General features: G+C 49.9%; 1 protein-coding gene across 5 annotated transcripts; it reads left to right on the top strand.

Annotated features, from left to right (window-relative positions):
* Positions 1-68,135: 68,135 nt before the first annotated feature.
* Positions 68,136-468,786, top strand: slc4a11 (solute carrier family 4 member 11). Of its 5 annotated transcripts, none has more exons than XM_072497673.1 (20): positions 68,172-68,205; positions 237,911-237,955; positions 257,286-257,438; positions 262,480-262,523; positions 305,331-305,562; positions 311,278-311,359; positions 325,172-325,295; positions 333,199-333,402; positions 378,862-378,946; positions 398,155-398,280; positions 405,466-405,579; positions 407,661-407,793; positions 412,251-412,324; positions 416,275-416,488; positions 421,258-421,364; positions 428,503-428,671; positions 438,953-439,126; positions 462,137-462,332; positions 464,361-464,530; positions 467,300-468,786. In XM_072497673.1, exons 3-20 carry the CDS (start codon positions 257,291-257,293, stop codon positions 467,361-467,363), a joined length of 2,460 nt encoding a protein of 819 aa, XP_072353774.1. In that variant the 5' UTR covers positions 68,172-68,205; positions 237,911-237,955; positions 257,286-257,290; the 3' UTR covers positions 467,364-468,786. The 5 variants fall into 5 exon arrangements, with proteins under 5 accessions (XP_072353776.1, XP_072353774.1, XP_072353772.1 ...); XM_072497671.1 differs by lacking the exon at positions 68,172-68,205 and adding an exon at positions 189,429-189,669; XM_072497675.1 differs by lacking the exon at positions 237,911-237,955 and having other exon boundaries at positions 68,136-68,205.
* Positions 468,787-576,716: the final 107,930 nt, after the last annotated feature.

A 576,716-nucleotide genomic window follows, 5' to 3' on the forward strand; every position in this document is an offset into this window, starting at 1 on the left:
CACCATTCATCACTGGATGTGGCAAGACTACAGAGCTTAGATCTGATTCATGGGATGAGGGATCGCTCAATACTATCAATCGCCAGCTGCTTCTGCTGTCTAACGTACATGAGGTCCTGAGTTGCAGCTTCACCAGGTTGACACCTCATCTTTAGGTATGCCTTGTGCTGTGCCTGGCATGCCCTTCTGCACTCTTCATCGAACCCTTGGCTTTATGGTAATGGTGGAGGGATATAAAGGGCCTTGAGATTACAAATTGAATTGAATGCTGCCGTTGCTGATGGCCCACAGCACCTCTTAGATGCCCAGTTTTAAGTTGTTGGATGTGTTCTGAATCTATCCCATTTAACACTGCGGTAGTGCCCCACAACACAATGGAGGTCATCGAACAGATGCCGGAATGTGGCGACTTGGGCTTTTCACAGTAACTTCATACTTGTGACAATAAAAGATTATTATTATTATTCGGGTTTGATGGGTTGATGTGTGGGATATGTAAATAGCTTTTCTCATCACAATGATTCCATTGTCGATTGTCGGTAAAATCCATCTGGTTCCCTAATGTCCTTCAGGGAAGGAAATCTGGCATCCTCATCTGGTCTGGCCTACATGTAACTCCAGACCCACAGCAATGTGGTAGACTATTGCCTCCTCAAGGGCAATTAGGGAAGGGCAATAAATGCTGGCACAGCCTACGATGCCCACATCCCTTGAATGAATAATTTTTTTAAAAATCCCCAATGTGAAAGTGGGGCTTTGTCTTCACAAGGACATTATTAATACTGCCATGGACAGATGCTGCTTGTTGAGGATAAGCTCCAGCAATTTTTTCCTCTTGTTGGTTCTCTTATCACCTGATATCAGCCCAATCTAGCAGATCCGTTGGGGTTCAGGACTCGGTCAGTCTGGTCAACCTGTTATACCTTGTAGCCATCTAAGATGGCCACCTTCAAAGGACCATGGGAATTATGGCCAACCCAGGACTCAGACAGATACACAGCCTATGTGTATCTAAAACACAGGTAACCAGACCTAATCGAAACCCCCGCTCGCTTACATTTCAATGGCCCATTTTCCCTGGACAATTGAACTCCAATCAAGCAACCGGTACAGCCACAGACTGATCGGCATCATTCCCCTTACTCAGAAAGCACAACAGCCAAGGTCAATGACCGCTAAGGACCTGTCCAGCTACCAAGAAACCCGCCCCTTTATTGGCCAAAATCGAAGACAGTGATCAGAGCCCTGTTGAACTATTGGGTTCAAGGTTAAGGACCGCCCCAAAGAGCGCGAAATCCCAGAGGGATAAAAGTGAGCGCAGCCATGTGTTCTGTCTCTTTTGGATCCGGCCTGTGCCAGCCCAATTGTAGCAGGAACAGCCAACCAAGTTCAAGACAAACAATCGCTACCTGACGGATGAGCCCAGCAGAGACAGAGCCACTTTCTTTGAACCAGCCAAGTGAAATCCAGATAATGACCTTATCCATTTGCACAGTGCCGGTCGCCCTGAAGTTAAGTATAGATTATTGTAGCTGATAGGTGTAGCTTGACTTGTAGTAGATATTGTGTTTGCATGTTGAGATAACTCTTGTGTCTGTAAATAAACCATCTTTTGAACTAACTACCTGGTTGTGTGGTTATTTGATCGGTATAAGGGAAGGCTTGTGGTTCACTAAGATAAATAGAAATACCCACAGTATTGGCGATGCTATTGGGACTGAACCAGAGCAACAACCTGGAAGATGGTTGTGAATTTTGGAGGTCAATTATTTCAGCCCCAGGACATCACTGCAAGAATCTCTCAGGGCAATGTCCTAGGCACACCCACCTTCAACTGATTCATCAATTATCGTTCCTCCAACGTAAAGTCAGAAGTGGGAGAGTTTTCTGATGATTCCAGAGAGGTTAATGAAATTCACGGTTCCACAGACACTGAAGCATTTGCAGCAAGACCTGGACAATAAAAGCAATAACACAGCGGCGCTGTAAATCTGAAATAAAAGCAGGAAATGCTGGATAAACTCAGCAGGTCTGGCAGCATCTGTGGAGACAGAAATGGAATTAATGCTTTGAGTCTCTGACTCGAGGCTGGCTCTGAAGAAGAGTTGAGTTTTTCCAGCATTTTCTGTTTTTTAAACCTGGGCAAACATCAGGGTTGGTAAGTAACAAGTAACATTTGCAGCACCCAAGGGCCAAGCAATGAGCATCTCCAACTAGGCAGAAGCGTGGTGGAATATTCTTCATGGGCCTGGGTGAGTGCAGCTCCAATGTTGAGGATTTCTAGGGGCATTCCTTCCCGACTCTATGGCCGGAATTCTCTGGTCGTTGGGATTCTCTCCTCCCGCTGGCAGTGCAACCCCGCCTGGGGGTTTCCCGGCAGCATGGAAATCCCATTGACAAGTGGTGGGAAGAGAGATTCCCACCGCCTGCGAATGGCGTGTCACCAGGAAACACGGTGCTGGGAGAATCGGAGAATCCCGCCTTATACCTGGATCTGACCTTCTGGTGCGATAGAACCTACTCAGGTATGGGGCGAAAGGATTCTGGCATATTGGCTGATAGGTATGGTTCGATGAGTATGATTCTGTTAGGTTATTGCTTGACTGTTCCGTGGGACACCTCTCCTAATTTTGGCCCAAGTTCCCAGTGATACCCCATCGCCGGAATTATCTTTCTCCTTATCGGAAACATACTCACGGCTCAAGGACTCTGGGTTAATAATTCGAGATCAATTTGACCTCAGTCATTCAGCGTTTTACTGCTACTTTTTATGGCATTGAAGTTGCATTTACAACACTGCATTTCACTGTGAATTCCTCAGAAGTTAAGCATCCCTCTGCGTGCTGTAAAATCAACGGTTAAACCAATATGCTCCGACGCCCCGTCTCTTCACAGTTTCTTAACTCGTCCCCTGCCATTTCCAAGCTTATCCCCTGTGTGGCTCTCACCTCTTGCTCCTCCATCTTCTTCCACTCACTGAATCATAGAATGACACAGAGGAGGCCTTTTGGCCCATCATGTCTATTTCAGCCTGAACCAATCCCCTGGCCTTTCCCTGTAGCCCTGGAAGTATTTGCCCTTTGAGTATTTATTCAATTCTTATTTGAACATTCTCATTGAATCTTCTTCCACCCACTGTTTCAGGCGGTTAGTTCATCGAAGGCAACTAGCTGTGCTAAAGTATTTCTCAGGCACCTCAGACGAGTATCCTTTTGCTTAGCAATCCAGCTGCCACTGAACACAATTTATCCTTATTTACTCTATCAAAATGCTTCACCAGAAACAGAAACACTTGCATTTATATAGCATCTTTCTCAAGGGAGGAAATTGCGGGTCCCCTAACAGAGATATTTGAATCATCGGCAGCCACAGGTGAGGTGCCTGAAGATTGGAGAGTGGCGAATGTTGTGCCCTTGTTTAAGAAGGGCAGCAGGGAAAAGCCTGGGAACTACAGACCGGTGAGCCTAACGTCTGTAGTAGGTAAGTTGCTAGAAGGTATTCTGAGAGACAGGATCTACAAGCATTTAGAGGGGCAAGGACTGATTCGGGGCAGTCAGCATGGCTTTGTGCGTGGAAAATCATGTCTCACAAATTTGATTGAGTTTTTTAAGGGGGTGACCAAGAAGGTAGATGAGGGCAGTGCAGTAGACGTTGTCTACATGGACTTTAGCAAAGCCTTTGACAAGGTACCGCATGGTAGGTTGTTGCAGAAGGTTAAAGCTCACGGGATCCAGGGTGAGGTTGCCAATTGGATTCAAAATTGGCTGGACGACAGAAGGCGACAGAGGGTGGTTGTAGAGGGTTGTTTTTCAAACTTGAGGCCTGTGACCAGTGGTGTGCCTCAGGGATCGGTGCTGGGTCCACTGTTATTTGTGATTTATATTAATGATTTGGATGAGAATTTAGGAGGCATGGTTAGTAAGTTTGCAGATGACACCAAGATTGGTGGCACAGTGGATAGTGAAGAAGGTTATCTAGGATTGCAACGGGATCTTGATCAATTAGGCCAGTGGGCCGACGAATGGCAGATGGAGTTTAATTTAGATAAATGTGAGGTGATGCATTTTGGCAGATCGAATCAGGCCAGGACCTACTCAGTTAATGGTATGGCGTTGGGGAGAGTTATAGAACAAAGAGATCTAGGAGTACAGGTTCATAGCTCCTTGAAGGTGGAGTCGCAGGTGGACAGGGTGGTGAAGAAGGCATTCGGCATGCTTGGTTTCATTGGTCAGAACATTGAATACAGGAGTTGGGACGTCTTGTTGAAGTTGTACAAGACATTGGTACGGCCACACTTGGAATACTGTGTGCAGTTCTGGTCACCCTATTATAGGAAGGATATTATTAAACTGGAAAGAGTGCAGAAAAGATTTACTAGGATGTTGCCGGGACTTGATGGTTTGAGTTATAAGGAGAGGCTGGATAGACTGGGACTTTTTTCCTTGGAGCGTAGGAGGCTTAGGGGTGATCTTATAGAGGTTTATAAAATAATGAGGGGCATAGATAAGGTAGATAGTCAACATTTTTTCCCAAAGGTAGGGGAGTCTAAAACTAGAGGGCATAGGTTTAAGGTGAGAGGGGAGAGATTCAGAAGGGCCCAGAGGGGCAATTTCTTCACTCAGAGGGTAGTGAGTGTCTGGAATGGGCTGCCAGAGGTAGTAGTAGAGGCGGGTACAATTGTGTCTTTTAAAAAACATTTAGATAGTTACATGGGTAAGATGGGTATAGAGGGTTATGGGCCAAGTGCGGGCAACTGGGACTAGCTTAATGGTAAAAACTGGGCGGCATGGACTGGTTGGGCCGAAGGGCCTGTTTCCATGCTGTAAACTTCTATGATTCTTTGATTCTAACTGCAGAACATCCCAAAGTGCTCTGTAGCTCCTTTATAATAATTATAATAATCTTTATTATTGTCACATGTAGCCTTACATTAACACTGCAATGAAGTTACTGTGAAAATCCCCCAGTCGCCACACATCAGCACCTGTTCGGGGTACATGGAGGGAGAATTCAGAGTGTCCAAATTACATAACAGCACGTCTTTCGGGACTTGTGGGAGGAAACCGGAGCACCCGGAGGAAACCCCGCGCAGACATGGGGAGAATGTGCAGACTCCGCACAGACAGTGACCCAAGCCGGGAATCGAGCCTGGGACCCTGGGGCTGTGAAGCAACAGTGCTAACCACTGTGCTACCGTGCCGCCCCTTTTTGAATTTTGAATCTAGTCGCTGTTGTAATGTAGGAAACAAAGCAGCAACTATGAGCACAGAAAGCTCCCATGATCTGCGAATTAACGTATGAATTCGGAGCAGGAGTAGGCCTCTCGGCCCTTCGAGTCTGTGCCGTCATCCAGTACAATCATGGCTGATCTCATTATAGCCTCAACCCCACATTCCCACGTACCCCTGATAAACTTTCACCCTACCTTAAAGAGTCTAACTACCTCTGCGTTGAAAATATTCAAAAACTGCTTCAGTCGTCTTTTGAGGAAGAGAGTTCCAAACACTAATGAGCCTCTGAGAGAAAGCAATTTCTGTTCATCTCCATTTTAAATGGACAACCTTTTATTTTTAAGCAGTGCCTCCTAGCTCCCATTGATATCACTGTGCATGGTATGGTAGCAGAGTGGTTAGCACTGTTGCTTCACAGCACGTCTTCCGGGACTTGTGGGAAGAAACCAGAGCATCCGGACGAAACCCACGCAGACACGGGGGGAACGTGCAGACTCTGCACAGACAGTGACCCAAGCCGGGAATCGAACCTGGGACCCTGGCGTTGTGAAGCAACAGTGCTAACCACTGTGCTGCCGCAATTTAAGGGTTAAAAGCCTGGGGTTATAGTGTGTTTGACTGCAGTGATCATGGGCTAGATTCTCCGATTGTGACGCTATGTCCTCACGCCAGCGTGGGAACGGTGGTGTTTTGCACCTGATAATTCGGCGCACAACAGCCACCGATCCTCCGTGTGGCTGGCCGGCAGCGTAGAGCTCCCGGCTCTAGCTGCTGATAAGGCCTGGATAATTGCCGGGACCGTAGCCACACATGCGCACGGCGGCGGCCTGCAGTGGCTGCGCCGTACAACATGTCGCCGGTCGCTCGCGGACATGGCCTGCAAAATAGTGCTCCCCCTTTGGTTGGCTCGCGAGCCCCATACCACCCAAACAGTGCCACCAGCCCCTGATAAACTCCCCTCTGCCACGGATCAGCCCTCCCCCGACTGTGGCGGCGCTGGACTGAGTCTGCAGCCGCCACACCGAGTTCCCGACGGATGAGACAACACGCGACCGACGCCGTCGGGAACTCGACCGGTTGGGGGAACCCCACCCCATGTTTTATTTTAAAAATCCTGTTTTGCTGGTCTTGGGTGCTTTCCGGAGCTGGAAGGTGAAATTGACCAGCAGTACAGTAACTGTTGTTAAGTCGTCAAATATGATCACTGTTCCCCACTTTAAAAAGTCAGTCTGGGCTAATGCACTGTGTTTGACTGGGGACAGTCGCTGGGTAGTTAATGTGCTTTCAGTCTCTGGAAAGTTAATTTGTTTTTCAGTTTGTGGAGGTGAGGTAATTGCTGGGTGGAGCTAAGAGATTCATTTAAAAAATATATATATATTTTTATTCTTCTCCTTTTTCACATTTTCTCCCAAATTTACACCCACCAACAATAAACAATAATTAGTAACAAATATGTCACTCCCCACATGAGCTAAGAGATTCATAGGGGGATTTTTGAAAAAGGTTTTGGAGAGAGGAATTGAAGTTTGATCTGCCAGCTATTGGTTTGCTTGGATCACAAGTAAAGGCAGTTTTCTTTCCCAGTATAGGATAGTTTAAAAAAGAGTGATAAGATTTTAAAAGCAGAGCAGTCTTGGCTGAAGACAAGGAAGAGGCTGAAGCAGCTATTTGAAGACATTTAGCCAGAATCTGAGGGGGCTCAAACTAGAGCCAAGACAAGAATCTGGGGCGTCATTCTCCGACCCCCCAGAGGGGCGTTAATGTCGCCGCTGCCGCGGAGAATGTCACGGGTCTGCGCAAGGCAGCCGATTTTCGGCCTGCCGATATTCTCCCTTCCGGATGGGCCGAAGTCCCGTCGACGTGATGACCGTTCACGTCGACGTAAATTAAACCTCCTTTTCATCGGCGTGACCCTGTGCTCCAGGGTCACGCCGACCAGCGTGGAGGTGAGTGACGGCCTGGGGGGTTGGCTCTGGGCAGGCAATGGCGTGGCCGCAGTCTGAATGTGTGAGGAGAGGTGTGTCTCGGGTTGTGTGTGTGTGTGTGCGGCGGGGGGGGGGGGGGGGGGGTGGTGGTTAGAGTAGGCTGGGCTCCGGGGGACTGCCGGGAGGGGGTCCGTGCCGGGGAGGGGGATGGGTGGGTCCGTGCTGGGGTGGAGGTTGGGGGGGGGGGTCCGTGCCGGGGAGGGGGATGGGGGGGGTCCGTGCTGGGGAGGGGGATGGGGGGGTCCGTGCCGGGGTGGGGGTTGGGGGGGGTCCGTGCCGGGGAGGGGGATGGGGGGTCCGTGCCGGGGTGGAGGTTGGGGGGGGGGGTCCGTGCCGGGGTGGAGGTTGGGGGGGGGGGTCCGTGCCGGGGAGGGGGATGGGGGGGGGTCCGTGCTGGGGAGGGGGATGGGGGGGGGGTTCCGTGCTGGGGAGGGGGATGGGGGTGTCCGTGCCGGGGTGGAGGTTGGGGGGGGGTCCATGCCGGGGAGGGGGATGGGGGGTTCCGTGCCGGGGTGGAGGTTGGGGGGGGGGTCCGTGCCGGGGTGGAGGTTGGGGGGGGGGTCCGTGCCGGGGAGGGGGATGGGGGGGTCCGTGTTGGGGAGGGGGATGGGGGTGTCCGTGCCGGGGTGGAGGTTGGGGGGGGGTCCGTGCCGGGGAGGGGGATGGGGGGGGGGGGTCCGTGCTGGGGAGGGGGATGGGGGGGTCCGTGCCGGGGTGGAGGTTGGGGGGGGGCTGTCCGTGCCGGGGAGGGGGATGGGGGGGGGTCCGTGCTGGGGAGGGGGATGGGGGGGTCCGTGCCGGGGTGGAGGTTGGGGGGGTCCGTGCCGGGGAGGGGGATGGGGGGGAGTCCGTGCTGGGGCGGGGGATGGGGGGGTCCGTGCCGGGGTGGAGGTTGGGGGGGGGTCTGTGCCGGAGAGGGGGATGGGAGGGCAAGTGAGTTGGTCCACCTGGCCAGGTGCCAGCCTCCAACAGTTGGACCCATGCGGTCCATGCCACCTGGCTGGGGGGAGGAGGAGATATGGGCAATGATGAAATGTCGCGTTTCCCTCCCCCCACCAGGCCATCATGTTTTCAGATCATCCAGCGATGTTGGCCACCGTTGCGGCAGCCGCTCATGTCTATGTTGCCCTGGATGAGGAGGAGGAGGAGCGTGCCAGAGAGGCGGCGCAGGCTGCTGCAGAGGGCATGCGGCAGCCGCCCAGGCTGGAGGGACACCTGACCGACAGGACGAGGAGGGGGAGGAGGACGTCGCGGCCCCACGGCAACGGAGGCACCCGAGGGCGCCCCGTGTGTACCGGCCCAGGCAGTCATACCAGGACCTCACGGACCGGGAATGCAGGAGGAGACCCCGGATGAGCCGGGAAACCGTGGCACACATCTGCCACCTGCTGGCACACCTGTCACCACGTGGCACTGGCGGGGGACACCCTCTCCCCGTGTCCGTCAAGGTTACGGTGGCCCTGAACTTTTATGCAACGGGGTCATTCCAGGCACCGAGTGGGGACCTGTCCGGCATATCGCAGACATCGGTGCACCGGTGCATCCGGGCAGTGACAGATGCCCTATATGCCATGGCGCACCGCTACATCCGCTTCCCCGTGGACCGGGCCAGCCAAGATGCCCGGGCCGTGGGCTTCTCTGCCGTGGCCGGGTTCCCCATGGTCCAGGGCGCGATCGATGGGATGCACGTCGCCGTGCGGCCACCTGCAGATAACAGGGCCGTGTTCACTAATAGGAAGGGGACCTATTCGATGAACGTTCAGGTGGTCTGCGACCACCGCATGATGATCCTGCACGTCTGCGCCCGTCACCCAGGCAGTGTACACGACTCATTCGTGTTGTCGCGGTCATCCATCCCCGGCATGTACGAGGGACGCCATCCCCGGCTGAGGGGCTGGTTGCTGGACGACAGGGGCTACCAATTGCGATCGTGGCTGATGACGCCAATACGGAGGCCACGCAATGAGGCGAAGAACCGCTACAATGATGCCCATGTAGCGACAAGGGGAGTGATAGAGAGGTGCTTTGGCGTGCTGAAGATGCGTTTCAGGTGCCTGGACCTCTCTGTGGGCGCCCTCCAGTATCGGTCAGATAGGGTCGGCCGCATCATTGTGGTGTGCTGCGTCCTGCACAACATAGCCCAACAGAGGGGCGATGTGCCGCAGGCAGAGGAGGGCGGAGTGGAGGAGCAGCAGGAAGAGGTGCAGTCCTCCCCAGATGAGGGGAATGGGGGTAATGGTCAGGGCAGACGGGGTAGACACAGGCGGGTGGCTGTCCACCGTTATCGGCTGGCCCAGCGGGCACGGGACAGACTGATAGACGCCCGCTTCACTGACTAGATGGGCGTGGGAATCGGGTAGTATGGCCACAGACCGCACACCATGGCAACAGCCGACCACCCACACCCCCCACCCATCCACCCACCCAGCACCCTCACCCCCCTCCCCAACCCCACCCACCCCACCCGCATGCACACCACCCTCCCCCCCCCATTGCCGATCCACCTGCGACACAACGGGCCGGGCTCACACAGTTGCGGGTGGACGCGTGTCTATCGCAGGCCATGGAGGATGATGACAACCCGCCCTGCGGTGAGCTCCTGGCTCTACATCGTTGGACTATGTCTGACCCATGGCCACAGTACCACCATCCACCCGGACCATCCCTGCATGCGGCTGTGACACTGCAGCGCACGGTCCCGTCCTCTGCCCGGGGGATGTTGATGGCAGCCCAGGGGGAATGGGGCAGACTCACCTGGGGCTGAGGTAAGACCACCCCTCTCACACACACTTGCGCTCAACGTACATGACACCCCCGCACACTTTGGACAGAGCACAAAGGCAGCTTCTGTAGGTGTAACATTGACTTTAATAACCAAAGGAGTTCATGCACGTGCCCTAGCCCCTAAAACTCATCTGTGCCCTGCAACCGTGCCAACTTACTCAGTGTCTAATTGTTTGGCCTTACGGGCCCTTTGACTACGTCTACGTGGTTCCCCAGAGGGTACAGCAGAACTGGAGGTGGATTCCTGTGATTCCTGCCCTCTGACACTGGATCCCTTTGGCGGCCGTTTCCTGGGCGTCCTGGCCTAGATGGGCCAGGCTGCGGCCCGGGCGACTGGGATGGTGAGCTGCCAGCCTGTCCTGCCCGTTGCCCACCCAATGCACCTGGGACGGAAGGGGGGGAGTCTGAGATGTCGCGGTGTACCGGGACCTCCCCTACAGAGGGAGCCGGGACGGACCACACCACCTCCTCCTCCCTCGGGGTGCCCGATGGCCCCCAGGCCTCTACATGAGTGGGGGATGCGAACGGACTGGCCATCCGAAGCCCCCGACATCTGGCGCTGCCAGTCCTGGAGGCCCGTGCTGGTATCGACAGGGGTCTGCAGGTTTGCAGCCATGGAGCCCAGGGGGTTGGCAAACCCTGTCTGTGACAGTGCGACGCCGGCTTGCACATGGCCACTGGCGCCGATGCCCTCAGCGATGGCCTGCAGAGACTGGGCCATGGCCTGCTGAGACTGGGCCATGGCCTGCTGAGACTGGGCCATGGCCTGCAGAGACTGGGCCATGGCCTGCAGAGACTGGGCCATGGCCTGCTGAGACTGGGCTATGGTGTTGAGCGCCTCTGCCATCTGGCGCTGGCACTGGCTCATGACCTCCTGTGAGAGGGCAGCCATTTCCTGGGCCACAGACGCCGCCTGCACGGAAAGCCCCAGGCCTCGCAAACCGTTCCCCATGTCTGACACCGTCGCACCCATTGCCTCCACCGCGGACGCCACCCGTGCGGTGTCGGCCTGGGTGGCATGCATGACCGGCACCACTCCCAGCTCCTGGACGCGGGTGGACTCCTCCACCTGCGACCGCAGCCGCCGCAAGCCGCCCGTCACCCTCTTCGCCCGTCTCCGGGTCGGTGTTTGCATCGGATCTATGTGTGGGTGTGGTAACTCCAGGAACCCGGGATACATCTGGGCGGCAGATGTTCGCTTGGGCTGGGCTGCCCTCCGACCGCCCGGCCTCTCTGCTGCTCCTACCTCCACCTGCTGTACCGGGACGGTTGTGTTGTGCGCACCAGTGAGTGTACCAGACGCCTCATCACTAAAGTGTCGAACCATGGTGAGTGTTTCTGCGATGGTGGAGGGTGTTGGTGACAGCAGTGGCGTTGTGTCGTGCTCGTCGTCCCACTCTGAGTCCATGGCACTTTGGGGTGGGGGTTCGTCTCCACCCATCCACTCTGAGTCACTGTCCGGTATTTCGTCTTCCTGGGTAGTGCTGTCCCGGGTACTGCTGTCCTGGGTAGTGGTGTCCCGGGTAGTGGTGTCCTGGGTAGTGGTGTCCCGGGTAGTGGTGTCCTGGGTAGTGGTGTCCTGGGTAGTGGTGTCCTGGGTAGTGGTGTCCTGGGTAGTGGTGTCCTGGCTCGGATGTGACGGGGGCCTGTGGCTGCCCCCCTCGTCGCTGGGTGGTCGCTCCCGCACGTGACGGGGGTGTCGTCTCCCTGTTGCTCCAGGTCTCTCCGTCTCCCGTGGTGTGCGAGGGGCATCCTGCGGGCGTCGCATGCTGAAGGGTGCGGGTCTCTCCGTCTCCCGTGGTCTCCGAGGGGCATCCTGCGGGCGTCGCATGCTGGAGGGTGCAGGTCTCTCCGTCTCCCGTGATCTCCGAGGGGCATCCTGCGGGCGTCGCATGCTGGAGGGTGCGGGTCTCTCCGTCTCCCGTGGTCTCCGAGGGGCATCCTGCGGGCGTCGCATGCTGGAGGGTGCGGGTCTCTCCGTCTCCCGTTGTCTCCGAGGGGCATCCTGCGGATGGTCTGCATCTGCGGGGATGGGTGCCTGGACGTTTGCTCCTGCGATACACAATGAAGCATGCATGGTTAGACATCAGGCAGTGATCAGGTGATACGGGGGAGGGGGATATAGGGGAGGGGGGATATGGGGACGGGCTGTCGGTGGCTCACTTGCTAGTACGCCCCCGACCTCTGCATCAGCAACCTCCCGGTCCTCAGGTCCGCCAGCCAGTTCCAGGGCCCTTTCCTGGTGTTCGGTCAGTGGCCTCTCATCAGCGGGGCCTCCTCCAGTCCTCACATGCTCCCTATTGTTGTGTGCACGCTTCTCCTGTGTGGGGGGGGGGGGGGGGGTGGTGGCAGGGGTAAAAGGCAACAGTGTTAGGCAGGTATATGAATGCACGCCATCGGTTGCGCGTGCATTGCAGAGGTTAAGGTTAGGGCTGGATTCACTTGGGGATATGGGGGATATGGGGGAGGGGGGATATGGGGAGGGGGGATATGGGGGAGGGGGGGATATGGGGGATATGGGGGAGGGGAGATATGGGGAGGGGGGATATGGGGGATATGGGGGAGGGGGGATATGGGGGAGGGGGGATATGGGGGAGGGGGGGATATGGGGGAGGCTCACCCTGCCTGCTCTGACGAGGTTGTTCACCTTCTTGTGGCACTGGGTGCCTGTCCGTGGTGTCAGGGCCACAGCGGTGACGGCCTCTGCCACTTCCCTCCACAGACGCCGGCTGTGGCGTGGGGCAACTCTGCGGCCGTGCCCGGGATACAGGGCATCCCTCCTCTGCTCCACCGCGTCCAGGAGCGCCTCCACATCGCGTGACTCGAACCTCGGGGCTGAGCGGCGGCCAGCCATCCAGTCGGGTGTTGCGGTCGGGTGTTCCGGTCGGGTGGGGGGGGGAGCAGCGCGGCCTTATGAGCTGTCACGCCGTGCGGCGCGTATGACGCTGCACGGCGTGAACCACTGCGCAAGCGCGGATCCCGTTACGTCGCTGCTAGCCCATTTTGGGCCGGAGACTATCGACCCATTTTTCCGACGTGACGCAAGTCGGATTTGCTCCGTTTTTTGCGCCGATCGGCGGACTTTCCGCCGATAACGGAGAATTTCGCCCCTGTTCTGCTTCTCTTGTTTCGTGGAGAATTGAGTAGTGGTGTTAAGGGTAATTGTAAGCTGTTCTTTTTGGCTGTTAAGTTAAAGAGTTTAATATTGTATTCACAATCAGGTTTTGTTTTATAAATACCAGAGCCCTATTTTTTTCATGCAATTATTCCTGGAACGAATCATTCTTTCTGCGCAGTCTTGAAATAAACTAAAATATTGGGGTTTCGGTCCAGAATCATAGCCACTGTAGGGTCTGGTTTGGGATCGTATTACTTAAAGAACTTCAACGAGAAGATTTATCGCAACTTTGTGACTGATTTGAGTGCTTCACAGAGGTATATTTGAAATACATTAACTGTTGTTATGTAGTCAGATATGATCACTGTTGCACTCTTTATCAGAAAAGAAGATGAGCAAGACCAGTTGGACCACATTCATTTATCATGAAAACAATGATCGAACTTGCATTTATAAAGCACCTTTCTCAACCTCCGGATGTTCCAAATCACTTCCAGCCTCTTTTGAAAGCCAGTGAGTTGTAATGGAGGAAATGTAGTGGCCAGATTTGAGCGTCACAAACTCCCACCATCGGCACTGTGACAATGACCAGGTGATGCCTTCTATTGTTATTGTTTGAGGTACAAATATTGGCCAGGATACCAGGGTGAGCTGCCCTGCTTGCTGCGCGTCCAGGTTCAGGCTGCAGAGTTTTGTAGTGACTCAGGTTTGTCTCGTCCATGAACGAGGAGAGGGGAGAGGGTTGGGATCCAGCAGCACCCTGGATTGGGACAGTCTCAGTGGAGTCTCCAACATGTGGAGCAACGCACAAGCCGGGTGGATTGGCGACACCGTGTGGATTAAGGGACCTCCTCCCTAACCCCACATAATATGGCAAGATCAGCGCCAGAGGATGTCTGGCGGGCACAACCTTGGCATTAGGTGCCAGGATTCACTGCACACGTGTGGGGGGGGGGGGGGGTGATCTTTAACCCTATTAACAGACATTAACAGTAGCACACAATCTTATGGTTGTATGTTGAGCATGGTGCATTTCTGTTTTTAATGAACTTGTGGTTGTTTATTAATCATTGGCACTGTGTAATGGCTTGTGCTGTGTGGAGATGACACAGTGAGTTCACCAGACCCTTGGCCACTATTAAAGGCCTTTCTTGCCAAATTGGCTCCTCACTCCGTGGTTAATGTGCAACCTGCCATAACTGCAATTGCGTGACAAATGTATGACATTAAAATCCTGTCCATTGAACACAGTATGCTAAATGTGTGTAATGCGGTTGTACAAATGATTCCGTTGCCGCAGGACCTTTGAAGGATGTTCTTGAGAGGGCAAAGGGTCGTATGGGCGGTGCAATCTTCAAATTGAGTTTCCCCCCCCGCCCCCCCCACACTCTCACTGTTTCCGAGGATGCAGGAACGCCGGGAGTGAGTCAGATGCTGTTCCACGGGGCTGATTTTGAATTGGGAGAGAGATGGCAGGCTGCCGGGTAGCACACCTTAATGTGGTCTCAGTGCATGGGAGGTTTCCCATAGACACTGGATCAGGGAGGGAGGGCTCCTGTCCCTCCATCAAGCCCCTCAGCCACCCCCTCACCAACCTACCATGGACATCTCCTGGTCACTCTGCCACCACCTTTCCCATGGCTCCTGTGCCTCTCTTGCGCTTTCAATCAAATCACATCACGTTGCTGGGGATGTCACTGACAAAGTAATATCAATATTTAAATTAGGCCCCGCCGACTCCGAGAGGGCACCTCTGCCCTGTTCATTGTTTTTTAAAAATAAATTTAGAGGAGCCACTTATTTTTCTTTTCCAATTAAGGGGCAATTTAGCGTGGCCAATCCATCTAACCAGCACATCTTTGGGTTGTGGGGGTGAAACCCACGCAGACATGGGTAAATTGTGCAAACTCCACACGCACAGTGACCCAGGGCCGGGATTTGAATCCGGATCCTCAGCGCCGCAGTCCCAGTGCTAACCACTGCGCCACATGGCGCCCTGCCCTGTTCAATGTTGATGCAAAAAGATGTGTGAAGTTTGCATGTGGCTTTCTTCCCACGGCCCAAAGGGTGTGTAGGTTCGGTGGACCGACCACGCTACATTGTCCCTCAGCGTCCAAAGATGTGCAGGTTGGGTGGGGTTACATGGGGTAGGGCGGGTGAGTGAGCCTCACTGGGGTGCTCTTTCAGAGTGTGTGTACGGATTCAATGGGCCGAATGGCCTCCTTCTGCAATGTAGGGATTCTATGGGTTTTGTGGACTCCATGAAACCACCGGCTGGTGGGAACAATGAGACCTCAGATTAGCCGATCCCTCTCACTGTTCCTGCATGGCTGCAGGGTGTCCAGGAGGATCCAGGGCATCAAAATCAGTCCTGATCAGTCAGAATTGTGGATTTAGCCAATGTGAACTTAATGCAAGTTCTGTCTTCTTGTTACCGACTCAACTGTGACCTTGTTGTTTCAATACAGTCAGGCCAATTTTCCTCTCTGTTCTCTCTGTCTTTCCTTGGATCATCAACCTTCAAAGACGTTTTGTACCCACTTATTAACATGTGGACCCTGGTGCTGAGTGTTTCTGGGCCATTTGAGCGAGGGGTAGGGTGAGGAGGGTGGGTAAATATACTGCTCAAGGACATGGACTCGATGAGCTGAAACGCCTTTCTGTGACAATATAACTGTAAGGAACGAAAAGAGAAATGCTGGACAATATCTGAAACATGGGCCGGGATTCTCTGATCCCGCGCCGGGTCGAGAATCTCCCGGGGGTGGGGGGGGGGGGGCGCGAGAATCCGTCCTGCCGCTCCGACGCCGGCCGGCTGATTCTCCGGCGCCGATTCTCGGGCGCCCGCGGGATTGTCACCGCGCCGGTCGTGGGCCATTGAAAGCGGACCCCGGTGAATCTCCGGGCCTCCATGGGCTGAGTGCCCGCCGTGTTTGGCCGAGTCCCGCCGGCGGAGGTTACGCATGGTCCTACCCGGCGGGACCTTGGAGTTCTGGCTGCGGGGACCGTCCTGGTGGGGGGTGGGGGGATCCGACGCCGGGGGGTGACCTCCACGGTGGCCTGGCCCGCGATCGGGGCCTACCGATCAGCGGGAGGTCTGGTTCCTTGGGGGGCCTATGTTCCTCCGCGTCAGCCATATTGCCCGTGGGCCGGCACGAAGATGGGAACCCACGCGCCTGTGCGGACTCACGTCGGCCGAAGCGCGCTGGGTGGGCGCCGGAGCAGCGGAGACCACTCCGGCGTCCTACTAGCCCCCTAGGAAGGGGTGAATACCTGCCACTTGCGGCCCGTTGACGCGGAGTGGCTCGCGGTGCATTTCACTCCAGCGTCAGAACTTGGTCGTGGGATTGGAGAATCCCGGCCATTCCCTCTGTTTCTCTCTCTGCCAGGCCTGATGAGTTTAACCAGCATTTTCTGTTTTTATTTCAGTTCACCAGCATCTGCAGTATTTTGCTTTTAGATGGCTATAAGGGACCCTGATTTAGCCTACACCCAGCCCTCTGCACCCACAGCAGAAGTGACAGCTTTCCCATTCCCTAGCCGGGAACTCAACCACTCCCACTGTGACCTGCTTCCCTCAGTAATGAACAGGGATTGAAATGATTGGTTTCCTGGTCCGTGTGACTCAGCCGCTCACTAGATAGGCTGCCTGCTCTGAAGTGGGACCAAATGGAAGGGTATAATGCGATGTAGTCTCCTTGCTGCTGAGACATTGAAGATTATTGTGAAATAACTTCCACAATGTGAAAGGTTCCAAGGATGTAGGGAAGGAGCATAGATTAGCGAAAAGTGTGCAGTGTGCCCACTTTTAGGAAGTCAAACAGGTACAAAACATACCAATCTAGCAGTGGGACGGCCTGTGCACAAACTATGCAGCATTGGCCTCACTGTTAAATGCGTGGGGCACAGGTGCCATTGATGCCTAAAACATCAGGTCGGGGGCTAGGAATCCTGTGGTAAGTAACTCACCTCCGGACTCCCCAAAGCCATCTGCAAGGCAGAAGTCAGGAGTGTTGTGGAATACACTCCACTTGCTTGGATGAGTGCAGCTCCAACAACACTCAAAAGACTTGACACCATCCAGGACAAAGAAGTCCTCTCGATTGACACCCCTTCCACAAACATTCACTCCCACCACCACCGATGCACAGTAGCAGCCGTGTGTACCACCTACAAGATGCACTAGAGGAACTCACAAAGGCTCCTTAGGCAGCACCTTCCAAACCCACGGCCTCTACTATCTAGAAGGCAAGAGCAGCAGATACCGGGGAACCCCACATCCTGGATGTTCCCCTTCAAGTCACTCATCCTTCTAACTTGGAACTATATCGCCGTTCCTTCACTGTCACTGGGTCAAAATCCTGGAACTGCCTGCCTAACAGCACTGTGGGTGTACCTACACTACATGGACTGCTGGGGTTCAAGAAGGCAACTCACCATCACCTTCTCAAGCGTAATTGGGGATGGATAATGAATGCTGATCTAGCCCACGGTGCCTACGTCCCACGAATGACTAAAAAAGCTGTTAATGGCTTAACCAATTAGTCAAATTGGTCGGTGTTGAGTTGAGTAGCCTCCTCTCAGTAAACTTTTAAAAACTGATCTTTGTGTACAGGTGCAGAATATTGAAGCCTGGAGACTGCTGATCGACTAATGATTGGCTCCCCAACCCTGACACAACCTGAAAGCCTTTGCGAAGGAGGCAGTTGGCCCAACATTGTCCCAATTGGTGTCTGCACCTTGCTGGTAAGGTGCTATTAAGACCCAAGGCCCACTTTAGGATGAACCTCGGACCTCAGGTGCTGTCTATTTCAGACCCATAAAATCATTTTGCACCATATAATACTCCCTAATTTAGAGCTGGTAATCCCACGAGCCTCTGGATCAAACCCAGAATGCCAGTCATTTCTGACACCAACTACATGTCTAACTTTGCTGTCTGCTAATGTTATGCTAAATGTGTTGATATGGCTAAGGATAGAGGTAGAGGTTACTCATTAATTAAGTACCTTGAGCATGTACAAAGAGGGACTGCTGGAATACTGGGTGAGTTAGTTGATAAGGGGCATTGTAACGTTACATTCTGTAAATAAACAAGGAAAGGATTTGCACCTAGTTTAATGCTTCAACATCTCCTTGGGATCCATTTATCGTGTTTCAACGTCAACCAGCTTAGCGTATTTCACTGCATAACCTGTGATAGAACTAGTGTGCTGCAACTTAGAGATAAGAGACTCACAGTGCCGGCCATCCCGACTACTGTCAGGCTCAAGAATTTGTAATGGTCCCATGGTGGTAAAATTCTTACTCAGTTTTGGAAAATTACAGAACGCATTTTCATAGAAGGAGCACAGAAGTCATCATGAAATTCTCAAAGTACAAAAGGCAAGTGGTGCCTCAGGAAAGCAACCATTAACCTATCAGCCACTACTCTCCAAAGCTACCAGCACCATGCTGGGGAATAAATATATCGCTGCTACTGCTGATCGCTCCGGTGATTAAAAACATATAAACATTTTGAACAAGTTAACGATTAACAGGGTAATTACTCTCATTGTGCTTCATGGGGCTGTAGAATGATTCTAATAACGCACTACTTTGGTCTATAATGTTCCACCCATGGCTGCTGGTGCAACAGGTGGGGAATGGTCTTTAACTCTTGAACTGCTGGTTGGATTGTTTGACGTGCGTTGGCCCCCGATTCCTAATGCTGGAAGGCCTGGTCCAATCGGAGTGTAGAGTTGGGTCAGGTTGCGATTAGACATGGAAAAAGAATTTACAGTGCAGAAGGAGGCCATTTGGCACCGGAAAGATCAACCCACCCAAGGCCACACCTCCACCCTATCCCCGCAACCCAGTAACCCCACCCAACCTTTTTGGACACTAAGGGCAATTTATCATGGCTAATCCACCGAACCTGCACATCTTTGGACTGTGGGAGGAAACCGGAGCACCCGGAGGAAACCCACGCAGACACGGGGAGAACGTGCAGACTCCGCACAGGCAGTGTCCCAAGCCAGGAATTGAGCCTGGGACCCTGTAGCTGTGAAGCAACAGTGCTAACCACTGTGCTACCGTGCTGCACTGTATAGCACTGGCAAGCTGAAGGCTCCCAATTGGCTTACCCTCTGCAATTTACTAACTCTGGCTCAGTACACATGAGGGTGCATGCAGGTGTGCGGGTGGGGGGAGGTGGTTGAGGGGAGCTTCCGCTCCTCCTGGTCCAACAAAGACAATGATTTAACTTACCCTTATCTTCCTCACTGCTTGGCTTGACTGATTACGATCTACCCAGTTAGCCTTATAAATTGCTTCAGGGTTCTGCTATGTCAGAGGAATCCGATGTGCATGCAGTGATTTTCACAGATGCTCACTTGTTATTCCCACTGTAACTGACTTAGAAATGGTAGAGAACACATATGCTGATTTCCCAGCAATGGTCATTGTACCATATAGAGCACCAAGAAATGGGTAGGTGGATGGTATGGGGGACGGGAGTGCCAATACACCAATTTGGCTAATCTGTTGCACCTGGCTTTGCTGTTCATTGGCTACCACCTGCTGCCTGCTCCAGGTTTAATAAAGTAACACACAAAAACTGAACACATCAGTGACGTAAAGGTGGACTTCCGGGTGCGGCTATGCAGAGCTAGGTCGCATATTCGGCAGCTCCCGCTTGGAACGGCATTTTGGGCTCTTTTACAGGGCCCCCACGGCATTTGTTTGACATTTCCCGGTGTGGGAAGAAGACTGCAGCATTCCCCTGACGGTGTCCCCCAGGAATGTTGTGTCTTTTGGCTGCCAGACCCGACAGAAACAGTGAAGGATTTGGCTTGAGCTGCAGCAGTAGACGAGGGCCTCTTCCAGCATGCAGGCGGGGGAAGGGCAAGCTTAAAGCTGCAATCTGGCTTGACTCTATCAAAGGTGAATTCTAGCAGCAGAGGGAACAACTGTGAAAGGATCTACCAAGGCCATTGAAGAGGTGGGGACGAGGCTTCTGGTGGCTGCCATGGAGGAGTAGGTCGCGCATTCGGCAGCTCCCGTCTGGAACCGACTCTCAGACCTTTTTCAGGAGTTTCCATAGACATTTTGGGGCAGACTGGTGAAGCAAACACTGCCAACTTCTATGAAACGGACCAGAAGTGTAACGGCCAAAGGAGCGGCACTGGAGCAACGGGAGAAGCGAGGGAAAGAAAACAAAATGGCGGCGGCCAGGGACAAAGGGGAGCTGCAGGAGTTCATCAAGCGCTGCTTCGAGGAGCAGTGCGAGGAGATGCGCAAAGAGATGTTGGCGCCTATGCTTTCGGCAATTGAAGGACTCGGGGTCACGCAGAAGGCCCACGAAGCTAAGATCCAAGAGGTACAGAAAAGAGTCAGTCAGAACGAGGACGAGCTCGTGGGCCTGGCGGTGAGAGTGGAGCAGAACGATGCGCTACACAAGAGGTGGGCGGGAAGACTCGAAGACCTGGAGAACAGGTCGAGGAGAAAGAATCTGCGAATCCTGGGTCTCCCTGAGGGAGTGGAGGGGGCTGATGCCGGGGCATACGCGAGCACGATGCTCGAGACGATGATGGGCACGAAGGCCCCTTCGAGGCTGCTGGAGTTGGACGGGGCACATCGGGTGCTGGCGAAGAAGCCCCAGGCAAATGAGCCGCCAAGGGCGATGGTGGTGAGGTTCCACCGGTTCACGGACAGAGAGTGGGTCCTGAGATGGGCCAAGAAGGAGCGGAGCAGTAAGTGGGACAATGCAGAGATCCGAATATACCCGGACTGGAGCACGGAGGTTGCAAAGCGAAGAGCGGGTTTCAAACGGGCCAAAGCGGCGTTGTACCGGAAAAAAGTGAAATTCGGAATGCTGCAGCCAGCGCGACTGTGGGTCACATACAAGGGCCAACACTATTACTTTGAAACGCCTGAGGAGGCATGGACCTTTGTACAAGCCGAAAAGTTGGACACTAACTGAGGGTTTGTGAGAGTGGGGGGAATGTTTTGGGGTTTGATGTGTGATGGTTGTTGTATATAGGGGGTCAATCACGTGTAGGAAATGTTACATGGGCTGGGGGAGAGAGACAAGGCCGCGACAGGAGCGCCAGAGGGGGCGGAGCGGGCTTTGGAAAGTGCGGGTTTTTTTCCCGCGCGCGGGAAGAAAGGCGGGAAGGTGAACAAAGGAATGCATATGGATTGCGAGAGTCCCACGCGGGGAGTCCAATGGGACGGCGGGGGAAGCCGGGGTCAGCAGGCGTCAGCTGACTTACGGGAGTGACATGGGGGAGCAAAAAAGCTAGACAGGGGTCTAGCGGGGGGGAGGGGAGGGGGGAAGGGGTGGGGGAAAGGGTTGCTGCTGCACTGGCTGAAAGGGAATGGGACACCGAAGAGGTGGTCGGGACGGGGTCCCCCTTCTGAGGGACTGGAGGGTGGGGGAGGCGTGGACACGGGACTGGCCCAGAAAAGGAGATGGCTAGTCGGCGGGGCGTGGGGGGGTGAGAGCCCCTCCAATCCGGCTGATAACGTGGAATGTGAGGGGCCTGAATGGGCCGGTGAAAAGGGCTCGAGTGTTCACGCACTTAAAGGGACTGAAGGCGGACGTGGCCATGCTCCAAGAGACACATCTGAAGGTGGCGGACCAGGTCAGGTTAAGAAAGGGATGGGCAGGACAGGTATTCCACTCGGGACTGGACGCGAAGAATAGAGGGGTGGCAATATTGGTGGGCAAGCGGGTGTCATTTGAGGCCAAGACTATTGTAGCGGACAATGGAGGGCGATATGTAATGGTGAGCGGTCGGCTGCAAGGGACGTGGGTGGTGTTGGTAAACGTATACGCCCCGAACTGGGATGATGCAGGATTCATGAAGTGCATGTTGGGGCGCATTCCGGACCTGGAGATAGGAGGCCTGATAATGGGAGGGGGAGGGGACGGAGGGTGGAGGGGACGGAGTATTCGGCTGTAGCCGTTTCGGACCATGCCCCGCACTGGGTGGAACTGGAGCTGGGAGAGGAGAGGGACCAACGCCCATTGTGGCGGCTGGATGTGGGACTGTTGGCGGACGAGGTGGTGTGTGGGAAGGTGAGGGGGTGTATCGAAAGGTACTTGGAGACCAACGACAACGGGGAGGTGCGGGTGGGGGTGGTGTGGGAGGCTTTGAAGGCGGTGATCAGGGGAGAGCTAACCTCCATTAGGGCTCATAGGGAGAAGACAGAGGGTATGAAAGGGAGAGGTTAGTGGGGGAGATTTTGAGAGTGGTCAGGAGATATGCAGAGGCCCCGGAGGAAAGATTACTTGGGGAAAGACGACGGCTCCAGATGGAGTTTGACCTGTTGACCACAGGGAAGGCGGAGGCACAGTGGAGGAAAGCGCAGGGGGCGACCTACGAGTATGGGGAAAAGGCTAGTCGGATGCTGGCACACCAGCTCCGTAAGAGGATGGCAGCGAGGGAAATAGGGGGAGTCAAAGATGGAAGGGGAGCCACGGTTCGGACTGCGACGAAAATAAAAAGGTATTCAAGGCCTTTTATGAAGAGCTGTACAGATCCCAGCCCCCAGTGGGGGAAGAGGGGATGAGACGATTCCTAGATCAGCTGAGATTCCCGAAGCTGGAGGAGCAAGAGGTGGCTGGTTTGGGGGCACCAATTGGGTTGGAGGAGCTGAGCAAGGGTTTGGGGAGCATGCAGGCGGGGAAGGCCCCGGGACCGGACGGATTCCCGGTGGAGTTCTACAGGAAGTATGTAGACCTGTTGGCCCCGCTACTGGTGAGGACCTTTAATGAGGCAAGAGAGGAGGGGACCCTGCCCCCGACAATGTCGGAAGCGACAATTTCTTTGATCCTAAAGCGGGACAAGGACCCACTGCAATGTGGATCGTACAGGCCGATCTCGCTCCTCAATGTGGATGCAAAGTTGCTGGCAAAAGTGCTGGCCACGAGGATCGAGGACTGTGTCCCGGGGGTAATCCACGAGGACCAGACGGGATTTGTAAAGGGCAGGCAACTAAACACCAATGTGCGGCGGCTCTTAAACGTGATAATGATGCCATCGGAGGAGGGAGAGGCGGAGATAGTGGCAGCTATGGACGCGGAGAAGGCCTTTGACCGAGTAGAGTGGGAGTACCTCTGGGAGGTGCTGCGTAGGTTTGGGTTCGGGGTAGGGTTTATCAATTGGGTTAAGCTCCTTTACAGAGCACCAATGGCGGGTGTAGTGATGAACTGGCAGAGGTCGGAGTACTTTCGACTGTACCGAGGGATGAGGCAGGGGTGCCCCCTGTCCCCCCTGTTGTTCGCATTGGCGATCGAACCATTGGCCATGTCATTGAGGGAGTCTAATAAATGGAGGGGGGTGGTCCAAGGGGGAGAAGAGCATCGGGTGTCGCTATATGCAGATGACCTGTTGCTGTACGTGGCAGATCCAATGGAGGGGATGGTGGAGGTCATGCAGACTATAAGGGAGTTTGGGGAGTTTTCGGGCTATAAGCTCAATGTAGGGAAGAGTGAGCTCTTTGTATTACAGGCGGGGGACCAAGAAAGAGGGATAGGGGACCTACCGCTGAGGAGGGCGGAGGGGAGCTTTTGGTATCTGGGGATCCAGATAGCCAGGAGTTGGGGGACCCTACATAAACTGAATCTGACGAGGTTGGTGGAGCAAATAGAGGAGGATTTCAAAAGATGGGACATGTTACCGCTCTCGCTGGCGGGTAGAGTGCAGTCGGTCAAAATGGTGGTCCTTCCGAGGTTTCTGTTTGTGTTTCAGTGCCTTCCCATCGTGATCACTAAGGCCTTTTTTAAGAGAGTAGGTAGGAGTATTATGGGGTTTGTGTGGGTGAATAAGACCCCGAGAGTAAGGAGAGGGTTCCTGGAACGCAGTAGGGACCGAGGAGGTTTGGCGCTGCCAAACCTGGGAAGCTACTACTGGGCAGCAAATGTGGTGATGATCCGCAAGTGGGTTATGGAGGGAGAGGGGGCGGCATGGAAGAGGTTGGAGATGGCGTCCTGTAAAGGAACGAGCCTGGGGGCGTTGGTGACGGCACCGCTGCCGCTCTCGCCGACGAAGTATACCACGAGCCTGGTGGTGGCGGCAACGCTAAGGATCTGGGGCCAGTGGAGACGGCACCGGGTTGCAATGGGAGCATCGGTGTGGTCTCCGATCAGGGGTAACCACCGGTTTGTCCCGGGGAAGATGGACGAGGGGTTCCAGAGCTGGCATCGGGCGGGGATTGGAAGAATGGGGGACCTGTTCATCGACGGGACGTTTGCGAGCCTAGGGGCACTGGAGGAGAAGTTTGAGTTACCCCCGGGAAATGCCTTTAGATATATGCAGGTGAGGGCTTTTGTGAGGCGACAGGTGAGGGAATTCCCGTTGCTCCCGGCACAAGAAGTTCAAGGTAGGGTGATCTCGGGTGTATGGGTCGGGGAGGGCAAGGTGTCGGAAATACACCAGGAGTTGAAAGAAGAGGGGGAAACGCTGGTAGAAGAGTTGAAGGGTAAATGGGAGGAGGAGCTGGGGGAGGAGATCGAGAAGGTCTGTGGGCTGATGCCCTAGGTAGGGTTAATTCCTCCTCCTTGTGTGCCAGGCTCAGCCTGATACAATTTAAGGTGGTCCACAGAGCGCACTTGACGGGGGCGAGGTTGAGTAGGTTCTTTGGGGTAGAGGACAGATGTGGAAGGTGCTCAGGGAGCCCGGCGAACTATGTCCATATGTTTTGGTCATGCCCGGCACTGGAGGTGTTCTGGAGAGGAGTGGCGGGAGCAATATCTCAGGTGGTGACAGTCCGGGTCAAGCCAAGCTGGGGGCTAGCAATATTTGGAGTAGTGGACGAACCGGGAGTGCAGGAGGCGAAAGAGGCCGGCATTCTGGCCTTTGCGTCCCTCGTAGCCCGGCGAAGGATCTTGCTAATGTGGAAGGAGGCAAAGCCCCCCAGCCTGGAGGCCTGGATAAATGATATGGCTGGGTTCATAAAGTTGGAGAGGATTAAGTTCGCCTTGAGAGGGTCTGCGCAGGGGTTCTACAGGCGGTGGCAACTGTTCCTAGACTATCTCGCGGAGCGTTAGAGGAAGGTCGGTCAGCAGCAGCAACAGCCTTGCGGGGGGGGGGGGGGGGGGACGTCCTGGGAGCGGGGGGGGGAGAAAGGGGGGACTGCCTGAGAGGGTGGATGAGCAAGAGATAACATGAAGGGTTGGGGAAACTGGCACGTACGGGTGAGGGCCAGTGTACAAAGCTGTGTAAATATATCATTTTGCCATGTATATATCTTGCTCTGCGCGATTTCTCGTTTTTCTTTTTTGTTATGAAGGGGGGGGGGTTATTGTTTGTAAGGGAGAAAAATTGTGTTAAAAAACTTTAATAAATATTTTTTTTTAAAAAAGCGACGTAAAGGTGAAGACCAAGCGGGAACATGGGGAGACAATCCTGTGACAAATTAGGGCCGCTGAAGTGCTTTACCGTTAATCGGGTTGTGACTCACTACTGCTCCTTCTGGCTCCAGATTCAGGTTGTTGCTCTTTCGGCACCGGAGTAAGATTGCCAATTAATAATGATACTCTTTTTAATGAGTGGAATACTATCCCACCAATCGGCACCAATAATGTTGCCAAATTAACTAGATATGACAGTTATTAATGATAATATTGCTTTTCCGAGTCGCCAGGTATCAAATGACAAGGCTTTACCAGATATCGATCAAAGACCAAACAACCAGTTAGTCAGTTCAAGTTCAAGGATAGTTTATTTATACACAAGGATTACTTCGACATGCAACATCAATCACTACAAGTTAAAGTACACCTAACAACTACAATAACCTATACTTAACTTCAGGGCAACCGGCTCTATTCAGCTGGACAAGGCCTTTGTCCGGATCATGCGTGGCTGGGTAGAAGAAGTGGTTTCGTTTCTGCTGGGCTCATCCGTCTGGTAGCGATCGTTGGTCTTGAACTTGTCTTCTGGTCGTAATGCTACACTTGGTTTTAGGCGTAGACCGGGGCCAAGAGAGACCGAACACATGGCTGTGTCTCTTTTTATCCTTCTGGGATTTCGTGATCTTTGGGACGGTCCTTAGCTTTGGACCCAATAATTCGATGGGCTTCGATCACTGCCTTTGATTTTGGCCAATAAAGGGGTGGGTGCCTTGATGGCTGGGCGTGTCCTGAGCGGTCATTGACCTTGGCTGTTTGGGCTTTCTTAGCAAAGGGAGCGGTGCCGGTTGGTCTGCATCTGTATCGGTTACCTGAGTACAGTCCTTTTGTTCTGGGGAAATGGGCCATTAGAATGCAAACGAGCGGGGGTTTCGATCGGGTCTAGCTATCTGGGTTGCAAATACACACATAAGCTCTGAGTATGTCTGAGTCCTGGGTTGGCCATAATTCCCATGGTCCTTTGCAGGTGGCCATCTGAGATGGCTTCATCAGTTTCCATACCTCTCCTTGTGGCAGCCGACCAGGGTGGACTATTTGAAGATTGCGCTGTGTCTGAGAAAACTGACTTCAGAATCATGGAGAATAGGAGCAGAATCAGGCCACATGGCCCCTTAAGTCTGCTCCACTATGGAACACAATCACGGTAAATCTTCTACCCCATTTATCTGTCCTCCCCTCCAAATCCCTCGTCAATAAACACAATGATAAGTGGGGCCCTCTAACCAATATGGGATGCAATGAAGAACTGCTATGGAATGTGCAAGCACACTGTGCATGCCATATATTTTTTTTGACTATAGAGTACCCAATGTGGTGATACGCCTGTAAGAAATATCGTAGATGGCTGGTGGTCCGACCTCCAATCAGCAGGTGGCGGTACAGACCCACCAGGCAGTCTTGAGACATCGGTCATGTGACAAGGCACTTAGATATAAGTACGGGCACATCCGGTGATCGCGAAATGATTATAGGACTCACGTGAGGACAGACGTGCACTAGGGGTAGTTTCAGAGGAGTACAAAGAAACTCCATGATAACTTGCTCTGTTACAGATCGTTATCTTATCAAGTGTGATTCAATAAAGATCCTGGTTTGGACAAGTCACAAGTCGTTTGGTAGATTCCTTTCTCGACATCGGACACCAAACACAACACCCAATAATGTTTTTCAAATCAAAGGCCAATTTAACGTGGCCAATCCACCTAACCTGCTCATCTTTGGATTGTTGGGGTGAGGCCCACGCAGATATGGGGAGAATGTGCAAACTCCACACAGACAGTGACCCGGGGCCGGGATCGAACCTGGGTCTTTGTCTCATCCTCGTCTTTGTGAGGTGCGCCCTATACACCACCATCAGTTGTATCAGCCCTAACCTCGCGTACAAAGTTCAAGCATTCACCCTCCGGAGCACCTCACCCCGCAACCCCTCCTCCATGCCCTCCCCCAACTCTTCCTCCCACTTTGTCTTAATCCCCTCCAGCGATGCCTTCTCTTCTCCCAGAATCGCCCCGTAAATTGCCGACACCTAGCCCCTCTGCACGCCCCCTGTCGTCAGCACCTCCTCCAACAGTGTGGAGGTCGGCACCACCGGAGAGCTCTGTATCTCCTTCTTAGCAAAATCTCGGACCTATATATATCTAAACATCTCCCCTGCCCTAATCCACATTTCATTCCCAGCTCCTCCTGTCCCGCAAACCGGCCCCCCAGTCCTGGCACAGCAGGAACCCCGAGACTCACAGACCCCAGCCGGGAACATTAGGAAGACCGTACTCAGATACCCTCCCCTGATCCAAACACTGACCTTTTGATCATGAGGCTATCCCCAGAGCTGAAACCCAGCTGTTGACTGTTTGATTGTTGGCTGCTGCCTCGATGGTGCTGACCCTTCTGGTGGTCAGACAAACTGTTCAGTCCTCAAATTCCGATTAAAATGTGATGCAATAATCGTCTACTGAGACATGACATGTGTGCCCACGAGAAGCCACCTGAACACAGAACATAGAACATTACAGCGCAGTGCAGGACCTTTGGCCCTCAATGTTGCGCCGACCTGTGAAACCACTCTAAAGCCCATCTACACTATTCCCTTATCGTCCATATGTCTATCCAATGACTATTTAAATGCCCTTAGTGTTGGCGAGTCCACTACTGTTGCAGGCAGAGCATTGCACGCCCTTACTACTCTCTGAGTAAAGAACCTATCTCTGACATCTGTCCTATATCTATCTCCCCTCAATTTAAAGTTATGTCCCCCTCGTGCTAGACATCACCATCTGAGGAAAAAGGCTCTCACTGTCCACCCTATCCAATCCTCTGATCATCTTGTATGCCTCAATTAAGTCACCTCTTAACCTTCTTCTCTCTAATGAAAACAGCCTCAAGTCCCTCAGCCTTTCCTCATAAGATCTTCCCTCCATACCAGGCAACATTCTGGTAAATATCCTCTGCACCCTTTCCAATGCTTCCACATCCTTCCTATAATGCGGCGACCAGAATTGCACGCAATACTCCAAATGCAGCCGCACCAGAGTTTTGTACAGCTAACCCTAACTCTAACCCTAACCTGAGTAATATTTTTTTGGTAAAAACGGTCAACAGTAACAAAGATTTGAAAATCAACTACGTAACATTCCACACATCGCACGAACCATTAATTAACTAGGAAACGTCCCCGTTCCACATTGGTACCAATACAAAGCCATGTCAGCTCTTTTTCACATAAACAAACTGACGGTATCACCTCCGCAGGTTCCTCAACAGAAACAGAGGATCGGCCTGAGAATGATTTATCGTGTCTAGACCTTTGTCGGAGAAGTGATCTGTCCATCAATGTGTTACGTATCAGGGCCACTCTCCATCCAGGAGCCGCAGCTGTGCAGGCCCCTCCCACACGGTCCAATCTCACCGGAACCAAATCCTGGCATTCGCAGATTCCACTGGCGCTCAAGGTGCAGTTGAACATCCTTGACTTCCAGCGTGTTTAACCTACGGTGATGTGCCAGCTACATGCAGCACTCACCACACCAGCAACAAAAGCATCAACAACCTGTGAAAGCATTTCTTCAATGGTGTTAGCCCGTGGCCTATTTGGAACAATGTCACGAATCAGGTCCCTCAGCGTCTTCTTGTTTCAAACTGTATTGCCTTGTTGACTCATACAGCCCTCGAAGCCCGGTGTTCCAGGACCCAGGTATCTTAGGAAAAATTATCCTTCTTTCCGGTTACAGAAAAGGAAGGAAACAGCAGCCTCCAGGCATCTGCAGCCACCAGCAGGAGCAAGCGGCAAGCACAAGCTGCAGCAGTGAGGTGCTCTCACAACTAACAAGGCCAATTCCTCATTAGTAATAGCCTCAGCTGTGAAGCTAGAGGCTGCTCACAGTCAAAGGGAGTTAAAGTGACCTTCAGCATAGAACCAAGAACACGGCTCTGCCCTGGAAGTGTTTGGTAGGACAGACAGGCAGCCGCTGTAGTTGCCCCTGTTATGGGTATCCACAATATTTAAAGATGACTTGAAAGCCTCACAGACAAAGAGATCTTCAATCCACCCCCCGCCACCCCCCCCCGCCCTGCCATGAACGCTTCAGCCCACTGACCATGCCCAACATACCTGAGGGATCCACCCCCCAGTCCCAGAGCACTGGGGCAGCAGCTCCACCACCCTTGAGCTTCATGCCAGAAAATGGAAATGTTTACTCATTTCCCCAATTCCCCTCAGCAGCCATTGCACCAGCTTCACATTTTCAAATAGGCGTACTAAACGTCGCCCGCGTGATTTCTCGCTGGGGAGCGGGGTAATTTCCGGAAGGCCGTTGCATTCGACTACAATCTTGCTGATGAGATGGAACTTCATGCAAATTGGGGTGAATGATATGCTCGCCATATTTGGGCAAGATCTAGAGCTCATTATCGGGAGCAGGCTGGTTAGATAGTGAACTGATTTGCGCCTCGCGCGAATCTCGATTTTGGCCTTTCCTGCTATTTCACCTATACCACACCGGGTGCACTGCTGAGGTTAAATCGTGCCCGTTGTGTTCATTTTAGTGAATTATGTGAATAATGGGAGGAGCCAGGGATTGAAGCAGGCAGGTGTTGAGATTTTCAGTGTTAGTGTTTTTGCTGGAATGTTTCTGAAAAAATACAGCCAGAGATTCTGCATTATTTTGATAGGGTGCCAGCTCTCTTTCTTTCCAGCAATCTCAAGCGATCTCTCTTTATCAGAGTAAAGGATCCAAGACATCGCTATACAGAAAGTATGCCTGAGTGCTAACTGGATTTAAAAGTGGGTTGGGATCTCAGGTGGTTTGTTGTTTGAGTGGGAATAAAGATAGCAGTTGAGGGTTATTGTGTCATTGTGCTGATTAGCACTGTTTATGGGATAATTGTAAGCTATTTTCTGGTGTGATGTAAAAACATTTTAACACCGTGTTAGTAAAAATGTTTCTTTTGATCCACCATATCCCAATTTCGCGTGAAATCCCTCCTGGAGTGCGGTATCTTTTCCTCACAGTCTTATAAAATTATGATAAAATATTGGGGGTTCTGTCCAGTATCCAAGCCACTGTTGGGTCTGGTTCGGGATCACAATAGGTCATGAATGAAGAAAGAAGTTGACAAAATGTTATCTTGCAGAGGGTTGTTGGGACTAAGAATATCTTCCAGATCCATTGGTGGAGAAAGAATGAATAACAGTTTTTAAAAGGAGATGGATAGATAGTTGGAAAACAAAATTACCCGAGGAAAGGGAGGAAGAATGGGATAGTGTGGATAGTTCTTGATGAGTTGATGCAGGTGAAATGGGGAGAGGGAGGAATATTGGGACAGTGTGGATAGTCCTTGATGAGTTGATACAGGTGCAATGGGGAAAGGGAGTGGGAATGGGATAGAGTGGATAATTCTTGATGCGTTGACAGGTGCAATGGGGAAAGGGAGTGGGAAGGGGATAATGTGGATAGTTCTTGATGAGTTGATGCAGGTGCAATGGGGAAAGGGAGAGCGAATGGGATAGTTTGGATAGTTCTTGATGCGTTGACAGGTGCAATGGGGAAAGGGAGTGGGAATGGCATAGTGTGGATAGTTCTTGATGCATTTACAGGTGCAATGGGGAAAGGGAGTGGGAATGGGATAGTGTGGATAGTTCTTGATGTGTTGATGCAGGTGTAATGGGGAAAGGGAGTGGGAATGGGATAGTGTGGATAGTTCTTGAAGCGTTGTAAGGTGAAATGGGGAAAGGGAGTGGGAATGGGAAAGTGTGGATAGTTCTTGAAGAGTTGATGCAGGCGCAATGGGGAAAGGGAGTGCAAATGGGATAGTGTGGATAGTTCTGGATGAGTTGACAGGTGCAATGGGGAAAGGGAGTGGGAATGGGAGAGTGTGGATAGTTCTTGATGCGTTCACAGGTGCAATGGGGAAAGGGAGTGGGAATGGGATAGTGTGGATGGTTCTTGATGCATTGACAGGTGCAATGGGGAAAGGGAGTGGGAATGGGATAGTGTGGATAGGTCTTGATGCATTTACAGGTGCAATGGGGAAAGGGAGTGGGAATGGGATAGTGTGGATAGTTCTTGATGAGTTGATACAGGTGTAATGGGGAAAGGGAGTGGGAATGGGAAAGTGTGGATAGTTCTTGATGCGTTGAAAGGTGAAATGAGGAAAGGGAGTGTGAATGGGATAGTGTGGATAGTTCTTGATGAGTTGATGCAGGTGTAATGGGGAAAGGGAGTGGGAATGGGGTAGTGTGGATAGTTCTTGAAGCGTTGTCAGGTGAAATGGGGAAAGGGAGTGGGAATGGGAAAGTGTGGATAGTTCTTGAAGTGTTGATGCAGGCGCAATGGGGAAATGGAGTGCAAATGGGATAGTGTGGATAGTTCTGGATGAGTTGACAGGTGCAATGGGGAAAGGGAGTGGGAATGGGATAGTGTGGATAGTTCTTGATGCGTTGACAGGTGCAATGGGGAAAGGGAGTGGGAATGGGATAGTGTGGATAGTTCTTGATGCGTTGACAGGTGCAATGGGGAAAGGGAGTGTGAAAGGGATAGTGTGGATAGTTCTTGATGAGTTGACAGGTGCAATGCGGAAAGAGAGTGGGAATGGGATAGTGTGGATAGTTCTTGATGAGTTGATGCAGGTGTAATGGGGAAAGGGATGGGAATGGGATAGTGTGGATACTTCTTGATGCGTTGAAAGGTGAAATTGGGAAAGGGAGTGTGAATGGGATAGTGTGGATAGTTCTTGATGAGTTGATGCAGGTGTAATGGGGAAAGGGAGTGGGAATGGGATAGTGGGGATAGTTCCGGATGCGTTGAAATGTGCAATGGGGAAAGGGAGTGGGAATGGGATAATGTGGATAGTTCTTGATGAGTTGACAGGTGCAATGGGGAAAGGGATTGGGAATGGAATAGTGTGGATAGTTCTTGATGAGTTGATGCAGGTGCAATGGGGCAAGGGAGTGGGAATGGGATAGCGTGGATTGTTCTTGATGAGTTGACAGGTGCAATGGGGAAAGGGAGTGGGAATGGGATAGTGTGGATAGTTCTTGATGCGTTGACAGGTGCAATGGGGAAAGGGAGTGGGAATGGGATAGTGTGGATAGTTCTGGATGAGTTGACAGGTGCAATGGGGAAAGGGAGTGGGAATGGGATAGGGTGGTTAGTTCCTGATGAGTTGAGAGGTGCAATGGGGAAAGGGAGTGTGAATGGGATAGTGTGGATAGTTCTTGAAGAGTTGATGCAGGTGCAAAGCAGAAAGGGAGTGGGAATGGGAAAGTGTGGATAGCTCTTGATGAGTTGACAGGCGCAATGGGGCAAGGGAGTGGGAATGGGACGGTGTGGATAGTTCTTTATGCGTTGACAGGTGCAATGGGGAAAGGGAATGGGAATGAGATAGTGTGGATAGTCCTTGATGAGTTGTCAGGTGCAATGGGGAAAGGGAGTGGGAATGGGATAGTGTGGATAGTTCTTGATGCGTTGACAGGTGCAATGGGGAAAGGGAGTGGGAATGGGATAGTGTGGATAGTTCTTGATGCGTTGACAGGTGCAATGGGGAAAGGGAGTGTGAAAGGGTTGTGTGGATAGTTCTTGATGAGTTGACAGGTGCAATGCGGAAAGAGAGTGGGAATAGGATAGTGTGGATAGTTCTTGATGAGTTGATGCAGGTGAAATGGGGAAAGGGATGGGAATGGGATAGTGTGGATACTTCTTGATGCGTTGACAGGTGCAATGGGGAAAGGGAGTGGGAATGGCATAGTGTGGATAGTTCTTGATGCATTTACAGGTGCAATGGGGAAAAGGTGTGGGAATGGGATAGTGTGGATAGTTCTTGATGAGTTGATGCAGGTGTAATGGGGAAAGGGAGTGGGAATGGGATAGTGTGGATAGTTCTTGAAGCGTTGTAAGGTGAAATGGGGAAAGGGAGTGGGAATGGGAAAGTGTGGATAGTTCTTGAAGAGCTGATGCAGGCGCAATGGGGAAAGGGAGAGCAAATGGGATAGTGTGGATGGTTCTGGATGAGTTGACAGGTGCAATGGGGAAAGGGAGTGGGAATGGGATAGTGTGGATAGTTCTTGATGCGTTCACAGGTGCAATGGGGAAAGGGAGTGGGAATGGGAAAGTGTGGATGGTTCTTGATGCGTTGACAGGTGCAATGGGGAAAGGGAGTGGGAATGGGATAGTGTGGATAGTTCTTGATGCATTTACAGGTGCAATGGGGAAAGGGAGAGTTTGAATGGGATAGTGTGGATAGTTCTTCATGAGTTGATGCAGGTGTAATGGGGAAAGGGAGTGGGAATGGGATAGTGTGGATAGTTCTTGATGCATTGAAAGGTGAAATGAGGAAAGGGAGTGTTTATGGGACAGTGTGGATAGTTCTTGATGAGTTGATGCAGGTGTAATGGGGAAAGGGAGTGGGAATCGGGTAGTGTGGATAGTGCTTGAAGCGTTGTAAGGTGAAATGGGGAAAGGGAGTGGGAATGGGAAAGTGTGGATAGTTCTTGAAGTGTTGATGCAGGCGCAATGGGGAAATGGAGTGCAAATGGGATAGTGTGGATAGTTCTGGATGAGTTGACAGGTGCAATGGGGAAAGGGAGTGGGAATTGGATAGTGTGGATAGTTCTTGATGCGTTGACAGGTGCAATGGGGAAAGGGAGTGGGAATGGGATAGTGTGGATAGTTCTTGATGCGTTGACAGGTGCAATGGGGAAAGGGAGTGTGAAAGGGATAGTGTGGATAGTTCTTGATGAGTTGACAGGTGCAATGCGGAAAGAGAGTGGGAATGGGATAGTGTGGATAGTTCTTGATGAGTTGATGCAGGTGTAATGGGGAAAGGGATGGGAATGGGATAGTGTGGATACTTTTTGATGCGTTGAAAGGTGAAATGGGGAAAGGGAGTGTGAATGGGATAGTGTGGATAGTTCTTGATGAGTTGATGCAGGTGTAATGGGGAAAGGGAGTGGGAATGGGATAGTGGGGATAGTTCCGGATGCGTTGAAATGTGCAATGGGGAAAGGGATTGGGAATGGGATAATGTGGATAGTTCTTGATGAGTTGACAGGTGCAATGGGGAAAGGGATTGGGAATGGGATAGTGTGGATAGTTCTTGGTGAGTTGATGCAGGTGCAATGGGGCAAGGGAGTGGGAATGGGATAGCGTTGATTGCTCTTGATGAGTTGACAGGTGCAATGGGGAAAGGGAGTGGGAATGGGATAGTGTGGATTGTTCTTGATGAACTGATGCAGGTGGAAAGGGGAAAGGGAGTGGGAATGGGATAGTGTGGATAGTTCTTGATGCGTTGACAGGTGCAATGGGGAAAGGGAGTGGGAATGGGATAGGGTGGATAGTTCTGGATGAGTTGACAGGTGCAATGGGGAAAGGGAGTGGCAATGGGATAGGGTGGTTAGTTCCTGATGAGTTGAGAGGTGCAATGGGGAAAGGGAGTGGGAATGGGATAGTGTGGATAGTTCTTGAAGAGTTGATGCAGGTGCAAAGCAGAAAGTGAGTGGGAATGGGATAGTGTGGATAGTTCTTGATGAGTTGACAGGCGCAATGGGGCAAGGGAGTGGCAATGGGATAGTGTGGATAGTTGTTTATGCGTTGACAGGTGCAATGGGTAAAGGGAATGGGAATGAGATAGTGTGGATAGTTCTTGATGAGTTGTCAGGTGCAATGGAGAAAGGGTGTGGGAATGGGATAGTGTGGATAGTTCTTGATGCGTTGACAGGTGCAATGGGGAAAGGGAGTGGGAATGGGATAGCGTGGATAGTTCTTGATGCGTTGACAGGTGCAATAGGGAAAGGGAGTGTGAAAGGGATAGTGTGGATAGTTCTTGATGAGTTGACAGGTGCAATGGGGAAAGGGATTGGGAATGGGATTGTGTGGATAGTTCTTGATGAGTTGATGCAGGTACAATGGGGCAAGGGAGTGGGAATGAGATAGAGTGGATTGTTCTTGATGAGTTGACAGGTGCAATGGGGAAAGGGAGTGGGAATGGGATAGTGTGGATTGTTCTTGATGAACTGATGCAGGTGGAAAGGGGAAAGGGAGTGGGAATGGGAGAGTGTGGATAGTTCTTGATGCGTTGACAGGTGCAATGGGAAAAGGGAGTGGGAATGGGATAGTGTGGATAGTTCTGGATGAGTTGACAGGTGCAATGGGGAAAGGGAGTGGGAATGGGATAGGGTGGTTAGTTCCTGATGAGTTGACAGGTGCAATGGGGAAAGGGAGTGGGAATGGGATAGTGTGGATAGTTCTTGAAGAGTTGATGCAGGTGCAAAGCAGAAAGGGAGTGGGAATGGGATAGTGTGGATAGTTCTTGATGAGTTGACAGGCGCAATGGGGCAAGGGAGTGGCAATGGGATAGTGTGGATAGTTCTTTATGCGTTGACAGGTGCAATGGGGAAAGGGAATGGGAATGAGATAGTGTGGATAGTTCTTGATGAGTTGTCAGGTGCAATGGGGAAATGGAGTGGGAATGGGATAGTGTGGATAGTTCTTGATGCGTTGAAATGTGCAATGGGGAAAGGGAGTGGGAATGGGATATTGTGGATAGTTCTTGAAGAGTAGATGCAGGTGCAAAGCAGAAAGGGAGTGGGAATGGAATAGTGTGGATAGTTCTTGATGAGTTGACAGGCGCAATGGGGCAAGGGGGTGGGAATGGTATAGAGTGGATAGATCTTGATGCGTTGACAGGTGCAATGGGAAAAGGGAATGGGAATGAGATATTGTGGATAGTTATTGATGAGTTGACAGGTGCAATGGGGAAAGTGAGTGGGAATGGGATAGTGTGGATAGTTCTTGATGAGTTGAGTTGATGCAGGTGCAATGGGGCAAGGTAGTGTGAATGGGATAATGTGGATAGTTCTTGATGAGTTGACAGGTGCAATGGGGAAAGGGATTGGGAATGGGATAGTGTGGATAGTTCTTGATGAGTTGATGCAGGTGTAATGCGGAAACGGAGTGGGAATGGGATAGTGTGGATAGTTCTTGAAGCGTTGTAAGGTGAAATGGGGAAAGGGAGTGGGAATGGGAAAGTGTGGATAGTTCTTGAAGAGTTTATGCAGGCGCAATGGGGAAATGGAGTGCAAATGGGATAGTGTGGATAGTTCTTGATGAGTTGACAGGTGCAATGGGGAAAATGAGTGTGAGTGGGATAATGTGGATAGTTCTTGATGAGTTGACAGGTGCAACGGGGAAAGGGATTGGGAATGGGATAGTGTGGATAGTTCTTGACGAGTTGATGCAGGGGCAATGGGGCAAGGGACTGGGAATGGGATAGTGTGGATAGTTCTGGATGAGTTGACAGGTGCAATCTGGAAAGGGAGTGGGAATGGGATAGTGTGGATAGTTCTTGATGAGTTGACAGGTGCAATGGGGAAAGAGAGTGGGAATGGGATAGTGTGGATTCTTCTTGATGAATTGATGCAGGTGCAAAGGAGAAAGGGAGTGGGAATGGGATAGTGTGGATAGTTCTGAATGAGTTGACAGGTGCAATGGGGAAAGAGAGTGGGGATGAGATAGTGTGGATAGTTCTTGATGAGTGGACAGGTGCAATGGGAAAAGGGAGTGGGAATGGGATGGTGTGGATAGTTCTTGATGAGCTGAGGGAGGTGCAATGGGGCAAGGGTGTGGGAATGGGATAGTGTGGATAGTTCTTGATGAGTTGATGGAGGTGCAATGGGGAAAAGGAGTGGGAATGGGATAGTGTGGATTTCTTGATAAGTTGACAGGTGCAATGGGGAAAGCGAGTGGGAATGGGATAGTGTGGATAGTTCTTGATGAGTTGACAGGTGCAATGGGGAAAGGGAGTGGGAATGGGATAGTGTGGATAGTTCTTGATGAGTTGACAGGTGCAATGGGGAAAGCGAGTGGGAATGGGATAGTGTGGATAGTTCTTGATGAGTTGACAGGTGCAATGGGGAAAGGGATTGGGAATGGGATAGTGTGGATAGTTCTTGATGAGTTGAGGCAGGGGCAATGGGGCAAGGGAGTGGGAATGGGATAGTGTGGATAGTTCTGGATGAGTTGACAGGTGCAATGTGGAAAGGGAGTGGGAATGGGATAGTGTGGATAGTTCTGGATGCGTTGAAATGTGCAATGGGGAAAGGGAGTGGGAATGGGATAATGTGGATAGTTCTTGATGAATTGATGCAGGTGCAAAGGAGAAAGGGAGTGGGAATGGGATAGTGTGGATAGTTCTTGATGAGTTGATGCAGGTGCAATGGGGAAAGTGAGTGGGAATGGGATAGTGTGGATTGTTCTTGATGAACTGATGCAGGTGGAAAGGGGAAAGGGGGTGGGAATGGGATGGTGTGGAGAGTTCTTGATGAGCTGAGGGAGGTGCAATGGGGCAAGGGAGTGGGAATGGGATAGTGTGGATAGTTCTTGATGAGTTGATGGAGGTGCAATGGGGAAAAGGAGTGGGAATGGGATAGTGTGGATAGTTCTTGATGCGTTGACAGGTGCAATGGGGAAAGGGAGTGGGAGTGGGATAGTGTGGATAGTTCTTGATGAGTTGATGCAGGTGCAATGGGGCAACGGAGTGGGAATGGTATAGTGTGGATAGTTCTGGAGTGGTTGATGGAGGTGCAATGGGGAAAGTGAGTGGGAATGGGATAGTGGGGATAGTTCTGGATGAGTTGATGCAGGTGCAATGGGGAAAGGGAGTGGGAATAGTATCGTGGGGATAGTTCTTAATGATTTGATGGAGGTGCAATGGGGAAAGTGAGTGGGAATGGTATAGTGGGGTTAGTTCTGGATGAGGTGATGGAGATGCAATGGGGAAAGTGAGTGGAAATGGTATAGTGGGGATAGTTCTGGATGAGTTGGTGGAGGTGCAATGGGGAAAGGGAATGGGAATGGGATAGTGGGGATAGTTCTGGATGAGTTGATGGAGGTGCAATGGGGACAGGGAGTGGGAATGTTATAGTGGGGATAGTTCTGGATGAGTTGATGGAGGTGCATTGGGGAAAGGGAGTGGGAATGGGATAGTGTGGATTGCTCTTGATGAGTTGACAGGTGCAATGGGGAAATGGAGTGGGAATGGGATGGTGGGGATTGTTCTTGATGAGTTGGCAGCTGCAATGGAGAAAGGAAGTGGGAATAGGATATTGTGGATTGTTCTTGATGAACTGATGCTGTTGGAAAGGGGAAAGGGAGTGGGAATGGGATAGTGTGGATAGTTCTTGATGCGTTGACAGGTGCAATGGGGAAAGGGAGTGGGAATCGGATAATGTGGATAGTTCTGGATGAGTTGACAGGTGCAATGGGGAAAGGGAGTGGGAATGGGATAGTGTGGTTAGTTCCTGATGAGTTGACAGGTGCAATGGGGAAAGGGAGTGGGAATGGGATAGTGTGGATAGTTCTTGAAGTGTTGATGCAGGTGCAAAGCAGAAAGGGAGGGGAAATGGGATAGTGTGGATAGTACTTGATGAGTTGACAGGCGCAATGGGGCAAGGGATTGGGAATGCGATAGTGTGAATAGTTCTTTATGCGTTGACAGGTGTAATGGGGAAAGGGAATGGGAATGAGATAGTGTGGATAGTTCTTCATGAGTTGAGAGGTGCAATGGGGAAAGGGAGTGGGAATGGGATAGTGTGGATAGTTCTTGATGCGTTGAAATGTGCAATGGGGAAAGGGAGTGGGAATGGGATAGTGTGGATAGTTCTTGAAGAGTTGAAGCTGGTGCAAAGCAGAAAGGGAGTAGGAATGGGATAGTGTGGATAGTTCTTGATGAGTTGACAGGCGCAATGGGGCAAGGGAGTGGAAATGGGATAGTGTGGATAGATCTTCATGCGTTGACAGGTGCAATGGGGAAAGAGAATGGGAATGCGATAGTGTGGATGGTTATTGATGAGTTGACAGGTGCAATGGGGAAAGTGAGTGGGAATGGGATAGTGTGGATAGTTCTTGAAGTGTTAATGCAGATGCAATGGGGAAAGGGACTGGGAATGGGATAATGTGGATAGTTCTTGACGAGTTGACAGGTGCAATGGGGGAAGGGATTGGGAATGGGATAGTGTGGATAGTTCTTGATGAGTTGAGTTAATGCAGGTGCAATGGGGCAAGGGAGTGGTAATGGGATAATGTGGATAGTTCTTGATGAGTTGACAGGTGCAATGGGGAAAGGGATTGGGAATGGGATAGTGTGGATAGTTCCTGGTGAGTTGATGCAGGTGCAATGGGGAAAGGGAGTGCGAATGAGATAGTGTGGATAGTTCTTGATGAGTTGACAGGTGCAATGGGGAGAAGGAGTGGGAATGGGATAGTGTGGATTGTTCTTGATGAACTGATGCAGATGGAAAGGGGAAAGGGAGTGGTTATGGGATAGTGTGGATAGTTCTTGATGCGTTGACAGGTGTAATGGGGAAAGGAAGTGGGAATGGGATAGTGTGGATTGTTTTGGATGAGTTGACAGGTGCAATGGGGAAAGGGAGTGGGAATGAGATAGTGTGGATAGTTCTTGATGAGTTGACAGATGCAATGGGGAAAGGGAGTGGGAATGGGATAGGGTGGTTAGTTCTTGAAGAGTTGATGCAGGTGCAAAGCAAAAGGGAGTGGGAATGGGATAGTGTGGATAGTTCTTGATGAGTTGACAGGCGCAATGGGGCAAGGGAGTGGGAATGGGATAGTGTGGATAGATCTTGATGCGTTGACAGGTGCAATGGGGAAAGGGAATGGGAATGAGATAGTGTGGATAGTTCTTGATGAGTTGACAGGTGCAATGGGGAAAGGGATTGGGAATGGGATAGTGTGGATAGTTCTTGATGAGTTGATGCAGAGGCAATGGAGCAAGGGAGTGGGAATGGGATAGTGTGGATCGTTCTGGATGAGTTGACAGGTGCAATGTGGAATGGGAGTGGGAATGGGATAGTGTGGATAGTTCTTGATGAGTTGACAGGTGCAATGGGGAAAGGGAGTGGGAATGGGATAGTGTGGATTGTTCTTGATGAATTGATGCAGGTGCAAAGGAGAAAGGGAGTGGGAATGGGATAGTGTGGATAGTTCTGGATGTGTTCACAGGTGCAATGGGGAAAGGGAGTGGGAATGAAATAGTGTGGATAGTTCTTGATGAGTTGACAGGTGACGGGGAAAGGGAGTGGGAATGGGATAGTGGGCATAGTTCTTGATGAGTTGACACGTGCTATGGGAAAAGGGAGTGGGAATGGGATGGTGTGGATAGTTCTTGATGAGCTGAGGGAGGTGCATTGGGGCAAGGGAGTGGGACTGGGATAGTGTGGATAGTTCTTGATGAGTTGATGGAGGCGCAATGGGGAAAGGGAGTGGGAATGGGATAGTGTGGTTTTCTTGATGAGTTGACAGGTGCAATGGGGAAAGGGATTGGGAATGGGATAGTGTGGATAGTTCTTGATGAGTTGAGGCAGGGGCAATGGGGCAAGGGAGTGGGAATGGGATAGTGTGGATAGTTCTGGATGAGTTGCCAGGTGCAACGTGGAAAGGGAGTGGGAATGGGACAGTGTGGATAATTCTTGATGAGTTGACAGGTGCAATGGGGAAAGGGAGTGGGAATGGGATAGTGTGGATTGTTCTTGATGAATTGATGCAGGTGCAAAGGAGAAAGGGAGTGGGAATGGGATGTGTGGATAGTTCTGGATGAGTTGACAGGTGCAATGGGGCAAGGGAGTGGGAATGGGATAGTGTGGATAGTTCCTGGTGAGTTGATGCAGGTGCAATGGGGAAAGGGAGTGCGAATGAGATACTGTGGATAGTTCTTGATGAGTTGACAGGTGCAATGGGGAAAGGGAGTGGGAATGGGATAGTGTGGATTGTTCTGGATGAGTTGACAGGTGCAATGGGGCAAGGGAGTGGGAATGGGATAGTGTGGATAGTTCCTGGTGAGTTGATGCAGGTGCAATGGGGAAAGGGAGTGCGAATGAGATACTGTGGATAGTTCTTGATGAGTTGACAGGTGCAATGGGGAAAGGGAGTGGGAATGGGATAGTGTGGATTGTTCTTGATGAACTGATGCAGGTGGAAAGGGGAAAGGGAGTGGGTATGGGATAGTGTGGATAGGTCTTGATGCGTTGACAGGTGTAATGGGGAAAGGGAGTGGGAATGGGATAGTGTGGATTGTTCTGGATGAGTTGACAGGTGCAATGGGGAAAGGGAGTGGGAATGAGATAGCGTGGATAGTTCTTGATGAGTTGACAGATGCAATGGGGAAAGGGAGTGGGAATGGGATAGGGTGGTTAGTTCTTGATGAACTGATGCAGGTGGAAAGGGGAAAGGGAGTGGGTATGGGATAGTGTGGATAGTTCTTGATGCGTTGACAGGCGCAATGGGGCAAGGGAGTGGGAATGGGATAGTGTGGATAGATCTTGATGCGTTGACAGGTGCAATGGGGAAAGGGAATGGGAATGACATAGTGTGGATAGTTCTTGATGAGTTGACAGGTGCAATGGGGAAAATGAGTGGGAGTGGGATAATGTGGATTGTTCTTGATGAGTTGACAGGTGCTATGGGGAAAGGGATTGGGAATGGGATAGTGTGGATAGTTCTTGATGAGTTGATGCAGGGGCAATGGGGCAAGGGACTGGGAATGGGCTAGTGTGGATAGTTCTGGATGAGTTGACAGGTGCAATCTGGAAAGGGAGTGGGAATGGGATAGTGTGGATAGTTCTTGAGGATTTGACAGGTGCATTGGGGAAAGAGAGTGGGAATGGGATAGTGTGGATTGTTCTTGATGAATTGATGCAGGTGCAAAGGGGAAAAGGAGTGGGTATGGGATAGTGTGGATAGTTCTTGATGCGTTGACAGGCGCAATGGGGCAAGGGAGTGGGAATGGGATAGTGTGGATAGATCTTGATGCGTTGACAGGTGCAATGGGGAAAGGGAATGGGAATGACATAGTGTGGATAGTTCTTGATGAGTTGACAGGTGCAATGGGGAAAATGAGTGGGAGTGGGATAATGTGGATAGATCTTGATGAGTTGACAGGTGCAACGGGGAAAGGGATTGGGAATGGGATAGTGTGGATAGTTCTTGATGAGTTGATGCAGGGGCAATGGGGCAAGGGACTGGGAATGGGATAGTGTGGATAGTTCTGGATGAGTTGACAGGTGCAATCTGGAAAGGGAGTGGGAATGGGATAGTGTGGATAGTTCTTGATGAGTTGACAGGTGCAATGGGGAAAGAGAGTGGGAATGGGATAGTGTGGATTCTTCTTGATGAATTGATGCAGGTGCAAAGGAGAAAGGGAGTGGGAATGGGATAGTGTGGATAGTTCTGAATGAGTTGACAGGTGCAATGGGGAAAGAGAGTGGGGATGAGATAGTGTGGATAGTTCTTGATGAGTGGACAGGTGCAATGGGAAAAGGGAGTGGGAATGGGATGGTGTGGATAGTTCTTGATGAGCTGAGGGAGGTGCAATGGGGCAAGGGTGTGGGAATGGGATAGTGTGGATAGTTCTTGATGAGTTGATGGAGGTGCAATGGGGAAAAGGAGTGGGAATGGGATAGTGTGGATTTCTTGATAAGTTGACAGGTGCAATGGGGAAAGCGAGTGGGAATGGGATAGTGTGGATAGTTCTTGATGAGTTGACAGGTGCAATGGGGAAAGGGAGTGGGAATGGGATAGTGTGGATAGTTCTTGATGAGTTGACAGGTGCAATGGGGAAAGCGAGTGGGAATGGGATAGTGTGGATAGTTCTTGATGAGTTGACAGGTGCAATGGGGAAAGGGATTGGGAATGGGATAGTGTGGATAGTTCTTGATGAGTTGAGGCAGGGGCAATGGGGCAAGGGAGTGGGAATGGGATAGTGTGGATAGTTCTGGATGAGTTGACAGGTGCAATGTGGAAAGGGAGTGGGAATGGGATAGTGTGGATAGTTCTTGATGAGTTGACAGGTGCAATGGGGAAAGGGAGTGGGAATGGGATAGTGTGGATTGTTCTTGATGAATTGATGCAGGTGCAAAGGAGAAAGGGATTGGGAATGGGATAGTGTGGATAGTTCTGGATGAGTTGACAGGTGCAACGGGGAAAGAGAGTGGGAATGAGATAGTGTGGATAGTTCTTGATGAGTTGTCAGGTGCAATGGGAAAAGGGAGTGGGAATGGGATGGTGTGGAGAGTTCTTGATGAGCTGAGGGAGGTGCAATGGGGCAAGGGAGTGGGAATGGGATAGTGTGGATAGTTCTTGATGAGTTGATGGAGGTGCAATGGGGAAAAGGAGTGGGAATGGGATAGTGTGGATTTCTTGATGAGTTGACAGGTGCAATGGGGAAAGGGAGTGGGAGTGGGATAGTGTGGATAGTTCTTGATGAGTTGATGCAGGTGCAATGGGGCAACGGAGTGGGAATGGTATAGTGTGGATAGTTCTGGAGTGGTTGATGGAGGTGCAATGGGGAAAGTGAGTGGGAATGGGATAGTGGGGATAGTTCTGGATGAGTTGATGCAGGTGCAATGGGGAAAGGGAGTGGGAATAGTATCGTGGGGATAGTTCTTAATGATTTGATGGAGGTGCAATGGGGAAAGTGAGTGGGAATGGTATAGTGGGGTTAGTTCTGGATGAGGTGATGGAGATGCAATGGGGAAAGTGAGTGGGAATGGTATAGTGGGGATAGTTCTGGATGAGTTGGTGGAGGTGCAATGGGGAAAGGGAATGGGAATGGGATAGTGGGGATAGTTCTGGATGAGTTGATGGAGGTGCAATGGGGACAGCGAGTGGGAATGTTATAGTGGGGATAGTTCTGGATGAGTTGATGGAGGTGCATTGGGGAAAGGGAGTGGGAATGGGATAGTGTGGATTGCTCTTGATGAGTTGACAGGTGCAATGGGGAAATGGAGTGGGAATGGGATGGTGGGGATTGTTCTTGATGAGTTGGCAGCTGCAATGGAGAAAGGAAGTGGGAATAGGATATTGTGGATTGTTCTTGATGAACTGATGCTGTTGGAAAGGGGAAAGGGAGTGGGAATGGGATAGTGTGGATAGTTCTTGATGCGTTGACAGGTGCAATGGGGAAAGGGAGTGGGAATCGGATAATGTGGATAGTTCTGGATGAGTTGACAGGTGCAATGGGGAAAGGGAGTGGGAATGGGATAGTGTGGTTAGTTCCTGATGAGTTGACAGGTGCAATGGGGAAAGGGAGTGGGAATGGGATAGTGTGGATAGTTCTTGAAGTGTTGATGCAGGTGCAAAGCAGAAAGGGAGGGGAAATGGGATAGTGTGGATAGTTCTTGATGCGTTGACAGGTGCAATGGGGAAAGGGAGTGGGAATCGGATAATGTGGATAGTTCTGGATGAGTTGACAGGTGCAATGGGGAAAGGGAGTGGGAATGGGATAGTGTGGTTAGTTCCTGATGAGTTGACAGGTGCAATGGGGAAAGGGAGTGGGAATGGGATAGTGTGGATAGTTCTTGAAGTGTTGATGCAGGTGCAAAGCAGAAAGGGAGGGGAAATGGGATAGTGTGGATAGTACTTGATGAGTTGACAGGCGCAATGGGGCAAGGGATTGGGAATGCGATAGTGTGAATAGTTCTTTATGCGTTGACAGGTGTAATGGGGAAAGGGAATGGGAATGAGATAGTGTGGATAGTTCTTCATGAGTTGAGAGGTGCAATGGGGAAAGGGGGTGGGAATGGGATAGTGTGGATAGTTCTTGATGCGTTGAAATGTGCAATGGGGAAAGGGAGTGGGAATGGGATAGTGTGGATAGTTCTTGAAGAGTTGAAGCTGGTGCAAAGCAGAAAGGGAGTAGGAATGGGATAGTGTGGATAGTTCTTGATGAGTTGACAGGCGCAATGGGGCAAGGGAGTGGAAATGGGATAGTGTGGATAGATCTTCATGCGTTGACAGGTGCAATGGGGAAAGAGAATGGGAATGCGATAGTGTGGATGGTTATTGATGAGTTGACAGGTGCAATGGGGAAAGTGAGTGGGAATGGGATAGTGTGGATAGTTCTTGAAGTGTTAATGCAGATGCAATGGGGAAAGGGACTGGGAATGGGATAATGTGGATAGTTCTTGACGAGTTGACAGGTGCAATGGGGGAAGGGATTGGGAATGGGATAGTGTGGATAGTTCTTGATGAGTTGAGTTAATGCAGGTGCAATGGGGCAAGGGAGTGGGAATGGGATAATGTGGATAGTTCTTGATGAGTTGACAGGTGCAATGGGGAAAGGGATTGGGAATGGGATAGTGTGGATAGTTCTTGATGAGTTGATGCAGGGGCAATGGGGCAAGTGAGTGGGAATGGGATAGTGTGGATAGTTCTGGATGAGTTGACAGATGCAATGGGGAAAGGGAGTGGGAATGGGATAGTGTGGATTGTTCTTGATGAGTTGACAGGTGCAATGGGGAAAGGGAGTGCGAATGAGATAGTGTGGATAGTTCTTGATGAGTTGACAGGTGCAATGGGGAGAAGGAGTGGGAATGGGATAGTGTGGATTGTTCTTGATGAACTGATGCAGATGGAAAGGGGAAAGGGAGTGGGTATGGGATAGTGTGGATAGTTCTTGATGCGTTGACAGGTGTAATGGGGAAAGGAAGTGGGAATGGGATAGTGTGGATTGTTTTGGATGAGTTGACAGGTGCAATGGGGAAAGGGAGTGGGAATGGGATAGTGTGGATAGTTCTTGATGCGTTGACAGGTGTAATGGGGAAAGGAAGTGGGAATGGGATAGTGTGGATTGTTTTGGATGAGTTGACAGGTGCAATGGGGAAAGGGAGTGGGAATGAGATAGTGTGGATAGTTCTTGATGAGTTGACAGATGCAATGGGGAAAGGGAGTGGGAATGGGATAGGGTGGTTAGTTCTTGAAGAGTTGATGCAGGTGCAAAGCAAAAGGGAGTGGGAATGGGATAGTGTGGATAGTTCTTGATGAGTTGACAGGCGCAATGGGGCAAGGGAGTGGGAATGGGATAGTGTGGATAGATCTTGATGCGTTGACAGGTGCAATGGGGAAAGGGAATGGGAATGAGATAGTGTGGATAGTTCTTGATGAGTTGACAGGTGCAATGGGGAAAGGGATTGGGAATGGGATAGTGTGGATAGTTCTTGATGAGTTGATGCAGAGGCAATGGAGCAAGGGAGTGGGAATGGGATAGTGTGGATCGTTCTGGATGAGTTGACAGGTGCAATGTGGAAAGGGAGTGGGAATGGGATAGTGTGGATAGTTCTTGATGAGTTGACAGGTGCAATGGGGAAAGGGAGTGGGAATGGGATAGTGTGGATTGTTCTTGATGAATTGATGCAGGTGCAAAGGAGAAAGGGAGTGGGAATGGGATAGTGTGGATAGTTCTGGATGTGTTCACAGGTGCAATGGGGAAAGGGAGTGGGAATGAAATAGTGTGGATAGTTCTTGATGAGTTGACAGGTGACGGGGAAAGGGAGTGGGAATGGGATAGTGGGCATAGTTCTTGATGAGTTGACACGTGCAATGGGAAAAGGGAGTGGGAATGGGATGGTGTGGATAGTTCTTGATGAGCTGAGGGAGGTGCATTGGGGCAAGGGAGTGGGACTGGGATAGTGTGGATAGTTCTTGATGAGTTGATGGAGGCGCAATGGGGAAAGGGAGTGGGAATGGGATAGTGTGGATTTCTTGATGAGTTGACAGGTGCAATGGGGAAAACGAGTGGGAATGTTATAGTGTGGATAGTTCTTGATGAGGTGACAGGTGCAATGGGGAAAGGTAGTGGGAATGGGATAGTGTGGATAGTTCTTGATGAGTTGATGCAGGTGCAATGGGGAAAGGAAATGGGAATGGGATAGTGTGGATAATTCTTGGTGAGTTGACAGGTGTGTGGTAGTATGCATTAGGGGTCATGTGGGACTGTGAAGACGTGATGTCATTGGCTGACAGGTCCCAGGACCTGTTTGGCTGTTGATCTCTAGCTCCGCCCTGAAGGCGGAGTATAAGAACCAGGAGTTCTCCCCTGTAGGCCAGTCTGTTGCTGAACTGCGGGGAACAAGTCACGCTTAATAAAACCTCATCGACTTCATCTCTATTCGCCTCTCGTGAGTCTTTGTGCGCGACAAGGTGCAATGGGGAAAGGGAGTGGGAGTGGCATAGTGGGGATAGTTCTGGATGAGTTGATGCAGGTGCAATGGGGAAAGGGAGTGGGAATGGGATAGTGTGGATAATTCTTGATGAGTTGACAGGTGCAATGGGGAAAGGGAGTGGGAATGGGATAGTGGGGATAGTTCTGGATGAGTTGATGGAGGCGCAATGGAGAAAGGGAGTGGGAATGGGATAGTGTGGATAGTTCTTGATGAGTTGATGCAGGTGCAATGGGGAAATGGAGTGGGAATGGGATAGTGTGGATTTCTTGATGAGTTGACAGGTGCAATGGGGAAAGGGAGTGGGAATGGGATAGTGTGGATAGTTCTTGATGAGTTGATGCAGGTGCAATGGGGAAAGGGAGTGGGAATGGGATAGTGTGGATAATTCTTGGTGAGTTGACAGGTGCAATGGGGAAAGGGAGTGGGAGTGGGATAGAGTGGATTGCTGTTGATAAGTTGATGCAGGTGCAATGGGGAAAGGGAGTGGGAATGGGATAGTATGGATTGTTCTGGATGAGTTGATGCAGGTGCAATGGGGAAAGGGAGTGGGAATGGGATAGTGGGGATAGTTTTGGATGAGTTGATGGAGGTGCAATGGGGAAAGGGAGTGGGAATGGGATAGTGTGGATAGTTCTTGATGAGTTGACAGGTGCAATGGGGAAAGGGAGTGGGAATGGGATAGTGTGGATAGTTCTGGATGAGTTGATGGAGGTGCAATGGGGAAAGTGAGTGGGAATGGTGTAGTGGGGATAGTTCTGGATGAGTTGATGCAGGTGCAATGGGGAAAGGGAGTGGGAATGGGATAGTGTGGATTTCTTGATGAGTTGACAGGTGCAATGGGGAAAGGGAGTGGGAATGGGATAGTGTGGATAGTTCTTGATGAGTTGATGCAGGTGCAATGGGGAAAGGGAGTGGGAATGGGATAGTGTGGATAATTCTTGGTGAGTTGACAGGTGCAATGGGGAAAGGGAGTGGGAATGGGATAGAGTGGATTGCTGTTGATGAGTTGATGCAGGTGCAATGGGGAAAGGGAGTGGGAATGGGATAGTATGGATTGTTCTGGATGAGTTGATGCAGGTGCAATGGGGAAAGGGAGTGGGAATGGGATAGTGGGGATAGTTTTGGATGAGTTGATGGAGGTGCAATGGGGAAAGGGAGTGGGAATGGGATAGTGTGGATAGTTCTTGATGAGTTGACAGGTGCAATGGGGAAAGGGAGTGGGAATGGGATAGTGTGGATAGTTCTTGATGAGTTGATGCAGGTGCAATGGGGCAAGGGAGTGGGAATGGGATAGTGTGTGTAGTTCTGGATGAGTTGATGGAGGTGCAATGGGGAAAGTGAGTGGGAATGGTGTAGTGGGGATAGTTCTGGATGAGTTGATGCAGGTGCAATGGGGAAAGGGAGTGGGAATAGGATTGTGGGGATAGTTCTGGATGAGTTGATGGATGTGCAATGGGGAAAGTGAGTGGGAATGGTATAGTGGGGATAGTTCTGGATGAGTTGATGGAGGTGCAATGGGGAAAGGGAGTGGGAATGGGATAGTGGGGATAGTTCTGGATGAGTTGATGGAGGTGCAATTGGGACAGGGAGTGGGAATGGTATAGTGGGGATAGTTCTGGATGAGTTGATGGAGGTGCAATGGGGAAAGGGAGTGGGAATGGGATAGTGGGGATAGTTCTGGATGAGTTGATGGAGGTGCAATGGGGAAAGTGAGTGGGAATGGTATAGTGGGGATAGTTCTGGATGCGTTGATGGAGGTGCAATGGGGAAAGGGAGTGAGAATAGGATCGTGGGGATAGTTCTGGATGAGTTGATGGAGGTGCAATGGGGAAAGTGAGTGGGAATGGTATAGTGGGGATTGTTCTGGATGAGTTAATGGAGGTGCAATGGGGAAAGGGAGTGGGAATGGGATAGTGGGGATAGTTCTGGATGTGTTGATGGAGGTGCAATGGGGACAGGGAGTGGGAATGGTATAGTGGGGATAGTTCTGGATGAGTTGATGGAGGTGCAATGGGGAAAGTGAGTGGGAATGGTATAGTGGGGATAGTTCTGGATGAGTTGATGGAGGTGCAATGGGGAAAGGGAGTGGAATAGGATCGTGGGGATAGTTCTGGATGAGTTGATGGAGGTGCAATGGGGAAAGTGAGTGGGAATGGTATAGTGGGGATAGTTCTGGATGAGTTGATGGAGGTGCAATGGGGAAAGGGAGTGGGAATGGGATAGTGGGGATAGTTCTGGATGTGTTGATGGAGGTGCAATGGGGACAGGGAGTGGGAATGGTATAGTGGGGATAGTTCTGGATGAGTTGATGGAGGTGCAATGGGGAAAGGGAGTGGGAATGGGATAGTGTGGATTGTTCTTGATGAGCTGACAGGTGCAATGGGGAAAGGGAGTGGGATAGTGGGGATAGTTCTGGATGAGTTGACAGGTGCAATGGGGAAAGGGAGTGGGAATGGGATAGTGGGGATAGTTCTGGATGAGTTGGTGCAGGTGCAATGTAGTGGTCAGGCCCACAATTGGTTTTCAATGTGGAGCTAAATCTTTCTGTTTGGGAAAGCCCAACATGTGCACCTTTGTGGCTGGCACACCGGACACCTGACACCTGTGAGTGTTGGATTGGATTGGATTGGATTGGATTGGATTTGTTTATTGTCACGTGTACCGAGGTACAGTGAAAAGTATTTTTCTGCGAGCAGCTCAACAGATCATTAAATACATGAGAAGAATAGGGAATAAAAGAAAATACATAATAGGGCAACACAACATATACAATGTAACTACAAAAGCACTGGCATCGGATGAAGCATACAGGGTGTAGTGTTAATGAAATCAGTCCATAAGAGGGTCATTTAGGAGTCTGGCGACAGTGGGGAAGAAGCTGTTTTTGAGTCTGTTCGTGCGTGTTCTCAGACTTCTGTATCTCCTGCCCGATGGAAGAAGTTGGAAGAGTGAGTAAACCGGGTGGGAGTGATCTTTGATTATAGTGCCCGCTTTCCCCAGGCAGCGGGTGGTGTAGATGGAGTCAATGGATGGGAGGCAGGTTCGTGTGATGGACTGGGCGGTGTTCACGACTCTCTGAAGTTTCTTGCGGTCCTGGGCCGAGCAGTTGCCATACCAGGCTGTGATGCAGCCTGATAGGATGCTTTCTATGGTGCATCTGTAAAAGTTGGTAAGAGTCAATGTCGACATGCCGAATTTCCTTAGTTTCCTGAGGAAGTATAGGCGCTGTTGTGCTTTCTTGGTGGTAGCGTCGACGTGGGTGGACCAGGACAGATTTTTGGAGATGTGCACCCCTAGGAATTTGAAACTGCTAACCATCTCCACCTCGGCCCCGTTGATGCTGACAGGGGTGTGTACAGTACTTTGCTTCCTGAAGTCAATTACCAGCTCTTTAGTTTTGCTGGCATTGAGGGAGAGATTGTTGTCGCTACACCACTCCACTAGATTCTCTATCTCCCTCCTTTATTCGGACTCACCGTTATTCGAGATCCGGCCCACTATGGTCGTATCGTCAGCAAACTTGTAGATGGAGTTGGAACCAAGTTTTTCCACGCAGTCGTGTGTGTACAGGGAGTAGAGTAGGGGGCTAAGTACGCAGCCTTGCGGGGGGCCAGTGTTGAGGACTATTGTGGAGGAGGTGTTGTTCATTCTTACTGATTGTGGTCTGTTGGTCAGAAAATCGAGGATCCAGTTGCAGAGTGGGGAGCCAAGTCCTAGGTTTTGGAGCTTTGATATGAGCTTGGCTGGGATTATGGTGTTGAAGGCGGAGCTGTAGTCAATAAATAGGAGTCTAATGTAGGAGTCCTTGGGCGAAATTCTCCGTTATCGGCGCAATGTCCGCTGTCCGGCGGCAAAAACGGCGCAAATCCCACCTGCATCACGCCGCCAAAAACGTCGCAAAGTCTCCGGCCCGGAATGAGCTAGCAGCGACGTGACGCTATCCGCGCTGGCTCACGTGGTTCACGCCGTGACGGCTCATTAAGGACGCGCTGCTCCCCCCACCCGACCAGAACACCCGACCAGAACACCCGACCGGATGGCCGCCCGCCGCTCAGCCACGAGGTTCCAGTCTCGTGACATTGAGGCGCTCCTGGACGCAGTGGAGCAGAGGAGGGAGGCCCTGTATCCCGGGCACGGCTGCAGAGTTGCCCCACGCCACAGCTGGCGTCTGTGGAGGGAGGTGGCAGAGGCCGTCACCACTGTGGCCCTGACACCACGGACAGGCACCCAGTGCCACAAGAAGGTGAACGACCTCGTCAGAGCAGCCAGGGTGAGCCTCCATCCCCTGCCCGATATCCATATCCCCCCTCCCCCATATCCCCCCTCCCCCATATCCCCCATATCCCCCCTCCCCCATATCCCCCCTCCCCCATATCCCCTCTCCCCCATATCCCCCCTCCCCCATATCCCCCCTCCCCATATCCCCCATCCCCCATATCCCCCCTCCCCCATATCCCCCCTCCCCCATATCCCCCCTCCCCCATATCCCCCTCCCCATATCCCCCCTCCCCCATATCCCCCCCTCCCCCATATCCCCCATATCCCCCCTCCCCCATATCCCCCATATCCCCCTCCTCCATATCCCCCATACCCCATATCCCCCCTCCCCCATATCCCCCATATCCCCCCTCCCCCATATCCGCCTTCCCCCATTTCCCCAAGTGAATCCAGCCCTAACCTTAACCTCTGCAATACTCGCGCAACCGATGGCGTGCATTCATATACCTGCCTAACAATGTTGCCTTTTACCCCTGCCACCACCCTCCACAGGAGAAGCGCGCACACAACACCAGGGAGCATGTGAGGACTGGAGGAGGCCCAGCTGATGAGAGGCCACTGACCGAACATGAGGGAAGGGCTCTGGAACTGGCTGGCGGACCTGAGGACCGGGAGGCTGTGGCGTGGGGCAACTCTGCGGCCGTGTCCGGGATACAGGGCCTCCCTCCTCTGCTCCACTGCGTCCAGGAGAGCCTCAATGTCGCGGGACTGGAACCTCGGGGCTGAGCGACGGGTGGCCATCCGGTCGGGTCTTCTGGTCGGGTGGGGGGAGCAGCGCGTCTTTTGAGCCGTCACGCTGTGCAGCGTGCATGCCGCCGCACGGCGTGAACCACGTGAGCCAGCGGGGATAGCGTCACGTCGCTGCTAGCCCATTCCGGGCCGGAGACTTAGCGACGTTTGGAGCGGCGTGATGCAGGTGGGATTTGCGCCGTTTTTGGCGCTGGTCGGCGGACATCGCGCCGATAACGGAGAATTGCTGATGCAGAGGTCGGGGGCCCCCCAGCAAGTGAGCCACCGACAGCCCGTCCCCATATCCCCCCCATCCCCATATCCCCCCTCCCCCATATCCCCCCTCCCCCATAACACGTGATCACTGCCTGCGTGTCTAACCATGCATGCTTCATTGTGTATCGCAGGAGCAAACGTCGAGGCACCCATCCCCGCAGATGCAGACCGCCCGCATGATGCCCCTCGGAGACCATGGGGGACGGAGAGAACTGGACCCTCTGGCATGCGACACCCACAGAATGCCCCTTGGAGACCACTGGAGATGAAGAGACCCGGACCCTCTGGCATGCGACGCCTGCACGATGTCCCTCGGAGACCACTGGAGATGGAGAGACCTGGAGCAACAGGGAGACGACGCCCCCGTCTTGTGCGGGTGCGACGACGCAGGCGTGTGCCACCCAGCGACGAGAGGGGCAGCCACAGGCCCCCATCACAGCCGAGCCACGAAAACACTACCCAGGACACCACTACCCAGGACACCACTACACAGGACACCCCTACCCAGGACACCCCTACCCACGACACCACTACCCAGGACACCCCTACCCAGGACACTCAGAGAGGGACGCTGCGCACGACACAACGTCACTGCTGTCACCAACACCCTCCACCATCGCAGAGACGCTCACCTCGGTTGGGCACTTTAGTGATGAGGCGACTGGTACACTCACTGGTGCGCACAACACAGCCGTCCCGGTACAGCAGGTGGAGGTAGGAGCAGCAGAGGGGCTGGGCGGTCGGAGGGCAGCCCAGCCCAAGCGAACATCTGCCGCCCAGATGAATCCCGGGTTCCAGGAGTTACCACACCCACACATAGATCCGATGCAACCACCGAACCGGAGACGAGCGAAGAGGGTGACGGCCGGCTTGCGGCAGCTGCAGTCGCAGGTGGAGGAGTCCACCCGCGTCCGTCCAGGAGCTGGGAGTGGTGCCGGTCATGCGTGCCACCCAGGCCGACACCGCACGGGTGGCGTCCGTGGTGGAGGCAATGGGTGCGATGGTGTCAGACATGGGGAACGGTTTGCGAGGCCTGGGGCTTTCCGTGCAGGCGGCGTCTGTGGCCCAGGACATGGCTGCCCTCTCACAGGAGGTCATGAGCCAGCGCCAGCGGCAGATGGCAGAGGCGCTCAATGCCATGGCCCAGTCTCAACAGTCTATAGCCCAGTCTCTGCAGTCCATAGCCCAGTCTCTGCAGGCCATGGCCCAGTCTCAGCAGGCCATTGCTGAGGGCATCGGCGCCATTGCCCATATGCGAGCCGGCGTCGCACAGTCCCAGACAGGGTTTGCCAATCCCCTGAGCTCCATGGCTGCAAACCTGCAGACCCCTGTCGATACCAGCACGGGCCTCCAGGACTGGCAGCGCCAGATGTCGGGGGGGCGTCGGATGGCCAGTCCGTTCGCATTCCCCACCCATGTAGAGGCCTGGGGGCCATCGGGCACTCCGAGGGAGGAGGAGGTGGTGTGGTCCGTCCCGGGTCCCCCTGTAGAGGAGGTCCCGGAACACCGCGACACCTCGGACTCCCCCCCTTCCGTCCCAGGTGCAGCGGGTGGGCAACTGGCAGGACAGGCTGGCAGCTCGCCATCCCAGTCGCCCGGGCCGCAGCCTGGCCCATCTAGGCCAGGACGCCCCAGGAAACGGCCGCCAAAGGGATCCCGTTTCAGAGGGCAGGAATCACAGGAGTCCACCTCCAGTTCTGCTGTACCGTCTGGGGAACCACGTAGACGTAGTCATAGGGTTCGTAAGGCCAAACAATTAGACACTGAGTAAGTTGGCACGGGTGCAGGGCACAGATGAGTTTTAGGGGCTAGGGCACATGCATGAACTCCTTTGGTTATTAAAGTCAATGTTACACCTACAGAAGCTGCCTTTGTGCTCTGTCCAAAGCGTGCGGGGGTGTCATGTACGTTGAGCGCAAGTGTGTGTGTGTGAGGGGTGGTCTTACCTCAGCCCCAGGTGAGTCTGCCCCCTTCCCCCTGGGCCGCCATCAACATCCCCCCGGGCAGAGGACGGGACCGTGCGCTGCAGTGTCACAGCCGCATGCAGGGATGGTCCGGGTGGATGGTGGTACTGTGGCCATGGGTCAGACATAGTCCAACGATGTGGAGCCAGGAGCTCACCGCAGGGCGGGTTGTCATCATCCTCCATGGCCTGCAATAGACACGCGCCCACCGGCAACTGTGTGAGCCCGGCCGTTGTGCCGCAGGTGGATCGGCAATGGGGGGGTGGTGTGCATGCGGGTGGGGTGGGTGGGGTTGGGGAGGGGGGTGAGGGTGCTGGGTGGGTGGATGGGTGGGGGGTGTGGGTGGTCGGGTGTTACCATGGTGTGCGGTCTGTGGCCATACTACCCGATTCCCACGCCCATCTAGTCAGTGAAGCGGGCGGCTATCAGCCTGTCCCGTGCCCGCTGGCCCAGCCGGTAACGGTGGACAGCCACCCGCCCGTGTCTAGCCCGTCTGCCCTGACCATTGCCCCCATCCCCCTCATCTGGGGAGGACTGCGCCTCTTCCTGCTGCTCCTCCACTCCGTCCTCCTCTGCCTGCGGCACATCGCCCCTCTGCTGGGCTATGTTGTGCAGGACGCAGCACACCACAATGATGCGGCCGACCCTATCTGACCGATGCTGGAGGGCGCCCCCAGAGCGGTCCAAGCACCTGAAACGCATCTTCAGCACGCCAAAGCACCTCCCTATCACTCCCCTTGTCGCTACATAGGCATCATTGTAGCGGTTCTCCGCCTCATTGCGTGGCCTCCGTATAGGCGTCATCAGCCACGATCGCAATGGGTAGCCCCTGTCGCCAGCAACCAGCTCCTCAGCCGGGGATGGCGTCCCTCGTACATGCCGGTGATGTATGACCGCGACACCACGTATGAGTCGTGTACATTGCCCGGGTAACGGGCGCAGACGTGCAGGGTCACCATGCGGTGGTCGCAGACCACCTGTAAGTTCATCGAATAGGTCCCCTTCCTATTGGTGAACACGGCCCTGTTATCTGCAGGTGGCCGCACGGCGACGTGCATCCCATCAATCGCACCCTGGACCATGGGGAACCTGGCCACGGCAGAGAAGCCCACGGCCCAGGCATCTTGGCTGGCCCGGTCCACAGGGAAGCGGATGTAGCGGTGCGCCATGGCATATAGGGCGTCTGTCACTGCCCGGATGCACCGATGCACCGATGTCTGCGATATGCCGGACAGGTCCCCACTCGATGCCTGGAATGACCCCGTTGCATAAAAGTTCAGGGCCACTGTAACCTTGACGGACACGGGGAGAGGGTGTCCCCCGCCAGTGTCACGCGGTGACAGGTGCGCCAGCAGGTGGCAGATGTGTGCCACGGTTTCCCGGCTCATCCGGAGTCTCCTCCTGCATTCTCGGTCCGTGAGGTCCTGGTATGACTGCCGGGGCCGGTACACACGGGGCGCCCTCGGGTGCCTCCGTTGCCATAGGGCCGCGACGTCCTCCTCCCCCTCCTCGCCCTGTCGGTCAGGTGTCCCTCCAGCCTAGTCGGCTGCCGCCTGCCCGCGCCGCCTCTCTGGCACGCTCATCCTCCTCCTCATCCAGGGCAACATGGACATTAGCGGCTGCCGCCACGGCGGCCAACATCGCTGGCTGATCGGAAAACATGACGGCCTGGGGGGGGGGGAGGGGTGGAAACGACGGCATGTCATCATTGCCCATACCCCCTCCACCCCCCAGCCAGTTGGCATGGACCGCATGGGTCCGACTGTTGGAGGCTGGCAGCTGGCCAGGTGGACCAATTCACTTGCCCCCCACCACGTCCCTCCCTGGCACGGACCCCGTCCCCCTCCCCGGCACGGACCCCATCCTCCTCCCCGGCACAGACCCCATCCTCCTCCCCGGCACGGACCCCATCCCCCTCCCCGGCATGGACCCCCCTCCCCCATCCTCCTCCCCGGCACGGACACCATCCCCCTCCCCGGCACAGACCCCATCCCCCTCCCCGGCACGGACCCCATCCCCCTCCCCGGCACGGACCCCATCCTCCTCCACCGGCACGGACCCCATCCCCCTCCCCGGCACAGACCCCATCCCCCTCCCCGGCACGGACCCCATCCCCCTCCCCGGCACAGACCCCATCCCCCTCCCCGGCACAGACCCCATCCCCCTCCCCGGCACGGACCCCATCCCCATCCCCGTCACGGACCCCATCCTCCTCCCCGGCACGGACCCCATCCTCCTCCCTGGCACGGACCCCTTCCCCCTCCCCGTCACGGACCCCATCCCCCTCCCCGGCACGGACCCCATCCTCCTCCCCGTCACGGACCCCATCCCCCTCCCTGGCACGGACGCCATCCTCCTCCCCGGCACGGACTCCATCCCCCTCCCCGGCACGGACTCCATCCCCCTCCCCGTCACGGACCCCATCCCCCTCCCCGGCACGGACGCCATCCTCCTCCCCGGCACGGACCCCATCCCCCTCCCCGGCACGGACCCCATCCTCCTCCCCGGCACGGACCCCATCCCCCTCCCCGGCACGGACCCCATCCTCCTCCCCGGCACGGACCCCATCCTCCTCCCCGGCACGGACCCCATCCTCCTCCCCGGCACGGACCCCATCCTCCTCCCCGGCACGGACCCCATCCCCCTCCCCGTCACGGACCCCATCCCCCTCCCCGGCACGGACCCCATCCCCCTCCCCGGCACGGACGCCATCCCCCTCCCCGGCACGGACGCCATCCCCCTCCCCGGCACGGACGCCATCCCCCTCCCCGGCACGGACCCCATCCCCCTCCCCGTCACGGACCCCATCCCCCTTCCCGGCACGGACCCCATCCCCCTCCCCGGCACGGACCCCATCCCCCTCCCCGGCACGGACCCCATCCCCCTCCCCGGCACGGTTCTACCCCTCTCCCCGGCACGGACCCCATCCCCCTCCTGGCACGGACCCCATCCCCCTCCCCGGCACGGACCCCATCCCCCTCCTGGCACGGACCTCATCCCCCTCCCCGGCACGGACCCCATCCCCTCCCTGGCACGGACCCCATCCCCCTCCTGGCACGGACCCCATCCCCCTCCCTGGCACGGACCCCATCCTCCTCCCCGGCACGGACCCCATCCCCTCCCTGGCACGGACCCCATCCCCCTCCCCTGCATGGACCCCATCCTCCTCCCCGGCACGGACCCCATCCTCCTACCCGGCACGGTCCCCATCCTCCTCCCCGGCACGGACCCCATCCTCCTCCCCGGCACGGACCCCATCCTCCTCCCCGGCACGGACCCCATCTTCCACCCCGGCACGGACTCCACCCCCCTCACCAGCACGGATCCCCCCCCATCCTCCTACGCGGCACGGACCCCATCCCCCTCCCAGGCACTCACCCCCCCTCCCGGCACTCCCCCGGAGCCCAGCCCACTCTAACCCCCCCCCCCGCCGCACACACACACACAAAACCCTACACACATCTCTCCCCCACACATTCAGACTGCGGCCACGCCATCGCCTCTCCAGCGGCCAACCCCCCAGGCCGTCACCCACCTCCCCGCTGGTCGGCGTAAACCTTGAGCACAGGTTGACGCCAATTGAAAGGTGGTTTGATTTACGCCGACGTGACCCGTGATCACGTCGACGGGACTTCAGCCCATCCGGACGGGAGAATATCGACAGCCCCAAAATCCATTGTCTTGCGCCCACCCGTGCCATTCTCCGAGGTGTACGGCGCCATTGACGCCCCGCTGACTTTTCTCCCTTCGGAGACTTCGGCGGGCGGCGGGGGCGGAATTCACGGCGGCCAACGGCAATTCTCCGACCCGCTGGGGGGTCGGAGAATCTCGCCCCTTGTTTTCGAGATGCTCTGGGGATGAGTGTAGGGCCAGGGAAATGGTGTCTGATGTGGACCAGTTGTGACGGTATGCGAATTGCAGTGGATCAAGGCGTTCTGGGAGTATGGAGGTGATGCGCTTCATGCTCAACCTCTCGAAGCACTTCATTACGACTGAAGTCAGGGCCACTGTTTGGTAGTCATTGAGGCACGTTGCCTGGTACTTCTTTGGTACCGGTATGATGGTGGTTTTCTTGAAGCAGGTGGGGACCTCGGAGTGGAGTAGGGACAGGTTAAAGATGTCTGTGAATACCTCTGCCAGCTGGTCCGCGCAGGCTCTGAGTGCACGACCAGGGATCCTGTCTGGGCCCGTCGCCTTCCGAGGGTTCACTTTCAGGAAGGCCGATCTGACTTGGGAAGCTGTGATGGTGGGTATGGGTGAATTATGGGCTGCTGGGGCACTCGCCAGCGGATTGTTGGTTACCTGCTCGAACCGAGCATAGAATGCATTGAGTTCATCGGGGAGGGGTGCGCTGCTGCCAGAGATACTGTTCGGCTTCGCTTTGTAGCCCGTTATGTTGTTTAGTCCTTGCCACAACCGCCGAGAGTCTGTCTGTGACTCTACTTGGTTTGATATTCTCTCTTGGCATTCCTGATTGCTTTGTGGAGGTCGTACCTGGATTTCTTGTATAGGTCAGGGTCGTCTGCCTTGAACGCCTCAGATCTGTCCTTCAGTGGGGAGTCAATCTCGCGATTGAGCCATGGTTTCCGGTTGGGGAACGCACGTACTGCTTTCTTTGGCACGCAGTCGTCCACACATTTGCTTATGAAGTCTGTGACGGTGGTGGCATACTCATTTAGGTTGGTCGCTGAGTTCTTAAATATGGACCAGTCCACTGTCTCTAAGCAGTCACGTAAGAGCTCTTCCGTTTCCTCGAAACAGCACTGCACGACCTTCTTAGCTGGATTCTCCCGCTTGAGTTTCTGCTTGTATGCCGGGAGAAGGAGCACCGTCTTATGGTCTGATTTCCCAAAGTGCGGTCAGGGGATGGAACGGTAGGCGCCCTTGATATTTGAGTAGCAGTGGTCAAGAGTGTTGTCGCCCCTGGTGGGACAGGAGATGTGCTGGTGGAAGTTTGGCAGTACACTCTTGAGGTTGGCCTTGTTGAAGTCTCCGGCCACGATGAACAAGGCCTCCAGGTGTTCTGTGCCATGTTTGACTTTTCACACGGGGATCAGTTTGTAATGCAGTTGGGGAGCCAGAACCTAGTGCGGGTGGAGTGCGGGTTTGGAGACAGGCTGGTGATAAGTCCGGGTTCAGTCCTTGATGGCAGCAGTGTGGCTGTTTAAAGACCCCCAAATGCTCGTCCCTCACCTCCCTCACCCTGTCCTACCACCAGCCCCCCCGCCCCCCCTCCCCCTCCACAATCAACCTCCCCATCCTACCTCAGATTTGCTCAGGCCACTCGTGTCACCTTTCAGAATGTTCCAGACTCCTCAGCAGGCTTTAGACTTTCTTCACAATCTCCCAAACCTGGCGCGCTTTCAATGGGCTTCTAAAATCCCGCACCAGCAAGCGAAAGTGGGGTGCAGGAGGAAATCCGATTTTATTTTTGTCCCACGTTTAAAATGGGGAACTTGACCCCCTCGGAGGGGGCAGGAAGGTATTTAGCACGCTAGGCATTCCCTCCCGGCAAGAAGGCAAGAGGAGACTGGCCGGGGTTCGAGGATGCAGAGGAAAATCAATTCTGTCGAAAGGAAATGAAAGTCCAACCATCCAGCCAACCTTCCTTCACATCCCCAGCATCCCCCTTGGCTCGTTTAGTGTCTGACCCTCTCCCTGACTGACCCTTGGCCCGTTTCTCCTTTCAACCCACCTGACTGTCTTCTCGTTATCTCCTTCCATCCCTTTTGCTGTCTCATTTAGATTATGGTTAATGAGGGGTCATAAACTCATCATGATATATCCGATCAGACTCTGTCTCGTGCTAGTGACACCCTTCAGTTCTTTTCTAATTCATTTACAGGCTGTGTGCTTCACTGGCTGGACAGGCATTCGTTGAAATGAAAATGAAAATCGCCTATTGTCACAAGTAGGCTTCAATGAAGTTACTGTGAAAAGCCCCTAGTTGCCACATTCCGGCCCCTGTTCGGGGAGGCTGGTGCAGGAATTGAACCGTGCTGCTGGCCTGCCTTGGTCTGCTTTAAAAGCCAGCCTCCATTTCAGAGTGCATTTGAGAGCCAACCACATTGCTGTGGATCTGGAGTCACGTGTAGGCCAGACCAGGCAAGGATGGCAGATTTCCTTCCTTGAAGGACATTACTGAACCAAATGAATTTTTATACCAATTAATGATAGTTTCTTGGTCACCACTACGAGCTTTCAATCCAGATTAATTAATTGAATTTAAATTCCATCACCTGCCATGATAGGATTTAAGGCTGTTGTTCCGATCCCAATTGATGTCATAACTCTGGATGGGAAGATTCCAGAATAGCACCTTGCCTCAGTAGACCGTAACGTTTACTTTATTTATAAAAACCTGAAGAAACAGAGTCACAGGATTGCTAATTAGTTTAAACACAAGAAAAAAAATATTAAACATGAAAAGCTTGGATTATGAGACAATATTCCTTTACTTCTCCTTTAGTTTAATAAATACACACAGATTTTAAGATGAACATGGAGCACAAAGTATAACATTAACACAACCTCTCTTTAAACACACAAGGAGCGAGGTTCTCCATCCCACCGCACCCGCTTTCTGGTGCGACGCGCCCCCGCCGACGGTGGGATCCTCTGTCCCAGCAGCCGGCCAATGGGATTTCCAATTGTGGGCACCCCATCGTCGTTGGGAAATCCGCGGGCGTGAGTGCGCTGCTGGTGAAGCGGAGAATCCCGCTGACGGAAAATCCAGCTCAAGACTCTGAACCTCCTCAGAATCCCCCCCATATAATTGTCACGTGAGAGTTTCCAAACTCCACTCCCAAAACCATGTTTTAAAACATTCTTTCACAATACTGCTTTTCATTAGCAGTTTGCTTTCCAAAATCCAGTCCAGGTTTTCCAAATGACACTTTTTTAAACAAAGGGAGTGATTTCACGGAAAAGTGGCAGGGTTTTGCTGGGAGTTTCCCACCGGCTCTGCCGGCGAGTTCCCCACCGCTGTCTAATGACACTTAAGGCGTGATTCTCCGGAAAGGTTTCTAAGTGTGTGGGAACTGCCGCTTGCCTCCTGGCGCTCGAGCCGGCAAGGTCGGCAGCGCAATATAACGTTAATTGGTGCACTTAATGAGGCCCCACAGGCTTCATGCCTCAAATGAATGCTGGTGGGCCGATTCGCCGAGACCTTGCTCGCCAGTCCCCCACGCTAACAAGGTTGAGACGCACTTAAACAGCATCTGCACAGCCAACCCCACTCAGCTCGCAGCCGTAGCACCAAGATGGTCGGCTCCAAGATTTGGATGCACGAACCTGGTGAGGCTCCTAGATGGTCGAGGCCAGGAGGGATGTTCTGGTCCCCCGAGGGTCCCAGAGGGTGAGCCACAGGGCAGCCAGTGCCATCTGGGATGAAGTGGCAGCAGCCGTCAGCTTGGGAAGCGAGACCAGGAGGACTGGCTTCTAGCACAATGAGAACGGTCAACGACCTACACCTTGCCACACTTGTTAAGTTGACACCTGCCTGAAACTATCCCGCCTCCACGCGACCAGCCCCCCCAAGCATCCATTCAACCCAGACCCTCCCTTCACCCCAAACCCCCTTCACCCAAACCATCCCTCCACTCCCTCTCTTCAGCCCAACCCGTCTCTTCAGCCCCCTCCCTACACTCCCCCACAACCTTCCTTCACACCACCACCAGCTTCCCCCCACCCCAACCATGTGAACCGCATTGCGGCTAGCGATGCCCTCTTCATCTCTGCAGGAAAAGCTGTCCCACAATCACCAGGAGAGGGCCCAGACTGGCGGAGGGGTGCTGCACATAAGGATCCTCACGACCTTCGTGGAATGGGCCCTGGAGTTGACAGGGATGGCCAAGGACAATGGGGTCACCATTGCGGAGGACGGCGCACACCGCAGAAGTTAGGATCCATCGGGCCCCACCCAGAGGACCTGTCAAGCGTGAATTGTTATTGCCGTACACACTGACCCATCCTTCCCACTAACCATGTGTTCATTCTCCCGCAGGTACTCCAGCCGATGGCACTGGCCTATCCAGGGTGGCCCCTCTCCTGTCTCCCAGGAGACCACCTCGGAGGAGAGCTCCGAGTGTGCCGCAATCAATGCAGCACAGCTGTCAACCCCACCTTCCAACAGCTCAGACATGCGTCTCAGTGGGAAACGATAGTGGTCAGGCTTCTGGGGCACAATCTGGTGAGCACCACACAATCACTGATGCAGATCAAGTGGAGGCAGGAACCCCCAGGGGAGTCAGCAGTCGGAGGGCTACTGGATTCCAGGTCCCAGCTGGCTCCCAGCCTGATGCTGAGCCTCTGGAACAGGCTACCCCGGAGCTGATAGGGAGCGGCCGGGACATTCAGAGGGAGATGTCAGCGGCACTCCAGCAGGTCCATAGCCAATTGGAGGAGTCCCAGAGGCTACGGGCGCAGGAGATGTCGCCGGTAATGAGTGGCACCGAGGCCAACACTGAGGTGGCTACCTCAGGGGAAGAGCTGGTGCACAACGTCAGCAGCATTAGTGGAGGTGTCCAAGGCATGGCGCAGTCGGTGACGGCCATGGCTGAGGGTCTCGGCAGAATGTCTGCCTCACTGGGGGACGTGACTCACTAACAGGCTAACCTTGATGAGGTTCTGCGGGACATGTCCTGGTCTCAGATGGGCATGGCCGAGGCGCTGCGGAGCTTGTCCCAGTCGCAGATGGGCATTGCCAAGGCACTGGAGAATGTGGCCAAATCACTGAGGAGCATCACGGAGGGCGTCGACATCATGGTGCAGACAACGGGGAGCCGCCAGGGCTGGCAGAGCCAGATAGCACAGGGGCAGCCAGGGCTCCATCCAGCTGCCTCTTCATCCCAAGGTGATCCCCAGGGCCCTATGGGCACTGAGCGGGAGGAGGGGGCGCTGGTTCCAGCCCGGCCCCGTCCCATGGGGTGAGTCTGGTGGTCACCAGTTCCCCAGTTACACCTCTCTGATTAGGCCACATCTCGAAGTCAGCGCACTGGACAGGGCAGCAAGTCTGTGCTGCCGACATGTGATCCGGCGCCCTCCGGCCCCCAGAGGACGCCCAGCAGGGGCATCAAAGGCCATGGGACGAGGTAAACAGCTGGCTGCCTCCACCTCAGATGTGCATCCTGTGGCGACATCTAGACGTAGCAGTATAGGTAGGAAGGTGAAGCACGTTGAGGGTCACTGAGGGCACCGGGGGAGGGTGGAGAGGATGGGGGGGGGGGAGGAGCGGTTGGGGGGGGGTTTAGGAGTTGAGGGGGAGGATGAGGGGGTGGTGGGGCGATTAGTACGGCACCATTGGGAGTGGGGAATTGTATGACACCTGGACACCTGTGACATATTAAAACCCTTGAGCACAATCAGTATAATAATAATAATAATAATAACCTTTTATTGTCACAAGTATGAAGTTACTGTGAAAAGCCCCTAGTCGCCACATTCCGGCGCCTGTTCGGGTGACACTTTCTGTCTGTCACTGTCTTCCATTATGTGGGCCGACCTCCGAACCTTTGGCCCGTCTCTCCAGACATCTCCAACTCCCTGTAGCTCTCGCCCACCCTCCAGCCGTGGTCATGTCCCCGGAGCTGTGGCCCATCCCCTGGGTGTTCGGGTGTTGGCTGCTGCGTGTGTGGTGTTTCCTCCCGCAGTGTTCAGGCACAGTGTCCAGGCATCAAGGTGCAATTGGGATGGTAGGCAATGACCCCTACAACATGGCCGCCCACCCACGGAAATCCACATGTTGTATGAAGTGCTCACTTAACCACGATTGCCAATTCCCTATTAGTAATAGCCTTCAGACGCACGGCCAGAGGCCTCAGCAGTCGATAGGGGTTATGGGTGATCGGTGGGGCAGATGGGCAGAGGCTAGGGTTGCCCCCAGAATGGGTACACATAATCCAGGGGTTGGCATGGCGGAGCCTCGGGCGGTCCCCCCCCCCAGCGTCTTCCCTCCACCCCGCCCCTGCGGAGGGTACGGCGGAGCCAGCAGGCAGGGACTACTAACGAACCTGTAGTACAGGTCCTACAATACATGACCTAATAGAGGTGCAACAGTGGTTTACCACATTCACCCCCTGTTAAAATTGAATCCGGTGGGGGTGGTGGAGAACTATATACAACAAATGGTTTTCTTTTTACATTTACATTTACAATCCTTGACAGAGGGAGAAAAAAAAATTTCATTTGAAGTCCAGTTGACCAGTTAGAGGTTTAACCGGTCTGGGGCCTTGATGTGCCGCTGGGAGTGACGCAGTGGTGGCGGAGCTGCCGATGCTGGCCCGATGTCCGGTGCCTCCGGGAGCGTGCCAAAATCCTCTTCATCCTCGGGCTTGGGCAGGGGGAGGACAGGTGGCCCCGGGGGAAGTTGCTGCTGGGAGCGCCGGGGGAGGGTAGATTGGCGCCAAGCCGGGGGCGGGGGGGGGGGGGGGGGGGGGGGGGGGGGCTGGTGGAAGCTGCTGGTGCCAGGTCCCTGAGGGAGACAGTATCCTGGCGGCCGTCGGGGTACGCCACGTAGGCATACTGGGGGTTTGCATGGAGCAATTGCACCCTTTCCACCAACGGGTCCGCCTTGTGGAGTCGGACATGCCTACGGAGTAGGACGTGTCCTGGAGCAGCGAGCCAAGTCGGGAGTGACACCCCGGATGTGGACTTCCTGGGGCAGGCAAAAAGACGTTCATGGGGTGTGTTATCCGTAGTGGTGCACAGTAGTGACCGAATGGAGTGTAGTGCATCAGGGAGGACCTCCTGCCAGCGGGAGGCCAGGAGGTTCCTGGACCGTAGGGCCAGTTGGACGGCCCTCCATACCGTCCCGTTCTCCCTCTCTACCTGTCCGTTTCCCCGGGTGTTGTAGCTTGTTGTTCTGCTGGAGGCGATACCCCTGCTGAGCAGGAACTGACGCAGCTCATCACTCATGAAGGAGGATCCCCTGTCACTGTGGATGTAGGCGGGGAAACCGAAGATTGTGTTGAGGGCTTTGATGTCAGTGGCAGACGTCATATCGGGGCATGGGATGGCGAAGGGGAATCTGGAGTACTCACCGACCACACTGAGAAAATATGTGTTACGGTCGGTGGAGGGGAGGGGCCCTTTGAAATCCACACTGAGGCGTTCAAAGGGGTGGGAGGCCTTCACCAGGCGCGCATGGTCCCGCTGGTAGAAGTGTGGCTTGCACTCCGCACATACCTGGCAGTTCCTGGTGATTGTCCCTACTTCCTCGACAGAGTAGGGCACATTGCGGGCCTTTATGAAATAGTACAACCGTGTGACTCCCGGGTGACAAAGGCTGTCGTGCAGGGTCTGGAATCGGTCTACTTGTGCGCTGGCACATGTACCTCGGGATAGGGCGTCTGTGGGCTCGTTGAGCTTACTGGTGCAATACAAAATCTCGTAATTGTAGGTGGAGAGCTCGATCCTCCACCTTAAGATTTTATCATTCTTGATTGGCGGGGTGTACCACGAGGGAGCAGTGCCTTACCGTATCCGGGAGGATGAAGCTCTCGGTGCTCTCCGAGTCCAGCAGGCAAGAGGTCACGTGTCCGTTGACATTCACACTGGTCGATGCGGTGGCCAGGTTGTGCGGACGAGACTGGTCGATGGTCACTGAGACGAGTCGTGGTCGGTCGTTGCTGGTGTAGGATGACGGGGAGCCCGGGGGGCCCTGGTCCTGGAACGCTGGCGGTTCCCATGTGCCGTGGGGGAGACAAGCTGGCGGTGCCTGAAGATCTCGAGGAGGACAAAATGGCGGATGAAGATCTAGAGGAGTACAAAATGGAGGTGCCCATGGGCCGCACGTGGCGGGGGTTCGCGCTTGGTCTAAGGGAGAGAAGGTGGCAGCGCCCATTGTCCTTAAACGAGGGGGGTGGGGGCGGTAGCGGTGACTGCACGGGCCTGGCACACCGCGGCGAAGTGCCCCTTCTTGCTGCAAGCCTTACAAAGGGCAGCGCGGGCTGGGCAGCGTTGGTGGGGGTGTTTCTACTGGTCGCAGAAATAACATCGGGGACCCCCGGGGTTCGCTGGCTGGCGCGTGGCACAGGCATATTGGCTGGGTAAGGCCCCCGCTGGGGCGGCCGTCTGTGGGGTCCACGATGTGTAGGAGGGGTGGGCCGCGCAGCTGGGGGTGTAGGCCTGAATGTTGCGTGAGGTGGCCGTCATGGAGAGCGCGTTTCTTTGTCTCCGCTAGGTCGAGCGTGGCCCCCTCTAACAGTCGCTGGCGTATGATGTCTGACCCAATCCCCGTAACAAACGCGTCCCACATAAGGAGGTTTTAAATGTTCAGTGGCCGTAAGCCTGACAGTCACAGTCCCGGACGAGTGGGATTAGGGCCCGCCAGAAGTCTTCAATGGACTCACCAAGGAGTTGAGAGCGAGTGGCGAGTACGTGCCTGGCGAAGATCGTGTTCAGCTTCTGAGCGTAATTCTCCTTGAGAAGCGTCATGGCTTCGGCGTAGTTCGGGGCGTCCTGGATTAGTGGAAGGAAGCTGGAGCTCAACCTCAAGTACAGGATCTGTATTTTCTGAGCCTCCGAGACAGGGCTCGGCGCCGAGTTAATGTACACCTCGAAGCAAGCTAGCCAGTGTTGAAAGCCCTTTTTGGCATCGTTTGAATGTGGATCCAGCTGCAGGCAATCCGGTTTGATACGGAGGTTCATCTTTTGAAAATCTTCGAGCAATAAATTGATGCACGATCAATTGCACAAAGATTTGAGTTGGGTACAACTGGGGTTTTATTGCTCTAAGATGAGTGGCCTCCCACAGCAGCTGGTGAAATGGCTGCAGCATGGAGGCCACACATATTTATACTCCGCCTACTGGGCGGAGCCAGCAGGCAGAGACTACTAACGAACCTGTAGTACAGGTCCTACCATACATCACCTAATAGAGGTGCAACAGTGGTTTACCACAAGACATTAAACCGAGATTCCATCCACTTGCTCTGGTAGATGTAAAAGATCCATTTCGAAGAAGAACAGGGGCGCTCTCCCCAGTGCCCTGGCCAACATTCATCCGTCAACCCAACCTCACAAAAAAAACCCAGACTATCTGATCTGTTTGTGAGAGTTTGCTGTGCGCAAAACTGGAAGTGGAATTTCCAACAGGGACCATGATTCACAACGTATTTAATTGGCCGTAAAATGCTTTGAGATTTTCAACGGCCATGAAAAACGCGACAAATGTTCTTGATTGCTGCTTTTTCAACTGCTGCTCAATATTTTGACGCAGCAAGACCTCAGTGGGTTAAGAGGGACTTGGAATGTGGAAAGAAGTTAGTTATTCCTCTCCAGGCAGCTAAACAGCCGGCAGGGTTGATAATAAACAGGGTTTGTCACTGTGATTAGCCAGCAAGGTTGTCCTTGTATTTAAACTGGCAAGTGACGGTGTTGTTGTCACTTTCCTCTCAGCTTTCTGCGGACTTCCTCAAAAGGGGGCTACATTTGGAGGTAAAGTAACTACTACCCAGGATTTCCTTTCCTGTTTCAACTGTTCTCTTCCCGTTCCAGCAGAGGGAAGGTAACTCCTCAGCAAGTGGGGACAGGGAGGGAGGCAACAGCAGAGGTTTGGGGAGAGGTAAGGATTGGATTAAAGATTTACTATTCACCTTCATCCCAGTGCAATGTGAGCCCAGGAGAAAATACTGTCCGGAGGGTTGAGCTAGTTTGTGAAGCTGATTTAAAGTCTAATACTGACAGTGTGGAACCGCTGCTATATTATCAAGATGAGTAACTTTATTGAAAATTAATATTGCTGATCATTCACAGGTCAAAGGCTGAGAGGAATCTGAGTTATTGATTAGCGTTAGAATTGACAACTCTCCAGGATTGTCCTTGGTGTCTCCAGAAATTAACAATGTGTCTCCTGGACATTGCTGTGAGGAATCCCTGGAGAAACTATGGTGCTATAAATGACTGTGTTTTTATTCATTTTGTTTGAATACTTCTGCTTATTAGTGGGAAAAATATTGGATATGGGGGAAGAAGAGGCGGTTTGCCTGACAACCAAGGACCACCCAACTGGAAAATAAGGTGTTGTTTTGTTTGCCCAATGAAATGAAATGTAGGTGGGGAGGCAGTGGGCCACGTCCACGGAGAGAAGTGTGAGGGTGGGTCATGTGACGAAACTACCAGGAATATGTTCATCCAGAGCGAACAACCTCAATCACAGTCATGGTGGGCCAGGATAAACACGATGGGCTGAATGCCCTCCTTCTGTGCAATATGACTCAGTGCATAAATCATAGATCATAGAATTTACAGTGCAGAAGGAGGCCATTCGGCCCATTGAGTCTGCACCAGCCCTTACAAAGAGCACCCTCCTCAAGCCCACGTATCTACCCTATCCCCGTAACCCCAGTAACCCCCACTTAACCTTTTTGGACACTAAGGGCAATTTAACATGGCCAATCCACCTAAACTGCACACCTTTGGATTGTGGGAGGAAACCGGAGCACCCGGAGGAAACGCACGCAGACACGGGGAGAACGTGCAGACTCCGCACAGACAGTGATCCAAGCCGGGAATCGAACCTGGGACCCTGCCGCTGTGAAGCAACTGTGCTAACCACTGTGCTACCGTGCTGCCCCGTGCATGTTTTATGTTCTCTCATTGGAACTGCCCAACAGCAAGCCACCCGCTAATTATGTTCCCTTTGATATAAAACATACTTCGCCCAGGCAAAGATCTCAAAGAGGGATAGACAGCAGAGAGGAAAGGGTGTCCAAGCAGAAGTTTTAAAAATATATACGCGGTGGCGTAGTGGTATCATTGTTGGAATAGTAATCCAGCGACCAAGGGTAATGCTCTGGGAACCAGGGTTCAAATCCCACCACAGCACATGGTGGAATTTAATTTCGATACAAATCTGGAATTAAAAGTCTAACAATGACCATGAAACCATTGTTGATTGTCATTAAAAACCCATCTGGTTCACTCATGCCCTTTAAGGAAGGAAATCTGCCATCCTTACCTGGTCTGGCCTTCATGTGACTCCAGACCCACAGCAATGTGGTTGACTCTTTTGAAAAGTGCCTTCTGAAATGGCCTGGGAAGCCACTCAAGTCGGGTCAAGGACAATTAGAGAGAGATAATAAATGCCGGCCTATCCAGTGACCCTTACATCCCATGAACAAAATTTTAAAAGTTAGCTCGTTGCTGACCAAGTTATCACTTGTTGTCCGTCCCTCATTGCCCTCAAACGGAGTGGCTCCAGGCCATTTCAGAGGGCAGATAAGAGTCACTCACACGGCTGTGGCTCCGGAGTGACAATTAAACTCTCCGTGTTTGGGCTGCCCTCTATACAAATGGGCCGGAAATTGCCCAAATCCTGCACCATAGTTTTGGCAATGTGGACCAGACCAGGGTAAGGATGCCAGATTTCCCTCCCAAGAGGTCAGTAGTGAGGGAATCAGGGTGTGGGGAAGTGCAATCACGGCTAAAGAGATCGATTCTCAGGAGAGATTTGGAGGCGGCGAGAGATGCAGCGAGGTGAATAGGCAAGGGCACATTCCAGAAAGCAAGTGCACAATGGTGGGAAGGTGGTCTTCCCATGGCGGAGCAAGTAAAGAAAGGACTTGCATTTATATAGTGCCTTTCATGATCAATCCATCAATTAAGTGCCTTTGAAGTGTAGTCACTTTGCTCATAGAGGGGACTCAGCAGCCAATTTGTAATAAGTGCTGCCTTTGCCAAGCCCCTGGACTGAGGTTTTCCCAAAATTACTGACATTTAGTTCTCTCTGCATCTTTCCTGGCACCCCTGGGAGTTAGCAATACTAACAGTTACAACGAGTGGTGCATCATGTTCAACCATGTTATGGCCAGAGATGCTTAAGAGCAGAGCGTCTGATCCCATAGGGTCACAGGATGTACGCGCAGGTCAGATTTAATTGGATTGATGGATCTGTGCTGAGAGCCTTGTAAAAATGTGTAAAACAACATTTAGGAGGGTGCCGTAGGCATAGGGCTGTCTCTCAAACTGCCTGCAATCCCTCACCATATTTCATTGCTGCACACAATCCGCGCTCGGCAAATAGCTCAATAAATCAACTCTTTTATTATTTAATTGAGGCTTCAGATTTCAGTCAACATCCTGAAACAAATCAGCTGAGATATTAGCCTCAGGCAACCTGGGTGAGAAATTGAATAGGTTACTGATTCAGAGCCCACCAGGGCTTCTCTGCAATGGTCGGAACTCTCTGTGGCGACTGCAGCGGCAGTAATTCACCACATTCGATCATTCCGCTGATGGTAAAATGGGGTTCAGAGCTACGGTAATTAGTGCAAAGGTGGGCAGCATGGTGGCGCAGTGGTTAACTCTGCTGCCTCACGGCGCCGAGGACGTGGATTCGATCACGATTCTGGGTCACTGTCTGTGTGGAGTTAGCACTTTCTCCCCGTGTTTGCATGGGTTTTGCCCCCACAACCCAAAAGATGTGCAGGGTAGGTGGATTGGCCACGCTTAATTGCCCCTTAATTGGGAAAAATGAATTGGGTACTCTAAACTTATTTTTTAAAAGTCTCAACCAATTAAGGCACATGGCCTAAGTCAGTCACTCCCCTAATTTTCACAAATTGTCTGCACTGTGATAATGCCAAAACTATGGCGCAGATTTTTATTAATTTCCGGACCATTCGTATCGGGGACAACCCAGACTCAAAGAGAGATCAATTGTATCGACTCGTCAACAACTTGCATTTAAGTAGTGTCTTTTATGTAGTGAAAGGTAACAAGGTGATTGACAGGAGTCCATCATGAACACTGAACAGAAACTTCACGATAATGTTGAATGGGAGTGGACTTAGGTGAAAAGGGCACTGATGTGGATTTAATGAACCCAATGGTCGATTTCCATAATAGAACAATTGATGGTGATGAGATTACAATATGGTAAGCACAAAGGGAAAACAGGCAGGTTATGAATGTCAAAAATATCTTAATTCAAACTGGTTTCCAGTGAGTTTAGCTACTGCTCTTTGATGCCATACTTGTTCAAATACTGCCTTGATGCCAGGGGCAGTCACTTCCAACTGAGCTCTGGAATGCTGCTTTTTTGTCTGTGTTTAGACTAAGGATGTTAAAGTGATCCATTCATGGCGTACGATGGTGGTGTAACATAGACCAGGCATTTTCAAAGTGGGGGTCGCGACCCGCGGGTGGATCACGGGTGGGTGTCGGGAGGGTCGCGGAGCCAGCCATCACGGCGTTCCCGATTGCAGGAATTCACACGCAACAGCCGCAGCAGCCGGCTTTGAACAGTGCCGGCTGTGAGCGGCTTTAAAAATGGCGGCTGTGAGCAGCTAAAATGAGTTCCCGCTCATCAGTGCGCATGTGGCCCAGGAGTGTTGGGACCTGAACCTGGGTCAAAGTGCGATAGCGGCATGGCGGCGGCTGACTGTGTGGTGATCACCGATGATGAACAAGGCTATGACCTCGATCTGTTTTGCATCCCTAAACATTACTGTAATGATCTGGAGAGAGTATATATTCCTCATCGTTCAATCACGGACACAACTGAACGTTTGGCAAGGGATATAATGAAAGCCATGGGAAATCATCACATCGTCGCCCTCTGTGTAATAAATGTTTTGCTGACCTTTTAGACTATATTAAAGCATTGGCTTGAAACAGTGACCAGTCAATCCCAATGATGGTGGACTTCATCCACCTGAAGAGTTACTGGAATGATCAGTCAACAGGGGAGCTACTCAGAGCTTACAAACTGAGGTATGAAATCCACGCTCTCCGCCTGTGAACCTGATTGGAGTGAGATCATGAGGATCAAGCAGGCTCACCTCTCACATTAAAGGTAAGAGAAACTGGTGGGTCGCGAAGGTCGGCTGGCGGTGGTCGCGAAGGTCGGCCGGAGTGGGTCGCGAAGGTCAGCCGGCGTGTGTCGTGAAGGTTGGCTGGTTGGTAAAAATGAGTCCCCGAAAAAAAAGTTTGAAACATACTGACATTGACTATGGGCGCAATAGTCCGGAAAGATTTCTAAATGTGGTAGAGACCATGGGTTTCCTGCCGCTCAGCCCAGCGAGGCTGGCAACGCTATTCAATGTTAATTGGTCCACTTAACGAAGTCCCAAGGGCTTCTCACCGCAAATGAAGGCTCGCCAGCCAATTCACTGGGACCGCCCTCGCCAACACCCTGGTAATGGGGCGGTACGGTAGCACAGTGGTTAGCACAGTTGCTTCACAACTCCAGGATCCCAGGTTCCATTCCCACTTGGGTCACTGTCTGCGCGTTCTCCCCGTGTCTGCGTGGGTTTCCTCCGGATGCTCCTGTTTCCTCCCACAGTCCAAAGATTTCAGGTTAGGTGGATTGGCCGTGCTAAATTGCCCTTAATGTCCAAAAAGGTGAGGTGGGGTTACTGGGTTACGGAGATAGGGTGAGGTGAGTGCTTGGGTGGGGTGCACTTTCCAAGGGCTGGTGCAGACTCGATGGGCCGAATGGCCTGCTTCTGCACTGTAAATTCTTTGAAACAAGGTCGAGCAGCACTTAAACAACACTTGCGCAGCCAACCCCAGTCAGCTCGTAGCCATGGTGCCAAGAAGACCAGCCCCAAGATTTGGCAATATGGATCTTGCGAGGCTCCTAGATGCAGTCAAGGCCAGAAGGGATATCCTGTTCCTCTGAGGGTCCCGAAAGGCGAGCCACAGGGCAGCCAGTGCCACCTGGGGCGAGGTGGGAGTGGCTGTAAACTCGGTGTGGCCAGGAGGACTGGTCTTCATTGTAGGAAGAAGGTCAACGACCTACATCGGGCAGCATGGGTGAATTTTTAAAAAAAATAAACGTTTTATTGAGGTATTTCTTTGGCATTTTAACAGCAACAAAATCAACAATATACATAACAAGAAAAATCTATACATAGTGCAAATTCCACCACCCTCTCCCGCAGGTCTTGCCATTACTTACCCCCCTAACCTACGCTAACCTAACCCCCCTCACACCCCCCTTTTGCTGACGATTAATTCTCTGCGAGGAAGTCGACGAGGGTTGCCACCTCCGGGCGAAGACCCTCTCATGGCGAACTCAATTTTCTCCAGGCAGAGGAAGCCTGCTATGCCTGAAAGCCAGGTCTCCGATTTCGGGGGCCTCCATGCCAGCAATGTACGCCTCCGGGCAACAGGGAAGCAAAGGCCAGAACAGCCGCCTCTCTCTCCTCCTGGATTTCCGGATCCTGCGATACCCCAAGAATCGCCACCTCCGGACTCATTGCCACCCTCATATTTAATACCGTGGACATGGTGTCGGCAAACCCCTGCCAAAACCCCCTCAGTTTTGGACATGCCCAGAACATGTGGACATGGTTCGCTGGCCCCCCCCCCGCCCACTTCGCACAGCTATCCTCCACCCCAAAGAACCTGCTCATCCGGGCCACTGTCATGTGAGCCCGGTGAACAACCTTAAATTGGATCAGGCTGAGCCTGGCACATGTTGCGATAGTGTTGACCCTTCCTAACGCGTCCGCCCAGAGGCCCTTCTCCATCTCTCCCCCCAACTCCTCCTCCCACGTTCGCTTCAGCTCCTCGGTTTGCGTCTCCTCCGAACCCATAAGCTCTCTATATATGTCCGAGACGCTCCCCTCTCCTATCCATCCTCTAGAAACCACCCTATCCTGAATCCCCCTCACTAGCAGGAGTGGGAAGGTTGGTACCTGCTTCCGTAAGAAGTCCCGTACCTGTAAATATCGGAGTTCATTTCCCCCAGCCAATGCAAACTTCTCCTCCAGCGCCCTCATACTCGGGAAGCTACCTTCCAAGAACAAGTCACCCATCCTCTCAATCCCCGCTCTCCGCCAAATTCAGAACCCCCCGTTCATCCTCCCCGGGGCAAACCGATGGTTGTCGCAGATTGGGGACCACACCGATGCCCCCTCTGCTCCCACATGTCTCCTCCACTGCCCCCAAACTCTCAGGGTTGCCACCACCACTGCAATAGTGGAGTACTGTGCCGGCGGGAACGGCAGGGGCGCCATCACCAGTGCCCCAAAACCTGTGCCCTTACACGAAGCCGCCTCCATGCGCACCCACGCCGACTCGCCCCCCACCAGCCACCTCCTAACCATGGCTATGTTAGCCGCCCAGTAGTATTTACTTAGATTCGGCAGCGCCAGCCCACCATCTCCCCGATTCCGCTCGAGCATTGCCCTCTTCACTCGCGGGGGCTTGCCCCCCCCCCCACATAATCTTATTGATCCGCTTAAAAAAGGACCTCGGGATGAAGATGGGGAGGCACTGGAAAACGAAAAAGAATCTCGGGAGGACCGTCATTTTTACCGACTGCACCCTACCTGCCAGAGACTACGGGAGCGCATCCCATCTCTGGAAATCCTCCTTCATCTGGTCCACCAACCGGGCCAGGTTCAATTTGTGTAGCCTGTCCCAATCCCTTGCCACCTGAATACCCAGGTACCTAAAACTGTCCCCTACCACTCTGAACGGCAGTTCCCCCAGTCGCCTCTCCTGACCTCTCACCTGAAACACAAGCAACTCGCTCTTCCCCATATTGAGCTAGTCACACGAAAACCGGCCGAATTCCCTTAGGATTCCCATAATTTTCCCCATCCCCTCCAATGGGTCTGAGACATACAACAGTAAGTCATCCGCATACAACAAGACTCTGTGCTCCACCCCCCCCCCCGCCCCCCGGCCCCCCCGGACTGACCCCTTGAGGCCCTCAGAGCAATTGCCAGCGACTCTATCACCAGCGCAAACAGCAGTGGTGAGAGGGGACATCCCTGTCTCGTCCCCCGGTGTAGCCTGAAATATTCCAAAGTTGTCCTATTTGTCTGTACACTAGCTACCGGAGCCTGGTACAGCAACCTAACCCAGTCAACAAAGCCCCTTCCAAACCGGAACCGCTCCAGCACCTCCCATAAGTAATCCCACTCAACCCGGTCGAAGGCTTTTTCTGCATCCATCGCAACCACCACTTCAACTTCCCTACCTTCCGGGGACATCTTGATCACGTTAAGCAACCTTCTTACATTGGCCCCCAGCTGCCTACCCTTAACAAACCCTGTCTGGTCTTCCCCTATATCGTCCTGTACACAGTCCTCAATCCTAGAGGCCAGAATTTTGGCCAGAATTTTGGCATCCACGTTCAACAAGGATATCGGCTTATAAGAACCACACCGCTCCGGGTACTTGTCCCTTTTCAAAATGAGTGAGATCATGGTCTGTGACATCGTCTGGGGAAAAATCCCTCTTTCCTTGGCCTCGTTGAAGACCTTCAACAGCACTGGCCCCAATGTTCCGAAGAACATTTCTAGAACGCAACTGGGTACCCGTCCGGTCCCGGGGCCTTACCTGACTGTATGGCCTTCAAACCCTCCACTATCTCCTACAGCCCGATCGGGGCCCCCAGCCCTTCTACCAGCTCCCCATCCACCTTCGGGAAAGTCAACCCATCCAGAAAGTGCCTCACCCTCTCCGGCCCCACAGGGGGTTCCGTCCTGTACAACATACTATAAAAATCCTGAAATGTCTTGCTCACCCCTGCCGAGTCCCCAAGTAAGTTCCCATCCCCGTCAACCACTTTCCCGATTTCCCTAGCTGCCTCCCTCTTTCTGAGCTGCTGTGCAAGCATCCTCCTGGCCTTCTCCCCGTGCTCGTAAATTGGCCCCTTCGCCTTTCTGAGCAGCTCCACTGCCCTTCCTGTAGTTAACAAACCAAATTCCGCCTGCAGCCTCCGGCGTTCCCTTAACAGCCCTGCCTCTGGAGCCTCCACATACCTCCTATCCACTCGTAGAATCTCTTTTACCAGTCGGTCCGTTTCTGCCCTATCCATCCTGTCCCCGTGAGCCCGGATCGAAATCAGCTCCTCTCTCACCACTGCCTTCAGCGCTTCCCAGACCACCGCTGCTGAGACCTCCCCCGTGTAGTTTACATGCAGGTAGCTCAGCATGCACTTCCTCAGCCTGCAGCATGGGTGAATTGACATCAGTGCCATCCCCACCCAGAGACCTTTCTGTCCCCACGCGAGAATGCACCCCCCCAACCCTCCATGTGGCACCCCCTTTACCCTCCTCCCCCTTCAACCGTCTCAACCCTTCCTTCACACGCCCCCTCCCACCAATGTGAACCACGCGTGTGGTTAACGATGCCCTCTCTGTGTCTCCGCAGGAAAAGCTCTCCCACGACTGAAGGGAGAGGGCCCAGATCGGCAGAGGTGTGCCGGACTTAAGAATCCTCATCACCTTCGAGGAACGGGCTCTCGGTGGCCGAGGACAGGGTGGACACCAATGCGGAGGCTGGCGGAAGCCGCAGAGGTGAGGATCCATTGGGCCACACCAGGAGGACCTGTCACACGTGAGTTGTTATTGCCTTACTGACTGACCCATCCCTCCCACTGACCACATGTCCATTCTCCCGCAGTTCTTCCAGTCAACAGCACTGGCACATCCGAGGTGGCTCCCTCTCCTCGGGAACACCTCAGAGGAGAGCTTTGAGGAAGACACAATCAACACTTCACAGCTGTCATCCCCACTCTCCGCCAACGCAGAGACACACACCTCGGTGGGGAACGCTGGTGGTCAGGCTCCTGGGCCATAATTTGGTGAGCACCACACAGCTGCTGATGCAAATCAGGCAGGAACCACCAGGTGAGACAGCAGTCGGAGGTCTGCTGGATCCCAGGACCCAGCTGGGTCCCAGCCTGATGCGGAGCTTCTGATACAGGATTACTCAGAGCTGATGGAGACGTTAGGGAGTGGTCGGGAATTTCAGAGGGAGATGCAAGTGACACTCCAGCAGGTCCATAGCTGATTGGAGGAGTCCCAGAGGCTACGGGCACAGGGGATTTCACCGGCAATGCGTGGCACTGAGGCCAACCTGCTAGGGTAGCGACTGCAGTGGAGAACCTGGTGCACGGCACCAGCACCATTAGTGAAGATTTCAAAGGCATGGCGCAGTTGGTGATGGCCATGGCTGAGGGTCGGGGCAGATTGTCCGACTCACTGGGGGATGTGTCCCAGTACCAGGCTGACATTGATGAGGCGCTGCGGGACATGTTACGCTCCCAGATGGGAATGGCCGAGGCGCTGCGGAGATTGTCTCAGTCGTTCAGGAGCATCGCTGAGGGCGTCGATACCATGGTACAGACATCGGTGTGCCACCAAGGTTCGGCAGAGCCAGATGATGCAGGAGCAGCTTGGGCTCGAACCATGTGCCACCGCCAAATGCGCCAGAGCCCTCCGGCCCCAGAGGATGTCCACCAGGGCCATCGAAGGGCATGGCACGAGGTAAGCAGCTGGCTGCCTCCACCTCAGACGTGCATCCTGGGGAAACACATAGACGTTCCAGTACAGGTATGAAGGTGAAGCATGTTGAGGATCACTGAGGGCATGGTGAGGGGTGGGAGAGGGGGGGGGGGTATATATATTAATGATTTAGATGAGGGAACTAAATGTATTATCTCCAAATTTGCAGTTGAAACAAAGTTGGATGGGTGAGTGAGCTGTGAGGAGGATGCAGAAATGCTTCAGTGTGATTCTGACAAGTTGAGTGAGTGGGCAAATGCATGGCAGGTGCAGTATAATGTGGATAAATGTGAGGTTATCCACTTTGGTAGCAAAAATAGGACGGCAGATTATTATCTGAATTACTATAAATTAAGAGAGGGAAATGTGCAATGAGATCTGGGTGTCTTGGTGAACTAGTCACTGAAGGTACGCATGCAGGTGCAGTCGGCGGTAAAGAAGGCAAATGGTATATTGGCCTTCATGGCAGGAGGATTCGAGTACAGGAGCAGGGGTGTCTTGCTGCAATTATATGGGACCTTGTTGAGACTACACCTAGAATATTGTATGCCATTTTAGTCTCCTTATCTGATTAAGGATATTCTTGCTACGGAGGAATACAGCGAAGTTTTACCAGACTAATTCCTGGGGTAACGGGGGACTGACATATGAGGAGAGATTGAGTCAGGTAGGATTATATTCGCTGGAGTTTAGAAGAATGAGGGGGTTCAGCTGGAAAGCTATAAAATTCTAACAGGACTAGACAGGTTGGATGCAGGAGCTAGGTGCTTTCTGCTCCGAAATAGTGAAAGTGCAAGTACTTAGCTCCTTTTGATGTGGTGAGAAACTATAAATCAGAGTAAAAGCGTTAATACATATTGGATTGGATTGGATTGGATTGGATTTGTTTATTGTCATGTGTACCGAGGTACAGTGAAAAGTATTTTTCTGCGAGCAGCTCAACAGATCATTAAGTACATGGGGAAAAAAGGGAATAAAAGAAAATACATAATAGGGCAACACAACTTATGCAGTTATGCACAACATTGCAGTTAGCATCAAAGCAGGGTTTGAGATGTATTTAAGCGTAAGGGAAAAATAAATAAACAAACCTGAAACAGCCGTCTCCGGAGTAACAAAGCTGTCAATCGCTGTCTAATGCAATGTATATATTCGCTGTGTGAAATTGAATGAAGATTTGCATTTCAAAGGCTAGCAAGGCATTTAAATCCCTTTGAAGTGTACTTTGCTTTTGCGGAAGCCTCTGACGCTTGTAATAGCTGCTGCATTAAACACTTTTGGCTGAGGCAGCAAATGTATGTGAAAATGCAATGATTTTTCAGCCTCCAGCCTGGACTCCAGTTTTCAGGCAGAGGTCTCTGGCGGTGGTGGTGGGGGTACCTCTGATAGGGGTTTCTGATGGGGGGAATCTCTGATGGGGTCATCTCTGATGGCAGACTCTGATGGGGGTCTCTGATGGAGGGGGTCTCTGTTGGGGGAAATTCTGATGGGGGGATTCTGTTGGAAGGTTTTGATGGGGATTCTGATGGGGGGGGGGTCTGATTGGTGGTTTGTAGGGGGGATTAGGTCACCTTCAATGCATGTGTGCTGAGGAGGGGTTATTCCCATGGTGGGGAAGGAAATACCCTCATGTATCAGCGGGGCGGGGGGTAGGGGCCTTCTAATGGACATTGGGGGTCACCTGAGTTATACACTGATCTCCTTGACCCACCATTCCCCAATGGTGTTGGGAGGCTCTTGTTTGCCATCCACTTGTCATTGTCTTGTCTTCTCACAGCTGATGGGTCAACCAACCTTGGTGCTGCTATTCTGAAGACTGGTGGTCATGTATCGGGGCTTGTGATCCTCCAGCCAGCAAGGTGGTGTCATCTGTGGAATCCAGATCTGATAACTGGTGCCAGAGTCTGCACCCACCATCATCTTCCTCGCTATGAAATCAGTAACTAAGAGGAAAAGGAATGAGGAGAGTGTGCAGCCTTGCTTTATTCCAGCAATGATGCTGAAGGAGCCCGTGGTGCCCATGCTAGTCTTGATGCAGAAGCTGCAGTTTCTGTATAAAGCTTTAAAGATGTTAATATGCCACTCCGGGTTGCTGCACAGTCTTGCAATGTACCAGCATGGCTGCTGGATGCTACCAAAAGCCTTCTTGAAATCAATGAAGTTTATAACTCGAGGCTTCTACTCTCGGCTCTTCTCTATGATATTCCTGATACATCCGATACATCGGATGGAGAGGAAAACTGCAGGTTATGGGCACAATGGAAATGTGGAGCTTGTTCAAGGAACAGCTACTGTGTGTCCTTGGTAAGTATGTACCTGTCGAGCGAGGGAACAGTGGTTTACTAAAGCAGTTGAAACACTTGTCAAGAGGAAGAAGGAGGCTTTTGTAAAGATGAGACGTGAAGGTTCAGTTAGGGCGCTCGAGAGTTACAAGTTAGCGAGGAAGGACCTAAAGAGAGAGCTAAGAAGAGCCAGGACGGGACATGAGAAGTCTTTGGCAGGTAGGATCAAGGAAAAGCCTAAAGCCTTCTATAGATATGTCAGGAATAAAAGAATGACTAGGGTAAGAGTATGGCCAGTCAAGGACAGAAGTTGTGCGTGGAGTCCAAGGAGACAGGAGAGGTGCTAAATAAATATTTTTTGTCAGTATTCACACAGGAAAAGGACAATGTTGTTGAGGAGAATACTGAGATTCAGGCTACTAGACTAGAAGGGCTTGAGGTTCATAAGGAGGAGGTGTTAGCAATTCTGGAAAGTGTGAAAATAGATAAGTCCCCTGGGCCGGATGGGATTTAGCCTAGGATTCTCTGGGAAGCTAGGGAGGAGATTGCTGAGCCTTTGGCCTTGATCTTTAAGTCATCTTTGTCTACAGGAATAGTGCCAGAAGACTGGAGGATAGCAAATGTTGTCCCCTTGTTCAAGAAGGGGAGTAGAGATAACCCTGGTAATTATAGACCAGTGAGCCTTACTTTTGTTGTGGGAAAAATCTTGGAAAGGTTTATAAGAGATAGGATGTATAATCATCTGGAAAGGAATAATTTGATTAGAGATAGTCAACACGGTTTTTATGAAGGGTAGGTCGTGCCTCACAAATCTTATAGAGTTCTTTGAGAAGGTGACCAAACAGGTGGATGAGGGTAAAGCAGTTGATGTGGTGTATATGGATTTCAGTAAAGCGTTGATAAGATTCCCCATGGTAGGCTACTGCAGAAAATACGGAGGCATGGGATTCAGGGTGATTTAGCAGTTTAGATCAGAAATTGGCTAGCTGGAAGAAGACAAAGGGTGGTGGTTGATGGGAAATGTTCAGACTGGAGTCCAGTTACTAGTGGTGTACCACAAGGATCTGTTTTGGGGCCACTGCTGTTTGTCATTTTTATAAATGACCTGGAGGAGGGCGTAGAAGGATGGGTGAGGAAATTTGTAGATGACACTAAAGTCGGTGGAGTTGTGGACAGTGCGGAAGAATGTTACCAGTTACAGAGGGACATAGATAAGCTGCAGTGCTGGGCTGAGAGGTGGCAAATGGAGTTTAATGCAGAAAAGTGTGAGGTGATTCATTTTGGAAGGAATAACAGGAAGACTGAGTACTGGGCTAATGGTAAGATTTTTGGCAGTGTGGATGAGCAGAGAGATCTCGGTGTCCATATACATAGATCCCTGAAAGTTGCCACCCAGGTTGAGAGGGTAGTTAAGAAGGCGTACGGTGTGTTAGCTTTTATTGGTAGAGGGATTGAGTTTAGGAGCCATGAGGTCATGTTGCAGCTATACAACACTCTGGTGCGGCCGCATTTGGAGTATTGCGTGCAATTCTGGTCGCCACATTATAGGAAGGATGTGGAAGCATTGGAAAGGGTGCAGAGGAGATTTACCTGAATGTTGCCTGGTATGGAGGGAAGATCTTATGAGGAAAGGCTGAGTAACTTGAGGCTGTTTTCGTTAGAGAGAAGAAGGTTAAGAGGTGACTTAATTGAGGCATACAAAATGATCAGAGGATTGGATAGGGTGGACAGTGAAAGCCTTTTTCCTCGGATAGTGATGTCTAGCACGAGGGGACATACCTTTAAATTGAGGGGAGATAAATATAGGACAGATGTCAGAGGTAGGTTCTTTACTCAGAGGGTAGTAAGGGTGTGGGATGCCCTGCCTGCAACAGTCGTGGACTCGCCAACACTAAGTACATTCAAATGGTCATTGGATAGACATATGGACGATAAGGGAATAGTGTAAATGGGCTTTAGAGTGGTTTCACAGGTCGGCGCAACATCGAGGGCCGAAGGGCCTGTACTGCGCTGTAATGTTCTATTTTCTATGTTCTATGTTCTAAAGTTCTGTAACCACAGAGAGCTGCCTGTTCTTCATGAAGGATACCATCCAATTTTGCTTTCAGCTTGTTGAAGAACACAATGCTGAAGATCCTGCCAGTAGTGTTGAGCCCCTCCAGGTATTCCCTTTCTTTGGCAGCTTGATGATTACTCCTCGCCTCCAGTCATGCAGGCATTGCTTTTTGCGGAAGAAATTTCCAAGCTTTTACTACCACCTTTTCGATGAAAATGTGCTCCTTAATTTCATTCCTGAAATGTCCACCTCTAATTTTTAGACAATGGCAACTACTCCAACACCCCCCAACAAACAGAAGTAGTTTCTCTCTCACTCTCTCTCTATGTATGTATACTTTACAGGTTCGCTGCACATGTTGAAAACTTTGATCAAATTATCCCTCAGCCTTCTATATTGCAGGAATTACACCTAGTTTGTTTACTTTCTCCTCATAATAATCGCTTCTTGTCACAAGTAGGCTTCAATGAAGTTACTGTGAAAAGCCCGCAGTCGCCACATTCCGGCGTCTGTTCGGGGAGGCCGGTACGGGAATTGAACCCTTGCTGCTGGCCTTATTCTGCATTACAAGTCAGCTATTTAGCCCACTGTGCTAAACCAGCCCCTAATTTAACCCTTGGCGTTTAGGTCATTCTGGTAAATCCACTAAATCTGTTCGAGTTGTTGCAAGTAGATCTCGTCAATATATCCTTTCAAATGTTTGTATAGTACTCATAGAATTTACAGTGCAGAAAGAGGCCATTCGGCCCATCGAGGCTGCACCGGCTCTTGGAAAGAGCACCCTACCCAAGCCCACACTTCCACCCTATCCCCATAACCCAGTAACACCACCCAACACTAAGGGCAATTTTGGACACTAAGGGCAATTTAGCATGGACAATCCACCTAACCTGCACATCTTTGGACTGTGGGAGGAAACCGGAGCACCCGGAGGAAACCCATGCACACACGGGGAGAACGTGCAGACTCCGCACAGACAGTGACCCAAGCCGGGAATCGAACCTGGCACCCTGGAGCTGTGAAGCAATTGTGCTAACCACTATACTACCGTAGCTGAAGCATGACATCTCCTCCTCTGGTCCTCCAGATATAAATATCAACATTCCATGAGGCAAAAGAACATAGCCACATACATAGAAAATACAAGCTGGAGGAGGCCATTCGGCCCTTCGAGCCTGCTCTGCCATTCATTATGATCATGGCTGATCATCAAATTCAATACCCTGATCCCGCCTTCTCCCATTTCCCTTGATCCCTTTAGCCCCAAGAGCTATATCTAATTCCTTCTTAAAATTAGACAACCTTTTGACCTAAACTACTTTCTGTGGTAGTGAATTCCACAAATTCTCCATTCTCTGGGTGAAGAAATTTCTCCTCACCTCAGTCCTAAAAAGGTTTACCCCTTATCCTCAAAGTATGACCCCCTCCTTCTGGACCCCCCCCCCCCCCGCCCCCCCCACCATCGGGAGCACTGTTTCTGAATCTACCCTGTCTAATCCTGTTCGAGTTTTATAAGTTTCTGTGTGATCCCTATGAGATGAGATTCTATGAGATGAATATTGGCAGGGAAACTGGGAGAAGCTACTTCGAATAATTCCACAGGTGGGTTATATCTTATCTTGAAGCATTTAGGATCTGTTTGTGGAATTTATGTTTCAGGTTACTGTTGTGTATGAGGGTGATAAAACAGAGCAAACAGATCTTCCTGATTCTTTCTACCCATGTTCCACATAGGTGAGATTCAAACTCACGCAAAGAGTTAAAATTGAGCCCACAGTGTCTTTTAAAGCGAAACATTCCTTTACCCTCTGTAGCTGTGGCTACCCTCTATGGCTGTAAATCCCAACTGGCCCCCAATATTGGCAGAAGCTTGCTGTGAATGTGAGCGGCACGGTAGCACAGTGGGTAGCACTGTTGCTTCACAGCTCAGGGTCCCAGGTTCGATTCCTGGCTTAGGTCACTGTCTGTGCGGAGTCTGCACGTTCTCCCCGTGTCTCCGTGGGTTTCCTCCAGGTGCTCCGGTTTCCTCCCACAAGTCTCGAAAGACGTGCTGTTAGGTGAATTGGACATTCTGAATTCTCCCTCAATGTACCCGAACAGGTGCTGGAATGTGGCAACTAGGGGCTTTTCACAGTAACTTCATTGCAGTGTTAATGTCAGCCTGCTTGTGACAATAATAAAGATTATTATTAATAAGGGCTAATATTGGGAAATCCTGTTACAAAGGCCCCTCACTGGAAACCAGTGAGAATTACACTTGCTGCAGAGTATGTTTTTGCCCCATATTGGTGTAAGATACTATCTCAGCTGACACCTTTTCGAGGATAGAAAATTTCTCTTTGTATTATTCAACCCCTTTGCATGAAGCCAAACCTTTCCCATTTAATTCCATAATACTAACTGTGCATTTGCACTGACCTGGAAAACACAACATGTACTTGAGCTAACTGGTGATAACGGCTTCCTGTTTGGGAGTTCATGATTAATTATTTTTTTTGATTAAGAGGTTGAGAAATGAACAAAGCTGTTGGGAGCGTACGGAGTTTTAGTGGTGTTGGTTTTTCACTCCACTGACCCTCGCTAACCCAGACAAATAAATAAGCTTTTCAATTCCCCTCCAGACAAAACACCGGACTGAGCTATGTGAGACTTAACAACACATTGGCTTGATTCATAACAGTTAACAACTGAAATAAGAAAGAGGGGTGGAAGCTGGGACGTGTTGCCTAGGGTGTAAAACATGTACAGTGAAGCCTAATTTGGGGGTCCAAGGCCCCAAGGATGCCGACAAAGAACAAACAAAAAACAAAGAAATGTACAGCACAGGAACAGGCCCTTCGGCCCTCCAAGCCCCTGCCGACCATGCTGCCCGACTAAACTACAATCTTCTACACTTCCTGGGTCCGTATCCCTCTATTCCCATCCTATTCATGTATTTGTCAAGATGCCCCTTAAATGTCACTTTCGTCCCTGCTTCCACCACCTCCTCCGGTAGCGAGTTCCAGGCACCCACTACCCTCTGCGTAAAAAACTTGCCTCGTACATCTACTCTAAACCTTGCCCCTCTCACCTTAAACCTATGCCCCCTAGTAATTGACCCCTCTACCCCGGGGAAAAGCCTCTGACTATCCATTCTGTCTATGCCCCTCATAATTTTGTAGACCTCTATCAGGTCTCCCCTCAACCTCCTTCGTTCCAGTGAGAACAAACCGAGTTTATTCAACCGCTCCTCATAGCTAATGCCCTCCATACCAGGCAACATTCTGGTAAATCTCTTCTGCACCCTCTCTAAAGCCTCCACATCCTTCTGGTAGTGTGGCGACCAGAATTGAACACTATACTCCAAGTGTGGCCTATCTAAGGTTCTACACAGCTGCAACATGACTTGCCAATTCTTATACTCAATGCCCCGGCCAATGAAGGCAAGCATGCCATATGCCTTCTTGATTACCTTCTCCACCTGTGTTGCCCCTTTCAATGACCTGTGGACCTGTACTCCTAGATCTCTTTGACTTTCAATACTCTTGAGGGTTCTACCATTCACTGTATATTCCCTACCTGCATTAGACCTTCCAAAATGCATTACCTCACATTTGTCCGGATTAAACTCCATCTGCCATCTCTCCGCCCAAGTCTCCAAACAATCTAAATCCTGCTGTATCCTCTGACAGTCCTCATCGCTATCCGCAATTCCACCAACCTTTGTGTCGTCTGCAAACTTACTAATCAGATCAGTTACGTTTTCCGCCAAATCATTTATATATACTACAAAGAGCAAAGGTCCCAGCACTGATCCCTGTGGAACACCACTGGTCACAGCCCTCCAATTAGAAAAGCATCCTTCCATTGCTACTCTCTGCCTTCTATGACCTAGCCAGTTCTGTATCCACCTTGCCAGTTCACCCCTGATCCCATGTGACTTCACCTTTTGTACTAGTCTACCATGAGGGACCTTGTCAAAGGCCTTACTGAAGTCCATATAGACAACATCCACTGCCCTACCTGCATCCATCATCTTAGTGACCTCCTCGAAAAACTCTATCAAGTTAGTGAGACACGACCTCCCCTTCACAAAACCATGCTGCCTCTCACTAATACGTCCATTTGCTTCCAAATGGGAGTAGATCCTGTCTCGAAGAATTCTCTCCAGTAATTTCCCTACAACTGAAGTAAGGCTCACCGGCCTGTAGTTCCCTGGATTATCCTTGCTACCCTTCTTAAACAGAGGAACAACATTGGCTATTCTCCAGTCCTCCGGGACATCCCCTGAAGACAGCGAGGATCCAAAGATTTCTGTCAAGGCCTCAGCAATTTCCTCTCCAGCCTCCTTCAGTATTCTGGGGTAGATCCCATCAGGCCCTGGGGACTTATCTACCTTAATATTTTTTAAGATACCCAACACCTCGTCTTTTTGGATCTCAATGTGACCCAGGCTATCTACACACCCTTCTCCAGACTCAACATCTACCAATTTCTTCTCTTTGGTGAATACTGATGCAAAGTATTCATTTAGTACCTCGCCCATTTCCTCTGGTTCCACACATAGATTCCCTTGCCTATCCTTCAGTGGGCCAACCCTTTCCTTGGCTACCCTCTTGCTTTTTATGTACGTGTAAAAAGCCTTGGGATTTTCCTTAACCCTATTTGCCAATGACTTTTCGTGACCCCTTCTAGCCCTCCTGACTCCTTTCTTAAGTTCCTTCCTACTTTCCTTATATTCCACGCAGGCTTCGTCTGTTCCCAGCCTTTTAGCCCTGACAAATGCCTCCTTTTTCTTTTTGACGAGGCCTACAATATCTCTCGTTATCCAAGATTCCCGAAAATTGACGTATTTATCCTTCTTCCTCACAGGAACATGCCGGTCCTGAATTCCTTTCAACTGACACTTGAAAACCTCCCACATGTCAGATGTTGATTTGCCCTCAAACATCCGCCCCCAATCTATGTTCTTCAGTTCCCGCCTAATATTGTTATAATTAGCCTTCCCCCAATTTAGCACATTCATCCTAGGACCACTCTTATCCTTGTCCACCAGTACTTTAAAACTTACTGAATTGTGGTCACTGTTACCGAAATGCTCCCCTACTGAAACATCTACCACTTGGCCGGGCTCATTCCCCAATACCAGGTCCAGTACCGCCCCTTCCCTAGTTGGACTGTCTACATATTGTTTTAAGAAGCCCTCCTGGATGCTCCTTACAAACTCCGCCCCATCTAAGCCCCGGCACTAAGTGAGTCCCAGTCAATATTGGGGCAGTTGAAGTCTCCCATCACCACAATCCTGTTGTTTTTACTCTTTTCCAAAATCTGTCTACCTATCTGCTCCTCTATCTCCCGCTGGCTGTTGGGAGGCCTGTAGTAAACCCCCAACATTGTGACTGCACCCTTCTTATTCCTGATCTCTACCCATATAGCCTCACTGCCCTCTGAAGTGTCCTCCCGCAGTACAGCTGTGATATTCTCCCGAACCAGTAGTGCAATTCCGCCTCCTCTTCTACATCCCCCTCTATCCCGCCTGAAACATCTAAATCCTGGAACGTTTAGCTGCCAATCCTGCCCTTCCCTCAACCAGGTCTCTGTAATGGCAACAACATCATAGTTCCAAGTACTAATCCAAGCTCTAAGTTCATCTGCCTTACCCGTAATACTTCTTGCATTAAAACATATGCACTTCAGGCCACCAGACCCGCTGTGTTCAACAACTTCTCCCTGTCTGCTCTGCCTCAGAGCCCCACTGTCCCTATTCCCTAGTTCTCCCTCAAGGCTCTCACCTTCTGACCTATTGCTCCCGTGCCCACCCCCCTGCCATACTAGTTTAAACCCTCCCGTGTGACACTAGCAAACCTCAAGATGAAAGATCTCAAATTGGGATGGATAATTTTACAGGCTTTCATGGCAGGTGTTATGAAAACAGGCATTAATGCCCTTACATGGGTAAACAAAGATTCTCAAGTCTGATTTCGGCACATAGGTCAGAATTTACATCTGTGGGAGTGGGCTGGCCGTCAGTAAGGTGTACATCAAGGAATGATATGGGGTGCAATGTCTGCCACCTTCCTGACATTTCTGGTGTTTGGTCAATAGCAGGAAGGTGGTGTGTGGTTGATCCACTCTTAGGTTAATTCAGACCTTAAGTAGACAATTAATGGCCACTTTTTTTTTTCATTCAAGAGATGCGGCCTTTGTTGGCTAGGCCAGCATTCATTGGTATGGTCATTGCCTGGTACTTGTGTGGTGTGAGTTTAACTTGCCATTTGTAAGCTCAGGTCATATTGTCCAGATCCACTGTCCTAGGCCCAACCATCTTCAGCTGCTTCATCAATGACCTTCCTTCGAGCATGAGGCAGATGTGGGGATGTTCGCTGATAATTACACAATGTTCAGCACCATTCACGACTCCTCACATACTGAAGCAGTCCACGTGCAAATGCAGCAAGACCTGGACAATATCCAGGCTTGCGCTGACAAGTGGCAATTAACTTTGTGCCACACAAGTGTCAGGCAATGACCATCTCCAATGAAAGAGAATCAAACCATCGCCCCTTAACATTGAATGACATTACAAACACTGAATCCCCCACTATCAACACCCTGGGGTTTACTACTGACCAGAAACTGAACTGGACTAGCCATATTAATACTGTGGCTACAAGAACAGGTCAGAAGCTAGGAATCCTGGGGCAATTGACTTTTTTTTATTTGTTCATGGGACGTGGGCATTGCTGGCTAGGCCAGCATTTATTGCCTGTCCCTAATTGCCCTTCAGGGTCAGTCAAGAGTCAACCACATTGCTGTGGGTCTCGAGTCACATGTCGTCCAGACCAGGTAAGGATGGCAGATTATCTTCCCTAAAGGACATGAGTGAACCAGATGGGTCTTTATGACAATCGGTAATGGTTTCATGGTCATCGTTAGACGTTTAATTCCCGATTTCTATTAAATTCAAATTTCACCATCTGCAATGGTGGGATTCGAACTCAGGTCCCCAGAGGATTACCCTGGATTTCTGGTCCAGTGACAATACCACAAAGCCACTCACCTCCTGACTTCCCAAAGCCTGTCCACCATCTACAAGGCACAAGTCAGGAGTGTAATGGAATATTCTCCACCTGCCTGGATGAGTGCAGCTCCAACGACACTCAAGAAGCTCGGCACCATCCAGGACAAAGCAGCCCGATTGATTGGCAACGCTTCCACAAACATTTATTTTCTCCACCACCGACGCACCATAGCAGCTGTGTGTACCATCTACAAGATACACCGCAGTAACTCACCAAGGCTCAACAGGAGGCACCTTCCAAACCCACAACCACTACCATCTTGAAGGTCAAAGGCAGCAGATACATGGGAACACCACCACCTGGAGGTTCCCCTCCAGTTACTCACCACCCTGACTTGGAACTATATCGCCATTTCTTCACTGTCACTGGGTCAAAATCCTATAAGCTATAAGCTTCTGCTCGGCGATTCTGTGTTGTTGCGCGACCTGAAGGCCGCCTTGGAGAACGCTTACCTGGAGATCAGAGGCTGAATGCCCTTGACTGCTGAAGTGTTCCCCGACTGGAAGGGAACATTCCTGCCTGGTGATTGTCGTGCGATGTCCGTTCATTCGTTGTCGCAGCGTCTGCATGGTCTCGCCAATGTACCACGCTTCGGGGCATCCTTTCCTGCAGCGTATGAGGTAGACAAAGTTGGCCGAGTCGCACGAGTATGTACCGCGTACCTGGTGGGTGGTGTTCTCACGTGTAATGGTGGTATCCATGTCGATGATCTGGCACATCTTGCAGAGATTGCCATGACAGGGTTGTGTGGTGTCGTGGTCACTGTTCTGAAGGCTGGGTAGTTTGCTGCAAACAATGGTTTGTTTGAGGTTGCGTGGTTGTTTGAAGGCAAGTAGTGAGGGTGTGGGGATGACCTTGGCAAGATGTTCATCTTCATCGATGACGTGTTGAAGGCTGTGAAGAAGATGTCGCAGTTTCTCCGCTCCGGGAAAGTACTGGACGACGAAGGGTATTCTGTCGGTTGTGTCCCATGTTTGTCTTCTGAGGAGGTCGGTGCGGGTTTTTGCTGTGGCGCGTTGGAACTGTCGATCGATGAGTCGAGCGCCATATCCCGTTCGTACGCGGGCATCTTTCAACGTCTGTAGATGTCTGTTATGCTCCTCCTCGTCTGAGCAGATCCTGTGTATACGGAGAGCTTGTCCATAGGGGATGGCTTCTTTAATGTGTTTAGGGTAGAAGCTGGAGAAGTGGAGCATCGTGAGGTTATCCGTGGGTTTGCGGTAAAGCAAAGTGCTGAGGTGACCATCCTTGATGGAGACGAGTGTGTCCAAGAATGCAACTGATTTTGGAGAGTAGTCCATGGTGAGTCTGATGGTTGGATGGAACTTATTGATGTCATCGTGTAGTCGTTTCAGTGATTCTTCGCCGTGGGTCCAAAGGAAAAAAATGTCATCGATGTATCTGGTGTATAACGTCGGTTGAAGGTCCTGTGCGGTGAGTAGGTCTTGTTCAAACTTGTGCATGAAGATGTTGGCATATTGGGGTGTGAATTTGGTCCCCATGGCTGTTCCGTGCATCTGGATGAAGAACTTGTTGTCGAAGGTGAAGATGTTGTGATCCAGAATGAAGCGGATGAGTTGCAGAATTGCATGTGGAGATTGGCAGTTGTCGGTGTTGAGTACTGAGGCTGTTGCAGCAATGCCGTCGTCATGGGGGGATGCTGGTATAGAGTGCCGAGACGTCCATTGTGACGAGGAATGTTCCTAGTTCAACTGGTCCATGGGTGCTGAGTTTCTGTAGGAAGTCCGTCGTGTCGCGACAGAAGCTGGGCGTACCTTGTACGATGGGTTTCAAGATGCCCTCAATGTAGCCAGAGAGGTTCTCACACAGGGTCCCATTGCCTGAAACGATAGGACGGCCTGGTGTGTTGGCCTTGTGTATTTTCGGGAGGCAGTAGAGATCTCCAATGCGGGGAGTACGTGGGATGAGAGCACGTAGGGTGGTCTGAAGATCTGGATCCAAGGTCTTGATCAGTCTGTTAAGTTGGTGGATGTGTTCCTTGGTCGGATCTGCGGGTAACTGTCTGTAGTATTCTTGGTTGTTCAGTTGTTGGTATACTTCTTTGCAGTAGTCCGTTCTGTTCAGTATGACAGTGGCTCCTCCTTTGTCTGCTGGTTTGATGACGATGCTGCGGTTGGTCTTGAGAGCGCGGATGGCATTGCGTTGTGCTTGGGTGCTTGGCCTCAACCGGGACCTGGGATTCATGTGCATTACATTCATCCCCCACCATCTGGCCTGCGAAATCCTACCAACTGTCCTGGCTTGACACAATTCACACCTCTTTAACCTGGGGTTACCCCATCTCTGGATCTGTAAAGATTTAATCACCTGCTAATGCTCGCATTCCAAGCATTGTCTGGCATCTTTGAATCTGTCTATATATATGTTTCTGGAGCATACCTCTTCATTCACCTGAGGAAGGAGCAGCGCTCCGAAAGCTAGTGACATCGAAACAAACCTGTTGGACTTTAACCTGGTGTTGTAAGACTTCTTACTGTGCTCACCCCAGTCCAACGCCGGCATCTCCACATCATGAAAAAACATTAACTGGGCCTCAATGACAAACACAGAGTTAAGTTGTTGGGTTAGGAGGTGCATGCTTGTAATTTGCAATTGGGTAAATAAATGTTTATAAAAGAAATGTAAAGCTCAGCCTCACTTCTATTCTTCACCAACTGGCTTTCTGAACTAACGCATGGTAGCAGAGAATGATTGCCTCAAGGTGAAAGAATCTATGAAAAAGATTTCAGATGAGAAAACTACATTGTTTGAAGCCATTGTAGAAAATGGCGGAAAACAAGTTTTGGGGTATGATTACCCTGGAGTCTGAACCATCTGACGAGTGGAAATATGAGGTACATATGTGGATACTGGTTGATTGATTGATTGATTTGATTTATTATCACATGTACTGAAGCACAGTGAAAATTATTTTTCTGCGGCCGAGGAACGTACACAGTACGTACATAGTGGACACAAGAATAATCAACAGGGAACATTGACAAATAGGACATCAACAGAACAGTGATTGGTTACAGTGTGGAACAAGGGGCCAAACAAAGCAAATACATGAGCAAGAGCAGCATAGGGCGTCGTGAATAGTGTTCTTACAGGGAACAGATCAGTCCGAGGGGGAGTCGTTGAGGAGTCTTGTAGCTGTGGGGAAGAAGCATTTCCTATGTCTGGATGTGCGGGTCTTCAGACTTCTGCACCTTCTGCCTGATGGAAGGGTCTGGAAGAAGGCAATGCCTGGGTGGGAGGGGTCTCTGATAATGCTGTCTGCCGTCCTGAGGCAGCGGGAGGTGTAGACAGAATCAATGTGGGGGTGGCAAGCTTGTGTGATGCGTTGGGCTGAGTTCACCACAGTCTGCAGTTTCTTGCGATCTTGGGCTGAGCAGTTGCCATACCAGGCTGTGATGCAGCCGGATAGGATGCTCTCTATCGCACATCTGTAGAAGTTGGTTATGCTCCTGTCAAATAGTAAACAAGGCATATGGCCTCAGCGTTGTCACTTTTTACAAGATGTCACATCTGAAGTGAAGTATTTTGTGAGCTGGATGCATATCAGTTGGATCAGAATGAAGGTGTCGTTATAGTTCTTTGGTGAAATTTAAAAGACAGATGCTCTATTAAATGCCTATGATCCACAGTCAAACATTGGTAGGTTTCAGAATGCAGCTAGTCATTCCCTGGAGGAATTTTACACAAATGTTAACACATTGATGAAATTTGGGAATCTCTGAACCTGCACTTTAAATTGCACTAAACTGTCTGACAGACTCCTGATTCTAATTGGTGTTCGGTTCTCAAAGTGGGAGACCCTGTTAGATCATGTAGCCGCTGTGTTTAAAATATTCCTGGGATAAATGGGACATTCCGCAGCATCACAAAGAATCCAGGTCTCAATGATTGCCAGGTATCCAAATGATCCAGATATTGGACACAGGTGTCAATACAAGCAAGGAGTTGCAGACAGGTGGATGAGGATGAAAGAAACCCAGGAATACCCAAAGAATTGTTAATATGTGCTTCAGGTGCGACTTGGGGAAAAAAGATTTGCATTTACGTAGCAGTTTTCACAATCACCAGCTGTCTCAAACCACTTCACAGCTGTTATGGGCCAGGGTTTAGAGAACCCCAAAGTGTATCATGGAGTTCACCTGACCCACAACTTTTAATAGATTGTGGTATGGGGAGCACACGGCCCACTCTACAGGTGTGGTACAGCAGAAATGGAAAAGTATTTTTTAAAGCAAAACAATGTTTATTCTATGAACTCAAGTTAATCTTTTTAAAACATACAGTGAACATCTCAGCAACAATCAATTCAAATACAACCCCCAAAGAATGCAACACTAAATAATCCTTAATAACTTCCCAACCAACATCCAGAAGACAAAAGAAACACCTTTTAACAGAAGCACATCAGGTTTACATTCACTACTGAAAACATTTATAATTCCGAATTCACCAAATGATCAAGAGATAGTCTTTTCATGACAGAGAGATCAACAGTACACCTGCTTTGTCTGGCTTCAGCTCCAACACTGAAAACGAAACCAAAAATACACAAACACACCCAAACTTTTCTCAAAGTGAAACTAAAAAGCAGAGCTAGAGCTCATCTCCTCCCACACTCTGACATCACTGCAGTAACATGAGCAGCCAAACATTTCTTAAAGTGACATTCTCATGACACAGCCAATGAGGTATTTTTTACTGTGTATTCACTATTGTACATTGGCAACATGTCTGCCAACTTGTGCACAGCATCCACAACAAACTAATGCGATATCAACCAGACAACCTGTTTTTTGTGATGTTGATTGCGAGATTAGCCACAGCACTAGGGATAACTGCAGTGCTCTTCGGAATAGTGTCATGGGAGTATCATTATACAGTGAACTCCCCAAAGTGGAGAAGCAGAGCTCTCCTCACGTGATGACGAGAATCCAGAGGAAGAGAATGAAGATAATGATCAATCCAAATAAATTATGCCACAAGAAGCTTCAGCCTGTGATGATTGTTAGTCACTTAACTATGCAGTGCTGGATGGCACTTGCACTTTGACAGTAAATGGAAATGATTGTGAAAATGTTATCTTAATTCACTAAGTAGTGGAGATTGACAGAAGCTTAAGGAATATATTCTCCACATTAAGGTCAATAAGGAGAGTTTTAATTCCATGTACTGGAGCTGGAATTGTCCATGCTATCAGGAATGATATAGTTTCTCATGAGGTACATACGCTGTTGTGAGTTTACCGTCTATGAAAAGGGCACAAATAAAACTTGACATTGGAGCGTAATACGGCAGCTATTTTTGGAAAGACAATGGATTTTCAATTTATTATGTCAAGAGATTATTGTTTCCCCTTCACGAAACCTGGGACAGGACTTTTCAGCTGTACGGTTCATACACCAAATGGTTGGAAAGTAAAGTCCTTATCAATTAGTCTATAAGTCATTCCAAATTGTCTTCTGTGTTGAAATACTAGCTTCTATGGAGGCTATGGATGTAGAATCCTACAGTGCAGAAAGAGACCCATCAAGTCTGCACCGAGCCTCTGAAAGAGCAACCCCCACCCCCGCCCTATCCCCGTAACCCATAACCCCACCTAACGGGTGAATCTTTGGACAAGAAGGGGCAATTTAGCACGGCCAAACCTCCTAACCTGCACATCTTTGGACTGGGTGGCATTTGTCCAAACTTTCATGTGAGACTGTGTACAGTGGGCACCCTCAACCCGGGGGAACTGTTTTAAATTTTGGAGTCTGTGGTGGTATGTATTAGGGGTAATGTGGTACCTGTGAAGCCGAGAGGCTATTGGCTGACAGGTCCCGGGTCCTGGTTGGATCTGCCGACTTCTGGCTCCGCCCTGAAGGCGGAGTATAAGAGCCCGAGCTTCTCCCCGCAGCCTCATTCTGTTGCTGAGCTGCTGGGGACAAGTCTCGCTTAATAAAGCCTAGATCGACTTCATCACTTCTCGTCTCGCGTAAGTCATTGTGCGCTACAATTTATTAAGCGAACTTAAAAGACTATGGAGCTCCGGATCGCCCCGGAGTGCCTGCGGATCAGCCCCCATGCAGCGAACTCGGCAGCCGTATTCAAACACTGGCAAGCATGCTTTGAAGGCTACCTCCGAACGGCCCCCGGCCGGGTCACGGAAGAGCAGAAAATGCAGGTCCTGCATTCGAGGGTAAGCCCGGAGATTTACTCGCTTATAGAAGACGCAGAGGATTTCCCGACGGCGCTCGCATTGCTGAAGGGCATCTACGTTCGGCCCGTAAACCAGGTCTACACGCGCCACCAACTCGCGACGAGATGGCAAATTCCCGGAGAATCGCTCGAGGAATTCTATGGCGCGCTGCTAATTTTGGGACGAGGCTGCAACTGCCCGCCGTGAATGCGATTGAATACACGGACCTGCTAATTCGTGTTGCATTCGTGGCAGGTATGAACTCTCCCCAAATCCGTCAGAGACTTTTAGAAAGAGAGTCGCTAGGACTCTCAGAGGCATGGGCCCTTGCAGCTTCCCTAGATGTGGCCTCCCAAAACGCCCGCGCCTACGGCCCCGGCCGCGCGGCAGCCCCTTGGGCTCAGTGGAACCCCGTCGCAACGAACTCCCCGGCACCCCCCCCCGTCGCAAGCTTGCGCGGTTAAAGCACCAGACCATCCCGGGGGGCCCCGCTGCTATTTTTGCGGACAAGTGAAACACCCCCGGCAGCGCTGCCCGGCCCGCGCAGCTACTTGTAAAAGCTGCGGCAAAAAGGGCCATTTCATGGCAGTGTGCTGGTCCCGGGGGGGTCGCCGCAATCCCCGGAGAAGAACGAGGACAACAGATCCCGAACACCCCCCAACTGCCCCCCCAGCGCCCCATGTGTGACCCGCGGGCGCCGCCATTTTGGGTCCCGGGCACCACAAAGGGAGGATGGGCGCCGCCATCTTGTGACCCCCCAGCCACGTGCGATTCATGGGGGTGGCCATTTTGTCCACCCCCGACCACGTGCGACCCATGGAGGTGGCCATTTTGTCCACCCCCGGCCGCGTGCGATTCATGGACGCCACCATCTTGGTTGACAACAAAGGACCCCAGCATCGACGGCTCCATGGGGTCCGAAGAACACGCCGTGACACTACTACCACGACTGGCTTCGGTGACACTGGATCAATCGCGGCCCCGGACGCTCCAGACGACGACAACAACGGCGCTGGTCAACGGATACGAGATGCTGTGCCTGATCGACTCCGGGAGCACTGACAGTTTTATTCACCCAGACACGGTAAGACGCTGTTTTCTGACCATCCATCCAAGCACGCAAAAGATTTCCCTAGCTGCAGGATCCCACTCAGTGGAGATCAAAGGGTTCTGCATCGCAAACCTAACGGTTCAAGGGAGGGAGTTTAAGAACTACAGGCTCTACGTCCTGCCCCAACTCTGCGCGCTCACATTACTAGTCTATAAAATAATGAGGGGCATAGATAAGGTAGATAGTCAACATCTTTTCCCAAAGGTAGGGGAGTCTAAAACTAGAGGGCATAGGTTTAAGGTGAGAGGGGAGAGATTCAGAAGGGCCCAGAGGGGCAATTTCTTCACTCAGAGGGTAGTGAGTGTCTGGAATGGGCTGCCAGAGGTAGTAGCAGAAGCGAGTACAATTGTGTCTTTCAAAAAGCATTTAGATGGTTACATGGGTAAGATGGGTATAGAGGGTTATGGGCCAAGTGCGGGCAACTGGGACTAGCTTAATGGTAAAAAACTGGGCGGCATGGACTGGTTGGGCCGAAGGGCCTGTTTCCATGCTGTAAACTTCTATGATTCTATGATTACTGGGATTAGACTTCCAATGTAACCTTCAGAGCCTAACATTCCAATTCGGCGGCCCAATACCCCCACTCACTATCTGCGGCCTCGCAACTCTCAAGGTTGAACCGCCGTCCTTGTTTGCAAACCTCACCCCGGATTGCAAACCCGTCGCCACTAGGAGCAGATGGTACAGCGCCCAGGACCGGACATTTATCCGGTCTGAAGTCCAGCGGTTGCTGAAGGAAGGCATAATCCAGGCCAGCAATAGTCCCAGGAGAGCCCAGGTGGTAGTAGTAAAGACAGGGGAGAAGCAAAGGATGGTCATAGACGATAGTCAGACCATCAACAGGTACACGCAGCTAGATGCGTACCCTCTCCCCCGCATATCCGACATGGTCAATCGGATTGCTCAGTATAAGGTCTTTTCCACCGTGGACCTCAAGTCCGCCTACCACCAGCTCCCCATCCGCCCAGGTGACCGCAAGTACACCGCCTTCGAGGCAGACGGGCGGCTATACCACTTCCTAAGGGTCCCATTTGGCGTCACGAACGGGGTCTCGGTCTTCCAACGGGAGATGGACCGAATGGTTGACCAGCACGGGTTGCAGGCCACGTTCCCGTATCTCGACAACGTAACCATCTGCGGCCACGATCAGCAAGACCACGACGCCAACCTCCAAAAGTTCCTCCAGACCGCTAACGCCCTGAACCTCACATATAACGCGGAAAAATGCGTTTTTAGCACAAACCGTTTGGCCATCCTGGGATACGTAGTGCGCAATGGAGTAATAGGCCCCAACCCCGAACGCATGCGCTCCATTATGGAATTTCCCCTCCCCCACTGCTCCAAAGCCCTGAAACGTTGCCTGGGCTTCTTTTCATATTACGCCCAGTGGGTCCCCCAGTACGCAGACAAGGCCCGCCCGCTAATACAGTCCACTACCTTCCCCCTGTCGACAGAGGCTCGCTAGGCCTTCAGCCGCATCAAAGCGGATATCGCAAAGGCCACGATGCGTGCCATCGACGAGTCCCTCCCCTTCCAGGTCGAGAGCGACGCATCCGATGTAGCTCTGGCGGCCACCCTTAACCAAGCGGGCAGACCCGTGGCCTTTTTCTCCCGGACCCTCCACGCCTCAGAAATCCACCACTCCTCAGTGGAAAAGGAAGCCCAAGCCATAGTGGAAGCTGTGCGACATTGGAGGCATTACCTGGCCGGCAGGAGATTCACTCTCCTCACCGACCAACGGTCGGTAGCCTTTATGTTCGATAATGCACAGCGGGGCAAAATTAAGAATGACAAGATCTTAAGGTGGAGGATCGAACTCTCCACCTACAATTATGAGATCTTGTATCGTCCCGGAAAGCTGAACGTGCCGTCCGATGCCCTGTCCCGCGGCCCATGTGCCAACGTACAAATAGACCGCCTCCAAGCCCTCCACGAGTACCTCTGACACCCGGGGGTCACTCGATTCTACCATTTCGTAAAGTCCCGCAACCTCCCCTACTCTGTGGAGGAGGTCTGTACAGTCACCAGGAGCTGCCACATCTGCGCAGAGTGCAAACAGCACTTTTTCAGGCCGGATAGAGCGCACTTGATTAAGGCTTCCCACCCCTTTGAACACCTCAGTTTAGATTTCAAAGGGCCCCTCCCCTCCACCGACCGCAACGCATACTTCCTGAACGTGGTGGACGAGTACTACCATTTCCCCTTCGCCATCCCCTGCCCTGACATGACAGCGGCCACAGTCATTAAAGCCCTTGGCACCATATTCACACTGTTCGGTTTCCCCGCGTATATCCATAGCGCCAGGGGTCCTCCTTCATGAGTGACGAGCTGCGGCAGTTCCTGCTCAGCAAGGGCATAGCCTCGAGCAGGACGACCAGCTACAACCCCCGGGGGAACGGGCAAGTAGAGAGGGAGAACGGCACGGTCTGGAAGACCGTCCTACTGGCCCTACGGTCCAGGGATCTCCCAGTTTCCCGGTGGCAGGAGGTCCTCCCGGACGCTCTCCACTCCATCCGGTCGCTGCTGTGTACCACTACTAACCAAACGCCGCATGAGCGCCTCCTTCTCTTCCCCAGGAAGCCCTCCTCCGGAACGTCGCTGCCGACCTGGCTGGCGGCCCCAGGACCCATCTTGCTCCGGAAACATGTGCGGGCGCACAAATCAGACCCGTTGGTCGAGAGGGTCCACCTTCTCCACGCGAACCCGCAGTACGCCTACGTGGCGTACCCCGACGGCCGACAGGACACTGTCTCCCTGCGGGACCTGGCGCCCGCCGGCAACACACACACACCCCCAATACGGATCACCCCCTCCCTGCCACTGGCGCACCCCGCGACCGCCCCCTTCCCGGGGGGATCGGTCCTCCTCCCGTGCCCGCCCAGGAGTAAAACAGGAACAAACAGCGAAACGCTCCCGGAGATGACAACGCCCGAGCAAGCACCTGCACCACCACCGGGGCTGAGGCGATCAACGAGAAAGACCAGACCGCCCGCTCGACTCGTGGAATCGGCATGACACCAAGAAAAGCAAGAATGTTGTTGTAACAAAAATTTTTTTTGCTCGTATTGTAAATAGTTCTCACAAACTTGTACATAGCCCAGTGTAGGGCTAAAGCTGTATTAACACAGTCCGAAAGTTGTTCCAGGGCCAGCCTTGTAAACCCTTACCACCATGCGAACCACCACCCCGCCGGGTTCCTTTTTAACAAGGGGTGAATGTGGTGGTATATATTAGGGGTAATGTGGTACCTGTGAAGCCGAGAGGCTATTGGCTGACAGGTCCCGGGTCCTGGTTGGATCTGCCGACTTCTGGCTCCGCCCTGAAGGCGGAGTATAAGAGCCCGAGCTTCTCCCCGCAGCCTCATTCTGTTGCTGGGCTGCTGGGGACAAGTCTCGCTTAATAAAGCCTAGATCGACTTCATCGCTTCTCGTCTCGCATAAGTCATTGTGCGCTACAGAGTCTTCCTTTTAGTCCAGAGGTGAGGAGAATTTTTTTTTTTTCTCTCAGAAGGTTGTGCAACTTCGGAACTCTGCCTCAGCAGGCAGTGGAGATGGGGTCTTGACTGTTTAAGACAGAGGTGGATAGATTCTTGTGAGGCAAGGGAATCAAAGATTATCAGGGTGTTGATGGGAATGTGGGATTCAAAACACAAACAGATTAACCACTATCTATTAGATGGCGAAGCAGGGTCGTGGGGCTGAATGGCCGACTTCTGCTCCCATTTCGTATGTTCTTTTAAAAAATATATTTTTATTCAAACCAGAGCAAACGTAAACATTAACACCTAATAATTCAACAAACATAATACAATCCCCGCAGTTTGATGATTTTCCCCCGTTTTCTCCCTTAACAGCAGCCCCCCCACCCGCTGGCAACAAACAAGTCCTCAAACAGGGACAAAAACAACCTCCATCTCGCCCAGAACCCCTCCCTCCGAGCCCCTGAGGGCAAACTTCATCTTTTCCAGCTAAAGAAATTCTGCAACATCCCCCAGCCACGCCTTGGTGGCTCCACCGACCACCACGCCAGTAGAATTCGCTGCCAGGCAATCAGAGCGGTGAAGCCACTACATCAGCCCCCACCCCCCCCCCCCCCAACAGCTACAGCAGCTCCGACACCCCAAAGATCGCCACCAAAGGGTCTGGCGACATCTCCACCCCCCCCCCCCCCCCCCCCCCCCCCCCCCCCACACACACACACACAATTTTCGATACTGCTTCAAATATCGGGCTCCATAATCCCATCAGTCTCGGACATGACCAAAACATGTGGACATGATTTGCGGGCGCCCCCTCCACATCTCTCACCCTTGCCTTCGACCTCTGGAAAGAACCCGCTCATCCGCGCCCGGGTCATGTGAGCTCTGTGCACCACGTTGAACTGTACCAAGCTCATCCTGGCACAGGATGGCGTTGCACTGACCCGGTGAATAATCTCACTCCACACCCCCGTCCCAACTCCATGCCCAGCTCCTCCTCCCACATCCGCTTCACTTCCTCAATTGGTGCTTTCCCCATATCTACCAGCCATCTGTTAATATCCGCAGTATTCCCATTCCCCAGCTCATCTGGTGACAACAGCCTATCCAACAAAGTGTACTCTGGCAACCGAGGGAACGAGGGCACCTCCTTCCGCTCAAAATCCACCAACTACGTATATCCGGCAACTCATAACTCTTCTGCAACTCGCCCAAACCCATCTCGTCTGTTCATGTGTTCGTAAGATGGGATACCAATTGAATATGGAACAAAATTGTTCATCGCTCACTGTACAAAAAGTGTAAATGAGAAAATTTACAGATTGAATTTGATTACTTCAAACAAATATGGAGAGAAAGGAAATATCTAAAATGGCATGGATGGTTGTAGGTCATCAACAGTTTTATAATTTTACCAAAAAGAAATACAGTGAGTGATTCAGATCCAGAATGCATTGACTGAGAGTGTGGTGGTGGAAGGTTCAATTATGAGTTTCAACTGGGGACATGAGAAATACTCAAGTGGTAAAGGTAAAGGTGATCTGATGGGAGATAATAAAGAGAGTGTACCTCAGATTAAAAAAGAAATCCAGGAGGGTGGAAGAGAACTGAAAAGTTTCAAATGTTTTCACTGTAATAAACTAGGCCATGTAAAGTCACAGTGTTGGTGGTTGAAGAAAAGCACTGGGAAGGCTGATGTGGTAAAACAGGATAAGACAGTGGGGTTTGTTAGAGTGGTAAAGGAAAGCCCAAGGGAAGTGAAGGAGGTGCAAATGATTGTGCAGCCTGTTCAAGAAGTAATTGATAAGAAGGTGCCAGATGTCATTAAAGAATTTACTTGTGTGGGTAAAGTTTACTCATGTGTATCAGGAGGAACAGGTAAAGAAGTCACAATTTTAAGAGATACAGGAGCTAGTCAATCTTTAATGGTAAGAGATGACAAATTATGTAGTTTGGGAAGAATGTTGCCAGAAAAGGTGGTAATATGTGGAATTCAGGGTGAGAGGAGTAGCATTCCATTATATAAGGTAAGGTTGGAAAGTCCAGTGAAGAGTGGTGAAGTGGTAGTAGGAGTAATAGAGAAACTATCTTGTCCAGGAATACAGTTTATCTTGGGTAATGATAGAGCTGGATCGCAGGTGGGAGCCTATTGTGGTTGATAAGCCAGTGGAAAATCAGACAACTGAAGTGTTGAAGGTGAATATCCTGGGATTTTTCCGGATTGTATAGTAACAAGGTCGCAAAGTCACAGGTTAAGACAAGAGGAGAAATCAAAGAGTGAAGATGAAGTTAAAGTGCAATTATCAGAAACTATTTTTGATTAGATGGTTGAAAAAGAACAAGAACAGGTGGAGGATGAGGCAGATATTTTTAGTTCAGGAAAATTAGCGGAGTTACAACAGAAAGATGTAGAAATAAAACAGATATATCAGAAAGCATATATGGAAGAGGAATCTGAGAGTATACCAGAGTGTTATTACCGTAAAAGTGATGTCTTGATAGAAAATGGAGACCTGTACATATGCAGGCGGATGAAAAGTAGGCAGAAGTTTATCAAGTAGTATTGCCGGTAGGGTATAGAAAGGAGGTGTTGCGAGTGGCACATGAGGTATCAGTGGGAGGTCATTTGAGGATAAGGAAAACTCAAGCTAAAATACAAAAACATTCTTATTGGTCTGGACTACATAAAAATGTAGTTAAATTTTGTCAATCATGTCACACATGTCAAGTGATAGGGAAACCTCAAGCAGTGATAAAACCAGCGCCCTTAATACCCATTCCAGCATTTGCGGAACCTTTTACAAGTGTCCTAATTGATTGTGTCGGACCGCTCCCTAAAACAAAAAGTGGGAATCAATATCTTTTGACTATAATGAATGTGTCTACTAGGTTTCCAGAGGCCATTCCAGTACATAATATTACAGCTAAAAAGATTGCGGAGGAGTTACTTAAATTCTTTACTAGATATGGACTACCCACAGAAATTCAATCGGATCAAGGATCAAATTTTTTCAAAGTTATTCAAAGAAGTTATGGATAGCTTAGGAATAAAACAATTGAAATCAACTGCGTACCATCTAGAATCGCAGGGAGCGTTAGAAAGGTGGCATCAGACATTAAAGACAATGTTGAGGGCTTATTGTCAAGATTATCCAGAGGATTGGGATAAAGGAATTCCATTTGTACTGGTTGCAATTAGGGATGCACCTAATGAGTCAACCAAATGTAGTCCTTTTGAACTAATTTTTGGTCATGAGGTAAGAGGACCACTTAAATTGATTAAAGAAAAATTGGTGGATGAGAAATCAGAAATTACACTATTGGATTACATGTCAAATTTTAGGGAACGATTAAATAGAGCAGGTGAATTGGCTGGACAACATTTGAAAGTTGCACAAAATGTGATGAAACGGGTCGCGGACAAGAAATCCAAATTTCGAGTTTTGCCAGTGGAGATAAAGTTTTAGTGTTGTTACCAGTGGTAGGTGAACCTTTAAAAGCAAGGTTTTGTGGACCGTATCAGATTGAAAGAAAATTAAGTGAGGTGAATTATGTGGTATAAACACCAGATAGAAGGAAGACCCACCGAGTGTGTCATGTAAATATGCTTAAAAGGTACTTTGAAAGGGAAGGAGAGAAAAAGGAGGTTTTAATGATTCTAACTCAAAGTGACAAACCAAATCCAGATGACTGTGAATTTGACATACCTCAAATTAAATTGGAAAATAGGATGTTCTTAAAAATTGGGATGAATTGTTAAGTTACCTTCCAGAGGAAAAACAAACTGACCTGAAAGAGTTATTGATATCACATGGGCAAGTTTGTAGAGAAAAATTGGGAAGTACTAAAATGGCTATACATGATGTAGATGTGGGAAATACTGTTCCTATCAAACAACATCCATATAGACTTAACCCTTTAAAATTGGCACAGCTTAACAAAGTGATTGAGAGTATGCTTAAAAATGGCATAATTGAAGTGGGTTGCAGCCAATGGAGCTCACCCATAGTGATGGTACCTAAACCAGACGGTACCCAATGGTTTTGTGTGGGCAATGGTGAATGCAGTTACAAGAAAAGACTCTTATCCTATCCCACGTTTGGAGGATTGCATTGAGAAAGTGGGACAATCCACTTTTATTTCCAAATTGGATTTACTTAAAGGTTACTGGCGGGTACCTTTATCCGAAAGGGCGAAGGAGATTTCAGCATTTGTGACTCCAGATGGTATATACCAATTCAAAGTTATGCCATTTGGCATGAAAAATGCCCCAGCCACATTTCAACGGTTAAATAAAACAGTATTTTCAGGATTATCCAATTGTGCGGTACATATCGACGATCTGGTCGTTTTCAGCCAGACATGGAAAGAACATTTAAAACATCTTATGGAGTTAGTCGATCGACTTCAGGAGGCGGGTTTGGTGATAAACCTAGCCAAAAGTGAATTTGGAAAAGCCCAAATCACTTTCCTTGAGGAGTTTCCGATACCCTCAAGACAAAGGGAAATAATGCGATTTCTTGGCATGAGTGGATTTGATTGAACCTTTGTGCAAAAGATTTGTAGCGTGGTTGCTCCACTGATGGACTTACTGATGAAACGTCAAAAATTTCAATGGACAGCGGGCCTTCAACAGGCATTTGACTGCCTGAAAACTGTGGTAACCGATACTCCTGTATTGCAGAATTGCAAGGGAATCTGTGATCAGATTGAACTGAAGTATCTAACTTGAAAGAGAAATGCCGAGGCGTAGAGGAATGGATGGATCGTGCAGAGACTTTCTTGTTCAAAGAGACTGTCAATCAAGAAGGACTTCGGTTGGAGGAAGAAGAACAAAAAAAAAATGGACTATATTATTGTACCTGTTTGCGTGTGTTTTTTTTGAACCGGTAAAGTGTTTTTACTGTGTGCATTTCTTAATTGATGGTGCAAAGTTGAAAAATGAAACCATCTTGAAGTTGATGGTTTATTCTTTTTTCTGGGGGGTGGTGTCACGTGAGTACCTTTAAGAAATGAATGTTTAAGCAATGTACCTTTAAGAAATGGAGCTGGTCATATTACTGAAGTGATGTCAGAGGGTGGGGGGAGCTGAGCTCACTTCTGCTTTTTTGAGTTTCAGTTTGAGAAGGCAGCTGGGAGTGTCTGTATGCTTTGCTGTGAGCTGCAGGAAGAAACACAGAGCTGGTCTGTTGATGTCTGCAATCCAAAGGCTATAAATATATTGAATGTAACCTAATGTGTTCTTATTTTTGAAGGTTTGAAGTCTTTTGGATGTTTAAAGGAACAGTTTGAAGGATTATTTAGTGTTGTAGTCTTTTGGGGTTATCTTTGAAGTAATGGGTGTTAAGATATTCAATGTTTGTTTTTAAAAGGTTAACTTGAGTTCATAGAATAAACATTGTTTTGTTTTAAAAACCATTTGTCCATAATTGCTGTATTACACCTGGAGAGCACGCCGTGTGCTTCCCACACCACAATCTATTAAAAGTTGTGGGTCGGTTGAACTCCCTGAAGCACTTTGGGGTTCTGTAAACCAGTACCCATAACACCACTGAACAGTCCTTGCGGAGACAAAGTCTTGTCTTCACATTAAGCACACCCACCATCGTGTTGTGTGGCACTACCACTATGCTGTATGGGGTAGACTTTGAACAGATCTAGCAACTCCAGACTGGGCATCCATGAGGCGCTGTGGGCCATTAGCAGCAGCAGAATTGTATTCAACCACAATCTGCAACCTCATGGCCTGGCATGTCCCCCACTCTACCATCCCCCACTCTACCATTACCACCAAGCCAGAGGCTCAACTCTCGTTCAATGAAAAGTGCAGGGGGGTATGCCAGGAGCAACACCAGGCATACCTAAAAATGAGAAGTCATCCTGGTGAAGCTACAACACAGGACTACTTGTGTGCCAAAGAACATGAGCAGCAAGTAGTAGACAGAGTTAAGTGATTCCACAATCAAATCTAAGCTCTGCAGTCCTGCCACATCCATCCACAAACAGCTCACTGAAGGAGGAGGCTCCACAAATATCCCCATCCTTAATGATGGAGGAGCCCAGCACATCTGTATAAAAGACAAGGCTGAAACACTTGCAACAACCTTCAGCTCGAAGTGCCGAGTGTATAATCCATCGAGGTCTCATCTGGAGGTCCCCAAGCTCACAGATGTCAGTCTTCAGCCAATTCGAATCACTTTACATGATAGCAAGAAACAACTGAAGGCACTGGATACTGCGAAGGCTATGGGCCCTGACAATATCACGGCAATAGTACTGAAGCCTTGTACTCCAGAACTTGCCCGGCCTCTAGCCAAACTGCTCCGGTACAGCTACAAGACTGGCATCTAACTAGCAATGTGGAAAATTGCTTAGGTATGTCCTGTACACAAGAAACAGGACAAATCCAACCTGGCCAATTACCGCCCCGTCAGTCTACTCTTGATGGAAGGGGTCATTAACAGTGCTGTCAAGCAGCGCTTACTTAGCAATAACCTGCTCACTGATGCTCATTTTTGGTTCCGCCAGGGTCAGTCAGCTTCTGATCTCACTACAGCCTTGGTTCAAACATGGACAAAAGTGCAGAACTCCAAAGGTGAGGTGCGAGTGGCTGCCCTTGACATCTAGGCAGCATTTTCCAGAGTATAGCATCAAGTAGGCCGAGCGACACTAGAGTCAATGGATATTAATGGGTAAATTCTCCATTGGTTGGAGTCATACCTGGCAGAAAGGAAGATGGTTGTGGTGGTTAGATGTCAATCATCTCAGTTCCAGAACATCACTGCAGGAGTTCCTCAGGGTAGTGTCCTAGGCCCTACCATCTTAATAATAATAATCTTTATTGTAACAAGTAGGCTTACATTAACACTGCAATGAAGTTATGAAAAGCCTCTAGTCACCACATTCCGGCATCTGTTCCGGTACACGGAGGGAGAATTCAGAATGTCCAAATTACCTAACAGCATGTTTTTCGGGACTTGTGGGAGGAAAACGGAGCACCCGGAGGAAACGCACGCAGATACGGGGAGAATGTGCAGACTCCACACAGACAGTGACCCAGGCCGGGAATCGAACCTAAGACCCTGGAGCTGTGAAGCAACAATGCTACCCACTGTGCTACCGTGCTGCCCATGTTCAGCTGTTCCATCAATGATATTCCTTCCATCATAAGGACAGAAGTGGGGATGTCTGCTGATGGTTGCACAATACTCAGCATAATTTGCGACTCCTCGGATAATGAAGCAGTCCATGACTAAATTCAGCAAGGCCTGGACAACATCCAGGCTTGGGCTGATCATTGGCAAGTAACATTTATGACACACAAGTGCTAGGCAGTGACCATCTCTAATAAGAGAGAATCAGACCATTACCCCTTGACATTTCATGAGTGAGATTGGTGGTGTGGAGTGACAAAGTGTGAGGGCTAAAGTGCTGCATGCTTCACAGGACAACTGGGAAATTCTCAGAAAACCAGAGTGGGCCTTTTAAACAGCTTGTCTTGGAGCTTGGCAGCTGCTGTGACCATGTCTGATCTGCATTTGGGGGTGGTGGGCCTGATTGCATTCTGCACTTGCCATGGTGGGGTTTGAACCTTTATTCCCCACAGCATTGGCTTCAGGATCATTAGTCCAGTAACATTACCACTACACCACCATCTCCCCACTCCCTGTGCCTCCACCCTCGAGTGAGAATCACGTCTGGCGGGATACTTTATCCTGGGGCGGGAGGGGTGAGCCAGAACATTTCCCCACTCACGCTGCCTCCTACAGGACAGAAAATTTAGCCCATTATCTCTGTTTCACTCACATTATCTGATCATTATCATATGGTCGTCTGTGGGACCTTTCTGTCTGTACATTGAACTTGGAGAAAATGAGAAAGATGACCCCACAATTTAAAGTTTTTCATTGGCTTTAAAGTGATTTGTGAAATCCTGAAAACATGAAAAGTGCTATATAAATGCAGTTTTCCTTTAGTGATTCAACTGTTTCATGGGAGTTGCCTGGCACTGCCCTACATCAACATGTGTGAAGCATAATCCTGAATGTCACTATCCATCCTCCTCATGCTCTAGACTAAATATTCATGCCTATCACATCCTTCAACACAAACCAAGTGATGAGGTAAGGCTTTGATCATGTAAATGTAAATGTCGCCATAGTCCCAGATGACCATAGGTTGCTTTCCCCTTTGCAGGGGAGAGCTGACTGGTGGTGATTTAACCTGAGGACCACCACACCTCAGGCCAGGGGCAAGGCTGAGAAGGCAGGAACTTCATGAATGACCACAGTCGGTGTGGGGATTGAACCTGCGATGTTGGCCTTGCTCTGCATGCATCATGAACAAGCTCTCCAGCCAACTGAACTAACTGACCCCCTAAATGCTTTGATAATTAAACTGCTTAATTCCACCGTAAAGTAAACATGTAGCTTAATGGTCATGAATTGTTCAATTTAGTGTAATCAATGGACTTTATTCTCTGAAGACCACTTCTAATTAGTATATTAACCATTGTTTATTTCGAAGCTCTTTTCTATAAAACTTGTGAGAGTACACTTGGGGAAGGGGAGATGGTGATATAGTGGTACTAGTGCTGAACTAATAATCCCGAAGCCAATGCTCTGGGGACATGGGTCCAAATCCCACCCCAGCAGCTTATAGAATTTAAATTCAATTAATAAGCCTGGAATTGAAAGCTACCATCAGTAATGGTGATGACAACTCTCATTCATTGTTGTAAACACCCATCTAGTTCACTAATGCCCTTTAGGGAAGGAAATCTGCCGTCCTTACCCAGTCTGGCCTACATGTGACTTCAGACCCACAGCAATGTGGTTGATTGTTGACTGCCCTCTGAAATGGACTAACAAGTCTATGACAAATGCAGGGTTTGAGATATATTGGGTTATAAACATTTGGCAATTTAAGGGTTGACAGCAAGGTTTAGAGTGTGTTGGACTGCAGTAGTCCTGCTTTTAAAAAGAATCTTGTTTTGTTTCAAGAGGGTAGCCAGGGAAAGGGTTGGCCCACTGAAGGATAGGCAAGGTAATCTATGTGTGGAGCCAGAGGAAATGGGCGAGGTACTAAATGAATACTTTGCATCAGTATTCACCAAAGAGAAGGAATTGGTAGATGTTGAGTCTGGAGAAGGGGGTGTAGATAGCCTGGGTCACATTGAGATCCAAAAAGACGAGGTGTTGGGTGTCTTAAAAAATATTAAGGTAGATAAGTCCCCAGGGCCTGATGGGATCTACCCCAGAATACTGAAGGAGGCTGGAGAGGAAATTGCTGAGGCCTTGACAGAAATCTTTGGATCCTCGCTGTCTTCAGGGGATGTCCCGGAGGACTGGAGAATAGCCAATGTTGTTCCTCTGTTTAAGAAGGGTAGCAAGGATAATCCCGGGAACTACAGGCTGGTGAGCCTTACTTCAGTGGTAGGGAAATTACTGGAGAGAATTCTTTGAGACAGGATCTACTCCCATTTGGAAGCAAATGGACGTATTAGTGAGAGGCAGCATGGTTTTGTGAAGGGGAGGTCGTGTCTCACTAACTTGATAGAGTTTTTCGAGGAGGTCACTAAGATGATTGATGCAGGTAGGGCAGTGGATGTTGTCTATATGGACTTCAGTAAGGCCTTTGACAAGGTCCCTCCTGGTAGACTAGTACAAAAGGTGAAGTCACATGGGATCAGGGGTGAGCTGGCAAGGTGGATACAGAACTGGCTAGGCCATAGAAGGCAGAGAGTAGCAATGGAAGGATGCTTTTCTCATTGGAGGGCTGTGACCAGTGGTGTTCCACAGGGATCAGTGCTGGGACCTTTGCTCTTTGTGGTATATATAAATGATTTGGAGGAAAATGTAACTGGTCTGATTAGTAAGTTTGCAGACGACACAAAGGTTGGTGGAATTGCGGATAGCGATGAGGACTGTCGGAGGATACAGCAGGATTTAGATTGTTTGGAGACATGGGCAGAGAGATGGCAGATGGAGTTTAATCCGGACAAATGTGAGGTAATGCATTTTGGAAGGTCTAATGCAGGTAGGGAATATACAGTGAATGGTAGAACCCTCAAGAGTATTGAAAGTCAAAGAGATCTAGGAGTACAGGTCCACAGGTCATTGAAAGGGGCAACACAGGTGGAGAAGGTAGTCAAGAAGGCATACGGCATGCTTGCCTTCATTGGCCGGGGCATTGAGTATAAGAATTGGCAAGTCATGTTGCAGCTGTACAGAACCTTAGTTAGGCCACACTTGGAGTAGAGTGTTCAATTCTGGTCGCCACACTACCAGAAGGATGTGGAGGCTTTAGAGAGGGTGCAGAAGAGATTTACCAGAATGTTGCCTGGTATGGAGGGCATTAGCTATGAGGAGCGGTTGAATAAACTCGGTTTGTTCTCACTGGAACGAAGGAGGTTGAGGGGAGACCTGATAGAGGTATACAAAATTATGAGGGGCATAGACAGAGTGGATAGTCAGAGGCTTTTCCCCAGGGTAGAGGGGTCAATCACTAGGGGGCATAGGTTTAAGGTGGGAGGGGCAAGGTTTAGAGTAGATGTACGAGGCAAGTTTTTTACGCAGAGGGTAGTGGGTGCCTGGAACTCACTACCGGAGGAAGTGGTGGAAGCAGGGACGATAGTGACATTTAAGGGGCATCTTGACAAATACATGAATAGGATGGGAATAGAAGGACACGGACCCAGGAAGTGTAGAAGTTTGTAGTTTAGTCGGGCAGCATGGTCGGCACGGGCTTGGAGGGCCGAAGGGCCTGTTCCTGTGCTGTATATTTCTTTGTTCTTTGTTGTTTTGCAAGACCAGAAAGCGTTTAGGAGCCAGAGGTGAAATTCACCAGAGTGATGTGTTTTCAGTCTGGGTTAATGCACTGTTGTCTTGGGTGGCACGGTGGCGCAGTGGTTAGCACTGGTGCCTCACGGTGCCGAGGACCCGGATTCGATCCTGGCCCCGGGTCACTGTCCGTGTGGAGTTTGCACGGTCTCCCGTGTCTGCGTGGGTCTCACCCCACAACCTAAAAAGATGTGCAGGGTAGGTGGATTGACCACAATAAATTGCCCCTTAATTGGAAACAAAGGATTTGGGTACTCTAAATTTATTTTTAAAAAATAAAAAAAAATTTGCACTGTTGCTTGACGAGGGGGTGTCTCTGGGGAGCTGGTTTGTTTTCAGCCTTGAGGGGTGCTTGGGGAGATGATGTGATTGCTGTGTGGAGCTAAGGTATTCAGATATTTTGAGAAAGATTTTTGGGTTGAAGTCTGATCTGACTAGCTCTTTACGGAATCACAGAATCACTACAGTGCGGAAGGAAACCATTCGGCTCATTGAGTCTGCATCAACCCTCTTTGAAAGAGTACCCACCTCGGCCCACTCCCCCACTCTACTTTTGTAACCCCACCTAACCTTTTTGGACACTAAAGAGTAATTTAGCACGGCCAATCCACCTAACCTGCACATCTTTGGACTGTGGGTTGAAACCGGAGCACCCGGAAGAAACCCCTGCAGACACGGGGAGAACATGCAGACTCCGCACAGACAGTCACCCGATGTCGGAATCGAACCCTGATGCTGTGAGGCACAGTGCTAACCACTATGCCACCGTGCCGCCCCTTTGGGCCACGAGTAAGGTATTTTGCACCCAGTGGGATAGCTAAAAAAGAGTACTCATGTTTGAAACAGAGCAGAAAATGGTAAAACTAAAACAAACAAATTGAAACAGCTTTTTGAAGACATCCAGCCAGATTCTGCAGGGGTTCTATCAGTAGCCAAATCTGCTCTGGAAAGCAAGCATTATCCTATGATATTGGAATGTAGGATGGATTGAGAGCTGTCTGTTTTTTTATTTCTTGTTGTTTAATTGATAACTGAGATAGTATTTAGTGTATTGAGTAGTATTGTTTGAGGGGTAATTGTGTGCTATTTCCGGGCGTGATATTAAATAATTTAATATTGTGTCAACAATAACATTTGGTTTTAAATACCAAATCCCTTTTTCTCTGTGCAATCACTCCTGGAACAAAGGTTTTTTACCACGCAGTCTTGCAAAAATAAACTAAAATACTGGGGTTTTGGTCCAGTATCCGAGCCATTGTTGGTGTCTGGTCTGGGATCGGAATAAGTCACTCAGTTCAAGGACAGTTCAGATTGGGCAATAAATGCTAGTCTGATTGGAACACCCTTAAATAACTTGTTTGTTGAAATCTCCCCCCACCCACAAATTATTTCATCAATGAATTTTGAAATGTGACAGTCTTTTTTTCTTGTTCTTTCAGGGGGTGTGGGCATAGTTTCCATCCCTAATTGCCCTTAAGAGGGAATTGCAGTGAATCTGGAGTCACATGTAGGCCAGACCAGGTAGGGACAGCAGATTTCCTTCCCTAAAGGGCATTCGTGAATTAGATGGCTTTTTACAACAATCAACAATGGTTTAATGATCATCATTAGAATTTTAATTCCAGATTTTTATTCAATTCAAATTTCACTATCTGCCATGGTAGGATTTGAGGCTGTGTCCCCAGGACTTTGTCCTGGGTTGCTGGATTGCTAGTCCAGTGACAGTACCACAAATCCACTGCCTTCCTTATACATGATGGTTTCACCACACACCAGTCCAGCAGTTTATTCTGGCTTTGACAAAGAGTCATCCAGACTCGAAACGTTAGCTCCCTTCTCTCTCCACAGATGCTGTCAGGCCTGCTGAGATTGTCCAGTATTTTCTGGGGGGTTTTAAGATTCCAGCATCCACAGTAATTTGATATTAACTTATTCTGACGTTTGGCACATTTATTGTTTCGGCAAGCAAAGTAGCCAGTGTGCGCACAGTGCAACCCCACAAACATCATTGAAGTCGGTCTCCTCCTTGTAGCTTTTTTTCCAGGGGGGAAATGTTAGGAAACTCGAGCAATAACTGAAACCACTCCCACGTTCTTCAAAGCCGACAGTTGAGAGCAAATGATGAGGGCCAGGATTAACTTCTTTTTTGTCAAATTCACATACAAAACTCGCTGTACGCCATCCTTGATTTGAATGTAATTCTTTCGGACTCATTGTGTATTCCTGGCTGTGCGTGAAAGACTGATTGATGTATTTGTCTCAGGAGTATTATTGACCTGTCTGGTACTCAATGAAGTGTGCTGAAATAGCCAGATAAGAAAATAAGCTTGAATTGTGCAGATGCCTGACTGATTCATGTCCCTGCTCTGGAACAATAGTGGACAAATGCCAGTCTCCACTGTAGTGTGCTGCCATGCCCAGATACCGCCTGCAGTGCATGCACACTTATACATAGCAAGATCCGGTCCCTGAACGCTGAGTTGCTGTTGTGCCAATCTGATTGAAGTAGGCCAACGTTCTGAGGGAGTTCTGGACTCCTGTGGACCTCCAATTTCCCTTTGCTACATTATCGATGTATGTGGCTTCAGATGCCTTGGCCCTCAGCTCTGGGCTTCCCTGCTGAACTCTCCCCACTTCCTGCACCCTTAAGATGCTCCTTAAAATGGGACAGTAGCATTGTTGCTTCACAGCTCCAGGGTCCCAGGTTCGATTCCCGGCTTGGGTCACTGTACAAAGTCTGCACGTTCTCGCCGTATCTGGATGGGTTTCCTCCGGGTGCTCCCATTTCCTCCCATAGTCCAAAGATGTGCAGGTGGATTGGCCATGCTAAATCGCTCTTAGTATCCAAAAATTTTAGGTTGGTTTACTGGGTTATGGAGATAGAGTGGAGGTGTGGGCTTCATCGGGTGCTCTTTCCAAAGGCCGGTGCAGACCTGATGGGCCGAATAGCCTCCTTCTGCACTGTAAATTCTATGAAAACCTGCCTCTTTGACCAAGGTTTGCCCCACCTGTCCTCAGCGTGGGCTCTGCGTCAAATCTGTCCGATTAAATTCCTGAGTCTTACCTTGAGATGTTTTGTTATGTTAAAGATGCGAGATAAATAGTGTGGCACTGTGGCGCAGTGGTTAGCACGCTGCCTCACGGCGGCGAGGACCCGAGTACAGGGGAAAATTGCTGCATTCCAGGAGGCGGTGGAGGGTTAGTATGGTGCTACATTAGCTGTAGGTTATGATGAAAAACATAAAGCTAGCTCATTCTAGCTTATTTTGGGGGACGGTAGCACAGTGGTTAGCACTGTTGCTTCACAGCGCCAGGGACCCGGGCTCGATTCCCGGTTTGGGTCACTGTCTGTGTGGAGTCTGCACGAACTCATCGTGTCTGCGTGGGTTTCCTCCGGGTGCTCCGGTTTCCTCCTACAAGTCCTGAAAGATGTGCTTGTTGGGTGAATTGGACATTCTGAATTCTCCCTCCGCACCGGACTGTAGCGACTAGGGCTTTTCACAGTAACTTCATTGCAGTGTTAATATAAGCCTACTTGTGACAATAATAAAGATTATTATTATTCAAACATATTTAAAAATAGTCTGATTTTTCTAACGTTAGCTCATGTTTAGGATATTTGAAGCTATTGGAATTCAGAAACATGGGGCACGATTCACCAGAAGCAATTCCAAGTCCAGTTTTGGGCAGGTTTGGTGGGGTGTTTCGCCACGGCTGCATTGCCATGTTTGACACCGCTGTTCAACGACACTTTTTTGGGGTTTCGGGGTGTTTCTCCTCATCAAGGCCACACTTGGAAAGTTTTCTTGTGCTTGGTATCTGAGCTCGCCAATCTGGTCTGGCTCCTCACAGATCAGGGCACCATTTTGAAAGGCTGTCCTGATCTCTACAGCCCACTTTCAGGATGCCCCACTTTCAGGATCCCCCCCCCCCCTTCCAGCTGCCTCCTCATAAACCCCCATCCCCTCCCCCTTTCATGACCATGAATCTCCAGGCCCAGACTATTGGCAGTGTCATCCTGGCACCCGGGCACCTTGGCACTTCCCCCGGCACCCTGGCAGTGCCAGGTTGACAATGCCAGGGTGCACATGTGGCACTGCCAGGGTGCACAGGTAGATGTGCCAGGGTGCCAGGCTGGCCGTGTCAAAGTGCCCAGGTGTCAGGGGTAGTGCCACAACCCCCACAAACATTCATTCCTTCCACCACCGATGAACAATGGCAGCCAAGTATACCATCTACAAAATTCACTGCAGCAACTCACCAATGCACCTTCCAAAACCACAGACACTACCATAGAAATGGACAAGGGCAGCAGTAATACCACCATTTGGATTTTGCATCTATGATGCAAATGCTACCTGCCACTTCTCAGCCCAAGCCTGGGTGTTGGCCAGGTCTTCATGCATTTGGAATTGAACTGATTTAGTATCTGAGGAGTCGCGAATGGTGCTGAACTTTGTGCAGTCACCTGCGAACATCCCCACTTCTGACCTTATGATGGAAGGAAGGTCATTGATGAAACAGCTGGAGATGGTTGGGTCTCGGACACTCTCCAGAGGCGGCACAGTAGCACGGTGGTTAGCACTGTTGTTTCACAGTGCCAGGGTCCCAGGTTCAATTCCCAGCTTGGGTCACTGTCTGTGCGGAGTCTGCACGTTCTCCCCGTATCTGCTTGGGTTTCCTCCGGGTGCTCTGGTTTCCTCCCACAGTCCAAAGCTGTGCGGCTTGGTGGATTGCCCCGTAGTGTCCGCAGGGTAGGTGGGGCTGCTGGGTTATGGGGATAGGGTGGAGGTGTGGGCTTAGGTAGGGTGCTCTTTAAAGGGCCGGCGTAGACTCGATGGGCTGAATGGCCTCCTTCTATGATTCTATGAATTCTATGAACTCCTGCAGTGGTGTCCAGGACTGAGATAATTGACCTCCAACCACCACAACAATCTTCTTTTGTACCAGCTATGATCCCAACTAGTGGCGGGTTTCCCCCAGATTTGCATTGACTCTGGTTTTTCCGGGGCTCCTTGATGCCACACTCTCAAACACTGCCTTGATGTCAAGGGCAGTCACTCTCACCTCACCTCTGGAGATTCAGCTCTTTTGTGCATGTTTGAACCAAGACTGGAATGAGGTCAGGAGTTGAGTGATCCTGGCGGAATCCAAGTTGAGTGTCTGTGAGCAGGATATTGCTAAGCAAGTGCATCTGATGACCCTTCAATCACTTATGATCAAGAGTAGACTGATGGTGCGGTAATTTGCTGGGCTGAATTTGTCCAGCTTTTTGTGTATAGGACACACCTGGGCAATTTCCTGTGCTGCCAGGTGGCTGGCAGCGTTGGAGCTGTACTGGAATGGCTTGGCTATGGGCAGGGCAATTTCTGAAGCACAAGTCTTCAATACTGTCGCCAGAATATTGTCAGGGCTCATAGTCTTTGCAGTATCCAATTCCTTCAGCCGTTTCTTGATATCATGTGGAGTGAATTGAATTGGATGAAGACTAACATCTGTGATGCTGGGGTCCTCCGGAGGAGATCGAGATGGATCATCCACTCGGCACTTCTCGCTCTTCAGCCTTGTCTTTTGTACAGATGTCTTGGGCTCCTCCATCATTGAGGATGGGGATATTTGTGGAGCCTCCGCCGCCAGTGAGCTGTTTAATTGTCCACCACCATTCGAGGCTGGACGTGGCAGGACTGCGGAGCTTAGATCTGATCCATTAGTTGTGCAGTCACTTAGCCCTGTCTATCACTTGCTGTCACCAATCTGGACAATTAAATTAATGCTATCTTGCTGCTGCTTGAAGATTTGTCAACAAAACTACAGGCTGTGCAAACTGCCTGGCCTAACCAAGAAGCTGAGACTTTCGGACAGATCAACATCATGGCTAGCAGCCATTATCCGTCTGAACACACCGCACCATCGGGGTGGGAATCCCCCCCAAAGGCAGCTGGGAGAAGCCCGATCGCATCTCCTTGCAGCCGTCACGAATCCACAAGGACTTAAGCATTTTGTCTGGGATCACCAGTGCTGAAATATTGGCCAACAATTCTCGGGACCTGGTAAACACTACACATGGCAAGAAAAGACATTAAAGAAATGTGCAAATGGATTTTAAAAATGGTTTACAAGACGCGCAGAACCAGAGCTGGCGGGAACGCAGCTGTTCCCGTGCTCACATCACGTGACCTCCCCACAAGATTGATTTAGTTGAAGATTATAAATTGATAGCCTTACTGCCTCAAAGGCTATAATGTTCTTTACTTGTATTTATAATATTTTGTGTGCTCATCAATATAAATGACAGAAAACTGGTTCACGTCTTGACATTCTTAAAAAAACTTTCACATGGAATTTTTGACACTTGGAATGCTTTTTTTTGTTGTGAATGCTGAAAAAGTAATGACTTTTAGAAACTTGGTGTGATTTCTATGGATGTAATGTTTGATGTTGCTGATGTTTTTAATCCTGTGCCTGTATGCTTTTCACTGCATGGGAATAAGGATAAATAAATGAATAAGATGGGACTTCATAGAACATACATTGAACATAGAACAGCAGAGCACAGAACAGGCCCTTCAGCCCTCGATGTTGTGCCGAGCATTGTCCGAAACCAAGATCAAGCTATCCCACTCCCTGGCATTCTGGTGTGCTCCATGTGCCTATCCAATAACTGCTTGAAAGTTCCTAAAGTGTCCGACTCCACTATCACAGCAGGCAGTCCATTCCACACCCTAACCACTCTCTGAGTAAAGAACCTACCTCGGACATCCCTCCTATATCTCCCACCCTGAATCTTATAGTTATAACTCAATATAGTTCAATTGTCCATTAATTATTTATTGACATACGGCAAGTGGGCTATCGATTTTGATGCCTGCCCAGCTACCATGGTATGGGAGTGGGTTCAGGCATTGATGGGAAGTTGGTGTGCTAGATACCTTTTGGATTTTACATGCCGCACCTCACCCGCTCCCCTAGCACAGCTGAAATCACACGGGGGGGATCTGGCCCATTGGGTGGGATTCTCCCCTACCCTGCGGGGCGGGGTGTCCCGGCGGGACGGAGTGGCGTGAACCACTCTGGCGTCGGGCCGCCCAAAGGGGCCTGGTGCCACGCCAACCGGCACCGAAGGGCCTCCTCCGGCCGGCGCATGCGCGGGAGCGCCAGCGTGTGCTGGCATCATCCGCGCGCATGCGCAGAGGGCTTTGTTTCCACACCGGCAATGGCTGACTGCTACAGCTGCCGGTGCGGAACAACAGAGTGCCCCCACAGTGACCTGGCCTGCGATCGGGGCCCACTGATCCGCGGGCGGGCCTTTCCGTGGGGGCACCTCCCGGGGCCAGATCCCCCTGCGCTCTCCCAAGAACCCCGGTGGCCACCCGTGACGCCAGGTCCCGCCGGTAAGGACCTACTCAAATTTACGCCGGCGGGACTGGCAAAAGACGGGCAGGACTTCGGCCCATCGCGGGCCGGAGAATTCGGGCAGCCCAGGAGCCCATTGAATCGCGCTGGACCCCGCCATTCTCCGAGGCAGACGGCGCGACTCACGGCGGGCCGATTTTTGGTGGGCGGGAGAATTTGGAGGACGGCGGGGACGGGATTCACGCCGACCCCCGGCGATTCTCCAACCCAGCGGGGGGTCGGAGAATCCCGCCCTAGTTTCCTCGATTTTTAGTGAACGTTATTTGTGCTTGAAACTCTTTGATCATTTGCGCTATATATACTGAACCCAGTAAAAACAGAATCCCAAAGTGTCAGCTTGTCGCAGTTGTATCCCTCTGACCCCTGAATCAGACAGACAGAATTCAGGCACCACTCGACTTGAGCCCTACCTCGATTGATGTTTCGACGGAGTACTGAGCGATTGTTGGATAAGTGGAAGTGGCATCTTTTAGCTGAGACAGTAGCTAGACCCTTGATAGCATTGTGAAGGTGATACAACAGTTAGAAGCCTTTTGAACTGTGAGGAGGGCAGTGTAGAACTTAAAAGGGCCGAGACAAGTTGGTAAAATAGGCAGACAGGTGGCAGATGCAGTTTAATGCGGAGAAATGTGAAATGATTAATTGTAAGTAGGCAGAGCATTGAGAAACGTTAGGGCGGGATTTTCCATACAACCCGCCGTGTGTTTTGTGACAGGAGAGATGAGCCATCATTGGCCAGTGGTGGGATCTTCTGCTCCTGACGTCGTCCCCCGCTGTTGGGAATCCTGCGGGGGGAGTGCGTTGTTGGCGGGGCAGGAAAATCTCACCAGAATAAATGGCCGGAAAGTTCCCGCCAAAAAACGGAAGGGTGCAACTCTAAACATGGTGAGCAATAGAAGAATCTGGATAAGTCATTGAAGGTGACAGGACAGTTTGAGAGGACAGTTAATAAAGCACACAGTATCCTAGGATTCATTGATCGGGGCCATACAGTACAAGAGCAAGGAGGTTAGGTTGAACTTATACAAGACACTTGTTCAGTCTCAGCTGGAGTATTGTGTCCAGGAGGGGTTGGACAGAATAGTTAAAAATAAACTTCCCACTGGTGAAAGGATTGAGGATGAGAGGGCACACATTTAAAGCAATTGGAAAAAGAAGCAAAGGCGATGTGAGGAAAACCTTTCAAACACAGCGAACGCTTAAAGTTTGGAAAGCATTGCCTGGGGGTATGATGGTGGCAACTTCAATTGCGCCATTTAAAAGAGAATTAGATTGTTTTCTGGAAAATAAGAATGCGCAGGGCTTATGGGAGGAAGGCAGTGGAATGATGAGTTATGCGTAAGGAGAATGGGTGCAGAGATTGGCCTTCTGCACTGGAACAACTCAGTAAGTCTGCCAGTTGGTACAATATTTCAGGAAGATCGGAAGGTTTTCTGACTAATACTGTCATAATATGCACCCATGCACATCATGAGGTAAAAACAGGCAGTGACAGACATCCACGTTACCAATCAACATACAGGACAGAACACAACCAATCACCAGACAGAACACCAGAGGGGGGCTTCCAACTATAAAACACACGGGGCATCAGCACTCTGCCTCTTTCCACTGGCGACAACTGTAGTGACAGTCAGGGTGTATATATCAGTCAGCACCTTCTACACATGGATCAGAGCTAGCCTGGTCTAGTAAGTTAGAGTTAGTACACTTAGAGTAGTAGAGTGTCAACCCACAGCCAGCTGTGTGCATTGTTACAGAAGTTCAATAAATCGTATTGAACCAACGCCTACGTTTGGTGTATGCTTTACCGTTCATCTGCATCCTGTTGCAGTCCGTGTTACCCCAGGGTGAATAACACGACAAAGACCACCAAATATAATAAGATTAATTGGTCAGTTAACCCACTGCTGCAGAATGACAGTGAAGTGCTTCAGAATGTCTTAAGTGTGAGAAAGGTTTTGTATAAATACAAAGTACGTCTATTCCATATTTGTCCAATTGTTATTTCCAGTCTAATGTTTCTCAAGAAGGACCTTTTAGATCCTGCAAAAAGTCAGTTGCCAGTTGAAGAATCTCAACTCGACAGGAGAATTCAATAGAAATTAAATAGAATCATGGAATCTCTACAGAGCAGAAGGAAGCCATTCAGCCCATCAGGCCTGCACCGAACCTCCGAAAGCGAACTACATCTAGACCCTGCTCCCCTGCCCTATACCCGTAACTCCACCTAACCTACACATCTGTGGACACGAAGGAGCAATTTATCATGGCCAATCCATCTAACCTGCACCTCTTTGGACTGTGGGAGGAAACCTGAGCACCCGGAGGAAACCCACGCAGACACGGGGAGAACGGCCACACTCCCATCCCCACCTAATAAATATTCAACAAGCCCAATGATAATAGCAATACCCCGGTCATGGAACCAACTGCGACAGCATTTCGGGTTAACCAAAATGTCCAACAAAGTCCCCATCTGCAACAACCACAGGTTCATGGCGGCAACTATGGATGATACCTTCAAAAGGTGGACTGGGGGGGGAACGCATACAGTTAGGGACTTTTACACCACCAACAGGCTAACAACGCTCAAAGAACTGACAGAAAGATTCCAGCTCACGGGGGGGGGGAAAACAAACTTAGGTACTTGCAAATCAAAAATTTCCTACGAATGGAAACGAGGGTGTGCCCATGACCACCACGATAATCACTGCTCGAGGGCCTGCTGGAAGCGGACATCTTAGGGAAAGGGATCTGTGGGGACATGTACAGGCGACTGCTAAGGTGGGCCAATACACAACTAGATGAGACTAGGAAGAAGTGGGAGGCGGACTTGGGGTTTGAAATAGGATGGGGTCTCTGGAGCGAAGCACTGCACAGGGCCAACTCCATCTCCACGTACAGAAGTCTCAGCCTAATGCAGCTGAAAGTGGTAGACAGAGCCCACTTAACTAGAACCCGAATGAGCAGGTTCTTCCCAGAGGTGGAGGACAAATTTAAGGTGCCAAGGAGGCCCGGCCAACCACGCCCACATGTTCTGATCTTGCCCCAGACTCACTGGGTTCTGGACAGCTTTCTTCGAGGAAATGTCCAAGGTGATGGGGATGAGGGTGGAGCCTTACCCAAGAGTTGCGGTCTTCGGGGTATCAGAACAGCCAGATGCCTTCTTGGGGCGGAGGGCCAACGCCCAGCCTTTGCCCTGCCTAATCGGGGGCGGCAGGGAAACATGGCATTCAACCAAGCCCAAAAAAAGAAGCATGAGACATGAGTGGGGGAGGGGGGAGGTGCACAACCTGAACTAAAGGGAAGAAAAACAAAAGAGAAAACCGGCGTGGAGCGAAAGGCGGGAAACCACAATCGCCACTGCGAATACTGTAAGGAGGGGGAAAAGAAGGAAACTACGATGTGCGTATGTAAATAGCTGAAGTGATTTTGATTGATTTGATTTAATTTGATTTGATTTATTGTCACATGTACCGAAGTACAGTGAAAAGTATTTTTCTGCGGCCGAGGACATAGTAGACACAAGAATAATCAACAGGGAACATTGACAAATGGTACATCGACAAAACAGTGATAGGTTACAGTGTGGAACAAGGGGCCAGACACAGCAAACAAAGCAATACATGAGCGAGAGCAGCATAGGGCATCGTGAATAGTGTCCTTACAGGGAGATCAGTATGAGGGGGAGTCATTGAGGAGTCTTGTAGCTGTGGGGAAGAAGCTGTTCCTATTATCTGGATGTGCGAGTCTTCAGACTTCTGTACCTTCTGCCTGATGGAAGGGTCTGGAAGAAGGCAATGCCTGGGTGGGAGGTGTCTCTGATAATGCTGTCTGCCTTCTTGAGGCAGTGAGAGGTGTATACAGAATCAATGTGGGGGTGGCAAGTTTGTGTGATGTGTTGGGCTGAGTTCACAACAGTTTGCAGTTTCTTGCGATCTTGGGCCGAGCAGTTGCCATACCAGGCTGTGTGATGCAGCCGGATAGGATGCTTTCTATTGCACATCTGTAGAAGTTTGTGAGAGTTGATGCAGGCATGCCAAGTTTCTTTAGCTTCCGCAGGAAGTAGAGACGTTGTTGGGCTTTCTTGACTGTTGCATCAACGTAAGTGGACCAGGACAGACTGTTGGCAATGGTGAACCCCAGGAACTTAAAACTATCGACCATCTCTACTTTGGAGCCATTGATGCAGACGGGAGTGTGTGTCGTGCTACGCTTCCTGAAGTCGATGATCAGTTCCTTTGTTTTTCCAACATTTAGAGAGAGATTGTTTTCGGTACACCATGCAACCAAGTGATTTATCTCCCTCCTGTATTCTGATTCGTCGTTGTTTGAGATGCGGCCCACCACAGTCGTATCATCCGCAAACCTGTAGATTGAGTTGGAGTTAAATCTTGCCACACAGTCATGGGTGTATAAGGAGTACTGTAGAGGACTGAACACACATCCTTGCGGAGCTCCGGTGTTGAGGACTATTGTGGAGGAGGTGGTGTTGCCTATCCTGACAGATTGCGGTCTGTTGGTGAGGAACATAGAACATAGAACATACAGTGCAGAAGGCCATTCGGCCCATCGAGTCTGCACCGACCCACTTAAGCCCTCACTTCCACCCCATTCCTGTAACCCAATAATCCCTTCTAACCTTTTTTGGGTCACTCAGGGCAATTTACCATGGCCAATCCACCTAACCTGCACATCCTTGGATTGTGGGAGGAAACCGGAGCACCCGGAGGAAACCCACGCAGACACGGGGAGAACGTGCATACTCCGCACAGACAGTGACCCAGCGGGGAATCGAACCTGGAACCCTGGCGCTGTGAAGCCACAGTGCTATCCACTTGTGCTACCGTGCTGCCCAAGGAAGTCGAGGATCCAGCTGGCCAGGGAGGGGTCAAGTCCAAGGTTGCGGAGTTTGGTTATTAGTCTTGTTGGGATAATGTTGTTGAAGGCAGAGCTGTAGTCTATGAACAGCAATCTTACAGAGGTGTCCTTGTTGTCGAGGTGTTCGAGTGTTGATTGTAGAGCCAGTGAGATAGTGTTTGCTGTGGACTGGTTGCGGTGATAGGCAAACTGCAGTGGATCGAGACCGTCTGGGAGGCTGGCAGTGATCCGTCTCATGACTAGCTGCTCGAAAACATTTCATGATAACAAACGTTAGAGCCACCGGTCGGTAGTCGTTGAGACAAGTCGATCTATGTGTAATTAGTTTTAATTTTACTTTTTATTATCTCTTTTTTATTTCCTACTGTTTGTTCATATTTCTATTTGTTTTATATAGCAAATACTCAGTAGAGACATTAAAAAAAGGAACGTGTCCGATCCTGAGAGGACTTGAGAGGGTGGATACCCGGAGGATGATTCCTCTTGTGGGGGAGTCTTGACCCAGGGGCCAGAGTATAAAAATACGAGTCTCCCTTCGAAGACAGAGATGAGGAGAAACTTTTTCTCCCAATGGGTTGTTGGTGTGTGGAATTCTCTTTCCCAGAGCGAGTGGAGTCTGTGGGCGGGATCCTCCGCTTTTCCGGCAGCGTACTCACGCCCACGTATTTCCCGACGCCATGGGCGTGCCCACAATGGGAAACCTCATTGGCTGGCTGCCAGGGCGGAAGATCCCGCTGCCGGAGGGGGGGCGCCGCACCAGAAAACGCGTGCGGCGGGACGGAGAATCCCGCCCTGTGTCTTTGATTTTGTTTAAAGCAGAGTTATACAGATTTTTGTTAGGCAAGGGAGTCAAGGGTTATGGGGCAGACAGGAAAATGGGAGATCACAACCAGATCAATGGTGGAGGAGGATTGACGGGCCAATTGGCCTACTCCAGCTCCTATGATCCTTGACGGGCCAATTGGCCTACTCCAGCTCCTATGATCCTTGACGGGCCAATTGGCCTACTCCAGCTCCTGTGATCCAAAGAGCATTCCCTTACCTTCCGCCCTTTGCCAATAGCTCTACATTTTTTCTCTTTTTATAAGAATCTTTACTGTCACAAGTAGGCTTACATTAACACTGCAATGAAGTTACTGTGAAAAGCCCCTATTCACCACATTCCGGCACCTGTTCGGAAACACAGAGGGAGAACTCAGAATGTCCAAATTATCTGACAGCACGTCTTTTGGGACTTGTGGGGGGAAAGTGGAGCACCCGGAGGAAACCCACGCACAGACGTGGAGAATGTACAGACTCCGCAGAGACAGTGACCCAAGCTGGGAATCGAACCTGGGACTCTGGTGCTGTGAAGCAACAATGCCATACACTGCGCTACCATGCAGCCCTTTTAAGTATTTGTCCAATTCTCTTTTGGAAGCTACTATCAAATCTATATCCAGCACCATTTCAGGTAGTACCTTCCAGATCCTACTGTCATCTCTGGTTACCTGTTTACGCTATTTAAACCCTTCATGATTGTGAACATCTCTATCAAATCTCCTGATTACCTTCTCTGCTCTAACGAGATAAATCTCAGATTCTCTCGATCCAACTGCATAACTTTAAACCGTCATCCGTGGAACCATTTCAATAAATCTCTTCTGCGCTCGCTCCAAACCCTTCACATTCTTCCGAAAGTGTGGTGCCCAGAACTGGGCAGAATAATCTACAGGGCCCCCTATGGCCCAGGAAATATCATTTGACCCACATCAACTGCACGGTGCTGGGACTGATCATATTTTAACTGATAAGGCAGGAATTTCCGACCACTGTTAGAATGCTTGGCCAGCTTCAATAGAACGGTTTTCTTGTTTTGCATCAGCAGTTTATAAAATGTTTCCTGCCACACAGGGAAAGGTAATGAATGAAAAATGAAATAAATTTATTCCAGTCGTGAGATAATTGGGTAATTAATCTTCAGCAGCCTCAACAGGAAAGTTTGATTGTGAACAGTTCCTGTGACGTCTCTCACTCGTATCCTTTTAAGAATCCAAATAATCTGCCCTCGGTTTACAGTACACACCGATACAGGGATCGAACTTGATGTGTTTTTGCAGGTGTAAATCAGAGCAATGACGCACAATTTGGGCGATAGCCAACATTTGAGAAACGCCCTGCTCAAATCGGTGCCCCGGCGGCCACTGAAAATTGACACTGGGTCAATTTTACACATGTAAATGAGGGCTCCCAACACTTTGTTTTGTCTCTCCGTAAAGCGGTGTCTTTGTATGGTGAAGTTTACAGTCTGCAGTGCACGACCATAATCCTTATGATCCTTAGTGGACAACAGTGTGGAGAATCCCGAGATGTACCTAGGCACGTGGAGCTTGCCTTCTGCACGGCTACGGCTTGTTCACTGATCATAGGTTCATAGAATCCCTACAGCGCAGAAGGGCACCATTCGGCCCATCGAGTCGGCACCGACCCTCCCAAATAGCAGTCTACCCAGGTTCATTCTTCTGCCCACCCCGTCTTATCTCCGTAACCTAACCTGCACATCCCTGGACACTAAGGGTCAACTTAACATGGCCAATCCACCTAACCCGCACATCTTTGGACTGTACGGGGAAACGGGAGCACCCGGAGGAAACCCACGCACACACACGGGGAGAACGTACAAACTCCACACAGACAAGGCCAGAATCAAATCCGGGCCCCTGCAACTGTGAGGCAGCAGTGCTAAACACTGTGCAACCTTGCCGCCCCCAATAATTCTGGTTGATGAATGGGTCATGTTGTGGTGCTGTGATCCTGGCGACGTTCCTTAGTGTCAACAGCCACAGATGAAAGAGAAAAGTCTGATCTTTTAGAAGCCACTGAAAGGCTGGCATACCTCGTAAAATTCTCATCTACATGTTCACGTTCTTCTATGGCCTCACCCTCCTAATTGCTGTCACCCAGTCCAGCCCTTCATTCCATCTGTTGTTGTGATTTTGACCTGATTTCCTTTGCGCTACCATCGGCAGCTGCCTAGGTCCTGAACTCCGGAATTCCTCCCCTAACCCTCTCCACCTCTTATACAAACACAGGAGTTAGGAGCAGGAGTGGGCCATTCAGCCCCTGGAACCGGTTCCACCACATGATGTTAGTGGGGGAGCATTTTGGAGATAGTGACCACAATTCTGTGACTTTCACTTTAGTAATGGAGAGGCATAGGTGCGTGCAACAGGGTAAGGTTTATAATTGGGGGAAAGGTAAATACGATGTTGTCAGACAAGAATTGAAGTGCATAAGTTGGGAACATAGGCTGTCAGGGAAGGACACAAGTGAAATGTGGAACTTGCTCAAGGAACAGGTGCTACGTGTCCTTGATATGTATGTCCCTGTCAGGCAGGGAAGAGATGGTCGAGTGAGGGAACCATGGTTGACAAGAGAGGTTGAATGTCTTGTTAAGAGGAAAAAGGAGACTTAAGAGGAAAAAGTAAGGCTGAGGAAACAAGGTTCAGACAGGGTGTTGGAGGGATACAAGATAGCCAGGAGGGACCTGAAGAAAGGGATTAGGAGAGCTAAGAGAGGGCATGAACAATCTTTGGCGGGTAGGATCAAGGAAAACCCCAAGGCCTTTTACACATATGTGAGAAATATGAGAATGACTAGAGTGAGGGTAGGTCCGATCAAGGACAGTAGCGGGAGATTGTGTATTGAGTCTGAAGAGATAGGAGAGGTCTTGAACGAGTACTTTTTTGGAAGGACAAATATGAATGCGGAATATAGGGTTAAAGGTGGAGTTCTTGGCAATGTGGAGGAGCAGAGAGATCTTGGGGTCTATGTTCATACATCTTTGAAAGTTGCCACTCGAGTGGATAGAGCTGTGAAGAAGGCCTATGGTGTGCTCGCGTTCATGAACAGAGGGATTGAATTTAAGAGCCGTGAGGTGATGATGCAGCTGTACAAAACTTTGGTCAGGCCACATTTGGAGTACTGTGTACAGTTCTGGTCGCCTCATTTTAGGAAGGATGTGGAAGCTTTGGAAAAGGTGCAAAGGAGATTTACCAGGATGTTGCCTGGAATGGAGAGTAGGTCTTACGAGGAAAGGTTGAGGGTGCTAGGCCTTTTCTCATTAGAACGGAGAAGGATGAGGGGCGACTTGATAGAGGTTTATAAGATGATCAGGGGAATAGATAGAGTAGACAGTCAGAGACTTTTTCCCCGGGTGGAACAAACCATTACAAGGGGACATAAATTTAAGGTGAATGGTGGAAGATATAGGGGGGGTGTCAGAGGTAGGTTCTTTATCCAAAGAGTAGTGGGGGCATGGAATGCACTGCCTGTGGAAGTAGTTGAGTCTGAAACATTAGGGACCTTCAAGCAGCTATTGGATAGGTACATGGATTACGGTAAAATGATATAGTGTAGATTTATTTGTTCTTAAGGGCAGCACGGTAGCATTGTGGATAGCACAATTGCTTCACAGCTCCAGGGTTCCAGGTTCGCTTCCGGCTTGGGTCACTGTCTGTGCGGAGTCTGCACATCCTCCCCGTGTGTGCGTGGGTTTCCTCCGGGTGCTCCGGTTTCCTCCCACAGTCCAAAGATGTGCAGGTTAGGTGGATTGGCCATGATAAATTGCCCTTAGTGTCCAAAATTGCCCTTAGTGTTGGGTGGAGGTGTTGACCTTGGGTAGGGTGCTCTTTCCAAGAGCCGGTGCAGTCTCAGTGGGCCGAATGGCCTCCTTCTGCACTGTAAATTCAATGATAATCTATGATTAATCTAGGTAAAAAGGTTCGGCACAACATCGTGGGCCGAAGGGCCTGTTCTGTGCTGTATTTTTCTATGTTCTATGTTCTATGTTCTATGATAAGATTGTAGCTGATCTGATTGTGACCTCAACTCCACTTTCCTATCCACACCATAAGACCATAAGATGTGGGAGCGGAAGTGGCCCATTCAGCCCATTGAGTCTGCTTCGCCATTCAATGAGATCATGACTAATCTGATGTGATAATCCTCAACTCCACTTTCCCGCCTTACCCCCACAAGAGGAAACATTCTCTCAGCATCCACTCTTCAGGATCGTATATGTTTCAATAAGATCACCTCTCATCCTTCAAAACTCTAATTGGTACAGGCCCAGCCTGTCCAATCTTTCCTCATAAGACAACTCCCCCTCATCCCAGGTATCAGTCGTATGGACTTTCTCTGTACTGCTTCTTCAGCATTTATGTCCCTTCTCAAGTAAGGGGACCAAACTGTACACAATACTCTGGATGTGGGGCAGGATTCTCCATTCCTGAGACGAAGGGCGGGATTCTTCGGAAACCGGTGGGGTGGAGTGGCGGGAAGGAGTGGCGTGAACCACTCCGGCGTCGGGCCGCCCCAAAGGTGCAGAATCCACCGCACCTTCAGGGGCTAGGCCGGCGCCACTGTGGCTTGCGCCACACCGGCTGGCGCGGAAGGGGCTTGGCGCCATGCCAACCGGCGCCGAAGGGCCTCCGCCGGCCGGCACGAGTTGGTGCATGCGCGGGAGCGTCAGCGTGTGCTGCCGCCATCTCAGCGCATGCACGGGGGGGTTCATCTCCGCGCCGGCCATCGCGGACTGTTACACCAGCCAGCGCGGAGGAATGGTGCCCCCACAGCACAGGCCCGCCCGCGGATCGGTGGGCTCCGAGTGTGGGCCAGGCCACCATGGGGGCACCCCCCGGGGCCAGATCCCCCCACGCCCCCCCCCACCCCCGATGGCCCCGGAGGCCGCCTGAGGAGCCAGGACCCGCCGGTAAATACTTGTCGTAACATACGCCGGCGGGACCGGCCGAAAACGGGCAGCCACTCGGCCCATCGCGTGCCAGAGAATCGCCGGGGGGAATCGCTGCCAACGGCCCCCGACCGGTGCGGCGCAATTCCCGCCCCCGCCAAATCCCCGGCGCCGGAGAATTTGGTAGCCGGCAGGGGCGGGATTCACGCCGCCCCCCGGCGATTCTCCGGCCCGGCGGGGGCGGGGGAGTCGGAGAATCCCGCCCTAAGTGTTGACGCCGGCGCAGGATTTGTGGACTTTCACAACAGTAAAACTGCTCCAAACCTGAACTGATTCTGAGACTGTTAAGAGGCTAGCACCAGCGCCACATGGAACACAATCGATTCCAATGAGAAACGGTGCGGGATTCGCCGGGTCCATGATTGACATTCAGGAGGCTGACAGCCGCACATACACATTATAGACCCCACACACACTCACCACAGCCAACATGTCGGCACTGGCTGCCCTGGAGTGCGCCCTTGCAGCTGATGGGTCGGCTGGGGCCATAGGGCACCTAGGGGTTGGCCTGGGGAGACACCTATACCACCCATGGCCCTATGTTCACAGTGGGCAATCAGCGACTTGCACAGCTGCATGGCTGCCTTGCAGGCTACGTCAATGTTGTTCCGTACCCGTCCACCTCGACCCCACAGCCCACCTCCTGGCCACCCCCCGCTACTCTCCCAGGCCCTGGCAGAAGCCCCCCGGCCAGCAAATGACTGTCAGCAAACTATGGCGATGTTGGACACTTTCCGTACTCCTTCTCTTTCCCTCGGCAGCCACGACGCCAGTTTCACGATTTTTAAAAACGCAAGTGAACTGCACCGTCGGGAACTTGGGCCATCGGAGGAGGAGAATCGCAGAGGCCCCGGAGAATACTGGTTCGGGCCTGCTAATTATATGCAAACAGTGCTTACTGTCCGTGCATTCAGGACCATATTGACGCTGCTGTCGAGGTGATGGGGAATTGCGATTTGGCGTCAAATCGGCACCTGCCGCGGTTTTGGCGTCAGGGCCTATCTCAGCCCAATCGCGTTTCACGATTTCTGCGTCAGCCACGGAGAATCCCGCCCCTGGCCTTTCTAAAGCTCTACAGAATCGTAGCATAACATCCCTACTTTTATATCCCATTTCTCTTACAATAAACAGCAATATTAATTTGCCTTCCTAATCTACTTCTAATCAACACTCCAATTAATACCTACCTCTTGAACTAATCTGGTATCAAATTGCTTTATGTATTTTGGTGTCAGATTGGCCCTGATTACTCTTCTCTGAAGTGCATTGTGATATTTTGCTTGTTGTTATTGTGGTAGGGTGTTTGTACATTGGTGTCTCTTAAAAAAAATATGGCTACGGTTGCTAAGGGTGTGAGCGCTCATCAGCCTGATGACATCGTTCTGATTGCAAGCAAGCTGCACATCGTGAATGTGGTGGCTCTTCTTGCTGATGTGCGTCTGGCACATTGATGAACTGGACATATGGTTGCAGCCTATGACTCCATGAGCCTTCGACAATCCAATCACCTAGTATCATGTCATGTTGCCTTCATCTCTCTGTGGGGAAGGAGACAAAAATATTGTCACTAAAGAACAGGCCACCTGTGATTTGCTTGGTAGTTGCTTGACTTGCTAGGTAACTAATTTTAAAGGTGTCCCCAGTGGAAACTTGATGTTCAGAGTGCTTGTGAAGTTTGCGAAGCATTTTTAATTGGTGAGATGGGACAGCTTGCAGTGTCTTGTTTTCTTCACTCATCTAAAGGATGTGGGCGCTGCTGGCTAGGCCATCAATTATTGCCCATCCATTATTGCCCTTGAGAAGGTGGTGGTGAATTGCCTTCTCCAAACGCTGCAGTCCCTGTGGTATAGGTACACCCACAGTGCTGTTAGAGAGGAAGATCCAGGATTTTGACGCAGCAACAGTGAAGGGACGGCGATACATTTCCAAGTCAGGGTGGTGAGTGACTTGGAGGGGAACCTCCAGGCGGTGGGGTTCTCAGGCATCTGCTCCTCTTGTCCTTCTAGATGGTAGTCTTTGTGGGTTTGGTAGGTGCTGCCTCAGGAACCTTGGTGGGTTACTGCAGTGCATCTTGTGGATGGTACACAGGGCTGCTGCTGTTCGTCGATGGTGGGAGAATTGAATATTTGTGGAACGAGTAACAATCAAGCGGGCTGCTTTGTCCTGCGTGGTGTCGAGTTTCTTGAATGTTGTTGGAGGTGCACACATGCAGGCAAGTGGAGAGTATTCCATTACACTCCAGACATAACGCAGACATGTGGGGCGTAAAGCAGCAAGTCTCCTTTCAAAAGAGCATCGCCATAAACTGCAGCATTAACTGAGTGCACCGTGGATTGAGTGGGAAGTGGAGAATTTTTGTGAGTAGGAATTCAGTGGAGAAGGGGAAGGAGGTGATTGACAATAGAAGGAATGATGACAGTGAAAAGCTGTGTTGCACAGCTTGGGAGTGCGTTGGAGGCAAATTGAATCATGGCTTTCAAAAGAGAATTAGCTGCTTATCTGAAGAGTGGGCTGCAGGGAAAAGGCGGGGCGGTAGAACTGGGTGAGTTGACGGTGATGAGAGACAACATGGACATAATGCGCTGAATGACCTCTACCTGCTGTCACCAATCAATGATTCTCAGTGATTCTTGTTACCTTCAACACTTGTAGAGTTTTGTGTAAGTTGAGACACTCAGTAGAGTGGTAAATTTAAACAGTGCAACAGCAGTGTCTGTCAGGAAAGACAGCTCTGCAGAATTAAGCAGAATATCAGAGCCAGAAGCAGCACAGTCTATCGGGAGGAGAGACACAGGGTTTGCAGGCATCAGAAAGAAATAGAAGGAAGCCCTCAAAAAGTGGTAGCACTGATAAGCTATGTTGCAGGTATATTTTAAATTTACTAGTTGGCATTTTTGGTGGTTAGTGTTACTTATTTAGTGGCTAACATTTTGGTATTAGTTAAGGAGGGAAATCAGCCTTAAAGCAGTAGAGAGATGCTACAAATAACTTGAATCTGTAAGTAAATGTGGACTAAGGCACGGCAGAGGAGGTTTGCGTGCCCGGCCCACAGTATTTGGGAGTTTGTGAGACAGTCCCGAGTGATAACATCTGCAGTAAATGTCTCCACCTCAAATCTCTCTGCCTCACAGCTGCCAAGGGAGGGAGAGAATTCTGCACAATTTCCTTCCGACATCAGTCGCACCTTGTAGAGAGGCGCAGGATCAGCACAGGGTGAGCATACAGAGTGGGGGGAACCCAGGTCAAGATAGAGAGTGGCGGTCACAAACATCAAATCCTATCTGACGGGTACAATGCACTCAAAGGTTGCTGGACGTATAGAATGCTGGTCATTGCATCTTGGAGTGGGTTGGTGTCCAACGGGAGGGGAGGAGAAGACTAAGAAGAAGCATAAATGCAGATAGCACCTTTCACAATCAGCCATGATCTTCTTGAATGGCGGAGAAGGTTGAGGTGTCAAATGAACAATTGTTGCCGTATACCCATATGCTCTTTGAATGCTTGCCATTGCCAATCCACCGTCAATCTTTAAAGTAACATTTCCCAATCGATCATAGCCAACTCACACTTCATACCATCGTAGTTTCCTTTATTTTAGGTTCAGGACCATAGTCTCAGAATCAACTACATCTCTCTCTCCATCTTGATTAAGAATTCTAACATATTATGGTCACTCTTCCCCAAGGGGACTCGCACAACTAGATTGTTAATTATTCCTTTCTCATTACACAATACCCAATCTAGGATGTTCTCGAGTTGGTTCCTCAACATATTGATCCAGAAAACCATCCCCTGCACACTCCAGGAATTCCTCCTCTCTGATATTGTTATTAAATTGATTTGCCCAATCTATAGTGCAGCACGATAGCACAGTGGTTAGCATTGTCGCTTCACAGCTCCAGGGTTCTAGGTTCATTTCCCAGCTTGGGTCGCTGTCTGTGTGGAGTCTGTATGTTCTCCCTGTGTCTTCATGGGTTTCCTCCGGGTGCTCCGGTTTCCTCCCACAGTCCAAAGAGGTGCAGGTTAGGTGGATTGGCCATGCTAAATTGCACTTAATATCCAAAAAAAGGTTAGGTGGGATTACTAGGATACGGGGATAGAGTGGAGGTGGAGGCGTAAATTGGTGTGCCTTCCAAGGGCCGGCGCAGACACGATGGGCCGAATGGCCTTCTTCTGCATTGTAAATTCTATGATTCTATATGCAGATTAAAGTCACCCATAATTACAGATTAAACAGGGCCTTGGTGGGCCCACACCTGGAATATAGTGTGCAGTATTGATCTCTATACTTGAGGAAGGATGTTCTTGCTATAGAGGGAGTGCAGTGAAAGTTTACCAGACTGAAGCCTGGAATGGACGGGTTGTCTTATGAAGAAGGCTGGCAGAGTAGGCGTGTGTCCACAAGTTTAGAACAGTAAGAGGTGACTTGATTGAAACAAATAAGACCCTGAGGGATCTTGACAGGGTGGATGAGGAGAACTAGGGGGGTCACTTGTAAACATAAGGATGTGATCATCTAGGACAGAGATGAGGATTCTCCCATGCAGTTGTGAGTCTTTGGAACGCTCTTCCTCAAATGGTGATTGAGGCAGAGTCTCTGAATACGTTTAAGGCAGAGGTAGATCGATTCCTGATAAACAAGGGGGTGACTTTCCTTGTACACCTCTCCCAAGATGCAAGGATAAAGAGATTATCTTCAATGAGGATTTTTTTGTTCTTTGCTCTCTTTGTTCTTTGAGGAACCCCCACCCCATGCCTTATTTGAAAAAATGGGAGTTGTGGGGTCCATCGTATTCCCGCATCAAGGAGAAGCTAAAGCAGGTGCCAACAGTAAGAAAACATCTCCAAAGCCAGACAGTAATGTCCTGACAACACTGGTAACAATAAATTACATTCATATGGCGCTTTTAGTCAAGTAGAAACATCCCAAGGTGCTTCATCTGATCAGTTAACATTTGACGCTGAGCTACAGCAAGAGACATTAGGACGGGTGTCCAAAGATTTTGCCAGAGAACCAGGTTTTAAGGAGCATTTTAAAGTAGGAAAGAAAGCTGGAGAGGATAATGGAGAGAATTCCAGAATGTAGGATCTAGGCGGTGTGGTAGTCACCACTGTTTGTATAATACGTATATGAGAGGTAATACGGTAAGGCTCCTGTACTACAGGTACGGGGGTAGATCCCTGCCTGCTGGCTCTGCCCAGTCGGCGGAGTATAAATGTGTGTGCTCACCGAGCTGCAGCCATTTCGGCAGCAGCTGCAGGAGGCCACACATCGCTGCGTAATAAAGCCTCGATTACCCTCTACTCTCGTCTCGTCGCAATTGATAGTGCATCAGGCGGCTGACGGCACATCAGCCAGTGGTGTGGTGAAGAAAGTTAGGGACACCCAATCGGTCAGAACGGGAGGAGCACCGAGATCACCGAGGGTTGTAGGGCTGGAGGAGGTTGCAAAGTTAGGGTTGAAGAAGCCATGGAGGAATTCGGACACAAGGACGAGAATTTTAAGAACCAACTTATATCGATCAACGAGCAGAGGTGATGGGCGAACGGGACCTGTTGCATGTTAGGGAATGGGCAGCAAGAGCTTTGGGTGGACTTGTGTTGGCAGAATGGGAATGCAGGAGGTGTTGGAATAGTCAAACCTGAAGATAGCAAAGGCGTGAATGAGGGTTTCCTCAGCCGATGAGCTGAGGTAGAGATGTTGATAATAACAGTATCTGCATAAATTTATTCCTTTTAAAACTAACTTCAGTTTTCAAGGCACAGCAGTGGTTCCGACTCAGGCTTAACAATCAGAAACGAACAAGAAATGGGAAAATGTGATTCTGTTGTTTGAAGGAACATGACTGTAGATATCTTCACCACCTCCTGCAGTGACCGGGCTTCCAGCCTAGGAGAACATTATCCTATTTGATGAAATGCTATTCCCAAGTCTTACCATGGGAAAACTGGGCTTCGATATCCAGAATACGTGCGGAATGATAGAAAGTATAGTCCAAATTTAATTTATGGCTTCAGCATAAGTTTATAAGCACTAGGAGCAGGAGTCGGCAATCCAGCTCCTCGAGCCAACGCCGCCATTCAATATGATCATGGCTGATCTCATCTCGGCCTCAGCTCCACCGCCCTGCCCCTTCTCCAGAACCTTTCAACCCGTTACCAATTAAAGTTCTGTGAATCTCCTTCTTAAATTTACTCAATGTCCCGGATTCAACCGCACTCTGGGGTAGTAAATTCCACAGATTCACAACACTTTGAGAGAAGTAATTTCTCCTCATCCCTGTTTTAAACCTGCTGCCCCTTATCCTAAAATTGTGACACCTCAATGGAGATTCCCCACAAGTGGAAGCATCCACTCCACATCTACTTTGTCATCTTACATACCTCAATTAGAATCATAGAATATAATCATAGAATCCCTGCAGTGCAGAAGGAGGCCATTCGGCCCATCAAGTTAGGTAATTAGGACATTCTGAATTCTCCCTCAGTGTACCCGAACAGGCGCCGGAATGTGGCGACTAGGGGCTTTTTGCAGTAACTTCATTGCAGTGTTAATGTAAGCCTACTTGTGACAATAAAGATTATTATTTTTATTATTATAAAAAGTCCTCACCAGGCCTTGCTCTGATAGGGCACCCAACTAGGCCCAATCCCCCGCCCCTATCCCCGTAAGCCCACCTTTGGGCAATATTATCATGGCCAATCCAACCTGCACATCTTCGGACTGTGGGACGAAACCGGGGCACCTGGAGGAAACTCACGCAGACACGAGGAGAAAGTGCAAACTCAACACAGGCAGTGACCTGAAGTCAGAATCGAGCCGGGGTCCCTGGCACTATGAGGCAACAGTGTGCCATCGTGCTGCCGAAATCTCCTCTCATTCTTCTAAATTCGAGAGAGTATAGGCCTAAACTGCTCAATCTCTCATAAGACAAACCCCTCATCTCTGAAATCAATCTCGTGAACCTCCTCTGAACTGCCTCTAAATCAACTACATCCCTCCTCAAATAAGGGGACCAAAACTGTACACAGTACTCCAGGTGCAGTCTCAACAATGCCTTGTACAGTTGCAGCAACACTTCCCTACTTTTATGCTCTATTCCTTTTGGCTATAAAGACCAAAGTTCCATTTGCCTTCTTTATAACCTGCTTTACTTGCAAGTTCCAGAGAACTTTATAATTGGTGATATTTTTTAATATGTAGATATTAATTGGCAGGAAAATGCAACAATCAATTCACACAAACAATGAGGATCAGTTAAGAATAGAAAATATTGGAAACATTCTGACAGATCATAATATCTGTGGAGAGAGGAGGCAGAAAGTTCATCTATTTTTAGCAGTCAGTGTCAAGGAGGGAGTGTTTATCGGGATACTGGGAGAACTCCTTGTTCTTTAAATAATACAGTGGATCTATTTTTCACATCCAGCTGATAAGGCCTTGGTTTTAATATCACTCTGAAGGAAAGATGATCCAACAATGCAACATTCCTACACCACTGTTCTTAGAGGTCAACTCAAATCCTTCAGTCGATAAGGGTGTCCATCCTTCAGGATTGACCAGGAGTCTCCAGGAATTCAAGATTAATCTCCAGGTCATTATTGGAAAAGCAGATCATGGGGTGAGGCAGTGGGGTGGAGGGTGGAGTCGGCTGAGAAATAGTGGTCCCGATCCTTCACGGTTAAGATTTTTGGCAACCCTTTTCTCTACATGAACAGCACACCTTAAGTTCATTGATTTAACATTGTTTTGAATGGGGCCGTCAACCTCCATATCGGCAGAGCCTCATCCCACTAGCAATTTTAACCCCACCTCAACCCACAACCCCGTGTTATGGGCGAGGCATTTTCAGAACCCCAAAATGTATCATGGAGTTCAACCAACCTCTCCCTTTAATGGATTTGTTGCTTTTCCGAGCACACAGCTTTTTCCTTAGGTGTGGGATTACAATTATGGACACGTGGGTTTTTAAACACAAAACACTGCTTATTCCATGAACTCAACTTAACATCTTAAATAAATATTGGATCTCTTAAAACCCCTTACTTCAAAGATAACTCAGAAAATATTGCAACAGTAAATAATTCCTTAAAATGTTCCTTCAAACTTCCAAGAGACTTAACACCTTTAAACAAAATCACATCAAGTTAAAGGTTTTACCATTATGAGTTTAAATCACCCAAATTATCTAGAGATGGTCTTTTATGGCAGAGATCCAGCTCACTGCAAAACACAGACACAAACCATTTTCCTCTTTTCCTCCAAACTGCAAAACTAAACTGCAAAATGGCTGACCTGAGCTCAGCCCCACCCACTCTCTGACATCACTGTTTTCTGAAAGGTACATTGCTTAAACATCCATGTCTTAAAGGTACTCTCACATGACACCCGACAATGTTCACCCAATCCAACCCTGTAGGTGATCACCCTCCCTCAACCGTGACCATGGTTACCCTCCCCACCCCCCGCAATGTTCACCGTTCCTCCCACAGCCCTGACCACTGGTCGGGGAGGGGTAAAAAAGGGGTGAGCACCGCCCAGCGAACGGGGTATTAACATTGCGAGGGGGCTGGTGAACATTGCTGGGAGGGTGAACATTGCATAATGGGGGGTGAACATGGCTGGGAGTGGGGTGGTGAACTTTGATGGGAGTGGGGGGACACACACATTGCTGGGAGTGGGGTGGTGAACCTTGATGTGAGTGGGGGGGGGGACATTGCTGGGAATGGGGGGGGGCATTGCTGGGAGTGGGGGGGTGAACATTGCTGGGAGTGGGGGGGGGGGACATTGATGGGAGTGGGAGGGTGAACATTGCTGGGAGTGGGGGGGAAATATTTCTGGGAATGGGGGGGATCATTCCTGGGAGTGGGGGGGTGGGGGGGAACATTGCTCAGATTACCCAGAAAGGGTAATCTTCCTTTCTGCTTGTCCGAAGCTTACTTAAAGTGGGTGAAAGTGATCCAAAAGCAAGTAAGGTACGAATCAGCAACTGATTCTTCACCACCTTAACTTTTCTTAATTTCAATCCAAATTAAAATGACAAGTGAGATTCGAATCATAGAATCCCTACAGTACAGAAGGAGGCCATTCAGCCCATCAAGTCTGTGATGTTCTTTGTGATTCACCTTCTCAGGATGGATGTTGTAGTGTTCTAAGAAGTTAAGTTAATTAATGAAGCTAACATTTATTTACACTACTTATTAAAGCTAAACCACTTACTCCTATAGTAAACAATAATGTAGTAATCTACAATCTACACTCTACTAACACTAGACTCTACACTCTACCTATAACTGTACTCTGCACTCTCTCACTGCTCCTCGCCAGCCTCCAGAAGCCTGTGAGTCAATGCTTTATATATTTTTGCATCTTGCTCCATCTAGTGGTTAATTATGATATGACACTTCTTCAGTATTTCCCTCCCTACCTCCTCCTCCAACCAAAAAAAAAGACAATCACTGTAAGGATCCCAGCTGAATAAAGATCAAGAGGGAGACTCGAGGGCAGGTAGAAGAAGAAAGAAGTTGAACCGTGACGTCACAGCCTGCAGTGAAAGAGCACGGGGAGAGCGGCGGGGACTCAGTGAAAGAGCGCGAGGAGAGCGGCGGAGACTCAGTGAAAGAGCGCGAGGAGAGCGGCGGGGACTCAGTGAAAGAGCGCGAGGAGAGCGGCGGAGACTCAGTGAAAGAGCGCGAGGAGAGCGGCGGGGACACAGGATAAGAGAGCGCGAGGAGATCGACGGGGACACAGGATAAAAGAGCGCGAGGAGAGGGGCGGGGACACAGCTGCCGGAGAAGCGGCCTTCAGATCGTCGGTGGGAGCAGTGGCCAGGGGTCTGTCGGGAAGGTAAGTTTTCCTCTTTAAAAACTTACCTTGAAGAGTGACATCACAGCAGTGACCTGATTGGCTGGTAAGGAAAGTGCTCCAATTAGCAGTAGCTGGGAGAAATTTAACTCTTCGTGTGTTGATAAGTATTGTAATTGGTAAGTAAAATCTTTATTCCTTTCACTTATTCATTATTTGATATTATATTTGTAATCAGTTAAGGTAAAGTGTAAAAATGGCAGGAGATCCCAGACCTGTGTTATGCTCCTCGTGCTCAATGTGGGAGTTCAGGGACGCAGCCGATGCCCCTGACTCCTTCATGTGCGGGAAGTGTATCCAGCTGCAGCTCCTGTTGACCGCATGGCAGCTCTGGAGCTGCGGATGGACTCACTTTGGAGCATCCGCGATGCTGAGGAGGTCGTGGATAGCACGTTCAGTGATTTGGTCACACCGCAGATTAGGATTGGTGAGGGAGACAGGGAATGGGTGACCAAAAGGCAGAGAACGAGCAGGAAGGCAGTGCAGGTGTCCCCTACGGTCATTTCCCTCAAAAGCAGGTATACCGTTTTGGATACTGGTCGGGGAGATGACTCACCAGGGGAAGGCAGTAGTAGCCAGGCTCATGGCGCCGTGGCTGGCTCTGCTGCACAGAAGGGCGGGAAAAAGACTGGCAGGGCTATAGTCATAGGGGATTCAATCGTAAGGGGAGTAGACAGGTGTTTCTGTGGTCGAAAACGAGATTCCCGTTTGGTATGTTGCCTCCCGGGTGCACGGGTCAGGGATGTCTCAGATCGGCTGCAGGACATACTGAAGGGGAGGGTGAACAGCCAGTTGTCGTGGTGTATATAGGCACCAACGATATAGGGAAAAACAGGATGAGGTCCTACAATCAGAATTTAGGGAGTTAGGAGATAAGTTAAAAAGTAGGACCTCAAAGGTAGTAATCTCAGGATTGCTACCAGTGCCACGCGACAGTCAGGGTAGAAATTCAACAATAGTCAGAATGAATACGTGGCTTGAGAGATGGTGCAGGAGGGAGGGGTACAGATTTTTGGGACATTGGAACCGGTTCTGGGGGTGGTGGGACCATTACAAATTGGATGGTACACCTGGGCAGGACTGGAACCAATGTCCTAGGGGGTGCTTTTGCTAACAATGTTGGGGAGGTTTTAAACTAATGTGGCAGGGGGAAGGGAACCAGATTAGGAAGTTAGAGGTCAGTAAAGAAGCAGCAACTAAAACCAGTAAGGAACTAGATAATAAACTCAATGTAACTAAGGGGAAGAGTAGACAGGGAAGAGATGATGAACGCAAAGGGACAGGTGGTCTGAAGTGCATTTGTTTCAATGCGAGAAGGTAGCAGGTAAGGCAGATGAACTTAGGGCTTGGATTAGTACCTGGGAATCTGATGTTATTGGTGTGGTAGTCTGTGCCGTTGTATTACGGTACCTGGTAATGCTGGAACACCATTGGTAGATATTGTATGTTTCCTATTGGTTAAGCTGTATGGTAGCTCTGCCCTGCAAGGTTGGGTATAAGAACCCCTGCCGCCCCAGCAGCCTTCTTTCTGTACCTGAGCTTCTGGGGGAAACATCTAGCTTATTAAAACCTTCAGTTGGACTACAACCTCGCTTTAGTGGTCATTGATCGTGCATCAATTTAATGAGCTAGATTTAAAAGGATGGATCTCTGAATCAAGCCGGAGTGTCTGCAACTCAGCCCCCACACGGCGAACTCAGCGGCAACCTTCAAGCACTGGCTGGCGTGTTTTAAAGGATATCTCGGAACGGCCGAAAACACACCCACGGGAGAACAGAAATTGCAAGTCCTGCACTCGAGGGTGAGCCCGGAAATTTACACCCTCATCGAGGACGCGGACGACTTCGATGCAGAAATGGAGCTGCAAAAAGGACATTATATTTGCCTGGTAAACCAGGTCTACGCCCGACATCTGCTAGCAACGAGGCAACAAATCCCTGGGGAATCGCTGGAAGAATTCTACCATGCGCTCCTGGTGTTGGGGAGAAACTGCAGCTGCCTGCAAGTTTCGGCGAGCGACCACACAGACCTTTTGATCCTGGACGCTTTCGTGGCAGGTATGCTGCCCTCCCAAATCCCCCAGCGATTGCTGGAGAAAGTCACCCTGGGCCTCAAGGAGGCACAGGCCCTTGCCGGCTCCCTGGATGTGGCCTCCCGAAACGCCCGGGCTTACGTCCCCGACCGCACGGCAGCCCCCTGGGCAGCGTGAGACCCCTACGCAGCCGAACCCGAGACATCTCCCATCCCCCCACAAGCTTGTGCTGCAAGGTGGCCTGGCAACCCCAGGGGGCCCCGCTGCTACTTTTGTGGGCAGGCCAAGCACCCCCGGCAGTGCTGTCCGGCCCGCGCATCCACCTGCAAGGGATGCGGTAAAAAGGGCCACTTCATGGTGGTATGCCAGGCCCGTGCGGTCGCTGCGGTCTCCGGTGGTGAATGCGGACCGCCACCACAAACCTCTCTACGGTCCCCGTGCGGCCAACGGGCGCCGCCATCTTGTCCCGCGGATGCCGCGTGCGATGGATGGGCACCGCCATTTTGTGCACCCCCAGCCATGTGCGACCAATGGGCACTGCCACCTTGGATGGACTCCCAGGACCCCAGCTCGGCTGACCACACACCGCCCGAAGAAAACACTCAACTGCTGCCGCGATTAGCCTCGGTGACCCTGGACCAGTCCCAGCCTCGAACACTCTCAACTGCTACAACAACAGTACTAATCAACGAGACATCCTGCTCAATCGACTCTGTGAGCATGGAGAGCTTCATACACCCCGACACGGTAAGGCGCTGTTCTCTCCCCGTCCATCCCGTTAATCTAAATATCTCCTTGACCTCCGGTTCCCACTCAGTAGAGATAAAGGGGTTTTGTGTAGCAAATCTCACGGTCCAGGGAAGGGAGTTTAAAAATTACCGGCTCTATGTCCTTTCCCACCTCTGCGCGGCCACACTCCTAGGGTTAGACTTCCAGTGCAATCTCCAAAGTCTAACTTTCAAAATCAGCGGCCCTATACTCCCCCTCACTGTCTGCAGCCTCGCGACCCTCAAGGTCGACCCGCCTTCCCTGTTTGCGAACCTCACCCCGGATTGCAAACCCGTCGCCACCAGGAGCAGATGGTACAGTGCCCAGGATCGGATCTTTATTAGGTCAGAGGTCCAAAGGCTACTGAGGGAAGGAGTCATTGAAGCTGGCAACAGTCCCTGGAGAGCTCAAGTAGTGGTGGTAAAGACCGGGGAGAAGCATAGGATGGTCATTGACTACAGTCAGACCATCAACAGGTTTACGCAGCTGGACGCGTAACCACTCCCCCGCATATCCGACCTGGTAAACAGGATCGCGCATTACAAGGTCTTCTCCACAGTGGATCTTAAGTCCGCCTACCACCAGCTGCCCAACCGCACTAGTGACCGCAAGTACACTGGGCGGCTCTACCACTTCTTAAGGGTTCCCTTCGATGTCACTAACGGGGTCTCGGTCTTCCAGCGCGAGATGGACCGAATGGTTGACTGGTACGGTTTACAGGCAACATTCCCGTATCTCGATAATGTCACCATCTGGGCCACGACCAGCAGGACCATGACACCAATCTCCGAAAATTCCTCCAGACCACAAAGTTCCTTAACTTTATGTATAACAAGGATAAATGCGACCGCCTAGCCATCCTCGGCTACGTAGTGCGAAATGGAATTATAGGCCCCGACCCTGAACGCATGCGCCCCCTTATGGAGTTCCCCCTCCCTCACTGCTCCAAGGCCCTCAAGTGCTGCCTAGGATTTTTCTCTTACTGTGCCCAGTGGGTCCCCAACTGTGCAGACAAGGCCTGTCCCCTGATCCAATCCACAATTTTTCCCCTGTCGATAGAGGCCCGCCAGGCCTTCAGCCACATCAAAGCAGATATTGCAAAGGACACGATGCACGCCATCAACGAGTCCCTCCTCTTCCAGGTCGAGAGCGACGCGTCTGACGTAGCTCTGGCGGCCACCCTCAACCAAGTGAGCAGACCCGTGGCCTTCTTCTCACGTACCCTCCATGATTCCAAAATCCTCCACTCCTCAGTCGAAAAGGAGGCCCAGGCCATAGTAGAAGCTGTGCGACATTGGAGGCATTACCCGACCGGCAGGCGATTCATTCTCCTCACTGACCAACGGTCGGTTGCTTTCATGTTCGATAATGCACAGCGGGGCAAGATAAAAAACGATAAGATCTTGCGGTGGAGGATCGAACTATCCACCTATAACTACGAGATCTTGTATCGTCCCGGGAAGCTAAACGAGCCTCCTGATGCCCTGTCCTGCGGCACATGTGCCAACGCACAAGTGGACCTCCTCCGAGCCCTCCACGAGGACCTCTGCCACCCGGGGGTCACTCGCTTCTTCCACTTTATCAAGACCCGCAACCTGCCCTACTCCATCGAGGAGGTCAGGTCAGTCACCAAGGACTGCCAAATCTGCGCAGAGTGCAAACCGCACTTCTACAGGCCAGAGAAAGCGCACCTGATAAAGGCTTCCCGTCCCTTTGAACGCCTCAGCATGGACTTCAAAGGCCCCCTCCCCTCCACCGACCGCAACACATACTTCCTGAACGTGATTGACGAGTACTCCCGGTTCCCATTCGCCATCCACTGCCCCGACATGACCGCAACCACCGTCATCAAGGCCCTCCATAGCATCTTTACGCTGTTCGGGGTGATAGGGTGTCCTCCTTTATGAGCGGCATCGCCTTGAGCAGGACGACCAGTTACAACCCCTGGGGTAACGGACAGGTATAGAGGGAGAACGGAACGGTCTGGAAGACAGTCCTACTGGCCCTATGGTCCAGGAATCTCCCAGTCTCCCGCTGGCACGAGGTCCTCCTGGATGCCCTCCACTCCATCCGGTCACTGCTTTGTACCACAACCAACCAAACACCTCACGAACATCTCCTTGTCTTCCCCAGGAAGTCCTCCTCTGGGACCTCGCTCCCGACCTGGCTGGCAGCTCCCGGACCCATTCTGCTCCGAAAACACGTGCGGGTGCACAAGTCGGACCCGTTGGTCGAGAGGGTCCATCTTCTCCACGCTAACCCCCAGTACACCTACATGGCGTACCCCGACGGCCGGCAAGATACGGTCTCTCTACGAGACCTGTCGCCCGCCGGATCCCCACGCACACCCCAGCCATCAGTCCCACCCTCCCTCCCACTGGTGCACCTTACAGACGCCCTCTTCCCAGGAGGATTGGTCCTTCCGTCGGCCCCGTCTAGGCCCCACACCCACTGACGCACCCCGCAGACGCTCCCTTCCCAGGTCAACCGTTTTCCCCACCAGCGCTGTCTAGGGGTGTTGAAGCTGCCACAGAGATCGAGGCCACACTCCCGGACTCACAGACGCCCGAGCCTCCACTGGCGTCACCACCAGAGCTTCGACGATCACAGAGGATGACCAGGGCCCCCAATCGACTGATTGCTTCATTTTAAAGTGTGTATAGTTAATTGTGAATCTGTAAATAGTTACGACAATAAGACAAAACGCTGTACGGAGGTATTACGGTACCTCCATAACTATAATTTCTACCACGTTACCATTTTGTCATATCAAGCCACCTCCCCCGCCAGACTCTTTTTTAACAGGGGGTGAATGTGGTAGCCTGTGTAGAGGTATTACAGTACCTGGTAATGCTGGAACACCATTGGTAGATATTGTATGTTTCCTATTGGTCAAGCTGTATGCTAGCTCCACCCTGCAAGGCGGGGTACAAGAGCCCCCGCCGCCCCAGCAGCCTTCTTTCTGTACCTGAGCTGCTGGGGGAAATATCTAGCTTATTAAAGCCTTCAGTTGGACTACAACCTCACTTTAGTGGTCATTGATCGTGCATCAATTGGTATTACTGAGACTTGGTTGAGGGAAGGGCAAGACTGGCAACTAAGTATCCCATAGATGCTTCAGGAGGGATAGAGAGGGAGGTAAAAGGAGTGGAGGAGTTGCATTACTGGTCAGAGATGATATCACAGCTGTGATTAAGGAGGGCACGATGGAGGATTCAAGCACTGAGGCAATATGGGTAGAGTTAAGAAATAGGAAGGGTGCACTAACATTGTTGGGACTTTACTACAGGCCTCCCAAAAGCGAGTGTGAAGTTGAGGTACAAATATGTCGACAGATTCTCGAAAAATGTAGGAGCAATAGGGTGGTCGTGATGGGAGATTTTAACTTCCCCAACATTGAATGGGACTCATGTAGTGTTGGAGGCGTAGATGGAGCAGAATTTCTCAGGAGCATCCAGGAGAATCTTTTAGAGCAGTATGTAAATAGTCCAACTCGGGAAGGGGCCATACTGGACCTGGTATTGGGGAATGATACCGGTCAGGTGGTTGAAGTTTCAGTGGTGATTACTTTGGGAATAGCGATCACAATTCCGTACGTTTTAGAATACTCATGGACAAAGACGAGGGTGGTCCTAAAGGAAGAGTGCTAAATTGGGGAAAGGCCAAGAGAAACAAAATTTGGCAGGAGCTAGGGAATGTGGATTGGGAGCAGCTGTTTAAGGGTAAATCCACATTTGAAATGTGGGAATCTTTTAAGGAAAGGTTGATTAGACCTTGATTAGGCAGGACAGATATGTCCCTGTGAAAATGAGGGATAGAAATGCCAAGATTAGGGAACCATGGATGACGGGTGGAATTGTGAGACTAGCTAAGATGAAAAAGGAAGCATACATAAGATCTAGGCGACTTAAAACTGATGAAACTTTGGAGGAATATCGAGAAAGTAGGACAAATCTCAAACGCGCAATAAAGAGGGCTAAAAGGGGTCATGAAATATCTTTGGCTAACAGGGTTAAGGAAAATCCCAAAGCCTTTTATTCATATATAAGGAGCAAGAGGGTAACTAGAGAAAGGATTGGCCCACTCAAAGACAAAAGAGGGAATTTATGCGTGGAGTCAGAGGAAATGGGTGAGATTCTTAATGAGTACTTTGCATCGGTATTCACCAAGGAGAGGGACATGACGGATGTTGAGGCTAGGGACGGATGTTTAAATACTCTAGGTCAAGTCGGCATAAGGAAGGGGGAAGTTTTGGGTATTCTAAAAGGCATTAAGGTGGACAAGTCCCCAGGTCCAGATGCGCTCTGTCCCAGGTTACTGAGGGAAGCGAGGGACGAAATAGCTGGGGCCTTAACAGATATCTTTGAGGCATCCTTGAGCATGGGTGAGGTCCCGGAGGACTGGAGAATTGCTAATGTTGTCCCTTTGTTTAAGAAGGGTAGCAGGGATAATCCTAGGAATTATAGACCTGTGAGCTTGACGTCAGTGGTAGGCAAACTGTTGGAGAAGATACTGAGGGATAGGATCTATTCACATTTGGAAGAAAATAGACTTAACAGTGATAGGCAGCATGGTTTTGTGCAGGGAAGGTCATGTCTTACAGACCTAATAGAATTCTTTGAGGAAGTGACAAAGTTAATTGATGAGGGAAGGGCTGTAGATGTCATATAAATGGTCTTCAGTAAGGCTTTGATAAAGTTTCCCATGCAGGTTGATGGAAAAAGTGAAGTCGTATAGGGTTCAGGGTGTACTAGCTAGATGGATAAAGAACTGGTTGGGCAACAGGAGACAGAGAGTAGTGATGGAAGGGAGTGTCTCAAAATGGAGAAAGGTGACTAGTGGTGTTCCACAGGGATGATTTCTCGAGGAATTAAGGGCTATGGAGAGAGAGCGGGTAAATGGAGTTGAAATCAGCCATGATTGAATGGTGGAGTGGACTCGATGGACCGAATGGCCTTACTTCCACTCCTATGTCTTATGGTCTTATGGATCTGTGCTCAGACCACTGTTGTTTCTGATATACATAAATGATCTGGACGAAGGTATAGGTGGTCAGATTAGCAAGTTTGCAGCTGATACTAAGATTGGTGGAGTTGCAGATAGCGAAGAGGACTGTCAGAGAATACAGCAAAATATAGATAGATTGGAGAGTTGGGCAGAGAAATGGCAGATGGAGTTCAATCCAGGCAAATGCGAGGTGATGCATTTTGGAAGATCTAATTCCAGAGCGGACTATACGATCAATTGAAGAGTCCTGGGGAAAATTGATGTACAGAGAGATCTGGGAGTTCAGGTCCATTGTATCCTGAAGGTGGCAACGCAGGTCGATAGCGTGGTCAAGAAGGCATACAGCATGCTTGCCTTCATCGGATGGGGTATTGAGTACAAGAGTCATGTTACAGTTGTATTGGACTTTGGTTCGGCCACATTTGGAATACTGCATGCAGTTCTGATCGCCACATTACCAGATGGATGTGGATGCTTTATAGAAGGTGCAGAGGAGGTTCACCAGGATGTTGCCTGGTATGGAGGGTGCTAGCTCTGAAGAAAGGTTGAGTAGATTAGGATTGTTTTTGTTGGAAAGACGGAGGTTGAGAGGGGACCTGATTGAGGTCTACAAAATTATGAGAGGTATGGACAGGGTGGATAGCAACAAGCTTTTTCCAAGAGTGGGGGTATCAATTACAAGGGGTCACAATTTCAAGGTGAGAGGGGGAAAGTTTAAGGCAGATGTGCGTGGAAAGTTTTTTACGCAGAGGGTGGTGGGTGCCTAGAACGCTTTGCCAGCAGAGGTGGTAGAGGCGGGCACGATAGCATCATTTAAGATGCATCCAGACAGATATATGAATGGGCGGGGAACAAAGGGAAGTAGATCCTTGGAAAATAGAACAGGAGATACATAAGGTCAGATGAGGCACACAAGAAAACATGTACTCCTTTAACACTGTCAGAGGCAGGGTTATGATGCGGGGAGTGGGGGTGGGGAGGGGGGGGGTGGAAGCGGATAGGTACAGTGAACTTCATGTAAAAACAAACAACACAAAGGTCTTTTTTTTCTGGTTCTGCATCAATTTCCTGTATCAGTCCACTAAAAGTCCCAACAGAGAAATCTTGCACGCAGTTTGCGATTTCTGTGGCATCCCAGACATCATTATTGCTTACAGAGCTACCAAGGTCAAGATAATAGGAAACAGCGAGATTTAATTATTGACTTATTGAAAAAAATCACAACATTGGTTGGAAGCCCACTGAAATGATTAGAACTGGGTTCGCTCATGTGTCCTGAACCATTTGCTCACAGTGAAAAGTGGGACTGTGTTTGGAAGTGAATAATTATTCTTGCTGTATGCAGACGTTCCAACATCGGACTAATCACCACTTCGCTGAAGCATGGCGTTTGGAATGTGCTATGCAATCAGAAGGTATTGGGTTTCCTTTCTCAGCAACATCCTCGGGGGCTTTCATACTGTCCAAAAAAACCACCTGAGTCAGTCTCCCGGGACAGCTACCCTTGTTGAAGTGCTGTGTAACATAGACTAAAAAGCAATCCATTTAGCAACATCTCACTCGCATTACCATTTGAAATTATGTGTCTGTTTGATATTGACGTTTTGTTAAATGCATCAGTTCTCATCTGCTCACGTTACTTGTGTTAACTGAGAGTTTTCTGTGCAGGAACAATCTGATTATTTTCTATTTTAGTTTTCTTTAAATATCTTTATGAAAGCACGTTTCAAAACGGCAAAAACACATCGCCATAGAGTCATAGATGTTTACAGCATGGAAACAGGCCCTTCGGCCCAGCTTGTCCATGCTGCCCAGTTTCTATCACTAAGCTAGTCCCGCTTGCCCACATTTGGCCCATATCCCTCTATACCCATCCTGCCCATGTAACTGTCTAACTGCTTTTTAAAGGACAAAATTGTACCTCTACCACTGCCTCTGGCAGCCCGTTCCAGATGCTCACCACCCTCTGTGAAGAAATGTTCCCTCTGGTCTCTTTTGTATCTCTCTCCTCTCACCTTAAAACTGTGCCCTCTAATTCTAGACTCCTCTACCTTTGGGAAAGGATGCCGACTATTGACCTTATCTATGCTCCTCATTATTTTATAGACCTCTATATGTTCACCCCTAAGCCTCCTACGCGCTGGGGAAAAATGTCTATCCAGCCTCTCCTTATAACTCAGACCATCAAGTCTTGTTGGAATCCTTGTAAATCAAAAATCAAAAAGGAGCAAGAGCAAACTGGGACAACATAATAATAATCTTTATTGTCACAAATAGGCTTACATTAACACTGCAATGAAGTTACTGGGAAAAGCCCCTAGTCGCCACATCCGGCACCTGTTCGGGTACACAGACGGAGAATTCAGAATGTCCAATTCACCGAACAGCTCGTCTTTCGAGACCTGTGGGAAGAAACCGGAGCACCCAGAGGAAATCCACACAGACACAGGGAGAACATGCAGACTCCGCACAGAAAGTGACCCAAACCGGGAATCGCACCTGAGACCCTGGCGCAGTGAAGCAACAGTGCTACCCTCTGTGCTACAGTGCTGCCCTTAATAAATAATTAATCAACACCCAAACCCCCTTGCCCTTCCTCTCCTCCCGTCCTGCCTTCCCCATTTTAACCCCTTTAAACCCCACTCCTCCCCTTCCCCTTCTGCTGACACCTCAATCCTCCTTAAAGGAGTCAATGAACGGCTTCCATCTCCGAGCAAACCTATCAACTGACCCTCTCAAGGAAAACGTAATCTTTTCCAACCTCAGGAATTCCGCCAGGTCGCTCACCCACCTCCCCGCTTTCGGTGACTTCGAATCCCTCCGCCCAAGCAAAATCTGTCTCCAGGCTATCAGGGGGGCAAAGGCCAAGACTTTCCAATGCCGATAGTGACAGAAACTAAAATAACTTGAATAAGTACCATTTACAGAAAGGAATGAGGACACTTCTGAGGTCGCAAGTAGGCCAAATTCAAGAATGCCGAATTCTAACAAAAAGGAATAGACGTCCACCACAGAGACTGTCTTATTGAATTGTATCTGTGTATAGAAATAACATATCAGGGGATTAGTTGCATAAATGTTAATTGTTTCCGTTGCATTAATAACATAGCAAGGGAGGGGTATTATGTATCTGGGAATACATTCTTGCTGGCTCTACATCACGTGGGTCTGGTTTAGCACAGTGGGCTAAATCGCTGGCTTGTAATAAAGAACCAGGCCAGCAGCGCGGGTTCAATTCCCGTTCCAGCCTCCCCGAACAGGCGCCGGAATGTGGCGACTAGGGGCTTTTCACAGTAACTTCATTGAAGCCTACTCGTGACAATAAGTTATTATTATTATGTGATGTGTAATAACTTTTTCCCAAGGTGCAAGAGTCAATTACTAGGGGATATAGGTTTAAGGTTGGGCAACATGGTAGCATTGTGGATAGCACAATTGCTTCACAGCTCCAGGGTCCCAGGTTCGATTCCGGCTTGGGTCACTGTCTGTGCGGAATCTGCACATCCTCCCCGTGTGTGCGTGTGTTTCCTCTGGGTGCTCCGGTTTCCTCCCACAGTCCAAAGATGTGCAGGTTAGGTGGATTGGCCATGATCAATTGCCCTTAGTGTCCAAAATTGTCCTTAGTGTTGGGTGGGGTTACTGGGTTATGGGGATAGGGTGGAGCTATTAACCTTGGGTAGGGTGCCCTTTCCAAGAGCCAGTGCAGACTCGATGGGACGAATGGCCTCCTTCAGCACTGTAAATTCTATGAAAGATGTGAGGGGCAAAGTTTAGAGGAGATGTGCAAGGGAAGTGTCTCTCACAGAGGGTAGCTGGTGTTGAGAACTCGCTGCCGGAGGAGGGTGTGGAAGCAGGTACGATAGTGACGTTTAAGGGGCATCTTGACGAAGACATGAATGGGATGGGAACAGAGGGATACAGTCCCGGGAAGCGTAGAAGGTTTTGGGGGAGACGGGCAGCATGGTCGGCGCAGGCCTGGAGGGCCGAAGGGCCTGTTGCCGTGTCAGCAGAGTGTTTGTGTGGGCTTCGGGCAGATCACCATCTTGATTGTATGAGCAACACTGTCAATAAACCTCTCATCGTGTGTAACCCGGAGTGTGGGCACCTCCACGCATTTTCTCTTTGCCACAACAAAGAAATATGTCACCCACCCACTTACCTCACTCACCTTCATTCACTAACACTCTCTTAATGCTCTTAAAATGTCCCCAAAGCTAGGCACTGCATTAATGAATGAAGGCTTACTGGGGTACAAAAGCTGGTGCTGTGAAAAGGGGACACGGCTTGGCTTTTGTTGATAAACCTGCCTTACGAAGAAGGAACAGGTACACTCCTCTTTCCTGATGAGGCCTGGTTCAGAAGGCCGGGCCTGAAATATGGAGCTTTGTGCTGTGTTATTAAAAACCCAGGGACAGTCGCAGTCTGACGATGAGCCGTTCCACAGATTATTCGGCCCAATAGAATGGGCTGCAGAGACAAAATCCAGTTAATTTCTACCATTTAATGAGGTTTTCCTGGCGTGTTTTATTGGCGGAAGTATTTGCATTTTGCACTTCTAAACGAAACGTGGGTGATCGTCAGACACTGGCCACACCTTTTCAAAGAGGAAATTTGTGGAATGTGGCAGGGCAACCTTTGCTGTCCAGCCCGGGCTGGTCTCAGGGAAAGAAGTGTGACGTTAGACTAGACTGGGTGGTGGTTAGAAAATTCATTTGATTTCATAATCATTTTCTGCTACAGACCACCAGATTTATTGAACACGGTCTCGCAACGTGGTATGATGCGGCCCCAGCAGCACCTCGGGAGGCCAGCAGCCTCACCAAACAGAAGAGTAGCCAAATGGAGGGCAAAGCGCACAGTCTCGTGCAAGATCCTTCAGCTCGCAAAATCTCACAAGGTTAAAATAAAACGATGAATGTCTGTGTGGTAGTCTCTGTAGAGGTACTACGGTACCTGGTAATGCTGGAACACCATTGGTAGATATTGTATGTTTCCTATTGGTCAAGCTGTATGGTAGCTCTGCCCTGCAAGGTGGGGTATATGAACCCCTGCCGCCCCAGCAGCCTTCTTTCTGTACCTGAGCTGCTGGGGGAAACATCCAGCTTATTAAAACCTTCAGTTGGACGACAACCTCGCTTTAGTGGTCATTGATCGTACATCAATTTAATGAGCTAGATTTAAAAGGATGGATCTCCGAATCAAGCCGGAGTGTCTGCAACTCAGCCCCCACGCGGCAAACTCAACGTCAACCTTCAAGCACTGGCTGGCGTGTTTTAAAGGATATCTCGGAACGGCCGAAAACACACCCACGGGAGAACAGAAATTGCAAATCCTGCACTCAAGGGTGAGCCTGGAAATTTACACCATCATCGAGGACGCGGACGACTTTGATGCAGCAATGGAACTGCAAAAAGGACATTATATTTGCCTGGTAAACCAGGTCTACGCCCGACATCTGTTAGCAACGAGGCGACAAATCCCTGGGGAATCGCTGGAAGAATTCTACTGTGCGCTCCTGGTGTTGGGGAGAAACTGCAGCTGCCCGCAAGTTTCGGCGAGCGACCACACAGACCTTTTGATCCAGGACGCTTTCGTGGCAGGTATGCTGTCCTCCCAAATCCCCCAGCGATTGCTGGAAAAAGACACTCTTGGCCTCAAGGAGGCATGGGTCCTTGCCTGCTCCCTGGATGTGGCCTCCCAAAACGCCCGTGCTTACGTTCCCGACCGCGCGGCAGCCCCCTGGGCAGCGTGGAATCCCTCCACAGCTGACCCCGAGACATCAACCATCCCCCCACAAGCTTGTGCTGCAAGGTGGCCTGGCAACCCCGGGGGGCCCCGCTGCTACTTTTGCGGGCAGGCCAAGCACCAGGCAGCGCTGCCCGGCCTGCGCATCCACCTGCAAGGGATGCGGTAAAAAGGGCCACATCGTGGTGGTATGCCAGGCCCGTGCGGTCGTCACGGTCTCTGGTGGCGAATGCGGACTGCCACCACAGACCTCTCCACGGTCCCCGTGCGGCCAGCGGGCGCCGCCATCTTCCTCCTCCAGGGCCATGTGCAGCCCCGGGCACCGACATCTTGTCTCGCGGACGCCACGTTCGATAGATGGGCGCTGCCATTTTGTGCACCCTCAGACATGTGCGACCAATGGGAGCCGCCACCTTGGATGGACTCCCAGGACCCCAGCTCGGCTGACCACACACTGCCTGAAGAGAACACTCAACTGCTGCGATTAGCCTCGGTGACCTTGAATCAGTCCCGGCCTCAAACACTCTCAACTGCTATAACAACAGTACTAATCAACGAGACATCCTGCTTAATCGGCTCTGGGAGCTCGGAGAGCTTCATACACACCGATACGGTAAGGCGCTGTTCTCTCCTCGTCCACCCCGTGAATCAAAAAATCTCCCTGGCCTCCGGTTCCCACTCATGTAGAGATAAAGGGGTTTTGTGCAGCAAACCTCACTGTCCAGGGAAGGGAGTTTAAAAATTACCGGATCTACGTCCTTCCCCACCTCTGCGCGGCCACACTCCTAGGTTTCGACTTCCAGTGTAACCTCCAAAGTCTAACTTTCAAATTCGGCGGCCCTATATCCCCCCTCATTGTCTGGGGACTCGCGACCCTCAAGGTCGATCCCCCTTCCCTGTTTGCGAACCTCACACCGGATTGCAAACCCGTCGCCACCAGGAGCAGATGGTACAGTGCCCAGGATCGGATCTTTATTAGGTCAGAGGTCCAAAGGCTACTGAGGGAAGGAGTCATTGAAGCTGGCAACAGTCCCTGGAGAGCTCAAGTAGTGGTGGTAAAGACCGGGGAGAAGCATAGGATGGTCATTGACTACAGTCAGACCATCAACAGGTTTACGCAGCTGGACACGTACCCTCTCCCCCGCATATCCGACCTGGTAAACAGGATCGCGCATTACAAGGTCTTCTCCACGGTGGATCTTAAGTCCGCCTACCACCAGCTCCCCATCCGCACTAGTGACCGTAAATACACTGCCTTCGAGGCAGATGGGCGGCTCCACCACTTCTTAAGGGTTCCCTTCGGTATCACTAACGGGCCTTGGTCTTCCAGGGCGAGATGGACTGAATGGTTGACCGGTACGGTTTACGGGCAACATTCCCGTATTTCGATAATGTCACCATCTGCGGCCATGACCAGCAGGACCACGACACCAACCTCCGAAAATTCCTCCAGGCCGCAAAGATCCTTAACCTTACGTATAACAAGGATAAATGCCTGTTTAGCACCGACCACCTAGCCATCCTCGGCTACGTAATGCGAAATGGAGTTATAGGCCCCGACCCTGAACGCATGCGCTCCGTTATGGAGTTCCCCGTCCCTCACTGCTCCAAGGCCCTGAAGCGCTGCCTAGGATTTTTCTCTTACTGTGCCCAGTGGGTCCCCAACTATGCGGACAAGGCCCGTCCCCTGATCCAATCCACAGTTTTTCCCCTGTCGATAGAGGCCGCCAGGCCTTCAGCCGCATCAAAGCGGACATCGCAAAGGCCACGATGCACGCCATCGACGAGTCCCTCCCCTTCCAGGTCGAGAGCGACGTGTCTGACGTAACTCTGGCGGCCACCCTCAACCAAGCGGGCAGGCCCGTGGCCTTCTCCTCTCGTAGCCTCCATGCTTTCAAAATCTGCCACTCCTCAGTCGAAAAGGAGACCCAGGCCATAGTAGAAGCTGTGCGGCATTGGAGGCATTACCTGGACGACAGGAGATTCACTCTCCTCACTGACCAACGGTCGGTTGCTTTCATGTTTGATAATGCACAGCGGGGCAAGATAAAAAACGATAAGATCTTGTGGTTGAGGATCGAACTCTCCACCTACAACTACAAGATCTTGTATCGTCCCGGGAAGCTAAACGAGCCTCCTGATGCCCTGTCCCGCGGCACATGTGCCAACGCACGAGTGGACCACCTCTGATCCCTCCACGAGGACCTCTGCCACCCGGGGGTCACTCGCTTTTTCCACTTTATCGAGACCCGCAATCTGCCCTACTCCATCGAGGAGGTCAGGACAGCCACCAGGAATTGCCAAATCTGCGCGTAGTGCAAACCGCACTTCTACTAGCCAGAGAAAGCGCACCTGCTAAAGGCTTCCCGTCCCTTTGAACGCCTCAGCATGGACTTCAAAGCCCCCGCCCCTCCACCGATGGCAACACGTACTTCCAGAACGCGAGTGACGAGTACTCCCGGTTCCCATTCACCATCCCTTGCCCCGACATGACCGCAACCACCGTCATCAAGGCCCTTCATAGCATCTTTGCTCTGTTCGGGTTCCCCGCTTACATACATAGTGATAGGGGGTCCTCCTTTATTTTAAAAAAATATATTTTATTCAAGATTTTTTGGCCAAACATAACAGTACGTAGTGTTTCTTTTAAACAACAATAAAGCAATATAAATAACAGTGGCCAGTTTTAAACAAATAAATAAATAATATATGAACAGAAACAAAAACCAAACTAAATGGCAACTGCCTTGTCAAAAATAAATACTCTCCAAAGATACAATCCAACAGTCCAATATACATTACCTAAAACAAGTGCCTATACATATACAATAACATCCCTGAGAGTCCGTCTGATTCTTCCCCGCCCCCCCCCCTCCCCCCTGGGTTGCTGCTGCTGTCTTCTTTTTTCCCATTCCCTCTATCTTTCTGTGAGGTAGTCGACGAACGGTTGCCACCGCTTGGTGAACCCTTGAGCCGAACCCCTTAGTACGAACTTAATCCGTTCTAACTTTATAAACCCTGCCATGTCGTTTATCCAGGTCTCCACACCCGGGGGTTTGGCTTCCTTCCACATTAACAATATCCTGCGCCGGGCTACTAGGGACGCAAAGGCCAAAACATCAGCCTCTCTCGCCTCCTGCACTCCCGGCTCTTCTGCAACCCCAAATATAGCCAACCCCCAGCTTGGTTCGACCTGGACCCCCACCACCTTCGAAAGCACCTTTGCCACCCCCACCCAAAACCCCTGTAGTGCCGGGCATGACCAGAACATGTGGGTGTGATTCGCTGGGCTTCTCGAGCATCTCACACACCTATCCTCTACCCCAAAAAATTTACTGAGCCGTGCTCCAGTCATATGCGCCCTGTGTAACACCTTAAATTGTATCAGGCTTAGCCTGGCACACGAGGACGATGAGTTTACCCTACGTAGGGCATCAGCCCACAGCCCCTCCTCAATCTCCTCCCCCAGCGCTTCTTCCCATTTCCCTTTCAGCTCATCTACCATGATCTCCCCCTCGTCCCTCATTCCCCTATATATGTCCGACACCTTACCATCCCCCACCCATGTCTCTGAGACCACTCTATCCTGTACCTCCTGCGTCGGGAGCTGCGGGAATTCCCTCACCTGTTGCCTCGCAAAAGCCCTCAGTTGCACATACCGAAATGCATTCCCTTGGGGCAACCCATATTTTTCCGTCAGCGCTCCCAGACTCGCAAACGTCCCATCTACGAACAGATCTCTCAATTGTGCTACCCCTGCTCTTTGCCATGCTCCAAATCCCCATCCATTCTCCCCGGAACAAACCTATGGTTATTTCTTATCGGGGACCGCACCGAGGCTCCCATCTTTCCCCTATGCCGTCTCCACTGCCCCCAAATTTTCAATGTAGCCACCACCACCGGGCTTGTGGCGTATTTCTTCGGTGAGAACGGCAACGGTGCCGTCACCATAGCTTGTAGGCTAGTCCCCCTGCAGGACGCCCTCTCCAATCTCTTCCACGCCGCTCCCTCCTCTTCTCCCATCCACTTACACACCATTGAAATATTGGCGGCCCAGTAGTACTCACTTAGGCTCGGTAGTGCCAGCCCTCCCCCGCTGTCCCTACTACGCTGCAAAAATCCCCTCCGCACTCTCGGGGTCTTCCCGGCCCACACAAAACTCATAATACTCTTCTCGATTCTTTTGAAAAAAGCCTTCGTGACCACCACCGGGAGGCACTGAAACACAAAAAGGAATCTCGGGAGGACCACCATTTTAACCGCCTGCACCCTACCTGCCAGTGACAGGGACACCATGTCCCATCTCTTAAAAGTCTTCCTCCATCTGTTCCACCAACCCCGTTAAATTAAGCCGATGTAATGTACCCCAATTCTTGGCTATCTGGATCCCCAAGTACCGAAAGTCCCTTGTTACCTTCCTCAACGGTAAATCCTCTATTTCTCTGCTCTGCTCCCCTGGATGCACCACAAACAACTCACTTTTCCCCATGTTCAATTTATACCCTGAAAAATCCCCAAACTCCCCAAGTATCTCTGGCATCCCCTCCGCCGGGTCCGCCACATATAGCAACAAATCATCCGCATACAGAGATACCCGGTGTTCTTCTCCTCCCCTGAGTACTCCCCTCCACTTCCTGGAACCCCTCAATGCTATGGCCAGGGGCTCAATCGCCAGTGCAAACAATAACGGGGACAGAGGACATCCCTGCCTCGTCCCTCTATGGAGCCGAAAATAATCAGACCCCCGTCCATTCGTGACCACGCTCGGGGCCCTATACAGCAACTGTACCCATCTGATATACCCATCTCCAAAGCCAAATCTCCTCACCACCTCCCACAAATAATCCCACTCCACTCTATCAAATGCTTTCTCGGCATCCATCGCCACCACTATCTCCGATTCCCCCTCTGGTCGGGGCATCATCATTACCCCTAGCAGCCTCCGTATATTTGTATTCAGCTGTCTCCCCTTCACAAACCCAGTTTGGTCCTCATGAACCACCCCCGGGACACAATCCTCTATCCTCGTTGCCATTACCTTGGCCAGAATCTTAGCGTCCACATTCAGGAGGGAAATAGGCCTATAGGACCCGCATTACAGCGGGTCTTTTTCCTTCTTTAGGAGGAGCGATATCGTTACCTCTGACATAGTCGGGGGCAGCTGCCCCCTTTCCCTCGCCTCATTAAAGGTTCTCATCAGTAGCGGGGTCAGCAAGTCCATATATTTCCTATAGAATTCAACTGGGAATCCGTCTGGTCCCGGGGCCTTCCCTGCCTGCATGCTCCCAATCCCTTTCACTACTTCCTCTGTCTCAATCTGTGCTCTCAGTCCCGCCCTCTCCTGCTCCTCCACCTTAGGAAATTCCAGCTGATCCAGAAAGCACATCATTCTCTCCTTCCCATCCGGGGGCTGAGCTTCATATAATCTTTCATAAAATGCCTTGAACACTCCATTCACTCTCTCCGCTCCCCGCTCCATCTCTCCCTCCTCATCTCTCACCCCCCCTATCTCCCTCGCTGCTCCCCTTTACCTCAGTTGGTGGGCCAGCAACCTGCTCGCCTTTTCCCCATATTCGTACTGTGCACCCTGTGCCTTCCTCCATTGTGCCTCTGCATTACCCGTAGTCAACAAGTCAAATTCTACATGTAGCCTTTGCCTTTCCCTGTACAGTCCCTCCTCCGGTGCCTCCGCATATTGTCTGTCCACCCTCAGAAGTTCTTTCAACAACCGCTCCCTTTCCCTACCCTCCTGCTTTCCTTTATGTGCCCTAATAGATGTCAGCTCCCCTCTAACCACTGCCTTCAGCGCCTCCCAGACCACTCCCACCTGAACCTCCCCATTATTATTGAGTTCCAAGTACCTTTCAATACACCCCCTCACCCTTAAACACACCCCCTCATCTGCCAATAATCCCATGTCCATTCTCCAGGGTGGACGCTGTTCTTTTTCCTCCCCTATCTCCAGGTCCACCCAATGTGGAGCATGATCCGAAATAGCTATAGCCGTGTACTCCGTGTACTCCGTCCCCGTCACCTTCGGGATCAGTGCCCTTCCCAAAACAAAAAAGTCTATCCGTGAATAAACTTTGTGGACATAGGAGAAAAACGAAAACTCCTTACTCCTAGGTCTACTAAATCTCCAGGGGTCTACTCCACCCATCTGCTCCATAAAGTCCTTAAGCACCCTAGCTGCAGCCGGCCTCCTTCCGGTCCTGGACCTCGATCTTTCCAGCCCTGGGTCCAGCACCGTATTAAAATCTCCACCCATTACCAACTTCCCCACCTCTAGGTCCGGGATACGTCCTAACATACGCCTCATAAAGTTGGCATCATCCCAGTTCGGGGCATATACGTTCACTAAGACCACCGCCTCCCCTTGCAATTTGCCACTCACCATCACGTATCTGCCCCCACTATCCGCCACTATGGTCTTTGCCTTAAACATTACCCGCTTCCCCACTAGTATAGCCACCCCCGTTTTTTGCGTCTAGCCCCGAATGAAACACCTGCCCCATCCATCCTTTGCGTAGTCTGACCTGGTCTATCAGTTTCAGATGCGTCTCCTGCAGCATAACCACATCTGCCTGAAGTTTCTTTAGGTGTGCGAGTATCCGTGCCCTCTTTATCGGCCCGTTCAGCCCTCTCACATTCCACGTGATCAGCCGGGTTGGGGGGCTCTTTACCCCCCCCCCCCCCTTGTCGACTAGCCATCTCCTTTTTCAATCCAGCTCCTCACCCGGTTCCCACGTACCCGTATCTCCCCCCAACGGCGCCCTCCCGCCCCGACCACCCCACCCCATACCAGCTCCCCCTTCTCCCCAGCAGCAGCAACCCAGTTAACCCCCCCCCACCCCCCTCCCCGCTAGATCCCTCACTCGCGTAATTGCACCCCCCATGTTGCTCCCAGAAGTCAGCAAACTCTGGCCGACCTCGGCTTCCCCCCGTGACCTCGGCTCCCACTGTGCGAGGCCCCCTCCTTCCTGCTTCCCTGTTCCCGCCATGATTACCATAGCGCGGGAACAAAGCCCGTGCTTCCAATTTGGCCCCGCCCCCAATGGCCGCCGCCCCCAGCTCCTCATCCTCCCTCCCCCTCTCCCCCACGACATGGGGAAGAGAGAAAAGTTACAGGGTCGCAGGATTAACAACTTGGGAAATCATCTCTTCCCCCTTTTCCCCTTCTTCACCCCACATATTCACCCCACCACTTTGTCCCAAACGTTCTTTTTCTAGCCCGCTTATTCCAGTTTCTCCTCGACAATAAATGTCCACGCCTCTTCTGCCGTTTCAAAGTAGTGGTGTTACCCTTGATGTGTGACCCACAGTCTTACCGGCTGCAGCATTCCAAATTTAACCTTCCTTTTGTGCAGCACCGCCTTGGCCCGATTAAAGCTTGCCCTCCTTCTCGCCACCTCTGCACTCCAATCTTGATATACGCGGATCACCGCGTTCTCCCACCTACTGCTCCGAGTTTTCTTTGCCCATCTGAGGACCATCTCTCTGTCCTTATATCGGAGAAATCTCACCACTATGGCTCGAGGAATTTCTCCAGCCCTTGGTCTTCGTGCCATAACTCGATAGGCTCCCTCCACCTCCAACGGGCCCGTCGGGGCCTCCGATCCCATTAACGAGTGCAGCATCGTGCTCACATATGCCCCGACGTCCGCCCCTTCTGCACCTTCGGGAAGACCAAGAATCCTTAAATTCTTCCTCCTCGCATTATTCTCCAGCACCTCCAGCCTTTCCACACACCTTTTGTGTAGTGCCTCGTGCATCTCTGTCTTCACCACCAGGCCCTGTATGTCGTCCTCATTCACAGCAGCCTTTGCCTTCACGACCCGAAGCTCCTGCTCCTGGGTCTTTTGCTCCTCCTTTAGCCCTTCAATCGCCTGTAATATCGGGGCCAACAGCTCCTTCTTCATCTCCTTTTTAAGTTCTTCCACGCAACGCCGCAGGAACTCTTGTTGGTCAGGGCCCCATATTAAACTGCCTCCTTCCGACGCCATCTTGCTTTGTGCCTGCCTTCCTGGCCTCTGCTCTAGAGGATCCACCGCAATCCGGCCACTTTCCTCTCCTTTTTCCATCCGTGTCCAGGGGGGATTCCCTTCTGGTTTACCGCACAGTGTTTTTAGCCGTTAAAATTGCCATTGGGGCTCCTATCAAGAGCCCAAACGTCCTTTCCACCGGGAGCTGCTGAAACGTGCGACTTAGCTGGTCATCGCCGCGCCCGGAAGCCTTGGGGTCCTCCTTTATGAGTGACAAACTGCGCCAATTCCTGCTCAGCAAGGGCATCGCCTCGAGCAGGACGACCAGTTACAACCCACGGGGTAACGGACAGGTAGAGAGGGAGAACGGAACGGTCTGGAAGACCGTCCTTCTGGCCCTACGGTCCAGGAATCTCCCAGTCTCCCGCTGGCAGGAAGTCCTCTCGGATGCCCTCCACTCCATCCGGCCACTGCTTTGTACCATGACCAACCAAACACCTCACGTACGTCTCCTTGTCTTCCCCAGGAAGTCCTCCTCTGGGACCTCGCTCCCGACCTGGCTGGCAACTCCCGGACCCATCCTGCTCCGAAAACACATGCTGGCGCACAAGTCAGACCCGTTGGTCGAGACGGTCCATCTTCTCCACGCTAACTCCCAGTACACCTACGTGGCGTACCCCGACGGCCGACAAGATACGGTCTCCCTACGAGACCTAGCGCCCGCCGGATCCCCACGCACACCCCAGCCACCAGTTCCACCCCCCTCCCACCGGTGCACCTTACAGGAGGATCGAGCCTTCCGCCGGCCTTGTCTAGGCCCCCCCCACCCACCGCCGCACCCCGCAGACGCTTCCTTCCCAGGTCAACCGTTTTCCCCACCAGCGCCGTCTATGGGTGTTGAAGCTGCCACAGAGATCGAGGCCACACTCCCGGAGTCAGATGCCCGAGCCTCCACCGGCGTCACCACCAAAGCTTCGACGATCACAGAGGATGACCAGGGCCTCCGATCGACTGATTGCTTCATTTTAAAGTGTATATAGTTAATTGTGAATCCGTAAATAGTTACGACAATAAGACAAAACGATGTACGGAGGTATTACGGTACCTCCATAACTATAATTTCTACCACGTTACCATGTTGTAGTATCAGGCCACCACCCCCGCCGGACTCTTTTTTAACAGGGAGTGAATGTGGTAGTCTGTGTAGAGGTTTTACGGTACCTGGTAATGCTGGAACACCATTGGTAGCTATTGGGTATGTGTCCTATTGGTCAAGCTGTATGGTAGCTCCGCCCTGCAAGGCGGGGTATAAGAACCCATGCCGCCCCAGCAGCCTTCTTTCTGTACCTGAGTTGCTGGGGGAAACATCTAGCTTATTAAAGCCTTAAGTTGGACTACAACCTCGTTTTAGTGGTAATTGATCGTGCATCAGTCTGACTGTATTGAAACCTGTTGGACCTTAACCTGGTGTTGTAAGACTTCTTACTGTGCTCACCCCAGTCCAACGCCGGCATCTCCACATCACGTATTGAAACCGACAGCTTTGCATTCACTTGCACCAGTCCTTTTGGGTTGGGTTATTCCAGCTGTGAAAATTCCATTCCCTGCTTAGCTTCCCAGCCCGCTAAAAAGCTCCTCAGGATCTTAATGGGCCATTAATTGGGTTCCCTGCTTTGTAAATTGCATTCCTGAGGCAGCGGCTGCCTTCCGGGATCATGGGGTGGAATGGGGGCTATGTCCCCATTCCCGCGAAAAAACACGCGCGAATCACTCTGGACTGACCTGCGATTTCCAGGGGCTAGCAGAGACCCGGAGTGCTCCTCGCAGCTCCGCCTGCCGATACAGGGCCCTGCACTTCCGGTCGGGGGTCCGTGCACGCGCATAGCGGCGGATTTGGTCGGCCGCGCGCGCGACATGGCCGACCCACACCGGGAGCCTCATCGTAATACAGGCTCCCTCCAGATCGCGCGCGCCCATCTGGAGGGAGCCTATTTTATCGGTGACGGTTCCCGGTGTAGGTCGGCCATGTCGCGCGCGCAGCCGACCAATTCCGCCGCCATGCGCATGGTGGCCCCCGATCAGAACCCAGGCCCTTCTCCCCAGCGAAGGATTCCCCTGCCCCCCACCAGAGCGGCCGTGGACTATGTCCGCAGCCGCCATGAACGAGTGCCCACCGGGTGAAACCATGAGAGAACCACACCGGTTGGAACTCGGCCAGTTGACTTTGGAGAATCGCCGCGGGGGTCTTTTTCAATGGCCCCCGACCGGTGCCGCGTTGACCGCACACGCCCGATTAGCAGCGATTCTCCGGTGACCCGATCGCGGGTTTGACGCCCATTCATCGTCCCTGCGCCAAGCTCCAATCCAGCCCGGAGAATCCCGCCCATGATTTTCAAAGTGCGCCGTGTCCGTTCCCAGCCCCAAAGATAATTGAACAAGTTGATTTATGAGGAGAGGTTGGACAGGCTGGGCCTGTTTCCACTAGGATTTAAAACAGTGATTGATTGATTAATTGATATTTATTGTCACATGTACCGAAGTACAGCAAAAAGTATTTTTCTGTGGCCAAGGGAATGTACACAGTACCTACATAGTAGACAAAAGAAAAATCGACAGAGAACATTGACAGATGGTACATCAACAAATAGTGATTGGTTACAGTGCAGAACAAGGCCAAATAAGAGCAGCATAGGGTGTCGTGAATAGTGTTCGTACAGGGAACGGATCAGTCCGAGGGGGAGTCATTTAGGAGTCTTGTAGCTGTGGGGAAGAAGCTGTTCCGATGTCTGGGTCTTCAGACTTCTGTATCTTCTGCCTGATGGAAGGGTCTGGAAGAGTGCCTGGGTGTGAGGGGTCTCTGACAATGCTGTCTGCCTTCCTGAGGCAGTGGGAGGCGTAGACAGAAAAGGTGACTTGATTGAAGTATACAAGATCCTGGATAGTCTTGACAAGGCGGACGTGGAAACGATGTTTCCTCTTGTGGGTGAGTCCAGAATTAGGGGTCACTGTTATAAAATTAGGGGTCACCCTTATAGGACAAAGATGTGCAGGTTAAGTGGATTGGCCATGCTAAATAACCCCTTAGTGTCCAAAGATGTGCAGGTTAGGTTGATTGGCCGTGATAAATTGTCCCTTAGTGTCCAAAGATGTGCAGGTTAGGTGGATTGGCCATGCTAAATTACCCCTTAGTGTGCAAAGGTGTGCAGATTAGGTGGATTGGCCATGCTAAATTACCCCTTACTGTGCAAAGGTGTGCAGGTTTGGTAGGGTTATGGGGTTACAGGGATAGTGTGGGGGTTTGGGACCAAGCAGGGTGCTCTTGGTAGTGTTGGTGCATACTCCCTTCTCTCTCCACAAATGCTGTCAGACCTGCTGAGATTGTCCAGTATTTTCTGTTTTTGTTGGTGCAGACTCTTTTTTTTTAAAAAATGTTTTATTGAAATTTTTTTCCCAAACAACAATTTTTCCCCTCTTACAAAGCAAACGCAACAATAACAATACAGAAATTTTTAACAATACACAAGTAACAAAACCCCTTTATCTTTGACCTAAACTAAACTAACCCCCCCCCTCCCCCTTCCCCCTGGGTTGCTGCTGCTGGTCATCTGTCTTCCCTCTAACGTTCCCCTAGGTAGTCGAGAAATGGCTGCCACCGCCTGGTGAACCCTTGAGCCGATCCTCTCAGGGCAAACTTTATCTGCTCCAGTTTAATGAACCCCGCCATATCATTTACCCAGGCCTCCAGTCCGGGGGGTTTCGCCTCCTTCCACATGAGTAGGATCCTGCGCCGGGCTACTAGGGACGCAAAGGCCACAACGTCGGCCTCTTTCGCCTCCTGCACTCCCGGCTCTTCCGCAACTCCAAATAGAGCTAACCCCCAGCCTGGTTTGACCCGGGCCTTCACCACCCGCGAAATCACTCCCGTCACTCCCTTCCAATACCCTTCCAGTGCCCAAAACATATGTGCGTGGTTTGCCGGGCTCCCGCCACACCTCCCACATTTGTCCTCCACTCCAAAGAACCTGCTCAATCTTGCTCCCGTTATGTGTGCTCTATGTAGCACCTTAAATTGAATCAGGCTAAGCCTGGCGCATGAGGAAGAGGAATTTACCCTGCTTAGGGCATCAGCCCACATACCCTCCTCTATCTCCTCCCCTAGTTCTTCTTCCCACTTTCCTTTTAGTTCGCCCACCGACTCCTCCCCCTCTTCCCTCATCTCTCGGTAAATCTCTGACACCTTGCCCTCTCCGACCCACACCCCTGAAAGCACCCTGTCCTGTATCCCCTGTGTCGGGAGCAACGGAAATTCCCTCACCTGTTATCTAGTAAACGCCCTCACCTGCATATATCTCAAGAAATTTCCCCGGGGCAACTTATACTTTTCCTCCAATGCTCCCAAGCTCGCAAAAGTCCCATCTATAAATAAATCTCCCACCCTCCTAATTCCCAACTGGTACCAGCTCTGAAATCCTCCATCCATTCTTCCTGGGGTGAACCTATGGTTGTTCCTGATAGGGGACCCCACCAGGGCTCCCCGCACCCCTCTCTGTCGCCTCCACTGTCCCCAGATATTAAATGTTGCCGCCACCACCGGGTTCGTGGTAAACCTTTTAGGTGAGATCGTTAGCGGCGCCGTCACCAGCGCCTCTAAACTCGTCCCTTTACAGGACTTTCTCTCCAGTCTTTTCCACGCCGCTCCCTCACCCTCCATCATCCATTTACGTATCATTGCCACATTGGCGGCCCAATAGTAATCGCCCAAGTTCGGTAGTGCCAATCCTCCTCTCTCCCTACTAAGCTGAAGGAACCCCCTCCTTACTCTCGGAACTTTCCCTGCCCACACAAAGCTCGTGATGCTCTTGTCTATTTTATTAAAAAAGGTCTTGGTGATTAGTATAGGGAGACATTGAAATACAAATAAGAACCTCGGGAGGACCATCATCTTAATTGCTTGCACCCTGCCCACCAGCGATAGAGGCTGCATGTCCCACCTCTTGAAGTCCTCCTCCATTTGTTCTACCAACCGTGTCAGATTAAGTCTGTGCAAGGTTCCCCAGCTCCTAGCGATCTGAATCCCCAGGTATCGGAAGTTTCTTTCCACTTTCCTTAGAGGCAAGCCTTCTATCTCTCTACTCTGGTCCCCTGGAGTTGGTGCAGACTCGATGGGCTGAATGGCCTCCTTCTGCACTGCCGGGATACTGTGGAATTTATTCTGTCAGGGGATTGTGCGATTTTGGAACTCTCTTCCTCAAGGAGGTGGTGGCGACAGGGTCACTGAATATTTTTAAGGCGGAGGTAGATAGTTTCTGGCAAAGCGTTCTGACGAAGAATCTGTGGATTCGAAACGTTAACTCTGTTTCTCTCAAACAACAAAGAACAAAGAAAAGTACAGCACAGGAACAGACCCTTCGGCCCTTCAAGCCCGTGCCAACCATGCTGCCCGACTAAACTACAATCTTCTACACTTCCTGGGTCCGTATCCCTCTATTCCCATCCTATTCATCTATTTGTCAAGATGCCCCTTAAATGTCACTATGAGCCCTGCTTCCACCACCTACTCTGGCACCGAGTTCCAGGCACCCACCACCCTCTGTGTAAAAAACTTCCCTCGTACATCTCCTCTAAACCTTGCCCCTTGCAGCTTAAACCTATGCCCCCTAGTAATTGACCTCTCTACCCTGGGGAAAAGCCTCTGACTATCCACTCAGTCTATGGCCCTCATAATTTTGTAGACCTCTATCAGGTCGCCCCTCAACCTTCATTGTTCCAGTGAGAACAAACCGAGTTTATTCAACCACTCCTCATAGCTAATGCCTTCCATACCAGGCAGCATCCTGGTAAGTCTCTTCTGCACCCTCTCTAAAGCCTCCACATCCTTCTGGTAGTGTGGCGACCAGAATTGAACACTATACTCCAAGTGTGGCCTAACTAAGGTTCTATACAGCTGCAACATGACTTGCCAATTCTTATACTCAATGCCCCGGCCAATGAACGCAAGCATGCCTTCTTGACTACCTTCTCCACCTGTGTTGCCCCTTTCAGTGACCTGTGGACCTGTACTCCTAGATCTCTCTGACTTTCAATACTCTTGAGGGTTCTACCATTCACTGTATATTCCCTACCTGCATTAGACCTTCCAAAATGCATTACCTCACATTTGTCCGGATTAAACTCCGCCTGCCAAGTCTCCAAACGATCTGAATCCTGCTGTATCCTCTGACAGTCCTCATCGCTATCCGCAATTCCACCAACCTTTGTGTCGTCTGCAAACTTACTCATCAGACCAGTTCCATTTTCCTCCAAATCATTTATGTATACTACAAACAGCAAAGGTCCCAGCACTGATCCCTGCGGAACACCACTGGTCACAGCCCTCCAATTAGAAAAGCACCCTTCCATTACTACTCTCTGCCTTCTATGACCTAGCCAGTTCTGTATCCACCTTGCCAGCTCACCCCTGATCCCGTGTGACTTCACCTTTTGTACCAGTCTACCATGAGGGACCTTGTCAAAGGCCTTACTGAAGTACATATAGACAACATCCACTGCCCTACCTGCATCAATCATCTTTGTGACCTCTTCGAAAAACTCTATCAAGTTAGTGAAACACGACCTCCCCTTCATAAAACCACGCAGCTCTCACTAATACGTCCATTTGCTTCCAAATGGGAGTAGATCCTGTCTCGAAGAATTCTCTCCAGTAATTTCCCTACCACTGACGTAAGGCTCACTGGCCTGTGGTTCCCTGGATTATCCTAGCTACCCTTCTGAAACAAAGGAACAACATTGGCTATTCTCCAGTCCTCCAGGACATCACCTGACGACAGTGAGGATCCAAAGATTTCTGTCAAGGCCTCAGCAATTTCCTCTCTAGCCTCCTTCAGTATTCTGGGGTAGATCCCATCAGGCCCTGGGGACTTATCTACCTTAATATTTTTCAAGACGCTCAACACCTCTCGTCTTTTTGGATCTCAATGTGACCCTAGCTATCTACACACTCTTCTCCAGATTCAACATCCACCAATTCCTTCTCTTTGGTGAATACTGATGCAAAGTATTCATTTAGTACCTCGCCCATTTCCTCTGGTTCCACACATAGATTCCCTTGCCTATCCTTCAGTGGGCCAACCCTTTCCCTAGCTGACCTCTTGCTTTTTATGTACGTGTAAAAAGCCTTGGGATTTTCCTTAACCCTATTTGCCAATGACGTTTCGTGACCCCTTCTAGCCCTCCTGACTCCTTGCTTAAGTTCCTTCCTACTTTCCTTATATTCCACACAGGCTTCGTCTGTTCCCAGCCTTCTAGCCCTGACCAATGCCTCTCCTGAGAGATACAGGCAGACCTGTCGAGTTCTTCCAGCTTCCTCTGTTCTTGTACCTGATTACAGCGTCCGCAGTATTTTGCTTATTGGAGGTGGATTGCTGTCGGGCAAGGGCATCAAAGGTTATCGAGGGGCGGTGCAGAACGTGGCATTGAACACAAACTAATCAGCCATGATGCCATTGAATGGTGAAGTAGGGCTGGAAGGGGTCGAATGGTCTACTTCTGCACCAATTTCATCTATTCAAACGCAGCCTCGTGTGGAAAACCTGATCCCATGTAATTCTCTGTCATTTGCTATAGTGGGATTCTGTACTCAGGGCACCCAGTTCTATAGTTTCGTACCATGACCACGAGGCTATACCTTTGTCATGTTATCCCATTAAGGGGGTGGGGGGGGGAGGGACGGTGGACTTGTTTCCTTCTCGGATTAGGCTTGAATTCAAACCTGTCCACCTCAAAGCAGATTTCATGGAAATATAAATCTTTTGCGAATAAAGCTTCGTTTTTGCATTATAAGTTGCTGGTTGCAGCGGCAGTTCTGCCTGCGACCTCCAGCTGGTGTCCTGGGCTTGCATGCAGGACAGCAGTAAAGGTACCAGGAGAGTTTACAAACCACTGTCTTCAGCCCCAGCAGAAAACGGTTTCAGGCAGAAAATCTTATCAGACGGAAGCAGACGCTGCAATTTTGGAGCCCGGTCAGCACAGTCCAAACAAAGCAATGCCGAGAAACGATTTCCTATCCATTCTACTGCAAGACACTGCACCTTCTAATGCAAACTCTGTCGACCAGGTCAGCATTCCTATGGGTCCTAGTGCCCGCCAGGTTTAACGACGACAGGCAATTTGGCAAGTTTGCTGATAGTTTCAATATGAAATGAAATGAAAATCGCTTATTGTCACAAGTAGGCTTCAAATGAAGTTACTGTGAAAAGACTTTGAGAGTATTCAAGAGAGGGTGACACACTTTGAACTGGGTGACCAGCCACATCTTTTTCTTGGTCCTGTACATGGGGATTTACACAGTAACTTCATTGCAGTGTTAATGTAAGCCTAATGTAAGCCTACCTGTGACAATAATAAAGATTATTATTATTACCTGTGTTCCAATCTACATCATGGAGCCAAAGAGTCATTAGCGAATTGAAGGAGGCCATTCGGCCCTTTGAGTCCTGGACATGCTTCTGTTCGCACTTAAATTGGCCATATCAGTTGTATTTTTATCCTGAGTCCACGCACAGTACTACTCAATTTGGTCGGCACGGTGGCACAATAGTTAGCACTGCTGCCTCACAGTGCCAGGGTCCAGCCTTGGCGACTGTCTGTGTGAAATTTGCACTTTCTCCCCGATGTGGGTTTCCTCCGGATGCTCCGGTTTCCTCCCACAGTCCAAAGCTGTGCTTGTTAGGTGGATTGGCCATGATCAGTGCACGGGGTTACGAGGCTAGGGCTGGGGTGTGGGCCAGGGTAGGGTACTCTTTCAGAGGGTTGGTGTAGACTTGATGGGCTGAATGGTCTTCTTCTGCACTGTAGGGATTCTATGGATCCTCATTAGTTAGTTTTGAACTTTGGACATTCTTCAGGTGACTTCCTGAATTAATTTAATCACCCTCCTGGGATCCTAAAATTAAGAAAGGTGGTGCATTCCAAACATTAAACATAAAATAAAAAAATTCCACTTAAGGGGCAATTTAGCATGGCCAATCCACCTACCCTGCACATCTTTTTGGGTTGTGGGGGTGAGACCCACGCAGACAAGGGGAGAATGTGCAAACTCCACAAAGTGACCCAGGGCCAGGACCGAACCTGGGTCTTCAGCGCCGTGAGGCAGCAGTGTTAACCACTGCACCACCTTGTCGCCCAAACATTCCAAACATAACGTGAAAAAGTTTTGCTTCGTGTCACTTTTGCTCCTTGATGCACAATCAATAACCTCAGAAATGAGATTGGAGACAATTGAAGGCTTTAATACGCTAGAAGTTTCCCCCAGCAGCGCAGGTACAGAAGGAAGCTGCTGGGGCAGCACGAGCTCTTATACCCCGCCTTGCAGGGCGGTGCTGACATGCAAGCTTATCCAATGGGAACAAGTACATTCTCCACCAATGGTATTCCGGCATTACCAGGTACCATAATCCCCCTAACACAGACTACCACACTCCTTTTGTTAATTATTTTAAATCTGTGCCCTCTCGTTCTCAATCCTTTTATGAATGGGAGTTTCCCCCTATCTACTCTGTCCAGACCCCTCATGATACTGAACAGCTCTATCAAGTCTCCTCTCAGCCTTCTTCTCTCCAAGGAAAGAAGTCCCAACCTCTTGGGTTGTGGGGGTTACTGGGATAGGGTGGAGGTTTGGGCTTAAGTAGGATGCTCTTTCAAGGGCCGGTGTAGACTCGATGGGCCAAATGGCCTTCTTCTGCACTGTAAATTCTATGATTCTATCATTCTCTCCAGTCTATCCTCACAACTGAAGTATCTCATCCCTGGAACCATTCTTGGAAACCTCTTCTGCGCTCTCTCCGATGTCTTTACATCCTTCCTATAGTACGGTACTGAGAACTGTATGCAATACTCCAGCTGAGGTCTAACCAGTGTCTTATTCAAGTTCAACATATCTTTCCTGCTCTTGTAATTTATGCCCTCTATAAAGCACACGATACTGTACACTTGATGCCACTTTCATAGGTGTCCCAGCCAACATCAAGTGTATTTTCAGTCATCGTTCACCTCTCTGTGTTTGCGCATTGGCTGCTGTGGGCCGCCTTGCTAACAATCAAAGTAATTAATTGTATATGAGTTGTTTTCAGGTATGACAGGTTGAGTGCAGCATGATATAGCACAGGGACATACAGAACTGGGAAAAGACCATTTCCATCCAGCTGACAACTCTCGGACCTCAAAAACAAAATAGACTGTCCGTCGTCCACTACTTTTCTCAGCCATGTCTGTCCAGCTGTTTCTTAAAGTTACTCAGGGTATTGTCCCGTTCCAAACAGTTACCATGGCCAGGATTCTCCCCTACCCGGCGGGGCGGGGGAATTCGGCGTAATGGAGTGGCGGGAACCACTCCGGCGTCTTCTCCGCACCTTTAGGGGCCAAGCCCTCACCTTGAGGGGCTACGCCCGCGCCGGAATGATTTCCACCACACCGGCTGGCGGGAAAGGCCTTTGGCGCCACGCCAACCGGCGCCAAAAGGACTTCGCCGGACGACGCATGCGCGGGAGCGTCAGCAGTGGAGGGGGTCTTTTCTGCCTCCGCCATAGTGAAGACCATGGCAAAGGTGGAAGAAAAAGAGTGCCCCCACGGCACAGGCCCGCCCACTGATCGGTGGGCCCCGATCGCGGGCCAGGCCACCGTGGGGGCACCCCCAGGGGGCAGATTGCCCCGCGCCCTCCCCAGGACCCCGGAGCCCGCCGCGCCGTCTGCTCCCGCCGGTAAGGTAGGTCGTTCAATCCACACCGGCTGGCGAGGGTTGACAGCGGCAGGACTTCGGCCCATCGCGGGCCAGAGAATCGCTGGGGGGGAGCCCGCCGACCGGCGCTATTCCCGCCCCCGCCGATTCTCTGGTGGCGGAGAATTCGGGACACGGCGGGGGCGAGATTCACGCCAGCCCCTGGCGATTCTCCGACATGGCGGGGATCGGAGAATCGCGCCCCATGTACTGGTTGAAATACTTATAATCTGATCTGTAACTTTCCCCACCCATTCTAGCAACCCCCCCCCCCTCCCAGCCCCCAACCCTTGTTTAAGGTAATTGGCAGAATAATCGATGGGGAGATTGTTTGCATTTGATTGAGTGAGTTGTTACGATCTGGAATGCAATTCCTGAGAGAGTGCGCAAAGTAGAGTCTCAGTAACTTCCAGAAGGCAATTAAATAAATACTTTAAACGGGGGAAAAAAATCCAGGGCTGTGGGGAAAGAGACAAAACAGTGGGACAGCTCTTTCAGAGCTGGAACACACACAGTGGGCCAAATGGCCTGTTTGAGAGCTGAAGGATTCTACGCTTGTTCTGTTGTTACCCTTGGGATTGGTCTCTTGGCTACTTTAGTAAATCCTCTCTCAATCTTCTCTGTGCGAGAGTGAGGGCTGGGGGTGGGAGGGGAGGAGGGAGTGCATTGTTGGGGGAGGGGTGGTCAGTCAGAACCAGGATCGACAATAAATGATGCCCTCGCCAGCAATGCTCACACCCCACGACAAACTGAGGAGATTATGGAGAAAAGGTCACCTTATTTTTCCCCACAGTGTACTTTAATTCAAATCCCGGAAGAACACTCTCTGTAATACTCTTGTGAATTTGTTCATTTTACAACCTCACCGTATCTTCTTGGTAACACTGTAGTCTGATGGTTTGATCCTCATTCCAAACCGACAGTACAGAACCTGGTGAAATATATGCTACAAATGTTGAGGTAAATTCTCCGCCGGCAGGATTCTCCGTTCCGATGGCAGCACCCCCCCCCCCCCCCCCGACTGCAGGTTCCTCGGCGATGTAAGGTGGCTACAATGGGAAAGTAGGCAGGATTCTCTCAGCCCACGCCGGGTCGGAGAATCGCCGGGCAAGGCGCGATTCGCGCGATGCCGGTCCGCCAATTCTCCGGTGACCGGAGAATCGCCGGCATTGGCGCCGGCGCGGTCGGCGCGGCGCCGGTCAGGGGCCGCTCTACGCACTCCCCCCCCGACGATTCTCCACCCGGGATGGGCCGAGTGGCCGCCTAAAAAAGCCCGAGTCCCGCCGGCACCGTTCACATCTGGTCTTACCCGGCTGGTCCTCAGCACCCATCCTGTCTGGGGCGGCCTGGTTGGGGGGGGGTCTGACTCTGGGAGGGGGAGGGGAGTGGGGGCGCTCTGACTCCGGGTGGTGGGGGGACCTCCACCGTGGACTGGCCTGCGATCAGGGCCTACCGATCGGCGGGCCGACCTCTCGTGGTGGGGGCCTCTTTTGCACCGTGCCGGCCCCTGTAGCCCTACGCCATGTTGCGTCGGGGCCGGCTTGGAGAAGAAGGCTATCGCGCATGCACGCATTCACGCCGGTCACAGTGCGCATGCGCAGACCCGCGAAGTCCATTTGACACCAGTATCGGCAGCTGGAGCGGCGTGGGTCACTCCAGTGCCATGCTGGCACCCTATAGGGCAGAGGATTGCTACACATAGCGGCCCGATGACGCCGTCGTTAAACTCTCCAGTTTTTACGACGGCATCAACACTCTGCCTTCAGATGGGAGAATCCCGCCCAGGATTGGTCAGTGGCGGGAATGGATAATCCCGCTGCCAGTGAGGGCGCGCCGCGGCGAAACCCACGGCTGGGGAGGCGCGTCTTTCCGGATGAGAGGGTAAACTGCTCAGCACGAGCCTGTTCTGCAACTTGATTAAAGCAGGTCTCCAATTCCACTGGCCCACCTTTGCTCCATAACTACACTCACTCAGAGGGTGGTGAACCTGTAGAATTCTCGACCACAGAAGGCTGTGGAGGCCACGTCACTGAATACATTTAAGGAGGAAATAGATAGGTTTCTACACTCTAACAATGTCAAGATGTATGGGGAGAGAGGGGAGCACGACGTTGAGATAGAGGATCGGCCATACTCATGTTGACATGTGGAGCAGGCTCGAAGGGCCGAATGGACTACTCCTGCCCCTAATTTTTAGGTTTTTATGTTGCCTCACAAAAATGTATGAATCTCAGATTGAAATCTCCAACTGAACCCACCCCCCCAACCTCAACTGCATTTTTTGTGGAAGGCAGTTTTTGATTTCAGTGAGCAATGAGAGTCCAGCACCAGGTAAAAAATGTAAAGAATCAGCCTGTGAATGAGATTGGAAATCTGAGATGCAAGTTTTTCTTTCTTTACTCGGTGTAAAAGGCTTTGCTTCAGCAAACCATAATCTGAACTAATATTAGGTTATGTGCGATCATCTGCCACAAACCATTGTTCAAGCAGAGTCCATAAAGTATTTGGGATGCGTGAAAATGAAGAATTTTAAAGGCAGGGTTTTGGGGAGTGGGATTAAACAAGCTGCTTTCTATAATAAAAACAGAAAATGCTGGAAGAATGAAGCAGGCCTGGCAGCATCTGTCGAGGGCGGTGTGTTGGGTGCTCTGGATCCGTGGAACACATACAGGCCACCAACACTTAAAATTGTACAACACTATTTTAGTAAGCTGGAAAATGTTGAACATACTTTCACTGTGGGTAAACACGATGTTAGATTAAACTAAAGACCTCTGCCTATCCTAACCAGTCTATGCACTCAGCACATGGTGAAGATCTGTGCTGTAAGCTGTGAGCTCTGTCCTTCTGAGAGGCTGCATCCCGAATGAGCGGGAACTCTGATGCCCTCTGTCTATATAGTGAGTGTGCTCTAACTGGTGATTGGCTGCGGTGTTGTGTGTGTTGATTGGTCTTGCTGTGTGTCCATCAGTATGTGTGTATCTGCACCATGATATACTGGTGTATATTATGACATCCCTCCTTTTATAAAAAATGTATGTGTGTGGCAATAAATAATGTGTGGTGAGAATGTTCCTAAATACGTGTGGGGTGCGAAGACATATTTACAGGACTACGTACATGAGAACTAAGCTATTTACATGGGAAGGTGCCTGATGCAGAGAAGCAGTATGCAACAAGAGTAACGAGATCAACACTATATACAAACCAGGGACAATTCACCACTGTATTGTATTGTATTATGCCCCCTCGGGGGTGGTGTATAGATCTGCAGCCTGTAGGCAGCACTCAGTGCAGAGCAGTCGCAGGCAGGCACAGATCAAGCTTATTAAAACCACTGTTCACTTCTACTAATCATCTTGTGTGAATTGATGGTCGCATCAATTTAATAAGCTAAGATATCGCAATGGAAGCCGCCCTCAAACCTGATCGACTGGAACTCGATCCACAGGCAGCTGAAGCAAAAGGAATCTTTTCACACTGGCGCCGCTGCTTTGAGGCCTACCTCGCTGCCTCGTCCTCGCCCGCCGTCACCGAGGCACAGAAGCTGAGGCTAAATCGCTGGCTTTTAAAGCAGACCAAGGCAGGCCAGCAGCACGGTTCGATTCCCGTACCAGCCTCCCCGAACAGGCGCTGGAATGTGGCGACTAGGGACTTTTCACAGTAACTTCATTTGAAGCCTACTTGTGACAATAAGCGATTTTCATTTCATTTCATTTCCAGGCCCTGGTGAGCCACAGAATCTCTGTACTAATCGAAGATGTGACTACGTACGAAGACGCGGTCGCGATCCTGAAAAGACATTACATGAGACCAGTGAACGAAATGTTCACGCGGCATCTCCTCACCACTCATCGTCAACGCCCCGGGGAATCGCTGGAGGAATATCTACGTAACCTGAGGGTACGCGCTCGAAACCGCAACTACAAGGACGTCACTGCCTCGCAGCACATGGAACTCGCCATCTGCACCTATGTGGCTGCAGTCCGGTCCAACTATGTCAGACAGCGCCTGCTCGAAAAGGTCACCCTCATCCAAGAAGAGACAGTAAAACTATCCACCTCATTAGAGGTAGCCTTCCAGAGCCTCAAAGCCTTCCCCTCCAACCACGCGATTTCCTCGTGGGCGCCGGAGGCGCGACCATCACCCGACCCGAGGGTGACCCAGGCCTGTGCCGCGCGGCTGCCCGCCCAACCCGGGGGGCCGCCTTGCTATTTCAGAACCAGCACCCCAGGCATCGTTGCCCAGCTCGGAACGTGACCTGCAGCGACTGCGGCAAAAAAGGATATTTTGCCAAAGTCTGCTTGGCCCGACCCAAAGTTCCAAAATCGCAGGCCCGACTCACAGGCCCGCCGACCCTGCAGCATGGCTGCGTGTCTGCCGGTAACGCCCCCTTCTGACGCGTCATCCGCCTCGTGCTATCCGTGGGGGCCGCCATCTTTAACCCTATCCGACACGTGCGACTCATGGGGGCCACCATCTTGGCCACCATCTTCAACGCCACCCGACACGTGCGATCGATGGGGGCCGCCATCTTGGCCACCATCTTCAACGCCGCCCGACACGTGCGGCTGATGGGGGCTGCCATCTTGGGACCACCCCGCTACCACCGACCATGCCGACTACCCGCAGCTTGGCGCTGTCACTCTCGACCAGTCACGGCCCAAGCACCACAAGAACTCCATGGTGAGCGCCCGGGTCAATGGGCACGAAACGCCCTGTCTGTTTGACTCTGGGAGCACGGAGAACTTCATCCATCCGGACACGGTAAGGCGCTGTTCCCTCCAGATTTCCCCCGCGTCCCAAACAATCTCCCTTGCTTCCGGTTCACATTCAGTGCAGATTTGGAGGTACTGTGTTGCGAACCTTGCGATACAGGGCGCCGAGTACACCGATTTTAAACTCTATGTCCTCCCCCATCTCTGCGCTCCTCGCCTGTTAGGAATGGATTTCCAGTGCAACCTCAGAAGCCTGACCTTGAAGTTAGGCGGACCCCTACCCCCTCTCACCCTATGTAGCCTCGCGATGCTTAAGGTCGCCCCTCCCCTCTCTTTGCGAACCTCACCTCCGATAGTAAACCCGTCCCCACCAGGAGCAGGCGGTACAGTGCCCAGGACAGGACTTTTATCAAGTCGGAGGTCCAGCGGCTCTTGAGGGAGGGGATCATCGAGGCCAGTAATAGCCCCTGGAGAGCCCAAGTGGTGGTCGTCAGGACCGGGGAAAAGAACTGGATAGTTGTGGACTACAGCCAGACCATAAATCGGTACACACAACTCGATGCGTACCCCCTTCCCCGCATAGCGGACATGGTTAATCAGATTGCACACTACCGGGTTTTCTCCCCGGTAGATCTGAAGTCCGCATACCACCAGCTTCCGATCCGCCCGGAAGACCGCCACTGCACTGCTTTTGAGGCAGACGGCCGCCTCTTCCACTTCCTCAGGGTCCCCTTCGGCATCACCAATGGGGTCTCGGTATTCCAAAGAATGATGGACCAAATGGTGGACCAGTACGGGCTGCGGGCCACGTTCCCGTACGTGGATAACGTTACCATCTGCGGCTATGATCAGCAGGACCACGACGCTAACCTTCAGAAGTTCCTCCAAACCGCCCAAGCCCTCAATCTCACCTACAACAAGGAGCAATGCGTTTTCCGCACAACCCAACTAGCCATCCTCGGCTTTGTCGTGGAAAACGTAGTCCTAAGGCCCGACCCCAACCCCATGCTCCCCCTCCTGCAACTGCCCCTTCCCCACTGCCCGAAGGCCCTGAAAAGATGCCTGGGGTTCTTCTCCTATTATGCCCAGTGGATCCCCAACTATGCGGACAAAGCCCACACACTTATCAAAGCCACCATCTTTCCCCTGACGACTGAGGCCCGCCTGGCCTTCAGCCACATCAAGGCAGACATTACCGAGGCTGCGCTGCACGCGGTGGACGAGTCCATCCACTTCCAGGTGGAGAGCGACACGTCGGATGTCGCCCTGGCCGCTACCCTTAACCAGACAGGCAAGCCCCTGGCCTTCTTTTCCCGTACCCTCAACGCCTCCGAGATTCAACACTCCTCTGTCGAAAAGGAAGCTCAAGCCATTGTGGAAGCTGTGCGGCATTGGAGGCACTACCTAGCTGGTATGAGGTTCACCCTCGTCACCAACCAACGGTCGGTAGCCTTTATGTTCAACAACACACAGCGGGGCAAGATCAAGAATGATAAAATCTTGAGGTGGAAAATCGAACGCTCCATCTATAATTACGATATCGTGTATCGTCCTGGGAAGCTCAATGAGCCCCCAGATGCCCTGTCCCGCGGCACATGCACCAGCGTGCAAAATGACCGACTTCGGGCCATCCACAATGACCTCTGTCACCCGGCTTCTCCACGTCATCAAGGCCCGCAACCTGCCCTACTCCACCGAGGAGGTCAGGGCCATGACCAGGGACTGCCAAGTCTGCGCGGAGTGCAAAAATACTTCTATCGGCCAGATAAGGCCCATCTGGTGGAGGCATCCCGCCTCTTTGAGCACCTCAGTGTCGATTTCAAAGGGCCCCTCCCCTCCATTGACCACAGCGAGTGTTTTCTCAACGTCATTGACGAGTACTCCCGTTTCCCCTTTGCCATCCCATGCCCCGACATGACCGCGTCCACTGTCATTAAGGCCCTGCACAGCATCTTCACCCTGTTCGGTTTCCCCACTTATGTCCAAAGTGACCGGGGCTCCTCGTTGATGAGCGGTGAGCTGCATCAGTATCTGCTCGGTAAGGGCATTGCCTCGAGCAGGACTACCAGCTACAACCCCCGGGGAAACGGACAGGTGGAGAGGCAGAACGCAACGGTATGGAAGGCCGTCCTTCTGGCCTTACGGTCTAGAAGTCTCCTGGTTTTCCGCTGGCAAGCGGTCCAACCCGACACGCTCCACTCCATTAGGTCGCTCCTCTGCACAGCTGTGAACGAGACCCCTCACGACCGCTTAATTGTCTTCCCCAGAAAATCCACCTCCGGGGTTTCGCTTCCGTCCTGGCTGACAACACCGGGGCCTGTTCTCCTCCGGAAGCACATGAGGAGCCATAAGTCTGACCCCCTGGTATGTCTACGTGGCACACTGCGACGGCTGACAAGATACAGTCTCCCTCCAGGATCTGGCACCCGCCGGTTCCCCAGCGCCCATCACCTATGGCACCCCCCCTTCACCGAACACCGCCCCCACCCCTACACGGCCTACGCCCCCCCTTCCCCCATCGCCGACCCACCGTGATGAAGTTTCAGACGACACACTCCCGGAGTCAACAAGCCCAACACCCGTGCCCGCAGCGAAGCCGGAGCTGAAGCGATCACAGAGAATGATCAAGGCGCCAGCCAGACTCGATATGTGAGCCCACTTCATCCCGCTGGACTTAAATTTTTTAACAGGGGGTGAATGTGGTGAACGTATTGCTGCTACAATTCACCACTGTATTGTATTGTATTATGTTGATGCCCTTGTGGGCTCCGCCAGGTCCACGGCCTCAGAGGTGGTATATAGATCTGCAGCCTGTAGGCGGCACTCAGTACAGAGCAGTCGCAGGCAGGCACAGATCTAGCTTATTAAAATCATTGTTCACTTCTACTAATCGTCTCGTGTGAATTGATGGTCACATCAACCATGTCCCAGTGAGGCTAGAAATAGAAGATAGAGCAGCTAAACACGTGGCTAAACAGCTGGTGTAGGAGGGAGGGTTTCCGTTATCTGGACCACTGGGAGCTCTTCTGGGGCAGGTGTGACCTGTATAAGAAGGACGGGTTGCATCTAAACTGGAGAGGCATAAATATCTTGGCCGCGAGGTTTGCTAGTGTCGCACGGGAGGGTTTAAACTAGTGTGGCAGGGGGGTGAGTACCGGAGCAATAGGTCAGAAGGTGAAAACATTGAGGGAGAACTAGGGAATAGGGACAATATGGCTCTGAGGAAGAGCACAGAGGGAGATGTTGCTGAAAACAGCGGGTCTGGTGGCCTGAAGTGCATATGTTTTAATGCAAGAAGTATAACAGGTAAGGCAGATGAACTTAGAGCTTGGATTAGTACTTGGAACTATGATGTTGTTGCCATTACAGAGACCTGGTTGAGGGAAGGGCAGGATTGGCAGCTAAACGTCGAGTATTTAGATGTTTCAGATGGGATAGAGGGGGATGTAAAAGGGGTTGCGGAGTTGCGCTACTGGTTAGGGAGAAAATCACAGCTGTACTACGGGAGGACACCTCAGAGGGCAGTGAGGCTATATGGGTAGAGATCAGGAATAAGAAGGGCGCAGTCACAATGTTGGGGGTTTACTACAGGCCTCCCAACAGCCAGCAGGAGATAGAGGAGCAGATAGGTAGACAGATTTTGGAAAGGAGTAAAAGCAACAGGGTTGTTGTGATGGGAGACTTCAACTTCCCCAATATTGACTGGGACTCACTTAGTGCCAGGGGCTTAGACGGGGCAGAGTTTGTAAGGAGCATCCAGGAGGGCTCCTTAAAACAATATGTAGACAGTCCAACTAGGGAAGGGGCTGTAATGGACCTGGTATTGGGGAATGAGCCCGGCCAGGTTGTAGAAGTTTCAGTAGGGGAGCATTTCGGGAACAGTGACCACAATTCAGTAAGTTTTAAAGTGCTGGTGGACAAGGATAAGGGTGGTCCTAGGGTGAATGTGCTAAATTAGGGGAAGGCTAATTATAACAATATTAGGCGGGAGCTGAAGAACCTAGATTGGGGGAGGATGTTTGAGGGCAAATCAACATCTGACATGTGGGAGGCTTTCAAGTGTCAGTTGAAAGGAATTCAGGACCGGCATGTTCCTGTGCGGAAGAAGGATAAATACGGCAAATTTCAGGAACCTTGGATAACGAGAGATATTATAGGCCTTGTCAAAAAGAAAAATGAGGCATTTGTCAGGGCTAGAAGGCTGGGAACAGACAAAGCCTGTGTGTAGTATGAGGAAAGTAGGAAGGAACTTAAGCAAGGAGTCAGGAGGGCTAAAAGAGGTCACAAAATGTCATTGGCAAATAGGGTTAAGGAAAATCCCAAGGCTTTTTACACGTACATAAAAAGCAAGAGGGTAGCCAGGGAAAGAGTTGGCCCACTGAAGGATAGGCAAGGGAATCTATGTGTGGAGCCAGAGGAAATGGGTGAGGTACTAAATGAATACTTTGCATCAGTATTCACCAAAGAGAAGGAATTGGTGGACGTTGAGTCTGGAGAAGAGTGTGTAGATAGCCTGGGTCACGTTGAGATCCAAAATGACGAGGTGTTGGGCGTCTTGAAAAATATTAAGGTAGATATGCCCCCAGGGCTTGATGGGATCTACCCCAGAATACTGAAGGAGGAAATTGCTGAGGCCTTGACAGAAATCTTTGGATCCTCACTGTCTTCAGGTGATGTCCCGGAGGACTGGAGAATAGCCAATGTTGTTCCTTTGTTTAAGAAGGGTAGCAAGGATAATCCAGGGAACTACAGGCCGGTGATCCTTACGTCAGTGGTAGGGAAATTACTGAAGAGAATCCTTCGAGACAGGATCTACTCCCATTTGGAAGCAAATAGATGTATTAGCGAGAGGCAGCACGGTTTTGTGAAGGGGAGGTTGTGTCTCACTAACTTGATAGAATTTTTCGAAGAGGTCACAAAGATGATTGATGCAGATAGGGCAGTGGATGTTGTCTATATGGTCTACAGTAAGGCCTTTGACAAGGTCCCTCATGGCAGAGTGGTACAAAAGGTGAAGTCACACGGGATCAGGGGTGAGTTGGAAAGATGGATGCAGAACTGGCTAGGTCATAGAAGGCAGAGAGTAGCAATGGAAGGGTGCTTTGCTGATTGGAGGGCTGTGACTAGTGGTGTTCCGCAGGGATCAGTGCTGGGACCTTTGCTGTTCGTCGTATATATAAATGATTTGGAGGAAAATGTAACTGGTCTAATTAGTAAGTTTGCAGATGACACAAAGGTTGGTGCAATTGCAGATAGCGATGAGGACTGTCAAAGGACACAGCAGGATTTAGATCGTTTGGAGACTTGGGCGGAGACATGGCAGATGGAGTTTAATCCAGACAAATGTGAGGTAATGCATTTTGGAAGGTCTAATGCATGTAGGGAATATATAGTGAATGGTAGAACCCTTAAGAGTATTGATAGTCAGAGAGATCTAGGTGTACAGGTCCAAGGTCACTGAAAGGGGCAACACAGGTGGAGAAGGTAGTCAAGAAGGCACACGGCATGCTTGCCTTCATTGGCCGGGACATTGAGTATAAGAATTAGCACGTCATGTTGCAGCTGTATAGAACCTTAGTTAGGCCACACTTGGAGTATAGTGTTCAATTCTGGTCGCCACACTACCAGAAGAATGTGGAGGCTTTAGAGAGGGCGCAGAAGAGATTTATCAGGATGTTGCCTGGTATGGAGGGCATTAGCTATGAGGAATGGTTGAATAAACCTGGTTTGTTCTCACTGGAATGACAGAGGTTGAGGGTCGACATGATAGAGGTCTACAAAATTATGAGGGGCGTAGACAGAGTGGATAGTCAGAGGCTTTTCCCCAGGGTAGAGGGGTCAATTACTAGGGGGATAGGTTTAAAGGGCAAGGTTTAGAGGAGAAGTACAGGCAAGTCTTTTACACAGAGGGCAGTGGGTGCCTGGAACTCGCTGCCGGAGGAGGTGGTGGAAGCAGGGACGAACGTAACATTTAAGGGGCATCTTGACAAATACATGAATAGGATGGGAATAGAGGGATACAGACCCAGGAAGTGTAGGAGATTTCAGTTTGGATGGGCAGCATGTTCGGCACAGACCTCGAGGGCCGAAGGGCCTGTTCCTATGCTGTACCTTTCTTGTTCTTCTTCTTTGTTCTTTTTGATCAAGCGTAATGAGGCCAGGGAATTGCAAAAGAGGCACAAAACGAGATCCATGTCGGGTGCCAAACAGTTTCCGATGCAACTGGCCCGCTCCTGTAGGCAAAATCAGGATCTCACTATGCCAACTCTGAGTCATGTTTCCCCGTTCCGGGGGCAACTCTTGTCCCTACCCGTCTGCCCCACTGATCACCCATAACACCACTTTGAATGTTGAGGCCTCTGGCTGCACGGCTGAAGGCTTTTGCTAACAGGGAATTGGCAATCGTGGTTAAGTGAGCACTTCACACAATCCCGTGGGTGGGCGGGCCATGTAGCACGTGGGAATCATTGCCTAGCATTCCAATCACACCCTGATGCTTGGACACTATACCCAAACACTACGGGAGTCAATACCGCACAGCAACATCCGAACACCCAGGGGATGGGGACACAGCTCCGGGAACAGGTCCACGGCCGGAGGGTGGGTGAGCGGCACAGGGAGGCAGGGGGATGCCTGGAGAGATGGGCAAAGTGTCCGGATGACAGCCTGCCTTGCGGATGGAAGTGACAGGCATCATAATGGTTGTTCTGAAAGGAGTTTAATGTGCTGTACAATACCACATTCCCAGTTGTGGTGGCCTCCTCCACCCTCCAACCACCCCTCCTCCCCACTCCCTACCTATCCCTCCCCCACCACACTCACTCCTCTGATGCCCTCAGTGATCCTCAACGTGCCTGTCCCTCCTAGCTGTACCACTATATCTAGGTATTTCTCCAGGATGCACATCTGAAATGGAGGCTGCCAGCTGCTTACCTCGTCCCATGGCCTTCGATGCCCCTGGCGGGCGTCCTCTGGGGACTCTGAGGCCGGAGGGTCCCGGCTCACTTGTCGGCAGCACAGCCGTGCCGCCTGTCCCGTGCGCTGACCTCAAGACGCAGCCTCATCAGAGGGGTGGAACATGGGGGGAGCTGGTACCCGCTGGCGGCACTCCATGGTATGGTATCGGGTTGGCACTCAGCACCCCTTTCTCCTGGTCAGTGCCCATAGGACGCTGGGTCTCACCTTGGGATGGAGAGGCAGCTCGTTCGAGCCCTGCATCATCTGGCTATGCCAGTCCTGGCGACTCCCCATGTCTGCATCATGGTGTTGGCGCCCTCAGCGATGCTCCTCAGCGACTGGCACATGCTCTGCAGCGCCTCGGCAATGCCCACCTGCGACTGGGACAAGCTCCGCAGCGCCTTGGCCATACCCATCAGGGTTGACCTGGTTCTGGGTGACAGCCCCCAGCGAGGTTGTCATTCTGTCGAGACCCTCAGCCATGGCTGTCGCTGACTGCACAGCGCCTTGGACACCTTCACTCATGCTACTGACATCGTGCACCAGGCTCTCCACTGCGGTCGCCACCCTGGCTGTGTTGGCCTCAGTGCCACTCATTGCCGGTGCCATCTCCTGTGCCTGTAGCCTCTGGGACTCGTTCAATTGACTATAGATCTGCTGGAGCGATGCTTTTAAAAATAATTATTTTTTCCAATCAAGGGGCACTCGAGCATGGCCAGTCCACCTAAACTGCACATCTTTGGGTTGCGGGGGTGAGACCCACGCAGGCACGGGGAGAACGTGCAAACTCCACACAGATAGTGACCCAGGGCCGGGATTCGAACCCATGTCCTCAGCGTCATGAGGCAGCAGTGCTAACCACTGCGCCACTGTGCTGCCTCAAAACAATTTGGAGCGATGCTGCCATCTCCCAGTGAACGTCCCGGCTGCTCCCTATCGTCTCCATCAGCTCCGGGGTGATCTCTTCCATAGGCTCAGCATCAGGCTGGGACCCAGCTGCGTCCTGGGAACCAGAAGCCCTCCGACTGCTGTCTCGCCGGGGGTTCCTGCCTCCACCTGATGTGCATCACCAGCAGTGTGGTGCTCACCATTGTGCCCCAGACGCCTGACCACCAACGTTTCCCACCGAGGTGTGTGTATCTGCGCTGCTGGAGGATGGGGATGACAGCTGTGACATGGCTACAACAGTTGCATCCTCAGAGCTCACTTCCAAGGTGTTCTCCTGGGAGTCATGAGAGGGTGCCGCCTGGGATGGCTCGGCTCTGTCGGCTGGAGGACCAGCGGGAGAATGGACATGTGGTCAGCGGAAGGGACGGGTCAGTCAGTAAGGCAATCAATACTCCCGTTTGACAGGTCCTCTGGGTGGAGCCCGGTGGTTCCACAACTCTACAGCGTCCGCCAGCCTCCACATGGGTGACTGCCCTGTTATCAGCCACATCAGTCACTTCCAGGACCCGCTCCTTGAAGGAGGTGAGGGTTTTCATGACCAGCCTCCCATCGTCAGTCCGGGCCCTCTCCCGCCGATTGTGGGAGAGCTTTTCCTGAGGAGACACAGAGAGGGCAATCGTTAGCCACACAGTAGAGGGAGAGGGTGTATGAAGGCACTCTGTCCCCATTAACTGTCTCTATCTGTGTCCCTCTGTCCCCATTAACCTTCTCTGTCTGTGTCCCTCTGTCCCCATTAACTGTCCATCTGTGTACCTCTGTCCCCATTAACTGTATCTATCTGTGTCCCTCTGTCCCTATTAACTGTCTCTATCTGTGTCCCTCTGTCCCCATTAACTGTCTCTATCTGTGTCCCTCTGTCCCCATTAACTGTCTCTTTCTGTGTACCTCTCCCCCCATTAACTGTCTATCTGTGTACCTCTGTCCCCATTAACTGTATCTATCTGTGTCCCTCTGTCCCTATTAACTGTCTTTATCTGAGCCCCTCTGTCCCCATTAACTGTCTCTATCTGTGTCCCTCTGTCCCCATTAACTGTCTCTATCTGTGTACCTCTCCCCCCATTAACTGTCTATCTGTGTCCCTCTGTCCCCAGTAACTGTCTCTATCTGTGTCCCTCTGTCCCTATTAACTGTCTCGATCTGTGTCCCTCTGTCCCCATTAACTGTCTCTATCTGTGTCCCTCTGTCCCTATTAACTGTCTCTATCTGTGTCCCTCTGTCCCCGTTAACTGTCTCTATCTGTGTACCTCTCCCCACATTAACTGTCTATCTGTGTCCCTCTGTCCCCATTAATTGTCTCTATCTGTCTCCCTCTGTCCCCAATAACTGTCTCTATCTGTGTCCCTCTGTCCCCATTAATCGTCTCTATCTGTGTCCCTCTGTCCCCATTATCTGACTCTATCTGTGCACCTGTCCCCATTAACTGTCTCTATCTGTGTACCTCTGTTTCCATTAACTGTCTCTATCTGTGCACCTGTCCCCATTAGCTGTCTCTATCTGTGTCCCTCTGTCCCCATTAACTGTCTCTATCTGTGTCCCTCTGTCCCCATTAACTGTCTCTATCTGTGTCCCTCTGTCCCCATTAGCTGTCTCTAACTGTGCACCTCTGTCCCCAATAACATTCTCTATCTGTATCCCCCTGTCCCCATTAACTGTCTCTATCTGTACACCTCTGTCCCCATTAACTGTCTCTATCCATGTCCCTCTGTCCCCCATTAACCGTCTCTATCTGTGTCCCTCTGTCCCCAATAACTGTCTCTATCTGTGTCCCTCTGTCCCCATTAACTGTCTCTATCTGTGTCCCTCTGAACCCATTAACTGTCTCTATCCATGTCCCTCTGTCCCCATTAACTGTCTCTATCTGTGTCCCTCTGTCCCCATTAACTGTCTCTATCTGTGTCCCTCTGAACCCATTAACTGTCTCTAACTGTGTCCCTCTGTCCCCATTAACTGTCTCTATCTGTGTCCCTCTGCCCCCATTAACTGTCTCTATCTGTGTCCCTCTGTCCCCATTAACTGTCTCTATCTGTGTCCCTCTGTCCCCATTAACTGTCTCTATCTGTGTACCTCTGTCCCTTTTAACTGACTCTATCTGTGCACCACTGTCCCCAAAAACTGTCTCTATCTGTGCACCTCTGTCCCCATTAACTGTCTCTAACTGTGCACCTCTGTCCCCATTAACTGTCTCTATCTGTGTCCCTCTGTCCCCATTAACTGTCTCTGACCCCATTAACTGTCTCTATCTGTGTCCCTCTGTCCCTAATAACTGTCTCTATCTGTGCACCTCTGTCCCCATTAACTGTCTCTATCCGTATCCCTCTGTCCCCATTAACTGTCTCTACTGATGCACCTCTGGCCCCATTAACTGTCTCTATCTGTGTCCCTCTGTCCCCATTAACTGTTTCTACCTGTGCACCTCTGTCCCCATTAACTGTTTCTACCTGTGCACCTCTGTCCCCATTAACTGTCTCTATCTCAGCCCCTCTGTCCCCATTAACTGTCTCTATCTGTGCACCTCTGTCCCAATTAACTGTCTCTATCTGTGTCCCTCTGTCCCCATTAACTATCTCTACCTGTGCACCTCTGTCCCCATTAACTGTCCCTATCTGTGTCCCTCTGTCCCCATTAACTCTCTCTATCGGTGCACATCTGTCCCCATTAACTGTCTCTATCAGTGCACCTCTGTCCCAATTAACTGTCTCTATCTGTATCTCTCTGATCCATTAACTGTCTCTATCTGTGTCCCTCTGGCCCCATTAACTGTCTATCTGTGTACCTTTGTCCCCATTAACTGTCTCTATCTGTGCACCTCTGTCCCCATTAACTGTCTATATCTGTGTCCCTCTGTCCCCATTAACTGTCTCTATCAGTGCACCTCTGTCCCAATTAACTGTCTCTATCTGTATCTCTCTGTCCCCATTAACTGTCTCTATCTGTGTCCCTCTGGCCCCATTAACTGTCTATCTGTGTACCTTTGTCCCCATTAACTGTCTCTATCAGTGCACCTGTCCCCATTAGCTGTCTCTATCTGTGTACCTCTATCCCCATTAATTGTCTTTATCTGTGCCCCTGTCCCTATTAACTGTCTCTATCTGTGTACCTGTCCCCATTAACTGTCTCTATCTGTGTCCCTCTGTCCCCATTAACTGTCTCTATCTGTGTCCCTCTGTCCCCATTAACTGTCTCTACCTGTGCACCTCTGTCCCCATTAACTGTCTCTATCTGTGCACCTCTGCCCCATTAACTGTCTCTATCTGTGTCTCTCTGTCCTCATTGTCTTTATCTGTGCTCCTGTCCCAATTAACTGTCTCTATCTGTGTCCCTCTGTCCCCATTAACTGTCTCTATCTGTGCACCTCTGTCCCCATTAACTGTCTCTATCTGTGCACCTCTGTCCCCATTAACTGTCTCTAACTGTGCACCTCTGCCCCATTAACTGTCTCTATCTGTGTCTCTCTGTCCTCATTGTCTTTATCTGTGCTCCTGTCCCAATTAACTGTCTCTATCTGTGTACCTCTGCCCCCATTAAATGTCTCTATCTGTGCACATCTGTCCCCATTAACTGTTTCTATCTGCGCCTGTCTGTCCCCATTAACTGTCTCTATCTGTGCATATCTGTCCCCCTTAACTGTTTCTATCTGTGTCCCTCTGTCCCCATTAACTGTTGCTATCTGTGCACATCTGTCCCCATTAACTGTCTCTATATGTGTCCCTCTGTCCCTATTAACTGTCTCAATCTGTGCACAGTCCTCATTAACTGTCTCTATCTGTGTCCCTCTGTCCCCATTAACTGTCTCTATCTGTGACCCTCTGTCCCTATTAACTGTCTCAATCTGTGCACAGTCCCTATTAACTGTCTCTATCTGTGTCCCTCTGTCCCCATTAACTGTTGCTATCTGTGCACATCTGTCCCCATTAACTGTCTCTATATGTGTCCCTCTGTCCCTATTAACTGTCTCAATCTGTGCAGTCCTCATTAACTGTCTCTGTGTCCCTCTGTCCCCATTAACTGTCTCTATCTGTGACCCTCTGTCCCTATTAACTGTCTCAATCTGTGCACAGTCCCTATTAACTGTCTCTATCTGTGTCCCTCTGTCCCCATTAACTGTTGCTATCTGTGCACATCTGTCCCCATTAACTGTCTCTATATGTGTCCCTCTGTCCCTATTAACTGTCTCAATCTGTGCAGTCCTCATTAACTGTCTCTATCTGTGTCCCTCTGTCCCCATTAACTGTCTCTCTCTGTGACCCTCTGCCCCATTAACTGTCTCTATCTGTGCCCGCTGTCCCCATGAACTGTCTCTGTCTTCGGGCAGCACGGTGACACAGGGGCGAGCACTGCTGCCTCACAGCGCTGAGGTCCCATTTTCGATCTCTGCTCGATCCTGGGTTACTGTCCGTGTGGAGTTTGCACATTCTCCCCGTGTTTGCGTGAGTTTCACCCCCAGAATGCAAAGATGTGCAGGGTAGGTGGATTGGCCACGTTAAATTGCTCTATAATTGGAAAAAATTAATTGGGTACTCTAAATTTATAAAGAAAAAACTGTCTCCATCTGTGTCCCTCAGTCCCCATTAACTTGTCTCAGCATTGACTGTGGGTGTACGTACACCAATGGAGTGTAGATCAAATGGCACCTCTCCACCTTCTCCTTGTGGACAGTTAGGGATGGGCAATGAATACAGGCCCCGCCAGCCAAGCCCACCTCCCTTCAAAGTGGATAGCACTGTGGCTTCACACCGCCAGGGCCCCATGTTCGATTCTCCAGTAGGTCACTGTCTGCGGAGTCTGCACGTCCTCCCCGTGTGTGCGTGGGTTTCCTCCGGGTGCTCCGGTTTCCTACCACAGTCCAAAGATGTGCAGGTTAGGGGGATTGGCCATGATAAATTGCCCTTAGTGACCAAAATGGTTAGGTGCGGTTATTGGGTTAAGGGGATAGGGTGGAAGTGAGGGCTTAAGTGGGTCGGTGCAGACTCGATGGGCCGAGTGGCCTCCTCCTGCACTGTATGTTCTATGTTCTAATAAAAGGAATGTCCTCGTTAACTAGATTAATCTGTACAGAGATGTCACAATCTGCCTTTTGATGCTCGCTCCTAATAGCCATCTCATCCTAAGTGTTTCCCCATTAACCAGTGCCCCAAATAACCGGCATTTGGGTGCCGGAGAGACAATTACGGAGGGCAATACTCGAATGGGTCTGGTGTTGTCGGAATCGAGATTATTTACAGAAAGAAAAATAACTTGACAACCAATGGTTAATAAAACGATCGACAATTGTAGGTTGCATTTCTTAAACCAGGTTTAAGTTTAAAATATGAACTTTACAACTAATATTAAATAAGGTGATCCGAAGTGTTGAAAGAAAAATTGCGATATCCTGTCTTCCAGCAGGTTATTTCTTTGCCAAACAGCAATGAAGACACGTGGTTTACCTATTTTGCCAGAAGTGCTTTTCTGCTGCACTCTTCCCTGCTCTGCACTTAGTCTGTGTGTGTGTCCTTTCGCTGGATCTTGACTTTTTTTTTTAAGGGGTGGGGGGAAACACGATGCAATAGGCGGAGGTGAGGACCCCTTTTGGGCGTTTCTCCAGCGCTTGGATCAGTTTCACTTCTTTAGGGCTCGTCTTAGAAAGAAAGCGGCTCTGGGGCAGAGGATGAGAATGTGATGGTGGTGAATAGTTCCTCCAACACACCCACACAGCCAGGCGGTATGGACTCCACGCGGGTCTTTCATCTGCAACCCTGTGGTAAGCAGCATCATATATATATATATTATTTAAAAACCCCAAATCATTCTTTATTTTAACAATAAGGGAGGGGGAGGCAGATTAATGCACGTGGGTCGCAGCCAAGTTAATTTCGGGGGGAGGAAATACGATTGGGTCAGTTTCAAGATCACTTAAAAGGGGGAAAAAAATACTCCAGGAGGCAGCTGACTTTGCACAGTCTCAGCGTTGATCCCTGATATCCTTTAAGATGCAACTTGCTCTTAAAGCGGCTTTGAAGGAAATCAGTAACGATGCGGTTTGTGGCATTTTAAAACGTGCCTCTTCTGCGGATGGAGGCACAGCTCAGCTGTTTAAAGAGCGAAATTCTGGTTGGCAAACCGGCTGGGCAATGGGAACTCTTTCAATAAAACCTATGTTCTGGCAGTTGTCTGATTTTTAAGGTGTGTATTTTGATTCTGAACGTCCTGAGACCTTTTTTTTTGACGCGTTAAGGGCTCTTCTTGTTCACAAGGAGGCACCGGTTTCCTCACCGGTTACTTCCTGCCCGGGCAAGCTTGTCTCGTTTTCTTTTTACGGCTTGGAGAGGGATGGAGTATTTTTCCGGAGTGGTGGCACTTAATCGCCTTTCTCTGAAAGGGGATGACCTGCTCAGTCTTTTTAAGATTGATCATTTGGGATGTAGGTGTTTCCACTTGTCCAAAGCCCAGAGGTTGTAAATAGGGAGGTAGTTTCCAATGAACCCAATAGGGAAATCAGGAGCAAAATACCGAGGGCGCTGGAATGCTGAATTGGTAGGGAATTCAGGAGAATTTCCGTTACCAGGATAGTGGTGGGATGTCAAACTCGCTCCCACACTCAAGTTGTGACAAAGAGAGTGGATGTATCTTAAGGGGGAAGCTCCTTCAAAGCCCTGAGGGCGAAGAGGAATTGTGTTCTTATTCGCTTATGGGTTATTGCTGGCAAGCCCAATATTTATTGCCCACACCTAATTATTGACCATCCCCTATGGGTGGCACGGTAGCTGTTGTCTCACGGTGCCAGGGTCGATTCCCGCTTGGGTCACTGTCTGTGCTGTGTCTGCATGTTCTCCCCGTGTCTGTGTGGGCTCCCTCCGGGTGCTCCGGTTTCCTCCCACGAGTCCCGAAAGACATGCTTGTTAGGTAATTGGACATTCTGAATTCTCCCTCTGTGTACCCGAACAGGCGTCGGAATGTGGCGACTAGGGGCTTGTCACAGTAACTTCATTGCAGTGTTAATGTAAGCCTACTTGTGACAATAATAAAGATTATTATTATTATCAATTGCCCTTGAGTCACTGCAGTCCATGTGGGTGTGGGGGCACCCACCGTGCTGTTAGGAAGGGCGATTCAGGATTATGATCCAGCGACACTGAAGGAGAGGCGAGATATGCAAAGATCTATGGCTGATAGTACCAGTGAAACTGAAGGACACTGGTGTAAACCTGTTGGGTTTTGAATGGGTCTGGTTCTGTGCTGTACATTGTGTAAAAAGTAAATAATTAGACTGTTTCTGTGAAGATGAATTTTAAAACTGGCTTTTTTCTGCGGGGAGGGAAATATATGCTTTGGGGGTGAGTTTTGGCTTTTTTTCTTATCTGACTGATTTTCTCTCTTCTCTCCCCCCCCCCCCCCCCCCCAAATGTAATTCCTAAATAAAAAAGAGAAACTGTACTGGACCCATCAATTGTCAACTGAGTCTTTAGACCCTGGGCTTCGAGCCCCCCTCGACCATTAATGATACTGTGGGAGTAAAAATGGGGCTAGGGGGTGGAATTGTGCTTATATTGCCTCCTGCCCATTTACCTTTTTTGTTGCAAAGATATACTTTATTCATAAAATATCTAAAGGAACATTGCAAAACATTTCAACATGGTCATTACAGAAAGTGCAACAAAACTCAGATTTTCTACATTGATTATAATTATGGGTGATTTTAATATGCACATAGACTGGATGAATCAAATTGGCAGGGGTAACATCGAGGGAGAGTTCATTGAATGTTTTAGAGATTGTTTCTTGGAGCAATATGTTGTGGAACCAACCAGGGAGCAGGCTACTCTGGATTTGGTATTGTGCAACGAGGAGGGATTAATTAATGACCTCATAGTTAGGGATCCTTTTAGGGAATAGTGAACACAGCATGATAGAATTCAAAATTCAGTTAGGGGGGGAGAAAGTGGAGTCCCACACTCGCGTTCTGGAATTCAACACAGGTAATTACATAGGCATGAGGGCAGATTTGGCTGGAGTAGAGTGGGCAGGAAGGTGGGGTGGGGTGGCTGTTGAGCAGTGGCAATTGTTTAAGGGATACTGAAATGACTCACAAAATATATTCCAGAGAGGAAGAAAGATGGTAAGAGGGGTAAAAAAAACATCCATGGCTAAACAAGGAGGTCAAGGGCATTATAAAGACAAAAACGTAAGTTACGTCGTATTGCAAAGGCCAGTGGCAGGCTGGAAGATTGAGAAACTTTCAAACATAAACAAAGGGGTAATAAAAAGAGATCAGGTAAATTACGAAAGAAAGCTAGTGCAAAATATCAAAGAGGATAGTCAAAACTTCAATTAGTACATAAAAGGAAAGAGAGTTGCTGAGGTGAATGTTGGTCCCTTGGGCGATGAAACCGGAGAGTTAATAGTGGGGAACACAGAAATGGCAGAGATGCTAAATCAATATTTTGCCTCAGTTTTCACGGTGAAGGACAGCAGAGCTACAGGAATGGGCAATTCAGAGGTAATAGAAAGGTTGGAACTTGGAACAATCAGCATCAATAGGGCAACAATACTCAACAAACTCTTGGGATTAAAGGCAGACGGGTTCCGCGGGCCTGATGGCTCGCATCCTAGCATGCCAAAGGAAGTGGCAGTGGAGATAGTGGATCCATTGGTTATAATATTCCAAAATTTCCTGGGCACAGGAAAGGTTCCAGTGGATTGGAAAAATGGAAGCTATCAAAATCCATTATTAAGGAAGTAATATCAGGACATTTGGAAAGTCAAAACCCAATCCATCAGAGGCAGCATGGTTTATGAGTGTAAATCCTGCTTGACTAATTTGTTAGAGTTCTTCGAAGATGTAACAAGCCAAGTGGATAATGGGGATCCTGTAGATCTGGTATATCTGGATTTCCGGAATATTTGATAAGGTGCCGCACAGAAGGTTGATGCATTGCATGGGGTTAGGGGTAATTTATTAGCTTGGATAGAATAATAATCTTTATCATTGTCACAAGTAGGCTTACATTAACACTGCAATGAAGTTACTGTGAAAATACTCTGGTCGCCACAATCCGGCGCCTGTTCGGGTACACTGAGGGGAAATTCAGAATGTCCAATTCACCTAACAGAATGTCTTTCGGGACTTGTGGGAGGAAACCGGAGCACCCGAAGGAAACCCACGCAGACACGGGGAGAACATGCAGACTCTACACAGACAGTGACCCATGCCGGGACTCGAATCTGGGACCCTGGCGCTGTGAAGCAACAGTGTTAACCACTGTGCTACCGTGACTGGCTGATGGAAGACAAAGAGTCGGGATAATTGAGTCTTTTTTTGTGGATGGCAAGATGTAACTCGTGGGGTGTCACAGGGTTTGGTCCTTGGGCCCCAACTATTTACAACCTATATTAACAACTTGGATACAGGGATGGAAGGTTCTACAGCCAAATTTGCAGGCGATGCAAAAATAGGTGGGTCAGTATGTTGCAATGAGGAAATAAGAACCGTACAAATGGATATAGATATGTTAGGAGGGTGGGCCAAAATGTGGCAGATGGAGTTTAACATGGATAAGTGTGAGGTCATCCATTTTGGTCAGGAAAATGGGAACTCAACTTGTATCTAAATGGGGAGAGACTTTGCGGTGCTCTGGTGCAAGAGAATGGGGATGAGGAACAGCCATGATTGAATGGTGGAGCAGACTCAATGGGTCAAATGGCCTAATTCTGCTCCTATATATTATGGTCCTATTATGTTGCAATCTGAAGTGCATCAATGCAATTGTGATGCATGTAATATTTACTACATGCATTCAATGCTCAGCATACAGTCCAAGGGGTTCCAAACAGTTTCGAGCCCCAATGATATTCAACTCTTTCTACATGGATGATATTGCACTCTGAGGAGCTTCAATACAATTGTGACCCCTTGTGCCCTGATACCCCGGAGCTGATCAAAACATAAAACTGCTCTTGAATTGGCACTGCTTGTGTGCTCAATGAAATATACCAGGAATATGTTGGCAGCAGGAACTCGCATTTTGTTCAGCGCTCTTCACCTGAAGGGAAATGTTGAACAGTGTGCACACTGAGAAGAAAGAGGGTTGGATGGAGTGGAAATCGAAAGACCAAAGGTTGGGCTGGAGACGACAGTTTGGGTTGGGAAGCGATGTTCAAAGGGTACCGAGTGTAGTGAATGAACCATACACCCTGTGTGACTCTTGCAGTGTTCCAGAATAGAGGGGTGCGGGTAAGCGGATATCCTGGAGAAGAAGATTCAGACGGACTGGGTGAGTCCATGGAGGGGTGTAGAATTTATCAGTGGGTTTTGAAGTCTGTTTTTGGGGCATGAGGGAGTAAGCTGATAGCGAAGTGAATGGGTGGTTATGGAGAATGAATATCACTGTAATTTTGGTAACAATTGTTCGATTGCAAAAGCTTTTAGAAATGTGAATGTAGTCGAAGTTTGCTCTGCAAGTTCTTTTGATAGTTCAGTTTGCAGTGTGTTGTTGAAGGGTTTGCTCCCCAGTCTGTGGAGCAAGCAAGCCAGGAGCAGCAGTCACGCACTTTCTAAAAGTGGGAGAAAAATCAGCCATGGATTTGTTCATGGCATTTATTGCCCATCCCTAATTGCCCTTAAGGGGGCAGCTAAGAGTCAACCACATTGCTGTGGGTCTGGAGTCACATGTAAGCCAGACCAGGTAAGGGTGGCAGATTTCCTTCCCTAAAGTTCATTAGTAAACCACTTGGATTTTTACGACAATCGACAATGGTCGTCATTAGACTTTTAATTCCAGATATTTTCTTGAGTTTAAATTCTATCACCTGCCGTGGTGGGATTTGAACCCGGGTCCCCAGATCGTTATCCTGGGTTTCTGGATGCCTTCCGTTGAGGCCTTCCATGCCTGGTGGGCACCCCGGGGACTGGGGTGCGTTATCGCCCCCTTCACCACATTTTCTTTTGTCGTTTTAAGTTTCCTTTGAGATTCTCTTTACTTTGATCCGGCACCACTCTCTTAAGGAACTGCCTTTTTAATTGATCCCACATTTGCTGATTTTATTTGGTTAACCCAAAGGAAGCCGACGCAAGATGTGGATTTGCTCCCTGGCATGAGGGATGCAAGAAACACTTGCATCCCTACAGCACCTTTCACAACCTCGGGATGTCCAACAGACCAGTGCCTTACAGCCAATGAAGTGTTTTTTGAAGCAATGCCTCTGTTGCAATATTGGATGCGCTGTGACCAACCTGTACTCAATAAATGCTGCACAAGCAGGTGGCAACGAGACAATGATTTGATCATTTGAGTGAAGTCTGCTGAGGAATAAATACTGAGATATCGAGGAGAATTCCCTCCATCTGAGACCTGGGTTTGATATCCCGCCTGACGGACAGAATCTTTTATAAAGATGGAACCTTTATCGTATTGGGTGTGGTGATATGCATCACCGTATATACACAAGGGGTTAATGTAAATACACTATGACTAAGTAAACACTAGAGGGAGCACCAGAGATGACATGACACACAGACATACAGCCAGTGGGTCATTAGAATAGGACACAACCAATGGGTAATCAGGACACCCAGAGGTGGCATTACCACAAGGGTGCACTTCACAACCTATATAAAAGGACAGGGCATACATGCTCTTTTTCTTTCCACAGACCCACAACTGGAGAGTACATCAGGGTTGATCAGAAGCATCACACCCAGCACGTGGCTTAAAGCAGATTGGTTTAGTTAGACTGAGTTACTACAGTTAGATTAGCAGGAGAGTCGAAATCATTTAAGAACTGTGTTAATAGTTCAATGAACATATTGAACTCATTACAAAGTCTGGACCTTCCTTTGTCAAAGCATACATCAAGGAAGTAGCTTATGCTACACAAAGAAGCATAACACAACATTGGGCTGTATTAGTGCTCACTGCACTAGGGCGAGTGCCAGTCTTGCCTTTGTTCCTGATTTGAGCGGAGGAAGAGAATATCAAGGCGATTCCATGTTGGCTGTTGTGTCTACCTATCCAGTATTGATTAACCAGGCACCGAGAATTTTCAGAATGGCTTGCTTAGTCTCATGTGGCTTGCTCACTTGCAAAACATAAACTTAGCTCCTGGTGCATCCGTACTGAGTTAAATGGAAAACAAAACATATTTGTCTTGTTCTGGCTGATTGCTGCCCTTCTGGCATCTATGAAACAATACTAAAGAAAAGAAACTACAGCACATTCAGTTATGCCAAGTGTGATCAAAAGAAACGGTGTGCTATCAAAAAGGGGAAGAGATTGTGATCGGTGGAAGATTTGGTCGGATCCCACAATACAGGAAGCTATTCGATCCATTGTTACCGTGTCTGCTCTTTACAATCGCTACCCATTCATACCACTTGCTCAACATATATCTCCTTTTCAAGTATTTATCCAACTCGCGTTTGATTTGATTCCGCTTTCACCACATTTTCCAGCAATGAATTCCAGGTCGTAACAATCACGTTTTTCTTAATCCCTCTTCTTTTTGTCGCAATGGTTAAATCCTCTGTGAACCGACTCCTCGTGCCAACATTTCTTTTATTTACTCTACCCGAACCTCTCATCATTTTGAATACTTCGACTGGGTAAAAATAATTCCTTGCTGCCTTTGTCTCGTAGAATGAATAATAAGTTCGGTGGAGCTTTTCCTACATTCTGCATCCAATGACATTGCCATTGCTGAATCCCGCAGGATCAACATCCTGGATTTTATCATTTACCAGAAGCTGAACTGGACCAACTATAAAAACACTGTGTGGTTAGAGGAGCCGGTCAGAGACTTGAATTCTGAGATTTAGGCACAGAGTAACTTGTCTTAGATCCATAGATCGCTACAGTGCAGAAGGAGGCCATTCGGCCTATCTAGCCTGCACCAACCCTCTGAAAAAACACCCGACCTGTGCTCACTCCCCATCCCTGTAATCTCACCTAACTTACACATCCTTGGCCACTAAGGGGCAATTTAATAATACAATCTTTAACAATAATCTTTATTAGTGTCACAAGTAGGCTTACATTAACACTGCGATGAAGTTACCGTGAAAATCCCCTAGTCGCCTTTTCGGGTACACAGAGGGAGAATTCAGAATGTCCAATTCCCCCATAACAGCACGTCTTTCGGGACTTAAGGGAGGAAACCGGAGCACCCGGAGGAAACCCACGCAGACACGGGGAGAACATGCAGATTCCGCACAGACAGTGACCCAAGCCGGGAATCGAACCTGGGACCCTGGAGCTGTGATGCAACCGTACTAACCACTGTGCCACCGTGCATGGCCAATCCATCTAACCTGCATATCTTTGGACTGAGGGAGGAAACTGGAGCAGCTGGAGGAAACCCACAGAGATACCGAGAATGTGCATCGCACCGTCACCCAAGACCAGAATTGAACCCGGGTCCCTGGTGCTGTGAGGCAGCAGTGCTAACCACGGTGCCACCCCTTCTTGACTCCCCAAAGCCTGTCTACCATCTGCAATGCAGAAGTCAGAGTTTGATGGAGTTCCGACAACACTTAAAAAGCTCGATGCCATCCAAGACAAAGCACCCCGCTTGATTGGCACCCCACACACAAACATGCACTCCCTCCACCACCGATGCACAGTGGCGGACATGTGCACCATCTACAAGATGCACTGCAGCAACTTACCAGAATCTCTTTGACAGCACCTTCCAATCCCGTGACCTCTACAGTCTAGAAGGACAAGGGCAGCAGATGCAATGGAACACGACCACCTGCCAGTTCCCTCCAAGTCACTCACCATCCCGACTTGGAAATATGTTCATTCATCTCGCTGGGTCAAAATCCTGGAACTGCCTTCCTATCGGCACTGTGGGTGTTCCTATCTGGGGATTGCCGTGGTTCAAGAAGGCAACTCACCACAGCTTCTCAAGGGCAATTGGGGATAGGCAATAATTGCTGGTCTAGTCAACAATGCCCTTATTCCATTGAGCCAATAATTAAAATGATCAGTGGGCCTGGTTGATCCATGTGTGAGTGTCCATTTTAAATTGGATGGGGGGGTGGGGAGGTAGTCAGGGGAGTAGGGCTCTTTAAGATTGCTATACTAAAGAGCTAGCCTGGGCGTGATGTGGTGAATGGCCTCCTTCTGTCTTGGTCAATTCATAATTTTCAACGTTCCTGAGATCTCGATTACCTTAAGCTCCCTCTTGAAGTCTTCTGGGCTCCAGGGTGTGGAGCCCATGATTGGCTGAATGGTTATTTGTCCTTTTCTCAAGCTGGTGAATGTATCCTGACTCCTCGGTAATTTTGCCACGATTGTGTCACACTTAGCCTCGTGACGGTTGGCCTCAGTGTTCCATTTGTGTCAGAGAGCCAGTATCACATCTGCTCTAAATGTTTAGCTTAAGTAAAAAAAAACGCTCCTTGCATTTGTGTACAGTACCACTTGCTTTTTAAAAATCTCTGGTGGCTTCAAAGTTGAAGAGTTTGGACAACTTGGTAGCACTTTTTCCACCGGGTCAGAAGGCATCAAGACGCACTTCAGAAACTTGAGCATGTAATCTGGGCTGACACTGCGGGAGTGCGGCACTGGTGTGCAACACTGAGGGAGTGAGGCACTGGTGTGTAACACCTGAGGGAGTGCGGCACTGGTGTGTAACGCCTGAGGGAGGGAGTGCGGCTCTGGTGTGTAACGCCTGAGGGAGGGAGTGCGGCTCTGGTGAGTAACGCCTGAGGGAGGGAGTGCGGCTCTGGTGTGTAACACTGAGGGAGGGAGTGCGGCTCTGGTGTGTAACGCCTGGGGGAGTGCGGCACTGGTGTGTAACGCCTGAGGGAGGGAGTGCGGCTCTGGTGTGTAACGCCTGAGGGAGGGAGTGCGGCTCTGGTGTGTAACGCCTGAGGGAGGGAGTGTGGCTCTGGTGTTTAACGCCTGAGGGAGGGAGTGTGGCTCTGGTGTGTAACACTGAGGGGGGGAGTGCGGCACTGGTGTGTAACGCCTGAGGGAGGGAGTGCGGCTCTGGTGTGTAACGCCTGAGGGAGGGAGTGCGGCTCTGGTGTGTAACGCCTGGGGGAGGGAGTGCGGCTCTGGTGTGTAACGCCTGGGGGAGGGGGTGCGGCTCTGGTGTGTAACGCCTGAGGGAGTGCGGCACTGGTGTGTAACGCCTGAGGGAGGGAGTGTGGCTCTGGTGTGTAACGCCTGGGGGAGGGGGTGCGGCTCTGGTGTGTAACACCTGAGGGGGTACGGCACTGGTGTGTAACGCCTGAGGGAGGGAGTGTGGCTCTGGTGTGTAACGCCTGGGGGAGGGGGTGCGGCTCTGGTGTGTAACGCCTGGGGGAGGGAGTGTGGCTCTGGTGTGTAACGCCTGGGGGAGGGAGTGCGGCTCTGGTGTGTAACGCCTGGGGGAGGGGGTGTGGCTCTGGTGTGTAACACCTGAGGGGGGGACTGCGGCTCTGGTGTGTAATACTGAGGGAGGGAGTGCGGCTCTGGTGTGTAACGCCTGAGGGGGGGAGTGTGGCTCTGGTGTGTAACGCCTGAGGGAGGGAGTGTGGCTCTGGTGTGTAACGCCTGGGGGAGGGGGTGCGGCTCTGGTGTGTAACGCCTGAGGGAGGGAGTGCGGCTCTGGTGTGTAACACTGAGGGAGGGAGTGTGGCTCTGCTGTGTAACGCCTGAGGGAGGGAGTGCGGCTCTGGTGTGTAACGCCTGGGGGAGGGAGTGCGGCTCTGGTGTGTAACGCCTGGGGGAGGGAGTGTGGCTCTGGTGTGTAACACCTGAGGGAGGGAGTGCGGCTCTGGTGTGTAACGCCTGAGGGAGGGAGTGTGGCTCTGGTGTGTAACGCTGAGGGAGGGAGTGTGGCTCTGGTGTGTAACGCCTGAGGGAGGGAGTGTGGCTCTGGTGTGTAACGCTGAGGGAGGGAGTGCGGCTCTGGTGTGTAACACTGAGGGAGGGAGTGTGGCTCTGGTGTGTAACACTGAGGGAGGGAGTGCGGCTCTGGTGTGTAACGCCTGAGGGGGGGAGTGTGGCTCTGGTGTGTAACGCCTGAGGGAGGGAGTGTGGCTCTGGTGTGTAACGCCTGAGGGAGGGAGTGCGGCTCTGGTGTGTAACACTGAGGGAGGGAGTGTGGCTCTGCTGTGTAACGCCTGAGGGAGGGAGTGCGGCTCTGGTGTGTAACGCCTGGGGGAGGGAGTGTGGCTCTGGTGTGTAACACCTGAGGGAGGGAGTGCGGCTCTGGTGTGTAACGCCTGAGGGAGGGAGTGTGGCTCTGGTGTGTAACGCTGAGGGAGGGAGTGTGGCTCTGGTGTGTAACGCCTGAGGGAGGGAGTGTGGCTCTGGTGTGTAACGCTGAGGGAGGGAGTGCGGCTCTGGTGTGTAACGCCTGAGGGAGGGAGTGTGGCTCTGGTGTGTAACACTGAGCGAGGGAGTGCGGCTCTGGTGTGTAACACTGAGGGAGGGAGTGCGGCTCTGGTGTGTAACACTGAGGGAGGGAGTGCGGCTCTGGTGTATAACACTGAGGGAGGGAGTGTGGCTCTGGTGTGTAACGCCTGAGGGAGGGAGTGCGGCTCTGGTGTGTAACACTGAGGGAGGGAGTGTGGCTCTGGTGTGTAACGCCTGGGGGAGGGAGTGCGGCTCTGGTGTGTAACGCCTGAGGGAGGGAGTGAGGCTCTGGTGTGTAACGCCTGGGGGAGGGAGTGTGGCTCTGGTGTGTAACGCCTGGGGGAGGGGGTGCGGCTCTGGTGTGTAACGCCTGAGGGAGGGAGTGCGGCTCTGGTGTGTAACACTGAGGGAGGGAGTGCGGCTCTGGTGTGTAACACTGAGGGAGGGAGTGTGGCTCTGGTGTGTAACGCCTGGGGGAGGGGGTGTGGCTCTGGTGTGTAACGCCTGGGGGAGGGAGTGCGGCTCTGGTGTGTAACGCCTGAGGGAGGGAGTGTGGCTCTGGTGTGTAACGCCTGGGGGAGGGAGTGTGGCTCTGGTGTGTAACGCCTGGGGGAGGGGGTGCGGCTCTGGTGTGTAACACTGAGGGGGGGGAGTGCGGCTCTGGTGTGTAACACTGAGGGAGGGAGTGCGGCTCTGGTGTGTAACGCCTGAGGGAGGGAGTGCGGCACTGGTGTGTAACACTGAGGGAGGGAGTGCGGCTCTGGTGTGTAACACTGAGGGGGGAAGTGCGGCTCTGGTGTGTAACACCTGAGGGGGGGGGGGGGGAGTGAGGCTCTGGTGTGTAACGCTGAGGGAGGGAGTGCGGCACTGGTGTGTAACACTGAGGGAGGGAGTGCGGCTCTGGTGTGTAACGCCTGGGGGAGGGAGTGCGGCTCTGGTGTGTAACGCCTGAGGGAGGGAGTGCGGCTCTGGTGTGTAACGCCTGAGGGAGGGAGTGCGGCTCTGGTGTGTAACGCCTGAGGGAGGGAGTGCGGCTCTGGTGTGTAACGCCTGAGGGAGGGAGTGCGGCTCTGGTGTGTAACGCCTGAGGGAGGGAGTGCGGCTCTGGTGTGTAACGCCTGAGGGAGGGAGTGCGGCTCTGGTGTGTAACGCCTGAGGGAGGGAGTGCGGCTCTGGTGTGTAACGCCTGAGGGAGGGAGTGCGGCTCTGGTGAGTAACACTGAGGGAGGGAGTGTGGCTCTGGTGTGTAACGCCTGAGGGAGGGAGTGTGGCTCTGGTGTGTAACGCCTGGGGGAGGGAGTGCGGCTCTGGTGTGTAACGCCTGAGGGAGGGAGTGTGGCTCTGGTGTGTAACGCCTGGGGGAGGGAGTGTGGCTCTGGTGTGTAACGCCTGGGGGAGGGGGTGCGGCTCTGGTGTGTAACACTGAGGGGGGGGAGTGCGGCTCTGGTGTGTAACACTGAGGGAGGGAGTGCGGCTCTGGTGTGTAACGCCTGAGGGAGGGAGTGCGGCACTGGTGTGTAACACTGAGGGAGGGAGTGCGGCTCTGGTGTGTAACACTGAGGGGGGAAGTGCGGCTCTGGTGTGTAACACCTGAGGGGGGGGGGGGGAGTGAGGCTCTGGTGTGTAACGCTGAGGGAGGGAGTGCGGCACTGGTGTGTAACACTGAGGGAGGGAGTGCGGCTCTGGTGTGTAACACTGAGGGGGGAAGTGCGGCTCTGGTGTGTAATGCCTGAGGGGGGGGGGAGTGAGGCTCTGGTGTGTAACGCCTGAGGGGGGGGGGGAGTGAGGCTCTGGTGTGTAACGCCTGAGGGAGTGAGTGCGGCTCTGGTGTGTAACGCCTGAGGGGGGGAGTGAGGCTCTGGTGTGTAACGCCTGAGGGAGGGAGTGCGGCTCTGGTGTGTAACGCCTGAGGGGGGGGGGAGGGGAGTGCGGCTCTGGTGTGTAACGCCTGAGGGGGGGAGTGCAGCTCTGGTGTGTAACGCCTGGGGGGGGGGGGAGGGGAGGGGAGTGCGGCTCTGGTGTGTAACGCCTGAGGGGGGGAGTGCAGCTCTGGTGTGTATGCCGTCTTTTGGATGAACCCATTGATCATTGGTCCCATCTGCCTCCTCAGCAGGATGTACAGAAGAGCACGAGAGTTCTCCCTCGTGTCTTCAGTAATATTTAACTCCTTCGATATTACTGAAGACACGTTACCTGATTATTATCGCGTTTTAGTTTCTGGGAGCTGGCTGTGTGTCTGTGGTATTTCCCTATGTTACAACAATGACTGTAAGTACATTTGCTTTGGAATATGAAAGGGGCCACGCTAATGCAAGTCCTCCTTTCCAGGTTTGGGAAGGGTTGTGGTGAAGAGAGGTGGAGCATCCAACGTCTTAAAGACTGTGGGCTCGATTCTTTGTTTCTTTTTGAAAAAAATTTAGAGTATCGAATAATTTTTTTCTAATTAAGGGGCAATTTAGCGTGTCCATTCCACCTAACGTGCACATCTTTGGGTTGTGAGGGTGAAACCCACGCAGACATGGGAGAATGTGCAAACTCCACACGGACAATGACCCAGGACCGGGATTCAAACCCGGGTCCTCAGCGCCGCAGTCCCAGTGCTAACCACTACGCCACATGCCGCCCTGGATTCGTCGTTTCTGAAGCTAAGTGCCGGCGCCAACGGAGAATCCGTGGTGCTCCATGACGGGATGATCGGCGCAAATCCCTCACCGGTACCGGTGAGGGGCTAGCACTGGTGCCGCGCAGAACACCCGCGGAGAATTGTCGGGTCCCGGGACGTGCAGCTGCAGCCGTGCGCGCCTACGCCTCCACCGGTCGTGCCGGGAAACATGGCGCTGGCCTTTCTGGACCGTGCACTAACCCACCCACACTGACCCCCTTGGCCACCACCTCGCCACTCCCTCCAGCTGTAGCAGAATGTCCCCGGCCAGTGGCGCAGATCCTGGCTGACTGCGGCGGTGCTGGACACTGCCGCAGCCGGCACGCCAGGTTCCCGACCGCTGGGACCACATGTGGCCCGCCCCGACGGGAACGCGGCCCATGTGGGGGGTGGGGGCGGAGCATCGTGGGTTGACCGGCTGATGACGCGCAAACGGCGTTGCGGCTGCGCGCGTCCCGATGACGCTGATGTGGCGGAGCATCGCAAACCGGGGTGATTCTCCGTAGCCCAACGCCGAACCCTCTAACTTTGCTAAATCCTGAGCGATCTTTTTTCTTAAATTTGCACTGGACTGTGGTCTATTCCACTTGCTGCTCACATCCTTGTGTAGATGGGAGGGGGATTGCCAGCTCGCCGTCCCAGTTATGCTGCTGCTTCATTGACACTGAAGGAAAATTTGCTCGCGTTGACTGTTTGACCTTTTATCTCACAGCCTGGATTGAACGGCCTGTTGACATTCTTGGCTGATTTTGAACACTTGTTTAGCCTGTATTTGGGGGAGGGAGGAGGACCGTGAAGAGCAGGTGGCCAGGTTTTATCTTCCCCTTTTGTTTCTCCGCACCCTGTGTAAGCATTGTGTATTGTAGTCCGAACTGTTTGGTGGACTTGCTGGAAACAGATGCTTACTGATGGCTGGAACTTGCACTTGAATGGCAGCCTGCACTTTCTATGTACGTTTATTGTCGTGTATAAAGCCAGTGCCTGATTTCACCACACATATTGCACCTCTACATAAAATGACTTGTATGCTGAGGCTGTGCATGAGCAAGTGAGAAATGCTCAAATCGCCTCGCCCCGTCCTGTCCCTACACCTCAATGAGCCCAAAGAAATTCTCTTCTGTTTTTCCTTTCAATGCCCTTACCTTCCCACCCCAGCCCCCACTCTGCTGGCTAGGGGTACTACTGAAAGATTAAATGGTCCGTCTGCCATCACCGCCTCTTCCCAATTTCTCCTTCCCCACCCGTACCAAGGAGCTTGGTGTTTGTCCAGCGCACAGTGAATGGGTCAGCCCTTGAGGTTTTATTTTTGTGTGTGTGTGGTTTTTTGCGGTGTGGTTGTTTTTTAATCTGTCACAATGGAGCAAATAGTCTTTGTCTCTGATGCCAGCACTTCGCGAGCTGGTTTGGCTGCAGCATTAAGTCCACAAAAGCTTTGCAGGCGTCAGATAACATTGAGATTAATACTTGTCATTGTGTTTTTGGGAAAGAAGCCATAGGCGAGTGTGGTTCATGGGCAGTGGGATATTGGTTCCTCTGCCTGATTAAGCTGGTCCAAGTCCCTGCTCTGGCACAGTGGAGAATGGTAGGGGACACTTATGTCCCAGCAATAGTACTGGCTGGCTATCTTCCTTCCTTCCTTCCCCGTTAAACAGGTGACCTATCACCCGCGATCTGAGCGATTGGTAGGTTGAGGGGAAGCTGGGTTGAGGGGAAGCTGTCTGTGTTCCCTGCCAAGTTAAGGCTGATACGAATAGTGACGTTGTTGTACCAGGATTTTGTGAAGTATTTCTGTGATTGTACAGGGCTTTGGTGCAACCACATTTGGAATAATTTGCAGGTGGTACAGTGAAGATTCGCTAGATTTGTGTCGGGAATAAGTGTTCCTATGATGAGAGGCTGAGTAAATTGGGCTTATATTCTCTGGAGGTGATTTCAGTGATACAAGATTCTGAGGGTGCTTGATAGGATTGACGCTGAATCAATTGCCGCTGGTCTGGGAATCCAAAACACAGGGGCCACCATCTCAGGGTAAGGGGCCGGTCATTTCGGACTGATGTGAGGTGAAATTGTTTGACTAAAGTGTTGTGAATCTTTGGACTCCTGTACTCCAGAGGATTGAGGATTCTCCATTGTTGAATACATCTCCGGCTTAGATTCCGATCTCTCAGGAAAAGGAGGGATGTGAGAGTTGGCAAAAATTGGAGCTGAAACCCGAGGTCCGCCATGATCGTATTGAATGGCAGAGCAAGCTCAATGGGCCATGTGGTTTTCCCCTCCTACACCTTGTATTCAAAGAACAATAGAGCCCAGGAACAGGCCCTTCGGCCCTACAAGCCTGTACCAATCATAATACCACCCTTGGCCAAAACCCTTAGCACTTCCTTGTGCCGTATCCCTCTATACCCATCCTATCCATGTATTTGTCAAGATGCCTTTTGAACGCCATCATTCCTGTGACTGTTTATAATAATTGTCAGGAAATTGAGAGTTTTATTTTTGCTATGTCACTGTCATATTCTCATATACTGGAAAATAAGTTTTGGGAGTGTGACTGATTTAATTGGATTAGAGACAGAAGACTGCAAGGGTCAAACATCAATACAAAAGGTGTAAAGGTTTGAGATGGTGAGTAATGGGAGAAAGCAAGAGACATTGAATAAAAATTTATGGAAGGCAACAAAAGAAGTGGCCTGAAATTGGTTGTTTTATTGGGGAACATCTACAACTTGGAAGATTGTAAGTTGATGAGGAAAGATAGATAAGTGTACTTTTAAAATAATAATAATCACTTGTTGTCACAAGTAGGCTTCAATGAAGTTACTGTGAAAAGCCCCTAGTCGCCACATTCCGGCGCCTGTTCGGGGAGGCCGGTACAGGAATTGAACCCATGCTGCTGCCTTGTTCTGCATTACATAAAGATTTTATCTAAAATAAAAACAAACGACTGCAGATGCTGGAATCTGAAACAAAATTTTCTCTTTCGTTTTTATCTAAAAGGGGATTGATCATTTCTGGGCAAAGGGAACTTCGAAAGGATTGTTGGAGAGTCTAAGATCAAAGGGGGAAAACTAATTAAAGAAAACATTGAAAATCGTGTGTGTGTGTGTGTGTGGTTGTTGCTGAAATCTCCAAAGAAGACGGAGCGTGGACAAGGCCAGAACCGGAGAATCAGTTTTCTGTTGTCCTCCGAGAACAGCAGTGCATTGTGTGGTAAAGTTACTGGAATTTTATTTTTATAGATGAGAAAATCAATAAGGAGTGTTGCCATTTAAAGGGGCCATGATGTGGAGATGCCGGCGTTGGACTGGGGTGAGCACAGTAAGAAGTCTTACAACACCAGGTTAAAGTCCAACAGGTTTGTTTCAAACACTAGCTTTCGGAGCGCTGCTCCTTCCTCAGGTGAAGGGGAGCAGGGGTTGGCTCTGCGTTATTTAAGCCAAGATTTGGTTCAGAAGGTTTAAAAAATACTGTTAACCGTTCTTGTAATTATATTTATTTATTTTAACAAATGTCTTGCTCTAATATAAAATCATCACAATTGGTCTGAGGAGTTGCTTTCTGCTTTCAGCAAACCTCTTCATCATGCATGAATTGCAAAACCATTCTGGCAACTGTTTCCAGGGATGGCGGGACTGTCATATGAGGAGAGGCTAGGTTCTCACTGGAGTTCAGAAGAATGAGGGGGGATCTCATAGAGGCTTATAAAATTCTAACAGGGAAGGTGTTACCAATGATGGGTGTGTCCAGAACCAGGGGTCACAGTCTGAGGATTCAGGGTAAACCATTTTGGACAGAGATATGGAGACATTTCTTCACACAAAGAGTGGTGAGCCTGTGGAATTCATTACCACAGGAAGTTGATGCTAAAACTTTGAATATATTCAAGAGGCGGCTGGATATAGCACTTGGGGGGGGGGGGGGGGGGGGGGGAAATAGGATCAAAGGCTCTGGGGAGAAAGCAGGATTAGGCTATTGAGTTGGATGACCAGCCATGATCGTGATGAATGGCGGAGCAGGCTCGAAGGGCCAAAAGGCCTCCTCCTGCTCCAATCTTCGATGTAAGTATGTAAATTTCCCTTTCAGTCTTTACCATCTGCTGTGTCAGAACATAATGAAAAATATCTTAATGTGATGAGATGCCTTGATAATTGATATGCTACAGTTGATGATACATTGAATCTATTGGTCAGGTTTTATTTGAGCTAATTAATTTCAGTGTGGAGGAACACTAAGTTATGCCTTGGCCTTTGTTGTGTTAACTGTGGCCAAAAATGATGCTGTAATGAGTTCATTCTATGCAGCATTGGGCAGCAACACCACAGGGACTGCAGCGGTTTAAGAAGGTGGCTCATCACCACCTTCTCGAGGGCAATTAGGGATAGGCAGTAAATGCTGGCCTCGCCAGCGGCACCCCCATCCTGTGAATGGGTAATTTTTTTAAAAGATGCTGGTCGGCACGGGCTTGGAGGGCCGAAGGGCCTGTTCCTGTGCTGTACATTTCTTTGTTCTTTGATTCTCCATTGCCCGACGGCGATATCGACGATCCGGCGGAGAATCCATTCCAACGCCCAAACGGGCCGGCGCCGGTTTGATGCCCATCAGCCATGCTCCACTACCTTGGAAGTGGCGTAATCGCGTCACGTGCCGCACACCATTGCAACGGTGTTGACGCGTCAGGCCCTCCCGCCCCAGATAGGCTGAGTTCACGACTGCGTGGTTGACGTGTGGTCTCAGCGGTCAGGAACCCGGCGTGTTGGCTGCGGAATGTGTCCAGCGCTGCCGCACTCGGCCAGGATCCTTGCCCCTGGCTTAGATGGCTTCTGCAAGGGCTGAGGGGACTGGTGGGGCGTGGCCAGAGAGTGGCCTGATGGAGGGTCGGGTCCGCTCACGGCCGGGCACCATGTTGTATGGCGCTACCGCTGCAGGTCGTCGCTATGCGCGGCTAGGGACGCGGCCATTCTTGGGCTGTTTTCGGTGCAGGAGCTGGGAATTTTATCTGGCACCACTGCTATCTCCTCTGCGCTCCCCTTGGTGCCAAGTCCCGTCAGCGCTTAGCCGCTGCAACGGAGAATCTAGCCCGCTGTGTCTAACAACAGGATCTACTCCCCAACTATTTGAATCTTTTTAACATGTAGTTCTCTAGTTGCCAGTTTGGACCTGCCTTGGGTGATGATTGATGTCAAAGTCACCTAAAATTCTCTATCGTGATGTCTACTTGTCCCCTGTTTTCTGCCAAGTCTCTAGTGTTAGCACCTTCAGTCCCTGTTTTGGGAACTCGCCCAATATTTTCTTGTACCATCCAAGATTGTTTTTGCAGATGTCCTCTTGCGCTTGCCTAGGAGTCATAAGGTTATAGACATGAGAGAGGCAGTTTGCCCCGTCTTAATCTGGGGCGGCACTGTGGTTAGCACTGCTGCACCACAGCCCCAGGGTCCCTGGTTCAATTCAGGCCTCAGGTGACTCTGTGTGGAGTTTGCACGTTCTCCCCGTGTCTGTTTGGGTTTCCTCCGGATGCTCTGGTTTCCTCCCACAGTCCAAAGATGTGCAGGTTAGATGGATTGGCCATGCTAAATTGCCCTTAGTGTCCAAAAGGTTAGGTGGGGTTACTGGGTTACGGGGATAGGGTGGAGGTGTAAGCTTAAGTAGGGTGCTCTGTCCAAGGGCCGGTGCAGATTCAATGGGCCGAATGGCCTCCTTCTGCACTGTTAATGCTAGGATTTAATCCATCCATTAAGATTCTCAATTTCCATTCACTTCCACCATTTTAACATCTAAAATAACTGAAGAGATTATCCCTCAAAAAGTATCAAAAATCTATTCCAATCTTTGAAGAAGAATTTCCTGCCGCCATCCATCCTAAATTCTCTGTTTACTCGATTGGACCTGCCTTGCAATTCAATTTAACATAATACTCTCCCATTCCCTGCATTCTCTTCAAAAGTTCTACCTAGATCTTAAGCTTTCCAGCTGAGGCTGAGTAACAGGTTTCCAGAACATGTTTTCAGAATGTTGGAAGTAGGCATCAGCCTCGAGGATGTAGTGTCCACTATTTCTGGACCTTCAATGTCTTCCTCGTATCTTGGTCAGAACTGGGTGGGTTACTCAAGTTGCTTAAGGTCCAAAGCTTTAGAATTCTCTCCCTCTCTCTCTCTCACACACCTGTGTTTCTATCTATTTCTCCTCCTTTGAAAATGATCTTTTAAAAACTACTTGTGCTAAACTTTTGATTTTTTATGTTTAATGCTCTTATGCACCTTTGGCAGATTTTTATTCTGTTAAAGGCACTGTATAAATGCAAGTTGTTGCTGTGTGGCTTGATCAGGATCCCAATTTACTCTGCCTTGTTTATTTCGTTTTGACTGCTGCTAAGCATTGGCTAGACGTGTTGTGCGTCACATCTCTTTGACTATTTCCACCCTCTCTGCGCATCATGTGAGGTGTTTCTTCCTTTTATGCTCCGTTCTTGTTTGTATTATGTTTCACCTGCTCCCCTTGATCGTTGATGTTCGATATCACCAGTCTGTTCATTGAGTCAATTGATACAGGTATCTGTTCTACAGGTACCTGTTCTGTTGATGGGGCCAGGCAGTCCCTTACTCCAACTTCATGATGGACCTTTCTTTCAAACTTTGCCTGTAATTCTACCAACTCTCTTCCCTCACACGCTCCTTTTCCATTTGTTCACAGCATTAACCTCTGTTGCCCTTTCTAAACCACAGTGCCTTTACCCATATAAGATGGACAAATGATTATGAGACTCAGTTTATAAAACAGAACAATATTTATTCACACGCACACAATGGTTATGGTTATTCAGTCACACATTCCCAATCAAGTGCTAGGCAGATACAGGCCTGTTATCTGTAGTTCCGGTCTTGTGGTCCTCTGTTAGTTGGTTATCAATCTGGTTCTTTTCTGGCTCTGGTCTTCCTTCTGTTGGTAGTGTGATGGCCTCCTTCGTCGGCCGGTGGAAGTCCCCATTGTTCGTCACTGCTGCTCAGAATGGATCTGTGCAGTAACATTTATGCTGTTTGAACTTCGTGACTCTTTAGTGGGCGTTCTCTGGGTCATTTGTCAATCAATTGATCAGGGCTCGACCAGCCTGATCGATCAAGTCCAAACAGGGGCTGCCACATCAATTTTGAGGTGGGCACTCAGTGGCCATACTTGAAGGTGTTGAATGCATGTAAGCTTCCCAAATAAGGAAGTTAGGTGCCACTGTGTCTGGTAAACAAGTGTGATTAACAGGGCAGTTCTATTGATCCTGGGGTGGCCTGGAGATGGCCTTTTACTTATGTTATTCGCATCAACCTGTGAAATCATTTGAAGTCTGCAAAGCCTTTTTCTGCAGCTTTGTTTGATGTGCTCTGCAGCCTGCTTGTCCATACCCTTGACCAATTTTCCCAGCATCCCATTTTCAGTGGCCACAAACCCCTCTTGATCCTGAATGTGAAGCGTGGTGGATCGCAGCATCCCCAGTCACTTGTCAAGTCAAGTAAGGCTTGGTACAACTACCCAATAACCTAACCCTTTTACAATATACAAATAACATTACATATACAGCTAATAAATGACAAAATGATTCGGGTACATTAATGAAAAAAGTAAACTTACAAATTACAACACATCTTATTACAATGAAATATAAATTCACGGAAATATCAAAAAGCCATTTCAGCAGGTACGATGGATACAAACGGTGCAAAGATACATGAGAGTCCCAAAGATTCTTCAGTTGGTGTCATCAGAGGGGTCCGTGCTGCAAGCATGGTTCCCATATCCTGACCTTGAGTGACCTTCGCTTGGCAGCGGTGAAATTTGACTGTAAGGATGACGAGGTAGACTAAGGTGAACGGGATCAGGATGATAGCCAAATGTGAGATGAGTCGAATGAATCGATGTAATTGTATATTTGAGCCCCAGTTCCAAACATCATCCTCCCAGCTGGTGGCTTTAATTTCAGCAATTTGCTTATGTATATCCTGGGTTTGTTGGGACTATTTTGTGGTGAAGATTCTGTGGGTGGTCGCCACTTTCAACTTAATTTGGTTTAGTTCTTCCGGCAGGGGTTTTAATTTTGTATCGTATTTCTCATAATAGTTCCCCAGGTGTTGCTGGAGCTCATCAGTAGCGTTTACGTCCACCTTGTCTCTTTTATGTACGTCAATTAATTGTATAAGGCCCACCCTGGACGGAAGTTTGGTTTAATAAAGGGTGGCGCAAATGGTTAGCACAGTTGCCTCACGGCGCGGAGGACCCAGGTTCGATCCCGGCTCTGGGTCACTGTCCGTGTGGAGTTTGCACATTCTCCCCATGTCTGTGTGGGTTTCGCCCCCACAACCCAAAATCTGTGCAGGGTAGGTGGATTGGCGACGCTAAATTGCCCCTTAATTGGAAAAAATGAATTGGATACTCAAAATTTATTTTAAAAATAATAAAAATGGCTGGTGTAATACAAAATGTGCTGTTAGTGATGTTGCAGTATGTGTTCCCGTACTGGTATTGTGTCTGGTGCTGGCTTTGGTCCTGTCCTGATCTCGTATAGGGCAAAATCACCCTCTAATTGTCCCAGGGCACCTCTGCCCACATTCCAATCCTTTCTCGAGGCTATTAGCTAAACATCCAATTGCGGGTCACCCATTATTTGAAAAACCCCAGCAATCCCCTTTTGTGGCGATGCTCAGGTAGCATTCGACTGAACTTCCGTTTGACTTTTTGTAAATAAGCCTCTGATTATTACACCCAAACATGATGCTTTTACTGTATCCATAGTACACCATCCTCACATCCCCTGCGTCAGGTGGAACAAACCATAAATAACCTGGATATAAAAAGTTCATCCGATTTGCAGTGTCCCGAGTGCTGATGTAGGTGTAAGGTTTCATCTCGTCGTGGTCTGGTTCCAGTGGTATCCTGAGGAAATGAAGCATAGTTTCTGTTGTTTATCGCACGCTTAATATCTGTATTTATATTGTTCCTATACGTGACCCACTTCGTTTTCTTTTAATAAACCAAAGTAAACAAGGCACTCATCGTATCTTTAAACACAACTGATTGTGGTTGAGGCTTGGAGTGGTCGGAGTACGACCCTATTTTAAATTATTTGCGACCTGTTTTCTACATATCTGTTAGCTGCAATCACATTTGGCCTGGGTGTAAATAGCATATGGGAGTCGGCGTAGTATGACTGAAGAAGAGAGGGAGAGAAAAAATTGGAAGTGGCATTGCTGAGCTGTCCCTGCCATGAGGAGTAGCGGGGTAAGCGCTCGTGTGCATGGGGCAGCTGGCACCTTCTACCTGCTGTGGGTGGTGTTCTCTGTCACGTCTAGGGTTTGATCTAGGCAAGGGGACGGGTGGTCTCTGGCGTCGTGTGTACGATGCTGGGCGACTCCTACAATCACGAGCAAAATGGCCTGATTGTCGACAATTAAAACATACTCCCCTATCCCCTCCCTGGGGCGTGTATGGCGGGGCGGGGTCCCTCGGGTGCTGGGATTCTCGACCCTCATTTTTCCACCCGGGACCCTGGTTAGCCCTCATAGGATGCTTAGTTGCCTCCTTATCGGCTCTCGCTGGTGGGAGTCCCTGAACAGACTGTTCCCAAACTCTGGATAAGCGGCGAAGAACCCATGCTTCATTGTGCGTGAGGTCGGCGGGGTCAGAATTTCTGCAAGCCTTTTTGCCTGCCTTTGTAGCGTGGGATACTAACGTCTGTGTCCATTTGGAGGAGTCAGAGTCATCTGATGCGGAGCGCTGTCAGTCTCCGTACACCGCTTGAAAATGAATCCAGGGCCGACCCACGAAGGCAGTCGGATGTTCCCCTTTCCTTTTGTCGACATTTGTTTAAACTGTCTACGGGATCCCCTTTATTGTATCCTACTGCTGTTTAATATGGCCTCTTTCATTTCCTCTAAAGCTCCTCCCACATTTTGGGGTGGTGGTAATGCTGACCTGACTGACGGACTAAGGCACATTACTATGAGCTTTACTTCCCCCCCTTTTGTCTCGCCCCTTGACTAATCTCAAAGAAGCAGTGTGGGTCTGCAGTAGGCTCAAAAGTGGTGATATTATTACAGACATCACTCAGTTGGGTCACTGTAAGTGGGGTTGTCTAGGTAATTGCCGAGCTTAGGCTATCCCCTACCCTCCTCTTGGTGGTGACTGGGTGCATTGGCACTGGGGTGGATCCGGTGGTGTAACGGGTACACCATTCTCTGTGGTTAGTGGTGGCGCGTTCGGTATGGTTATTTCTGAGGGTTGCGGTGGGGGGTCCCAACTCTCGGTCTTCATGATGTACATTTTTGCCCTTTAATGAAGCTCTGCCCAATCTGCCCTCTCTTCCTCTCCTACCTGAACTGTCCCGAAGGTACACGCAAAACCATCTTGGAGCGAGAGTAATGGCCGTTAGAATGGTTAGCGGTCGCTTGTCGCTGCTCCTGACTGGTCTGATGGAGCGCTTCTAATGCTGCATGAATATTGGTGCACTTCGCTTCTAAGCGGGTGACCTTCTGCTTGGCTTAATCTCTGACCACGGCAGCCCGGTGTTTGAAAGCTGCTTAAATGCACCAGGTTAGCCTGGTTTGAATGTTTTAGATCACGGAACAGGGGCTGTTTAGCACAGGGCTAAATCGCGGGCTTTGAAAGCAGACCAAGGCAGGCCAGCAGCACGGTTCGATTCCTGTAACAGCCTCCCTGAACAGGCGCCGGAATGTGGCGACTAGGGACTTTTCACAGTAACTTCATTTGAAGCCTACTTGTGACAATAAGCGATTTTCATTTTGTTTCATCGCCCTGTCTTTTTCAGCTCCCATTTGATCAAATCTCTCCTGCTTCTCCGTTTGTAATCTTTTTATCTCTGTCTGCTGTTCCTCTTTTAATTTCTTCACCTCCTCCTGCCTCATCTTTTAATTTCGCTACCTCCTTTTGCTCTTCTTCTTTTAATTTCGCTCTCTCTGCGTCTCCCTGCTATTCGTTCTTTACTCTATCTACCTCTCCCTGCCATGCGCTGCTTACCTTCCCTACTTCTTTCTTCCAGGCATTTGTTACCTGAGGTAACTCCTGCTGATTTGCTTTGTTTAAATGCTTTACTTCCTCTCTTAATGCCTCTACCACCTCCAGTGATTCCCTTACTTCCTCTTTTCTGTCCGCTAGTTGCGTGCGGTCGGTCGCTAGAACCTCCTCGGTTCCCGCTAGTTGCGCCAAGCAGCACACTACTGCTATCGCTTTCTCATACTTTAGCGTCCGCTTTCCCTGCGCTTTATTCGGGTCCTCCCAGTAGCTTTGTCCTATTGCTCCGGGACCTGTCTCTGTATTCTCACAAACGTTTGCCCATAGGGCCATCCTTTCCTCTTTATATATTCTCTAATTTCTTCCTCTCCTATGGGACACTTTGCTACCAGAAAACTCCGGTCGCTCATCTCTGGCTACGGGGGAGGGGGCGGGGTTGGAGGGGTGGGGTAGGGAGTCGATTGGACTACAGGTACAGCTTGTGGGCTATTTTCCACTCCTAATCCCTCTGAGTTTGTGTGCAGACTAACCGAGTTTACCCTATTCTCCTGTTAATAACGCGTGCAGTTAGTACAACCCGAAACGAGCGATTTGCCCAATACGGAGTATACATCTGTGGTTTCTGATTTTTAATTAAGTTTGTGGGATCTGTCGAAGCAACAATTGTTACTTTAATACTTTAAAGACTTATCTGGATAGGCACATGAACAGGTGGGGTATAGAAGCATACTGGCGATTGGCCTAGATAGGACACCTGATCAGCGCAGGTTTGGAGGGCCGAAGGGCCTGTTCCTCTGCTGTATTGTTCTTTGTTCTTTTGTTCTAATCATGTCCCATCTGGTGGTGCCAAATGTTGCCCTTAACCCGTATATGGTGGACAAATGACTGAGACTCAGTTTATAAAACAGAACAATATTTATTCTCGCGCACACGATGGTTATGGCTATTCAATCACACACTCCCAATCATAGGTTACAATATACACCAATAGTTCCAAGATCGTAATTTAACTTGGCAGTGACCGATAATTGCGAGGCAGATGCAGGCCTGTTATCTGTAGTTCCGGTCTTGTAGTTCTCTGTCAGTTGGTCATCAATCTGGTTCTCTTCTGGCAGGGGTGGTTTAGCACAGTGCTAAATCGCTGGCTTTGAAAGCAGATCAAGGCAGGCCAGCAGCACGGTTCGATTCCTGTAACAGCCTCCCCGAACAGGCGCCGGAATGTGGCGACTAGGGGCTTTTCACAGTAACTTCATTTGAAGCCAACTTGTGACAATAAGCGATTTTCATTTCATTTTCATTTTTCACTGGTCTTCCTTCTTTTGGTAGCGTGGATGGTCTCCTTTGTTGGCCGGAGGATGACAGCTGTGCCACGACTACAACGGGTGCATTCTCAGAGCTCTTCTCCGACGTGTTCTCTTGGGAGCCAGGAGAGTGTGCCACCGGGGATGGGCTGGCCTTGTCGGCTGGACGACCTGCTGGAGAATGGACTTGTGGTCAGTGGGAGGGATGGGTCAGTCAGTAAGGCAATATCAACACCCGTTTGACTGGTCCTCTGGGTGGAGCCTGGTGGTACCAAAGCTCTGTGGCATCCGCCAACCTCCACGTGGGTTACTGATCTGTCCGCGGTCACACTGGTCACCTCCAGGGCATATTCCTTGAAGGAGGTGAGGATTCTTAGGTGGGGCACCCCACCCGCCAGTCTGGACCCTCTACCACTGATTATGGGAGAGCTTTCCCTGAGGAGAGATAGAGGGGGCATCGTTAGCCACATGCATGGTTCACAGTAGTTGGGGGGGGGGCTGTGAAGGGAGGGTGGGGTGGGAGCAGTTGAAGGGGGAGGGAGTTGGAGGGAGGGTTGGGGGTCACATGGGTAGTTCGGGGGGGGGGTGTGCTCTCTTGGGAGAGATGGGGGTGCGTTGGTGTCTACTCACTCGTGCTGCCCGGTGTAGGCTGTTACCTTTTTCCGGCCCTAGAGGCCAGTCCTCCTGGTCACATCCCCGAGCTCACAGCTGCCGCCAGCTCATCCCAGGTAGCACTGGCTGACTCTCCTGGCCCCCCGGGGGAACAGGACATCCCACCTGGCCTCCACAGCATCCAGCAGCCCCCCCAGATCTGTGTCCCCGAATCTTGGGGCTCGTCTCCAGGAGCCCCCTTAGGGTCAGCGTCCCCGAATCATGGGACCAATCTCTTCGGCGCCATTGTTGCGAGCTGGCTGCGGTTGGCTGAGTAACTGCGGCTCAGGCTTGTTAGCGGTGGGGTTGGCGAGCAGAGTCATCAGTTGGCGAGCCATCATTTGCGGCCAGGAGCCCGTGAGGCCTCATTAAGTGGACCAATTAATGTTGAATTGCGTTGCCGGCCTTACTGGGTCGCTACAGATCTTAGAAATGTTTCCGGAGAATCATGCCCCTTGTTTCTGAGACTGAATTCAAACTTGTGTCCACATTGTACGTGACTATTTCCATGGAGTGTTTACGCAACAATGTGCAAGATATCAGGCAGGATTCTCTGTTCCTCAGGGCTGTTCGCTGGTGGAGGGATTCTACCTCCCGCCGCTTGGCATTGGGATTTCCCATTGAAACCACCCCACGCTGCCGGGAAGTCCCCTGACGGGGCTGCGCTGCCAGTGGGAAAAGTGAATCCTGACGACCGGAGAATTCCGGCCATTGTATTTATTTTGGAGCTCGCCTGCTGCCCCCCCCCCCCCCCCCCCACCCCCACAGATGTCCTATTTCATGTTTTGAAACTTGTTTTTCTGTTTATTATTCAATATTCTGCCTTCCTTGTCGTTGTGATAAGGCTTTCTTGTTTTAGAATTATTTTGTCTCGGCCTCATACTCATTCCCTCCATTGTTTACTTCAGATTGGCACTGTCTCTTTTCTTCTGTCACTTCCCCTCTCCCACTGCCCACTTTCTCTGCGTCGGGCCACAGTGAGATAAAAGGCTGTGTGTTTACAAAATCCATTCCTTGTGTGCCAACGAAACAAAAATGTTTTGTTTCTCAGTGGGTTGAAAAGAATAGTGAAATGAGTTACAATGAAGTAAATCTCGTACGAAGTTGGTGATCCCCCCCCCCCCCGCCCTATTGCTCAGGTATTCCTTTGTTTTTGGTAAGAAACATGTTAGACTTGTAACATACTAATAGATGAGTTTCAGGTATCTTTGGAGATTAATAATAATAATCTTTATTGTCACAAGTAGGCTTACATTAACACTGCAATGAAGTTACTGTGAAAAGCCCCTAGTCGCCACATTCCGGCGCCTGTGCGGCTACACCGAGGGAGGATTCAGGATGTCCAAATGACCTAACAGCACGTCTTTCCTCTTGTGGGAGGAAACCGGAGCATCCGGAAGAAATCCATGCAGACTCTGGGAGAACGTGCAGACTCCACACAGACAGTGACCCAAGCCGGGAATCAAATCTGGGACCCTGGTGCTGTGAAGCCACAGTGCTAACCACTGTGCTACTGTGTATTAGTAGCTAAATTGACCACTTTGTTGTCTTGGCAAATGTAGGCAATTGCTGATGAGCTGATGGTGTCAGAGGTATCATATAGATCTATAATATTAAAAGTCTTTGGCCGCGATTTACTGGCTGCGTGCCGCTGGATTCGGGATGGGATGTGGACAGTAGATCCCGCAAAAGGCTTCTTCCGTGATTCCCGATGGTTGTTACGCCTCGCGAAAACTAACGAGATCTTGCAAGACGTTGCGATGTGGATCCTGCCCACAACGGGTGGGACCCAGACTTTCAGAGTTCAACTTAACTCTGCCGACCAGATCTAACCGGCTCCTGGGATTTACTGGCCTGGCCGAGGAGATGCCAGAGGGCCGCTTTTAGCACTGGTCCCCATAAAATGGGGTTCAGGCAGAATGGCACTTGGGGAGGTGGCGGGGAGGCCGCCTCCCAGGTGACCGAACGCCAGGGGTCATTACTATCTGGCCTGCCTGGCACGCCTTTAATCCCGCCGGAAAGAACTTTGTTTTTGTTAGACCTGGGTGTCTTTGTGCACCAGTCACTGAAGGTAAGCATGCAGCTGCAGCAGGCGGTAAAGAAGACTAATGATACGCTGGCCTTCATTGCAAGAGGATTCGAGTACAGGAGCAGGGATGTCTTGCTGCAATTATACAGGGCCTTGGTGAAGCCATACCTGGAATATTGTGTGCAGTTTTGACCTCTTTATCTGAGGAAGGATGTTCTAGCTATAGAGGGAGTTCAGCGAAGGTTTACCAGACTGATTCCTGGGATGGTGGGACTGACATACGAGGAGAGATTGAATCGGTTAGGATTGCATTTGCTGGAGTTCAGAAGAATAAGGGCGGAATCTCGTAGAAACCTCTAAAATTCTAACAGGACTAGACAGGGTAGATGCAGGAAGGATGTTCCTGTTGGTGGGAGTGTCCAGAACCAGGGGTCACAGTCAGAGGATACGGGTTAGACCATTTAGGACAATGATGAGGAAATATTTCTTCACCCAGAGAGTGGTCAGCTTGTGGAATTTGTTACCACAGTAAGTAGTTAAGTTCAAAGCATTGTATGGTTTCAAGGTGCAGTTAGATATAGCACTTGGGGCAAAGGAGATAAAAGGATATGGGGGAAAGCAGGATTAGGCTATTGAGTTGGATGATCAGCCATGATCATAATGAATGGCGGAGCAGGATCGAAGGGCCAAATGACCTCCTCCTGCTCCTATTTTCTATGTGCTCTAGATCACTCCCTATCTGTTTGTACACATTTCTTCCCCATTGTCTTATTTTTCTGATATCGCTCAAGCTAAAAATCAACAAATCCAAATTGTAGAGTTAGAGGATGTACGAATCCGAAAGTAATAATTAGCCAGAAGGTTACCAATGATAAACAACTACTAAGAGCTTGGGTGAGTGATGCGACTATCAATTCACTCGAAGAGACCTGGAGAAGTAAACCGTGGTTTTAATCAGCTTAGAACTGAGCCTGCCTGTGACCGGTACAACACTGAAAGCGGCCCCACAGGTCAGCAGCTCTTATACCTCCTGTGAAGGGGGTGGAGCCATGGGCGGAGCCCGTACATGCCCCAACATATCCCCTGTGGGTGAAGCCACACAATGGCCCATAGGTAGAGCCCACAGGGTTAATAACATAACACAGAGCACTGGTGAATTATCAGTAATTATACATTCATCACAGTGAGTAACCCACATCCTAGGCGACGCAAAGGCAATTTGAGTACAGATCAGCCATGGTCTCATTTGAATTGCGGAGCAGCGCTGACAGGCTGAGTAACTTATTTTTGGTACTGTGTACTGTAAAACACTGAACGACACCATCGAAGATCTAGTCATGTTATAAATGAGAGGTAGGTACATTTGACCTACATTGCTATAGAAACCAACAGCTGCCCATCATAGGGTCCTAACCGCCCCTTTGATTAATGACAGACTGTACCCCTACCCACCCAGAGATTAACGAGACCTTTTCTGTTCATGTGGCAAATTCTTAACTTTGCCGCAAACTGAGCTTGGCTCCTTTTTTCCTCCAGCTCTGCTATTAAGATATCAAAGCACGAAAGGGGTACCAAGGGTGCCATAAAGGTCTCTCTCCAGCCTTTAAAAAGACTGAGCCTTACCTCTTTACTTGTCTTTCGTACATTCCAAGGCTGCTGACTTAAAAACTCTGAACATTTCTCTTGTGTATTGGGGTTTGTAGTCAGTGGTGACACGACATCACTTATCACTGACCCCACAAACTATATGGTGTGGTTTTCGCCTTTCCTGCTCTCAGCTGCAGAGAATCTCATTCAACTCTCACGGACGGAAAACTGTGAAGTAGCGAGCAGGTGCTATTGTACGTTTTTGGTAGTTTAAATAATGGTTTAAGGCAGAAGCTGAAGTGTCATTGACTTTAAAAAATAATTATGTCTACGGAATGCAGAGGTTTGGTATTTGAACCATCGAGGTGGTCAGCAGTAATTATGACTGTGCACCATTTTAAAAAAAAAAAACCTCAGCTACACCACATTCAGCAAGGTGTAATGTTTAAAATTCTGCTTCATTGGATGTGGCTCATGTTAATTGAGTAATTTCTAATTCATTTTTTGAGAGGTCTGGAGTAGCGCACCCTGTGGAGGAGCAGGGAATTGCAGACAGCCACCTCTGGATTTCCTCACGTAACTGCTCACGGGCAGGTGTTTGTAATGTCTCCGTTTTATCATTTGTATAGTGCTTTCCCTGACCCATGGTGCCCCAAAATGGTTTTACAACGAATAAAGTAGCTTTGAAATATTTTACGTTATAACTGTGACTAGCACAAGGTCAACAGCTTGCAAGTAGCAAGCTTACTCATAGCTGCATAGGAATACAAGAAGGCCAGCCGGTTCCTTGAGTCTGTTTGGTCATTCACTGCAATCATAGCTAATAATGACCATATCATCCAGTTTGATGATTTTAATTTGACTTTTTTTCTTGATAAATTAAGATGGCATTTGTCATTTCCTGTTACGCAAGGTTCAATGGGTGGTACAGTAGGATTTTATTGTATTTTTCAGACCGTGTTTTCATTAAGGATGTGCAGAAACCAGTGATTGAGACTTTTGGGATATAGAACAAAAGAACAAAGAAAGGTACAGCACAGGAACAGGCCCTTCGGCCCTCCAAGCCTGCGCCGACCATGCTGCCCGTCTAAACTAAAATCTTCTACACTTCCTGGGTCTGTATCCCTCTATTCCCATCCTATTCATGTATTTGTCAAGATGCCCCTTAAATGTCACTATCGTCCCTGCTTCCACCACCTCCTCCGGCAGCGAGTTCCAGGCACCCACTACCCTCTGTGTAAAAAAAACTTGCCAGTTACATCTCCTCTGAACCTTGCCTCTCACACCTTAAACCTATGCCCCCTAGTAATTGACCCCTCTACCCTGGGAAAAAGCCTCTGACTATCCATTCTGTCTATGCCCCTCATAATTTTGTAGACCTCTATCAGGTTGCCCCTCAACCTCCTTCGTTCCAGTGAAAACAAACTGAGTTTATTCACCCGCTCCTCATAGCTAATGCCCTCCATACCAGGCAACATCCTGGTAAATCTCTTCTGCACCCTCTCTAAAGCCTCCACATCCTTCTGGTAGTGTGGCGACCAGAATTGAACAATATACTCCAAGTGTGGCCTAACTAAGGTTCTATACAGCTGCAAAGGTCTTGCCAATTCTTATACTCAATGCCCCGGCCAATGAAGGCAAGCATGCCGTATGCCTTCTTGACTACCTTCTCCACTGTGTTGCCCCTTTCAGTGACCTGTGGACCTGTACTCCTAGATCTCTCTGACTTTCAATACTCTTGAGGGTTCTACCATTCACTGTATATTCCCTACCTGCATTAGACCTTCCAAACTGCATTACCTCATATTTGTACCAGATTAAACTTCATCTGCCATCTCTCTGCCCAAGTCTCCAAACAATCTAAATCCTGCTGTGTCCTCTGACGGTCCTCATCGCTATCTGCAATTCCACCAACCTTTGTGTCATCTGCAAACTTACTAATCAGATCAGTTACATTTTCCTCCAAATCATTGACATATACTACGAACAGCAAAGGTGTGCGATGAGATGAGAGTGGAGACTGATAACCTTTAAAAGGAAATTTGAACTTCCAACAAATAGCTGAATGGATGACACGACACTGTGTCTACCTAGACACCAAGCCCATATGATTCACATTGCCACAGATATGGACTTTGAGAGGGCAATTTGCAAAGGAAACCCGTGTAAGATTGGATCACAAGGTTCTCCTAAAAGATCGATATCCCTGAATTTCACAAACAGGTCAGTCTGTAGAGATCTGAGAGAATAAGTAGAGTATCTCCCTATGGTTCGTTATATAGAAATGTGGGTGGAAGCTTGAGGCCAGATTGAAAAGACCAAATTTGTGAGGATTGGAAATGAAGATTAATACTTTTATTGTAACAAATAGACCATTTACTGATAGGCACCTTATCCTGCGAGCTACAAAAAATATTCCCCCCCCCCCACTCTACTGTTAACATTTAAAATGGCTGAATATCTCCTATCATAGTCATACTTTACTCTGAACCTTCAGTGGAAACTCCATTCTCCCGGAACCAGTTCAAAACGATTCTAGGCTTCTGAGAATTTATCTCCCTTCTTTTCGTTTCCCAGCCTATTGACTTTGTGGTGAAAGTTTTCGAGTAGATTATCCCTTCAGCTCAAGTTAGGTGAATCTTCCTGGCTTGTTTTAAATCATAACAAATTTGGCTTTTTCAAACTCCCACCCGCATTTCTGCATGCTGAACAATAGGTACGAGCTGTTCTTTCTCTTTCTCTCCATCTCTGCAGACAGACCTGTCTGTGAAATTCAAGGATATCTTTTAGGAGAACCTTGTAACCCAATTTAACACCTGATTCCTGTGTACCCTTTTCCTCTCCACGTACAACTCCATTGTAACGTGAATCAAGTGGGCCTCCTATCCGGGGCAGACATGCTGATCAGGTATCTCTTGGATGGCCAACTTCAACCTATTTTAAAATTAAATAAACAGTTGAAGTATAACAATTTACAAAACCTGACATGCTTAACATATTTCCGGGGTTGGGAGATTAATAGTCTATCCACTCTCTGCAAGAGAATAAATTATTTTATGGGATGTGGGCATCACTGGCTAGGCTTACATTTTTATTGCCCACATCTATTTGTCTTGAGAAGGTGGTGCTGAGAAGCTGCCTTGAACCATTGCAGTCCATGTGGTGTAGGTACACCCACAGTGCTGTTAGGGAGGAAGTTCTTTTGACCCAGCAACAGTGAAGTGACGGTGATATATTTCCGAGGTAGCTTGGAGGGGAAATTGCAGGTGGTGATGCTCCCATGTATCTTGCACCCGGGCTCACCTATAATCTTTGTTCCAGCATTTTATCTTGAATTAAAGACACAGTCCCAAAACATAACAATCTGGTAAAATCTCGGATGAGGAACAGGAGACACTGGGTACGATCTAACTAAGTTGGTCAGAGTCCCGTGATGAGCGTGTTTAGCCAGGTATTACCTAGCGCTCACAGCGCAAAGAAGCACCGCCCTATTTGTCGGGACTCTGTTGTAATTCGGGGTCTCAGCGGAGAACACCCCACCGAGGCCGCACCTAGTCCTGAACGCCCCGATCTCTCGAGCCCCCCAATGCAACCCCCAAAGCCACATTAGGGGGGGGGGGGGGCAGTGCTAGCTGGCGGTGCCTCATGGGCAACCGTGGCAGTGCAGGCTGGCAGCCAAGTGGCACTGTAGGGAGCCAAACTGGCAGTCCCAAGGTGTCCAAAGCACCAACTATGCGAGGGTGTCACCTTGCCTAGAGGGCAAGCACCTGGGGGCCTCCGATCCTCTGGGACGATTGTGGGGGACCAGCACTGAATGGCGCTCGACCGAGTTCTCTGAGGTAAAAGGGTTAGACCCCAATGCCTCGGGTAGATCAGAGGAGTGCATATTCGAGTGTGTCGAGCTGTCTCACTCTAATATGCAGATTTGCAAAATACTGATCCCGCCCATAACGGGATTCGGATTGCGATGTCTCTCGAGATCGCGTTAGATCACGTGAGGTGTAACAAGCCAGGTAGATCTCGGAAGTGTGATCTACCAGCCGTGTCGCATTTTGGGCGCAATGCAGCCGGCAGATCGTGCCCATGATCAGAGTTCATCACAGTCTGCGATAAATAACTTGCATGGTGGAATGTGTGCACAGAAACATAACAAAACCCAGGGGGAATGTGATGGATTATATACTGGATCAGAGAGGGTGGAGCAGGGGGAATGTGATGGATTATATACTGGATCAGAGAGGGTGGAGCAGGGGGAATGTGATGGATTATGTACTGGATCAGAGAGGGTGGAGCAGAGGGAATGTGATGGATTATATACTGGATCAGAGAGGTTGGAGCAGGGGGAATGTGATGGATTATATACTGGATCAGAGAGGATGGAGCAGGGGGAATGTGATGGATTATATACTGGATCAGAGAGGTTGGAGCAGAGGGAATGTGATGGATTATATACTGGATCAGAGAGGGTGTAGCAGGGGGAATGTGATGGATTATATACTGGATCAGAGAGGGTGGAGCAGGGGGAATGTGATGGATTATATACTGGATCAGAGAGGTTGGAGCAGAGGGAATGTGATGGATTATATACTGGATCAGAGAGGGTGTAGCAGGGGGAATGTGATGGGTTATATACTGGATCAGAGAGGGTGGAGCAGGGGGAATGTGATGGATTATATACTGGATCAGAGAGGGTGGATGGAGCAGGGGGAATATGATGGGTTAGAAACTGGATCAGAGAGGGTGTTGCAGGGGAATGTGATGGATTATATACTGGATCAGAGAGGGTGGATGGAGCAGGGGGAATGTGATGCATTATACACTGGATCAGAGAGCGTGGGTGGAGCAGGGGGAATGTGATGGATTATATACTGGATCAGAGAGGGTGGAGCAGGCGGAATGTGATGGATTATATACTGGATCAGAGAGGGTGGAGCAGGGGGAATGTGATGGATTATATACTGGATCAGAGAGGGTGGATGGAGCAGGGGGAATGTGATGCATTATATACTGGATCAGAGAGGGTGGATGGAGCAGGTGGAATGTGATGGATTATATACTGGATCAGAGAGGGTGGAGCAGGGGGAATGTGATGGATTATATACTGGATCAGAGAGGGTGGATGGAGCAGGGGGAATATGATGGGTTAGAAACTGGATCAGAGAGGGTGGAGCAGGGGGAATGTGTTGGAATATATACTGCATCAGAGAGAGTGGAGCAGGGGAATGTGATGGGTTATATACTGGATCAGAGAGGGTGTAGCAGGGGGAATGTGATGGATTATATACTGGATCACAGAGGGTGTAGCAGGGGGAATGCGATGGATTATATACTGGATCAGAGAGGGTGGAGCAGGGGGAATGTGATGGATTATATACTGGATCAGAGAGGGTGGAGCAGGGGGAATGTGATGGATTATATACTGGATCACAGAGGGTGTAGCAGGGGGAATGCGATGGATTATATACTGGATCAGAGAGGGTGTAGCAGGGGGACTGTGATGGATTATATACTGGATCAGAGAGGGTGTAGCAGGGGGAATGTGATGGATTATATACTGGATCAGAGAGGATGGAGCAGGGGGAATGTGATGGATTATATACTGGATCAGAGAGGATGGAGCAGGGGGAATGTGATGGATTATATCCTGGATCAGAGAGGGTGGAGCAGGGGGAATGTGATGGATTATATACTGGATCAGAGAGGGTGGAGCAGGGGAAATGTGATGGATTATATACTGGATCAGAGAGGGTGGAGCAGGGGGAATGTGATGGATTATATACTGGATCAGAGAGGGTGGAGCAGGGGAAATGTGATGGATTATATACTGGATCAGAGAGGGTGGAGCAGGGGGAATGTGATGGATTATATACTGGATCAGAGAGGATGGAGCAGGGGGAATGTGATGGATTATATACTGGATCAGAGAGGGTGGAGCAGGGGGAATGTGATGGATTATATACTGGATCAGAGAGGGTGGAGCAGGGGGAATGTGATGGATTATATACTGGATCAGAGAGGGTGGAGCAGGGGGAATGTGATGGATTATATACTGGATCAGAGAGGGTGGAGCAGGGGAATGTGATGGATTATATACTGGATCAGAGAGGGTGTAGTAGGGGGAATGTGATGGATTATATACTGGATCAGAGAGGGTGGAGCAGGGGAAATGTGATGGATTATATACTGGATCAGAGAGGGTGGTGCAGGGGGAATGTGATGGATTATATACTGGATCAGAGAGGGTGGAGCAGGGGGAATGTGATGGGTTATATACTGGATCAGAGAGGGTGGAGCCGGGGGAATGTGATGGGTTATATACTGGATCAGAGAGGGTGGAGCAGGGGGCATGTGATGGGTTATATACTGGATCAGAGAGGGTGTAGCAGGGGGAATGTGATGAATTATATACTGGATCAGAGAGGGTGGAGTAGGGGAATGTGATGGATTATATACTGGATCAGAGAGGGTGGATGGACCAGGGGGAATATGATGGATTATATACTGGATCAGAGAGGGTGGAGCAGGGGGAATGTGATGGGTTATATACTGGATCAGAGAGGGTGGAGCAGGGGGAATGTGATGGATTATATACTGGATCAGAGAGGGTGGAGCAGGGGAATGTGATGGATTATATACTGGATCAGAGAGGTTGGAGCAGGGGGAATGTAATGGATTATATACTGGATCAGAGAGGGTGGGTGGAGCAGGGGGAATGTGATGGGTTATATACTGGATCAGAGAGGATGGAGCAGGGGGAATGTAATGGATTATATACTGGATCAGAGAGGGTGGGTGGAGCAGGGGGAATGTGATGGGTTATATACTGGATCAGAGTGGGTGGAGCAGGGGGAATGTGATGGGTTATATACTGGATCAGAGAGGGTGGGTGGAGCAGGGGGAATGTGATGGATTATATACTGGATCAGAGAGGGTGGATGGAGCAGGGGGAATGTGATGGATTATATACTGGATCAGAGAGGGTGTAGCAGGGGGAATGTGATGGATTATATACTGGATCAGAGAGGGTGTAGCAGGGGGAATGTGATGGATTATATACTGGATCAGAGAGGGTGGAGCAGGGGAATGTGATGGGTTATATACTGGATCAGAGAGGGTGTAGCAGGGGGAATGTGATGGGTTATATACTGGATCAGCGAGGGTGTAGCAGGGGGAATGTGATGGATTATATACTGGATCAGAGAGGGTGGATGGAGCAGGGGGAATGTGAGGCGTTATATACTGGATCAGAGAGGGTGTAGCAGGGGGAATGTGATGGATTATATACTGGATCAGAGAGGGTGGATGGAGCAGGGGGAATGTGATGGATTATATACTGGATCAGAGAGGGTGTAGCAGGGGGAATGTGATGGGTTATATACTGGATCAGAGAGGGTGTAGCAGGGGGAATGTGATGGATTATATACTGGATCAGAGAGGGTGGATGGAGCAGGGGGAATGTGAGGCGTTATATACTGGATCAGATAGGGTGGATGGAGCAGGGGGAATGTGATGGATTATATACTGGATCAGAGAGGGTGGAGCAGGTGGAGCAAAGTAGAAGGTCAGTGATTGGTGGGAGCTGGCAGAGATTGCAACAAAGATGTATAGGGCAAGAGACAGAGGAAGTGTTAATGGCAGCGTGAAGAGATAAAGAAGGTGTTGATAGTGGCATAAAGGTAAAATAGCAGAATGTGTTAAAAGGAGAACAAAGTTCAGCGCTCAGTGAAAGCAAAACCTAACAACCAGTGATTGGTGAACCAGTGTGGACATGGAAGTTGCACTGGGAAAAATTTTATTTTATTAAAACAAAGGGATCGAGATGGAGGAGAGAGTTGTTCTGAAGTTGTTGAATTCAATGTTGAGGCCTGAGTGCTGTAGCGTGCCTGATCGGAAGAAGAGGTGCTGTTCCTGCAGCTTGCCCAGGACTTCACTGGAGCATTACAGCAGGCCAAGGACGTACATGTGGGCATGAGAGCAAGATGTTGAAATGACAAAGTGATGGGAGGTTGGGGGTCATTATGCTTGTGGACCGAGCAAAGGTGTTCCGCACAGCAGTCTGCGTTTCGTCTCCCCAATACAGAAGAGACCTCATTGGGAGCAGCAAACACAATAGACCAGATTGAAGGAGGTGCAGGTGAAGCACTGCTTCACCTGGAAGGAGTGTTTGGGGCCTTGAACGGTGAGGAGGTGAAGTGGCCGGTGTTGCACGTCCTGTGATTGAGGGATGAGGATTTATTTTTTGAAATGTTTGGAGAAAGAGGGATTTTGTTTCTGGGGTGGAAGTGTCACGGACAAGGGCAGCATTTATTACCCCTCAAAGGTGTCGGGAAGCTGCCTTCTTGAACAACTACCATCCTTGCGCTGTAGGTACTTGCACAGTACTTACATTTTTTTTTGTAGTGCTTTGATACAACTGAGAGTGGCTTCCTGGGACATTTCAGTTCAGAATCAACAGCTTTTAGCCCACACCAGGTTCGAATGGCAACATTTCTCCCCTGAAGGACATGGTGAAGCAGATTTAATTCTTGATTAAAATTAATTTTTATCATTATTAATGAGGCTAGTATTTCATACCAGATTTATCAATTAGTTTGAACTTAAATTTCTCCACCTGCCATGGTGCGATTTGAACTTGTCTCTCTGTAGTTGATAGTCTGAGTTTATAGTCCAGGAAGTTAAAGGTGGGGAAGGGCAAAACCAGGTCGGAGTTCAAACACTATGCATTTTAGATTGGGTCCTGGTTCCCCCAGTGTCGGACAGGTGTTGCTGATTTTCTCCTTGGTTCAATTGCTCTGTTTTATTACCTTTGCTCTCGAGTTGCCAGGTATCTTTATGATACCGCCACGAGGTTCAAGTCCGAGTCATGATTAATAACCCAATACACCGATTAGTAAGATTTAAATCAAAGCACATTTATTATACACAGTAATCGCTACTCCTGCACAATTTCTACGTCTAAGCTACTTCTACAACTAACAGGCCTACACTTAACTTTGGACTGGCCCACCAGGTCAGGGGAACAAATGGCCTTTCGTTCGGGTTCTGAGTCTGCTGGATTTGAAGTTGGTACGGATTGGTAGCTAGGAGCACCTATCTCGTAGCGAGGGTTGAATTAAGACTTACTTCTGTCGGTCGTCACTGCACCTGGTCACGGTCAATGTTGGTCCGTGTTGCTGGGTGACCTGGGCAGGATGCAGAGGTGAAGAAGAGAGCGATTTGAACTTGGGGCTCAACTCTTATAGTCCCCAGGGGATTCCCGCCTTTCGGGGCGGACCCTGTACCTGGTTCCAAGTGATTGGACTTTGTCCCGATCGCTTGGTTCGATTTGCTCCAATACTGGAGCGGTTCCCTGATTGATGGGCAGTCTTGAGGTGCTCGTTCACCTCCTTTGTGTTGGCTCCTGCTGGCGCCGAGGAGTCTGGCTTTGCTTTGTGTGTCCAAAATGTTACTTATTGTTCCCGGGGATTGCTCATCAGTATGCAGATGGCTGCTACTTTCTTATGCTGATGGCCGCTGGTATCAATGTTGTCTGGCTTTTGCAGAGGTAAATACACAGCAAACCTGCAGCCGCTGGTTTCTGTCTTGTTGGCTGACTTTCCCATCAGCCTTTGCCGTTCGCCATTTTAAATCGAGAGTTGGCCAATTTAGGTGGCGACACACCCTCCGAGTGATCCTAACGCGAAGCGTGAAGGATCACATAACTATGTTGCTTTCCATTCCCTGACCTGGGGGGCACTTCTTTCATGGCCTCTACACTGACCGTAACTATGCAAAAAATGTTTAACTGACAATTCTAAGGGGCGCTATGTCAAACAGGGACATGCATTACAAAACAATAAAATGGGAACCTCTAACTATTTTTAATACACTACACTCACTCAAACATTTCATCATTCTACCTTCCTCAACCATACAAACAAAATCATAGCGGTTTATAAACATTTTTCCTGGTTTGGCAGTCAAGCTCAGGATCGTACAATTTGCTCATGAACATTTCTTTACATTTCTTTATTTACAATAAAACGCAAGTGAATGCTCTTTATTATAGATCGCGGGGGTCGGGGGTCTGGTCGTATCCGAAAATAGGGGATCTGATCCTATATACCGGGGTTCGAGCGCGGTAGGCTTTCTTAGACGCATAGTCTGCACTGTGCAGCAGAGTATCGCCAATACCAGTAAGGTTTCTATTACATATGGCAGAGAGTACCAGGTTATAAACCTGGCACACCAAGATGATGTGGTGTCGCTGGTGACTGGGCTCTGGGCACTGTGGGGAAGTGAAACACTAACGGCTGGGGGGCTTGAAGTCATGGGGTTCGTGTTCACTCGCAACCAAATGTCCATTAGTATGAGGATGATCCATGTGAAGGAAGTCCTCATGGCTCTTCTCTTTCCTTTTCTTTTCTTCTCTTCTCCGGTCCTGGAGCTTCTGGAGTTCTGTGGAAACAAGCATAGTGTCTGTAACTATCTTGGTTTAACATCTCGTACGATAGTTTGTCTGTCCCTTAGTGCCAATTACTCCCTTTATAATTGGTCACTATGTGTGACTCCCTCATTTTTTTTTTCTTCCAAAAACCGAATTTTAGGACAAGACACACTTCCAAATAATGAACCAGTGTGAGCCGTCTCGCAGACTATGCAATTTACCATCCAAATGTTTCAGGATGTAAATAGCATGTGGTTGGCAACCTAAGGGTTACCTGAAACAAAACAAAACTTTTTTGAACTAAAATTCCCAAAATGAGGTGCGTATGGGACGTGACGAGTAAGAGTTGGATGGAGTCCCTGGGTAGGACGGCTACCAATGCCGTGTCTTTGCTACCCGAGCGTAGTTGACGAGAGGGGGGGCTCCCAGGCAGGGCGGGTCCCAAGCCGTTTCTCCACTGCCTGAGGAACCGACAAGAACGGACAAGAAATGTAGTCATCGTGGTGGGGCTGCCATAGTGGTTCTACCTTCGAACCAGAAGGGCAGTTATGAATGGGCGTCTGCCGACAGACGAGTTCCGCTGAACTGGCGTCTGGGACCTTTACAAGTCCCTGGGGGCAAGTCCTCCGAGGTTTCGGCCGAAAAGGCGTGGGGCCGAATTTTTTTTCTTTTGGTCTGACAAACAACATTTAACAAACTTACAAACAACATAAAACATGCTACGGGTTCCATCAGAAAGGACACCGTTTCTCCCAAGCGGTTCCTTTTAAAACATCAAGGTCATCATCTTCTCCCGGGTGCCGAACTCTTGAGTGTATCAGGGCTGAGAGGGCTGCATGGTGTGAGGTGGGGTCGCTCTCGTCGTTGCGGACGAGTCGGAACGAGTTATCTCTGTGCCAATAGGTGATGTCTAGCTGTGTGGGGACAGAATCGGGGTCGTCATGGTAGTTCGGTGGTCGGTGGTGGGGTTTGTTTAGGAAAGTGATCATTAAGGGATCACTCGGATCGTAGTCAGAATCGCTGGGTGTGGGGCCTGTTGCACGGGGATAGTAGGGAGGCGTGCTGTGGCTATCGAGCCGAGTCACAGTCGCTGTCTCTGCTGCTGCAGTCGGTGGGCGTTCCGGGGCGGAGTGTATATTTCGGGGGTGGAGTGGAGGTCGAGTCCGTAGCTGGGCTGGACGTGTTGCGGAATGGTAGGGTTACGTTGGCTGTGGGCGGGGCGTGGTGTGCTGCGTCGAGCATGACGTGGTGTGAGTGGTTAGACTGTGTTCCGTATGCCTTCAGCTGGTTGATATGGAACCACGCAGTCTTACCGTTGGGATACTTTATTTTATATACTTAAGGGCTTACTTTGTCCGCAATGGAGTACGGACCCGAGTATTTTGGTGACAGGAGTGTGCTGGGGTTATATACGGAGAGCATGACTTGCTGTCCTACACTGTACTCAGTCGCATGCACTGTCTTGTCGAAACAAGCCTTGCTCTGTTTCTTCCTTGTGCCCAATTTTACTGCGACTGCTAGCTGAGCTGTTTTAACATTATTCAGTAATTGCTCTACTGCTTTCTCGTGTGTGAGGGCCGTCACCTCAGGGCTGGTCAAGTCTAAACCTAACAAAAATTCTGTGCCTTTCATGGGGCGTCCGGTCATGAGAGCGTGTGGGGCGTAACCTGTGGAAGTAGAAATTGTATTATGCAAAAACATCAGCGCAAAAGGGAGGACTGAGTCCCAAGTGGTGTTGTTTTGCTGGACCATTTTTCTGAGGGTGGATTTTAGGGTCCGATTCATGCGCTCCACGATACCACTCGACTGTGGGTGGTATGCTATGTGGAATTTTTGGGTGATGCCAAATATCGTGAGGACGTTCTGCATGACATGTCCCGTAAAATGGGAACCTTGGTTTGATTTAATGCTGCGGGGGAGTCCCCATCTTGTAAAGATGTGGTGGGTCAAAATCTTGGCTGTAGTTTTTGCAGTGTTTGTGCGGGCTGGGAATGCTTCCACCCATTTCGTAAATGTGTCAATCACCACGAGTCCATATTTATAGCCATTCCTGCAAGGAGGCAATGGTCCTATAAAATCGATCTGGAGGTTAATCCAGGGGCCGTTAACTGGTCGGATGTGGCTGAGTTGAGCCTTTTTGGCATATCTGTCCTGATTATTCTGGGCACAGATAAGACAATTCTCGATGTAGTGATTTACATCATCCTTTAAATTCGGCCACCGACAAAGCTGCTTGAGATGGGCTGTGGTGGGATCGATTCCCTGATGTCCATGACCGTCATGGAACAAACAAATCAGTTGATTCCTGTCCTGTTCAGGAACCACATAAAGGGTGTATTTTAACACCACACCGTCATGTGTGGTCAGTGCATTTCTAAATCTCTCATAGGGAGCTGGATATTTTCCTTTTACAATCTCCCTGAGATTGCTGTCCTGCTTCTGGGCCTCCACTAGATCCTCGATCTTTGTCTGCGACACCTGAACTGCATTTACCGTGCGCCTTCGGGGGGTGTCCAAAAATATCCATGCCTGGAACCTGCTTTAGCCAGTGCGTCGGCTTTCACATTTCCAGGGGGGGAGGAACAATGGTGACGACGAACCTTGACTATCCCAAAAGTCCTGTTCTGGGCTCTCTCTAAAATGTGACGGAGCAATGGGGCTGAGGGGAGGGGTTTTCCGTCTGCGGAAACAAATCCTCTTGCTTTCTACAGGGGCAGAAATTCCGTGAGGCTGTTGCAGACATAGAGGCTGTCCGAGTATATGTCTGCTGGGCTGGGGAAGGAATCTGGGTGCTCAACTATATACGCAATGGCCGTGAGCTCTGCCTCCTGCGCGCCTAAGTGACCTGGAAGATTTAACGATATTCCCTCAAGGCGTTCCTGCACGTCCTCGACATATATACCGCAACCTGTTATGCGCTTCCCATCCAAGACTGTGGAAGATCCATCCACATAGATCTTTATGGGCTCACATGTGTCCGTGTGCTGGGGGCTCTGGGTTGAACTACCTATCTTTCTGGGGGGGGGGGGGGGGTGTGTTTTAGCAATAAAGGGGCCTGTGGTGTGGAGAGATTATTTCACATTCATGGGGGGTTCCGGGGTACTGTAAGTTGTCGGCTAAAAAGCTGTGCGTCTTTGTCCGTTTAACCGTGATGTCCCGTCCCTGCAAGAGGTAGGTCCACCTAGCTGCTCTAATCTGGCTTACTGTACCGTCCTTGAGTCGTCCGTCCAGTAAAAGTTAGGTGGGGGTGTGTTCGGTGAGAATTGTGATGGGGTTCAGTCCGGTAACATATGAAAAATACTGGACTGCCCAGAATACTGCGAGCAGGTGCCTCACAGGTGGAAAATCCCTGCTCCACAGCATCTAAAATTCTGGAGGCGTAAGCTACTGGAGGAGCACGGCTGAAAGGGTGCGGTCTGTGCCGTAAGGGGAAAGCGGGTCTGGAACTTGTAGTGCTGGGGCTGCTATGAGTGCCTGTTTTAAAGAGTCCACAGCATCCGTATGCTGCGGAAGCCATTCCCAGGGGGCTCATTCCTTTAGGAGGTCTGAGAGGGGTGCTGCCTTTCTGGCGAAACCGTCAATGTGGTTTCGGCAGTAGCCAACCAGTCCTAAAAGCAACTGGAGGGCTGAAACGTTCTGGGGAAGCGGCAATTTAGCAATCGAGTCAATCCTTTTATGCTCGATCTCGTGTTTACCATGTGTGACAATTGTTCCCAAATATATCACCTTATCTTCCAAAATCTGGGCCTTTTTGGGGTTGACTTTACAACCAATTGAGTGTAAGAGTTCCAGAAGTTCAGACAGAAGCTCAATGTGCTCTTCCTTGGTGTCTGTCTGCAGTAGTAGGTCGTCTACGTACTGGACCAGACATTTGGGGCGAGAGAATTTGGCTAAACCATTTGCCAGCTGTCGGTGGAAAATGGAGGGGGAGTTGTGGAATCCTTGTGGCAGGCATGTCCACGTGTACTGCTGTGTTTTAAAGGTGAAGGCAAATTTGTACTGGCACACCTTTGCCAATGGAATAGACCAGAATCCATTACTGACTTCCAAAACCGTAAAGAATCGGGAATAGAGTCCCTGCTTGAGCATGGTCTCGGGACTTGTTGCTACTGTGGGGCTGCTGCGGGGGTGATTTTGTTGAGTTCCCGGTAATCGATGGTCAGTCGCCATGATCCATCGGGCTTTCTCACTGGCCAAACCGGGGCATTATTGGTGGAGGCTACTGATCTAAGTACACCCTGCTCTAATAAGCTTTCTATTATCTTGGAGATTTCTCCCTCTGCCTCTTGGGGAAATCCATACTGTTTTGGGGGTCTAGGGTCAGGTCCTGTCATCCGTCCACAGTCGTGCTTGTGGGTCGCGAATGCTGCCCTGTTCTTTTGCAGAACTGCCCTAACCTGCTTGTCTGTACTAAGCGTGGTCGGGTTGAACCAAAATTCGTCTACTGCGCTAATTCTGTTCGCGTACTCTCTTGCGGATTTTGCCATCTTCCAGACACACTGGTTGACTGGATCAAATGAAAGATTATGGGAATTCATGAAATCGATTCCCAGAATGTGTTCTGCTGTGTGGGGCAGATCGACTAAGACTACGGGGTGCTTGGTGGTGATGGTACCGATTTGAATTGGTACAGGGGCTGTGATGTGTCCCTGCTGTGAGTGGCCTGTAAAGCTGCTGAGGGTGATGGTGGCTGTAGTGGGCCACGTGTCCTTTTGGAACATGGTGGAGGAATTTATTGTGGTGCGGGATCCTCCTGTGTCCCAGAGAAATTTGATGGGCTGTCCCCGAATTTATGCTGCAACTACCGGTCGTCCGGACCTATCCCAAAGGGTGTGGCAGACCCAACTGGGGGAGCCCGTACACCGTCAGTCCGTTCCGGTCAGGTCCCTCTGATCTGAACGGGAGCTAACATTATGAATGGGCTCTGTCTTCTTCTTACTCAGAGTGCCCGTCTGCTGGGCTCGCTGTGGCTTTCTAGGGGCATTGCTCTCTGTTGCGAAGTGTCCCAACTGTCCACAGTTGTAACACTCCTGTGACTTGGGTGGGGGGATGTTCTTTCCTTCATTTACCCATGCGGGGTTCTGGTGTGCTTTTACTGCCTGCATATCTGCTTCGGCCTGCTTTTCCTCGGGATTCTTGACTGCGGGTTTGCTTTGTATAGATTGCTCCCAAGCGCGGGACAATCTTTTCACTACCCACTTCTCGTTATGGGCCTCCTCTGAGGGATCATAACTCGCGCAAGCTTTCTGTCCTGTTTCTGTGGCATGGGAGATAAGGGTGCGGGTCCATTTGGCCATGTTGTCTGGGGACAAATGGGCACGGTCTAAGTCTCCAAAGACTGCTGCAAAGTGGATCCACAGGCGTCCAGCAAACGCTGTGGGGTGCTCGGATTTCTTTTGCCTACATTTGTTGAGGCCATCGACAGGGTCACCCCGGTTATACCTGATCGCATCCAGGATTGCGGTATGCATTTCTGCAAGGGTACCTCCTCCTACATTCTGTGGGTCGGGAAGGGCTGCTGCTACTGAAGGGTCTAAACTTAAAACTGTGAGCTTTACATGCTCTCGCTCATCCAGGCTGTACATGGTTGCCTGATGTTTTACTGTGGCAAAGAAATGGTGGGGGTCTGAGGTGGGGAGGAACGGTGTGATCTTATCACACGTGTCCCGTAATTGGGTTAAGGGGATGGAGTATAGAAATTCCGCTGTGGCTGTGTGGTGGGAGGTGACTGGGTTCATTGGAGCCTGAACTATCTGCTCTGTGGGGAGTTGGGGCGCTTTCCTCTTTTGTGGCTTTCCCTGCGCACATGTTCCCTGAACATATCTCTGCGCTGTTTCATTCAATTCTTCCCAATCAGGGCCGTCTCCTGATCTAATTTCGCTCCAAACGTTTCCTGGAAGCCTTTCTGAACTGAAAGCAGCGATTGCAGCTCTGCAATCTGCTTCCGGCACTTTGCGTGATCTAATGTGCTTTGTCCTTGTTCTGTGGTGGCAGCATGGAGTGCTCTTAATGCTGCCTCGAGGTCACTACACTGTTTCTGCAATGCTTCTACCTGCTTCTCTGTTTCTTCACGTACCAGGACTGCACGTTGCGTGTCCTGATCTGCCTTTTCATATTGAGACTGGAAGCTGCTTAAGTGCGCCGGACAAGACTGGCGTGCCCTTTTGGCATCCTCCACCTCTCCATCTTTTGCTGCCAATTTCCTTCTCAATTCCAAATTCTCCTTTTCTACCTCGCTTGCATCGACCTTACTCATTCGATGTATGCCCTGAACTTCTTTCCGGAGCGTCCTAACGACCTCCTCTGTGCCTCGCAATTGTGCCAAGCAGGACACGATTGCCATCGGCTTGCGAGCTTTCCCTGAGCTCTTTTTGTGGATCTCGCTCAGGTTCTCCCACCAAGTATGTCCTATACTCCCGGGGCCTGATTCCTCGTTGTCACAGAATTCATTCCAAAGGGGCCACCCTTTCCCTTTGAGATATTTCCTGATCTCTTCTTCCCAAATGGGACATTGTCCCACTCTACTGCTGCTGGTCGCTGCGACCACAAATTCCTCTTGGTTCATGAGACGTTGCATTGCCTGCATTGCCATCTTTCCTATCTGAATGCTGCTCTTCAAATTTGGGACAGGGGTATTAAGGCAGTGCTGTAAATACGGGGTACGGCTTTCGCTACTTTCCGATATATGAACTTCCGACAGTTTTGTCGCAACAAAAAATCTATCAGTTTTACCTTATCGCCCTGTTAGTTACGCATGCATACACGCACTTCCAAATTTATGAGTATTGATCAGAACTGCTTGAACACTTGTGGTTTTCTGTTTCCAATTGGATCTCTAATTCAAATTCTGGGTTCTCCCGGAGTGCTTTTCCACTTCTAGATCGGGTCCCGGCGGAGTCGCCAAATAATGTTGCTGATTTTCTCCCTGGTTCAATTGCTCTGTTTTATTACCTTTGCTCTCGAGTCGCCAGGTATCTTTATGATACCGCCACGAGGTTCAAGTCCGAGTAATGATCAATAATCCAAAACACCGATTAGTATGATTTAAATCAAAGCACATTTATTATTCACAGTAATCACTACTCATGCATAAATTCTACGTCTAAGCTAGTTCTACAACTAACAGGCCTATACTTAACTTTGGACTGGCCCACCAGGTCAGGGGAACAAATGGCCTTTCGTTCGGGTTCTGAGTCTGCGGGATTCGAAGTTGGTACGGATTGGTAGCTAGGAGTGCCTATCTCGTAGCGAGCGTTGAATTAAGACTTACTTCTGTCGGTCGTCACTGCACCTGGTCACGGTCAATGTTGGTCCGTGTTGCTAGGTGACCCGGGCAGGATGCAGAGGTGAAGAAGAGAGCGATTTGAACTTGGGGCTCAACTCTTAGTCCCCAGGGGCTTCCCGCCCCTCGGGGCGGACCCTGTACCTGGTCCCAAGTGATTGGACTTTGTCCCAATCGCTTGGTTCGATTTTCTCCAATACTGGAGCGGTTCCCTGATTGATGGGCAGTCTTGAGGTGCTCGTTCACCTCCTTTGTGTTGGCTCCTGCTGGCGCCGAGGCGTCTGGCTTTGCTTTGTGTGTCCAAAATGTTACTTATTGTTCCCGGGGATTGCTCATCAGTATGCAGATGGCTGCTACTTTCTTATGCTGATGGGCGCTGGTATCGATGTTGTCTGGCTTTTGCAGAGGTAAATACACAGCAAACCTGCAGCCGCTGGTTTCTGTCTTGTTGGCTGACTTTCCCATCAGCCTTTGCGTTCACCATTTTAAATCGGGAGTTGGCCAATTTAGGTGGCTACACAGGAGAGATATGTGGGTGGGCTGACAACACAGGCAGCAAGAGTATTGATGAAATGGGGAGTGTAAATGGGAGGACGGAAGGTTGGCGAGGATCGCTTGCACTAAAGAGCCGAATGCAATTTCTTTCAACGTGTGTGACTGTAAACTAAGTTTGTGCTCGAGTTAAATCCTGCTCACTTTATTTTAATCCAGATACTCCAAATTCGACTGTCAACGGCTACTTTTACCAGGAAAGTGGTGAGTGGATTAATGCTATAATTACCGAATGTAAATAACTTATTGGACGTCAAACCAATATCTGTTTTCGAGAGGGGAGATGTGGAAAGCACATGAATGGTTAACTTCAAATACTAACCCTCCACATGGAATTCTGAGAGGATGACTTTTTTTTAAGAGTTGGTTTGATTTTTTTTATTCGGTTAAGTGTTGCAACCTAGTGCAGGAATGTATTTGCTTTCAGAGGTGATTGATTTATGATGAGTCTTTGGGCAATATTTGCTTGTGTTAAGAGTCACTGGACTTCAAAGCAGTTCGCTGTATGTGAAGGACTTGAGATGTTTCTGAAAGATGTGCAGTGGTGGCAGATGGAGCAAATAGAACCTCTAAAGTAACCCAAGGTTGTGGGAATATACGTTAATGATTTTCAAACTGTTTGTCCTTTTTTGCTTTGAGTAAAGAAAGATCTTAATGTGAACACGTCTCTATAATGGGTGCAAAATGACTCTGAAGGGATGGGTTTGGGAAAATTATCTTTTCTTTGTTTACTGGTTGTGGACCAGCTAGACCAGCATTCATTGGCCTTGAGAAGGTGGGTGGTGAGACTATAGGATATAGGAACAGAATTAGGCCATTCGGCCCATTGGGTCTGCTCCGCTGCCACCTTGAGTCACTGCAGTATGTTTGGTGTGGGTGCCGCCACCAGAGCAGGTAGAGAAGGATTAAATGTAGAATTGTTTGTCTTGGTTCAGGAAATGAGGACGTGAACTTGAATAACGCCCTTTTCGGCTTTGCGAGACATTCCAAAAGGCTTCGTCACCATTTATCTGCTTCTTTCTTCGAATGTCGGGGAAATTGGTACACAAAAACGCCCATAACTTGTGACGGAATAAACACAGTATTGATCTGTTTTTGAGGGATAAATGTTGGGTGACCTGTGCCCTGCTTCTCTGGGCATTGTGCCAGGGGATGATTCTGTCTCGCCTGAACAGCAGGCGAGGACTTGGTTACAAGTCTCACCAGAAAGGCAGTTCACTGCAGTGCTGCATTATTCACACAGGGAAGGCCTCGAACGGAGCCTGAACCCACATAATCCTCAGAGATTATTATTTTTATTTTTAAAAAAGCTCCAATGATCTCTGCTAACGATTCACTCCTCTCTCCTTTCCCCCCCCCCACACCTCCCAGAAGGTAAATGTATTTCTTTTTGTCCAGAGTGCACTGTGGCATTTCTTTTAACAAACACAAAATAAAACTGGAAAGTGAACTTTGGCTGTCGAGTTAGATTCAAATCGGCATAGTATTCAGTGTTGAAGCATTTTTACATCAAAGCAAGCTACAGCATCATTCCCCACCCAGGTGCTGGTACTGGAGCCATTTCCAATGTTTTAGACCACAAAGAGTTTTAGTAAAATTTTGGAGGAGTGCTACACGCTGGCTGTAAATCGATAGGCAGCTTAAATCGATAGGCAGCTTATAACCACATCAAGGAAAGCATGAGAACTCATTTTTAAGAGCATAAGAACTAGGAGCAGGAGTAGGCAATTCAGCTCCTCGAGCCTGTTCCACAATTCAGTATGAGCATGGCTGAGCTCAGTTTGGCCTTATCTCCACCTCCTGCCCAATACCCAAAACCCTTCACCCACGACTGATTTAAAAACCTATCGATCTCCTCCTCAAGTTTGTTTAGCGTTCCGGACTCCACTGCACTCGGAGTAGAGAATTCCACAGATTCACGACCCTTAAAGTAATTCCTCCTCATTTCTGTTTTAAATCTGCCACCCCTTAGCCTAAAACTATGGCCTCTTGTTCTGGAATGCCCCAACAAGGGGAAACATCCACCCTGCCAAGCTTTTTAGCATTTTATATACCTCAATTACATCTCCCTTCATTCTTCTCAACTCCAGTGGGTAAAAGTATGACATGCTCAATCTCTCTTCGTAAGATAAGTCCTTCATCCCTGGAATCAGTCGAGTGAACCTTCTCTGAACCGCCCCAAGGGCTGGTTTAGCACAGTAGGCTAAACAGCTGGCTTGTAATGCAGAACAAGGCCAGCAGCGCGGGTTCAATTCCTGTACCAGCCTCCCCGAACAGGCGCCAGAATGTGGCGACTAGGGGCTTTTCACAGTAACTTCATTGAAGCCTACTTGTGACAATAAGCGATTTTCATTTCATTTCATTTTAATTTAATTTCATTTCATTGAAGCCTATTTGTGACAATAAGCGATTATTATTAAATACATTTACATCCTTCCTCAAGTAAGGGGACCAAAACTGTGCGTGTACTCCAGGGGCGGTCTCACCAATCCCTTGCACAGTTGCAACAGCACCTCCCTACTTTTATACTCTATTCCATTAGCAATAAATGCCAAAATTCCATTCACCTTCCTTATTGCCCATTGTACCTGCATACTAACTTTCTGCGATTCATTCATGAGGATACCCTCAACGTCGAAACATCTTAGATAATGAGTTGCTTTTTTATTCCTCTGGCCAAAATGGATAACCTCACACATATCCACGTTAAATTCCATCCGCCAACTTTTGGCCCATTCATTTATACATCATATAGGACCTCCCCATGATGTTTGCCTTTCTTTAATGTCTCACCTGAAGGGCAGCACCTCTGACAATCCAGACACGCTTTCAGTACCACGCTGTGAGGCAAACCACATTAGGTGTTCAAATTCTGCGATGGAGTTTGAATTTGACCCACACTGATGAGTTCACGCAGCACTTACAAAGTGCACAGATAGTTAGGATTATCCTAAGCAGTATCAGTGATATTTGCTGAAATAAATTCTCACACTATATAAAATCTTTCGTATTACAGGGTGATGAGTCACTGTGGCCTCGCAAGCTCGAGGTCACAAGTTCAAACCCCAGCAAGTTGTAGAATTTAACTCCATAACATTTCTGGGCTAGCTTCAGAAATGTATTTTATTGGAAAAAAAAGTGACCCATGTTGTAAAAACCTAAAGTTCATGTTCTTGAAGGAAGAGAATATGACCAAAGTGTGATTCTGGTCGGACACTATCTGGTCAATTCAGTGTCTGTGCGGGGGGTGGGGGGTAGTAATACATACTGTTTTGGCAGTGTCACTGACTGTCCAAGACCAAATAATATCCACAAGCATACAAGAGTCATTTACTCAGCTGTGCTGGGGCCTCTGAGATTAGACACCTGCTGACTAACAGACCATCGAAAACAGCTAGGAGTGTCAACTCGCTGTATAAACTCAAAATCGCTGATACTCCGATTCTTACTTAAGCTGTTTTTGATCTAAACCATTGGAAATGGTTCCAGTGCCACCATCTGGGTGGGGAGAATGGTGCTCGGGTTTGCTTTGATGTGGAATGCGTTGGCACTAAATACTATGCAGATTTGGGCATAGGGTGAAAGGGCAGTGGGTTGGGACTGTGCTTGTGCCAACTCCTTGCAAGTGCTACCCAGTGGGTCAAAAAGTCACTTTTGGGAGTGGTTTATTGACTGCCCAATAATAACCACGCTGTAGGTTGGGGGAGGCATGAAGGAATCATGAAGGGGCTTGTGAGAAACGTACATAATTATGGGCAAGTTTAATCTATGTACATATTAGATGAATCAGATTGACAAAGGCGGTTGGGATAATTTCGAGCAGCATTTAAAATTTTTTTTTTTAAAAATTTGTTCATGGGATATGGGCATCGTTGGCTGGCCTAGCATTTATACCAGGGGCTGGTTTAGCACAGTGGGCTAAACAGCTAGCTTATAATGCATAACAAGGCAGCAGCGCGGGTTCAATTCCCGTATCAGCCTCCCCGAACAGGCACCAGAATGTGGCCACTAGGGGCTTTTCACAGTAACTTCATTGAAGCGTACTTGTGACAATAAGCGATTATTATTGGCCATTCCTAATTGCCATTGAAGGGGCAGTTAAGAGTCACCCACATTGCTGTGGATCTGGAGTCGCATATAGGCCAGACCAGGTAAGGATGGCAGATTTCCTTCCCTAAAGTACATTAGTGACCCTGATGGGTTTTTACGATAACCGACAATGGTCATCATTCGACATATGATTCCAGAATTCAAATTTTGTCATCTGCCGTGACGGGATTTGAACCAGGGTCCCTAGAGCTTTACCCTAGCCTCTGGATTACTAGTCCAGTGACAATACCACTACACCACTGTCTGCCAGAGCCAACCAGAAATCAGACGATACTAGATCGGCAAATGCACAAGGATTAATTAATGACTTTCTCATGAAGGTGGCCCCAGGTGGCAGTGATCATAACATGATTGAATTTCACATCAGTTTGAGGGAGAGAGGAGTGTGTCTAAGACTAGTGCTTCAAACTTAAATAACGGCAATTATGTGGGCATGAACTCGGCTGGCTCAAGTGAACTAGGAAAATTAGGTTAAGGGATAGGACAGTAGAAATGCACTGGCAGACATCTAAGGAGATATTTCCAAATACTCTGAAAATATTCCAGTGAGAATGAAAGACTCTGGGCGGGCACAGCATCCATGGCTACCTAAGGAAGTTAAAAATAGTATAAATTGTAACAAAAAGCTTTTAATTCAGCAAAGATTGAAGCCAGGTTAGAGGATTGGACAGAAGATAAAGAACAGCAAAGAAGGACTAAAAGTTTAATAAGGAGGGAGAAATTAGAGTATGAGAGAAAGCTAGCTAGAAATAGAAGAACAGAGTATGAGCAATGTGGATAAAGGGAAACTGTGTCGATGTGCTCTACTTGGATGCCCAGAAGGAATTTGACAAGGTTCCACATCAAAGATTACTATACAAAATAAAAGCTCATAGTGTAAGGAGGATGTTAGAGGATTGGCTAGATAACAGGAAAAGGGCATAAATGGGTCATTTCCCAATTGGCAAGATGGAGTTTTGTAAAACATTTGTTCATGGGATGGGAGCATCACTGGCTGGCCCCGCACTTATTGCCGATCCCTATTTGCCCTTGAAGGAGCAGTTAAGAGTCAACCACATTGCTGTGGGTCTGGAATGACATGCAGGCCAGACCAGGTAAGGACGGCAGATTTCCTTCCTTAAAGGACATTAGTGAACTGGATGGTTTTTTGCAACAATCGGCAATGGTTTCATGGGCATCGTTAGACTTTTAATTCCAGATTTTTATTGAATTCAAATTTCACCACCTGCCGTGGTGGGATTAGAAACCGGGTCCCCAGAGCATTACCCTGGGTTTCTGCTTGACTAGTCCAGTAACAGTACCACTACGCCACCACCTCCCCGTGCTACACAGATCAGTGCTGGGCCCTCTATTTACAATTTATATCAACAAATTGGATGAAGGGACCAGATGTATGATTGCTAAATTTGCTAATGACTGAAAGATAGGTGGGAAAGTAAATTGTGAAAAGGACAAAAGGAGCCTGCAAAGGTGCATAATCGGTTCAGTGAGTGGCCAAGAATGAAGTGGATGAAGTATCATGTTTTCAAATGTGAATTGCCCACTTTGCCAGGAAGAAGAGCAAAATAGCATATTATTTATGTCTGTGCGGCGTCCGCACTTTCTCCCTGTGTCTGCGTGGGTTTCCTTTGGGTGCTCCGGTTTCCTCCCACAAGTCCTGAAAGATGTGTGGTTCGGTGAATTGGACATTCTTAATTCTCCCTCAGTGCACCCAAGCAGGCGCCGGAGTGTGGTGACAGGGGCTGGTATTGCACAGGGCTAAATAGCTGGCTTTGAAAGCAGACCAAGGCAGGCCAGCAGCGCGTGTTCAATTCCCGTACCAGCCTCCCGGAACAGGCGCCGGAATGTGGCGACTAGGGCTTTTCACAGTAACTTCATTTGAAGCCTACTTGTGACAATAAGCGATTTTCTTTTCATTTCATTTTCACTAGGGGCTTTTCGCAGTAACTTCATTGCAGTGTTAATGGAAACCTACTTGTGACAATAATAAAGATTAGTATTATTAATTAAATGGAGAAAGATTGCAATTTCAGAGGTGCAGAAGGATCTGGGTGTTATAGAATCATAGAATTCCGACAGTGCAGAAGGAGGACATTCGGCCCATCGGGTCTACACCGAATCCTGATGCATGAATCTCAGTTAAAATGCAGGTACAGCAAGTGGTTAGAAAGGCAAATGGAATGTTGCAAGAGGAATGGAAAATAAAAGTAGGGATGTTTTGCTCTAGTTATACATTGCACAGTGGTTAGCACTGCTGCCTCTCAGCACCAGGGACCCCGGTTCAGTTTTGACCTTGGGTGACTGTCTGTGTGAGGAGTTTGCACATTCTCCCCGTGTCTACGTGGCTTTCCCCCGGGTGCTCCAGTTTCCTCCCCCAACCTAATGGTTTTCAGGTTGGGTGGATTGGCCATGATAAATTGTCCCAAGATGTGCAGGTTAAGGTGGGGTTACGGGTGAATAGGGTGGGTGAGTATCTGGGGTGCTCTTTCGGAGAGTCGGTGCAAACCCAATGGGCCGAATGGCCTCCTTCTGCACTGTAGGATGCTATGGACATTGGTGAGACCACATCTGGCGTCTGTGTCCAGTTGTGGTCCTCTCATTTAAGAAAGGATATGAATGCATTAGAAGCAGTTCAGGGAAGGTTCACTCGGCTGATAACAGGATATCTGATGAGGAAAGGTTGGAGCTGGGCCTGTAACAACTGGAGTGAGGTGATCTTATTGAAACATACAAGGTCCTGAGGAGACTCGATGTGGTGGATTCTGAAAGAAGGTTTTCCTTGTGAGAGAGACTTAAACAAGGGGGTCGTGGTTTAAAAATAAGGGGCAGGATTATCCGGTCGCCGACGGCGAAATTGAAATCGGCGATTGGCCGGAGAATCCCCGTTTCCGGCGAAATCGGGGGTGCCGCCCCCTCCAAAGCGGTGTACTTGAGGAGTATCGACGGCCTCAGGACATTGCCTGAGGCCCACCCCGCGATGCTCCACCCCCGACTGGCTGCGTTCCCGACGGCGTCGGTTGCGTGTGCTGTTCATGGTCGGGATCTCGGCGTGGCGGCTGCAGACTCAGTCCAGCGCCTCCACAGTTGGGGGAGGGTCGATCTGCGGGCAGGCGGGGACTTTGGCAGGGGATGGGGGCAGGGGTGGTCCAGGGCTCTTGAGCCGGCCCGAGGGGGGGGGGGACTATTTTGCATGCCGGATCCGTGCGAGGCCTTGTTGCCCGGCACGGCACTGCAGGCTGCCGCCGTGCGCCTGCGCAGCCACGGGCCCGGCAATTCTCCGGGCCGTATTGGCAGCTATTGCCGGGTGGTCTATGCTGCCGGCATGCTAGCCCCCAGCCAAACGAAGGATCGGTGGACGTTTTGCGCCGAATATTCGGTCGTAAGAAACGCCGTTCCCATGCCGGCGACAGGGCATTGCCTCCGAATCGGAGAATCCAGCCCCAGGGGTCTCCCATTTAAGACGGAGATGAGAATAAATATTTTCTCTGAGAGGCGTGAACCTGTCAAACTCTCTTCCCCAGAGAGTGGCGGGGCAGGGTCATTGAATATTTTTAAGGCTGAATTTGATTGACTGTTTTGTTGGTCAAGACTTGTCAGGTTGTCAGGGGTAGGCGGAATGTGGATTTGAGGCCATAGTCAGACTAGCTATGATCTTATTGAATGGTGGAGTAGGCTTGAGGGGCCGAATGGACTACTCCTCCTATTTAAATTGGACTTGATGGCCACAAGCGGTGTGCTCATGACATGGTCAAACGGGTTGATTATCAGCCTGTATGTACTTCCAGTATGTCTGTTGGCTGGAGTAAGAGTTTCTTGGTCAGCCATACTACAGAAGGTAGCGGCAGTACATTGCCTGGCATCATCATGGACCAATCCAATGGGTGTACTTTTAAAATTCGATAGGTCCAGGAAGCGGGCATTCGAGGGAGTCGTTGCACTCCAGTGCGGCATGCTTGAGGCCTTCCACAAGTGGTGGTGGGGGAGCGGGAGCTGCGGCTGGGGTGAATCATCAACCACGGAGACACCATATTGATATTTTGTCTTGGTTACAGAGGCTGTCACCACTACACCCCTGCTTGATTATTTTATTTTGCTGTTCTTTAAAAGAGCATGTAAGGGCAGCACGGCAGCACAGTGGTTAACACTGTTGCTTCACAGTGCCAGGGACCCGGGTTCAATTCCCGGCTTGGGCCACTCTCTGTGCGGAGTCTGCACATTCTCCCTGTGTCTGTATGGGTTTCCTCCGGGCGCTCCGGTTTCCTCCCACAAGTCCCGAAAGATGTGCTGTTAGGTAATTTGGACATTCTGAATTCTCCCTCTGTGTACCCGAACAGGCGGCGGAATGTGGCGACTAGGGGCTTTTCACAATAACTTCATTGCAGTGTTGATGTAAGTTTACTTGTGACAATAAAGATTATTATAAATAGGCAGCCACCTCAACTGCAGGCCATAGGAGTTTGTTTTGTGATGACGATATTGGTCAATTTCACGTCCAGATAGAATCATAGAATATCTACAGTGCAGAAGGAGTCCATTCGGCCTATTGAGTCTGCACTGGCCCTCTGAAAAACACCCCTACCCCTATCCTATCCCCATAATCCGGTAACCCCACCTAACCTTTTTTTGGACACTCGGGGCAATTTAGCATGGCCAATCCACCTAACCTGCACGTCTTTGGACTGTGGGAGGAAACCGGAGCACCCAGAGGAAACCCACGCAGACACTGGGAGAATGTGCAAACTTCACACAGACAGTGACATTTCTAGTTCATTTGAACTGATCATTTCTAGTCCGTTATCGACGTCATTCCAAGCTGAAGCGACCATCCATGTCCAGTGTTTTTCTGGATTGAAAGCAACAATCAAATTGCTAACGCCGGCTTTGGCATCACTTCGGAGAAAACGTAGTTATATTAGTTTACAATTATTAACGTGTCACCTCCTGCCTTTTCATCGGGGAGTCGGGACCTCTGAAGGAATCGACAAGATAGAACATAATGGCATCATACTGTTCAGGGGCATCTAACTTGTAATCTACTATCGAGACGTGTTCATTTCTGGTCAGTTATAGACTTCATTCCAAGCTGAGGTGACCATCCATGTCCAAGGATGTGCTGATTCCTCTGATTCCATATTCCTTCAGCGACAGGACAAGGTTATACCAGTAAAATATAGTGTTTTGCCTCTTAGACTTGGGAGGTTGTGATAGTTGATGCTGCTGCCTTGATTCCAAGCTGTTTTATTCATTTATTTATTTTGGATAAATTTAAAGTACCTCAATTCTTTTTTTACCTCATTCTTTTTTCCCCAGTTAAGGGTTGTAGGAGTGAAACCCACGCAGACACAGGGAGAATGTGCAAACTCCACACGGACAGTGGGCCGGGTTCGAACCCGGGTCCTTGGGCGCCGTGAGGCAGCAGTGCTAACCTCTGCGCTACCGTGCCACCTCCGGTTCCAGCCTGTTTTTAAGTGGGATAAAATTAAATTGGGGTAAACAATCATTTTTACATGTAAGTCTAGTAACTCCTGAGGCATAGTGAAGGGAGCGAGTGGGAGATGGGAGGGTTTGAAGCTTCAAAGAAGGCTGGGTAGAGTTGATGAAACAAAGTACGGTTTGTTTTTGTGTACCAACTTGGGACATGTACAGTGTTGTGCAAAAAGACACATTGTCTGTAAACACCTAAATAAATCCAATAAAGATTTTCGTTCTCATTTTGAATCAATTATGATGTTGAATGAAACTCAACAATTATTTTTAGCTCTTCTGATAACGGAGCCTCCCGTATACTGATTAGCTAGAAGGCTATTGGGGTATCTGCCAGCAAGCATTGCGTCAGGCAAACTTTTCAATTATCAGACTCTTCCTTTTCTCTTCCTTTGGTTCCCCCAGCACCGTCACACTCAATTAAAAACCCTTCCATCAAATCGAGGAATCCTTGTTTGAATTGACTACACGGCGTGGATCAAAGCATGTTGCTGACATCTAGTGGGAGGGCTTCATTGTTGCTGTCATCAATTTTGAGAATTTGCTCATTCCATTTTAATCCGAATAATCTCCATGAGAGATCAAAAGAGGCTCTTTGGTCCCACAGTGGTAATCAAAGGAGATCTGGGAGTTCCTTATCTCCACGGCCAACCTCTTTCCTTCAATGTAATCAAAAACAAATTTAACTGGCCATTCTTGGCCGTTTTGTTGGATATACCTAAATGGGAATGCCAACTATGGCCGTGTATAATTTAACAAAAATCATTAGTGGGATATAGACGTCGCTGGCAAGACCTGCATTTATTGCCCTTGAGAATTATAGAATCCCGACAGTGCAAAAGGAGGTCATTCAGCCCATCTAGTCTGCATCAACCCTTGGAAAGAGCAACCTACCTAGGCCCTATCCCCGTAACCCAGTAACACCACCGAACCTTTGGACACGAAGGAGCAATTTATCATGGCCAGTCTACCAAACCTGCACATCTTTGGACTGTGGGAGGAAACCGGAGCACCTGGAGGAAACCCACACAGACACTGGGAGAAAGTGCAAACTCCTCACAGACAGCCACCCGAGGCCGGAATTGAACCTGGGACCCTGGAGCTGTGAGGCAGTAACCACTGTACCATCGTGCCGCCCAGAGTTAGCGGTGAGCTAGCATCTTGAAACGCTGCCATCCATGTGGTGTCGATACGCCAACGGTGCTTGTTAGGGTGGGAGATCCCGGATTTTGACCCAGCAGCAATTAAGGAATGCTGATACATTTCCAAGTCGGGGTGGTGAATGACTTGGAGGTGGTGAGGTTCCCATATATCTGCTGCCCTTGTCCTTCTAGATGGTCGTGGGTTTGGAAGGTGCTGCCGAAGGAACCTTGGTGAGTTTATCATAGAATTTACAGTGCAGAAGGAGGCCATTCGGCCCATCGAGTCTGCACCGGCTCTTGGAAAGAGCACCCTACCCAAGGTCAGCACCTCCACCCTATCCCCAGAACCCAGCAACCCCACACAACACTAAGGGCAATTTTGGACACTTAGGACAATTTATCATGGCCAATCCACCTAACCTGCACATCTTTGGGCTGTGGGAGGAAACCGGAGCACCCGGAGGAAACCCACGCACACACGGGGAAGATGTGCAGACTCCGCACAGACAGTGACCCAAGCCGGAATCGAACCTGGGACTCTGAAGCTGTGAAGCAATTGTGCTATCCACAATGCTACTGTGCTGCCCGTGAGTTGCTGCAGTGCATCTTGTAGATGGTACACATAGCTGCCACTGTGTCTCAGTGGTGGAGGGATTAAATGTTTTTGGATGTGGTGCCAATCTTTTATCCTAGATGGCGTTGAGCTTCTTGAGTTTTATTGGAGTTGCACTTATCCAGGCAAGTGGAGACTGTTCCATCACACTCCAGACTTGTACCTTGGAGGTGGTGGACAAGCTTTGGGGGGGGGTCAGGAGGTGAGTTACTCGTCACAGGATTCCGAGCTTTTGCCCTGCTCTTGTAATTACACTATTTATGTGGCTAATGCAGTTCAGTTTCTGATCAATGGTAACCCCCACGATGTTGATTGTGGGGGATTCAGCAATGGTCATGCCATTGAATGTCAGGGGTGATGGTTAGATCCTCATTTGTAGGAGATGGTCATTGCCTGGCACTTGTGTGGCGCGAATGTAACTTGCTACTTGTCAGCCCAGGCCTGGATATTGTCCAGGTCTTGTTGCATTTGGACATGGACTGCTTCATTATCTGAGGAGTTGCGAATGGTGCTGAACATTGTGCAGTCATCCGCTAACATCCCCACTACTGACCTTATTGATGAAGCAACTGAAGATGGTTTGGCCCAGGACACTACCCTGAGAAACTACTGCAGTGATGTCCTGGAGATGAGATGATTGAACTCCAATCACCACAGCCAACTTCCTTTGTGCCCGGTATGACTCCAACCAGCAGAGAGTTTCCCCCCTGATTCCTATTGACTCCAGTTTTGCGAGCGCTGATTGGTGCCGTACTCGGTCAAATGCTGTCTTGATGTCAAGGGCAGTCACTCTCACCTCACCTCTGCCTATTACCTCTGGGTAGTAGGCAAAAAGACAGGTTTTGAAGGATAATTTGATGGACTGCAATGAAGCAAGATAGAAGGAGGCTGGTGTGGAACATGGATATGCTGGTTCAGGCCAGGCCTGCTGATCCAAATGGCCTGTTTATGTGGTGGGGACCCTAAATAGAGCTGGATGCTAGGTAGCTGAAGGTAATATCTTTCTTGCTGGAGCTATTTAGGATCAAGCGCTTTTGCTGAGTAAACAGGAACTCTCTGCAGTCTGCTAACTACCCAATCTGTCGTGCTCTTTTGAGGGAGCAGTACTGTATAATAGTCCCATACGCCACTTATGCTTTGGGCCTATTCAGTATGAGTGACACAAATTGCAAGCCAAATAGCCTGTGTGTATTGTTTGTGTGGTTTTTGCCTTCTCCCTTGAGGGTAGGAGTGAGCGAGAGAGAAAATGTCATTGTCAGCCCGTGTCGATGCTGCTTTATGTCTGCAGGATGGATTTAAAACCAAACTCCAGCACTACAGGAAGAGCTGGCCGCAGACAGAATTATATCTAACCAAAGCCACGTGGATTTAGACCCCTTAAATTTTGTTTTTTTAAATAATAGGGCATTGCTGTTGTGGAGAAGAATTTGGTGAGGATACAAACTTTTGCGGAGTCATCCAGCTAAAAGGTGTGGGGGTGGGGTGCATTAGTCAGATGGCATGTTAGTGAGTGGGGACCCAAGCACTTTCTGCCTCCTCTCTGATAATTGAGGCCCTTAAGTTAGTAATTAATGCCCACTTAAGGATTTTGTCCTGCAGACGCTGGTATTAACCCAGCTGGAATCTTGCCACATGGGGCGACTGATGGGAAAACCCTGGTATGTGTGCTTGCAGCCTCCCCAGGCTGTCTCGTTCAAAGGCACTTGCTCCCTGATTGAGGGATCTGGCATCAGGAATTAGGGTGTGGGCTTTCAAAGCCACCCCATTTCCTTACTGCTGACAGCCCCCCTCCCTGGAGACACCCTTCCTGCTATCACTCACGTATGCTTTGGTCCCTCATCGATCTGAGGCCTCGGGTAGGGGTAGTTCTCCTCCTTGATCTGAGGCCTCGGATGGGGTTAGTGGTCCCGCCTCGATCCGAGGGCATGGGAGCCCGTGTCTGTCCTTGGCCTGCTGCAATGTTCCACTAAGCCTCAATGCAAACTGGAGGAACAGCATTTCATTTTCCGGTTAGGCACACTACAGCCTTCCAGTCTCAACATTGAATTCAACAACTTCAGTAAATTAGCTCTACCCCACCTCGACCCCTTTGTTTTCATTCCATTTCATATTGACTGTCTTTTACCTTTTATTTCTTTCTTGTCTTTCTTTATATATATATCCCACCCCCACTCTTTCCCCCTATCTGATCCCCCCCTTTCCTTACCTTTTCTATCCTTTGCTTCCCCTTTCCCCCCCCCCCCCCCCACCTTTTCGCATTTTACCTCTCTCCCAACCATGTCCCCCCTACCCCCCCACATCTACATCTGTCACAGCTTACCCTCTGATGTTACTTTCTCTGCCGTTTGGCCTTTCACACCTTTTATTCTCTCTGGGGACTGCCCTTAGCACTCGCTCCCCTTGGTATATGTGGCTATGACTCATCTTTCATTCCCTCACCCTCCAGTATAAATATCTCCCACTTTCTATGCCTTTTAGCTTTGACAAAGGGTCATCTGGACTCGAAACGTCAGATCTTTTCTCTTCTTACAGATGCTACCAGGCCTGTTGAGATTTTCCAGCATTTTCTCTTTTGGTGTCAGTCTTTATGTTCCCTGCAAGCTTACTTTTGTACTTTATTTTCCCCTTCTTAATCAATCCCTTGTTCTTTTTTGCTGAATTCTAAACTGCTCCCAATACTCAGACCTATTATTTTTCTTGGCTAATCTGTATGCTTGTTCCTTGGATTGGATACTATCTCTAATATCCTTTGTAAGCCCTGAAGTGGCCCTCTTACCCAGTTTGCTTTTGTGCCAGAGGAATGAACAGTTGCTGTAATTCCCCCATGCGTTCCTTGAACGTTTGCCATTGCCTATCCACTGTCATCCCTTTAAGTAACTCTCCCCAATCTATCAAGGCCAACTCGCGCCTCATATCTTCATAGTTTCCTTCATTAAGATTCAGCGCCCTAGTTTCCGAATCAACTACTTCACTCTCCAACTTGATAAAAATTCCATCATGTTATGGTCGCTCATCCCCAAGGGGTCTCGCACAGCTAGATTGGTAATGATTCCCATCTCATTACACAGTACTCAGTCGAAGATGGCCTACTTTCCAGTTGGTTCCTCCACATATTGGTCAAGAAAACCATCCCCTATACACTCCAGGAATTCCTCCTCTCCGTTACAGTGGCTAATTTGTTTTGCCCAATCTATATGCAGATTAAAATCACCCATGATCACAAATATTCCCTCATTACATGCATCTCTAATTTTATGTTTAATGCCATTCCCAACCTCACCACTGCACTTTGTGGGTCTACATAGAACACCCACAAGTGATTTTTGCCCTTTGGTATTTTTCACCTCTACCCATACAGATTCCACATTGTCAGAGCTAATATCCTTTCTCACTATTGTGTTAATTTCCTCTTTAACCAGCAGTGCCACACCACCACCTTTTCCTTTATGCCTGTCCTTCCTAAATATTGAAAACCCTGGGACATTCAGTTGCCATCTCTGGTTACCCTGCAGCCATGTCTCCGAAATCCCAATTATATTGTACCCGTTTACATCTATCTGTGCGATTAGTTCAAATGCTCCATGCATTAAGGCATACAGCCTTTTTAACTTTGTCTTTTTAACATTTTTTTGTCTTGCCCCCAATATTTTTTGCCACAGCCGTGTTTGAAATTTGTAATTTGTCCTTGGTTCCTCAGCCTATCACTTTTGGCATTCCCCTTTCTACCATTTGTTTTTGCCCTTGCTCCCTCTTTCTCTGACTCCTTACATAGGTTGCCTTCCCCCTGGCATATTAGTTTAAACCCTCCCCAACTGCTCTAGCAAGCACTCCCCCTAGGACATCAATCCCAGTCCTGCCCAGCTGCAACCCGTCCAATTTGTACAGGGCCCAGCTCCCCCAGAACCGGTCCCAATGCCTCCGGAATCTGAAATGCTCCCCCCTGACACCATAAGACATGGAAGCAGAAATAGGCCACTCGGCCCATCGAGTCTGCTCCGCCATTCAATCATGGCTGATATTTTCTCATTCCCATTCTCCTGCCTTCTCCCCATAACCCCTGATCCCCTTATTAATCATGAACCTATCTATCTCTGCCTTAAAGACACTCAGTGATTTGGCCTCCACAGCCTTCTGCGGCAAAGAGTTCCACAGCTTCACCACCCTCTGGCTGAAGAAATTCCTCCTCAACTCTGTTTTAAAGGATCGTCCCTTTCTGCTGAGATGGTGCCCTCTGCTTCTAGTTTTTCCTACAAGTGGAAACATCCTCCCCACATCCACTCTATCCAGGCCTCGCAGTATCTTGTAAGTTTAAATAAGATCCCCTCTCATCCTTCTAAACTCCAACGAGTACAGACCCAGAGTCCTCAAACGTTCCTCATACGACAAGCTCTTCATTCCAGGGATCATTCTTGTGAACCTTCTCTGGACCCTTTCCAAGGCCAGCACATCCTTCCTTAGAGACGGGGCCCCAAACTGCTCACTATACTCCAAATGGGGTCTGACCAGAGCCCTTATATAGCCTCAGGAGTACATCCCTGATCTTGTATTCTAGCCCTCTTGACATGAATGCTAACATTGCATTTGCCTTCTTAACTGCTGACTGAACCTGCACATTAACCTTAAGAGAATCGTGAACAAAGACTCCGAAGTCCCTTTGTGCTTCTGATTTCCGAAGCATTTCCCCATTTAGGAAATAGTCTATGCCTAGATTCCTCCTTCCAAGTTGCATAACCTCACACTTTTCCACATTGTATTTCATTTGCCATTTCATTGCCCACTCTCCTAGCTTGTCCAAGTCCTTCTGCAGCCCCCTTGCTTCCTCAACAACGACCTGTCCTTCTACAGATCTTTGTATTATCTGCAAACTTAGCAACAGTGCCTTCAGTACCTTCTTCCAGATCATTAATGTATATTGTGAAAAGTTGTGGTCCCAGCACAGACCCCTGAGGCACACCACTAGTCACCGGTTGCCATCCTGAAAAAGACCCTTTAATCCCCACTCTCTGCCTTCTGCCAGTCAGCCAATCCTCTACCCATGCCAGGATCTTACCCTTAACACCATGGGGGCTTAACTTATTTAACAGTCTCCTATGCGACACCTTGTCAAAGGCCTTCTGGAAATCTAAATAAATCATGTCCACTGGTTCTCCTTTGTCTAACTTCCTTCTTACCTCCTCAAAGAACTCTAACTGATTTGTCAGACACGATCTCCCTTTGACAAAGCCGTGCTGACTCAGTTCTATTTTACCATGCACTTCGCCATCTGGTCTTTAATAACAGACTCTAAAATCTTACCAATGACCGAAGTCTGGCTAACCGGCCTATAATTTCCCGTCTACTGCCTCCCTCCCTTCTTAAACAGTAGTGTTACATTAGCCACCTTCCAGTCCTCTGGGACCCTTCCGGCCTCCAGTGATTTCTGAAAGATCATCACCAATGCCTCCACAATTTCCTCAGCTATCTCTTTTAGGACCCTGGGGTGTAGTCCATCTGGTCCAGGTGACTTATCCACTTTCAGACCTTTCAGTTTCCCCAGAACCTTCTCCTTAGTAATGGTCGCTGCACTCAACTCTGCCCCCTGGTTCTCCTGGACTCTGCCATCCCACTGGTGTCTTCCACGATGAAGACTGATGCAAAGTATTCAGTTTGTCTGACATTTCTTTGTTTCCTATTATTACTTCTCCAGCCACATTTTCCAGTGGTCCAATTATTATTTTTGCCTCTCTCTTACCTTTTATATATTGAAATAAATTTGTCCTACCTTCCTTTATATTACTAGCTACCTTGCACTCTTTTGCAGGGGAATGGCCACAGGGGATTCCTGCACTACCTGCCTAGCTCTCTTGCTCTGTCTGGTGGTCACCCATTCCCTTTCTACCTGTGGAGTCTGAGCCTGCGGTGTGAACACCCCTCTATACGTGCTATCCACGATACTCTCCAACTCGCGGACGCTCCACTATGTCTCCAGCCGCCGCTCCAGCTCTGAAACTCGAGCTTCCAGGAGCTGTAGCTGCAGAGACTTCCTGCATGCATGCTGGGCCGGGGAACTGGAATTGCTCCCACATGGTGTAAGAGGAGCAAACCAAGACTTTGAGCTCTCCTGCCATGGTTTACCCCTTTAAATTAAATTGAACCTTGGCGAGTACTTTATATTAGATTAAATCCAGTTCTCTATGGCCCTTCTTTCCTGGTCCTTGTACTACCCTTACAGATTAGAAATCAAGAAAGTATTATAAGCGATAGAAGTTAAGGACTTACCTGCTATGCACCAATCAGCACTCTCCCTTGTAGTCACCTGTCGCAGGGCAAGACCACTCACTGGAAATTTGAGTGTAACAAATCGAGGGATAAAAAGCACCTCCTCCCCACCCAGCCTCGAATTCCCACCTAGCTTCAAATTCCCAGCTCCCAAACTCACTCTTCGACGTGCCTCATTCTGGGTGTGTCCTCTCTGTCTCACTGGGAGCGTGCAAAGCTCACTCTAGTCCAGTGACAATACCACTACCTCCTCTCAACCTCGGTGGGCACGATGCTCCCTAAAGATTTCTAAGTTCATTTGTGGCGGGTTTTTCTGTCGGCCAGTTGCCACCGCTATTAGTTTCTCACCGTTTTAGCACTGGAGAGCTGAACTCCGAGACCGGCCCACCATTTTGAAAGGGTGCCCCAATCTCTAAGTGAGCTTGTGGGGCCCTCACACCTCCCACCCATGGGCAATGTCACCCCAACACACATGGGCACTGCCCCACACCCCCCAAGTGAGGACACCCAGCTATGGCCGACAACTCTCCGTAAGTGGACCTTTGTCACCGGCATGCTTGATCCCGTGGAAACCTGCCGCTGGCCTGTGGTTTTTTAAAAACTTTTTAAAAATAAATTATTTTTTCCAATTAAGGGGCAATTTAACGTAGCCAATCCACCTTACCTACACTTGTTGGGTTGTGGGGACGAGACCCACGCAGACACGGGAAGAATGTGCAAACTCCACACGGACAGTGACCCGGCACTGGGATTGAATCCGGGTCCTCAGCGGCGTGTGGCAGCAGTGCTAACCACTGCGCCAACGTGTTGTCCATTGGCCTGTGGTTAAAGATGCAGTGAGTAAAGAGGTGGTGTGGAAACCTGGCTCTCCAGCCCGTAGCTGAGACCCCTGTCGCCTCCACATTGCACATTTATTGAGATCCTGATGTTCCTGGGTAGATGCAGTGTACAGAGCTCCCTGGTAGATGAAGTATTCTGATTTTTACCAAGATACCATTTTATTAGTAATTACTGTTTAACTTAATTACCCCTGGAGTTTTGTTTTGGTGGCAGTAGAGTGGGGTGGGAGAGTTTTTAACAGATGTTTTGTTACTGCCCTGTATGAGTAGACACATTTTGTGTAGGTTGACTGTAGGTTCTCCAGGAATCTAAGATTAATCTCGGGGCTGCGTAAAAGCAGCCCTGAGAATAATTGTGGAGGCGTTTATTAAAAAAAAAAATGTTTTTCTTAAACAAAGAAAATTGGATTTGGAGATTTATTTTGAGTAATGAAACAAAAACTCCTGAAATAGGATAAAATCCCATTGTTTGATAGCTGGGAGCCGTCCAATTGGATATTGATTTGTGATTGGTTCAGGAAGGTAGGGAACTTTGAAGATGGACTGTTGGAACATACAGTGCAGAAGGAGGCTATTCGGCCCATCGAGTCTGCACCGACCCACTTAAGCCCTCACTTCCACCCTATTCCGGTAACCCAATAACTCCTAACCTTTTTTTGGTCACTAAGGGCAATTTATTATGGCCAATCCACCTAACTGCACATCTTTGGACTGTGTGAGGAAACCGGAGCACCCGGAGGAAACCCACGCAGACACGGGAAGAACGTGCAGACTCCGCACAGGCAGTGTAAACCCAGCGGGGAATCGAACCCGGGTCCCTGGCGCTGTGATCTCACAGTGCGATCCACTTGTGCTACCGTGCTGCCCTGACCAATAGCAGGAAATGGGGCTGGGGTAGATTACCAGCAGGAAGTCATGTGATGCTGTCTCCAGGAATAGGTGTAAGCAGAGTTGGTAACCCCGAGTTGACTGATCTAACCTGGGTGTACTGACGTTTCTTCTTCAAATAAACCCCAGCTATTTACCTCTGGGATAAGGGCAATCTTGGTTGAGGACCTCACGAACAGGACCGTTTTGTTTTGTTTCAGATGATATGCAACCTGACCGTGAAGAAGACAGCAGCGAGGGTCGAGGGCATGGAGCGGATGAAACCTATGAAACTGTAAATGCGTCGACCATGTCTGAAGACAGCCTCCGTTTCTATGTCAATGTCAGTGTGGAATTGGAGCCAAATGCAGATGGTTAGTGTAAGATATGTTGTGTTATCTTGACACAAAAGTGGGGAGTTATTTATTTTTGTTACAATGCACTGGAATTGTGAACATCAAACACCTTCACATTTTGATCTTTCACCCGCTGCTTCTTGCAATCCAAATGGACCACCATTTCCCATCTGCGTGAACCTCTGCAACCTTGTGTTAACCATCCTGAACACCCTGTTCTTGTTTGGCATTCATTTGTCAATGGGGAGTCTTGATGGACGGTGTCAGGGTACTCCAGACTTGGGGTCATGATATCTGGGCTCGGGCCTGCTCTTCCCAGCAGAGGACTATTGTTGCGGGAAGGAACTTGAACACTGGGTGCTTTTGCTCTGACTTCCTGTGTGCACCATTGCCACACACCCCATCCCACCTGACCTGAATCCAGACAAGGTACTGAGGCAGCACGGTAGCATGGTGGTTAGCACAATTGCTTCACAGCTCCAGGGTCCCAGGTTCGATTCCCGGCTTGGGTCACTGTCTGTGCGGAGTCTGCACATTCTCCCCGTGTGTGTGTGTGTGGGTTTCCTCCGGGTGCTCCGGTTTCCTCCCACAGTCCAAAGATGTGCAGGTTAGGTGGATTGGCCATGCTAAATTGCCCTTAGTGTTCAAAATTGCCCTTAGTGTTGGGTGGGGTTACTGGGTTATGGGGATAGGGTGGAGGTATGGACCTTGGGTAGGGTGCTCTTTCCAAGAGCTGGTGCAGACTCGATGGGCCGAATGGCCTCCTTCTGCACTGTAAATTCTATGAGGCGAGTTGTGATTATTACTGCATGAATGAAGCAGAACATGGACATGGGATTTTTGGCATCAAAGCTACTGAAGGACCTTCTCAATTTCACCTACACCTCCCTCACTCCTGCTAAAGTGCGTGCACTCCACTTTCTTCTATAAGTATCAAACTTGCCCAGCCCAGTTATAAATATCCGCATTGGAATTAATGAAATAAATTACATTTTTGGAGACCAATCTCAGTTGTTTGGTTATTGGGGTAGGTTTGGCATTATCATTGAGGTTAGTGAAAGGTTTAGGAGAAAAATTGAGGCACACAGTATATTGTTATCCAATTCCACACTGATCGCTGTGGTACAGGTAATACTTGCGCACTGGTCTATCAAGAGTATCCTGGCAGTTCAAAGGTGCGAACCTGTGAGGCACGGAACAGTATAGAACCAGCAAGATAGCAGATCAGAGGTGGAGCAGTGATTAGCCCTCTGTAAATGGTTTAGAATCATTGAATTTACAGTGCAGAAGGAGGCCATTCGGCCCACCAGGTCTACACCAGCTCCTGAAAAAGCAGCCTACCTACGCCCACACCACCACCCTAACCCCGCCCCCTCGTAACCCAACAACCCCGCCTAACATTTGGACTCTACGGGGCAATTTAGTGTGACCAATCCACCTAGCCTGCACATCTTTGGACTGTGGGAGGAAACCGGAGCACCCGGAGGAAACCCACGCAGGCACGGGGAGAACGTGCAGACTCCGCACAGACCGTGACCCAAGCCGGGAATCGAACCCGGGTACCTGGTGCTGTGAAGCAACAGTGCTAACCACTGTGCTACCGTGCCACCCATCTTGTTTCAGCAACTACATGGGCCAAGTACATTGGTATGGACACTAGCTGATGACGGTTTGACTGCAATGTCCCCGTGACCGGCAAAAAGGTCAGTGGAAGAAGTTTGTTTCCAGTCATGTGCTGACTAGTCACGTGATAAGGTGCTAGAGGGTGGCAGCCACTGCTGCAGGGGCAGCCCTCGGGGAGGAAATTGAGGACAAGGACACACGGCCTCATAAAGTAAAGGAAACCGAGCCAACTGTACTTGAGGGTGTTGGCTCCTCTCCATTCTGCGTTATGATTGAAGTTGCTTGGGATAGAAGTCTATTGTTACAAACAGTGGCCTTTGTGAGTCGATATCTTTATTTAAGTGGATGATGCAATAAAAGCTATTTTTGTTTTCGGTGATGAAAGTGAGTGGCGGGCCCAGAGAATCGGGAACACTTTGACATTCTTGAACAGGCTTCTGATTTCCTGAACAAATCCACTTTGAATGAAGGCTCCATGTGTTGCACAGCCCATTGTTCTACTGGGGATATTTAGTGGTTCTTGTTTGTTCGCGAGAGAAAGGGGCTATGGGTGAACCTTATTGGGAGTGGCGCCGAGGAATCCCTGAGAGAACACTATCCAGCGACAATGGGTCTCTGGTGAATGGGGATAATTCTGTGCACAATGGAGCTACATTTCCTGATATTGACTCTTCAGGGCTTTTAATGTCCGTAGGCACAATGCTGACCCACAGTCGACATCAGATAGCTTATTTTAAAACTTTGATGTCCGCAGGCTCTCGACTGGTAACAGTTTCCTTCTGGAAGAATGTCCCTTTGATGACGGGTTGTATGTTTATTAAAGTTGTATAGTTGTTTATGCAAGATCTCGCAGCAGGACTTTTGGAAACTGCTGTCCTTTTTGAATTATTGCCGAAGTTTTTTAGGTGGCACGCTGGGTTAGTAGTGAGCTTTAAGTCATGTTTAAGTGGAACTCTCCTTTTATGGTAATGATATTGATTAGTGAATTCCAGTGTAGCGATCGAGGGACAATGATTCGGGACACCTAAGTGTGGATAGTGTTCCCAGTGCATTTCAGTCTTCAGCATTGCTTAAGGGATAGAGGTCGCAGAGGAGTGAGGTATTGTTAAAGTAACATGGTGGGATTGGCGTACTGTAGCCTGAGGACCTTGCAAACTACATCCATTGCATCCTAGTAAGGTTAAGGATTGGTATGAAGTTGAGAAATCTGTTCTGAATAGTGTTGAGTTTTCAGAGTGGTGCAGCTGCCTCTCCAAGTAAGTGAGTATTCAAGCTCATTCCTGCCTTAAGCCCTACAGATCGGCCGATTGAGTCTATACCGGCCCTTGGAAAGAGCACCCTACTTAACCCTACGCCTCCGCCCTACCCCATAACCCCATCTAACCTGATGCACACTAAGGGGCAATTTAGCATGGCCAATCCACCTAACCTGCACATCTTTTGGACTGTGAGAGGAAACCTGAGCACCCAGAGGAAACCCATGCAGACAGGGGGAGAAAGTGCAAACACCACACAGACAATCACCTGAGGCGGTAATTGAACCCGGGAACCTGGGCCATGCTAACCACCGTGCTACCAAGAGAAAGGGCTTTAACAGATAAGGCGGTGAACACGCCTTGCAGGTTTTTACAGCTTCTGGCCAGATTCCTGTAGCTAAGATGTTAATATAGTGTATCAAGTGGCCATTTAAAATTTTTAAAAAAATAAATTTAGTGTACCCACTTCATTTTTTCCAATTAAGGGACAATTTAGTCTGGCTAATCCACCTACCATGCACATCTTTGAGTTGTGGGGACGAAACCCACAACAGGGAGAGAATGTGCAAATGCCACATGGACAGTGACCCAGAGCCGGGATCGAACCTGGGACCTCGGCGCAGTGAGGCAACAATGCTAACCACTAAGTGGCCATTTATAACCTCTTGTGTCTATGCGTCTTTGAGTGCATTATCCAAGTAGTTCCACACCACTGTTCTGTTTCTCATGGCCCTGCAAGTTTCCCTTTTTTCTCTCTTTCTCTCTCTCAAATTTGTTTTTGCTCGTCCACTTACAACCTCTGGTCAGTGGTGACCTATTCCACCCCACCCTTCTAGATACTGATTGGGGAGCAGGGTCAGGCGAGACTGGTGGGGTTTTCTTGCTCAAGTTGGCCATTTGACTGGCACTTGGGTAACATCCAGACTTGTCTTAATGTGGGCTGATCTGCTCACTGTTTACATTTTCAGGGTGGGGGTGGAAGAGGAATCTGTAGAGGAAATGCCATAAAGAAATTGCTTTAAAGTTGAGTGGGTAGATGGACAATGCGAGGAAAATAACACATGTTCAAACACATGAAACAGACCTTAATAGGGATAGGCGACAAACCATCAAGGCGACAGGGTCGGAGATAACTTGTTCGATAGGAAATAGGACGCTCTGAATATTTGGATCTGTCTGCGACCTCTCTTATGTAAACAAAGATCTTAAAATCAAGGATACAAGACCTGTCATGTCTAGGCATGTTGACAATTTTTCTGTTGATTTTGAAATCATCAGGATTATCAACAAAGCTGTGGGAGGTGAATGATAACAGAAGGTCTAAATTCCTCTAAGACTTGGCATTCAGCTTGGCTAATATGATTGGGGATTTCCTTGGAATCAAGGTGCTGTTTTTGACAAGCAAAACTCAGAACTATACTGAATGTGTGGGAGATCTTTGCCTCATGTATGTCGAAGGGTAACTCTAAAATTAGAAAGTCTTATCTGTGACCAAGGACGTTACAGAAGTTTAGGTTGTTTAGCTACAGCAACAATATGCAGGCAGTCATGAGTGCATCAATGCAATGTTGCAGCTTTGCCCCACGATCGAGAATGGAACCAATCTGTCCAGATATACCCACTGGTCTGAAAGGTAAGCAGACGACCCAGGAGGGGTGTTAGGATGCCTGATTCATCACTGACCATTCAACACTCGCACTATTAGCATTGTTGCTTCACAGTGCCAGGGTCCCAGGTTCGACTCCCGGCTTGAGTCACTGTCTGTGTGGAGTCTGCATGTTCTCCCCGTGTCTGCGTGGGTTTCCTCCGGGTGCTCTGGTTTTCTCCCAATGGTCCCGAAAGACGTGCTGTTAGGTGAATTGGACATTCTGAATTCTCCCTCCGTGTACCCGAACAGGTGCCGCAATGTCGTGACTAGGGACTTTTCACAGTAGCTTCATTGTAGTGTTAATGTAAACCCACTTGTGACAATAAAGGATTATTATTACTATTCGAAGATTTCTGAGGCGGAAACTGGTGGTTCTATTGTTCAATAATAAATTTACTGATTTGACATTTTCCAAACAAATATTTTCCATAGATTTTGATAAAATCAACAATGGCACCCTTTCACCAACCGAAGTATGTTCCATGTTTAATAATCAACAATTGTTAACTCTTGTTTTTCCCTTTTTCCACAGAGAACGACAATGCTGGTTGTGTCTTGCTGCATACTTCCAGAAAAGTGAGAGACCTCTTTATTGCCCCAATTTGTATGATGGAAAAATGTAACCTCTAATATTGCAAAGTCCAATGTATAAATGTTATGGCCTCGATTAGCAAAGTTAAAATACAAAAGGGTGGCACAGTGGTTAGCGCTGTTAGCCTCCAGCTGCTGTTGAGTAAAGAGTCAAGAGCTCTGCTTCTTTTCCCAAACACCTTTATTTTCCCGTGAGAACACACTGCACCAAACTCTATCATCACATCGCATTGCCCCAAAGGCCACCTGTAGCCTCGTTACATATCAGTGCCAATTATTGGATCAGTGAGACATCTAATTGGAATGTTTCTTTCTTTTTAATAAACATTTTATTGAGGTATTTTCTGCTATTATAACAACAACACAATAAACAATGTACATTAAACTATAAACATAATGCAAAAGCCATCTCCCTCCCTTACAGGTCCCACCTTTATTAACCCCCTACTCTAAGCTAAACTAACCCCCCACCCCCTTCTGCTGACGATTAATTTTCCGCGAAGAAGTCGACGAACGGTTGCCACCTCTGGGCGAACCCTAACATTGACCCACTCAAGGCGAACTTAATTTTCTCCAAACAGAGAAAGCTAGCCATGTCCAATAGCCAGGTCTCCGACTTCGGGGGCTTTGAGTCCCTCCAAGCTAATAGTATCCGTCTCTGGGCTACCAGGGAAGCAAAGGCCAGAATGTCTGCCTCTTTCTCCCCCTGGATTCCCGGGTCTTCCGACACCCCGGAAATCGCCACCTCTGGACTCAGCGCCACCCTTGTTTTTAACACCGTGGACGTGACATCTGCAAACCCCTGCCAAAATCCCCGAAGCTTCGGACATGCCCAGAACATGTGGACATGGTTCGCTGGTTCTCCCGCACATTTTGAACACCTGTTATTGACTCTGCTCAACGCGTCCGCCCGTCGACCATCCTCTATCTCTCCTCCCAGCTCCTCCTCCCACTTGTGCTTCAGCTCCTCGGTCTGCGTCTCCTCTGACCCCATAAGTTCCTTGTAACTGTCCGAGACGCACCCTTTTCCTACCCACTCGCTGGAAACTACCCTGTCCTGAATCTCCCTTAGTGGTAGGAGCGGGAAGGTTGACACCTGTTTACGTAGGAAGTCCCACACCTGCAGATACCTGAATTTGTTTCCCCTCGCCAACGCAAACTTCTCCTCCAGCGCCCTCATACTCTGAAAGCTCCCCTCTAGAAACATATCCCCCATCCTCTCAATCCCTGCTCTCCGCCATATCCGGCACCCCCCATCCATACTCCCAGGGCAAACTGGTGATTATTACAGATTGGGGAGCAGAATGATGCTCCCTCTGCTCCCACATGTCTCCTCCATTGCCCACAGACTCTCAGGGCCGCCACCACCACGGGGCTGGAGGAGTACCGTGCCGGCGGGAACGGCAGAGGCGCTGTTATCTAAGCCCCCAAACTGGTGCCCTTGCATGAAGCCGCCTCCATACGTTCCCATGCCAACCCCTCCTCCACCACCCACTTCCTGATCATGGCTATATTCTCCGCCCAGTGATAGTTACTGAAATTTGGCAGCGCTAGCCCTCCCTCTCCCCGACTCCGCTCAAGCATTACCTTTCTTACCCGCAGCGCGGGGTCTTGCCCGCCCAAACAAAGCCAGAGATCACTTTGTTGACCCGTTTAATAAAGGACCGCGGAATAAAAATGGGGAGACTGAAATACAAACATAAATCTCGGGAGGACCGTCATCTTCACCGTCTGCACCCTCCCAGCTAATGACAACGGGAGGGCGTCCCATCTCCGAAAATCGTCCTTCATTTGGTCTACTAGCCGGGCCAGATTTAAGTTATGCAGCAGGTCCCTTTCCCGTGCCACTTGAATGCCTAGATACCTAAAGCTTCCCCCTACTAATCTAAACAGCAGCTCCCAATCGCCTCTCCTGTCCCCTCGCGTGGGCCACAAACATCTTACTTTTCCCCATATTTAGCTTATACCCCAGAAACCGGCCAAATTCCCCTAGAATCCCCATGATTTCTTCCATCCCCTCTAATGGGTCTGATGCATACAGAAGCAGGTCGTCTTGCATAGAGCGAGACTCTGTGCTCCACCAGCTACTGTCGACCCATTTAATTATTGCTATCTCCCCTCTGTCCAACATCTGCTTCAAACTTGCGATGTCTATCCTTAACCTTTTCTCATTGACACTTTTTATAGAGGGCACATTTTCCCACATGGATGTATTGTCAATGTGACACTCAATGAGTATGTTCCCCTAATCCCAAAATATCTGTCAATAGCTGAGATATATAAAAAGCCATATCCACCGCCTCTACAAGTACTTTTGACCACTCTCCTTATTTTCTTTGTTTCCCACACAAGAGGGCAACATTTATCATTGTTCCCCAAAAGGAAAATTATAAAACCTCCTGCGCTTGAAACTCCATTATATACATTTGCATAGGACGCATCACTATAAACAATGAGTTTCAAGTGCCTAAGGTCACCTAAAACCAGGAACCTCAAATCACACTCCTGCATTTTTAGTTTGACCAACGCTTTGTTTGCTCTTATTATGTCTTCCACTTTAGGATCATCCATTTTTGTACTCAACTCTACGACATCAAAACTAACGTCTGGTCTAATCTGTCTACCTAACCAATACAGTCGTCCAATGAAACTTCGCAGTTGCTCTTTTTCCATCTTTGAAACCACTGCTTCTTTTTGTGAAACCCGACCGTGACTAATTGCTGTTGGGCTGATGCTCTCCAAACAAGATTGCTGACTTAAAGTTGCCCCTAACTTAGTCTGTCCGATTTCCAGTCCAATATATTTAAATGCACCGGAAGCCTGACTTCCAATCCTGAATTCTTCCCTTAACCCAGAGATTACAATAGCTTCGAAATCACTAGTCCCACCCCACAAAAAATCATCGACATGCATCATAAAGATGCCAGAAAGATTTCCCTTATGGTGCCAGTGAAACATTGCAGGATCTGCTTTCAACTGGCAACAGCCTAACTTTTAACAAAACTGACCTTACCGAAAAATACCAGACTCTCGATGCATCATTTAATCCATTTCCACATTTGTTCAACTTCCAGAGTACCTCTTCTGTGTTAGCTGCCTCTTTAGGAGGACGGAGAAAAATGTCTCTCTGAAGCTGATGCCCCTGCAAAAAGGCAGCTTTTATATCTATAGATTTGCATTCCCATGCCTTTTGTGGCTAATAGAGCCAAGAAGACCTTTAAAATAACCTTTCCTGCTGTAGGTGAATCTACCCTTAAATCCTGATCTTCCAAGTTTTCTTCAAATCCCCTTGCCACAAGCCTGACCTTTGCCTTATAAGTTGCATCCGGAAGAACTTTTTCCGTGCAAATCCATCTGTGGGATAGAGCTCTTTGTCCCCTATCCGGTACTTCCATGTATACCCCAAATTCACTCCAACTATGCAGTTCTTGCTGTTTAGCCTCTTTGATAACTTTTTCATCTAATTTATTGGAGGCCACCAAAATCTCACGAGCACGTGCATGGGCTGCACGGTAGCATTGTGGATAGCACAATTGCTTCACAGCTCCAGGGTCCCAGGTTCGAATCCGGCTTGGGTCACTGTCTGTGTGCAGTCTGCACATCCTCCCCGTGTGTGCGTGGGTTTCCTCCGGGTGCTCCGGTTTCCTCCCACAGTCCAAAGATGTGCAGGTTAGGTGGATTGGCCATGATAAAATTTCCCTTAGTGTGCAAAATTGCCCTTAGTGTTGGGTGGGGTTACTGGGTTATGGGGATAGGGTGGAGGTGTTGACCTTGGGTAGGGTGCTCTTTCCAAGAGCAGGTGCAGACTCGATGGGCCAAATGGCCTCCTTCTGCACTGTAAATTCTATGATAATCTATGATGTGGGCTTCTACTCCTAGTTGCATTCGTAGTCTTACCCATGTTCTGAGACCTTGACAAACTATGTCCCCTATCCTGCCTGGTATCTCGTTCTGTACTGCTACTGCTTGATCTTTCCCTTCTGCTGTGGGATGTCCTTTCAATAGTTCTCGACCTTTTCCTGTGAACCTGTTCACCATCCGATGTACTAGCTGAACTGGCACTGCGTTTCTGTGCCCTCCATTTTTGAACTTCTTGTTTCCAATCCATTGCCTTGACAACCTCCCCTGTATGCTGTACATCCAACAGTGTTTATACTTTCCAGTGGCCTTCCCTGCTCTACTAATAACAGTTCCATTGACTATACCCTTCAGGCACGCATGTCACTTTTGGAACAACTTTTGGCAATTGTCCTTTCGGAAAAATTACCTGTTCTAATTCATCAGAAGTATTGTGTTCCTCCGCAGAAACCCTGTCAATATCAGTTAGCTGGTCCTCATAGTTCTGTAACACTTGCGTACCAGATGAACCTGGTTCCTCATCATGTCTGTCTGCTCTGTCTAAATTTGAAAATTTGTAACCTGTACCCATTATCCTTAATGAATGTACCCCAACAGTCTGATTGCCATATTGCAATGTAATTGTTTTGCCATCTATGCCTATGTTCTTCCCTGGGCCTTTCCATTCATTAAAATTGCCTCTCTTATAGTAAACTATGTTTCCATGATGAAAAATGCTATTTGATGGCCGTATATTATGCCTTAAAGCTCTGCGAATTCTTCCAGAGACTTCTGCTTCCAAAAAAGCTTTTCTACTGCTCTGTAATGCATTTAAATGCTCAGCAAAGGCAGAAATAGTTGTCGTCTCTTCCCAAGATGGAGGCTGGTCATCCAAAATGGACGGAATTTTAGGATTTCTACCAAATACTAATTGATAGGGACTATAGCTCCCAACCACCTGCAACAAATTCTTTGCATGTCCCGCCCATGCTAAGGCTGAATTAAACTTGCAATTTGGTCTATCTGCCAAATTTTTCCAGAGCATGTCATCTATCACAGCATGGTTTCTTTCACACACACCATTACTAAATGGGTTTTCTGCAGCCGTATTCATAACTGTGATATTGACGTTTCACACATATCCCTAAACTCATCATTAGCAAATTCTCTGTTGTCTGTAAAGAAGTTTGCCGGTGGCCCCATTCATGTCCCTATCCAATTTTCCACGATCTGATCCAGGATTATTCTCTTTTCTTTACTTCGTACAATGGTTGCTTGACTAAATCTGGTTGCTAAATCTACAAAATGCAAAATACATATATTGTTGGCTTTATCCCAGATCTTAAGGTCCATGGCCACAATGTCGTTAAAATCCCCGGCCAAAGGTAGGGTTACTATCGGTCATAATGGCCTCCATCTGTACTTCCTACAAACCTCACAGCGATAACTAACCTGTTCCATCAGCTTAGTATAGTCTGCATCCCTTACCCCTGCATCCTTTAATACATTTTTTAGCCAAGGAGACGGATGCGCAAATGCCTACGCAGTTTTAATACAACACTCTTTTTATCAGCTAAAGTACCATTTCCAGCTGCCAATAACAAGCCCTTAACAACTGAACCTGAAATATTATTTGTCAGATATGGAATACAATAGTGTCGCGACCATGTAAATTGTTCCACCATCTTTCCAAAAACTGTTACCTTATCCTGTTCCATATCCAGTTTGATGTGTGCTTTCTTCATCAACGGTCTTCTCAGAAGCAAAGGTATCTCACTTGATACAACATCGGTGCTAATGAAATGATTCACTCCGGCAATATTGCAAGGGATCACCACTCTTTTCAGCGACTTCAGAGTATTATCATCCCCAAACCTGAAACTTGTGGAACTTTCAAATTCCTTAACCTTGTTACAATTTTCAGCATTCAAAGAGTCCAGGTAACATTTTAACCAGTCAATTCCACACACAGTAGATGTGCAGCCACTGTCCAATACAGCACAATTGAAGGATTCTGCAACCAACACCCTCATTACCAGCGTAAAACTGCTTGTTAGTAGGACAATGCCTTCTTTCTGGTCACTATCTTTTTCCTCTTCTGACTCTTCCATGTCATGTGTAGCTTCAAACACTCTATGATAACATGTTGGACAGTTGAAAGCATTAATGGTATTGAGAGTCACACCGAAAACATCGATTTATCATGCCCCGTGCATTTCTGGGGTTCATTTTCCTCTTTCCATTCTCCATGTCCCTCCTCCTTTTATAGGTTTTAAATGGTTTTCTGTCCTCCTAATTTCCAGGTCTCGATCCTCCTTCTATACTCTCGTAACCTGTTCAGAGCCGTACGATCTCGCCATCTTGTCTGCAGTGTATCTTCCATAGTCCGCTTTATCGCTGACTGACCTATTTGTGACATGAGAGCCATAGGAATTAAATGTTTCCCCAGAAACTCTTTTAAGGCCTCTATCATCTGATCGAATAAGGTATCATTATACGCAAACTTAATGCCTGTGAAAACCAGGAGCCTATCCACATTGAACACTTTTGCACAGTCCAGTAACTTAAATGCCAACAAGGACTGTAGAAATTCCACGCGGTGGTTGTGCAGCCTTCTGTATAGTCTGCTAAATTCCATTATATAGTCCTCCATCGAGATATCCTGTGTTTTCTGGAATCTATCAAATTCTGACCACGCTTCGTACGCACTTAACAAGTCACCCTTTTGATAAATCTTATCCATAAAACGTAATCGAGTCTCCAGACCTTTGAGTCTAATTGTTCCAATTTCAGTGCAGAAAATACTTTGCTTTGGATTTTACTCTCATAAGGTAGAGAAAGATGCCATATCTTGTTTCCTCTTTCCCAAGACAGTTACCTTAGTCCACATACCAACTGTACTTCTCCATTGGTCGTACGATCCCCTTTCAGAAAATAATGGCGGATAGTCCAGAAACCTTTCTGGAAAAGTTGTATCTTTCAACCCTTTACATTGGCACAGGAACCATCCTCTGCTACCACTGTTAGCCTCTGGCTGCTGTTGAGTAAAGAGTCAAGAGCCCTGCTCATTTTCCCAAACATCTTTATTTTTCCTTGAACGCACTCTGCACCAAACTCTATCATCACATCACATTGCCCCAAAGGTCCCGTGTAGCCTCTTTACGTATCAGTGTCAATTATTGGATCAATGAGACATCTAATTGGAATGTTTCTTAACCCATTTCTTACATTTCTTAACAAGCACCGCTGCCTCATAGCACCAGGGACCCGGGTTCAATTCCAATCTTGGGTCACTGTGCTGAGTTTGCACTTTCGCCCCGTGTCCGCGTGGGTTTCCTCCGGGTGCTCCGGTTTCCTCCCAGTCCAAAGATGTGCAGGTTAGGCGGATTGGCCATGCTAGTGTCCAAAGGATGTGCAGGATTGGCTATGATCAATGTTCGGGGTTTCGGGGATAGGGCAGTAGAGTGGGTCGCAGCAGAGTGCTCTTTCAGAGGGTCGGTGCAGATTCTAATGGGCCGAATGGCCTCCCTTTTCACTGTAGGGTTTCTATGGGTTCAATGAAAACATGTCACTTGAATGCTAAGAGAATTTAGAATATTTGATATCTTTTTGAAACAGGTGTTCATCATTTGCCTCTTTCTGTGCAATAAGGATTCATTCAGTCCGTCATGCCCTTGTAGGCTTTTTAAATGAGCTATCTAATTAGTCCCACTCCCTTGTCTTTTACCCCACAGCTCTGCAACCCTTTTCCCTATTTAAATATAGATGCAATTCTCTTTTTTTTTCCCCCAATGTACTGTTGAATCTGTTACCACTGCTCTTTTGAGCCAGTGCACTCCAGATCAGCTTGCTTCATGCAAAATTACTCTTGTCTCCTCTCCAGTTCTTTTCCCAATTAGCTTCAAGTTGTGTCCGATGGTTGCTGGCCCTTCTGCCAGTGGATCAGTAGGTGTCCTGTATTGTGCGCGGTTGCATAAGGTTCTTCGACTCCCACCGGTGATAATGAGACCCTTTTAAAAACCGACCCAAATTGTGCAATTCGCCGTGGTGGCTTTGTGGGGAGAGGAAAAAGGCCAAAGCAAAGGCAGGCATCTTGGGTACAGCTGCGAACGATACTGAAAACTGGCCGGCAGTGTAATAATAAACACAAACTTCCTCACCACCCCCCAACTCTCATGCTGTTCGCACTGGCTGCGCATCAAGCAACATGAAGCACAAATATAATGATTTAGAAAGCAGATGGTTAGTAAAAAAGGGAAGCTTGGCAGGCCATTCTGGCAGAAAGATGTGACCAACGTTTATCCCTCAACCAACATCAGTAAAGCAGATAATTAAAGAATCACAGTTCAGCACAGAAGGATGCAATTCAGTCCATCGACTTTACACTGGTTCTTTGGAAGAACATTCCGGTTTGTCCCACTCTCTTCCTCATACCTGTTTTTTTTTGTCTCCGTCAAGTATGTATTCAATTTCCCTCATTATAGAGTCATAGAATTTACAGTGCAGAAGGAGGCCATTCGGCCCATCGAGTCTGCAACGGCCCTTGGAAAGAGCTCCCTATTTAAGCCCACACCTCCACTCTATCCCAGTAACCCCACCTAACCTTTTTGGACACTTATGGGCAATTTAACACGGCCAATCCACATAACCTGCACATCTTTGGACTGTGGGAGGAAACCGGAGCACCCGGAGGAAACCCACACACACACGGGGAGAACGTGCAGACTCCGCACAGACAGTGTCCCAAGCCGGGAATCAAACCTGGGACCCTGGAGCTGTGAAGCAACAGTGCTAACTACTGTGCTACCGTGCTGCCCTTCTACTGAAGTAGACGACTATTGAATTTGTATCTAACGCACCCCAGCCCTGCCCCACCGCGTTCAGGTGGAACATTCTTTCTTTGAATCTCCCCCTGATTCGTTTTTTTGCCAATCAACTTCAAATCTGTGCCCTCTGGATATCGCCCTATCAGCCGCGAGAGTTAATAAAGAAAATTGTTTCCGTCGAAACCCTTCAAATGCTTCTATCAAATCTCCACTTCACTAACCTCTCTGACTCTTGAGGAGAACAATCTGAACTTTTCTAACCTCTCCGTACAACCAAGGGCTTCCATTGCTGGTAACAACCTATTGAACCTCCTGTGTACACTCTCCCAAGACCTTTACGCCTCTCCTGAAATGTGGCACCCAGAATTATCCACAACACTCGAACGGAGTCCAAACCAATAATTTGAAAAACTCGCACTGTCAATGTTTAAATTTGAGGCAGGACGTTGCAGTCAGATCAGTATGATCTTATTGTAGGCAGCACGGTAGCACCGTGGCTTCACAGCGCCAGGGTCCCAGGTTCGATTCCCCGCTGGGTCACTGTCTGTGCGGAGTCTGCACGTTCTCCCCGTGTCTGCGTGGGTTTCCTCCGGGTGCTCCGGTTTCCTCCCACAGTCCAAAGACGTGCAGGGTAGGTGGATTGGCCATGATAAATTGCTCTTAGTGAGCAAAAAGTTTAAGAGGGGTTATGGGGAGAGGGTGGAAGTGAAGGCTTAAGTGGGTCGGTGCAGACTCGATGGGCCGAATGGCCTCCTTCTGCACTATGTTCTTATTGGATGGCGGAGTGGGTCCAGGAGGCCCACCCTTGCTCCTAGTTTGTATGTTAGCATAACCTCATTGGTTTAAAATTCTATTCCTTTATTTATAAACCCCTGTAAACCATATGTTTTTTTTTTAATCCACCTTGTCAACTTTCCCTGTCACTTCTGTGTACATGGACATTTTTTTCAACAACTTTAATTATAGTATACTATCTTTGCCTCTTCGCCTGCCTCAAGTTGCAGCATTTTTCATTCATCTGCTGTGCTTGTACGTTTCACCATCCTGCAGCATGTAACTATCCTCATCAATATTGTCTACCAATTTGCCAAGTTTAGCATCATCTGTAAATGTTATAATGCCTCTCTCTACATCAGAGTCTAGGGGTATTTATTAAAAACTGAAAACACTATAATGGACCCAAAACTGACCCTGCGGGGGAGGGCGAGGAGGGAAGAGAGAGAGAGAGAGAGCACCAATTAAAACCCTGTACCAGTCTGAAAAACATCTGGGACCTGTTTGCTGCTTTCTGACACTGAGCCAATTTTACATCATTGCTGCCACTTGCCCTTTAATTCTGTTTTCTGACTCAGTCTCCAGTGTGGCACTTTGTCAAATACCTTTCAAAGTGCCATTGATACAAAATCCACTGCATTACCTTGTTCAAGCTTCTCTGCTACCTAATCAACAAATTCAGTTAAATTGGCCAGACACGCTTTTCCTTTAAGAAATCCATGCTGTCTCCTTAATTATCCCATACCCTTCGAACTGGAGGCTTATTTTGTCCGTGATAATGGTTTTGTAAATTCCCAACCGCAACTGTTGGACTGACTGGTCTGTATTTTCCTACTTTATCCCTTTTCCCCTTTTTTGAATAGTGATGGCATTTGTAACCCTGCCAGCCATTAAATCCCCTACAGTGCAGAAGGAGGCCATTTGGCCCATCGAGTCTGCACCTACCCTATGAAAGAGCACCCTACCTAGGCCCAGTCCCCACCCTGTCCCCGTAACTCTGTGATCCCACCTAACCTGCACATCTTTGGACTGTGGGTGGAAACCGGAGCACCCGGAGGAAACTCACACTGACACTTGGAGAATGTGCAGACTCCAGACAGATAGCCCCCCAAGGTTGGAATCGAACCCGGGTGCCTGGCGCTGTGAATGAAATGAAATTAAAATCGCTTATTGTCACGAGTAGGCTTCAAATGAAGTTACTGTGAAAAGCCCTTAGTCGCCACATTCCGGCGCCTGTTCGGGGAGGCTGTTACGGGAATTGAACTGTGCTGCTGGCCTGCCTTGGTCTGCTTTCAAAGCCACGGGGCGATCTGGCCCCAGGGGGTGTCCCCACAGAGGCCTGGCCCGCGATCGGGGCCCACCGATCCGCGGGCGGGCCTGTGCCATGGGGGCACTCTTTTCCTTCCGCCTTCGCCATGGTCTCCACCAGGGCGGAGGCGGAAGAGACCCCCTCCACTGCGCATGCGCGGGGATGCCCTGAGCGGCCGTTGATGCTCCCGCGCATGCGCCGCACGGCAAAGTCATTTCAGCGCCAGCTGGCGGGGCACCAAAGGCCTTCCCCGCCAGCTGGCGGGTCGAAAATCAGTCCGGCGCGGGCCTAGCCCCTCAAGGTGAGGGCTCGGCCCCTCAAGATGCGGAGACTTCTGCACCTTTGGGGCGGCGCGATGCCGGACTGATTCGCACCGTTTCTGGCGCCGGTCGGCGGACATCGCGCCGATTGCGGAGAATCCCGCCCAATATCTTTCAGTAACTTTGTACATAGCAAATAGGAGCAGGGGTCAGCCATTCAAGCATACTCTGCCATTCTACATAGTCATGGCTGATCCTCCATTTCAATGCCATATTCCTGTACTTTCCCCATTCCCTTGACACCTTCAGAGTCCAGAATTCTATCTTATTTCCTTCTTAAATATAATGTGATTTGGCCTCCACAGTCTCCTGTGGTAGAGAATTCCACAGATTCACCACCCTCTGAATGAAGAGGCTTCTCCTCATCTCAATCCTAAATGGTCTATCCCTAATCCTGAGACTGGGGCCCCGCTTATTCTAGACCCTACCAGCCAGAGGACACAACATCCCTACACCCAGTCTGTCCAGCCCTGACAGAATTTTATATGATCCATCTTTTCTCTCTATTACTACCCTGGCCAGAGCTTCTTTCTCCCCTGTTTTTCTTTTTTAGTTATGGCATCATGATTGGCACAGGCTTGAAGGGCCGTGGGCCGGTTCCTATGCTGTACTTTATCGTTGTTCTTTTAGACTAGCCTTGGTGTCATTCAAAGACCAATGCCAAGTACTCATTGACATTTTGCCATGTTATCTACCTTGACATGAAGATTTTCCTTTCGGTCCTTTCTTCATAGGCACAACCTTTTCTCTAGTTTTTGTTTTAAAATATTTTTATTCTCCTTTTCCACATTTTCTCCCAAATTTGCACCCACCAACAATAAACAATAAGTAGTAACGAATTTAATGTCAATCCCCATATAAATAACAACGATCCCATCCTCCCACCAAACCCCAAACATTAGCCCGCATGTTAACATAAACAAATAACAAAAAGGAATCAGGAATCACCCATAGTCACCATTAACGCACACAGCCCCCCTCCCCCCAACCCACCCAGCTCCCCAACCCCCCCTAATGTTCGATGTTATCCAATTCCTGAAAGTGCATAATGAATAATGCCCATGAATTGTAGAACCCATGCACCCTTCCCCTCAGTTCAAACCTAGCCTTCTCAAGAGTCAAGAATTCCAACAGGTCCCCCCGCCATGCCAGGGCACAGGGTGGAGAGGTTGCTATCCATCCCAACAGTATCTGCTTTCGGGCGATCAACGAGGCGAAGGCTACAACATCTGCCTCTGCACCCGTTTCCAACCCCGGCTGGTTCGACACCCCGAATATGGCCTTGCGAGGGCCCGGTTCCAGTTTCACGTGCACCACTTTAAGATTACCTTAAAAACCTCCTTCCAGTAATCCTCTAGCTTTGGACAGGACCAAAACATACGAACGTGATTTGCGGCACCCCCCCTCCGCAACGTTCTCACACATTTTCTACCCCCTCAAAGAGCCGGCTCATCCTCGCCCTTGTGAGGTGCGCTCTATACACCACCTTCAGCTGTATGAGCTCCAACCTCGCGCACGAGGTGGAGGCGTTCACTCTCCGGAGCACCTCACACCAGAACCCCTCCTCCATACCCTCTCCCAACTCTTCCTCCCACTTTGTTTTGATCCCTTCCAGTGATGCATTCTCCTCTTCCAAAATAACCTCGTAAACCGCCGATACTACCCACTTCTCCAATCCCCCTGTCTTCAGCTCCTCCTCCAGCAATGTGGAGGCTGGCTTCACCGGGAAGCTCTGTATCTCCTTCCTGGCAAAATCTCGAACCTGCATGTATCTAAACATTTCCCCCTGCTCCAGCCCCATACTTCGCTTCCAGCTTTTTCAATCCTGCAAACCGACCCCCAAGAAACAAATCTTTTAGTGTCTTAATCCCCTATTCCTCCCATTTCCGAAAATTTCCGTCCCATTCCCGGCTCAAATCTGTGATTCCTCTGAATTGGCATTTCCCTTGACCCTATCCCCAACCCGAAGTGTTGGCGAAACTGCCTCCAGATTCTCAATGAAGCTATTATTACCGGACTCCCTGAGTATTTCCCCGGGGCCATTGGGAGCGGCGCTGTTGCTAGCGCCTTCAATCCCGACCCACTGCACAAACTCTCCTCCATTCTGAACCTTTTCTCTCGTTAACCACCAAGCATGTAAATGCGTTGGAATCAGTTCAGAACAGGTTGCCCAGACTAACACCGGGAGTGGGTGGCTTGTTTTATGAGGAAAGGTTAGACAGGCTAGGCTTGCATCCATTGGAGTTTAGAAGAGTAAGTGGCGACTTGATTGATACATACAAGATCCTGAGGGACCTTGACAGGGTGGATGTGGAGAAGATGTTTCCTCTTGTGGGGGAATCTAGAACTCCGGATCATTGTTTAAAAACAAAGAGTTGTCTATTTAAAATGGAGATAAGGAGAATTTGTTTTTCTATGAGGGTCTTGACGTTTTGGAACTCTCTTCCTGAAATGGAAAGAGAGTCTTTGAATATTTTTAAAGCAGAGGTGGTTAAATTCTCGATAAGCGAATGGGGTGAAAGGTTATGGGGAATAGTCGGGGTGCAGATTATAGGTTACTATCTGATCGGCCATGACCTTATTAAATGGCAGGGCAGGCTTGAGGGGTCGAATGCCCTACTGCTACTCCTTGCTTGTCTGTACGTGTGTTATATGTTGATAAAATATTTTGGATTTCAGTTTATTGCTGGTTTCCATTTTGTTTTCTTGTCACCTCACTTTGCCGCAAGTATTTTGAATTCCGTCCTGCACTGCCCAAAGTCTTCCTGGTTAGAAACAAAATTTTGTTCCAGGTGTTTGTTATAAGACTTCTCTTTGTGTTTTTAATTCCTTTCACGTTAGATTTGGGTGATGTTTTCTTCAAATCAGACATAACGGATCTGAACATTCCCTGGATCACCTCGCCTTTCCCAATCATACCTGTGCTTGCTTCTGACATCGCTGCCTCTTTCCCTAGTCAGACAAAAACCTTTGATACTTTCTGGCCTCTTTCCATAATTTCTTTAGACCAAATGGTGTTCCTAGATCATAGATCATTGAATTTACAGAGCAGAAGGAGGCCATTCGGCCCATCGAGTCTGCACCACCCATGGAAAGATCACCCTATCTAAGCCCACATCTCCACCCTATCCCAGTAACCCCATCTAACCTTTTTGGTCACTGGGGGCAATTTAGCATGGCCAGTCCACCTAACCTGCACATATGTGGACTGTGGGAGGAAACCGGAGCACCCGGGGGGAAACCCACGCACACACGGGGAGAACGTGCAGACTCCACACCGACAGTAACCCAAGCCGGGAATCGAACCTGGGACCCATGAGCTGTGAAGCAACTGTGCTAACCACTGTGCTACCATGCCACCTGTGTTCTTCTTATAACTCTCAGCTGGATTATCTCGTACTGTAACACGTTCCACTTGCCCTCCCATCATTTCCCAGAAACAGACCCAATGTTATTGCCTTCAACTAGCAATACATTGCTCCAGAAAGTACTCCTGTCCACATATCAGAAATTCCTCGACTTCCTTACCATCAGCTCTATGTTTCCCCCACAATCTATTTGAGGATAGTTAAAGCTGAGGATCTGTTTTTGGTGCACACCTTGATTTGGAGCTCCACTTAAAAAAAAAGAAAATCTCCCAATTCCTCAACTTAACCCAAATAGATTCAGTCCAAGAACCATTTAGTAAATCCTTATGAATTTAGAACTGTAATATTTTGATCAATAATGCTAGCCCCCTTCTCTATCATTCCTGAATACTTTAGTTGAACCAATTCCTGGCCTGCCTTGAATCATGTCTGTTTTCATATAGCCATGTCATATTGTCCATGAAGGGAGAAACTTGTGCCAAGTTTATTAATTACAATATAGACATTGTACATACAATTTAACACTTGCTTTGTACAATACTTCATTTTTGGAGGGATAATTACTGCCGTTTAGGTCTCTGTGTCCTCTGATCTTGTTTATGCTTCTCTCTGATTTCCCTTAGTTTAAGGGCCGGTAGAACAGTTGAAAGGTTTGACCATCCAAAGTTTTGGTCAAGTATATAGGATAACTTGTTTTAAAAAAAAAAAGTACACAACTAAATATTGCAGCTTCGCATGCTATTGCTATCCGAACAGTGTTTTATTTTAATGTGTCAAGGCCCCAAGCGAACTAAAGACTGAAGTGAGTAGGGAAGAAGGCGGGAAGTGATGATTCGGTGTCATAACCCTCACGAGGACCACGGGATAACATTGATTGATCTCTCTGTGGGCTTTATAGTGGGCGGAGGCCTTCCCAGCTGGAGCTCATTAGCAGGACTTTTAAATAAAACTCCCAGATCCGGACTGGCAGTTCCCTATATCCCTGGGCTGGGACGTTTGTTTAGTGTGACGCAGTATTGGTATTATTATTAGTTGAAAATAAACCAGTTTGGCCTCTCACTCTGCACCTCCAGCAATTATTACATTGGCGATGAGGATCAAGCACAGGATTCTGAGCAGCCCTTTCGAAACTCCCCGATGACAACTCGAGTAACAAAAACCCGGAAATGCCCTTGTTTGGGAAGCTCGAGCCTTATGATGCGGACGTGGAGGACTGGCCCCAGTACCCCGAATGCATGCGGCATTTCTTCCACGCCAAAGACATAGAAAGGGATGACAGATAAATAGCAATCCCTTTGACATCATGGGGGGCCCCGACATTCAGCATTATTAAGATTTAACTTCTCCTGCAACCCTTGACATTAAAATGTTCAATGAGCTTGTGGATCTAGTAAAGATCTATTATGACTCAAAGCCATCCATAATCCTCCAGTATTACCAATTCAACATGGATGGAGGACCCCTGGGGAACCAGTGACAGAATTTCTCGTCCGATTAAGGAAGCTGGCTGAATATTGCGAGTTTGGTCCATCCTTGACTGAGATGCTACACAACCGGCAAATGTGTGGGATCAGTAATGTGGCGATCCAAAAGAATTGTCGGCAGAACCATCCTAGGCCTCCAAGGGATGATGGACTGTCGCGCTTTCAGGTTGGGGGGTGAGGGGGTGGGGGGGGGGGATGGGGGAGGTGGGGGAGGAGGTGTGGAAGGACCCTCATACAGAAAAGCCAGCACTTTCAGCAAAGGCGCCCATGTGCTTCACCCGGCACCAACTCCAACATTCAGCCTGGACATTCTGGCATCTCAAAAGATGGCTGCATAGCCCTAGAAGTACTGGGGAAGCCTCCCCGGTGGACTACAAATGTTAGCTGCAAGGCTGCAGTAAGTGTGGCCAAAGGAATGACCCAGGCAAGGCTGCCAGGATCAGCATGCTGCTCAGGCCGGAAGCCAAAGCCACCTCAGGCCTGGGCCTGGAAAGTCTTATCAGCCTAAGGAGAGTGAAATGATGCAGCTAAACTGCATCATCGGCCCTAAGGTTGGCCGGATAAAGGTATTCCCTAGAAATGGAGGTAGATACAGGAGCTGCCATCTCCATCGTTGGGGCGCAGACCTTCTGACTTCTCCGAATGGGCATTTTGGCCCTAGGCCTGTGAGACACCGGGACCAGGTTGGAGATATCTACAGGAGAACCGCGCAGTATGACCCCGCTTACCTGTGGGGAGCTTAAAGTCCGACTCCCGCTCATCGTGATACAATGACCACGACCCAGCCTCTTGGGCAGAGACTGGCTTCAGAGGATCTGTCTGTACTGGCTACAAATTCTCAAACTAGGAACCAGTGGACTGTATAAGGTCATTGGCAAATACCTTGAGGTATTCCACGAAGACGTTGGTAGAATAAAGGAAACAAGAGCACAGATTTATGCGGACTCCAGCACCATACCCAAATATTTCAGGGCTCGGCCATACGCTTTACTTACCAAAGTAGAGCTCGAAGGGTTAGAGAGCCTTGGGATAATATGGCCAGGGTAGTTCGTAGAGTGGGCTGCACCGGTCATCCACATCCTCAAACCCGCCAAGTCGGTCTGCTTCTACGGAGACTAGAAACAGTTAAGAAAGTCTTGTGTTTAAATCGGTACCCCATGCCACGCATAGATCTATAAGCCAAACGGGCGGGGGGGGGGGGGTCAAACCTTCAGCAAACTATATATGAGCCATGCCTACCTTCAGCTAGAATTAGATAAGTTATCCAGGAAGTACATGAAGATTAACACCCAGAAGCGTTTATACAACTATATACATGCCTGCCCTTCGGAGTCTCGTCAGTAAGCTCCATTTTTCAGTACGCGATGGAGAACATTCTCCAAGGGCACCCTAAGGTGGTAGTATTCTGAGATGACGCAGTAATCACAGGAACCACGGAAAAAGAGCGCATAGGATGTTTAGAGATTATTTTCTGTCCCAGGTGTCCATCCATGTGTTTTCCAGACAGGCTCCTAGGGTACAGAATCAAATAAAAAAAAAGGTCTACACGCTGTAGAGGATAAAGTTAAGCCCACCAAAGAGGCATCAATCCCGTAAAATACTACAGAATTAAAATGCTCGGCCCTGTAAACTCCTATGGGAAATTTGTCCCACGTTTGGCCCCTTTATTGCCACCCCTGCACGTACTGTTTAAAAGAAACCCCAGAAGTGGTCGTGGCAGGCACCGCAGGATGACACCTTCGTGAATTACAACCCCAAGAAAGAACTGGTATTAACATGTAATGCCTCTCTATATGGAATGAGGCAGTCCAATAGGTCGATGGCACAGAGACCTACAGCATGTGCATCCAGAACCTTGGTGGGCGTGTAAAAACTCTATTCTCAGATCGGAAAGGAAGGATTTGCTGTTATTTTTGGGGTGAAGAAATTCCACCCGTATGTCTCCAGCCAACATTTCACAATCGGAACAGACCATTATGTCTTGCTGGGATTTTTCAAAGAGGATAAAGCGAACCCCCGCCTCGACTCCGTTGGGCATTATTGTCAGAGCTTACGACTACTCTCTCGAGCACCGCCTAAGAACACACATTGCCATTGCGATGCCCTGAGCCGCCTCCCCACTGCCCACCAGCTTGTCCCTTCTGCCAGCATTGGAAGAAGTCATCATGACCTTGAACCTCCTAGAAGCCGATTCAAGCGTGAATCCAGAAGGACCCCACACACTGACAAAATTACACCATATGATCCTCAGTGGCGGAATTCGAGAATACCCCACAGGTGACATGAAACAAGAGCTGAGCATAAAAGATGGCATCATCCTGTGGGGAGGCCAAATAGTTGTCCCCCACCCAGGGTCAGTGCCCGATCCTGATGGAATTACACAATGGACACCCTAGGGTATCCAAGATGAAAACGTTCACAAGGAGCTACGTCTGGTGGCCTGGACTCAATACAGACATTGAGGATCTGGTGAAGCAGTGCTCCTTGTACCAGGAGGCCCAGAAGCTCCCACCTTCGGTCTCTTTGCACCCACGGGAATGACCAGGAAGACCATGTGTGCAGTGCACGTAGACTTCACTGGTCTATTGAGATCGATGTTCCTTTAGTATGGTTGGTATCTGCTCAAAATGGTTAGAAATACATCGTATGTCCTCCACGACTTCTCATGCAACAGTAGAAAAACTCTGGGAAAGTTTCTGTACCCACTGCATACCAGAAGTCTCCGAATCCGATAACAGTACCCTCTTTACCAGTGGACAATTTCAGGCATTCATGAAGTTGAACAGCGTTGTACCATGCATCGTCAAAACCAGAATGAAGAAACAGCCTGCTGGTTCCCTGGATGTGAAATTGGCCGGGTTCACCTTTGATCATAGAACCACACTGCACATGACGACTTGAGTCGCATCAATAGAATTGTTAATGGGGGGAAGGTGGAGTCAAAGCAGGAGACCTAAAAAAGCATCTATGCCTCTAGAAAATCCAAAAGGAACTTGAGAATAGAAGATGCCGCCTATGTGCGGAACTTTGGAGATGGCTCCCGATGGACCCCAGAAATGGTGCTTGAAAAGACTGGTCTGGTTTCTTACAAAGTCCAAGGGAAGGCCATGGAAAAACACCTGGACCACCTGAGAAACTGGGAACCTGCTTTAGCGGAGATGATTTCAGCAGAGACGACACCCACGATCGTTGCCTGTTGCAACTACCCCCGGAAAGGGGACTCGGTCTATGGGGGAACCGGAGAGTCATTCCCTCCCCTTCGCCCAATGATGAAGATTCGGAGTCCGAACTAGAGACTGAGGAGAGTGATTGATCTAACGCTGTGGATCAGCACTGACGACGAGCTTCCATCTGTGGCCCATCGGCGTTTAAAAAGGAGACAACGATACCCAGACCGCTTCACGCTCCACATGTTGCCGACTCGAGGCCTTGTGTCAAGCAACAGAAGAGGCCTCAGCGGCGTGGGAGTATTGGGGATCATTTGGACTTGAGGGGGGGAAGGGATGTGATAACCCACATGAGAATCATGGCGGATCACTGATTGATTTCTCTGTGGGTTTCTTGGAATAAGAGGCCCCTTTGGTGAGCGGGGAGGGCATCTTTAAATGTAGCGTCCAGACGCAGATTGGCAGTTCCCCATAGTCCTGGGCTGTGGCGTTTGTTTTCTGGACTGACATAGCGGTTTTATTTTCAGTTCAAAATAATTCAATTTGGCCTTTCACTTCGCGACTCCATGAATTATTACATCGGGCTACACGACAGCTTCCATCTACACAGAGCCTAAAATGTAGCTGTTGTGTTGGGTGTTCTGATGCACAAATGGTCCAACACGGCTGTAGTTGGTACAACTCAGTTTTATTGTCGAAACAACTAACTACTGACTTGGGTACATGCTTCACTGTGGGAGTCCCGCACTGTCGGAGGTGCTCCCTTTCGGATGAGGTGTTAAACCGAGGCGGCATCTGTATCTTGGGAGGTGGATGTGAAAGATCCTGTGGCGCTTGTCATGATATTCAAACACACACATCATGATAGACACACCAACAGACAAATCAGAACACACAACACCACAACCAATCACAGACAAAGACAGGGACTGTATAAAAGGACAAACACGACACCTGGTGGACAGTAGATCTGGGGACAAGGACAACGACAAGACCTGTTTTAACATCACAGACAGGGAGTCCCCACGTGCAGAGTATCAAGACAAAACTGTAGATAGTAAGTTTAAATAAAACAGCGTTGTACCAAATACAACTGTGTTGGCTCATCTGTGTGTCAGAACGCCCAACACCACAGCGCTGTTTTGCAGGAGAGGTATCCTGGCCAATGTTTATCCCTTGATCAACAGTGCGGGAAATAATATTGCCTGGTCATTATCACATTGCTGTTTGTGGGAGTTTGCTATGTGCAAATTAGCTGCCACACATCCTGCATTACAACAATGATTACATTTCCAAAGTACCTCATTAACTGTACGGTGCTCTCGGATGTCTGGTGCGAGACAAATGCAAGTATGTTATTTATAAGCAGTGTTGGCGGCGGTGGCCGAAGCTGGGTGGTTGCTATATGTATTTAAATGATGGGATGTGTCTCTCTTTTCCCCCTCCCCCTGCCGCCGAGCCCACCTGTGCTGGAAGAGGGACCCCCTTCTGGCAGACATAATCACAGCCCGAATAATAAATCCCAAAAGTAGATTACACGAAGCAGTGTTGCCAACAAAGACTGGGGAGATAAACAACAAGGAAAAGTCACCAGAGGCACACCATTTTCAAGGAACAAAGAACAAAGAAAAGTACAGTCAGAAGTTTTACAACACCAGGTTAAAGTCCAACAGGTTTGTTTCGATGTCACTAGCTTTCGGAGTGCTGCTCCTTCCTCAGGTGAAGGATCCTTCCTTCACCTGAGGAAGGAGCAGCACTCCGAAAGCTAGTGACATCGAAACAAACCTGTTGGACTTTAACCTGGTGTTGTAAAACTTCTTGCTGTGCTCACCCCAGTCCAACGCCGGCATCTCCACATCAAGAAAAGTACAGCACAGGAACAGGCCCTTCGGCCCTCCAAGCCTGTGCCGACCATGCTGCCTGTCTGAACTACAATCTTCTACACTTCCTGGGTCCGTATCCCTCTATTCCCATCCTATTCATGTATTTGTCAAGATGCCCCTTAAATATCACTATCGTCCCTGCTTCCACCACCTCCTCTGGCAGCGAGTTCCAGGCACCCACTACCTGCTGTGTAAAAAAACTCGCCTCGTACATCTACTCTAAACCTTGCCCCTCGCACCTTAAACCTATGCCCCCTAGTAATGAACCCCTCTACCCTGGGAAAAAGCCTCTGACTATCCATTCTGTCTTGCCCCTCATAATTTTGTAGACCTCCCATCAGGTCGCCCCTCAACCTCCATCGTTCCAGTGAGAACAAACCGAGTTTATTCAATTGCTCCTGAAAGCTAATGCCCTCCATACCAGGAAACATCCCGGTAAATCTCTTCTGCACCCTCTTTAAAGCCTCCACATCCTTCTGGTAGTGTGGCATCCAGAATTGAACACTATACTCCCAAGTGTGGCCTATCTAAGGTTCTATACAGCTGCAACATGACGTGCCAATTCTTATACTCAATGCCCCGGCCAATGAAGGCAAGCATGCAGTGTGCCTTCTTGACTACCTTCTCCACCTGTGTTGCCCCTTTCAGTGACCTGTGGACCTGTACACCTAGATCTCTCTGACTATCAATACTCTTGAGGGTTCTACCATTCACTATATATTCCCTACTTGCATTAGACCTTCCAAAATGCATTACCTAACATTTGTCTGGATTAAACTGTATCTGCCATCTCTCTGCCAAAGTCTCTAAACGATCTAAATCCTGCTGTATCCTCTGACAGTCCTCATCGCTATCCGCAATTCCACCAACCTTTGTGTCGTCTGCAAATTTACTAATCAGACCAGTTACATTTTCCTCCAAATAATTTATATATACTATGAACAGCAAAGGTCCCATCACTGATCCCTGCGGAACACCACTGGTCACAGCCCTCCAATCAGAAAAGCTCCCTTCCATTGCTACTCTCTGCCTTCTATGACCTAGCTAGTCCTGTATCCATCTTGTCAGCTCACCCCAGATCCGGTGTGACTTCACCTTTTGTACCAGTCTGCCATGAGGGACCTTGTCAAAGGCCTTACTGAAGTCCATATAGACAACATCCACTGCCCTACCTGCATCAATCATCGTTGTGACAGCCTTGAAAAACTCTATCAAATTGCAAGTTTTTGTTTTACCTGCACCACAAGTGCACTGACCCCTGCTCTTCCCCCCCCCACCCCTCCATGATGCATACACCTATTTAAATCACAGATAACTTGGCGGTTTTTAAGTGTTCTTGAACCATACAAAGAATTGGTCTCGGCTCCCTTCGCGAAACCCCCCCTGCTGCTTTTAAAATACCAGAGAAAATGTAAAATGGTGAACTGACTCCGTTTGGATCTATGCACTCTATACTTAGATGCTAAAAGAGCTATTTTAATCAACTCTTCTGGCTTGTAATGTCTTAATGGACTTTTCCTGGCCTCAAAATGTCTTTTGAGCCCGTTTTTGCTCTGCTTTGCACTGCACTCTATATAACATGCTACTTGGCCGGATCCAGATGGTGGAGTACCTTGAGATCACCAAATCGATCATGATGCTTGGAGGGGGATAGTTAGGCGGTGGGATCATTCTCTGAACCACCTCCCTCCTGAGTGTGCTGTAATGCTCCCTGTGGATGGTGTAACTTCCTGCCCGCCACATTTGGTCATGTTTTCACTGGACAGGTTGACATGGGATCAGAATTGTGCCTGTCTCTGCAAAAGAGAAACAAAACAAACACCCTGCTCACTGCGAATGGAAATATCTGTCATGCCTCTTGCGACATCAGGATGCCCTCGAGTCCTTTATGGCAAATTATGAAGTACCAGGGTTCTGATGAAAGGTCATTGGCCAGAAACGTCAACTCTGTTCCTCTCGTCGTACATTGTCAGACCTGCTGAGCATTTTCCAGTGTTTATTTTAAGTATTCTCCAAGTTGTAAATTAGGAAATGTGGCAGCCAATTTGCACCAGTATCAAGCCCGAAATGGCACTGCCCTGGTGACTGAAGCAGCGCCGTTGCTATTTCTATATTCATCCGAGAGGATAAACAGAGCCTACGTTTAATACCTCATCCGCAAGGTGGTATATCCAACAGTGCAGCTTGGTTGGTGCGGAGAAAGACAAGGAAGTAGTTAAATTGGGTTTAATAGTGCTGTCCCTTTTGAACTGTGATCCAGTACTCTCAATCGTCTCATTTGCATACTGAGAAGTTGTGAATAATTATTCAGCGAGCCCCAGTGTTAAAATATAAACCAAAACAAGCCTGTGTGATCTCGCGTGAGCAAGTCAGAGCACTTGAATGAAATGAAAATCGCATGGTAGCACAGTGGTTAGTTCAGTTGTTTCACAGTGGCCAACCTTGCCTTAGTGACAGCATGTTGGCCTCTTGAGTTTGAGTGGTCGTGGTTTTGAGTCACCCTCCAGAGATTTGAACAGAAAACATAGACCGACATACCTGGGACGATGCTGAGGGAGAGCTGTACTGTCAGATGCACGCCGGGTGGGAGAATCGGCGGGATGCCGCGCGAATCGCGGCAGGCCGCCCCGGCCCCCGCACGCGATTCTCCCCCCCCCACCACCCCCCGGAAGCCAGCGGTGCGCGATTCGCACCAGGCCGCTCGGAGAACCGGCGAGCGGCGATTTTCCGGCCTGGATGGGCCGAGCAGCCGCTACGACACGACAGGCTCCCGCCGGCGCCGTCCACCTCTGGTCGCTGCCGGCGGGAACTCTGCGGGAACGCTGGGGGCGCAGCCTGTGGGGGAGGGAAGGGGGCTCCTTCGCCGGGGTGGCCTCCGATGGGGTCTGGCCCGCGATCGGGGCCCACCGATCGGCGGGCTGGCGTCATCCCCCACCCCACCCCCGGGCCTATCTCCATCCGTGCGCGGCCCCAGAACACCGGCGCCATGTTGGTGAGGGGCCGGCGCGCGTAAGACGTTCCCCGCGAAATTACTGTCATTGATTTTTGTCATTCAGAAACCAGCGCCAGGCCTCACTGACATTCCTATAAGTATGCCGTGGGCACACTTAAGCCAGCAACAGGAAGACCGAACTGGCAGTAACTGCAATTGTTAAGATTAGGGTCGGGATTCTCCCCTACCCGGCGGGGCGGGGGGTCCCGGCTGGATGGAGTGGCGGGAACCACTCCGGCGTCGGGCCGCCCCAAAGGTGTGGATTTCTCCGCACCTTTAGGTGCCAAGCCCTCGCCTTGAGGGGCTAGGCCCGCACCGGAGTGGTTGGCGCGACGCCGGCCGGCGGGAAAGGCCTTTGGCGCCACGCCAGTCGGGGCCGATAGGACTTCGCCGGCCGGCGGAAGTCCGCGCTTGCGCGGGTGCGTCAGCGGTTGCTGACGTCATGCCCGCGCATGCGCAGGGGGGGTCATTTCTGCGTTGGCCATCGCGGAGGCTATGGCCGAGGCGGAAGGAAAAGAGTGCCCCCACGGCACAGGCCCACCCCCGGATCGGTGGGCCCCGATCGCGGGCCAGGCCACTGTGGAACACCCCTCGGGGCAGATCGCCCCGTGCCCCTCCCAGGACCCCGGAGTCCGCCCGCGCCGCCAGTCCCGTCGGTAAGGGAGGTGGCTTGATTCACGCCGGCAGGACCGGCATTACAGCAGCGGGACTTCGGGCCGGACAATCGCCGGGTGGGCCCGCCGACCGGCGTGGCGCTATTCCCGCCCCCGCCGAATGTTCGGTGTCGGAAAATTCGGTGGCCGGCGGGGGCGGGATTCACGCCGCCCCCCCCCCCGCCGATTCTCCGACCAGGCGGAGGGTCAGAGAATCCCGCCCCATATCCTTTTATTCTTGACTATCCCAATGCTCTCCCTCCGAATGCTCCCACTGCCCTCCTATCTTACACCTGCCGCCAGTTTCAGCTCACTTAAAAACCACTGCCTTTTTTCAATCTGGTTGCAAGTTTCACTCATCCATCACCCTTGTGCTCGCCATCTGATGGCACTCCCCTCCTGACCAATCTCCAACTTCCTACTGTGACTCTCTTTCTTCCATTTTGATGGCACTCCTCAAACACGAATCAAACTTTGGTCACCTGTTATCAACTGTTGTTAAAACTCATCTAGTTCACATAGGTCATTTAGGAAATGAAATCTGCCCATTTTTACCTGGTCTGGCCTACATGTGCCTCCAGGCCCACAGAAATGTGTTTGACCCTGAACTTGTCCTTTGAAATGGCCTCGTGAGCCACTCAGTTGAAGAGCAATTAGAGATGCTGCCACAAGGACTAAAGCAAAAGACTGAAAGGAGAATAAGAAAAGTGATAGGCAGAGACACCAATGGCCAGTTTCAACAGGGCCACAGTGAAAAATATTGGGAGTGAGACAAGTAATGTTTAAAAAAACAAGCTTTGTAAGGCTTTGTACCTTAACGTGCAGAGCATTCGGATGAACTAATCGTGCAAATAGACGTAAATGAGTATGATATACTCGGGATTACGGAGACATGGCTGCAAGGTGACCAGGGAACTGAATGTCCAGGGGTATGGGGGCTGGTTTAGCACAGTGGGCTGAACAGCTGGCTTGTAATGCAGAACAAAGCCAGCAGCGCGGGTTAAAATCCCGTACCAGCCTCCCTGAACAGGCGCCGAAATGTGGCGACTAGGGACCTTTCACAGTAACTTCATTGAAGCCCACTTGTGACAATAAGCGATTATTAGATTATTATTCAGTATTTAGGATGGGCAGACAAAATGGAAAAGACAGTGGAGTGGCAGTGGTGGCTAAAGAGGAAATTAAAGCAATAGTGAGGAAGGATATTGGCTCTGACAATGTGGAATCTGTATGGGTAGAGCTGAGGAACATCAAGGGGAAAAAGACATGAGTTTAAGGAGTTATTTACTGTTGCAATATTTTCTGAGTTATCTTTGAAGTAAGGGGTGTTCAGAGATCCAATGTTTATTTAAGATGGCAAGTTGAGTTCATGGAATAAACAGTGTTTTGTGTTTAAAAACCCACGTGTCCATAATTGAAATACCACACCTAGGGAACAAGCCGTGTGCTCGGAAAAGCAACAAATCCATTAAAGGGAGAGGTTGGTTGAACTCCATGATACATTTTGGGGTTCTGAAAACGCCTCGCCCATAACAGGGACAAAGAAGTGGCTGAGCAACTAAATACATACTTTGGATGCCAGAAATGTTGGAGAATGCAGGGTTTTGTGAGAGGGAGGAAATGAGGGAGATCAATATTAATAGAGAAATGTTGTTGGGGGAAATTGATGGGATTGAAGGCTGATAAATCTCCAGGGCCTGCTAATCTACATCCCAGAGTATTTAAGGAAGTAGCTCTCGAAATATCGGATGCATTGGTAGTCTCATTTTCCAGGATTCTATAGACTCTGGAACAGTTCCTGCAGATTGGAGAGTAGCTAATGTAACTCCATTATTTAAAAAGGGAGTTAGAGATAAAACAGGGATTATGGACCAGTAAGCCTGATATCGGTAGTGGAGAAAATTCTAGAATCCATTGTCAAAGATTTTATAGCAGAGCACTTAGAAACTAGTGTCAGGATCGGACAGAGTCAGCCTGGATTTATGAAGGGGAAATCATGCTTGACAAATCTACTGGAATTCTTCGAGGATGTAACTAGTATAGTTGACGAGGGGGAACCAGTGGATGTGGTATATTTGGACTTTCAGAAGGCTTGTGCCAAAGTCTTGCAAAAGAGCTTAGTGTGTAAAATTAAAGCGCATGGGATTAGGGGTAGTGTCTTGAGATGGATAGGAAACTGGTTAGCAGACATGAAACAAAGAGTAGGAATTAACGGATCATTTTCAAATTGGCAGGCAGTGACTAGTGGGGTACCACAGGGATCGGTGCTAGGACCCCAGGTATTTACTATATATATATATTAATGATTAAGATGAGGGAACAAAATGGAATATCTCCAAATTTGCAGATGACACCAAGCTGGGTGGGAGGGTGAGCTGTGAGGAGGATGCAGAGATCCTTCAGTCTGATTTGGGCAAATGAATGGCAGGTACAGTATAATTTGGAGAAATGTGAGGTTATGCACTTTGGTAGCAAAAACGAGAAAGCAAACTATTATCTGAATGGCCATAAATTAGGAGAGTGAAATGGGCAACAAGACTTGGGTGTCCTCGTACACCAGTCACTAAAGGTAAGCATGTAGGCACACAGGTGGTAAAGAAAAAATGAGATCTTGGCCTCCATAGTGAGAGGATTTGAGTGCAGGAGCAGTCATACCTTGCTGCAATTACAGGGCCTTGGTGAGGCCACACCTGGAATATTGTGTGCAGTTTTGGTCTCCTTATCTGAGGGAGGATGTTCTTGCTCTCGAGGGAGTGCACTGAAGGATTACCGGACTGATTCCTGGGATGGCGGACTGATGTATGAGGAAAGATTGCATTGGTTAAGATCGTATTCGCAGGAGTTCAGAAGAATGAGGGGGATCTCATAGAAACCTGTATCATTCTAACAGGACTTGACAGGGTAGAGGCAGGAAGGATGTTCCCGATGGTGGGTGTGTCCAGAACCAGGGGCCACAGTCTGAGGATACGGAGTAGATCATTTAGGACAGAGATGATGAGAAATTTATTCACCCAGAGAGTAGTTGGCCTGTGGACTTTGTGACCACAGAAAGTAGTTGAGGCCAAAACATTCCATGTTTTCAAGAAGCAGTTAGATATAGCATGTAGGGCGAAGGAGATCAAAGGATATGGGGGGGGGGGGTAGGAAAGTGGGAGTAGGCTATTGAGTTGGATGGTCAGATGATCATAATGAATGGCGGAGCAGGCTCGAAACGCCGAATGGCCTCCTCCTGCTCCTATTTTCTATGTTGCTAAATGGTGGGGTAACTGGTCCCGCTGCTGCCAAGGCAAAGGTTTGTCCCTCGAGCAACACTGCCAGAAATGGATGAACTGATTATTTATTTCACTTGTCCCATTAAAATGTCAGCCACATTCACATCCACAGTCAGTAACTGCACATCAAAAGTGATTCATTGTCTGGAAGCACTTTGAGGTGTTTCTGAGATGCCATATAACTGGAACCCTTCCTCTTTGTGGTGAGCCAGTCAAAGTCAGCATAACTTTGCTGGCTCTTTATTGTTTAATTAGAAAAAAAGTTAATCGTCTATCTGCCAAGATTTTGTTTTTTTGTTGCTCTGCTTTCTTCCTTTTACATTGGATAAAATAGCCATTCTGTCACTGCGCCGTCCCCCTCAAAAGCACACAAACAAGGGGGCACAGGTTCAAGGTGAGAGGGGGAAAGTTTAGGGGTGATGTGCAGGGAAAGTTTTTCACGCAGAGGGTGATGGGCGCCTGGAACGCGTTGCCAGCAGAGGTGGTGGAGGCAGGCACGATAGCAACATTTAAGATCTATCTTAGTAGATAAATTAACGGGCAGGGAATGGAGGGATACACTTTGTTTGGGCAATGCGTAGTAGGTCTAAATAAGGAATCTAGATTGGCGCAGTCTTGGTGGGCCGAAGGGCCTATTCCTGTGCTGTAATGGTCTTTGCTCTTTGGAGCTACTGCGTTTTCCACATCAGTGGGCAATGTGACTGGCCGTTTTTGTAATGGGTACAGATGAGCCTGTGGTGGGGACGCTGAGGTGGAATAATTGCTACTGACGCGTGGAATTTCTTTTTGGAAATTTGTGACACGGAACTTGAGTTTAATCATGACCCCAAATAAAATGCTGCCATGTTGCATTACAAGGTGAAGGAAGCACACCTCCAGTGTTGAACCTGCCCTGCAGTGGCTGCCGGAATAATCAAGCAGATCCAATTGTGAGAGAAAACGTTTCCCACAGTCTCTCCCCCTGAAGGCTTTGGTACCCATTCCCCACACAAGAATGCCCAGGTCCCTTGTGGCAAATCCATGTCTTTTAAAAAAAAAAAAAAAATAGCGTCCTTATTTCCCATATTTTTGGTGCACTAATTCTGCTACTGCGAGTATGTTTTACCAATCTGCTCGATTCTGACAACTTGTAGCAGACCGGTAGGGCAAGATTGGAGCAGAGATGAGCCAGGCATTTATATTTTATCTTGGTCTTGTTTGCCGGGGCACCCGGCATTTTGTGACTTTGCAGGTTTTCCAAGTCTGATTGATGAATTTAATTGCTGTCTTTGCTGACAACACATGCTCCCAAATGCACTGAGGCCAAGGACAGACCAATTTACATTGCTCCTCTTCAAGCACGTTGCCCCTGTAATTGCATTACTATAACATTGGCAATGTGCTTTTTTTCTTGATGGCTGACCTTGTCCTCCGAATTGATGATGTGGGAGCTCCAGGAGTTTTATATTCATGTGTGTTGCTCCCCTATGGGAATACGGTGACATGTCACTGGACTAGTAATTCAGAGGGCCAGAGTAATGTTCTGTGGACATGCATTTAAATCCCACCACGGTAGCTGGTGGAATTTAAATTTGGTTCATAAATTAAAAAGCTAATCTCAGTCATGCTCACCACAACAACTATTGTCAAATGTGGTTTAAAAAAAAAAAGTTTCCCTTAAGGCAAGGAAATCTGCCGATCGTACCTGGTCTGCCCTACATTTGAGTCCAGACCCGCAGCTCTGCACTCTGAAATGGCCTAAGCAAGCCACTCTGTTGTACCAACGTGCTGAACAGTCTCAAAGGAATGAAACCAGATGGACCACCCAGCAACGACCCAGGCATCGCGAATGACAAAGGCAAACCCAGCCCAGTCGACCCCATACTCCCAGAACGCCTTGATCCACTGCAATTCGCATACCGCTGCAACCGGTCCACATCAGACACCATTTCCCTGGCCCTACACTCATCCCTAGAGCATCTCGAAAACAAGGACTCCTACATGAGACTCCTATTTATTGACTACAGCTCCGCCTTCAACACCATAATCCCAGCCAAGCTCATATCAAAGCTCCAAAACCTAGGGCTTGGCTCCTCACTCTGCAACTGGATCCTCGATTTTCTGACCAACAGACCACAATCAGTAAGAATGAACAACAACACCTCCTCCACAATAGTCCTCAACACCGGCGCCCCGCAAGGCTGTGTACTTAGCCCCCTACTCTACTCCCTGTACACACACGACTGCGTGGCAAAACTTGGTTCCAACTCCATCTACAAGTTTGCTGATGATACGACCATAGTGGGCCAGATCTCGAATAACGATGAGTCCGAATACAGGAGGGAGATAGAGAACCTAATGGAGTGGTGTAGCGACAACAATCTCTCCCTCAATGCCAGCAAAACTAAAGAGCTGGTAATTGACTTCAGGAAGCAAAGTACTGTACACACCCCTGTCAGCATCAACGGGGCCGAGGTGGAGATGGTTAGCAGTTTCAGATTCCCAGGGGTGCACATCTCAAAATCTGTCCTGGTCCACCCAAGTCGACGCTACCACCAAGAAAGCACAACAGCGCCTATACTTCCTCAGGAAACTAAGGAAATTTGGCATGTCCACATTGACTCTTACCAACTTTTACAGATGCACCATAGAAAGCATCCTATCAGGCTGCATCACAGCCTGGTATGGCAACTGCTCGGCCCAGGACCGCAAGAAACTTCAGAGAGTCATGAACACCGCCCAGTCCATCACACGAACCTGCCTCCCATCCATTGACTCCATCTACACCTCCCGCTGCCTGGGGAAAGCGGGCAGTATAATCAAAGATCCCTCCCACCCGGCTTACTCACTCTTCCAACTTCTTCCATCGGGCAGGAGATACAGAAGCCTGAGAACATGCACGAACAGACTCAAAAACAGCTTCTTCCCCACTGTCACCAGACTCCTAAATGACCCTCTTATGGACTGATTTCATTAACACTACACCCTGTATGCTTCATCCGATGCCAGTGCTTATGTAGTTACATTGTATATGTTGTGTTGCCCTATTATGTATTTTCTTTTATTCCCTTTTCTTCTCATGTACTTAATGATCTGTTGAGCTGCTCGCAGAAAAATACTTTTCACTGTACCTCGGTACACGTGACAATAAACAAATCCAATCCAATCCAATCCCTGCAAAGTCCCCTTTATGCAGATCTGGGTCCGCAGTGCCAAAATTGGGAGAACTGGTTCACAGACTAGTCAAGACACCATCATACTCACGGAATCATCCTTTACAGATAATGCCCCAGTCATCACATCAGACCCAGTGACGTCCACATCGTTTAAAAGTATTAAAATAAAGTACATTGATTAACAGTGACTCAGACAATGTCACTGGAGACATAATTCAATAGCTGAAGGAATTAATGCGTATGCATGTTTAAATTTAAATTGCACTGAAGCAGTCTCCCTTTCCAATGGCGTAGACAACTTGCTCTCTTGTACAAGGCCTGACAAGTTGTTTTCCCATCAGAACCTCTTTTTAAGAGTTGAGCCATTGCAGAGAATTCCGATTAAAGGGCCCTTTTATATTTTATTACAGAGCAAGGAAGCTAACCAGAGCTGTGTGTAACAGGACTGTTTTTGTACTGTCGCTGAGCAATTTCTGTGAGGGGCGTGCCAGGAATCTGCTTGCATCAGGATTAGATGCAGACTTGACTCCTGCAAATTGAAACGGCATGTTTTAAATTTCAGGGTAATTTTATTTTTTTTTAAAAGAAATCTCAATTTGGGTTTGGATGTAAAAATGCGCAAGACGGAGTTCCCCGTTTCCGAGCACGGGATCGATTGAATTGTCGAGCCAATGGAAGACATTCGGTCCCTCGCGGCTGTGCTGGCCTGGCTCTTTGAGTGATCTATCTAGGTTGTCCCACCTTCACGCTCCCACCCCCACTCCTGCCTCCCATTGCCCTGGGGTTGAGGTTGAGTCCGTGGCTGGGCTGGATGTCTTGGGGGATGGTAGGGTTACGTTGGCTGTGGGCGGGGTGTGATGTGCTGCGTCGAGCATGACGTGGTGTGCGTGGTTAGACTGTGTTCCATATGCCTTCAGCTGGAACCACGCAGTCTTACCGTTGGGATACTTTATCTTGTAGACGGAAGGGCTTACTTTGTCCGCAATGGAGTACGGACCCGAGTACTTTGGTGACAGGAATGTGCTGGGGTTGTATACGGAGAGCATGACTTGCTGTCCTACACTGTACTCAGTCGCATGCACTGTCTTGTCGAAACAAGCCTTGCCCTGTTTCTTCCTTGTGCCCAATTTCACTGCGGCTGCTAGCTGAGCCGTTTGAACATTATTCACTAATTGCTCGACTGCTTTCCCGTGTGTGAGGGCCGTCACCTCTGGGCTGGTCGAGTCTAAACCTAATAAAAATTCTGTGCCTTTCATGGGGCGTCCGGTCATGAGGGTGTGTGGGTTGTAACTTGTGGAAGTTGAAATTGTATTACGCAAAAACATCAGCGCAAAAGGGAGGACTGAGTCCCAAGTGGTGTTGTTTTGCTGGACCATTTTTCTGAGGGTGGATTTTAGGGTCCGATTCATGCGCTCCACGATACCACTCGACTGTGGGTGGTATGCTTTGTGGAATTTTTGGGTGATGCCAAATATCGTGAGGACGTTCTGCGTGACATGTCCCGTAAAATGGGAACCTTGGTCGGATTCAATGCTGCGGGGGAGTCCCCATCTTGTAAAAATGTGGTGGGTCAAAATCTTGGCTGTGGTTTTTGCAGTGTTTGTGCGGGCTGGGAATGCTTCCGCCCATTTTGTAAATGTGTCAATCACCACGAGTACATATTTATAGCCATTCCTGCAAGGGGGCAATGGTCCTATAAAATAGATCTGGAGGTTAGTCCAGGGGCCATTAACGGGTCGGGTGTGGATAAGCTCAGCCTTTTTGGCATATCTGTCCGGATTATTCTGGACGCAGATACGACAATTCTCGATGTAGTGATTTACATCGTCCTTTAAATTCGGCCACCAACAAAGCTGCTTGAGATGGGCTGTAGTGGGATCGATTCCTTGATGTCCATGACCGTCATGGAATAAACAAATCAGTTGATTTCTGTCCTGTTCAGGAACCACATAAAGGGTGTCTTTTAACACCACACGTTATGTGTGGTCAGAGCATTTTCGAATCTCTCGTAGGGTGCTGGATAGTATCCTTTCAAAATCTCCCTGAGATTGCTGTCCTGCTTCTGGGCCTCCACTAGATCCTCGATCATAGTCTGTGAGATCTGAACTGCATTCACTGGAGCACTTTCCGGGGGGGGGGGGGGGGGGGGTCCAAAAATATCCGTGCTTGGAACCTGCTTTAGCCAGTGCGTCGGCGTTTACATTTCCAGGGGGGGAGGATTGATGGTGACTTTGAACTTTGACTATCCCAAAAGTCCTGTACTGTGCTCTCTCTCTAAGATGTGACGGAGCAATGGGGCTGAGGGGAGGGGTTTGCCGTCTGCGGAAACAAATCCTCTTGCTTTCCACAGGGGCAGAAATTCCGTGAGGCTGTTGCAGACATAGAGGCTATCCGAGTATATGTCTGCTGGGCTGGGGAAGGAATCTGGGTGTTCCACTATATATGCGATGGCTGCAAGTTCTGCTGCCTGCGCGCCTAAGTGTCCTGGAAGTTTTATTGCTATTTCTTCTTGGGCGCGTCCCTGCGCGTCCTCGACATAAATATCGCAACCTGTTATGTGCTTCTCATCCAATACTGTGGAAGATCCATCCACATATATCCTTATGGGCTCGCACGTGACTGTGTGCAGGGGGCTCTGGGTTGAACTACCTATCTTTCTGGGGGGTGTTTTTGCAATAAAGGGGCCTGTGTTGTGGTGTGGAGAGATAATTTCACATTCATGGGGGGTTCTGGGGTACTGCAGGTTGTCGGCTAAAAAAGTGTCCGTTTCACAGTGATGTCCCGTCCCTGCAAAATAAGGGTCCATCTAGCTGCTCTAATCTGGCTTACTGTACCGTCCTTGAGTCGTCCGTCCAGTAAAAGTTGGGTGGGGGTGTGTTCTGTGAGGATTGTGATGGGATTCAGTCCGGTGATGTACGGAAAATACTGAACTGCTCAAAATACTGCGAGCAGGTGCCTCTCAGAGGCCGAAAATCCTTGCTCCACAGCATCTAAAATTCTGGAGGCGTAAGCTACGGACCTTAACTGTTCGTGCCGTTCCTGAAGGAGCACGGCCGAAAGGGTGCGGTCTGTGGTCGCTACCTCTATAGCGTAAGGGGAAAGCGGGTCTGGAACTTGTAGTGCTGGGGCTGCTATGAATGCCTGTTTTAAAGAGTCCACAGCATCCGTATGCTGCGGAAGCAATTCCCAGGGGGCTCCTTCCTTTAGGAGGTCTGAGAGGGGTGCTGCCTTGCTGGCGAAACCGTCAATGTGGTTTCGGCAGTAGCCAACCAGTCCTAAAAACGACCTGGGGAACGTTCTGGGGAAGGGGCAATTTAGCAATCAAGTCAATCCTTTTATGCTCGATCTCGCGTTTACCATGTGTGATAATTGTTCCCAAATATATAACCTTATTTTCCAAAATCTGGGCCTTTTTGGGGTTCACTTTACAACCAATTGAATGTAAAAGTTTCAGGAGTTCGGACAGAAGCTCAATGTGCTCTTCCTTGGTGTCTGTCTGCAGTAGTAGGTCGTCTACATACTGTACCAGACATTCGGGGCGAGAGAACTTGGCTAAACCATTTGCCAGCTGTCGGTGGAAAATGGAGGGGGGAGTTGTGGAAGCCTTGTGGCAGACATGTCCACGTGTACTGCTGTGTTTTAAAGGTGAAGGCAAATTTGTACTGGCACACCTTTGCCAATGGAATGGACCAGAATCCATTACTGACATCCAAAACCGTGAAGTATCGGGAATTGAGTCCCTGCTTGAGCATGGTCTCGGGACTTGTTGCTACTGTGGGGGCTGCTGCGGGGGTGATTTTGTTGAGTTCCCGGTAATCGATGGTCAGTCGCCATGATCCATCGGGCTTTCTCACTGGCCAAATCGGGGCATTATTAGTGGAGGCTACTGATCTAAGTACGCCCTGCTATAATAAGCTTTCTATTACCTTGGAGATTTCTCCCTCTGCCTCTTGGGGAAATCCATACTGTTTCTGGGGACTAGGGTCAGGTCCTGTTATTTGTACGGAGCCAGTCATCCGTCCACAGTCGTGCTTGTGGGTCGCGAATGCTGCCCTGTTTTTTTGCAGAACTGCCCTAACCTGCTTGTCCGTACTAAGCGTGGTCGGGTTCAACCAAAATTCACTTACTGCGCTAATTTTGTTCGCGTATTCACCTATGTTGAGCGTTGCAGGGGCTCTTGTGGATTTTGCCATTTTCCAGACACACTGGTTGACTGGATCAAATGATATGTTGTGGGAATTCATAAAATCGATTCCCAGAATGTGTTCTGCTGTGTGGGGCAGATCGACTAAGACTATGGGGTGCTTGGTGGTGATGTTACCGATTTGCATGGGTACAGGGGCTGTGACATGTCCCTGCTGTGAGTGGCCTGTAAAGCCGTTGGGGGTGATAGTGGCTGTAGTGGGCCACGTGTCTTTTTGAAATATGGTGGAGGAATCTATTGTGGTGCAGGGCCCTCCTGTGTCCCATAGAAACTCGATGGGCTGTCCCCGAATTTTCGCTGCAACTACCGGTCATCCGGAACTATCCCAAAGGGTGTCGCAGAACAAACTGGGGGAGTCCGTACACCGTCAGTCCATTCCGGTCAGGTCCGTCTGACCTGAACAGGCGCTAACACTATGAATGGGCTCTGTCTTCTTCTTACTCAGAGTGCCCGTCTGCTGGGCACTCTGTGGCTTTCTAGGGGCATTGCACTCTCTTGCAAAGTGTCCCAACTGTCCACAGTTGTAACATCCTGTGACTTGGGTGGGGGGGTTGTTCTTTCCTTCATTCACCCATGCGGGGTTCTGGTGTGTTTTTACTGCCTGTATATCTGCGTCGGCCTGCTTTTCCTCGGGATTTTTAACTGCGGGTTTGCTTTGTACAGATTGCTCCCAGGTGCGGGACAATCTTTTTACTACCCACATCTCGTTATGGGCCTCCTCTGAGGGATCATAATTTGCGCACGCTTTTTATCCTGTTTCTGTGGCATGGGAGATAAGGGTGCGGGTCCATTTGGCCATGTTGACTGGGGACAAATGGGCGCGGTCTAAGTCTCCAAAGACGGCTGCAAAGTGAATCCACAGGCGTCCAGCAAACGCTGTGGGGTGCTCGGATTTCTTTTGCCGGCATTAGTTGAGGGCATCTACGGGGTCACCCCGGTTATACCCGATCGCATCCAGGATCGCGGTATGCATTTCTGCAAGGGTGCCTCCTCCTACATTCTGTGGGTCGGGAAGGGCTGCTGCGACTGAAGGATCTAAACTTAAAACTGTGAGCTTTACATGCTCTCGCTCATCCAGGCCGTACATGGTCGCCTGATGCTTTACTCTGGCAAAGAAATGGTGGGGGTCTGAGGTGGGGAGGAACGGTATGATCTTATTGCACGCGGCCCGCAATTGGGTCACTGTTAAGGGGGTGGAGTACAGAAATTCCGCATCGTCCGATGTGGCTGTGCGGTGGGTGGTGACTGGGTTAATTGGAGCCTGAACTATCTTCTCTGTGGGGGGTTGGGGCACTTTCCTCTTTTGTGGCTTTCCCTGCGCACATGTTTCCTGAACATATCTCTGCGCTGTCTCATTCAACTCTTCCCAATCAGGGCCGTCTTCCTCATCTAATTTTGCTCCAAAGGTTTCCTGGACTCCTTTTTGGACTGAAAGTAGCGATTGCAGCTCTGCAATCTGCTTCTGGCACTTTGCGTGGTCTAGTGAGCTTTGTCTTTGCTCCGTGGTGGCAGCATGGAGTGCTCTTAACGCTGCCTTCATGTCACTACACTGTCTCTGCAATGCTTCTACCTGCTTCTCTGTTTCTTCACGTACCAGGACTGCACGTTGCGTGTCCTGTTCGGCCTTTTCATACTGGGACTGGAAGCTGCTTAAGTGCGCCAGACATGACTGGTGTGCCCTTTTGGCATCCTCCACCTCTCCATCTTTTCCAGCCAACTTCCTCCGTAATTCTAAGTTCTCTCTTTCTACCTCGCTTACATCGACCTTACTCATTCGATGTATGCCTTCTACTGCTTTCCGGAGCGTCCTAACAACCTCCTCTGTGCCTCGCAACTGTGCCAAGCAGGACATGATTGCCATTGGCTTGCGAGCTTTCCCTAAGCTCTTTTTGTGGCTCTCGCTCAGGTTCTCCCACCAAGTATGTCCCATACTCCTGGGGCCTGATTCCTCGTTGTCACAGAATTCACTCCAAAGGGGCCACCCTTTCCCTTTGAGGTACTTCCTGATTTCTTCCTCCCAAATGGGACATTGTCCCACTCTACTGCTGCTGGTCGCTGCGACCGCAAATTCCTCTGGGTTCATGAGGCGTTACATTGCCTGCATTGCCATCTTTCCTATCCGAATGCTGCTCTTCAAATTTGGGACAGGGGTATTAAGGCGGTGCTGTAAATACGGGTACGGCTTTCACTACTTTCCGAAATACAAACTCCCAACAGTTTTGTCGCAACAAAAAATCTATCAGTTTTACCTTATCACCCTTACGCATGCATACACACACTTCCAAATTATGAGTATTGATCAGAACTGCTTGAACGCTTGTGGTTTTTCTGTTCCCAATTGGATCTCTAATTCAAATTCTGGGTTCTTCCGGAGTGGTTATGCCACTTCTAGATCGGGTCCCGTCAGATGTCACCAAATAATGTTGCTAACTTTCCCTTTGGTTCAATTGCTCTGTTTTATTACTTTTGCTCTCGAGTCGCCAGGTATCTTTATGATACCGCCACGAGGTTCAAGTCCGAGTAATGATTAGTAACCCAATACACCAATTAGTAAGATTCAAATCAAAGCACATTTATTATACACAGTAATCGCTACTCATGAACAAATTCTACGCCTAAGCTACTTCTACAACTAGCAGGCATATACTTAACTTTGGACTGGCCCACCAGGTCAGGGGAACAAATGGCCTTTCGTTCGGGTTCTGAGTCTGCGGGATTCGATGTTGGTACGGATTGGTAGCTAGGAGCGCCTATCTCGTAGCGAGCGTTGAATTAAGACTTACTTCTGTCGGTGGTCACTGCACCAGTCACGGTCAATGTTGGTTCATGTTGCTGGGTGACCCGGGCAGGACGAAGAGGTGAAGAGAGCGATTTGAACTTGGGACTTAACTCTTATAGTCCCCAGGGGCTTCCCGCCTTTCGGAGCGGACCCTGTACCTGGTCCCAAGTGATTGGACTTTGTCCCAATCGCTTGTTCGATTTCTCCAATACTGGAGCGGTTCCCTGATCGATGGGCGGTCTTGAGGTGGTCGTTCACCTCCTTTGTGTTGGCTCCTGCTGGCGCCAGGGAGTCCGGCTTTGCTTTGTGTGTCCAAAATGTTACTTATTGTTCCCGGGGGTTGCTCATCAGTATGTAGATGGCTGCTACATTGTTATGCTGATGGTCGCTGGTATCGATATTGTCTGGCCTTTTGCAGAGTTTAAATACACAGCAAACATGCACCTGCTGGTTTCTGTCTATGTTGGCTGACTTTCCCATCAGCCTTTGCCGTTCGCCATTTTAAATCGGGAGTTGGCCAATTTAGGTGGCTACAGTACCATCTACATGATGCACTGCAGCACCTCACCAAGGCTACTTTGACCTCTGCCATCTGGAAGACAAGGGCAGCAGATGCATGGGAACACTACTACCTGCAAGTTCCTGTCCAAGCCACACACCACCCTGACTTGGAAATAGATCATCGTTCCTTCACTGTTACTGGGTCAAAATCTTGGAACACCCTCCCTAACAGCACAGTGGGTGCACCTGCACCACAGAAAGCTGTTCAAGAAGGCAGCTCACCACCACCTTCTTGAGGGCCATTGGGGATAGGCAATAAATGCTGGTCTAGCCAGTGACACCCCATCTCATAAACAAATTCAGAATCGTGGGAGGGTGGGGTGGAGTATGGGGTAAAAGAAAATTCTTCTGGAAATTGGGGCAAGAGTAAGAAGAGTCACCATTGGTACTTGCATCCTATCGTTAATATGTGCCCCAAAAAAGAAATAAGGAAAATTCCTGCAATTTTTATTTTAGTCTTTTGTTTTGGTAGCAGAGGCAGAATTTTGGGAATAACTGCACTTTCAATGCTGAAATGATTTCCCGTAACAGCCTCCCCGAACAGGCGCCGGAATGTGGTGACTAGGGGCTTTTCACAGTAACTTCAATTGAAGCCTACTTGTGTCAATAAGCGATTTTCATTTCATTTCATTTCATTTGGGGGCATCAACATCACCTTTGACGGCATCTACCTCTCCAGCACCTGGAGTGAAATAGTTTCACCATTTGTCCAGTTTTAACAGGGATACAAATGTGGAGCCTTGGGACTGTCACTGGGCGCTCTGAAGGGAGGTGGGTGAGGGAGGGAGAGAGTAAAGAAACGTGTTGCCTGATAATATTGGCACCCAGTCTGTGGAATTTACAGGGTTTAGTCATTTATCTCTTGCTGTCACTCTTATTGCTGCGGCAATTTTTGGTCCATTTTAAAAAGGAATGAATGGGGCTCCAAAATCATGTGACTAACCAAAGCCCACTTTTAAAGGTACAGCACAATTCACTTATGGAGTTGGATGGGAGGAGGCATTGATCAGAAAAGTGTTTCCATCACCAAATCTGATTTACAAAATGGGGTGAGCAGATACACAGTCAGCTGAGCAAAGTCTGGTGTTTATATCTCTGCGGGGTGGCAATCTCTAATGATCTGTCATTCTGGATGTGAATTTTATTTTCTGGCTTGCAATTGGGAAAGACACCGCTTGCCTTGTTCAACTTTCTTCACTATAGCAGGCGAGGTCCTCTCGTGCCAGCATTGAAGTTGATTGTAAAGGGACGTAAACTTGAGAACCTTGGTGTGTGGAATTTGTTCATTTAAATGGCACCAGTGCCATCCAAACTTGATAAAGGGGGGGTGCGGGTGGAACCCCTTGCAGTATCAGCTTGATCCATTTTGAGAGTATAACGTGACAGCTCTTTCCCCATTATTCAAAAGGAAAAGTCACTTGTGCTCGGTCCTTATGCTTGTTTTAGCTGCTTTCCCAACATTCTAAGATTTAAAAATCTATGCAAATACATGTTTCACTTCTTTAGCGTCAGTCTGGTTCCTGGAGCCCCCCCTCCCTTCCCCTCCAGTCTCCCCAATCTCACTACCACCACCAGCTAGATAATTAGCCAATTCTGGCCTCTTGCATCCTCATCCTTATTTTCTTCTCTGATTGTTTGGCCATTAGCATATTATTTGGGCCCTAACATTTGGAATTTGCTCCCTGTTCCTCACTGCCCCTCTCTCACTCTTTTTAAAAATAGTCTTTATTGTCACAAATAGGCTGACATTAAACCCGCAATGAAGTTACTGTGAAAATCCCCGAGTCGCCACATTCCAGTGCCTGTTCTGGTACATTTGAGGGAGAATTCAGAATGTCCAATTCACCTTACAAGCATGTCTTTCGGGACTTGTGGGAGCAAACCGGGGACCTTGAGGAAACCCATGCGGACACTGGGAGAACGTGCAGACGCACAGACAGTGACCCAAGCCGGGAATCAAACCTGGGACCCTGGCGCTGTGAGGCAATAGTGCTAACCACTGTGCTACCGTACCACCCTCTTTAAAGATCTCCTTCGAACCTACCTCGTTGATCAAACCATTGGGTCGCTTTTCCTATTATGTAGCTTGGTATCAAATATGTTAAAATTCTCCTGTGGAGCACCTTGTGCTAAATGATGAATGTAGGAAATTGTTATCTATTATATTTTATGTTTGTTGTAATAATGTTATTAAAACCTGGGTTCAAACACATACAGGCAGCATGTCTGCTAAAGCTGTGATCAAGGGGTCTAAAAGGTTAGGTAATAATTGATTTTAACCATTTGTTTACAGAGAGATGGATCCCTGGGGTGTGTTTTGATTTTGGAGGATCCCTGGGGTGTAGATAATTTATGAGGGATTGTGTTTAGTCCCAGCTAAGCAGGTCATGGAACATCTTAGCAGGGGGAGAGTGGAGAATACCTTATTCTGGCGATACAGATGATATAACTCATGGGAGGAGCCAGGTGTGTCTGTAGTTTTTCAGCCTGCTATAGGATTTTAAGTTGAGCAGAAGTTTCTGACAAGACAGACCGATTTTCAGATTATTCCTGAAGGGGCCTCTCTCCAAAGGTCTGAAAGGTCTGCACAGAGATGCAAGTAACCTAGATTGTTAACTTTATGTCTAAGTGGCATTTGAACTGTATTGGGTTGCTTCATTGGATTATACAATGGCAGGTGTAGATAGGGAGTTAAAGTTTTCTTTTCTTTTTATTTAAGAACTATTTAAATGTTAATCGTAAAGCTATTTCTTTGTTAATATGGTTAATTCTGTGTTTAAATTGATGTTTGTTTTACCATAAAAGATACCTATTAAGCAGTGTTATTAGTCCTGTGGTGTCGTAGTCTTCCCTCACGGCTTACAAATTGCTGGGATTCTCATACAGGATCCTAACACTTTGGACATTTTACAATATGCTGTATAAATGGAGGTTGTAATTTTTGTTGGACATTTCCCATTTTTCTGCAGTGGTAATGCTTTCTGTCACCTCCCAATATTGACTCCCACACACCTTGCTGGTTTGGGGAGGGGGCCGGTGGATAATTGCTGCTTTCCTCTTGTCATCTGTACACTTGTTCCTTCAAGCAACGTCCGGGAAAGAGGGAAGGCAGCAGCGGATGGTGAAGGGTTTATCAAATGGGATGAAGAATTAACCGTGACTGTTAGTACATATGAATTAGGAGCAGAAGTAGGCCACTTGGCCCCTTGAGCCTGTTCTGTCATTCAGCAAGTTTGTGGTTGTTTGCAACCTCCAGTCCACATCCTCACCTACCCTCGATAACCTTTCACCCTGTCTTAGTTATCAAGAATCTGTCCAGCTCTGCCAGAAAACGATTCAAAGATTTCCTCTTTCTCCGAAGGCGGTGGAAGTAGTTCCAGAAACCCACTACCCTCGGAGAGCTAAAGTTTCTCCACATCTCTGTCCTAAACGGGCCACCGCTTTTATTTTTAAACCATGACCCCCAGTTCTAGATTCTCCCTCAAGAAGTAACATTTGTTTCACATCCACCCTGTCAATACCCTTCAGAATCTTACGTTTCAATCAAGTCGCCTCTTTGTCTTCTAAACTCCAGAGGCTACAAGCCGAGCCTGACCAATCTTTCCTCACAAGACAAGTCACCCATCCCGGTAAAGCTTCTCTGAACTGCTGCCAATGCTTTTACATCCTCCTTGAAATAGGGGCATTAATACTGCACCCAGTACTCCAGATGTAGTTTCACCAATGCTCTGTACAACTGAAGCATAACTTCCCTACTTTTGTGATCAATTCCTCGTACAATAAACATAACATTCTGTTCGCTTTCCTAATTACCTGCTGTACCTGCATACTTACCTTTTGTGATTCATGCACTAGGATACCCAGTTCCCTCTGCATCTCCGAGCTCCGCGCTCCATTTCGAAAATATTTTTTCTGCCAAAATAGACAATTTCCCACTTTCCCACATTCTCCTCTCATTTCCACACCCTCTCCACTTAACCAACCTGTATCCCTTCGTAATCTGCCAACTCACAACGCCACTGTGACGTCCCACCACTTACTTTCTGACCTATCGTTCCATCATCAGCAAATTTGGGAACCATGTCGTCTTGGCACACATGCTGCTGCTTTATTTTGTTTTGGAGAAAAAATGTTTTAAAATCTTTGTCTTGATACCTTGAGAGCGAAACCAGAGTGTGTGTCTCCTGTGTTTTTTTTTTCCCTTGCAGTACCTGAAGTTGAAGAACTTTGAAGAAGAGGTGCGAGCCCATCGAGACTTGGACGGATTCCTTGCCAAAGCCAAAATCCTACTGGATGTGTCAGCCCGGTCGCTTGACGATGTTCTGCGTGAGATGCTCAAGCACGTGGTGGAGGACACTGAAGATGCAGTGCCCAATTGTAACCTTGACGAAGTCATGACCTGTCTATTCACCGATTCGAGCACTTTGCAAGAAAGCAGCGGTAATATGTTTTTACATCGTCACATGCATTCGTTCTGAAGAAGAACATTCTTGATTGGCCATCCCGAATATCTTGACTATTTCTCTGCTTCTCTCCACTTGACTTCCTGAATCTACAGACTCCATCTGGACCTTTTTGCTCTGCTGGGTGTTGGTTGCTCAAAGGTTCCTATTTTTTTCCTCCATAGGCACTTCTCCTGCTCCTCTCAATCTCGAGGGTGGAATTAAAGCTCTTCGCTTCAGTCTCATTCTATCATTCCCATATCTTTGCATCTGCTGCTCCGCACATCATAATCCCTCTGTCAACTTGCCCTCCCATCACTGTCTCACACTCCTGTTATTCCTCCAGTACAGTTTCCATTTTATTACCTACGAATTGGAGGGTGGAAATTTGAACACTTTTTTTTAACTATTCGTTCATGGGATGAGGGCTTCGCTGGCTGGGCCAGCATTTAGTGCCCATCCCTGCGATCCATCAAATTGCTGTGTAGGTCTGGAGTCCCGTGTAGGCCAGACCGGGTGAGGACAACAGATTTCCTTCCCAAAAGGACATTAATGAATCAGATGGGTTTTCGCAACAATCACCGATGTTTTCAGTCGACTTTTAATTCTGGATATTTTTTAGTATCGAATTCAACTTTCACCATCTGGCCTGGTGGGATTCAAACCTGGGTCATCGGAGAATTACCCTGGGTCTCTGGATCACCAGTCCCAGCGACAATCCCACTACACCACCCCCTCTTGATCTTCTGCACAATAATTTGCATTTATATAGTGCCTTTGGCTGGTAAAATGTCCCAGCATGCTTTCCTTGAGCACTACCCCTCTCTGCTCAAAATCCCACTCCTCCACTTCAAATTAAAAAAGATCTCTCCACCTTTTATACTTTCCAAATACTGCCCATCTCCAAACTCTTTCCTTTCTAAGGTGCTTGTGGCTATGTTAAACATTTTTATTTCATTGGATATAGGTGTCACTGGCAAATGCAGCATTTATTGCCAATCCATAATTGCCTTTGAACTGAGTTGCTTTGCTCGGCCATTTCAGAGGGTAGTTGAGAGTCAACCACGTTAGATAGATAGAATTTACAGTGCAGAAGGAGGCCATTTGGCCCATCAAGTCTGCATGGGCTCTTGGAAAGAGCACCCTACCCAAGCCCACACCTCCATCCTATCCCCATAACCTAGTAACCCCACCCAACACTAAGGGCAATTTTATACACTAAGGGCAATTTAGCATGGCCAATCCACCTAACATGCACATCTTTGGCCTGTGGGAGGAAACCCACGCACACACGGAGAGACAGTGACCCAAGCCGGGAATCGAACCTGGGCCCCTGGAGCTGTGAAGCTAACCACTATGCTACCATGATGCCATTGCTGTGGACCTGGAGTCACAGGTAGTCCAGGCCTGGTAAAGATGGCAGATTCCCTTCCCTACAGGGTATGAGTGAACCAGATATCTTTCTGCAACAATCAATGATAGTTTCACGATCACCATTACTGAGACCAAATTTCAATTCATGATTTGAATTTAAATTCCACCAGCCACTCTAGTGGAATTTGAGCACATAACCCCAACCTGGGCCTCTGGATTGCTGGTGAAATTACATTATCCTATTTTGAGGTAGAGCAAGTAACCAAGTAAACTAAATCAAATAAATTGAGGGACAAATTAAAGGGACAGTTCCTTAAAGGGGAACTGCCTTAAACAAACACTAATTGCAAATGAAAGTTAAAACATCAAACCAAAATGTGATTTGATTGATTTGATTTGATTTACTGGGTGTCATGCTGCGCTTGCGCTTCCTGAAATCGATGATCAATTCTTTGGTCAGTTCCTTGGTCTTTATGACATTTAGAGAGAGATTGTTTTCGGGGCTTGATTAAGGGAGTCGGTGAGCCACCCCAGTCCTCGCGGTACGTACTGGACAGGGAAGACCTTGACGGTGCTGGTGGATTCCACATGCTTCCCCTCCAGGGACACCCAACGCGAATGTAGCTGCTACTCCGGATGGGGAGAGCTGCGGTGAGAGGCGATCCTGTTCCAGACTTTGAGCAGCTCCTGGCAAAAGTCGCGCAGCGCGTGCAAAGAGTTGTGAAGCCCCCTCGGATCTACGAGCAGGAGCTGCATGTCATAGTTCAGGCTGTGCACCTGGTGAAAAAAGTATGTGTGCAGGGCACACCATCTAGGAGGGGGCTCGATGTAGAGGTATGGCTGCTGGTCTGAAGGCTGAAGGTTGCCACCTGAGTGCGAAGGCAACCAGTGTCTGACCACCCTCCTTAAGCAAGAGGACTCTTCCGTAGCAGTACCTCCATTGGGGACCTCCGCTGCAGGATGGCAACAAAGCGTGTCCAGCAGTGACCCAGTGCTGTCTTTTGTCCCAGCATTCTCTGGATTTATGGGACAAACTCAGGAGTAGGGGTCAAAGTGACCAACAGCTTCCACAACATGGAGACAATCAGTTGGTTTGTGACCAGAGCTCGACCCCTGTCAGACAGCACTTTGAGCAGTCCTGCCCAGCGTCTCATTCGATCATTGGCCTTGGCCTCGAGCTCCTGCCAATTTGCTGGCCAGGATTCCTCAGTCGGGCAAAGAAGAACTCCCAAGTAGAGGAGGCTGGTCCTGCCCCAGGTGAAAGGCCTGAGGTCCTCCGGTGGAGGAGCGGGGGGGTCCACCTGCCACAGACCGAACCGGAATCCGGAAGTTGTCCCTGTTGATCCTGGCAGAGGACGCAGCGGAGTACACAGCCGGGCACTCGTGCATCCTCCTCTGCAGGCCAGTCGGGTCCGTGAACATGAGGAGCACGTCATCAGCGTAGGCCGAAAGAACCATCCCAATGTCCGGCCCACCCAAAGCCAAACACTACAACCTTCTCCGCAAGTGACACAGGAAAAAGGGGCGCCGTCAGGGACCCGTTAACCTTAACGAGACACTTTGCGGCATTATATGAGAAGTCGGATCTGGGCGACAAAGTGCGTCTCGAACCTGAATGTGCGCAGGGTTCTGAATTATTGGCGATTCACCCTGTCGATGACTTCTCCTGGTCGAGCGACAGGAAGGCGCTCGACAAACCGTTCCTCTGGGAATGATGGATCAGTGTCCATACCAGGTGGATGTGGTCATGAATGGTCTGGCCCAGGACCATGTACGACAGGTCCAGGTTGCTTAGTGGTAGGAGACGGAGGGTGGTGGGGCAGATTAATAAGGAAATTAAGAAGGCACACAGGACATTTGCCTTTATCAGTCATGGCATAGATTATACGAGCTGGGAGGTTATGTTGGAGCTGTACAAAACGTTGGTTAGGCCGCAGCTAGAGTTCTGTGTGCAGATCTCGCTGCCTCACTATAGGAAGAATATGATTGCATTGGAGAGGATGCAGACAAAATTCACCAGGGATGTTGCCTGGGATGGAACAGTTGAGCTACAAAGAGAGGCTGGATAGGCTCTGGTTGTTTTGCTTTAGAGCAGAGAGGGCTGAAGGGGGATTGGGGTGTGGAGATAATGAGGGGTATGGACAGGGTGATAGAAAGCAGTCGTTCCCCTGAGTTGAAGGGTCAATAACAGGAAGGTATAATAGTAAGGTGAGGTGCAGAGGGAATTTGAGGAGTAGTGGGAGTCTGGAATGCACTGCTTGGGAAGGTAGTAGAGACGGGAAACCTCACAACCTTTAAAAAAGTATGTGGATGAGCTCTTGGGATGTCATAACATTCAAGGCTATGGACCAAGTGCTGGAAATTGAGATTTGTGTATATTTAGTGTAGTTTTGTTGGTGCAGACTTAATGGGCTGAAGGGCTTCTTCTGTACTATATGATTCTATGAGTACAGGACTGTATACCTCTGTGTAAGGGTAACCTTGCATTGGCCCACATATAATTAAGCCATTGAGTCAGCAAGTCATAGGTTCAGGTTCCATCTCAGGGATTTGAACACACAATCTAGTAAGGGAAGACGGCTCTCTTTCAAAAGAATATGCTAAACTGAGATGGACTTTAAGGATCTCTGGTCTGGAGAATTGATAAATAAAGGTTTTCATTTTCACAGTCTCAGGGTGTCTCCAAACATCCAATGTAGTACTTTTGGAATGTAACTCATATTGCCATATGAGAAACAGCAGCTGAATTGGAGAGTTCTCCTCCTGTCTTGGCCAATACAGAAAACAAAAATTCAGATGATCTGCTCATCATGTTGCTGGTTATGGGAGCTTACTGTGCACAAATTACAAAAGGACTTGAGTATAAAAGTAGAGAAGTGTTGTTGCAATTGAATAGGGTGTTGGTGAGACCACATCTGGAGTATTGTGTCCAGTTTTGGTCTCCTTATTTGAGGAAAGATGTCGTAGCATTGGAGACAGAGGAGGTTCACCAGATTGATTCTGGGGATGAAAGGGTCGACGTATGAGGAGAGATTAAACAGTTTGGGTTTATACTCACTGGAGTTTAGAAGGATGAGAGGGGGTCTGAATGCTAATTGGATTTGATAAAGTAAACGTAGACCATGGGCGGAATTCTCCCATCCCTGGGCCGGGCAGGAGAATCCCTGCGAACGGGCCACGCCACCCCGACGCTGGCGTGGTTGGCGTGGCACCGGTCGCGGGCCGCTCTACCTGGCCGGCCCGCCGATTCTCCGGCCCGGATGGGACGAGCGGGCGTAAGAAAAGAGCCGCGTCCCGCCGGCGCCGTTTTAACCTGCTCTGGGCCGGCGGGATCTCGGCGTGTAAGGGTCAGGTGGCGGCCTTTGGGGGGGAGGGGTGGTCCAACCCGGGGGGTGGGTCTCCGATGTGGCCTGGCCCACGATCGGGGCCCACCGATCGGCGGGCTGGCCTCTGAGGCTGGGGGCCTCCTTTCCCACGCGCCGGCCCCTGTAGTCCTGCGCCATGTTGCGTTGGGGCCGGCGCGTTGGCGCCGGCGCAACTGCACCAGCGTGGATCCCGTGGCGCACTGTTCGTGCCGGGATCTCCAGTTGGAGTGGCGCAAGCCGTTCCAGCACCGTGCTGGCCCCCAGAATGAGTCATGGGAGCGGCCCATTCACGCCGTCGGAAAATGCGACGGCATTTACGGCGGCGTGGACATTCTGCCGCGGGATTGGAGAATCCCGCCCCAGGTTCCCCCTTGCGGGAAATCTAGAATGAGAGGTGACAGATATAGGTTGGGAAACTGTAGATTTAGAACTGAGATGAGGAGGAACTACTTCTCGCAGAGGGTGGTGAATTTGTGGAACTTGCTGGCCCATAGTGCGGTGCAATCTGTGTCATTAAATTGTTTCAAGAAAGAGTTAGATATATTGTTGATTTTTAAAAAATCGACAACAGGTGGCGAGATGGATTTGAGACCAGGAAGAGTCCAGCCATGGCGGAGCAGGCTCAAAGGACTGAATTGCCTATTTCTGCTCCTAATTCCTATGTTCCTAAATTGGCTGGAATGGTTCCTACATTGCACCAGCATTTCGAAAATGCTTCAGTTGCTTTGGGGAATCCGATGTGAAAGGTGTTATTTACATTTTTTAAAGTTTTGCATTTACATAAGATGTTCTGTACCTGAAGAGGTTTGGTCGAAAGCGGTTTGATATTTTACAGCAGGTCATTGTAGTAACGCTGAAACTGAAAACTGCCCTTTGAGTTATCAACTTGGCATAGCCCAAACACTCAAGTCTATGGGAATGGCCTGCGTTGTGCTGTAAATTAATTTAATCACAAGGTTGTTTTTCTGTTCTAGTGCACCTCCTGTCAAACACCATTCAAGGGGTGTCTGCAACAACGACTGGTGTTCAGTACCAGCAGTCCTGGCTCTGTCTTATGTAAGTAGCTCTTAACTACGTTTCAGGTGCTTTACTTTATTTACGAGTAGGGTGTTTAGTTCGCAGACACCAGCAACTTTCACGAACGAAGGAGAAAATGTTGGAAAATCTCAGCAGGTCTGGCAGCATCTGTAGGGAGAGAAAAGAGCTAACTCATCGAGTCCAGGTGACTCTTTGTCAAAGCTTTGTCAAAGAGTCACCTGGACTCGAAACGTTAGCTCTTTTCTCTCCCTACAGATGCTGCCAGACCTGCTGAGATTTTCCAGCGTTTTCTCCTTCATTTCAGATTCCAGCATCCGCAGTAATTTGCTTTTATCCAGCAACTTTCACTCTGGCTGGATTTTGATCCAGGACAAAAGGTCAACGACTAATCTCAACATGCTGCGGTAAACCTGGATTGGTATTTTTTTCTCCAAGTTGGTCTGGAAGTGTGGTGTGATGGAATAGTGAAGTTTAACTACTTCATCTGGACCCAGTTAAGTAATCGTGTCATGCTGATCTTTAGAATCAGAACAAGATCTGCGACTGTAGTTATTTGGAACAGTCCGGAACACTTAATTCGTAATAAAGCTGCTCCCACTGAGGCTGTTTATGTTGACTCCACGGGTTCCCCATAATGTTTTCACTCTATTTTTTCGCGAAATATTTCTGGGGATATTCTGGCTGGGTTTGTGTAGACTTTTAAAAACAGAGACACTCTTCGTTCTGACACCTCTCTTTCTTTTCCAGTCTGTATATTGTCTGGTCAGGGCTACATTAACAGAAAACCAGTAGTTGGATCTACTTCCTGTTGAGCAGGAAGTTGAGCAGTAGCTGATCCCATACAATATGTTGCAAACCTCGTATTAATTCACCTGGTACCACTGCCAGAATCTGGCTCGGTGTCTGTCCACCTTGCACTGAAGCTCTCATGCCCAGCTCTACCCTGCTGCTACTAATTGTGCCTCCTCCTCTACCATTACCTAAGCAATCAGAGTATTTTGAGTCACGTGATCTCCTGGGCATTTGAGGTGAATGTGAGGTGATGTATTTTGGTCGGAAGAACGTGGAAAGACAATACACGAGGTAAAATTCTAAAATGGGTGCAGGAGAAGAGGAACTTGGGTGTATATGTGCATAGGTCATTGAAAGTGGCAGGAACATAGGAACAGGAGTAGGCCATTCAGCCCCTCGAGCTTGCTCAGCCATTCAATCAGATCATGGCTGATCTGTGACCTAACTCCATACACCCGCCTTTGCCCCGTGTCCTTCAATACCTTTGCTTAACAAAAATCTTAACTATCTCAGATTTAAAATGAATAATTAACAATCTATATTGGACAGGTGGAGAGAGCAGTTAATAAAGCATATAGTAATCTGGGCTTTATTAATAGTGGCATAGAGTACAAGAGCAAGGAGGTCATGCTGAACTTGTACAAGACAGTCGTTAGACCACAGCTGGATTATTGTGCACAATTCTGTGTGCACACTATAGGAACGATGTGAACGCATTGGAGAGAGTGCGAAGAGGTTTACACAAATAGTTCCAGAGATGAGGGGTGGGATTCTCCACTCCCGCACCGAAGTCCCCACGCTGCCGTGAACGCCGTCGGAACTCGACGGGGCCGTTCCCGCCGCTTGGGAGCCGGCGTCGTGGGAAATTTTGGCGGCCCAGGCGATTCTCCCAACCCGGCGCGGGAGTGGAGAATCTCGCCCCATAAATTTCTGTTATGAGGATAGATTGGAGAGGTTGGGATTGTTCTCCTTGGAGAGAAGAGACTGAGATAAGATTTGATAGAGATGTTCAAAATCACGATGGGGCTGGACAGAGTAGATAGGGAGAAACTGTTCTCGCTTGTAAAAGGATCAAGAATGAGAGAGCACAGATTTAAGGTGATTTGCAAAAGAAGCAAATGTGATGTGAAAAATAACTTTCACACAACATGTGGTTTGGGTCTGGAACGCACAGCCTGTGCAGTGTAGTGGAGGAAGGTTCCATTGAGGCATTCAAGTGGGCATTGGAATGGGAGCAATGTGCAGTGGTGTGGGGGGAAAAGTCAGGGGAATGACGCTAAGTCATGATGCTTGTTTGGAGAACCGATGAAGAAACGATGGACCAAATGGCCCCCTTCGGTGACACATCAGCATTGAGGGAGAGCTGAACTGTTGCATGTTTCTCAGAAGAAATGCTAAATTGGGGCCGCATCTGTCCCGTGAGGTAGAAATACCACAAAACTATTTCCAGATGAGCACACCTTATTGAACATTCAAATAGATGATCTTTTGTTTGTTTTCTCGGGTACCTTGTTATGAGCAAATTAGCTACCCACAAAACAATGTTGATTGCACTTCAAAAGCAATTGGTTGAAAAACACTTGATACATCCAGGAATGTGAAAGTTGCTATACAAATTTAATTAATTTTTTTATTCGTTCTTGGAATGTATGCGTTGCTGGGCCAGCATTTGTTGCCCATCCCTAACTACCCTTGAACTGAGTGGCTTGCTAGGCTATTTCAGTGGGGCAGTTAAGAGTCAATCACATCGCTGTGTGGGGCTGGAGTCTCATAGAGACCAGACCAGGTAAGGCTGGCAAATTTCCTTCCCTGAACCAGTGAACCAGATGGGTTTTTACGTCAATCGGCAATGGTTTCATGGTGGTCATTCGACTTTTAATTCCTGATTTTTATTGAATTCAAATTGCACCACCTGCCGTGGTGGGATTAGAAACCGGGTCCCCAGAGCATTACCCTGGGTATCTGGATTACTAGTCCAGTGACAATACCACTCTGCCACTGCCTCCCTGTGTTCTTTTTACTGGGCCCCATGAACCTGTACCTGTTGATTGAGCTCTGCGCCACCATATCCTGCAATGTCTCCTCCCATAACCCTTCAACATATTTACCTTCTGTGTTTCAGTTTCTTTATGACAACTTGCTTTCTTGTTCATAGTCTTGGACACATTAGTTAGTCACTTCAAAATGCTCTATTTTCCACAGTGATTTGACTTTTTGGGGGTGCGGAGGTGGGGGGGGGGGGGGGGGGTGATGGTATCAGATGGTCAAGATTGATTCAGCCACCTGTTTCACACATTTCACGATTTTGCATATCCATTTGAAGTCCGAGGTCATCTCCAGTGACCCTTGGACTGAATGGCTTACTCGGCCATTTCAGAGGACATTTAAGAGTCAACCAAATTGCTGTGGGTCTGGAGTCGCATGTAGGCCAGATCACACATGAATGGCAGATTTCTTTCCCTAAATCATCGAGTTTACAATGCAGAAGGAGGCCATTTGGCCCATCAAGTCTGCACTGGCCCTTGGAAAGAGCACGCTGCTTAAACCCACGCTCCAATCTATCCCCGTAACCTAGTTACCCCGCCTAACCATTCGGACACTCAAGAGGCAATTTAGCACAGCCATTCCACCTAACATGCACATCTTTGGACACATTTAAAGGACATTAGCAAACCAGATAGGGTTTTACAACAATGTTATGGTCACCATTACTGAGACTAGCTTTCAACCGGGGGCTGGTTTAGCTCAGTTGGCTGGTCTGTGATGCAGAACAAGGCCACCAATGCGGGTTCACTTCCTGTATCAGCTGAGGTTATTCATGGAGGCCATCGGCTTTGCTCCTCGCCCGAGGTGTGGTGATCCTCAGGCTAAATCACCTCATTGGGTCCTGGCTGTATCATCTGCACTCCCTGCGAACCCAGTCGTACTGCAACTTGGAAAGTGTTAATGGGAATGCTCTTTAACGTAGCTTGTGTTCAGACTGAAGAGTGAATTTGTGTGTGTTTGATAACCTGGTCAGGCTGATCAAGGGTGGACTTTTATCTTTAATATCCTGAGACATCATGAAGACATATTACTTAGAAACACTCATCCAACACTGAATATTGGCCCTCTTGTGATGTACAGCCCGAGGCGCAGTTTCTTTTATCTACCCTAGGCCATGCTAAGTAAGTGGTGGATATTCCAATTTCTCTGCTGTTGGATCACATATGGATACACTTACTAGGTAAATGCTTTTTTTACATTTACAGATTTTTCAAAAACAATGTAGGCATTGAACTGGGAAGACATCTGTTTGACATATTGGTTCCTCTCTCAAAAAACTGCTTTGGTAAGAAAACAGGGTTCCTGAAGACCCCAAAATCTGACTTGATGCCGCAGCATCTTTTCCTTTCAAAATAAAATTTGAAGCCCTGCCAGAGCAAAGTTATACATCAGCGAGGAGTAATTAGTAACTGTACCTGATTCCCCCACCGCAGGATTTCTTTGGTTCTCCCCCCCATGAAGTCTGGTGCTGGGATTTCACCCGTGTCATCTCTTCTGGTCCCCAGACACTCCCTCTGGCAAGTCGGCCTCGCCAGTGAATGCTGGCGCACGGGGAGAATCAGAGCTGAGTGCAACCATCTTCACATTCAACCATGCGTTCGTGTGGACATATAAACACTTGGAACAGGAGTAGAAGTAGGCAGTTTGACCCCTTGAGCCTACTCTGCCATTCGATCAGATCAGCCATGATCTTATTTGTGTTCCAGGTTCTGCATTCCCACCTGCCTCCGATTCCGTTAGGTGGATTGTGGTTAGGTGGATTGGCCACGCTAAATTGCCCCTTAATTGGAAAGAAAAATAATAATTGGATACTCGAAATAAAAAATAAAAAATTCTGACACCTTCCCCACAACAGACATCAAGTTAACTGGCTTATAATTTTCTGTTTTCTGCCAACCTCCCTTCTTGAATAGAGGGGTTATATTTGCTACTTTCCAGTCTGATGGATCCATTCCAGAATCTAGGGAATTTTGGAAAATTAAACATCAATGCATCTACTATCTCATTAGCCACCTTTGTTAAAACCCGAGTGTGAAGCCCAACAGGACCTGGAGACTTGATTGCCCGCCATCGGTTTCCTCAGTCAGTTTCCCCAGTGATTGTAATTTCACCGGGTTTCCCTCTCCCTTCCACCTCTTGAGTTACGGTTATTACTGGAATGTTTTTTGCATTCTCTATAATGAAGAGAGGAGCAAAATATTTGTTCATTTCACCTGCTATTTCCTTATTATTGTCTATTAACTCCCCAATGTCACTCTCTGGGCAACCAACACTCACTGTACTCACTCTTTTCCTTTTTAAATATCTGCAGAATCTCTTCCTATCTGTTTTTGCATTCGAACTAGCTTCCTCTCCTATTCTAATTCCTTTCTCATAATTAACCTTTTCGTCATTCTCTGTCATTCTTTATGTTATAACCAGTCATCTGACTTGCCACTCACCTTTGTGCAATTATATGCTCTTTTTTTAAAGTTTGATACTTTCCTTAACATCTTTAGTTAGCGCTCCTTCCTCACAGTGCCAGCGACCTGGGCTCAATTCCGGCCTTGGTTGACTGTGTGTGTGTGGAGTTTGCACTTTCTCCCCGTGTCTACGTGGGTTTCCTCCGGGTGGTTAGGCCATAGACTCATAGACATGTACAACACAGAAAAGGCCCTTCAGCCCACCCTGCGTTCACCGGTCAAAAACAACCACAAGTATTCAAATCCCATTTTCCAGTACTTGGCCCGTAGCCTTGTATGCCTTGGCATCGCTAGTGCACATCTAAATACTTATTAAATATGATGGGGTCTCTTCCTTCACCACCCCTTCAGGCAGTGAGACCCAGACTCCCACCACCCTCTGGGTGAAAGAGTTTTCCTCACCTCCCCTCTAAACCTCCCTACCTTAAATCTATGCCTCACCTTCACATGGTCCATCCCTTCCTTGACCTTTCCATTTCAATTTCTGGGGATAGACTGTCCACTAATATCCATTACAAACCCCCCACATCTCTCAGCTACCTCAACAACAAGCTCTTCACACCCACATCCTGTAAGGACTCCATCCCATTCTCCCAGTTCCTTCGCCTCAGTCGCATCTGCTCCGATGATGCCACTTTTTAAGACGGTGCTGCTGACCTATCTTCATTCTTCCTTAATCGTTGTTTCCCGCCCACTGTGGTTGACAGGGTCCTCAATCGTGTCCGACCCATGTCCCGCATCTTGTCCTCACCCCCTCTCCTCCCTCCCAGAACCAGGATAAGGTCCTCCTTATCCTCACTTTTCACCCCACCAGTCTCTGCATTCAAAGAATCATCCTTCGCCAGTTCCGCCAAGTCCAGCATGATTCCACCACCAAACACATCTTCCCCTCACTCCTCCTGTCTTCAGTTCTCGGGGACCGTTCGCTCCGGGAAACCCTGGTCCACTCCTCCATCACCCCCAACGTCTCACCCTCTTCCCACGGCACCATCCCGTGCAATTGCAGAACCTTTACCTCCTCCCTGCTCACCAGACCAGGGCCTAAACACCTTTTTCTCAAGTGAGACACCGCTTAATGTGCACCTCCTGCAATCTGATGTCTTGCATTTGCTGCTCCCAGTGCGGTCTACTCTACATTGGAGAGACTAAACGCAGACTGGGTGACCGCTTTGCAAAACACCTTCGGTCCATCCGCAAGCAGGACCCAGACCTTCCTGTCGCTGCCATTTCAACTCACCGTCCTGCTCTCACGTCCACATGTCCGTCCTCGGCCTGCTGCACTGTTCCAGTGAAGCCCAGCGCAAACTGGAGAATCAGCACCTCATCTTCCGATTACCACGTTACAACCTTCCGAACTTAACATTGAGTTCAACAACTTCAGACTGTGAACTCTCTCCTCCACCTTCACCCCATTTTTATTTCTATCAATTTATTTCCATTTCTTCCATCCCCCCCCCACCCCACTCGGGCCATCTGTTCACTGTTCCTTGGTGCCTTTAGACAGGCAGCTCACCTTTGTTTTGTCATCAACTCACTCTAATCTCTTTATCAGCACCCTGAGCCTTAATCACCCAAATTTACATTCCTTTTGTCTTTCTGTCCATAACATATTTGCCAATCTCCACCTATCGTTGGCCCTCTATGCAGCCCCGCACCGCCTCCTACTACAGTATAAACCTGACTCCATTCCCAGTTCTCTCCAGCTTTGACAGTCATCTTGACTTGACACGTTAGCTCCCTTCTCTCTCCACAGATGCTGTCAGACCTGATGAGATTGCCCAGTGTTTTCTGTTTTTGCTGTGGATGGTGGGTTGCCCCTTAGACTTTTTTGTTGGAGTAGGAATATACTTATTCTGAAGTACCCTTTAAATATCTGCCACTGCTTCTATATTAATGTATCTGCTAGCCTCATCCCACTCCACCACAGCTAGTTCAGCTTTCATGGTCCACATAGTTGCCCTCATTTAAGTGTAAGATACTGGTCTTGGAGCCAACTCTTCATGCTTTCAAACTGGATATAAAATTCAGCCATATTGTGGTCACTGCTACCATGGAGTGCCTTTGCTCTGAAGTCATTAATTAAACCTGTCACATTGCACAACACCAAGGCTAATATAACCTGCTCTCTGGTTATTTCCAGAACGTGCTACTCTATGAAACTGTCCAAAAACATTCTCTGAACTCCTCATCCAGGCTACTACTTCCAATCTGATTTTTCCAGTTCAAATGTAGATTAAAGTCACCCATGATCATTGCTGTTCCTTTATCACAACACTCAATATTTCTTCTTGTATTAATTATCTTACTTTGTGATTACTTTTAGCTGGCCTGTAGATCGCTCCGACTAGTGACTCCCTTCCCCTACTATTCTTCATTTGCCTCCAAACAGCTTCTACATCCAGATCTCCTGATCCAAAGTAGTCTCTAAAAATTGCACCAATACCATCCTTGATTAACAGTGCTGCCCCTCCACCGTTCCCTAGTTTCCTGTTCCTCTTGGATGTCATTTACTCCTCAATATTCAGGACCCAGTCCTTGTCACCTTGCAACCACATTTCTGTAATGGCTATCCGATCATATTGATTTACTTGATGAATGATGCGTGCATTCAGACACACAACTTCTAGTTCTTTCCGTATCTTCGTAACATCTCGTGTTGACGATTAGCTTATTCCTTCTGGCACTTGTTTTGCAAATAATGGTTTCAGAGTGGGGACTCCAGTGGTGATTTTCATATTTATCTATTCCTCTCTGCCACTCTGACCTCTGTGGACTTGGACAATTGTAGGTCTTTCTGCTTCATTAGCTGAGATTAAATCTTGACCAATCAGTGACTAAACTTGTGGGGGAAATGTAGCTGCTCAGTTATTGAATTAGAGGTGGTAATGTATTTTTCTCGCTCTCTCTCTTTGGGATTGAGGCTAGTTAAGGATTTTTTTTCCAGACTTGGGTGATTCTTTGGGTTGGTTTGCATATAATATGGAGGTGCTTCTGGTGATGATTTACTACAAATGTTAATAATAATAATAATAATAACATTGCTCAGTTCTAGGCATATTATGGGCAGCATGGTAGCATAGTGGTTAGCAGAGTTGCTTCACAGCTCCAGGGTCCCAGGTTCGATTCCCGGCTTGGGTCATTGTTGTTAAGTAATGGGTTAAGAGACATTGCAATTAGTTGTCTCATTTATGTTAAGTATCCATTAATTGACACTGATATGTAAAGGGGCTTCAGGTGGCCTCTGTCAGGCGATGAATAGTGAGAGTTTTGTGCAAAGGCTGTTGGAAGGAAATAAATGTGTGTTTGTGAAAAAGGAACAGAACTTTAGACTCTTCATATCACAGCAACTAAAAGGTTTAACAATTGGTAGCAAAGGATGGTTGCTGTGTAAATGTGAAGGGTTGAAAGATACAACTTTTCCAGATCAAACCACGGAGTGAGTGAAAAAAGAAAAAAAAGGGATATATATCTGAAACGAGGATAAAGATGGCTGGATATGACTATCCTCCCTTATTTTCTGAAAGGGAATCGTACGAACAATGGAGAAGTGCAGTAGTTATGTGGACTAAGGTAACTGCTTTGGGAAAGAGAAAACAAGGTATGGCATTGGCTCTTTCTCTACCTTATGACAGTAAAATCCGAAACAAAGTGCTTTCTGAGCTGGAATTGGAAGAGTTAGACTCAGAAGAAGGTCTTTTATTATTATTATTACATTATATGGATAAGATTTATAAGAAAGATGACTTGTTAAGTGCGTATGAAGCATTGTCGGATTTTGATAAGTTCCGGAAAATGGAGGATATCACCATGGAAGACTATATAATAGAATTTGGCAGACTATATAAAAGACTGCAGAAACACAACCTGGAATTTCCACAGTCTGTGTTGGCCTTTAAATTACTTGACTGTGCTAGAGTCAGCAACATGGATAGGCCCCTGGTTTTGACAGGAGTTCAGTTTACTGATGAGGATACCTTATTCGAACAGAAGACAAAAGCTTTACAAAAGTTTCTGGGGAAACATTTGATTCCGATGGCTCTGATGACCCAAATAGGTCAGTCTACAATAAGGCAGAATATGGAAGATACACTACTAACAGGATGGCGAAATCATATGGCTACGAACAGGGCTCAAGACTATAGAAGGAGACCGGGACAATGAAATTATGAAGACAGAAACCCAGTTAGAACCTACAATAGGAAGATGAGCCCCAGAAATGCACGGGGCATGATAAATCGATGTTTTCGATGTGACTCTCAATACCATTATGCTTTCAACTGTCCAACTCGTTATGATAGAGTGTTTGAAGCGACACATGACACGGAAGAGTCAGAAGAGGAAAAAGACAGTGACCAGAAAGAAGGCATTGTCCTATTGACAAGCAGTTTTACGCCATTAATGAGGGTGTTGGTTGCAGAATCCTTCAACTGTGCTGTATTGGACAGTGGCTGCGCATCTACTGTGTGTGGAATTGACTGGTTAAAATGTTACCTGGACTCTCTGAATGCTGAAAATCGTAACAAGGTTAAGGAATTTGAAAGTTCCACAAGTTTCAGGTTTGGGGATGATAATACTCTGAAGTCGCTGAAAAGAGTGGTGATCCCTTGCAATATTGCCGGAGTGAATCATTTCATTAGCATGGATGTTGTATTAAGTGAGATACCTTTGCTTCTGAGCAGACCGTCGATGAAGAAAGCACACATGAAACTGGATATGAAACAGGATAAGGCAACAGTTTTTGGAAAGACGATGGACTTACAATTTACACAAGTCGGGACACGATTGTATTCCATTACTGACAAATAATATTTCAAGTAGAGTGGTTAAGGATGTGTTAATGGCAGCTGAAAATGGGACTTTAGCTGATAAAAAGCTTGTGGTATTAAAACTGCATAGACAATTTGCACATCCATCTCCTCGGAGGCTGAAAAGTTTATTAAAGGATGCAGGGGTAAGGGCTGATGACTACACTAAACTGATAGAACAGGTTAGTGACCGCTGTGAAGTTTGTAGGAAGTAAAGAAGGACACCAGCACGACTGATAGTAACCCTACCTTTGGCAAGGGATTTTAACGACATTGTGGCCATGGACCTTAAGATCTGGGATAAAGCAAATAATATATTTATTTTGCATTTGTAGATTTAGCAACCAGATTTAGTCAATCAACGATTGTACGAAGTAAAGAAAAGAGATTAATTCTGGGTCAAATCATGGAAAAATGGATAGGGACAGGAATGGGTCCACCGGCAAAATTCCTTGCGGACAATGGGGGAGAATTTGCTAATGATGAGTTTAGGGATATGTGTGAAAACATGAATATCAGAGTTATGAATACGGCTGCAGAAAGCCCATTTAGTAATGGTGCCTGTGAAAGAAATCATGCTGTCATCGACGACATGCTTCGGAAAATTTTGGCAGATCGACCAATTTGCAGGCTAAATTCAGCTTTAGCATGGGCAGTACATGCAAAGAATTCAAAATTCCGTCTATTTTGGATGACCAGCCTCCAGCTTGGGAGGGGACTACAATTAGCTCTGGTTTTGCTGAACATTTAAATGCATTCCATCGCAGTAGAAAAGCTTTTCTGGAGCAGAAGTCTCTGAAAGAATTCACAGAGTTTTAAGACATAACGTACGGCCATCAGATGCCGTTTTACAGCAAGGAGGCATGGTATACTATAAGAGAGACAATTCTAATGAATGGAAAGGCCCAGGGAAGATCATAAGCATAGATGGCAAAAGAATTATTTTGCAACATGGTAATCAAACTGTTAGGGTACATTCATCAAGCATAATGGGTACAGATTACGAATTATCAAACTTAGACAGAGCAGACAGACATGACGAGGAACCAGAGTCATCTGGTACGCATGTGGTACAGAACTATGAGGACCAATTAACTGATTATAGACAGGGTTTCTGTGGAGGAACACAACACTTCTGATGAATTAGAACAGGCCATTTTTCCGAAAGGGCAACTGCCAAAAGTTGGTACAAAAGTGACATACTTGCCTGAAGGGTCTAGTCAATGGAAGGATGCAACTGTTATTAGTAGAGCAGGGAAGGCCACGGGAAAATATAAACATTGGTTGAATGTACAGCATTCAGGGGAAGGAATCAAGACAATGGATTGGGAAAACAAAGTTCAAAAATGGAGGGCACAGAAACGCAGTGCCAGTTCAGATAGTACATCGGATAGTGAACAGGTCCGCAGGAAAAGGTCGAGAACTATTGAAAGGACATCCCACAGTAGAAGGGAAAGATCAAGCAGTCGCAGTACAGAACGAGATACCAGGCGGGAGAGGGGACGTAGTTTGTCAAGATCTCGGAACATGAGTAAGACTACGAATACTAATAGGAATAGAAGCCCACATGCACGTGAGATTTTGGTGGCTTCAAATAAATTAGATGAAAAAGTTATCAAAGAAGCTAAACAGCAAGAATTGCACAGTTGGAGTGAATTTGGGGTATACGCGGAAGTACTGGATAGGGGACAAAGAGCTCTATCCCACAGATGGATTTGCACGGAAAAGGTTCTTCCGGATGGAACTTATAAGGCAAAGGCCAGGCTTGTGGCAAGGGGATTTGAAGAAAACTTAGAAGATCAGGATTTAAGGGTAGATTCACCTACAGCAGGAAAGGTTATTTTAAAGGTCTTCTTGGCTCTATTAGCCACAAAGGCATGGGAATGCAAATCTATAGATATAAAAGCTGCCTTTTTGCAGGGGCACCAGCTCCAGAGATACATTTTTCTCCGTCCTCCTAAAGAAGCAGCTAACACAGAAGGGGTACTCTGGAAGTTGAACAAATGTGTATATGGATTAAATGATGCATCTAGAGTCTGGTATTTTTCGGTAAGGTCAGTTTTGTTAAAGTTAGGCTGTTGCCAGTTGAAAGCAGTTCCTGCAATGGTTTACTGGCACTATAAAGGAAATCTTTCTGGCATTTTTATGATGCATGTCGATGATTTTTTTGTGGGGTGGGACTAGTGATTTTGAAGCTATTGTAATCTCTGGTTTGAGGAAAGAATTCAGGTTTGGAAGTCAGGCTTTCGATGCATTTAAATATATGGGACTGGAACTTGGACAGACTAAGTTAGGGGCAACTTTACGTCAGCAATCTTATTTGGAAAGCATCAGCCCAATAGCAATTAGTCGTGGCCGAGTTTCACAAAAAGACGCAATGGTTTCAAAGATAGAAAAAGAGCAACTGCGAAGTTTAATTGGGCAACTGAACTGGTTAGGTAGACAGACTAGACCGGTCGTGAGTTTTGATGTCTTTAGAGTTGAGTACAAAAATGAATGATCCCAAAGTGGAAGACATAATAAGAGCAAATAAAGTGTTGGCCAAACTAAAAATGCAGGAGTGTGTTTTGAAGTTCCCAGTTTTAGGTGACCTCAGGCACTTGAAACTCATAGTTTATAGTGATGCATTCTACGCACATTTATGTGATGGGGTTTCAAGCGCAGGAGGTTTTATAATTTTCCTTTTGGGGAACAATGGTAAATGTTGCCCGCTTGTGTGGGAAACAAAGAAAATAAGGAGAGTGGTAAAAAGCACTTTGGCTGCTGAGACGTTAAGCCTTGTAGAGGCGGTGGATATGGCCTTTTATATAAGTATGATATTGACAGAAATTTTGGGATTAGGGGATTTGGGTAATATACCTATTGACTGTCACATTGACAATAAATCCCTCTGGGGAAAATGTGCACTCCACAAAAAGTGTCAATGAAAAGAGGTTACGGATAGACATCGCAAGTTTGAAGCAGATGTTGGACAGAGGGGAAATAACAAAAATTAAATGGGTCGACAGGAGCCATCAAGTGTCCGACTGTTTTACAAAAAGAGGGGCGAGTTCACTTTTGGATATTGTTAATGAAGGGCGCTTGTTTCTGTGACTTTTTTTTCTTTCTCGTCCAAACAGAAAAAAAGGGGGAATCATGTGTGTTTTTGAGTTTCTTGAAATTTAGTTTTCACCTAATTTTTTTTTTCTCCAAGGAAGGGGAGACTGTTAAGTAATGGGTTAAGAGACATTGCAATTAGTTGTCTCATTTATGTTAAGTATCCATTAATTGACACTGATATGTAAAGGGCCTCTGTCAGGTGATGTATAGTGAGAGTTTTGTGCAAATGCTGTTGGAATGAAATAAATGTGTGTTTGTGAAAAAGGAACAGAACTTTAGACTCTTCATATCACAGCAACTAAAACGTCAAACAGCTGTCTGTGCGGAGTCTGCACATCCTCCCCGTGTGTGCGTGGGCTTCCTCTGGGTGCCCCGGTTTCCTTCCACAGTCCAAAGATGTGCGGGTTAGGTGGATTGGCCATGCTAAATTGCCCTTAGTGTCCAAAAACGTTGGGGGTTACTGGGTTGCAGGGATAGGGTAGATACGTGGGCTTAAGTAGGGAGCTCTTTGTAAGGGCCAGTGCAGACTCGATGGGCCGAATAGCCTCCTTCTGCACTGTAAATTCTATGATTCTATATTACTTTCCTACAATTCTTGCACTGTTTACCTCCCTTCTCTCTCACAGGTGCACTGTAGCAACGCTCCAGAAGCGACATGTATGCATATGCCGATTGGGAAGGCCTCAGAACTGGGGAGAGAATTGCTGTGAGGTGCGATACATTATACTAATCCTGGTGCCGCCAAAAATGGTAATTTTAAATATTCTACTTTTTGGATGCGCTTTGACGTGTAATGGTAGAGATTGAGAATGGGAATATCACAGAGGATAGAATTGTTTTGCCTGTACTTGATTGTATAAACTCCACGCAACAGCTTTACCTAATCTGGACACACGGGTTCAGTGGGGTACTGGGGGAAATGTTGAGGGTTTTCAACGTCCTTCAAAACTCCCTCCATCTCGTTTCATGGACATGGCCCCTCTCGCCTCTGACACTTGGCATGCCACCCTGGCACTCAGGCACCCTTGCACTGCCACCCAGGCATCCAGGCAGTGCTTCTGACAGCTTGGCAGTGCCACCTGGGCATCTCAGCAGTACCAGGGTGGCAGTGCCAAGGTGCCAGCTGGGAAGTGACAACATGCCCACATTCCAGGGGGAGTGCCAGGGTGCCACCCTGCACTTGCCTGACCATCCAGGGTCTCCAGTGACTCGGGATTCCATCCGGGTGCCTTTCCGCCTGGTCCACGTTTGTGTGGACCAGCACTGATCGGCGCCTGGTCTCAGCCTCCGTGGGGAGGACGAAGAATCAAGGGAGGCCGGTGGATCCTGGGCAGGTAGGTTGTAAGGAGGTTTACGACCTCCTTTTGTGAGCGTCATTAGGTCTCGCCCATTCGGGGCAGAGTTCCAACTCCGACCTCTCGCGAGGCGCGGAGCCTGACGGGAGGCTCACGAAAGGACTCTCCTGGCATTTCCCGGCCACGTTGTGCTCTCGCTTGAGATCAACGCACAGAATTTTACAGCACAGAAAGGGGACCTTTGATACATCGTGTCTGTATTCTTATGTGGTAGACCATTGCGTGCTCTCAGCCTCGTGCTCTGCATCTCCACACCCTTTTTGAAGGTCTAGGCCTATCACTACCCATTGTTGGCAAAGATGCATTCATCGTTTTTTACAGCTGCTAATACCTCTCACCTTCTTGCCAGTAAAGGCCCCTTTTAATTCTTATACCCAAGCCACCGAGGTTTGTTGGAGAAGGTCACATGGCACCCTGCATTCCTCCATTTTACCCTAAATTAATGACACAGTCCCAAAACCGTACCTTATAAAAATTCACACCAATAACAATCAAACATTATTGTTCAAAGAAGTGAAGGATGTTCCCCCGGTGTCCTGGTTAATAACCATTACTCTACAAATGCCAACTTAAAAAAAAATAAAACCCAGATTAGCTGATTGTTCCCCTCTTTTGCTGTTTGTGAGATAAACTAGCTTTGTACAAAATGGCTGCTGCGTTAGCCGTAACAGTTGCTGCACTTCAGATCGTAATTGGGAAACAGTAAGTTTTGGATAAATAAAGACTTGCAATATATGATCTCAGGACGTCCCAAATGTTTCACAGCCAATTAAATCTTGCTATTGTTGTAATGTTGGAAACAATGTAGCTAGTTTTTCCCTCCGTATGCCAACCTAAGAGACCAGTCGGGGCGTTGGCTTAATATTTCACCCAGGAGTCCGAGACTCTCAAGTTGCTAAATTTAAGTTTTTTTCCCCTTGCCAGGGGTTCTGGGCCCCGCACCAAGATGTTGGGATAAGCTCGAAGTTGATAATGATGAAGTGAGCTGTATGCAATCTCTGAAGACTCTGATTTGAGTACTAGCTGGAACTAGGTCTTGTGCTCAAGATTGCAACCTGGAATATGGCACTGGGCACATGCATCTCCACTGATCCTTGTTCTCTTAAACCATGTGGAAGTTGCGAGGGTACTCCTGGCGCCCATTGCGTGGGTCTCACACAGCTTCTGTCAGCATCAGAAACAATCCTGCGAAACTCACTTTAAGGCCCGACTTGGAAAGATCACTTTATTTCTTTCAATAAAGCGGAGCATTCCAGCAACTAGCCTCAGATTCTGGCTAAGCCTTATTCTTCTGGTGTTCCTTCTGGCTGGGAGAGATGTGAGCAAGATGGTGGCAGGACTGGCAATGAACTCGAGGATTGTAATGCTGTTGTAGCCAGTGGAAATAATTTCGAATTTCTTAACCCTCGATTTGCAGCCTTGCGTTGATAGTTGAAAAATGTCCAGTTTTTAAAATTAACCCTTCGCACCATTCTTTAAAAAAAAAAAGGACCATTTAAAATAGAGCATGCAAAAGAATCAACAACTGGAAACTGCATTAACTATAGAGAATAAAATTTGGCGAGGCAGAATCCTTTGAACAGAGTATCTATTCAAACGAAGCAATGACTGAGTGTTCCAGTGCAGATTGATGCTTCCTGTATTAAGTAGGATATATAGTACAGAAACAGTCATTGGGCCCAAGAGTTAAATTCCCCACAGGAGCCACCTCCATTTGCCCCTAGTTCGTCTTCTCCATTGTTATCCTCAATTGTTCGACACTCTTAGTACCATGTTATGTCCTATGTTGTGGCCGTAGGACAGATGCACGCAGAACTCTCGTTCTTTGACTGGTAAGATAGTTTTATTAACAAGATGAACATGAACACGTGGAAAGATAACTGATGAACTATAATACAAATGGTAACTAATAATTGAATTCAGTGAATTCTCCTGGAGCTACTTCTAGTGCGACTGTCCTCTTGTACGACTTGCTACCAACTGTCGGATCTCTGGAGTCACATGGTGGATCTCTATCGCCACATGTTGATCGGAGGTCATATTGTTAACTATATACATTGCTATGCACAAGAATATCACCACACACCATCCCTGGCAGCATTCATGTGAATCTCTCCTGCACCTTCACTAATACCTTCACATTGTTTCTAAAGTGTGGCAGCCAGAGCTAGATACAATAGGCCAGCTGAGGCTGAAGTTTAACATAACTTCCTTGTCCTTGTACTCGAGGCACGGTGGCACAGTGATTAGCACTACTGCATCACAGCCCCAGGGACCCGGGTTCGATTCTGGCTGCAGGTGACTGCATGTGTGGAGTTCCTCCCAGTGTCTGCGTGGGTTTCCTCCAGGTTCTCTGGTTTCCTCCCACAGTCCAAAGATGTGCAAGTTAGGTGGATTGACCATGCAGTGCAGACTCGATGGGCCAAATGGCCTCCTTCTGCACTGTAGGGATTCTATGATTCTATTCTCATGTTAATAAAGCCCCCAGTGTACTATAAGTTTTATTAACTGCTCTCTCATTTGTCCTGCCTCCCTCAATTATCTAAGTACGAACACACCCAGGTACCCCTGATTCGGCATCCATTATTTCATACTGTGTAATCCACGCCGGCAGGACTGGGCAAAAACTGTCGGCCACTTGGCCAATCGGGGCCCGGAGAAACGCTGGAGGGGGGGGCGCGGCCCTGTCAACGGCCCCTGACCGGCGTGGCGGGAATCCCGTCGGCGCCCGGAAAACAGCGCCCGAGAATAGGGAAGCCGGCGGCAGGGCGGGATTCGTGCCTTCCCCCGTGGATTCTCGGACCCGGCGCAGGATCGGAGAATCCCGGCCCATTTATCCCACATCAACCGCGTTACCCTTATCAGCACTCTACGTTACCTCATCAAAAAACTCAAGCAAGCTAGTTCAAAATGATTTGCAAGTCCCTGCTGGCTTGCCTTAATTAACCTGCAACTTCCCAAAGGGCTATTCATTATTTTTTTTAATTCATTTACGGGATGTGGACATTGCTGGTTAGGCCAGCATTTATTGCCTGTGCCTAGTTGCCCTTCAAAAGGTGGTGGTGCAGTCATTGAGGTGTAGGTACACCCACAGTGCTGTTAGGGGAGGAGTTCCAGGATTTTGCCTCAGTGAGAGTGAAGGAACGGCAATATATTTCCAAGTCATGGTGGGAGTGACTTGGACGGGAACCTCCAGGTGGTGGGGTTCCCAGTTATCCGCTGCACTTGTCATTCTAGATGGTAGTGGTAGTGGGTTTGGAAGGTGCTGTCTAAGGAACCTTGGGTGCGTTACTGCAGTGCATCTTGTAGATGGTGCATATGGCTGCCATTGTTCATCGGTGGTGGAAGATATGAATGTTTGTGGAAGGAGGAGCAATGAAGCTGCCTGCTTTGTCCTGGATGGTGTTGAGCTTCTTGAGTGTTGTTGGAGCTGCACTCATCCAGGCAAGTGAGGAGTATTCAATCACACTCCTGGACTTGTGCCTTGTAGATGGCCAACAGGCTTCTGGGGGGGTCAGGAGGTGAGTTATTCACCGTAGGATTCCTCGACTTTGACCTGCTCTGGTAGCCACAGAATTAATATGGCTAGCCCAGTTCAGTTTCTGATCCATGGTAACCCCCAGGATGTGGGGGATTCAGCGATGGTAATGCTATTGAATGTCAAGGGGCGATGGTTAGATCCTCTCTTGTAGGAGATGGTCATTGCCTGGCACTTGTGTGGAACCTTTGTCCGGCATTATTGTTTTTAGAAACCTCTTCACCACCAAGGTTAGAGTGACTGCCCTGTAGTTGCTGAGCTTATCAGTACACACTTTTTTGAACAAACGAGTATCATTTGCTCCCCTTCGACTGAAGATGAGCTGCAAGTTAACTGCTTACACGACTTGAGACTCGGCCCATTTGCTCTCCTTGGTGAAATCTAGCTGATGATGCCGAATTTGGTGCCTAATTTAAAAAAAAAATGCAATCCATTTACTTCAGCTGATCCTATCCCAGGTTGGAACATCCGGCCACTCATGCTCCTGTTTGCATTATGCACTGTGTATTTATACAAGGAGGGATATAGTTAGGAATCTCGGAATTGGGATGAACAAACTGAAAGCAAGATCCAAGGCGAATGATTATTCTGAAGTAGTTCTTACATTTCCTTTGCTTCAATCAGGGGAAATGTTACCTTGCACTATAGCTCATGAGCAGGAATAATGTGGCTCGCTAATATGTAGTTTGACTTGCCTGTACTTTCAAATTCTTGAGAAAATTCATCGCAAAGAGCATCTTGATGGGTTAATATTGCAATCTGCTGAAAATTGGCCAGAGGGTATGGAGCATTTGAACTGTTTGCAGGTCAGAAAGTCAACCAACCTTTCTTTTTATGACCAGTTAATGCTGCTCATTTCTTGCAAGTATATCTTTCCTCTACCAAGTGGGCTAATTCTGAGTTGGGAGACTGAAAGTAATGTCTCTGAATGGGGGCCGTGCTCATTGGGTTAATCCCTTGTTCTCCATAGTTTGCGAAGACCAGAATCTTCGACTCCATTAAAGCTTTGGCGAGGTCTCCAACTTATTTCATACTTAGCATCAGAAGCGTGACCAATTGGGCGGCACGGTAGCACAGTGGTTAGCACTGTTGCTTCACAGCACCAGGGTCCCAAGTTCGATTCCTGGCTGGGTCAGTGTCTGTGCGGAGTCTGTCCGTTCTCAATAGTGTCTGCGTGAGTTTCCTCCGGGTGCTCTGGTTTCCTCCCACAAGTCCCGAAAGACATGCAGGTTAGGTGAATGGGACATTCTGAATTCTCCCTCTGTGTACCCGAACAGGCGCCGCCGGAGTGTGGCAACGAGGGGATTTTTACAGTAACTTCGTTGCAGTGTTAATGTAAGCCTACTTGTGACAATAATAAAGATAATTATTATGTACGAGGCTTCTGAATAACTCTCTCCACTGATTACAAAGGAACCTATGCGAATTTAAATAATAATAATAAACTTTATTGACGCAAGTAGGCTTACATTAATACTGCAATGAAGTTACTGTGAAAAGCTTCTAGTCGCCACGCTCCAGTCCTGTTCAGGTACACTGAGGGAGAATTCAGAATGTCCAAATTACCGAATAGCACGTGTTTTGGGACTTGTGGGAGGAAACCGGAGCACCCGGCGGAAACCCACGCAGACACAGGGAGAACGTGCAGACTCCGCACAGACAGTGACCCAAGCCGGGAATCGAACCTGGGACCCTGGCGTTGTGAAGCAACAGTGCTAACCACTGTGCTACTGCAAATGTTTGCACGTTGGTTGACTTTGGGTTGATTTTTGCATATGCCTGTGATTTTAATGTTGATCGTGTCTCACAGCTGTAATGATGCAATGCTCTTTCATGTTTGGTCGCACACCAGAAAACATTTAAATGTTAACATTTGGTTTCCGGTGGGGGTGGGAAACAAAGTACCCTCCAACTACTGACTCTATTTGTTCATGAGATACGAGCATTGCTTGCAAGGCCTGCCAGTGTTGCCTATCCCTAATTACCCTTTAGAAGGTGCACTGCAGTGGCTCAAGACATTAGCTCACCTTCATCCAGTGTAGCTAGGCCTGTGGCGGTATTAACAAGGATATTCCAGGATTTCAGCCCGGTGACAGTGACAGAATGGTGACAGAGTTCAAAGTCAAGGGGTCCTCCGTGGAAGTCCGGATAAACAGAACATAAGAGTTGACAACAGTGGCATTTTTTGAGATGTGTTTTTAATGACCAGATGTTTTGAGATCATTTTGGGACATTTTTAGAAAACTCTAAACAAAAGAAGTAAGGAAGTACATGCTAGGACTATAGGGAGAAGGTGGGAGTGAATTGCCAAGTGAAGGCACAAAGGAAATGCTCATACAGAGAGCTGGTGCAGGAACGATGGGCTGACTGGCTCCTTCTGCACTCTAACAATTTTGTAATTGTGTTCATATGGCCACTGGACAAGAGGTAAAAATGACTCCCCTATTATACCTCTGCAATTCTGACTGCCACAGTTTTTAAAAAATGTGGTTGTATTATTGTTGATGAGGGCGCCAGAACTAAGGCAGACCATGTGGAATTCATACAAAGAGCTGCTTGGGCCACAGTTGGGAGCATTTCTTGCAGTTCCTGGCACTCTGAATATCACGGGCGTGAAAAAAAAAGGGGTTGGGGACGTTTTGCCAGAATATTGTCGAATGTGAGACGATAATTGCGGAACAGAGAAGGTTAGGAGCAGGCATAATACGAGGTTTTTGAAATGAAAGGTTGGACGGTACTAGATTGTTTCCACTGGTTAAATCTGCAACAAGAGAACACAGACGGAGGATTATCATTAGGGGAAAAGAGGGAGTGGGGGTCACGGGGGAGGGGGGGGGGGGGAAAGGGTGGCGCTGGCACATGGCAATTCTTTGTCAAAATGACTATTGAAGCAGGCAAAGAGGACTGAATGGATTTTAGAAAGGATTGGGCGAATTGCTGGACCTAATGATTCTCTTGGCTTTCCACCCCTTGGTTTGCTGAACATGCGTCTGGTCCTGTTCCAGCCTAATTGATCAGTTAGTCAGCAACTCCATAACCATGTTCTCTTGTGACAATCAGACTGGTAGAAGGCGAACTGGGCCACCTTTCATTCAGCAATTTCTTTAAAAGACTCCAGGGAAATGAGATTTAAGTAGATGTCTTTAGTCAAACACAAAGACGCAATGGGTCAAGCGGTGACCTATGGCGTACTTTCCATCTGTCGGAATTGAGTTTGAGCCTGTTTGATGTGATTCTCTGGATCTCTAGCACAGTGCTGCCCCCTACTGGACTTTGATCTTCAGTAACTTCTGTGGTCGAAGTTCAGAACTCTCTTCTGCAAATAACAATTGACGCTAGATCAATTATATATTTGAAACCTGAGGTAGAGTTTTGTTATTAATAGAAATCTAAGGGGTATGAAGCAAAGGGTAGGGGCTGGTTTAGCACAGGGCTAAATCGCTGGCTTTGAAAGCAGACCAAGGCAGGCCAGCAGCACGGTTCAATTCCTGTAACAGCCTCCCCGAACAGGCGCCGGAATGTGGCGACTAGGGGCTTTTCACAGTAACTTCATTTGAAGCCTACTTGTGACAATAAGCGATTTTCATTTCATTTCATCCAGAATTAGGTCACAGATCAGCCATGATCAGATTGAATGGTGGAATGGGCTTGATGGAGGTGAATGATCGGCATCTGTTCCTGTGTGAGGAAGTTAATGTTTTTCAGCTGTTACTGCTCCAGGTTTTATTCTTTTTGCGCTTTTGTTCCTCCCACGTTGCAGAAAAGTACAAAAACGGCCAGCGAAATCGGGAGAACCTTCGCCACAATGTTTGCCGACATGAACTTCCGACAGAAACTCTTGGAAGCCAAAACGATGGAGGAGTTCAAGGAGATCCTGGTTCTTCAGGGGCACCTGCTGACTGTGATCCACCGGGAACCTGCCAGCAAAGACCATTCCAAGGCACAGGAAGTTAAACACCCACAGGTACCCAAACCTTTCTTGTTCTCTCAACTAGCTGTGTTTTTAATCTCTCTCTCCAGGAATAAAGGTTTGGACACCACTATGAGCAACTTGGGAACAGCACGTTGCCCACAGTGGTCAGCACTGCTGCCTCACAGCACCAGGGACCCTGGTTCAATTCTGGCTTGGGTGACTATCCGTGTGGAGTTTACACATTCTCCCTGTGTCTGCGTGGGTTTCCTCCAGGTTCTCCAGTTTCCTCCCACAGTCCAAAGAAGTGCAGTTAGGTGGATTGGCCATGGGTCGTGATGGTTAGGTGGAGTTATGGGTTTAGGACTGGGGGAGTGGGCCCAGGTAGGATGCTCTTTAAGAAGGTCAGTGCAGACTCGATGGGCTGAATGGCCTCCTTCTCCACTGTAGGGATTAGAACATAGAACATAGATCATAGAACTATACAGCACAGTACAGGCCCTTCAGCCCATGATGTTGTGCCGATCTGAATGTAAGATCAGATCAACCTCTACCCAATCATTCTAGTGCACTCCATGTCCCTATCCAATAACCGCTTGAAATAAAGTGTCCGACTCCACTACCATAACTGGGAGTGCGTTCCACGCCCCAACCACTCTCTCAGTAAAGAACCTACCTCTGACATCCCTCCTATATCTTCCACCGTGAACTTTATAGTTATGCCCCCTTGTAACAGCTACGTCCACCCGAGGAATAAAATCGCTGAACGTCCACTCTGTCTATCCCTCTCATCATCTTATACACCTCAATTAAGTCACTTCTCATCCTCCTTCGCTCCAATGAAAAAAGCCCTAGCTCCCTCAACCTTTCCACATAAGACCCACCCACCAATCCAGGCAGCATCCTGGTAAATCTCCTTTGCACCCTTTCCAATGCTTCCACATCCTTCCTATAATGAGGTGACCAGAACTGCACACAATACTACAAATGCGGTCTAACCAAGGTCCTGTACAGTTGCAGCATAACCTCATGGCTCTTAAACTCAACCCCCCTGTTAATAAACGCTAACACACTATAGGCTTTCTTCACGGCTCTATCCACTTGGGTGGCTACTTTCAGAGATCTATGGCCATGATCTCTGAGATCTCTCTGCTTCTCCACATTTTTCAGAACCCTGCCATTAACCCTGTATTCCGCATTCAAATTTGTCCTACCAAAATGAATCACCTCACACTTATCAGGGTTAAACTCCATCTGCCACGTTTCAGTCCAGCTCTGCATCCTATCAATGTCTCTTTGCAGCCTACAACAGCTTTCCACCTCATCCACGACTCCACCAATCTTGGTGTCATCAGCAAATTTACTGACCCAACCTTCAACTCCATCATCCAAGTCATTGATAAAAATCACAAATAGCAGAGGACCCAGCACTGATCCCTGTGGTACACCGCTGGTGACTGGGCTCCAGGATGAAAATTTACCATCTACCACCATCCTCTGTCTTCTATGTGATAGCCAGTTACTGATCCAATCGGCCAAGTTTCCCTCTATGCCATGCCTCCTTACTTTCTACATGAGCCGACCATGGGGCACCTTATCAAACACCTTACTAAAATCCATCAACTGCTCTACCTTCATCTATGTACTTAGTTACCTCCTCAAAGAATACAATCAAACTTGTGAGGCAAGACTTAACCCTCACAAATCCGTGCTGACGATCTGGATTAAGCTGTATCTTTCCAAATGATCATAAATCCTATCCCTCAGACCCTTTCCAATAATTTACCGATGACCGAAGTGAGACTAATCGGCCTATAATTCCCAGGGTTATGCCTATTCCCTTTCTTGAACAAGGGGACAACATTCGCCTCTCTCCAGTCTTCTGGCACTATTCCTGTAGACAGTGAGGACATAAAGATCAAAGCCAAAGGCTCTGCAATCTCATCCCTCGCCTCCCAAAGAATCCTAGGATATATCCCATCAGGCCCAGGGGACCTATCTATCCTCAGGCTTCTCAAAATTTCTAACACATCTTCCTTCTGAATATCTACCTCCTCCAGCCAACCAGCCTGTATCACACTATCCTCCTCAACAACATGGCCCCGCTCCTTTGTGAACACTGAAGAAAAGTATTCATTTAGGGCCTCTCCTATATCTTCAGACTCCATGCACACGTTCCCACTACTGTCCTTGACCGGCCCTAACTTCACCTTGGTCATTCTTTTATTCCTCACATAAGTGTAAAAAGCCTTGGGGTTTTCCTTGATCCTACCCGCCAAGGACTTCTCATGCCCCATTCTAGCTCTCCTAAGCCCTTTTGTGAGCTCCTTCCTAGCTATCTTGTATCCCTCAAGTGCCCTAACTGAACCTTGTTTTCTCATCCTTACATAAGCCCCCTTCTTCCTCTTCACAAGACATTCAACCTCTTTTGTAAACCATGGTTCCCTCACTCGACCATTTCCTCCCTGCCTGACAGGGACATGCATATCAAGGACACGCAGAAATTGCTCCTTGAACAAGCTCCACATCTCAATTGTGCCTATCCCTGACAGTTCCTGTTTCCATCTTATGCTCCCCAATTCTTGCCTAATGGCATCGTAATTACCCTTCCCCCAGTTATAAACCTTGCCCTGCCGTATGTTCCTATCCCTCTCCATTGCTATAGTGAAAGTCACCGAATTGTGGTCACTATCTCCAAAGTGCTCTCCCACAACCAAATCTAACACTTGTCCCGGTTCATTACCCAGTACCAAATCCAATGCGGCGCCACCTCTTGTCGGTCTATCTACATATTGTGTGAGGAAACTCTCCTGCACACACTGGATAAAAACAGCCCCATCCAAACTATTTGAATTATAGTGGTTCCAATCAATATTTGGAAAGTTAAAGTCACCCATCACAACTACCCTGACTACTGCACCTATCCAAAATCTGCATTGCAATCTTTTCCTCCACATGTCTGTTACTGTTTGGGGGCCTATAGAAAACTCTCAACAAAGTGACCGCTCCTTTCCTATTCCTAACTTCAGCCCACACTACCTCTGAGACAGATCCTCCTCAAACTGCCTTCTGCAGCCATTAAACTATCCTTGATTAACAATGCGACTCCTCCACCTCTTTTACCACCTTCCCTAACCTTACTGAAACATCTAAACCCCGGAACCTCCACCAACCATTCCTGCCCCTGTTCTATCCACGTCTCCGTAATGGCCACAACATCGTAGTCCCAGGTACAAATCCATGCTTTAAGCTCACCAACCTTATTCCTGATGCTCCTCGCATTGAAGTAGACACACTTCAAACCACCTTCATGCCTGCAGGTCCACTCTTGTGACCTTGATACCTTCCTCAGTACTGCACTACCCTCAACTTCGTGAACTCCAGCAACGCTATCTCCTGGACTACAAATCAGTTTCCCATCCCTCTGCCAAATTAGTTTACCCCCCCCCCCCCCCCCCCCCAAAAAGAGCTGTAGCAAATTTCCCTCCCAGGATATTGGTGCCCCTCTGGTTCAGGTGTAACCCGTCCTGTTTGTACAGGTCCCACCTTCCCCAGAATGTGCTCCAATTATCCAAGTAACTGAAACCCTCCCTCCCACACCATCCCTGTAGCCACGTATTAAACTGCACTCCCTCCCTGTTCCTCACCTCGCTAGCACGTGGCACTGGCAGCAAACCAGAGATGACAACACGGTCTGTCCTGGCTCTCAGCTTCCACCCTAGTTCCCTGAATTCCTGTTTTACATCCCCGTCCCTTTTCCGACCTATGTCATTGGTACCGATGTGTACCACGACTTGTGGCTGCTCCCCCTCCCCCTTAAGGATACTGAAAACACGATCAGAGACATCACGGACCTTGGCACCTGGGAGGCAACACACCAACCGTGAGCCTCTATCGTTGCCACAGATCCGCCTATCTGTACCTCTAACTACATAGAATCATAGAATCCGATAGACTATGAGAGAAATCATTGGGATGCTTTCTTCTAGCAAAAATAACCCCAGAATTTTCTCGGCTAGAACACTTCAAATGTTGCAAGAGGGCTTTGATTGGGTGATACATTAAGACATCATGAGATTAAACCTCCAGCAATACGTTCACCCAAAGTTGGCAACTTCATCTGGGGACCAGCATTTGGATTTTCCTGGTGTGGCCTCAATCTTCGGTTTTCTTCTCACTCCCTTGACACATCTGGGGGTAGGTTTTTCTTTTGGGAATGAGCCAAAGTAGTTTGGGTGCAAAGTAGTATTGCAAAAATCAGTGAGAAATGAATATGGCCGCCATGATGCCCAGTCAGTCTCCAATGCCTGTTTTATGCCCAGGTGGTTAATTGAAATTCTACCCTGCTGATTTGGGTGGGATATATTTTCACGAGTAGAAGTTCACCCCCCAAGGCGCCACGAGTTTAGATTTGACCCTGGGCAACAAGCACCAGGTAGGGGGCCAGCGTACGCCAGGGCACTCACTGCATTTCTCATCAATGGGAGAGAACTCCCCCCTCTCGGGTTGAATAGATGAATGCATTGTCTAGTTTGAATACAATATGCGTCGCGCTGGGAGGGCCCATGTTTGATTCCTGGCCTATTAAAGAGCTGGAAAGGAGGCTGTGGTTTTTCTTTTCCTGTCTAGGCCGAGAAACAAGCTGCAGAGTTTCCCCTATCCCAATGCCAATATGTTCTGGAATATCTTTGCCGTAATGATGTTGGTTATGGAGAAGGTGGAGTTTGTGGTCCAGAGCAGGCATTTTCAAAGTGGGCGTCGCGCCCCGCGGGTGGGTGTTGGGAGGGTCGTGGGGTCAGCCATCGTGGCGGCAAGCGGCTTTGAAAATGGTGGCCGCGATCAGCTAAAAAAATGCGGGCGCACTGCACATCCGTGCCCGCTCATCAGTGCGCATGTGGCCCGGGAGTGTCGGGACCTGAACCCGGGGTCAAAGTGAGATCGCAGCATGGCGGCGGCTGACTGCGTGGTGATCACCGATGATGAACAAGGCTATGACTATCGATCTGTTTTGCATCCCTAAACATTACTGTAATGATCTGGAGAGAGTGTATCTTCCTCATGGTTCAATCATGGACAGAACTGAACGTTTGGCAAGGGATATAATGTAAGCCATGGGAAATCACCACATCGTCACCCTCTGTGGGTGGCTGGAAGTTTTTTGCTGACCTTTCAGACTACATTAAAACATTGGATTGAAACAGTGACCAGTCAATCCCAATGATGGTGGCCTTCATCCACCTGAAGAGTTACTGGAATGATCAGTCACCAGGGGAGCTCCTCAGAGTTTACAAACTGAGGTATGAAATCCACGCTCTCCGCCTGAGAACCTGATTGGAGTGAGATCATGAGGATCAAGCAGGCTCACCTCTCGCATTAACGGTATAAGAAAATGGTGGGTCACAAAGGTCGGCAGGCGTGGGTCATGAAGGTCGGCAGGCGTGGGTCGAGAAGGTCGGCAGGCGTGGGTCATGAAGGTCGGCCGGCGTGGGTCGCGAAGGTCGGCCGGCGTGGGTCATGAAGGTCGGCAGGCGTGGGTCATGAAGGTCAGCCGGCGTGGGTCGCGATGGTCGGCCGCCGTGGGTCGCGAAGGTCGGCCGGCGTGGGTCGCGAAGGTCGGCCGGCGTGGGTCGCGAAGGTCGGCCGGCGTGGGTCGCGAAAGTCGACCGGCGTGGGTCGCCAAGGTCGGCCGGCGTGGGTCACCAAGGTCGGCCGGCGTGGGTCGCCAAGGTCGGCCGGCGTGGGTCGCCAAGGTCGGCCGGCGTGGGTCCCGATCGTCGGCCGGCGTGGGTCGCGAAGGTCGGCCGGCGTGGATCGCGAAGGTCGGCCGGCGTGGGTCCCCAAGGTCGGCCGGCGTGGGTCGCCAAGGTCGGCCGGCGTGGGTCGCGAAGGTCGGCCGACGTGGGTCGCGAAGGTCGGCCGGCGTGGGTCGCCAAGGTCGGCCGGCGTGGGTCGCGAAGGTCGGCCGGCGTGGGTCGCGAAGGTCGGCCGGCATGGGTCGCGAAGGTCGGCCGGCGTGGGTCGCGAAGGTCGGCCGGCGTGGGTCCCGAAGGTCGGCCGCGTGGGTCGTGAAGGTCGGCCGCCGTGGGTCGTGAAGGTCGGCCGCGTGGGTCGTGAAGGTCGGCCGGCATGCGTCCTGAAGGTCGGCCGCCGTGGGTCGTGAAGGTCGGCCGATGGGTCGTCGGAATAAAAATTTTGAAAATCACTGGTCTAGAGGTTTCCCCTCCCGCACTGCCATTCCTGAATGGTTGAATTGACTGTCGACTCTCGGCGTCTGGGCCGTTACATGAAGGAGAATAGCCACAGATTAATTCATGTCGGTCAGGTTAATCAGCAAGAGTCGCGACCATTGGGAACAGCACTGGTATCGGGTGAGAGAAAACGATTCTCCACTGCAACCAAAGTGGCCAGACGAAAACTACCAGCTTCAGCTTTCTCCACACTCTCTGGCAGGTGGAAGTTCATGGGACCAAGTTGCTTTCTGATTTGTTAATTTAGCATTGAACTGAATCTATAAGGTTGATTCAAAACAGAAAAACACTGCCTCACCGCTGGAATCGGAATTTAAATTGCACTGTGAAGAGAGAGATTCTAATGGACAGAATAGTCTGACAGGACTTGGGCAAAGGCCTTGCAATACCCATGTTAGACCATGGTTACAATAACGCATCCAGTCCCATTTCACAGAACCTGACTACAAACTGGAGTAACCAGACCAATCACTGGCTTAAAGATTATGATCTATGAGAAAAGATAAAAAGAGCTTAAGATGGAGAATTTAAGGGAAGTGCATACGTAAATGACCCAATTAATAAATTATGTTAATTGGGAAAGCTAAAAGAGGCAGAAATGAAGAGGGGAAATGCTTAGGCAATCAGAAGCACAAAGGGACTTGGGAGTCCTTGTTCACGATTCTCTTAAGGTTAACGTGCAGGTTCAGTCAGCAGTTAAGAAGGCAAATGCAATGTAAGCATTCATGTCAAGAGGGCTAGAATACAAGACCAGGGATGTACTTCTGAGGCTGTATAAGGCTCTGGTCAGACCCCACTTGGAGTATTGTGTGCAGTTTTGGGCCCCGTATCTAAGGTAGGATATGCTGGCCTTGGAAAGGGTCCAGAGGAGGTTCGCGTGATCCCTGGAATGAAGAACTTGTCGTTTGAGGAACGGTTGAGGACTCTGGGTCTGTACTCGTTGGAGTTTAGAAGGATGAGGGGGGATCTTATTGAAACTTGCAGGATACTGCGAGGCCTGGATAGAGTGGATGTGGAGAGGATGTTTCCACTTGTAGGAAAAACTAGAACCAGAGGACACAATCTCAGACGAAAGGGATGATCCTTTAAAACGGAGATGAGGAGGAATTTCTTCAGCCAGAGGGTGGTGAATCTGTGGAACTCTTTGCCGCAGAAGGCTGTGAAGGCCAAATCACTGGGTCTATTTAAGACAGAGATAGGTAGGTTCTTGATTAATAAGGGGATCAGGGGTTATGGGGAGAAGGCAGGAGAATGTGGATGAGGAACATTTCAACCATGATCGAATGGCGGAGCAGACTCGATGTGCCGAGTGACCTAATTCTGCTCCTATGTCTTAGGGTCTTATGGAAAGGTAAATATTGACGAGGAAATCTAGAGCAAATATTGGGGAAATCTGCCCTTTGATTATTCTGAGCACTGTCATTTATCAAGGAAGGCAATTAAGGTGAGTGAAATGACATTATTAAATGTCTTTCCGGCAGTGCATTCTAGATTATGTCACTGCTTTATAGCAAAATAAAATCCTCACCTTGTCTTTTTGCCAATTACTTACAAACTGTGTCCTCTGATAACTGACCTCCTTGCTAGTGGAAAAGGTTTGTCTTTTTTTATTGCAGAAAAAAACTTTCCTATTATAATAGCTCCTCGATTTAATCTTTGCTGCTCCTCCATTATAGCCTCATCCCAGTTTTGCTAGTCTCTTCATATAATTAAAAGTTCCGTATACCCAGAACCTCATTGACCCTCCTCTGCACCCTCTCAAAAGCCTTATTTTTTTTTTTGTTGTTGAATATTATCATTCATAGGATGCAGATATGGTTGGTAAAGCCAGCGTTTATTGCCCATTCCATTGAGAAAGTGGTGGTTGCCTTCTTGAACTGCCACAGTCCGTGTGGTGCAGGTACACCCACTGTGCTGTTCGGAAGGAAGTTTCAAGGTTTCAACGCAGTGACAGTGAAGGAACGGCGATATATTTCCAAGTCATGATGCTGAGTGGCTTGAAGGGGAACTTGCAGTTGGTGGTGTTCCCATGAGTCTACTGCCCTTGTCCTTCTAGATGGTAAGAGGTCACAGATTTTGAAAGCTGCTGCTGAAGGTGGCTGGACGAGTTGCTACAGTGCATCTTATAGATGGTACGCACAGCTTCCACTGTACATCAGGGCAAGAGTATGTGCAAATGTTTAAGGTTGTTGGTGGGGTGCCAGTCAAGCGGCTGCTTTGTCCTGGATGGTGTCAAGGTGCATTCATCCAGGCAAGTGGGGAGTATTCCACCACATTCCTGACATGCCTTGTGGATGGTGGACAGGCTTTGGGGAGTCAGGAAGAGAGCAACTTGCCACAAAAGAGCCAGCCGATGCCCTGCTTTTATAGGAACAGTTTTTACATAACCGGTCCAGTTAATTGTTTGGTCAATAGTAACTCCCAGAATGTTGATTGGAGATTTGATAATAGGAATGCCAATGAATGTCAAGGGAAGATAATTAAGACTTTCTTTCGCTGAAGTCGTGGTACCCAGAATTGAAAAATGTATGTCAGCTAAAGCCCGACCAGTAATTTTCTGTCGGTGTATCAAAGCTGCCTTGCTTCTACTCAGTCTGCTGACCCAAAGGGCTCTTGTTGCTTCCTGATCTTTGGTCCCTAATGTAGACAATGTTGGCATTGTCTTGCCTTTAGGATGTATTTGGTATTGACTTCACTATAGGTATGGCCTATGGTGTCAATGTCTTATTCCTCTAGTTCTGTGCGAAATCAGTGCTGTATCCAGCTCCTGATCGCCATCCAACAGCAGCCGCAACAAAGATATGGACATCAAGCGAGCTCAAGATTGGGCCTGGTCCTTTTGTGTACTTTTGTTGACACTCATTATCCAGGCTAATGCCTGAAGATTGGTTAAGAAGGCATAGACTAAGTTGCCAACAATATCTATTTTATAAACACTGGTTAGGATCTTAGTACCCAAAGATGTGCAGAGTTAGGTGGGGTAATGGGGATAGGGTGGGGAAGAGGGCCTAGGTAGAATACTCTTTTGGAGGGCCGGTGCAGGCCCGATGGGCCAAATGGCCTCTTTTTGCACTGTGGGGACTCTTGAGGGTATTAGGGCACCACATCCTAGGGAGGGTGTCAAGCCTGGGAGATGGTGCAGCAGACAGTTTTCAGAACGGCACCAGGGAAATGGGATGTGGAGAAATGAGAGGGTCTGGGATTTGATATTGGTCTTCAAAATGCTGGTTGGTTTTGATGGAGTAAATGAGGAGAAACCGTTTCCAAATACAGAACAATCACCACCCGGGGGATTTCAAGTGATCGATAAAAGAAGCAGAGGTAAAGAATTATGCAGCGAGTTGTGATCTGACATGTCTTGCGAATGAAATGATGGAAGCAGAATTGATTTGAACTTTCAACAGGAAAATGTACAAATGTACATCACCAGAAACAGGGCGTTTAGCCCAGCTGCTCCTTGTTGATGTAATGCTCCATATGTGCCTCATCTCACTGTCGTTCTTGTGCTTACCGAGTTTCCCCTTAATGCACCTCTGCTATTCACCTCAACTACAACTTGTAGTGAGTTCCATACTCTAACTGGGTTCCTTTTATTAAATTATTATATTTGATATCGTGACTTTTAGCTTCAACCCCTCCTCCCAGAATTGGAAACATTTTCTTTCTGTCGACCCTATTGAGTCTTTTTATCAATTTAAAGCTCTCTATCAGATCACCCACCCCTCCGGGGTGGTTGGTTGGGTGGGGTGGGGAGGTGTGTGGGATGGGAAGGGGGGGGGGGGGTTGCGGTGGCTGTTGTCGCTTGAGAACCCCAGTCGGTTCAGTCTTCATCTCTTCAGGTTGTTATAACCTCTCAACTCTGAAGCCATCCTTGTGAATATTCTTTTCGGTCTTAACGGTGGTGGCCATGGTGTGAGTGGTCACGCACAGGACAGCTCCTGTTTGAAGGCACAGAAAAGAGCTCCTTTTACCCGATAATGGGTGGAATTTTGATGAAAAGGGGCAGGTGAATGTTGGAGGAACGGTTTCCCCTGGGAGTGGTATGTCTGCTGGTTACCAAACCCCAGCAGAAAACAGTGAGAGACCTTGCTGAAGAGTTGGAGCAGGCCTGAACTGCAGTAGCAGCTACTGTAAACATGCAGGCAGGGGAAGGGCTGGAAGGTCCCATCTGGAATTGATGGCTTTTATTCAGGTGGAATTCCGGCAGCAGAGGAAGGAAATGCAGGAGGTTCACTCAAAGAATCATAGAATTTACAGTGCAGAAGGAGGCCATTCAGCCCATCGAGTCTACACCGGCCCTTGGAAAGAGCACCCTACCTAAGCCCACACCTCCACCCTATCCCCATAACCCAGTAATCTCTCCAAACCTTTGTGGACACTAATGGCAATTTATCAGGGCCAATTTCCCAACCTGTGCATCTTTGGGCTGTGGGGGGAAACCGGAGCACCCGGAGGAAACCCACGCAGACACGGGGAGGACGTGCAGACTCCGCACAGACAGTGACCCAACACGGGAATCAAAGCTGGGACCCTGGAGCTGTGTAGCAACAGTGCTAACCACTGTGCTACCCTGCCATCGAAGGAGCTGAGACACCCCTGAAGTATTCTTTGGAATGTGTAGAGAAGTGTTTGGAGATGCAGGGGTCGCAGATTCTTGAGATCGAAGGAGTTATCTCGGACCACTGCGATCGTGTGGTGGCTCTGGAGGCAGAGGTGGAGCTCCTAGGGGACCTCTGTAAATTATGGAGTGAATATTGTTTTAGTCTGATTGAGTCGAACAAATCTTCCGTACAAATTTAACTTAGAGGGGCGGCACGTGGCACAGTGATTAGCACTGCTGTCTCACGGTGCTGAGGAATCGGCCCTGGGTCACTGTCCGTGTAGAGTTTGCAGATTCTCCCCATGTCTGCGTGGGTTTCACCCCCACAACCCAAAGATGTGCAGGCTAGGTGGTTTGGCCATGCTAAATTGCCCCTTAATTGGAAAAAAAAATTATTGGGTTCTCTAAATTTATAATTAAAAAAATAAAATAAATTTAACTTAAATTCTGTAAAGAAAGATTGGGTAGGCTGGGAATGTTTTCTTTGGTACAGAGGAGGCTGAGTGGAGATGTAATTAAGGTTTATAAAATTTATGAGGCGCCTATTATCCTTAGTAGAGAGGTCAATAACCAGGAGGGATAGATTTATGGAACGGCCTCTTTCTATAACCATTCGGCCCATTATATCTGAACTGGACCTCCTAAAGAAGCAATTCACCTAATGCCCAATCCCCTACCTTTTTTCTCTGTCGCCCTGCGATGTTTTTCCTTTACAGATAATGATCCAATTCGCTTTTTGAAAACCTCTGTCAACCCTGTCTCCATGACTCTGTGTCTCACTCCCCTCCGGCAGTGAATTCCAGACCCAAACCACTCGCTGTGTGAAAATGTTTTTCCTCATGTCTCCATTCCTCCTTTTGCCAATTATATTAAATCTGTGCCCTTTGGTTTTCAATCCTTCCACCATCGAGAGCACATGCCTCCTGGTTTTGAATACCTCTTGTTAAGAGCCCCGCTGATGTTAAATGCAAGGGTATCCCAAAACCCAGAAGGGTAACTTGGAATACCGGTTCTTGGTGGTGTCAATTTGATATACTGTGAGAAGATCAATGTGAGCCCGGGAGGAATAGTCCAGTCATTTTGTGATCAATAAGGATAAACACATGGTTAGAAGGACTATAATACACTAAAATAGTGCAACTACACTGATAGCTACACATGCACAAGGGCCGCGATTCTCTGGAAAGGTTTCTAAGTATGGTAGCGAGCGGGAACTGCCGTAAGCTTCATGGAGCTCAGCCCGGCAAGGCCGGGAACACTATTCAATGTTAATTGGTCCACTTAACGAGACCCCCACGGGCTTCACAAATGAAGGCTCGCCAGCCAATTCGCCGGGACCGCCTCGCCAGCCCCCCACCAACAAGGTTGACAGCACTTAAACAGCACTTGCACAGCCAAACCTTCCGGCCCGCAGCCATGGCGCCGAGAAGACTGGCCCCAAGATTTGGGAATGCAGACCTGGAGAGGTTCCTAGATGTGGTCGAGTCCAGGAGGGATGTCCTGTTCCCCCGAGGGTCCCAGAGGGTGAGCCACAGGGCAGCCAGTGCTGCCTGGGACGAAGTGGCAGTGGCCATCAACTCGGGCAGCGTGACCAGGAGGACAGGCTTCCAGTGGCGCAAGAAGGTCAATGACCTACACCGGGCAGCAGGGGTGAGGTGCCACCAATGCCCCATTCTATTCCCCCCTCCCCGGAGACCTTTCTGCACCCACGTGAGCATTCAAACCCCCCGACCCTCCATGCGTCTCACGACCGTCCCTTCACCCCTTCCCCCCCCCCCCTTCAACTACCCTCCACCACCCCCCCCCCCCATGGTGGCCCACCTCTGCCGAGGGTGCCTCCCCAGCCGAGGGTGCCCCAACCCCCGCTGAGCAGTGGGATAGCAAACTCGGCGCCCCCGGGCTTTTTGCCTGTGAGCGAAGGTGGTTACTCCACCTCCTCAGCTCCCCACAGAGAACCTTGCGTCAGGTTCACGTTTTTCAAAAGGAGTACTAATCGGCGCCAGCGTGACCATTTTCTGGGGAGGCTTCGGAATCACGGGAGGCCGCTGGATAACGGGTGGCTCCCGTTAATTATATGGAAATCGGGCTCAAGTGGTGCTAATTGGCTTCTCGCCACGCTACGGTGAGATCCCGATTTTGCCCATGGGAGCGGGCCGGTTGCATCACAAACTGTTTGCCGCTTGATGCGGTTGTCGTTTTCGGCCTCTCCCACTAGTCACCGGCCTCGTTTCGCTCGAGCGGAGAATCATGCCCAAGGTCTCATGAAGTTAACCATTTGTTCCTGAACTAGAGATGCTCCTTTTCCCAAACAATATCCAATATTATATATTGGATCTGAGTCAACTCCAGCAGATAGTTACCATGCCTGGTTATTTGTCCAGGTTTGGGAAAACCGTCTTTAGTTTCAGTGAAGGTGCAATCTTCTCAGTTTGAGTTTTGGATTTTAACCAGTTGCACTGTTAGCGATAACTTTGTTTATAGGCGAGGCTGTTTTCTGCAGCTGGGTTTGGTTGTGATGGTAGCTGCCTCCTCTGTCCCCTTCTCCAGTTATTGTGCTATGAATGTATAATTCTCTCCCTTTGATGTTACCCACCCTGTGGACCTGGATTTTAGCATGTTAGTGCCAATTCCTTTATCTCTCCACTTTGAAGTCACCTCTTCTACACCCTATTGTTCTCCCCTAGTCACTGAGGTAAACACTTGCTTCTCTGATGGGTATGCTGATACGCAGATCAAAACCCACTTCAGTTAGCTGCCCTTATCAGTTTCCGTTGAATTTTATTTTATCCCAGTTTCCTTTTTTAAATCTTTATTTTCCCCAATTCTTAACACTCTTATAAATCCCCTCTCAACCTTCAAGGAAAAGAGTCTGAATCTCTCCAATCTGTCTATCTCACTGAAGTTCTTCATTCCTGGAACCATTCTCGTGCATCTTTTCTGCACCCTCTCTGACGCCTTCAAGTCCTTCCTAAAGTGTGGTGATTAGAACTAGGCACAATACTCCAGTTGTGGGCGAACATTTTTAAAAAATACAGACCCCATAATTTTATATTTTATCTGCATTCTTCCTACCAAAATCCTCATCATGCTTTAAATAAAAAGACACTTGGACATTTAAGAGCATGTCCATAAAGTTATGGATCAAGAGCTGGAAAATGAGAGTAGCTATTTTTCTGGAAGGCATGAACATGACGGGCCGAGTGGTCTCATCCTGTGCGACATATCTTTGTTTCCAAATGATCCTTAATGCTTTGCTTACATTTTTAATTACCTTCTTAACTTGAATTGCTAAAAAAAAAAATTTAAATTTAGAGTACCCAATTATTTTTTCCAAATAAGGGGCAATTTAGCATGGCCAATCCACCTATCCTGCACTTCTTTGGGTTGTGGGGGTGAAACCCACGCAAACACAGGGAGAATGTGCAAACTCCACACGGACAGTGACCCAGGGCCGGGATTCGAACACAGGCCCTCAGAGCCGTAGGCAGCAATGCCACTGTGCCACCGTGCTGCCCGAATTGCTATATTTAATGATTTGTTCCTCAACCCCATTTAATGCTCTTAGTCCAATAAAGATGCGGCCTCCTTATTTCTCCAATCTTATCCCAATCGCTTCATTCGCTCTTTGCACTGCATTCTGTAAACTTACTAACATCCTCTTCATTGTTAGCCTGTTGCTGTATTAAATCGCATGTGTCTCAACAACCCATTCTCTGCTGTGGTCATAGTTTTGTTTCCTGGATGACATTCTGCCGTGACTGCAGACAAAGATTAACCACCTTCGAAGTACCTCAAGCACGCAGAACATCTGCCACCTGGGTGTCTGACTTTTTCACACATAGACCACTGTCTATAATGACCCTCCCTTGGTATTTTCTATTTCTTGTGTACACACTGCCCCTCGACGACATCTTCCGAAACCACAATGTCAGATTCCAATGTCAGACGACTCTCAGCTCTACCTCACTGCCACCCCCTCCCCCACAGCCCCCTCTGCTGTCTGTGATTGGTCACGCTTCTTGGCTGATCTCTCATCTTGGATGGACAGATGCTTCCTCCCATTAAGTATTGGGAAGTTGCCCATACCATGGACTTAGTCCCTCGCTCTAGACGCTGCCTGAGGCTGCAACAGACCGTTAGCAATGTCAACACCTTATCTGATCTGGCACCGAGTTTGCAACACCCCATACCTCTTGGAACTGGGCAGTCTCCCTCCGCTCCTGCTGATCTGCTGCTGAAACCCTCATCCGTGTTTTATTACCTGTAAATTGAGTCCATCTCCACTACTGTAAAAGGTTGGATACTAACCTGCCTCCCTTCTCCAGTGCTATTTTACAGGTGTGGAGCATGATGGAGTGGCTACGCACCGTCTGTGTGATATTTGGCCTCACTGCGCTTTATCCGGATACTTATCACATAATATTTGCAGTGGCATGCCTGGATCATTTGTGCTATCCAAGGAATTCCCCATAATCTCAACTAGTCCTCGGAACTGCGTTTTTCGCCACTACAGTCCAAGGGTACAATTTTAGCTTAATCAACTATATATTTAACACACTCACACATGGAGGTGAACCATTTTCAATTTCAAATGTCTCATCGACCTCCCATAACCTAACCCAAGCCGAATTAACTCACACATGAAGTTGAACCATTTACAATTTCAAATGTTGCATCAACCACATAACCTAACCCAAGCCGAATTAACAATATGAGATCCCATCAATTAAAATGCTAATCCCCAGACTGACCTTTGATTTCGTCGAGACGATCTTTCTGTGCCAACCGCGAGTGACCAGACTAATCAGACGATAAGAAGAGGGGAAAAATCAATGCGCGGTCATTTTCCAGCTGTACATTGAGGGCCCTTTTTTCCCCATCCTCCTGTTCATAATCAGTCTAATTCTGATTTCGCAGTTGGTCAGGACAGTCCTGAGAAATCCCGGGTTTACGGCACCAAATGTTAAATCCTCAGTTTCTTTACCCGTCAGTCTGGCCTCAATAAAAGCCGAGATGGATTTGCAGGTACAACATTAGTTATTTTATTCAGCTTGCAAGCTTTCTCAGTTCACAGCAGTACAGAATGCGTCTCGCTCTCTGTACCTCCAGAATCAAGTGAAGTTATCAAACAAAGAGCTCTGTACTGATACATTCAAATGGCATCAAGTTTCACATAATTGACGCCCATAGGTCATCCTATGTCCCTCCTGACCTGTTTGATCTATTCTGATTGGCTCACTTCCAATCCCTTCCTCTGGCCCCTATTATTCAGCATCACTTTCGTAGACACACCTCTTCCTGCTTTTCCATGCGGTCTGAAATCCTTTGTCTGTGAACTAACCAGAATTAAAGTGGCCTATTTTCGACATTACATTAACTAATATCTCTAAAGTAACTATTTTATATCACATTCGTCATGTCCATCTCCTAATTAAGACTCTGCTTAAAGACAACTTCCTTTAATTAAGCTTTTGGATTCCTTCTATTGTTCAGCATCAGTTCTTTTTAATTTTCATGGGATGTTCGCTTCACTGGGCCACAATTTGTTGCCCATCCCTAATTGCCCTTCAGAAGATGGTCATGAGCTTCCACCTTGAACCGCTGCAGACCATGCGGTGCAGGTACACACACACAATGCCGTAGCGGCCTCCCCGAACCGGAATGTGGCGACTAGGGGCTTGAAGCCTACTTGTGACAATAAGTCATTATTATTATTAATGCTGTTAGGGAGGGAATTCCTGGATTTTGACCCAGTGGCCGTGAAAGAATGGCGCTATATTTCCAAGTTGGAGTATATGGCTTGGAGGGGAACTTGCAGGTGGTGGTGTTCCTAAGTTTCTGCTGTACCTTTCCTTCTAAATGGTAGAGGTTACAAGTTTGGAAGGTGCTGGTGAAGGAGCCTTGGTGAGTGGTTACAAGTTTGGAAGGTGCTGGTGAAGGAGCCTTGGTGAGTTGTTGCAGTGCATGTTCGCGATCATGCATACGAATGCTCCTGCACAACGGTGGTGGATGGGTGCCAATCAAACTTTGTCCTGGATGGTGTTGAGCTTCTAGGGTGTTGTTGGAGTTGCACTCATCCAGGCATGTGGAGTCCAGGCAGGCAACGCTCCTGACTTGTGCCTTGGGGGATTCAGGAGGTGAGTTACTCTCCATAGAATTCTGAGCCTCTGACCTGCTCTTGTAGCCACGGTATTTATATGGACTGCAGATCATCTTGTTATTTGACTGTACTGGGTCCCAGATGTGTTTTCTGAAGATGATTGCAACCTTGTTAACATTAAAGAAGAAAAGAAAACAAACTTTGGCAAAACTTTTGGACATTGTGAATGTGCATCTTGAAGTAATTGCTTTAGAAAAGGTGCTGTACAAATGTTCTGAGGAGGGCCAAGTGTATTACAAGAGAGATGTTTGTTCAGTAGAAGTCGGCACTCCATATTTTTTAAACGGTGTATGCTATGTAGGTCAGACAAGAGGAGATACAGCAACATAAAATCAATTGAGTCCCAATATGACCTGGAACACACATGGCCAAGTGCCGGCATTAATTGATACCAGGCTCCAGGTGTCTGATGCTATGCCAGCCTTGCTCATGCAAGGTGGAGGATTTGGTGCAGTATCTGCAGTTTAACCCATTCACACGTTCCATCATTCTGTAGTTTGGGCAGGCACAGAAATTCCTCACCAGTGAGCCACTTTATTTTTTGGACCTCTGGTCACCCGGTGCAGCATGTCGGCTGGTCCTGTGTGGTGTAATTCTTTTCTTTTGTATGCTAGACTTGTGCGGGCACTCTTGCTTCCATGTCAGAGGTTTGCAGCTTCAAGTCCCAAGCAAGGACCTTGGGAATGTCAGCCACGCTTCATTGTCGATGACGCTGGGGATATTAAATTATAGAATCCCTACAGTGCAGAAAGAGGCCCTTCCGCCCATTAAGCCCGCACCGACCCCCCTAAAGAACACTCTCGCCCTATCCCCATAATTGGTCATCGTCAATCCACCTAACCTGCACTTCTTTTTGGAGAAAACCGGAGCACCCGGAGGAAACCCACGCAGATATGGAGAGAAAGTGCAAACTCAACACAGACACTCATCCGGTGCCGCAAACTGAGTCTGCTGTCTCTCAAAGAGACATAGAGTTTCCACAGCACTGTTCAACACGAGTAGAAGAGTTCTCCCACTGTCCTGACGCATGTTTATTCCTCGACTAACGCCTTGGGACCACTGTATCTGAGCTAAAGCAGCCGACGATATAAAGGTAGGTAGGGAAGCAAATTGAGGATCATAGAATTTACAGTGCAGAAGGACGCCATTCGGCCCATCGTGTCTGCACCGGCTCTTGGAAAGAGCACCCTACCCAAGGTCAACACCTCCACCCTATCCCCATAACCCAGTAACCCCACCCAATCCTAAGGAGGATTGAAAGAGTCTGCAGAGGGGTTACAGATCGGTTAAGTGAGTGGGCTGAAAATTGACAGAAGGGGTATAAAGTGGGGTAAAATGTGACGTCGTCCACTTTGACTGGAGAAGTGAATATTATTTACATGGAGAGACACTGCAGAATGATGCAGCACAGAGGGATGGATCTTGGTGAACTTGTGTATGAATCACAAAAGTTAACATGCATTTAAAGTAAGTCATTAGGAAGGCAAATGGAATGTTGGCCTTTATTGCAAGGGGGATGGAGTTATAAAAGTATGGTAGTCATGCGAGATCCATGCAGGGTATGGACACGCCCGCACCAGGAATTCTGTTGCAGTTTTGATCTCCTTACTTAAAGAGAGCAATACTTGCATTGGAAGTAGTCCAGGGAAGGTTCACTAGTTTTACTCCTGGCATATCTTATGAAGAAAGGTTGAACAGATTGGGCCTTTACCCAGCAGAGTTTGGAAGAATGAGAGGTGATCTTTCTTGAAACATATGAAATTCTGAGGAGGGCTTGACAGGGTAAATGCTGTGAGAATGTTCCCCACAGTGAGGGAATCTAGAACTAGTGCGCACTTTTAAGAATCGGGGTGGACTTCCGGTTGCGACTATGCAGAGCTAAGTCGCACGTTACAAAGAACAAAGAAATGTACAGCACAGGAACAGGCCCTTCGGCCCTCCAAACCCGTGCCGACCATGCTGCCCGACTAAACTACAATCTTCTACACTTCCTGGGTCCGTATCCTTCTATTCCCATCCTATTCATATATTTGTCAAGATGCCCCTTAAATGTCACTATCGTCCCTGCTTCCACTACCTCCTCCGGTAGCGAGTTCCAGGCACCCACTACCCTCTGCGTAAAAAATTTGCCTCGTACATCTACTCAGCAGCTCCCGCTTGGAACGGACCTTTGGGCTCTTTTCAGGGCCCCCAATGGCATTTATTCGACATCACCCGGTGTGGGAAGAAGATGGCAACATTCCCCCAACAGTGTATGGCTTGGACCAGGAGCGGGGCGGCTAAAGAAGTGGTGGTGAAGTCAAAGAAAGTGCGAGGGAAGAAGAGCAAGATGGCGGCAGGCGGGGACCAGGCAGCGTGGATGCAGTGGGCGCAGGAGCAGCAGGAGTTTATCCAGCAGGGAGCTCAAAGTGGACCCGCTGGAGCCGATGAAGGCTTCTATTGATAAGCTGCTGGAGACCCAGACGGCCCAGGGGGTGGCGATCCGTGAGGTCCGACAAAAGATCGCCGATAACGAGGACGAGATCTTGGGCCTAGCGGTAAAGGTGGAGGCGCACGGGTCACTCCACAAGAAATGGCAGGAACGGTTCGAGGAGATGGCGAATCGGTTGAGGCGGAAGAATTTGCGGATGATGGGCCTCCCGGAGGGGCTGGAGGGGTCGGACATGGGGGCCTATGTGGTCACCATGTTAAACTCGCTGATGGGAGCGCGGTCCTTCCAGGGGCCACTGGAGCTGGAAGGGGCCCATAGAGTGCTGGCGAGGAGGCCCATTGCTAACGAGCCGCCGCGGGCAGTGCTGGTGTGGTTTCATCGGTTCGCTGATCGGGAGAGCGTACTCAGGTGGGCCAAGAAAGCGAGGAGCAGCAAGTGGAAGAATGCGGAGGTTCGAGTATATCAGGACTGGAACGTGGAGGTGGCGAAGAAGAGGGCCGGGTACAACCGGGCGAAGGCGGTGCTGCACAGGAAGGGGGTGAAGTTTGGCATGCTGCAGCCGGCGCATCTGTGGGTCACCTACAAGGACCGGCACCATTATTTGAGTCCCCGGAGGAGGCGTGGGCCTTTGTTCAGGCCGAGAAGCTGGACACAAACTGAGGGTCGGGATGAGGATGGTCGGGGATTGTTGTTGCTATGTTACATTTTGAGGGGGGTTCTTTGTTCTTGTTTAGTTTTGGTTCGGTGTGGGTGGTAAGGGTGGGTTGGGCACTGTTTTGGTTGGATCTGTCGGGTGGGCTCTTGGAGGGGGCAAGTAAACGGAGTAGGGGGTGGATGGCCGGTAGGGGGGATGGGGCCCCTTGGGGGAGGGTGAGGCCCGAGTCGGGGGTGAGGCCCGAGTCGGGGGTCGGGGGTGAGGGGACTGGGCCTGTAAAAAGAGCTGTGAGCTTTTTCCCGCTCTGAAGGCTGGAGGGGGCGGGGAAGCACGGGTTTTTTCCCGTGCTTGGGATGGAAGGGGGAGGCGGAGAGCCTGCTGGTGGGTAATGGAGGGGGAGGGGAAGTCCCACAATGGGAGGAGTCGAAGGAGAGGCGGGAGCGGCCGGGGTCAGCAGGAGTCAGCTGACTTGCGGGAGTGCAATGGGGGGAGCAAAGCAGCTAGAAGGGCTCCTAGCTGGGAGGTGGGGGGGGAACCGGGTTGCTGCTGGTATGGTCAAGGGGGAGCTGGAGCGAGTAGAGGGGTTGGGACGGGGGTCTGCTGCCATGGGTAACGGCCGGGCGTGGGGGGTGGGCACGTGGCTGGCCGAGGAGGGGTTATGGCTAGTCGGTGGGGGAGGGGGCGGGTAGCCCCCTGATCCGGCTGATAACCTGGAACATAAGGGGGCTGAACGGGCCGGTTAAGCGGGCCCGGGTGTTTGCGAACCTGAAGGGGCTGAAGGCGGATGTGGTCATGCTCCAGGAGACACACCTGAAGGTGGCAGACCAGGTAAGATTGAGGAAGTGGTGGGTAGGTCAGGTGTTTCATTCGGGGCTGGATGCCAAAAATCGGGGGGTGGCGACCTTGTTGGGAAAGAGGGTGTCGTTCGAGGCGTCGAGCATTGTGACAGACAATGGAGGCAGGTACGTAATGGTAAGTGGTAAGCTGCAAGGGGAAAGGGTGGTGCTGGTCAACGTGTATGTCCTGAACTGGGACGATGCGGGTTTTATGCGGCACATGTTGGGTCGGATCCCGGACTTGGAAGTGGGGGGGCCTGATAATGGGGGGACTTTAACGCGATGTTGGATCCTGCACTGGATCGCTCCAGGTCTGGGACGGGTAGGAGGCCGGCGGCGGCTAAAGTGCTGAGGGGGTTTATGGACCAGATGGGAGGGGTGGACCCTTGGAGATTTGCAAGGCCGGGGGCTAGGGAATTTTCATTCTTCTCGCACATTCATAAGGCCTATTCCCAGATCAACTTTTTTGTTATGAGCAGGGCGCTGATTACGAAAGTAGAGGATAGCGAGTACTCGGCGATAGCCATTTCGGATTGCGCCCCACATTGGGTAGACCTAGAGCTGGGGGAGGAGAGGGACCAGTGCCCCTTGTAGCGCTTGGAGGAGGGGCTGTTGGCGGACGAGGCGGTGAGCGAGCGGGTCCGAAGAAGCATAGAGGGATATAACGATAATGGGGAGGTCCGAGTGGGGATGGTCTGGGAGGCGTTGAAGGCGGTGGTTAGGGAGAGCTGGTCTCCATTAGGGCCCACAAGGAGAGGAGAGAGCAGAGGGAGAGGCTGGTGGGGGTGATGGTGAGGGTATGTGGAGGTGCCGGAGGAGGGACTGTTGAGGGAGAGGCGTAGCCTCCAGGCTGAATTCGACCTGTTGACCACCAGGAAGGCGGAGGCGCAGTGGAGGAAGGCCCAGGGGCGATTTAGGAATATGGGGAAAAGGCAAGTTGGATGCTGGTGCATCAGCTTCGGATGCGGGATGCAGCTAGGGAGGTTGGGCGAGTTAAGGATATGGGGGGGAGGGGTTGGGATCAATGGGGTCTTCAGGGACTTTTATGAGGAACTGTATCGGTCCGAGCCCCCACTGGAGGAGGGAGGGATGGGCCGCTTTCTGGACCAACTGAAGTTCCCGAAGGCGGAGGAGGGACTGGTGGTGGGATTAGGGGCCCCGATTGGACTGGAGGAGCTGGCCGAAGGGATAGGGGGCATGCAGGCGGGGAAGGCACCCGGGCCGGATGGTGGACGTGTTGGGCCCGTTGCTGGCGAGGACCTTCAATGAGGCAAGGGAGGGGGGGGCTTTGCCCCCGACGATGTCAGGGCACTGATCTCCTTGATCCTGAAGTGGGATAAGGATCCCCTGCAGTGTGGATCTTACAGGCCAATTTTGTTGTTAAATGTAGATGCCAAGGTGCTGTCGAAGGTCTTAGCCACGAGGATTGAGGATTGTGTGCCGAATGTCATCCACGAAGACCAGACGGGGTTCATGAAGGGGAGGCAGTTGAACGTTATTATGATGCCGGCGAGGGAGGGGGAGGCGGAGATAGTGGCGGCGATGGACCTTCGATAGGATAGAGTGGGGGTACTTGTGGGAGGTGCTGAAGAGGTTCGGGTTTGGGGAGGGGTTCGTCAGGTGGGTTAGGCTGTTGTACGAGGTCCCGATGGCGAGTGTGGCCACGAACAAGAGGAGGTCTGAGTACTTTCGGTTGCATCGATGGACGAGGCAGGGGTGTCCCTTGTCCCCCCTGCTCTTCACGCTGGCGATTGAGCCCCTGGCTATGGCACTGAGGGAGTCGAGGAACTGGAGTGGGCTGGTGTGGGGTGGGGAGGAGCATAGGCTGTCGCTCTATGCGGACGACTTGCTGCTATATGTGGCGGACCCGGTGGGGGGAATGCAGAAGGTAATGAGGATCCACAGGGAGTTCGGGGATTTCTCAGGGTACAAGCTCAACATGGGGAAGATAGAGTTGTTTGTGGTTCACCCAGGGCACCAGGAGAGGCGGATTGGCGAGCTCCCACTAAAAAGGGCGGAGAGGAGCTTCAGGCATTTGGGGGTCCAGGTGGCCAGGAGCTGGGGGGCCCTGCAAAGACTTAATTTCACGAGGCTGGTGGAGCAAATGGAGGAGGAGTTTAAGAGGTGGGATGCGTTGCCGCTGTCCCTGGCGGGTAGGGGGCAGTCAGTCAAGATGACGGTGCTCCCAAGGTTTTTGTACCTGTTCCAGTGCCTCCCCATTCTTATCCCAAAGGCCTTCTTTAGGCGGGTCAACAGGAGCATAACGGGGTTTGTGTGGGCGCGAGGGACTCCGAGGGTGAGAAGGGTGTTCCTGGAGCAGAGTAGGGATGAGGGGGGGCTGGCACTGCCCAACCTCTGTGGGTACTACTGGGCCGCCAATGCGGCGATGGTGCGCAAGTGGGTGATGGAGGGGGAGGGGGCTGCATGGAGGAAGCTGGAGACGGCGTCTTGTGAGGGTACGTGTCTGGAGGCGCTGGCAACGGCGCCGCTGCCGCTCCCTCCAATGAGGTATACCACGAGCCCGGTGGTGGCGGCTGCCCTCAAAATCTGGGGGCAATAGAGGCGGCACAGGGGGGAAGTGGGGGCCTCGGTGTGGACCCCGATACGGGGGAACCACCCGTTTGTCCCAGGGAGAATAGATGGAGGGTTTTCGGGGTGGCACAGGGCAGGGATAAGAAGGTTGGGGGACCCGTTTGTGGACGGGAAGTTCGCGAGCCTGGGTGAGCTGGAGGAGAAGTACGGGCTCCCCCCGGGAAACACCTTTAGGTATCTACAGGTAAGGGCGTTCGCCAGGCGGCAAGTGGTGGAATTATTAAATTGGAGAAGGTGAAATTTGCCTTCAGGGGATCGGTACAAGGGTTCTTTAGGCGGTGGCAACCGTTTTTGGACTTCCTGGCAGAACGGTAGTCAATGGTCAGCAGCAGCAGCAGCAACCCGGGGGGGGGGATGGGTTCTATTTTATTTTTGTTTGTCTATACTGGGGGATCTGAGGGGTTGTATATATTTGCTATGAGTTTCGGCGGGTGCTAATTTATTATTTATGTATGGGGGGAGGGGGGCACGGGGTTGTTTTGTTTTGATTTGTAGTTTTTTTTGTTACATTTTGTTGTTGATATTTTGTGAAAACTTTAATAAAAATTATTTAAAAAAAAAAAAAAGAACCCGTCGGGTTGGAGAATCCTCGGGGGGGGGGGGGGCGTGAATCCCGCCCCGCCACTCCGACGCCGGCTGCCTTATTCTCCGGCTGCGGTTTTCGGGAGGGGGCGGGGTTTACGCCGTGCCGGTCAGGGGCCCCCCAGGCAATTCTCCGGGCCCCGATGGGCCGAGCGGCCGTTGCTTCTTGGCCAGTCCCGCCGGCGTGAACTGGACATTGTCCATCATGGCAGGACCTGGCTTGTAGGCCGGCTAGATGAGTCCTCCTGGCGGGGGGAGTGGGGGGGATCCGGCCCGGGGATGGGGACCCCCACGGTGGCTTGGCCCATGATCGGGACCCACCGATCTGCGGGTGGGCCTGTGCCGTGGGGGCAGTCTTTCCTTCCTCGCCAGCTTCTATAGGGCTCCACCATGGTCGGCGCGGAGAAGAACCCCCCCTGCGCATGTGCAGGAACACGGCGACCTGTCTGCGCATGCACCAACTCGCGCTGGCTCTTCACCACCGGTTGGCACGGCGCCAATCCCTCCGCCGCCGGCCTAGCCCCCCCGGTAGTGCGGAGGATTATTTGGTCGGCCTGACGCTGAAGTGGTTTGGGCCGCTTTTGGCGCCGGCGTCGGGCCGACCGGTTGCGGGAGAACACCGCCCTAGGGGTCCCCATTGAAGACGGAGATTAGGAGAAATTTCTTATCTGAGGGTTGTCTTGGAGGCAGTGGAGTCGTCGAATATATTCAACGCTGATTTAGGCAGATTTTTGATCTCCAAGGGAGTTAATGGCTTTGTGGGTACAGGCAGGAAAGTGGCATTAAGCCCACAATCCAATCCGCCGTGATTTATTGTATTGTGGGATAGGCTTGATGGGCTGAGTGGCCTCCTTCTCCTATTTCTTGGCATCTTACAATCTAACCGGGATGGTCCGGTCATTCATTTAGTTGCGGCTTCCTGTGCACAAATTTGCTGCCACATTTCTTACATTACATCAAAAAGTACTTCATTGACTGCAAAGGCATTGATGTATTGTCACTGGGCTAGTAATCCAGAGGCCTAGCATAATGCTCTCGGGACCCGAGTTCGAATCCCACCACGGTGTAGGTTGAAATTTGAATTCAATAAAAATCTGGAATTAAAAGTCTAATGATAACTATGAAACGATTGTTGTAATGACCCATCTGGTTCACTAATGTCCCTTGAAGGGAAGGAAATCTGCCATCCTTACCTGGTCTGGCTTCCATGTGACTCCAGACCCACAGCAATGTAGTTGACTCTTAAATGCCCTCTTAAATGGCCTATCAAGCCACTCTGTTCGAAGGCAATTGGAGTTGGGCAATAAATGCTGTCCCAGCCAGCAATGCCCACATCCTATGAACCAATAGAATAGCAAGTTATTTTGGGGAATCGGGAGGTCACGGAAGTTGCTATATAAATGCAGATTTCTCTTCGAGTAGAGCCTGCCCTGTGGTACAGAGTGAGCGCTGTAGTGGTACAATCCATTGGGTAAGAATGACAAGATAGGACTGTGTGGCTGGCTAAGTAACCCAGATGTCACATGTTCAAACACCGCCATGGCAAGTTGGCAAATTGAGCTGACTGCATTTTGTGTTTTGCGGAGCAGCAGGACGAGAAAATAACTTGACCTGCCTGATTATTGTAAAATTCGACTTGCTCACTAACATTTTTTGAACGCTCAAAAGTTTGATGGCTCTACATTATTGGAAGAGAAGCAAGGGACCTTTCTCCATATCCCGGCCAAAATAAATCCTTGCCGAATCAATACCAGTAACTGGTCCTTCCTTTTAGTTGCTGTTTGCGGGAAGTGGTTGGCACAGAGTAGCTGTTGTGTTTTGCCTGTATAACTGTTACTGCATTTCAAAGTAATTAATTGCATGCAATGCTTTGAGAACTGCTCAGTGTGACAAAGTGCTGCATAAATGCAAGTAGTTTTATTAACCTTGGCTGCTGCCCTCTGATATTTCTTCCCCCACCACCTGCGTTAACAGGGAAGGACCTGGGTGGCACGTAGCACAATGGATAGCACTGCTTCCTCACAGCGCCGAGGTCCCAGGTTCGAATCCCGGCCCTGGGTCACTGTCCGTGTGGAGTTTGCACATACTCCCCGTGTCTGCGTGGGTTTCACCCTCACAACCCAAAGATGTGCACGTTAGGTGGATTGGCCACGCTAAATTGCCCCTCAATTGGTTAAAAAAAAATTGGGTACTCTAAATTTTAAAAAAAGAACAGGAAAGGATCGAAGGTTTTCAATTATGGCTACATTGTCCGCGCAGTTGGTCTAGAAACAGTTTTTCTTTGGCGCAAACTACCTGGTTGCTTTTGAATTTAATTTCACCGCTGGCCGTGATTAAGACTCTGAAGCTCTGCATGACTAGACCTTGTGCACCATAACGGATGTGCAGAGCGAGAGAGAGAACTTACACCAACCTTACCATCTCACTATCGCGTCTGGCTGGTTTATAACAGCCCTTGTGACCTAGCCTCAGCCACACCTTTGGTAACTGTTTGGTCACTGCTGGCTTTTCATAAGCTATCATGTTCATGTGTGCTAGACTGCAGCAAAAACGTATTTTAATATCTATGCCCGTGGAAGGAAAATTGAACACTGGCTTTTATTTCAAGGGGCCTGGAGTATAAAACCTGTACAAGGTTCCCATGAGGCCACATTTAGAATACTGATCTTCTTATTTAAGGGAAGATATATTATAACGAGACAGTACAGAGGAGGCTTACTAGGATGATCCCAAGTGTGGAGGGACTGCCATATGAGGAAAGATTAAACGGTTGGGTCCGTAGTCCTTGGTTTTCCGAAGAAGAGGCGATATGATTGAAACATATAAGATTCTTAGGGGGTTAGACAGGGTAAATGTTGGGAGGATGGTTCCATTCATGAGAGAGGATAATATCAGAGGGCATGGTTTCACGATAAGGGGAGCTCATTTAAGACGGATTTGAGGAAGAGTTTCTTCTCAGAATGGTGAATCTTTGGAATTCTTTACCCAGGAAGCTGAGGGGGTCGAGTCCTTGAACATTTTCAAGGCTGAGTTCGATAGGTTTTTAATAGTCGGGGAATTAAGGATTATGGAGAGAAGTCAGGAAAGTGAACTTAGTGAGTGTTAGATCAGCCATGATCTTATTAAATAGCAGAGCAGGCTTGAAGGGATGAATGGCCTCCATTTCTTATTTCATAGAACATACAGTGCAGAAGGAGGACATTCGGCCCATCGGGTCTGCACCGACCCACTTTAAGCCCTCACTTCCACCCTATCCCCATAACCCAATAACCCCTCCTAACCTTTTTGGTCACTAAGCATGGCCAATTCACCTAACCTGCACATCTTTGGACTGTGGGAGGAAACCGGAGCACCCTGAGGAAACCCACGTAGACACGGGGAAAACGTGTAGAGTCCGCACAGGCAGTGACCCAGCGGGGAATCAAACCTGGGACCCTGGTGCTGTGAAGCCACAGTGCTATCTACTTGTGCTGCCCTTATCTTATGGTCCATTTCTTATGGTCTTCCCTTGACATTGGGAGCACAAATGTAATTTTGATCTGCAAATTTTGAATGTTAACTCATTAGTTGAAGGAGTTGCTCAAGATTGATCTCAGGAACTCGTGAATTTCACAAAGTTGTTGTCTTAAGTGGTGCTTCAAACAATTTTGGTGTTAGCTATGTTAATTGGACTCCAGTAAATGAAAGTAAGGAGCAGAACCAAACACGTTTTTTTTAAAGCAGATTGATCATGTGTTAACTTTAACTCTACTGTCACAATGTCATACCAGTAACCAATATTACTCCCTTCAGTGACAAAAACATGACTCCTAAACGGATTTAGTTTTGAGTTCATGTGAACATAAGGTGGCACAGTGGTTAGCACTGCTGCCTCACAGCGCCAGGGACCCGGGTTCAATTCTGGCCTTGGGTGACTATGTGAAGTTTGTACGTTCCTGCATGTCTGCTGGGTTTCCTCCGGGTGCTCCGGTTTCCTCCCACAATCCAAAGATGTGCATGTCAGGTGGATTACGGGGAAAAGGTTGGGAAGTGGGCCTAGGTAGGATGCTCTTTCAGAGGGCGGGTGCAAGCTCGATGGGCCGAATGGCTTCCTCCTGCGCTGCAGGGGATTCTATGATTCTATTTTAGTGAATTGGTTGCTGGGGTGAGAAGGCTGTCCTCTGAGGAGAGATTGAGTTTACGCTAAAGTTTAGGAAAATGAGAGGGGATCTAATTAAAACACACGATTCTGAGGTGGCTGGAAGGCGAACATAATGAGAGGCTGCCTTCCCTGGCTGACGACTGTAGATCTTGTCAGAATAAGGGGTTGCCAATTCAGGATGGAGCTGAGGAACTAACTAATTCAGAGGGTTGTAAATCTTTGGAATTCTGTACTCCAGAGAGAGCAGGAACAGGAGTAGACCACGTGGCCCATCAAGACGGTCCACCATTTAATAATATCATGGCTCGTCTTGGGCTTCCCCAAATCCGTGAATTCCCTGAGGCACCAAACATCTGTCCATCCCAGTCTTAGATGTATTCAACGATGGAGCATCCACAATCCTCGGGTAGAGAATTCCAAAGATTCACGCCCCTTTGTGTGAAGATATTTCTCCCCATCTCCCTTCTGAATGATTAACATTCTAGAATGATTAAAAAGAGAAGTTGAGATCAATTGACTCTGATGGAGCGTGCAAGAAGATCAGGTTGAGGTGGAAAATTGACCGTCATCTTCGTGAATAATGGAACAGGTTCGAGGGGATGCATGGCCCTTTAATCCTTTATAAATGATGTTCTAAATTATGCTGTGGAACGAGATTAACACCAGTTTGAAGGTTGCTTCTCTGAGCTGAGTGTTGGGAGGCGGCTGTGGCGCCACCATCAGGACAGGAGGAGGGAAAAAAGATGCATCTTTGGTGCCGGTATGTGGCAGTGAGGTGTATTTGTGGCAGTCCAGTTTTCCTGGTCTCGGGTGTGAAGTAGAGAAATAGGGGATGGTAGCACAGTGGTTAGCACAGTTTCTTCACAGCTCCGGGGTTCCAGGTTCAATTCCTGGCTTGAGTCACTGTCGGTACGGAATCTGCACGTTCTCCTCATGTCTGCGTGGGTTTCCTCCCGGGTGCTCCGGTTTCCTCCCACAGTCCAAAGATGTGCAGGTTAGGTGGATTGGCCATGATAAATTTCCCTTAGTGTCCAAAAAAAAGGTTAGGTGGGGTTACCGGGTTATGGGGATAGGGTGGCCTAAGTAGGGTGCTCTTTCCAAGAGCTGGTGCAGACTCGATGGGCCGAATGACCTCCTTCTGCACTGTAAATTCTATGTTCTATGAGTGTGCAAAACTTTGACTCGAACCTTCCCCTCCTACTGAGCCAACTTTCTCGATGGGATAGCATCAATCTTCCGCTTGAAAATTGAACCAATGAAATAGAAATAGGTTAGATAGATTCACTTGCTAACCAGTGCGAAGCCTTTTATTCCTACAATTTGTTGTGATTGTTTGAAATTTGGTATTCTTGTGTTTGCCCCCTTGAGTGCAAGATGGAAAACTTTAGCAACATGTTTCGCCTTTCAGCAACATTCACATTCTGTACTGCCAAGTGACGGTAGAAATAAATCTCTTAAAAAGAGCATACCTGGCAGGATCTTGGAATGAGAAACCGAGGGGGTGATTCACCCCCGCCCCCCCGAGTTGCGCCAGGCACACTTCGCAATATTCCTGGAGAATAGCGGGTGAGCTCCTAAACGGTGTTTCTGCTGGGTACCGAATGGAGCACGATGCCCCCGGCCGATGGCACCTGATGCAATCTGGTTCAAGCCCGTGCTGGGTGTGAACAAGACTCCTAGATCTTTAAACTAATTTAAATATGGGCAGCACGGTAGCACAGTGGTTAGCACTGTTGCTTCACAGCACCAGAGTCTCAGGTTCGATTCCCGGCTTGGGTCACTGTCTGTGCGGAGTCTGCATGTTCTCCCCGTGTGTGCATGGGGTTCCTCCGGGTGCTCCGGTTTCCTCCCACAAATCTTGAAAGACGTGCTGTTAGGTGAATTGGACATTCTGAATTCTCCCTCAGTGTACCCGAACAGGCGCCAGAATGTGGCGCCTAGGGGATTTTCACACTAACGTCAGTGTAGTGTTAACGTAAGCCTACTTGTGACAATAAAAATTATTATTGTTATTAATAATATCCATTTCCGAGATCCCGAGATCGCAGCCCGTACTTAATGGCACTTAGTGCCAGAAATTACCCCCCCCACGAGCTTCTTACCATTATTGGTTTGTCTCACCACCTGATTCGCTGGACTCGTGCCTCAGTGACTCGTCGCTAATAAGAGGGGACTGCGTTAAACGCCCCCTCACCGCTCACTCCCAGTCAACACGTGGCAGTGGGACGACCTGCTCCTCGCTGTGGGGATGCTGACCTGGCCAGGCTTCTGGATGGAGTGGATTTGAGACGGGACATCCTGTTCCCCCGAGGGGGTTGGAGGACCAGCAGGGCAGTTGCAGCGGTTGTCGGTTCACGCAGCTTGACCAGGATGACCGCTGTCCAATGTAGGGAGAAGACCAATGGCCTCCACCGAGCAGCAAGGGTAAGTTCCCACCTCCTGGCATCAGTTCCGACTGCCACTCCTCACCCCCCCCACCCCCCCCCCCCCCAAAAATAACTGGCTGCCACCTCGCACCCTCCCCACATCCAATCTTCGTGCTTGCTCCTCCAAACCCACTGGCACCCACCAGCAAACCCATTCATGCCAAGGTGCAGTGCCGCACATGCCACCTACTGCAGACCCCCCCCCCCCCCCGCCCAGCCCCCCACTCCCCGCTATAAGGAACGTGCCCTGGAAATCGTGGGGTTGCCCGAGGAGAGAGCAGTCTCCTCAACTGAGGCCACCTCAGCTTACCAACTGGGGCCCTCCATCTCCAGGCCCTCCAGAGGATGTCCGCCAAGTGTGTCTAAGGTCACAGTGCATGAAAATCAGCAGGCTTCCTCCACCTCTGATGTACAACCTGGTAACACAGCTAGACATAGCAGTAGACCACTTGGGATTTTCACAGTAACTTTATTGCAGTGTTAGTGGAAGCCTACTTGTGACAATAATAAAGATTATTATTTGGAGATTAAGAAGAATGAGGATCACTGAGTGGCCATATGCCAAACTTAATACATGTGGGGCGGATTCTCTGCTCCCGGGACTAAGTGCCCACGCCATCGTGAATGCCGTCGCGTTTCACGACGACGCGCACAGGGCCTGAGCACAACCTATTCTGGCCCCCACAGGGGGCCAACACGGCCACTCCAGCCTCCTTCACACCACTCCAGCCTCCTTACGCGGTGCCAAATGGGCGCCGCGCCTACCCGCGCATGCGCAGTTCGGGCAGCTCATTCCTGCGCATACGCAGTTGGACCGCGTCATCCTGCGCATGCGTGGGGAACTTCATACGCGCACCGGCCCCTCACCAACATGGCGCCAGGGTTCTGGGGCCGGCCGCGGAAGGAGGTAGGCCCGGGGGGGGGGGGGGGGGGGAGGGGGAGAGGCCGGCCTGCCGATCGGTGGGCCCCGATCTCAGGCCAGACCCCACCGGAGGTCCCTCCAGGTGAAGGAGCCCCCTTCCTTTTTCCCTCCCCACCACAGCCCCCCCCCCCCCCCCCCGCCCCGGCAGCGACCAGGGGGGGACGGCACCGGTGGGACTGTCATTTTTTTCGCTGGCCGCTCGGCCCATCTGGGCCAGAGAATCGCCGCTCGCCGTTTGCGGCGATTCTCCGAGCGGCCCGGCGCGATTCCGCGGCGCTGGTTTCGGGGGGGGTGGTGGGAGAATCACTTGCGGGTGTCGCGGCAGCGTGGCCCGACTTGCGCGGCGCCCTGGCGGTTCTCCCACCCGGCGTGGGGGTGGGGGGGGGGGGGGCGGGGTGGGGAATACCGCCCGTAAAGCCTCTTATCACGTTAATCCTCACAGCGAGCCTGCCTGTCTGCACCCGCAGCTCCAGTTGCGCTCCGCTCCCCCTACCCCCGGGGACAGTGGTCCAAGATAAAATGCCCTGATGCAGACCCCATTCAGAGCTTTTGGCAGTAACTTAATTGCAGTGTTAATGTAAGCCTACTTGTCATAGAGACTTACGGTGGCGGCTATGAGGGAGTAAGTCGTGCATTTGGTGGCTCTCGCTGTGGCCGGAATTTTGGACCTTTCCCCCCGACCTTTTTGCGTTTTTGACCGCTGGCTTTGTAGGCAAGTTAATTTGGCACTGATTCCTCACATTGGTGTATGGAACGAAGAACCCCAAGGGATCGAAAAGGGAGAAATAAGAACATAAGAACATAAGAACTAGGGGCAGGAGTAGGCCATCTGGCCCCTCGAGCCTGCTCCACCATTCAATGAGATCATGGCTGATCTTTTGTGGACTCAGCTCCACTTTCCGGCCCGAACACCATAACCCTTAATCCCCTTATTCTTCAAAAAACCATCTATCTTTATCTTAAAAACATTTAATGAAGAAGCCTCTACTGCTTCACTGGGCAAGGAATTCCATAGATTCACAACCCTTTGGGCGAAGAGGTTCCTCCTAAACTCAGTCCTAAATCTACTTCCACTTATTTTGAGGCTATGCCCCCTAGTTCTGCTTTCACCCGCCAGTGGAAACAACCTGCCCGCATCTATCCTATCTATTCCCTTCATAATCTTATATGTTTCTATAAGATCCCCCCTCATCCTTCTAAATTCCAACGAGTACAGTCCCAGTCTACTCAACCTCTTCTCGTAATCCAACCCCTTCAGCTCTGGGATTAACCTAGTGAATCTCCTCTGCACACCCTCCAGTGCCAGTACGTCCTTTCTCAAGTAAGGAGACCAAAACTGAACACAATACTCCAGGTGTGGCCTCACTAACACCTTATACAATTGCAGCATAACCTCCCTAGTCTTAAACTCCATCCCTCTAGCAATGAAGGACAAAATTCCATTTGCCTTCTTAATCACCTGTTGCACCTGTAAACCAACTTTCTGCGACTCATGCACTAGCACACCCAGATCTCTCTGCACAGCAGCATGTTTTAGTTTTTTATCATTTAAATAATAATCCCTTTTGCCGTTATTCTTACCAAAATGGATAACCTCACATTTGTCAACACTGTATTCCATCTGCCAGACCCTAGCCCATTCACTTAGCCTGTCCAAATCCCTCTGCAGACTTCCAGTATCCTCTGCACTTTTTGCTTTACCACTTATCTTAGTGTCGTCTTCAAACTTGGACACATTGCCCTTGGTCCCCAACTCCAAATCATCTATGTAAATTGTGAACAGTTGTGGGCCCAACACTGATCCCTGAGGGACACCACTAGCTACTGATTGCCAACCAGAGAAACACCCATTAATCCCCACTCTTTGCTTTCTATTAATTAACCAATCCTCTATCCATGCTCCTACTTTCCCCTTAATGCCATGCATCTTTATCTTATGCAACAACCTTTTGTGTGGCACCTTGTCAAAGGCTTTCTGGAAATCCAGATATACCACATCCATTGGCTCCCCGTTATCTACCGTACTGTTAATGTCCTCAAAAAATTCCACTAAATTAGTTCGGCACGCCCTGCCCTTTATGAACCCATGCTGCGTCTGTCCAATGGGACAATTTCCATCCAGATGCCTCGCTATTTCTTCCTTGATGATAGATTCCAGCATCTTCCCTACTACCGAAGTTAAGCTCACTGGCCTATAATTACCCACTTTCTGCCTACCTCCTTTTTTAAACAGTGGTGTCACGTTTTCTAATTTCCAATCCGCCGGGACCACCCCAGAGTCTAGTGAATTTTGGTAAATTATCACTAGTGCATTTGCAATTTCCCTAGCCATCTCTTTTAGCACTCTGGGATGCATTCCATCAGGGCCAGGAGACTTGTCTACCTTTAGCCCCATTAGCTTGCCCATCACTACCTCCTTGGTGATAACAATCCTCTCAAGGTCCTCACCTGTCATAGCCTCATTTCCATCAGTCACTGGCATGTTATTTGTGTCTTCCACTGTGAAGACCGACCCAAAAAACCTGTTCAGTTCCTCAGCCATTTCCTCATCTCCCATTATTAATTCTCCCTTCTCATCCTCTAAAGGACCAATATTTACCTTAGCCACTCTTTTCTGTTTTATGTATTTGTAGAAACTTTTACTATCTGTTTTTATATTCTGAGCAAGTTTACTCTCATAATCTATCTTACTCTTCTTTATAGCTTTTTTAGTAGCTTTCTGTTGTCCCCTAAAGATTTCCCAGTCCTCTAGTCTCCCACTGATCTTTGCTACTTTGTATGTTTTTTCCTTCAATTTGATACTCTCCCTTATTTCCTTAGATATCCACGGTCGATTTTCCCTCTTTTTACCGTCCTTCCTTTTTGTTGGTATAAACCTTTGCTGGGCACTGTGAAAAATCACTTGGAAGGTTCTCCACTGTTCCTCAACTGTTTCACCATAAAGTCTTTGCTCCCAGTCTACCTTAGCTAGTTCTTCTCTCATCCCATTGTAATCTCCTTTGTTTAAGCACAAAACACTAGTGCTTGATTTTACCTTCTCACCCTCCATCTGTATTTTAAATTCCACCATATTGTGATCGCTCCTTCCGAGTGGATCCCTAACTATGAGATCCTGAATCAATCCTGTCTCATTACACAGGACCAGATCTAGGACCGCTTGTTCCCTCGTAGGTTCCATTACATACTGTTCGAGGAAACTATCGCGGATACATTCTATAAACTCCTCCTCAAGGCTGCCTTGACCGACCTGGTTAAACCAATCAACATGTAGATTAAAATCCCCCATGATAACTGCTGTACCATTTCTACATGCATCTGTTATTTCTTTGTTTATTGCCTGCCCCACCATAACGTTACTATTTGGTGGCCTATAGATTACTCCTATCAGTGACTTTTTCGCCTTACTATTCCTGATTTCCACCCAAATGGATTCAACCTTATCCTCCATAGCACCGATGTCATCCCTTACTGTTGCCCGGATGTCATCCTTAAATAACAGAGCTACACCACCTCCCTTACCATCCACTCTGTCCTTCCGAAAAGTTTGATACCCTCGGATATTTAACTCCCAGTCATGACCATCCTTTAACCATGTTTCAGTAATGGCCACTAAATCATAGTCATTCACGATGATTTGCGCCATCAACTCATTTACCTTATTCCGAATACTACGAGCATTCAGGCAAAGTACACTTATGTTGGCTTTTTTACCTCTGTTCTGAATCTTAACACCTTGATCAGTAACCTCTCCTAAGTTATATTTCCTCTTAACCTTTCTCCTAATTTTCCTTGTTGTCGAACCCACATCTTCCTGTAACAACCTGCCGCATCGCTTACCATTAATGTTTTCACTTCCCGTTTTATTCTTTTTAGTATTCCTGGTCCTATTCACTGAGCTCCCCTCAGTCACTGTACCTTGTACTGTCGCCCTTTTTGATTTTTGACTATGGCTTCTCTGCCTTACACTTTCCCCCTTACTGCCTTTTATTTCTGTCCCTGTTTTACTACCTTCCAACTTCCTGCATCGGTTCCCATCCCCCTGCCACATTAGTTTAAACTCTCCCCAACAGCTCTAGCAAACACCCCCCCTAGGACATCGGTGGGGTGGGGTGGGGGGGCGGTGTGTCATGGTTAGCGCTAAGCTGGAGGGGAGGAAGGTAGTCTTGGTTAACGTGTAAGCGCCAAATTGGGATGACATGGAATTTATAAAGAGGTTGCTGGGGAAGATACCTGTCCTGGCCTCGCACAAGCTGGTTATGGGAGGGGATTTCAATACAGTCATCGACCCCGGCCTGGACCGGTCGTGTTCGAAAACTGGGAGGGTGCCAGCAATGACAAAGGAACTGATAGGGTTCATGGAGCAGATGGGGGCGGGTCGACCCATGGAGGTTTAGGCAGCTGACGGGGAAGGAGTTTTCTTTTTATTCGCATGTTCACAAGGTTTATTCCCGGATAGACTTTTTCATTTTGAGCAGGGATTTGCTGGCGGGGGTGGTGGACATGGGGTATTCGGCCATCACTATTTCGGATCATGCCCCACACTGGGTGGAACTGCAAGTTAACGAGGAGAGCTTCCAGCGCCCGCAATGGAGGTTGGATGTGGGGTTTTTGGCGGACGAGGCGGTGTGCGAGAGGCTGAGGAACTGCATGCAGAACTACCTGCAGGTTAATGACATGGGGGAAGCCTCAGCAGCGGTGGTCTGGGAGGTGCTGAAGGCAGTGGTGAGAGGGGAGCTGATTTCAATCCGGGCTCATAGGGACAGGACGGATAGGGCAGAAACGGACTGACTGGTTAAGGAGATCTTACAGGTAGTCAGGAGGTATACGGTGACCCCGGGGACGGAGCTCTTAAGGGAGCGTCGGAAGGTGCAGGCTGAGTTTGGGTTGTTGCCCACAGGTAAGGCAGTGGAGCAGCTTAGAAAGGCGAGAGGAGCGTTTTACAAATATGCGGAGAAGGCCAGCAGAATGCTTGCACAGCAGCTAAGGAAGAGGGAGGTGGCCAGGGAAATAGAGAGGGTGGTTGGTGGGGATGGAAACTTGGTAGGGGAGTCAGCAGGGCTAAACGGGGTGTTCAGGGACTTTTACAGTAGGCTTTATTGCTCGGAACTCCCTACGGGGCCGGAGGGGGTGAGACGCTTTTTGGACGGACTGACCTTCCCAAGAGTGGGTAGGGAGCTGGTAGATAGTCTGGGGGCCCCGATTAGGGTCAAAGTAATAGCTGAGGGCTTGAAGGCAATGCAGTCGGGCAAAGCCCCAGGGCCGGACGGGTACCCGGTGGAGTTCTATAAAAGGTTCTCAGGGATATTAGGGCCGGTGCTGGTCAAGGTTTTCAATGAGGCAAGGGACAGAGGGGTGCTGCCCCCGCGAAGTCCCAGGCCACTATTTTGTTGATATTGAAGGGGGACAAGAACCCGGAGCAATGTGGATCTTCAAGGCCGATCTCGCTGCTTAATGTGGACGCCAAGCTGCTGGCCAAAGTGTTGGCCTCCAGGATTGCAGATCGTGTGCCGGATGTGATTATGGAGGACCAAACCGGATTTGTCAAGGGCAGGTAATTGGTGGCCAATATAAGAAGGCTGCTTAGCATGATCATTGATGCCCCCGCAGAGTAGGGAGGTTGAGTAGTTGTGGCAATCGATGCGGAAAAGGCGTTCGACCGGGTGGAGTGGGGCTATCTATGGGAGGTGCTGAGACGATTTGGGTTCGATAGGGGCTTTATCGACTGGGTCATGCTGTTGTATCAGGCCCCGGAAGCTAGTGTAAGGACGAATAGGACGATTTCGGACTATTTTAGACTGTACCGGGGGACAAGTCAGGGGTGCCCCCTCTAACCACTGTTGTTTGCATTAGCTATAGAGCCGCTGGCAATTGCTCTGAGAGCTTCAAGGGGCTGGTGAGGGGGGTGAGGGGGGGGGGGGTGGAACATGGAGTCTCGCTGTACGCGGACGACCTCCTCTTATGCGTATCGGATCCAAGGGCAGGGATTGGTGAAATTTACTTGGGGAATCGCCATAATTGGGGGCCGGTTTTCGGGGTATAAACTGAATATGACAAAGAGTGAGATGTTTGTAGTCCAGGCAAGGGGTCAGGAGGGTTGGCTGGGGGAGTTACCGTTCAGGTTAGTAGGGGACAGTTTCAGGTACTTAGGGATACAAGTGGCGCGCGACTGGGGCCAGTTACACAAGTTGAACTTGTCCCGGTTGGTTGAACAGATGAGGGGTGAGTTTCGTGGATGGGATGCGCTCCCACTGTAGTTAGCTGGGAGAGTGCAGACGGTCAAACTGACGGTCCTACCGAGATTTCTGTCCGTATTTCATTGTCTCCCAATTTTCATCCCGCGGTCCTTTGTTAAGAGGGTTAATAAAATCATCCTGGGATTTGTGTGGGTGGGTAAGTCCCCGCGAGTGAAGAAGGTGATGCTCGAGCGGAATCGGGGGGAGGGGGCGCTTGCCCTCCCGAATTTTAGTAATTATTACTGGGCGGCTAACATAGCCATGATAAGGAAGTGGGTGGTGGGGGCGGGGTCAGTTTGGGAGCGGATGGGGGCAGCTTCGTTTAGGGGCACCATTCTGGGGGCGTTGATAATGGCACCTCTGCCGTTCCCGCCAGTGAGATACTCCACCAGCCCCGTAGTGGTGGCAGCCCTGAGAATCTGGGGTCAGTGGAGGAGGTACGCTAGAGCAGTGGGAACATCGGCCTGGTCCCCAAGATGTGACAATCACCAGTTTGCCCTGGGGCGCTTGGATGGGGGGAGCCGAGTATGCCGAAGGGTGGGAATTGAGAAGATGGGGGGACTTTTTTTAGAGGGGAGCTTCCCTAGCTTGAGGGCGCTGGCGGAGAAGTTTGGGTTGGCAAGGAGGAACAAATTTAGATATTTGCAGATGCGTAGGCAGGTATCATCCTTCCCACTCCTGCCACTTAGCAGGATCCAGGATAGGGTAGTGTCGAGGGGATGGATGGGAGAGGAGAGCGTCTCGGACATCTATGAAGAACACATGGGGGCGGAGGAGATGCAGACCGAGAAGCTGAAGTGTAAGTGGGAGGGGGAGCTTGGTGGTGAGATGGAGGATGGCTTATGGGCAGAGTCAACGCGACCGCAACATGCGTCAGGCTCAGCTTGATCCAATTCAAGGTGGGACACGGGCCCACATGACCGTGGCCCGGATGAGTAAATTCTTTGGGGTGGAGGACAGGTGTGTAAAATGTGCGGGAGAACCAGCGAACCATGTCCACATGTTCTGGACGTGTCCAAAACTTAGGGGATATTGGCAGGGGTTTGCGGACGTTATGTCCAGAGTATTGAAAACAAGGGTGGCAATGAGTCCAGAGGTGGCGATTTTCAAGGTGTCGGAAGACCCGGGAATCCAGGAGGAGAAAGAGGCAGATGCTCTGGCCTTTGCTTCCCTGGTAGCCCGGAGACGGATACTGCTAGCTTGGAGGGACTCAAAGCCCCCAAAGTCGGAGACCTGGTTAACTGACATGGCGAGCTTTCTCGGCCTGGAGAAGATTAAGTTTGCCTTGAGCGGGTCACTGTTAGGGTTTTTCCGGAGGTGGCAACCATTCATCGACTTCTTCGCGGGGAATTAATCGTCAGCGGGGGGGTGGGGGGGTTAGTAGAGGGGGGAGGGGGTGGGAGGGGGGATTAGGATAGCGTAGAATAGGGGGTCAATTAGGCGGGTCTTGGCGGGATGGGAGTCGGTGATTGGCGGGATGGGAGTCGGTATTTGCACTATGTTAATTCTTTGTACATTGTTTTTATACTGTTGCTGTTTGTAATGCCAAAAATACCTCATTAAAATTGTTCATTTTATTAAAAAAAAAAAAAGCCTACTTGTCATAATAAAAATTATTATAATTAATTAATTAATACCCCCATGCGTGCCATCTATTGCCCCGAGACCTGGAGGTATCCCGGGGTTGCGGGGAATCCTGCTGCCCGGGCATCTTCGTGGAGCTGGTCCAGCTCCAAGTTGATTCTAGTCTGATGCCCAGGCATGCAGACATGTATGCAGACAGACAGGCATGGTGGCACAGTGGTTAGCACTGCTGCCTCACCGCTCCAGGGTCCCGGGTTCAATTCCGGCCTCGGGTGACTGTCTGTGTGGAGTCTGCATGTTCTCCCAGTGTCTGTGTGGGTTTCCTCCGGGTGCTCCGGTTTCTTCCCACAGTCCAAAGATGTGCAGGTAGATTGGCCATGCTAAATTGCCCATTAGTGCCAAAAGAAAAGGTTAGGCGGGGTTACTGGGTTACGGGGATAGGGTGAAAGTGGGGTGCTCTTTCCAAGGGCCAGTGCAGACTTGATAGGCCAAATGGCCTCCTTCTGAACTATAAATTCCATTCTATGATCCGTGACCCAGGGATGTAGGCTGTAGCTTGGGAAATGCCGTACAAGTCCCCACTCGAGCCCTGGGATGAACTGGTTGCATCCAAGTTCAAGTCTGCAATGACCTTCATGACCCAAGTCCCCACTCAAGCCCTGGGATGAACTGGTTGCATCGAAGTTCAAGTCTGCAGTGACCTTCACGACCACCAGGAGCGGATGTCCTCCTCCACGGGGTGCCAAGTCCGCGTGGACGTGGCACTGGTGTTGCACTGTCTCTTTGTTGAGATGGAGTCTCCTGTGGTGCGTGCTGTCCGCCATCTCCTCGAAAGACCAATGACACCTGTACACATTGGGCCGTCGCTGGCGCCCCCCTCTGAGTTTCTCCTCGGCCTGATGGGCGGCCGGGTCTTCAGGGTGTGCGGCGGCCCTCTGCTCATGGACTGGCATCTCCAGCCTGCATTGTCGCTGCTGCCTTCTCCGGCGTCTGGCCGCCTGGGCTGCAACCAGCACCACACGGGCAGCCTCTGCGGGACTGACATAACCAGCCATATTGTTACATTTGTAAGGAACTGGAGAAGGAGAGAGACCGGCAATCAGTTCGGGCTTCCAACCCGGGATCTGTCTCCCAAGGCTCGCGCACGCTTCGAGGGCCCCACCGTCTCTCGGAGTGCCATCCACGGAGCCAGTTGTGCTGGAAAACCTTGCTCTGCACACGCCCCTCCCCCCGGCCACAGCAGGACCCCCTAGGCCTCAGACCCCAGGCGTCTGCCGGGAACATTAGGGAGAACATTAGGCGCCTTCCCCTGAACCACACACTTACCCTATTGCCGTTAGGATATCCCCAGGGCTGATGTCCAGCTCTAGAGTGTTTGATTGTTGGCTGCTGCCCATGAGAATCCACTTAAATAATATTTTATTGGAAAAAACAATCAACAGTAACAAAGATTCGATGATCAACTACATAACAATCCACATGTCACACTAACAATTAATCAACAAGGAAACATCACTGTTCCATATTGGTACCAATACAAATCTATAGCAGCACATCTTCACAGAAAAGAAACAAACACACGGTATCGTCCTTCGCAGATTCCTCAACAGAAACCGAGGATAAGCCTGTGAATGTGTTCTCATATCCAGAACTTTGTTGTAGAAATGATCTGTCCATCAATGTGTTACTTGATCCACGTATCAGTGTCATTCTCCATCCAGGAGCCGCAGCTGTGCAGGCCCCTCCCACACGGTCCAATCTCACCGGAACCAAATCCTGGTATTCACATATTCCACTGGCGCTCGAGGTGCAGTTGAACATCCGTGATTTCCAGCGTGTGTAACCCACGGCGACGTATCCGTTACATGCAGCACTCCCCACACCAGCAACCAAAGCATCAGCAATCTGCAAAGCATTTCGTCAACGACGCTCGCAGGTGGCCCATTTGGAACAAGGCCGCGCACCAGATCCCGCAGTGTCTTCTTGCTTCAAACTGGATTGCCTTCTGAACTAATATGTCGCCCCGGAGCCCGGTGTTCTGGGGCCCAGAAGTGTCCTTCTTACCGGTTAAAGAAAAGGAAGGAAACAGCAGCCTCCAGGTATCTGCAGCCACCAGCAGGAGCAAGCGGCAAACACAACCTGCAGCAGTGAGGTGCTCTCACAACCAACCAGGCCACTTCCTCATTAGCAATAGCCTTCAGCTGTGAAGCTAGAGGCTGCTCACAGTCAAAGGGAGTTAAAGTGACCTTCAGCATAGAACCAAGAACAGGGCTCTGCCCTGGAAGTGTTTGGTAGGACAGGCCGCAACTGTACTTTGGCCCCATTATGAATATTTAAAGATGGCTTGAAAGGCCTCACAGATGAAAAGCCTTCTCAACAACCCCCCCCCCCTACTCCCCACAGAGGTGTCCCCGACCTACCATACTTCAGCTCCCCGCCCCCCCCCCCCCCCCCCCTCGACCAAGCCCAAACCCCCAAGCACTGGGCCAGCAGCTCTGGTGCCCTTGAGCTGCATGCCAGATAATGGAAACGGCTACTCACCTCCTCAGTTCCCCTCAGCAGCCATTGCGCCAGCTGGTTTTTATAAAGGAGTAGGAGACAACGGCCGCATGATTTCCCGCTGGGGAGCTGGTTAATTCCCGGGAGGCCGTTGCATTCGGCTTCGATCTCGTTAATCAGATGGAAATTGATTCAAATGAGGGTTAGTGACATGCTCGCCATATTTGGGTGTGATCCGGAACTCGCCATCCGGAGCGGGCTGGTTGGTAGCAAACTGATCCCCGCCGGCTGCAAGTCTCGATTTTGGCCTTGCCCGCTATTTAACCAGCGTGCCCAGATCCGTGCCGGGAGCAACGCAGTTTTTAAATTGCGCTATAGTCATTTTTGGGGAGAATTCCACCCGGAGTTAATTCAGCATCTCTTTAAGCAATTGCAGAAACAGTGTGGTGGGGGTGATAGAGTGGATGTGCAGGGGAGGTGAGTGGGATTAAAGTCAAAGGGAAGTTCTTTGTTTTTAGTTATTCTTTCATGGGCCATACCTAATGACCCTTGAACTGAGTGGCTCCCTAGGAAATTGCACAGGCAATTTAAGAGTCGACCGTATTGCTGTGGGTCTGGAGTCACATGTAGGCCAACCAGGTAAGGATGACAGATTTCCTTCCCTGAAGGACAGTTGTGAACCAGATGGGTTTTTACAACAATCGATGACAGTTTCATGGTGACCGTTCCTGATAATAGCTTTTCAATTGCAGATTTTATTAACTGAATTTAAATTCCACCATTTGCCGTGATGGGATTTGAAGCTGTCTCTGTAGAGCAATAGCCTGGGCCTCTAGATGACCTATCCAGTGATATTACCACTGCAGAAACTTGTCTTTGTGATTGTGTTTCAGTGTTGAGGAAAGAGATATGGCCTAATGGGGCGGCACGGTAGCACAGTGGTTAACACTTGCTTCATGGTGCCAGGGTCCCAGGTTCGATTCCCGGCTTGGGTCACTGCCTGTGCGGAGTCTGCACGTTCTCCCCGTGTCTTCATGGGTTTCCTCTGTGTGCTCCAGTTTCTTCCCACATGTCCTGAAACATGTGCTGTTTGGTAATTTGGACATTCTGAATTCTCCCTCTGTGTACCCGAACAGGCGCCGGAATGTGGTGACTAGGGGCTTTTCACAGTAACTTCATTGCAGTGTTAATGTAAGCCTACTTGCGACAATAAGGATTATTATTATAATCAAGTACTCCAGAAAAGGTGAACAGTATAGAAGAGTCAAATGGAAATGCGAGATGATCCCCAGTGGAGGGGGAGGCAGAGATAGTGGCGGCAATGGACGCAGAGAAGGCATTTGATAGGGTGGAATGGGAGTATTTATGGGAAGTGTTAAGGAGGTTTGGGTTTGGGAACGGGTTTATTAGCTGGGTTAGACTTCTTTATGGGGCTCCAACGGCAAGCGTAGTTACAGGTCAACATAGATCGGAGTATTTCCGATTATATAGGGGAACAAGACAGGGATGCCCGCTGTCTCCATTGTTGTTCGCGTTGGCAATTGAACCTCTGGCCATGGCATTGAGAGACTCCAGGAAATGGAGAGGGGTGATTAGAGGGGGAGAAGAACACCGAGTCTCGTTATACGCAGATGACCTATTGTTATACGTGTCGGACCCAGCGGTGGGGATGATAGAGGTTATGTGAATTTTGAGGGGGTTCGGGGAATTCTCGGGGTATAGGCTAAACATGGGGAAGAGTGAATTATTTGTGATACATCCAGGGGACCAGAGTAGAGAGATAGAAGGCTTACCGCTAAGGAAAGTGGAAAGAAACTTCCGATACCTGGGGATTCAGATCGCTAGGAGCTGGGGAACCTTGCACAGACTTAATCTGACACGGCTGGTAGAACAAATGGAGGAGGACTTCAAGAGGTGGGACATGCAGCCTCTATCGCTGGCGGGCAGGGTGCAAGCAATTAAGATGATGGTCCTCCCGAGGTTCTTATTTGTATTTCAATGTCTCCCTATACTAATCACCAAGACCTTTTTTAATAAAATAGATAGGAGCATCACGAGCTTCGTGTGGGCAGGGAAAGTTCCGAGAGTAAGGAGGGGGTTCCTTCAGCGTAGTAGGGACAGAGGAGGACTGGCACTACCGAACTTGGGTGATTACTATTGGGCCGCCAATGTGGCAATGATACGTAGATGGATGATGGAGGGTGAGGGAGCGGCGTGGAAAAGACTGGAGAGAAAGTCCTGTAAAGGGACGAGTTTAGAGGCGCTGGTGACGGCGCCGCTACCGTTCTCACCTAAAAAGTTTACCACGAACCCGGTGGTGGCGGCAACACTGAATATCTGGGGACAGTGGAGGCGACAGAGAGGGGTGCGGGGAGCCCTGGTGGGGTCCCCTATCAGGAACAACCATAGGTTCGCCCCAGGAAGAATGGATGGAGGATTTCAGAGCTGGTACCAGTTGGGAATTAGGAAGGTGGGAGATTTATTTATAGATGGGACTTTTGCGAGCTTGGGAGCATTGGAGGAAAAGTATAAGTTGCCCCGGGAAATTTCCTGCGATATATGCAGGTGAGGGCGTTTACTAGACAACAGGTGAGGGAATTTCCGTTGCTCCCGACACAGGGGATACAGGACAGGGTGCTTTCAGGGGTGTGGGTCGGAGAGGGCAAGGTGTCAGAGATTTATAGAGAGATGAGGGAAGAGGGGGAGGAGTCGGTGGGTGAACTAAAAGGAAAGTGGGAAGAAGAATTAGGGGAGGAGATAGAGGAGGGTATGTGGGCTGATGCCCTAAGCAGGGTAAATTCCTCTTCCTCATGCGCCAGGCTTAGCCTGATTCAATTTAAGGTGCTACATAGAGCACACATAACAAGGGCAAGATTGAGCAGGTTCTTTGGAGTGGAGGAAAAATGTGGGAGGTGTGGCGGGAGCCCGGCAAACCACGCACGTATGTTTTGGGCGTGCCCGGCACTGGAAGGGTATTGGAAGGGAGTGACGGGAGTGATTTCGCAGGTGGTGAAGGCCCGGGTCAAACCAGGCTGGGGGTTAGCTCTATTTGGAGTTGCGGAAGAGCCGGGAGTGCAGGAGGCGAAAGAGGCCGATGTCGTGGCCTTTGCGTCCCTAGTAGCCCGGCGCAGGATCCTACTCATGTGGAAGGAGGCGAAAACCCCCAGGATTGGAGGCCTGGGTAAATGATATGGCGGGGTTCATTAAACGGGAGCAGATAAAGTTTGCCCTGAGAGGATCGGCTCAAGGGTGCACCAGGCGGTGGCAGCCATTTCTCGACTACCTAGGGGAACGTTAGAGGGAAGACAGATGACCAGCAGCAGCAACCCAGGGGGAGGGGGGGGGGGGGAGGGTTTAGTTTAGTTTAGGTCAATAGACAATGGGGTTTTGTTACCTGTGTATTGTTAAAAATTTCTGTTTTGTTATTGTTTCGTTTGCTTTGTAAGAGGGAAAAATTGTTGTTTGGAAAAAATTTTCAATAAAATATATTTTTAAAAAAAGGAAATGCGAGATGAGCAGGCATTCCTGGTGGGACATTATTGGAATAAAATTCCTTCCAGGTAATCACAGTGTTCTAATCTACTTCCTTTCCGTACCTGAGCAGGCTTTAGACTTCCTACGCATGGGCAAGGGGATGATGGGCGATTTACGACGCAGGTTGCCATTGTATCTGTCAGATTATACGGATGGTGAGTACTCATTATTTTCAATGATTGATCTTCCAGCATATTTTTGGGGACATAATTTTTTTTTTTCTTAACTTTAGTGTACCCAATTCATTTTTTCCAATTAAGGGGCAATTTAGCGTGGCCAATCTACCTACCCTGCACACCTTTCAGTTGTGGGGGCGAAACCCACACAAACACGGGGAGAATGTGCAAACTCCACATGGACAGTGACCCAGAGACGGGATCGAACCTGGGACCTCAGCGCCGTGAGGCAGCAATGCTAACCACTGTGCCACCGTGCAGCCCTCTTGGGGACATAATTTTAAGGTGATTGGAGGAAGGTATCGGGGAGATGTCAGATGTTCTTTACACCGAGTGGTGGGTGCGTGGAATGCACTGCCTGCGGAGGTGGTTGAGTCAGAGTCATTAGGGACATTTAAGTGACTCTTGGGCAAACACATGGACAGCAGTAAATTGATGGGGTGGAGGTTAGGTTGATCTTAGATTAGGATAAATGCTCGACACGACATCGTGGGCTGAAGGGTCTGTACTGTGCTGTACTGTTCTATGTTCTATAAAAACCGTGGCATTACTGCAGCTGATTCAGAGATATGTGGTGGACAGCAAGTGCAATACCTGTGTTAAGTGTGAGCCACACACCAGGCTTTTACTAGATCAACAGCCACTGTTCAGTTCTGAATGATAACTTGGAAGTAGTGCAAAAACAAATAGCTGTGACCATCAGTCATGAGAACGTAACTCGTGGAAGCATGCCGCATGGGCAGCAGGGTGACACAGTGGTTAGCACTGCTGCCTCACAGCTCCAGCGACCCGGCTTCAATTCTGGCCTCGGGTGACTGTCTGTATGGAGTTTGCACGTTCTCCCCGTGTCTGCGTGGGTTTCCTCCGGGTGCTCCGGTTTCCTCCCACAGTCCAAAGATGGGCAGGTTAGGTGGATTAGCCGTGATAAATTGTCCCTTACTGTCTAAAAGGTTTGGTGGGGTAACTGGGTTAGAGGGACAGGATGGAGGCGGGGCTTAAGTCGGGTGCTCTTTTCAAGGGCCGGTGCAGACCCGATGGGTCGAATGGCCTCCTTCCACACTGTAAATTCTATGATTCTATGACCCCTTTAGTCTCCTCCTTTCAATAAGATCAAGGCTAATCTACCTCCAGCCTGTTTTCCCAGCCCATCCCTGCGTCCCTCGATTGATTGATTGAGAGATTTATTTATATATATTCTTTCGGAGTATGTGGGTGTTGCTGGCGAGGCCAGGATTTGTTACACAGCCATAATCGCCCGGGCAGTTAAAATTCAGGGTGGCATGAGTGGCACGGTGACACAGTGGTTAGCACCACTTCCTCACGGCACTGAGGATCCAGGTTCGATCCTGGCCCCGGGTCACTGTCCGTGTGGAGTTTGCACATTCTCCCCGTGTCTGCGTGGGTTTCACCCCCACAACCCAAAGATGTGCAGGTAGGTGGATTGGCCACGCTAAATTGCCCCTTAACTGGAAAAAAAAAAAAGAATTTGGCACTTTAAATTTAAAAAACAAAATTCAGGGGGCAGTTAAGAGTCGACCACTTTGCTGTGGACCTGGAACGACATGTAGGCCAGGCCGGGTAAGGGTGGCGGATTTCCTTCCTAAAGCGTTCGGGAACAAGATGGGTCACATCTTGCAGGCAACGGGTTCCAGGTCTCTACAACTTTGCTGCGTTTTTTTTTTAATGTTCTCCCTCACACTCCAACTGCATTTCTTGTCCAAGTCAGCGTTGCCTCGACTTTATACCATCATTTAACACAAAGAGCCTCAGGGAAAAGGCATAGGAAAAAGTCAGATGGTATTGGGGCTCCTGTGACCTGATAGTGATGTGAGGTGTAGTGTCCAACAACCTCTGTGGCCAAAGGCACTCGCCCTACACCCAATATTGCCAATTGGCGTCTGGCCCCTTCCCCACTTCCACCATCCACAGCTGTTTTACTGCCTTCAGATCTCTGTCACCTTGCACTCCCTGCTGCCGGAGGCTGCTCCATCTCTTACCCTCCAGCTTTGAAGAAAAAAAGAATAAACTTCATTAAGATAAATGGATGGATAATCATTAGCCTGAAGAGGTAGGTAATTTCCTGAAACGCGTTTCTGGAATGTCCCAAGGGTGCAGATGCAACCAGGAATCATTGCTTTAGTACTAAGTGTGCTGATTGTATGCTGGCATTCCCATAAACAAACAGAAATTACCTCATGAAACGCTCATTGCTTATGCAGTTTTCAATTCCATAATCTTAAAATGAAAGCTTCGGAAGAGAGCAATTTGTTTTATTCCCCTCCCCCCACCAACTGGAATTCTGGATTCACAAGGTTCTCTGTTCACCTGTTGTTCATGGGTATATTTGGCGCCAGCACAATTGCTAATCCGTAGCTCATGAGTATGAATCTTTAAAGCTTCAAGTGAATTTAATCTCTGGTTTTCTTCAAGTTGTTTTCTGGGGGGGGGGGGGGGGGTAACCTTTCAAATTGTCAGAAGGCTCCCGTTTCCCATTGTTTTAACTCCTATTGAAGCTCAGCTTGCGTTCTGGAACATTCTGCAAAATTGGGTGGTGAGTGAGATTGGAAGTTGCAGCGGCGGAGTTGAGAACATTCAGCTTAATTTCAGTGTTTTTTTTTGAGATACACTGAACCCTTGAGATGAAAGATGCAAAGGACAACTTATTCAGAAGGACATTTGAAAATGTGTTTGGTGGGCTGGGGGATAGTAATTGTGAGCAGCACGGTAATGTGGGCATCACAGTAGCATAGTATCATAGAATCATAGAATTTACAGTGCAGAAGGAGGCCATGCGGCCCATCGAGTCTGCACCGGCCCTTACAAAGAGCACCCCACTCAAGCCCACCTGGGTAGAGATCAGGAATAAGAAGGGTGCAGTCACAATGTTGGGGGTATACTACAGGCCTCCCAACAGCCAGCGGGAGATAGAGGAGCAGATAGGTAGACAGATTTTGGAAAAGAGTAAAAACAACAGGGTTGTGGTGATGGGAGACTTCAACTTCCCCAATATTGACTGGGACTCACTTAGTGCCAGGGGCTTAGACGGGGCGGAGTTTGTAAGGAGCATCCAGGAGGGCTTCTTAAAACAATATGTAAACAGTCCAACTAGGGAAGGGGCGGTACTGGACCTGGTATTGGGGAATGAGCCCGGCCAGGTGGTAGATGTTTCAGTAGGGGAGCATTTTGGTAACAGTGACCACAATTCAGTAAGTTTTAAAGTACTGGTGGACAAGGATAAGAGTGGTCCGAGGATGAATGTGCTAAATTGGGGGAAGGCTAATTATAACAATATTAGGCGGGAACTGAAGAACATAGATTGGGGGCGGATGTTTGAGGGCAAATCAACATCTGACATGAGGGAGGCTTTCAAGTGTCAGTTGAAAGGAATACAGGACAGGCATGTTCCTGTGAGGAAGAAAGATAAATACGGCAATTTTCGGGAACCTTGGATGACGAGAGATATTGTAGGCCTCGTCAAGAAGAAAAAGGAGGCATTTGTCAGGGCTAAAAGGCTGGGAACAGACGAAGCCTGTGTGGCATCTCAGGAAAGTAGGAAGGAACTTAAGCAAGGAGTCAGGAGGGCTAGAAGGGGTCATGAAAAGTTATTGGCAAATAGGGTTAAGGAAAATCCCAAGGCTTTTTACACGTACATAAAAAGCAAGAGGGTAGCCAGGGAAAGGGTTGGCCCACTGAAGGATAGGCAAGGGAATCTATGTGCGGAGCCAGAGGAAATGGGCGAGGTACTAAATGAATACTTTGCATCAGTATTCACCAAAGAGAAGGAATTGGTAGATGTTGAGTCTGGAGAAGGGGGTGTAGATAGCCTGGGTCACATTGTGATCCAAAAAGACGAGGTGTTGGGTGTCTTAAAAAATATTAAGGTAGATAAGTCCCCAGGGCCTGATGGGATCTACCCCAGAATACTGAAGGAGGCTGGAGAGGAAATTGCTGAGGCCTTGACAGAAATCTTTGGCTCCTCGCTGTCTTCAGGGGATGTCCCGGAGGACTGGAGAATAGCCAATGTTGTTCCTCTGTTTAAGAAGGGTAGCAAGGATAATCCCGGGAACTGCAGGCCGGTGAGCCTTACTTCAGTGGTAGGGAAATTACTGGAGAGAATTCTTCGAGACAGGATCTACTCCCATTTGGAAGCAAATGGACGTATTAGTGAGAGGCAGCACAGTTTTGTGAAGGGGAGGTCGTGTCTCACTAACTTGATAGAGTTTTTCGAGGAGGTCACTAAGATAATTGATGCAGGTAGGGCAGTAGATGTTGTCTATATGGACTTCAGTAAGGCCTTTGACAAGGTCCCTCATGGTAGACTAGTACAAAAGGTGAAGTCACACGGGATCAGGGGTGAACTGGCAAGGTGGATACAGAACTGGCTAGGCCATAGAAGGCAGAGGGTAGCAATGGAGGGATGCTTTTCTAATTGGAGGGCTGTGACCAGTGGTGTTCCACAGGGATCAGTGTTGGGACCTTTGCTGTTTGTAGTATATATAAATGATTTGGAGGAAAATGTAACTGGTCTGATTAGTAAGTTTGCAGACGACACAAAGGTTGGTGGAATTGCGGATAGCGATGAGGACTGTCTGAGGATACAGCAGGATTTAGATTGTCTGGAGACTTGGGCGGAGAGATGGCAGATGGAGTTTAATCCGGACAAATGTGAGGTAATGCATTTTGGAAGGGCTAATGCAGGTAGGGAATATACAGTGAATGGTAGAACCCTCAAGAGTATTGAAAGTCAAAGAGATCTAGGAGTACAGGTCCACAGGTCATTGAAAGGGGCAACGCATGTGGAGAAGGTAGTCAAGAAGGCATACGGCATGCTTGCCTTCATTGGCCGGGGCATTGAGTATAAGAATTGGCAAGTCATGTTGCAGCTGTATAGAACCTTAGTTAGGCCACACTTGGAGTATAGTGTTCAATTCTGGTCGCCACACTACCAGAAGGATGTGGAGGCTTTAGAGAGGGTGCAGAAGAGATTTACCAGAATGTTGCCTGGTATGGAGGGCATAAGCTATGAGGAGCGATTGAATAAAGTCGGTTTGTTCTCACTGGAACGAAGGAGGTTGAGGGGCGACCTGATAGAGGTATACAAAATTATGAGGGGCATAGACAGAGTGGATAGTCAGAGGCTTTTCCCCAGGGTAGAGGGGTCAATTACTAGGGGGCATAGGTTTAAGGTGAGAGGGGCAAGGTTTAGAGTAGATGTACGAGGCAAGTTTTTTACGCAGAGGGTAGTGGGTGCCTGGAACTCGCTACCGGAGGAGGTAGTGGAAGCAGGGACGATAGGGACATTTAAGGGGCATCTTGACAAATATATGAATAGGATGGGAATAGAAGGATACGGACCCAGGAAGTGTAGAAGATTGTAGTTTAGTCGGGCAGTATGGTCGGCACGGGCTTGGAGGGCCGAAGGGCCTGTTCCTGTGCTGTACATTTCTTTGTTCTTTGTTCTTTGTACCCTATCCTCGTAACCCAGTATCCCTCACTTATCCTTTTTGGACACTAAGTGCAATTTATCATGGCCAATCCACCTAACCCACACATCTTTGGACTGTGGGAGGAAACCGGAGCGCCCAGAGGAAACGTGCAGACTCTGCACAGACAGTGACCCAGCTAGGAATCGGACCTGGTACCCTGGAGCTGTGAAGCTACTGTGCTAATCACTATGCTACCGTGCTGGTTAGCACTATGGCTTCACAGCGGCAGGGTCCCAGGTTCGACTCCCAGCTTGGGTCGCTGTCTATGCAGAAGCTGCATGTTTCACATGTGTCTGCGTGGGTTTCCTCCGGGTGCTCCGGTTTCCTCCCACAAGTCCTGAAAGACGAGCTGTTAGGTGACTTAGACATTCTGAATTCTCTCTCAGTGTACCCAAACAGGCGCCGGATTGTGGCGACCTGGGGATTTTCACAGTAACCTCATTGCAGTGTTAACGTAAGCCTACTTGTGACAATAAAGATTATTATTATTAATTGTTCGTTGTTGTGTCTCTGTCAGTAGCACTCTTTTCCCATTGAGCCATAAGCTCATGAGTTCAAGACCCACTCGAGGACTTGAGCACGATAGTCTCCGCTGACACTCCAGTATGGTATTGAGGAAGAGTTGCACTGTCAGATGCATCGTTTTCCAGATAAGACATTAAACAGAGGCCCTGTCTGCTTTCTGAGGTTAACAATCCCATGGCATTATTTCCAAGATCAGGGGAGTTATCCCCAGCGACCTAGTTATTATGAATCCCTCAACACCACAAAACAAACCAATGTTTGGTAATCCTTCAACAGCACCTTCCAAACCCATGACCTCTAACATCTAGGAGGACAAGAGCAGCAGATACCTGGGAACATCACCACCTGGAAGTTCCCCTCCAAGTCACTCACCATCCTGACTTCACCCTGACTTGGAAATATATCGCCGTTCCTTGAGTTCAAAATCCTTGAACTCGCTCCCAAACAGCACTGTGGGTGTACCTACACCACGTGGCCTGCCACAGCTTAAGAAGGCAGCTCATCACCACCTTCACAAGGGCAATTGGGAATGGGCAACAAACACGGTAGCACAGTGGTTAGCGTAGTGTCCAAAAAGGTTGGGTGACCTTACGGGCGTAGGGTGGAGGCATGGGCTTAAGTGGGGTGCTCTTTCCAAGGGCCAGTGCAAATTTGATGGGCCGAATGGCCTTTTACTGCACTGTAAATTCTACTCTATTGGTTGCTGCAGGTCCCTACATTGCAATGTAACTAACATTTCCAAAATACTTAATTGGCTGTAAAGTGTTTCTTGTGGTCATGAAAGATACTATTATCATTACAAATCTTTTATTTCTTCACTTCAGAGTTGTTCTGGAGGGAGAGATTGCTGGCCCTGTGTAGATCTTCATTTCCATCAAAATGAATGGAGTGGAAACCAGGGGGGGGGATTCTCCGCGAACCGGCGGAGCGGGCCACTCCGGCGCCGAGGAGTGGCGTGAACCACTCCGGCGTCGGGCCGCCCCGAAGGTGCCGAATCCTCCTTCAGGGGCTAGGCCGGCGCCATGAGTGTTTGGCGCCATGCCAGCCGGACCGGAAGGGCTTGGTGCCAATGCAACCGTTGCCGAAGGGCCTCCGCCGCCCAGCGTGAGTTGGCGCATGCGCGGGAGCGCCAGCATGTGCTGACATCACCCCAGCGCATGCGCAGGGGGGTTCTTCTCCGCACCGGCCATGGCAGAGGTTTACAGAGGCCGGTGCGGAGGGAAAGTGTGCTCCCACCGCACAGGCCCGCACGCGGATCGGTGGGACCCAATCGCGGGCCAGGCCACCGTGGGGGCACCCCCCGGGGCCAGATCCCCCCGCACCCCACCCGAGGACTCTGCAGGCTGCCCGTGGAGCCAGGTCCCGCCGGTAAGGACCTGTTGTGATTTACACCGGCGGGACCCGCCAACAAAGGGCAGCCACTCGGCCCATCGCGTGCCGGAGAACCGTCGGGGGGGCTGCTGCTAGCGGCCGCCGACAGGCGCGGCCCGATTCCCACCCCCCACCAAAACCCCAGCAACCGGTGCGGGTGGGATGCACGCCGCCCCCCCCCCCCGGCGATTTTCCGACCCGGCAGGGGGTCGGAGAATCCTGCCCCAGTTCTGTCAGGTTTCCGTCCAATTGTGGAGTAGAAAATTAACTATCACTATCCACACACCCGCCCCACCGTGTACATTCGCACCTCCAGACCTAGCCTAACTGACGGGGGAAATGACCTATGTGGGATTATCATATCTATGAGCATTACAAGAGTAATGTAGTACCATGAATAGACACTCGAGGGAGCTGCAGATACTACTATATAAAGCAGTGGTGCTAGACCTTAGGGGAGGTGTGTGTGCAGGAGACAGCTAGTGAAGGTCACCAGAGCAGTTAGTGTGAGAAGGTTAGATTATAGTTTATACCAGTAGTGAGATTAGCAGTAGATGAGTGTAGTTAGATTGTTATTGATCAATTCTGTATTCTAAAAGGACTCGGTGCCGAAACCCAGTTTAGTAGCGTAAATAAAATCATAGCTTTGTTTAAGTAAAAGCTATACTGTGGTCTTTGTGGAACACTACGCCACCCATCCTAGACAAGCTACACAAAGAACACCACAACCTACATACGAGTTGGGAACAGGAGTCGGCCACTCAACCCCTCGAGACTGCTCCGCCAATCAATAATGACTGACCTAATCATGGGTCACAGAGGTTACAATCCTCCCCTTACTGCATCTTGCTGTAGGGATCACCCTGTTTGTAACCAGGGACTTTTGGTCACAGGTTAGTTTAACGAGACTGTTTGCTGCGAGATCCATCTGGCCTTCCACTCATTGGGTGACAGTGATGTCAACGGATGCAAAGAATCAGCAACTTGTTTAAATCTAAATGGCATCTTCTGCAGTGAAAGGCAATTTTGTTTGCGGGGGCGGGATGGTGTGCAGGGTTTGAAAACACAATGTAGCATCACATAGCAGCAGAATGAGGAGTCACGCAATTCAGGTCAGAATCTGTAACTAGAATTATGATTAAAGCATCAACTCGAGTTACAGGTTCCCGTGCATCTTAACTACTTTTGGCATCTCCTTTTTTCTAACCTTTCTCCTTTTGGGGTAAAAACATTTCATGTACAATTTTTCCTAAAGCACCCTAAAATTGCCAATATACAATCCTGTTGGCTAGCAGACCAATGGGAAAAGCTAGCAAATTTCTCCGGCCTTAAACCTTCTGAGGGTAGCTGCGAATATTCTTCTACCTTGTATTTATCTGTAAGTATTATTTATAAATTGAAATTAGAATCGAGAAGCTCGCTGAGAGATGAACAGCAGCGGACAAACCAAAATCAGGTGACGTTTATGTCATAATATCCACTCATGTATATAATGAGAGGCAGACAGGCAGTGATTGATACACAGGATAACCAATGGAACACGCACAACACATAACAACCAAACACCAGACAGGACACCACCACTATAAAGCACACAGGGCATTAAGACTCTCCCTCTCTCTCTACAGAACACAGCGACTGAGATAGTAAGAGTGCACAAGCCAGTGAGCACTATCACCATGAGGTAGAGAGTTAGTCTGGTCAATCCAGTAGGAGGTTATCAGTTAGATTGATAGAGTGTCAACTCACAGCAGATTATGTACAGCAATCAGCAAGTTCAATAAAACAGTGTTGGACCATCTCCTGTGTCAGAAGCCTGTTTCTAGTTTCACTGCATCCAGTTGCAGTCAACGTTGAACCAACTTACTTAACACATCAGTTTAGATTGTAAAATTTCCTTTCTCCAGTCTCCGGAAGAATGCTAAGTGTCATTTGCTGCTTTCTGATTGGACCTGGCTTGCCAGTGTCCTCCTTGAAGCCAGCTCCACAAATCTCCTGCAAAGTCAACGACGATGGACTGGACAGTGTGACTGGACGGCCGAAAAGCGTCACCTCCTGGTTTCTCAATTTTCAAATCTCCAGTGGTTCCAGGGGAGGACATAATAATGTCAAAGAGACTCTGATGCTCTCCCTGGAGCCCGGCAGGGTTGATATTATTGACTGGGCGGAGCTTGCTGCTGATCATTCAAAAGGGCGACAAGTTGTCCATCGCGCTGCATCACGTTCCGAGTCCCGACGTCTTAAAGGTGAGGCAGAGCGGCTGCAGTGAAGGAAAGAAAAGGAAGTAAATTCTGCTCTCTGGATCCCACTGCCTCATGGGACATCCTGCCCCACCAGCCCAAAGATCTATGGATCAAGAATTGGCCTGTTCAGTCATATGCAAAGACCCATAGTAGGAAATTGGGACCCTCAGACAAGGTGACCCTTAAATCGAACGTCAGCTCATGACTACCTCCGTGTCTCCAGCCCACCCCATAACGCATTTAAGCTAAATCCCCTGTCCGTATCTCCAGATCAAACAACCACTTTCATTTCTACAATGAGGTGAGGGGGGGGTAACTGAGTTTGCAGGATATCCAGCTGGATGTGCTGTTAGTGAAGAAACCACTGAGCTACACTCATTTCGCAGCCCAGTCCCTAATGTCTCTGTCTGTTTTGACATTGTACTCCTCTCTGTGTTCTTCAGTTTTCCGACGTGGCCTCTACACCCCAACACCACTCTTTCCCCCCCCCCCCCCCCCCCCCGCCCCCCTATTTGTCTCAATCACCTATTTGTCACTGGAATTATCATTTTAAAACTTCTCCACGTCCCCACATCTTCCATCCTCCCCACCTCTTAAAACAAACTCTAACTTTCCCACCGGTTGATATCCTCTTTCTCCTATACTTCCCCTTGCTACATTTTCCTGAATCTTTATCGCTGCATGTTTCCAGTGTCTGGTTTTTAGAACATTTTGATCACTGGTGCTTCTCCAATTCTGACCTCTCGCAGCCCACCCACCCCAATATTCATTGTGCTGCCAATACTGACCATTTCTTCAACTGCCTCGGCCAAAGGCTCTGCAAACCCCTGCCTAAATGTGGCCTCTTCTCTACCTCTCCACGTAGACGATGCTCCATTCCTCAATACCTACCTCTCTGACCAAGCTTTGGCCCCCTGTGCCAATGTCGCTGGTTTTCAACTTCATTTACGGGATATGGGCATGGTTGGTTGAAGTAGCATTTATTGCCCGTCCCTAGTTGCCCTTGAGAAGGTGGTGGTGAGCTGTCTTCTTAAACTGCTGCAGTCCCTGAGGTGTAGGTACATCCACTGTGCTGTTAGGGAGGGAGTTCCAGGATTTTATACCCAGCCACAGTGAAGGAATGGTCGATATATTTCCAAGTCAGGGTGGTGAGTGGCTTAGAGGGGAACCTCCAGGTGGTGGGGTCCCCAGGTATCTGCCGCCCTTGTCGTTCCAGATGGTAGTGGTCGTGGGTTTCGGAAGGTGCTGTCTCAGGAACCTTGGTGAGTTCCTGCAGTGCATCTTGTGGATGGTACACATGGCTGCCACTGTTCGTCGGTGGGGGAGGGAGTGTTTTTTGGATGGGGTGCAATCAAGCTTTGTCCTGGATGGTGTCAAGCTTATTGTGTTGCCGGAGCTGAGCTTATCCAAGCAAATTTAAAAAACATCGAAATTTAGAGTACCCAATTCTTTTTTTTTAAGGAGCACTTTAACATGGCCAATCCATCTACCTTGCACATCTTTGGGTTTTGGGGCTGAGACCCACGCAGATATGGGGAGAATGTGTAAATTCCACACGCACAGTGACCTGGGCCGGGATTCGGACCCGGGTCCTCAGCGCCGTTGGCAGCAATGCTAACCACTGTGCCACCATGCTGCTCCCTGAGGCAGCAGTGTTAATCACTGTGCCACTCTGCTGCCCTGTAACCACAGTATTTATATGAACTAGTCCAATTCAGTTTCTGGTCAATGGTAACCCCCAGGATGTTGAAAGTGGAGGATTTTGTTAATGCCATTGAATGTCAAGGGCAGTGGTTCGATCCTCTTTTGTTGGAGATGGGTGGGTGACGGGGGACAGGCCAAGTGGCTGGGGTAATGCCTGCTGGCGAGGCATTAGGCGGCCCACCCGGGAAATGCCACTGTGGTCCCTACAGGGGTGCTGGACGGGGGCTGCGGAGCGTACCACTGGCATGGGAAGTGCCAGCCGACCGCATCCCTCGCATCAGGGATGGGCGCTAGGGCCAGTGTGGGGGGGGGGGGTATGGGGAGGACACCTGCTCCCGGTGGCCATCAAGATGACGGATGCCCTGTACTTTTACGCGACGGGGTCCTTCCAGGCTCCAAGTGGGGACCTTTCTTGGATCTCGTAGACCTCGGTGCACAGGTGCATCCGCGCCATCGCAGAGGCCCTATATGCTCAGTCAGCTCAATACAACCACTTCAATGTGGACCAAGCCCACCAGCATGCCCGGGCAGCGGGGTTCACCGCCATTGCCGACATGCCCCGTGTCCAGGCGGTGATTAACAGGATGCATGTCCCCCTACGAGCACCTGCTGATGACCGGAAGCTCGACACCAACCGGAAGGGGTTCCACTCAATGAATGCGCAGCTGACATGTGATCATCAGCTGGGCATCATGCACGTCAGCGCCTGATACCCAGGCACTGTGTATGACTCCTTCATTCTGGCACACTCGGCCACCCAGACCAGCCCACCCCTTACACCCATCTGACAGAGCACCGAGGCAGGTTGTAACAATGTGAACAGGTGTTTAATGTGACAACATATATACAGATTTGTGCCCTTGCCCCTATTATTAAACTGTGCCCTGCATCCGTGCCAACTCTACTGATGTCTAACTTTCTGGTCTTACAGGCCCTAACGCTATGTCTTGATGGATCCCCAGATGGTACATCAGGAGTGGAGGTGGCCTGCTGTGATTCCCGCCCTGGGACCGAGGTCCCTGTTGGCAGCCATCTTTTGGGGCGACCAGGCCTAGCTGGGCCCGGCTGCTGCCAGGTGTCCCAGGTGGCTAGTGCCACACAATCCTGCCCGCTGCCCACCAGATGCACCAGGGACAGGAGGAAGGGAGTTTGAGGTGCTGCGGTGTTCCGGCACCTCTCTTGCGGGAGTCACCGGCAGCCTCACCATCTCCTCCTCCCTTGGGAGTCCCAATGGACCCCGGCTACACTGTGGGATGAGGGTGCGAGCAGAGCTAACCCCTGAGTCCTGGAGGCCCGCACACGTCCCGACCAGGGTCTGCATGCTCGTGGCCATGGAGCACAGGGAGTGGACCATCGTCATCTGGGACTGCGCCACATCACCCATTCACTGTGCCACCACCTTCTGGATTTGTGTCACGTCAGCCAGTGACTGTGCCATCTCCCTCTGGGACTGGGCCACCTCCATCTGAATCTGCGCCACATGGGCAATGCCGCTGGTGCTCCCAGCCATGGCCTGCTGTGACTGGGCCACGCTAAGGAGCGCCGCTGCAATTTCCAGGTGGCTCTGGCACATGGTCGCCTGTGAGGCGGCAACCCTATCCTGGGCCTCGGCTAGCACCTGCACAGAATGCCCCAAGCCTTGGACATGCTGATCCATAGCTAAAACCGTTGCCCCCAATGCTTTCATATGAACACCACCTGTGCAGTGATGGTCTGGGTGACCATGGGCACCACCTCCACCGCTGCATGCGGTTGGACTCCTCCAACTGCACCTGCAGGGGCTGGATGCTCACTGGCAACCCTTCATGTAGGGCGCGATTCTCCGAGCCCCGTGCCGGAACCGGCCCACGGCGCCCCGACGCCAGCGCGCGATTCTCCGAGGCGCGGAAAATCAGAGCCATTTGCGCTGGCGCGTTTGACGCGGCGCCGGCCGCGGGCCGCTGGAATCGGCGGGATCGCTGCACGAAGGGTCGGGGCTGGGGAAAAGCGCTCCTTCACCGCGGGGGGGGGGGGGGGGGGGGGCGCCTCCGATGGGGTCTGGCCCGCGATCGGGTCCCCACCGATAACGCGGCGGCGCTCATGACGGCGCGATCACTTAGTCTACATTTTGGAGAATCGCCCCCGTAGTCCCTGGCTCTGCGACTGCATCTCCACAATCGATGGGACTGTCTGTTCCAGAAGCTCGAGACCCACCTGAACGACAGCTAGTTCCTGGGGTCGGCCCGCCCTTTGTCCACCACCCTGGGTGTTCCTACCTCCACCTGCTATACCAGATCTACTGTGTGGTGTGCACCAGATAGTGTCCCAGGAGCCTCTTCACTAAAGTGCCCAACCGAGGTGAGTGTCTCCGGGATGGTGGAGGGTGTTGGAAGCAGCTGTGACAGGAAATCAGTGCCATCCTCCAACTCGAGCCCTGGAGTGTCCTGAGCCTCGGGTCGAGAGTTGGTATCCGAGCTGCTCTGCCCATCACTGCTCAGCTCACAGTGGGGCTCAGAAAATGATAGCGGTAGACAGTCCGACACATGCGGCCTTGGGGGTGGGCAGCTGGTGGTTTCAGTGGCCAGGGCACCTGGCCATGGTGGCCGTATGGGTGCGCCCCCCCCCCCCCCCCCCCCCCCCTCCCGTGTTCCAGATTCCCCCATTTATGTAACCTCTCTTCTTAGGACAACCCTCTTATCCCATGGATGGATTTAGTGAACCTTCACTGTACTGCCTCTAATGCAAGTATATTCTTAAACATGGAGAGCAGAATTGCACACAGTATTCCAGGTGTGGTCTCGACATAGCCCTGGCCAATTGTCGTCTCTCTTCTTGTATTCAAAACCCCTTGCAATAAAGGCCAACATGCCATTTGTCTTCTTAATTGCCTGCTCTATCTGCACATTAATCTTTTGGTGTTCCTCGTGAGAGGACACCCAAGTTTCTCCAAACGTCAACAAAAAGGATACTGCTCTTCTGTTCTTATGAATAAATTGAATAACCTCTCACCTCTCTACCCACTCATTTAACCTGTCTACATCTCTCTGCAATCTTTTTGTGTCCCCCTCACACTTGCATTCCCAGCGAGCTTTGTGTCATCGATAACTTGCGTTCCAATTTTCACACCCGGTATCCGAGCAGTGTTGCTGGAAGAGTGGGAGTCTCTCTGTGCTTTGTGCTGAGTGATTCAGTGAACTCTTGAGGTCAAGTGAGGCCATTTGGCCCATTGTGTTAGTGGTCGGGGGCGAACCATTTCATCCCACTCTCTTGCTCTTCATACTCCTGTAATTGTTTTCCCTTCAAGGGTTTATCCAGTTCCCTTTTGAAAGTTACTGTTGAATGTGTCTCTCTCCTCCACCACCCTCCTATGCCGTCTGACACTGACTGGCCAAACAGTCTCTTTCTGTGCAGTAATTCTTGTTACGACTTTCGGACTTCTTTGAGAATCGTCTTAAATCTGTTCTCTTGTCGCTCACCCTCTGTCACTGGAAACTGTTTTTATTTAAGATATCAAAGCCTTTCTTGATTTTTGAATGTCTCCAATCTCGCTCAACTGGCTCTGTTCTTTAACCAGTCACGTTTATGAACATGGGAGTCTTGTGGACTCTACTTACCCGGCACCAAATGTCATAGCTGCTCTGCACAACAATGTTGAGTTTTTACAGCCCAACCTCTTTTTGGCATCTTTTGATCAATCTGCTTACTAGGATTTACTGCCCTTTGTCCAAATTGAGTACGGTCCGATTAAAATCGAACGATTATCCCTTTCGCACAGTGTTTATTTTTGAAGAGCCTTTCTTTTCTGGGAATGGGACTAGCAACTCCCTGCCGGTGGTACGGCTGAAATCGGGCGTTCACTGTGTGGCAGATTTGTTGATACTTAACCACAGTAGCATCCAATTACGCAAGACATAACAAAACCGTCGGGCTTCCAGACTGAGAGTTCAGAAAGCACATAAAAACATAAGGCATCCATTTCCCATGGGCCGCAGGATGCACACCTCTGAGACCCTTACCAGCAGGTGTGGTCCCGGAAACAAGGCTGTCAGTACAGGACTGCAGAGGAGGGTTATATAGCCGGCGGTGCCATCTTTCCCATGAGACATTATCCCAGCGTTAAGAACCCGGCAGATGTTAAATACGAGGGTATTCCAAATCCCTGAAGGAAAACTTGGAATGCCGATTTTTAACTGCTTATTTTGCAATTTGTTGATGTGAGGAAAGAGATAGAAACCAGTAAAGAAAGTTCCAGTCGCGTTGTCATCATTCAAATGAAAGACATTTATTAAACTGTAAAACGTCAAGAAAGGCAACAATACAGAACAATAATTACACTTAACTACAATAATAGCTACACTACACACCGAATACTTAAATTAGTCCCATTCCAAATATCTCCCCTATCCTAAATTTCAAGAATGTACCCCCCCCCCCCCCCCGAAACAACATCTCCCAAGTTCTCTGGCTGGGATTCTTCAAAATGGCGGCTAAGTGTTGACGCCTCTTGGCCCAGCGATTATGTGGCCCACAGGGGGGCAGCACGGCGCCGGAATGGTCCACGCAGCTCCGGCTGCCTATACGCGGCCCTGCACTGCCGTGCGACATGGCGGACCCACAAAGCGGGCCCATGATCGCGGTCCTGGCCATCGTGAAGGCCCCCCCCCCCCCACTGGAGACTGATCTCCCCGCACCCCCCCCCCCCCCCCCCAGGACGGCCACTGCAGCCGCAGTGCCGAGCTCTGCGATGCCGAGCTCCTGCCAGATGGAACCATACGTGAACTACGCCGGAGGGAACTCGGCCGGTCATCCGTGGAGAATCGCCTCGGGGGGCCTCTTTCAACGGCCCCCGACCGGTGCCGCGTCGAAGTCGTGCGCCGATTCTCCGGTCGCCGGTGGTTCGCGTCCCGGCATCGGACCCAATCGCGGGTCTGATGCCCCATTCGCCGCCCTCGCGCCGAGCGCGATATCGGCGGGGAGGCTCGGAGAACTCCGGCCTCTGCCTTTTTTCAACCTCGACCTCTCATTTATTCGGCCTTTTTTTTGTTCTTTCACAATTCTCTCACAATCTAATTCTACTTGTCTAATTCACCATTAACTTGGTGAATATTATTTGCTTTCACTCTCTCCCTGGGAAGTCCAATCTGTACAATCGGGTTCTTTCTTATGAACTTGGTCTCTTAATTTACTTGAGCTCGGGTAACAGTTTCCACGTCCCATTATTCTAGTGCCGCCTCTTCCAAAATATCGAGTAAAGGTTTGCGAACGTTGGCGTTAATTCATACTGTGGCCTCGGCAAATGACTACATCAAGAAAAGATGGTGGGTCAGAATCCTCTGCAGCCAGCCATCTCATACCAAACTCCGTTCGGTGAATTTATTCCCTTTCAGCTCAATTTCTGGCCCGCAGATTGCTGGAGGTGCAAGTTGAAAATGGATCATAGAATCCCTACAGTGCAGAAGGAAGCCATTTGGCCCATAGAGTCTGCACCAGCCCTCTGAAAGAGCACCTTCCCCAATCCCCTGCCCTAACCCCACAATATCATAACCCCAGCTAATCTGCACGCTAATGGGTGATTTTTGTTTTATCCTGGCCAATTCACCTTACTCCACGTTTTTGGACTGTGGGAGGAAACCGGAGCACCCGGAGGAAACCCACGCAGACACAAGGAGAACATACAAACTCCACACACACAGTCACTCAAGGCCGGAATTGAACTCGGGTCCCTGGCGCTGTAAGGCAGCAGTGCTAACGCCCATATCGTCTGAGACCTTGGTGAAAGACTGTATCCAGACTGCATGTCCTTCGTAATGCGAGTTACGGATTGAGAAAGAATCAAAAATGAATAGAGGAATTAGAATCAAATCAGCAATGGAAATACTGGATTAAAAGAGAGAAAATAAAAAGCCAGAAAGGAGAAGCTGGAACAAGATCGAAATGGTGAAGAGAACCTCCGAGGAACAGATTACGAGCTGCAGGAATGAGGCTCCAATTTTAATTGTTCCTTGTTGGGCTGGAGAGGTTGGGTGACATCAGAGGAACAGGAACCACCTCCCGTAAAGGGCTGATTAAAACTACCAGCCTTCACTTTCTGTGGGGAGTTTAATTTACTTCAATAACCCACGTGCAGCAATTTCTTAACTAACGAGGATTTTGAGTTCTCACTTTCTCCAGGTTAACTGCAGAACAATAAAAATCAGCCAGCAATTTGCGATGATTCACAGCGCATATTTTGCTCACTACAAGTTACTGGGTTACATGCACAATACATCATTATTGTCCCAACAAATTCTGGGCTAACGTTGCTATGGAGACAGGATCATAAAATCTTAAAAGCAAAATTGATATATCATAAATCTTAATTAGGTAACTAAACAACCTGGAGGCTTTTGTTTGCATTATTCATGGTGTTATTAATGCAGGCACTAAAATTAATTGTAACAACATTAATAAAAAAGAAAGGGGAACACTGTAGACCTGCAGCAAAGGCCGTAAATACTGCAAATCATCGGGTCTGTTAGCATCTGTCGGGAAATAAGTCAGAACATGACTTTAAAAAAAAAAATATTTATTAAAGGTTTTTAACACAATTTTTCTCCCTTACAAACAATAACCCCCCCCCCCCCTCGTAACAAAAAAAAACTGAGAAATCGCGCAGAGCAAGATATATACATGGCAAAATGATATATTTACACAGCTTTGTACACTGGCCCTCACCCGTACGTGCCAGTTTCCCCAACCCTTCATGTTATCTCTTGCTCATCCACCCTCCCAGACAGTCCCCCCTTTCCCCCCCCCGCTCCCAGGACATCCCCTCCACCCCCCCACCCCCCCCAAGGTTGCTGCTGCTGCTGACCGATCTTCCTCTAACGCTCCGCGAGATAGTCTAGGAACGGTTGCCACCGCCTGTAGAACCCCTGCGCAGACCCTCTCAAGGCGAACGTAATCCTCTCCAACTTTATGAACCCAGCCATATCATTTATCCAGGCCTCCAGGCTGGGGGGCTTCGCCTCCATCCACATTAGCAAGATCCTTCGCCGGGCTACTAGGGACGCAAAGGCCAGAATGCCGGCCTCTTTCGCCTCCTGCACTCCAGAACATGACTTTTTTAAAATGCAGGTGTTGACTGATGTTTACTTCCAATAGTTGTAATCCTTTTAGTTGTAACAATGCATGTTTCAAAAATATCTTGCTTGGAACAAACTTTTGATAAATATAATGCTTTCCATCACATTGCCAATATTTCAACATTAATTATTGGACACCAATGACCACAGGAAGGTCATGAGGGCTTCAGACTGACCTCTGAGACCTCTGCTTTTCTTCAACCCTGACCTCTTTATTCTCCCACTTCCTTTTCTCATGACCACTGACCACCGGGGATAGGGCACTTTTCCTCCAGAAAGTGCTCTATTTTCCTTTTCAGATATTCCCTGAGGCCAAACTCTTTGAACAAAGCTTTTGGTTGCCTGTCCAAATACTTCCTGGTACGGCTTCAATGTCAGATCTTTAGCTCGATTAGACATTTCAGAAGGACGCTGGGATTTCTCACAACGTGGTAAGGTACCATAAGTCCCTCTACCATCAATGTGCGGAGCCACACAACTTACAAAAACACCACAGCGTAATGAAGAGGGTGCATGCAGTCCCTTTTCCTTTGTAGCTTTGCTGACTCACCCACTAAATCTTACCCACCATTTCTCCCTTTCAGATGCTAATGAAACGCTGCAATGTAATATAATTGACTTGATGTGATGCCGATATTATGTTAGTTATGTATGGTCAAGGCTGAACTTTTTTGTTTCTGGCTTTGAATGTGCTGAAGTTGACTTGTGTGAAAACCTCCTCTGAGTTGAACTTAGTCCTTTCTTTTTAACCCCAGGTATAATTGGTAGCAATAAATCCATCAGGAAATACATCACCACTATCTTGTTTCTCTACTGCATTTGCCTGCTGCCAACAATAGCTTTTGGTTCTTTGAATGATGAGAATACAAGAGGATCGATTGGTAAGATTTTATTTTTAAATTTGATTTCCAATTCAGGGGCGATTTAGCGAGGCCTATCCACCTCGCCTGGCATCGTTTTGGGTTGTGGGGGGGGGATGAGACCCACGCAGACACGGGGAGAACGTGCAAACTCCACGCGGACAGTGACCCAGAGCCGGGTATCGAACCCGGGTATTCGGCGCCGTGAAATTGATTGGTAAGATATTAAAGAAAGTCTGCCTTTGTTCAGTAGGTTCGCTTGATGCAGGAAACAACAGGAGTAGGCCATTGAGCCTCACGTATCTGTACTGTCACCCAGTGAGATGGCGCCTGATCCATGATCAAACCCCATATGCACTCACCTTTGTCCCATATCGTTTCATCAATCCCTATTTTTAAAATGAATAATTGGCCTGTCATCAATTGCCAAACATGTGAAGCACTCTTTCCAAATTTCAACTCAAAAAGGTCGGGCACTTATTTTTAGACTGTGCCCCCTTGCCCTAGACTTCTGAACCAACAGAAAGAGTGGGCGTGGTTTTCCACTCAAGATTGCTGACAGAGTGGGAAAACCAGCGTGCAGTGGGCTTTCTCCCCACATCCTCTGGCACTCTGTGCACAGAAAACCTGGGGGCGTTGCCTCCACAGATTGGGGCACCATTCCGATCTGTGATGAGGTTTCTTTATGCGGGGGGTGGTTTGGGGGGGGGGGGGGGGATGCCCACATGATGGGGAAGCCCTTTAAGCATATGTCAATTTATTAACATGTGATTTAAATGAGGTTCCCTCCGTTCCGGCGCGAGGGGTGGGGAGAGTAAGAGAATGAGATTTGCACTGTCATCAGGGGTCTTCCCCAACCACACATAAGGGGAAACCCCTGCCAGAGCCCCCTTAGCGCTGCCCCTTTCATGTGCCCACTTTGACACTGCCCACTGGGAGGATGCGTTGTGGGCGGACACTATGGCGTAAAGCCGTTTAATTCCACCAAAATGTATACAAGTTCATGGAAATCAGGCTCACACCCTCACTGGGGTGTTACTGAGAGATCTCGCGGGTGCAAGGGAGGCGGTGACATCGTGGTATTGTCACTGGACTAGTAATCCAGATGCCCAGAGTGCTCTGGGGACCCAGGTACCAATCCCACCATGGCAGATGGTGAAATTTGAATTCAATAAAAATCTTGAATTAAAAGTCTAATGATGGCCATGAAACCATTGTCGATTGTCAAAAAAACTCATCTGGTTCACTAATGCCCTTTATGGAAGAAATTTGTCATCCTTACCTGGTCTGGCCTACTTGTGACTCCAGACCCACAACTGCCCCTCAAGGGCAATTAGAGATGGGCAATAATGTTTGGCACAGCCTGTGACACCAACGTCCCATGAACAAATAATTTTTTTAAAATCCCGTTGTGGCCCGCTCGTGAGATTTAGCAGCCATAACACAGCAAATGGGGTCGCTAGATATTGCCCAATATTATCCTCAATTTCTTTTGTAAGCCACGGTTCAGCATTTCCTCTTTTACTTTTGTGCCAGACAAGAAAGAATTAACCTTGTCATTCATACGCACGTTTAAATATGCATCATTGCCTATCCACCGAAAACCCCTTTAATAAGGTTCCCCAATCTATCCTTGCCAATTCGCGCCTCACAGCCTCATAGTTTCCTTTACTTAGATTCAAGGCCCTAGTTTCGGATTTGACTACTTCACTCTTCCCCCCATTTTCTTTTCCCAAACTACTGCTCTCCATTCGAATAAAACTGCTTGTCGTCAGCCTTTTACCAGTTTTGGAGTCTCCAGTATTGATTGCGATGCTGGAGTTACTTTTTCTGGATTTGTGATGCTGTTTTGTCTGCTGTTTCCCGCTGCTCTGTTCAGAGCCTGACCCATTTTGCATTGTGTCTTTTATTTGGCACTTTTAACTTTGGCAGCCACCAGCTGCAATTTCTGCTACTGATAAAAAAGGTTCAGGGGACGAGTCACTTTCAGTCTTTTCTTTGGTGCTGCCTGTCACTTCACGCGAGCAAGAGAAGGACAGATGCAACCAAACCATAATAGAGGGCGGTGGGCGATTAATCTGCCTTTCTGGTGGGGTGAAAGATCAGTGAGTCATTCCTTCTGAGAGAAGCGGGAAGACATTCTGTCCTGTCTCAAACCAAACTTCTGAGTGGGAGATATATTCAAAAAATACGCTAATTCTCTAGTCTTGAGAGTCGCGGACGGACGAGGTCGTTATTTAATGATAATCTTTATTGTCGCAAGTAGGCTTACATTAACACTGCAATTAAGTTACTGTGAAAAGCCCCTAGTCGCCACACACGGGTGCCTGTTCGGGTACACAGAGAGAGAGTTCAGAATGTCCAAATTACCTAACAGCACGTCTTTCGGGAGTAGTGGGAGGAAATCGGAGCACCCGGAGGAAACCCACGCAGACACGAGGAGAACGTGCAGACTCCGCACAGACAATGACCCAAGCCGGAAATCGAACCTGGGACCCTGGTGATGTGAAGCCACAGTGCTAATCACTGTGCTGCCCTATTTATTGGCTACCTTCAGTTGACCTTTGTGAGCTGGTGAACCACCGCTGTGCTGTGTGATGAAGGTGCTCCGCAGTGCTGTTAGGGCAGTCATGGACATTATTGATCCCATGAATAAGATTAAATATCTTTAATGCATGCCAAGTGTTTTGTAGTGAGCAATAGAAAATGCTTAATCATGTCAATAGAAATATCATCAGCTTCAGATGGTAAATGCAAAATAAATATTTGCACTTTGTAAACAAAGTGGGCACACAACTCTCCTCGTCAATATTGTGAGCAATCAGCCCACACCTCACTTCACTTGCCCTCGCTTTATGTGAGTATCATTTCAGTCATACCGATAGGAAAAGGTCCACACGGATGGAATTCGGCAGAACCTGGTAACCCTGCACATGAGCAGCGGTCAACAAACTGTCTCATGGGCTGCACTCTGAACCCAAGTGTGCCCACAAGTGCCCGCCGGGCCGGAGGTTACCCGCCGCTGTGTTAGGGAGCGAGTTGCTGGGGTTTCTCACCATGCCAAGGAAGAAATGGCGACCGCGTGGCCACTATGTTTTGGGGGTGGAACTGGAAGCTCCCGGCTCCAATCCCTGTCTGACTAGGCAAGCGGGTAAATTGCCCGTGATGTTGCCCACAGTCAAGACGTTGAATCGAGAATCCAAACCTATGCTAGCGGGTGCATGGGTAATCGGGCAGAGATGGGGATGGAAGAGGGCAACGACAGAGTGATGGGTGATGAAATGGCAGAGAGAGAGGGAATGGTACAGCAAAGTAGGGCAATGTGAGCAAACACTATGCAGTATTGGGTTCTCAGTGGAGGAAGTGGCCATAGTTGATGCTGAGTGAGAGGGTTTTCTGTTTCGTGCTTGGTGCAGAAGGAGCAGTTGATTGCTTGGTTGCTACTTTCCTGCAGATATTTTCAAAATCCATCTTCCACTTTAGTGCCAAAGACTTTTGGATGTTCCCCCGACTTGGTGGTCTTTAATCCCTTCAGTTCTGTACAGTTTCTTATGTTATCAGTTTCCCATTTGTCTTCCAGAGTGTATTAAAATCATAGAATATTTGGGTGGGATTTTCCGACACTTCCCGCTGATGGGATCTTCCTGTCCCGGCGAAGGCAATGTCCATGGGGTGGGTTTCCCGATGGGAGGGGGAATGGGCGAGCTACATAAAACGCCATAGACATCCCGGCAGCGGCCATGACGGGCAGCCGCTGGAAAACAGGCTGTGGGAAGGACTGGAAAATTCAGCCCATTGTGTACGTGCCTTTTCTATGTAGCCTCCAGGTTTTTCTTTGCCACACCTGTGTGCCTCTGGTTTTCCATCAATGTCATATTGTTAACAACGTAATTGACTTGCCCTGAATGTGTCGGGCATGGATGCCCTGCTTGTAACAGAAAAGATTCTGAGGAGATAGGGTGGAAACCAGGAGGGTGTTTCCTCTTGTGGAGGAGACTAGAACCAGGGGGTACAGCTTAACATGTCACCCTTTTAAAGTGGGAATGAGGAGGAATTTCTTTCTCTCAGAGGGTCCTAAATCTGTGGAATTCTCATCCTGAGAGAGCAGTGGAAACTGGGTCATTGCATTTATTCAAGGCTGTGTTAGACAGATTTTTGATGGACAATGGAATCAAGGGGTATGGAGGTGGGGGTGGGGGGAGGCAGACAAGAAAGTGGGGTTGAGACCCATGACCAGATCAGCTGTGATCACATTGAATCGTGGAGCAGGCTCGAAGGGCCGAATGGCCTTCTCTTGCTCCTGGGTTCCACATCCTACAGACTAAGCAAAATGAAACAGTAAGTTGCCTCTGCTGTTGGTTTCTTTTTAACAGGATGTTGGTACTGTATCACTGGCAAGACCAGAATTTATTTCCTATTCCTAATTGCCCTTGAGAAATAAGTGGTGAGCTGAATGCTTAGATGCAACAGAGTGACTTACTGGGTCATTTCAGAGGGCAGTTAAGAAGCAGCCACATTGCTCTGGGGAGTTGCATGCAGGCCAGACCAGGTAAGGACGATTTTTTGATTTTGATTGGATTTATTGTCACATGTACCGAAGTACAGTGAAAAGTATTTTTCTGCGCCCGAGGGAATGTACACAGTATGTACATTGTAGACAAAAGAATAATCGACAGAGTACATTGACAAATGATACATCGGCAAACAGTGATTGGTTGCTGTGCGGAACAAGGGGCCAAACAAAGCAGACACATGAGCAAGAGCACATCGGGCGTTGTGAATAGTTTCTTGCAGGGAACAGATCAATCCGAGGGGGACTTGTTGAGTCTTGTAGCTGTGGGGAAGAAGCTGACTAGACTTCCTCGACAAAATTCCTCCCCTAAAGGGGCATTAATGAATTGCATAAGCTTTGTGACAGTCTGATAATTTCATGAGCAAAAGTTTTTTTTAAAATTCAGTTTGGGATGTGGGCATTGCTAGCTGGTCAGCATTTATTGCCCATCCTCAGTTGCCCTTGAGAAGGTGGTGGTGAGCTGTCTCCTTGAACCACTGCAATTCCTGCAGTGTAGGTACACCCACTGTGCTGTTAGGGAGGGGATTCCAGGATTTTGACCCAACGACGGTGAAGGAACGGTGATATATTGCCAAGTCGGGTTGGTGAGTGACTTGCAGGGGAACCTCCAGGTGGTGGAGTTCCCAGGTATCTGTTGCTCTTGTCCTTCTAGATGGTAGTGGTTGTGGATTTGGAAGGTGCTGTCTAAGGAACCTTGGTGAGTTCTTGCAGTGCACCTTGGTGCACGCTGCTACTGTTCAATGGTTGTAGAGCAATTAAATATTTGTGGAAGGGGTAGCAATCAAGCGGGCTGCTTTGTCCTGGATGGTGTCGAGCTTCTTTAGTGTTGTCGAGCTACACTCATCCAGGCAAGCGGAGAGAAATCCATTACAACCTTGACTTGTGACTTGTAGGTGGTGGTCAGGCTTTGGGAGGTCAGGAGGTGATAATAATAGTGCCACAAGTAGACTTGCATTAACACTGCAATGAGGTTACTGTGAAAATACCCTGTGAGTATCTCTCTGAAGGATTCCTAGCCTCTGACCTGCTCTGACAGCCACAGTATTTATATCGTTGGTCCAATTCAGTTTCTGGTCAATGGCAAACCCCAGGATGTTGATAGTGGGCGATTAAGCAATGGTAATGTCCTTGAATGTCAAGAGCGATGGTTGGATCCTCCCTTGTTGGAGATGGTCATTGCCTGACACTTGTGAGGCCGCAATGTAACTTGCCACTTGTCAACCCAAGCCTGGATATTGTCCAGGTCTAGCTGCATTTGGATTTGAACTGTTTCCGTATCTGAATAGTCAAGACTGGTACTGAACATTGTGCAGTCATCTGCGAACATCCCCACTTCGGACCTTATGATGGAAGGAAGGTCATTAACGAAGCAGCTGAAGACGGTTGGGTCTGGGACACTACCCTGAGGAACGCCGGCAGTGATGTCCTGGAGCTGAGATTATGTTTATAAAAAATATTTTTATTGGCTTGCATTTTATAGTTACATTGCAGAGGACATTCAACAGTAACATGGAGATCTTTACAAGATGTGCATATATGTACAGGAAGAGAATATGATACTTATGGAAAAGCCCAGGAGGGGAACAAAACAGCGGGTGTATAGGTATTATTGTTGGGGTCCTGGTTTTGGGGTCTGCCGGTCTCGGCAGCTCTCTCTCTGCCACTCCTATGCTGTGTACCTCGTCACGTGGTATTAGGACATACCAGGGATGCCCTTGGTGTACTTTGGTCGTGCTTCTGGCGTACCTCACTGCCGTTTGTGCCCTCCAACTTTCCTGCCTTGTTTGCATTGCCTCCTGGTTGTTATTCCCTCATCCCTCCTCCTCCTATCCCCTCAGTGCATGGTCACCATTTTGAAATTTGAAAAAGAAACCTGGATAACTTGTCGTAAATTAAAGGCGCATGGATTATATGATGAATTAACTGTATAAAGATACCATTAACCACAATCGAAGCATTCTAAAACCATCCAATTTGGCGTTCAACACACAGAGTTAATCAGATTTATTCTGAGGGCGCAATCTAACCAAATTGCAGCAGTGTCCCATGTCGTAAACGTTTAGCCGGGTGTTTCCTGGCGCTCACAGCGCAGAGAAAGACCACGCTATCGAACGGCACTCTGTTGCAATCCGGGGCCTCAGCGGGAAACTCCCCGCCGAGGCTGCCCTTAATCCCGTTTCTGGAGCTTCACTTACCAGGACCCCTCAATGCAGGAGGAGATAGGGCTGGCACATTTAAATGGCTGCCTGATCTCACCTCCCTGACCCCCCAGACCCCCCAACACACCTATAAGGGGTACTTGGGACCTCCCCCGCACGGGCAGGATGCCCCTGGGTCCAATACCCAACGCAAGCACAATGCCAGCCTGGCACTTTGGCACTGCCAACCTGGCAGTGCTACCTGGGTGAATGAGTTTTCCTGTTCGCACCCTTCGCCCCCAGGAAACCGGCAGTGGGAATTCGACATTGGCAGGACCGGAAGATCCCGTTGGCAGGAACAGGTGGAAAACTTTGGCTCTAGTCTTCGATGAAGGAACAAGCTGTTGTTTGTAATCAGAAAGCTAGCGGATATTGAGTACTATATTCAATCGCTGTTTCTAAGTGTCTTTTCTAACCTCAATTGTTATTTTGCAGATGTGCAGAAGACCATTCTTGCCCAGTGCATTGGAGGAGTGGCCTATGCAGTCTTGGCTGGTCAGCCAATGGGTATAGTTTTAACAACTGCACCCCTGGCCTTATATATCCATGGTATGTTGTGTCCCATTGACCTACACCAATGTCATTGTTTCTTTTTTAAATGGTCATGTCTTTTTTTAATTCTCCATGTTTACTGAATGAAGTACTTTTTAAGTATGAATGCTATAGCCCTAGTCCCAGCACACTGCTTAAATTCCTCCCAGATTTCTGGAGGAGGTGGGAGAGGGATGAAGATGTGCCTGACCCCGCACTGGCCTGATTCTAGCGGTGATGTACTGTGCAGAGAATGAGAGATGTAAAGAAGTGTTCTACTGCAGTCAGCATTAGATGTCGCCTCTATACTAAAACTCAATTGACCTACATAGATATCCAGTCTGCAGATGTCTGTAGTACCATTGTCAATCCTCAACGGATTTGTAACCCACTCTCGATCTCTTTAATTCTGCATTCAAGATGCTCAATCTGTCCTTGAATGTCACCAAAACGAAACTCGTGTATCAATGGGTGCATGGGGCAAGACGTCTCACAGTGACAGTGGGCTCACTACCCCTGGGGAAACGTCCTGCCCCATACGCCCATAGATCTCAGGGTGGGGGTTGTCTTATTCGTTCATATGCCAACCCATGGACAGAAACCCGCCAACCTGAGTAGACATCATCCTCAAATCGAGGGACAGCCAATGGGTAGATGTCTTCAATGCCCTTTCTCAGGGGAATCTGGGACTGGGAGAATGGGCTAGAAGGAAATGGTGATTAGATTAGTGAAAGTAAATTGGGAGGAAGCTGGCATAAACTAGTTGGACCAAATGGCATTCTGTATAAGGCTGGTAACTTGTTATGTGGGGTACAGGTGCAAAGATATGTTGCAGTGCCTGATGTGTAATCGTGCCTTAGCATTGTATGTGACTGGCTGCTTGGGAAAGATCACTTCTGCCAATCGCACTACATTTGGTCCCTGTAGCCTTTCTCCTTGTTTGCAGCGGAAAATCCTCTTTTTATTTTTTACAATAATGGTTGTGTTTCAGGTGGATTAGTTTCGCCAAGCTGATTATTTTAGCTGGGCTACCTCACTTCCTCATGGGAAAAGGAAAGGAATGGAAAAGACTTTGGCACCCATGTGCTCCCTTTTAACTGATACCCAACGCAGTGCGTGCATTGATAAGACCCATTAGCAAGACCTGTGTTTCTGCACCCACATGGTGCACATGTATCATGGACAATCCACCTAACCTGCACGTCTTTAGACTGCGGAAGGAAATCGGAGTACCCGGAGGAAACCCACGCACACATGGGGAGAACGTGCAACCTCCGCACAGTGTCCCAGCGGGGAATCGAACCTGGGACCCTGGTGCTGTGAAGCCACAGTGCTATCCACTTGTGCTACAGTGCTGCCTGAAACTAGTAGCACAGGAAATGGAAATGACCAGACCATCACCATGTTGAAGGAACATGGATTCTGAGTCTTAACCGGGATTGTGACCAAAGGCTTAGTTGTCGGGCAAAGTTTTAAACAACCCCTTACAAGGAGGGGGAGACGTAGAACAAAAGATTTTGAGTGAAGAGATTCCTGAGTGACATCTATGTGGCAAAAAGCACACTTGCCCAATGCTGTGACAAAGACAAATATATGTGAGGCAATACCGGATTAGAATGTCGAACCTAATCCTACTTCTGAATGGACCAACAGGGCTTTTTATTTCAGCTCGTTCAACCCTCGCCTTAATCAACCTAATTGACTCCCACTTCTGGCAGACAAGCTAGTTGATTTGATTCGGAGAGGTGAATTGGACATTCTGAATTCTCCCTCAGTGTACCCGAATAGGCGCCGTAGTGTGGCGACTAGGGGCTTTTCACAGTAACTTCATTGCAGTGTTAATGTAAGCCTACTTGTGACACTAATAAAGATTATTATTATAATTATTATTTAAAAGTTTATGAACAGTTTCCAAAATGGACAAATATGCTTTGGTTCCTATTTCCCTACGGAATTGCCAAACTATGTTTTATGTTTCCTAGCTCTTGCAGTGTGAAGCATTGTAATTGGCAGGAGAAGGTGGCCTTTTCAACCCATCTGTTTGCTGCCTCTTTTGACAGTGGCTTCTGTTGGTGATAAATATTCTTTTCCCTCTGCAGTAATCCAGGGTATCTGCGATGACTACAATCTGAATTTCTTTGCTTTCTACGCCTGTGTTGGCTTGTGGAATTGTTTCTTTTGTCTCATCTATGGTGTCGCTAATATAAGTTTATTAAAGACATTTTTCAAAAGGTAAGCTCCACTGAACCAGTTGCCGATGAATATGAACTTAATTGTGGCCATCTTTGTGAACCTCCAAAGATTATAGGTTAGCATTGGATTATTCTACAGGGGCTATAGTTACCCTGCGAGACCTTTACCTCTGTTCTCCAGCTATTGGCATCATAGCCAAGGCAGCCAATTATTACCCCTGCACAGTTGATCAAAGAAGCTGGTAGTGGGATTTCTCCTCAAATCATTAATGATGTGCTTACGATGGTGTAAGATTAGGAATTCCAGAAGATTAATTCCTTGAGATTGAAGGAACAAAGTGTAATGAAAAATGAAATGAAAATCACTTATTGTTACAAGTAGGCTTCAAATGAAGTCACTGTGAGAAGCCCCTAGTTGCCACATTCAGGCGCCTGTTCGGGGAGGCTGGTACGGGAATTGAACCCATGCTGCTGGTCTGCCTTAAAAGCCAGCTCTTTAGCCCTGTGTGCTAAACCAGCCCCTAATACAGGAAGCGCTAGGACTTGTAGAGTGTGAACCTGGAAACCCCTGCAGCTATTGCTTATGTAGCGAGTGCCAATGGACTATGTATCTGTTTGTGTGGTAGGGGGAATTGCATGAAGGTCTGATCCCGACTACCCGACTGGTCTCACAAGCTGGTATCGGTAAAAGTAATCATGAAGAAGCTTTTGGGCTGTCACTTAGAACCCAAATTATTCGGGAAGGAGACGTATCATGATTAGCTGGTGAGGGCTATAGGTGATTCCAGCCCCTCATGGTCGCCTTTTAACTGCCCTCTGAAGTGACCGAGCAAGCCATGAGGTTATATCAAACCGCTACATGGCAGTGGTTCAAAGAGCAGGTCCTCCACCGCCACCACATCCAAGTGCAGTCAGGGATAGGTAATAAATGCCCAGCAATGTCCACATCCTAACAATGAACAATCAGAGAACACGAGGTGGATTGAAGTACACAGTGGTTAGCACTGTTGTTTCACAGCACCAGGGACCCGGGTTCGATTCCCGGCTTGGGTCATTGTCTGTGCGGAGTCTGCAGGTTCTCCCCATGCCTGCGTGTGTTTCCTCCGGGTGCTCCGGTTTCCCCCCACGGGCGGGATTCTCCGGTATCCGGCGGGCGGGCCGTACCGGCGCCAAAAAGTGGCGTGAATCCTCCGCACCTTCGGGGGCTAGGCCAGCGTTGGAGTGATTGGCATTGTTCCCAGCGTTTCTTCTCCGCGCCGACCATGGTGGAGCTTTACACAGGCCGGCGCGGAGGGAAAGAGTGCCCCCACAGCACCGGTCCACCCGCAGATTGGTGGGCTCCCATCGCAGGCCTGGCCACCCTGCCCCCCCCCCCCGGTCGGTCCCCCCGTGCCCCCCCCCCCCACCCCTCCCGAGGACTCCGCAGACCGCCCTCAGAGCCAGGTCCCGCCGGTACCGACCTTGTGTATTCATGCCCGTGGGACTGGCCGAAAACGGGCGGCCGCTCGACCCATCGGGGACCTGAGAATCGCCGGGGTGGGGGGGGGGGGGGGGGCACTGCCAATGGCCCCTGACCGGCGTGCGCGATCCCCGCCCCCGCCAAAAAACCAGCGCCAGAGAATTTGGCAGCCGGCGTCGGAGCAGCAGGGCGGGATTCACGCCGCCCCCCGGCGATTCTCCGACCCGGCGGGGGGTCAGAAAATCACGCCCCACAAGTCCCAAAAGACGTGCTTGTTAAGTGAATTGGACATTCTGAATTCTTTCTCCGTGTACCTGAACAGGCGCCGGAGTGTGGCGACTAGGGTTTTGTCACAGTAACTTCATTGCAGTGTTAATGTAAGCCTACTTGTGACAATAATAAAGATTATTATTATAAAAGAACTAGGAGCAGGAGCAGGCCCTAGGAGCAGGAGCAGGCTATTCAATACGATAATGGCTAATCTTATCTCGGCCTCCTCTTCACCTTCCTGCCTACTCCCCATAGCCCTTCATCCCGTGACTAATTAAAAACCTATTGATCTCTTCAAATGTGTTTAGTGCTCTGGCGTGCACTGCACTTTGGGGTCAGGAATTCCATGGATTAACAATCTTTTGAAGTAATTCCTCCTCATTTCTGTTTTAAATCTGCCACCCCAGAGCTCTCATTCTAGAATGTCCAACAATGCTCTACATCTACCCTGTCAATCCCCTTTCGCATCTTTTATACCTCATTCTGTAGAGGTCTGAGTATTTCGTGTGGCCCACAATGAAAGTGTTTAATAATCCCTATTCCTGAGAGAAAACAAAATTTGATTTTTGACAATCTCGGGGGTTTCAACCAACATTGACTGCTGTTGCAGTGGTATGAAGTAGTGAACTGTCTGATTGGTCTTCATTTCACTTTTCTACCCTGGCAAGCCTTAAAAATGCATCTTGCGCATCCTTTGACTCTTCAATACTTCAAGGTTGTTGGGGTGATGCAAGAATTTTGTGCCACAACGTCAATGGAAAAGCAAAATTGCCTCTTGGTTTTAGCTATGATGCTGTTTGTCTGATGTAGCGTTTCGTTCAGTTGTCAAAATGAGTCTTTATTTTCAGCAGGAACTGTTATCATAATATTACAGCACTGAAGAATCCCATAACCCTGCACTTCTTGTTTCTTTTTCACATATTCCTCCCATTTCCTCTGAAAAGTTTCTCTTGAATCTGCTTCTGCCATCCTTTCCCAGATCAATCTAACATTTGTTTCTCCACATTTCGCTTCCGGTTTTTGCAAGTTGTCTGAAAATTGCCTCTTTTGGTTACTGACCCAACCACCAGTACAAAATGCTTCTCTTTATTTACTCTTGTCAAAACCTTTCAGAATTCTGAACCCCAGGGGCGGGATTCTCCGACCCCCCGCCGGGTCGGAGAATCCCCGCGGGGTGGCGCGAATCCCGCCCCGCCGCCCCAACGGCAGATGCCGTATTCTCCGGCGGCGTTTTTCGGGCTGGGGCGGGATTTTCGCCACGCTGGTCAGCGGCCGTTGGCAGCGCCCCCCCGGGCAATTCTCCGGTCACCGATAGGCCGAGCGGCCATCCATTTTTAGCCAGTCCCGCCGGCGTGGGTTAGGCATGGTCCCACACGGTGGGACCTGGCAGGTAAGTCGGCGGGGGCGGTCCTTGGGGGATAGGGGCACGCCACACATGCACGAATTTGCGCCATCCCTTCGGCGCCAGCTGGAGCGGCGCCAACCCCTCCGCCGTCCACCTAGCCCCCGAGACAGGTGAGAATTCCTCACCTTGGGGGCCCGTTGACGCCGGAGTTGTTGCCTCCGGTCTTTCCGCCGCGGGGGGACTTAGTACCCGGAAGGGAGACTCCCGCTGCAAGTCTTTTGCCAGCCTTCTCTGCTCTGATAAATACATTCTCGACTTCACTAGTCTCTCTACAGGTCCCTCATCCTTGATAAATTTCCTTTGCAATCCCATCAAAGCCTTGACATTTCGTAAAATGTGGTGTTGAGAATTGGCCAAATACTCCAACGTATATTCTTTTAAATTTAAAAAAAAATTAAGTGGAAATTTAGCATGGCCAATCCATCTAATAATAATAAACTTTATTATTGTCACAAGTAGGCTTACATTAACACTGCAATGAAGTTACTGTGACAAAACCCTAGTCGCCACACTCCGGCACCTGTTCGGGTACACGGAGGGAGAATTCAGAATGTCCAATTCACCTCACAAGCACGTCTTTCGGGACTGTGGGAGGAAACCGGAGCACCCGGAGGAAACCCGCACTGATACGGGGAGAACGTGCAGACCCTGCACAGACAATAACCCAAGCGAGAATCGAAACTGGAACCTGGCGCTGTGAAGCAACAATGCTAACCACTCTGCCGCCTTCCAACATATATTCTTAATGTTTTGTGATGGTGTAACGCCTAGGCCAGGGTATTCCAGCCCTGCTCACCGACATGATCTTCTGGTCCCACCAAGCATTAGTGAATTTTTGGCTTGCACACCGCATTCCCTGCAGTGGATCTTGCAATGGCAGGGCTGGAAAATTCTGGCCCTAGTCCTTTGTACTCGATGCCTCTGTTTATAATGCCAAGGATCCTATATGTTTCTAATAGCCATCTTAACTACCCTGTTTTTACACCTTTTTAAAATTGTACCGTTTAGTTAATCTTGTCTCTTTTCTTCATTACATCCCATCGCACGTAAATTTCATCTGTCATTGTGTCAGCCGACTTCACCTGGCCACCTGTCCTGCTAAACTCTGCTACTATCCTCCTCACCATTTCCCGGTTTTCCACCACCTGTAAACTGTGGCTGTACTTTGTTTATTCTTATATGACCCCTCTCGTATGGGAAACAACAGAGGACATTTTGCGTGTGTTCAAGATTTACATAAATACAAGTTTTTATTGACCTTTCCTCCCCCCCCCTCTCAGAATAGCTGTGCGTTACCACAAACCATGGCCATGTATCCTACATCTTTCAAATAATGGTGATCTACTCCCCCTGTTATTCGCAGATCAACTGATGAAATTCTCGCCGTCTTCATATCGATTGCTTTTGTCGTGGATGCTTGTAAAGGTCTGGCCAAAAGTAAGTCGGGGTGCTGTGTGAGGTGAGGGGGGGGGGGTGAAGGAAAGGGAATGAAGTTGGTGTATTTCTTTCTCTGTCTCCTTTTCCTTCTGTTTTGTTTTCTCTCTTTTGCCCTCCACCCAAAGCAAAGGGGGACGTCTACCAGATCTTACAGCGCAGCAGGAGATCATTCAGCCTACCATTTCTGTGCCAGCTTTATGGTGGAGCTGCAAAGTTTATCCCTCGCGGCCCTGTCGTTTTATCCCCCTTCAAATATTAATTGAATTCTTTCTCAGTTGAACCTGCTTTCACCGTCCTTGCAGGTGGAACATTCCAGATCACAACAGCTCGCTGCATTGAAATACGTCTCCCCACATCCACTCTAGCTCTTTTGCCAATTGTGTTCAATATGTCTTGTGTAACCAGCTATTGGAAAATGCTAATGCTTTTTTGAGGGGGGTTTATTCTGGTCATTTTAACCACTTCTACCCTTGAACTGGTACAGATAATGAATAATAATGATGGTTTTGGATGTTGGATAATTCGCAGGAAAATCATTTTAATGCATCAAATTTCATGAACTTGCAGTATAATTTACCAATAAAGAACATTGAGGTATCCAGTGTAAATGGGCATTAAAAAATTCTGAAACATTTGGGCAGTGAAGGGACTGTGGGGTATTGTGAGCAGAACAGTTGAGAAAGGTTTATGTAGGGGACCTAATGATCGTTTAGTCTGCTAAACCCTCAAAAGGTTGATGACTTTCCAACACTGGGTTCCAAACGTGAGTCTGAGGTTTAGCATTGTCCATTATTAATGAGCACTATATGGGAAGATTGGAAAGACCTTAGCATGCAATTCCCCACATCCCGCTCTACGGAAAGAATTTTCCAGCTGTCCCTGCCGTTGGGATCGCCCGGTGCCGCTAACAGCGAACCCCCGCTGCAGGTTCCCTGGTGGCATGGGGTGCAAACACCAGGAAAGCCCGCTGGCAGCGGCGAACCCCGAAGATCTTGCCGCAGGCCAATTGCAGGCCGTCTCTGCTGCTTGAAAACACCCCGGAAAATCCCGCCCTATGTATTCTGAGACGATTCATTTTGGTCACTGGCGGGTATCCAGCAGGTATTCCTAACTTTTTGTCGCTGCCTTATGATTCCTGGTACCGGGGGGGGGATTGTTTTATGAGCAAAGGTTAAACCGGTTGGGATTCTACTCATTGGAATTTAGAAGAATGAGAGGTGATCTCATTGAAACATATCGGATTCTTCAGGGGCTTGACCGGGTAAATGCTGAGAGGATGTTTCCCCTAGTTGGAGAGTCTAGGACCAGAGGGCACAGTCTCAGAATAAGAGGGTGTACATTTAAACTGAGGTGAGGAGGAATTTCTTCTCTCGAGGGTTGTGAGTCTTTGGAACTCCTTGCCGCAGAGTCCTTGTGTATATTTAAGACTGAGATGGATAGATTCTTGATCAGTAAGGGAATCAAGGGTTACGGGGAACGGGCAGGAAAGCGGACGTGAGGGATGTCGGATCAGCCATGACCCTGATGAATGGCGGAGCAGTCCTGAGGTTCCTGTGTCTTGTGGTCTCATTTAGTCCTTCCCTCCATTCACCTCCGTGGCCTCTCTGAAGTAAGGGCTTCTCTTTTCGTGCTGCCTTTTCATCCTCAGCAGTTTTTAACTCTGTAAAACCCAGGTTGGCTCGAGACGGGACTGCTCCCATATCTAAAAAAGGCTTTTCCTAATGTCCCTCTTGATCTCCTGTACAAGAAACAGCTCATTGTCTGACAGAGGAGTCTACTCAAACATGTACCCTCTCTTGAGATTATCTTTGTCTAACTTAGTAATGTCACTATCTCACTTTTCCTCTGATCATTCTCCCAAATTTCAATGTGCCAATTCGCAGCATCTGCTTTCATTTCACTTGAACACTTGGTCCACTGAAATCCAGACTGATATTGCAGAGTCCTAATTCTCAGCGATCAAAACTTAAGGCATGTATCTCACTCTCCCCTTCGATTGTAAGTTTGAACAATTCCAAGCTTGATGTTTAAAAGCCACATCTTGTCTTCTCCAAGGTAAAGTAAATGTTGCCGTAGTCCCAGATGACCATAGGCTGCTTTCCCCTTTGAGGGGGAGAGCTGACTGGTGGTGATTTAACCTGAGGATCACCACACCTCAGACGAGGAGCAAGGTTGAGAAGACGGGGCCTTCATTAATTACCTGTGCTGCTGGCCTCGTTTCCCATCACAAACCAGCCATCCAGCTAACTGAGCTAATGTCCCCAGTTAAATATTGGGAAGAAGAAAGCCATTTATTCTGTCCCTGCTGTAACCGGTGTTCCCTAGCTACCGACTCCCTCTCTCTCTCTCTCTGCCAACCACCTGAAGCTGAAACAGACTGTTTGCAATGTTAGAATCATAGAATTTACAGAACAGAAGGAGGCCTTTCGGCCCATCGAGTCTGCACTGACCCTCCGTAAGAGCACCCTACTTATGCCCAATCCCCGCCCCTATGCCTATAATCCCATCTAACGGGTAATTTAACACGACGAATCCACCTAACCTGCACATCTTTGGACTGTGGGAGGAAACCGGAGCACCCGGAGGAAACTCACGCGGATACGGGAAAATGTGCAAACTCCACATAAACAGCCACCCAAGGCCGGAATTGAACCCCGGTCCCTGTCGCTGTGAGGCAGCAGTACTAACCTCTCTGCCACCGTGTCACCCAAGTATGTCACGTTGTGTCATATTTGACTCCAAGGTGAGCTTCTGACCACATATCCACCTACTTCCAATGCGATAATATTGCCCAACTCCACCCTTCCCTCAGCTTATCTGCTGCTGAAACCGCCGTTTGCTGCCCTTGTTACCTCTGGGCTTGGCTGTTCCGAAGGATTCCCGGCTGGTTTCACGCATTCTACCCTCTGTAAATTGAGATTATTCAAAGTCCTGCTTTTTGTGTCCTTACTCACAATAAGTCACACACAACCTCCCTGCGATTTAGGAGCAGGAGTAGGCCACTCGGCCCCTCGAGTCTGCTCCGCCATTCAGTAAGATCTTGGCCGATCTGATTGTAACCTCAACCCCACATTCCCGCCTTTTTAAAAAGAAAAAAAGTCATTTACGGTGTTTGGGCGCGCTGGTTAGGCCAGCATTTATTGCCCATCCCCAGTTTCCCTTCAGAAGGTGATGTTGAGTTGCCTTCTTGAACCTCCACAGCCCTTGAGGTGTAGGGACACCCATTGTGCTGTTAGGGAGGGAGTTCCAGGATGTTGCCCCAGCGACAGTGAAGGAGCGGTGATATATTTCCAAGTCAGGGTGGTGAGTGACTTGGAGGGGAACCTCCAGGCGGTGGGGTTCCCAGATATCTGCTGCTCTTGTCTCCACTAGATGGCAGTGCCCATGGGTTTGGAAGGTGCTGTCTCAGGAACCTCTCGATCGGACCCGTTCACCCTTCACCTCTGTGCTTGCTGACCCACATTGGCTCCTGTCAAGCAATTCCTTGATTTAAGATTTTGATTCTAATGTTTTCAGATCCTTCCATGGTCTTGCCCCTCCCTATCTCTAACCTCCTCCAGTCCCACAACGCACCAAGATAACTGCTCCCTCCACTCTGGCATCCTGATTTTGGGTGTGCCGCCATCGGCAACGACCTTTCAACTGTCAATCGTATAAGCTCTGGAATTTCAGCCCTAAACCTCTCCACCTCTCTCTTATCATTTCAGGACACTCTTTAAAACCTAACGCTTTGAACAACCCCATCCACCCTAATATCGTCTTAAGTCATATTTTGCTTTATAATGAATTGCAAAGTGCCTTGGGACGCTTTTGTTAGGTTAAAGGTTCTATATTAATACAGATTGCTGTTTTAAAATGATACATTCACATCCCTTTATATTAAGGATGAAGTTCTTGGAAGGAAAACTTACAATATTGGTTATTTACCACTTCTCTCCCTTTCCTCTTAGTTTTTCAGACTTATTACTTCTGTCCTAAAATGCAGACGAACCAATCTGGGTGGAGCGAGGCACCAGGCTCTCCTTTTAACGCCAGCCCTGCAATCAATGCTACAGATCCGGATGGCGAGGCCCACGCCTGTGGGCGGGACACTGCTGTCCTCAGTCTGCTGTTGATGCTCGGTACCCTTTGGCTGGGCTACACTTTGTTTCAGTTCAAGAAAAGGTATTTTCCACAAAGCTCCCGGAGCGGAGAGCTTCCAAGGTGGCATTGTTCAACTTGTGCGTCCTCAACCCAGCTAGACCGACCCCCTCCCCTGGCCAGGTAGACTGACAGGAATAGGCCGCTCAGCACCCCCCCCCTCCAGCCTGCTCCACCATTCAATAAGATCACGGCTGATCTTATCGTAGCCTCGGCCCCACATTCCCGCCTGACCCCCGATAACCTTTCACCTAATCAGGAAACTATCCAGCTCTGCCTTAAATATGTTCAAAGACTCTGCTTCCACCGCCTTTTTGAGGGAGAAAATGCCAGTGTTTCAGGACACTCAGGGTGGGGGGGGGGGGGGGGAATTCTCCTCATCTCGTGTCTTAAATGAGTGAACGCCTAGTTCTAGATTCTCCCACAAGAGTATTGCCCATCGCAATGGTTACAGGCTACAGGTGGACAGGAACAGCACCATTTTCACAACATAGCAGTTGACAGTGTGGTTTTAATATTTAAAATGGTCATTTGCATTTCGTGTAAAGATACTTTCTGATGCAAGTTGACGAGTTGAGTTAAGCCCTACAACGGGTTTCATGGTAACACTTGAGGTCAGAGAGGCCTGAAGAGCACCTGTGTGCAAATCGTTGAAGGTCTTGGGACATTTAGAGAAGGCGGTTCTTTTTTTCAGAAAATATATAAGCACTTTGACTTATTAGAGGAGCTAGATAGGATATAACTTATTAGAGGAGTGAGATAGGATATAGAGCACAGAAAGAGGTCATTCAGCCCAACCAATCCATGCCAGAATATATGCTCTACTTCAACATTTCCCAGTTCTTCCTCATTTAAATCTACCATACATTTATCCAACCCTCCATCTTTGCTCGGGGTGGAGAGGGGGGGGGGGGGGAGAGTGAGTATGAGAGGGAAGGGGAGCAGGAAGGGGAAGGGGTGAGCGAGATGGAAAAGGGGGGAGGGGGAGGGGCATGGGGCGAGGGCGAAGGATATAGGGGAGGGATATGGGGTGAGGGGGAGGGTGGGGAGACTAGGCCAAGGGCGAGGGGTATGGGGCAAGGACAAGGACAAGGGGTATGGCGAGGGGAGGGTTATGGGGTAAGAGAGGGTCGGGGTATAGGGCGAGGGGGAAGACGTAGGGCAAGGGGGAGAGGGATGGGGCAAGAGTGAGGGGTATGGCAAGGGGAGAGGTAAGGAGGAGGGTGGGCGATACAGGGAGAGGGGGAAGTTATAGGGCGAGGGGGAGAGGTCTGGGGAAAGGACAAGGCATATGGACATGGGGAATGGGTATAGGGGAAGGGAGAGTGGCTCAGGGGGAGGGGCATGGGGTGAGCAGAATGGGAGCTCATAAGGGTGAGATTTTGTTAGATCTCGCGAGGCGTGGAAAGCTGGGTAGATCCCGGAAGAGGGATCTCTCGGCATCTCCTGGCCACATCGTGAACCGCCGGTAGCTCCCGCCCCAAGTGAGCAATCTGTCGCTCCCCTGGCTCTGTATTTTTCTCTCACAAACTATTAAGAATGTGGATTAAGGCATTCCGTTTCTCTTCCCTAAATCCTCTTCAAATGTGTGGGTATAATCCATCCACATGATCCTTCCTAGAACATAGAACAGACAATGCAGAAGGAGGCCATTCAGCCCATCGAGTCTGCACCGACCCACTTAAGCCCTCACTTCCACCTTATCCCCATAATCCAATAACCCCTCCTTACCTTTTTGGTCACTAAGGGCAATTTATCGTGGCCAATCCACCTAACCTGCACGTCTTTGGACTGTGGGAGGAAACCGGAGCACCCGGAAGAAACCCACGCAGACACGGGGAGAACGTGCAGACTCCACACGGACAGTGACCCAGCGGGGAATCGAACCTGGGACCCTGGAGATGTGAAGCCACGGTGCTATCCACTTGTGCTACCATGCTGCCCATCATCTCGGGTTGATTGTTTCATTTTTCAGCTTTTAATTTACAAAAACGAGGAAGTTATGGAGCACCTTTTAAATATCTCATCTAGATTTCAACTAGAGAATTGTCAATGCTTGAGTACCAGACTCGAGGAAGGATGGAAAGGCTTTTGAGAAAATGCAGGAGGAGGGGTATCCGAATTCTACAGGGTTCAGGGTCTTTCTGGAGAAATTGGGTTATTCCCCTTTGCACAAAATAGACGACAAAGACATTTGATCGTGGCATTCAAAATCAAAATTTTGGGAGAGCAAATAGGGAGAAACCGTTTCCAACAATCAAAGGGATTACAGCCCCAGATCATACTCCAATAGTGGCTAGGATTCTGGACCAAAACCCCAATATTTTAGTTTATTTTGTAAGACTGTGTGGAAAGAATACTTTGCTCCAGGAGTGATTGCACAAAGAAATAGTGATTTGGTATTTTAAAACAAAACTTTATTATTAGCACAAAATTGAACTCTTCAGCAACGCACCTGAAACCAGTTTACAATTACCCCTTAAACAATACTACTAAATATAGTAAGTACAATACCTTAAATCACATCTATTCCCAATTAAACAACAAGTAGGGAAAAACATACAGTTCCGAACACATCCTACATCCCGATGAATTGCTTTCCAGAACAGATTTGGTTCCTGTTAGAACCCCTGCAGATTATGGCTGGATGTCTTCAAAGAGCTGTTTCAACTGTTTTATTTCAGCTTCTTCCTTGTCCTCAGACAAGTCAGTACTGTTTTCAATACTATTAATTGGTTTTAAATTATCCGACTGTGGGAGTCAAAGATCTTTCTTGTAAGGGTAGTCAGATCAAAACTCGATGGCGAAGCTTTCTCAAAATGTCTGAATGCCTTGGGTTTCACCCAGCAATGACATCATCTCCACAAGCAGAAAACACATCAACTCCCCCCTAGTCAAACAACAGTGTGTTAGCCCAGGCTTTTACAACAGTCAATTTCACCTCTGGCTCTAAAGCTTTCTGGTTTTGCGAAACAAGATTTTTTTGAAAACATGATTACTGCGGTCAAACACACTCTAACCCAGGCCTTTACCCTTAACTTGCCAAATGCTTAGACTCCAATGTATCTAAAATCCTGCATCGCAACAGAGGACACAGATTTAAGGGGATTGGTAAAAGAACCCAATTCTTTTGGGTGACACGAAGAGGTGACACGAAGAAACGTTTTTCCTATACAGTGAGTTGCTGTGAAGGTGCTGCCTGAAAGGGCGGCACAAGCTGATTCAACAGTAACATCCAAAAGATAATGATGGAAGTACGTGAAGGGGTAACGTTTTGAAGGACCGTGAGGAAAGCACAGGAGCATGAGCTTAATTGGAAAGCTCCGCCAAGGAATCAGCACTGAATGACCTTGTTTGACGCTGTATGATTATATGATGCTGGGTATGATTGTCTCTGATTGTAGTCCTCCCCCTCAATTCAGGAGCCAAATTTCTTGCCCAAGTTACCACTCCAAACCTACACTGCGGTTTGCCTGTAGTTCAGTAATTTGGGAGTTATTTGCCTGCTCGTCCTGTCAGTTGGCAATGGCCGTGACAGTGAGAAGGGAGCCGTGTGTGATTGAAATGAGAATCAATACCCAAGTGAGCGCTAGTCATGACTGAGTGAGTAGTATCTTTTTGTTTGGATGCAGCTGATGTGGGAGACAATTTTAGACATTAAGTTGTGGTGTAGTCAATTAGCAAGATGGGGCGGAATATTCCGACCCCCGCAGGGTCGGAGAATCGCCGGGAGCTGGCATGAATCCCGCCCCCGCCGGTTGCCGAATTCTCTGGCACTGGATATTCGGCGGTGGCGGGAATCGCGCCGCGCCGGTCGGCGAGCCCCCCCCCGGCGATTCTCCGGCCCGTGATGGGCCGAAGTCCCGCTGCTGGAATGCCTGTCCCGCCGGCGAGGATCAACCCACCTCTCTTCCCAGTGGGACTAGGCGGCGCGGGTGGGCTCCGGGGTCCTGGGGGGGCGCGGGGCGATCTGGCCCCGGGGGATGCCCCCACGGTGTCCTGGCCCGCGATCGGGGCCCACCAATTCACGGGCGGGCCTGTGCAATGGGGGCACTCTTTTCCCTCCGCCTCGGCCACAGTCGCCATGGCCGACGCGGAAGAGACCCCCCCGCCGCCCCCCTGCGCATACGCGGGGATGACGTCAGCAGCCGCTGACACTCCCACGCGTGCGTGCCAAAGGTCTTTCCCACCAGCTGGCGGCGCGCCAACCACTCCGGCGCGGGGCTAGCCCCTCAAGGTGAGAGCTTGGCCCCTAAAGGTGCAGAGTGGTTCACGCCACTCTATCCCGCCGGGACCCCCCGCCCTGCCGGGTAGGGGAGAATCCCGCCCATGGTTTTTAATCATATTTCTAAGGTCCACCTGGGTTGCCTCCAATCATCCAGGGTTCAACAACGCCAATGGAGTCATTGACCAACCTTAACAGTTGATCTCTATCAACGAGCCTAACAGCAGGCTCGGAGAGAACCTTGCTTCTCTTAAGTGTTGCACTTGCCAAATCTCAAATTGCTCCCATATTATATCCTTAAATGTTATCATTTTGCCAAAAAAATTTGTGTATTTATTAGAACTGTGCAGGCAACTGGCCTTAAGAAAGATGAGCCGTTAAACAAATATTTAGTGTATTATTGAACAATAGTGTTGGCCTCTGTGCAAATTTTAATGTGATTGTGTGCTGATTTTTATGAGTCTAGCCAGGCCAACATCTATTGTTGCTTCATTTGGGTTTTTTTTGTTTCAAAAATTACATTTTATCACTTGGGCGTACTTTTAAAAATGCTATTTTTTTCTTACAGCCCTTTCCTGCATGCCAGGGTCCGAGAAACCCTGTCTGATTGTGCCTTGCCCATATCTGTGGTGGTCTTTTCATTTGTGGGATCGTACCTTTTTAGAGATATCAAGGGTACGTTCATCCAGTCACTTCCATGTATCATTTTAGCATTATTCTGGGGTTACTCTTGCTTGGCTCCGTTCAGTTGGATCGCCCTCCCATTCCACCGCCTCCGCCTACTGTCGCTTTCCCTCCCTTTGCCAGAAGCAGCTTGCTGCATAATCGTGTTGCGCCTGCGGTGGTAATTATCGAAGCTGCGGGATTGCGATTGATGCCTTCAACAAGATTGTTGAAGAGTTTCACTGAGGAGTTGTGGGGGGGCGGGGGGGCTTTTGATTTAAGTGAATGGTGAAGAAGTGTGCATTAGTATTTAAGTGGTTGTTCAAAGAATGGGTGAGCATTATACAATAAGGTGGTGGGGGAGAGAATGATGAGTCTTCAAATAAATTGAACTCTTGTCAGTGAATGAAGCAACATCTATTAGATGAGCTTTTCCGTTTGTAATCGGTCCAAGGGCATGGTGAGTGTGCTGTGTTGGAACCTCTTCAGATACTCTAGAGCTTACTCAACTTTGGATGAACTTAAATTTTGTAGATGGGCGTTGGTGGGAGTAGAAAAAAAACATTGGCAGAAAAGATGAAACACTGTTTTGAGCAGTTTTTTAAAATATATTCTTTCAAGGCATATTTCCTTCTCTAAAGGACGTTCGAGAAATAAAATTACAATTGATGATAGTTTGATGATCACCTATCAGTAAGCCGTAACTTTTAAATTCCAGGTTTTATGCGTTGAGTTTAAATTCCATTAACTGAAGTGGTGGGATTTGAACCCTTGTCCCCACAGCATTAGCCTGCTTACTAGTCCAGTGACCTTAGCATATCCCCATAAAGAGGGGTTACGCAGGGTTTGTTTGCAATCAAGAGCTGCATATGTGGTTTAGATGACAAACTAAAAACAGAGCAATCAAGGATAAGGGGTGGGAATTATTGACGGAACTTGACAGACACAAAGAAACAATCAAAAGAACATCAACTACAACCCTCGTTAGAGTGATTGGAGAGGAGACTAGCTAATCATCAACATCCTTTTAGTGGAAAGTTATGTCGATGGTAATTTGCTGAGTGCTTCATGCTTGGATCCTTTTGCTGTCTTCAGGGATTCACTTGCAATCACAATGGACATTGCTGGCATTTTCAATACCAGAGTCCCACAGGTACAGAGAAGGCCAGCTAAGAATAAGACATTTTACAGAAATGAAAAAGATACTTTGGGCGGCACGGTGGCAGTGGTTAACACTGCTGCCTCACAGCGCCAGGGACCCGGCCTTGGGTGACTCTGTGAAGTTTGCCATTCCCCCCATGTCTGCCTGGGCTTCCTCCGAGTGCTCCAGGTTCCTCCCACAGTCCAAAGGTGTGAAGGTTAGGTGGATTGGCCATGATAAATTGCCCCTTAGTATTCAAAGATTTGCAGTTTATCTGGGGTTGCCGGGATGGGGTGGGGGAGTGGGCCTAGGTGGGGTGCTCTTTCAGAAGGTCGGTGCTGACTTGGTCGGCTGAATGGCCTCCTCCCGCACCAATGATTCTCCAAATGTGCAGCCAGGAGACAACCGGAGAAAAAATTCCCTGACAATATTTGAAGTTTGGATCCTTCTGCAAATAAAAAACCTGCCTGTGTGCAGTGCCTTGAGCACAACCAATACAGTGTAGTTGCAATATTGGGGAACATGGAATTATCCCACAACAGCCAATGAGATAAATGACTGGATAATTGTTAAGGTAGATACATCAGCCAGCACACAAGGAGAATTCCCCTTCCCTCCTCCAAGCAATGCATTGGGATCTTATCGACTCACCTGAGATGGGAGATGGAGACTCCATGAGGAACTGGGAGTGTTACCCAGATTATCATTGGAGTGAACAAGCTTTGGATTTGGAAGTGTGTGTTAGCACTGAGTCAAGTTGACACTTTTAGTAAAGAGAGGCAAGTTTGCAGACATGAAGGCTTGTATCAATGAATATCACCAAAAGGAGCCTGTGAAATGGCTCAGAAGAAGATTTTAACTCTCCAAATGTTGCTGCAACTTCTTCCAAACAACCACAGACCTCCTTGGTTTCTACCCATGGGGATTGCTATTCTCTCAATGGAGTTACTGCGGTTTGCACCTGGTAACTTAACCAAAAGGGTGCACTAAGTGCTCTGCAATATTCAGTATATAATTCTACCTCCACCACACCTCTGATTTTCATTGCTTCACCAATGGTGTCCATGATTTCCATGTGTGTAACCCCTGAGCTCTGGAATGAACTCAATAAACTTCTTTCCTTCATTCTCCGGCATTGGGCATATTGTTTTAAACTTGAGTACATCCAGTTACAAGATGCTGTGTGGAGTTGTTACTGTTTTCACTATACTGCTCTCTGTTGCCTTAGGCTGTCATTTAGTGACCTGCCAGTGGGTTGGAATTTTCCTCGCCATGTGTGTCCTTGTGCGAGTGGAGCAGGCAAACTCTTCATCAGTGCAAAGCATGATCAAGAATATGAATGACCTCTGGTTGTAACAGGAGACCACCTACTTATCATCACAACTTGTCATTGCGACTAATCAGATGGTGCGGGAAGAAAAACCTTGCATTTTTTAGTTCTAGAATCCCTACAGCGCAGAAGGAGGCCATTCGGCCTTCAGGCTCCATTGTTGACACCTTGGGCTGGATTTTCCGCCTCGCAACGGCAGGAATGTGAATCGCAAACTGGTGGAGAATTGGGCGTCATGCGGGAATCGAGCTTTGCCCCAGCGGCGATTCCAGCGCCATTCTCCGGTGCCTCTCTGGTGGTGAAAATGAGGTTTGCGCCCCGCACTGGAGGAGAATATAAAACTGGCGTTTGCAAGGCTTTAAACCCCCCCCCCCTCTCGGGCAGAAGTTATGCAGGCGTAAATTAGTGTCAATATTTACAAATGGGGCCTGGGCACAGTGGCTGCTGAGCGGGAGGCTAAATAAATGTTGAAAAACCTGTGGAAATTGACAGACTTGCTGGGAGGTGGCTGCCTGGGCCAGGGTGAGTAGTGACTCCCACCACCCTTCCAGATTACAAGCTGTTTCCTCTGGGTAAGGTTGGCAAAGCTAACTGCCTCTGCTACCACTTCCCAGGTTGTGTTCAGGAGGGCAGGGAGTCTGCGGCCCACCCTGGGGAAAAGTGTCCCTTCGCTGCTTATTGGCATCGAGCTGTAGATCCGACTCCCGTCCTGGGGCGGGGTCTTCTCTGAGCCATTTTTGTGGCTACAGTGAGTATGTGGTAAGCGGAGCATATAAAACCAGCTCCAGCAGTCAGGCTCTTTAGCGCTAATTCCCGTTCCAGCCGTTAGAACGCCCGCTGGGTTGGGAATTACTCTGAATTCATGCTGGCGGAGTGCTGGCCCATTTCCATGGCCTGATCCGCTTACCGAACAGTGCCCCCAACGGGCACGTAAATCACACGCAGTTCAGTCCTGGCGGGCGTGGGTTTCGCCCCCACAATCCAAAGATGTGCAGGCTAGGTGGACTGGCCACACTAAATTGCCCCTCAATTGGAAAAAATGAATTGGGCACACTAAATTTATTTTAAAAATAAACAAATTCAGTCCTGGCGGCAACACGTGGGACGCAATTTACTGGCCTTATCGTGCCCAACTTGGTGATGCGATGAGGCCGGTGTATGTTGCAAGTGGCCACTCGCAAGATTTGCTATCCCTGAGACGCCTCGTGAGATTAATCCGGACCCCGCGAGATGTCACTATCTGGATTTTACCTGTGATGGGAAAGACCCAGATCAGCATATTTAAATATGCATATATCGGATTTTCCCAGTGCCCGGGAGCTAACGGCTGAGGCCTTGACTGGGCGCCATTTAGTGCTGGTCCACATAGAAGGTTATCTAGGATTGCAACCGGATTTTGATCAATTGGGCCAGTGAGTCGATGAATGGCATATGGAGTTTAATGTAGATAAATGTGAGGTGATGCATTTTGGTCGATCGAATCGAGGCAGGACCTACTCAGTTAATGGTGGGGAGAGTTATAGAACAACAAAATCTAAGCAGTACAGGTTCATAGCTCCTTGAAAATGGAGTCACAGGTGGACGGAGTAGTGACGGTAGCACAGTTGGTAGCACTGTTGCTTCACAGCTCCAGGGTCTCAGGTTCAATTCCCTGCTGGGTCACTGTCTGTGCAGAGTCTGCACGTTCTCCCCGTGTCTGCGTGGGTTTCCTCGGGGTGCTCCTGTTTCCTCCCACAAGTCCCGAAAGACGCGCTGTCAGGTAATTTGGACATTCTGAATTCTCCCTCAGTGTACCCGAACAGGTGCTGGAATGTGACGACTAGGGGATTTTCACAGTAACTTCATTACAGTGTCAATGTAAGCGTACTTGTGACAATAAAGATAATAAAAGAGAAGGCATTCAGTATGCTTGGCTTCATTGGTCAGAACATTGAATACAGGAGTTGGGACATCTTGCTGAAGTTGTACAAGACAATGGTGAGGGTACACTTGGAATATATAGTTCTGGTCACCCTATTATAGAAAGGATATTATTAAACTAGAAAGAGTGCAGAAGACATTTACGAGGATGCTACCAGAACTTGATGGTCTGAGTTAAAGGGAGAGGTTGGATAGACTGGAACTTTTTCCCCTGGAGTGCAGGAGGCTTAGGGGTGATCTTATAGAGGTCTATAAAATAATGAGGGGCATAGATGAGGTAGATCGTCAACATATTGTCCCAAAGGCAGGGGAGCCCAAAACTAGAGGGCATAGGTTTAGGTGAGCGGGGAGAGATACAGAAGGATCCAGAGGGGCAATTTTTTCACACAGAGGGTGGTGAGTGTCTGGTACGAGCAGCCAGAGGCAGTAGTAGAGGCGGGTACAATTTCATAAGAAGCATTTAGACAGTTATGTGGGAAAACTGGGTACAGGGTGTATTGGGCCAAATGTGGGCAATTGGGATTAGCTTAGTGGTAAAAGCTGGGCGGCATGGACAAGTTGGGCCGAAGGGCCTGTTTCCATGCTGTAAACCTCCATGACTATGACTAATGTGAAGCAGGCCTAACGTTACCCGGGGGGGGGGGGGTTCCCAGGCCTTTGAAGACCCCTAAGCGGTCGGGGGAAGAGTAGGATGGTCCCCTGGCTCTTCCTCTGGCAGCTGGGCACCTTGGCACTGCACCTGGCACTGACTGGGTGCCCAGGTGCCAGAGTGGCACTGCCAAAGACCAGGGTCTTGGGGGGGGGGGTGGGGGGGGCATGCACATGAAAGGGCGGGATGAGGGGGTATGAAGAGTGGGGGTGTGAAAGGCGGGTATGAAGGGGCCTCATAAAAGTTGGGGGTATTAAGGGTGGGACTCTTGAAAGGGGAGGAGGCCCGAAAGGGGGGCTGGAGAGACCTGCAAAGGGGGAGGCCCTCAGCAATCCCATAGCGGGGTGTCCTCACTTGGTGTGGGGTAATGCCCATGTGCATGAGGGGGTGACATTGCCCGTGGGTGGGTGTGTAGGGAACCCTCAAGCTCACTGAGCGATCATGGCGTCCAACCTCTGGTGGGTCGGCCTCTTCGGCGAGTTCAGCCCCCCAGTTACTAAGAGTGGGCTTGTAAGTCCCCAAGGCCTAATAAAATGTCTGAGGGTACGATTTAACAGAAAGGTTTCTAAAGGCGGGATTTAACTAAATGGGAACAAAGTCTCATAGCGAGCACGTTTAGCCACGTGTTTCCCGGCATTCGCAGTGCCGAGGAACACAATGCTGTCGAACGGCACCTGGGTTAGATAGGGAGCCTCAGCCACGACCGCACATTGCCCTGTTTTGTGCGCTGAAGTGCTCACTGGAACACCTCAGTGTAGGAGAGATCAGACGCCATTTTAAATGGTGACCCGATCACTGGGGCCCTGAAGCGATCCTCAGCCCCCCAAGCCCCAACACATTATGGGAGTGTCTCCAGACCACATCCTCCCTCCAACAACTGCACGGGGCGCCAGCTTGGCCCCTTGGCAGTGCCAACATGCCACCCAGGCTGGCAGGGTGCCTGGGTGGTTCCAGCAGTGCAATGGTGCAGTCTGGCGGTGCCTCGGTGCCAGGGGAGAGCCAGGGTGCCACCCTGTCCTGTCCCCAAACACCTGGGGGTTTTCAACTGGGAGACGCCCAGGTGCCAGACCACAAGGTCCACGTTTGTGTGGACCAGTGCTAAATGGCATCCGGCTGTTAAACCCACTGAACCGTGCGTGACTGGGTCCTGCCCATTGTGAGCGGGACCCAGATCATGATGTCTTGTGAGATCTAATTTTAGGTCTTGTGAGGCGAGGCATTGCGGCCATTGGGGATTTTGGGGTGGCCTCTCACGGCATTTAGTGGCTGCGTTCTGCTCCGATTCCGGCGGGACGTGGCCAGTAGATTGCGTCCTAGGTGCGGTTGAATAGCAGTGTGGACCTCACCCAAAAAGCCGATGGAAAAACTCCTGCCAAACACTCCAAAAATGACACTTAGGTGGGATTGCTGGTCCGCGCCGGCCGCAAGATCGGCAAGGGCGGGATGCGGACTATGTAAAGATTCATTGACCTCGGGCGGGAATTTCCGGTCACCGGGCGAACGCAGCCGGAGAATCCCGCCCTGAGAAATACTTTGGTTGAGTCGCGCCCTTAGTGTCCCAAACGGAGAATCCTGCCCCTTCTTTCACCAAATGCATTCGTACAAGAATCTCACTCAAAGCTTCTCACTTTGACTGTTTTTGACCATCTTTCCTTGCATGGCTCTACCAACTGTTGTTAACACCCCTATGAAGCATATTGGGATATTTCACATTGTTAAAAAATAATATATAAATGCAAGTTGTTGTAGCTTAAGGATCAACCCATTTTCGAATAAAACCACCAGGCCAGACTGTGATCTCTTTTCTAATACAGGACATGTGACTAATTTGGATTGCCATGTGACTGCACCAACAGGGAGAAGGATTCACCAGTTTGGGTGTGTGCACGAGTAGGCTATTTAATGCCTTGAATTCCATTGAATATCTAATTAATGCAAATTTGCGCATTTTAAGTGGATTGTGCCCAGCTCATCTAAACGTTAGGAATAAACGCAAGCAACCATTTGGGGCTTTGATTTCACGAGTTGTACATAACAGTTTATTGTTCATTTATTTGTTTTAATGCTGACACATTCCATTCCTAACTTTGGTTTTTATTTCTATTTTCAGTTGCTTCATTTAGTTATAATCCCAATAAGGGCTTATTCAACCTGGCCCCATTTCACCTCCTCTCTATTGGAGCAATATTCGGCGGGATGGGTTTGGGTTTCCTCCTCTCGATGCTCTTCTACTTGGAACAGAACATCGTGATGTCATTAACAAATGCCCCTCAGAACAGGTAAGGTACCAAATGTAATGAACTTTCCCTACCTAGGGTGGCCTCATGCATTCGGTAAAATCTCCTCCAGACTTGCTTCCCAATTCGTCCCCTTCATTCTTCAGAGTCTGTCCTTCTGCTCGTTCTCTCTCAACTTTGGTGTAGGTCTTCAACTATTGAGATGTGTTTTCTGAACACTCCCTTCCTGAAGTCTTATCATCTCGCAACATCCATTCCCTGCTTTCAAAATCCTTCTTGGAAACCATCTGTTCCCTCTGTCATCTTCCCTACTAATTTATCCAGTTGCAACATTTGTGTTTTTGTTTTTCCCAAAACGTTCCCGGTGATCTGCCCTCCAAATCTTTGATAAGGCTGCAGTTGGATCATTGGCCCAGATTTTCGAAGATATGGGCCGGGATTCTCCAACCCAGCGGCGGGTCTGAGAATCCCGGGGGGGGGGGGGGGGGGGGGGGGGGGGGGGGGCGGTCGACACCGGCTTCCCCATTCTCCAGTGCCGATTCTCGGGCGCCCGTGGGATTCCCGCCGCGCCGGAGATTCTTCGGGCCCCAATGGACCGAGTGGCCGGCGGGTTTGGCTGAGTCCCGCCGGTGTGGGTTACTCAGGTACCACACGACGGGACCTGGAAGGTGAGTCTGCGGGGGCCGTCCTGGAGGGGGGGGGGGGTGCGGGGGGCGGCGAGGTGATCCGACCCCGGGGGGTGCCCCCATGGTGGCCTGGCCCGCGATTGGGGCCTACCGATCCGCGGGCGGGCTGGTTCTGTGGGGGCCTACTTTACTCCACGCCAGGCCCATGTAGGGTTCCGCCATATTGCCCATGAGCCGGTGCGGAGAATGGAACCCCCGCGCATGCGCAGAACGGCCAGCTGTTCCGCGCATGCGCGGAAATATGCCGGCCGTGCTGCTCATGCGCGGAATCATGCCGGCAGTTTTCCGCATGCGCAAACTCGCACCGGCCGTTCTGCACCGGCTGCAGCTGCAGGTACCACTCGGCGCCCTAGGAAGGGGAGAATTCTTCACTTTCGGGGACTGTTGACGCCGGAGTGGTTGGTGCCGGTTTTCACGGCTGCGTGCGGACAGAGCCCCATTATTAGAGAATCCCGCCCATGGGTCTCGATGCCTGAAACCTCAGATGCAGAAGTCCCGCCCCTATTTCAGGCAGATCCTATTTTTGCCGGGTGGATGGGTGGGGAGATGGGGTTGGGATGTGAATCATACATATGGGAAACTTGAAATCAGCAGGACCGTCATTGGACTCAATATTTGCGGGAGCAGGCTTTTTCCTGTGGTGTCTGACTTATCATTTTTTGAAAATATATTTTTATTAAAGTTTTTTTAACAAAACAAAACAATTTTTTCCCCTTACAAACAATGAACCCCCCCTCCCCCCGTAACAAAATAACGCACAATCGCCCTGAGCAAGATATATACATGGTAAGATGAAATATTTACAGAGCTTTATACACTGGCTCTCGCCCATTCGTGCCAGTTTCCCCCACCCTTCATGTTATCCCCCGCTCGTCCGTCCCCTCAAGCAATCTCTCGTCGTCGTAGTCTTCCCCCCCCCCCGCCCGTTGCTGCTGCTGCTGACCGACCTTCCTCTAATGCTCCGCGAGATAGTCTAGGAACGGTTGCCACCGCCTGTAGAACCCCTGCGCAGACCCCCTCAAGGCAAACGCAATCCTTTCCAACTTTATGAACCCAGCCATGTCGTTTGTCCAGGCCTCCACGCTGGGGGGCTTCGCCTCCTTCCACATTAGCAAGATCCTTCGCCGGGCTAATAGGGACGCAAAGGCCAGGATGCCGGCCTCTTTCGCCTCCTGCACTCCCGGCTCGTCCACTACTCCAAATATTGCTAGCCCCCAGCTTGGTTTGACCCGGACTTTCACCACCTGAGATATTGCTCCCGCCACTCCTCTCCAGAGCCCCTCCAGTGCCGGGCATGGCCAAAACATATGGACATGGTTCGCTGGACTCCCTGAACACCTTTTACATCTGTCCTCTACCCCAAAGAACCTACTCAACCTCGCCCCCGTCAAGTGCGCTCTGTGAACCACCTTAAATTGTATCAGGCTGAGCCTGGCACATGAGGAGGAAATGACCCTACCCAGGGCATCAGCCCACTAACCTTCCTCGATCTCCTCCACCAACTCCTCCTCCCATTTACCCTACAGCTCTTCTACCAGCGCTGCCCCCTCTTCTTTCATCTCTTGGTGTATTGCCGAAACCTTGCCCTCCCCGACCCATACACCTGAGATCACCCTGTCTTGAATTTCCTGTGTCGGGAGCAGCGGGAATTCCCTCACCTGTCGCCTCACAAAAGCCCTCACCTGCATATATCTGAATGCATTTCACGGGGGTAGCTCAAACTTCTCCTCCAGTGCCCCTTGGCTCGCAAATGTCCCATCGATGAACAGGTCCCCCATTCTTCTAATCCCCGCCCGATGCCAGCCCTGGAACCCCCCGTCCATCTTCCCCGGGACAAACCAGTGGTTACCCCTGATCGGGGACCACACCGAGGCTCCCACTGCACCCCTATGCCGTCTCTACTGGCCCCAGATCCTGAACGTTGCCGCCACCACTGGGCTCGTGGTGTACTTTGATGGCGAGAGCGGCAACGGTGCCGTCGCCAGCGCCCCCAAGCTCGTTCCTTTGCAGGACGCCATCTCCATCCTCTTCCATGCCGCCCCTCCCCCTCCATAACCCACTTACGGATCATCGCCACGTTTGCTGCCCAGTAGTAGCTCCCTAGGTTTGGCAGCGCCAGCCCTCCTCGGTCCCTACTGCGCTCCAAGTACCCTCTCCTTACCCTCGGGGTTTTGTTCGCCCACACAAACCCCATAATACTCCTACCTACTCTCTTGAAAAAGCCTTTGGTGATCACGATGGGGAGGCACTGGAACACAAACAAAAACCTCGGAAGGACCACCATTTTTACCGACTGCACTCTACCCGCCAACGAGAGCGGCAACATGTCCCATCTTTTAAAGTCCACCTCCATTTGGTCCACCAACCTCGTCAGATTCAGTTTGTGTAGGGCCCCCCAGCTCCTGGCTATCTGGATCCCTAGATACCGAAAATTCCCCTCCGCCCTCCTCAGCGTAGGTCCCCTCTCCCTCTTGCTTGGTCCCCTGCCTGTAGTACAAAAAGCTCGCTCTTCCCTACATTGAGCTTATAGCCCGACAACTCCCCAAACTCCCTCAAAGTCTGCATGACCTCCACCATCCCCTCCATTGGGTCCGCCACATACAGCAGCAGGTCGTCCGCGTATAGCGACACCCGATGCTCTTTCCCCCCCCCCCCCCCCCCCCTGCGGACCACCCCCCTCCATTTATTAGACTCCCTCAGTGATATGGCCACGGGTTCGATCGCCAATGCAAACAACGGGGGACAAAGGGCACCCCTGCCTCGTTCCTCGGTACAGCCGAAAGTACTCCGACCTCCGCCGGTTCGTCACCACACTCGCCACTGGGACGCTGTAGAGGAGCTTAACCCAGCTATTAAACCCTCCCCCGAACCCAAACCTACGCAACACCTCCCAGAGGTACTCCCACTCAACTCGGTCAAAGGCCTTTTCCGCGTCCATGGCTGCCACTATCTCCGCCTCTCCCTCCTCCGATGGCATCATTATCACGTTTAAGAGCCGCCGCACATTGGTGTTTAGTTGCCTGCCCTTTACAAATCCCATCTGGTCCTCATGTATCACCCCCGGGACATAGTCCTCAATCCTCGTGGCCGGCACTTTTGCCAATAGCTTAGCGTCCACATTTAGGAGCGAAATCGGCCTGTACAATCCACATTGCAGTGGGTCCTTATCTCGCTTCAGGATCAAGGAAATTGTCGCCTCCGACATTGTCGGGGGCAGGGTCCCCTCCTCTCTTGCCTCGTTAAAGGTCCTCACTAGTAACGGGGCCAACAGGTCCGCATACTTTCTATAAAACTCCACCGGGAACCCGTACGGCCCCGGGCCCTTCCCCGCCTGCATGCTCCCCAAACCCTTACTCAGCTCCTCCAACCCGATTGGTGCCCCCAAACCAGCCACCTCTTGGTCCTCCACCCTCTGGAACCGCAGTTGGTCCAGGAATCTTCCCATCCCTTCTTCTCCCCCTGGGGACTGGGATCTGTACAGCTCTTCGTAGAAGGCCTTAAATACCTTATTTATTTCCGTTGCACTCTGGACCATAGCTCCCCCACCATCTTTGACTCTCCCTATTTCTCTCTCTGCTGCCCTCTTGCGGAGCTGGTGTGCCAGCATCCGACTGGCCTGTTCCCCGTACTCGTAGGTCGCCCCCTGCGCCTTCCTCCACTGTGCCTCCGCCTTCCCCGTGGTCAACAGGTCAAACTCCGTCTGGAGCCGTCGCCTTTCCCCAAGTAATCTTTCCTCCGGGGCCTCTGCGTATCGCCTGTCCACTCGCAAAATCTCCCCCACTAACCTCTCACTTTCCATGCCCTCTGTCTTCTCCCTATGAGCCCTGATGGAGATTAGCTCTCCCCTGATCACCGCCTTCAACGCCTCCCATACCACCCCGACTCGCACCTCCCCGTTGTCGTTGGCCTCCAAGTACCTTTCAATACACCCCCTTACCTTACCACACACCACCTCATCTGCCAACAGTCCCACATCCATCCGCCACAGCGGGCGTTGGTCCCTCTCCTCTCCCAGCCCCACTTCCACCCAGTGCAGGGCATGGTCCGAAACGGCTATGGCCGAATACTCCGTCCCCTCCACCCTCGGGATGAGCGCCCTGCCCAGCACAAAGAAATCTATCCGGGAGTATGCTTTGTGCACGTGGGAGAAGAAAGAAAATTCCCTGGCCCGCGGTCTTGCGAATCTCCATGGGTCCACTCCCCCCATCTGGTCCATAAACCCCCTGAGCACCCTGGCCGCCGCCGGCCTCTTTCCCGTCCTTGATCTGGAGCGGTCTAGTGCTGGGTCCAGCACTGTGTTGAAGTCGCCTCCCATTATCAGTCCTCCTACCTCCAGGTCCGGGTTATGCCCCAACATGCGCTTCATAAATCCAGCATCATCTCAGTTCGGGGCGTATACATTTAGCAACACCACCCACGTCCCTTGCAACCTACCACCCACCATCACGTATCTCCCTCCATTGTCCGCTACGATAGCCTTGGCCTCAAATGACACATGTTTTCCCACCAGAATTGCCACCCCTCTGTTTTTTGCGTCCAGTCCCGAGTGAAATACCTGTCCTACCCATCCCCTTCTTAACCTAACCTGGTCCGCCACCTTCAGGTGTGTCTCTTGGAGCATGACCACGTCTACCTTCAGTCCCTTCAAGTGCGCGAACACTCGAGCCCTCTTCACCGGCCCGTTCAGGCCCCTCATGTTCCACGTTATCAGCCGGATTGGAGGGGCTCTCTCACCCCGTAGATGTTCCTACGCTCCCCCTCCCACCTTATTTCCCGCGCGCGGGAGAAAAACCCCACGCTTTCCAGAGCCTACCCCGCCCCCCCCGACGCAGCTTCTGTTGCGGCCTTGTCTCTCGTCCCCAGCCCATATAACCTTCCCTGCGCGTGCTTACCCCCCTATATACAACCGCCATCATACTTCAACCCACAAATACCCCCCACTCTCGCAAACCCTCAATTAGAGTCCAACTTTTCAGTTAATATAAAGGTCCACGCCTCTTCAGGTGTTTCGAAGTAGTGGTGTTGGCCGTTATGTGTAACCCACAGTCGCGCTGGCTGCAACATTCCAAATTTCACCCCTTTCCAATGCAGCACCGCTTTGGCCCGGTTGAAACCCGCTCTCCGCTTAGCGACCTCCGCGCTCCAGTCCGGGTATATTCTAATCTCAGCATTGTCCCACTTGCTGCTCCGCTCCTTCTTGGCCCATTTCAGGACCCTCTCTCTATCTGTGAACCGTTGAAATCTCACCACCATCGCCCTTGGCGGCTCGTTTGCTTTGGGCTTCCCCGCCAGCACCCGGTGCGCCCCTTCCAGCTCCAGCATCCCCGGGGGGGCCTCCGTGCCCATCAGTGCCCCGATCATCGTGCCCGCATATGCCACGGCGTCGGCCCCCTCCACTCCTTCTGGGAGACCCAGGATCCTCAAATTGTTTCTCCTCGACCTTTTTCTCCAGGCCTTCGAGTCTTCCCGCCCACATCTTGTGTAGCGCCTCGTGCCGCTCCACTTTCACCGCCAGGCCCAAGAGCTCGTCCTCATTCTCACTCACTTTGTCCTGGATCTCCTGGATCTTCAGTCGTGGGCTTTCTGGGTTGCACCAAGTCCTTCAATTAATGCCAGCATCAGCGCCACCATCTCCTTGCGCAGCTCCTCGAAGCAGCGCTTGATGAATTCTTGCATCTCTTCTTTGTCCCCGGCCGCCGCCATTTTGTTTATTTTACCCTTCTTCTCCCGCTGCTCCTGTGCCGTTTTTTTGGCCATTTCGCTGCGGGTCCGGTCCATACAGGTTAGTGGGGGACCTCTCTCCTCTCTTCCCCACTGGTTGGCTGTGTAAAAAATCCAGTTGGGGCTCTTCTATCGAGCCCGAAAGTCCGTCTTCGCGGGAGCTGCCGATTTGTGCGGCTTAGCTCCGCATAGCCGCAACCGGAAGTGACTCATCATTTTTAAGCATCGACATGAATAGAATAAAAGGTAGATACGATCCATGCAGCTGTCAAGTTATTTAAACCCCCTGATCTTTAAAATTTGAAATAAAAACAGCCTGCTGAGTCTGAGTTAGCAGAAATCGGTGCTTGCAATTTTGACAGCTATCTGTTAACTTAAGGTGACTGCTTCACAACCTAACATCATCATGGGGACCTGTAACTTCACAGTTTGACCTTGCCCAAGTGGTCAAACTGACTTTGATGTGAGGCTATTAATACAAATGTTTGTCTTTATAAGGCATTAAGTACTTGGGGGGCATTTAACTTTTTTTTATTGTTAAGTTTTCAAGATATACTTAGAACTTTATTTAAATATTAAAATGGTTTCTGAGGTCTTTCCATTGTGCATACTGGGTGAGTTGACATGGACAGTGTCAGGACAATGTGTGGTGGCTGTGGATCATGAGTTGGCATAAATTGGCACTACATTGGAACAAGGCATGATTAGGCCATGCTCATAAGGAGCCATGGGAATGAGTAGGGGGGTCATGGATTGGTGTAGATTGGTATAGGGGCTGTCAGAGCCTTAATGGTGGGTAGAAGGGTAGAGATTGGAATGGGGGTAAAAGGGGTCGACATGGATGGGGCATGGGGAGTGAGTGAAAGGGCTAGAGGGTGTAGTTTAATTTGACTGTTTTTATTAAGACTGGGGCAAAGTCCCCGACCACCAAGACAAGCATTTTAACCAGCCATCCGTGTCACTAGCAGTCTAGGGGCGGGGTGACGGGCCTGACTTCAGTAAACACCTGCATTCCCGCTCCCCTCCCACATTCCCCATACCCAGAATGGAAATCTGGCTACTGGACCTGTTTCTTCAGAGGCAACTGCACCAAGATGAGAATTTTCCAGATGTTCTACACCCATTTTGGGAGTAGAAATCCAGCTCTTTGTGTCCAATTTTTGAAAGCCCTACTCTAGGAAAGTTGTCCAGACTATAAAGAGGTTTATAAAGGTGACACTAGGGATATGGCCAGGTTTTAAAATTCTCATCCTCTCATTCATGTCCTTCCGAGGCCTTGTCGCTCCTACCTCTGTAACTCCTCGCACTTCCAGAAACCGGCACTCCTTTTATTCTGGACCTTTAAGCATCCCGATTTTGAACACTCCACTATTGGTGTTTGGGCCTTCAACAGCCTGGACCTTAAACTCTGCATCTCCCATCTAAAATTGTTTTGTGTGGGTATGCGTACGCACACACCATCCAGTCCGTCAGGCCTGTGGTTTAGCACAGGGCTAAATCGCTGGCTTTTAAAGCAGACCAAGGCAGGCCAGCAGCACGGTTTAATTCCCGTACCAGCCTCCCCGAACAGGCGCCGGAATGTGGCGACTAGGGGCCTTTCACAGTAACTTCATTTGAAGCCTACTTGTGACAATAAGTGATTTTCACACTGTCCATCCACTTTCAGAGGTTGGGGAGAGGGTAAATGTTCAGGGCGGGGTGTGTGTTGGGAAAATAGGGGTGGGTAGGTATGGGGGCTAGTGGGCTAGTATTCGGGAAGTGGGGTGTAGCCAGGGGGTATTGGATGTACAGGTGTATTTGTGGGATGAGAGCGTTAATTTCATAGAATTTCATAGAATTTACAGTGCAGAAGGAGGCCATTCGACCCATCGAGTCTGCACCGGCTCTTGGGAATGAGCACCCTACCCAAGGTCAACACCTTCACCCTATCCCCATTACGCAGTAACCCCACCCAACACTAAGGGCAATTTTGGACCCGAAGGGCAATTTATCATGGCCAATCCACCTAACCTGCACATCTTTGGACTGTGGGAGGAAACCGGAGCACCCGGAGGAAACCCACGCACACACGGGGAGGATGTGCAGACTCCACACAGACAGTGACCCAAGCCGGAATCGAACCTGGGACCCTGGAGCTGTGAAGCAATTGTGCTATCCACAATGCTACCTTGCTGCCCTAATCTAGAGTTAATCTGGAGTTCAGAAGGGTAATCAGGGTGGGGGGGTGGGGCTTCTGTGGAGCTTCGGGATGGAGTGGGTACGAATGTTGTGGTTTTAATCCTCCTAATGTTTCCTGGGTGACTATTCCTGTTGGACAGTCGGAACCATCTGATGTCTCTGATTCAAGTTGTAGTCTTGTTTTAAAGAAGCAGTTAGCTGCAGCACTTGGGGCGAAGGGGATCAAAGGATATGGGGGGAAAGCGGGATTGAGTTGGATGATCAACCATGATCATCATGAATGGCGGAGCAGGATCGAAGGTTTCTATGTTTCTATCAGATAGGTTGGGCGGGGGGGCGCAGTCATTTTTGGAATACATCCCGCTGCCTGTTACAGTGCACCCCAGATAATGGAAGGTTTGGGCCATATATGCAGGTAGGTGCAGCAAGTGATTAGGGAGGCAAATGGAATGTTGGTTATAATGGAATATAAACAAAAGGATGTTTTGCCACAGTTGGTGAGACCACATCTGGAATACTGTGTATGGTTTTGGTCTCATTACTTCAGAAAGGAAATAATTGCATCTGTGGAATTCGCTACCCCAGACTGCGGTGGATGCTGGGACAGTGAGTAAATTTAAGGAGGAGTTAGGCAGATTTTTAATCAGTAATGGGTTGAAGGGTTATGGAGAATGGGCAGGACAGTGGAGTTGAGGCCATGATGGAATCAGCCATGATCACATTGAGGGTGTTAGGCTCGGGAGGTTAAATTACCTACTGCTGCTCCTAGTTTAAGCGTTCTGGGGAGGAGATGCTCTGGCTATTTCGCAATCCAGCTCTTGGTCTGTAGCATTGTAGGTGACAGATGAGGAACATATTAGCCATGATCGAAGGGCAGAGCAGACTTGATGGGCCGAATGGCCTAATTTTGCTCCTATATCTTATGAACTTAGAATTGGAAGTAGTTTTGAAAAAGATCCCTCGACTGATACCTGGGATGAAGGGGTTATCTTCTGAGAAAAGGTTGGACAGGTGCGGTCTGTATCCATTGGAGTTTAGAAGAATAAGAGGTGATCATATTGAAAACCTATGGGCAGGAATTCTCCGTCCGTTTGCCGGTGGTGTGATTCTCTGGTCCCGCCGGCAGCACAGCCCCTCCCATGGGTTTCCCAGCGGCATGGGGTGGCTTCAATGGGAACTCCCACAGACAGCGGCAGGAGTGGAGAATCTCACCGCCAGTGAATGGCGCGTTTTCTCCCACCGTCAAGAAACACGCAGCTGGGGGGGGGGGGTCGGAGGATCGCACCTGTAAGATCCTGAGGGGTGGATACTGAGAGGACGTTTCCCACTTGTGGGCGAGACTAGAACTGCGGGATACGGTTGAAAGTTGATGGTTTCCCATTCAAGATGGCGATGAGGATGATTTGTCTCGTATCCTCTTCCCCAAAGAACAATGGAGTCTGGGTTATTGGATATTTTTACGGGTTAATTAGATTCCTGATTGACAAGGTGGGGGAGGAGGGGTGTGGGGGGAGGGGGGGGGGGGGAGATGGGCGGTGGGCAAAGGATTAGAAAGGAAAGTAGGAGGTGAGGCCACAATCAGATCAGCCATGATCTTGTCAAGTGGCAGAGCAGGTTTGAGGTGTCGAATAGCCTTTCCCTGCTCCGAATCGTGTGTTTGTATCAGTATCTTCTCTATTGCTCCAAAGTGTTAACAGTCACTGCTTTCTAACTTTCTCCTCAAATTTTATCTTTGCAGGCTAGTAAAAGGCACTGGCTATCACTGGGACATCTTTCTTGTGGGCATAATCAACATTGTGCTGTCTATTTTTGGATTGCCATGGGTGCACTCCGCCTTCCCCCATTCTCCGCTGCATGTCCGTGCACTTGCCTGTGTAGAGGAGAGAGTGGAGAACGGTCATTTATACGAGATGTAAGTGGCCTCTGGGCTCCCTATTTTCCATTATTATTTAACGTACATGCGCATGCTTCTGAGACAGTTTTGCAAACTAATAAAAATAAATCCAGACCGAGCTGTAAACTTTGAAACCATCAAAGTTCAATTTGCCGACAGGAATGTGCTTGGGCACGAACGCTCAAGACCATCTGTCTTAGAAGTTACAGCTTTGTGTTTTCGCAACCCCCTACCGCCCCCCCCCCCCCAACTTCCTCCCACCCACCTCAGAAATCTCAGCAGAAAATCTAGTCGGGTGCCCCAGCGGAGTACCGAGGGAGTGCTGCATGGTTGGAAGTGCCATCTTTTCAGATGAGCTGTTAAGCCAAGGCCCCATCAGCCCTCTCGGGTAGATGTAAGAGATCCCTCAGCTCTAAGTTGAACAGCAGGGGAGTTCTTCTCCACTTTCCTAGCTGATATTTATCCCTCAGCCCACATCAGCGAGCAAGGTTATCTCATCATTATTGCCATGATGTGGAGATGCCGGCGTTGGACTGGGGTGAGCACAGTAGGACGTCTTACAACACAATCATTATTGCAATGCTGTTCGTGGGAACAGGCTGGGTATAAATTGGTTGCTATCTTTCCTACATTACATCAGTGACTACACTTCATTGGGTGTGAGGTGCTGTAGGATGCCCTGAGGTAATAAGAACAAATGCAAGTCTTTTTTTAATTTATATGTGTGCATTTTTTTAAAAAGAGAGCTCTCCTCGACATGCTGTCATGTTTATGTGAATTCCACAATGCCTTGACGTGTGTAAGTGCATTGCAACCGAGCTTTGAGCTTTATCGCCTCTGCCTGTGGTAGGTGATTTTACTGGGTGCAAGTCAGAGTTCTGGTTATATTCTGATCCTTTCCTTCCTTCCCAGCCCAGATGTACGAGGGCAAATTCCAGTGTCTCAGAGTAATTTTCCCTAAATTCAGCAAAGGCCGATAGCGGGCGGGAAAAGTGACCTTGAGGCTGCGGGCAATAATGGCGGCTATCTCCGTCACATCGTTCAGGACATACATGTGGCACGGTAGCACAGTGGTTAACACTGTTGCTTCACAGCTCCAGGGACCCAGGTTCGATTCTCAGCTTGGGTCACGGTCTATGCAGAGTCTGCACGTTCTCCCCGTGGCTTCTGAGGGGGAGGATGTAAGGAGATAATCCAGGGATAGAGGCCGGACAATCATACGCTAATGTATGGGAATAAAGGACACTGCGTCATGAATGACGGATCCGGCTCGGAGGGTTGAAGTGCCTACTTCTCCTAATTTCTATGTTCCTACGTTACTGGCAGGGGAGCGGACAATCACGTCATGCTTTTACGTCAGTGTGAACTGCGATTTAGACATCTCTCTTCCACTCCCGTCACCAAACTTGCCCTATGAAAACCGGAATTGAAAATCCCGGCCCTTCTCTTCAGTATTCAGAGATCAGGGGTGGGATTCTCTGATCCTGAGGCTAAGTGTTGACGCTGTCGTAAACGACGGCGTCAACATGGCCTCGGGATCAGCAATTCTGACCCCCTACAGGGGGTCAGCACGGCACTGGAGCGACCCACGCCGCTTCAGCTGCTGATCCCGGTGTCAACTGGGTGCCGCGAGGTCCGTGCATGCGCAGTGGCACCGGCGCCAACTCGTGCACGCGCAGTGGCTCCCTTCTCCGTACCGGCCCCGACGCAACATGGCGTAGGGCTACAGGGGCCGGCGCAGAAGAAAGGAGGCCCCCAGCCCGAGAGGCCAGCCCGCCGATCGGTGGGCCCCGATCGCGGGCCAGGCCGCAAAAGAGGCCCCCCCCCTGGTGTCGGACCCCCACTGCCCCTTCACAGGCCACCCACGGACCCTTCCACGCCGAGGTCCCACTGGCTCAGAGCTGGTTAGAACGGCGCCAGCAGTCCTCGGGTTTTTTTGTTACGGCCGCTCAACCCGGGCCGAGAATCGCCGGGGGGGGGGGGGGGCTGGCTGACATTGGGGCGGCGTGGCACGATTCCCAGGCCTGGCCATGGGCTGAGAGAATCTCGCCCCAGTTTACTCAACAAGTTACCTGGATTTGAACGTGGCATGTTCTGGTCTTTACAGCCTGGATGAGAGCAACTGTATCAGCAATTGAAATTCACCACTATCTTGGAAAAGCTACCACTTGACTGGCACCCTTTTCACGAAAGAGTTCCTACACCTCCCACCCCCTGTAACTGCTGGCCTCCAGTACTCCTGCAACAGGAATGGCGGGCTTCCCATACCAAAATTGGAAGTGCGAATACCATCCGCAAACGCGAAGCACTCGACATGTCCAACCATGTGATAAGGCGGGCGGCCTTCAAGTTCCGGGGCGAATGCCATGCAGTGACGATCAGAGGTTTGCGCAAGCTCAACGTCCTGAAGGAAAACAAGGATTTCCTCCCAAATACACAAGGTTGCAATCCAGGCGGAAACATCTGCTTCCTCCACCACCGATACACAGTGGCAGCAGCGTGTATCACCTGCAAGATCCACTGCAACAACTCACCAAGGCCCCAAGCCTGTGAACTCTATCATCTGGATGGAAGAGGGTTGTAGACACGTGGTAAACCACAGCATGTTCCCTCCAAGCCCCACAACATCCCAAGTCGACTGTATATCATCACTCTTTCATTGTTGCTGGGTCAAAATCCTGAACTCTCTCCCTAACAACATTGTTGGAGTACATTTAGGGGAGACAATGGCATAGCAGTAGGCCCAGGCTAATACTTTGGGGACAAAATCTGGAATATAAAGCTAGTCTCAGTAATGGTGGCCATGACAGCTAGCGTCAATTGTTGTAAAAACCCACCTGATTCACTAATGTCCTTTAGGGAAGGAAATCTGCTCTCCTTACCTGGTCTGGCCTACATGTGACCACAGGTCCACAGAAATGGGGTTGATTCTGAACGACAATAGCTGACCCACTTAGTTTAAGGGCAATTAGAAATGGGCAACAAATGCTGGCCTTGACAACGATCCTCACATCCTGTGAAAGAGTAAAGGGAAAAAGAAATCTCAAAATGCAACGGTAGCACAAGTGATTATCACTGTGGCTTCACAGCGCCGGGGTCCCAGGTTTGATTCCCTGCTGGGTCACTGTCTGTGCGGAGACTGCACGTTCTCCCCGTGTCTGCGTGGGTTTCCTCCGGGTGCTCCGGTTTCCTCCCACAGTCCAAAGATGTGCAGGTTAGGTGGATTGGCCATGATAAATTGCCCTTAATGACCAAAATGGTTAGGTGCGGTTATTGGGTTACGGGGTTAGGGTGGAAGTGAGGGCCTAAGTGGGTTGGTGCAGACTTGATGGGCCGAATGGCCTCCTTCTGCACTGTAAGTTCTATGTTCTTTGTTATGTTCTATGTTCAAGAAGGTGGTTCACCACCAACAGCTCAAGAGAAAGTAGGCATCGGTAACAAATGACAACCTTGCCAGTAATAACCACATCCCGAAAAGGAATAGAAAATGCTAAAATACATAGCTGGTCCCTTGGCATCTGGTAAGTAGGCAGAGTAGGCTGGTTAACCATTTTTTAATGCTCACTTGAGTGTTTTCCATTGAGCTATTTGGAGGAAATTCTTGTGCTATCATAATATGTTGAAAAACCGTGCGTGTTGTGTGTGTGTGTGTCAAAGAAACAAATTATGCAGCCATTCCCTTATTCATTCACCGGGATTCGAACCCGGGTCCTCAGCGCTGCAGGCAACAATGCTAACCACTGTGCCACGTGCTGCCCCTTATTGGTCAGGATATTGAGGCACCCTTGCTGGCTCCAATTTGGAATAGTGCCGGGGGATCATTTACATCCGTCCGAGAGGGAAGACAGGAACTTGGTTTGATATCGCATCTACAGGTAGATAAAAATAATGGCTTCTCCATTATGACGCCAGGCCGTTTGCATATTGTTGTCCTGTTTGACCCTGAGCGGAGCTTCTGCACACAAGCCCTCGCGCAACACTAAGACCACCAGCCTCCGCCTGCATAACATTGCCTGTCTCCACCTCAGCTCGTGCAGTGCCGAAATCCACATTCCTGCCTTTGTCAACTCTAGACTCAACCATTTTAATGCTCTCCTTCTCCCAGCATAAGCTCATCCCAAACCCCTGCCCATGTCATTACTCGATCTGTTAACCTGCCACCCTTGTGCTCGCTGACCTACAATGGCTACTGGTAAAGAAGTCCTTGACGTTAGAATTCTCATCCTTATTATTAATTTCATCCTTGCCCTTCGCAACCTCTAACCTCCTTTAGCGTCACAAGCCTTTGAGATCGCTGCTCTCTGGCAACTCTGGCTTTCTTCGCTCCAATTTGATGGCCATGTCTTTAGCTAACGAGAGCGAAAATGGTGGCTTAATGGTAATGTCACCAGACTAGTACCATAGGCGCAGATTTAATGCTCGAAACCCACCACGGCAGCTGGTGGGATTTAAATGCTGTTAATTAATCGGTAAGCAAAAAGCTAGTCTCAGTAATAGTCACCATGAAACCATTGGCGATTGTGGTTGGCAAATGTACTTTTGAGAAGGTAGTCTGCTGTCCTTACCTGGTCTGGCCTACATGTCACTCCTGACCCATAGCAATGTGGTCGATTGTTAGATGCCCCCTGAAGTAGCCCAGCGAGCCACTCCGTTGCATCAAATTGCTGAAAAGTCAACAAAAAGGAATGAAACCTGATGGATCACTTGGCATCGACGTAGGAAATGACACCAGCAAACCCAGCACTATCGAGCCTGCAAAGTCCTCCTTACTAACATGGGGGAGCTGTATCAAAATTGGAAGAACTGTCCCACAGGCGAGTCAAGCAACAATCTGGCATAGTCATCCTCACAGGATTGTTCTAGACACCAGTGTCACCATCATCAGGAGTGGGGGCACAGTGGTTTACAGTCGGGGTACTGCGGCAAGAAATGGGTGGAGGTGCTGGGTACTCAAAGGCTATGGGCCCTGATAACATTCCAGAAATGACACTGTGCTTGTGACTTGTGCTCCAGAACTTGCTGTACCCCTAGCCAGGCCGTCCCAGTACAGCTACAAGACTGGCATCTACCCGGCAATGTGGAAAATTGCCCAGGTGTGTCCTGTACACAAGAAACAGGACAAATCCAACCCGGCCAATTACCACCCTTACCGCCCTATCAGTGTACCCTCCATCATCAGTAAAGTGATGGAAGGGGTCATCAACAGTGGTACCAAGCAGCACTTACTCGGCAATAACCTGCTCACCGACGCTCGGTTTGGGTTCCACCAGTGTCACTTGTTTCCTGCCCTCATTACGACCTTGTTCCAAACATGGACAAAAGCGCCGAATGCCAGACGTGAGGTGAGAGTGACTGCCCTTGACATCAAGGCAGCATTTAACTGAGGTGTGGCATCAAGGAGCCCGAGCTAAACTGGAGTCAATGGGAATAAAAACTGAAAATGTTGGAAAAAGTCAGCAGGTCTGGCAGTGAGGAACAGAGTTCATAATGGGCATCACGGAAGCACAGTGGTTAGCACTGTTGCTTCACAGCGCCAGTTCGATTCCCGGATTGGGTCACTGTCTGTGTGGAGTCTGCACATTCTCCCCCCGTCTGTGTGGGTTTCCTCCGGGTGCTCTGGTTTCCTCACACAAGTCCCGAAGAATGTACTTGTTAGGTAATTTGGACATTCTGAATTCTCCCGCAGTGTCCCCGAACAGGTGCTGGAATGTGGCAATTGGGGGATTTCCACAATAACTTCATTGCAGTGTTAATGTAAGCATACTTGTGACACAAAGAAAGATTATTATTAATAGTTCGGGTCATACGGACATCTCCCACCACAGATGCTGCCACACCTGCTGAGTTTTTCCAGCACTTTCTGTTTTTATTTCAGAATTTTGCTTTTAGTTTGAAGTCAATGGTTGTCGGGGGCACACGCTCCACTGGCTGGAGTCATACCTAGCACATGGGAAGATGTTTATGCTTGTTGGAGGCCAATTAATGAATTCCTAGGATATCGCTGCAAATGTTCTGCAGAGTAGTGTCCTGGGCCCAACCATCTTCAGCTGCTTCACCAATGATCTTCCTTCCACCTGAAGATCAGAAGTGGGGATATTCGCTGGTGATTGCACAATGTTCAGTACCTTTACGACTCAGATACTGAAGCAGTTAGTGTCCACATGCGCAAGACCTGGACAACATTCAGGCTTGGGTTGATAGTTGGCAAGTAACATTTGTGCCACATAAGTGCCAGGTAATAACCATCTTCAACAAGAGCGAAATCAATCATCTCCCCTTGACATTCAATGACCATTGCTGAATCCCCCGCTATCAACATTCTGGGTGGTTACCATTGACCAGAAACTATGGACCAGCCGTACCAATACAGAGTCTACAACGTCAGAGGGTAAGAATCTTGACCCCCCCCTCCCAAAGCTTGTCTACCATCTACAAGTCAGGGGTGTGAAGGAATACTCCCCACCTGTCCACTTGCCTAGATAGTGCAGTCACTGACTGTTAATGCTCATCCTTAGCTCACTGGGAAACAAAGGTTAAAATTTGGGAGGAGCAAAGCTCCCTTCCCCCCTCCTACATCCAGTTGTCTCTTTAGGCTACATGAAGATCCTAAAAACTGGGTAAAACAAACCCTCCCCTCTTGGCAACACCACACAGAACCAAATTAGTTTCCTTATTAGCATATTCACATTTACAATTGGCTGCTTGACATTCCTGCAAACTCTGACATATTTCCCATCTTGCTCTGCCCACGGTTGAAAACGGTGGCCAAGCCATGGACTGGACTTCTGGATAGCGTCTGGGGGACATTCCAGTCGCAAAGAACAAAGAAAGGTACAGCACAGGAACTGGCCCTTCGGCCTTCCATGCCTGTACCGACCATGCTGCCCGTCTAAACTAAAACCTTTTACATTTCCAGGGGTTCATATCCGGGATCAAGCCGCCCCTTGAGCATCACTATCGTCCCTCCTTCCATCACCTCCTCCTGCAGCGGGTTCCAGGCACCCACTACCCTCTGCGTAAAAAAAACTTCCATCGCACATCTTCTCTAAACCTTGCCCCTCCACCTTAAACGTGCGTCCCCTAGTAATTGACTCTTCCACCCTGGGAAAAATGTTTTGGCTATCCATTCTGTCCATGCCCCTCACAGTTTTGTAGACTTCTATCAGGTCGCCCCTCAACCTCCGTCGTTCCAGTGAGAAGAGTTTTTCCAAACTCTCCTCAGAGCTAATGCCCTCCACACCAGGCAATATCCTGGTAAACCTCTTCTGCACCCTCTCTAAAGCCTCCACATCCTTCTGGTAGTGAGACGACCAGAATTGAACACTATATTCCAAGTGCGGCCTAACTAAGGTTCGATACAGCTACAGCATGACTTGTCAATGCCCCGACCTGTGAAGGCAAGCATGCCGTATGCCTTCTTGTCTACTTTCTCCATCTGCATTGCCGCTTTCAGTGACCTGTGGACTCCCAAATCCCTTTGCCTGTCAATACTCTTAAGGGTTCTGCCATTTACTGTATATTTCCCACCTGTATTAGACCTTCCGAAATGCATTACCTCACATTTGTCCAGATTAAACTCCATCTGCCGTCTCTCCGTCCAAGTCTCCAACTGAGCTATATCCTGCTGCATCCTCTGACAGTCCTCATCGCTATCCGCAATTCCACCAACCTTTATGTCATCCGTAAACATGCAAATCAGACCAGTTACATTTTCCTCCAAATTATTTGTATATTACAAACAGCAAAGATCCCAGCACTGATCCCTGCGGAACACTATTAATCACAGCCCTCCATTCAGAAAGGCACCCTTCCACTGCTACCCTCTGTCTTCTATGACCGAGCCAGTTCTGTATCCATCTTGCCAGCTCACCCCTGATCCCGTGTGACTTCACCTCCTGTACCTGTCTGCCATGAGGGACCTTGTCAAAGGCCTTACTGAAGTCCATGTAGACAACATCCACTGCCCTACCTTCATCAATCATCTTCATCACTTCCTCGAAAAATTTGATCAAGTTAGTGAGACACGACCTCCCCTTCACAAAACCATGCTTCCAAGTGGGAGCAAATCCTGTCACGATGAATCCTCTCCAATAATTTCCCTACCGCTGACATGAGGTTCACCAGTCTGTAATTTCCTGAATTATCCTTGTTACGCTTCTTACACAAAGGAACAACATTAGCTATTCTCGAGTCCTCTGGGACCTCACCTGGAGCCAAGAGGATACCAAGATTTCTGTCAAGGCCCCGGCAATTTCCTTCCTTGCCTCCCTCAGTATTCTGAGGTAGATTCCATTAGGCCCTGGGGACTTATCTACCTTAATGTTTTTCAAGAAGCCCAACACCTCCTTTTTAATCTCAATGTGATCCAGACTCTCTACACAGTAACTTCATTGTAGTGCTAATGTAAGCCTACTTGTGACAATAATAAAGATTATTATTATTACACATCCTTCCCCAGACTTCTCATCCACCAAGTCCTCTTTGGTGAATACTGATGCAAAGTACTCATTCAGTACCTCGCCTATTCCCTCTGACTCCACGCAAAAACTCCCTCCCCTGTCCTTCAGTGGACCAACCCTTTCTCTGACTTACCCTCCTGCTCTTTATCATAAAAGCATTGCGATTTTCCTTAATCCTGTTCCTCCTGACTCCTTGCTTTCCTTATATTCCTCATGGGCTTTGTCTGTTGCCAGCCTTTTAGCCCTTACAAATGCTTCCCTTTCCTTTTGGACTTGGCTGACAATATCCTTCGTTATCCAAGGCTCCCGAAACTTGTCATACTTATCCTTCTTCCTCACAGGAACATGTCGGCCTAAACCTCCCACATGCCAGAAGTGGATTTACCCTCACACATCCATCCCCAACCTAGATTCTTCACTTGCTGTCTAATATTGTTATAATTAGCCTTCCTCAATTCAGCAGATTCACCAGAGGACTACTCATATCTTTATTCAACAGTACCTTAAAACTTACTGAATTGTGGCCACTGTTCCTGAAATGCTCCCCTGTTCGAACTTCAATGACCTGGCTGGGCTTATTTCTCAATACCAGGTCCAGTACGGCCCCTTCCCTAGTTGGACTATCTACATATTGTTTCAAGAAGCCCCCTGGATGCTCTGCCCCATCCACGTCCTGAGTAGTAAGTGAGTCCCAGACAATACAGGGGAAGTTAAAATCACCCTGTTTTTACACCTTTCCAAAATCTTCCTACATATCTGCTCCTCTATCTCCCATAGGCTGTTGGGAGGCCTATAGTAAACACCCAACATTGTGATTACACCCTTCCTATTCCTGAGCTCTACCCATATAGCCTCACTGTATGAGCCCTCTGAGGTGTCCTCCTGCAGTACAGCTGTGATATTCTCATTAATCACGAGTGCAACTCCTCCATCCATTTTACATCCCCCTCTATCTCGCTTGAAACATCTAAATCCTGGAACGTTTAGCGGAAATCCTGCCCCTCCCTCAACCAAGTCTCTATAATGGCAACAATATCATAGTTCCAGGTCCTAATCCAAGATCTACATTCATCTGACTTTCCTGTTATACTTTTTGCATTGAAACAAATGCACTTCAGACCACCAGTCCCACTATGTTCAGCAACACCTCCCTGCCTGTTCTTCCTCTTAATCTTACTGGCCCTATTCTCTCGTTCCTCCTCGGTTATTTCACCTTCTGACCTATTGCTCCAATTCCCACCCACCTGCCACAATAGTTTAAACCCTCCCGTGTGACACTAGCAAACCTTGCAGCCAGGATATTGGTGCCCCTCCAGTTTATACGCAACCCGTCCTCCTTGTACAGGTCTCACCTGTCCCGTAAGAGATCCCAATGGTCCAGATATCTGAAACCCTCCCTCCTATACCATCTGTTTAGCCATGTGTTTAGCTGTACTACCTTACTATTTATAGCCTCACTGGCACGTGGCACAGGGAGTAATCCTGAGATTACAACCGTAGACGTGTTTTTATAACATTCTACCTAACTCTCTGAACTTCTGCTACAGTGCAGGGCTGCGTCACTCTATGTGGTTAGTACCAATATGTACCACCACCTCTGGCTATTCACTCTCCACCTTCAGAATGCCCCCTGCACGTTCAGAGACACCTGGCACCAGGGAGGCAACATACCATCCTGGAGTCTCTTACACATCCACAGAAGTGCCTATCTGTGCCCTTTACCATAGAGTCCCCTGCAACTATTGTTCTTCTGCACTTTGTCCCTCCCTGCTTAACAACAGAGCCAGTTGCGGTGCCACATGGTGGCGTGGTAGCACAGTGGTTAGCACTGTTGCTTCACAGCTCCTGGGTCCCAGGTTCGATTCCTGGCTTGGGACACTGTCTGTGCGGAGTCTGCACGTTCTCCCAGTGTCTGCGTGGGTTTCGTATGGGAGCTCCGGTTTACTCCCACAGTCAAGAGAAGTGCTGGTTAGGTGATTGGCATTGCTAAATTGCCTAAAGTGTCAAAATAAAAAGGTTAGGTGGGGTTACTGGGTTGCGGGGATAGATTGGAGGTGTCGGCTTAAGTAGGGTGCTCTTTAGAAGGGTCGGTGCAGACCTAATGGGCTGAATGGCCTCCTGCTGCACTGTAGATTCTATGATTCACTGCTCTGGCTGCTGCTGCTGCATTTATTCCCCTGATAGCCACCCCCCACCAAAAAAAAAGTATCCAACAAGTATACTTGTTCGAGAGGGAGGCTGTCACAGGGGATTCTTGCATTGACTGCCTGCCCCTTCTAGCGGTCACCCATCTATCTACCTGCACCTTGGGTGTAACCACGTCTCTAAAACCCCTAGCTATGACACTTTCTGTCACCTGCATGCTCCTAAGTGCATCCAATTGCTGCTGCAACCGATCCATGCAGTCTGTGAAGAGCTGCAATTGGGTGCACTTCTTGAAGATGCAGTGTCCAGATTGCTGGAAGCTTCACGGACCTCCCACATCTCACATGTGAAGCATTTTACCCCTCTAACTGCCATTTCTAGAACTAATTAATAAATTCATTAAAAAAGAAATACTTATTAAATTAAAATAAGTTACAGTCAACAATATGCTTCTTAGCACTAGATTTCTACTATAAATGTAAAATGCTCAATGCAATAATCCCCTGCCTCTGGTTTAGATACTCCTCAATTTATGATTCGGTTTTTCAGTTTTTGTCAGTTACCCACCTGGAACTCCGCCCTCTGACTCTGCTCCCAGTCAGCTGTGCTCTTTGTAAACCCGCGGCTCCCCTCACGCTCTTTTACAAAATGCAAAGAGCACCTCGCTCCCTCCTCACCGAACTCCCTCAGTCACCAAACTCCCATTTTATCACTCTAATGCAGCCCAAAGTCAGCACTCCAGTGTAGGAACAAACTCAAATGCGTCGAGTGACCTTTCTCATCTGCGCTCATTTCCTCAGGTAAAAGCAACGGACCAGCTAATATGCCAGCCGAGGAGAGATCTGTGGATTTATTTAAGTGGAATTTTTCAGTTAGATGATTATTCCTACAGGCCTCATTGCACATGGAGACTGCACATCTAATACGGGTGAGCAAAGTGAACTCGGGAGAATAATATTCTTCGAAATGGAACGCTATCTGATCAAGATTATACATGTTGGTCACCTTCATCTCAAAGCGTAATTAGGCTATTTATATTGAAGAAAGAATGACAAAAACACCTGTAGAATACCAATTATCGCATCGAGCAATATTAACCAAAGCTTTTTTTTACACTGGCTGTTTCTCTCTCTGGGATAGAACCAGCTCCGTGTAGTTTTGACTTTCTGGCTTTGCTCCACTGTCCCAGTGTGGCTCACTGGCCGGAAACAATGCAGCTTTCGCATATAAACTGGCCCAACCAGCTTTTACCCTCCACTTCAGCAAAGGTGCCTAATCATATTAGGCTGGCGCCGGCGGTGTGTTTGCACCCCCTGCTGGCGGGAGGAGGCGAATGGCTCATTTGAACCCATTTGCATTCTATTAATGGGCTGGACAACGGATTCTCCGCACCTCCGTGACGCTCCGCCCCCCTCGTCCGGGATTCACGCCGGTATGGGGTTGGTGCAACTATTTGCCAATGTGGCCCTGACGGGTGGAGCTTGCGGTGGGCTAAAGGGGGGTAGGTATTTAACGTAGGTGACCCCAAAGTCCATCGGAGGACCCCCCCTCCCCCCACAACACAAATCCTGCTCAGCCCCCGCCCATCAGTCCCGCTCTCATCGGAGACCCCCCCCCCCCCCATCAGAGACTGGTCTCTGGCATTGGGTGGCTCGATATGAGGGGTTGGTGGGGAGGGGTGTGGTTGGGTCACCCTCATGCATGCTTGCTGTGGATGGGGTGACCCAGCAATTCCTGTGGTGGGGGGAGGATGCCTCTACTTCATAGCGGGGTGGGGGGGGGGAGGGGGAGTGGCGCATCTCGGTATTGCAGGATTCGGAACAGAATCCCTCGAGCTCCCCGCCATGCATAAATTAGCCTGACCAGGGAGAGGGAATCGCTCCTGGTGCCAGCGCAAACCAGGAGTGATTCACTTCTGGCGGGAGAACATAGTTCGGGATTTTCCCATTGCGTTGTGCCTGCCGCCGGTTCAGTTACATCAGGTGAATAGCGGGAGAAGCCAAAAACGGGATTCGCACAGAGCACCAAACAGTTTGCCATTCTCCCGCTCACTCCTGATGACATGATCAGGATCTTGCCCAGGATGGTCGAGAACATGATTAATTGAATTCATTGAAATCTCATTCGAGGGATTAAAGTCGAATGCAGCGGCCTCCCGGGGGTGGGGTGGTTTGCGTATGTGAGGCATTCACGGCATCTTTAAATATTGTGGAGACCCATAACAGGGCCAACCACAGCTGCAGCCTGTCTGTTCTATCAAACTATCACAGGACAGAGCCCTGCTGTGGCATATCTCATAAAAGTCCATTTCACCCCACTTTGAGGTGCCAATAGGCTCTGTGGTTTCAATGTTGCAGTCTGCCTTCTTTTCTACCTTTTGTACTTAGGTGTTCACATTCCATTTCACACTCCATTGACTATGTCCAGCCTCTCGCTTGACAGCTGAAGGCTACCTCAAAGGAGGGGTTAGCCTTGTTCTTTGTGATAGCATTCACAGACCTCAACTGTCAAGTGCCTCCTTGAAAGCACAGGTGGCCTGTCCGAGAGGATGATTTGTGGACAGGATGTCCTGCAACTTTTGATGCTTGAACGCCGTGCCTGAACTCCAGCTGCCAACATTCAAAACACTATAAAGAGCAGGGCTTCAGCAGCGAGGACACTCTCGTGGCCAAATGGTAACTATCTGGATGAGCGGAGGGGCTCTGAGCACGGCCCCGCTAATGTTGCTGGCTGATTCTGGGGTCTAGGGCTTCCTGACCTCACCAGGGGTGAGTGTGCAGAGCAAGCTTGCCAGCACAACTGGCTCACAGTACAGTATCCTAAGAAAAGGCCCGACAGTCATGGTCAGGCCCGAGGAGGCTTGGGGGATTTGAGGGTCCCAGGATGGAAGACCTGACTGATTGTCAGTCTCTCTCCATCTCAAAATCCTTCCAGATACAAAGATGAATGTTGGAGTTGATCCCGCGGAGGTTGCCGTTGTTCTGATTGTCACAGCCGAGATGGGCAGCTATTGCTGAAGGTATCAGTGCCAACACAGGCTGGAGCCTGCATCACATGTGCAGGGGGCTGCCGCAAACCCTCAAGACCCGGCTGCCCATCACGCTGAGAATGGGGGCGAGAAGGGGAGGCCAGCGACGAGCAAGGGCGTACAGGAGTCGATGGTCCTACAATGAGATGAAGTACACCATGTGCTGCAGAAAACTGCATCTCAACAGGAAGACAGTGCGGCACCTGTGCTACATCCTTGTGGACATGCCTCAGATCCAAGGGGCCATTGATGGCACGCATGTCGCCCTGCAGGCACTGTGGCATCAAGGAGTGCCCTATATCAACAGGAAGGACTTCCACTCCCTGAATGTACAGATTGTGTACAACCACCCGCTCAGGATCATGCTCTCTGTGGCCCACTACCCTGAGAGCGTGCATGACCACGATACCCTGGGGAACTCTGAGATCCCTGGCGTCTTTGAGGTCCACCCCAGGATGACAGGTTGGCTCGTGGAGAATGAGGGATACCTGCTGAGGTAATGGCTGATGCCGCCAGTGCGGAGGCCTGAGACCGAGGTGGAGGCCCGATACAATGAGGCCCAGGCTGCCACCCGTTCTATCATTGAGCGATGCATCAGGCTGCTAAAACTGTGATTCCGATGCCTGGACCGCTCTGGTGGTGCACAGCCCCCAGAAGGCCTCCCGCTTTGTGGTGGTCTGCTGTGCACTCAACAACCTGACACAACTGCAGGGCGACATGCTGGAGAGGAGGCCTCGTCTTGTTGCTAACTTTTGGTTGGTTCAATTGGCTCTGTTTTATAACCTTTGCTCTAGAGTCGCCAGGTATCCTTTCTTTAGGAGGTGTGAGAGGGGTGGTGCCTTGCTGGCGAAACCGTCAAGGTGGTTTCGGCAGCAGCCAACTAGTCCTAACAACGACCGGAGGGCTGAAACGTTTTGGGGAAGGGGCAATTTGGCAATCGAGTCAATCCTTTTATGCTCGATCTCGCATTTACCGTGCGTGATAATTGTACCCAAATATACCACCTTGTTTTCCAAAATCTGGGCCTTTTTGGGGTTAACTTTACATCCAATTTTCTGTAGGAGTTCCAGGAGTTCGGACAGAAGCTCGATGTGCTCTTCCTTGGTGTCTGTCTGCAGTAGTAGGTCGTCTACATACTGGACCAGACATTCAGGAGGGGGAGTTGTGGAATCCTTGTGGAAGGCATGTCCATGTGTACTGCTGATTTTTAAAGGTGAAGACAAATTTGTTTTGGCACACTTTTGCCAATGGAATGGACCAGAATCCATTACTGACGTCCAAAAACGTAAAGAATTGTGAGTTGAGTCCCTGTTTGAGCATGGTCTCGGGACTTGTGACTACGCTGGGGGCTGCTGCGGGGGTGATTTTGTTGAGTTCCCGGTAATCAATGGTCAGTCGCCATGATCCATCGGGCTTTCTCACTGGTCAAATCGGGGCATTATTAGTGGAGGCTACTGATCTGAGTACGCCCTGCTCTAATAAGCTGTCGATAACTTTTGCGATTTCTCCCTCTGCCTCTTGGGGAAATCCGTATTGCTTTTGGGGTCTAGGGTCAGGTACTGTTATTTGTACTGAACCAATCATCCGGCCACAGTCATGTTTGTGGGTCGCGAATGCTGTCCTGTTCTCTTGTAAAACTGCCCGAACCTGCTTGTCCGTGCTAATCGTAGTCGGGTCAAACCAAATTTTGCCTACTGCGCTAATCTTGTTTGCATATTCTCCTATGGTGAGCGTTGCGGGGGCTCTTGCGGATTTTGCCATTCTCCAGACACATTGATTGACTGGATCAAAGGATAGGTTGTGGGAATTCATAAAATCTATGCCCAAAATGTGTTCTGCTGTGTGGGGTAGATCGACTAAAACTATGGGGTGCTTGGTGGTGATGTTGCCGATTTGAATGGGTACAGGGGCGGTGATGTGTCCCTGCTGTGAGTGGCCTGTAAAGCCGCTAAGGGTGATGGTGGCTGTAGTGGGCCACGAGTCCTTTTGGAACATGGTGGAGGAATTTATTGTGGTGCGGGACCCTCCTGTGTCCCAGAGAAACTCGATGGGCTGTCCCCGTATTTTTGCTGCAACTACCGGTCGGCCAGACCTATCCCAAAGGGTGTCGCAGAACAAACTGGGGGAGCCTGAACACCGTCAGTCCGTTCCGGTCAGGTCCGTCTGATCTGAACGGGTGCTCACGCTATGTATTGGCTGTGTCCTGTTCTTATTTAGAGTGCCCGTCTGCTGGGCTCCCTGTTGCTTTTGTGGGGCATTGCATTCTCTTGCAAAGTGTCCCATCTGTCCACAGTTGTAACACTCCTGTGACTTTTGTGGGGGGCTGTTCTTGGCTTCATTTACCCATGCTTGGATGGGGTTCTGGTGTGCCTTAACTGCGTGTATGTCTGCTTCTGCCTGCTGTTCTTCGGGATTTTTATTCGTGTGTTTGTTTTGAACAGATTGCTCCCAGGTGCGGGACAATCTTTTTACAACCCATCTCTCATTGTGAGCCTCCTCTGAGGAATCATAATTGGCATAAGCTTTATTTCCTGTTTCTGTGGCATGGGAGATAAGGGTGCAGGTCCATTTGGCCATGTTGTCTGGGGACAAATGGGCGCGGTCTAAGCTCCGAAAACTGCTGCGAAATGGATCCACAGGCGTCCAGCAAACGCTGTGGGGTGCTCGGTTTTCTTTTGTCTTCATTTATTGAGGCCATCTACGGGGTCACCCCTGTTATACCCGATCGCGTCTAGGATCGCGGTATACATTTCTGCAAGGGTGCCTCCTCCTACATTCTGTGGGTCGGGAAGGGCTGCTACGACCGAAGGGTCTACACTCAAAACTGTGAGCTTTATGTGCTCACGCTCGTCCAGGCCGTACATGGTAGCCTGCTATTTTACTCTGGCAAAGAAGTGGTGGGGGTCTGAGGTGGGGAGGAACGGTTTGATTTTATCGCATGCGTCCCGTAATTGGGTCACTGTTAAGGGGGTGGTGTACAGAAATTCCGTGTCGTCCGATGTGGCTGTGCGGTGAGTGGTGACTGGGTTCATTGGAGCCTGAACTGTCTGTTCTGTGGGGGGTTGGGGCGCTTTTCTCTTCTGGGGCTTTCCCTGCGCACACGTTCCCTGAACATATCTCTGCGCTGTCTCACTCAGTTCTTCCCAATCAGGGCCGTCTTCCTCATCCAGCTGTGATCCAAAGGTTTCCTGGAATCCTTTTTGGACTGAAAGCAGTGATTGCAGCGATTGCAGTTCTGCAATCTGCTTCCGGCACTTTGCGTGGTCTAATGAGCTTTGTCTTTGCTCCGTGGTGGCAGCATGGAGTGCTCTTAACGCTGCCTTCATGTCACTACACTGTCTCTGCAATGCTTCTACCTGCTTCTAGGTTTCTTCTCGTACCAGGACTGCACGTTGCGTGTCCGGATAGGCCTTTTCGTACTGGGATTGGAAGCTGCTTAGGTGCACCATACAAGACTGGTGTGCCCACTTGGCATCATCCACCTCTCCGTCTTTTGCTGCCAACTTCCTCCTTAACTCTATGTTCTCTTTCTCTACCTCGCTGACATCGACCTTGCTCATTCGATGTATGCCTTCTGTCTCTTTTCGGAGCGTCCTAACGACCTCCTCTGTGCCTCGCAATTGTGCCAAACAGGACACGATTGCCATCGGCTTGCGAGCTTTTCCTAAGCTCTTCTTGTGGATCTCGCTCAGGTTCTCCCACCAAGTATGTCTTATACTCTCGGGTCCTGTTTCCTCATTGTTACAGAATTCACTCCAAAGGGGCCATCCTTTCCCTTTGAGGTACTTTCTGATTTCCTCTTCCCAAACGGGACACTGTCCTACTCTACCGCTGGTCGCTGCGACCACAAATTCTTCGGGGTTCATGAGGCGTTGTATTGCCTGCATTGCCATCTTTCCTATCCGAATGCTTCTTTTAAAATTTGGAACAAGGGGTATTAAGGCGGTGCTGTAATTACGGGTACGGCTTTCGCTATTTTCCAGAATACAAACTCCCGACAGTTTTGTCGCAACAAAAAAATCAATCAGTTTACCTTATCGCCCTGTTAGTTAGGCATGCATTTACACACCTCCGAATTATGAGGATTGATCAGAACTGCTTGAACACTTGTGGTTTTTCTGTTCCCAATTGGATTTCTAATTCAAATTTTGGGTTCTCCCGGAGTGGTTAAGCCACTTCTAGATCGGGTCCCGTCAGGATGTCGTCAGTCATATGTTGCTAACTTTTGGTTGGTTCAATTGGCTCTGTTTTATAACCTTTGCTCTAGAGTCGCTAGGTATCTTTATGATACCGCTACGAGGTTCAAGTTCAAGTAATGATCAATAACTCAATACACCAATTAGTAAGATTCAAATCCAAGCACATTTATTAAACACAGTAAATCGCTACTCATGCATAAACTCTACTTTCTAAGCTATTTTTATCACTAACAGGCCTATACTTGGCTTCAGACTGGCCCACCGGGTCAGGGGAACAAAAGGCCTTTCGTTCGGGTTCTGAGTCTGCGGGATTCAAAGCTGGTATGGACTGGTAGCTAGGAGCGCCTATCTCGTAGCGAGCGTTGACTTGAGACTTGCGTTCTTTGGAGGCAGCTGGACAGGTCAATGTCAAGGGTTGGTTCACGTTGCTGAGTGACCCTGTCAAGAAGGACGATTTGAACTTGGGGGCTTTACTTTATAGTCCCCAGGGGCCTCCCGCCCTTCGGGGCGGACCCCGTACCTGGTTTCAAGTGATTGGACTTCGTTCCAATCGCTTGGTTCGATTTCTCCAATGCTGGAGCAGTTCCCTGATCGTTGGGCGGTCTTTAAGTGTCCATTAACCTCTTGTGTTGGCTCCTGCTGGCGCCGAGGAGTCTGGCTCAGCCTTGTTTACCTTAAATATTTCGATTGTTCCTGGGGATCGCTCATTACTATGTAGATGGCTGCTACATTACTATGCAAATGGCTGCTTGTATCGATACTGTCTGGGTTTTTGCAGAGTCTAATACACAGTAAACTTACACCTGCTAGTTTCTGCCTATGTTGGCTGAATTTCCCTTCAGCCTTTGCTGTTCTCCATTTTACGTCGGGAATTGGCCAACCTAGGTGGCTACAGCCTGAGGATGAGGAACATGCAGCCTCATCTGAGGAGGAGATAGATCAGGAGGGGCTGGAGGACGAGCCCAAGGAGGAGCCAGAGGATGGAGGACAGGCTGCGGCGTGGTCCCCACATGCCACAGGACCAGGGAGGCCCTGAGCGTCTCTAGCTTCACATGAGAAAAAGCTGTGTGCGCGTCAGGTCATCATCCCTCCCCCTGTTTCCCTTTCCCACCCACCCCCCATCTCCAAGGATCCATGTTAACTCACACCAGGGTGATGGGCCTGCGTTAGCACTGTCAGCGGATCACTATTCAAGGATGGAAGGTGATGGCCACTCTGTGAGGAAAGCTCTGGTGCTCCTCAGGAGCTGATCCGACTCATTTCTGCTGACAGCGCACTAACACCCATCCTCATGACGGAGTCTGCATCAGGGGCTATTTATTTTGGACCACTCTGGGGGTGTGGAGGGAGAAGGTCTATGTCCAGTGAGTGATGGGGTTGCAGTCCAGGATGGCTGTCACTGCGGCTTTCCTTTGCGCTCACCAGTGTGTTTCTTTTGTGACAATTATCTATTCCCCGTAGCTACTGACCTCATCAGTGCACACTCGGTGCTCCTAAAACTGATTGATCCCCTGTGGTCTAGTGCGAGGTGTGTCCTCAGATGCACATCAGGGGTGGAGGCAGCCTTTGATACCCTTGGTGGTCGTCCTCTGGAGGGTCTGGTGCCGGAAGGCTCGACATCAGACTGGGTGTCAGCTGGGTCCTGGGATCCAGCAGACCTCCAACTGCTGTCTCCCTTGGATGTTCCTGCCCCCACCTGATGTGCATCAGCATCTGTGTGATGCTCACCAGATTGTGCCCCAGAAGCCTGTCCATTAATGTTAGCCACGCTGGTGGAAAGTGCGGGTGATAGTTGTGATACCTCGATGGTGGTCTCAGCTGAGCTCTCCTCCAAGCTGGTCCCTTGGCAACATAGAACATAGAACAGGCCCTTCGGCCCTCGATGTTGTGCGAGCATTGTCCAAAATCAAGATCACGCGGGGGAGGCAGCGACTCTGGATCTGCCAGTCTCATCAGATGGCGATCCTGCGAGACAATGGACGTGTGGTCAGCGAAAGGGAAGGATAATTGTCTGAGATATCAACAACTCCCTTGAGACATCTGGATGAAGGGGCAGTGGCTCCTCCCTTCTCTGGCGCAGACGCTCTCTCCTCCAGCAACCGCACGGTTTTCAGGGTCCTTTCCTCATTGGGGTGAGCACTCGGGTCTCTGGTATGCCCACCTCCCCCTTCCCACACCCCCCGTCTGCTCTCTTATTATGGGCTATCTTCTCCTGTGGGGGCAAAGAGAGGACATTGTGAGCCTCACACTTGATGGCTCAGGGGGTATATTGGTGGCATGTGTGGGCACTGCGTCTAGAGAGTGAGGGGTTGTACTGCTGGGTGCCGGGAGTTCTGCGGAAGATGTTTGGAGGCCGGATGTCAGGAGGATGTGAGGTGTCAGCCGGTGGATTGGGAGGAGGGGGAGTGGAGGGGTTTGGGAATTGAAGGGGCTGGCGGGACCAGATTTGAAGGGTTGAGGCGGGACAGATGCCAGCAGGAGAGAGGTGGTAACTTACCTTTGCAGCTTGCAGGATGTCGTTCATCTTCTTCCTACATTGGAAGGCAGTCCTCCTGGTCATGTTGACTGCACTCTGCTGATGCCACTGCCTCTCGGGTGGTGCGGCCACCTCGGGAGTCTCCGCCACGGCGTCCAGAAGCCTGGTCAGGTTGGCATCTCCAAATGGAGGAGCAGGCCTCTGCGCTGCCATCTTCCTGGCTTACCTGGGAGTGAGGGCTGAGGGACCATTTAAGCGATGTGGCCCCTTTGTTAGCTGCGAGCAGCTGACCCGCGAGTTGGGCGAATCAGAAGCGCGGGGACGCCGGCATGGTGAGTTTCACGTGGGGACTTGGCGAATGCCGATCTCGATCGCGCCATTACAGTCGACGAAAGTCGCCCATCGAAGCCCGCCCAAAACGATATTCAGCCATCTTCCGGGTAAATCGTGCCCATAGACTCGCAAACGGGGAATTCTTCCCAAGGTTTCACAGGGATGCTCAGGCTGGTTTCACTCAGAGTTACATTAGAAACCTAAAATGGGAGCTGAGGGTGTGAATCTCCTGGGGTTTCTTGAGGTGTGTCTCCCTGGATTGTGACATGAGCAAATTTGTCTTTGTGTACGAACATACAAATTAGTAGCAGAAGTCGACCATTCGGCCCCTGGGGCCTGCTCCATCATTCCATGAGATCATGGTTGATCTGTTTGTGTTTTGAGTTCCACATTCCCATCTCCCCACTGCTAACCTTTGATTCTCCAGCCCAACAATCAATCTACCTCTACCTTAAAAATATTCAGTGACCCTCTCCTCCACCGGCTTCTGAGACGGAGAGTTCCAAAGCCACACAACTCTCCGAGAGAAAAAAGGTTCTCCTTATCCCTGTCCGAATAGGGTGACCCCCAAATTTTAAAACCATGCCCCCTGGTTCTGGACTCGCCCACAAGAGGAAACATCCTCTCCACATCCTCCTTGACAAGACCATTCAGGATCTTCCCGACCTTCTCTTTCTCCAAGCTGGGAATGAGGAAACCTGTGTTCATGCCGTCTAGAAGCCAGCTTTCACATTTTATAAATTATTTTACTGCAGGTGGGCCATGCTGGGAATGAGGGAACCTGTGTTCATGCCGTCTAGAAGCCAGCTTTCACATTTTATAAATTATTTTACTGCAGGTGGGCCATGCTGGCAAAGTTCGCATTTATCACCCGTCCCTAATTGCCTTTGAGAAGATGGTTTAGAATCACTGGAGCTGGTGCGATTATCATCATAGAATTTACAGTGCCGAAGGAGGCCATTCGGCCCATCGAGTCTGCACCGGCTCTTGGAAAGAGCACCCTACCCAAGGTCCACACCTCCACCCTATCCTCATAACCCAGTAACCCCACCCAACACTAAAGGCAATTTTGGACACTAAGGGCAATTTAGCATGGCCAATCCACCTAACCTGCACATGTTTGGACTGTGGGAGGAAACTGGAGCACCCGGAGGAAACCCACGCACACACGGGGAGGATGTGCAGACTCCGCACAGACAGTGACCCAAGCCGGGAATCGAACCTGGGACCCTGGAGCTGTGAAGCAATTGTGCTATCCACAATGCTACCGTGCTGCCCACGGTATATAAGTACCCTCACAGTGCCGCTTGACAGAGTGTTCCAAACTTTTGACGGTTGAGGGAACGGTGATATGGTTCCAAGTCAGGATGGTGTGTGACTTGGAAGGGAACTTGCAGGTGGTGCTGTCCTTGTTCTTCAAGGAGGGTCACACGTTTGGAAGGTGCTGTCAACTGGCAAGTTGCTGCTTTGCTGTCTGTAGATGGTACAGAGTGTGCGACAGGTGGTGTGAAGGTGTGAATGTTTAAGGTGATGGATGGGGTGCTGATCAAGCGGGCAGTTTGGTCGTGAATGGTTTCGAGCTTCTTGAGGGTTGTTGGAGCTGCACTCATCCAGGCAAGTGGGAGAGTATTCCAGCACACTCCTGACTTGTGTCTTATAGACGCTGGATACAACTTGGGGAGTATTCACTGCGTTTCACATCTGGTTCATTCTACTCAAAGCACTTTTCCATGTTTGAGCGAAGCAACGCGATCATGTACGACAGCGAGGGAATGGGGATAATTGAGAAACTCCTTCAGAGAGCAGACCCAATGGACCAAATCGCTGCCTCTTGTGCTGTGACCTTAAAATGGTTGCCTGCAGAAGAAGAAACGAGACATTTTCAACACCGCTGGTTGTTTATGAGTTTGAATGGACTGCCTGAATGGAAGCGAAAGCAGATTAAATAACTTTCAAAAAGGAATTGGGTACTTAAAAGAAAAATGTTCAGAGCGATAATGAAGCAACAGGGGAGTTGGACTAATTGGAAAGATCTTCCGAACTGGCACAGACATGGTGGGAGCCACCTCCTGTGCTGTATGATTCTGTTTTTTCAAAAAAATCTTTCAAGTCCTTCCTGAGTCTTCTATTGCAAAGAGTCGCTGAATAGAGTCACTGATGGGTTTAAAAACACTCTCATAGCAAACGGCACTGCCTTTAACCACTTTTCTCAGGTAAATGATTCACAGTGCTAGAACATTCCGGAAAGGGAATGAACATCTATCCAGTTGGGCCTGCCAAGCAGATGATTAAATTACAGGAAAGCCCCCTAATTTGTTTTTATTTGAATTTTCACCATGGCCTGTTTCCGGACTGGAGCCTCATATATTTTTGTTTTTTCTCCTTCAGGATTGTCAGAGTAAGGGAGACCCGTGTCTCAGCACTTGTGGCGCACATATTGGTGGGGATTTCGCTTCTCATGTTACCCATACCCCTACAGTGGATTCCCAAGCCGGTCCTGTATGGACTGTTCCTCTACGTGTCTGTGACCTCCATCGACGGGTGTCAGTTCTTTGAGAGGTTGGCTCTCCTATTCAAAGAGCAGGTAAACATGGAAAAGCCTCTGCACAACAACACACTTGGCACTTAAACTGGAAGGGGCTTTCTCTGACCTGTTCAACTTTTACCATTTGATATCTGCAACAATGTCGGCATGTTTTGTTCCAAGTTGAAGGTGCTAAGCTAATTGCTAGTTTTAGTTTAAGTGATAGCTTTGAAAATTGGGGGACGTGGTGGGGGGAGTGGTATTGCAGCCATGGCATCCTGCATTCTTGACGATGCACAGACATTTGAAAGCAGACATTGAGTTAGATGGAGGAAGCGGAGGGGAATTGGATATCAGTTAGTTGCGCTTTCTAAACACTGCCAATAATCCCAGCTAAGAAACAGCAAAGGGCAGCAAATATTGGTAGGATTTGTTTATAAGCCACCAAACAGCAGTGGTACTGTGGGGCACGCTATTAATCAGAACGTTAGAGAAACATGTAACATGGGTAATACAGTAATCATGGGTGACTTCAATCTGCAACACTGGGTAAATCTAATGAGCATTAATGCTGTGGAGGATGGGTTTGTGGAGTGTGTTTGGCATGGTTTTCTAGAGCAGGATGGAGAGGAACCGATTACAGAACAGGCTATTTTCGCTCTTTTAATGTAATGCTAAAGGGATAATTAACCATGGTTGTAAAAGAACTTTTGGGGATGAGTGAGCATATGATAGAATTTTACACCGGGTGAGATTCTCCCCCAAAATGACGAAGTGTCCACTTTGGCTGGAAGTGTGGTACAATTTCCGTCAGGTGGGTGGATGCAATCCCGATCACAATCCACCCACTCTTACCAGTTTTGCAGCAGCTCAGAGGGACGGGGCACCGGCTCAGAGAGGGGCGGGCCCTAAACACACTGGCAGGACTGGTTCTTTAGAGATTGGTGTGCCCTGATTTCAGAGTAAGGTGACAGGGACCCCACCCTCCACCCCTCCTCCCCAAGGATATTGTGACCCCTCCACAGAGCCAAGGGGGCACATCCAATCCTTCGCAAAGGGGCAAACTCTTTCCCCCCCACCCCCGGCAACCACTAAATAATGGGGACACCCTCCACCACACCACACAAGCATGAGGGTGGTATGACCCCCCACCCAAATCAGAAGCACCATTGCAACCCCCCTCCCCGTATCCCCTCTAGTCTGAGGCATAATTCCACTCCACACGAGAGAGACATTCTGCTATGGGAGTCACCAATGACCCTGCCCTCTTCAGGCCACCCTTCCGGCCCTGCCCCTTGTCAGTGCCAACTTAGCACTGATAGTTGCAACCTGGCAGTGCCAGGGCATCAAGTGGAACTGTCATGGCACTGTCCATCCATGCCTCTGACCACCCGGGGGACTCCACAGGCCTCTGACCCTCCCTGAGAAGGTCATAACATCTGCCCTGAAAATTAAATGGAGGCTGCGCAAAGGTATTCATTGAGGAACTCTTTGACTTTAATTTATTATTATGCCTGCTTCGTCAATGGCTGAAAACAACCTTCAAGATAATGGACCGTGAAGAGCTGTAAAACAAATAAAGCTAACCCCTATTTGAAATAGACTGGACCCGTCAATCAAGAGGCTTGCAATAGGTTATACTGTGGAATTGAATGTAAACAATGCAGTTCAAAGCTTATAGGCTTCCCAGAAAGCCCAGACGCTTGAACAAGTTAAAGGGGAATAAAATTTGATAAGGAAAAAGCACTTCAAAGATTTTTAACAATATCCTTGGGGTGGAGGGCGGGGTCCCTGTCATCTTACTCTGAAATCAGGGCACCCCAATCTCTAAAGAACCAGTCCTGCCAGTGTGTTTAGGACCTGCCCCTCTCTGAGCCGGTGCCCCGTCCCTCTGAGGGAAGACTTTTACCTTCACTTGACAGATCTTTGAAATTGACATAGGGATTCTATTCTATGATCCTATGATTTTTAAACAAATTTTCAAAACCAATCCTTCTCTTTCCCCCCTCCCCCAGCCTCCGCTCATCCAATTCTCAGTGGAAACTGCTGGCGTGGTAATCATTGTCTTTCTTTTTTGATCTGGTGTAGACGTCCTACCCCCCTACTCATTATATCAGGAGAGTCCCACAGAGGAAGATCCATTACTTCACTGGTCTCCAGGTCATTGAGATCGCCATACTCTGCGGATTTGGAATGGCCCCAATGCCATACTTGAAGATGGTCTTTCCTCCCATCATGCTCGCCATGGTCCCAATCAGGTTGGTCAATATCTCCATTGGTCCTTCTAGAATTTATTTCATATCTGGAACTTTGGGCAATTTGCAATGTGCATGTTTGAAAGAGTTTTGAGATAAATGAACGTCCGTGAGTGTGAAGCAGGCTTCAGTCGAATGAAGGGGTTTGGATGGTTTGAATGTAGGATCGTGGATGTTTGGGAGTAAGATATGAGCTGTGGTCTAATTGAGGGGTTCCGGTGGTTTATATATAATAGACAATGACTTCCTTTATACACTGTTTTTAATGTAACAATACATTCCAAGACGCTTCACAGGAGTGTCATCAAACAACATTTGACAGGCAAGGAGATATAAAATCAGATGACCAAATATTTGCCAAAGAGGTAGGTTTTAAGGGGAGGGGGAAAATAGGATTTGGGGATTTAGAAAAGGAATTCCCAAGTGTAGGGCAGAGGCGTGGTGGAGTGATAAAAGTCTGGGATGCTCAAGAGGCCAGAATTGGAGGAGCGCCATGATCCTGGAAGCTGAAAGAGATTCGAATTGAGGAGAAGGCAAAGTTGAGGAGGTGGGATTTGAAAACCAGGATGAGAATTTCAAAATGCACGCCTGGTGTAACCGGGACCCATTGTTGGTGTCAGCAAGTACATGGGGCTATGGGTGATCAGAACCTGGTATGTAATTGTGTGATTCAGATGGTTTATTTGTGGAAACATGGATACCCATAAGACCATAAGACACAGGAGCAGAATTAGGCCACTCGGCCCATCGAGTCCGCTCCGCCATTCAATCATGACTGATATGTTTCTCATCCCCAATCTCCTGCCTTCTCCCCATAACCCCTAATCCCCTTATTAATCAAGAACCTATCTATCTCTGTCTTAAAGACACTCAGAGATTTGTCCTCCACAGCCTTCTGCGGCAAAGAGTTCCACAGCTTCACCACCCTCTGGCTGAAGAAATTCCTCCTCATCTCTGTTTTAAAGATCACAGTCTGATGCTGTGACCTCTGGTTCTAGTATCTTCTACCAGGCCTCTCTGTGTTCTGTAAGTTTAATGAGATAATAATCTTTATTGTCACAAGTAGGCTTACATTAACACTGCAATGAAGTTACTGTGAAAAGCCCCTAGTCGCCCACACTCCGGCGCCTGTTTGGGTACACAGAGGGAGAATTCAGAATGTCCAATTCACCTAACAGCACGTCTTTCTGGACTTGTGGGAAGAAACCGGAGCACCCAGAGGAAACCCACGCAGACCTTTGATGGGGAAAGGCTTCTGATTTACGAAGCCTTCCCCCATTTAGAAAATAGTCTATGCCTCTATTCTTCCTACCAATGTGCATAACCTCACACTTTTACACATTGTATCCTATTTGTCACTTCTTTGCCCACTCTTCTCGCCTGCCCAGGTCCTTCTGCAGCCTCCCTGCTTCCTCAATACTACCGGTCCATAAGACAGAGGAACAAAATTAGGCCATTCGACCCATCTAGTCTGCTCTGCCGTTCAGTCATGGGTGATATATTTCTTATCCCCATTCTCCTGCCTTCTCCACGTAACCCCTCTACATATCTTTGTGTCACCTGCAAACTTAGCAACAGTGCCCCAGTTCCTTCTTCCAGATCATTAATCCATATTGTGAATATTTGTGGTCCCAACACTGACCCCTGCGGAACACCACTAGTCACCGGCTGCCATCCTGAAAAGAGTAATTGCAGGTCGCGAGCTGGGGATCTAGATACCTTTTGAAGAGTGTTCAACTACATTGTTGTAGCGTGCAGTACTTTATAACTTAGAATGGTGGTACAGCTTTCAGTGATGATATGGAACAAAACATTTATTTTTATTATACACTGAAGACCACTGAATACACTTACCGTCTACCATGGTAAATGACATGGTCCATTGAACACACACTGCTGAACTTCCAGTCTCTGATACAGTGTTGCCTGATTGGTGTGTGATAGCTGACATGAATGGCTTGTCTCATCCTTCCAGGAATAGTTTGTGCAATTTTTGGAATGCAGAAGGAGCCATTCAGGCCATTCTGCTTGTGTCTGCTCGCAAAGAAAATGTCCCCACTAGATCCCACCCAAGGTGCTCCATAGGAAGGGTTATTAGGGGTTTTCCGGCCCTGCTTGCTGCCAGGATCTTCAGGTCCCACTGAGGATCAATGGACCTTCCAGCCCAAGCCACATTAAAAAACATTAGGACAGGTGACCCAGAGGTCTGGTTTTCTTAATTCCAGAGCTTTGGAGCCTTGGCAACTGGGGACACAGCCAAGGGCTGGAGGAAACCCAGAATGGCCAAGAGGCTGGGATTGGAGCAGCACAGACCTCTGGGATGGAGGAGGGAAGAGACGGGGAGTTTCTGCTGCACCTTCAATTCTTCAGTGGCTCTCAGCAGCATTACTCTTCTGCTGGCCACTGGAGGGCGTCCTAGTTAGCAGCGGGACATTGGCAAAGGTGAGATGTCATTTTAAAATATTTTCAACAGGTGGCGAGGGTTATTCTGGCTTCCATTAAGCAAAAGGTCCCAGCTGCAATTGGGTTGAGAGTGTTCCTTTCTCCTCTCGTCTTGGAGATGCTTCTGGCCTCCAATTGGCGAGTGTTCAAAGTAATAGGGTAGTGAAGAATTGGAAGGCAACACTTGAGTCTCTTTGATTTCTGGAGCAGAATCGTTGCAAGTGCAGATTGATGCAGGACACTTGGGGGACATTGATGAAAGGTTATGTGAATGATGCTACGTTTTGTGCTCTTCTGGCCTTCATTCTTGTCCACTTGCCTTGTTGACAGATACCACATCATTCCGAGGATAATTGAAGCCAAGTATTTGGATGCGATGGATGCGGAACACTAAAAGACACCTAGGTCAGGGCGGGTGTACCTCATGTGTTCTGGATCATGGGGTGTGTCCGGAAAAGGGTTTTCGTGCATCGCTACTTAAGAACCAACAGAAGCAGCTGTCACTGGATGAAAACCGAGCTCCAGGAAGTGCAATCTTATCAATTTACTACAAGCAAAGGAACAATGCCTGGTCTTCCTTTCGAATTTTATTTGCACCAAACTTAAAATGTCTCTTTGGAAAAGGTTGTACAATGGAGAATGTGTATGTGGTAGGGGGGAGACAAATCCTAAAAATATGTTGTCCTTTGGTTCGTGTTCCTGCAGCCCACCCAGCCAACCCAATCCCTTCCTTATAAAAACTGCCCCAGATCTTGTCCATTCCAGGAATGGCGGAGACAATGGCCAGAATTCTCAGATCGTTGCAATTCACTTTTTCCGCCGGCTGCGCACCCCTGCCAGTGGGGTTCCCGGTGGGGTGGGGTGGCTGCAATGGGAAATCCCATTGACAAGCAGCGGGAGTATAGAATCCCTCCACTAGCGAACAGCGCGCTGCTAAGAAACACGCGGCCGGCGGACTGGAGAATCACGCCTAAGTAAGGTTTTGTAACCTTAGGACAACTGGATGGGGTAGTTTTCTGAAACAAAGTATACAATATGTAGACCCCCCCACATTAATGGAATTGAGGATTATTGCTATGCACATTATGATAGTGTATCTCCACCCAGTTCCCTATCATATATAATCTGATACAAAAGATTTAAAGGGATATTTATATATATATATATATATATATAAATATAATATGTATGTATATATTATATGTGTCTGTATATGTATTCCATCTTGATAATCATTTTAATATTTTCAGTACTGTGAGTCTGGTCAGGGAATGACTTTTATTTAAATTGCAGGACAGTCATAAATTGAGGCCTTGTATGTTTTGCTGAAAGTTGGCCATGAACTGATGACTCAGCTGGTTGTAGTGGAATGGGGGGTGGGGTGGGGTGGGTCGAGCTAGAATTTTGCTTTCACCTTACAGTCCGACTAGGATCAACCCTTCCTCCTCTTGAATTTCCCCACCCGTCCCCTTCAATGCCCTTCGGCCCCCATCCTCCTCCTGATGGAGCACGCCGAACTAGGCGATGTCAACGGTTCTCCCGTCACAACCTCCATTCATACCGTCTGCTTGTAAGTTTAATGGTGCACCCTCTATTTGGATAGAGTTGTAATATAAATGGATTGTAAAGTAAATGGTTTGCTTCTCTATCAATATTAGGATTCAAAGCCTGTCTGTGATACTGCAATGTATAATAATGGTATTGGTCACTTGTTTCAGATGTTACATCTCTGACTTGTATTTCACATCTGATACTTGAGTGAATATTGCTGTCAGTGGATCAGAAAAACTAAAATTCCAGAGCTATTTTCCAAAGTGCTCCTATCGTCTGTCTTTCTTTTCAATTTGGCGGGAACGGGTTTGACATTCCGCTAATTTAGCAAGGTGTGATGGGACACGGAGAACCTCTCCATCTTCGGCATCTGCATCAAAAATGCTTGGATCAGCTCCAGCTTGAGTTAGCTGTAGAATAACCCCCAGTTCAGCTGCAACATGATCCCCCTTTCATCATCACTCAGCCCCTAGTCGCCACATTCCGGAGCCTGTTCGGGTACACAGAGGGAGAATTCGGAATGTCCAAATGACCTAACAGCACGTCTTTCGGGACTTGTGGGAGGAAGCTGGAGCACCCGGAGGAAACCCACGTAGACACGGGGAGAACGTGCAGACTCCACACAGACAGTGACCCAAGCGGGAATCGAACCTGGGACCGTGGAGCTGTGAAGCAACAGTGCTAACCACTGTGCTTCTATGCCGCATGTGGTCGTATGTCAGACTAAACATTCGTGGAGGCTTGGCAATACAATAGCCATTTTTATATTGGAACTTTCTACTTATTCTGGAACTTTCTACTTGAAGATACAATGGGGGTGATTTTTAGCTCACGCTCGCTGTCAAAATGGCGACACAGGTGGAAAATGTGGATGTCATGGTATGTAGCCATGCAGCTAATGATATACAGACAGGCAGCTAATGAACACAGAGAACAGTTCATGACCAATGAGCAGGCAGGACACTCAGAGGTGGTATCTCACTAGAAAAGGCACGAGGCACTCACACTCCGCCTCTTTCCACTGATGAACATCTACAGAGTGAGTCAGGGTGTATGTACAGTATCACATCTCCAGCATGTGGCTAAGAGCTAGTCTGGTTCAGTCAGACAGAATAACCACACTTGGGTTAGCAGAGAGTCGAACTCATAGAGAACTGTGCTAACTGTGCTACTGGTTCAATAAATCAGATTGAACTAACTTCAAAGCCTGGGGTATCTTTTGGTTTAAGCTGCATCCAGTTGCAGCCTGTGTTATCCCAGAGTACATAACACATCAGTGGAGAGAATCATGAAACGGGACCCTCTCTGGGGAGATCGTGCTTTTTGATTTTCCACTCCCCGCGCCGGTGATGAGATGAGTCTCACGCCACAGAGGATGAGAACCTTATTTTAATAGTTTGAATTAATTTTAATATCATTACCTGTCCCGCCCCCTGCCATTGAGTGTTTTTAAGACAGCAATTGATAGGTTCCTGATTAATATGGGGATCAGGGGTTATGGGGAGAAGGCAGGAGAATGGGAATGAGAAACATATCAGCCATGATTGAATGGCGGAGCAGCCTCGATGGGCCGAGTGGCCTAATTCTGCTCCTATGTCTTATGATCACTCCCACTGAATATTCAAACTTCGCTGATGTGACATCGCGTTGGCAAGGTTTACAAAAGATTTTGAAAGGCGGGATTCAGTCGATGGGATCCTCCGGGACCTCAAAGGTAAGTATAGCTTCTGGGGGGAGAGGGGCATGAACAGGCACTGCTCCTGGCACTGGTTAGCATTGTCAGGTTGGCACGGTGCTAACCTAACAGTGCCAACCTCTGCCAAATAGCGGACACTTGCGGGAGCCCAATTAGAAGGGGGGGGGGGAAGTTCCTGTTATGTGTGGTGAGGGGGTAGTGAGGGGGGAACTTGCAGGTATAGGGGGAATGGGAAGTGAATGGGGGGGGGGGGGGTACATTGGTGATACATTCGCGGAGTTTTGGGGAGGGGGGGCAAAGATGATTGTCTGGGGGTGGGGGAGTTCCACTTCGGTGCTGTTCGGGGCACCCTTTAAAGATGGTGCCCCTATGTCTGTGGGGCTGGCCTTGCCCTGCCAGAGTGACAGTGGAACCCCCCCGACCCACTTTAATTTTACACAGAGGCTCAAGATATGGCGTGAAAACTAGTCGGCACGGTGGCACAGTGGCTAGCACTGATGTCTCACAGTGCCAGGGACCTGGGTTCAATCTCAGCCTTGGGCCGAGTTATCCCTGTCCAGTTCTCCCACAGTTCAAAGATGTGCAGGCTTGGTCGACATGATAAATTGCCTCTTTAGTGTCCAAAGATATGCAGGTTAAGTGGGGTTATGGGGATAGGGTGGGGGGAGTGGGTCGAGGTAAGTGTTCTTTCAGAAGGTTGGTGCAGACCTGGGCTGAATGGCCTCCTTCTGCACTGTCGGGATTCTATGGTCTGTATAACTGGAGAGCTGCATCCCGGTTTTCAGTCTGAGACTGACACTTTGAAAAGTATGGTAATGTCCCACCCATCATGAGGCGATCCTGGAGTATAATTGCTACAGAATATTTTCCTCAACAGAGAACTAATCCCTGGTGTTTATCTAACAGTTGTTTGACTATGTGAGGAGGGGTGAAATGAATTCCCTATTCTCGCTCTTCAGGTTTGATTGTAATAGGATTTTATTTTTGTGACTTCAGTGAGGGCGTGCTTTGCCAATACTGCAGGAGTCCCACTATGTATGCTTTCAGTTGTAAAGAATTAGGCAGGTTTTCTCAGATTAAACAAAGAACAAGATAAGCACATTGAAACTATATCCTGAAGTAAAAGAAAACCATGTAAATTGCAACCACCGTTCATACATCTCACACACCTGGGTCCACACTAGTTTGCACACATACAGATGGCAGACTGAGGATTATTTTACAGTTTGTGAAGAAGTTTGGAATTCAGCAACGAAGGACTAAGGAAATGATTCGAAAATCGAAACTAGAGCACGAGAGTAAGCTTGCAGGGAACATAAAAGCTGACTGTAAAAGTTCCTATGGGTACATGTACGTGAAGAGAAAAAGATTGGTGAAGACAAATGTAGGTCCCTTAAAGTCAGAAACAGAGGAATTTATAATGGGGCACAAAGAAATGGATACATATTTGGTTCTGTCTTCACAAATGAGAACACAAATCAGATACCAGAAGTGTTGGAGAACACAGGGTTTAGTGTGGAGGAGGAACTGAAGGAGATCAATATTAGTAGAGAAATGGTGTTGGGGAAATTAATGAGATTGAAGGCTGATAGATTTCCAGGGCCTGGTAATCTACATCCCAGAGTACTTGAGGTGGCTCTCGAAATGCTGGATGCAGTGCTGGTCATCTTAAAAGATTCTATAGACACTGGAACTGTTCCTATTGATTGGAGGGTAACTAGGTAGAAAGAAAAGAGGGAATTATAGACTAGTAAGCCGAACGTTAGTAATGGGGCGAAACCGGAGGAAACCCACGCAGACACAGGGAGAATGTGCAGACTCCGAACAGACGGTGACCCAAGCCGGGAATCGAACCCGGATCCCAGCCATTGTGAAGCAACGCTGCTAACCACTGTGCTATCATGCAGCTCCCCAGGGGGTTCAAGCTTCCCAGGGGGGCTTCAGTGTCTCTTCCATCCTCCTTGGTGGAATGCAAGCGGTATGCTGTAACTGTACGGTGGTCTCCATTGAAAGATGAAAGATGAAAATCGCTTATTGTCACAAGTTGGCTTCAAATGAAGTTACTGTGAAAAGCCCCTAGTCACCACATTCCGACGCCTGTTGGGGGAGGCCGGTATGGGAATTGAATGGTGCTGCTGGCCTGCCTGGGTCTGCTTTCAAAGCCAGCGATTTAGCCCTGTGCTAAACCAGCCCCAAAAGCCCATTGCTTTTGGAGGATTTCAGTTTTTATTTCACCCAGAAAAAAAAAAGATACTGCACCTTTTTAAAAAAAAAAAGAAAGCACATCCTTGTAGCACAATATATAAACTACAAAAATATTGCAAAGTGATTACAATAATAATTGAATATCAGTCAAGGTTAAAAATAGATAGTGGGCTGGATTCTCCGCTGTCGGGATTCTCCGTCGCGCTGGCAGTGCACCCACACCTGGGGATTTCCCGACGGAGTGGGCCTGCCCACAATGGGAAATCACATTGGCGGGCTGGTGGGACGGAGAATCCCGCCCATTTGGGTTTCAAGAAAGGAATGGGGCTGGATTCTCCCAAAATGCGACTATGTCCCCACGCCGGCGTAAAAACGCTGGAGTTTTACTCCGGAGGTTCCTGCAAAAAAGTACAGCTAATTCAATGCCCTGCAGGGGGCTAGCAGGGATCCAGAGTAAATCTTGAATCTTTAGCTGCAGATACGGGCCTCCGCACTTCCGGTTTGGAGTCCATGCATGCGAGCCGCCATGCCGAGCTCCATCGAGGACTCTGACCTCGGAGCCAGATGCAAAAATTATACCCTCCCGATCGGCTGTGCGCCCGAGCATCTAACTGCGCACAAACACTCCCCGGCCACCTATAAGTCTTTCCCCCCCCCCCCCCCCCCTCCCCCGCCCGATGTCCGATGCCCCCCGCCGCCCACTCAGTCTGCAGCCGCCACACCAACATCCCAACCGGCAATAGGTGGTTAGTTCCACGCTGTCGGGAGCTCGGCCGGTCGGGAGCAGAGGATCGCTGGGTGGGTTTCTGTCAATTGGCCCTGAGCCGCGCGGCGTACTCCACGATCATGCCGATTCTCGGGACCGGGAGAATTGCCGGACCGGCACCGCGATTTTGACGTGAAAGATGATTCTCCGCCCCCGCGCCGAACGCGATTTCGGCGCGGGGCTGCGGAGAATCGAGCCCCTAGTGTTAAGCTCATGCATAGCACCTCCACCCTGTGAGCTCTGTCATTGAGAAGGACAATGCAGCAATTCTATACCCTTAAAGGTTATGCACCATCTTGACAAGACTGAGGCTCTTATATCATCTACAGCTCATTCCCAGCACTTCCCCATCGGAGTCGGATAGTTGTGGGTTCAAGTCCCATGATTGAGGTTTGAGTACCTCCTCTGGGTTGGATGCCGGGTGCAGCACTGTTGGAGGTGCTGGGCAGCATTCTCTGTTGGCCGACGCCGAAATCGGGAAACGTGATTGGGTGGAGAATTGGTTCCGATGCCGAAATCGTGGACTGGATTCTCCGATTTTGAGGCTATGTCCCCATGCCGGGGTGGAACGGTGGCGTTGTACGACAGAGAAAATGGTGCAATGCCGGCAGTGTAGAGCAGCAGCCTCCAGCTGCTGACACGGTGCGGAGAATTGACGGGCCCGTGGCCGTACATGCGCAAGGCAGTGGCCTGCGAAATAGTGCCCCCCCCTTTGGCCGGCTCGCGTGCCCCGGACCACCCCCCAACAGTGCCCCCAGCCCTTGACAAAGTCCCCCCTGCCCATGGATCGGCCCTCCCACGACTGTGGCGGCGCTGGACTGCGTCCGCAGCCGCCACGCCGAGGTCCCGACGGATGAGTCCACACATGACCGACACAGTCGGGAACTCGGGCGTTCGGGGGCAGAGCATCAGGGGGTGGGCCTGAGGCAATGCCCTGAGGCAGTCGATACGGCGCGTGGCATACTTGCTTCGGAGGGGGAGGACCATCGCAAAAGCGGCGCCGCCCCCGATTCGGTCATGAACGGGGATTCTCCAGCCGATCGGCAAACTCGATTTTGGCGTCAGTGGCGAGAGAATCCTGCCCCATGGCGGGCGCCAAATTACAATTCTCCATCACCTCGACAGGGGCGTCAATGCCGTCCGGAACACATGTACAGTAAACACCATTTGCATGTCATTAGCGGGCCCAGCCCAGTATTCTCCGGGGCCTCTGCAATTCTCCGCCTCCGATGAGTCAAGTTCCCTACAGGGCGGTTCACTTGTGCTTCTAAAAATTGTGAAACCGGCGTTGTGGCGAGAGAGAAGAGGGAGGACACAGAGGGGCGCGACTGTGGGTGCAAGGCCGGGCACTGGCTGGGCTGTCTGGAGTGGGGTGTGGACCCTGCTGGGGGGGGTGGGGGGGGATGTGCAGTGATGGGGGAACAAGCTGAGTGGCTGGTGCGACCACCCACTGGACTGGGCAGTGCCCAGATTCGGACCACCATTGCCTCAGGCTGCAAGGCAGCCATCTTGCTGCGCACACCACTGGCCACCCACCTTGGCCCCTGGTTCTGCAGAGTGACACTGGCTTTATGGGTGCCAAGGAATCGCTGCATGAGGTCTCGTGTGTGTACCGGCACCGCCTGCCATTCGAGGAGCTGCCAGACTGGGCATGCCGTTGAAGACTCAGGTTGAGCAGATAATGGCACACCTGGCACCGTGGGGGTATGGGGGAGGACACCCACTGCTGGTGACTGTCAAGGTGATGGTCGCCCTGAGCCTTTATGGCACGGGGTCCTTCCGGACGCCAAGTGGGGACCTGTCCGGGATCTCTCAGACCTTGGCGCACAGATGCAGCCGCGCCACCACAGAGGCCCTGTACGCCCAGGCGGCTCAATACATCCACTTCAACGTGGACCAGGATGCCCGGGCAGCTGGGTTTGCCGCCAGCAACGGGATGCCCCTGTCCAGGCGGTGATGCGACATGATGCTGGTGGTGGGGACGGCCGTGGGGGTCTACAGGGGGCGGGGGGGGGCGGGAACAATGGTGAGCCCAAGCCACCTACAACATCCGCCCATTCCCCCCACCACCAACGCCTGCAAATTCCCCCGCCCCTCTGTGGCCAGCCCAGAGCAGCCCACCCCTCACACCCATCTGACTGAGCACCGGGGCAGGTTGTAACAGTGTGAACAGGTGTTTAATGTGACAATGTCTATACATACTTGTGCCCTCATCTCTATAACTAAACTGTGCTCTGCACCCATGCCAACTGAACTAGTATCTAACTTTCTGGCCTTACGGGCCCGCAAGCTACATCTCGGTGGATCCCCAAACAGTACAGCAGGAGTGGAGTTGGCTTGCTGTGATTTCCGCCCTGCGATTTCCACCCTGCGACCTGGATCCCTGTTGGCGGCTGTCTACTGGGGTGACCAGGCCTCGGTGGGCCCAGTTGCTGCTCGGGCATCCCAGGTGGCGTGGTGCCGGCCTGTTCTGCCCGTTACTGGTGGGGGGGGGGGTAGCGTTACCGGTGGGGGGGGGGGGAAAGGATAGCATTACCGGTGGGGGGAATGGGGGGGGGGGGGGGAGTGTAGGGTTACCGGTGGGTGGGGTGGGGGGGGAGGATAGCGTTACCGGTAGGGGTGGGGGGGGAGGCTAGCGTTACCGGTGGGGGGGGGAAGGATAGCGTTACTGGTGGGGGAATGGGGGGGGGGGGGGGGGGAGGATAGGGTTACCGGTGGGGGGGGGGGGGGGGGGGGAAGGATAGCGTTACCTGTGGGGTGGGGGGGGAGGATAGCATTACCGGTGGGGGGGGGGGGGGGATAGCGTTACCGGTTGGGGGGGGGATAGCATTACCGGTTGGGGGGGGGGGGGATAGCGTTACCAGTGGGTGGTGGGGGGAGGATAGCGTTACCGGTGGGGGGTGGTGGGGGGGGGGGGGGGGAGGATAGCATTACTGGTGGGGAGGGGGAGGATAGCGTTACTGGTTGGGGGGGGGGGGCGGGGGAGGATAGCCTTACCGGGTGGGGGGGGTGAGGATAGCGTTACCGGATGTGGGGGGGGCGGGCGGGGGAGGATAGCATTACCGGATTGGGAGGGGGGGCGGGGAGGATAGAGTTATCGGTGGGTGGGGGGGGGATATCATTACCGGTGGGGGGAGGGGGGAGGATAGTGTTACCGGTGGAGGGGGGTGGGGGGGGGGAGAGGATACCGTTAGCGTTACTGGTAGGAGGGGGGAGGATAGCGTTACCGGTTGGGGGGGGGAGGAAAGCGTTACCGGTCGGGGGTGGGGGGGGGGGGGGGTGGGGGGGGGGGTCTATAGCGTTACCGGTGGGTGGTGTCATGATATTCAGGTAAACATCATAGCACATACATACATACATACTGATGGACAGATCAACGGACCAATCAACACACACAACACAACAGCCAATCACAGGCAAGAGCATACACAGTACAAAACAGGGAACACAACACTTCCTGGGCACTCGAGCAGGAGACGGCTCAGGCCACAGAGCTCATTACAAGCCACTCAGACATCCACCATATGCTGAGTGCCACTCCAAGATAGAATTAGGAATAGGTCCACAGAATCAAGGGTCATGATCGAACCTCAGTAACCAGTTTACCAGTGTAAATAGATGTTTGAAATAAAACTACGTTGTACCATTCGCAACCGTGTTGGTTCGTCTGTGTAGCAGAGCACCCAACACTTCAGGTGGGACGGTGACAGGTGCCTACTCACCCTGGCTGCATAAATCCTGACCCGGGATCAACACTCAGGAAGTGTTGCAACAAACTAACATGGAAAGGAGCTTTGCTGCGTACAGATTGGCTGCTGCATTTCCTACATTAAATACTTCATTGTAGCAGCTCTTTGCCTTCTAAACCAAACTGAATAGAAGTTGTCTTCATGCAACCTGTCCTCAATTTAAACCTTGGTATATTTGGATAAATTTGGACTGCATCGATTCCAAGACCACGACATCCTTCTTGAGATACAGTGCCTGGAATGAAGCGTAGTCCTCCAGATGGAGCCAAGTTCATAGAGACTGCCACAGACACTTGTGTGGGTGGAATTTTACAACAATTGAACAGGAAAGCTGGATTAGGTGAGAAAAGCAGACGTCACCCATGCAGTAGAGCATTTCACAGTCAGCAGGAGGGGGGTGGGCACGGCCCAAATCCGCCAGCAAAGCAGGGATTTAGAGATCGGGGCACCTTTTTGAAAGGACGCCTCACTCTCAAAGTGAAGTTAAAGCCCCCTCCCCCCACCCCATCCCAGAACTCGGGACCGCCGGCAGACAAGGGGAACACCCCCTACCCTCCAACCAGAGGGCCAACCCCCTCCCTCAGCACTTCAGATCACCCCATCCCCGCTTCAGGGTGATCTGACTCCACCCACCCACCCATCCTCACTGGCATTGGGGCACTCCCCCCCCCCCCCCCCGGCCCTGGTGGGGTCCCCTAGAGGCAGTGCCAAGTGGCTGTCCTAGGGCACTGACTGGCCATGTCCCTCACCACCCTGTGGTCATTACGACCGGTTTCTGTTTTCGGGAGCCAGCAGTGATTCCACCTCAAGCCGAGGTGGGGGTGGGGGAATCAACAGCGTAAAGCCGTTTTGGAACATTAAAATCCACGCAAACGCATGGTAATCAGGCTCATGCCCTCGCTGGGTTTAAACCTGATTAAGGTGCTGGCGGAGGGGGCAAGAAGACATCAAAGTGAGATCTCCCCGATGCAACTGCCATTATGATTCTCTTGCGAGAGGTAGCAAGGATTCCTGCCTGCGGGGAACAATGCTGAAAAACCGCCCCCTGTAACTCCCCGTCTGCCGACTTTCTCGATATCAGTGTTTGTCAAACCTTTTTTCAGTGGACCCATTTTTACCAGCCAACCTTCACGATCCACGCCGGCCGACGTTCAGGACCCACGCCGGCCGACGTTCAGGACCCACGCCGGCCGACGTTCGGGACCCACGTCGGCCGACCTTCAGGACCCACGCCGGCCGACCTTCGGGACCCACGCCGGCCGACATTCGGGACCCACGCCGGCCGACATTCGGGACCCACGCCGGCCGACATTCGGGACCCACGCCGTCCGACATTCGGGACCCACGCCGGCCGACATTCGGGACCCACGCCGGCCGACATTCGCGACCCACGCCGGCCGACATTCGTGATCCACGCCGGCCGACATTCGGGATCCACGCCGGCCGACCTTCGGGACCCACGCCGGCCGACATTCGGGATCCACGCCGGCCGACATTCGGGACCCACGCCGGCCGATATTCGGGACCCACGCCGGCCGATATTCGGGACCCACGCCGGCCGACATTCGGGACCCACGCCGGCCGACCTTCAGGACCCACGCCGGCCGACATTCGCGACCCACGACGGCAAACGTTTGGGACCCTCGCCGGCCGACATTCGGGACCCACGCCTGCCGACATTCGGGACCCACGCCGGCCGACCTTCAGGACCCACGCCGGCCGACATTCGCGACCCACGACGGCAAACGTTTGGGACCCTCGCCGGCCGACATTCGGGACCCACGCCTGCCGACATTCGGGACCCACGCCGGCCGACCTTCAGGACCCACGCCGGCCGACATTCGCGACCCACGACGGCAAACATTCGGGACCCACGCCGGCCGACACTCGGGACCCACGCCGGCCGACATTCGGGACCCACGCCAGCCGACATTCGGGACCCACGCCGGCCGACATTCGGGACCCACGCAGGCCGACCTTCAGGACCCACGCCTGCCGACATTCAGGACCCACGACGGCAAACGTTTGGGACCCTCGCCGGCCGACATTCGGGACCCACGCCTGCCGACATTCAGGACCCACGACGGCAAACGTTCGGGACCCACGCCGGCCGACATTCGGGACCCACGCCGGACGACATTCGGGACCCACGCCGGCCGACATTCGGGACCCACGCCGGCCGACATTCAGGACTCACGACGGTAAACGTTTGGGACCCACGCCGGCCGACATTCGCGATCCACGCCGGCCGACCTTCTGGACCCACGCCGGCCGACGTTCGGGACCCACGCCAGCCGACATTCGGGAACCACGCCGGCCGACATTCGCGATCCACGCCGACCGACATTCGGGACCCACGCCGGCCGACGTTCGGGACCCACGCCGGCCGACGTTCGGGACCCACGCCGGCCGACATTCGGGACCCACGCCTGCCGACATTCGGGACCCACGCCGGACGACCTTCAGGACCCACGCCGGCCGACATTCGCGACCCACGACGGCAAACGTTCGGGACCCACGCCGGCCGACATTCGGGACCCACGCCGGCCGACATTCGGGACCCACGCCAGCCGACATTCGGGACCCACGCCGGCCGACATTCGGGACCCACGCCGGCCGACATTCGGGACCCACGCCGGCCGACCTTCAGGACCCACGCCTGCCGACATTCAGGACCCACGACGGCAAACGTTTGGGACCCTCGCCGGCCGACATTCGGGACCCACGCCTGCCGACATTCAGGACCCACGACGGCAAACGTTCGGGACCCACGCCGGCCGACATTCGGGACCCACGCCGGACGACATTCGGGACCCACGCCGGCCGACATTCGGGACCCACGCCGGCCGACATTCAGGACTCACGACGGTAAACGTTTGGGACCCACGCCGGCCGACATTCTCGATCCACGCCGGCCGACCTTCTGGACCCCCGCCGGCCGACGTTCGGGACCCACGCCAGCCGACATTCGGGAACCACGCCGGCCGACATTCGCGATCCACGCCGACCGACATTCGGGACCCACGCCGGCCGACGTTCGGGACCCACGCCGGCCGACATTCGGGACCCACGCCGGCCGACATTCGGGACCCACGCCGGCCGACATTCGGGACCCACGCCGGCCGACATTCGGTACCCACGCCGGCCGACATTCGGGACCCACGCCGGCCGACGTTCGGGACCCACGCCGGCCGACATTCGGGACCCACGCCGGCCGACATTCGGGACCCACGCCGGCCGACCTTCGCGATCCACGCTGGCCGACATTCGGGACCCACGCCGGCCGACCTTCAGGACCCACGCCGGCCGACCTTCGCGACGCGATCCACGCCGGCCGACGTTCGGGACCCACGCCGGCCGACATTCGGGATCCACGCCGGCCGACATTCGGGACCCACGCCGGCCGACATTCGGGATCCACGCCGGCCGACATTCGGGACCCACGCCGGCCGACATTCGGGACCCACGCCGGCCGACATTCGGGACTCACGCCGGCCGACCTTCGGGACCCACGCCGGCCGACATTCGGGACCCACGCCGGCCGACATTCGCGACCCACGCCGGCCGACATTCGGGACTCACGCCGGCCGACCTTCGGGACTCACGCCGGCCGACCTTCGGGACCCACGCCGGCCGACATTCGAGACCCACGCCGGCCGACATTCGGGATCCACGCCGGCCGACATTCGGGACCCACGCCGGCCGACATTCGGGACCCACGCCGGCCGACATTCGGGACCCACGCCGGCCGACATTCGGGACTCACGCCGGCCGACCTTCAGGACCCACGCCGGCCGACATTCGGGACCCACGCCGGCCGACATTCGCGACCCACGACGGCCGACATTCGGGACTCACGCCGGCCGACCTTCGGGACTCACGCCGGCCGACCTTCGGGACCCACGCCGGCCGACATTCGGGACCCACGCCGGCCGACGTTCGGGACCCACGCCGGCCGACGTTCGGGACCCACGCCGGCCGACGTTCGGGATCCACGCCGGCCGACGTTCGGGACCCACGCCGACCGACGTTCGAGACCCACGCCGGCCGACGTTCGGGACCCACGCCGGCCGACATTCGGGATCCACGCCGGCCGACATTCGGGACCCACGCCGGCCGACATTCGGGATCCACGCCGGCCGACATTCGGGACCCACGCCGGCCGACATTCGGGACCCACGCCGGCCGACATTCGGGACCCACGCCGGCCGACCTTCGGGACCCACGCCGGCCGACATTCGGGACTCACGCCGGCCGACCTTCGGGACTCACGCCGGCCGACCTTCGGGACCCACGCCGGCCGACATTCGAGACCCACGCCGGCCGACATTCGGGATCCACGCCGGCCGACATTCGGGACCCACGCCGGCCGACATTCGGGACCCACGCCGGCCGACATTCGGGACCCACGCCGGCCGACATTCGGGACTCACGCCGGCCGACCTTCAGGACCCACGCCGGCCGACATTCGGGACCCACGCCGGCCGACATTCGTGATCCACGCCGGCCGACATTCGGGATCCACGCCGGCCGACCTTCGGGACCCACGCCGGCCGACATTCGGGATCCACGCCGGCCGACATTCGGGACCCACGCCGGCCGATATTCGGGACCCACGCCGGCCGATATTCGGGACCCACGCCGGCCGACATTCGGGACCCACGCCGGCCGACCTTCAGGATCCACGCCGGCCGACATTCGCGACCCACGACGGCAAACGTTCGGGACCCTCGCCGGCCGACATTCGGGACCCACGCCTGCCGACATTCGGGACCCACGCCGGCCGACCTTCAGGACCCACGCCGGCCGACATTCGCGACCCACGACGGCAAACATTCGGGACCCACGCCGGCCGACACTCGGGACCCACGCCGGCCGACATTCGGGACCCACGCCAGCCGACATTCGGGACCCACGCCGGCCGACATTCGGGACCCACGCAGGCCGACCTTCAGGACCCACGCCTGCCGACATTCAGGACCCACGACGGCAAACGTTTGGGACCCTCGCCGGCCGACATTCGGGACCCACGCCTGCCGACATTCAGGACCCACGACGGCAAACGTTCGGGACCCACGCCGGCCGACATTCGGGACCCACGCCGGACGACATTCGGGACCCACGCCGGCCGACATTCGGGACCCACGCCGGCCGACATTCAGGACTCACGACGGTAAACGTTTGGGACCCACGCCGGCCGACATTCGCGATCCACGCCGGCCGACCTTCTGGACCCACGCCGGCCGACGTTCGGGACCCACGCCAGCCGACATTCGGGAACCACGCCGGCCGACATTCGCGATCCACGCCGACCGACATTCGGGACCCACGCCGGCCGACGTTCGGGACCCACGCCGGCCGACGTTCGGGACCCACGCCGGCCGACATTCGGGACCCACGCCTGCCGACATTCGGGACCCACGCCGGACGACCTTCAGGACCCACGCCGGCCGACATTCGCGACCCACGACGGCAAACGTTCGGGACCCACGCCGGCCGACATTCGGGACCCACGCCGGCCGACATTCGGGACCCACGCCAGCCGACATTCGGGACCCACGCCGGCCGACATTCGGGACCCACGCCGGCCGACATTCGGGACCCACGCCGGCCGACCTTCAGGACCCACGCCTGCCGACATTCAGGACCCACGACGGCAAACGTTTGGGACCCTCGCCGGCCGACATTCGGGACCCACGCCTGCCGACATTCAGGACCCACGACGGCAAACGTTCGGGACCCACGCCGGCCGACATTCGGGACCCACGCCGGACGACATTCGGGACCCACGCCGGCCGACATTCGGGACCCACGCCGGCCGACATTCAGGACTCACGACGGTAAACGTTTGGGACCCACGCCGGCCGACATTCGGGACCCACGCCGGCCGACATTCGTGATCCACGCCGGCCGACATTCGGGATCCACGCCGGCCGACCTTCGGGACCCACGCCGGCCGACATTCGGGATCCACGCCGGCCGACATTCGGGACCCACGCCGGCCGATATTCGGGACCCACGCCGGCCGATATTCGGGACCCACGCCGGCCGACATTCGGGACCCACGCCGGCCGACCTTCAGGACCCACGCCGGCCGACATTCGCGACCCACGACGGCAAACGTTTGGGACCCTCGCCGGCCGACATTCGGGACCCACGCCTGCCGACATTCGGGACCCACGCCGGCCGACCTTCAGGACCCACGCCGGCCGACATTCGCGACCCACGACGGCAAACGTTTGGGACCCTCGCCGGCCGACATTCGGGACCCACGCCTGCCGACATTCGGGACCCACGCCGGCCGACCTTCAGGACCCACGCCGGCCGACATTCGCGACCCACGACGGCAAACATTCGGGACCCACGCCGGCCGACACTCGGGACCCACGCCGGCCGACATTCGGGACCCACGCCAGCCGACATTCGGGACCCACGCCGGCCGACATTCGGGACCCACGCAGGCCGACCTTCAGGACCCACGCCTGCCGACATTCAGGACCCACGACGGCAAACGTTTGGGACCCTCGCCGGCCGACATTCGGGACCCACGCCTGCCGACATTCAGGACCCACGACGGCAAACGTTCGGGACCCACGCCGGCCGACATTCGGGACCCACGCCGGACGACATTCGGGACCCACGCCGGCCGACATTCGGGACCCACGCCGGCCGACATTCAGGACTCACGACGGTAAACGTTTGGGACCCACGCCGGCCGACATTCGCGATCCACGCCGGCCGACCTTCTGGACCCACGCCGGCCGACGTTCGGGACCCACGCCAGCCGACATTCGGGAACCACGCCGGCCGACATTCGCGATCCACGCCGACCGACATTCGGGACCCACGCCGGCCGACGTTCGGGACCCACGCCGGCCGACGTTCGGGACCCACGCCGGCCGACATTCGGGACCCACGCCTGCCGACATTCGGGACCCACGCCGGACGACCTTCAGGACCCACGCCGGCCGACATTCGCGACCCACGACGGCAAACGTTCGGGACCCACGCCGGCCGACATTCGGGACCCACGCCGGCCGACATTCGGGACCCACGCCAGCCGACATTCGGGACCCACGCCGGCCGACATTCGGGACCCACGCCGGCCGACATTCGGGACCCACGCCGGCCGACCTTCAGGACCCACGCCTGCCGACATTCAGGACCCACGACGGCAAACGTTTGGGACCCTCGCCGGCCGACATTCGGGACCCACGCCTGCCGACATTCAGGACCCACGACGGCAAACGTTCGGGACCCACGCCGGCCGACATTCGGGACCCACGCCGGACGACATTCGGGACCCACGCCGGCCGACATTCGGGACCCACGCCGGCCGACATTCAGGACTCACGACGGTAAACGTTTGGGACCCACGCCGGCCGACATTCTCGATCCACGCCGGCCGACCTTCTGGGCCCCCGCCGGCCGACGTTCGGGACCCACGCCAGCCGACATTCGGGAACCACGCCGGCCGACATTCGCGATCCACGCCGACCGACATTCGGGACCCACGCCGGCCGACGTTCGGGACCCACGCCGGCCGACATTCGGGACCCACGCCGGCCGACATTCGGGACCCACGCCGGCCGACATTCGGGACCCACGCCGGCCGACATTCGGTACCCACGCCGGCCGACATTCGGGACCCACGCCGGCCGACGTTCGGGACCCACGCCGGCCGACATTCGGGACCCACGCCGGCCGACATTCGGGACCCACGCCGGCCGACCTTCGCGATCCACGCTGGCCGACATTCGGGACCCACGCCGGCCGACCTTCAGGACCCACGCCGGCCGACCTTCGCGACGCGATCCACGCCGGCCGACGTTCGGGACCCACGCCGGCCGACATTCGGGATCCACGCCGGCCGACATTCGGGACCCACGCCGGCCGACATTCGGGATCCACGCCGGCCGACATTCGGGACCCACGCCGGCCGACATTCGGGACCCACGCCGGCCGACATTCGGGACTCACGCCGGCCGACCTTCGGGACCCACGCCGGCCGACATTCGGGACCCACGCCGGCCGACATTCGCGACCCACGCCGGCCGACATTCGGGACTCACGCCGGCCGACCTTCGGGACTCACGCCGGCCGACCTTCAGGACCCACGCCGGCCGACATTCGGGACCCACGCCGGCCGACATTCGCGACCCACGACGGCCGACATTCGGGACTCACGCCGGCCGACCTTCGGGACTCACGCCGGCCGACCTTCGGGACCCACGCCGGCCGACATTCGGGACCCACGCCGGCCGACATTCGGGACCCACGCCGGCCGACATTCGAGACCCACGCCGGCCGACATTCGGGATCCACGCCGGCCGACATTCGGGACCCACGCCGGCCGACGTTCGGGACCCACGCCGGCCGACGTTCGGGACCCACGCCGGCCGACGTTCGGGACCCACGCCGGCCGACGTTCGGGATCCACGCCGGCCGACATTCGGGACCCACGCCGACCGACATTCGGGACCCACGCCGGCCGACATTCGGGATCCACGCCGGCCGACATTCGGGACCCACGCCGGCCGACATTCGGGACCCACGCCGGCCGACGTTCGGGATCCACGCCGGCCGACGTTCGGGACCCACGCCGGCCGACATTCGGGACCCACGCCGGCCGACATTCGGGACCCACACCGGCCGACCTTCGGGACCCACGCCGGCCGACATTCGGGACCCTCGCCGGCCGACATTCGGGACCCTCGCCGGCCGACATTCGGGACTCTCGCCGGCCGATCTTCGGGACCCACGCCGGCCGACATTCGAGACCCACACTGGCCGTCCATCGCGTTTTAATCAGGGCATTGAGTTTGTCTTCGGTGACAGTGACCTCATCGTCGTGCAGGACGAGCGCGCTGTAGATACAGGCGAGTTCCGAGGTGGAGGCCATGGCGCTGGATCTCTGCGGGTGGGTCCGATGGTGCTAGTTGCCGGGGGGAAACTCGGCCTTAGCTTTGTTCAGAAGAACCGGGCAGAGCGAGCTGCAGTCGGCTGTTAACTATGCCGGCTGCAAGCGGCCTTTTTAACCATATGTTTAAAATGCGGCCGCACTGCGCATGCATGCCCGATCATCGGCACGTGCGCATACTTTTGCGCATGGCACCGGTGATCGGGCACGCATGCGCAGTGCGGCCGCATTTTAAAAATATGTTCGTGGCCATTTAGAAGGCCGCTCGCAGCCGGCATAGTTAAAAGCCGGCTCCTGTGGCTGTTGCGCTCGGATTTGCGTGATCGGGAGCATCGCGACGGACGGTTCCGCGACCCTCCCGACACCCGCCCGCGACCCACGCCCCTGACTTTGACAATGCCTGCTTTATCCCACCTCACCCTGGTGTGTGAGGTGCTATATACTTAATCTCCTGTTCGTGGTGCCACTGAGCTTGTATCCACTGCTGTTCTCAACAGCACTGCTAGCAGGTAGTCACCGGTAGTGCAGCTATTGCTTTAAATTCGGGGTTTGAGTTCATGTGGCTCTTTCAGCCATCCTTGATTTATAAGCACTTTATGAGCTTATTTTAGCCAAGAATGCGGCTCTAGTATCTGGCTTATCGGCCACATAAGGGCCCACAGAACCCATGACCAGATCTCCTTGGGTGAACAATCATACTCATTAGCGAGTGATCACTGAGGAAGAAGGCTTGCTGCACATGTGTGCTGACCTTTAGCGATTCATGTCTGAGGAAACCCAAATGCCTCTGTACCGCAGCACTCTGCAATGTCTCTATTTGTATAATATTCCGCTTTTCTATTCTTCCCACCAATGTGGACAACCTCACATTTTCCCACATTATACTCCATCTGCCAAATTTTCACCCGCTCATTTAGCTTATCTATCTCTACATCGACTGTTTGTCTTCGTCTACCCTGTTAGTTAAACTCTCAGAGAATTAGAAAAATAAATTTGTCACACAAGATTTTTCTTTCGTAAAACTGTTGAATCTGCCCGATCCACATTGCAATTTTCCAAATGCCTTATTACTACCTGCTTAAAAAGGGATTCGGGCCCCTTCTACTAACGACCCGCCCTTCCCTGTTTTCGCTCTCACTCCTATCCGGGGTTAAATATTCTGCCTTTCACTCCAAAGGAACTGTTCTAGAATCTGCGGCATTCAGGACAATCAAAACCAATGCATCCTCTCTCTCCCTGCAACCACGACTTAAAAAAAATGCAAGTCGTCATCCAGGAGTTTGTCAGCTTTTAGCCCCATTAATTTTTCCAGTCCTGTTTCTTTACTGACATTAATTACTTCAAGCTCCTCACTCTCATTTGACCCTTGCTTCTCTACAATTTCACATCTATCTTTTGTGTGCTCTATTGTCAAGTAAGGCGAAAAAATGTGTAACATCCCTGCCAGATCCTTATTCCCCATTACAATTTATCCTCTCTTTGCCTTGAAGAGATTGCTAATCTCGTTCATTTTTACATGCTGACCGCTACTCGTTTTGGCAACATTTTAAGCTTGGTGGCATGATGGTCTGAAGATCTGTATCCAAGGTCTTGATCAGTCTGTTAAGTTGGCGGATGTGTTCCTTGGTCGGATCTGCGGGTAACTGTCTGTAGTGTTCTTAGTTTTTCAGTTGTCGGTATACTTCTTTGCAGTAGTCCGTTCTGTTCAGTACGACAGTGGCCCCTCCTTTGTCTGCTGGTTTGATGACGATGCTGCGGTTGGTCTTGAGAGCGCGGATGGCATTGCGTTGTGCTTGGGTGACGCTCGGGGCTGTCTTGTGAGTGCGACTGATGAATCTGGCATTGACGCGACTCCTGACGGCTTGAGCATACATGTCGAGTCTAAGGCAGCGGCCTTCCGGAGGGGTCCAATTCGACTCTTTCCTCTTCGGTTGCCGCACCGCAGATCTCTCGGTCTGCTGTTCCGGTTCATTGGTAGTCTCCTTGGGTTCGCTGTCGGCCTCTTGGTGTCTGTGGAAGAATTCCCGGAGCCTCATTCGCCTGATGAATTCCTCCGTGTCTGCCGCGAGACTGATGGGGTCCATTTTGGTGGTGGTGCAGAAATTGAGCCCTCTGCTGAGGACTGGTTGAAGGGTGCAGTCTGACAAGTTGACAATAGATTTCCCTGTATTGTTTTCTACTGTGGTACCGGGGGTGGCTTGGTTGCTGCCGGTGGTGATGCCAAGTTTCTCAAGCTTTCTGTTCTTGGTATGCATATAGGTGTCATAGTATTGTTGTCTCATCTGTTTGGCGGTGTTCCGCAGCTGGTCTGCTGCATCCTGAGCGCAAGTTGAGAATATGGCCTCTATCTTGGTTTCCAGGTTGCGTCGTCTGCTGTAGAGCTGGCGTACGAGGTGGTTGAGGAGTGTGTGAGAGGTGCGACAGCAGAGTCTCTCGGCGTAGTCTGTGTTGTAGGTCGACTGGAGTGGGTTTGTGATCTGTAGCCCTTTCGGGATCTTGTCTGCTTTCCTGCATCTATGACCTAGCCAGTTCAGTATCGGTCTTGCTAGCTCGCATCTGATCCCGTGTGACTTCACCTTTTGTACCAATCTGCCATGAGAGACCTTGTCAAAGGCCTTACTGAAGTCCATATAGACAACATCCACTGCCCTACCTGCATCAGTGGAGCGTGCAGCAGCGGAGCATGCAGCAGCAGAGCGTGCAGCAGCGGAGCATGCAGCAGCAGAGCGTGCAGCAGCGGAGCATGCAGCAGCAGAGCGTGCAGCAGCAGAGCATGCAGCAGCGGAGCATGCAGCAGCAGAGCATGCAGCACTGGAACGTGCAGCAGCAGAGCGTGCAGCAGTGGAGCATGCAGCAGCGGAGCATGCAGCAGCAGAGCATGCAACAGCAGAGCATGCAGCAGCGGAGCGTGCAGCACTGGAACGTGCAGCATCAGAGCGTGCAGCAGCAGAGCATGCAGCAGCAGAGCATGCAGCAGCAGAGCATGCAGCAGCGGAGCATGCAGCAGCAGAGCATGCAGCACTGGAACATGCAGCAGCAGAGCGTGCAGCAGCCGAGCATGCAGCAGCGGAGCATGCAGCAGCAGAGCATGCAGCAGCAGAGCATGCAGCACTGGAACATGCAGCAGCAGAGCGTGCAGCAGCGGAGCATGCAGCAGCGGAGCGTGCAGCAGCAGAGCATGCAGCAGCAGAGCATGCAGCAGCGGAGCGTGCAGCACTGGAATGTGCAGCAGCGGAGTGTGCAGCAGCGGAGCGTGCTGCAGTGGAGTGTGCAGCAGCAGAGCATGCAGCAGCAGTGCGTGTAGCACCGGAGCGTGCAGCAGCGGAGCATGCAGCAGCGGAGCATGCAGCACTGGAACGTGCAGCAGCAGAGCGTGTAACACCGGAGCATGCAGCAGCAGAGCATGCAGCAGCGAAGCGTGCAGCACTGGAACATGCAGCAGCGGAGCGTGCAGCAGCGGAGCGTGCAGCACTGGAACCTGCAGCAGCAGAGCGTGCAGCAGCGGAGCATGCAGCAGTGGAGCGTGCAGCATCAGAGCATGCAGCAGCAGTGCGTGTAGCACCGGAGCGTGCAGCAGCAGAGCATGCAGCAGCGGAGCATGCAGCAGCAGAGCATGCAGCACTGGAACGTGCAGCAGCAGAGCGCGCAGCAGCGGAGCGTGCAGCAGCGGAGCGTGCAGCAGCAGAGCATGCAGCAGCGGAGCGTGCAGCAGCAGAGCATGCAGCAGCAGAGCATGCAGCAGCGGAGCATGCAGCAGTGGAGCGCGCAGCAGCAGAGCGTGCAGCAGCGGAGCGTGCAGCAGCAGAGCATGCAGCAGCAGGGCGTGCAGCACTGGAATGTACAGCAGCGGAGCGTGCAGCAGCAGAGCGTGCAGCAGTGGAGCGTGCAGTGGCAGAGCATGCAGCAGCAGTGCGTGTAGCACCGGAGCGTGCAGCAGCAGAGCATGCAGCAGCGGAGCATGCAGCACTGGAACGTGCAGCAGCAGTGCGTGTAGCACCGGAGCGTGCAGCAGCAGAGCATGCAGCAGCGGAGCATGCAGCACTGGAACGTGCAGCAGCAGAGCGTGCAGCAGCAGAGCATGCAGCAGCAGAGCATGCAGCAGCGGAGCGTGCAGCACTGGAACGTGCAGCAGCGGAGTGTGCAGCAGCAGAGCGTGCAGCAGCGGAGCGTGCAGCAGCAGAGCATGCAGCAGCAGGGCGTGCAGCACTGGAATGTGCAGCAGCGGAGCGTGCAGCAGCAGAGCGTGCAGCAGTGGAGCGTGCAGTGGCAGAGCATGCAGCAGCAGTGCGTGTAGCACCGGAGCGTGCAGCAGCAGAGCATGCAGCAGCGGAGCGTGCAGCACTGGAACGTGCAGCAGCGGAGCATGCAGCACTGGAACGTGCAGCAGCAGAGCGTGCAGCAGCAGAGCGTGTAGCACCGGAGCATGCAGCAGCAGAGCATGCAGCAGCGGAGCGTGCAGCACTGGAACCTGCAGCAGCGGAGCATGCAGCAGTGGAGCGTGCAGCAGAAGAGCATGCAGCAGCAGTGCGTGTAGCACCGGAGCGTGCAGCACTGGAACGTGCAGCAGCGGAGTGTGCAGCAGCAGAGCGTGCAGCAGTGGAGCGTGCAGCAGAAGAGCATGCAGCAGCAGTGCGTGTAGCACCGGAGCGTGCAGCACTGGAACGTGCAGCAGTGGAGCGTGCAGCAGAAGAGCATGCAGCAGCAGAGCATGCAGCAGCGGAGCGTGCAGCACTGGAACCTGCAGCAGCGGAGCGTGCAGCAGCGGAGCGTGCAGCAGTGGAGCATGCAGCAGCAGAGCATGCAGCAGCAGTGCGTGTAGCACCGGAGCATGCAGCAGCAGAGCATGCAGCAGCGGAGCGTGCAGCACCGGGGCATGCAGCAGCGGAGCGTGCAGCAGCAGAGCGTGCAGCACTGGAACCTGCAGCAGCGGAGCGTGCAGCAGTGGAGCGTGCAGCAGCAGAGCGTGCAGCACCGGGGCATGCAGCAGCAGAGCATGCAGCAGCGGAGCGTGCAGCACTGGAACCTGCAGCAGCGGAGCGTGCAGCAGTGGAGCGTGCAGCAGAAGAGCATGCAGCAGCAGTGCGTGTAGCACCGGAGCGTGCAGCAGCAGAGCATGCAGCAGCGGAGCATGCAGCACTGGAACGTGCAGCAGCAGAGCGTGCAGCAGCGGAACTTGCAGCACTGGAACGTGCAGCAGCGGAGCGTGCAGCAGTGGAGCATGCAGCAGCAGAGCATGCAGCAGCAGTGCGTGTAGCACCGGAGCATGCAGCAGCAGAGCATGCAGCAGCGAAGCGTGCAGCACTGGAACGTGCAGCAGCGGAGCGTGCAGCAGCAGAGCGTGCAGCACCGGGGCATGCAGCAGTGGAACAGGAGGCAGCTGCTCAGGTTGGAAAACCAGCCGTACAACAGGCCAAGGAAGAGGAGGTGCAAAGGAGGAGCCGCATGATGCCTCCTGTGTACTGGCAGTGGCTGTCATTCAAGGACCTGCCGGAATGGACCTGCCAGACAGGGCATGCCGTCGAAGACTCCGGCTGAACAGGGAGAAAGTGCGACATATCGGCCAGATCACAGTGCACCTGGCACCATGGGGGTATGGGGAGGACACCTTCTCCCGTTGACCGTCAATGTGCCGGCGCCCTGAACCTTTAGGACATGGGCTCCTTCCAGTTGCCGAGTGGGGACCTTTCTGTGATCTCACAGAGCTCGGTGCACAGGTGCATCCGCACCGTCACAGAGGCCCTATATGCCCAGGCGGCTCAATACATCCATTTCAATGTAGACCGAGCCCACCAGGATGCCCAGGGTTTTGCCGCCATTGCCGACATGACCCGGGTCCTGGGGGTGGTTAAAGGGATGCATGCCACCCTACAAGCACCTGCAGATGACAGGCCGCTCTCCACAAAGTGAAAGGGGTTCCACTCGATGAAGTTGCAGCTGATATGTGACCATCAGCTGCGCATCTTGCACATCTGTGCCCAAGACCAGGGCCTTCATCCTGGCACACTCGACGATTCCTAACCTCTTCAAGACACCCCCTTGGCGGGATTTGGTTCCTGGGCGACAGGGGTTATCTGCTGCGGCCGGGCTGATGACACTTATCCGGAGGCCCCAAACTGACACGGAGACAACGATAGCCATGCAGCGACCGGGAGAGTGATCGAGCGGTGCCCCGGACTCCTCAAGATGCAGTTCAGGTGCCTGGACCACTCTGGAGGGGCCCTCCAGTAAAAAGCTGAGAGGGTTGCCCGCATTGTGGCTGCCTGCTGTATCCTCCATAACATCCCACAGCAGAGGGACGATGTGCTGCAGGAGGGGAAGGATCAACGGCAGGCCTCCTCCGATGAGGAGGATGCGGGGGAGGGCGAAGATGGGCAGGACTTGGGGCCCAGGCAGGCACGAGAAGTCACACGACGTGCGCGGCAGGGTCAATGCGCATGGGACACTTTGATCGCCTCCAGGTTCACCGACTGGGAGGGTGGACTGGCCCGGGCAAGCATACCGCACCCCACCCCATGCCAGCCCACCCCTCACACCCATCTTTCAGAACACCGAGGCAGTTGTAACAGTGTGAACACTGTTTAATGTGTCAATAAGCAATTTTCATTTCATTTCATTTCATATATGTGCCCTAGTCCCTATCATTATACTGTGCCCTGCACCCATGCCAACTTAACTGGTGTCTAATTTTTTGGCCTTATGGGCTATGTCTAGGTGGATCCCCAGATGGTACATCATGAGTGGATGCGGCCTGCTGTGATTCCTGCCCTGCCTCCTGGGTCCCCATTGGTGGTGCCACCTTGTTCTGCCCGCTGCCCACCAGTTGCACCAGGGACAGGTGGGGCAGGGGAGTGTGAGTTGCTGCGGTGTACCGGCACCTCCCCTGCGGGAGTCATCGGCACGGGCCCCATCACCTCCTCCTCTCTCTGGGTGCCCGATGGCCCCAGGCTACTCCATGTGACAGGGTGCAAGCGGAGCCTGGCGCTGCCAGTCCTGGAGGCACGCTCTCACCTCAACCAGGGTCTGCATGCTCATGGACATGGAGCCAGGGAGTGGACCGTTTCAGTCTGGGACTGCGCCACATCACACTGCTGTTGTGCCACCAACTTCTGGGTCTGTGCCACATCAGCCGATGACTGCGCCATCTGCCTCTGGGACTGGGCCACCTCCCTCTGCATCTGTGCCACATCAGCCTGTGCCTGGGCAATGCGGCTCATGTTCTCAGCCATGGCCCGCTGTGACTGGGCCACGCACAGAGCACCGCTGCAATGTCCAGGTGGCTCTGGCATGTGACTGCCTGTGACAGGCCTTGGACATGCTGATCCGTAGCCAAAAACCTTGTACCAAGCCACTACTGAGGACGCCACATGTGTGGTGTTGGCCTGGGTGACATGCTTGATCAGCACCACCTCCTGCTCCTGCACAAGGCTGGACTCTTCCAACTGCACCTGCAGGTGAGGGTAGGGGTCAGGGGGATGTTGTCACACGTGTCACGGGGAGCTGAAAATAAGTGGGGTGTCACTTCCTCGCCCGCGGCTGATCTCCACCCTGGCGACTTCCCTTCTGCCAGGATGAGGGGCCGCAGGTCCCACGATCCCACTCCGCTTTTCTCTCATTCCCGGGGGTTATGGGCGCCATTCTCAGGGGTGTGGGGGTAGAAACAGAAAACAACAGTGTGAGACAGTCCAAGCATGCCACAGAGGGGGTGGAAAGCTGATGGCCGCAGTGGCCAGGGCACCCGGTCATGGCGGGCGGTATGGGTGCTGGCATGTGCAGGAGGGGGGTTCGGCCATTCTCCTGGTGGGGGAGGGGGGGGAGGGTTACGGGTGTTGGAGGGGTTGGTTGATGCCAGGGGCACAGTGCTACCTACTCACCCTGGCCGCCCTGAGGAGGTCGCCCAGTGTTTTCCTGCACTGCAGACCGGCCTGGACGTATTTACTGGTGGCACTGACGGCCTCTGCCACCTGCGTCCAGGCAAACGGCGGCGGTTGGCAGCTTCCATCCCGCGCCGGGGTACAGGGTCACCTGCCTCTCCTCCACGGCGCCCAGGAGGGTCTCCAGCTCGGCAGTCATGAAATGAAGAGTCGTACATCTTGTTCGCTGGGGCGGTGTGTGTGGGGAGTGTTTTAGGCTACTGCCCCTCCCAACCTGTCCTGTCCCTGGTGCATCTGGTTGGCACCACGCCACCCAGGACACCCGAGCAGTGGCCGGGCCCATCCAGGCTGGATTGCCCCAGGAGATGCGCGCCAACGGGGACCCTTGTCGCAGGGCAGGAGTCACAGCAGGCCACCTCAACTCCTGCTGTGCCATCTGGGGAACCACCTAGGCATAGTGTTATGGCCCGTAAGGCCAGATAGTTAGACACCAGTTAGGTTGGCACGGATGCAGGGCACGGTTGAGTTATGGAGCTAGGGCACAGACTGTGTATATATTCCCGCACATTAAACACCTGTTAACACCGCTAAAACCTGCCTCAGTGCCCTGGCTGATGGGTGTGGGGGTGGGCTGGTCCGGGCGACTTCGGAAGCTATTCTGCAGCCAATTGCGTTTCACGATTTCGGTGCCGCCAATCGGAGAATCCAGCCCTGAGTGTCAGGAATGGAGAATCCGGCCGCTGATATTGTTCGAAGAGTAGGGAGTTCTCCCAAGGTTCAGCCAACATTCCTCCATCAAGCATCGTATTGAAGAAGTCAGATGAGTATTGCTGAAAAAGGCATTTCATCAAAGCTTTCTATCTTGCATTCATCTAGGACAATCGCTGGACAGCCAATCCCAGGGGCAACAACACCTTAATACTCTAAAGAGAGAAATCATCTTGTCATTGTTCTCTTTGCCTTTTTGTGGAGTGACATTGGCACCAAAATGAGTTGCTGCATTTACTTAGGAACCATATTGCAACCATAGCATAAGATGCGAAGAGTGTTTGAGATGTGTTAACGTGATGAATCGACTGTATTCACTCAGGCCCCGAATCATGAGGCAATTCACTCCCCCACCATCACACGGCACGCACTGCACTGCAGGAGAATCACCATGTGTGCACAACCCTTTGAGACTGTTCAAGGCGTTTGTGAGCCACATATATGGAAATAGAAATTACTATTTATGTATTGGAGTCGCACTGGGCAGTTCAGAGAATGCAACCCCTTCAGGTACTGATTACAACTGAAGTCAGTACGCAACAAATAATAATTAGCAGACCATCACTAAAATATTTATTATTTTCAAATAATTCACAGCTTTAAAAGCTGACATCCACTAATGTCAACACCAGCAGTTTGGTATTGCTGCTGACGTTATTCATCACTAAAATATTCCCCTTGGATCAGAACGTCAGGTCTTGACTTTCACCATCCCCTGCCCCACCCCCCATTCACCATCCCCTCCCCTCCCCCATTCACCATCCCCTCCCCTCCCCCATTCACCATCCCCTCCCCTCCCCCATTCACCATCCCCTCCCCCCATTCACCATCCCCTCCCCTCCCCATACACCATCCCCTCCCCCATCCCCATTCACCATCCCCTCCCCCTCCCCCATCCCCACCTCCAGTCACCACCCCCTCCTCCCATTCACCACCCCCACCCCCATTCACCATCCCCCCCATTCACCATCCCCTCCCCATTCACCATCCCCTCCCCCCCATTCACCATCCCCTTCCCCCATTCACCATCCCCTTCCCCCATTCAGCATCACCCCATTCACCATCCCCTCCCCCCCATTCACCATCGCCTCCCCTCCTCCCATTCACCATCCCCTCCCCATCCCCATTCACCATCCCCTCCCCCACCCCCATCCCCACCTCCAGTCACCACCCCCTCCTCCCATTCACCACCCCCACCCCCATTCACCATCCCCTCCCCATTCACCATCCCCTCCCCCCATTCACCATCCCCTTCCCCCATTCACCGTCCCCTTCCCCCATTCAGCATCACCCTATTCACCATCCCCTCCCCCCATTCACGATCCCCTCCCCTCCCCCATTCACCATCGCCTCCCCTCCCCCATTCACCATCCCCTCCCACCCCCCCATTCACCATCCCCTCCCCCATTCACCATCCCCTCCCACCCCCCCATTCACCATCCCCTCCCACCCCCCCCATTCACCATCCCCTCCCCCATTCACCATCCCCTCCCACCCCCCCCATTCACCATCCCCTCCCACCCCCCCCATTCACCATTCCCTCCCCCATTCACCATCCCCTCCCACCCCCTACTCACCATTCCCTCCCACCCCCCTACTCACCATCCCCTCCCCCCCATTCACCATCCCCTCCCCCATTCACCATCCCCTCCCACCCCCCCATTCACCATCCCCTCCCACCCCCCCCATTCACCATCCCCACCCCCATTCACCATCCCCTTCCCCCATTCACCATCCCCCCCATTCACCATCCCCTCCCCCCCATTCACCATCCCCTCCCCCATTCATCATCCCCTTCCCCCATTCAGCATCCCCCCCATTCACCATCCCCTCCCCCCATTCACCATCCCCTCCCCTCCTCTCTTTCACCATCCACTCCCACCCCCCATTCACCATCCCCTCCCCCATTCACCATCCCCTCCCACCCCCCTACTCATCATTCCCTCCTGCCCCCCTACTCACCATCCCCTCCCCCCCACTCACCATCCCCTCCCCCCATTCCCCATCCCCTCCCACCCCTCATTCACCATCCTCTCCCCCATTCACCAGCCCTCCACCACCCCCATTCATCACACCCTCCCCCATTCACCACCCTCTCCCCCATTCACCATCCCCTCCCATGAGTCACCATCGCATCTCCTCCCCCCGCTCACCATCTCTGCCTACCCCTCCCATTCACCATCCCTTCCCCCCATTCACCATTCCCTCCCCTCCCACCATTCACCATCTCCTCCCATTCACCATCCCCTCCCCCCCATTCGCCAGGCCCTCCCCTCCCACCATCCCCTCCCACAGACCCCCATTCACCATCCCCTCCCATTCACCATCCCCACCCACCCCCCAGTCACCATCCTCTCCCCCATTCACCATTCCGTCCCCTCTCCCCATTCACCATCCCCATCCCCTCCCCCACCCCCATTCACCATCCCCTCCCACCCACCCCAATTCACCATCCCCTCCCCCCATTCACCATCCCCTCCCACCATTCACCATCCCCTCCCCCCCATTCACCATCCCCTTCCCCATTCACCATCCCCTCCCCCACCCCCATTCACCATCTCCTCCCCCATTCACCATCCCCGCCCCCCCATTCACTATCCCCTCCCATCCCCCCATTCACCATCCCCTCCCCCCCATTCACCATCCCTCCCCCATTCACCATCCCCTCCCCCATTCACCATCCCCGCCCCCCATTCACTGTCCCCTCCCATCCCCCCATTCACCACCCCCTCCCCCCCATTCACCATCCCTCCCCCATTCACCATCCCCTCCCACCCCCCCCATTCACCATCCCCTCCCCTACCTCCATTCACCATCCCCTCCCCCACCTCCATTCACCATCCCCTCCCCCCCCCCATTCACCATCCCCTCCCCCACCTCCATTCACCAACCCCTCCCACCCCCCATTCACCATCCCTTGCCCCCATTCTCCATCCCGCCCCCACCCCCCATTCGCCATCCCCCATTCACATCCACCACATCCAGGCCCATAGCCTTAATGTTATGGCGTGGCCAGTACTCATCCAGGTAATTTTTAAAGGACGTGAGGCATCCCGCGTCTCCCATCCTCCCAGTCAGTGTATTCCAAACCATCACCACTCCCTGGGTAGAAAGGTTTTACCTCAAATCCCCACTAAACCTCCCACCCCTCACTTTGAACTTGTGTCCCCTCGTAACTGACTCTTCAACAAACGGAATAGCTGCCCCCTATCCGCCCTGCCCATGTCCCTCAATCTTGTACACCTCAATCAGGTCACTCCTCAGTCTTCTCTGCACCCCCTCCAGTGCAATCACATCCTTTCTACAATGTGACAACCAGAACTGCACCCAGTACTCCAGCTGTGGCCTCACCAATGTTCTATACAACTCCAACATGATCTCCCTGCTTTTGTAATCTGTGCCTTGATTGATCAAAGCGAGTGTCCCATGTTCCTTGTTCACCACCGTATTAACCTGCCCTTCAGAGATCTATGGACAAACACGGCATGGTCCCTTTGTTCTTCGGAACTAACCAGTGTCAAACCTTTCATAGTATACTTTCTCGTCAAATTACTCCTTCCAAAGTGTAGCACCTCACACTTTTCAGAGTTAAATTCCATCTGCCACTTACCCGCCCATTTGACCATCCGTCTATATCTTCCTGTAACCCAAGGTTAACCTCACTGTTAACCAGCCAGCCAAACTTTGTGTAATCCACAAACTTACTGATCCTACCCCCCATATAGTCATCTATGTCATTTATAAAATGACAAACACCAGCACCGATCTCTGTGGTACACCACTGGTCACTGGCTTCTAGACACTAAAGCAGCCGTCTGTCATCACCTCCGTCTCCTACCGCTAAGCCACTAATGAATCCACCTTATTAAATTACCCTTTATCCCAAGTGCATTTGCTTTCTGAATACGTCTCCCATGTGGGACCTTGTCAAATACTTTGCTGAAATCCATGTAAACTACATCAACTGCACTACCCTCATCTATACACTTGGTTACACACTCAGAAAATTGAATCAAATTTGTTAGGCATGACCTCCCTCTGACAAAGCCATGCTGACTATCCCTGATCAAACCTAGCCTCTCCAAATGGAGATAGATTCTCTCCTTCAGAATGTTGTCCGGTAGTTTCCCTACCACTGACATGAGACTCACTGGCCTGTTGTTCCCTGGCTTGTCTCTACAACCTTTCTTAAATAGTACTACCACATTAGCTGTTCTCCAGTCCTCTGGCATCTCCCCTGTGGCTAGAGAGGAATTAAAAATTTGGGTCAGAGTCCTGGTAATCTCCTCCCTCGCCTCCCACAGCATCCTGAGCCACAATTAACATAGAACATACAGTGCAGAAGGAGGCCATTCGGCCCTTCGAGTCTGCACCGACCCACTTAAGCCCTCACTTCCACCCTATCCCCGTAATCGAATAACCCCTCCTCACCTTTTGGACAGTAAGGGTAATTTACCATGGCCAATCCACCTAACCTGCACGTCTTTGGACTGTGGGAGGAAAACCGGAGCACCCGGAGGAAACCCACGCAGACACGGGGAGAACGTGCAGACTCCGCACAGACAGTGACCCAGCGGGGAATCGAACCTGGGACCCTGGAGCTGTGAAGCAACATTGGTAGTCACTTGTGCTACCGTGCTGCCCCAATTCATCCAGACCTAGAGATTTGTCCACTTTTAAGCCCCCAATACCTTGTCACTCCCTATGACAATTTGCTCAAGAACCTCACAGTCTCTCTCCCCGAGTTCTCCCTGTCTCCTCATTCTCTTGGGTGAAGACAGATGTGAAATATTTATTCAACAGTGTACCAGTGTCCTCTTGCTCCACTCACAGATTTCCCCTTTAGCCCTTAATGGACCCTCCCCTTTCCCTGCTTCTCCTCTTCCCATGATATACTTATAGAATATCCTGGGATTTTCCATGCTTTTACAGCCAGAGATTTCTCATATCCTCTCTTTGCTCTCCTAATTGATATCTTAAGCTCCATCCTCCACTTTCCGTACGACACTAATGCCTCTGTAGACTGTACCCCTTATACTTGTTAAAAGCCTCTCTTTTCTTTGTATCCTGAATGTCTATGGTTCTCTGGGTTTGTTACACCTTTAGGAGGTCTCTGTGGGGGTTGCAGTGGCGGTGGTGATTGGCGGGGGGGGGGGGAATCTAGTAGGGGAGGGGTGGGTAGGTCATGCATTGCAGGGGGGTGGGCGGAGGATGGCCCTCAGATGGACTTTGGGGACAACCCCATTCAAGGGTTGCCCCCTTAGCCCGCTGCAAGGTCCACCACATGTTGTTTGGTGAGACCTGTTGTAAATCCTGCCCACGTGATTCCCAGTCCAGAGGCCCGAAGAATAAGATGCTGATCCACGAAGCATTAGCATCCTCCCGCTGGCGCACAGTTGCGAACCCTGATGCCACTGCTGGCGGGGGTCGGCGGGCAGCACGAAACTCGATTTCGGCCGGTCGTCCAATTCTCTTCCCAATTGCGATTCATGATCCCGGCGCCGAGGGAGGGAGAATTTAGCCCAATGTTTCAGGCCGACCGGTCCAAGTTGTGGTGAATGGTCACCAGCCTGAACTCTGTTCTTTTCTCTGCAGATGCTGCCAGGCTTACCGATTACTTACAGCGTTTTCTGTTCCTCCCACTCAACTTCACCCACTACTAGTTTCTCAAAAACCCTTCCTTTTTAAATTGCAGTGTAGCACGGCAACGTGATCATGACTAGATCATTTATTGCTTGTGACCTTGGTTGTGTAACCAGGAAATTGTGTCATGAGATCTTTTCCACCCACGTGAGAAGTAGGTGGGGCCTCGGCTTATCATTTTATGGTTAATGACGAGGACCTTCAACTTGTTAAAGGGGCCAAGGGCTCAGGAGAGGTTAGTAAAGTTTCCAGAACAGAGAGTATAGAAGGTGGCAGGTATTCAACTTTAGGCAGAGCAAAAAAGGGGACAAATATGAGAGGGGAGGTGATCAAGGGAGGACTGAGGGTGTTGTACCTAAATGCGCGCAGAATACGGAACAAGGTGGGCTTGTTGCACACACTGAAATTGGCCGGTACAATGTTGAGGGCATCACAGAGAGGTGGCTGCAAGGGGATTAGGGCTAGGATCTAAATATCCAAGGGTATGTGTCCTATTTAAAGGACAGGCAGATGGGCAAAGGGGCGTGGTTGCATTGTTAGTGAGGAATTCAATTAAATTGATAGTAAGGAGCGATATAGGCGCAGAAGGCATAGAATCTCTGTGAGATATCGCAAAGGAAAAAAGACCTTGATGGGAGTAGTGTACAGGCCCCCCAGCAGTAGTCAGGATGTGGGGCAGAAATTAAATCAGGAGATAGAGAAGGTATATAAGAAAGGCAATATTACAATAATCATTGGCTCTTCAATATGCAGCTCGACTGGGAAAATCAGGTTCATAGCGGATCCCAAGAAAAGGAATTTCTGGAATGTCTACGAGATTGTTTTCTGGAGCAGCTTGTCTACTAGGGAACAAACAATTCTGGATTTGGTGATGTGTAATGAGGCAGACTTGATTAGGCGATCTTAAGGTGAAGGAACCCTTATGGAGCAGTGACCACAATATGATAGAATTTGCCCTGCAGTTTGAGAGGGAGAAGCTGGAGTCAGATATAACGGTATTACAATTAAATAAGGGTAACTACAACGACATGAGGAAGGAGCTGGCCAGAGTTGATTGGAAAAGGAGACTAGCTGGGAAGACAGTGGAACAGCAATGGCAGGAGTTTTGGGGGTTATTCGGGAGGCAAGACAGAAATTCATCCCAAGGAGGAGGAAACATGCTAAGGGGAGGACAAGGCATCCATGGCTGATGAGGGAAGTCAAGGAGAGCATAAAAGCAAAATAAAAAGCATACACGGTGGTAAGGATTAGTGGGAAGCCAGAGGATTGGGACTCCTTTAAAAGCGAGCAGAGAACAACTAAAAAATCAATAACGGGGTGGGTGGGCGGGAGAAGATGAAATATGCGTGTAAGATATATAGTAATATCAAAGAAAATAGGAAGAGTTTTTTCAATATATAAAAGGTAAGAGAGAGGAAAAATAGACAGTGGACACTGGAAAATGCGGCTGGAAAAGTAGTAATAGGAAATAAAGAAATGGCAGAGAATTACTTTGCATCAGTCTTCACGGTGGAAGACAGCAGTGGGGTGCCAGAGCTCCAGGAGAATCAGGGGGCAGAGGTGAGTGTAGTGGCCATTACTAAGGAGAAGGTTCTGGGGAAACTGAAAGGTATGAAGGTGGATAAATGATCCAGACTGGATGGACTACACCCCAGCGTTCTAAAGGAGATAACTGAGGAGATTGTGGAGGCATTGGTGATGATCTTTCAGGAATCACTAGAGGCGGGGAGGGTCCCAGAGGATTGGAAAATTTCTAATGATTAAGAAGGGAGGGAGGCGGAAGACAGGAAATTATAGGCCACCTAGCCCGACCTCGATCACTGGTAATGTTTACAATCCATTATTAAAGATGAGATTGCGGAATACTTGGAAGTGCATGATCAAATAGGACTGAATCAGCACGGCTTTGTCAAGGGGAGGTCATGCCTGACAAATCTGTTAGAGTTCTTTGAGGAGGTAACAACATAGAACATTACAGCGCAGGACAGGTCTTCGTCCCTCGATGTTGTGCCGACCTGTGAAACCACTCTAAAGCCCATCTACACTATTCCCTTATCGTCCATATGTCTATCCAATGACCATTTGAATGCCCTTAGAGTTGGCGAGTCCACTAGTGTTGCAGGCAGGGCATTCCACGCCCTTACTACTCTCTGAATAAAGAACCTACCTCTGACATCTGTCCTATATCTATCTCCCCTCAATTTAAAGCTATGTCCCCTCGTGCTAGACATCACCATCTGAGGAAAAAGGCTCTCACTGTCCACCCTATCCAATCCTCTGATCATCTTGTATGCCTCAATTAAGTCACCTCTTAACCTTCTTCTCTCTAACGAAAACAGCCTCAAGTCCCTCAGCCTTTCCTCATAAGATCTTCCCTCCATAGCAGGCAACATTCTGGCAAATCTCATCTACACCCTTTCCAATGCTTCCATCCTTCCTATAATGCGGCGACCAGAATTGCATGCAACACTCCAAATGCGGCCGCACCAGAGTTTTGTACAGCTGCAACATGACCTCATGGCTCCAAAACTCAATCCCTCTACCAATAAAAGCTAACACACTGTACGCCTTCTTAATAACCGTCTCAACCTGGGTGGCAACTTTCAGGGATATATGTACATGGACACCGAGATCTCTCTGCTCATCCACACTGCCAAGAATCTTACCATTAGCCCAGTACTCTGTCTTCCTGTTATTCCTTCCAAAATGAATCACCTCACACTTTTCTGCATTAAATTCCATTTACCACATCTCAGCCCAGCGCTGCAGCTTATCTATGTCCCTCTGTAACTTGTAACATCCTTCTGCACTGTCCACAACTCCACCGACTTTAGTATCATCTGCAAATTTACTCACCCGTCCTTCTACGCCCTCCTCCAGGTCATTTATAAAAATGACAAACAGCAGTGGCCCCAAAACAGATCCTTGTGGTACACCACTAGTAACTGGACTCGAGTCTGAACATTTCCCATAAACCACCACCCTTTGTCTTCTTCCAGCTAGCCAATTTCTGATCCAAACTGCTAAATCACCCTGAATTCCATGCCTCCGTATTGTCAGCAGTAGCCTACCGTGGGGAACCTTATCAAATGCTTTACTGAAATCCATATACACCACATCAACTGCTTTACCCTCATCCACCTGTTTGGTCACCTTCTCAAAGAACTCAATAAGGTTTATGAGGCACGACCTACCCTTCACAAAACCATGTTGATTATCTCTAGTCAAATTATTCCTTTCCAGATGATTATACATCCTATCTCTTATAAACCTTTCCAAGGTTTTGCCCACAACAGAAGTAAAGCTCACTGGTCTATAGTTACCTGGGTTGTCTCTACTCCCCTTCTTGAACAAGGGGACAACATTTGCTATCCTCCAGTCTTCTGGCACTATTCCTTCAGACAAAGATGATTTAAAGATCAAAACCAAAGGCTCAGCAATCTCCTCCCTAGCTTCCCAGAGAATTGTAGGATAAATCCCATCCGGCCCAGGGGTCTGATCTATTTTCACACTTTCCAGAATTGCTAACACCTCCTCCTTATGAACCTCAAGCCCTTCTTGCCTTCCTATCTAACTTGTAACTCTCGAGCGCCCTAACTGAACCTTACACGTCTCATCTTTACATAAGCCTCCTTCTTCCTCTTGACAAGTGTTTTGACTGCTTTAGTAAACCACGGTTCCCTCACTCGACCACTTCCTCCCTGCCTGACAGGTACATACTTATCAAGGACACGCAGTAGCTGTTCCTTGAACAAGCTCCACATTTCTCTTGTGCCCATCCCCTGCAGTTTTCCTCTCCATCCGATGCATCCTAAGTCTTGCCTCATCGCATCATAATTGCCTTTCCCCCAGATATAACTCTTGCCCTGCGGTATATACCTATCCCTTTCCATCAGTAAAGTAAACGTAATCGAATTGTGGCCACTATCACCAAAGTGCTCACCTACCTCCAAATCTAACACCTGTCCTGGTTCATTACCCAGTACCAAATCCAATATGGCCTCGCCTCTCGTTGGCATATCTACATACTGTGTCAGGAAACCCTCCTGCACACATTGGACAAAAATGGACCCATCTAAAGTACTCGAACTATAGTGTTTCCAGTCAACATTTGGAAAGTTAAAATCCCCCATAACAACTACCCTGTTGCTTTCGCTCCTACCTCAGTAGACGAGTCCTCATCAAACGTCCTTTCTGCCACCGTAATACTGTCCTTGACTAACAATGCCACCCCTCACCCTCTTTTACCACCTTCCCTGAGCTTACTGAAATATCTAAACCCTGGCACCTGCAACAACCATTCCTGTCCCAGCTTTATCCATGTCTCCGAAATGGCCACAACATCGAAGTCCCAGGTACCAACCCATGCCGCAAGTTCACCCACCTTATTCCAGAAGCTCCTGGCATTGAAGAAGACACACTTTGAACCACCTTCCTGCCTGCCGGTACACTCCTGCAACTTTGAAACCTTACTCATGACCTCACTACTCTCCTGTATCTGGAGCTACAATTCAGGTTCCCAAGCCCCTGCTGAACTAGTTTAAACCCTCCCGAAGAGCATTAGCAAATTTCCCCCCCAGGACATTGGTACCCCTCTGGTCCAGGTGTAGACCATCCCGTTTGTAGAGGTCCCACCGACCCCAGAATGAGCCCCAATTACCCAGAAATCTGAAACTCTCCCTCCTGCACCATCCCTGTAGCCACATGTTCAACTCCTCTCTCTTCCTGTTCCACGTCTCGCTAGCACGTGGCACGGGTAACAACCCAGAGATAATAACTCTGTTTGTCCTAGATCTAAGTTTCCACCCTAGCTCCCCGAATTCCTGCCTTACATCCCTATCCCTACCTATGTCATTGGTACCTATGTGGACCACGACTTGGGGCTGCTCCCCCTCCTCCTTAAGGATCCCGAAAACACGATCCGAGACATCACGCACCCTGGCACCTGGGAGGCAACACACCAACCGCGAGTCTCTCTCGTTCCCACAGAATCTCCTATCTATCCCCCTAACTATGGAGTCTGCAATAACTAATGCTCTACTCCTCCCCCCCCTTCCCTTCTGAGCAACAGGGACAGACTCCTGTACCCCATGGCTTACCCCTGGTAAGCCCCCCCCCCAACAGTATCCAAAGCAGAATACTTGTTACTAAGGGGAATGACCACAGGGGATCCTTGTACTGACTGCTTCTTCCCAGCCCCTCTCACTGTCACCCACCTATCTTTATTCTTCGGAGTAATTAAATCCCTGAAGCTTCTATCTATGACCACCTCTACCTCCCGAATGATCCGAAGTTCATCCAGCTCCAGTTCCCTAACGCGGTTTCTGAGGAGCTGGATGCACTTCCCACAGATGAAATCAGCAGGGACACTGATGACGTCCCTCACCTCAAACATTCTGCAGGAGGAACATTGCACTATCTTCCCTGCCGTCCCCTCTAGATAAAAAAAGAAAAAGAAAGAAAGAGCTTACCTGTTATTCACTCCCCTGCTCAGCAAGCACTCACTCAGTAACCTCTGCGCCCCGCACGATAACACCTGAGGGAAAATAAAAGAAAAACTACTTACCAGTCACTAGGCAATCCCTTACCTGCAGGCTGTGACATCACGGTTCATCTTCTTTCTACTTCTACCTGCCCTGAGCCTTCCTCTTGATCTTTACAGCGGTTGATTCTTTTTTGGTTAGAGGAGGGGGCAGGGAGGGAAAAACTGAAGAAGTGTATCTGGTTTAAGTATCACTTGACAACAGCTCCTCCACAAACCACCTTCAAGTTAGGGTGACCACAACAGACGTATGCATATTTCCCCCACAACAGCCAATCAGCAGCTCCGCTCTACTGGCGTCTGCTGGATGCTTGTCTTCACTTGATCAGCTAAGGTCTCTTGCACAGGTACACCTTCAGGTTAGGGTGACCACAACGGACGTATGCAAATTTTCCCCACAACTGCCAATCAGCAGCTCCGCTCTACTGCCCTCTGCTGGATGCTTGTCTTCGCTTGAACAGTTAGGGTCTCTTGCACAGATACACCTTCAAGTTAGAGTGACCACAATGGACGTATGCAAAGTTCCCCCGCATCAGCCAATCAGCAGCTCGGCTCTACTGGCCTCTGCTGGATGCTTGTCTTCACTTGAACGGCTAGGGTCTTTTGCACAGAGACACCTTCAAGTTAAGGTGACCACAACGGAAGTATGCAAATTTCCCCCACAACAGCCAATCAGCAGCTCCACTCTACTGCCCTCTGCTGGATGCTTTTCTTCACTTGAACAGCTACGGTCTCTTGCACAGGTACACCCCTTCAAGTTAGGGTGACCAAAACGGATGTATGCAAATTACCCCCACAACAGCCAATTAACAGCTCTGCCCTACTGCTCTCTGCTGGATGCTTGTCTTCACTTGAGCAGCTAATGTCTCTTGCACAGGTACACCTTCAAGAGAGGCTGACCACTATGGATGAATGCAAATTTCCCCTGCAACAGCCAATCAGCAGCTCCCCTCTACTGCCATCTGCTGGATGCTTGTCTTCACTTGCACAGCTAGGGTCTCTGGCACAGGTACACCTTCAAGTTAGGGTGACAACAACAGATGTATGCAAATTTCCCCCACAACAGCCAATCAGCAGCTCCACTCTATTACCCTCTGCTGGATGCTTGCCTTCACTTGAACAGCTAGGATCTCTTGCACAGATACACTATCAAGTTAGGGTGACCACAATGGACGTATGCAAATTTCCCCCGCAACAGCCAATCAGCAACTCCACTCTACTGCCCTCTGCTGTATGTTTATCTTCACTTGAACAGTTAGGGTCTCTTGCACAGGTACACCTTCAAGTTAGGGTGACCACAATGGATGTATGCAAATTTCCCCCGCAACAGCCAATCAGCAGCTCCGCTCTACTGCCCTCTGCTGGATGAAAGATTCAAGGAAGTTAGACAAAGGAGAACCAGGGGACATGATCTATTTAGATGTCCAGAAGATCTTTGACAAGGTGCCACAGAGGAGACTGTTAAATAAGTTAAGAGCCCATCGTGTTAAGGGTAAGATCCTGCATGGATAGAGGATTGGCTGACTGGCGGAAGGCAGAGAGTCTTTTTCTGCAGAGAGTCTTAAAGGGGTCTTTTTCAGGATGATTAGTCGTGTGCCTCAGGGGTCTTTGTTGGGGCCACACCTTTTCACACTATACACTGATGACCTGGAAGAAGGAAGTGAGGGCACTGTTGCTAAGTTTGCAGATGATACAAATATATGCAGAGGGAAGGTAATATTAAGGAAGCAGGTGGACTGTAAAAGGACTTGGACAGGTTAGGAGAGTGGGCAAAGAAGTGGCAGATGGAATACAATGTTTTCTAAATATTTTCTATTTTCAGAAATCAGAGGCACAAAGGGACATAGGAGCCCTAATTCAAGGCTCTCTTAAGGTTAATGTGCAAGTTCAGTCGGCAGTTAGGAAGGCAACTGCAATGTTAGCATTCATGTTGAGAGGGCTACATAAGAACTAGGAGCAGGAGTAGGCCATCTGGCCCCTCGAGCCTGCTCCTCCATTCATCGAGATCATGGCTGATCTTTTGTGGACTCAGCTCCACTTTCCCGCCCGAACACTCTAACCCTTTATTCCTTTATTCTTCAAAAAACTATCTATCTTTTCCTTGAAAACATTGAATGAAGGAGCCTCAACTGCTTCACTGGACAGGGAATTCCATAGATTCCCAACCTTTTGGTGAAGAAGTCCCTCCTAAACTCAGTCCTAAATCTACTTCCCCTTATTTTGAGGCTATGCCCCCTAGTTCTGCTTTCATCCGCCAGTGGAAACAACCTGCCCGCATCTATCCTATCTATTCCCTTCATAATTTTCTATGTTTCTATAAGATCCCCCCGCATCCTTCTAAATTCAAACGAGTACAGTCCCAGTCTACTCAATCTCTCCTCATAATCCAACCCCTTCAGCTCTGGGATTAACCTAGTGAATCTCCTCTGCACACCCTCCAGCACCAGTACGTCCTTTCTCACGTAAGGAGACCAAAACTGAACACAATGCTCCAGGTGTGGTCTGATTAACTAACACCTTATACAGTTGCAGCCTAACCTCCCTAGTCTTAAACTCCATCCCAATGAAGGACAAAACTCCATTCGCCTTCTTAATCACCCATTGCACCTGAAAACCAACTTTTTGCGACTCATGCACTAGCACACCCAGGTCTCTCTGCACAGCAGCATGTTTTAATATTTTATCATTTAACTAATAATCCCTTTTGCTGTTATTCCTAGAAAAATGGATAACCTCACATTTGTCAACATTGTATTCCATATTCCAGACCCTCGCCCATTCACTCAAACTATCCAAATCCCTCTGCAGACTTTCAGTATCCTCTACACATTTTGCTTTACCACTCACCTTAGTGCCATCTGCAAACTTGGACACATTGCCCTTGGTCCCCAACTCCAAATCATCTGTGTAAATTGTGAACAATTGTGGACCCAACACTGATCCCTGACACCACTAGCTACTGATTGCCAGGCAGAGAAACATCCATTAATCCCCACTCTTTGCTTCCTATTAATTAACCAATCCTCTATCCATGCTACTACTGCATAAGATAATGATGCATGCCCTTAATGCCATGCATCTTTATCTTATGCAGCAACCTTTTGTGTGGCACCTTGTCAAAGGCTTTCTGGAAATCCAGATATACCACATCCATTGGCTCCCCGTTATCTACCGCACTGGTAATGTCCTCAAAAAATTCCACTAAATTAGTTAGGCACGACCTGCCCTTTATGAACCCATGCTGCGTCTGTCCAATGGGACAATTTCTATCCAGATGTCTTGCTATTTCTTCCTTGATGATCGATTCCAGCATCTTCCCTACTACCGAAGTTAAGCTCACTGGCCTATAATTACCCGTTTTCTGCCTTTTTTAAACAGTGGTGTTGATGCACGATCAATTGCACAAAGACTAAGGTTGGGTACAACTGTGGCTTTATTACGGTCAGATGCGTGGCCTCCTGCTGCAGCTGGCGAAATGGCAGGGCACTGGAGGTCATGCATGTTTATACAGTTCTCCGTGGGCGGAGCCAGCCGGCAGGAGCTACCGGCGAACCTGTAGTGCAGGTCCTACCTTACATCCCCTATTACAGTGGTTCACCACATTCACCCCCTGTTACAAATGAGTGAAACTATATGCAATTCGTGCAATTAAGTACAATGGGAGGGAAAGAAAAGTCCATGTTGACAGTCCGGAGTCGGTCAAAGGTTCAGCCGGTCCGGTGCTTTGGTGCTTCGTTGGGAGCGGCGTAATGGTGGTGGTCAAGTCGGTGCTGGCGGTGGTGGAGGTGGCACCGATGGCGGTGGTGGCGGTGCTGATGCTGGCCAGTCGTCGGGGAACTCCGGGAGCGTGCCAGAGTCCTCTTCGTCCTCTTGTGCGGAAAAGGGGAGGGGGGTGTGGTCTGGTGGGGTCAATATTGGCGGCGCGGTGGGAGGTGCATTGGTGGGGGGGGGGGGTGTTGGGGTGGAACCTGACGGTGCCAGGTCCCTGAGTGAGACAGTATCTTGGCGGCCGTCGGAGAACTCAACGTAGGCCTATTGAGGGTTGGCGTGGAGCAGGTGAATCCTGTCCACCAATGGGTCCGCCTTGTGGAGTCGGACATGCCTACGGAGAAGGACCGGTCCTGGATCAGCGAGCCAAGTCGGGAGCGACACCCCGGATGTGGACTTCCTGGGGAAGGTAAAAACACGTACATGGGGTGTGCTATTAGTGGCGGTGCACAATAGTGACCAGATGGAGTGCAGAGCGTCAGGGAGGACCTCCTGCCAGCGAGAGGCTGGGAGGTTCCCGGACAGTAGGACCAGCTGGACGGCCCTCCAAATCGTGCCATTCTCCCGTTCTATTTGCCCGTTTCCCCGGGGGTTGTAGCTCGTCGTTCTGCTGGAGGCTAAACCCCTGCTGAGCAGGAACTGACGCAGCTCATCGCTCATGAATGAGGATCCCCTGTCACTGTGGATGTAGGCGGGGAAACCGAACAGAGCGACGATGGTGCTGAAGGCCTTGATGACGGTGGCAGATGTCATATCGGGGCATGGGATGGCGAAGGGGAATCTGTACTCATCGACCGCACTGAGAATATACGTGTTACGGTCGGTGGAGGGGAGGGGCTCTTTGAAATCCACGCTGCGGCGTTCAAAGGGGTGGGATGCCATCACCAGGCGCGCATGGTCTGGCCGGTAGAAGTGCGGCTTGCACTCCGCACAGACCTGGCAGTCCCTGGTGACTGTCCTTACTTCCTCGACGGAGTGGGGCAGATTGCGAGCTTTGACCAGATGGTACAATCGAGTGACCCCCGGGTGACAAAGGCTGTCGTGTAGGGCCCGGAGTTGGTCCACTTGTGCACTGGCACATGTACCTCGGGAGAGGGCGTCTGGGGGCTCGTTGAGTTTACCGGGGCGATACAAAATCTCGTAATTATAGGTGGAGTGCTCGATCCTCCACCACAAGATCTTATCATTATTGATCTTGCCCCGCTGTGCGTTATTGAACATGAAGGCTACCGACCGTTGGTCCGTAAGGAGAGTGAATCTCTTACCGGCCAGGTAATGCCTCCAATGCCGCACAGCTTCAACGATAGCTTGGGCCTCCTTTTCGATGGATGAGTGTTGAATTTCAGAGGCATGAAGGGTGCGGGAAAAGAATGCCACGGGTCTGCCTGCCTGGTTTAGAGTGGTGGCAAGGGCGACGTCTGAAGCGTCGCTTTCTACTTGGAAAGACAGAGATTTGTCCACTGCGCGCATCCTGGCCTTGTTGATGTCTGCTCTGATGCGGGCAAAAGCGTGTTGTGCCTCGGCCGCGAGGGGGAATTGGGTGGACTGGATGAGTGGGCGGGCCTTGTCCGCATTGTTTGGGACCCACTGAGCGTAGTAGGAAAATAATCCCAGGCAGCGTTTGAGGGCCTTGGGGCAGTGAGGAAGGGGAAGTTCCATGAGGGGGTGCATGCGGTCGGGGTTGGGCCCGAGAAGTCTGTTTTGGAGTACATAGCCGAGAATGGCTCACCGGGTCGTGCTGAACACACACTTCTCTTTGTTATAGGTCAGGTTGAGAGGAGTGGTAGTGCAGAGGAATTTATCGAGGTTGGCATCGTGGTCCTGCTGGTCATGGCCGCAGATGGTGACATTATCTAAGCACGGAAAGGTGGCCCGCACACCGTACTGGATGACTATTCGGTCCATCTCTCTTTGGAAGACCAAGACCCCATTTGTGACACCGAAAGGGACGCTAAGGAAGTGGTAAAAGTGACCGTCCGCCTCGAAGGCCGTGTATGGCCGGTCCGACATCCGGATGGGGAGCTGGTGGCAGGCGGATTTCAGGTCAATTGTTGAGAAGACCCGGTACTGCGCAATCTGATTGACCATATCAGATATGCGTGGGAGGGGGTGCGCGTCAAGCTGCGTGTACCGATTGATGGTCTGGCTGTAGTCCACGACCATCCTGTGTTTCTTCCCAGTTTTAACCACTACCACTTGGGCTCTCCAGGGGCTGTTGTTGGCCTGGATAATACCCTCCTTAAGCAGCCGCTGGACTTCGGACCTGATGAAGGTCTTGTCCTGGGTGCAGTACCATCTGCTCCTGGTGGCAACGGGCTTGCAATCCGCAGTTAGATTGGTAAAAAGGGAGGGGGGATCGACCTTGAGGGTCGCGAGGCCGCAAACGGTAAGGGGGGGTGAGGGCCCGCCGAATTTGAGGGTGAGGCTCTGGAGGTTGCACTGGAAGTCCAGGCCCAACAGGAGTGCAGCGCAGAGATTAGGAAGGACATAGAGGCGGAAGTTACTAAATTCTACGCCCTGGATCGTGAGGGTGACTGTACAAAAGCCTCAGATCGGGACGGAGTGGGATCCGGAGGCAAGGGAGATTCTTTGATTGGCAGGGTGGACCGCGAGGGAGCAGCGCCTTACCGTATCTGGGTGAACGAAGCTTTTGGTGCTCCCGGAGTCCAGCAGGCACGAGGTCGCGTGGCCGTTGATTTTAACCGTCGTCGACGCAGTGGACGGGCGAGATTGGTCCAGTGTCATCGAAGCGAGCTGCGGGTAGCCATCGGATGCTTCAGGTGGCGAGCGTGTTCGCTTCCGATGTTGGGATGTCCAGAGACCCTGTGCGGGACAGGATGGCAGCGCCCATGGTGCGCACCTTGCGGGGTCGGGACAAGATGGCGGCGCAAATGGTGCGCACATTGCGGGGTCGGGACAAGGTGTCGGTACCCATGGGGCGCACGTGGCCGATGGGGGACGAGATGGCGGCGCCTATTGGTCGCACATGGATCCGGGAGGAGAAGATGGCGGCTCCCATTGTGCGTCTGATGTGGGGGAGGGGGTGATAGCGGGCACGATCGCAGCGACTGCGCGGGCCTGGCACACAGCCGCGAAGTGGCCCTTTTTACTGCAGGCTTTACAAACTGCAGTGCGGGCCGGGCAGTTTTGGCGGAGGTGCTTCTGCTGACCGCAGAAGTAGCAGCGGGGACCCCCGGGGTGCGTGGATTGGCGTGCGGCGCAGGCGTATTGGGAAGGCAGGGTCCCAGCTGAGGAGGTCATCGTTGGGGTCCAGGAGGGGTAGGAAGGATTAGATCTGTGGGAAGCGCGGCGGGAGAGGTACGATTGTACGTTACGGGATGCGACCGTCATGGAGAGCGCCAAGGTTTTCGTCTCCGCCAGTTCGAGCGTGGCCCCTTCCAGTAATAGTTCTCGGATGTTGTCCCACGCAATCCCCGTCACGAAGGCATCGCGCATGAGGAGATTCGCGTGTTCGGCGGCCGTAACGGCCTGACAGTCACAGTCCCGGACGAGTGGAATTAGGGCCCGCCAGAAGTCTTCGATGGACTCACCAGGCAGTTGTGAGAGGGTGGCGAGTACATGCCTGGCGAAGAGCGTGTTTGCCTTCTGTGCGTAGTGTTCCTTAAGGAGTTCCATTGCTTTTGTGTAATTCGTGGCCTCTTGGATCAACGGGAAGACGCTGGAGCTTCAGTCTGGAGTACAGGACGTTTATCTTCTGAGCCTCCATTGGCGTGGGGTCAGCAGCGTTGATGTAGGCCTCAAAACATGCTAGCCAGTGAGCAAAGTCTTTTCTGGCGTCGGGCGAGTGCGGATCCAGCTGCAGGCGATCGGGCTTAATTCGGATATCCATTCTGTGGAAAATCTGACTAATAAATTTGCGCAAAGACTAAAGTTGGGTACAACTGTGGGTTTATTACAGTCAGATGCGTGGCCTCCTGCTGCAGCTGGCTAAATGGCAGGGCACTGGAGGTCATGCATATTTATACAGTTCTCCGTGGGCGGAGCCAGCCGGCAGGAGCTACCGGCGAACCTGTAGTGCAGGTCCTACCTTACATCTCCTATTACAGTGGTTCACCACAGGTGTCACGTTTGCTCATTTCCAATCCGCTGGGACCACACCAGAGTCGAGTGAATTTTGGTAAATTATCACTAGTGTATTTGCAATTTCTCTCTTTTGGCGCTTTGAGATGCATTCCAACAGGGCCAAGAGACTGGTCTACCTTTAGCCCCATGAGCTTGCCCATCACTACTTCCTTAGTGATAACAATCATCTCAAGGCCCTCACCTGTCATAGCCTCATTTCCATCAGTCACTGGCATGTTATTTGTGTCTTCCACTGTGAAGACCGGCCCAAAAAACCTGTTCAGTTCCTCAGCCATTTCCTCATCTCCCATTATTAAATCTCCCTTCTCATCCTCTAAAGGACCAATATTTACCTTAGCCACTCTTTTTTGTTTTATATATTTGTAGAAACTTTACTATCTGTTTTTATATTCTGAGCAAGTTTACATTCATAATCTAGCTTACTCTTCTTTATAGCTTTTTTAGTAGCTTTCTGTTGCCCCATAAAGATTTCCCAGTCCTCTAGTCTCCCACTAATCTTTGCCAATCTGTATGCTTTGTCCTTCAATTTGATACTCTCCCTTATTTCCTTAGATATCCACGGTTGATTTTCCCTCTTTCTACCGTCCTTCCTTTTTATTGGTATAAACCTTTGCTGAGCACTGTGAAAAATCGCTTGGAAGTTCTCCACTGTTCCTCAACTATTTCAACATAAAGTCTTTGCTCCCAGTCTACCTTAGCTAGTTCTTCTCTCATCCCATTGTAATCTCCTTTGGTTAACCACAAAACACTAGTGTTTGATTTTACCTTCTCACCCTCCATCTGTGTTTTAAATTCCACCATATTGTGATTTCTCCTTCCGAGAGGATCCCGAACTATGAGATCATTAACCAATCCTTTCTCATTACACAGGACCAGATTTAGGATCGCTTCTTCCCTCGTAGGTTCCAGTACATAGTGTTCTAGGAAACTATCGCGGATACCTTCTATAAACTCCTCCTCAAGGCTGCCTTGACCGACCTGGTTAAACCAATCGACATGTAGATTAAAATCCCCCATGATAACTGCTGTACCATTTCTACATGCATCTGTTATTTCTTTGTTTATTGCCTGCCCCACCGTAATGTTACTATTTGGTGGCCCATAGACGATTCCTATCAGTGACTTTTTCGCTTTTACTATTCCTGATTTCCACCCAAATGGATTCAACCTTATCCTCCATAGCACGATGTCATCCCTCACTACTGCCCGGATGCCATCTGTAAATAATAGAGCTACACCACCTCCCTTACCATCCACTCTGTCCTTCCGAATAGTTTGATACCCTTGGATATTTAACTCCCAGTCGTGACCATCCTTTAACCACGTTTCAGTAATTGCCACTAAACCATAGTCATGTGGGTGGCACAGTAGCACAGTAGTTCGCACTGTGGCTTCACAGCTCCAGGGTCCCAGGTTTGATTCCCGGTTTGGGTCACTGTCTGTGCGGAGTCTGCACGTCCTCCCCGTGTCTGCGTGAGTTTCCTCGGGTGCTCCGGTTTCCTCCCACAGTCCAAAGACAGGTTAGGTGAATTGGCCATGATAAATTGCCCCTTAGTGTCCAGAAAGGTTGGGTGGGGTTACTGGGTTACGGGGATAGGGGAGAGGTGTGGCTTAGGTGGGGTGTTCTTTCCAAGGACCGGTGCAGACTTGATGGGCCAAATGGCCTCCTTCTGCACTGTAAATTCTATGATTCTATGATTCACGATGATTTGCGCCATCAACTCATTTACCTAATTCCAAATACTACGAGCATTCAGGTAAAGTACACTTATGTTGGCTTTTATACCTCCGTTTGGAATCTTAACACCTCAATCGGTAACCTAAGTTATTTTTCCTTTTAACTATTCTCCAAATTGTTCTTCTCATTGAATCCATATCTTCATTTAATAACCAGCTGCTTCGCTTTCCATTTATGTTTTTACTTCCCATTTTATTCCTTGTTTTATTACTTGGCCTATTCACTGAGGTCTCCTCAGTCACTGTACCCTGTACTGTGGGCCTTTTTGATTTTTGACTGTGCTTTCTCTGCCTTACACTTCCACCCTTCCTGCTTTTTGTTTCTGTCCCCGTTTTACTTCCCACCAACTTCCTGCATCGGTTCCCATCCCCTGCCACATTAGTTTAAACCCTCCCCAACAGCACTAGCAACCCCCCCCCCCCCCCCCACGACATTGGTTCCAGTCCTGCCCAGGTGCAGACCGCCTGGTTTGTACTGGTCCCAGTTCCCCCAGAACCGGTTCCAATGCCCCAGGAATTTGTATCCCTCCCTCTTACACCATCTCTCGAGCCACGCAGTCATCCTATCTATCCTGACATTCCTACTCTGACTAGCTCGTGGCACTGGCAGCAATCCTAAGATTACTACCTCAGGACTAGAATACAAGACCCCATTTGGAGTGTTGTGAGCAGTTTTGGGCCCCGTTTCTAAGGATGGATGTGCTGGCCTTGGAAAGGGTCAAGAGGAAGTTCACAGGAATGATCCCTGGAATGAGGAGCCTGTCATATGAGGAGCGATTGAGGACTCTGGGCCTGCACTCATTGGTGTTTGGAAGGATGAGGGGGAATCTTGTTGAAACTTACAGGATACTGAGAGGCCTGGATAGAGTGGACCTGGAGAGGATGTTTGCACTAGTAGGAAAAACTAGAACCAGGCCACAGCCTCAGACTGAAGGGATGATCCTTTAAAACAGATGAGGAGGAATTTCTTCAGCCAGAGGGTGGTGAATTTGTGGAATTCTCTGCCGCAGAAGGCTGTGGAGGTCAAATCACTCAGTGTCTTTATGACAGAGATAGGTTCTTGATTAATAAGGAGCATAGGGATGAGAATCACATCGGCCATGATTGCATGGCGGAACAGACCAGATGGGCCGAATGGCCTAATTCTGCTCCTATGTCTTGTGGTCTTATGGTCTTACCTGACAGTGACCACATCTCTGACAGTGTGCGACCCCCTCTGCATTGCACCTGGACAGTGTCAACCTGGATTCCACTTGTTCAGATCTTTGCAGTGAAACGTAAATACTAAAAGGGATTAACAAAGTCAATGTAAACCAAATGTTTCCTTTTGTAATGTAATCTAGAATGAGAGGTCACAGATTTGGATGTGAGGTGGTAAATTTAGAACTGAGATGAGGAGGAACTACTTCTCGCAGAGGGTGGTGAATTTGTGGCACTGGCTGTCCCCATAGTGCGGTGGAATCGGAGTCATTGAATAGTTTAAAGAAGAAGATAGATAGATTTCTGTTTTTAAAAAATGGGTTAAAGGGATATGGACAACAGATGGGGAGGCAGATTTGAGGCCAGGAGGAGATCAGCCATGATCTGATTGAATGGGGGAGCAGGCTCGAGGGGCTGGATAGCCCACTTCTGCTCCTAATTTCGATGTTCCTAAGGCTGATTGGTGCCCGTCAGGACAGCAGAGATTTGGATGAGCTGTGGTTTATGGAGGGGGCGGGGATAGCGGGAGGCTGGCTAGAGGAGCCATCAAACCAGCACTAGGTGCTTCTGAACCAAGTTTGAGTGATAACATGAGGTGCAATTACTATTGACAGGGAATGGTTGGTATTAAATGCCAATGCCGGCAGCTCCAATCACTGTCAGTCTATTTTTAAGCCCATTCGAGGAGAGATTTATGATTTATTTAATTGCTGCTGATGGGTGGTAATGATTATTATTCGAAGAGTGAACAGTGTGTAATGCAGCTTTCGCTATGATTGAGCTGGTTGCCAGCTGAAGGGGTTGTACTGTGTGCGTTAAAGATAATTGGAGTGAGGGCAGCACGGTGGCACAGTGGTTAGCATTGCAGCCTCACAGCGCCGAGGTCCCAGGTTCGATCCCGGCTCTGGGTCACTGTCCATGTGGAGTTTGCACGTTCTCCCCGTGTCTGCGTGGGTTTTGCCCCCACAACCCAAAGATGTGCAGGATAGATGGATTGGCCACACTAAATTGCCCCCTAATTGGAAAAAATAAATTGGGTACTCTAACATTTTTAAAAAAGTTAATTGGAGTGGTTGGTGAGATGGTGAACAGGAAGAGGCCCAGAAATGTAGCAAGGGTATTGCTGGGACTCTGCAAGGCCTGATTTTCATCTCTATTTTCAGTTTGGGATGAGCTAGTGGCTGGCCTAACTGCCCTGTACCCACCGATATGTTGTCCATCACAATAGGCTAGGGACAAGTGAATGCAGAGATGCCTCCCATGATATTCTTTTATAACAATGCGAATCATAGAATTTACAGTGCAGAAGGAGGCCATTCGACCATCGAGTCTACACCGGCCCTTGGAAAAAGCACCCTACCCAAGCCCATACCTCCACCCTATCCCTGTAACCCCGCAACCCAACCTAACCTTTGGACACTACGGGCAATTTAATGTGACCAATCCATCTCACCTGTGCATCTTTGGACTGTGGGAGGAAACCGGAGCACCCGGAGGAAACCCATGCAGTCACGGGAGACTCTGCACAGACAGTGACCCAAGCCGGGAATCGAACCCAGGTCCCTGCCGCTGGTCGAGCGCTAACCACTGTGCTACCGTGCCGTCCTGTGTCCTCTGCTGTGTGTGGAATCCCTTTGCAGTTTGCTCACTGACCTTGGGCTCCTGGTTCAGCAACAGGTCGGTGTTAAAGTTCTCAAGAGGAAATTTGAGAGATGGCATTGAAAATCACAAAGGGTTTTGACAGGGTAAATAAGGCAGAACTGTTTCCTGTAACAGAAGTGTTGGTGGCCAGACATAATTGGCACAATGGAGACCAGAGGCAATTAGACATTTCTATACACAAGCAGTTGACATGGCTCCTGATAACAAGAGGAAAGGACCCAATTTAACTCTTCTTTCAAATAGCGAGCACACACATGATTGACCCATCAGTCTTCTTCTGTCTTGGTTCCATGACTCATGCTTCACATTTGGCTCACTCTCCCATCTCCCACCTCGATTGGTGGTCATGCCATTTCCACCTTCGGAAGGCCAGATTGGACTTAGAGGGAGCACCGCATAGATTTGCTGGGATTGTACCTGGGACTCCAAGGGTGAAACTGTGAGAAAACATTGATCGAACTAGGGTTATATTCCATAGAATTTGAAAGGCTAAGGGGTGATTTCAAGATATTCAGGGGAACAGAGAGGGTAGATTGGAATAAACTAGTTCCACAAGTTTGGGAGTCAAGGACTTGGAGGCACAGTCTAAAAAAATCACAATCAGGCCTACCAGGAGTGATACAAGAAAATGCTTCTTTACATGAAGGGAAGTTTGGAACTCTTCTTAATTTTGAATGTGAAATTGATAGATTTTTGTTCACCAAAGATATTAAGGGATATGGGGCAAAGGTGGGTATATGGAGCTTGCTGAATGACAGAAAGTGCTTGAGGGGTTTTTGGTAGTCACCACTGATGTATTGTACTATATATATGGGTTTTACGGTAAGGCCCCTGTACTACAGGTACTGGGGTAGATCCCTGCCTGCTGGCTCCGCCCAGTAGGTGGAGGATAAATATGTGTGCTCTCCGCACAGCAGCCATTTCGTCAGTTGCTGTAGGAGGCCACACATCTGTGTAATAAAGCCTCGATTACATTCTACTCTCGTCTCGCCGTAATTGATAGTGCATCAGGGTTAAATAGCCATTTCCTGTATCCATGTTCCCAGATACCCAGCCCACCCAGTTCCCCATAACCATTCTGTTTTCTCATTTGCAAAATGCTTCATTCCGATTTCTTCTCGTGTGTCAACCAGATATATCAGATTTGTCGATAGACGTTTGCAAAAGAAATTATACCCATTTTGAAAACTTCAATAACAAATTCAATTTATTCTGTTACTGCTCTGCTCCTTCACACTGCCATTGTGCAGGGTAATGTAGCTGGCTCCATTTTCAGTTTAATTTCAAAGGAGCGCACAAATGTCATTCATCCATGGAGCGTTCCGTCCCTTGTGGCCACCTCAGTCCTGAGGATAACATCAGCTCACATTACCATTGCAGAACAGTTAATGTAGCAGAAGAGCTTTCTCTCAGCACATCTGATCTATCTGTGCGCAGTCGGATTGTTCGCCGATTATTGAAGGCAACTTTGAAAAAGAAGCCTGCACAAAAGGAAATCACTGCGGAGGCTGAAATGGAAACAGAAAACTCTGGAACCACTCAGCAGGTCAGCAACATCATGGCGAGTGAATTCAAATGAATGTTATACCAGGCTGGATGTTGCAAAAGTCGGAACAGCTTTTGTCCAGCCTGGAAAAGGCTGTGGGTGAGAGGAGGTTGGCAGAGAAAGGAAATGAAGGAGAAATCAGTGCCAAGGTGGAGGGAACAGGGCAGCACGGTAGCATAATGGTTAGCACTATGGCTTCACAGCGCCAGGGTCCCAGGTTCGATTCTCGGCTGGGTCACTGTCTGTGCAGAGGCTGCACGCTCTCCCTGTGTCTGCGTGAGTTTTCTCCGGGTGCTCCAGTTCCCTCCCACAAGTCCCAAAAGATGTGCTATTAGATTAATTTGGACATTCTGAATTCTCCCTCTGAGTACCAGAACTGGCGCGGGAATGTGGCGACTCGGAGCTTTTCACAGTAACTTAATTGCAATGTTAATGTAAGCCTACTTGTGACAATAAAAATTATTATTATGTTACCCCTTGAGTTGGAGATTCCCAATGAATGTATGGCCAGTGGGGTGATCCACACTAAATGATATATATCTCACCACATTCCCAAGCCATTCCCACTTTGCCAAATTCCCATGTTTTTCTTGCACTCTGCTAATGCGCTGTAGCCATTTACACTTCTTAAGGATTCAGTTTTTGTTTCTTTACTTTCAACACGGTGGGTTAAACAGCTGGCTTGTAATGCAGAACAAGGCCAGCAGCGCGGGTTCAATTCCCGTACCGGCCTCCCCGAACAGGCACCGGAATGTGGCGACTAGGGGCTTTTCACAGTAACTTCATTAAACTTGTGACAATCAGCGATTATTATTATTCATCTCCCATTCACTTCTCAGCAGGTCTGGCAGCATCTGTGGTGAGAAAAACGCAGTTAACCTTCCGAGTCCATGTGAACCTTCGACAGACATAACACTACTTACCTGCAGGGCAAGTAGGGTTGTGATAGTTGGGGATTTCAATTACCCTAAGGTAGACTGGGAAACAGGTAGAGTGTGGGGAATGGAAGGTGAGAAATTCCTACAGTGTGTGCAGGAGAACCTTCCGGAACAGTATACTTCCAGTCCTACCAGGGAGCAAGCTGTGCTGGAGCTGGTCCTAGGAAATGAGGCAGGGCAGGTGGAGAATGAAGAGTGGGGGAGCCTTTGGGAAGTAGCGATCATAATATAATATGATTCAATATTAAGTTGGAAAAGGATAAAAATCAGACACAGATTAAGATCCCAGACTGGAAAAGGGCAAATTTTAAAGGTCTAAAAGTTGAACTGGAGCAGATTGTTTGGAAACACATTTTGGTGGATAAAACGTACCAATGAGAAATAAATATGGGGTATCCAAAGCTCAAGTAGTCTGGATGACTAAGGATATTGATGATAAAATAAGGAAGGAAAAAGCATCATATGATACATGTTGGAATAATAATAGCAATAGGAATCAGGATGAGTATCTCAAACGCAGGAGAGAGGTTAAGGCTGGAATAAGGAAGGCTAGGAGGAAGCATGAGAAAAAGATTGCAAGCTGCGCTAAATCAAATAGCAAAATGTTCTTCAAGCATATTAATGGTAAAAGATTAGCGAAGGATAGAGTGGGGCCCATAAGGGACAAGCAGGGTAAACCGCTCACTAAAGCAGAGGGTATGTCAGAGTTACTGAATGAGTATTTTGCTTCTGTCTTTACGAAATTAGAAGATGGGGACAATGGTCCAGTTGAAAATATGGGTGTTGAGCAACTGAGCAGTATAGTGATAGATAAAGAAAAGGCTGGCAGCATTCCAGGTCGAGAAGTCGCCAGGCCCGGATGGGATGCATCCTAGGTTGCTGAGAGAGGTAAGGGAGCATATTGTGGAGCCATTGACAGAAATTCCCCAGACCTCTCTGAACACAGGATTAGTCCCAGGAGACGGGAGGATTGCAAATGTGACACAGTTGTTTAAGAAAGGGGCAAAGGACCCAGAAAATTACAGACCTGTCAGCTTGACATCAATAGTGAGAATACTGATGGAAGTCAAAATGCAGGATGAGATAAAAATACACTTAAGAGAAAAATAGGTTAATACTAGACAGCCAACACGGCTTTGTCAAGGACAAGTCATGTCTGCCAAATTTAATTACGTTCTTTACGAGTTGACACAGGCACAGGATGAGGGTAGTGCCGTGGATGTTGTACATTTGGACTTTCAGAAAGCATTTGATATAGTGCCACATGGAAGGTTGGTTGGCAAATTAAAAATGTTTGGGATTGATGGGTCCTTGGCAGCATGGATTAGAAGTTGGCTAAGCGATAGGAAATGGAGGGTAGGTACAGATGGGCATTTCTCAGACTGGAGATGAGTTGAAAGTGGTGTTCCCCAGGGTTCAGTGTTGGGACCCTTGCTTTTTATCATTTATATAGATGATTTAGAAGTGGGTATTGAGGGGAGATCTCTAAATTTGCAGATGATACTAAGCAAGGGAGAATAGTGAATTGCGAGGATGACGCTGAGCGACTTCAGAGGGACATTGACAAGTTGGCCAAATAGGCAGACACCTGGTTGATGAACGTCAATGCAGTGAACTGTGAGGTAATGCATTTTGGTAGAAGAAACATGGGGAGACAATATAGGCTCAATGGTACAACTTTGAGGGGAGCACAGGAGCAGAGGGACCTTGGGGTTCAAGTGCATAATTCTCTGAAGGTGGCCTGGAAAGCTGAAACAGTTGTTGAGAAGGCTTATAGCATTCTTCGATTTATAAATAGAGGCATAGAGTATAATAGCAAGAAAATGATGCTACACTTCTACAAATTATTGGTCAGACCACATTTGGAGTGTTGCGTTCAGTTCTGGGCACCTTACTTAAGGAAGGATGTTAAAGCCCTGGAGAGAGTGCAGAGGAGATTTACTAGAATGATACCAGTAACTTCATTGCAGTGTTAATGTAAGCCTACTTGTGACAATAATAAAGATTATTATTATTGGGGACATAGGGCTTGTTCTCCTTGGAGCAGAGAAGATTAAGAGGCGACCTTATTGATGTGTTCAAAATTCCGAACAGTTTTGACAGGGTAAAGAAGGATATTCTATTTCCACTAGTTGGTATGTCAGTGACTTGGGGGTCACAATTTCAAGATGGTCAGCAAGCGAGCTCGTAGTGAGATGAAGAGAAACCTCTTTACTCAGAGAGTTATTTGGGTTTGGAATGCGCTGCCTGGGAGAGTGGTGGAGGTGGATTCCATCGGAGGTTTCAAAAGAGAGCTGGATATATATTTGATACTGCTGAATTTAGAGGGCTACGGAGTAAGGGCTGGGGAATGGGACTAGCTAGGTTGCCCTTTTGGGAGCCGGTGCAGACATGATGGGCCGAATGGCCTCCTTCTGTGCTGTAAATAACAAACAAACAAACTAACAAACTAAAACAGAATTTTAGGTTCAAAATGTTAATTCTGTTTCGCTCTCCACAAACCTGCTGGGTTTTTCCAGCACTTCCTGTTTTTATGTCAGATTCCCGTTTTGCTTTAATTTATACACTTGACACTTCTGCTGTATAATAATTTCCACCCTCCGCTCTGACACAGAGCTCTCCAATTTGTCCTTCGCCTGACCTGCATTCCTCTGGCTCTACACTCACTTAAAAGCTGTTCATCGCTATCATCCTCCAGCTCTGACGGAAGGTCATGGGCCTGAAACATTAACTCAGTTTCTCTTGCCACAGATGCAGCCTGGCCTGCCGCAGGTTTCTGGATATTTGTTTTTATTTACTTTTGAACTTGATGATTGCTGACCTAAACTCCAGTTCCGGAGCATTCCCTGATTCCCAGTCTTGTTTCCAGCTTTTGAAAAACAAATCCTAAACATAAACAAATCATGCACCTTTTATAATTAATGTTCATTATTTATATCGTTGTTGCTTGATCAGATGCAGGTTACCCTCTTTGTATTCACTGTAACATTGTATTTGTTTAATGCCACTGGGAGAATGATAGTGAGGGATTACTATAATCTTTTTGTCATTTGTCATGGGATGTGGGCATCGCAGGTTAGGCCAGCATTTATTGGCCATCCCTAGTTGCCCTTGAAAAGGTGAAGGTGAGTTGCCTTCTTGGACTGCCGCAGGACTTGAGGTGTAGATCTACACACAATGATGTTAGGGAGAGAGTTCCAGGATTTTGCCCCAGCGACAGTGAAGGAACCGCGATATCTTTCCAAGTCAGGGTGGTGAGTGATTTGGAGGGGAACCTGTAGGTGGTGGGGTTCCCAAGTATCTGCTGCTCTTGTCCTTCTCGGTGTTAGAGTTCAGAGGTTTGGAAGGTGCTGTTAAAGGAGCCTTGGTGAGTTCCTGCTGTACATCTTGACAATGGTACACCACTGCCACACTGTCGGTAAAGAGAGTGAATGTTGAAGATGGTGGATGGGGTGCCGATCAAGCAGACTGCCTTGTCTTGGTGGCTATGATTGGTTTGTCCTGAAATAGTGCAATGGGTTTACAGTAGTTTGTTTGATGGTCTTATCCTTCCCCTCCCTTGGAGCACATTATTTATGGTAAACACCATGATTTGACTTCATAGAATTACATAGAATCCCACGGCAAAGAAATAGATCATTCGACCCAATGTGTCGATACCGGCATTTATGCTCCAGGTGAGCCTCCTTCGTTGAATTTTATCAACATCTCCTTCTATTCTTGTCTCCCCTGCATCCTTCTATCACTACCCCTTTGTGGTAGTATGCATTAGGGGTCATGTGGGACTGTGAAGCCGTGATGCCATTGGCTGACAGATCCCGGGTCCTGGTTGGCTGTTGATCTCTAGCTCCGCCCTGAAGGCGGAGTATAAGAACCAGGAGTTCTCCCCGCAGCTCCAGTCTGTTGCTGAACTGCGGGGAACAAGTCACGCTTAATAAAGCCTCATCGACTTCATCTCTATTCGTCTCTCGTAAGTCATTGTGCGCTACAATTTATTAAGCGTGCTTAAAGGACTATGGAGCTCAGGATCGCCCCGGAATGCCTGCGGATCAGCCCCCACGCAGTGAACTCAGCAGCAGTTTTTAAACACTGGCAGACTAGTTTTGAAGGCTACCTCCGAGCGGCCCCCGGCCGGATCACAGAAGACCAGAAACTGCAGGTCCTGCATTCGAGGGTAAGCCCGGAAATTTACCCTCTCATAGAAGACGCAGAGGATTTCCAGACGGCGTTCGCAGCACTAAAGAGCATCTACCTTCGCCCAGTGAACCAGGTCTACGCACGCTACCAACTCGCAACGAGACGGCAAAGTCCCGGAGAATCGCTAGACGAATTCTACGCCACGCTGCTAATTTTAGGACGGGCCTGCAGCTGCCCGCCGGTAAACACGGCTGAACACACGGACATGTTAATTCGCGAAGCGTTTGTGGCAGGTATGAACTCTCCCCAAATCCGCCAAAGACTGTTAGAAAAAGAGTCGCTAGGACTCTCAGAGGCACGGGCCCTTGCAGCCTCACTAGATGTGGCCGCGCGAAACGCCCGCGCGTACGGCCCCGACCGCGCGGCAGCCCCTTGGGCTCCGTGGACCGCCGTCGCGACAAACCCCCCCCCCCTCACAGGCTTGCGCGGTTCAGATGCCAGGTCATCCCGGGGGGGGCCCGCTGCTATTTCTGCGGCCAGGCGAAACACCCCCGGTAGCGCTGCCCGGCCCGCGCAGCGATTTGCAAGAGCTGCGGCAAAAAGGGCCATTTCGCGGCTGTGTGCCGGTCCCGGGGGTCGCCGCTGTCCCCGGAGAGGAAAGAGTCCAGCGCATCCCAAACGCTCCCCAACCCCCCCCCAGCACCCCATGTGCGACCCGCAGGCGCCGCCATTTTGGGTCCCGGCCACCACGAGGGGAGGATGGGCGCCGCCATCTTGTGACCCCCCAGCCATGTGCGATACATGGGGCGGCCATTTTGTCCACCCCAGCCGCCATCTTGGGACCCCCTAGCCATGTGCGATGCATGGGGGCGGCCATTTTGTCCACCCCCGCCGCCATCTTGGACGACAACAAAGGCCCCAGCATCGACGGCTCCACGGAGTTCAAAGAAGACGCTGAGACACTGCGACCACATCTGGCCTCGGTGACGCTGGACCAAGCACGGCCCCGGACGCTCCAGACGACGACAACAACGGTGCTGATCAACGGACACGAGACACCATGCCTGATCGACTCCGGGAGCTTCATCCACCCCGACACGGTAAGACGCTGTTTTTTGACCATCCGTCCCAGTACGCAAAAGATTTCCCTCGCTGCAGGATCCCACTCCGTACAGATCAAAGGGTTCTGCATAGTGACCCTAACGGTGCAAGGGAGGGAGTTTAAAAACTACAGGCTCTACGTCCTTCCCCAACTCTGTGCGCCCACATTACTGGGATTAGACTTCCAGTGCAACCCGCAGAGCCTAACATTCCAATTCGGCGGCCCAATACCCCCACTCACTATCTGCGGCCTCGCAACCCTCAAAGTTGAACCCCCATCCTTGTTTGCAAACCTCACCCCGGATTGCAAACCCGTCGCCACTAGGAGCAGACGGTACAGCGCCCAGGACCGGACATTTATTCGGTCCGAAGTCCAGCGGTTGCTGAAGGAAGGCATAATCCAGGCCAGCGATAGTCCCTGGAGAGCACAGGTGGTAGTAGTAAAGACAGGGGAGAAGCAAAGGATGGTCATAGACTATAGCCAGACCATCAACAGGTACACACAGCTAGATGCGTACCCTCTCCCCCGCATATCCGACATGGTCAATCGGATTGCCCAATATGAGGTCTTCTCCACCGTGGACCTCAAGTCCGCCTACCACCAGCTCCCCATCCGCCCAAGTGGGCACAAGTACACAGCCTTCGAGGCAGACGGGCGACTATACACTTCCTAAGGGTCCCATTTGGCGTCACAAACGGGGCCTCGGTCTTCCAACGGGAGATGGACCGAATGGTTGATCAACACGGGTTGCAGGCCACGTTCCCGTATCTCGACAACGTAACCATCTGCGGCCACGATCAGCAGGACCACGACGCCAACCTCCAAAAATTCCTCCAGACCGCTAAAGCCTTGAACCTCACATACAACGAGGACAAGTGCGTGTTTAGCACAAACCGGCTAGCCATCTTGGGATATGTAGTGCGCAATGGGGTAATAGGCCCCGACCCCGAACGCATGCGCCCCCTCATGGAATTTCCCCTCCCCCACTGCTCCAAAGCCCTGAAACGCTGCCTGGGGTTCTTTTCATATTACGCCCAGTGGGTCCCCCAGTACGCAGACAAGGCCCGCCCCCTAATACAGACCACTACCTTCCCCCTGTCGACAGAGGCTCGCCAGGCCTTCAGCCGCATCAAAGCGGATATCGCAAAGGCCACGATGCGCGCCATCGACGAGTCCCTCCCCTTCCAAGTCGAGAGCGACGCCTCCGACGTAGCTCTGGCGGCCACCCTTAACCAAGCGGGCAGACCCGTGGCCTTTTTCTCCCGAACCCTCCACGCCTCAGAAGTCCGCCACTCCTCAGTGGAAAAGGAAGCCCAAGCCATAGTGGAAGCTGTGCGACATTGGAGGCATTACCTGGCCGGCAGGAGATTCACTCTCCTCACTGACCAACGGTCGGTAGCTTTCATGTTCGATAATGCACAGCGGGGCAAAATTAAAAATGACAAGATCTTAAGGTGGAGGATCGAGCTCTCCACCTTCAACTACAAGATCTTGTACCGTCCCGGAAAGCTGAACGAGCCGTCCGATGCCCTATCCCGCGGCACATGTGCCAACGCACAAATAGACCGTCTCCAAACCCTCCACGAGGACCTCTGCCACCCGGGGGTCACTCGGTTCTACCATTTTATAAAGTCCCGCAACCTCCCCTACTCCGTGGAGGAGGTCCGTACAGTCACAGGAACTGCCACATCTGCGCAGAGTGCAAACCGCACTTTTTCAGGCCGGATAGAGCGCACCTGATCAAGGCTTCCCGTCCCTTTGAACGCCTCAGTCTGGATTTCAAAGGGCCCCTCCCCTCCACCGACCGCAACACATACTTCCTGAACGTGGTGGACGAGTACTCACGTTTCCCTTTCGCCATCCCCTGCCCCGACATGACAGCGGCCACAGTTATTAAAGCTCTTAGCACCATATTCACACTGTTCGGTTGCCCCGCATATATCCATAGCGACAGGGGGTCCTCCTTCATGAGTGACGAGCTGCGCCAGTTCCTGCTCAGCAAGGGTATAGCCTCGAGCAGGACGACCAGCTACAACCCCCGGGGGAACGGGCAAGTAGAGAGGGAGAACGGCACAGTCTGGAAGACCGTCCTACTGGCCCTACGGTCCAGGGATCACCCAGTTTCACGGTGGCAGGAGGTCCTCCCGGACGCTCTTCACTCCATCCGGTCGCTGCTGTGTACCACCACTAATCAAACGCCTCATGAGCGCCTCCTTGTCTGCCCCAGGAAGTCCTCCTCCGGAACGTCGCTGCCGACCTGGCTGGCGCCCCCAGGACCCATCTTGCTCTGGAAACATGTGCGGGCGCACAAGTCGGACCCGTTGGTCGAGAGGGTTCACCTCCTCCACGCGAACCCGCTGTACGCCTACGTGGCGTACCCCGACGGCCGACAGGACACGGTCTCCCTGCGAGACCTGGCGCCCGCCGGCAATACGCACACCCCCCCGACACCGGTCACCCCCTCCCTGCCACCGGCGCACCCCGCGACCGCCCCCTTCCCGGGAGGATCGGTCCTCCTCCCATGTCCAACCAGGAGTGAAGCAGAAGCAGACACCGTAAAGCTCCCGGAGACGACAACGCTGGAACAAGCACCTGCACCACCACCGGGGCTGAGGCGATCAACAAGGAAGACCAGACCGCCCGCTCGACTCGTGGCATCGGTGTAACACAAGAATGTTGTGGGACTATAACGAGAAGGTTCTGTTCCTCTTACGAATATTGTAAATAGTTCACAAACCCTGTACATAGCCCAGTGTAGGGCAAAGTGTAGGGCACTGTAATGATATGCAAAAAGTTTTTTCCTCCCTGGGCCAGCCTTGTAAACCCCTACCACCATGCGAAGCACCACCCCGCCGGGTTCATTTTTAACAAGGGGCGAATGTGGTAGTATGCATTAGGGGTCATGTGGGACTGTGAAGCCGTGGTGCCATTGGCTGACAGATCCCGGGTCCTGGTTGGCTGTTGATCTCTAGCTCCGCCCTGAAGGCAGAGTATAAGAACCAGGAGTTCTCCCCGCAGCTCCAGTCTGTTGCTGAACTGCGGGGAACAAGTCACGCTTAATAAAGCCTCATCGACTTCATCTCTATTCGTCTCTCGTAAGTCATTGTGCGCTACACCCTTAAATACAACTTTGCCCATTATCATAGATTATCATAGAATTTACAGTGCAGAAGGAGGCCATTCGGCCCGTCGAGTCTGCACCGGCTCTTGGAAAGAGCACCCTACCCAAGGGCAACACCTCCCCCCTATCCCCATAACCCAATAACCCCACCCAACACTAAGGGCAATTTTGGACACTAAGGGCAATTTATCATGGCCAATCCACCTAACCTGCACATCTTTGGACTGTGGGAGGAAACCGGAGCACCTGGAGGAAACCCACGCAGACATGAGAAGAACGTACAGACTCCGTACCGACAGTGACCCAAGCCGGAATCGAACGTGGGACCCTGGAGCAATTGTGCTATCCACAATGCTACCGTGCTGCCCTTCCTTATCTCCTCTACTCCCTGACCTTGCACCGAGCTTCAACAGAAATTTCAAGCATCCAGGATATCCTCCTGAAGCAGATCTTATGCACTATAAGTATGTAAATTGCACAGGTAATGTGGGAATTGCAATGATGTGAAAGGCTAAACATCAACTGTTTCACCTTCTACCATCAGGGTTAGCACATGCAACAATGACAAAGGAGTTATTGACTAACCAACGCCATCAATTAGTCGACAACAAATCTAGACACGAGGGGCTTAATTTTCTCCATTGCTCTTGATCCCGACTTGGCCTCAATTCCGGGTTGGGATCCCATAGAACATAGAACAGTACAGCACAGTACAGGTTGTGCCGACCATTTATCCTAATCTAATATCAGCCCCACCTACACCCCTTCAATTTACTGCTGTCCATCTGCCTGTCCAAGAGTCGCTTAAATGTCCCTAATGACTCCGACTCCACCTCCTCCGCTGGTAGTGCATTCCATGCAACCACCACTCTGTGTAAAGAACCGACCTCTGACATCTCCCCTATATCGTCCTCCAATCAATTAAAAATTATGTCCCTTCGTGACAGCCATTTCCACCCTGGGGAAAAGGCTCTGGCTATCATCTCTATCAATGCCTATCATCACTTTGTACACCTCTATCAAGTCACCTCTCTTCCTTCTTCGCTCCAGTGAGAAAAGCCGTAGCTCCCTCAATCTTTCTTCATAAGAGGTGCCCTCCAGTCAGGCTGCATCCTGGTAAATTTCCTCTCCAAAGCATCCACATCCTTCCTATAATGAGGCGACCAGAACTGGATGCAATATTCCAAATGTCGTCTAACTAGGGTTTTATAAAGCTGCAGCAAAATTGCCCTTGGTGTTGGGTAGGGTTACTGGGTTATGGGGATAGGGTGGAGGTGTTGACCTTGGGTGGGGTGCTCTTTCCAAGAGCTGGTGCAGACTCGATGGGTCGAATGGCCTCCTTCTGCACTGTAAATTCTATGATTCTATGAAAACCTCGCGGCTCTTAAACGTAATCCCCAAATAATGAAAGTCAACACACCATATGCCTTCTTAACAACTCTATCAACCTGGGTGGCAACTTTGAGGGGTCTATGTACATGGACCCCGAGATCCCTCTGTTCCTCCACACTTCCAAGAATTCTGCCTTTAACAGCATTCAAATTCGACCTTCCAAAATGAATCACTTCACATTTATCTAGGTTAAACTCCATCTGCCACTTCTCAGCCCAGCTCTGCATCCTGTCAATGTCCTTTTGGAACCTGCAACAGCCCTCAACACTATCTACAACTCCCCCAATCTCCGTGTCATTGGCAAACTTACTAACTTCCACTTCCTCATCCAAGTCATTTGTAAAAACCACAAAGAGCAGAGGTCCTAGAACGGATCCCTGCGGGACACCACTGGTCACCGACCTCCAGGCGGAATACTTTCCATCCACTATCATTCACTGTCTTCTTTCGGCCAGCCAATTCTGTATCCAGATAGCCAAATTTCTCTGTATCCCGTGCCCCCTAACTTTCTGAATGAGCCTACCATGGGGAACCTTATCAAATGCCCTCTGAAATCCATATACACCACATCCACTGCCCGACCTTCATCAATGTGTCTCGTCACATCCTCAGAGAATTCAATGAGGCTTGTGAGGCATGACCTGCCCCTCACAAAGCCAAATTGACTATTTTTAATCAAACTATGTTTTTCTAAATAATAATAAATCTTGGGCGGGGTTCTCCGCCCTGCCACTCCACACTTCTGCCGCATCCGGCCGGCAGGTTTCTCCGTTACGGCAGCCGCTCAATGGGGTTTCCCATGTGGGCCAGCCCCACGCCGCCGGGAAACCCTGGGCGCCGGCATAACGGAGAATCACGCCGGCGGAGAATCCCGCCCCCTATCTCTCAGAATCCTTTCCAATATTTTGCTCACCGCAGACATAACGCTGATGGGTCTGTAATTCCCAGGGATTTCCCTATTCCCTTTCTTGAACAGGGGAACAACATTCGCCTCCCTCCAATCATCTGATACTACTCCAGTGGAGAATGAGGACGCAAAGATCATCACAAACGGCGCAGCAATCGCTTCCCTCGCTTCCCGAAATAACCTTGGGTATATCCCATCAGGCCGAGGGGACTGATGCTTTTCAAAATTTCCAGCACATCCTCCTTCTTAATATCAACCTGTTCAGGTCTATTAACCTGGTTCACTCTGTTCATCATGAGCAACAAGGTCCCTCTCTCTAGTGAATACCGAAGCAAAATATTCATTTAGGGCCTCCCCCATTTCCTCACATCTGGGCACATGTTCCCTCCACTATCCCTGATCGGCCCTACTCTCACTCTGATCATCCTCTTATTTCTCACATAAGTGTAGAACGCTTTGGGTTTTTCTCTAATCCTTCCCGCTGAGAGTTTGGCTCAAGATAGAATCGGAGCTTGAGGGGAAATAGAATGTTAAATCAAGATAGAATAGAGCTTGATGGGAAATGGAATGTCAAAGCTTTGGTAAACTGGAATGTCAAAGCTTTGTAACTGTGTACGTGACTTTCGAGATGAATCGCTTCTGCTTTTGCACTAGACAGTCTGCAATAACAGGAAAACAGGACGCAGATGAGGGAATGGGTTCCTCATTCTAAAGATAATTATAACTTAGCCGAGAGCAACAGAATGTCGTAATTTGGGCCTCCTCTAAGGGGGCCGTCCTCAGAAAAGGAACAGTGTTATATATTGTATAGAAGCTACTGTCAAATGTACTGATTTTGGCTTGCTGCTGTGCTCCCCCGAAGTACAGTGGTGCAGCCCCGGCCGTGAATAAACGTACGTTGAAGTGACTTGGTGTTCGATTGATCATTTCATCCGGACTGACAATAGCAAATTCTCACCACCAGGGCTTTTTCATGCCCCCTTCTAGCTCTCCTAAGTCCATTTTGTGGTTCCTTCCTGGCTACCTTGTAACCCTCTAGAGCCGTGCCAGATCCTTGCTTCCTCAACCTTACAGCTTCTTTCTTCCTCTTGACTAGAAGCTCCACTTCTCTTGTCATCCAAGGTTCTTTCACCTTACCTTTCCTTCCCCATCTCAGTGGGACAAAACTATCCAGCACTCGCAGCAAGTGCTCCTTAAGCAATCCCCACATTACCGGAAGCGACCATGGCAGAATGAAAAATGCGGTATTTCCGGAGATGGCCAATTAGGAAGCTGGCCCCGGGGGCCGGAGACCAGAGCCGGGATTCTCCTTTCTGGGGACTTAGTCCCCACACCGGTGGGAGAAACGGCGCCAACCACTCCGGCGTCAACAGCTTCCGAAAGTGCAGATGCTCCGCACATTCGGGGGCTAGGTGGACGCTGGAGGGGTTGCCGCCGCTCCAACTGGTGCCGATGGGACTGTGCAAGATCGCGCATGCAGAAAATGGCCGGCGTGATCTCGCGCATGCGCGGAACCACTGCCGTGTTTTGGCGCCTGCGCGGGAGGTTCTCTTCTCCGCGCCGGCCATGGCGGAGCCCTACAAGGACCGGCGCGGAAGGAAGGAGTGCTCCCACGGCACAGGCCCGCCCGCAGATCGGTGGGCCCCGCTCGCGGGCCAGGCCACCGTGCCCCCACCCCCCTCCCCAGGTCGGATCCCCCCGTGCCCTCCCGGGGACCGCCCCAGCCGACATACCTGCCAGGTCCCGCCGTGTGAGACCATGCGTAAGCCACGCCGTCAGAACTGGCCTAAAACGGATGGCTGCTCGGCCTATCGGGGCCCGGAGAATTGCCGGGAGGGCCGCTGCCAATGGCCCCTGACTGGCGTGGCGTGAACCCCCCCCCCCCGCCCGAAAAACGGCGCCGGTGAATACGCAGCCGGCGTCAGGGTGGCGGGGTCGGATTCGCGCCACCCCCCAGGGATTCTCCGATCCAGCGGGGTGGTCGGAGAATCCCGCCTCAGATTTCAGCACAGTCCATGGATAGGACCGCCAGCATCCTTCGCAGTGTAGGCCTCCCGAGGGGTTCAGCAACAGGAGCGGCAGCAGAACAGAGGAGGCGCCTTCATTAGGAGGGCAGTGATTATTACCATTGCAGCAAGAGTTACATTGGCGGAGACATCTGTCTCCATGAGGTGGCTGCAATGGTATTGCCTTCTGCCAAGGGAGACTTGAACACGGCTGCAAAATGCTGGCAACTTCAGAAAACACCTCACATGGTTCGCAGCTCCGACCTCTCACTGTGAAGCTGCCTCTGCTCAGTATATGAGCTGCTGACACAGCCTGTGCGCTGTCAAAAACCATTTCACCTACTTCCACAATAGGAACTGACTGCCTTATTAAATGCCTTAATTGGCTACCTGCTGCTGCCGATGCTGCTGGGAGCCTGTCTCTGGGAAATGCACATGGAGACATGAACAGGTCGATTGTATTTTCTTTGCTGTCCAGTCACCCCCCCCATTAAACACCCACACCATCCAACTAGATTGTTGTTCCCCCACTTTAGGAAGAGCAGAACACCGGTGTTCTTAAAAGGAAGCACTGGAGTCAACAAAAAGATACATACCTTTTTTTATTCTGTTGTTTCTATGCAGTCAGATGAGTGATGCATTAATTTAATTTTGAGGGTGCTCTGAGGAATAATGGTGAGGCAGAACTTTCTGCTCTTCAAATAGCGCCATGGGACCTTTCACATGTACTTTCTGATCAAACGACAGCACATTCGACACTGCAGCATCCCCTCCAGCATTGCACTGGGATTGTCTGCCTATTGTCGTGTTGGGTGTCCTGATGCACAAATGAGCCAACACGGCTGTAGATGGTACAACTTGATTTTATTATGTTAACTAACAGATGCAACTAATTATAGACTTGGGTATGTTCGCTACCAGCTAACCTATGGACCCAGCCCTATCACTAATGTTGGTGAGGCACTCAGCACATGGTCTATGTCTGAGTGTCACGCTGCAAGCTCTGTGTCCCGAGCTGTCTCCGACCAGAATGAGCGGGAACTCTCGTGTTCCCCCTTTTATAGTGCGTGTGCTCTTACTAGTGATTGGCTGCGATGTTGTGTGTGTGCTGGTTGGTCCAAATGCCTGTCCATCAGTGTGTGTGTGTGATTGCACCATGATATGCTGATCTGGACATCATGACACCTATGTCATATGTTCGAGTCAACAAAGAACAAAGAACAAAGAAGTGTACAGCACAGGAACAGGCCCTTCGGCCCTCCAAGCCCGTGCCGACCATGCTGCCCGACTAAACTACAATCTTCTACACTTCCTGGGTCCGTATCCCTCTATTCCCATCCTATTCATGTATTTGTCAAGATGCCCCTTAAATGTCACTATCGTCCCTGCTTCCACCAGCCCCTCTGGCAGCGAGTTCCAGGTACCCACTACCCTCTGCGTAAAAGACTTGCCTCGTACATTTAATGTAAACCTTGCCCCTCTCACCTTAAACCTATGCCCCCTAGTAATTGACCCCTCTACCCTGGGGAAAAGCCTCTGACTATCCACTCTGTCTATGCCCCTCATAATTTTGTATACCTCTATCAGGTCTCCCCTCAACCTCCTTCGTTCCAGTGAGAACAAACCGAGTTTATTCAACCGCTCCTCATAGATAATGCCCTCCATACCAGGCAACATTCTGGTAAATCTCTTCTGCACCCTCTCTAAAGCCTCCACATCCTTCTGGTAGTGTGGCGACCAGAATTGAACACTATACTCCAAGTGTGGCCTAACTAAGGTTCTACACAGCTGCAACATGACTTGCCAATTCTTATACTCAATGCCCCGGCCAATGAAGGCAAGCATGCCGTATGCCTTCTTGACTACCTTCTCCACCTGTGTTGCCCCTTTCAATGACCTGTGGACCTGTACTCCTAGATCTCTTTGACTTTTAATACTCTTGAGGGTTCTACCATTCACTGTATATTCCCTACCTGCATTAGACCTTCCAAAATGCATTCCCTCACATTTGTCCGGATTAAACTCCATCTGCCATCTCTCCGCCAAAGTCGCCAAACAATCTAAATCCTGCTGTATCCTCTGACAGTCCTCATCGCTATCTGCAATTCCACCAACCTTTGTGTCGTCTGCAAACTTACTAATTAGACCAGTTACATTTTCCTCCAAATCATTTACATATACTACAAAGAGCAAAGGTCCCAGCACTGATCCCTGTGGAACACCACTGGTCACAGCCCTCCAATGAGAAAAGCATCCTTCCATTGCTACTCTCTGCCTTCTATGGCCTAGCCAGTTCTGTATCCACCTTGCCAGCTCACCCCTGATCCCGTGTGACTTCACCTTTTGTACCAGTCTACCATGAGGGACCTTGTCAAAGGCCTTACTGAAGTCCATACAGACAACATCCACTGCCCTACCTGCATCAATCATCTTAGTGACCTCCTCGAAAAACTCTATCAAGTTAGTGAGACACGACCTCCCCTTCACAAAACCGTGCTGCCTCTCACTAATACGTCCATTTGCTTCCAAATGGGAGTAGATCCTGTCTCGAAGAATTCTCTCCAGTAATTTCCCTACCACTGAAGTAAGGCTCACCGGCCTGTAGTTTCCGGGATTATCCTTGATACCCTTCTTAAACAAAGGAACAACATTGGCTATTCTCCAGTCCTCCGGGACATCCCCTGAAGACAGCGAGGATCCAGCGAGTCCTGGAGTGAAGCTTAACCCCACAACCAAGGGTGCTATGAACTGAGCAGAGAGCTGGCATTAAGATACATAGGTCACATTCTCTAGGTAAATCAAACATGGAAGAAATTTAAAAGCAAAAATACTGCGAATGCCTCAAAACCTGAAATAAACACAGAAAATGCTGGAAAAACTCAGCAGGTCTGGCAGCATCTGAGAACTGAGAGACCGAGTTAAAGTTACGAGTCCAAATGACTCTTCTAAGAAGCTCTTCTTCTGTCATTGAATGTCCATGAGTAACGTTTAGATTCTCTCTTGTCGGAGATGGCATTAGTGTGGCCATTTATTACTTGCCGTTTGTCAGCCTGAACCTTGATATTGTCCAGGTCTTGCTGCATTTGGACATGGACTGCTTCAGAGGAGTCGTGCTGAACATTGTGCAATTATCAGTGAACATCCCCACTTCTGCACTCATGATGGAAGGCAGATTATTGATGAGGCAGCTGAAGATGGTTGGGCCTAGGATACGACCCTGAGGAACTCCTGCAGTGATGTGCTGAAACTGAAATGATTAATCTCCATCTTCCTTTGTGCCGGGTGTGACTCCAACCAGCATAGGACATCCCCCTAATTCCCGTTGGCTTCAATTTTGCTAGGGCTCCTTGATGCCGCACTGGGACAAATGTTGCCTTGATGTCCAGAGCAATCACCCTCGCCTCACCTCTGGAGTTCAGCTCTTTTGTCCAGAATTGAAGCAAGAATAAGAAATAAGAAAGTGTTACTTCCTATAAGACAAATTAACCTACAATCCAGAAGTGGTGATGTAATCATTTGGCAATCACTACTCCAGATATATATTTTTTTTAATAAATATTTTATTGAAAATTTTTGGTCAACCAACACAGTACATTGTGCATCCTTTACACAATATTATAACAACACAAATAACAATGACCTATTTTATAAACAAAAAATGAATAAATAATAAATAACAAAAATGAAAACTAACCCTAATTGGCAACTGCCTTATCACAAGTAACACTCTCCAAAAATATAATTTAACAGTCCAATATATAATTATCTGTCGCAACGACCTATACATATTATACAGTATATATTAACAACCCTGAGAGTCCTTCTGGTTCCTCCTCCCCCCCCCCCCCCGATCCTGGGCTGCTGCTGCTGCCTTCTTTTTTCCATTCCATCTATCTTTCTGCGAGGTATTCGACGAACGGTTGCCACCGCCTGGTGAACCCTTGAGCCGACCCCCTTAGAATGAACTTAATCCGCTCTAGCTTTATAAACCCTGCCATGTCATTTATCCAGGTCTCCACCCCCGGGGGCTTGGCTTCTTTCCACATTAACAATATCCTGCGCCGGGCTACTAGGGACGCAAAGGCCAAAACATCGGCCTCTCTCGCCTCCTGCACTCCCGGCTCTTGTGCAACCCCAAATATAGCCAACCCCCAGCTTGGTTCGACCCGGACCCCCACTACTTTTGAAAGCACCTTTGTCACCCCCATCCAAAACCCCTGTAGTGCCGGGCATGACCAAAACATATGGGTATGATTCGCTGGGCTTCTCGAGCACCTCGCACACCTATCCTCCACCCCAAAAAATTTACTGAGCCGTGCTCCAGTCATATGCGCCCTGTGTAATACCCTAAACTGAATCAGGCTTAGCCTGGCACACGTGGACGACGAGTTTACCCTGCTTAGGGCATCTGCCCACAGCCCCTCCTCGATCTCCTCCCCCAGCTCTTCTTCCCATTTCCCTTTTAGTTCATCTACCATAGTCTCCCCTTTACTCCAGATATTTTTATCTTTCCGAGCATTCACGAGAATTATCATTTTTGACGCCTCCGGGAACCTTTGATGCAAATTTGGGTCGCTCAGTCTGCAAGTTCTACTTATTATCTTGCTGGGCTAATCATCTTTCCTTATCCATAATGACCGCTTCATCTCGTAAGTCATCCTCCTGGCATAAGAGAGCAATTCCAGATTCAGCAACTCTTATTAATCCAGCGCAGGCATCTTTTTGAACAGCACATCAAGAGAATGTGTGCAGTAAAGTGAGATAACTGGACTAGCAATTCAGAAGCCTAGATTTATTGTCTAGAAACCACAATTTCACAAGCCAACCATATTAGTTAAGAATTTGCGAAACTAAGATTGAAAAATCTGCATATAGAAATAAACTAGTTACAGTAAAACAAAAGTGACCACGAAGCTATTGGATTAAAAACCCACGTTTGTCCTTCAGGTACAGAAACCTTCGGTGCATTCCCGGTCCCACACCAATATGTTCGACTCTCGCTTGCCCTCTGAAGTTTCCAAACACGCTCAAAAACTAGGGATGTGGAATAAAGGCGACATCTGCGTTCTGAGACCAAATTTTGAAAATCTGCCTTGTTAATTTGCAAAGCCCTGTGCGGAAAGGGCTACGGAAGCAGATTCAGTGATCCGTTTCAAAAGTGAATTGGACAAATGCATTAAGAGGAAAAATTTGCAAAATAGTGGAGGGAGACTAATTGGACAGCTGTGTCAAAGAGCTGGCACTCACATGATGGGCTGAACGGCCTCCTCCAGTTTTGAATGGTTCTCTTAACCAATGAGGCGAAATATTCCTTTCCATATTTGGTCAAACATAAGACTTATTAATTTGCTACACATTATTCAATTCCAATATCATGTCCAGGAGAACAAGGGGATATAGGTTCAAAGGTAAAAGGTTGGATATTAGCACGGTAGCACAGTGGTTAGCACAGTTGCTTCACAGCTCCTGCGTCCCAGGTTCGATTCCCGGCTTGGGTCACTGTCTGTGCGGAATCTGCACATCCTCCCTGTGTGTGCGTGGGTTTCCTCCGGCTGCTCCGGTTTCCTCCCACAGTCCAAAGATGTGCTGGTTAAGTGGACTGGCCATGCTAAATTGCCCTTAGTGTCCACAAAAATGTTAAGTGGGGTTACTGAGTTACGGGAATAGGGTAGATATGTGGGCTTCAGTAGGGTGCTCTTTGTAAGGGCCGGTACAGACTCGATGGGCCGAATGGCCTCCTTCTGCACTGTAAATTCTATGACCAATAATAATAATCTTTATTGTCACAAGTAGGCTTACATTAACACTGCAATGAAGTTACTGTGAAAATCCCCTCGTCGCCACACTCCGGCACCTGTTTGGGTACACAGAGGGAGAATTCAGAATGTCCAAATTACCTAACAGCATGTCTTTTGGGACTTGTGGGAGGAAACCGGAGCGCCCGGAGGAAACCCACACAGACACTGGGAGAACGTGCAGACTCCACACAGACAGTGACCTAAGCCGGGAATTGAACCCGGGGCCCTGGAGCTATGAAGCAACTGTACTACCCACTGTGCTACGGTGCTTTAATGGGGAGGTACATTTCTTCCTCATAGAAGCAAAGAATTGTTACAGCACAGAAGGAGGACATTCGGCCTGTCGTGCCTGCTGACCCTCTGAATGGATAATTTACCTATTGCCACTCCCTCTACCTTCTACATGTAGCCCTGCAGTTTCTTCCACGTTAGAAAATGATCAAAATTCCATTTTGAAAGCCTCAATTGACCCCGCCTCCACCACACGCACAGGCAGTGCATTCTAACCACTTGCTGCGTACAAAGGTTTCCCCTCAAGTCGCCATTGCTTCTTTTAAGACTACCTTTGATCTGGCTCTCTGCTTCTCAATCCTTCCGCCATTTTCCGTATCTACTCTGCCCAGGCTCCTCATGATTTCGAAGACCTTGATCAAATCTCCTCTCGACCTTATCTATTCCCCAGAAAAGAGGCCCAACTTTTGTAATCTTTCGACGTAAGTGTAGTTCTCTTTCCTGGAACCATTCTTGTGAAACGTTTCTGCAATCTCCCTAACACGGGGCGAGCAACCTGCAGCCCGGGGGCCCACATGCGGCACATCTGGGTTCTGAGTGTGGCCCAGGAGACATTTTGTTGACCATTGCCCTCCCGCAGGGTGACTATGTTCCATTGACTTCCGTCCATGTAGTTGCTTCCTATCAGTATGTCTGAAGTGAGATGCACTTAAGAAGGGCAAGTGCAGTGAGCTGCTTGTTGATTGTTCACAACATTGACGGAGAGAGCCGTGCGCTCCCTCTGAGTCCAAAGTGTAAATATTTATTTTGTTTTTACCATTTGAACTTGATTAAAATTCTATTCATATATAAATGATTCAGTATTTTCTCTTAGTTATGAAATATTTAGCGCATATTAAATATAGGCCAGGATTCTCCATTCTCCGCCGCTGCACTAAGGAATCCCGATCGGATGGAGAATGGAGCAACGGCCCAAAAAACGGGATCGGCAGTGAGAGGCAGGCCTGTCACCAGTCTCCGCTCAGCATGCAATTAATAGGTTGAAAGCCCGATTGACAGCTCCTGGCCACTTCAAAACAGCACTTACTCTTTTATAACCATTGTTGAAGTGGTCAGGAGCTGTTAATCATAACAAGAGTATTTAGCAGTGGCAGAGGGGCACGTGAGCAAAATACTGACCTCCTTGGCCCCCTTTGGAGTCCATTGAGCAAGTCACTGGGTGTCACTGCCAGGGTGTCAGTGCTATGGTGTCAGGGGGAAGTGCACCACTGGCAAGGGGGTCTTGTGAGGGGGGGGGAATGGCTGAAAGGGGGCACTGATGGGGTTATGCCAAATCATGCATGTGTGGTGTGGGGGTGGGCGTTACCCATTATTCTCATGAGGTGGGGAAGGATGTCCTTCCCTTCTGGGAGGTTGGGGATACGCTTCTTGTCATTGGGGAGGTGGTCAACATTTGAATGGTGAGGGGAGGGTGGGGCTTTCTGCTGAGTGCTGGGATCGCTCAAAATGGTGCAACAAATTTGCATGGCAGAGGTGTTGGAATAGCACCTGGGCGATGTTCCTAGTCCCAAAGGAGGCCAGTGCTGTTTCTCTGCTGGCGGGAGCACTTTGACTGTGGAACGGAGAATCCTACCTTATTCATGGGGTGATGGTCAGTGAACAAGCCTGATTTCAATCTTGCGGCCCAATGAGATGAAGGTGGGCCACTCATGATGCCCCCTCACTAGCCTAGGTTGCCTGACCCTGCTCTAATGCCATCACTTCCTTCCTAAAGTGTGGTGTGCAGAACTGCACGCATTACTCCATTTGAGTCAGAGCTTGTGTTTAACTTCCTTACTTTTGCACTCAATGCAGGGTCAGGCAAAGAAATCATTGGCTCTGGTGCATTTCCTGTTTCTGTGCCCCTTATTCCACATCACTGCCCGCCTATACCCCAACACTCCTCCACTCGCCCTCCCCCCCCCACACCCGCCCTCAATCCATCCCCTCTATCACACAGGTTTTTTTTTTTCCCTTTTCAAGATTTATCAATCAATTCACCAATCAGAGAAAGATTCTTGAAAAATGACAACAAAATGTAAATGTCGCGACAGTTCAGAGGCTGCCATCCACTTTGAGAGTAGACTGGTGGTGATGTATCCTGAGGGTCACCACACCACATAGAACAGCACAGAACAGGCCCTTCGGCCCTCGATGTTGTGCCGAGCATTGTCCGAAACCAAGATCAAGCTATCCCACTCCCTGTCATTCTGGTGTGCTCCATGTGCCTATCCAATAACCGCTTGGAAGTTCCCGCACTGTTGACGTTGTTCCACATCACGAACCAGCCATCCAGCCACCTGAGCTAAACAGCCCCCTAAAATGATAATAAGGATCATAGGCAATGGAAAAGCCTCTTGAGAATCATGTGCAGTGCAAACCCGATTATTGATTCACTATGAGCCTAGTACACACTCCTGTCCTGGCAATTTCATCCCACAAAGCCCGCTCATAGTAAACTTCCATTGGCACCAAAATAAATAGAACTCCAGCTATGATTCCACCCTCTGTTCACAAGATAATAACAATAATCATCTTTATCAGTGTCACAAGTAGGCTTACATTAACACTGCAATGAAGTTACTGTGAAAATCCCCTGGTCGCCACGACCTGGTGACTATTCGGGTACACAGAGGGTCTATTCAGAATGTTCAATTCACCTAACAAGCACGTCTTTCGGGATTTATGGGAGGAAACCGGAACACTCGGAGGAAACCCACGCAGACACAGGGAGAACGTGCAGACTCCACACAGACAGTGACCCAAGCTGGGAATCGAACCCGAGCCCCTGGCTCTGTGAAGTAACAGTGCTAACCACTGTGCCACCGTGCCGCCCATACTGCATGTACTTAGATTATTGGATCATTTCACTTGACATCCAGTGCACAGGAGAGCAAATTAGATATTGTCCCACTGCAAGCTGTAGGGTACAGGCAAGTTTGAGAGCAACCTGCTTTGTGAGAAGCAGATCATACAAGATAGGAGTTTCTCAATGCAAAGGGGAGGGGAAATGAGGACTTCTGGCATTAAGCAACTTGTTCAGGAATAATCAGGAGCCACACATAGGAAAAGGATCATTCATGCCTACAAGTAACACACTACAATAAGTAGCTGCTCAAGTAGAGAGTGCTCAATGTGTGGAAAGACATTGGCATTTGTAGAAGCCAACTGTTTTCTAACATACCTAATGGTAAAAGATAACTAAATATTAAGCCCCTGTCTTACTAAATACCCATTTTAAATTCACTCATAACCTCAGGTCATCTCAAAACATACAGCCTACAAAACAGCATGACACAGCGCAAATTTTACAACATAAAAACACATAATTCAACAGAAACACAGAAGAACCTGATAGATTAAAACAAACACTTTGACAAGACAGTGTCCAAGGACAGGGCAGGCTCCATGGCAACAGCATAGCAACGACATGATAATATCAAGGCAGCATTGTTCTCAATGTTGATAACAGCTAAGTCAGCAAGAAGTCAGTTCAAGCCGGTCGCGATAACAGCATAGAATCACATTCCATAACACATACAAGAATTCATTTATGAAACATTTCAAGTTAATATTGCACATTAAAGACTGACAGTTAACCATCAAATCAAACTCATTTGATTTTAACCCAAACCAATTAGGATTACATAGGGGTGTAGATAGATGGCTAAAGACTGATATGATTTAGTATAACCGTGCTGGTCCTTACGGCTATCTTTAACCTGGATCATACTGTATTTTGATCTAAACTATTCTCTATCTCTATATTTTCACTTTTCCATTCTAACTCTTGAAGTAAATGCAAGCTGTTTGCCGTAAGCAAGAAAATCATTTCTGTATCATTTGAAAGTTAAATTGTGTACAAATTAAATTGCTTATTGTCACAAGTAGGCTTCAATGAAGTTACTGTGAAAAGCCCCTAGTCGCCACATTCCGGCACCTGTTCGGGGAGGCTGGTACGGGAATTGAACCATGCTGCTGGCCTGCCTTGGTCTGCTTTAATAGCCAGCGATTTAGCCCAGTGAGCTAAACCAGCCCCCGAGAAGCTTTTGCACCCGAGAAGTGTGAACTCAAATTTCTACTGACTTTTAGTGTTTGCAAGTGCCACTAGACCCGCATGGTCGATCTCTTTCAGCATGTTCAAATCAGTAGTGCAGGAACAAAGCGATCTCCCATCAGACAGGAAACATCAACTGTAGACATGAAACTTCACACGATAAAACAAAGTCCAGGATACACACCGTGGAACTGCCAATCAGCATCATACTGAAATGATCACAAGTTCCAGTTCCAGGTTCTCTCTGTAGGTATTACAAACAAATTCTTGGCTTGTGGGGGTCACTGGCAAGGCTAGCATTTATTGACTGTCTGTTTTTCAGTGAGAGTGGTTGAATTGCTGTAGCCCCTGTGGTAAATGAAATTAAAATTGCTTATTGTCACAAGTAGGCTTCAAATGAAGTTACTGTGAAAAGCCCCTAGTCGCCACATTCCGGCGCCTGTTCGGGTAGGCTGGTATGAGAATTGAACCCACGCTGCCTTGGTCTGCTTTACAAGCCAGCTATTTACAAGCTGTGCTAAACCAGACTCAAGGTGGCCCATGTTAGGTTGTGAGTGCCAGGGTTTTGATGCAGCGATGATGCATCTCCACATGGGCTATGTAGCATGTCAGAAATGTGAAAGTGGTCCTTTGTGTCCGTATTCCCCTCGATGATGCAGAGCAGGAGTTTGGAAACTGCTGCTCAGCATATCTCGATGAGTCTCTCCAATCCATGTCCACCCTCTGTCTACATCAGTGATGGGCAAACTAGGCTAGTGAGTGGACCTCCACCTCAGTGGTCTTATATTACTCTTTGGTAATGTATCGTTATACTTTGCTTTTATACCCAGAATGGTCTGATGTGTGATTATAAAGAAACCACTGATCTTTAACTTAAAGCAAAACAGATTTATTGAATAATAATTGATTAATATTGAGTTTGCACACCACAGAACTATAACTAGTATTCAAGTAATCTATATTAAAGTATTAACTAATTTAAACTACACGTGCTACCTATGCTGTGATCTATCTCTCTAACACTCTGCTGTCTAGTCAATCCTGGTTGGAAGAGACCCAAGATCCTTTGAGTTCTCATATATAAAGTGGGATCTAATGTTGCCCTCTAGTGGTTGTGTTACACTGAGATGTAATAATTAAAGCTTTGACAAAGAGTCACCGGACTCGAAACGTTGGCTCTTTTCTCTCCCTACAATTGCTGCCAGATTTGCTGAGATTTTCCAGCATTTTCTCTTTCATGTAATAATTAAACCTTTACATGTCTGTATATATACACATCATTACAAGTGGGCACAAGATTGAAATCGGGCTTGTTCACTGTGACCCTCCTGGCGCAGTTTCACTTCAGTCTGGTTTGCTATTTATTGAATCCGGATGGTTAATGGCAACCGGATAGTGGGCGAGGCTGATGGCAGCCATTTTGAGGCTCTGCTATTTGATAACAATGCCTATATTTTACCAGTGACCACAACTCAAAAATACTTAAATGGCTGTAAAGTGTTTTGGGACAAAGTGAAAGTTGCTGTAAAATTTAGGTTTTTGTCATTGTTTCATTACACCTGCGTGGAGTAGGCAGTGCGACTGTGACTACGATTAAATTGGAGATGCAATGCTAAGTCCTTAAGGATAATTAATCACACAGCAATCCACTGATGTTAGAAAAGGAACTCTTAAGAAATCATCACACTCACAAAAGAATTCAACTCTGTAGCTAATACACCCTTACCATTCTGACCTGTCTGGTGCCAACCCACAATATACCATGAATGGCACCTGCCACTTTTATGCTAAGGGCACTATCCCCAGGATTTGTTAATCAGGCAAATAATAGCAGCTCAGAAAAAAATCGTAGGGGCAAATCTTCCGGTGCCACCTGCCGCAGGAACCGTTGCGGGCGGGTCGGACAATTTCACCGACCGTTGAACCTGGGTGGGAATTTTTGGTTCCCGGACGGCTGCGACCAGAAAATCCCGCCCATGGATTGAATTGTTGATCTGAATATGATACGTGGTAAAAAAGTTTGGTATGACCTTAACTCAAGAACTGGATTGTTTCCCCTTCCCCGAAGAGGCTGTCGCACATATTGTGCTAAACGTACAGCCTAAACACAGGTACCATACGATGTTGCATTACATTTGCACTCCATAAACGTGCAAACTGTATTTTTAAAAATTCTGATTGTTGTTTGCGACGTGAGGGAAACAGGCAAGTTCAGTGAAAAAAAAATAATTAATGAATAAGAAACACTGTAAGATCTCAGGAGAAATCATTTCTCGAAGCACTTTAGTCATAGGATTAGATTTCTAGACAGACTCTTTATGGTAAAAGTCTGTTACCCCTCTCTGGAATTCCATAGGATTTTCTCTTGCCTAGGTTACAGTGGGTGATTGGAAATTCTCTCCCCACCCAGAGAAATGTTAGTCCCACAGTAGCATGGGCAGCACGGTAGCATGGTGGATAGCACAATTGCTTCACAGCTCCAGGGTCTCAGGTTCGATTCCCGGCTTGGGACACTGTCTGTGCGGAGTCTGCACATCCTCCCCGTGTGTGCGTGGGTTTCCTCCGGGTGCTCCGGTTTCCTCCCACAGTCCAAAGATGTGCAGGTTAGGTGGATTGGCCATGATAAATTGCCCTTAGTGTCCAAAATTGCCCTTAGTGTTGGGTGGGGTTACTGGGTTATGGGGATAGGGTGGAAGTGTTGACCTTGGGTAGGGTGCTCTTTCCAAGAGCCGGTGCAGACTCGATGGGCCGAATGGCCTCCTTCTGCACTGTAAATTCTATGCTATGACAGTGGACTCCCATCTTCCAGATTTTAAACAGGATGCTGCAGGGTGGGGTGAACCGAGGATGGAGTCGCGATTTGTGAAACATTTCTTGAAGAAACCTCTTTGTGACAATTAGGGATTTCATTCTCAGACTTTGCAAGGAAGATAAAATGGGTGATCAACACCCTGTTTCACATCAATCCTGGATTTAAACTTCATACATTGAGTTTGATGAGGCTCAATGTTCCAAGCCTGTGATACATCAGCACAACATGCCATCAGAAATGGCTACTTTAGCACATTCTCCTCGTGTCTGCGTTTGGGTCTCGCTCCCACTACCCAAAAGGATGTGCAGGGTAGGTGGATTGGCCACGCTAAATTGCCCCTGAATTGGAAAACAAAATGAATTGTTCCGCAGGGATCAGTACTGGGACCTTTTCTGTTGGTCGTATATATAAATGATTTGGAGGAAAATGTAACTGGTCTGATTAGTAAGTTTGCAGACGACACAAAGGTTGGTGGAATTGCGGATAGCGATGAGGACTGTCAGAGGATACAGCAGGATTTAGATTGTTTGGAGACTTGGGTGGAGAGATGGCAGATGGAGTTTAATCCAGACAAATGTGAGGTAATGCATTTTGGAAGGTCTAATGCTGGTAAGGAATATACAGTGAATGGTAGAACCCTTAAGAGTATTGACAGTCAGAGAGACCTAGGTGTATAGGTCCACAGGTCACTGAAAGCAGCAACACAGGTGGAGAAGGTAGTCAAGAAGGCATACGGCATGCTTGCATTCATTGGCCGGGGCATTGAGTTTAAGAATTGATGCAGCTGTATAGTACCTTAGTTAGGCCACACTTGGAGTATAGTGTTCAATTCTGGTCGCCACACTACCAGAAGGATGTGGAGGCTTTAGAGAGGGTGCAGAAGAGATTTACCAGAATGTTGCCTGGTATGGAGGGCATTAGCTATGAGGAGCAGTTGAATAAACTCGGATTGTTCTCACTGGAACGACAGAGGTTGAGGGGCGACCTGATAGAGGTCTACAAAATTATGAGGGGCATAGACAGAGTGGATAGTCAGAGGCTTTTCCCCAGGGTAGAGGGGTCAATTACTAGGGGGCATAGATTTAAGGTGCGAGGGGCAAGGTTTAAAGTAGATGTACGAGGCAAGTTTTTTACACAGAGGGTAGTGGGTGCCTGGAACTCACTGTCGGAGGAGGTGTTGGAAGCAGGGACGATAGTGACATTTAAGGGGCATCTTGACAAATACATGAATAGGATGGGAATAGAGGGATACGGGCCCAGGAAGTGTAGAAGATTTTAGTTTGGATGGGCAGCATGGTTGGCACGGGCTTGGAGGGCCGAAGGGCCTGTTCCTGTGCTGTACTTTTCTTTGTTCTTTGTTCTTAAAAAAAAAGAAATGACTATTTTTGGGCATGATGAAAATTGAGACTGCTCGTTAATTCAAAAAAGAATATTATAGAATAGAATAGAATCACTACAGTGCAGAAGGAGGCCATTCGGCCCATCGAGTCTGCACCGACCCTCTGAAAAGGCATCATACCTATCCCAGTAATCCCATTTGTCCATTTGAACACTTAGGGGCAATTTAGCATGGCCAATCCAACTAACTTGCACATCTTTAGACTGTGGGAGGAAACCGGAGCACCCGGAGGAAACCCACGCAGGCACGGGAAGAACGTGCAAACTTCACACGGACAGTGACCCGAGCCGGGATTGAACGCAGATCCCTGGAACCGTGAGACAGCAGTACTAACTACTGTGCCACCATGCTTTATTTTTAAAATAAATTTAGAGTACCCAATTATATTTTTCCAATTAAGGGGCAGTTTAGCATGGCCAATCCACCTAACCTGCACATCTTTGGGTTGTGGGGGTGAATCCCACGCAGACTCGGGGAGAATGTGCTGCCCCAGTATTTAATTGTATGGTATTAAACCTTGAAAGTGACCCCTTAAACCACTCCCCTCCACCCTAACCATGCCCACACCCCAACCCAACACCCAACAACCATTTAAAAAAAAACAGACTTTCAGGTCTGAAGCTTTGGTTGTTCAGTCTCGATGAGGAGAAGCTACATCCACAACACTGAGTCCAGGTCACCTTAAAGCCCCTGGGCCCCAATGTTTGGCACCTTGTGCACCTCCCTCTCCCAGGCCCTGACTCTATGCTGCTATTTATAAAGCCCAAGATGTTGTATCCCATATTAACTATTCTGTCCAGCTGTCCTGCCACCTTCAATAATTTAGTAATATATTCACGCAGGTCCCGCTTTTTAAAAAATGTATTCATTGATGGGATGTGGGCGTTGCTGGTTAGGGCAGCACTTATTACCCATCCCTAATTGTCACTGAGAAGGTGGTGGTGAGCTGCCTTCGTGAACGACTGCAGTCCATGTGGTGTAGGTACACCCACAGTGCTGATAGGAAGGGACCTCCAGGATTTTGACCCAATGATAGTGAAGGAACGACGATATGGTTCCAAGTCAGGATGGCGTGTGACTTGGTGGGGAATTTGCAGGTGGTTTTGTTCCAGTGCATTTGATGCTCTGTCCTCCTAGTTGGTAGAGGTTGTGGATTTGGAAGGTGCTGTCAAAAGAGCCTTGGTGAGTTGCGACTGTGCATCCTGTGGATGGTACACATGGCTGCCACTGTTTGTCATGGTGGGGAGAGTGAATGTTGAAGGTGATGGATTTGGTCCCAATCAAGAGGGCTTTTTTTGTCCTGGATGGTATCAAGCTTCTGAGGTGTTGTTGGAGCTGTACTCATCCAAGCAAGTGGAGAGTATTCAGTCACGCTCCTGCCTTGTATCTTGTCGATGGTAGACAGGCTTTGGGAGTCAGGAAGTGAGTTACTCACTGCAGGATTCCAAGCCTCTGAGCTACTCTTGTAGCCACGTATTTATAGGGCTGGTCCAGTTCAGTTTCTGGTCAATGGTAATCCCCAGGATGTTGACAGTGGGGATCTTGGTGTCGGCAATGCCATTGAATGTCAATGGGCAATAGTTTGATTCTCTCATGTTGGACACAGTCATTGCCGGGCACTTGTGTAGCATGAATGTTAATTGTCACTTTTCACCCCAAGTCTGGATATTGTCCAGGCCTTGCTGCATTTTGACATGGGCTGCTTCATTATCTGAGTAGTCATGAATGCATCAGTGAAGATCTCCACTTCTGACCTTAAAATGGGAGGAAGGTCATTGATGATACAACTGAAGTTGGTTGGGCCTATGACACTACTCTGAGGAACTCCTGCAGCAATATTCCAGAACTGAAATGCTTAATCTCCAACAACCACAACCATCCTCCTTTGCACCAGATATGACTCCAACAGTAGTCAATGGGAATCAGGGGAAAACTCTATACCAACCGGATTCCCAGTGACACCTGTATGGTTAGGGCTCCATGATGCCATGCTCAGTCAAATGCTGCCTTGATGTCAAGGACAGTCACTCTCACCTCACCTCCGCTCGTTTGTCCATATTTTGACCAATGCTGTAATGAGATGAGTGACCCTGGTGGAACCCAAGCTGAGCATGAGTGAGCAGGTTATTGCTGAGTAAGTGCCGTACAAAAGCACTGTTGATGACCCCTTCCGTCATTTGGTTGATGAACAAGGATAGACTGGTGGAGCAGTAATTGGCCAGGTTGGATTTATCTTGCTTTTTGTGGACAGGGCATACCGAGGCAATTTTCCACATTTCGGGGTAAATGCCGGTGTTGCAGCTGTAATGTAACAGCTTGGGCATGAGTGTTGCTAGATCTGGAGCACAGGCCTTCAGTACTTTGCTGGAATATTGTCAGAGCCCAGGGCCTTTGTGATATCCACTGCCTTCAGCTGTTACTTGCTGCCACGTGACACATCTGCTGCCACAACATTATCAGAGTTGAACCATTGATTTTTGTAATCAGACAGGCTGCTTTGTTCTGGATGGTGTCGAGCTTCTTGAATGTTGTTGGAGCTGCACTCATCCAGACAAGTGGAGAGTATTCTGTCACAATTCTGACCTGTGCCTTGTAGATGGTGGGCAGGCTTTGGGGGGTCAGGAGGTGAGTTACTCACTGCAGGTTTCTGAGCCTCTAAGCTACTCTCGTAGCCACAGTATTTATATGATTGGTCCAGTTCAGTTTCTGGTCAATGGTAACCTCCAGGATGTTGATAGTGGGGGATTCAGCGAAGGCAATGTCAAGGGCGATTGCTCTCGCGCTGGAGATGATCATTGCCTGGTTCTGTCCTTGACCGCCCATTCCACTAACCTGCCCATGTCCTCTTCACATTATTATCCTAATGATTCACAAAACGTCCCAGATTCATATCATTCACTAATGTTGAAATCATGCCATGCGCACCAAGGTCTATGTCATTAAATTTCTTTTATTCGTTGATGGGACGTGGGCGTCGCTGGCTGTGTCAGCATTTATTGCCCATCCCTAATTGCCCTTGAGGGGGCAGTTAAGAGTCAACCACATTGCTGTGGGTCTGGAGTCACGTGTAGGCCAGACCAGGTAAGGATGGCAGATTTCCTTCCCTGAAGGATATTAGTGAACCAGATGTGTTTTCACGACAATCGACAATGGTTTCATGGTTATCATTAGATTGTTAATTCCAGATTTTTATTGATTTCAAATTACACCATCTGCAGTGGTGGGATTTGAACCTGGATCCTGAGAGCATTCCTCTGAGTCTCTGGTTAATTAGTCCAGTGACAATACCACGACGCCACCAGCTTACCGAAAGATCAGAAAGGCAAGTGCTCCTCACACTGATCCTCAGGAAGTCTGTTATACGCCTTCCTCCAGCCTGAAAAGTAATTGTTTGGAACCAAACCTTCTTTCCTGTCACTCAGCTAATTTTGCCTCCATGTCCCTTTCAAGCCATGAGTTCTTACTTTTCTCACATGTCTGTTGTGCGGTACTTTAGCAAATTCCAGATTGTATAAGAGGCATGTCTTCCCGCATTACCACGGTAAACCCAACGTATAAGAAGCAAAAAGGACCGAGTATAACACAATTTGAAAGCAGCCAGTGTAATGACTTAGACCAGGCCTTGCAATTGGCCAATTGGAATACGAGTTCCCTGATTAGTGGCCCAATTAGAACCCCTTTCTCTTTATGTAACGGGGAGTGTCAGATCCTCGACACTCCCAGTGTAAACAGAACAAAGAACAAAGAAAAGTACAGCACTGATCAAGTGCTCTGGATCCGTGGAACACATACAGGCCACCAACACTTAAAATAGTACAACACTATTTTAGTAAGCTGGAAAATGTTGAAAATACTTTCACTGTGGGTTAACACGATGTTAGATTAAACTAAAGACCTATGCCTGTCCTAACCAGTCTATGCACTCAGCACATGGTGAAGATCTGTGCTGTAAGCTGTAAGCTCTGTCCTTCTGAGAGGCTGCATCCCGAATGAGCGGGAACTCTGATGCCCTCTGTCTATATAGTGAGTGTGCTCTAACTGGTGATTGGCTGCGGTGTTGTGTGTGTTGATTGGTCTTGCTGTGTGACAATCAGTGCGTGTGTGTCTGCACCATGATATACTGGTGTATATTATGACAAGCACAGGAACAGGCCCTTTGGCCCTCCAAGCTTGCGCCGACCATGCTGCCCGTCCAAACAAAAATCTTCTACACTTACGGGGTCCGTATCCCTCTATTCCCATCCTATTCATGCATTTGTCAAGACGCCCCTTAAACGTCACTATCGTCCCTGCTTCCACCACCTCCTCCGACAGTGAGTTCCAGGCACCCACCACCCTCTGTGTAAAAGACTTGCCTCGTACATCTACTCTAAACCTTGCCCCTCGCACCTTAAACCTATGCTCCCTAGTAATTGACCCCTCTACCCTGGGAAAAAGTCCCTGACTATCCACTCTGTCTATGCCCCTCATAATTTTGTAGACCTCTATCAGGTCGCCCCTTAATCTCCGTCGTTCCAGTCAGAACAAACCGAGTTTATTCAACCTCTCCTCATATCTAATGTCCTCCATACCAGGCAACATTCTGGTAAATCTCTTCTGCACCCTCTCTAAAGCCTTCACATCCTTCTGGTAGTGTGGCGACCAGAATTGAACACTATACTCCAAGTGTGGCCTAACTAAGGTTCTATACAGCTGCAACATGACTTGCCAATTTTTATACTCAATGCCCCGGCCAATGAAGGCAAGCATGCCGTATGTCGTCTTGACTCCCTTCTCCACCTGTGTTGCCCCTTTCAGTGACCTGTGGACCTGTACACCAAGATCGCTCTGACTGTCAATACTCTTGAGGGTTCTACCATTCACTATATATTCCCTACCTGTATTAGACCTTCCAAAATGCATTACCTCCCATTTGTCCAGATTAAATTCCATCTGCCATCTCTCCGCCCAAGTCTCCAAACAATCTAAATCCTGCTGTACTCTTTGACAGTCCTCATCCGCAATTCCACTATACCTTTGGGTCGTCTGCAAACTTACTAATCAGACCAGTTACAATTTCCTCCAAATCATTTTTCTATACTACGAACAGCAAAGGTCCCAGAACTGATCCCTGCGGAACACCACTAGTCACAACCCTCCAATCAGAAAAGCACCCTTCCATTGCTACTCTCTGCCTTCTATGCTCTAACCAGTTCTGTACCATCTTGCCAGCTCACCTCTAATCCCGTTTGACTTCACCTTTTGTACCAGTCTGCCATGAGGGACATGGCAGTCAAAGGCCTTACTGAAGTCCATATAGACAACATCCACTGCCCTACTTTTAGCAATGTGAATGCTCCTGGTTGACAAACTATTCATGCCCCTTCGGCACCACTGGTGAGGACATAGGACTCTGATATTGGACAGCATGGATGACTCCGCGGCAGTCCCACTGCCGCCGGAGGGAGGGGGCGAACCGCCCCTCGGGCGCTCTCATCGGAAAAGACGGGCACCTAGCCGTTATACCCCCCTACGTCAGAGGCCGAAGTGGAGGATCCGTACCCGGAGCAGAAACAGGGAAAGAGACCCATGAGTCACAAGGACCATGGGAGCTCCTCGGACTTTGGGAGGGGAGGGCTGTAATGACTTGGATCAGGCCTATGAGATTGGCCAATTGGAATTCGAGTTCTCTGATTAGTGGCCCAATCAGAGAGCCTCTTCTCTGTATATAGCAGCGAGTGTCAGATCCTCTGCACTCGAAGTGTAGACAGCAAGCTGAATGCAGCTGGTCGCACTGCTGTTGGTTTTGTAAATAAAAGGGATTCTGGTGAAAGGACTTCTGCCTCCGTGGACTTATTACACCCACCAACTAAGCTGGAGGAAGATTTAATTACTTAACTCCTGACAGAAATTTTTTGTCAAGCAAATTATCCGCTTGGAAGTCATTTATTTTCTATCATCTCAATCAGCCGTGGGGAAAAAAATCCTTTAGTGTTCAATGGACTCTCATTTGCATAGATTTCCGCCTTGTTATCTAGCCAGAGTGACTTCAGTCAACATTCTGGCAAACATTCTACATTTAATCAAATATTTTGGCTTGGCTCTCGAGCACTTTACTCCTTCTGAGATCTGTTGTCTCTCTAAATATTATATATTAATATTAGCCGTCCAGGAAGGAAGGTAGCAGGAAGTGTTCCTGGCACCAGCTGTTCGCATGTTATTGCCATCCTGTGGCTCATATTGTGGTAACAGAAATGCTAACCAGTTCCTGTCCTAGAAACATATACCAGCTTCTTCTGTCAATTATTAAATAAAATGTTCATGATCAAAGCGCTTTGACTCCTCAGCAGACTCTGCTCCTTTAAGACTCTCTTTGAATCATACCTGTTTGACCATATATCTGGTCTCCTGTCCAAATGTCGCCTCCTTTGCCAGGATTGCGGACTTGAGAAGCACTTTTCAAACTTTTGGAAAAGAAAGTCTGCATTTATATAGCACCTTTCACAACCTCAGGATGTGTCGAAGCGCATTGCATCCCTGAGCCAATGAAATACTGTTGAAATGTCATTGCTGCTCTGATGTAGGAAACATGATGGTCGACCTGTGCACAGCAAGCTCCCATAAGCAGCAGTGTCTTAATGACCAGATAATCAATGGACTTGATTGAAGGCGACTGGAGGTGGGTGGGGGGGGGGGGGGGGGGGGGGGGGGGGGAGGTGCAGTGCTTCCCACAAGCTCCTCAGATGGCAGGAATGAGAGAGCCAATATCCTCATAAGCCTAGCCGCGAACACTGATACAGGTTTTCTGATGAGTAAATCAGAAGCCTCACAGTGAGAGGGAAGGAAAAGGTAGTTTACTTTTGTCACAGTCACGTAGGATGCCATTTAAAAAAAAAATTATTTGGGGGATGTGGGCGTCGCTAGCCAACAGTTATTATCCATCCCTAATTGCCCTTCAACAGAGTGGCTTGCTAGGCCATTTATGAGCCAACTGCAATGTCAGTCACATGTAGGCCAGACCAGGTGAAGATGGCAGATTTCCTTCCCCAAGGACAGTGGTGAACCACATAGGTATTTACGACAATCATCAATGGTTTCATAGGGCGACACGGTGGTTAGCACTGCTGCCTACGGCGCTGAGGACCCGGGTTCGATCCCGGCCCTGGGTCACTGTCCGTGTGGAGTTTGCACACTCTCCCCGTCTCTGTGTGCGTCTTACCCCCACAACCCAAAGATGTGCAAGGTTAGGCGGATTGGCCAGGCTAAATTGCCCCTTATTTGGAAAACAAATAATTGGGTAATCTAAATTTATTTAAAAAAAAACAATGATTTCATGACCAGTATTTAACGGAATTCAAATTTCACCATCTTCTGTGGTGGGATTCAAAGCCATTACCCTGGGCATTACCCTGGGTCTCTGGATTGCTAGCCCAGTGACAATAGCGCTATGCCACTGTCACCCCATTGTGACTTTAGTAAGCGCTGTTGCAGTACTATTTTAAGAAGCAGTTCACCACCATCTTCCCAAGGGCAATTAGGGATGGGCAGAATTTTTATTTTCTTTATTCTTTCATGAAATGTGGGTATCACTGGCAAGGCCAGCATTTGTTGTCCATGCCTTATTGCCCTTGCACTGAGGACAGATAAAAGTTGACCGCACTGCCGTGGGATGTCTGGAGTCACATGTCGGCCACACCAGATATCTCATTTGGGTGGGTGGGGTGGGGGTGAAAGATGACTGTGCGTGGATACTTTTCACGGGAAGTGAATCACCACATGGTCGGTCCCAGCGGAGCGAGGTACTGGTCCAATGGCAGGGAGATCCGAGACGACTGGAGACCAGGCTTTGCTGTCAGCCGGGAACTATCACACACTCACCGCCCTCCCATCATCTGCCTGCCTGTGAATGACGTCACTTTTGAAGGGTAACGTCATTTTCCCTCTCTCGTACCTTCTCCATCCAGTGACGCCGGAATTGTGAAAAAGTGATTGGGTGGAGAATTATACGTGAACTGAAAATCGAGGCTGGCGCTGGAGGGGGGAGGGGCCAACAGAATGCCATGCTCCGGTGTCTCGACAGTGGCGTGAACGCACTCTATTCCACACGCCGGTGTGGCCATGCAAATTGTACAGTTAAGGTTTTTGGCATACGATTAATGGCCCAGACATGGCATTCTCTGGTCCTCCCATGATGCTCCACCTCCGGTAGGTGGAAGTACCAATGGCATGGTTCACTTGTGGTATTTAAAATCAGGAAACAGGTGCCGTGGCTGCTGAGGGAGAGAGAGAGAGGAGGTAAGACTTGTTCCGAAAGCCGCCGCTGTGGGCTGCTGGTCCTGCCACTGGCTGGGGGGGGCGTCAGCCAGGGCCGGGGGTGGGGTCGTGGGCGAAAACCAGAGGTTGGGCCATGGGGGTCGAGTGTTCCCTTGGAACTGGGCTGATTAATAAAAGGGTTCAATTTGAGGCGGAGGGCACAGTCGTGGATGGGGGTGGCAGGTTCGTTATGGTGAGGGGTAAGCTCGAAGGGGTGAGAGTAGTCTTGGTTAGTGTGTATGCCCCTAATTGGGACGATGTGGATTTTATCAGGAGGTTGCTAGGGAAGATCCCTGACTTGGACTCGCGCAAGTTGATCATGGGCGGGGACTTTAACACAGTCCTGGACCCAAGCCTGGATCGGTCGTGTTCAAAAACGGGCAGGTTGCCAGTGATGGCAAAGGAACTGAGAGGGCTCATGGAGCAAATGGGGGGAGCAGGTCTGTGGAGATTTAGCCAGCCGTCGGCGGGGGAGTTCTCGTACTACTCCCACATACACAAGGTGTATTCCCGAATTGACTACTTTGTATTGAGTCGGGACTTGCTGGCTGGAATGGTGGGGGCAGAATATTCGGCAATTGTCATATCGGACCATGCGCCGCACTGGGTAGATCTACAGATTTGTAAGAATAGCTTTCTGCGCCCACCATGGAGGCTGGAAGTTGGATTGCTAGCGGATGAGGCGGTGGGTGAGAGACTCAGGAGATGCATGCAGAATTACCTGCAGGTAAATGATACTGGAGAAGTCTCAGCAGCGGTGCTCTGGGAGGCGCTGAAGGCAGTGGTGAGAGGGGAGCTGATCTCAATCCGGGCTCATAGGGACAGGACAGGCAGGGCAGAAACGGACCGACTGCTTAAGGAAATTTTACGGACGGACAGGAGCAACACGGGGTCCCCGAGGCCAGAGTTACTCAGGAAATGACAGAGGCTGCAGGCCGAGTTCGGGGTGCTGACTACAGGCAAGGCCGTAGAGCAGCTTAGAAAGGCAAAAGGCGCGATATATGAGCATGGGGAGAAGGCCAGCAGAATGCTCGCGCAACAACTAAGGGAGACAGAAGCGGCCAGGGAAATAGGGAGGGTAGCGGATGGTGAGGGAAATCTGGTGGGGGACCCGGCAGGGCTGAACAAGGTGTTTAGGGACTTTTATTGTAAGCTGTACACTTCGGAACCCCCCAGGGGACCGGAGGGGATGAGGCAGACTGACCTTCCCAAGAATGGGTAGGGGGGTGATAGATGGACTGGGGGCCCTGGTCAGGATCAAAGAGGTATTGGGGGGGCCTGAAGGTCATGCAGTCGGGAAAAGCCCCGGGGCCGGATGGGTATCCGGTGGAGTTTTATAAAATGTTTGCCGAGATAGTGGGTTCGGTGCTGGTCAGGGTGTTTAACGAGGCAAGAGACAGAGGGGATCGACCCCCGACGATGTCGCAGGCCACTATTTCGCCTAATCTGAACGGGATAAAGACCCGGATGCATGTGGGTCATACAGGTCGATCTCTTTGATCAACGTAGACGCTAAATTACTGGCAAGATCTTGGTGACTAGAATTGAGGACTGTGTACCGGAAGTAATTGCGGAGGTCCAAACCGGGTTCGTAAAGGGTAGGCAACTGGTGGCCAATCTAAGAAGGCTGCTTAATGTGATTATGATGCCCCGGAGAGCAGGGAGGCAGAGATAGTGGTAGCTATGGATGCGGAAAAGGCTTTTGACCAGGTCAAGTGGGACTATCTGTGGGAGGGTTCGGGTTCGGGGAGGGGTTCATTGACTGGGTCAGGCTGTTATATCAGGCCCCAGAGGCTAGTGTAAGGACGAACAGGAGGACATCAGATTATTTCAGACTGCACCGCGGGACAAGACAGGTGATGCACGATCATTTCCACAAAGACTAAGGTTGGGTACAACTGTGGCTTTATTGCAGTCAGATGCGTGGCCTCCTGCTGCAGCTGGCGAAATGGCAGCTAAATGGAGGTCACGCATATTTATACTCCTTCTACTGGGCGGAGCCAGCCGGCAGGGGCTACTGGCAAACCTGTAGTACAGGTCCTACCTCACATCCCCTAATACAGGTGTATGGTGGTTCACCACATTCACCCCCTGTTAAAGAGTCCGGCGGGGGTGGTGTGGAACTACATATAGTGTTGAACTTTATTTACAGTGTCGTAGAAACAACATGTAGAGAGAGAAAAAAAAATTGTCCATTTTGAAGGTCCAGTTAAAGGTTCAACCTGTCTGGAGCCTTGACGCTCCACTGGGAGATACGTAACGGTGGTGGCGACGGCGGACTCCGGGAGCGTGCCAAAATCTCCCGGAGTTTATTAAACCGAGTTTATTCAACCGCTCCTCATAGCTAATGCCCTCCATCGATGTCTCTCTTGGTTATGAACGCCATCAACAGGAACCAAGAAGTGGTCGAATCACTGCGCTGTCCGCTTTGGAGTCTTTTTCTTTTTTTTAATGTTTGTGGTGGTGCTGTCGGATGGCATCTTGTAGCTGATAGGTCGTTGACATTGAAGAGGTACCATCAACAGTATCATTGGAGGTCATGGATGTGCCAGATGTTGAAGTCGGATGAGATTGTGCATACTGTCTCTGGCCACATGCTGTGCTGGAAGGGTGATTCTGCTGAGAAGCGTTGAATCTTGTCGATTTGGAGACAGAATTGCTGCTCACATCAATGTCTGGTGATGGTGTGAAACTAGAACCTTGCATCTGATAGGAATATGCTGTCTGGCCAGGCTGTGGTGCAGCAAATCCTGGGCAGTAACTAAGGCATCCAGTCTGTAGTGCAGATTGCGCTGGCGGTAGTCCTCCTTCGGTCTGGATTCCATTAGTGGGCAATCCGTAGTGCTGGCCTGTTTGAGAATATGCTGCATAGACCGCTGGCTGCTGCATGCCTGAATACTGGGTTTGTCCAGCATGAGCTGTCATTGGCCGCACTGTCGGTGTGGAACAAATGTGTGGACATAGCTGTGGTGAAAATTGGTATATTCCTCCTGGACTGTAGCTGCTGCTTGTTATTGCTGACCCAGTGTGATTGTCACGTGATCTATCTCCTGTCGTTGTGGCATCTGCTGTCACCCTGAGCGTGCCATCACTGAGGTTGCGACACTGCCTGTCTGGAGAAAAGTCTGGCTTATGTGAATCAGAGTCGGCGTTTGGTTGCTCCCCATCTGGAGACTGGTCTGTTTTTTGTTGATGCTCCCCGTCCGGAGTCTTAGCAGGTTCACTGGAGTCAGCTGAGATTTCATGAAGCTGCACGTCTGGAGTCGGAACATGCAGGAATGCATTGACTAGTGGAGAGGTTCAAGCAATTGAGGGTGGAAGTAGTGTGGTGTCACCGGAGTCACCAGTGGTCTCTCAATGATCGTCGAGTGCCTCTGTACGCACTAGCTGAGATCTGTCACTTTGCACCTTTTGCATGGGAAGTGGGATGCTGTCGACACTCGTTTCACATACCATGGGTAGATCCTCAGTAGCTGCTTGCTGTTTACTAGGGTTGGGTAGATTGTCAGAGTTTTCATCTGGTGGTGCAAACAATGTAGGTGGACTGTCATTGTCTTGCCGTTGTCCTTAATTTGGGCTTTTCTTCTTTGGAATTTTAAATCTTCCCCCAGACATTACAGAACCTTGTTCATTTCCCTCAATTTCTCCCATATGTAGGGCATCAAATGTTAGATCCAATGTTTCTTTCGTCATTGTACTAGTTTCCAAAGAACAGTCCGTTTCAATTTTCTTCTCAGTTACTTCATATGCATCCTTTTCTGATGTACATGCCCTCATAGTCTCTGGCTCTGATTTTGCTGGGACTGGCATAGTCACAATCTCTCTTTTACTGTTCTCAATTGCCCACATTCTACTCCCCAGACATAAATGCTTAATCTCTGGAGTTAATGTGGTACAATGGATAATCGGGTCGACCTTATCTGCATCTTCACCATCACTGGAAAGCACAATTGGTTCACTTGAAACTGCTGCGGGTTTTAAGTGCTTTATCTGGCTACTCGATGTGGGTGTCCTCGGGATTCTTGCTCCAATGTTCTGCTCATTTATCAGTGGAGTGTGCAGAGGTTCAATGCGATTAATATTCCCATCAGGGATTGAAGAGTCATTACTGACTAACTGCTGGTCTCTGTAGTTGGGACTTTGTGGTTTTGTGTTGAAGGGAGACAGTTGTCCCTGCTGTAGATATGATTCAGGTTGTGTTATTTCCATTAAATGAGGATCAATGTCTTGTCCATTTTTTCGATCCGTACTAAAGCAATGGCAATTTTCAGTCTGCTCCTTGCAAGTTAGACATATAAGCAATTTCTTTAGCAAGTCCTCAGCATCCTTCTGTGACTGTGCAGCATTATTAATATCTCTTCGGCTAGAATGATCCTGAAGGTCAGCGCATAATCATTTTTTCTTCGGGCTTGGAAGAGGCGATTCCTTTGGCTTGTCTTCAGTTGGGCTTGAACTGTCATCAGTGCTGGGACCTTCATTGTAGCATGATAGACCGTCATGGTCGTCCTGCTGTGCAGTGGAGCATGGTAGACTGTTATAACCTTCTTGCTGTTTACGTGAATGGCAGACTTGTATCGTCTGCCGCGAGTTGGTCAGAGGAGGTTGCTAGACCCTCATGGTCTTGTTCCTGCAAGGACTGCGCATTGGAGTTTTGCGTTGCTTCTATCGTGGAGGCTGTCCACGAGCTCTCTGTGGAGGCTTGTGACTCTGGAGTCACTTCTTGTTCGTGCAAGGACTGCGCTCTGGAGTCTTGCGTTTCTGCAATTGTGGAGTCTGTCCACGAGCTTGCTGTGGAGGCTTGTGACACTGGAGTCACTTCTTGTTCATGCAAGGACTGCACTCTGGAGTCTTGTGTTCCTTCTATCGTGGATTCTGTCCACGAGCTTGCTGTGGAATCTTGTGACACTGGAGTCACGTCTTGTTCCTGCAAGGATTGCTGTGGAGTCTTGCATGTCTTCTTTCGTAGAGTCGGGAACCCTGAGCGGGGCGTGGACCACGCTCTGTGTGGCAGCAGGCCGCTCTCTGTGGGCTTGTACCGCTTTCTGTCTCTTAATGTCAGGCTGCAGCATCATCCTGCACTGATGAGTTGGGACGTCATATCTGCTGGGTTGAAGATCCTCAAATCCGAAAAATGAATTTGCATCTGCGTCGGATTCAATGCGGGGGTCACCAATGTGCAACACGAAAGGTTCGTCCGAGTCGTAGTCGTATAGGACCATGGAGCTGTCATTGGGCTCGCGAGGTCCAGAAAATTGTAAAGGTCAGTATCATCGGTTTGTGCATAGGTAACTGCTTGTTGCAGGGTTCTTCGGACGTTAAATTAATTTCCTGGTTCAATTTGAGGCATTGTGCTGTCATTCCAGGTGAAGGAAGGTTGTTAAATCTTGTTAAAAGATTTTTTCTTTGATTTGGGACGTTTTGCCTTTAAATTGGTGCGGTCTGGGGCCTCTGACGTCATGACGCGCGTGACGTAGCACGTAGGAAGAGATTGCGCATGCGCAGATCGCTGTTCCTTTACCGATGGCCGTTTTCTTGATTGCGCATGCACGGCGTCTCACGCATGCGCGAACGAACCTTCCCGGTCTGCGCACTTCTCGCGCAACTGCGCTAGTGTAGTCCCTTTAGCAAGATGGCCACCGACCTCGCCCCAAATCGCTCTCTGGTCCGGGCCCTCGGCCTCGAGGTGAGTACTGGCGCTTCTCTTACCTTTCCTTGCCGATTGGAGTGTGTTTTCCTCACAGTATTTGCCGAATTTGTCCAGGACTGCCTGGAAGTCGTACCTGTTTTGCTCCTTAGAGAACTTGAATTTTTAAAAGATTTCTTCTGCTCTGGCACCGGCGATGGTGAGGAGAAACTCTACTTTTTCATTATCGACCAGGTCTTTAAGTTCGGCTGCCACCAGGTAGAATTCAAACGCCTGCCGGAATCGCTGCCAGTTCTCGCGGAGATCGCCGTGGCACTGGAGCGGCTGCGGAATCGGGAGCCCGTACATCTTGCCTGGGTATTGCTGGTTGTCACTGTACGCTGAGGTATGGCTACCTGGATTTAAGCAGTTCACTCCTGGTACCATGTTTTGTTATGTTTCCTTTGTAACATAAGCGGCTTCCTTGTGTTGCATTTGTCAAGGAAGGTCGAGACGTGTAAATAACTTCAACCCATTTATTTACACTATGTACACTTTTATAACTTGAGTTCGACACTGCTGCTAATTCTATTGTAGCTACCTAACTGACTGACCAGCTGCTGTCTTCCACGTGGTGGGTGTGATAATGAATCAACCCTGTGCCTCTCCTCACTGACTGTCTCCACTGGCCCAAACGGGCTGATCATGTGTGTGGTGTCCTTTATGTATGGGTTGGTGTAATGCCCACCTGTGGTCGTGTCATCTCCTTGTGTATCGTGAATGTCCATTGGTCGAGTGTGTGTGTGTGTGATGTTTCTGGTGCTCCCTCTAGTGTCTGTCTAGCTTACATGTATTTACAGTGATGCACATCACCACAGTGAGGATCCAAAGATTTCTGTCAAGGCCTCAGCAATTTCCTCTCCAGCCTCCTTCAGTATTCTGGGGTAGATCCCATCAGGCCTTGGGGACTTATCTACCTTAATATTTTTTAAGCCGCCCAACACCTCGTCTTTTTGGATCTCAATGTGACCCAGGCTATCTACACACCCTTCTCCAGACTCAACATCTACCAATTCCTTCTCTTTCTCTACGGCGCAGGACCGGTCCTGGAGCTGCGAGCCAAGTCCGGAGCGACACCCCAGATGTGGACTTCCTAGGGAATGTAAAAAGACGTTCATGGTGTGTGTTGTTCGTAGCAGTGCACAGTAGTGACTGGATGGAGTGCAGTGCATCAGGGAGGACCTCCTGTCAGCGAGAGGCTGGAATGTTCCTGGACCGTTCTCCAAACCGTCCCGTTCTCCCTTTCTACCTGCCCGTTTCCCCGGGGGTTGTAGCTGGGCGTTCTGCTGGAGGCGATACCCTTGCTGAGCAGGAACTGACGTAGCTCATCACTCATGAATGAGGATCACCTGTCACTGTGGATGTAGGCGGGGAAACCAAACAGAGTAAAGATTGTGTTGAGGGACTTGATGACGGTGGTGGGTGGGGGGTGGAACATAAAGTCTTGTTATACGCAGATGACCTGCGGTTATACGTATCGGACCCAGTGGCGGGGATGGACGGTATCATGGAAACCCTGAGGGAATTTGGCCGGTTTTCAGGATATAAATTGAACATGGCTAAGAGCGAGTTGTTTGTAATTCAGGTGAGGGGGCAGGAGAGTAGGCTGAAGGGGTTGCCGTTCAGGTTAGTGGGGGAGAGTTCCCGATATTTGGGGATTCAGGTGGCACGGGACTGGGGCAAGCTGCATAAGCTCAACCTGTCCCGACTGGTGGAACGAGTGTGGGAGGAGGTTCGGGGTTGGGATGTGGGATGTCACTAGCGGGGAGGGTGCAGACTGTTAAGGTGACGATTCTCCCCAGATTCCTGCTCATATTTCAGTGTCTCCCCCTTTTCATCCCGAGGTCCTTCTTTAAGAGGCTTAATAAAATTATCCTGAGAATTGGCTGGGCGGGGAAGTCCCCGCGGGTGAGGAAGGTGATGCTCGAAAGGAACAGAGGGGAAGGGGGCTGGCGTTGCCGAACTTCAGCAACTACTACTGGGCAGCCAACATAGCGATGATAAGGAAATGGATGGTGGGTATGGGGTCGGTTTGGGAGCGGATGGAGGCTGCTTCTTGCAGGGGCACCAGTTTGGTAGCCCTGGTTACGGTGCCTCTGCCGCTCCCGCCGGCGCGGTACTCCACCAGCCCTATAGTGGTAGCAGCTCTTCGGATCTGGGGCCAGTGGAGGAGGCATATAGGGGAAGTGAGAGCATCGGTGTGGACCCCAATCTGCGGCAATCACCAATTTGCCCCGGGGAACATGGACGGTGGGTATCGACTTGGCGGAGGGCGGGGATTGTGAGGATGGGTGATCTGTTCTTGGAAGGGAGCTTCCCGAGCATGAGGGCGTTGAAGGAGAAGTTTGGGCAGGTGGGAGGGAATGACTTTAGATACTTGCAGGTGCGGGATTTCTGCGCAGGCTGGTGCCATCCTTCCCACGCCTCCTGACAAAGGGGAGGCAGGACAGGGTAGTATCGAGGGGAAAGGTAGGTGAGGGTAGAGTCTCAGATATTTACAAAGAACTAATGGGAGCAGAGGATACACAGACTGAGGACCTGAAGCTTAAGTGGAAAGAGGAGCTCGGGGGGAGATGGAGGATGGTATTTGGGCAGAAGCTCCGAGCAGAGTAAACACGACCGCAACATGTGCCAGGCTCAGCCTGATCCAGTTTAAGGTCGTGCACCGGGCCCACATGACGGTGGCCCGGATGAGTAAAGTCTTCGGGCTGGAGGACAAGAGTGCCAGACGTGCCGGTGGGCTGGCTAATCACGTACACATGTTCTGTTTGTGCCCTAAACTCGGGGGGTATTGGCAGGGATTCGCAGACATCATGTCCCGGGTTATGAAAACTGGGGTGGTAATGAGGCCTGAGGTGGCAATCTTTGGGGTGTCGGAGGACCCGGGAGTCCAGGAGGAGAAGGAGGCCGACGTCTTGGCCTTTGCTTCCCTGGTAGCCTGGCAACGAATACTGTTGGCATGGGGGGACTCAAGGCCCCCAAAGACCAAAGTATGGCTATCGGACATGGCGAGCTTTCTCGGTCTAGAGAAAGCTAAGTTCGCCTTGAGAGGTTCACTATCGGGGTTCGCCCGGAGGTGGCAGCCATTTATTGACTTCTTTGTGGAAAATTAACTGTCAGCAGGGGATGGGGGCGGGGCTAGGGTAGAGTAGAGTAGGGGGTGGTTTAGGCAGGTCCTTGCCAGAATGAAGTTGTGATTTGCACGATGTGTTATTTGCTTTTCTTTTTTGTACAGTACTATACAATGTCATTGTTTTATATGCCAACAATACCTCAATAAAATTGTCTATTAAAAGAAAAAGAAAGGTGTTACGATTAGTGGGGGGTGGAGTGGGGAACAATGTGTCACAGTCTCAGGAGACAGGCTAGGCCATTTAAGACTGAGATGAGGAGAAACTGCTTCACTCAGAGGGCGGTGAACCTGTGGCATTATCTACCACAGAAAGTTATGGAGGCCAAGTAACTGAAAATATTTAAGATGGAAATAGATACGTTTCTAGATACTAAAGGCATCAAGGGTTTGGGAAGAAAGAAGGAATATTGCTTTGAGATAGAGGATCATCCCATATCTGTTTTTTGAACAGCCATCACGTTTCTCCTGCGACCTTCGAAGGTTTGTGTACAACAACCCCAGGTTCTTGCATTCCCTTGAAAGTTGTTGCATTTAATTTATATTGCGTCTCTTCACTCTCCTCACTAATCTGCATCAATTCACACTTAACTTACAGTACTATACTATTCACACCTCGATTTCATCTGCTATGGGTCTGTTCAATATCACCCCCTGTAATCTGTTACTATCTCTGTTATTTCCAATCTTTGCATCATCAGTAAACTTTGAAAATCTGCCCGGCATATCCAAGTTCAGGACATTATCAAAAAGACCTGTGGTTTTAACGCCAATTCGATTGAATACCTCCCTCCATCCAGCAAACAAATGTGCACCATTACCCTCTACCTTCTGTGCCTGAGACAATTTTAATTTGGTGCGTTCGCTGCCCCTTCAATCCAATGGGCTTCAATTTTTTCAAAAATTCTGTTATGTGGTAATCTTTCAAATGCCTTTTAAAAATCCATCTGCACAATTTTAACTTGCTTCATCATTTCTCTGTGTTACTTAATCAAACAACTCAACCAAGTAGAATCAAACACAGTTTGCCTTCATCAAATCCATGCCGTTGGTCATTATATTTTTCCACGTATCTCAGGTTATTGACTTGGGCTTTAGCCTGGAAGTGACTTCTGTCTTTGGAGCACTGTTATGAGGCCAGAAGAGCAGTGGATGGTGATTTGGAGGAGAGCCCATGGTGGTCGAGAGGCTGATTCCAATTGGGGGAAATGGGCCCAATGGTGGTCACGGGCGGGAGTGGGGGTTGCAGGCAGATTGCAGTGAGAGGTAGTTTCGTTGGGAGTCTATTAGGCTTAGAGGAAGCACATCTGCTCTTCTTGACCCACAAGAAGTGCTGTAAAGCCACTTACCTCTGAATTCAGTCCTTCTTGCCTTCCCCCCAGCTGCTGGGTTTCCTGAGGCCTGGGAAACTTTACAGACTATGGTCAACAATAAAATTGTTGTTAAACTGCAAGGCAAAGTGCCTTCATTACGATATTTACACAATCAGCCCACTTCCTGCGAGTGGACTGATCACCTATCTCTTGTTCTGGAAATGTGTGGGCTTAAATTGGCTTTGGTTCCTGTTCCAGATATTTTACATTTCAACCTCAAACATAATCCTAGCCCACATTTACATAGAACATAGAACATAGAACAATACAGCGCAGTACAGGCCCTTCGGCCCACGATGTTGCACCGAAACAAAAGCCATCTAACCTACATGATGCCATTATCATCCATATGTTTATCCAATAAACTTTTAAATGCCCTCAATGTTGGCGAGTTCACTACTGTAGCAGGTAGGGCATTCCACGGCCTCACTACTCTTTGCGTAAAGAACCTACCTCTGACCTCTGTCCTATATCTATTACCCCTCAGTTTAAAGTTATGTCCCCTCGTGCCAGCCATATCCATCCGCGGGAGAAGGCTCTCACTGTCCACCCTATCCAACCCCCTAATCATTTTGTATGCCTCTATTAAGTCTCCTCTTAACCTTCTTCTCTCCAACGAAAACAACCTCAAGTCCATCAGCCTTTCCTCATAAGATTTTCCCTCCATACCAGGCAACATCCTGGTAAATCTCCTCTGCACCTGCTCCAAAGCCTCCACGTCCTTCCTATAATGCGGTGACCAGAACTGTACGCAATACTCCAAATGCGGCCGTACCAGAGTTCTGTACAGCTGCAACATGACCTCCTGACTCCGGAACTCAATCCCTCTACCAATAAAGGCCAACACTCCATAGGCCTTCTTCACCGCCCTATCAACCTGGGTGGCAACTTTCAGGGATCTATGTACATGGACACCTAGATCCCTCTGCTCATCCACACTTTCAAGAACTTTTCCATTAGCCAAATATTCCACATTCCTGTTATTCCTTCCAAAGTGAATCACCTCACACTTCATTTGCCACCTCTCAGCCCAGCTCTGCAGCTTATCTATATCCCTCTGTAACCTGCTACTTCCTTCCACACTATCGACAACACCACCGACTTTAGTATCATCTGCAAATTTACTCACCCACCCTTCTGCGCCTTCCTCTAGGTCATTGATAAAAATGACAAACAGCAACGGCCCCAGAACAGATCCTTGTGGTACTCCACTTGTGACTGTACTCCATTCTGAACATTTCCCATCAACCACCACCCTCTGTCTTCTTTCAGCTAGCCAATTTCTGATCCACATCTCTAAATCACCCTCAATCCCCAGCCTCCGTATTTTCTGCAATAGCCTACCGTGGGGAACCTTATCAAATGCTTTGCTGAAATCCATATACACCACATCAACTGCTCTACCCTCGTCTACCTGTTCAGTCACCTTCTCAAAGAACTCCATAAGGTTTGTGAGGCATGACCTACCCTTCACAAAGCCATGCTGACTATCCCTGATCATATTATTCCTATCTAGATGATTATAAATCTTGTCTCTTATAATCCCCTCCAAGACTTTACCCACTACAGACGTGAGGCTCACCGGTCTATAGTTGCCGGGGTTGTCTCTGCTCCCCTTTTTGAACAAATGGACCACATTTGCTATCCTCCAGTCCTCTGGCACTATTCCTGTAGCCAATGATGACATAAAAATCAAAGCCAATGGTCCAGCAATCTCTTCCCTGGCCTCCCAGAGAATCCTAGGATAAATCCCATCAGGTCCCGGGGACTTATCTATTTTCAGCCTGTCCAGAATTGCCAACACCTCTTCCCTACGTACCTCAATGCCATCTAATCTATTTACCTGGAGCTCAGCATTCTCCTGACGAAAAATATTCATTTAGTATCTCGCCTATCTCTTCAGACTCTACACACAACTTCCCATCCCGGTCCTTGACTGGTCCTACTCTTTCCCTGGTCATTTGCTTATTCCTGACATACCTATAGAAAGCTTTTGGGTTTTCCTTGATCCTTCCTGCCAAATACTTCTCATGTCCCCTCCTTGCTCGTCTTAGCTCTCGCTTTAGATCCTTCCTCGCTACCTTGTAACTATCCATCGCCCCAACTGAAACTTCACACCTCATCTTCACATAGGCCTCCTTCTTCCTCTTAACAAGAGATTCCACTTCTTTGGTAAACCACGGTTCCCTCTCTCTAAGCCTTCCTCCCTGCCTGACCGGTACATACTTATCAAGAACACGCAGTAGCTGATCCTTGAACAAGCTCCACTTATCCAGTGTGTCCAACACTTGCAGCCTACTTCTCCACCTTATCCCCCCCAAGTCATGTCTAATGGCATCATAATTTCCCTTCCCCCAGCTATAACTCTTGCCCTGCGGTGTATACTTATCCCTTTCCATCCTTAACGTAAATGTCACCGAATTGTGGTCACTGTCCCCAAAGTGCTCACCTACCTCCAAATCCAACACCTGGCCTGGTTCATTACCCAAAACCAAATCCAATGTGGCCTCGCCTCTTGTTGGCCTGTCAACAAACTGTGTCAGGAAACCCTCCTGCACACACTGTACAAAAAACGACCCATCTAATGTACTCGAACTATATCTTTTCCAGTCAATATTTGGAAAGTTAAAGTCTCCCATAATAACTACCCTGTTACTTTCGCTCTTATCCAGGATCACCCTCGCCATCCTTTCCTCTACATCCCTAGAACTATTTGGAGGCCTATAGAAGACTCTCAACAGTGTGACCTCTCCTTTCATGTTTCTAACCTCAGCCCATACTACCTCGGAAGATGAGTCCCCATCTAGCATCCTCGCCGCACCGTAATACTGCTCTTGACTAGCAGCGCCACACCTCCCCCTCTTTTGCCTCCTTCTCTGAGCTTACTAAAACACCTAAACCCCGGAACCTGCAACATTCATTCCTGTCCCTGCTCTATCCATGTCTCCAAAATGGCCACAACATCGAAGTCCCAGGTACCAACCCATGCTGCCAGTTCCCCTACCTTATTTCATATACTCCTGGCATTGAAGTAGACACACTTCAAACTACCTACCTGAACACTGGCCCCCTCCTGCGACGTCAAATCTGAGCTCCTGACCTCTATACTCTCATTCTCCCTTACCCTAAAACTACAATCCAGGTTCCCATGCCCCTGCTGCATTAGTTTCAACCCCCCCAAAGAGCACTAACAAATCTCCCCCCCCAGGATATTTGTGCCCTGCAGGTTCAGATGTAGACCATCCTGTCTGTAGAGGTCCCACCTTCCCCAGAAAGAGCCCCAGTTATCCAGAAATCTGAATCCCTCCCGCCTGCACCATCCCTGTAGCCACGTGTTTAATTGCTCTCTCTCCCTATTCCTCATCTCACTATCATGTGGCACGGGCAACAACCCAGAGATAACAACTCTGTTTGTTCTAGTTCTGAGCTTCCATCCTAGCTCCCTGAAAGCCTGCCTGACATCCTTATCCCCTTTCCTACCTATGTCGTTAGTGCCAATGTGGACCACGACTTGGGGCTGCTCCCCCTCCCCCTTAAGGACCCGGAAAACACGATCCGAGACATCACGTACCCTTGCACCTGGGAGGCAACATACCAAACGTGAGTCTCTCACGCTCCCACAAAATCTCCTATCTGTGCCCCTGACTATCGAGTCCCCAATTACTAATGCTCTGCTCCTCTCCCCCCTTCCCTTCTGAGCAACAGGGACAGACTCCGTGCCAGAGGCCCGTACCCCATGGCTTACCCCTGGTAAGTCGTCCCCCCCACAAGTATCCAAAGCGGTATACTTGTTTCTCAGGGGAACGACCGCAGGGGATCCCTGCACTGACTGTTTTTTCCCAGTCCCTCTTACAGTTACCCATCTATCTCCAATCTTTGGTGTACCTAATTCCCTGAAGCTGCTATCTATGACCCCCTCTGCCTCCCGAATGATCCGAAGTTCTTCCAACTCCAGCTCCAGTTCCCTAACTCGGTCTTGGAGGAGCTGGAGATGGCAGCACTTCCTGCAGGTAAAATCAGCAGGGACACTAACGGCATCCCTCACCTCAAACATCCTGCAGGAGGAACATTGCACTCTCTTCCCTGCCATCCCTCTAACTTTCTACCAAGATCTGGCTAACAACTAAATTAAATTTTTAATATAAAAAAAATATATTAATAACAATAATAAAATATGGTATTTGAGAATCAAAGTTCACCCCATAATTATATTGATGTACTACCAGATTTCACTCATATAAAATTCATATACTTCCTCCCTCCTTGCACAGTACAGAGACATGCAGATTCATTATTCTGCAGAGGTACTTTTGAATTTGATTTTGTTAAGCCTGACAAATCTACAGATTAAAAAAACAATATCTGAAGTTTGTCCATCTCAAACCAAAATCATTACCGTGTAAAGAAATGACAGCTGGGATGATTTATCTAACGATATACTGTTCATCCAGAGCAGGAAGCTGTCAGGATTTGACAGTGATTTTAATGGTTGACTATATTACTACTCTGCTTACCTCCCATAACAATCGGGAATTGGCCGCCCAGCAGTTCATAGAATCATAGAATTTACAGTGCAGAAGGAGGACATTCAACCCATTGAGTCTGCACCAGCCCTTGGAAAGAGCACCCTCCATAAGCCCATGCTTCCACCCTATCCCAATAACCCCACCTAACCTTTTGGACGCTAAGGGCAATTTAGCATGGCCAATCCACCTAACTTGCACATAGAACTGTGGGAGGAAACCCATGCAGACACGGGGAGAACGTGCAGACTCCACACAGTCACCAAAGGCCAGAATTGAACCCGGGACCTTGCAGCTGTGAAGCAGCAGTGCTAAGCACCGTGCCACCGTGCTGCCCCCCTGACACACCTGGGTACCAAGGTAAGTCCAAGGGATAATAGGTTGAGCGGGCAGGTCGGTGTGGTAATGATCCCACAGGGGCCACAACTGAGGGTTGGTAATGGAATTCCGGGGCAAGGGAATCCTTTCACAATACAACCCTTTCCATCCTTGGACCCGCTTTGCCACAGCTTTGCCTTGGCAGGAAAGCCACCACTGCTCCGGGGTAGCTAACCCTGCATGGCCGAATTGCTGGAGGCTTTGCTCGTCGAGCTTGTTCTGCCAGTCAATAAGACCATGACTGATCTGACTGTGGCCTTAACTACACTTTCCTGTCTGTCCCCCATAACTCGACTCCCTTGGGGAACTTCGATCTTTACGATTTGGAAAGGAAGAGTCTGAGAGGTGATCTTCGTAACTTTTTACTAAAGATAGTAAATGTCATGGAAATAGTCAATTCTACGAACTACTCCAAAAACTCGGACACAGCTATGTGTGCAAACCAGTGGGGGTAACTTTCGGACTGAAAACAGGAGGGTTTTGACTCAGAGAGTTTGGATTAGTCTTCTCAGCAGAACAGTAAAGGTGGGAACCTTCAAAATCCCTGCGATGCAACAATGGAGCCTGAAGGTTCATTTTTATGAATAACATGCGAAAAACATCCTTCCTCATGAATGAACAAGAAACACAAAGGCCAGGAACAATACCAGGGGAAATGATTGAATGGCTGACCAGAATAAAAGTAATGTGGGAAACGAGAGCAAGAGAGCTGATTGTTCTTAAAATGTAAAAGCACCAGGTAGCTTAAACATAGAAGAGAATCCCTACAGTGCTGAATGAGGCCATTTGGCCCATCAGGTCTGCAACGGCCCTCTGAAAGAGCACCCTACCTGGCCCCAAACCCCCCGCCCTATCCCCATAACCCCACCCAACCTGCACATCTCTGGACTGTGGGAGGAAACTGGAGCACCCGGAGGAAACCCACGCACACACGGGGAGAACGTACAAACTCCACACATACAGTCATCCAAGGTCAGAATTGAACCCGAGTCCCTGGCATGTGAGGCAGCAGTGCTAACCACTGTGCTGCCCTACAGCACTCAATCGCGAGAAATAGAAAAATAAATAGGTAAATAAACTCGGTCAGAGAACTAAAACAGGAAATTAGATTCGGATAGCAGGAAACCTTGAAATAAATGTCAAAAATTCCAATAACTCTGCTGACAAGAATTAATTGAGTCATTTATTAGAATTTAGAAGGATGCGGGGGAATCTTAGAAAAACATACAAAATTATGAATGAATAGGTTTTTCCACTGGTGGGTGAAAGCAGAACTAGGGGCCATAGCCTCAAAATAAGGGGAAGTAGATTTAGGACTGAGCTTAGGGGGAACGTCTTCACCCAAAGGGTTGTGAATCTATGGAATTCCCTGCCCAGTGAATCAGTTGAGGCTCCTTCATTAAATGTTTTCAAGATAAAGATACATAGTTTTTTGAAGAATAAAGGAATAAAGGGTTATGGTGTTCCAGCAGGAAAGTGGAGCTGAGTACACAAAAGATCAGCTATGATCTTACTGAATGGTGGAGAAGGCGCGAAGGGCCAATGGCCTACTCCTACTCCTAGTTCTTATGTTCTTCTCTTATGTTCAAGTTGCACCCCCAATAACACCATTTGGCCAAGAGGTTGATTTTGAAACGTTGTCACCACTTTTCGAAGAACCTGGCATTATTTATTTTGGAGAGGGGAAGGTTCAGGTGAGATAATGGTTGGAATTCTCCATCCGTTCACCCCGGTGGGATTCTCCAATCCCGCTGCAGTGAATGAAGTTTCGGCTGAGCGCCAAATTCTCCGCTCTCGGCGGCGGCGGTGGCGGGATGAACTCGGATCCTGGAGAATCCCGGCCAATATTGAAATATTCAGTGCTTTTGAGAGCATGGATGAACTGAACCCTGATGGTGTAACACTACACACAACCAGAGAACTGTCTCAGGCTCAGCAGAAGGAAGTTTGGAATTAATTAATTAATTTGTGCAAAGAGGGGCTGAAGGCACAGGAAAGACAGCCTGGTGAGGCATTGGGGCAGCAAACATGGAAAAAAGTTCAGGGGCGAAATTCTCTGCAATCGGCGCGATGTCCGCCGACCGGCGCCAAAGACGGCACGAATCAGTCCGGCACCGCGCCGCCCCAAAGGTGCGGAATCATCCCCACCTTGAGCGGCCGAGCCCTAACCTTGAGGGGCTAGGCCCGCGCCGGACTGATTTCTACCCCGCCAGCTGGCGGGAAAGGCCTTTGGTGCCCCGCCAGCTGGCGCGGAAATGACTTTGCCGGGCGGCGCATGCGCGGGAATGTCAGCGGCCGCTCACGGCATCCCCGCGCATGCGCAGTGGAGGGGGTCTCTTCTGCCTCCGCCATGGTGGAGACCATGGCGAAGGCGGAAGGAAAAGAGTGCCCCACGGCACAGGCCCGCCCGCGGATCGGTGGGCCCCGATCGCGGGCCAGGCCACCGTGGGGGCACCCCCCCGGGGCCAGGTCGCCCCCCCGCCCCCAGGACCCCGGAGCCTGCCCGCGCCGCCTTGTCCCGCTGGTAAGAGAGGTGATTTAATCCACGCCGGTGGGACAGGCATTCCAGCAGTGGGACTTTGGCCCATCTGGGCCGGAGAATCGCCGGTGGTGGTCCGCCAACCAGCGCGGCGCGTTTCCCGCCCCCACTGAATATCCGGTGCCGGAGAATTCAGCAACCGGCGGGGGCGGGATTCACGCCTGCCCCGGCGATTCTCCGACCCGGCGGGGGGTCGGAGAATCCGGCCCCAGATACAGATTAATAGAGAAAGAAAATGTGTATTATTATTATATATCAACAACTTAGGGGTTACCATTGATCAGGAACTGAACTGGACGAACCATATAAATACTGTGGCTACAAGAGCATGTCAATAGTTAGAAATCCCGCGGTGAGTAACTCACCTCCTAACTCGCCAAAGCCTGTCCACCGTCTACAAGGCACAAATCAGGAATGTAATGGAATACTCTCCACTTGCCTGGGTAAGTGCAGCTCCAACAACACTCAAGAAGCTCAACACCATCCAGGACAGAGCAGCCCGCTTGAATGACACCCCTTCCACAAACATTCAATCCCTCCATCACTGACAAACAGTACATACAGGAGATTGCGAAGCCTGGATAGAGTGGACGTGGAGAGGATGTTTCCACTTGCAGGAAAAACTAGAAGCAGGGGACACAATCTCAGACTAAAGGGACGATCCTTTAAAACAGAGATGAGGAGGAATTTCTTCAGCCAGAGGGTGGTGAACCTGTGGAACTCTTTGCTGCAGAAGGCTGTGGAGGCCAAATCACTGAGTGTCTTTAAGTCAGAGATAGATAGGTTCTTGATTAATAAGGGGGATCAGGGGTAATGGGGAGAAGGCAGGAGAATGTGGATGAGAAAAATATCCGCCATGATTGAATGGCGGAGCGGACTCGATGGGCCGAGTGGCCTAATTCTGCCCCTATACCTTATGGTCTTATCTACAAGATGCACTGCAGGACCTCACCAATATTTCTTAGGCAGCACCTTCCAAACCCATGACCATCTAGAAGGACAAGGGCAACAGACGCCTGGGAACCCCACCACCTTGAGGTTCCCCTCCAAGTCACACATCACCCTGATTCACCATCCTGCACTGTCTCTGGGTCAAAATCCTGGAACTCCCTCCCAAATAGCACTGTGGGCGGTACCTAATTACATATACTGCAGCGGTTCAGGAAGGCATCTCACTGCCACCTGAAGGCCAATTAGGGATGGACGATAAATACTGGCGTAACCAGCCATGCCCACATCCTGTGAATGAATTTTTTAGAAAGGAGAGAGCGAGATAGAGAGATGATAGACAGGCAGAGAGACACACAACAGCCAGATTGAGGAAATATGTGCCTGAGCAATGTTATTTTCATGGGATTGGCCTGATGGACTGAAGAGTTTTTTTCTGATCCTGTAATCTTCCGTGAAATGTGGCACTTTTAAACTATGTTTTAGAATGAGTGTGAAGCAGTTTTCACCTCCCTGCGATGCTAAAATTGGAATGTGTACGAAAAATTATATTGGCAATCTGCCTTCCCACCACACTGGGAACTCAACAGCAAACCCAGGCAGCCACAGTTTCGAACAATAACTGACGGCACTTTACAGAATTGTAAAGATGATTTCCAAATCGGCAGCGAGATCAAGAGTGATTCAGTCTGCTTGTTGTGTTTGGTGTAAATGTAAATTTACGTCACCAATTGATAATAGCAACGTGTGTTTATACAGCGTATCAACGTAGTAAAACATCCCAAATCACTTCACATGAATTTGATAAGCAAAACAATTAATAAAGAAACAAAACAGGAGATGCTCGGACTGTTGGCCTGGTTCAATGAGGTGGGTTTTAAAGAGTGTCCAAACGGAAGAGAGAGATAGCGAGGCAGAGAGGCACATGAAGGAAATTCTAACGGTTAGAGTCCAAACAGATGAAGGTATCACCACCAGTGGTGGGGAAAGGAAACCAGGGATGATCAAGAGGCCAGAATTGGAGGAACGTGGATTTCTCACGACTGGTGACCTTCTCCAGAGATAAGAAGAAGCCACAGAGGGAACTGAGCTTGATAATGACCTTATTACATAGTCCCCTACTAATACCAGCCCCATAGGGGTGGAGAGCAAATCTACATTCACATTGAGTGTGTGTCAGCATCCTTTCGTATAGATAAAGTGATGGACCTACTGCAAATCCATTGGTGATGGGATAGTTCACATGCGTTTCTGCTGATGCCTGAAGAGAGCTATCTGTGAGAGGTAGGCTCTGCCACAAGTGCCGAATATGAGGTGGATCTCAGGTGTTTTTATCGGTGTTGGTGCCTGCTGTAAAGCCGTTGTAGCTACTTGATGTCATAGTGGCGCATGCCGGCACAAGGAATATCGCTCGTTCGCTCTGTCATTGGTCTGTCTTTCCCAGGTATGGAAATCTATTTTTGGGGTCTTCAAGTTCACACTTACAAGCATCCTGGAATTGGAGTGCTGGGCGTCCTACTGGTCTTCTGGCTCCAGCTCCCCTCGCCATACAGAGAGTTTTTGGGAATGCGCCTGTCTTCCATCCTGCAAACGTGACTGAACCAGCGAAGTCACCACCATTGTTTGATGAGTGCTTAGCATACTTAGGAGATTTGCCTATGAGAGAACTGTCGCATTCGAGATTTTGACCTTCCATGATATTCGTATAATGTGCCACAAACAGCAAAGGTGGAAAGTATTAGAACTTCCTTTCTTGATAACTTTAAGCTGTTCATGTTTCACAACCATACAACGAGACGCTGAGAACACATAGGCCTCATGGACCAGTATCTTGGCCCTGAGAGACAGCTTGTTGTTTTTCCATACAGTACGTGCAGCTCTACCAATTTAAGAAGTTGTAGGGAGGGCTTATGGTGCAGTGGGTAGTGGTCCTGCCTCAAAGCCAGAAGCTCCAGGTTCAAGTCCCACACCAGGGCTTGATGGTCAAGGAATGTACATTCCTAATGCGGGCAAACATGTCTAGTGTCAACCTCCAAAATCCTTCCAATGGCTGGCAATAAGACTGGGAATTACTCCTGGTCAGCCATTCTTGATGCGGAGCGGCTCTGAAGCTATACATCCCTGGTGACAGACTACCGACCTGTCCCAGGAATAACTAATTGTGGAAACAAATGCCTTAGAGCCCCACCAGATGCAGGCCGAGAATTTGATTTA

The sequence above is a fragment of the Scyliorhinus torazame genome, chromosome 3, assembly GCF_047496885.1.
Source record: "Scyliorhinus torazame isolate Kashiwa2021f chromosome 3, sScyTor2.1, whole genome shotgun sequence".
Lineage (NCBI taxonomy): Eukaryota > Metazoa > Chordata > Chondrichthyes > Carcharhiniformes > Scyliorhinidae > Scyliorhinus > Scyliorhinus torazame.

Coding starts and splice junctions, on each gene's coding strand:
- slc4a11 (XM_072497671.1), top strand. CDS start 189,588: ATGGTGGTGAATAGTTCCTCCAACACACCCACACAGCCAGGCGGTATG. Junction 237,956..257,285: donor CTACTTTTACCAGGAAAGTG/GTGAGTGGATTA, acceptor GTTTTGTTTCAG/ATGATATGCAACCTGACCGT. Junction 398,281..405,465: donor GAATACAAGAGGATCGATTG/GTAAGATTTTAT, acceptor GTTATTTTGCAG/ATGTGCAGAAGACCATTCTT.